Here is a 512114-nt window from a genome sequence, read left to right as displayed (position 1 = left end):
TAAAATTATTATAAATGGAGTGTTTTTTAAAATTTCATTTTCCAACTATTTCCTATAGTATATAAGTATGCAACTGATTTTTTAATGTGACTTTCTATCCTAGTGCTGTGCTAAATTCACTTACTAGTTTTAGTGGTTGCTTTCTGTAGTCCATAGTATTTTCTTAATATTCAATCATATTATCTGTAATTGGAGACACAGACTCAACATACTATATCTCATCAATATTCCAATCTCTCCTAAATTTATATATCTAGTGTGACCTCTTTCCTCGGCTCCAGAGGAAATACATAACAAATTCTTGACATTTTCCCTAGGCTTTTTAAATCTTCCAGTGTTTTTAGATAAAATTTATATAATATAAACTTCACCGCTTTAAAGTGTTCAATTCTGTGGTTTTTAGCATTGTCACAAAGTTATGCAATCATCACCATTATCTAACACCAGAACATTTTTGTCACCCTCAAAAGATACCCTGTTAGCAGTCATTCTCTCCTCCTCTCAACCCCTGGCAACCACTAATCTACTTTCTATCTCTATGTATTTGCCTATTCTGGACATTTTATATACATCCAATAATTCAATATGTAGTCTTTTATGTTAGACTTCTCTCATTTAGTATAATGTTTTCTAGGTCCATCCATGTGGTAACAGGTAGCAGTGCTTCATTCCCTTTAATGGCTGAATAATATCCCATTGAATGAAAATATAACAGTTTGCTTATCCATTCATCAGTTGATGATCATGTGGGTTGCCTTTGGCTATTATAAATAACTAGAGGCCCAGTGCATGAAATTCGTGTGGGGGGCGGGGGGGAGAGGGACGACAGGGGCCGTGTCCCTCAACCCAGCCTGCACCCTCTCCAATCTGGGATATCCCTCTCACAATCCAGGACCACTGGCTCCTAACTGCTCGCCTGCCTGCCTGCCTGATTGCCCCTAACCGCTTCTGCCTGCCAGCCTGATCGCCCTTGCAAGCCTGATTGACGCCTAACTGCTCCTCTGCTGGCCTGATCACCCACAACTGCCCTCCCCTGCTGGCCATCTTGTGGTGCCCATCTTGTGACAACATGGCATGAGGGCGTGACGCCACCTAGGCTTTTATTATATAGGATACTGCAATGAACATCCATGTACAAGTTTTCATGTACACATATGTTTTCAATTCTCTTGGATATATACTTAGTAGAATTGCTGGGTCATATGGAAACTCTAGTTTGAACTTTTTAAGGAATGGCCAAATTGTTTTTCTGAAAGGCTACCCCATTTTACATTCCTACCAGTAATGCGTGAGGGCTCCATTTTCTCCACATTTTTGCCAACACTTATTTTCTGTGTTTTTTTTTTATAGACATCATGATGGGTGTGAGTTAGTATGTCATTATTGTTTAAATTAGCATTTTCCTAATGGTGGTGATATTGAGCATCTTTTCTTATGTTTATTGATTATTTGTTTATCTTTTCTGGAAAAATCTCTATTCAAATCCTTGGCTCATTTCTAATTCAGTTGTTTTTCTTTTATTGTTAAATTGTAAGTTATTTATACAGGCTGGGCCAAAGTAGGTTTACAACACATGAAACACAGTTTATTCTTGTATTATTATCTATTAATTATTGTATTATTTTCCCTACAAACAACTGTAAACCTACCTTTGCCCTACCCTGTATAGTATGTATAGTAGACTCTTGTCAGATATATGACTTGCAAATATTTTCTCCCATTAAGTGAGTTGTCTTTTCACTTTCTTGGTAGTGTCCTTTAACACATAAGAGTTTTTAATTTTGATGAAGTCCAGTTATCTATTTTTGTTGTTGCTGTTTCTTATGCTTTTGATGTCATACTTAAGAATCTGTTGCACAATAAGGGTCATACAGATTTACTCCTACATTTCATTCTAAGAGATTTATAGTTTTGGTTCTTACATTTAGGTCTCTGGTACATTTTGAGTTAATTTTTTTAATATAGTGTGAGGTAGGGGTCCAAATTTATTCTTTTGGATGTAGAGATCCATTTATTTCAGCATCATTTGTTGAAAAGATCATTCTTTCCATAATATAAGGTCTCAATATCTTTGTCCAAAATCAACTGACCACAGATATATGGGTCTTCCCTAGGTTATTTTAAAAAATATATTGTTATGCCCTAGCCCAGTGGTTCTCAACCTTGGCTGCACATTAGAATCACCTGGGAATCTTTTTAAAATCCTGATTTCTGGGCCTCATCCTCCGGAAATTCTGTTTCTTTGTTACTAATGTTGTGGCCCCACCCCATAACAAAGAAACAGAATTTCCGGAGGATGAGGCCCAAAAATCAGGATTTTAAAAAGATTCCCAGGTGATTCTAATGTGCAGCCAAGGTTGAGAACCACTGCCTTAGCCAGTTAGGGTCAGTGGATAGATATATTTAAATATATCTTTATTGATTTTAGAGAGGAAGGGAGAGAGAATAGGAACATCAATGAGAGAGAATTATTGATTGGCTGCCTCCCACACAACTCCCACTGGGGATCGAGCCTACAACCTGGGCATGTGCCCTGACTGGGAATTGAACCATGACTCCTGCTTCATAGGGTAACACTCAACCACTGACCCACACAAGCCAGGCGTCCTCTAGGCTTTTAATAGGCTAACTGTTTAAAGAAGAACTGGTTTCCACACTACCACTGCCTCTGCCCCTATAATAGATATGTACAGTTCTGGTTCATTAGAGGGTACACAAATCATAAAGCTAACACACATATTAGTACAAGCAAGCAAATAAAAAACTACAAAGAAAATACACACAGGATATGATATAAGATAAGCAAAGATGAGATTGGAGATAAAAGAAAGTCTGATTGCCCTGACCAGTTTGGCTCAGTGGATAGAGTGTCGGCCTGTGGACTCAAGGGTCCCAGGCTCGATTCCAGTCAAGGGCATGTACCTTAGTTGCGGGCACATACCCAGTGGGGAGTGTGCAGGAGGCAGCTGATCGATGTTTCTGACAGTCTTTCCCTCTCCCTTCCTCTCTGTAAAAAATCAATAAAATATATTTTAAAAAAAAAGAAAGTCTGATTTATATAGATCCTTTTAGGCCAAGGTATGTAATTTTTATTATAAATGCACTGGTGTCCCAGTGCACCAATTCATGCACATTGAAAGGAAATTAATTAGAAGAAATATTTTAATACCGCTATTTGTGTCTTGCTAATGAAAAGAAAATAGGATCTACCGAGTCTCCTATCTACCTACTCCAGGAGTTCTGTGAGGATCAAATGAGATGAGACACGGGAAAACACTTCACAGACATTTGGTTAAATTGTAAAATGTTTGCACTTGGCTATAAAGCAAGTCAGGTTCCTGGGCTGAAGAAACTCCAAGGAGGCTAGTTGCTAGGGAGAGGAAGCCAGGCGTTGCTACGTGATGTCATTACCCAGCGCCCACGGTGACTGTTTCTGGGCTGGGCTGGGCTCTGGGCCACATTTAGTACCATGGGGTCTTGGCAGCGTTGGCTGCGATTTGGTGCGGTGTCGCTCCAGGGTGGTGGCAGGGCCTGTGTCCCACTTGGGGGAAGCCGAGTGTTGGTTTGTCAGTGCAGGTCCATGGTGTCGTTTATTTTTAAATGGCCTGTGTGTGTCATGGCAGCGCCTGCATTGAGCGTCTACGCCCTGGTGGTCAGTGCGCATCATAGGTACCGGTCAGACAGATGGACACTTAGCCTTTTATATATATAGATTAGGAAGCCATTAGGTAGTTTTGAAAAGGACAATGAAATAATTTAGATTTTTAGAAGATCATCTGGCTGCCTGGTGAACTCTGGAGCATAAAGTGGCAAGAGTGGAAGTAGGGTGAATGTTAGAATGTTTAGAATGGTATTAGTGTCTAGGGAAGAGATGATTATCATTTAGAAAAAGTGGTAGAAGTGACAAAGGGGAGAAATCGCTTCAGGTTATGTTTTGGGAGTAGAGGTTTGGAGGTAGAGATAATGGTTGGGAGTGCTGTAAAGAGGGAAAAAGAGAAATCAAGGATAATTTCTAAGTTTATAACTTGAATAACTGGGTGTATGATTACCCAATTACATTCCTACACTTGCTGAGATGTATAAAACTAGAAGAGGAGAGGAACCAGTTTGAGGGGTTGGGTGAGCTTACTGGGAATCCATGTAGAGAACAGGTCTAAACCCTGAGCTCCACAGGAGCACTCATCATAGTAGTAATTATGCTCAGATGAATATGCTCATTATAGTTGAATATGCTCAGATGTGTCTTGTATGTTGATAAACAAGATATATAACTCTCAAGGTAAACAAAAGGTCACTTCAAGGAGGAGAGAAAGGCTTCTGGGGTGTGAGAAGAAGATGACGAGGTGGAAGAAAAGGGGAGGGGCAAGGAAGATGTATCAAAGGTAGAGAAGGTAGTACAGATATGTGTATTTATGTAGAAAGGATTATGCACTTTTCTCTATTCTGCATTAGGGATACTGGAAAAGCCCACTGGTATATTGCATAATCAAGTTAGTTTTCAGGAATAAATGATTTTGAGTACAAAGGGACACCAACTTTTCCCCACTAACGTAAGAAACACTATAAGTATTCTGACCAATTAAATAAATTGATGTTGGGCAAGATGCTTATAATACATATTTACAGTGTTATTGGGAAGATTGAATAAGGTTATTATAATTTCTTTTACTACCTGGTATATAGTTACCTATTAATAAGTTATAATAATTACTATTAAATGTGAAAAGTAAAAAATCAGAATTATGCCAAAGCCGGTTTGGCTCAGCGGATAGAGCGTTGGCCTGTGGACTGAAAGGTCCCAGGTTCGATTCCGGTCAAGGGCATGTACCTGGGTTGCAGGCACTTCCCCAGTGGGGGATGTGCAGGAGGCAGCTGATCGATGTTTCTCTCTCATCGATGTTTCTAACTCTCTATCTCTCTCCCTTCCTCTCTGTAAAAAACCAATAAAATATATTTTTAAAAAAATCAGAATTAGCAACAACTGGTGGTGGTGACAGCAATAAGTTAATAGGTACATTTAATCAATTTGAAGCCGAATTCTCTCAGTTACTTCTCTACAAAATTAGAGCTTTCTACATAAAAAATATAATTTTGCTTTATTGTATGTGTATGTTATTTTTTCTTGTGTTTTTACCTCTGTCTTATAAGCTTACAGCAATTAAGAATACCAGCTTGTGCTGTTATCTATATACATAAAAGCCTAAGCGGCCGTTCGACTGTTCAACCATTTGACCGGTAGCTATGATGTGCACTGACCACCTGGGGGCAGATGCTCAACGCACAGGCATGGAAACATGGAACAGACTGATGAATCTCAGAGGGATGCGGGGAAGGGAGAGGGCGGGAAAAAATTAACCAAAGATCTTATATGCATACTAGAGGCCTGGTGCATAGATTCATGCACGGGTGGGGTCCATCAGCCTGGCCTGCCGGGATCGGGCTGAAACCGGCAATCCAACATCCCCTGAGGGGTCCTGGATTGTCAAAAGCTTTGAAAACTGGGGTAAATAGATGATTTCCAATATAAGCAGAAAGGACCTAAAACTGATGGTAAACATGAAGAGAACAAATACGGTAGATGGAATTGATAAAGTGTTAATCTATAACCAAAATGCACCAGACACAGATGGACTCCTAGATAATTTTTATCTATTCTTTAAATAGCACAAAATTTCAATGTGTTTTAAACTACTCCAGGCTATTAATAAAAAAATAGAAAGCCCACTAATTCACTTTATGAAGTCAACCTACTTTAAATCTAAATTTAATAAAGACAATATAAAACAAAACAGGAAACTATAGGCCATTCTCACTTATGAGGATATACATTTCCAAGTTTATAAATATAGACACACGATTCCAATTACATTTAATCCAACAATGTAATCAAGTAGTTTTTTATTTGGTTTAATATAATCTATCATAGCAACAAATTTAAAGAGAAAAACTATATAATCATATTAATAGGTGCTGAAAATGTTTTTGTTAAAATACACTAGCCAGTCCTAATATAAATTCTACATACAATAAAAGTAAACTCTTAATATAATAGACTACCAAAACCAACAGAAAATATTCTAAATAGCAAGGCAACAAAACCATTTCATTTAAATAAAAAACTGGTCAGGAATGCTATATCAGCATTATTATTTAACATTGTCTTGGACAGTTAGTACATTCAGTAAGACAGGAAAAACTGTTTAAATGTTAGGGGGAAAGGAGATAAAACTCAAGAGATGCGGGCAAAAATATTACTAGAATTCATGAGAATTTAGAAAGATGACTAAAGACAAGATTAAAGAAGAGTTAATGGCTTTTCTCTAGTCTTTTAATAAGCATTTAGAAAAGGAAATGAGGTGAAATACTCTGTTCATAGTAGAAAAAAAACATTGAAATTACTTAGAGATATATTTGACAAGAAAAACACAGAACTTAAATGAAGAAAATATTATTTTGGAACATAAAACAAGCTTTGAACAAAAGGAAAAGTGTTCATGTTCTTGGTCCTTGACCCACTATGAGGCACTCCAAGCCCTCATGTAAATAATACACTTGTATCAGGAACACTGTTTAGATTCCAGCTAGGCCTCTGCTATAAGGGAACATAAAAATTCCTGACAAAAGTGGTATAAAACTAAGTAACCAGGATTCCCAGATGTTATCAGACCAACTGACTAAAATGAGGATATATTATCTCAAAACTCAAAATCACAATGGCTTTAGTCCCTACCAGTTTGATAATTTGAACCTCAGCAGTCCATGTAAAACAGCTGTAATTATTTTTGGAAATCTCCAAAAGGGATGCTTTCCAGGACTAGGTAGCCACATTGCCTAATTCCTAGGGGTACAATTGACACTGTATTCTGGGTGAATGTCACTCCCTGAAGTATAACTGAGATTCACACTGAGTAAAATGGGAATGGTGTTCCTGGAATGGTGTAATATTGACCCTGCACCTTTCAGGTGTTCACAAACCAATTACCGGCCTAGATCTAATGAGTTCTTCCTCTTTTGCTTCAGCTGCCCCTGGCCATTGTCCACTGCCCTTCACATTGCCTGAAGGAGAACCACTGATACGAAAGTTGAGGGCACCTGTTGCTCACTCCCCAGTGCTCATATCAAGGAGGCAGCCCCTGATAATCCCAGAGCCATTGTTTGCACATTGCCAGGACAGAGCTGGGTTCTGTGCAGATATGAGGAGAAAGACCTGCTCCCTACATCCATGGCACTTTGCTTCCCAGGTACTCAAACCCAAACCTTACAAAGTCTCTCACCAAAGTGTCCCATCAGCTTCTCCTCTACATTCATTCTTCATCTCCTGCAAGCAACTCTCAACACTATTTCCCACTAACAAGAATCTGCCTTTGCCATGGAAGTAATAAGTGGTTTAGTGTAATTTATCTCAATGCAGAATACACTAACATTTCTATATGCCTTCTATAACCTCCATCCAAAAGGACAAAGAAGTATATCGATGGTATTTTATTGTTAATCCATACCCTTGGATATTTTTTGCATTGATTCTCAGAGAGAGTGGAAAGGAGGGAGGGAGAGGGGGAGAAAAAGGAAGGGGGGGGAAGGGAGAGAGAGAGAGAGAGAGAGAGAGAGAGAGAAAGAGAGAGAGAGAGAGAGAGAGAGAGAGAGGCATGTGAGAGAGACATGTGAGAGAGACACAGCGATTGGTTGCCTCCCACACACACAGACCAAGGCCAGGGATCAAACCTGCAACCCACGTAACAACATGCCCTCAACTAGGAATTGAACCCTAGATCCTTCCATGCCCAGACCAATACTCTAACCACTCAGAAACACTGGCCAGGACAATATCCATGGTTATTTTAATGGTGACTGTATGTATGTAAGTATATTTTTGAGGAAAAAAGGATTGGGTATTTAATTTAATCTAGTTCCATTCTAGAAAGAAAACTTTATAACTTGTAATTTTTAAAAATCTTAAATTTACTAAGCATATTTAATATTTCCAAAGCTATTTCCCTATGGTCTGTTTTCTCATGGAGAATAATTAAATAAATCATATCTAAAAACGTGCAATTACTTGTATGCTGAAAACTTGACAACAAAATCAATCTTCAGGGACAGAGATAGAAAAACGGGTTTTACATCTCCCATAACTTCCCTTCCCAATATCCAGCAATGTCAAATTACATGGACAAGTGTCTTACAAGGAAGATTATAATGGCCTTGAGGTCATTGTTCCAGTTCCACATTAAGAAAACGTTCATATTGTTCATATTCACAAACACCTTGTTACAAGCTTGTCAGTTCAACAAAGGAAATAGATACCTTCAGACTTAGTAAAAATAAGTTAGTTAAGAAGATGGATGATCCTCACCTTGTATACTTCAATACTTAGCCATGTCAGTTCTTGAAGCAAAAGGCTTTCAAATTGCTTTATTGTGTCCATTTTGCCTTTACTTGTTGTTCACTTTTAGCTAGAGACCTCTCTAAGCACTCTTCCACATAGGGTTGGGAGTTTCCATTTTGATTTATATATTCAAAAAATGCTTCTGCATTTCTCAATATTCTGTAAGCCAGTAGCAGTAATTCAGCTTCTGGTTGAGTTCATCCTGGCTGTCTGCTACCACTATGGTCCAGCTGCCACCAACAATCTCATGCTTATAACTTTTAAATGGCAGCTTTAGCCATATCTTCTCCTCAGTGTTTCAAAATCATTTGGTCACCCTGGCCTGATGGCTCAGTTGGTTAGAGCATTGTCCCATACACTAAAAGGTTACAGGTTCAATTCCCGGTCAGGGCACATACCTAAATTGTGGGTTTGATCCCCAGTTGGGGCTTGTATGGGAGACAACCTATTGATGTTTCTTTCTCATCTCTCTCTCTCTCTCTCCCCTGCCCCCTTCCTCTCTCTCTCTCCCTCCCTCCCTCTCCCCCTCCCCCTCTCTAAAATCAATAAAAACATATCCTCAGATGAGGATTTTTAAAAAATCATTGGGCCTAGTATCTAAAGCAATCCATTGCACTTATAAATGTTTGGAATGTATTCAATAACACGAAATGCAAAAAATTATAAAATGTTCAATCTTCTCATTAAAGTAAGAGTGTTCTTGGCTCCTTAATTTCCTAACATGTAACTTCTTTCATTATTTTAGCAACTAATAACATTTCTTAGAAAGCAAATGATTGTTCTGTACAAAATCAGGGAGGACATGTTTATACTGATACAAGAGAAGTCCTCATATGAAAAGTGCCACCTACAAAATGCTAATTCTAATAATGTGAGAGAGAAGCTAACACGTATATAAAATAAAGGGCCAAATAATTAGGGTATTGCCTCTCAAATATATTATGTCAATTAAATATACAAAATATATAAACTGTGATCAACATGTATACTAGCAATTTAAAGAAAACACATTTATAATGTTAGATTAAAATTAGGCTTAAATGCCCTAACTGGTTTGGCTCAGTGGATAGAGCGTCAGCCTGCGTACTGAAAGGTCCCAGGTTCGATTCCAGCCAAGGGCATGTACCTTGGTTGCGGGCACATCCCCAATAGGAGGTGTGCAAGAGGCAGCTGATCAATGTTTCTAACTCTCTATCCCTTTCTCTTCCTCTCTGTAAAAAAAATCAATAAAATATATTTAAAAATAAATAAATAAATAAATAAATAAAATTAGGCTTAAATTATCTAATATTGAATCATTAAAATAAAAGTGCAGGGAAGTGGTCACGGTAGATGCTGAAACCAGAAATTCAGATCCAGGAGCAAAAAAACAACACACACACACACACACACACACACACACACACACACACACATACAGCTAAAAATGTATCAAAGTAATAAACAAAAGAATCTTAAAAGGGAAAAATCCAGATTTTGCCACAGAAAGGACACCTAATATGAAAAAAATGTGAAGGTAAAGAAATATGTATTTACCAATCTATTCTTGAAAAACTTCAGAAGTAACTGAATTCAATTACTAAAAAAAGATTAAAGGGAGAGAGTCTTAAAAGCAGCAAGAGAAAAGCAGTTAGTTAACTACAAGTGAGCTCACATAAGACTGTCAGCTGATTTCTCAACAGAAACTTTGCAGGCCAGAAGGGATTGGCAAGAAATATTTAAAGTGATGATAAGCACAGACCTACACCAAGATTACCCTACTCAGCAAAGCTGAGTTTAGAATCATTTAAAATCGAAGGACAGATAAAGAGCTTCCCAGAAAAGAAAAAGCTGAAGGAATTCTCCACCTAACCAGTATTACATGAAATGTTAAAGGGTCTTCATGAAGAAATGTTAAAGGGTCTTCTTCATGAAGAAAAAGAAGGGGAAATTTTAAAGTATGAACAATAAAATGGCAATAAACACATATCTATCAACAATTGAATCTAAAAAAAAAAAAAAAACCCACGCAAAATAAGCAAGCAAGAAGAACAGAAACAGAATCATAGAGACAGAGAATGGTATGGTTGCCAGGGTTGAGAGGATTGGTGGAAAGGTGAAGGGGTTAAGAAGTTTGTTACAGAATAGTCATGGGGATGTAAAGCACAGCATAGGGAATACAGTCAATAATATTCTAATAAGTATGTATGGTGTCAGATGGGTACCAGACTTACTGGGGTGATCACTTTATAAGTTGCATAAATGTCTAATAATTATGTTGTGCACATGAAATTAATATCATATTGTATGTTAACTGTAACTGAAAAATTAAAAAGGATTTAAAATTTTAAAAATTAATTCTAAAAGGTATCCTATCTAATAAAAGAGAAACATGGTAATTGCCGTAAGACCACTACCCTTCCCATTGGCTAATCAGTGAGATATGCAAATTAACTGCCAGCCAAGATGGCGGCTGGCAGCCAGGCAGCTTGAAACTAACATGAGGCTTGCTTGCTTCAGTGACGGAGGACTCCAATGTTCCCTGCCTCCCTTGATGGCCTCTGAGCCTGCAGTTTAAAAAACATTGTAACAAATATAGAAGCTAAACAAAACCCCAGAAACCAGCTTTCAGCCGGCCGGGATCTCAGAGCTGGAGTTGATACAGAGTTTGACTATAGAACCTAAACAAACCAGATACCTGTTTTCAGCAGCAGAGGCCTCAGAGATGGAGCCAGAGCTAAACCTGGCCCAGAATAAAAAAGAAAAAAAGGAGCGGTTGGGAGCTTCAGTCACCCGCCTGCCTGAAAACAGCCCTCAGCCACTCACCCAGACTGGCCAGGCACCCCAGTGGGGACCCCCACCCTGAAGGGTGTGTGACCAGCTGCAAACAGCCATCATCCCCTCACCCAGACTGGCCAGGCACCCCAGTGGGGACCCCCATCCTGAAGGGTGTGTGACCAGCTGCAAACTGCCATCATCCCCTCACCCAGGCTGGCCAGACACCCCAGTGGGGTCCCCACTCTGATCCAGGACACCCTTCAGGGCAAACCAGCCAGCCCCACCCATGCACCAGGCCTCTATCCTATATAGTAAAAGGGTAATATGCCTCCCAGCACCGGGATCAGCGTGACAGGGGGCAGCACCCAAACCCCCTGATCGCCCTGCAGCTCTGTGTGTGACAGGGGGCGGGGCCACAACCTCCCTATCCGCCCTGCTCTGTTTGTGACAGGGGAAGGCGCCGCAACCCCCTGATCACCCTGCGGCTCTGTGTGTGACAAGGTGCGGCACCCCAACTCCACCCCCCCCCACAGGCCCTGGTCTGTGTGTGACGGGGTAGAGCCATAACCTCCCCATCGGCCCTGCCCTGAGTGTGAGAGTGGCGGCGCCCCAACCCCCTGATCGGCCCTGCTCTGTAGGTGATAGAGGGCAGCGCCCCCCCCCACGGGCCCTGCTCTGTATATGATGGGGTAGAGCCATAACCTCCCCATCGGCCCTGCCCTGAGTGTGACAGTGGTGGCACCCCAACCCCCTGATCGGCCCTGCTCTGTGGGTGATACAGGGCAGAGCCCCAACCCCCTGATCCGCCCTGCCCTGAGTGTGACAGGGGGTGGTGCCCCAACTCCCCTATCGGCCCTACTCTGAGTGACAGGGGGGAGCTCCTCAACCCCCTGATCGGCCCTGCTCTGTGCCTGATAGGGGGGAGCTCCCCAACCCCCTGATTGACCCTGCTCTGTGCGTGACAGGGTATGGAGCCCCAACCCCCCTGATGGGCCCTGCTCTGTGCGTGAGAGGGGGCAGCGCCCCAACCCCCTGATTGGCCCTGCTCTGTGCATGACAGGGGGCAGTGCCCCAACTCCCCAATCGGCCCTGCTCTGAGCCCGACCAGGGACTGCACCTAGAGATTGGGCCTGCCCTCTGTCACCCGGGAGCAGGCCTAAGCCAGCAGGTCGTTATCTCCCGAGCGGTTCCAGACTGCAAGAGGGCACAGGCTGGGCTGAGGGACCCTCCCTCCCCCCCCGAGTGCACAAATTTTTATGCACCCGGCCTCTAGTCATGATATATTTATATAACATTTTTTATTTTTTAAAATATCAACACTAATAAAAGAGAAAAATGGTAATTGGCATACGACGATACCCTTTTCATTGGCTAATCAGGGCTATATGCAAATTAACTGCCAACTAAGATTGGCAATTAACTGCCAACTAAGATTGGCAGTTAACTGCCAACAAGATGGCGGTTAATTTGCATATGTAGGCACAATGCAGGGAGGCGAAAGGGAAAGCAGGAAGAAGCCCCATGCCACTGACAGTGATTGGAAACCCAGGGGGGAGCTAAGAGCTGGGGGGCAGGGCAAAGGCGGCCCTGGGAGCCGCCTTTGCCCTGCCCCCCAGCCATGATCGGAGAATCAGGTGCCTTTTCTGCCCTGGCCAGTGATAGCAGGAAGTAGGGGTGGAGCCAGCGATAGGAGCTGGGCACGGTCGAAGCTGGCAGTCCCAGGAGCTAGGGGTCCCTTGCCTGGGCCTAAAGCGAAGCCCATGATCGCGGGGCCGCTGCAGCTGCGGGTCCCCGCTGCCCGGGCCGGACGCCTAGGCCAGAGGCGTCAGGCCTGGGCAAGGGGCCGATCCTGCAATTGGAGGGTGATGGGGGTCAACGCCTGAGGGCTCCCAGTATGTGAGAGGGGGCAGGCTGGGCTGAGGGACACTCCCCCCCACACACACCCAGTGCACGAATTTCGTGCACCGGGCCCCTAGTATATATATGTATTTTTAAATATATTTTATTGATATTTTTACAGAGAGGAAGGGAGAGGAATAGAGAGTTAGAAACATCAATGAGAGAGAAACACCGATCAGCTACCTCCTGCACACTCCCCACTGGGGATGTGCCCACAACCAAGGTATATGCCCTTGACTGGAATCGAACCTGAGACCCTTCAGTCCGCAGGCCAATGCTCTATCCACTGAGCCAAACCGGTCAGGGCTAAAATATATTTTTATTGATTCAGAAAAGAAGCGAAAGGGAGGGAGAGATAGAAACATCAATGATGAGAGAGAATCATTGATTGGCTGCTTCCTGCATGCCCCACACTGGGGATCAAGTCCCGCAACCCAGGCATGTGCCCTGACTGGGAATCAAACCATGACCTTCTGGTTCATAGGTTGATGATCAACCATTAAGCCATGCCAGCTGGGTCATATAACAAAAGTACAGAGAATTGCCAAAAGTTGCCAAGTTGACACATGTTAGGAAATGAGTAAGGGTGCGACAGAAGCAGTGGGATGGGGAGAAAGGTGGGCATGGATATAAAAGGCCAGAAGAAGGAATCCTGTGGTACTGAACTGTTCTGTATCTTGACTCTAGTGGTAGTTACACAAGCCTACACAGGTAATAAAATCTCATAGAACTAAATACACACACTAGGCGATGGAACAGATCAGTTTGGGACTTGTGGAATTTGCAGTGTCATGACATACCCAGGTGCAGACATCCAGTAGGTAGTTGGAAACTGAAGGTATATGCCAGGTGAAGGGTGATATCTAGATGTGACCCAGATATAGAAGTCTTCGTTGTAAATAAAACAAAGGAATGGGTAAGAGGGTAAAAGTTCTGTGAGAAAATAAATGGGCAAAGAATGGAACCTGGGGTGATATCAATAGTTAAACTGCAAATGGTGACAGCTGACCCCAAAATGGAAAGCAGAAAAGAATTGATGTTTTGTGAGGAAAATTAACAGTGTGGGGAGTCATGAAATCTAAGGTAACAGAGATTTTTGAGAAAAAGGAAATAGCCAACAGCATCAAATGCAAAAAAAGGGAGTGACACTTCATACTGCAAGGCAAGGACGGAGAATAAGCATGAATAAAAATGCACAGAAGTTTGTACTTGGGAGAACTGGAAGCAATAGAGTTCACATCGTAAAGCCTCTATGTTCTCTGTGAAGTAGGAAGCAAGAACACAGAAAGGCCTCCACACCTAAGAATCAAAGACAAAAGCAAAACACAGATTTGAAAAGAGACATTAGCGACATTAAACACACAAAAAAAGTAGTTGAAGTTCTGATGTCTGTTAAATTGGGTTACTATTAAAGACTTGTGTACTGTATACAAGGCTCTCTGAGAGCAATGGTATTCAAACAAACAAACAAAGATTGTCATTGTTCAGATTCCATAAAAGCCTGGCACAGTATCTGGCACTCAATGAGTATGCAATAAATATTTGTTGAATAAATGAAGAAGTAAAAAATGAGACACCATAAAAATATCTTAAGAACAAGAAGGTACCAGGAAGATTTTGCTGCAAAATGTTTATAATAAAAAAATAAAAAATACATATTTAAATAATACTAAGAATTTAAGATATGAGAAAATTTCTAATTGATACATAGAGATAAATCACAGGGTCTTATTAAAAACCCAGAAAGACTCAGCAAAAATCTTGTCTCATGGGTGTTTTGTTGTTGTTGTTAATCCTCACCCCAGGACATTACTTTTCCAGAGAAGGGAGGGAGGAGGGAGAAGGGAAAGAGAAAGAAAGAGAAACATTGATGTGAGAGAGACACCTCCACTGGTTGCCTCCTGCACACACCCCAACTGGGTGCAGGGAGAGAACCTGCAATCTAGGAACATGCCTTTGATCGGGAATCGAACCCAAGACCTTTCAGTGTGCAGGCCAATGCTCTCACCAATAAGCAACAAGGGCCAGGGCTCATGGGCTCTTGTTATTTATAAATCATGATGCAAAACAGTTTCATTCCAATAAATAGATACTGGGCAGATAAAATAAGAAAGTAAAAATTAGTGCTATATTCATCATAAATAGATGCCTAACAAGTTTTTAATTGCCTGAAAAAAACATTCATTTGAAAACTTATCATGATGCTTTATTACCATAAGTATGTATTATCTATCTATCTATCCTATATAATAAATGGTAATTAGCGTATGTCCACTACCCTTCCCATTGGCTAATCAGGGCGATATGCAAATTAACTGCCAGCCAAGATGGTGGCCGGCAGCCAGGCAGCTTGAAACTAACATGAGGCTTGATTGCTTCAGTGACGAAGGACTCCAACGTTCCCCACCTGCCTTGCTGGCCTCTGAGCTTGCAGTTTGAAACATAGTTACAACTATAGAAGCTAAACAAAACCCCAGAAACCTGCTTTCAGCGAGCCGGGATCTCAGAGCTGGAGTTGATACAGTGGTTCGATTATAGAACACAAACAAACCAGATACGTGCTTTCAGCAGCAGAGGCCTCAGAGCTGGAGTCAGAGCTAAAGCTGGCCCAGAATAAAAAAGAAAAAAAAGAAAAAAAGGAGCAGTTGGGAGCTTCAGTCACCCGCCAGTCTGAAAACAGCCCTCAGCCCTTCACCCAGACTGACCAGGCACCCCAGTGGGGACCCCCACCCTGATCCAGGACACCCTTCAGGGCAAACCAGCTGGCCCCCACCCGTGCACCAGGCCTCTATCCTATATAGTAAAAGGGTAATATGCCTGCCAGCACCGGGATCAGCAGAGCCTCGAGGCCTCCTGGCACTGGGATCAGTGTGACAGGGGGCAGCGCCCAAACCCCCTGATCGCCCTGCGGCTCTGTGTGTGACAGGGGGCGGGGCGACAACCTCCCTATTCGCCCTGCTCTGTTTGTGACAGGGGAAGGCGCCCCAACCCCCTGATCAGCCCTGCTCTGTGCCTGATAGGGGGAAGCTCCCCAACTCCCCAATCGGCCCTGCTCTGAGCCTGACCAGGGGCTGCACCTAGGGATTGGGCCTGCCCTCTGCCACCCGGGAGCAGGCCTAAGACAGCAGGTTGTTATCTCCCCAGGGGTCCCAGACTGCAAGAGGGCACAGGCCGGGCTGAGGGACCCCCCCCCTCCCCAAGTGCACAAATTTTTGTGCAGCGGGCCTCTAGTCAATCTATATAAAAGCCTAAGTGACCGTTCAACTAGTAGCTATGACACGCAATGACCCCCAGGGGGCAGATGTTCAACACAGGAGTTGCTGAGCTGCAGTGACTTGGCAGCTACAGTTCTTGGTTCTTGGGTGACGCACCCAGAACCAGAGAAGAAGGAGCCCGATTCCGGGGTGTGTCACCTGAGAACCACCCTCTCTGAGACCCCTTGGGGGATGCTGAAGAGCCGGTTTCGGTCCAATCCCCACAGACCAGGCTGAGGGACCCCATCAGTGCATGAATCCATGCACCGGGCCTCTAGTTTTTACATAATAAAAGAAAAATTTCTTTCAACATTTAAAAAAAATCTCAAATGTACAGAAAAGTTAAAAGAACAGTATTACAAGCACACTACTTCTAGATGAGGCCTTCATCCAGATTTCTCAAATTATTATTTTGTCACCTTTTCATTTTTCTATCTCCATTTTACCTGAATATTTAAAGTAAGTTGCAGACCGGATAACATTTCAGCCCTAAAGACTTCACCATTCATCTTACGAAAACAAAGATATTAAATTAACATTAATTAATTCACCATTATCATTTAATATAAAGCCCATATTTAAACTTCTCCAACTGTTCCAAAAATGTCTCTTATACTTTATTTTCTTATCCAGGATTCAGTGTAATTGAATTTAATTGTTAGGTCTCTTTAATTTTTTTTAGTCTAGAATAGCTCCCTTGACTTTCTGCCCTTCACATTTTTTTTAAATTAAATCTTTATTGTTCAGATTATTACAGTCGTTCCTCTTTTTTCCCCCCATAGCTCCCCTCCACTCGGTTCCCACCCCACCCTCCGCCCTCACCCCCCGCACTGTCCTCATCCATAGATGCACGATTTTTGTCCAGTCTATTCCTGCATCCCCCACACCCCTTCCCCCCGCAAGAATAGTCAGTCCACTCCCTTTCTATGCCCCTGATTCTATTGTATTCACCAGTTTATTCTGTTCATCAGATTATTTATTCACTTGATTTTTAGATTCACTTGTTGATAGATGTGTATTTGTTGTACATAATTTATATCTTTACCTTTTTCTTCTTCTTCCTCTTCTTAAAGGATACCTTTCAGCATTTCATATAATACTGGTTTGGTGGTGATGAACTCCTTTAGCTTGTTCTTATCTGTGAAGCTCTTTATCTGACCTTCAATTCTGAATGATAGCTTTGCTGGATAAAGTAATCTTGGTTGTAGGTTCTTAGCATTCATCACATTAAATATTTCTTGCCACTCCCTTCTGGCCTGCAAAGTTTCTGTTGAGAAATCAGCTGACAGTTGTATGGGTACTCCCTTGTAGGTAACTATCTTTCTCTTGCTGCTTGTAAGATTCTCGTTTTTTCTTTTGCTCTTGGCATTTTAATTATGATGTGACTTGGTGTGGTCCTCTTTGGATTCCTTTTGTTTGGGGTTCTCTGCGCTTCCTGGACTTGGAAGTCTATCTCTTTCACCAGGTAAGGGAAGTTTTCTGTCATTATTTCTTCAAAGAGGTTTTCAATATCTTGGTCTCTCTCTTCTTCTGGCACCCCTATAATTCGGATGTTGGTGTGCTTGAAGTTGTCCCAGAGGCTCCTTACGCTATCTTTGTATTTTTGGATTCTTTTTTCATTTTGCTTTTCCAGTTGTGTGTTTTTTGCTTCTTCATATTTCAAATCTTTGACTTGATTCTTGCGATCCTCTAGTCTGCTGTTGGAACTCTGCATAATATCCTTTATTTTGGTCAGTGTATGCTTAATTTCTAGTTGGTTCTTTTTCATATCCTCGAGGGTCTCACTAGATTTCTTAAGAGTCTCACTACATTTATCGGCGGTCTCACCAGGCTTTTTGAGAGTCTTACTAAATTTATCGGCGGTTTCTAGAAAGTTCTTGAAAAACCTTAAAAGTGTGGTTTTGAACTCTATATCCAGTCGTTTGCTTTCCTCCATTTCTGTCATTTGTGACCTGTTTGTCTCTGCATTTTTTATGCTTCCGTGTTGGTACAGTGGCTTTGTGTGCTAGGTGACCTATAGGGCCCCGTGGCTCAGCCTCCCCAATTACCTGAGGTGGACACTCTTGGTGCACCCCTTTGTGGGCTTTGTGCACAGTCTTGTTGTAGTTAAGCCTTGATTGTTGTAGGTATCACTGGGAGGAATTGACCTCCAGGCCAATTGGCTGTGAGAATCAGCTGTGTCTATGGTAGGAGAACTTCTGTGCTGAAGACACCCTTATGAGGCAAGACTTGCTTCAGTGGGGCTTTGGTGCTGGGTCTGCCCCTTGAGTTTGTCCCTTATGGATCTGAGGAGTTGTAATCTGGATGGTCCCACTCTGGCTACTGGGTACACTGGCTCTTGGATCTAAGGAGGTGCTAATTTAGCCTCTGCCTGAGGCTACCCAGCAGGAGCTATGAAGAGATCTGCAGATTCCCCTTCCTTGTTTGGGGTTTGGAGGTGCCCAGATGAGGCCCAGCTGTGAAGCAATGCAAGCTGCTGTGGGGCCTTGGGCCTTCTCTTGGAAGTTCTGGGTCTGTCTGGCCCAGCTGCAGTTTGTTAGGTAATCTTCAGATTTCAAAGTGCCAGGGCATTCATATGCAAAAGCCTCTGCTGCAGCTTGGGTGGGGCAGGGTCTCAGGGAATCAACAGGGAGGAGCAAGCAGCTATGGCTGATTCTCAGCCCTGCCCTAATAGGCCCTGGGTCTCAGTGTCCCAGTAATCGCTGCAAGCACCTTTGAGAGAAAGCCACCCTCGAGTTCCGAGTTCTGCCTGCTGCCAGACAGTCCAGTTTCTCCCCGTATGAGTCTGGGTCCCCAGTGACTCACCCGGAACTGGAGTTCAGAGCAGTGGGGGACTTGTGACTCCCTCCCGATTCAGAAAGACAGCCGCGTCCTCAGTTGCCAGCCCTTGCCTCGTGTGCCTCCGTACCTCTGTACTTCCACACCTTCTCTGAGTCTTGGTATGCTTTTCTCTTTCCTTCTAGTTGTAGACTTTCCACTCAGCCAGCCTTCCTGTGGTTCTGGATGATGTCCGTTTTGTCTTTTACTTGCATTTTTGAATTTGTTTTGGGAGGCAGCAATTTCCAGTGTTTACCTATGCCGCCATCTTGTTTTCTCTGACATTTTGTTTTTTGAGTTAGTGTTGGTTGTATTATAAAATGTCCCATACTCTAGATTGGATTGTTTTGTCACAGTTACATTTAAGTTTAACATTTTTTGGGCCAAATACCACATAGATGATGCACTGCCATCAGGACTTACATAACATTAATTGTCACCCTATTGGTGATGCTAAGTGTAATAGTTTGATTAATTTAGTGACTGCCAGATCTCTCCATTGCAAATGTGTACTTCCCCATTTATAATTAATAAATGTGTGTGGTGGCATTATGAAAGCATATGACTGTCCTGTGCACCAACAGTCTTTTACTCAATAATCATTTTAGCAACAATTAATGGTCCTGATGTGGAATAATTATTGGTGGTTGCAAAATGATGCTTTTCTAATTCTATCATGTCCTTGCTCTTGAGTATACCAAGGGGCATCCGGTACAAGCTCAATTTATACATTTCCTGCCCCAGATCTGGAATCAGCCATTTCTCAAAGGAGCCCTCGTTACTTTTAGTGGAGAATGCCATTTTCAAAATCAAAATTCAGCCATCAGGCATACTTATTGTTATCTAGGCACCTCTTCCAGTGGGCAGAGCTAAGCCTATATCTACAACTATGTATAATATATATACTATATAAGTGTATATACACATATGTATATATACTTATTTGGTTCATATACTTATACTTATGTAGTATATATACACATATATACTTATATATATTTCTATAACTCCTCTATATATTAACTAGCATATATTCTTTTAAAAATTATATATGTCTATGTAAGTGTACATATATATATTTTTTCACTTATATCCCACATTAATGCTGCTACTTCCAATTCAAATCCAATGTCACAGGTTTCTTCTTCAATTTTTGTGTTCCATATGTGTTTCTTTTTTTAAATTTTTTTTTTTATTTCAGAGAGGAAGGATAGAGATAGATAGAAACATCGATGATGAGAGAGAATCATTGATTGGCTGCCTCCTGCACATCCCCTACTCAGGGGGATTGAACCTGCAACCCAGGCATGTGCCCTTGGCTGGAATCGAACCTGGGACCCTTTAGTCTGCAGGCCGACGCTCTATCCACTGAGCCAAACTGGCTAGGGCCCATATGTGTTTCTTACTTTTTCCACATAAGAACCCTGATTCCCAACATCAATATACATACTCATTTTATCTATCCCACAATAAATACAAATTGTTTCATAATTACAAAACCAATATCATTACCAATAACAAACCTTCTAAATAAAGTTAAAGATTTGTTTGTAGTTTATTTTGTTCTTAGAATATATTCTGGTCAGCACTTAATCAGAAACAGAAGCACCAGGAAATGTAAATAGTAAGGAATGTATTATAGGGATTTGATCTTGCGCAATGTGGAGCTTTAAAAAAATTATTATCCTTTTAAAAATATATGTTTTTATTGATTTTAGAGAGAGAGAAAGGAAGAGGGATAGATAGAAACTGGCTGACTCCTGTGTAACCTCCCCACCCCCAACTGGGGATAGAGCCTGCAACCTAAGCATCTGCCTTGACCAGGAATCAAACCAGTGACCTCTTGATTCATGGGTCAACGCACAACCACTGAGCCACACCAATCAGGCAATGTGGAGCTTTTTAAACAGTCTATGTAAAAGCCAGGTGTCTGCTGCTGGAATCTAAAATCCTCAAGGCAGATAGGAAGAAAAGGTAGAGGTGATGTGGGGTAAGCAGGGGTAAAGTGCAACCTGTGAGGTGGAGCCAGAATACAAGAGACTGCAATACAAGTCAGACTCTCACTACCGCAGGCTGTCATCACAACTCCAGTGATAGGGGTCCTGCAGGAGAAGCCTCGCCCTTAAGTGTGTATCCCACAAAAATGGTAGTAGTTATTGTCATTTCTGGCTTACAGAGGAGAGTTGTTGTTCTAAGAGTTACCCTCACAAGCACATTTCTTATAGCTGTGGTGAAAAGACTTTGCTCTGGACCCTCTCTGGGGATATATTTAAGGACTAGGTAAGCAGGTCTTCTATTATGGAAGAGGATTTTGGGAAACAATTCCAGTTTAGCTAATTCGACACAGTGAATCTATGATACTCTGTAGTCAGAAAACTACATACAAAAGCTACTTGAATTATTTTTTCTGTGTAGTTATGTTATCAGTTTGGTATACAATTAAGTTCATTTTTTAGATTTCACTTTTTTCACTTATTACATGTCTCCTAAAGTAAACTATATTAAAAGATATACTCAGAAAAGTCTCTCTCCCACCTGATATCCTCCACCCCATTCTGACCCATCCTTTATCAGGTACTAGTTTCCCCTAGTTTAATACAAGAAGGTAGCATACTGTATGCAGTCTACTATACCTTGCAATATACGCAAACGTAAAAAAAAAAAAATTAACATCCCAAATTACTAAATCCACAAAGACTATTTCAAAGAATTCTGTATCTTAACACATCCCAGGGTAGTAGAAACAAGATGTTATAAAATGAAATAACATACTGATATAAATATCTTTTGGTAAATGTTAGAAATATATCTAACACATTTCATGAACCTAAAAGCGAGGTCTTTCTTTAAGAATTAAAAAGTATGGGAAATGTGAGTTCAGTAGAGAAGATGACAACGATGCTAAAAAGACTAAAAATCTAGACTTGGTGTAACAGTATTTTACTTTTAAAAACCACAACGGTTTTTGTCGACTACAGGTTTCATATGTACCAATAATCAGGTGGAGTTGCTTATATGGTTTTTTATTATATTAACAAAAGCACGGTTCCTAGGTTATAGCAATAAGAGATTCTATTCTCTGTTGGACCAGATCTGGAATAGTGTTCAATTCATGGGACCACATTTTAAGAAGAACACTGAAAAGAGTACACAGAAATAAGAGAAAATGCTTTGAAGAGAGAACTAAAGGAAACAGAACTTCCTTCAAATGTTTGAAAGCAATTTCATAGAATAAGCTCATCCTGTGTTCCTCTAGAAGGCAAAACTCACATCAGAATATGGATATCATAAGAAGAGGATTTCAATTCAACTTCAGAAAAAATAATTATCCTTCAATGTACAGTATTAGTGAAGTCCCCATCACTAAAGAATTAAGGTGGAGTCTGGAATTCCACAGAGGAAATTCCTATGCTTCTCAGTAGGAAGGTTGTGCTGAATCAACTTCATGATTCAATTTTCTATTCACAACTAAATAGCTTCTAAGAGTAGCCATTTATTAAATAATACAGGATGTGGTATTTGAAGTGATGACCTTGATTCATACATAAAATATTAAGCTGTTATTAGCTATACATCATTGAATGTGGTTGGGACTGGGTAGGTCTAGCTGACGGGTAGAACTATTCAGTGTCTATTAGAATGCAGGATTGAAGGTAGAAATGCCCGTCAATTAGAAATAAACTCATCTCCAGGGAACAGAGGGTCAGACATATCAGCAAGACTTCTTAGTATCTCAGTCATCAGCTGGAGCAATGTTCTAAACAGTGCTTCTCACCTAGATTTGTTTTCCAGCTTCCTGTGAATACATGAATGCCTTGGGGTAAAGGGGATTGTGAGCAAAACCTCAAAGAACGGTGACTAAAATGCATGTTAAGACTTTAGAATGCAAGATAATACTGTGCTGGTGCCCATATGACATACTACAACACAAAGGGAGGTGTGCTTTCTTTCTGCTCAGAACACAAACTGGCTGGGCACCAAGAACACAGTGCCACTGCTTTGTGTAGAGGGTTGCAGCACCTCAACCGTGCCTGTGGCAGCATTGTGATTTTGGTGGAAGTGCCAAAGAGGAGACAGTTAGGGTATGTCCAGTGGTGAGGGACCTACATTTATTTCTGCATGCAGTGAGGTTTCAGAAGCTAATGAAAGAAGGTAAGGGCTTCTTCATTAGCATACTAGGATGTCTTGGTGATTTCCAGTAATAAAAGAGGGAGAATTTGAATATAGAATCCCTTCTGGAGAAGGTGACATAAGCAGCCATTTCTACAGAGTAGCCAGTACATTACTGTAAACACGATCTGTCTGTAAATTAAACATACGTGTAAATTCTTTGACACTTCTTCCATTGAGAGATAGGATCTAAACCCTCTCTCCTTCGATTTGTGCTGGACTTTGTAACTTACCTGTATCCAATAAAATGCAGCAGAAGTGATGCTGTGTAACTTTGGAGGCTAGGTCATACAATGCATTACAGCTTTCACCTTGCTTACAGGAAGACTAGCATTTGGAGCCCTTTGGCCACCTTGCAAGAAGTCTGACTACCCTGAGGCAAACATGCTACGAGGAAGCTCAAGCCACATGAAGAGAGTATGCTTAGGTATTCTGGCTGACTGCCCCAGTTTCAACCACCAAACCTGTGAGGAAATATGTCTCCAGATAATTGCCATCCCAACCCATTGAGACACCCCCCAGGCTCACCCCTCCACATGAGCTCCCAGATGTCATTGAGCAGAGACAAGCCTTGTCTGAATTCTGACTGAGAGGGTAACTTTATATTTCATAAAGGGCAAAACTATAATATTTTACCCTCGTAATGATAATTAGGTAGGTTGGCCTGGCATTATTACCACTCTCATTTTATAGATTAAAACAACACTTGGAGAGTATAATGCTAAGCAAAGTCAGTCAGAGAAAGTATCACATGATCTGACTCATACGTGGAATATAAAGAACAAAGTAAACTGATGAAGAAAATAGATCCAGGGACATAGAATCATGGAACAGACTGCCGAATCTCAGAGGGAAGGCAGGGGTAGGTGGGTGGGCGGGAAGAGATTAACCAAAGAGCTTATATGCATAACCCATGGACACAGACAATAGTGTGGTGAAGGCCTGGGGCTGGGGGTGGATGAGGGCTAGAAGGGGTCAATAGTGAAAAAAAGGGGACATCTGTAATACTTTCAACAATAAAGATAAATTTTAAAAATAAATGGGTAAAACAACAAAAAACAGTGATTTGAGCTTACCTGCTTTGAGGTTATATAGCCAAAATGTGGCATGCTGACACTAAAATCCTGATCTTTGGACTCCAAAGTTTATGCTTTCTTTATATTTTCCCATCTGGATACTGTGGGGCATTAGAATGGCCTAGGGAAATCAAATAAAATATATCCAAACTTTGAAGACAAGTTCAGAAAGTGTTGAATGGAAGCTAACAAGAAGCAATATTAAATGGGTGATATCAGCCATTCTGTGAGGAAATAACCATGTAAAATAAGATTTACAGATTATTGCTAGTAAGGAAGGCTATAATTTAAAATGGAACAAATGAAAAAATAATCTTAGAACTTTTAACCTTTTGAGACAATGTTTTAATGATGTAATATTTTCAGAGGCTGATTTTTTAAAAACAAGTCTGTTAGAGAATTTAAAAACCTGCCAGTTTTGTTTCAGATGAAATCAAACTGGCTGATGGTGCTATTTTAGTCTGCTTAGAAGTATATCCTTATAATAAAGAGGGCACTTCAGACCACGGCTTGATGACATTATCCCTTATGATCATCTTCATTTATTCTACTTTTCCAAGCCGCCTTTTGATTTAAATTTAGTTCCTCTAGGCGACTTTCCTACTTGGAGAAGAAAGTACAATGATACTAACAAAGCATACCATGCTCATTCAATAGGTCGTATTTTGTATATTTCAATGTCGAGGGATATTGGTATTCTGGTTAACCAAGCAGCCTGGCAAACTTCTTACCTTGGGAGCGAGGGTCAGCTCCCAGGCTCATGTTGACTCTGTCAATATGCAGACCTCCTGCTTCAGAGGTCGGTAGGACAGCTTTCTACCTCTTGACTCATCCTGAATACAGTGAGGTCACTGGTGACTTCCCCATTCAATGGGGAGCACAAAGGTGCAGAGTCCACTCAGGGCTTCTCATGTCTCGACTTTTAGGTTCCTTTAGCGATTAACTCCCACCATCAGGAGCCACAGTAACTTCCACTATGTTTGTCACGACCATTTCTCCCTTCCTTAAGGTGTGTTTTCCTCCCTGAGTAGTCAGTCCCCTTTTCCTTTAAAATAGATGTATTTTTAATAATGAACTGGGTTTCCTTAATTCCGCTCTGTCACTGGGCCTCTCCAAAGGAATTTACCTCTCCTTCCTTAATAGTTTTCATGCAGAGTTTGCACAGAGAATGCCTTGGAATGTTCTGTTATAAAAAGCACGACGGTATTTAACATATTTTGAATGGTTTTCTGCAAAACAAACATGATCAAAGTTTTGATGTTTCAGATGGCTAGAATATTCTGTGCCTTGGGCCGGCCCTAGCACTTGGAAAGCGCTCCATCTCCGACATTTGTCAAGTGAGTGAACCTGGAAAACGAACAATATCCTAAAAGGACACATTTCATTCCCCAGCGAGGGAAACAACTGGCCGAACACCTTTCGGACTTCCGTTTAGATTCGCTTGAACAGGCCAGGCCCGTTCACGAGGAGGATACGCGCATCATTCTGAGAAGCCGGCTGTTCCTCCGCACGTTCCTGTCACATTCTACCCGGCGGTGGCAGCCTCGGGGGTTCGCGTCTTAGTTTTATGACAGGGACGTTCGTTGTACAGGAAATAACAGGAGAATGGGCTTCCCCGTCCTCCTCCCTCCAGGATTTCAACTTCTCCTCGAACTCCGCTAGGGAGTCCCTGTTGCGGAGCAGGCTTAGGACCGCGAGGAGCACCGAGCAGGAACCCGAAGCCATGGAAACGGCGGAAGGAAAGAAACCGCTGAGTGCCGCGGCGCAGGACCCGAAGGAAGCCTCCCCAGGCGAGGGTGTGAGGGCGCTCCTAGGATTACGTCACGCACCCGGGATGACGTAACGGCGGTGACGCGCGGGTGACGCCAACGCCGCGGCGCCTTCTAGTGGTCTCCGCCCCCTTCCCCCGCCCCCCGCCTAGCGTCCTTCCCCCAATCCCCTCAGGCTCCGCTGCGTTGGGGGCCGCGGGCCGGTTCCTGAGGTGGCCCAGCGCCCTCCCGCCGCCGGCGCCGCCCGGCCGTCGCCCCCGCCGCCCCCCGCCTCCGCCTACCCCCCCCCCGCCCTCCGCCTCCCCTCCCCCTCCCCGCCCAGCAGCGGTCGCTGGAGCCCCGGCTCTCGGTTATAAGATGGCGGCGCTGAGCGGCGACGGCGGCGCGGAGCAGGGCCAGGCTCTGTTCAACGGGGACATGGAGCCCGAGGCCGGCGCCGGCGCCGCGGCCTCTTCGGCTGCGGACCCCGCCATCCCCGAGGAGGTGAGTGCCGGCGCCCCCTGCACCCTTCCCGTCTCGGCTCGGCCGGCGGGTGTTTATTTGGGGGGAAGAGGTGGCGCTGGGGGCTCCGGCGCCCTCAGCCACCCTCTCCTTGGGGCTCTGCGGGTGGGAGGTGCGTCTCCCCCCGGCCCCTCTCCGTCCTGCAGCTCCTCGCTACGCAAACACACACGATGGCCCGGGGGGGTTTCCCTGGCCCGCACCCCCGCCGGGGGGTTCGGGGAGCGGTGGCGGAGCGGGAGGCTCTCCGTAGGGGGCGAGTCTCAGGGTTGGTCCTAGGTCACGGCTGGCTGGAGGGAGCCAGGCGCGCATCCCCGAGACGTTTTCGTTATTCCGGGCGGGGGGCGCGGGGGGCGGCGGCATCCGGGCGGCAGATGTGGGCTCGGAGCCGGGCCGGGCGTCCAGCCCCAGGTACCGTGGTGTCGGTCATGATGACAGGGTCCTGGGGATGATGGGGCGCATCCCGCTCTCTCTGCTCTCGCGGACAGTCCCCCTTTCCAGGCCGCTGCCCTCCCTTCTACTTCTCTACTTTTGGGGGGGATGTCTCTTCATCGGTTTTACCCAGCGGCTGGTTTTGCTTTACTCTGTACTTTTTCCAACCTCAGCCCCCACTTGCCACTCTCCCTTTCATCCCGGGCTCAGGACCCTGCGTTCCGAAGGTTGGTCGGGGCTCCCGCGCCCCATCCCCACCTGCCGGCCCGCCCGCCCGCCTGCTGACCTCAGCTCCTATCTGCTGAAGACCACTTTCTGCACTGCTCTGTCCCCTGGTCCTCTTGGCTGCATCCCACGGCTCCCCGACTTATTCCTCGGCTCCCCGGCATTGTTACCCATTGTTCACTCCACCAATCCTTCTGAACGCTTTGGAGCTGCTTACCTTCTGAATCCTGAAGCTGTCAAGATTCCATCAGGTTTCACTTGCGCTGCCGGCACTTTGTGGTGGTTCTTCCATTGTCCATTCACACCTCTCTCTTTATTCCTACCGGTTTTTTTAAAAATAGGTTTGATTGCCTTCCTTCTGTTGTCCTTCCTTCTGTCCCAGTTTTTTTCTTTCACTTTTTGCTTTTTAGCCATGGCTTCTCTCAGCCTCTTTTGTTTTTTGTGGGTTTTTTTTGTTGTTGCATTATTCAGCTTATCACCTTGTCAAATGAGTTTATTTACATTGTGTTTTTTATTACATAAAATTTATCGTATTTCGTATTTGGCATTTTATTACATAAAATAACACACTTCATTATACTTACAAATAATGAGATAATCTATGGTTTAACAACTGCACTTTACAGTTCTTGCTTGATCAGATAGCGTGGCTTATGCCAGTTGACTATGCTCAAAGTTCTCTTTCCTTCCTGCTAGTTACATTTTGTTTCCCAATTCTCATAACGTTTCATTCTTTCTTCTGTCTATGCAATTCTTTTTCCTGCTTCATCATCTTTACTTTGTAAACTCATTTGCTGTGCTTGCTCTAATTAGTATCGGTTTGTTCACAATGTTTGTTTTTCATCCTCTTATACCACCTCCATCTATGCCCATGATGTGTTCTGTACCATCTTTTGATCTACTCTAAATTGTCTCATATATTCTTCTTTCTTAACAAAATTACACCATTTTCCACTTTACAGTTTGCATTTTTGCTCAGCTTGGTTTCCTCTTGGATTCTAAGGATAGAGTTCTTCCCTTCTTCCATTTACTAGTTTATTCTGTTTTCCTTGTCCCCAGTTGCCATTCATTTTGCCTTGTTTCCTGGCTTTTGGTACTTAACTTGCCGAAGCTTCCTCTTGTCTTCCCCACACCTCCACATTCCTTCTTATTTATAAACAGCTTTGTTCCGTTGACATGGAAATTTATTTTTAGGATACATTGTTTTTAATGGATAAATACTAGAGGTCACATCTGTTGTCTATTTTTTCCATGAATCGGATATGCCTTTGTCTTACCAGGCACAGGTGCCTCTAGGCTTGCTTTACTCTATAGATCACGTATGGTTGTGTTAAATTGTATCTAGAAGAGTAGATGAATTAGTGTGTATGGCTCATGAAATTGTAATTTTCTGATTATAGTATTGTTTACTGAGAATTTTGTTTCAGAGTTATTAGAATAGTTTGCAATGATATAGAGAAGGTGTTTGTAAAGTAGAATCTCTGTTATCCTATTTGAAAGGGCCAGATTGTTTGAACTCCACCCTCTGAAGATTCTGATTAGGTGAGAGCTAGAGCATGAGTTTCTGCATTTGCACACTTCCTAGGCAATTCTCATGAATCAATGCTTGAGTACCTCTAGGCCAGTTGGATTTAAGTTTAAATTGCCAATAATTGGAAAGCATATTCATATCTCCTGAAATCTTAAGGATACTTGAACAAATTTTAATTTGTGGCCCTGACCAGGTAGCTCAGTTGGTTAGAGCATCATCCAGATATGCCAACGTTTTGGTTTTGATCCCCGGTCAGGGCACATACAAGAAACAACCAATGAATGCATAAATAAGTAGAATAAATAATTTTAATTAGTTAAAAGTGTTTCCCTCTGCCTTCTTCATCCAGGTTTTAATGTTTAGTAAATGAATACTTTTTCCTTTATACTTTTTTTATAAGAGCTGATAATAAATGTATTTGATGGGGAGAGGGATAAGTGATTCAAAATGGGTCTTTTTAAAATATAAATTTCAATGTCATGGTGGTAGAATAAATTTTTCCAAGAAATAATTTTAAATTTGAAGTTGGTATTAATTCAGTGGAAGCTGAAATGTACTATGGATTTTTGAACTACCTTCTTTATATTCACTTAAAGAGATATCTTCTAATTGTCACGTGCATGAAAATAAATGAAAAATTGTGCTTGTGTAAAATGACATGCTTTATTCTAAAGATTTACCTTACCTGACAGTGAAATATGTTTTTTAAAAAATGTTTCTCACAGAAATTTCAGCTGCACTAAAACATTTCTAATTATGGACAGAAAGCACATTCATTTTTGAAAAATTAGAGAGCTCTAAGTACAAAAAGTAAACAAAATCATCTGTTATCTTGTCACTAAGATATAATTATGTAAACATTTTGATGTACATATATCCATATACTGATCTTATGCTTTTACTAGAGGCCCAATGCACGAAATTCGTGCAAGGGGCTTGGCCCTTGAAGCTGCGGTGGCAGCCCCAGCTTCGTCCAGAAGGTCATTTGGCTGTCTGGTCTAATTAGCATATTACACTTTTATTATTATAGATAATACAATACAATGTATGTGGTTTTGTAATATTTTTAACTATATAGCAAAATATTTTACCTATCATTAGATATACTGCAATTTTTAAACTAAACATGTATTTGACATTAGCTTGTTTCTAATTATTTTACTCTTGTTATCAAACATCTTTAACATAAAATTAGGTTGGGAATTGAACAAATTGCATGTCCTATATTGAATTGAACAAATTGCATGTCCTATATCTGTAAGTATTACTTTGTAGATGCTTAAAATAGAATATTCTGGTAAGTGACATACGCTTGTTAAATATTTATCCAATGAATATGCTTCTACTTTTGGCATTAAACATTTACTTCAGACCACTTATATTCCCCTGATACTACTTTCTATGACCATATGGTATAAGATGGGACAATATGACCATATGGTATAGTAAATACATTGAAAAATGCATTGTAACTAGGTATGATATTCATTAACTCTTTTTGTGCTATGCATCTGTAGAAGAGCATCTTACAATCACATTACAATTAAAATTGTATTGTTTTTAAGATCACTTATTGACGATCTTATTTAAGCTGTGTAATTATAATAATGCATTGACTAAGCAGTATTCTGAGATAGACTCTCCTTTTATAATGAGGTCCACTCATTATAGTTAAAACACATTTTTATGAACCAGGCAAACTGGGGTGGATTACATCATACTCTTAATAAATGGAAGTCCCACTAAGGTATGTGCTTCTGCAGTTCTGGCTATTGCTGTTAATACTTGTCTGGATATATTTGAAGGTGGACAAAACATGCCTGTTAGGCAAAACCAGAAATTAGCTCTGTGTCTTTGGTATTTCTTGTGTTCCCTTTCTTTATTCTTTCTCATTTAATGAGCTTCCTCCTTTAGTCATCCACTCACCTCTTCTGATATCACTCACTTATATATGCTGGATGTTAAAGGATTTGATTGTTAGTAAACAGATAAGAAAGAAACATTGTGGTGGGTGCTTGAATCCCTGAATGTAGTAAACCTGAGAGCAAACTTGATTTAGTTGTATCTGGATAATAGGCCAGAAAAATTGTGCTAGGATAACAGGCTACAGAGGTCTGACTTTTTAAAAATTCCTGTTCCTTGCTTTCCTAATTAGGATTAATTAGGATCCCATCATAACAACTGGAAACCTATATTCTATGAGCAATGGGGAAGAGAGGGAAGGAATCAGGTTACATTGTTTTGTTTTTTAAAGCATTTTCTAAGATTATGCTTACCTTGTTCCTTTTTCTCCAATCATAAAGTTGTTTGTTTACTCCTTTAGAATTGCAAAAGTGCATTTTGTGTCCTTTGACATCTTGATATTAATTTAGCTGAATACTTAGGGAACATTTTTTGTCATAATCCCCTTGTTTTATGAAATCCACCTATGTTCCCCTGCTTCCTATATATCTGCTTCAAATTGCCATTAAAATAAGCCTTACTGGATTTTGTATTCCTCTGAAGTTGAATTGTTTCAAGTCCTTTACTCAGTCTCTGTCTATTTTACTTGTAAAATCAGGATCAGCAATAGTCTGAATTCAAAATAGGTGAGCCTGTTTAGAAGCTTTCTGTTTTTTGGGTGTTTTGTTTTTTTAGTTTATTTTTAGGTGAAACATTATAGTATTAATGTTAATACTATAAGAACCAAAAAGTTAGCCTCGTTTGTTCCATTTCTTCCTTAAATATTTGGTGGAGAATTAACATTCTGGGAGATAGTTTTTCTTTTTCAGTTTCTTTTACCTACCAACCTAATTTACTGTCATACATAATTAGCATGGTATTTAGAAGAAACTCTTAATCTAACTTCCACACTAATATTAAGCAATTATTTTTTTCTCCCCTCTACCCTCTGAGATTATTTTGGTTTCCATGTTTTCTCTTGGGCTTAAAAAACTATTATTCTTGTTCCTTCCCATATTAAGACTACGCATATAGAAAGAGAAATTGATGCCCAGTAACATTACATTCCCTTATGGGTCCTGGGAAAGCCCTCGATACAGAATATAAAAATCACTTTGAACTCAATTAACTTTATATCTCCAGAAGCTCTGGTCATGATTTTCACTTAAGGACTAAAAAAACAAAAAATCAGGGAATGTGTTCATAGAGCATGAGTCTGAAATACCTGATCAGTACAGGGTCATGTGACAATTGGGAAGTAGACAAGTGTCCAGGCTTCTGTTCATGTTGTAAGGAGTTTTATTCCAGTTGTATTTGGCTACCTTGCTAATTTTGAAACTGCATTTCCAGGGAGAGAAAAACATAACATTTTGGCAGTCTATTTTCAACTGTTGTTCCAAAATTAATGTGTGTATGTGTTTAAGTATTCATCTCCTTATTGTAAAAGATGCTTTAATTGTGTTTAAATGGAGAAATACTCTACTCTTGTTTCATATTTTTTCTTGCACTAAATATATAACTTTTAAATTAATAAAATCAGAAAAATTTGACTTTCTATTTTTAAGATGCTTTGAATTAGTCACTTACTTACCTTTGAGTATTTTGAAAGTTTAAAATACCACCAGGGGTTGTTCCTCCATTGACCTAGGACTTTTAAACTGTATTTTCTACATTTCTTTGGCAAAGTAAATTTTTGTTTGGGCTTATAGATGTACTTTAAAAGTTAAAGGGAATTAATAGCTTCAGCTACATTGTAAATACTAGTTATTAGAACCTATGTTTTTGTATTGTCAACTTGGGTCTAACCCAGGAGTGGGCAAAGTTTTTGACTCGAGGGCCACAATGGGTTCTTAAACTGAACCGGAGGGCCGGAACAAAAGCATGGATGGAGTGTTTGTGTGAACTAATATAAATTCAAAGTAAACATCATTACATAAAAGGGTACGGTCTTTTTTTTTTTTTAGTTTTATTCATTTCAAACGAGCCGGATCCGCGGGGCCGTAGTTTGCCCACGGCTGGTCTAACCCCTTTTCCTCTGTTTTAAAGTTTATATTTTCTACTTAGAAGTCTCTCTGTAGATTGGGGGGGGGGGGGGGCGGGGGGGGGTCTTAAGTAGGTATGATTATTTTTTTATAGAGAGATTAGCATGATTTCTGATAATGTATAAATTTAATCCTCACTCATAAAAACATGCTATCTTTTCCATAAATACCAAACAATTATTGCCTTTATACCTTTTTTTTTAACTATAAAAAGATAAAGTGCTATTGTTAATTATTCCTAAATAACTCGAAATTGCTTTTTTACACATCATATAACTATTTCTATGGGAATAGTGTCAGAACTTCAGGTAGGAAAGAGATTATGATTCAGTATAATCCTTACATTCCTGTTCTCCAACCACTGAAAGTGTTCATTTCTTCTTAGTTTTTACATGCTTGCTTTGTATATTTAAAATATTCCACCCATTACTATACTTCTCATATTAACAGTAAGTTACACAATCTCAAGTTAAGTTTTACTATACATGAGAATTTAATTCAGTATAACTTTTTGATAACTCTCTATTGCAGATGATTTTTCTACTACTGAGTTTGGCACTTAAAGTCTCTATATGTACAGTAGTATCCCTTATCTTAAGGGGATACATTCTAAGAACCCCAGTGGATGCGAAACTGAGGATAGTACTGAACTCTATATATAGCATTTTTAAATTTTTTCTTTTTATCATTCCTCACCTGAGGATTTTTTTTCTATTGATTTTTTTTTTGAGAGTGGAAGGAAGAGAGGAGAGAGAGAGAGAGAGAGAGAGAGAGAGAGAGAGAGAGAGAGAGAAAGAAACAGTTCGAGAAACACATTGGTTGCCTCCCCCATTCACCCTGACCAGGGCTGGGGATTGAGCCTTCAGCCCAGGCACATGGCCTTGACAGGGAATTGAACCCGAGAGAGATCCTTTGGTGTGCGGGTCAACACTCTAACCACTGGAAAGCACTGGCCAGGGCAGTATTTTTTTTTCTAGACATACATATATTTTCACTTAAAGGAAACACTTTTACAGCTTCTCTTAGGCATACTCGAATTGCCAGCATCACTACTTTTGTACTTTGGGCCCATAATTAAGTAAAATAAAGCTTTCTTGAACACAGCACTACCATACCACAACAGTGAATCTGTTAACCAAGATGGCTAGTAAGTGACTGAGTGGCAGGGAGCATATACAGCATGGGTACAGTGGACAAAGAGATGATTCACGTCCTGCCCTGGACAGAGAGGATGGTGTGAGGTTTCATCACTCTATTCAGATTAGCACTCAACTTAAAACTTATGAATGGTTTATTTCTGCAATTTTTCATTTAATATTTTAGGATTGGAGTTGACTGCGGGTAACTGAAACCACGGATAAGGGGGGACTACTGTATGTGTTGCCATCTCAACAAGTTAGAGAAGAGACATATGGTCCGCTGAATAGTTGCAAATGGTGCTTGATAAAATTCATCATAAAACCCGAAGCAAATCAAATGTGATAAGGAGCATCTATTTTTTAAAAAATCAAGTTTTATAATTACTACCGTTGAAATTTTGAAAGCTCTCCCTCTGAGATTGGGAGAAATAAGGTCGTTCATTAAAACTGCTCCTAGTTAAAGTTGTAGTAGAGGTCCTGACCTTCACTGAGTTAAGAAAAAGAAAATTTAAAAACACAAGAATTGCCCTAACTGGTTTGGCTCAGTGGATAGAACGTCAACCTGTGGACTGAAGGGTCCCAGGTTCGATTCCTGTCAAGGGCATGTACCTTGGTTGCAGGCACATCCCCAGTGGGAGGTGTGCAGGAGGCAGCTAATCGGTGTTTCTCTCTTATCGATGTTTCTAACTCTCTATCCCTCGTCCTTCCTCTGTAAAAAAATCAATAGAATATATTAAAAAACAAAACAAAACATAAGAATTGGCCCTAGCTGGTTTGGCTCAGTGGATAGAGCATCGGCCTGCGGATTGAAGGGTCCCAGGTTTGATTCCAGTCAAGGGCCATGTTCCTTGGTTGCAGGCTCCTCCCTGGCCTGGGCCCTGGTTGGGGCACACAGGAGGCAACCAATTGATGTGTTTCTCTCACATCCATATTTCTCTCTGTCTTTCCCTCTCTCACTTTTTCTAAAATTCAATGGAAAAAGATCCTCGATTGAGGATTTAAAAAATAATAATAAATAAATAAAAACATAAGAATTGGAAAGAGAAATAAAACTATTATTCATAGACTACATAATTGTGTATTTAATTTTTTTTAAATATCTACAAGTTATAAACAATGAGTTGCACAAGAAACTATATTCTAACAACAGACAGGAAGGAAAATCTAAAACAGTACATTTCACAATAGCATACCCAGGAATAGGTCTAAAAAATGACGTAAGATTTCTAAAAGCCTTATTGAAATGAATTATTATATATAATTCAATAAAAATACCATGTGCATGGATTGATAGACAATATTGTATAGATACTATTCTCCCCAAAGGGACTTATATATTTAATATAACCCCAATCTAAACCTTAGTAAGGTTTGTTTGGTTTGTCTTGTTTTGTTTTGGTGGGACTTAAAATTTTAAAATTCTGTGGAAAATCAGTAAAGGGTTAGGGTAGCCAAGACCACTCCCAAAGAAGACAGTATGGGAGGACATACTTCACCACTTATTAAGACTCATTGCAATGTAATTATGGCACTGTCATGAGTAGTCTAGTGATGGATGGGAAAGAAGAAAACCTATAGTTGGTAGGTTACTTGATGTATGATAAGATACATGCTAGAAATTAGAAAAGTATGCTCTTTTCAATAAATGGTGCTGGAAAATTTAGGAAAAATTAATTTGGATTTTTACCCCACAATATTCACAAATTCTGGGTAGATTAAATGCCTGGGTATGAAATGCAAAACTATAAAACTTTTAGAAGATAACATGAGGATATATTTTTATTTCCTGATTCTCCCTTCCATCAAAGGTGGATACAGTTTAGGTTTTATCAGTTAGATGAATTCCCACAATTTGGAAGACAAAAGGACAGGAAGCTTTCTTTTTACTGCCTTTTGTCTGGTTAGCTAAGTTGTAAGATCTTAGTGAGTGGAAGCAGTTGAGGTGACTGGACTGAGCATCCCAGTGTTTAATTCCAGCTTCATGGATCCTTAGAGGCAGCAGTGCCAGCAGCTTTTGGACCTCTGATTTCCAGAGTATCCTTTATTTCTATAATGTAGTGGCTACTCCTGATTCCCCATCCTTCCATATTTTGAATGATGAGTGTCTTAGTCCTTGTATTAAATGCTTTTCTGGTTTGAAATACCTAAAATGTTATTTCTTTCTTTTTGCATTGGGTCCTTATTAATACTTTTTAATTGGCTCAAAGAATCATTTAATGTTTAATTCTTTTGTTTTTAAAAAATTGTGGTAAAATATACATAACAAAAATTTATCATTTTAACCATTCATAAATGTACAATTCAGTGACATTAAATATATTCAAAATGTAATATCATCACTATCTAAATCCAAAATTTTTTCAACACCCCCAGCAAGAATTCTACCTTTTGAAAAACAATTCCTTCTTTCTCCCTTGTCCAGCCCCTGGTAATCTCTATTCTACTTTCTGTGTTTATGGATTTGTCTATTCTTGGTACCTCCTGTAAGTGAAATCATACAATATTTGTCATTCTGTGTCTGGTTTATTTCACTAAGCTTAATGTTTTCAAGGCCCATCTGTGTTGTGAAATATATCAGAATAACCACCAAACTGTTTTCCTACCAGCATTCCATTTACATTCTTACCAGCAATACATGTGAATTCCAGTTTCTCCTTGTCCATACAACACTTTTTTAATGATAGCTATTTTAATGGGCATGAATTGGCATCTCATTGTGAGTTTTGTATTAGGTTATTTTTTTCTTAGTGTTCCTCAAAAATGTATATAGAATCTAAAATCTAAATAAATAGAATTACCATATGACCCAACAATTCCACTCTCAGGAATATATCCAAAAGAATGAAAACAGAGACTTAATTAGATACTTGTATGCTGCAGTGTTCATTGCAGCATTATTCACAATAGCCCAAAGTTGGAAAAAACCCAAGTGCCTATCAACAGATGAATATATTTAAAAATACAGTATCTGCATAACAGTGGACTGTTTTTCAGTCATAAAAGGAATGAAGTTCTGATACATCATATAAATTAGGTAAGCCTTGCCCAACTGGTGTGACTTAGTGGTTGAGTGTCGACCTATGAACCAGTAAATGAGAGTTCGATTCCCAGTCAGGGCACATGCCCAGATTGCCCAGATTGCAGGCTTGATCCCCAGTGGAGGGCATGCAGGAGGCATCATTGATGTTTCTATCCCTTTCCCTTCCTCTCTGAAATCAATAAAAATATATTTAAAAAAATAAAATAAAATGGGTAAGCCTTGAAAACATCATGGTAAGTGAAATAAGCCAGACACAACAGGACAAATATGACTACACTTACATAAAATATCAGAATAGGCAAATTCATAAAGATAGAAAGTAGAATAGAAGTTACCAGGTCTGGGAAGGGTGTTTTTGCTTAATGAGACAAGTGAGAATTTAGTGTCAAATGGAACCTAGTTTCACCTCTCACATAGTACAGAATTTCTCCAGCAGCATCCCTGACAAATGATTAAGAATTCAGTTAGCCCTAGCCGGTTTGGCTCACTGGATAGAGCATCGGCCAGCCGCCTCAAGGGTCCCAGGTTCGATTCTGGTCAAGGGCATGTACCTTGGTTGTGGGCACATCCCCAGTAGGGGTGTGCAGGAGGCAGCTGATCGATGTTTCTAACTCTCTATCCCTCTCCCTTCCTCACTGTAAAAAATCAATAAAATATATATTAAAAAAAGAATTCAGTTAAATATCCTTAATAGTAAGGCATCTTGTTCCTTGTACCTCTACTGTTAACAAATATCTCTCTTACTGTGGAGCTCAGATATACCTTCTTGAACTACTGTCTCTAGGTTCTAACATCATCCTAGTTTAGTCCTCTGGAACAGCGCAGAACAATCTGTTCTTCCTTTTATCTCATATCCCACTCTCTCACTATTTGGCAAGCACACACACCTTTAGACCTTTCTTTGACACTAGTTACTTGCTGTTTGCCTTTAAATGTATAATGGTAATCCCATCCAAAAACAAAATACCTTCCCTGACTCTGGCATTCCCTTGAGCTTTTGTTTTCTCCTTCTGGTCACTTAATGCCTTTTCTTAAAGAAGTACTCACTGATGTCTTCTTGAAAGTCAGTCTTCTATTTCTTTTCACCCAATTGAATCTGTTCTTTCAAAGGCTACTATATGCCCTTAATAGTCAAGCTACTCTCTAAGCTAGAGTGTCCTGCATTTCCAATTGTCTTGAGTATTTTACCTTAATGTCTCACTGATATCACAAAGTCAGAAAGTCCTAAACTAAATAGTTATCTCTCCCTTTAAATTATTTCTGCCCCTCTTCTTGTAATATTCTCCACTTACTCATCATTTCTATTTGAAACCTCAAGGCATCTCTGATTTTTCCTATTGCCTTATTTTTTCTGTGCAGTCAGTGGAGCCATTGTGATTGGGATTAGTACCCTTATAAAAGACCTCAGAGAGCTGGCTTGTGCCTTCATGTGAAATTACAGCTAGAAAGCACCATCTATGAACCTCAAAGTGGGTCTTTACAAGACACCAAATCTGTGGACACCTTGATCTTGGACTCGCAGAACTGTGATAAATTTCTCTTGTTTATAAGCCACCCAGTTTACATATATATTAGGCTGAATGGACTATCACTACAGTATTCCTGATGCCCAGTATACCATGTGACACAAATATTAGGCTTTTATAAAATGTGTGTCAAAAGGATAATTTATTTTTTTTATTTTTTAAAAGGCTAATTTTAGAGTTAGATGATAATGTATTTAAGCACTCAGCATATTATTGTGCCCAACACATAGAAGGTATTCATTGTGTAAAGTTGAAAAATAATATTGAGCTCCTTTGTGCTAATTGTTTGCTAAGTTCTGTGATACAGAAATGACAGTCTTTGTCCTCAAGGAGCTTACAGTCTAGTGGTAGAAGCAGACCCATAAGTCACAAATTAAGGACAGTGTTATGTTTAAAGTGTGCCACAGGTGCAGAGGAATCACAGAAGAGTACACAATTCAGAATAAGTGTAGGAGATGGAAGACAGAAAGACTTCCTAGAAAAGGAAATATGTAAACTGAATTCTAAATATTTAAGATGTATTTTAAAAACTTGTATAAGACCTTTATAAAGACAATTAATTAGCCAGGCTGGTGTGGGTCAGTAGTTGATCATTGACCTATGAACCAGGAGGTCATCATTCAATTCCCGGTGGGGGCACATGCCCTGGGCTCCATCCCCAGTAGGAGCAGGCAGGAGGCAGCCAACCAGTGAATATCTCTCATCATTGATGTTTTGATCTCTCTCCCTTCCTCTCAATAAAAATAAAAAATATATGTATTGCCGAAACCGGTTTGGCTCAGTGGATAGAGCGTCCGCCTGCGGACTGAAGGGTCCCAGGTTCGATTCCGGTCAAGGGCATGTGCCTGGGTTGCGGGCATATCCCCAGTGGGAGATGTGCAGGAGGCAGCTGATCGATGTTTCTCTCTCATCGATGTTTCTAACTCTCTATCTCTCTCCCTTCCTCTCTGTAAAAAAAAAAAATCAATAAAATATATTTAAAAACAAAAAACAAACAAACAAAAAAATATATGTATTTTTAAAAAATAAAAGTAATTAAACTTAGAGACATAAAGGAAAACCTAAATAAATGGTGTTACATACCATATACTAAGGATGGATTGGAAGAGTGAGTATGGTAAAATGCCAGTTTTTCTTAAACTGCTCAGTAGATTCATTGAAATCCAAATCCCTGTAGCTTTTTCTGTGGAACTTGACAACTTGATTAATAGTTTCTATGGAAGTAGAAAGAGTTAAGAACTGCCATGATATTCTTAAAGAACGATAAGAAGGGGAGACTTCTTTAATCCATTTTTTTTTTTTTTGTCAAGAAATTTGGATGCTTGCTATATGTGAGGCACTGCTGGGCCCTCGTTATTACCTTGGTGAATATGAGACATAACTCCCACCCAAAGATCATATTCATATTCATTTCTAATGATATCTAGGGTTTTTAATAGACCACTTCATAAAATACCAGATGAGTACTGAGACTACCAACAAACTTAATTACTCTAATTTACTCTTAATTTCTGATTTTTATATTTAAATTTTTTCTTGATTTTAATATTCTTTTTTATACTTTCTTTTATTAGTTTTGTAAATTTAACACTAGAAAGCCTAGAAATAGACAGGTTTTATTTTAAACTAGAGGCCCGGTGCATGAAATTCGTGCGGAGTGGGGGGGGGGGCGCGAGGGGGTTGTCCCTCAGCCCAGCCTGCACCCTCTCTAATCTGGGGCCCCTCGGGGGATGTCCGACTGCTGGGTTAGGCCCGATCCTCACAATCCGGGACTGCTGACTCCCAACCACTTGCCTGCCTGCCTGATTGCCCCTAACTGCTTCTGCCTGCCAGCCTGATCACCCCCTAACCACTCCCCTGCCAGCCTGATCAACGCCTAACTGCTCCCCTGCCAGCCCGATCACCCCCAACTGCCCTCCCCTGCCAGCCCGGTTGCCCCTAACTGCCCTCCCCTGCAGGCCTGGTCACCCACAACTGTCCTCCCCTGCTAGCCATCTAGTGGTGGCCATCTTTGACCACATGGGGGTGACCATCTTCGTGTGAGGGCATGACGGTCAATTTGCATATTGCCTATTTATTATATAGGACTAGGGGCCCGGTGCACGAAATTCGTGCACTGGGTGTGTGGGAGGGGGAGTGTCCCTCAGCCCAGCCTGCCCCCTCTCACATACTGGGAGCGCTCAGGCGTTGACCCCCATCACCCTCCAATCGCAGGATCGGCCACTTGCCGAGGCCTGACGCCTCTGACAGAGGTGTCAGGCCTGGGCAGGGGACCCCCAGACCCCTCCGATTGCTGGCTCTGCCCCTTGCCCAGGCCTGATGCCTCAGCCAGAGGCGTAGACCCCCATCACCCTCTGATCGCCTGATCGGCCCCTTGCCCAGGCCTGACGCCTCCACCAGAGGTGTCAGGCTCGGACAGGGGACCCCCATCTCCCCCCGATCACTGGCTCTGGCCCCCGCCCAGGCCTGAGGCCTCTGGCCCAGGAATCATGCCTGGGCAGGGGACCCCCATCTCCCTCTGATCGCTTGCTCCACCCCCCGCCCAAGCCTGACGCCTCTGACCCAGGCTTCAGGCCTGGGCAAGGGGACCATCATATCCCCCCAATCCCCGGCTCAGCCCCCCACCCAGGCCTGATGCCTCAGCCAGAGGAGTTGACCCTCATCACCCTCCAATCACCAATCACCAGATCGGCCCTTTGACCAGGCCTGAGGCCTCGGGCAGAGGTGTCAGGCCTGGGCAGGGAACCCCAGCTCCCCGCGGTTGCAGGCTCCGCCCCTGCCCAGGCCTAACGCCTCTGGCTGAGGCGTCCGGCTCGGGCAGCGGGGACCCGCAGCTGCAGCGGCCCTGCGATCGTGGGCTCCGCTTTAGGCCCAGGCAAGGGACCCCTAGCTCCCGGGACTGCCAGCTTCGACCGTGCCCAGCTCCCATCGCTGGCTCCACCCCTACTTCCTGCTATCACTGGCCAGGGCGGCAAAGGCGCCTGCTTCTCCGATCATGGCTGGGGGGCAGGGCAAAGGCGGCCCCAGGGCCGCCTTTGCCCTGCCCCCCAGCTCTTAGCTCCCCCCTGGGTTTCCAATCACTGTCAGTGGCAGGGGGCTTCTTCCTGCTTTCCCTTTCGCCTCCCTGCATTGTGCCTACATATGCAAACTAACCGCCATCTTGTTGGCAGTTAACTGCCAATCTTAGTTGGCAGTTAATTTGCATATAGCCCTGATTAGCCAATGAAAAGGGTATCATCGTACGCCAATTACCATTTTTCTCTTTTAGTAGTGTAGATAGGTCTTTAAGATGTGAGTTGGATTATAGCCTTCCTTCCTCTGTTCCTCCCTCCCTCCCTTCCTCCCTCCTTCTGTCCTGCCCTTCCTCTCTCCCTCTTCCCCTCTCCCCCTCCACCCCCTTCCACTCTAAAAATCAATGGTAAATATACTGATTGAAGATTAACAAAAAAAGAAAAGGGAAGATGAATAACAAACTGACAGTTAATACTAAATAGGTAGAGGTTGCTAATGAATTTTATATGCTTATATGGGGCAAGGTAGTCGGAAAGGAAACGCTTGGAGCAGTTGCTTACCATATTAAAGAAATGATGTTGGACCTCACCTCTTCGTTTGCATAATAATCAATTCTTAGTATATTGAAGATTAAACTGGAAAACAGCTTTTTTTTTTTTTAAAGGGGCTTTAATGAGCTCAAGTCAGGCAAAGGTTTCTTTTAAAAAATATTTTTTTATTCATTTCAGAGAGGAAGGGGGAGGAAGAGAGAAAGATGCATGATAAGAGAGAATCATTGATCGGCTGCCTTCTGCACACTAGGGATCAAGCCTGCAACCCAGGCATGTGCCCTGACCAGGAATTGAACTATGACCTCCTAGGTCATAGGTCCACTGAGCCATGCCGTCCGGGCAGGCAAGGATTTCTTAAGACTGAAAACATTAACCATACAAAAATCGTTAAATTTGACTACATTAAAAATATTAATTATTAATTCAATCTTCTGTTTATTAAGACCTTAAGAGGATAAAAAAGACAAGGCACAGAAAAGAAGATATTTGCAATACACATGTATTAGTTACCTATTGCTGTGTAATAAATTATTCCAAAACTGAACAGCTGAAAACAGTAAACATCAATCTCAGTTTCTGTGGGTCAGGAATCTGCAAGCAGCTTAGCTGCGTGGTTCTAGCTTAGGGTCTCTCATGAGGCTACAGTCAAGGTGTCTGCCAGGTCTGCAGTTATCTTATGGCTGGACTGAGAGGAACCTACTTCTGTGCTCTCTCATCTGGATGTGGCAGGTCTCAGAAGATCCACTGCCTATTTACTCACACAGCCACCTCACAGCATGGCTGCTGGCTTTTCCCATAGTAAAAGATCCAGAAGGGGATGAGAGAGACTTCTTAAGATGGAAGCCACAGTCTTTTTATAACTGAATCTTAGAAGTGACATACCATCACTTCTGCCATATTCTGTTCTAACTTGCTTCTTAAGAACACAATCAGTCCAGCCTACATTTAAGGGAAGAGGTTGTACAAGGAATTAGATACCAAGAGGTGAAGACCATTGAGGGCCATTTTAGAGGTTACCTACCACAACACAAAATGAACGGATGATTGGAATGAAAAATATACATAGAGAATTATGAATCCCTAACAAAGACAGAACACCAAATAGAAGGAAAAGGGCAAAAGCCCTGAACAGTTATTAGATTTAAAAAAAAAAGAAATTTAAATTACCAATAAACATATGAAAACATGGTTAACCTCATTAACAATTATGGGAACAGAAATTAAAAGCACAAAAGACCATTTTGTATAGTCTAAACTGGCAGAAATGAAACATCTGACAGTATCAAGCATTATTAAGAATATGAAACAATGGGAGCTCTTCCACTGCTGATAGTAGTGTAAATTGGAAAAACCACTTTGGAAAACAATAGGATGTTCTACAATCAGCAGTACCACTTCTAGACAGTACCTTAGAGCACGGTTCTCAACCTGTGGGTCACGACCCCTTTGGGGGGTCAAACGACCCTTTCACAGGGGTTGCCTAAGACCACCGGAAAACATATATAATTATATATTGTTTTTGTGATTAATCACTATGCTTTAATTATGTTCAATTTGTAACAATGAAATTGGGGATCATCACAACATGAAGAACTGTATTAAAAGGTCGCGGCATTAAGAAGGTTGAGAACCACTGCCTTAGAGTATTGGTGGTCAAATTTGAGTGTGCGTCAGAATCACTTGGAGGAGGGCTTATTAAAACAGACTGCTAGGACCCACCCCTCAATTTCGATTCAGTAGGAATGGGGTGGAGCTTGACAGTTTGTATTTCTAACAATGTTCTAGGGCAGTGGTTCTCAACCCTCCTAATGCCGCGACCCTTTAATACAATTCCTCATGTTGTGGTGACCCCTAACCATAAAATTATTTTCGTTGCTACTTCATAACTGTAATTTTGCTACTGTTATGAATCGTAATGTAAATATCTGATATGCAGGATGTATTTTCATTGTTACAAATTGAACATAATTAAAGCATAGTGATTAATCACAAAAACAATATGTAATTATATATGTGTTTTCCGATGGTCTTAGGCGACCCCTGTGAAAGGGTCGTTCGACCCCAAAGGAGTCGCGACCCACAGGTTGAGAACCGCTGTTCTAGGGTATGCTGGTGCTGCTGGTCCAGGAATCATACTTTGAGAACTGACCATTGCCCGAGAGCAGCAATTTTCAACCTGTGCTGCCAGAATTTTTAAAACATGCAATACCTGACTATTTAGTCAGGGACACTGACCTCTTTTTACTTAAATTGTCAAAAAAAAAAAAAAAAGACAACAGTCAATTAAAAAATGGGCAAAAGACTTGTTTTGGTTTTTTAGTCCAGTATTTTTTTTTTAAGTATCTCATTTAGACTTTATTTTGATTCCCTTTTAACCTTTTGTATCTTATGTTCAGTTGTCATTCTTAGAAAGGAACTGGTTCCTATCATGAATCAGAAAATTACCAGTTCTTCCCTTCAGCAAAGTAACTGCTTTTATTTTATGTGGTTTCATCCCATAATATTTTGTTCCAGAGATGGGTGGGGAAAGGATGGAGATAGAGAGGTCTGGCTCTACTCTAAAAGCAAATGTCTAAACCAGATAACAACTCCATAATATGTCATATTTGTGTCTTCGGTGATCCTGTTCTTTCCTACATCTCTACCTGTATACATCAGCAATTCTTGCTGCATACTAAATGCTGTGGCACAATATTTCACAAAACATATACAATGGGGTACTAACCACTCAAAGTATTCTTTCATAGATAGGTTCCATAGTTGACAATTGGGGAAATTATAAAAGTTCCTCACTGTTCAGTTTCTGAGTTCAGATAATGAGGGTACTGTGTTATCTCAATATTAATTTGATTTTCCATTTTGCATATCAAGAGATTTATCTAAAAAGTATCTGAATCTATTTGGTGAGCAAGAGATACCTGTACGTAATACCCCATCTTGGGATTTCATAATTGGGCGTGGTATATTAAAGAATGAGAGGAACTATAGTAAAAAAACAACTTACTTTTGTTTAAATTAGAATTTCCTAAACTTCCTTGACTATGAAACATTGCTTATGTACAATGTGTATTAACATGCTGTGAAGCATTTAAGAAAATGCTATTGTAATACCAAAATCTTGCATTTCCTAGGAATGCATTGGTTGAGTGCTTGCTTCTTCCCCTCTCCCTCAGTTTTTTCTGAATGAGGAGCCTGCCCCATTGGGAGGCTTCTGGAAATATTTTGATTGTCAAAAAGATTAGGAGATGCTATTAGACATTTAATGCCCACAGACCAAGGAACACAATGCACCTAAATTACTGCACAGCAAAGAATTGCCTCACCCCAAATATCATTTATATATCCCTTTGAGGACACTGTACTCATCCTTTAGAACTCAGTTCTGGTTATCTTTCCAAGAAACTTTCTTTAACTGCTTTTCCTGTCCTCCCCCCTCTTCCCCACCTTGATCATACCTACTTGGTGCTCTTACAACATTTTATGCACATATTGATTATTTGAACTGACCACATTGCAGTAGTTATGATTATGTACTTCTACCTTACTGTGAGCTCAGATCTTTGAGAGAAGAGACATTCACATAGTGGGATTTGGTAAATTTGGCTGAATAAAAGCATATCTATCATTACATGTTTAAAAAATAGTTGCTTTTGAACATAGAAATCATTTATTGACCCACAAAAATGTTTTACAGAAATAATGTGCCACTTAATTTTATAATTATTCAAGATAATGAACTGTTTTAGCTGACTTTTTGAGTATGTTAGTTTATTAATTACGTACTTCATGCCAGACACTGAGAATCCCATTTGATTCTCAGATCAACTCTATGTAGTTTGTATTCAAATAATAGGAATATGTCAAGCTAACTCTGTTTTAAAGATGAAGAAGCTGACAGTTGGGGGTTAAGTAACTTGCCCAAGGTTACAGAGCTTAATAAGTGACAGAGCTGGAATTCTGATTTTAAAGCCTGTACTCTTAATTACTATGCTGTACCATAAATCTTCACAAGAGCCCTAGGAGTTAGGTATTGTAATCCCCCTTTTGTAAATAGGTTTAGAAAAGTTATGCAATTGGCACCCTGCTTAAGTGAAAGATCTGGGCTTTGAACCCAGACATTGTGACTCTGGAAGCCATACTCTTGACCACCATGTGATCAGAGCCTCTCCATGTCCTGTTATATAATGTGCAGCTCCTGTTTTCGTGAGGTTGTTTACCACAATTGACAGCTGGTGGTGTTCTCTTTATACCTTTGGCACCTTCAAGTTGTTTTTCTGCTAATGGTTTTAAATCTGGATTATTATCTTAAATCTGTTTAATATCTTGAGCAGTGCTTGTCCTAGAGCAGCCGTGGACAAACTACGGCCCGCGGGCCGGATACACCCCTTTTGAAATGAATAAAACTAAAAAAAAAAAAAAAAAAAAAAGACCGTACCCTTTTATGTAATGATGTTTACTTTGAATTTATATTAGTTCACACAAACACTCCATCCATGCTTTTGTTCCGGCCCTCTGGTCCAGTTTAAGAACCCATTGTGGCCCTCGAGTCAAAAAGTTTGCACACCCCTGTCCTAGAGAATAAAATTTTTTTATGAGGTTTTTTTCTTTTATCTAGGATTATAAATTTTTATAAACTCCACATGTATGAGTGTACTGATATCTCTTTGTTAACTTTTGTTGTTTGAATCTGTAGTCTCCAGACTGAAAACATTTTGTACTCTATCAGGAAAAGTTTGAACTCATGGCTATTATTACTGTATGTTTTATTTACAAATTATATGTGTACTACTGTACAAAATGAAACAAGAATTGTGATGGCTTAGTCTCTAGCTAATATCTCAGTCCATACACCCCTAAGGGCAAGGTTCATCATTAACAATAGTGGATGCAGATCCATATTTTGAATAATCTGGATAATTTTTAAAAAGTAGCCAGTTTCTTGATAGGAATGATTAGGTCAGTATTTCTCAACCTAGGTACTGTGACATTTTGTCCTGGATAATTCTTGGTTTTGGGGGGCCGTCCTGTGCATTGCAGGATGTTTGCCAACATCCCTGGCCTCTACTTACTAGGTGCCAATAGTTCCCTCCCTTCAATTGTGACAATCAAAAAATGTCTCCAGCCCTAACTGGTTTGGCTCAGTGGATAGATCATCGGCCTGCGGACTGAAGGGTCTCAAGTTCGATTCCAGTCAAGGGCATGTACCTTGGTTGCAGACACATCCCCAGTAGGAGGTGTGCAGGAGGCAGCTGATCGATGTTTCTCTCTCATCAGTGTTTCTAGCTCTCTATCCCTCTCCCTTCCTTTCTCTGTAAAAAATCAATAAAATATATATTTTAAAAAAAATGTCTCCAGATGCTGCCAGATGTCTCCTGGGGGCAAAATCACCTGTGGTTGAGAATCACTGGATTATATCATTCTTTTTATCCTATATTGTGGCTGACAAATAGCTTGTACTAGGACAGTGATGACGAACCTATGACACGCGTGTCAGAAGTGACACGCGAACTCATTTTTTTGGTTGATTTTTCTTTGTTAAATGGCATTTAAATATATAAAATAAATATCAAAAATGTAAGTCTTTGTTTTTCTATGGTTGCAAATATCAAAAAATTTCTATATGTGACACGGCACCCGAGTTAAGTTAGGGTTTTTCAAAATGCTGACACGCTGAGCTCACAAGGTTCGCCATCACTGTTAGGAGTAGGCAAAGTTTCAGTTTTGACATTCTTTTTCTATCAGCAGGAGTGTTATCTTCAATATGAGGTTTGAAGTTTGTTTGTAGGAATTCTTTTTAAGCCACTTGTCTATTTTGAAAAGTTTACTTTAGTTAACTAGATAATATAATCCATACATTTACTTAGTATTTGTAAGCTGTAGTATGTCACAATAAGATGAACATGCAAGAAGAGTGAGAACCCCACCAAGTGCTCTCAAGTGTGGAATGTTCAGTCTTCAATATACCTTTTGACCATACGTAAATTACTGATATGAACCCTAGGTGATGGTGCCTCTGTAAATGTTTAACATGAAAAATCTGTTTTTTTTGTAACGTCTAGATTAATACATTACTAAATAATGTAATCTGCCTACAATCCCAATAAAGAGTCTCCTCTGTGTCCTCATAGGTGTGTGGAACCTATTTTGTAAACCATGGGTTTGGTCATCGCATTGTAACCTGTTCAGTTTTTGTCATTGCATCCATAGTACTCAAAGGTGAAACTAAAGTAAGTTCTCTTACTGACTTCCACTTAACCAGCTGATCAGGTTAACTGGTATTGCCCATTTAAAAAATATTTGATGCCAAATTAGGTGTGAGTCATATTTAAAGGAAGATCACTGGCCCTATATCAAAGATTGGAGAATGAAATGTTCATTTTTACAGTTTTAAGTTAAAATTAAATGTTTAAGGTTTTACCATTACTTAGGATTTCCTCTTTTTTAGAATGACCATTTATATTCTCAGAACTTAGCTTCCTCCTTGCTACCTTACAGGGTCATTGTGAAGGCATTAAATCTATCAATAGTAATTCAGACTCTCATTACTTTTTGTCTATAATTATAGCATGCTTTTAATGGGACTCTCACATCATAAAATAAATGTCTAATCAGATCAAAAGCCATGTATAACACAAGAACTACAAATTTTAAAAATTACTGTATGTGCTGGCTTAAATGTGGTTTGTGCAATCAGGAGTGTACAGTAAATACATTATCAAAATATGTATGTGTACACACACACACACACACACACACATTCTGAGTTGTGATTATGTGCCCAAAGAAAAAATATAGGATGCAGTTTAGTGATTATCTAATACTAGGGGCCCGGTGCACGAAATTCGTGCACTGGGTGTGTGTGTGGGGGGGAGTGTCCCTCAGCCCAGCCTGCCCCCTCTCACATACTGGGAGCCCTCAGGCGTTGACCCCCATCACCCTCCAATTGCAGGATCGGCCCCTTGCCCAGGCCTGATGCCTCCGCCAGAGGTGTCAGGCTTGGACAGGGGACCCCCATCTCCCCCCGATCACTGGCTCTGGCCCCCGCCCAGGCCTGAGGCCTCTGGCCCAGGAATCATGCCTGGGCAGGGGACCCCCATCTCCCTCTGATCGCTTGCTCCACCCCCCGCCCAAGCCTGACGCCGCTGACCCAGGCTTCAGGCCTGGGCAAGGGGACCATCATATCCCCCCAATCCCCGGCTCAGCCCCCCACCCAGGCCTGATGCCTTGGCCAGAGGAGTTGACCCTCTTCACCCTCTGATCACCAATCACTGGATCGGCCCCTTGACCAGGCCTGAGGCTTCTGGCAGAGGTGTCAGGCCTGGGCAGGGGACCCCCAGCTCCCCGCGGTTGCAGGCTCCGCCCCTGCCCAGGCCTAACACCTCTGGCTGAGGCGTCTGGCCCGGGCAGCGGGGACCTGCAGCTGCAGCGGCCCCGCGATCGTGGGCTCCGCTTTAGGCCCAGGCAAGGGACCCCTAGCTCCCGGGACTGCCAGCTTCGACCGTGCCCAGCTCCCATCGCTGGCTCCACCCCTACTTCCTGCTATCACTGGCCAAGGCGGCAAAGGCGCCTGCTTCTCCGATCATGGCTGGGGGGCAGGGCAAAGGCGGCCCCAGGGCCGCCTTTGCCCTGCCCCCCCAGCTCTTAGCTCCCCCCTGGGTTTCCGATCACTGTCAGTGGCAGGGGGCTTCTTCTTGCTTTCACTTTCGCCTCCCTGCATAGTGCCTACATATGCAAATTAGCCGCCATCTTGTTGGCAGTTAACTGCCAATCATAGTTGGCAGTTAATTTGCGTATAGCCCTGATTAGCCAATGAAAAGGGTATCGTCGTACGCCAATTACCATTTTTCTCTTTTATTAGTGTAGATAGATTGGGAGGAGGGTGATCAGGGGAGGCCTCTCTGAGGAAGTGAGATTTAAAGATCTCTCTGTCTGAAGAAGCTGTGCTAGTTTGCAAAAAGTGCCAGGCCAAGCTTTTTCCAGGAAGAAGGAATAATGTGTAAAGGCTTTGCTGGAAGGCCATTGTGCTTAAATGTACTAAGAGATGGAGAGAATAGTGCCAGATGAGGCAGGAGGTAGGCAAGCTCAAAATGTATTCTGTGCTAAGAAGTTTAGGGTTTGTTTGTTTTGGAATTATTGGGGAGCAATAAAGGGTTTAAACAGTGAGAGTGATGTGATCCGATTTGTGTTTTGGGAATTTTACTCTTAACTGTAGAGAATGGATGAGAGAGGAATGGGAGTAGGGCAAAAGAAGTGGGAAAACCAGTTAGGAGACCTTTGTAAGTAGTAGTTTAGGGACAAAGGTAATAGTATAGTCTAGAGCAGTGGTTCTCAACCTTCCTAATGCCGCAACCCTTTAATATAGTTCCTCATGTTGTGGTGACCCCTAACCATAAAATTATTTTCGTTGCTACTTCATAACTGTAATTTTGCTACTGTTAAGAATCGTAATGTAAATATCTGATATGCAGGATGTATTTTCATTATTACAAATTGAACATAATTAAAGCATAGTGATTAATCACAAAAACAATATGTAATTATACATGTGTTTTCCGATGGTCTTAGGTGACCCCTGTGAAAGGGTCATTTGACCCCCAAAGGGGTCGCGACCCACAGGTTGAGAACCCCTGGTCTAGAGGAATGACAGTAAACAAGATAACACATGAAGTGATTATCTAATTAAAACTATTATAATCCTGTGAAGTATGAGCAGAATAGGACTTGAAATTTATCCAAGCCCATCAAGTAAATGGTGGTGTAAGGAATTGAAATCATGAATTTTCAATTTGGCCCTTGTCTCTAAAATAAAAGATAAGCTCCACTCAAGATTTTTCAGGCTATCTATATTATCTTTACCTCCTCATAATCTCTTATTTACCTACACTATAGCCAAACTAAACTATTGCAGTAGTGATTGTGAACATAACTTGTTCCTTGATGCCACGGATGATGATTTACTATGACTAGAATACTCTTAGCCCCACATACTTAATAAAATTCTAAACATCCTTTAGGATTCTGGTCAAATATGAAGCCTTCCAAATTTGCCTACAAACCCACATTGTCCATTTATTCCCTTTTAACCAAAATAGTTTCTTTGTATTATAGTATGTTAATTCAACCAATATTAATGTGATGTCTATGTGCGGGGCACTGTGTGTAGACATTGTGGACAATATTTGTATATGTGAATAGATACAGTCACAATCACTATGGAACCTGTAGTCCAAAGATAATACTTGTAGACCTTGACAGAAGCTGTACATACAAATGTGTAATTACAAATTTTGAAAAGTGATATGAAGAAAGAGTAAAGGATGCCTCTGAGTTCTTTAGGCCCTTTTGGAGGGCCCTTGAATTCAAAACTATTTTCAGTACTATCTGGAGTATAGGGAAATTGGCGTTCTATCAGCACATGTATGGACATGATAGGATTGAGGTGCTGATGGGATTGATAATTTTTACAGCCTTTTGGGAGAGTATATATTAATATTGATTTAAAATGTTAAAAGCTGTGTGTATGTGTCCATCTGTCCTTTGATCCAGCAGCTGCCCTCTAAGAATCTATCTACAGCAATAAAAGTCACAGTAAACGCATAACAATGGTCAGGCTTAGGTTAACAATGAGATCAAGGAAGAATCAAAAGATACCTTGAAACAAACGAAAATGAGAACACAACTCAAAATCTATACAACAAAATCTATACAGCAAAAACAATTCTTGAAAAAGAATGAGAAACAAAGTCCAAAGTGAGTTGAAGGAAGGAAACAATAAAGATCATAGCAAAAATAAACCAAATAGAGTTTTAAAAAACAATACAAAAGATCAATGAAACCAAGAGCTGGTTATTTGAAACGATAAACAAGATTGACAAACCTTTAACCAGCCTCATCAAAAAAAAAAAAAAAAAAGGACCCAAATAAAATCAGAAATGAAAGAGCAGAAGTAACAACTGACACCAAAAAAATATGAAGGATTGTGAGAAAATATTCTGAACAACTATATGCCAACAAATTGGTCAATCTGGATGGACAAAATGGATAAATTTCCGGAAACATAATCTTCCAGAACTGAATCAGGAATACTCAGAGAATCTGAATAGATAAATTACACTAGTGAAATTGAAGGAGCAATAAAAAAAAAAAAAAAAAACTACCAGTAAACAAAAGTTCTGGATGGGATGGCCTCACCGGTGAATTTTACCAAAATTCAAAGAAGAACTAACATCTCAAACTATTCCAAAAAATTCAAGAGGAGGGAAGATTCCCAAGCTCATTTTACAAGGCCAGCATTATCTAAACTTCAATCAGAGGCACTACAAAGAAAGACAATTATAGGCTAATGTCCCTGATGAACATAGATGCTAAAATCCTCAACAAAATATTAGCAATACATTAAAGAGGTCATACACCATGGTGGAATTTATTCTGGGAATGCAAGGTTGTTACAATATTCACAAATCAATAAGTATGATACACCACATAAACAAAATGAAGGATAAAAACCACATGATCATATCAATAGATGCAGAAAAAGCATTTGATAAAATCCAGCACCCATTTATGATAAAAACTCTTAGCAAAGTGGGCATAGAGGCAACATACCTCAACCTAATAAAAGACATATGACAAACCCACACCCAACATCATACTCAATGGGCAAAAACTACAAGTGTTTCTCTTCAGATCAGGGACAAGACAGGAATTTTTGCTTTTGCCATTCTTGTTCAGCATAGTGCTGGGGGTCCTGGCCACAGCAATCAGATAGGAGGAAGGGGTAAAAGACATTTTGATTGAAAGGGAAGAAGTGCAACAATCATTTTTTTGCAGATGACATGATACTGTATGTAGAGAACTCTAGGGATTCCACCAAAAAACTGCTGGAACTTACAGATTAATTCAGTAAAGTAGTGGGATACAGGGTAAATATCTAGAAATCAGTTGCATTTGAATGCACAAGTAGTGAACTATCAGAAAGGGAAACTAAGAGAATAATTCCTTTCACAATTGCTTCAAGGAGAATAAAAGGGATGAATTTGACCAAGGATGTGAAAGACCTGTACTCAGAAAATTATAAGACACTAAAGAAATTGAAAATATGCTGGGGTCCAACCCCAGCAGGTCCAGGGGTTCCTCAAGGTGTGGACGGAGTCGGCGAAGAAGGAATGTCATGGAGACAGCGTTCAGTTGATCAGCATGGTTGGGTTCTCTTGCCTGGTTCTATTGCCAGGTTCTGTAGGTTCTCCAGCCAGGTTCTGTAGCCATGTTCCCTCGCTAGGTTCTCCAGCCAGGTTCTGTCCAGGTTCTCTAGCCAGGTTCAGTCACCAGGTTCTAGTCAGGTTCTCTTGCCATGTTCTATCCAGGTTCTGTAGCCAGGTTCTCTCTCTAGGTTCTTCAGCCAGGTTCTCTTGCTAGGTTCTGTCTCTAGGTTCTGTAGCCAGTTTCTGTCCAGGATCTTTTGCCATGTTCTCTTGCTAGGTTCTGTGGCCAGTTTCTGTCCAGGATCTTTTGCCATGTTCTCTCGCTAGGTTCTGTCTCTAGGTTCTGTCTCCAGTTTCTATCCAGGATCTTTTGCCATGTTCTCTCCAGCAAAGTTCTTCTGTCTCTAGGTTCTGTGTAGGTTCTGTGTCCTGTTGTCTTGTTACATCTGTATTTATACCAGTTGATTCCAATCCTATCAATCTCTATTCCAAAGGTTAGGGCGTTTCTTATCTCCATTCCAGGGAGTAAAGATTATGTAGCTTAAGCATGATTGTTTGTAGTTAAAGTGATTAATTACCCTCCTGGCACTTAGTTAAGGGGTTTTATTCCCTCCCTAACTTCAGGGGAAAATCCCTACCTGGGGAAACAACTTTTCTCAGAGAGGTGACCTTGGTTAAAACACATAGTGCCAAGAAGGTGAGCAAACATATTAAGAACAGTATGCCATATATGCCAGGTCCCTTGAAATAGCAAGGATGGACCGGCTCCCGGCAAAAATATACAAATAGGTAGAATTGTATACCATGTTCAAGAATGGAAAGAATTAACTTCATTAGGATGTCCATGCTGCTCAAAGCAATCTATAGATTCAGTGCAATTTCTCTCAACAGTGGCATATTTCACAGAACTAGAACAAGTAGTCCAAAAGTTTATATGGAGCCCCAGGAGACCCCAAATAGCCACAGCAATCTTGAGAAAACAGATGTGAAGGAATCATACTACCTGATGTCAAACTATGCTATAAGGCCAGGGTGATTGAAATAGCATTGGATTGGCATAAAAATGGACATATAATAAATGGAACAAAACAGAGAGCCCATAGTCAATTAATGTTTGACAAGGGAGGCAGGAACATACAGTAGGGCAGTGATGGCGAACCTTTTGAGCTTGGCGTGTCAGCATTTTGAAAAACCCTAACTTAACTCTGGTGCCGTGTCTCATAGAAATTTTTTAATATTTGCAACTATAGTAAAACAAAGATTTATATATATATATATATATATATATATATATATATATATATATATATAATATATATTTAAATATATTTTATTGATTTTTTACAGAGAGGAAGGGAGAGAGATAGAGAGTTAGAAACATCTATGGGAGAGAAACATCGATCAGCCGCCTCCTGCACATCTCCCACTGGGGATGTGCCCGCAACCCAGGTACATGCCCTTGACCGGAATCGAACCTGGGACCCCTCAGTTCGCAGGCCGACGCTCTATTCACTGAGCCAAACCGGTTTCGGCAAGATTTATATTTTTGATATTTATTTTATATATTTAAATGCCATTTAACAAAGAGAAATCAACCAAAAAAATGAGTTCGGGTGTCATAGGTTCGCCATCACTGCAGTAGGGTAAAGATGGTCTATTCAACAAATGGAAATTTGGATAGATACATGCAGAGAGAGGAGACTAGATTGCCTTCTTGCACTATACATTATAATAAACTTAGAATGGATTAAATACATACATTTTAGACTTGAAATAAAAAAAACTCCTAGAAGAAAACAGAGGCAGGAAAATCTTGGACATTTCTCATAGTAATATTTTTTCTGAAAATTTTCTTTGGGCAAGGGAAATGGGGAAAAAGAATAAACAGGTAGGATTGCCAACTGGAAGGTTTTTGCACAGCTAGAGGAAACATCAGCAGGATGAAAGGGCAATCCACTGAATGGGAGAACATGTTTGCTGGGGCATCTGATAAGGGGTTAATACCCAAAATGTATAAAGAATTTATAAAATTCAACACCAAAGAACAGTCCAATTAAGAATGGATGAGAAAACCAAGATGGCGGCATAGGTAAACACCGGAATTTGCTGCCTCGAACAACCACTTCAAAAATACAACTAAAAGACGGAACGGACATCATCCAGAACCACAGGAAGGCTGGCTGAGTGGAAGTTCTACAACTAGTAGGAAAGAGAAAAGCATACCGAGACTCAGAAGAGGCGCAGTGCTGAAGTAAAATACTAAGGTACGGAGTGCATGCAGAGCGGGCTGAGGGCGTAGTTGTCGTTTTCAATTGGGAGGGAGTCTCAGGCTCTGAGCTCCAGTTCCGGGCGAGTTTCTAGGGACCCAGACTCATACGGGAGAAGCAGGACTGTCTGGCATCGCTCAGAACCCTAGGGCAGCTTTCTCTCCGTGGGGCTTGCAGCAATTACTGGGACACTGAGAAGCAGAGCCTCTGAGGAGAAGACTGAGAGCAGCCATAATTGCTAACCCCGCCCTGTTGATCCCCTGGCACCCACCCCGCCCAAGCCCTGCAGGGAGACTATTGCTGGATAGCTTCAGGCAAAGGCTAGATTAGCACCTCCCTAGAGATCCAGGAGCCAGGACGCCCAGAGGTCAGAGTGGGACCATCCAGTTTGCAGCTCCATGGAACCATAAAAGACACACTCAGGGGGCAGACTCAGTGAGCACCAAAGCCCCATCAAAGCAAGTATAGCCCCAGAGGGGTGTCTCCAGCATAGAAGTTCTCCCACTGCAGACACAGCTGATTCTCACAGCCAATTGGCCTGGAGGTCAATTCCTCACAGTGATAACTACAACAATCAAGGCTTAATTACAACAAGACTGTGCAAAAGCCCACAAGGGGGTGCACCAAGAGTGTCTACCTTAGGTAATTGGGACACTAGCACAGAAAGGCACTCTATCGACACAGCGACGCATAAAAAATGCCAAGACAAAGAAACAGGACACAAACGACAGAATTGGAGGAAAGCAAACTGCTGGATATAGAGTTCAAAACCACACTTTTAAGGTCTTTAAAGAACTGTCTAGAAGCTGCCGATAAATTTAATAAGGCCCTCGAAAAGACTGGTGAGACCGCCAATAAATGTAGTGAGATCCTCAAGAAGACTGGTGAAACCCTCGATGTTGTGATAAAGAACCAACTAGAAATTAAGGATACACTGACTGAAATAAAGAATATTATACAGACTCCCAACAGCAGACCAGAGGATCGCAAGAATCAATTCAAAGATTTGAAATATGAAGAAGCAAAAAACACCCAACTGGAAAAGCAAAATGAAAAAAGAATCCGAAAATACGAAGATAGGGTAAGGAGCCTCTGGGACAGCTTCAAGCACACCAACATCCGAATTACAGGGGTGCCAGAAGAAGAGAGAGGGCAAGATATTGAAAACCTATTTGAAGAAATAATGACAGAAAACTTCCCCTACCTGGTGATAGAAATAGACTTACAAGTCCAGGAAGCGCAGAGAACCCCAAACAAAAGGAATCCAAAGAGGACCACACCAAGACACATCATAATTAAAATGCCAAGAGCAAAAGACAAAGAGAGAATCTTAAAAGCAGCAAGAGAAAGAAACTCAGTTACCTACAAGGGAGTACCCATACGACTGTCAGCTGATTTCTCAACAGAAACTTTGCAGGCCAGAAGGGAGTGAGTGGCAGGAAATATTCAAAGTGATGAATACCAAGAACCTACAACCAAGATTACTTTATCCAGCAAAGCTATCATTCAGAAGTGAAGGCCGGTTAAAGAGCTTCACAGATAAGGAAAAGTTAAAGGAGTTCATCACCACCAAACCAGTATTATATGAAATGCTGAAAGGTATCCTTTAAGAAGAGGAAGAAGAAGAAAAAGGTAAAGATACAAATTATGAACAACAAATACACATCTATCAACAAGTGAATCTAAAAATCAAGTGAATAAATAATCTGATGAACAGTATGAACTGGTGATTGAAATAGAATCAGGGACATAGAAAGGGAATGGACTGACTATTCTTGGGGGGGGGGAAATGGGTGTGGGGGTGAAGAAGAGATTGGACAATAATCGTGCACCTATGGATGAGGACAGTGGGTGGGGAGTGAGGGCGGAGGGTGGGGTGGGAACTGGGTGGAGGGGAGTTATGGTGGGAAAAAAGAGTAACTAATGTAATAATCTGAACAATAAAGATTTAATTAAAAAAAAAAAAGAAAAAAAAAGAATGGACAAGGAACCTGAATAGACACTTCACCAAGGTGACATACAGATGGCCAATAGACATATGGAAGGATGCTCAGCATCACTGGTCATCAAAGAAATGCAGACTAAGACCACAGTGGGATATCTCTTGACAATTGTCAGAATGGCTATCATCAATAAATCAACAAATAACAAATGTTGGTGAGGATGTGAAGAAAGGGGAACTCTTGTGCACTGTTGGTGGGAATGTAGATTGGTGCACCCACTGTAGAGAGCAGTATGGAGTTACTTCAGAAAATTGGGAATGAAACTGCCTTATGGACCAGTGATTTCACTTCTGATATTTTATATAAATTTGAAAGAATATATGGACCCCTATGTTCTTTGCAGCATTATTTACAATAACCAAGATTTGAAAACAGCCCAGGTGTTCATCACTAGATGAATGGATAAAAAAAGCTGTGATACATTTATGCAATGGAATACTACTTGGCTGTAAAAAAGAAGGAAATCTTACCTCTTATGGTAGCATGGATGGAACTGGAGAGCTTTATGCTAAGTGAAATAAGCCAGTTGGAGAAAGACAAGTACCATATGATTTCACTCATGTGGAATCTAGTGAACAAAATGAACTAACAAGGAAAATAGAGACAGACTCATAGATACAGAGCAGGCTGACAGCTTTTGAGAAGGGAGAGGGTGCTGAATGGGAGGATGAAGGGATTGATTGAGCAACAAAGAAAAAACTAATAGCACAGACAACAGTGTGGTGATGGAGGGGCATGGTGGAGGAGGGTATAGCAGGGATAAACAGTGATGGAAGGAGACTTGACTTGGGGTGGTGAACACACAATACAGTGTACAGATGATGTGTTGTGGAATTGTATAATTTTGTTAACCAGTGTCACCCCCATAAATTTAATAAAAAGAAGAAATAAAATAAAATATAAATTCTTAGGCTCTAGTAGTTATTTGGATAGGCCTTTGTCTACCTGTTAGTGTCTTTATATGCTTATCTTCCTAGTTTTTTCAACTTTTCTTTAGTTGATTTTTAATTTTTTTTGAGGATGCTCCATACTGCTTTCCACAGTGGCTGCACCAGTCTGCATTCCCACCAGCAGTGCAAGAGGGTTCCTTTTTCTCCGCATCTTCGCCAGCACTTGTCATTTGTTGATCTGTTGATGATAGCCATTCTGACAGATGTGAGATGGTACCTCATTGTCGTTTTGATTTGCAACTTTCCGGTGATTAGTGACTTTGAGCATGTTTTCATATGTCTCTTGGCCTTTTGTATGTCTTCTTTTGAAAAGTGCCTATTTAGGTCCTTTGCCCATTTTTTTATTTTATTGGATTATCTTCCTTTTGTTATGTTGTATGAGTTCTCTGTAAATTTTGGAGATTAAATCCTTATCTGAGATAGCATTGGCAAATATGTTCTCCCATTCAGTCGGTTTTCTTGTTGTTTTGTTGATGGTTTCTTTTGCTGTGCTGAAGCTTTTTATTTTGATGTAGTCCCATCTGTTTATTTTCTCCTTAGTTTCCATTGCCCTAAGTTGTATTGGTAAAGATATTGCTATGACATATGTCTGATATTTTGCTGCCTATGGATTTTTCAAAGATTTTTATGGTTTCCCATCTTACGTTTATGTCCTTTACCCATTTTGAGTTTATTTTTGTGTATGGTGTAAGTTGGTGGTCTAGTTTCCTTTTTTTGCATGTATCTGTCCAATTTTCCCAACACCATTTATTGAAAACACTATCTTGACTCCATTGTATGCTCTTGCCTCCTTTGTCAAATATTAATTGAGCATAATGGCTTGGGTCGATTTCTGGGTTCTCTGTTCGATTCCATTAGTCTACTGGTATATGTCTGTTTTTGTGCCAGTACCAGGCAGTTCTGAGAATAGTGGCTTTGTAATATAGCTTGATATCTGATATTGTGATCCCTCCAACTTTGTTCTTCTTTCTCAGGATTGCTGCAGCTATTCGGGGTCTTTTTTTATTCCAGGTGAATTTTTGGAGGGTTTGTTCTAGGTCTGTGAAATATTCCATTGGTATCTTAATGGGGATTGCATTGGGTAGTATAAACATGTTAATGATGTTGATTTTACCAGTCCATGAGCACAGTATATTCTTCCATTTGTTTATGTCTTCCTTATCTCTTTTTTCAACATCCTATAGTTTTCCAAATACAGATCTTTTACCTCCTTAGTTAAGTTTATTCCTAGATATCTTTTTTTTGTTGTTGTAATGGTAAATGGGATTGATTTTTTAAATTTCTCTTTCTGTTAGTTCATTATTGGTGTATTAAAAAACCATAGATTTCTGGATGTTAATTTTGTATCCTGCTATATTGCCAAATTCATTTGTTAAGTCTAGTAGTTTTTTGGTGGATTTGGGGTTTTCTATGTACAATATCATGTCATCTGTGAATAATGACAATTTTACTTCTTTTCCAATTTTGATGCCTTTTATTCTTGTCTGATTGCTATGGCTAGCACTTCCAGTACTATGTCAAACAGGAGTGGTGAAAGTGGATATCTGTCTTGTTCCTGTTTTTAGGGGAAATGGTTTTAGTTTTTGCCCATTCAGTATGATGTTGGCCAATAACCTCCCTCCCTCCTGTTTTCCAGCTCTATTTTTCTTTATAACTTTTTATCACTGTCTGACATATTATGCACTGTTTTTAAAAAGTGGTTTTCTTTCCACAACTAGAATATATGCCCCATGAATTCAGGAACTGGTTTAATTGCACTATATCTTCATTGTCTAGAACCCTGGCACATAACGCCACTCATTAAATATTTGTTGACTGAAGGAATTTAATATACAGTGATCTACTTTTACTTAAGTTCTAACTACTGTCTCAACGTTCTCACCTACCTTATGTTACAGAGTGTATAAAGCGTCTGGTTAGAATTCCTGATGATGAAATATTTCTTCCACTTCTCAGAGACACATAAACTATGCAGCATCTATGAGTAGTTCTGCCACTGATTAGATCTCTGACCTGGGCCAAGTTTGATTTTGTTTAACTTCTGTTTCCTCATCTGTAAAATAAGGATAATAATAGTTCCCACCTCATTAGGTTGTTGGAAGGAGTTGAAAAAGTTTAATATATACAGTGTGTAAACAGTGCCTGGTATAAAATAAGCAGTATATATAAGATTGTTACAATAATTATGCGATAGTATCCCTATCACTTGTTATTAGAGTACCTGGTACAGGGAAAATAGAATTGGATGCCTGAGATATGTTATATTGATAGAGAAATTGGAAGACTTTGAAAATTGACAGTATGTTATTTTGGAAGGGAAAAATAAAGCAAATGAAATAGCCAGGTGATATGTGTATGGGTAACATTGTATTTTTAAAACATTCATACACCATGAAATGCTTTTCATAAAATATTATTCGTTATTTCAGGATTTATTAAAAAGTACCTAAAACTAGTGAACATATGGTTTAACTCTCTCTCTTGAGAGTCTTAGTAGTACCATTCTAGGTACATTGGAGAGAAGGTAATTCATTACTTATACTGGATGCCTTAGAGCAGTGGTTCTCAACCTTCTAGCCCTTTAAATACAGTTCCTCATGTTGTGACCCAACCATAAAATTATTTTCGTTGCTACTTCATAACTGTAATATTGCTACTGTTATGAATCATAATGTAAATATCTGATAAGCAGGATGGTCTTAGGTGGCCCCTGTGAAAGGGTCATTCGACCCCCAAAGAGGTTGCAACCCCAAGGTTGAGAACCGCTGCCTTAGAGCAATTGGACTTCATTTTCTCATGGAACCCTAGTTGAGAAAGAATGAAAATATCTTGACTGAGGGTGGCTTCTGTTTCTCTGATCTCATCTGTACCCTGTTACTTCTCTAACCTCAGTTGAACTCTCTTGAATGTGATTCAATCAGTCTGCTCTGAGCTTTCCCAAAATATAGAGTTTTTAATATGTTCATGCAGCCAGCACCCATAAACTACCTGATTTTAGTGTACCTAGATGCTAGGAATAAAACTGTGATCAATGTGATCAACTTCAAGGAGCTTACAGTCCTAACAGGCCATTATCCCCCAGTTAGTCACTTGTGAGAGTGTTTCCGCACAAATCTTTGATTTTAGTGTTGTGGGATGTGGTTCTGTAGAGTGGGGCCCAGAGTTTTAGAAAACTGAGAATAGCTTGGAATAGGAGGTTACAATGCAAGAAAATTCTAGGGGTTTTACCAAAAGTCAGGAAACATGATATATTGTTAAGACGAGTAAAGATATGTGCTGTTGAAATCTGTAGGGCAAGCATGTCAAACTCAAAGGCTAACATGGGCAAAATAAACAAGGTTTAAGTTTATGTGGGCCGCAAAAAACAAAAGCTTCATTTTCATAGAAATGTAGGTTTATTTCAATAGACACATACTAAATACAAAGGGCTGAAATAAATGAGTAGCCGTTAACATAAGTTAATAGAACATTTTAATAAAATTAATATTTTTCCTTAAACATTAACTTACCAGACATTGAATAACTGCACAAATTAATAAGCATAATGCAAATAAACCTATTTTTCTTGTTTTCCGAACGCGAAATATTTCCTGTTGCACACACCAAACAAGTCAGTCCAAGACTAATGACATGGCAATCTTCTGCTAAAATATTCACTGCTAGTATTAGTGGAGAGAAATGGTGCACCTGCGCTTAAGGCACGTAAGGGAAATGAATGCAACATGATTATAGTAATCAGTCATTAGCGAACGTTGTAGTTATTAATAATCCTATCTAATAAAAGAGAAACATGGTAATTAGCGTACGACCGCTACCCTTCCAATTGGCTAATCAGGGCGATATGCAAATTAACTGCCAGCCAAGATGGCGGCCGGCAGCCAGGCAGCTTGAAACTAACATGAGGCTTGCTTGCTTCAGTGATGGAGGACTCCAACGTTCCCCGCCTGCCTTGCCGGCCTCTGAGCTTGCAGTTTGAAACATTGTAACAAATATAGAAGCTAAACAAAACCCCAGAAACCTGCTTTCAGCGAGCCGGGATCTCAGAGCTGGAGTTGATACAGTGTTTCGATTATAGAACCCAAACAAACCAGATACCTGCTTTCAGCAGCAGAGGCCTCAGAGCTGGAGCCAGAGCTAAAGCTGGCCCAGAATACAAAAAGAAAAAAGAAAAAAAGGACAGGTTGGGAGCTTCAGTCCCCCACCAGCCTGAAAACAGCCCTCAGCCCCTCACCCAGACTGGCCAGGCACCCCAGTGGGGACCCCCACCCTGAAGGGTGTGTGACCAGCTGCAAACAGCCATCATCCCCTCACCCAGGCTGGCCAGGCACCCCAGTGGGGACCCCCACCCTGATCCAGGACACCCTTCAGGGCAAACCAGCCGGCCCCCACCCGTGCACCAGGCCTCTACCTATATAGTAAAAGGGTAATATGCCTCCCAGCACCGGGATCAGCGGAGCCGAGAGGCCTCCCGGCACTGGGATCAGCGTGACAGGGGGCAGTGCCCAAACCCCCTGATCGCCCTGCGGCTCTGTGTGTGACAGGGGGCGGGGACACAACCTCCCTATCCACCCTGCTCTGTTCGTGACAGGGGAAGGCGCTCCAACCCCCTGATCAGCCCTGCTCTGTGCCTGATAGGAAGGAGCTCCCCAACCCCCTGATCGCCCTGCGGCTCTGTGCGTGACAGGGTACTGAGCCCCAACCCTCCTGATGGGCCCTGCTCTGTGAGTGACAGGAGGCAGCACCCCAACGCCGTGATTGGCCCTGCTCTGTGCGTGACGGGGTGGTGCCGCAACCTCCCCATCGACCCTGCCTTGAGTGTGACAGGGGGCCGTGCCCCAACCCCCCAATTGGCCCTACCCTGAGCGTGACTGAGGGTGGCATTGCAACCTCCCGATCCGTCCTGCTCTGTGCATGAAAGGGGGCGGCGCCCCAACTCCCCAATCGGCCCTGCTCTGAGCCCGACCAGGGGCTGCACCTAGGGATTGGGCCTGCCCTCTGCCACCCGGGAGCAGGCCTAAGCCAGCAGGTCATTATCTCCTGAGGGGTCCCAGACTGCGAGAGGGCACAGGCCGGGCTGAGGGACCCCGCGCCCCACCCCCCCAGTGCACAAATTTTTGTGCACCAGGCCTCTAGTTATATATAATAGGATATTGTAAAAACTAAGTTACAGAATTTTTATTAAAACGTTATATTGGCTGGGCTGCAAAAATATTTGTTGTGGGCCTCATGCAGCTCGCGGACCACGAGTTTGATATGCTTGCTGTAGGGTTTCACATGATAGACATCTATATTTTAATTCAATTTTGTTCCAACTCCAAAGACAGTCCTATTCCATTCAGTTATATGTATGTGACCAAAATAGATCTGCTTAAAATTTAGTAAATGTAGTGGATGATTTTATGGACCATTTAAAATAGTTTATTTGTGGTGCTGGTTTTTGTTTGTTTATGGTTTTCCCCCCCATTATCCCAGTAACTTTAGGGTTTAATCTGCTCTTAATTAACCAGAAAAAAAATCTTGGTCCTCTTATTCCATTTTAGATTAATTTCTAAGTTTAACTCAAAGTCTGCTTATTGATTTCATTAATACCACTTTCCTGTTTGTTTTGTTGTCATTAATCCTCACCTGAGAATATTTCTTTCCATTGATTTTCAGAAGAAGGGAGAAAGGGAGTGGGAAGTGAAAGAGAGGGAAACATCAATATGAAACACATCAATTTGCTTAGTGGTTAGAGCATAGGCCAGTGCACCAAAGGGTCATGGATTTGATTCTAAGTCAAGAGCATGTACCCCCCGTTGCAGGTTCGATCCCTGGCCCCAGTCGGGGTACATGCAGGAGGCAACAGATCAATGTCTCTCTCTCTCTCTCTCTCTCTCTCTCTCTCTCTCTCTCTCTCTCTCTCCCCCCCTCTCCCTCCCTCTCCCCCTCTCCCCCTCTCCCCCTCCCCCTCTCCCCCTCTCCCTCTCCCTCTCCCCCCCTTCACTGTCTCTAAAAATCAATAGTAAGCCCGATCGGCATGGCTTAGTGGTTGAGCATCGACCTCTGAACCAGGAGGTCACAGTTTGATTCCCAGTCAGGGCACATACCCAGGTTGTGGGCTCGATCCCCAATGTGGGGCATGCAGGAGGCAGCCGATCAGTGGTTATCTCTCATCATTGATGTTTCTACCTCTCTCTCACTCTCCTTTTCTCTCTGATATCAATAAAAATATCTTTTAAAAAACACTATAAACAGCACTTACCTTTTTAGCAGGGGGCCAGGAATGTGGGAAAATTGAAAAGAGATTTTTGTTTATTCTGAATACTCATGTATTTGATTTTTTTATAGTTGAGAATATATTGTACTAGTGACCCGGTGCATGAAATTAGTGCACATTAAAAGGTGATTAATTAGAGGAAATATTTTAATATTGCTATTTGCCCTTTCTCTATGATAGAAGTGTCACAGATGAAAGAAAATTAGTAAAATGTTTATGAAAATCTTCCTCCTGTCAGAGTCTGGGGCTCACCATGGGACCCAGAGTCAAGCCCCCACCCACCCATGTGCGTCTCAAAATCGTGCAAGACCCAGACCTGACCGCCCCCACCTCCCATTGGGCTAGATCCAAACCCGGCTGGTACCACCCTTGTCAAGCCCCGCCGGGCAGGGAGGCGCAGCCTCAGGTCCCCTGGCCCGGTGCCAGGGCGGGGGGTGTGGCCTGAGGTCCCCTAGCCCAGGCCAGGGTGGGAGTGCGCCTTGAGGTTCTCTGTCAAGCCCCATGGGGGCAGGGGGTTGGGGGCTGCAGCCTCAGGTCCCTGCTGATTGCTTGTTAAGGCTCGTGACAGGAACTTGGCCTCCGCTGTGGGCGTAGGCACCTTGTGTTACAGAAACCCCCGACTCTGCTGTGTGCGATGCCATCTTTGTGGCGGAGTGACAGTCAATTTGCATATTCCCGCTTTATTATATAGGATTACTAGTATAGGAAAAACTTGTAAAATCCTATATAATAAAACCCTAATGTGCAAATTAACCAAACTGCAGAACAACCAGTGGAATGACCGGTCACTATGACGTGCACTGCCCCCCAAGAGGGAGGCAACCGGTGGTGGTGATCAGGGGTGAGGCAGGCCTGCAGGTGGCGCCAGGCTGCCAGCCAAGGCAGGTTCCAGTGGGGGTCCCCCTGATTTCCCCACATGCCGGTTGCCCCACAGAGGGAGGCGACTGGCGGTGGGGGGCGGTGCCAGGTTGCCAGCCAAGGTTGGTGTCAGAGGGGGCCCCCCAATCACCCTACTCACCTGTCGCCCCACATATCGGCCTTGATCGCCAGCCAGGCCTAGGGATCTTACCCTATATATTGGGAACAGTCTCTTAGATTTAAAAATTAAAACCTGGCAAGGCTAATCTAACACTGAAAAAACAGGATGATGCAGCGATGACATGCATGGACTCTGGCTTGCACATTTTGTGGTCAGCCCTGATTCTGACACTTATAACTGTGTAACAAAGCCAATTACTTAATTTCTCTCTGCTTCAGTTTTTCCACCCATAAGATGAGGAAAATGGCACTACTGCCTCAGGAGGATCATGTTATATACTATTTTTTATAATCAGGGCAAAAAAATGTAGCTGCCCATACAACAGCTAGAAGCTTTTCACCTGTATGAAAAGTATAGTCACTGGTGCATGCAGCGTCCCAGACTGTAGGAGGGATGTCCCATCACTGCCAGTTTAGGCCCGATCCCCACAGCAATTGGACATCCCCTGAGGGTGCAGGCCAGGCTGAGGGACACCCCTCCACCCTCTGGTGCATGAATTTTGTGCACCAGGTCTCTAGTCTATATATCCTATCTAATAAAAGAGAAACATGGTAATTAGCGTATGACCGCTACCCTTCCCATTGGCTAATCAGGGCGATATGCAAATTAACTGCCAGCCAAGATGGCGGCCGGCAGCCAGGCAGCTTGAAACTAACATGAGGCTTGCTTGCTTCAGTGACGGAGGACTCCAATGTTCCCTGCCTGCCTTGCCGGCCTCTGAGCTTGCAGTTTAAGAAACATTGTAACAAATATAGAAGCTAAACAAAACCCCAGAAACCTGCTTTCAGCGAGCCGGGATCTCAGAGCTGGAGTTATACATTGTTTCGATTATAGAACTGAAACAAACCAGATACCTGCTTTCAGGAGCAGAGGCCTAAGAACTGGAGCCTCAGAGCTAAAGCTGGCCCAGAAAAAAAAAAAAAAGGAGCGGTTGGGAGCTTTTATCACCCGCCAGCCTGAAAACAGCCCTCAGTCCCTCACCCAGACTGGCCAGGCACCCCAGTGGGGACCCCCACCCTGAAGGGTGTGTGACCAGCTGCAAACAGCCATCATCCCCTCACCCAGGCTGGCCAGGCACCCCAGTGAGGTCCCCACCCTGATCCAGGACATCCTTCAGGGCAAACCAGCCGGCCCCCACCCGTGCACCAGGCCTCTACCTATATAGTAAAAGGGTAATATGCCTCCCAGCACTGGGATCAGCGGAGCCGAGAGACTTCCCGGCACTGGGATCAGCGTGACAGGGGGCAGTGCCCAAACCCCCTGATCGCCCTGCGGCTCTGTGTGTGACAGGGGGCGGGGACACAACCTCCCTATTCGCCCTGCTCTGTTCGTGACAGGGGAAGGCACCCCATCCCCCTGATCAGCCCTGCTCTGTGCCTTATAGGGGGGAGCTCCCTAACCCCCTGATCGCCCTGCGGCTCTGTGTGTGACAGGGTGTGGCGCCCCAGCCCCCTGATCAGCCCTGCTCTGTGCCTGATAGAGGGGAGCTCCCCAACCCCCTGATTGCCCTGTGGCTCTGTGTGTGACATGGTGTGGCGCCCCAACCCCCTGATCGGCCCTGCTCTGTGTGTGACGGGGGCATCGCTCCAACCCCCTGATTGGCCCTGCTCTGTGCGTGACAGGGGGTGGCGCCGCAACCTCCCCATCGACCCTGCCTTGAGTGTGACAGGGGGCCGTGCCCCAACCCCCCAATCGGCCCTACCCTGAGCGTGACTGAGGGTGGCATCGCAACCTCCCGATCTGCCCTGCTCTGTGCATGTCAGGGGGTGGCGCCCCAGCTCCCCAATCAGCCCTGCTCTGAGCCAGACCAGGGGCTGCACCTAGGGATTGGGCCTGCCCTCTGCCACCCGGAAGCAGGCCTAAGCCAGCAGGTCGTTATCTCCCGAGGGGTCCAGACTGCGAGAGGGCACAGGTGGGCTGAGGGACCCCCCTCCCCCCTGAGTGCACAAATTTTTGTGCACCGGGCCTCTAGTATATATATAAATGCCTAAGCAACTGTTACGACCAGAATGACCCGTCAACCAATTGCTATTACACACACTGTCCACCAGGGGGAAGATGATTAACTCAGGAGCTGCCTCCTGGTGGTCAGTGTGCTCCCACAGCCAACCTCCCCTGGTTCCTTCCCCTGGCCGGCAAACCTTCTGCGCTCCCTCTCCATTCTTCCCCCCCCCCCCAACCCCCCCCCCCCCCACCCCAGCCCAGCAGGCCTCATCCGGCAGCTCCCTACCGGCAGCTGGCAGCAGGCCCCCAGGCCCCAGCCAGCAGCCAGCAGGCCCTGACTGGCCCGGCCCCAATTGGAACGGGGTGAGACAGCCCTGATAGGCTCTGATCACCTGCCAGGCCTAGGGACCCCACTCGTGCACAAATGATGTGCACTGGGCCTCTAGTGTTTAATAAAAGGGAACGACCACTATACTAAATAATCTTTAAGTTTTCTAAACTCTAAATTTCAAGGGTACAGGCAGTTATTGCAATATTTTGATAGGAATCTTGAAGTATTTCTAATTCCTTTCCTAAATTATTTTTATTTAAATTGTTTTAAAAATGTTTTATAGGTGTGGAATATCAAACAAATGATTAAGTTGACACAGGAACATATAGAGGCGCTATTGGACAAATTTGGTGGGGAGCATAATCCACCATCAATATATCTGGAGGTAAGCTTTTGAGTATTATATTTGTAGTAATTTTGAAAAGAAAAATAGTGCATGTATAAAAAGCATTTGTACTGATAATATTGGTTATCTTAGGTGGTTGGGTTAGAAATAATGGGAAAAGAGAATTAGTTTTGTCTTAGCTTCTTAATCTTGTTTCACTTGTTACAATAAACATGTAGTATTTTGTAATTTGGAGAATGTCAAAATTAATAAAAAGTTGTATATGAACTCCAAAATTTTATTTTGTTAAAAAAAAAAAAAGTTTAAAAAAAGAAAGAAGATGATTCTGGAGGTCAGCAAACTAGTTGCCATGTTTAAAAATGGGGAGAATTTTATAAAATATATTTTTTCCAGAACAGATCTCCCCCAAATTGGTTTTTGCTTTCTTATAGGTAAAATTTATAATGTTTAAATATTAAATAGCTCAAAATTACTTAGCTTTACTGTTTAATAGTGCCTTGAGGCTTTTGTATCAAGCCTTGAGTATCATTGTAAGTTTATTGAGTTAGTCATTCTTCTTAATCCAATGAGGTAGTAGTTACTATTCTAATCACAGATAAGCTTTCTTGGCATTAGTTTCCTTAGGTAAGTCACTCAGATTCCACAGCCAGCAAGCTGTTATGGAATCTAGGCAGTCAGGCTCCACAGCCTGTTCTGCTTACCACTACACTATTCTGCCTGTCCCTGTAAAAGCTGGCTCCACAGTAATTACTAGCCGCACAGGGATATAACCCTAAATGACAAATGATCAGGTTACCATTTGCCTGCAAGTGCCAGAGATTTTTAGGCATGGATCGACGGACTCCTAAACTAGATTTCTAATTTAGTAACCTAATCTAATTACTTTTTAAAGAGCAAGTTAAATCTCCAGTATTTAATGAGAAAGTTTGCATTTCTAAAATAAATTTGGGAGTTTGGAAATAACTGCTAATATACTGTTCTTTTCATATGTCTTATCCCAGAGCACACTGCCAGGTAATATTAGTGCTAGGAGTAGAATTCATACCTCTGAATGCTATCTGTTTTACTTGTATGTCTGAGGAGGACAAGAAAGGAGTCATAAGGAGGCATATAGTCCTGGGGAAAATAGTAATTCATTGTTAATCAGAATTAGACAACTTTAACCAGCAGTTTTTTTCTGTCCACCCTTTCTCTGTCTTGGGAGACATACACAGTAGGTCCTTGGGTTACGTCGGAGATCCATTCCTATGGGGCAACGTAACGTGATTTTTGCCATAAGTTGGAACCCACCTACATAAGCACCTACATCACTCACATGGAGCACATACACAGCAGTAATGAAGTGAAACAGTAAAAAAAAATTTAAGAGAAAGATAACAATTCCTGACCTTTACTTGTGGTAAATAAATAATAAAAAACATAAAGCACATATGTACATATGTCAAAATGATGGAACTTTTTTTTTTATATAAATACTGCAAATGGGAGATGGTGACATAACCGCGAAACAACATACGTCAAGTCTGACGTAACTCAATGACTGCTTGTATATATAAAAGGCTAATATGCTTAAATGTCCATCCTACCAGTAGCTATGACGTGCACTGCCCACCACGGGGCAGACGCTCAATGCAGGAGCTGCCAAGCTGCAGTGACTTGGCTGCGGTGGTTCTCGGGTGACACACCCCGAAACCAGAGAGGAGGGAGCCTGATTCCTCGCGGGCCCATGCAATTCCACCTTTGGCCGTGGGTTATGTTATTTCTGGGGCACTGTCGGCCCCGAATCTGGTTTACTGCACACTTGTGTTTGCATTCCAAACCCTGTACGACAGCAATTTTGCAGAGTGCCCTCTTACACTCCGGGACCCCTCGGAGGATGTCAGAGAGCTGGTTTCAGCCCGATCCCTGCAGGCCAGGCCGAGGGACCCCACCTGCCGGAGGGACCCTGCTCATTCCGCAGACGCCCTTTGCGCCACGCACCACCCCATGTGCGGCCAGCCAGGGAGAGACCTTGGGAGGTTGGCTCCAGGGCATGTCCAACCTATCTCACCCAGTCCCGCCCCACCGGCCACCTTCTAATTAATTTCCTTACGATGTGCATGAATCCGTGCACTGGGTCACTAGTAAACATATAAATTAGTTAAAACATTGAACTTACTGCCATTTGATATATTATGAAGAGAGGAGCCTGGTTGGAGTTGATAGTATTCTTCCAGAGGAAAATTGACTCAGGGAAAAGACCTATGGGTACTGATATTTGAAGGCCCTTTAGTGAAAAACCAGGTCTACTGATTACCCACTGAGACCCACCATTATATCCTTTCTGTCTCTATGAATTTGACTACACTAGGAACCTTATATAAAGTGGAATTATAAAATATTTGTTCCTTTGTGACTAGCTTATTTCACTTACCATAATGTCTTCCAGGTTCATTCATGTTTATTATGTGCAAAAATTTTTTTCTATTTAATATTGAATAATATTCTATTGTATGTATACAGGGTGAAGCTATATCTTGTGGTTTTCATTTGCATTTCCGTGGTAACTAATGATGTTTAGCATATCTTCCTGTGGTTATTGGCCATTTGTATTTTTTTCTGTGGAGAAACGCCTATTCAAATCTTTGCGCATTTTTTTAATTGGGTTGTTTGTGTTGTTGAGTTGTAGGAGTTCTGTATATATTCTGAATATATGTCCTGAATATCAATCCTAATCAGATAGATAATTTGCAAATATTTTCTTCCATTCTGTGGGTTCCTACTTCACTCTGTTGATAGTGTCCTTTGATACTCAAAAGTTTTTTTGTTTTTGTTTTTAATGAATCTAACATCTGTTTTTCCTCTTGTTGCCTATGCCTTTGGTGTCATCCAAGAAAACATTGCCAAATTCAATGTCATAAATCTTTTCCCTATGTTTTCTTCTAGGAGTTTTATAGTTTTAGTTCTTATGTTTAGGTCTTTGATCCATTTTGAGTTAATTTGTATTTGTGATGTAAGGTAAGGGTCCAGCTTTTGCATTTCGTATCCAGTTTTCCCAGTACCACTTGTTGAAAGTACTTTCTCATTGAATGGAAATTTTGATAAATGTGCTTGTCAAGACATTTTACCATATATGTGAGAATTTATTTCTGGGCTCTCTACTCCATTGGTCTGTATGTCTGACTTTATGCCAGTACCACACTGATTTGATTACTATAATAAAAGCTAAGTTTTGACATCAGGAAATATGAGACCTCTAACTTTGTTCTTTCTCAAGATTGTTTTGGCTGTTTGGGATCCCTTGAAATTCCATATGAATTTTAGGATGGATTTTTCTATTTCTGCAAACACACTGGGATTTTGATAGGGATTGCATGAATCTATAGATTGCTTTAGATAGTATTGACATCTTGAGTCTTTTTTTGTTTTAAGTATGTTTTTATTGATTTCAGAGAGAGGAAGGGAGATAGAAACATCGATGAGAGAGAAACATCGATCGGCTGCCTCCTGCACACTCCCCACCAGGGATTGAACCCACAACCCGAGCATGTGCCCTGACCAGGAATTGAACCAGCAACCCCTTGATTCATAGGTCAACACTCAACCACTGAGCCACACCGGCTGGCAAGAGTCTTTAACTCTTAAATATGAATGGATATCTAAGAATAAACAGAAATGTGAAGAAAGCTTTTTAACAAATATAACAACAGAAATGGTGAAAATATGTGCAGACAGCAAAAGAAAATTATAATTAACATCAGAGATATGAGAAGACATACTAATCTGTTCTTGTTTCATGGCTGTACTAAAGAAGCAAAAGTAGCCCTGGCCAATGTGGCTTGGTTGGTTGGAGCACCATCCCATGCACCAAAAGTTCTCAGGTTTGATTGCCTGTCAGGGCATATAACATAGGTTGCAGGTTCACTCCCAGGAACAGGGCACATACAATAGGCAACCGATATCTATCTACCTATCTCTCTCCCTCCCTCCCTCCTTCCCTCCCTCCCTCCCTCCTTCCTTCCCTCCTTCCTTCCCCTTTTCCCTCCCTTCTCTCTAAAATAAAAATAGGAAAAAAACCACACACACAAGAAAACATATCCTTGGGTAAGGATTTTTAAAAAGCAGCAAAAGTAATAGAAAATCAATTGACCATAAATGCAAGGCTTTATTTCTAGACTCTAATTCTGTTGTGTTGTTCTATATGTGTATCCTTACTCCAGTACTACGTTGGCTTTGATCTTCAGAGTAAATTTGAAGGTGTTGCTATTTTCTAAGTGAATTAAAAGTGGGGGGCAGGGATGAAGTTAGGAGCCAGAGAAGCATGGGAAAGGTTGGAATAAGTATTGGGAAGAATTTAATAGGATGTTAAAAATAAGTAACATTTTTCAGGCAATAGTATGCAGGACTAAGTTCCGTGAATTGATAATGGAACTAATTGGCCTAGTTTCATTATTTTTTCAATCAATATGTAGTAACCTGAGAGGAAGAATGGAGTAATTGAGTGGTAGGATTTACCCAAGATTAGTATTTAACAAGCAAGTTAGTAAAACAATGAGAATTAGCCATAGAATCTAAGATGTTACCAGTGGCATTGGTAACATCTATTACTTAAAAGAAGCAAGACAACAAACTAAATCTGAGAAACTTTAAGGGATTAATATTGACCATGAACACATTAATGTGGTAGTGAGATGGAAGCTTAAAAAGGTGGGATAAGTGTGTGTGTGCATAGTGGTATGGGAGGTTATAAACAGATCTTGACATCATTTGGAACTCTTGTAAAGAACAATATAGTATAGTTCTGGATCTTGAAGGTAATGTGGAAATAAATGCCTTTACAGATTCAAGGTATAAAGAACTTTAAGGCAAGAGTATTAAAAGAGAACTAGGTGTACTGTGGTAAATAATGGCGGATTTTATAATCAAAGAAAACACAATAATTTCAAGAGAAACATCAAAAGTGTTTTATTCAAAGTAATGTCCATCGCTAGCTACACATTTCCCCCATCTTTCAGGTAATTTGTGGATATCGTCCCAATAGAACTTTTCTTGTTTTGAGGCAAACCATTCAGAAACCCAATTTTCCACTTCTTCGTATGTTTTGAAGTGCTCAGAAAGTGAGTGTGTGCCATCGATCGGAACAGGTGGTAATCTGAAGGAGCAAGGTCTGGTGAATATAGCGGGTGGGTTAATACTTCCCAGGCAAGATATTTTAACATGTCTTTAACTGGTTTTGAATTGTGTGATGGTGCGTCATCATGAAGCAAAATTACTTTGTCGTGTCTTCTGGCACATTCTGGTCATTTCACGATCAAAGCATGGTTCAAATTGATTATTTGTTGTCGGTAGCAATCAGTATTAACGATTTCACCTGGTTTTAGAAGCTCATAATACACCACAACTTCCTGATCCCACCAAATGCAGAGCATTGTCTTCTTTCCGAAGCGATTTGGCCTTGCAGTCGATGTTGATGGTTGACCTGGATCAACCCATTTGTGCATTTGGAATTCTCAAAATAAATCCACTTTTCATCACCAGTCACAATTCGATGCAAAAAAAGACTTTCATGCTGTTGAAGCAACATTTTACTGATGACTTTTCGGTTTTCCATTTGTCTTTTGTTCAGTTGATGTGGCACCCATTTTCCTTCCTTTAAAATCTTTCCCATTGCTTGTAAATGATTGTAAATTGTTTGTTGAACAACGGTTAGTCTTTCTGCAAGTTGTTTTTGAGTTTGACACGCATCTTTATCCAATAATGCTTGTAATTGTTGGTCTTCAAACTTTTTCGTTTGACCTGGACGTTCTTTGTCTTTCATATAGAAATCATCACTTTTAGCCCTAACCGGTTTGGCTCAGTGGATAGAGCGTCGGCCTGCGGACTCAAAGGTCCCAGGTTCGATTCCGGTCGAGGGCATGTACCTTGGTTGCGGGCACATCCCCAGTAGGGGGTGTGCAGGAGGCAGCTGATTGATGTTTCTCTCTCATCGATGTTTCTAACTTTCTGTCCTTCTCCCTTCCTCTCTGTAAAAAAGTCAATAAAATATATTAAAAAAAAAAAAAAGAAATCATCACTTTTAAAGCGTTTAAACCAGTGTTCACAAGTGTCTTGAGATGGAGCATGTTCACCATAAGCTTCCCAAAGTATACGATAACTTTTTCTTCAAAATAAAGTAATGAATTAAAACTTCCCGCAAATGCTCTTTTTTTGGCAAGAAATTTGACATTTTTAAGCGTAAAAATATCTATGATGTTAACACCTTCACCAAATTTGACATAAGAAGTTTTAAAGCTTGTTGTCAATACAATAAAATAGCACACATATCAAATCGCATATATATCAACACATGTGTAACTCCATCTATTGAAAAAAATCCGCATTATTAACTGGTACACCTAGTAATCAATGTCCACACTGAATGCAGCCAGGATAATAGGGTTAAATGAACCAAGCCAGGTACAAAACAAGGTAGGCAAGTGCCGTGGTAGATTGCAGCTGTAACAATGGAGAGAGGTAGAATAAGTAAATGTTTTGTACTCAAGAAAAAGTGGAGGGCCTGGCCGGTGTAGGTCAGTGGTTGAGTGTTGATCCATGAACCAGGTTTTGATTCTTGGTCAGGTCACATGCCTGGGTTGTGGGCTCGATCACCTGTGGAGGGGCGGGTGTGCAGGAGGCAGCTGATCAGTGGTTTTCTCTCATCATTGATGTTTCTATCTCCCTCTCCCTTCCTCTCTCTGAAATCAATAAAAACAAAAGAAAGAAAGGAAGAGGTACTGATAAGTGCAGTGAAATAATAGTTTGTAATCCACAATTGAGGGAATAGTGTATTTTCAAAAATTAAGAAAAACATTTTGATAAATAATATTCAGAAGTTTTATTGTTTACATGTGTTTCTTTTCCTAAGGCTAACTTTGTGTAGTGAATGTGCTGCCCAATAAATAAGAATATTTGATCTATGCAAGGAGGAACTTTTGCCTCCCTGACTGCATGTTTACAATCTCCAAAGGGTAGGAAATGCATTGGTCTTTATTTTTGTGATCTGAGCCCCAAACAGTGCCAAGCACATGTATGCTCAATATATATTTACTGAAGGCTCAATAAAGTGGAGCATATTGAAAGAGCTGCTCATAAATAATTAGCACTTGGAACTGAAATTTATATAGTACTACAGATAAGAAAATTTTTAATCAATTTGGTTCCTATGCCCTGGAATGCTATGAAATATTTCAAGGTCAGGGTAGGGCCCCTAGTAAGCTGTAATGAAGGCTATTTACATCAGTAGAGCATTTTAGTATTTTATTTTCTTTTTTCCCCCAAAAAACAGAAGGTAAGATCTAGCATACCAGGTGCGGTGGCCTTTTCTGAAATGAAAATGTTGCTTCATTCTCTTGTACCTTTGATAATTCTTCCTTCCTTGTAGAAGGAAGTTCAGGCTTCATAACATGGTATCTTCTATAATAATAAAAGCATAATATGCTAATTACACTGGACAGCCGAACAACCTTCCAGATGAAGCCAAGGCAGAGGTGGTTAGGGGTGATCAGGCAGACAAGCAGTTAGGGGCAATCAGGCAGGCAGGTGAGTGGTTAAGGGGATAAGGCAGGCAGGCAAAGGTGATTGGAGGATAAGGCAGGCAGGCAGGCAGAGGTGATTGGGGGATAAGGCAGGCAGGCAGGCAGAGGTGATTGGGGGATAAGGCAGGCAGGCAGGCAGGCAGAGGTGATAGGGGGATAAGGCAGGCAGGCAGAGGCGGTTAGGGTCGATCAGGCAGGCAGGCAGAGTGGTAAGGGCAATTAGGCAGGCAGGCGAGCAGTTAGGGCCATCAGGCAAGCATGCAGAGTGGTTAGGGGTGATCAGGCAGGCAGAGGCGGTTAGGGGCGATCAGGCAGGCAGGAGAGTGGTTAGGGGCAATCAGGCAGGCTAGCGAGTAGTTAGGGGCGATCAGGCAGGCTAACGAGTAGTTAGGGGCGATCAGGCAGGCAGGCAAGTGGTTAGGGGTGATCAGGCAGGCAGGCAGGGGTGGTTAGGGGCAATCAGGCAGGCAGGCAGGCCAGTGGTTAGGAGCCAGCAGTCCCAGATTGCGAGAGGGATGTCTGACCCGTGCGGGATTGGGCCTAAACTGGCAGTCAGACATCCCCTGAGGGGTCTCGGATTGCAAGAGGGTGCAGGCTGGGCTGAGGGACACCCCTCCCCTGCACAAATTTTGTGCACCAGGCCTCTAGTATAATAAAAAGCCAATATGCAAATTGACTGAACGGCAGAACGACCAGTCGCTATGATGCGCACTGACCACCAGGGGGCAGACACTCAATGCAGGAGCTGCCCCTGGTGGTCAGTGCATCACTCAGCCAGAAGCCAGGCTCACGGGTGAGAGCAATGGTGGTGGCAGGAGCCTCTCCTGCTTCCACGGCAGCGCTAAGGATGTCCAACTGATGGCTTAGGCCCACTCCCCATGGGAAGCAGTCCTAAGCCATCAGTCAGACATCCCCGCAGGGCTCCCAGACTGTGAGAGGGCACAGGCCGGGCTGAGGGACACCATCTCCCCCGAGTGCACGAATCTCGTGCACCAGGCCTCTAATACACACACACACACACACTCTCTCTCTCTCTCTCTCTCTCTCTCTCTCTCTCTCTCTCTCCTCTCTCTCTCCCTCTCTCTCTCTAATCTGGTCCCTTACCCACATTTTCAGTCTTAAAGTTTGTTTTCCTAGTCTTCAGTTAAATGCCACAAATATATATTGATCCCTTACTGTGTCCCACCTATGACATTCAGCTATACCAGTTTATAGTTTTTCCTCTATGTCTTAAAATTTTCTGCCTCCTTACTTTATTACACAATTTATCCTGTACTCAGTCCTCTCTTCTCCCCACTTACTTCATCCAAATAAATGCTAGCCTTTTAAGACCCCCCTCCTTCCTCATTCTTGTATCAAGAATGTTCTTTGTTTATTTCTCACATATAGTACTAATACAAATAAAAATATATTCATCTGCTTCTCAGCAGCCCAATAATGAACTCCTTGAGAGCTGTGAATTGTCATTTCTAAACCTTTATTTTCCCTGTAGCCTTTCATAAATGGTGATAGTACTGCATCTTTAAGGGAGAAATGGTAAACCATAGTATGGGATGATTACAACTGCCTTAAAGAACTATAGTCATGTATATGTCACAATTCATTCCATCTCTTTACTTTCAATATCATTCTGTTTTCAAGATTCTTCTTACTTTTAGAATATGGTATATGTGGTAATTCGATCTGATAGTCTTAGTCAAAACGGACAGTGGTCCCAGAATTTCTTGACTGCAGTGTGTAAGCCACCTTTTCAAATAAAATTTTATTTTCTAAGCAGTATTTGATGAGGAAAGAGGTCATCAGAGATCCATAGTGAGAAGAATAAAGAATTTTAATTGATAGCTATTTCAGAAGGAAGACAGCAGTTATACATCTAAGATTTTGGTGGTAGTGGTGAGATCTGGCAGTGTGTACCTGAGTCTTATTTTTTTGACAAATCTAATACCTCATCTCCTTTTCAACTTGTTTGTCTGTTCTTAGAGCAGGGGGAGAGGAGTGTGAAACTTTGTGCCAACAGATTTTTTTTTGAGGGGGGAAACAATTTTAATGAAGAGGGTACTTATCCTTGATGTAGTATAGTATTTTATACTATCTTTTATTAATACTCATAGATATTATAGACATCTCTTTTATATGTGTTTATCAGTTTCTCATTGTAATATAATGTAGTATTTTATAACAAAAGATATGTCAATTTAAAGGTAAAAGTAGTCATTTACAGTACTTCCAGTGCTTATTTTGAAACTTATAACTTAAAACCCTGTAAGCTAAATTATAAAGAGATTATAATCGAGGACTTAAATTTTATGTTTTCTTTTGTTACTGTCAGGAATAGTTCCAGATTCACTATATATAAATCTACTTTATTTTATAGGCCTATGAAGAATACACCAGCAAGCTAGATGCCCTCCAACAAAGAGAACAACAGTTATTGGAATCCCTGGGGAATGGAACTGATTTTTCTGTTTCTAGCTCTGCATCAACGGACACCGTTACATCTTCTTCCTCTTCTAGCCTTTCAGTGCTACCTTCATCTCTTTCAGTTTTTCAAAATCCCACAGATGTGTCACGGAGCAACCCTAAGTCACCACAAAAACCTATTGTTAGAGTCTTCCTGCCCAACAAACAGAGGACAGTGGTGAGTCAACTTTTAATATCATCATTGCCTTTTCTTTGTATTTTTCAGAAAGACTACTTGTTGAAAATGAAATATATCATCACTTTATACTCAGTGGTCTTACAAATTGAAGCATTTTAAACAAGGGAGGAAAAGACAATTATTTGGTGCCAAAGTCTGTGTTCTTTAACTATAACAAATAGTATTGTTTTTAGTGTCAGATTTGACATTTAATCTTACCTCCCAAACTTGAACCATGCTCAAGTTTAAGTACTAGTTCAGAATCAATCAGAATTTTAAAACTAGTGCTTGCTTGTTGTCTAACATCTATCAGGTAAGATTCATTCTTCACCCTTGAGAATTCTCTATTTGGATTTATTTTTCCTCTTGTTTATATAACTTTTGATTATTGATCATTGGTATCACCGTTAGAGTAGAGTACTCTGTAAGTAACATTTAGAACAGAGAAATCTGCAGAATTATTTTGAATGGTCTGTAATCCTTAGTGCAACGAGTACTGTCAGTAGATTTAGTAAATAATGCACCCTTATACATCGTTACTTTTATAATGCATATTGCTTTTTATATTAACAAAAACCATTTTCTTTCTAAAAACGTCAAAGTAGTTTTTAATTATTTTTCTCAGGCAGCATCATTGGTAATGCTTATTCTTAATGGAAAAAGTTTGTTCACCTGTGCTATAGTGACCTCCAGTGGGGTCAATTTTTCACCATGTCCAACAAAGGGATTTGAAGATTAATGTGTGGGAACATAAGACTAGGCCTTATGACACAGACATGGTTGGAATTTAGATCTTTACCTAAAGCTGAGCCTTGAAGAGCTTTACCTTCAACAAAAGGGTGAACTGGAAGGAAATTTATTCACCAGCATATATAAGTAACAGTGAAACTTATCTGTCTTTGCCAGGGTTCCAGATAAGAGTACCCTGTATACTCTTAACTATAAACCTAGTCTGATCAAAGTATGGATTTCCCTGCACCCAAGAAATTAATGTAACAACTGGTACTAGAGGGGTAATAGCATTCAGAGACAGGGCAAAAGTAAATGGAAACCCTCTCTGGCCCATTCAGGTCCCTGAATTCACAGAGAGAATGCCCTTGTGACAAGCTCAAAATCCTAATTTATAAAATATATAAGGAAACTGTTTACTGTTCATGAGTTAGAAGATTTAGAAACAGCTAAATTAGACTCCTAAGAAGGAACAAAACAGAACTTCCAGGTGGTCTTCAAATTTTAAAAAGAAGGAAATCCTACCTTTTACAACAGCATGGATGGACCTGGGGAATATTATGTTAAGAGAAATAATCCAGTCAGAGAAAGACAAATACCTTGCGATTTCACTTATATGTGGAATCTAATGAATAAAATAAACTAACAAATAAAATAGAAACAGACCCATAAATACAGAGAACAGACTGACAGAGTTGGGGGGCTGGGTGAAAAAAAAATCCTCATAGACATAGACAGTACTATGGTGATTGCCAGAGAAGAAGGGGCATGGGGGGAGGTAGAAGAAGGTAAAGGGGGAATAAATTGGTGATAGAAGGAGATTTGACTTGGAGTGGTGAACACAGAATACAATATACAGATAATGTATTATAGAATTGTATACCTGAAACCTATATAATCTTATTAACCAACTAGAGGCCCAGTGCACGAATTTGTGCACCAGTGGGGTCCCTCAGCCTGGCCTGTGGGATCAGGCCAAAACCAGCTGACATCCCCTGAGGGGTCCCGGATTGCGAGAGGATGCAGGCCAAGCTGAGGGACCCCACTGGTGCATGATCGGGGCCTGGGAGGGATGTGGGAGGTTGGTCAGCTGGGGAGGGCCCGCAGGAGGACTCCAGGGCGCATCCAGCCTGTCTCGCTCAGTTCTGTTCAGCTGGACCCCAGCACCAAGCTAACCTACCCACCAACTGTTTGCCCCCTGTTTGTCAGTGCACATCATAGCAAGCATTTGAGCAGCCTTAGCATATCATTAGCATATTACGCTTTGATTGAACAGATGACTGGACAACCGGACACTTAGCATATTAGGCTTTTATTATATACGATATCAACCCAATAAATTCAACAAAGGAAGGAAGGAAGGCCAGAAGGTCAGTGGATGACAGTTATCATCTATGAAGTATTCTTGCTAAGAATGATTACAAGTTAAATGTCAAGTTTCTGCACCTTCCATTTTACAAGAAACACGGAGATAAGCACCATGAGGAAACAAGAGAAAGGTGGACATCCTCTAAGATAAACTGCCTCAATGTGTTGGAGATTAAAAGGTTGGGGATTTCCCTGGCTGGTGTACCTCAGTTGTTGGGAGCATCGTCCCGTGTACCAGAAGGTCGCAGATTCGATTCCCTGTCAGGGCACATACCTAGGTTGCTTGTTCAATCCCTAGTCAGGGCCATGTATGGGAGGCAACCAATCAGTGTATCTCTCACATAGATGTATCTCTCTCTCTCTCTCTCTCTCTCTCTCTCTCTCTCTCTCTCTCTCTCTCTCTCTCTTCTCTCTCTCTCCTCCCCCTCCCCTCTCTCCCACTCTCCCACTCTCCCCTGTCTCCTCTCTTCTTCTCTCTCTCCTCTCTCTCTCCTCTTCTCCTTCTCTCCACCTTCTTCCTTCTTTGGAATCAATAAAATAAAATAAAAAAGTTGTGGATTATTCTACATTAAAAGAGACATAACAACTAAATACAGTGTGTGATCCTAGTTATAGATTAGGATGGGGAGAGCTGTAAAAGACATTCTTGAGACTTGAAAAGTTTTTAATGTTGACTGAACACTAGATGTTATAGAATTACTAATTTTTAAAAAAATATATTTTATTGGTTTTTTACAGAGAGGAAGGAAGAGGGATAGAGAGTTAGAAACATTGATGAGAGAGAAAGATCCATCAGCTGCCTCCTGTACACCCCCCACTGGGGATGTGCCCGCAACCAAGGTACATGCCCTTGACCGGAATCGAACCTGGGAACCTTCAGTCCGCAGGCCGATGCTCTATCCCAGGGGTCCTCAAACTACGGCCCGCGGGCCACTTGCAAATACAAATATTGTATTTGTTTCCTTTTGTTTTTTTTACTTCAAAATAAGATATGTGCAGTGTGCATAGGAATTTGTTCATAGTTTTTTTTTTAAACTATAGTCCAGCCCTCCAATGGTCTGAGGGACAGTGAACTGGCCCCCTGTTTAAAAAGTTTGAGGACCCCTGCTCTGTCCACTGAGCCAAACCAGTTCGGCTAGAATTATTAATTTTTAAAGTGTGATAATATACAGGAGAATGTTTTTATTCTTGGGAAATACATGTATAAATATTTAAGGGTGCATTATAATCATGCCTACAACTTTCTCCCCCTCTTTTTTGAAATACAACTTAAGTGTAAAAATCTCAAGTGTGTACAATTCAATGACTTTCTACAAATGTAACTGCCATGCAAATTATGATATAGGGTTACTTGAACATTTTAGCCATTGAATTAGATGTGTACTTGATGAAGTTTAATTTATAAATTAGGCACAGTAAGTGATTAACAATTAATAAAATAGAGCAGTTTGCCTGGCCAGTGTTGCTCATTGACCCATGAACCAAGAGGTCCCCAGTTCGATTCCTGGTCAGAGCACATGCCTGGGTTGCAGTCTTGATCCCCCATAGGGGTGTGCAGGAGGCAGCTGATTGATGTTTCTCTATATATATCACTCTTCCTTCTTCTCTCTCCAGAATCAATAAAAACATTTAAAACAATGTTTTTTTAATAAAATGGTTTTTTATATTTATAAAAGCCAAGTGACCGGCACGACCAGAACAACCAGTTGCTATGACACACACTGTGACCAGCCGACCAGTCTGATGGGGGTGGGGCTGCCTGCTGACCTCCCACGGCCCCTCCCACCTCCAGCTCATCTCCTATTAGGCTCCCAGGGGGGCAGGGCTGGCAGCCAACCTCCTGCGGTCCCTCCTCCTGACTAGCTGGCCCCAATCTGGGCAGGCCGGCCCGGACCCCACCCATGCATGAATTCGTGCACCAGGCCTCTAGTATACTTTAAAAGTTATTTGAATGTGGTCTCTCTATTATCGTATCTTATTGTACTCTACTCACCCTTCTTGTGATGGTGTGAAATTATACAGTGCCTGTATGATGAGATCCTGTGAGCTGAACGATGGAGACATTGTGACATTATTAGGCTATGCACTGTAAGGGTTACTTGAACACATACTGGGACCGTACTAGAATACTATGACTGTCAATAATCTGATAACCAAGATGACTACCAAGGGCTAATAGGAAGGTAGTGTATATAGTGTGGTTACACTGGGCAGAGGGATGATGTATGCCCCAGTTCGATGGTGGGATGGGCTTGCATAAGATTTCATCATGCTACTCAGAACCACTATGCATTCAAATTTATGAATTTTTTATTTCTGGAATTTTCCATTTAATATCTTTGGACCACAGTTGACTGTGGGTATTTAAAACCTCAGAAAGTGAAACCAGGGAGAAGAGGGGACTACTATATTGATAAATTTGACTTCATCAAAACTAAAAACTTCTCTTCAAAAGACAGTATTAAGTGAATAAAAGATAAACCACAGAAAAACATGTATCTGATCAAGAACATGTATTCAGAATATATGAAGAGCTCTTAGAATTCAATAACAAGAAAATAACTCAAGCCCTGACTGGTTTGGCTCTGTGGATAGAGCATTGGCCTGCAGACTGAAGGGACCCAGGTTCGATTCCGGTCAAGGACGTGTACCTTGGTTGCAGGCACATCTCCAGTGGGGGTTGTGCAGGAGGCAGCTGATTGATGTTTCTCACACTCTATCCCTCTCCGTTCCTCTCTGTAAAAAATTGATAAAATATATTTTTAAAAAGATAATTTAATTTAAAAATGGGCAAAAGATCAAGGGTGGGGAGGTGGGAAAGGAGACATATGTAATACCCTTTGTAATACTTTAAGCAATAAAACTAAAAAAATAAAAATAAATAAATAAATAAAAATAAAAATGGGCAAAAGATTTGAACAGGTACTTCACCAAAGAAGATATATGGATGGCAAATAAACACATGAGAAGATGCTCAACATCATAAATCATTAGGGAAATGTAAAATAAAGGCACAAGATACCAGTACACATCTACTTCAATGGCTAAAATGGAAGAGTGGCCATACCAATTATTGGTGAGGATGTGGAATAACTGCTGGTAGGAATGTATAATGGTATAACCACTTTGGGAAACAATTTGGCAGTTTTAGTAATGCAGTCCCTTTCAAAATCTCAAAATTTCCTGAAATTCATGTAGAATTTCAAAGAATCCTGAATAGCCCAACATTCTTATAAAAGAACAAAGTTGGAGGTCTCACACTTCCTGACTTCAAAACTTCTACAAAGATACAGTAATCATATCATTGTGATAGTGGCATAGACAGAGAGACATATAGCCAAATGAAATAGAATAGGGAGCCCTGATATAAATTATCACATATATGGTCAAAGGATCTTTTATGAGGGTACCAACACCACCTAGTGGGGAAAAGGACAGTTCCACAAATGGTGCTGGGAAAACTGGGTATACACATGCAAAAGAGTGAAGTTGGAACCTTAACTTATACAATATACAAAGCTATTTCAAATGGATCAAAAATGTAACAGCTAAAACTAGTACTTTTAAAAGAAAACATTGAGGGAAAAACATAATGACATTGAATTTGGCAGTTTCTTGATATGACAGCAAAGTCACAGACAACATAAAAATAGAGAAATTGGGCTACATCAAAATTTAAAACCTATGTCCATCAGAGAATACAGTCAATAGAATGGAAAGTCAATACAGAATAGGGGGAAATATTTTCTAATCATATATCTTGACAAGGGGTTAATATTAAGAATATATTTTGAGAAACTCCTACAACTCAAAAACAAAAAACACCCAAACAACCCCATTTTAAAAATGGGCAAAGGACTTGAATAGACATTTTTTTCAAAAAAGCTACACAAATAGCCAACAAACATGAAAATATGCTCAACATCACTAATCATTAGAAAATGCAAACCAAAGCCACAATGAGATACCACTTTATACTCATTAGAATTGCTATCATCAAAAAATAAAAACGCGTGTTGGCAATAATGTAGAGAAATTGGAATCCTTGTGCATTGTTCATGGGGATGTAAAATGGTGACCACTATGAAAAACAGTATGGAGGTTCCTCAAAAAGCTAAAAATAGAATTACCATATGATCCAGAAATTCTATTTCTGGATATATACCCAAACAAATTCAGTTGTAGTTTCGAAGAGATTATTTGTACACCCATATTCACAGCAGCATTGTTCACAGTAACCAAAATGTGGAATCAACCCAATTGTCCATCAACAGATGAATGGATAAACAAAATGTGTATACATACAATGCAATATACTATTCAGCCTTAAAATGTATTAGGAAATTCTGATGTATTCTATAGCATTAATGAACTTTCAAAATAATACGCTAAGTAAAATGGACCAATCACAAATAGACAAATACTATATAATTCCACTTATATGAAGTACCTAGAGTAGTCAAATTCATAGAGACAGAAAATAGAATTATGGTTACCAGGGGCTGGGGAAAGGAGAGATGGGGAGTTGTTTAATGGGCATAGAATTTCAGTTTTGCAGAATGAAGAGCATTCACGAGATTGGTTGCACAATAATGTGAATGTACTTAACACATCTAACTGTATGTTTAAAAGCGGTTAAGATGGTTTTATGTTACATATATTTTTTCATAATTAAAAAAAACTGTTTTGCAATTTTGTAAAAAGTTAAACATGCATGTAGCTTCTGATCCAGCCATTTACTTATATTTACCCAAGAGAAAAGAAAACATATGCCAATACAAAGATTTGTACAAAAATGTCCTTAGTTGCTTTATTTGTAATAGTCTAAAATTGGGCATAATCCAAATGTCCATCAACAGTTGAATGGTGAAACAAATTGTGGTCTATTCATAGAAAGACATGCGCTACTGATACACACAACTATAGTTTACAAGTATAGTGGTGTACTATACTGTACCAAAAGTAGGTTTGCCTGGATCAAAGAAATTTACATTTGTAATTCTGAACTATACTTTCAAATTTTGCTTCATAGGTCTAGCTTAATTTTACACTGCTACCAACAATGTATGAGATGCCTGTTTAAGATCACCTCATCAATGGAATATGTTATCGATCTTTTGGATTTTTGCCAACATGATAAGTGAAAACTATCCTGACAAGTTTGAGTGCTTTTCTCAGTGAGGTTGAACACCATCTTTTCATATGTTTGAAGGCTGTTTATATTTCTGTTTCTATGAACTGTCTTTCATGTCCTTTGCCCTTGATCTCAATTTTTCAGGAGCTCTCTCTCTCTCTCTCTACAACATATGCCTGTTACATGAGTTGCAGATATTTTTCCAAGACAAATCCAAATCTGATGAAAGACTCAGTTGCTCACTCTGACATAAAATTTCGGGGAGGAGGGTTCATGGAATCTGAAGCCCATGTATGGATTGCTGAGGATCCACTTTTAAACATGCATGTAGCATATGATTCAGCCATTCTACTATTTATCCAAGAGAAAACATGCAAAACAGGGGTTTAATTGTGGAAAAACATATGTAACATAAAGGCTCTTAGTTTTGTGTAGTTGAATTTACTATTTTTTCTAATATAGTTTTCAGGTTTTGCATCATAATTATAAAGGCCTTCGTCACTTGAGGTTGTAAAGGAGTTTGCTTTGCTTTCTTTCAGTTCTTTTATGATTGCCCCTTCCTGCTTTCGTCATTTAAATCTTTGTTCCATTTGTAGTTTACCCTAGTATACAGTATGAGGTATGGATGAACCTTTTTTTCCCCTAGATTCAATCCAGTTGTCCCAACATTAATTATTAAAAAGTTAATCTTTACCTTATTTCAGATGCTACCTTTATTTTACTCTAATTTCCTTTATGTGTTAGAATCTGTTTTGGACTTTTCCACTGGTCTGTTGGTCTATTGAACAGGTGCTATCATGAAGGAGCAAGGAGTACAAAAAAATCAGCCTACAGAAATGGAATAAAGGAGTGATTGATAACTTTGTTTTGGTGGTAAAGTGGAAAACCAATTTTTTGCCTGCTGATGAAATATACATACACCTTGAAATCAACCTGTGCAAGAGAAACATAAGGGAGCATAACTGTGTTTGAAAATGGCAATACAGAAGTGTATGAGGGAAATTACCAAAGGACCTGAGGGGTAGATAGTCCCAGTTCATTGAATGCTTTATATGCCATACAGAATTTTAATTTTGATTTAAAAATAGTGGAACAATTGTCAGCAGACTAATGAAATGTAAGATAATATTTGGGGGCGGGGGGTGTCTAAATCTGAGTTCAGTGGGCTCCTCAGCAATCCCTACATGGGCTTCAGGTTCCATGAATCCCCCTCCCTGAAATTTTATGTCAGAGAGAGCATTGGCGTCTTTCCTCAGATTCTCAGAAGTCTGACACACACAAAAATTAAGAATACCTTCTTTTAAAACTAAATTAGGGTTGCCAATCAAGAAGTATTTGCATTAGAGTAGGCAGAATATGAGTAGTAGAGGGGGAAAGTGAGCTTTTCCCTTCAGTTCATTATTTCTAGAAGGTATGGCTAATTCACAATATTTATGTTCTGTAAAATTGCTGCAAGCACTGAATTAGTGAATACTGACCCATTTAGTCAGGGCAAATACAGGGTTGCTGTTATATAAATGAGCCAAAGATGGCCTCTGAATAGTGACCCTGAGGTGGTTTGTGGTTGTTTTTTCCCCCACAGTCTGCTGGCACCATTAGCATAAAAGCCCGCTGGCATAGGACACTTGTTTACCGTTTACTGTATGAGAGCTAGAACAAGAAGGCACAGTGTCACCTTTTCCAGTCTCAGCTGGGAAGGTACATGTTCAGCTCATTGCTCTACACATGTTCGCAAAAGCATTACAAGTATTGATTTGGGGGTTACAAATTTTAGCAGGTAGACAAATCACAAGTGCAGAATGCATGAATAAAGAGGATCAACTGTTCCAATCCAATCTCATGCATACTTCCAGTGAGAAACTATTTCCTTGCTGGGTAGTTTTAATGGTTATATTGTTCCAAATTTGGGATCCTACTTTTTTCTGATTGTAGGTCCTAATTTGGCTTTCTGGATTGTTCTCCCTTTGATATACTATTTAAATTCAGCTGTCTTATATATACTCTTACTCCATTTTGCCCCTGTAGCATGAAGATTCTTTAGAAACTTTTGGTTTGCTAAGAATTACATGATTTTAAAAAATGGAACCTTTAATTTTATTGTTATTAACTAACACATCCCCTGTACCTCCACTCTCCTCCACCTCACCACCCTCACTATTAAAACCTGAACTTCCACTGCACCACTGTAGTCCACATTGTGTTTGTCTGTTCTCTTTCAGTTGCAAATTATTCAGATTCAATGGGGAAGGGGGCTTGAAGAAGAAAAGCCAAAATAGGGATGATCTCAAGTATATAAACTCTTCTATCTCTTTCCAGGGGTCCCAGTGCCTTTTCTACTTCTCCCCAGGTTAGCTTCATTCTGTGTCCAGATTTCCTCAATGCAGTGGGAAAGATGGCCGCTGGGGCTCCAGATTTCTATCTGCTTGGCACACTATAACTATAGTAAAAAGAGGAACTTCTCTTCAGCCAGTTCCATTTATCAGTTAGGGAGGAACTCTGATTGTATTGGGGTCATATATCTATTTTTGGATCAATTGCTATTGCCAGGGATACAGGACACTGATTAGCCAGCTTATGTCATGTTTAGCTAGAAAAGTAGTGACCCTTGATTGAGAGCCTCTCCTGGAATTTTTAGGGAAGGGCAGGTTCCCTGGGGAAACAGGAGTGCTAGTCAACTAAACGACAAATATCAGTTATACACATAAGACAAGTATTTTTTTCTCTCCTGTGTTTAGGATCAGTAATATATCTCTTAAGGTCCATCAGTGTGATTGAAGGATTGCAGTTTTTAGTTTTAAACAGTGTTGGATCAAAATTGATTTTGCTTTAAATGTTGACATTATAGTTACTCAGTAGTGGGTACATAGTGATCTGTTATATTTTCTATTCTCATATGTTTAAAATATTTTATAATTTTAATGAACTAAAATTCATTGTAAGTTGGCGAATAATAATACATATTTGTCATAGTTTCCCTTTAATAGTAAGCTGTAGAAATTATGTTGTATCTGATATAGGTAAGTTTTTTTTTTTTTAATGTGAAAAACATAATTTATTTCCTTTACCTCATATCATGCAATTATGATACTGTAGGTACCTGCAAGGTGTGGAGTTACAGTCCGGGACAGTCTAAAGAAAGCGTTGATGATGAGAGGTCTAATCCCAGAGTGCTGTGCTGTTTACAGAATTCAGGATGGGTATGGTTTGTATGTGATGTGAAATTTTGTTGTGATCTTTACCTAAATCAGGGGAATTGAAAATCAACTTTAGAAAACAGTATTAAATTATTATTAAATTTAGCCTAAAGAAATCTTGTGGGCCTTTTGATGCATTAACATTAGATAAGTTTGTGTGTGACAATAGTGTGTTACTCTGATTAAATGGCTTTATTTGAAATATGTGATTAGTAAATTTTTTTAACCATTTAGAATGTGACTCATTTGAATAGTGGACTTGGCTCCATTCCCCTATTTTTAATACAAACTTGTAGTTTCACAAAAGGCTTATCAAATTAACATTTTATATTGAACTTTTTTTCAAAACATCTAAAGTTATGCCAAGATACACACACCTTCCTAATTTTGAATCCTGTTTTTAAAATTATCCTTTTGGGGGCATGTTGTCCCTTAAGTACTCTTTTTCTTTGCATAGATATATCTATACCTGTGATTATTTTATTTTATTTTTTTAATGCCAGGAACAGTAATTTTCTGCTGTTGTGGAACTGACTTTAAGAAAAGAGTACATCTCTTTACCTTGCTGTTTGTCCAAGAGTGATACATTTATTTGGTGTAAACTTAAAAATTAATTTATTGCCATTTAAATTTCTAACAATGGAAGACCAGGGAGCCAAAGCTCCCTCACCATTATTGGCCACTCACTAACCAATTTCCGTATCTTCAGCATGAGGTATATGAAGGTTTTTAGGTATGATTACCAAGGAAGGCTTATGTCTACATTTTTCAGAGAGAAGAAACCAATTGGATGGGACACTGATATTTCCTGGCTTACTGGAGAGGAATTGCATGTCGAAGTATTGGAAAATGTTCCACTTACAACACACAACTTTGTATGTACCTTTACATTTTTTTTGAAATGTCAGAAATGTTTATGTTGCCCTAACTGGTTTGTCTCAGTGGATAGAGCGTTGGCCTGTGAACTGAAGGGTCCCGGGTTCGATCAGGCCAAGGGCACGTGTTGCGGGCTCAATCCCCAGTAGAGGACGTGCAGGAGGCAGCCAATCAGTGATTCTCTCTCATCATTGATGTTTCTACCTCTCCCTTCCTCTCTGAAATCAAATAAATATATATTTTTAAATGTTTATGTTCTGTGAATGAATTTTTATTTAGGAAATAAGAAATATGAATGAATAATTTGGGGATTGATAGTTTACCTCAGTTAAAAATCAGTTCTTTAAAAAACTTGAATTTAAACTAAAGAGTTTTACTTGAGTCATTATACTTTCTTTTGAATTTAAAAAAAGCAATACATGCTCATTATTAAAAGAAAATTTAAAAGGCACAAAATGTATAGCAAGTAAAAAAGTGAAAATACCAGACTAGAGGTAAACTAGTATTAATCAACCTTTGTATTGTCTTCCAAATTCTTTCTATGTATATTTATAAACATATATGCTTATATCTATGACCCTATGGTTTTTCTTCTTTCATTTTCTCTTTTCCCCTCTTTTATCTTCATTATTTCCCATTTCTTTCCTTTTCTTAAACTAAAAATGGAGTCTTGTTCTTTGCTTCATAGACATCTTTTTATGTCAGTATACCTAGTTTTTTTTTAAGCAATCTTTTTTTTTTTTTTAATGTATTGATTTTTTACAGAGAGGAAGAGAGAGATATAGAGAATTAGAAACATCGATCAGCTGCCTCCTGCACACCCTCTACTGGGGATGTGCCCGCAACCAAGGTACATGCCCTTGACTGGAATCGAACCTGGGACCTTTCAGTTCGCAAGCCAATGCTCTATCCACTGAGCCAAACCGGTTAGGGCAATATACCTAGTTTTATTTTTATAATGATTGCATAATCTGTAAGAATAGTATAAATTCTGTATAATTAACCATCCCTCTAATAATAGACATTTAGATGTTGTTTTAAAAATCTATTATGTGCCGAAACCGGTTTGGCTCAGTGGATAAAGCGTCGGCCTGCGGACTGAAAGGTCCCAGGTTCGATTCCGGTCAAGGGCATGTACCTGGGTTGCGGGCACATCCCCAGTAGGAGATGTGCTGGAGGCAGCTGATTGATGTTTCTCTCTCATCGATGTTTCTAACTCTCTATCTCTCTCCCTTCCTCTCTGTAAAAAATCAATAAAATATATTTTTTTAAAAAAATCTATTATGTACAGGCCTAAACAGAATCTTTCTGCATACATCTTGACATACTTGCATAAAATTTTTCTAAAGTATAAGTTAATGGAAGTGGCACAGCTCTCCTTGAGGACTGAAAGAAGACATTAAAACTCTCTTTGATGACTTCTCCCTTTGGTGTTTGCACTTGCTAGAACCTAGTCTAAGCTAAGTGTCACCAGCATAAAGCCTGAAAAGTGAAACCTCTCTACCTTATAGATGAGGACACAGTTCCCAGAGCTTGAGAACCTGTCCTCTAAAAGGGTAGGCAAAAGCCAGGATTAGAGTGATCTGCAAGACAGGAGTACATTTCTTATCTATATATCTGAAATTTTAACCATAGTTTATTTTTTTCTAGATGGATAGTTATTGCTACCATTTCGGCATCAAGTGTTTTTCCATGTGCCTTGGTGATTAGTACAGCTGGGCTCTTAAAGCAGACAATTGATGAGATGATTTCCATGGGGGTTTGTGTATTCAGGGCTCTATTAGTGGTGAATAATGAAATCAAGTATTTCAATAATCAAGGCATCTTCTGAACAAGTGTAAAATACACTTAACATCAATCAGATTTACTATGCAAATAGTTTTATAATGATGAACTAGGAAGTTCATTACTATTTTTTTTTTTTTTAATATATTTTATTGATTTTTTACAGAGAGGAAGGGAGAGAGATAGAGAGTTAGAAACATCGATGAGAGAGAAACATCGATCAGCCGCCTCCTGCACATCTCCTACTGGGGATGTGCCCGCAACCCAGGTACATGCCCTTGACCGGAATCGAACCCGGGACCCTTCAGTCCGCAGGCCAACGCTCTATCCACTGAGCCAAACCGGTTTTGGCGGTTACTATTGAATTTTAACTCAGTGTAGAATTTTGAGTGGTAAGATTTTAGGAATAAAAAAACAATTGAGCTTACATTTCATAGTGATTACTATTCTTTTTCTTAATTATTATGCTTAGCTAGGAATCAGATATGGGGAGATAAAAGAAGACCTAAGTTGCTAATCAGAAAATTGTACTAATATAGTGCCTCAGGAAGGTCCTTGATATGGGAATGTAATGAAAGCAAACTGCAGGTTAGTTCCAGAGTATGGAAATCTTTCAGCACTATTGGAGACCTTCCAGTAAATGTTTATTGAAAACCTCCCAGTTACCAACACTGTGTCTAATATAACAATGAATAAGGAAAAAAGTATCCCGGCCTTTGAGTAGAGAGACAGTTGATTTAATAAAAAATTTTATAAACATTTGTAATAACTGTATGTGTAAAGTGCTATAGATATGCAGAGTGGAGACTCCTAACCTGCCTTTGAGGGGTCAGAAGGTTTCCCAAATGAAGATGATCTAAACTAAGGTCTAATGGATGAGGGAATAGCAGAGAAGAGTGAAGGGAAAAGTAAGCAAGAAAACATGTTACCTTTTCAGTTTTAAAAAAATGTTTAGCCTTAACCAGTTTGACTCAGTGGCTAGAGCATTGGTCCATGGACTGAAGGCTCCAAGGTTCAATTCCGGTCAAGGACACATACCTTGGTTGCAGGCTCGATCTCCAGCCCTGGTCAGGGTGCATGCGGTAGGCAACCAATCAATGTGTCTCACTCACATCAATGTTTCTCTCTGTGTGTCTCTCCCTCTCCCTTCCATTTTCTCAAAAAATCAATGGAAAAATATCCTCAGGTGAGGATTAACAACAACAATAATAATAACAACAACAACAACAATAATACTGTTCAGAATGGATGTTACAAAGTTAGAGGAGGGGGATGTTAAAAATAATAAGAGTTATGGCTAGAGTAAGCAGTCAAGTTCATGAGAGTCCTTGTAAGCCATGTTAAAGACTTGGACTTTTCTGTAAAGTAATTGGAAATTTAATGATTGTAAGCAGGGGAGAAATGTGACTAGATATGTGTTTTAGAATAATTAGATACGGGTTTTAGCAATTATTCTAAACTCATATATAATCATACTACTCCCCTGAGTGGAAGGGAAAGGGAGAGACACACAGAGAGAAACATTGATGTGAGAGAGACACATCGATTGGTTGCCTCCCGAGTTCCAAATAGAGGCAAAGTAAAAGCCTGTATGTACTCTCTTTGCATCTCTGTTGGATTTTGCTGGCTATTCAAGGGATGCTGCTGCCACCTTATGGTTTCATAGCGTCTGTTATAAAAGCAGTTCCTTCAGTATTTGCCTATATCCCTAGAATCCTTAAGAACTGGTGGAGTGAAGGATGGCAGGGAAAGTAGGGAAACAAGATTTGAAACAGATGTCATTTGTCTAGCCCTTCCCATTTTTCCTTCAGACAGCCCCACACCTTACAAATTAATGCATGCAGATTGCCTGGTCTATGCCTCCCATTAATTTACCATCCATGTCTTAATATGCTCAAATTCAGAATAAGCCTAAATTGTGACCCAAAAGAAAAGAAACACCTTTCTGTGTTCACCTTTATTGACAAACATATACTTAAAAATACAGGTACAGGGTGGGCAAAAGTAGGTTTATAATTTTTCATATGGAAAATAATACAACTTTTTGTGTACTCACAACTATAAGCCTACTTTTGCTCCATCCTGAATATATCACTTGCAATTTATACTAAAGTGCATACCCATGTTTTCTCCTCTCAGATATTTTTCTCTTCTCTCTGCTTCCCCCTTCTCCCCTCTTGTGTGTGTCTCTCTCTCTCTCTCTTTCTCTCTCTCTCTCTCTCTCTCTCTCTCTCTCTCTCTCTCTCTCTCTCCTCCTTTACATATACACACAACCAGTTACACATAATTTTCAAGTATAAGTCAGTGATAGTAAGAAAGGTTATAATTGAGTAAATTAATGCAGGAAGAGAAATTAGGCTTTCATGATACAGACTGTCAGGAGAGTGAAGGTCTGAATGGTTAGCAAAGATGAGATGACTATAAAATGCTTATTCCTATGGGAAAGTTTTGTATTTTTCTGTGCTCTATCTCCTGAAATTATGCTAGCAGCATAAAAGATTCTCTTGACTTTGGCAAATAATGGTCACATAAATGTTAAAGATCTTCTAATTTCTTGTATATCCAGAAACAAATGGAAAAGGAACAAAGCTAAAAACAAGCAGTTGCCTTTCAAATCCCCTAGAAAGTGATAATAGAAAAGAAGATGAAGAAAACAAAAGTCATTTATAAAACTACCTAAATGTTCTCACAAGCCAGAATGGATGATATGCCAAGATGCCTTTTCTTTTTTAAGATGCCATTGTTTGATGAAACATTTTAAAATAACTTTTTTTTTAATTAAATCTTTATTGTTCAGATTATTACATTTGTTCCTCTTTTTTCCCCCCCATAACTCCCCTCCTCACAGTTCCCGCCCCACCCTCCGCCCTCACTCCCCACCCACTGTCCTCATCCATAGGTGCACGATTTTTGTCCAGTCTCTTCCCACATCTCCCACACCCCTTTCCCCCCCAAGAATAGTCAGTCCATTCCCTTTCTATGTCCCTGATTCTATTATAATCACCAGTTCATTCTGTTCATCAGATTATTTATTCACTTGATTCTTAGATTCACTTGTTGATAGATGCATAATTGTTGTTCATAATTTGTATCTTTACCTTTTTCTTCCTCTTCCTCTTCTTAAAGGATACCTTTCAGCATTTCATATAATCCTGGTTTGGTGGTGATGAACTCCTTTAGCTTTTCCTTATCTGTGAAGCTCTTTATCTGACCTTCAATTCTGAATGATAGCTTTGCTGGATAAAGTAATCTTGGTTGTAGGTTCTTGGTATTCATCACTTTGAATATTTCTTGCCATTCCCTTCTGGCCTGCAAAGTTTCTGTTGAGAAATCAGCTGACAGTCGTATGGGTATTCCCTTGTAGGTAACTCGGTTTCTTTCTGTTGCTGCTTTTAAGATTCTCTCTTTGTCTTTTGCTCTTGGCATTTTAATTATGATGTGTCTTGGTGTGGTCCTCTTTGGATTCCTTTTGTTTGGGGTTCTCCGCGCTTCTTGGACCTGTAAGTCCATTTCTTTCACCAGGTGGGGGAAGTTTTCTGTCATTATTTCTTCAAATAGGTTTTCAATATCTTGCTCTCTCTCATCTTCTGGCACCCCTGTAATTCTGATGTTGGTACGCTTGAAGCTGTCCCAGAGGCTCCTTACACTATCCTCGCATTTTTGGATTCTTTTTTCATTTTGCTTTTCTGGTTGGATGTTTTTTGCTTCCTCGCATTTCAAATCATTGACTTGATTCTTGCACTCCTCTGGTCTGCTGTCGGGAGTCTGTATAATATTCATTATTTCAGTCCGTGTATGCTTAATTTCTAGTTGGTTTCCCAATATAACATCGAGGGTCTCATTAGTTTTCTTGTAGATCTCATTAAGTTTATCGGCGGCTTCTAAACAGTTCTTGAGAGGCCTTAAAAGTGTGGTTCTGAACTCTATATCTTCCTTTGACAATTTTGTCCTGTTTGTTTGTCTCCGCATTTTGTTATGCTTCCTTGGTGCACCCCCTAGTGGTCTTTGTTCGCAGTCTTATAGTTAAACCTTGATTGTTGTAGCTAATCCCAGGGAGGGTTTGACCTCCAGGCCAAGTGGCTATGAGAATCAGCTGTGTCAGCAGTGAGAGAACTTCTGTCCTCTAGGGAGGTGCTAATTTAGCCTTTGCCTGAGGCTATCTGGCAAATGCCTCTGTGCAGGGCTTGGGTAGGGCGGGGTCGAACAGGATCAACAGGGTGGGCCGGAGAGAGCAGTTATGGCGGCTCTCAGTCCTGTCCCCAGGGGCTCTGCCTCTCTGAGTCCCAGCACCCGCTGCAAAGCTCGGAGAGAAAGCTGCACTCGCTCTGACCGAAGCCAGACAGTCCCGTTTCTCCCGTTTGAGTCTGGGTCCCTAAAGACTCGCCCGGATCTGGAGCTCAGAGTCTGCGACTCCCTCCCGATTGAAAACAACAACCGCGCCCTCCGCCGCCAGCCTGCTCCGCGCACTCCGCACCTCAGAATTTGACTTCAGCACTGGGCCTCCTCTGAGTGTCCATATGCGTTTCTCTTTCCTCCTAGTTGTAGGACTTCCACTCAGCCAGCGTTCCTGTGGTTCTGGGTGATGTCCCTTCCGTCTTTTAGTTTTACTTTTGAAGTAGTTGTTCAAAGCAGCAAACTCCGGCGTTAACCTATGCCGCCATCTTGGTTCTCTAAAATAACTTTTAATTCTGTTAAATATGTTTATTGAGAAGAGTTTGGTTAACTGTGGGTATTATGTTCAATTTAATGATTTGTGGAAAGCATTTACATGTAATAGATTAGAAAATTCTAATGTATATGTATGTAGTTAGGGTAAGTATTGTTATATGAATACAGATGTGCCCTGGTTCATAGTGCAAAATATATTTTTTACTTTAGTTTTTGATTAAAACTGTCTGAAAAACTAAGATGAATTGAGAATATGCAGCAGAAAAAACAGGACAAAATCGAAGTCACCCATGCTCTCACCACTTTGAAATAGACATTGTTAACATTTTGGTATTTGTTTCACCTTCTTATGTTTTCTGCTTATTATTACACAAATTAATACTTTTCAAACAGTTTCTAGCTTTGGTAGTTATCAAGGTAGAGCATCCCTAAAACAACCAAAAAAGAGAGAGCCTCCCTAGCATAGTTCTGTTTATGTGACCCAGGTATGGTAGATGATCTGTTTTCATTCAAAGGCGCCATAGGAGGTGTGCTGGTGTTGGTGTGCCACAAGAGGCACACCCGTGGGCTGCAAAAACTTTTGAAACATGCAATACCTGACTGTTTAGTCAGAGGCACTGACCTATTTTCCCTTAGATTATCAAATAAAAAGAATGACAACAGCCAACACAACAATAGCAATCCAGTGTGAATTAATCAGAATTATACCCATTTTTTGTCAAAATGGCAAAAATGTATATTTTGTGCCGCAAAATTTTCGTAATTAGTTTATGTGTGCCATGAGATGAAAAAGGTTGAAAATCGTTGTTGGAGAGCATTTGCCTCTGAGTGGAGTTTTTACATGTTGTCTTTTAAGTTTCACAGAGGAGTGTTCACAAATGCATTTAGGTGTTCTAATCCTCTAACAAAATGATGACTTGTTAAGTTGTTCTTACTGTCTTTTAGGTGATTTTCCTGTTTCTTAACCTAGTTAGTAAGTTTAGGCAGGGTTGTTTTGATTTTCATAAAATTACAAATAGCTTTGTCTTTTATAATTATAAATGTTTTTACATTTTCCCTCCTCCCATTGCGTTTTTTTTTTTGGGGGGGGGGGCGTTGTGGGTCCTCTGTTGGATACCTTTGTGGTTTTAAATAGTAACACTGGTGAGCATCTTGTAACTTCTTTCTTTGTACAATTAAATTGTACCCTTATCTTTAAGTTCTATTCCCTCTTCTTATCTAATCTCTACTTTTATTTTTATGTAGTCAAGATTGAAATTAGTTTTGAATTTTTTATTCATTTCCCATCAAGACTTCTGATTTTTTAAATTGGATATTGGGTGGGAGATAATACATATTAGTCTATTTACTATGTTGAAGCCACTGGTTTTCATTTGAGTATATTAGTGTGTAAGGCAGTTCTCATACTATAAATATGTAAAAGGTTTACTATTTTAAACAAGAGAGTAAATAAGTTGATTCCTAAAAAGATTCTTGCAAGTTTTGAAATCCTCTATGATGTTTTACTTTGCAGGTACGGAAAACTTTTTTCACCTTAGCATTTTGTGACTTTTGTCGAAAGCTGCTTTTCCAGGGTTTCCGCTGTCAAACATGTGGTTATAAATTTCACCAGCGTTGTAGTACAGAGGTTCCACTGATGTGTGTTAATTATGACCAACTTGAGTAAGTAATCAAAAAAGATTTCTATCTACCATTTTGCATTTAACTTTTCTGAATGTGAAACTAGTATGTCTTAGAGTCTGTGGGAATTTTTTGTCCAGTAGAGTTGTTACAGGGAATTTTTTTTAAGTGTATCTGGAGAGTAGTATGTAGTATAGCCTGTATTTTACTCCAAAATTGTATTTCTGGTTCAGCTACACATTTCATTTATGTTTTATATTCTCTTTCAATTAATAAAGATCCCTCACCCATAGAAATCACTTATAGATAGTTTTGGGGAGGAGAGCAGTTGTTGTTTCAATTAAGTTAACCATTATATTTTTGGACCACAGATCAAAGAATCTGATTCTGTCAGCTATTTTGTAAATTCTGTTTCTCTCTCTTTCTTCCTATCTCTATATCTCTACCCCCTTTAACCCCACCTGCACCCCCAATTTATTTAAAAGTGAGATGTAAAATCTTTGTACCTAGTGTATCTTTTTCTAAAATTTTTATTTACTAGAGTTTCTCTAACAAATTAGACTAAGTCTCTTTTGAAAATCTTTTTGTGTGTTGTAGTTGCTGCTGCTGTTAAGGTGTTACTACTTTTCATGATCACTTGAGCAAATAGAATTCAACTCTGTATTTTAAAGTATATTATAATGATGTAATCTGACTTTGCAATAGTTACATTTTCTTCTAATTCCTTAACATAAAGCATGACTTTTCCCTTCTGATATGTAGAAATTTGCTATATAGAACAATTAGTTTTAGATTCTGAGCTTGCCTTTGAAAATGCAATTTAATTTTTAAAAATAAGCCAAAAGCACAACTAATTTAATTTAACAACCATTTCTAAAAATGGAATTTGCTCTCCGATATTTCTGTTAACTCTATAATGTATTCTGATGTATGAAGCTTCTGGGTTTTGCACAAGTTAGGTTTGTTTTGTTTTGTTTTTGTTTTTGCCTCACAGTTTGCTGTTTGTCTCCAAGTTTTTTGAACACCACCCAATACCACAGGAGGAGGCCTCCTTTGCAGAGACTACCCTTACATCTGGATCATCCCCTTCCACATACTCCTCCGATTCTTTTGGGTATGATTTGACTGCTGCTGTTCAGTGGCTTGCTATTTGAGCTGGTTTCTTTTGGGTCTTTGGTTTACTATAAACTTTTTCAACATCTGGATTGTAATAAACTTATTTTATTACACCAGTTAGGTTTTTAATATGCATTTGGTATAGATACATGGGATTTAGAGTCCCTGCCTTGTGCTCATCACTTTATTGGGTAATCTACACTAATAAAAGAGAAACATGGTAATTGGCGTACGACCGCTACCCTTCCCATTGGCTAATCAGGGCAATATGCAAATTAACAGTCAGCCAAGATGGCGGCCGGGAGCCAGGCAGCTTGAAACTAACATGAGGCTTGCTTGCTTCAGTGACGGAGGACTCCAACGTTCCCCGCCGGCCACTGCAGGCCTCTGAGCCTGCAGTTTCAAACATTGTAACAAATATAGGCTAAACAAAACCCCAGAAACCAGCTTTCAGGGAGCTGGGATCTCAGAGCTGGAGTTATACATTGTTTCGAACCGAAACAAACCAGATACCTACTTTCAGCAGCGGAGGCCTAAGAGCTGGAGCCTCAGAGCTAAAGCTGGCCCAGAATAAAAAATAAAAAAAAGAAAAAAAGGAGCAGTTGGGAGCTTCAGTCCCAGCCTGAAAACAGCCCTCAGCCCCTCACCCAGACTGGCCAGGCACCCCAGTGGGGACCCCCACCCTGAAGGGTGTGTGACCAGCTGCAAACAGCCATCATCCCCTCATCCAGGCTGGCCAGGCACCCCAGTGGGGACCCCCACCCTGATCCAGGACACCCTTCAGGGCAAACCAGCCGGCCCCCACCCGTGCACCAGGCCCCTATTCTATATAGTAAAAGGGTAATATGCCTCCCAGCACTGGGATCAGCGGAGCTGAGAGGCCTCCTGGCACCGGGATCAGTGTGACAGGGGGCAGCGCCCAAACCCCCTGATTGCCCTGCGGCTCTGTGTGTGACAGGGTGCGGTGCCCCAACCCCCTGATTGGCCCTGCTCTGTGTGTAACGGGGCGGGGCCCCAACCCCCCGCCCCCCCCCCCCCACGGGCCCTGCTCTGTGTGTGATGGGGTAGAGCCATAACCTCCCCATCGGCCCTGCCCTGAGTGTGACAGTGGCAGCGCCCCAACCCCCTGATCGGCCCTGCTCTGTGGGTGATAGAGGGCGGCGCCCCAACCCCCTGATCCGCCCTGCTCTGTGTGTGACAGGGGGTGGTGTGCCAACTCCCCTATCGGCCCTACTCTGTGAGTGACAGGGGGGAGCTCCCCAACCTCCTGATGGGCCCTGCTCTGTGCGTGACAGGGGGTGGCGCCACAACCTCCCCATCGACTCTGCCTTGAGTGTGACAGGGGGCGGTGCCCCAACCCCCCAATCGGCCCTACCCTGAGTGTGACTGAGGGTGGCATCACAACCTCCCAATCCGCCCTGCTCTGTGCATGACGGGGCGGCACCCCAACTCCCCAATCAGCCCTGCTCTGAGCCCAACCAGGGGCTGCACCTAAGGATTGGGCCTGCCCTCTGCCAACCGTGAGCAGGCCTAAGCCAGCAGGTCGTTATCTCCCAAGGGGTCCCAGACTGCGAGAGGGCACAGGCCGGGCTGAGGGACCCCCCGCCCCCCCCCCCCAGTGCACAAATTTTTGTGCACCGGGCCTCTAGTATCAGATATAAAAGTACAAGACTTCCATTTAGAATCCTAGCATTAACATATGAGACAGTGGCAAACAATAAAAATAATATATAATTAAAATCTATAGTTTATGACACAGTATTTAAAACTATGTGATAAGGACAAATATTACCATGTTTACAGGAGAAAAGGATAGTGAGAGAGAGTAGTCAAGATAATTTAATGAAGAAAGTGGGATTTAAATTGGACCTTGAAGAATTCTAAAAGTCTGAATTAGCCTGGGGAATAAAAGCCTGGTGATTGGGAGGCAGGAAGGGGGCGAGAGGGAAGGGGCAGTTAGAAATAGCATAAATAAAGGGAATAGCAATGGCATGTTTAGGAGATAGTGAAGAGAGCCTAATCTAAGTGGAGAAGAAGTATGTGTAAAACTAGAGAGTCTGGAATTTACACTACACATAAGAAGGAAAAAAAGAACTAAAGTGTTTTGCGCAGAGGACTAACCTGATGAAAATGGTTTTCAAGAAAGAATCACTTAACAGTGATATACAGATAGATTGATAGAGAAATGTCTATTGTAAAGAAGGCCAACTAGGATGCTGGTTGTGAAAACAGTGAGAAGCAATGAAGACTTGAACTGAAGTAGTAGCAGCATACAGAAGGAATGGATATTCATAATATGTAAAAGAAAAAATTAATAGTATTAATTAGTTGTGGAAGATAAAGAGGTATACATAGTCATCCACATATTCAAGTTTCATACTAGGAAAAAAGATGATGATGAGTTTAGAAGATGCCGGTTTGCTTTGAAGCATTTCTTACACAGGTCTGTTTACTCTTTCCCTATGGGATTTGAGAAAGTATAAATTATACTACATCTGGAAGCATACAGTTAAAAAGAAGTCTCCACACAGCATTCTGTTCTAGACTATTCTAGAGATAATTAATTAAGATCAGAAATATTTGTCAGTTTTAACCCTACTTCTTCTCATTTTTCACAATGCTATTCTACCCAGAGATATTTAAAAAATAATAATAAGTTGACAGACAAAATAGGCCTATAATTTTTATGAGGCCAACCTTTCTGGAGATGTAATAGGCTAGAAATTTTAGCAAAAAAACTTGTATTAAGGAGTGGGTGTGTTTACTTATTTTGGACAACATAGAAGATGCAACCACTATGTTCTTTTGACAGGTTGTAACAGTTACCCCCTTTGGTGGAGTCATCTTACACCTGCTGTTTTTATCATTTGTATGCAGCTGTATATTTTTAGGAGAGCAAATCAAAATATTACTATTTTGATTTTTAATTAATCCTTTAACTGTGACATTTACTCCTGACAGATTCTATAGACTGTGATGCCTTTCTAATGTCAGGTCCCAGTTCTGTGAGCAGAGTTACAGAATATCATAATGAAATTAGCATGGCCTCTCTGAAAGTTATTAATGGTAATGATGAGGACATTTGCTTACCAGTGATGGGAATGCTAGTTTTAAATTAAGAAACCATTTGCCTATGCCATAGGTACTTCATTCATAGTAATCTGAAGTAGATTCTGGTCTTGAGAAAATTATGGGGAAGATGTTTAAACTTTTGTTTTCTTGATGCTTTTCTGTTACAAGTGTATAGGGATAGTCTGAAAAGGCAGATGCCAATTCTGTTCTATATCAGAATTTCTTTGCATTTTGTTAATAGTCTGGTAACAATCATGATGGTTGTGAAACACATACAAAAATAGATGTAACCAAGACATATTGGAGAAGTGATACATTGCCCAGTTTGGATAAGAAATTAGAGGCACCCACTTTTCTACTTTTAAAAAATTCTTTGGAATGTATACATTATTGAAAAGGCAGCATTTTAAAAGTTGCATATCGCTGAACAGAGGTAGTCACTTTGCCTCAGAATTTTTAATATTCAAGATTAAAAATGAGACCTAAACTAACTGATAATTTACTGAAGGGTGTTAAAGGTAAAAAAAAAAAAACTTATTTTTTATTTGGTACTACTTTAAAGAGGTTTGCAGCAAGATTAAGGTAGACATATCATGAGGTGAAAGCCAGTTTGCTGACTGCCAACATACTTTACATGGTATAAATTGCCTTGGTTTTAGTAAAGAATTGCTAGCATGGAAATTCAATTTTATCAATTCCCAGAAATGATGAGAGAGAGGGATATACTGGTTCACATTAACCAGAATCAGAAAACACTAATTTAGAATGCCAGGTAATTCATTTCAGCGAGAAATAGACCTGTTGTGTAGACCAAACTTCTTTTGTTGGATGGACCAACGCTCACCCTACTTTGAAAGATATTTATGTGAAACCAAATTATAATCAAAAGATTGTTTTTGTTAAGGTTGGAATTAGGACAAGGTTCAGATGTTCATGATATCAAGATATAATAACTTGAAGTGTTCTCCTAAATTATAATACACTTGCCTTCAAGGCTAGATAAATTGACTTTGTGGAACAGCGCATATCATTCCCTGGGTGGTGTTAGATACCAGCTGGAAAATTATATTCTTCCTGGCTTTATGTAATAAGTAGATATCCTTTTTGTCTAGTATATCCATTTTTTTCTTTAGATATCATAATAAAACTTACCAGATTAAATCCAGGGTTTGTTTTTCTTACTTCTGGACTAATATCCTTTGCATACATATTTCTAATTTGATATATGCTACATATTGCTGTCTTAATTCACTAAGTTTCAAGAATGAGTTGCTGTCACTTATGATGTCGTCAAATCAGTTATATTAATTAGACTATCTTGTAGTTAATTCGGACTTTTTCTGTCTTCAAGTCCTAACTTAATGTATGCTATTGTCTTGAGATTTCAAATCAGCCTATATATAATAGCTTTATAAAAATCTGCACTTTCCCAAACTTAAAAAAAAAACACTAATATTGTCATTTTTACATTCTTTTACCTGCTCCCAAAATCTTTTAGCATAGGATGTACATTTGGCTGCCTAAAGCAAAAGTAAAGACAGCTCTGTCACAAACGAAAAATTTCTTAACAGAATAAAGAGACCAGTGGAGCATGCTAATTTTCCTAAATGCCAATTTTATCAGTCTTTACCTATAATTTTCATTAGGCTAATACCAATATTTTTAAAGTACCTAGCATTTTATTATTACTTGGATTCATTTAGTTAATATGAATAGACAAAGTGCATATTTCTTTCCCTATCCTTAATAGTGTGCTTCAGAGAAGTAAACTATAAACTGGGTTGATTTAGATACTGTTAACATGCTCTGTCATTAAGGGTTTTTGTCACTGTTTGGCTTCTTTGCTTCTTCAAACCTTTATTTCTTTTCTACTGTATGTCTTTTCTTCCTGTTCTTCTTTAAACCTCTCCCCTCACAAAATATCTTTTTTAAAAAATATATATTTTATTGATTTTTTACAGAGAGGAAGAGAGAGGGATAGACAGTTAGAAACATCGATCAGCTGCCTCCCGCACACTCCCTACTGGGGATGTGCCCGCAACCAAGGTACATGCCCTTGACCAGAATCGAACCTGGGACCCCTCAGTCCGCAGGCCGACGCTCTCTCCACTGAGCCAAACCGGTCATGGCACAAAATATATTTTTATCTTCACAACATTGTCTTTCTGGCTATGTCTTAACCATTAAATAATAATGATTAATTAGAGTTTGCATAAGATGAGGTAGAATGATAACCAATCTGAAGAGAGGCTGTTAGCACTGAGTCATTCATTGGTCCTGATGGAGCTCATCTTATTTTTCAAGCGATTCTCACTTCCCAGCTCCCTTGGATATCTTTCTGAGGGGCATAGACTCTTCACAGCTATTTACCGTCTGTCAAATCTTTAGTGTGCTCTGTGATTTACTTTGGGGACAGTGATGAGAGAGACTTTTTTTATCTGCAGTAACAAAATATAGACCTCTCTGTAACCTATTTTCATGGCTTCATCAAAAAGCTATTTTTAAAAATATTTGCTTTAGTGCTTAATGTATATGATTCTTACATGTCTCTTGTGTCAGTTCTTGGGCATAGTACTAGTAAATATTCCAAAACATAGGAGACTGATACTATAAGGATCAGGATCAGCTTTTGAGTTTGGAAATGATCATTTACTGTTGTTCAGGATTTTAATTCACCTCTTGGGTAGAGTAACAGGTATATCTTTCAGGTCCTGAAATACACATGCATATTCTCAAAATACTTATAATTGCCTAATACTTTCCTTAAAAATGTCATTTTAGTAACTTCAACTATCAAGGAATGGAAAAGGTAAAAAAAAAAAAAAAAAGGCAGATTTTGTTTGCTCAGTCTCTACCTAGAGCAGGGGTGGGAAACCTTTTTTCTGCCAGGGGCCATTTGGATATTTATAACATCATTCCCGAGCCATACAAAATTATCAGCTTAAAAATTAACCTGCTATATTTGGTCAAGCATTTAATTAACGTCTTGGCAGGGCCAGACCAAATAATTTTTTGTTCCTTATATGGCCCACCCCACGGGCCAGACGTTCCCCACGCCTGACCTAGAGCATTCTTGTGTAACTTTAAGAGACAAGAGTTTCTTCAGCTGATTAACCATAGGGCATTTCTAGCCATTTATAGGTTTCCCTGGAGTTTTCTGGCTAAGAATCAATGTTATCATTGATAGTCCCTGGAGGTAATAGTTGAAGGCATATCAGTTTTTTAAACTAATACTTTTAAAACCCATTCCTGCTGGGTTATTAATGCTTTATTTTAATAATTTTATTTGAGAATATGAAAACAAGGAAATCTTTATATTATCCATTTTTTTAATGTTATTATCTCTATAAAGTTGCTCTGAATCTTATCTTCAAATGACTTGATTTTTCCAGGCCCCAAATGCTCACCAGTCCGTCTCCTTCAAAATCCATTCCAATTCCACAGCCTTTCCGACCAGCAGATGATGATCATCGAAATCAGTTTGGACAACGAGATCGGTCCTCATCGGCTCCAAATGTGCATATAAACACAATAGAACCTGTCAATATTGATGTAAGTATCCAGCATTGTTAGAACTAAAAAATTCAAGTGTATTTATTTTTCTGCTACAGTTCTAATATAAATCAGAAATAAGTATCATCTTTCATTAATCACAGTAATAAGTGATAGACTTTTATGAAATACAGATCAGAAAAGCCTTGCCATCTTCTCTGATGGCATTAAATGCTTAACTGGTACCAAGTTACAGGCTTGTTCTGATTCTTTCCCCCTTAAGATACCACCAGTCCTATTTTCATTTATTTAACAGATAATCCACTTGGCCATTTTATGATAAAGAAAAAATAAGAATACAGTTGTAGGTTTTTTCATTAAATCAATTTGAAATCTTTACCTAAATTTCTATAACTTTGTGTTAAATAACCCTAAGGACTAATCATTGCTTTATGTATTTTACATGTAAAGCTACCTTTTTTACTTTATTGAGTATACCATTGTATTCTGTTTCTATACACATCTTGACTTGGGTATATTTTTTTAATGTAAAGTTTGTCATTAAGTTTTAATCATTCATTGTTTAAAATGCATCATCTCTGGTTTCATCATCATATATTGTAACCATACCTCTTCAGTTATTTTAACCACCTTCTGGCTGGTCACGCTTGACATTTTTACTTTCCTATATTATCTTGCACACTGTAATTTAATTATGTACATTAGTGTCTATTCTTCAATTAGACCTTAACTTCTGGACAGCAGAAACCATTCCTAATATAGCTCCTTTGGCACCTATCTTAGAACTAAATACATAATAAATCATCAAAAAATATTTGTTTCAGTAAAAGAATTAGAAAATAAGACAGAGGAAATTCCCTATAATATAGATCAGGAGGTCAACAAACTTTTCCTTAAAGGACCAGATAGTAAATATTTTAGGCTGTGGGCCATGTGATTTTTAATGACAGTTACTGAACTCTGCCATTGTAGTGTGAAAGCAGCCATAGACAATGCATTATAAACAAATGGATGTGGCTGTATTCCACTGAAATTTTATTTATAAGAATAGATGGCCAGTTCATTATATTTTGCCAGTCCCTGATATAGACAAAGAAAGGAAGAGAAGAGAAAAAAGATGAAGCACACAGGATCAGTCCAACAGGACTGGTTCGTTTAATTGGTCATCCCAATAACTGAGTTACACAGAAGAGGATAAAAGTGCCCTTGCCGTCTGAGCTGTGTTGGGCTGGGACCCTTGGAATAATCTTGCAATTAGATATTATGTTCTTCAGAACTTGTGCTTTAGAATAAAGAGGATAGATTATCCTTAATCTCTGTGTGTAATTAATAACGAAACAAAATCCACAAGGTGTTTTTGGTTTTTGTTTTTGTTTTTTGTTTTTTTGCTTTGGAAAGTAATTATATATATTTAAAAAGGAAATTGAAACTGTGTAAGCAGGGTCCTGGAGTTAATGAGGTGGTTATATGTGTTAGAAGTCAGGTTGTGCCCTGACCAGTTTGGCTCAGTGGATAGAGCATTGGCCTGCAGACTGAAAGGTCCCAGGTTCGATTCTGGTTAAGGGCATGTGCCTTGGTTGCGGGCACATCCCCAGTGGGAGGTGTGCAGGAGGCAGCTGATCGATGTTTCTCTCCCATCGATGTTTCTAACTCTCTATCCCTCTCCCTTCCTCTCTGTAAAAAATCAATAAAATATATTAAAAAAAAAAAAAAAAAAGAAGTCAGGTTGTTCTCGTTATACAGGCATTCCTTATGTGAGTCCTCATAATTACAAGGTGGAATAGAGAAGCAAAAATTGTCTTAACAGGAAAACATATTAGTTTCCACTCAAACATCCCTTGCCATTTAATATCAGCCTGCGTCCCAACCCCTTTACATTAATATCCAACATTTCAATGAAAACATTACGCAAACTTATTTCAAATCTGGCACACACACAAAAAAAGATTTTAAGGATTTTATGAACACTGTAAAAAGTGACTAGAGAACTACTCAAATCATATAAAGCCATTGACAAATACATAGAATTAAGTCAGTCTAGGTAATAACAGAAAACACAAAATTCATAAGGATGACAATATAATAGGCTCTTCAAATGAAAATTATTTCAATATCAAAGGATTGCCCTATCTGGTTTGGCTCAGTGGCTGGAGCAGTGATGGCGAACCTATGACACACGTGTCAGAGGTGACATGCGAGCTCATTTTTTTGGTTGATTTTTCTTTGTTAAATGGCATTTAAATATATAAAATAAATATCAAAAATACAAGTCTTTGTTTTACTATGGTTGCAAATATCAAAAAATTTCTATATGTGACACGGCACCAGAGTTAAGTTAGGGTTTTTCAAAATGCTGACACGCCGAGCTCAAAAGGTTCCCCATCACTGGGCTAGAACGTCGGCCTGTGGACTTGAAGGGTTCCAGGTTCGATTCTAGTCAAGGGCACATGCCTGGGTTCAGGCTCAATCCCCAGTAGGGGGCGTGCTGGAGGCAGCTGATCAGTGATTCTCTCTCATCACTGATGTTTCTATCTTTCTCTCTTCTTTCTCTCTGAAATCAATAAAAAATACACATATTAAATATCAAAGGATTGAAAGAGGCCCTTGTGGGGTGAGAGGATAGAAGATGATGGGGGGAGGGGGTAAAAGATCAACCGAAGGACTTGTATGCATGCATATGAGCATAACCAATGAACACAAGACAGTAGGAGGGTGAGGGCATGTGCTGGGGGCTGGTAGCAGCCTGGGAGAGGTCAATGGGGGAAAAAGGAGACTTGTGTAATACTTTAAACAATAAAGAATTTAAATTTAAAAAAGAAAGAGGCCTTTGACGGGTAGAGTCACCTAAAATTATTTTTAAATATATTTTTATTGATTTCAGAGAGGAAAGGAGGAGAGAGAGATAGAAACATCAGTGATGAAAGAATCATCTATGGGCTGCCTCCTGCACACCCCCTACTGGTGATTGAAGCCGAAATCCGGGCATGTTCCCTGATGGGGAATCTAACTGAGACCTCCTGGTTCATAGGTCAACACTCAACCACTGACCCACACTGACCAGGCTAAAAGTTTTATTAAAATGACTATTATTCTGGTGTAAAAGATGAACTTGAAATTAAGAATTTCAATTTGTGCTATCATATAAGTTTGATATTATGACCAATAAAAACTTTATTCTTTCTGTATTTATTCTAAGAATTAGCATATTTTTGAAATTATAACTTAATGTAAAAGAAATAAACCTTATTATAAATTTTAATTTTATTTTTAAAGAAAAATTCCCAAATCAGACTTTCTTCTTACTTTTTTTTTTTTTTTAAATATATTTTATTGATTTTTTACAGAGAGGAAGGGAGAGAGACAGAGAGTCAGAAACATCCATGAGAGAGAAACATCGATCAGCCACCTCCTGCACATCCCCCACCGGGGATGTGCCCGCAACCCAGGTACATGCCCTTGACCGGAATCGAACCCAGGACCCTTCAGTCCGCAGGCCGACGCTCTATCCACTGAGCCAAACCGGTTTCGGCCTTTCTTCTTACTTTTTACTGTGAATTTTTTTCTGTATTTTTATTGGATTCATTTTAAGTGACCTTTTCCTAATACTAATTTTCTCAATAAGGTTTTCCTCAATCTAGTTAGATTGGAATACAAAGGAAGAAGGATGTAGGAGAAGGGAATAAACAGATAATGAAATAAGAAAACAAATCTTATTTCTAGGTTATGTCTGTTTTCAGAAACTCAAAATTGTAACCTTCATCTTTACTTTCAAAACAAACATTCTTTAGACCAGCGATTTTCAATCTTTTCCACCACTTGACACTCATAAGCTAATTACTAAAAATCTATGGCACGCCAAAAAAATACATTTTTTTGCTGATCTGACAAAAATATAGGTACAATTTTGATTCATTCATACCAGATGGCTATTGTGTTGCTGTTGTCATTTTTTTCATTTGACAATCTAAGGCAATGGTTCTCAACCTGTGGGTCGCGACTCCTTTGGGGGTCGAACCACCCTTTCACAGGGGTCGCCTAAGACCATTGGAAAACACATATATAATTACATATTGTTTTTGTGATTAATCACTATGCCTTAATTATATTCAATTTGTAACAATGAAAATACATCCTGCCGGGGGGGAGGGGGGGAGGGGGTAACGTGGGGATAAGGACACATATGTAATATCTTAATCAATAAAAAAAAATATTTTTTTTTAAAAAAAAGCAAATACATCCTGCATATCAGATATTTACATTACGATTCATAACAGTAGCAAAATTACAGTTATGAAGTAGCAACGAAAATAATTTTATGGTTGGGAGTCACCACAACATGAGGAACTGAGTTAAAGGGTCACGGCATTAGGAAGGTTGAGAACCACTGATCTAAGGGAAAGAGGTCAGTATTTCTGATTAATCATTTGTAGCATGTTTTATTTTATTTATTTTAATTGATTTGGGAGAGGGAGAGAGAGAGATAGAAACATCAATGATGAGAGAGAATCATTAATTGGCTGCCTCCTGCATGCCCCCTACTAGGGATTGAACGCAAAACCCAGGCATGTGCCCTTGATGAGAATCGAACACGAGACCCTTCAGTGCGCAGGCTGATGCTCTATTCACTGAGCCAAAACCAGCTAGGGCAGGAATAGCATATTTTAAAAATTCTTGCGACACACTTGTTGAAAATCGCTGGTTTAGGCTATGTTGCTTTATCTCTTATTGTCACCACTATTCTGTTCTGTTAGGCTTGAGCATTTGGAGTGTCATCCTTATACCTTGCATTTTCATCCTCCCCTATAATTAAATAGTCATAATCTATCACCTTTTCCTTTTGATATGCATCCAAGGTTTGTTCTTATTGCCACCACCATTTGGACCCATATTTATATTTCATTTGAACCGCTTACTTTACTACATTACTCTCCTAAATGGATTTCCTGCCATTGATTTCTCTCTCTCCATTCCATTCTTTATGCTACCACCATATTAATTTTTACACCTTTATCATTATCTCTTCCCTTGTTCCAAACTGTCATTGACTTCCCATTGATTGCAAGATGAAATGTAAACCCTTTAGCATTTTCGTTCAGGGTCAATCATTTCACTCAGTTTCAGTTGTTATTTACCATTTCTTTTTCCAGTAAACAAGACTTAATATTGACTCTGGGATAGACACTGTGTCAGAATTCAGAATTAAGGATGAATTAGCACACAATCTTTGCCCTCAACAAAGTCATAATCTAATGTATGAATCATGTAAAAATAAATAATCACAAAAAATATATAATGATAGTTTATTGAAGAGGGTAATAAATTCTACCTGGTTGGATCTAGGAATATATGGCAGATAGGAACAACATTTAAGCCAGGTTGTAAAAGATGAAAGCGTAGGAGTTCATTAAATATACTAGTTGGGGTTTTAGGAAGAAAGGGCATTTGTTAAGGAAATAGTATATGCAAAAGTATGAAAGTACCTTTACATAGAAAGTTAGTGAGACCCCCCCCCAGGATTTTATATTTATTGGTAGCTACACAACACCTAGCACCTTGTTTGCAGATCTATGAGTATTTGTTGATAATTCTATAGAAAATGTTGAAGGCTTTATAGGATACATTGAACATGATAGAAATACTTTTGTAAAGAATTTACTCTTTGTTTTTGCCCATAAACAAAAAGCTGCCTGTTTGCAAAGAGCCTCTAAGCCTATTTAGAGACATTTAGGACCATTCAATCCCTCACGTTTAAGTTATATTGGGCAAACACATTCATCTAAGTTCTGCCTATTAATATCCAAATTGCATTGTGTTGGCAGAAGACTCTTCCCCTCACCCCCAACATTGTCTGTTGTAAAAAAGCTACATCTTAATGACAGATTTTAACAAAACTCTTGTTTGAGTCATTTTTGTTTTTGTCCGTCTAGTGTGTCTTTACACATCATATTTTTATTACTGTAATCAGGGTACATTTTTTATTCTGTTTTTTATTATATTGTAAACATTTCATGATTCAATCTTTATAATTATTTTAGTAGCTGCATAATACTCATTAAATTTATACACCGTAATTTACTTAGCCAATATGTCAATAAGCCTAGAAGAGGGAAATAATTATTTCTGATTTTTTAGTATGGTGAATAATGCTGCACTAAACATCTTTGTGCATATCATTTTTTTCTTCTGAATTATTTCCTTAGGAAAAATTCCCAGAAGTGGAATTACAGGATCAAAGGGTATGAACATTTTATGGCTCTTAATATGTGCCAGTAGAATTTTTATAAGAATTGATGCAGCCATTGGTTTTGAATGGCCTGAAATGGATTTCAACATTTAATCAGGACTAATAATCCCTTCAGTATAGGATTAGGTTGCTTCAAATTTTGATTTTATCATTTTCACTAGCTAATTTCATATTTTTTCTGTTTTGTGAAGTAATTATCAGAGTTATTTTAAATTAACCTTTCTGTTTATGCTTAGTGGAAAATTCAGTGTTGTTATTACTTTCTTACCACATGCTTTGAATAAAATATACATTACTATTTATTTGTAGGACTTGATTAGAGACCAAGGGTTTCGTAGTGATGGAGGTAAGTGGTGATTTCAGTTTTTAAAAACTCAAGGAAAAATGCAACTGCTTTGCTGCTTGTCTCCTTTATATTTGCTTCTTTCATGAAACACAGACACAGAGAAAAATGTGTAGAGAAAACCCAAATTTTTTTTGTCTCCTTTAGTATTTATCATTTATCTCTATTAAAATTTTAACTAATTTATAACATGAATAGAGAAAAAGAAGACATTAAAAGGGTTCTTAAATATACTACCTATGATTTTAAAAGGTTGTCAAGGAGAGATTCTTAGTTATTTTACCCACTTTATTGATTCCAAACCCTCTCCAAAGCTGGAGATGCAAAATTTCTTTTGGAAACCTCCACCAATATTTAAATATTAAGCTTAGAATCAATTAAAACTTGATTTTTTAAAATCATTCTTGGAGAATCCCTTGGATTGCCTGTTACAACTTCTCAATTTGATAGATATTGTCAACTATTTCCCTCAGTCTTCTAAAAGGGTTTGAAATGTACATCTTACATAATGGATCCCTAATAAAGAAGCCCAGTTGCCCTTTTTTGTCTAGTAAATAAAATAAGCAAATAAGAAATTAAATTGAGATTTCTTATAGAATTTTTATCTGACTTTTCACTCTAGCACCCAGTAAAAATAGGGGGCATAAGAAAACATTGCATTAAAAAATTCTTAAAAATTGCATAATTTACATAAGAATTTACCCCCACATAATGTTTTTCCAAGAGATGGTATTTGAAACTGTCTTAAAGTTTTCTTCTAGATGATTCTCCATATTTACTTTTTCAGCTGTCTTCTATCTAATAAGGAAGGACTGCAATACTACTTACCTTGGTTAAAGTTGGTCTCTTCACTGTGACCTGCTTTGTCTTCAAAATAATGTCTAAGCCCAGTCTCAAAGATATTTTATATTGAACATTGTATAAACCATCTTTTGTTGTGTTTCTGTGTACCTGTGAAGCTACCAAAGTAATAACTCTGCATTAAATACTCTAGACTTCATATTTACTATAGTATATAGTTATAAAAGTGTTTTTTCTGTTTGTTATTCCATGAACCCTCCAATTAATGTTGCTGCCAGTTTGACTTTCATATGTCTTAGTAGCTGTGGCTTTTGAAAATTTTGCCCAATACATCCAGCATTTAAATGTTGCCATCATTTTAGCATCACAAAGTTAACTTAGTCTTAAAAACTGCCTGCATAGTATCTAAAATGAAGTGGCATCTCTTGTCCTTTCTTCTGAGTCATTTTTTAAAAAATCATTGGGATTTTGAAAACAGTGTTTTAAACATCCAGAATTATTTTGTGAAGCAGGCTTCGACTCATCTTATTTATTCCCCATGACTTCTTTCATTTCTTCTGTGTGTCTGTCTTCCTGTGTCTGCCTGCCCCTCTCTTTCTCTTCTAACAGCCCCTTTGAACCAGCTGATGCGCTGTCTTCGGAAATACCAATCCCGGACTCCCAGCCCCCTCCTACATTCTGTCCCCAGTGAAATAGTGTTTGATTTTGAGCCTGGCCCAGTGTTCAGAGGTAGTTGGGCTCTTCTTTCTTGTTTTCACCCAAAGCAAACTAAATATAAACTACAGCTACTGTTTGTGCCTCACCTTCACAGCGTGTGTTTGTAAGTGTGAGAGTTTTCAGTACTAAATTTCTGCTTGGCCTGGCTGGAATGCTCTGAATGTGCTTGTCACACATACTCACTACCACAAGCTTTCTGTCATAAATTTTAAAAGCAAGAAAAGTCTTAGATTTCCATCATGTTTTTTGTTGCATTACTTTTTGGTCTTGGTAACTTCTTAAACTCAGTGGGTGGCAATAAATAACGTGGGAGGGGGTGTCCTACTTGAATTCCTTTTATTTTAATCTATTTACGTGGTCACCTTGATGACTGTTAATACTTGTTATCAATTTTTTTGGTTTCTAAAAAAGTAAAAATGGAAATGGAAATCCCTATTATGAGATTTTACTAGACTTTTGCCTTTATTTTTTCTGTATTATCAGCAGTGTCCTTTTTTAAATGTAGGACATGTATATTTTATATTATATCAGAGGTAGGGAGCTTTGAAAATATTTTTAATGTATTTGGGATATTTTGGCATACTTCAGGAAATTTGAGGATTGATACTTTCAGTTACGCCTTAATCTGAGAAAAAAAGCAGTATAATTTCAATCTCCCATTTTATTTTGCCATAACTTTAATTAGTAGTTAAACTGATTTTTTTAAAATAAAGTCAAAATTGAGGCAGGAGTTTGCTATAAATAGTTTTAAAGAATTTACTGGATTTTGCTAGTGTCTGCCAGTTATTCTGAACATAGTGGTGGTGTTTCAGATTTTTGCTCTCAGTCCAGCTGTTTCTCAGAAAATCCATAGAATGGGCTGGAAGTCATACAGGACCAAGTGGCATAATTTAATAATATCAGTACAGTACTAAGTAGATCAGAACTGGGAGGCCTGGGCTAACAGTTAAGGCTTTATGATATTGAAAATTATTAATAGAAGGTAGAAAATGGATTGTGCTCTAGTTAATAGACATTCCATTTTCTTTTAGAAATTTACAGATGAGATTATGGAAATTTCACATGGTAGGTAACCTGTGATGTAATAATGATAAAATTTCTACACAGATTTAAATGTTGCCATTGGTATCCCTGTTTGAAAGATAGTGACTGCCCCTTTCCAAAGAATAGTAATATTTTTTTTAAATTCTCTTGAAGTCTTTTTGTTCTGTATGTGCAAATATTTTTTGATATCTCAGTCCTACTTAACTGTACTCAGGCCCTACTATGAGTCATTGTCCTGAACTACTCTGAACAAGGTACTGTACATGAACTTAGAATTATTGCCACTGAGCCAGCATTTGGAAAAGTACCCATCAGAAAGTATGCAACCCTGCCAACTGAGTCCACTTTCAAAGAATACACCCCGTGGACTCAGTTGACTGATAGAATATTTCCATTTGTAGTAACTTGGCTGAGATGCCATATCACTTACTTTGCTCTCACTTATAAAGGCAGTCAGGGATTATTCAGAGAAGCTTGAGAAACCGTTGGCTTTGTTGTATACAGGCAACAAATCATATTTGTTTCCTAGACTAAGCCTTCAGGAACTGATGAAACTGACCAGAGTCTCTCACTCTTAAGTAGTCTAGTATGTGGTGTAGGATTTTCTTTTTTCAATGTAGTGGCTAATATGAAGAAGCCAAATATTTTCGACATTGTGGCCATTAGAATATGTTTCCATTTGGGGATTTCCATCTTTTTTTATATTATATTTTTTATATTGATTTATATTTATTTGCTGAAGCAACAAAATAAAGTTGTTGTTTTTTATAGGCTGTTCAATTGATTTTGCTTTTTTGATTTTTTAAGTCAAAGAAAAAGAACCTTGGAAATATTGTTTAGTATTTATCTCTTATTTTAGAGAGATTCTTCTTAGAAAATGCACCAATAAGCAAAGTGTATATCTGTAATCAGATGTTTCAAGGGTCATTAAATTGGCCAGAAAACTAAAAGAAATTATAGTACTAATTACCAAATGAGGCCCCTTTTTGGCCTATCCTTTCTAAAAGTTCTATACTTGAACATGCACTGTATTTTTTAAATAAGTCTAAATCTCCCCACACCCTCTGCCACCAATAAATAAACATGCTTGATCTTCCTTTAATGGATACATTTTTCCTTTCACTAACTTAGGGTCAACTACAGGTTTATCTGCCACCCCCCCTGCCTCATTACCTGGCTCACTCACTAATGTGAAAGCATTACAGAAATCTCCAGGACCTCAGCGGGAAAGAAAATCATCTTCATCCTCAGAAGACAGGAATCGAATGGTAAAAGTATATGATATCTTTATTCTTCTGTGTTCTTTATAGAAGTCAGAGCCAAATCTAATGTCACGTTTAGATATAATGATATGTCCATATGTGACACAGAATTCCCGTAATCAAATAAAATTAAGAGCTGATAATTGTTTGCTTAGAGCATATTTGCACAACAGAGATTTATGCTCTCAACTCTAATGCAATTAAGTTAAAGGTAGTTTCAAAAGAGTAAGAATACAGTTGACCATTGAATAACAAGAATTTGAATTGCATGGATCTACTTACATGCTGGTGTGTATTTTTTTCAGTAAATAGACAGTTGGCCCTCCATATTCCCAGGTTTTGCATCTGTGATTCACTGGACCAAGAATTGAAAGCAGTATTGGTCCTGGAACTAATCCCCAACAGATACCAAGAGACCATTATAATGAAGTTTTGGGAGAAATCAAAAGTTATACACCAATTTTCTTTCTTTCTTTTTTTAATATGGAACGCTTCACGAATTTGCGTGTCATCCTTGTGCATCCTAATCTTCTCTGTATGGTTCCAATTTTTTAGTATATGTGCTGCCAAAGGGAGCACTATACACCAATTTTCCACTGCTCTGGGAGTCAGCACCCTTAAGCTCCCCATATTTGAGGGTCAACTGTAGTGTTCTCTTTTTAAAATAAGGAAAAAGGGGTAAGCCTAGTATTTTAGGAAGCATTATTAGGCATATATGTTCTAAAGCAGCGGTCACCAACCTTTTGGACCTTATGGACCACCAGTGGCAACTGCTGTTAAAGGGTTTATCTGAAATTCAAATATTTACCAAATGATATTCTTTCCTATTTGAAAAAATAACTTTCTGCTGCACAATAAATACATATTAAAAACTAACAATTTAATATTAGCATTAGTTAGTAATAGTATATGTTGGATAGGTGGATTCTTTACCCTACCAAAGTGATTGTATATATTGACAGTTTTTTAAGAGACTGGATCAGATAAGATATCTGAGGAAATTTAGCACTGACTAGAAGAAAGTAAGGAGGTAAATTATGAACAGTAATCATAGTATGTTAATTTAAAATTTTGGCCTTTGGAGCCAAAACTAGTCACAGATACTTATATTGCCTGTTAGTAGCCTTGAAGAACTGACTTAGTTCTTCAATTTAAGTTCTGTATTATAAGAATTATACTTCTATTATTCTTCCAGAGTGTGTGTGTGTGTGTGTGTGTGTGTGTGTGTGTGTGTTTAATGTCCCTTTCACACTCAGACACAGGGGAGAATGTAATTAGTGTGAAACAAGGTTTTCCCTTTTTTTTGTTTGCTTTGGATTGACTTTTGCACTATTTTTATTAAGAAAACACTTGGTAGACGGGATTCAAGTGACGATTGGGAGATTCCTGATGGGCAGATCACAGTAGGACAAAGAATTGGTTCCGGGTCATTTGGGACAGTCTACAAGGGGAAGTGGCATGGTATGTATATAGTATGGTGACCTTGTCACAAGTTATAATAATAGGAAATATCTAATAACTTATTTTTTAAAAATCAAAGGGAGTATTCGCTTTTTGTATCATTAAACTTTTTTTTTTATTATATCCAAGAGTTATTAAAGATTTCTAATAAAAATTATGGAAAATAAAAACTGGATTCATAGCCATCAGGTCTCCTATCATTATATTAGCTACAGTTTTTAAAATGTATTTTTATTGATTTCAGAGAAGGAAGGAAGAGGAAGAGAGAGAGAGAAACATCAATAATGAGAGAGAATCATGGATTAGCTGCCTCCTGCATGCCCCCACTAGGAATCGAGCCCACAACCTGGGCATGTGCCCTGACGAGGAATCGAATCATGACCTCCTGAGCCACACCAGCTGGGCTTAGTTACAGTTTTTAAAGATGATGATTCTCACCTGGCTGGCGTGGCTCAGTGGTTGAGGTCATGGTTTGATTCCCAGTCTGGGTATATGCCCAAGTTGTGGGCTCGATCCCCAGTGTGGGGCATGCAGGAGACAGCTGATCCATGATTCACTCTCATTGATGTTTCTCTCACTCTCCCTTCCTCAGTGAAATCAATAAAAATGTATTAAAAAAAAAATGATGATTCTCCAGGGTAGCTAATCCCCAAGATGTTTTTTCTTGGATAATTTTTCTGCTTATACTTTTACTAGAGGCCCAGTGCACAAAAATTTGTGCACTCGTGGGGGGGGGGGGGCGGTACCTCAGCCTGGCCTGTGCCCATTTGCAGTCCAGGACCCCTTAGGGGATGTCCACCTGTCGACTTAGGCCCACTCCCCAGAGTATCAGGCCTAAGCTTGCAGTCAGACATCCTTCTGGCAGCCAGGGATCCCTCAGGGGATGTCCGACTAAAGGCTTAGGCCCCCAAGGGAGCTGTGATGAGGAAGCTGGGGTGACAGAGGAGCCACGCTGTCCCGCCCCGCCGCCCTGGGTCGGGTCGCACACGGGATGCCTGGGCGGGCCGGCGGATCTCTACTGCCCCGCCAGGCTGCCCCGGGTCGGGTTGCACACAGGACGCCCAGGCAGGCCGGCTGATCGCTGCTGCTCTGGCAGGCCGCCCCAGGTCGGGTCACACACGGGATGCCCGGATGGCGTCCGGGCGGGCTGGCCGATTGCTGCTGCACCGCCCAGCCTCCCCGGGTCAGGTCACACATGGGATGCCCGCTGCCCCGGGTCGCAGATAGCAGGCCCAGATGGCGGCAGGGCAGGTGGGATGGCGCTGGCCCGCCCTGCCTGCAGTATGCAAATTAGCTGTCATCTTTGTTGGTGGTTAATTTGCATATCACACTAATTAGCCCATGGGAGGCTTAGCGAAGGTATGGTCAATTACCATGTTTGTCTATTATTAGATAGGATTTGTATTATAAACTACAAGTATATTAAAAGTGTACTTACAAAAGGAAGAAATGGAGTGAAAACATAAAAAAAGTTCAGCCTCACTAGTTATCAGAATTGCAAAATCAAAAAATAGGAATCATTATTTGCTTCTCAAGTTGACAAAGAATTTTTTAAAATTGGTCATAATTAGAGTTGTGATTATAATGCTGCTGGTGGAAAAAGAAATTTCTACAAATTTTCTGGAGAGAAATTTGGCAATATGTATATCAAGCCAATAATTCCATTTGTAGAACTTTATAATGAGGAAGTAATTGGACAGGAACAAACGTGTGTGCAAGTACATTAATTAGAGATTTGATATTAATGAAAAATGGAACTAAATGGAAGTGCCCATTAGTAGAGTATTATATAAATACATTGATAACCTCCATGTATGATTATATAGAAATTAAAATAGTATGGTAGATTTATATTTATGGCTATGGAAAGGTGTCTATGTTATATTAAACTTTACAGAGCAGCATGTAAAATATCCCATATTATGGTGCTACATGGGATTATATATAACAATTTTTAAAATGATCATCAGTATTTGAGTACATGTCTTTTTAGGTTATCTTTTCACATGAATTCATAAATATCTATACTGATATATTTAAAAGCCTAGTAGGATATATATCAATATATTAATAATGTTCATTTATGTGTGTGATATGATTATGGGAAATATTTTTTCTTTATTTCTTCAAAATGTTTAATTTTTCTACTGTGAGCACCATATAACTTTGATAATCAGGAAAAATAAGTTAATTTAATTATACTGAAGTATAATATACATAAAAGTGCATGTAAGTGTTCAAGTAGCTAAAATATCACAAAGTAAACACATCTGTAGTCAGTAAACAGAACATTACCAGTATTGTAGAAATCCTCCTCGTCCTCCTCCCCCAAGGGCAACCACTATCCTGGTTTTAGCAGAAATCTAACAGTATATATTCTTTTGTGACTCACTCCTTTCACTCAACATTGTTTATAAGATTCATCTGCATTGTTGTGTGTAATTGTAGATCATTCATGATCTATAAAATGATTTCTTTTTCTATCTACTATGTAATGAGAATTTTAATAGTTTCCAGTTTTGGCCTATTGCAAATGCTGCTGCTGTGAACATTTTTAGTTCAGTCATGTCAGTTGATGAGCATATTTGTCCATTTTTGCTGGCTATATATCTAGAAAAGAATTATGGGGCCACTGTATATACATATATTCAGTTTTAGTAGATATTGCCAGCAGTGTTTCAAGTGGTTACACCAAGTTGCACACCCACTGGCAGTGTGTGTGAGTTCTACCTGTTTCACATAAAGTTTTTTTGGTTTTTGTTTTTTTAAATATATTTTATTGATTTTTTACAGGGAGGAAGGGAGAGAGATAGAGAGTTAGAAACATGGAAGAGAGAGAAACATCGATCAGCTACCTCCTGCACACCCCCTACTGGGGATGTGCCCGCAACCAAGGTACATGCCCTTGACCGGAATCGAACCTGAGACCCTTCAGTCCACAGGCCAACGCTCTATCCACCAAGCCAAACTGGCTAGGGCAAAGTTTTTTTTAAAAATAACTTGCCTAAGCAAAGCAACAAGTGATCTGTAGATTTGAAAAAAATGTTAAGTACTCTAATAAAGAAGTTTTGTAGTTTTCTATTTCAGCCTAGCTCCGTTTGACCTGTGATTTTTAGTTTAAACATTTAGTCAGTACATGTGTCTAATTTAATATTGTTAAGTAACCTGGAAAATATCATGGGTACTTAACTGGTTAAATTAAATTTCCAGATGAAAAACAAGGTTGGATATCTTTTTTGGATTGGTATTTTGAAATATCAGTATAAGAGTATTATTGTTGGTTTAGTGTTAGCCTTAGAAAATTAATGCAATTAAGGAAGGTATGATATAATTTATTTCATAAGTTACATCATAAAGCAGTTTAATAATGGTGTGGATTTAAGGCTGTGGTAATTCATGAAAATACACAAGAGTTTTTAATATTTTTAAATCTTAAAAAATAGAATGACATTTGGATTGACAATTACCTTATAGGTGATGTGGCAGTGAAAATGTTGAATGTGACAGCACCTACACCTCAGCAGTTACAGGCCTTTAAGAATGAAGTAGGAGTACTCAGGTGAGTTAGTATGAACTATTGTTTTCCAGAGACAGTATCTTCTTTCACTCCTGTTTTCCAGTGGTTGCCACTGTTTGCTATACTTACTCAAAATAGATAAAAAGAGTTTGAGTAGATTTTAACTTTAACCATATTCTTTTAAGTGTTATGCAATATTATATTGTACAGCTGATCAGAGAATTAAGCTTAGAGTGGATTAATGTAGTATTCTGATTATGAGAAATAATACTTCCACTTATGTAAATAATACTCCCAAGATTGTAATCTTACCAGAACACATTTAGATATTACATCATGCCCTGGAACTTGAGGAACATTAACAAACTGCAGTATGTATAGGCAAGGACAACTAAAGGGGGCGATTCTAGAACTGCAGGGGGGGCAAAGTAATCAACAGAACTGAGGATATTGGGTCCATAGAAAGCTCATGTTCCATAGAGTAAAGACTCTTAGTCCAGAGAGTCTTTGGACAGGGAAGCCAGTGGGGAAGTCGTAGGAAAATGATTCTTTCTTAACCAAAAAATCTAAAACTAGAACCACTTAAAAAAAGGGGGGGGGGGGTTAGAAATAGTGATGAACTTTCCATAATTGAAGGTATTTAAGCAACGTCTAGTTGCCTGTTTAGTATATTTAAAAAGATATTTCTGAAAAGAGTAGAATGTTAAACTAGACAATTACTAAAGTCTCTTCTAAATTTTTCCTTCTTTTGCCTTTTTCAAAATACCTTTTTCTGACAAAATCTTACTGATAAGTAGACTTCTTTGGCCTTTTTTAAAGATTTGCTGAAGTTTATCGACATTTAGTGTTTACTTTCACATTTCTTTTTATAGGAAAACTCGACATGTAAATATTCTACTCTTCATGGGCTATTCAACAAAGCCACAACTGGCTATTGTTACCCAGTGGTGTGAGGGCTCCAGCTTATATCACCATCTCCACATCATTGAGACCAAATTTGAGATGATCAAACTTATAGATATTGCACGGCAGACCGCACAGGGCATGGAGTAAGTTCCATTCTGATAAATCTCTTGTAAATTACTTTTGAAGACCATTGAGGGTGTTTTAAAGATTTCAGCTGATAATCTTTTGGATTGTTTTTTAAATTACTATCTAACAACATATAGACACTTTTAACTAATGGCTTGCAATATGATACTAAGAAATAAAATAGTCTGTTTTACAGTCTTCAAAACATACAAAGTATTTAATAATAAATATGTGACTGCAAATTTATGTTCTGCATGCAGTGATTTAGCTAAGCAATAATGGTTCAGAAAATAAAAAGGCAAGCAAAAGACCACTAAAAATCACTAGCAGTTATAGAAGAATATAAAATAATTCTTAGTTATTCTTTCAAATTATTTTCTCCAAGTTTCCATATTTTCATTTGCATACAATAAAGTAAAATGAAAATCTATATTCTGGTCCTTTGTGAGGATTTCAAGTTGAGTTGTTCATATCCACTGAATTATGCTCTGTAATTTAAAAGATAAAAGTAACTTTATAAAATTTACCATAGGCCAGAATTTGAATCTGTTCAAATCTGAAAGGTTATATTAAAACTTTTTAAGAGTAAATCATAGCAAATACAGTGAACATTGTGAGAGAGACAAAGCTTACTCCCCACCCCCCACTTCCACCACCCTGCTCCAAGCACACACCCTCCTCAGGGCCTTTGTACTTGTTATTTTCTCTTTGGTATACTCATGCCACAAATATCCATGGAGCTTTCTCTCCATGTCTCTCTTCAAATGTCATCTTTTAATAAAAGCCTTCTCTGATCACCTTACATCAGCGATTTTCAACCAGCAAGCCGATTTTCAACCAGTGAGCTGCAAGAGATTTAAAACATGCAAATCCAAAACATGCACTGACCTCTTTTCCTTTAGATTGTCAAGTGAAAAAAGTTCAGCCAACACAATAGCCATTCAGTGTGAATAAGTCAAAATTATACCTTTGTTTTTGTCAGATTGCAAAAAGTATATTTTTTGGTGTGCTGAAGAATTGTAGTAATTAGTTTATGTGTGCCATAAGATGAAAATGGTTGAAAATCACTGCCTTATATAACTAACTAATATTCCTACCCCACCCTGTCACTCTCTGTACCCTATCTTTGTTTTTGTATTTTTAACACCCAACTCCATATGACATATTTGTTTATTGTCTGACATTCCCACTAGCATAGAAGCTGTATGAGAGAGCAGGGGCTTTGTTTTGTTCATTGTTTTATCCCTAATGCCTAGAACAGGGCCTGGCCTATGATAGGTACTCAGTATATATCTGTGAAATAAAAATTAAGAAGGATTAACTGAGTATTATTGTTAAGGTCACCTTTTAGAAAAAAGAACCCAAATCCTTCTCATGCCAAAATTGAGAAATGTCAAGGAAGGGAAAAATAGTCCACAAAGTAATAAAAGGATATCAGAGGGGAAAAGGCTTTTGCTATAAACAGAGGCAGCAAAGAATAGTAATGAAAATTATTTTTAGAAACAGTGATGGGGCAGTCAAATGCCAGTATTGATTAAGACAAGAAATGACAGTAGAGAAGAACACTATCAAATTGGAATAGTTCTGTAGTCTGGGGAATAGTTGGTGAATGGAGCAATATTTTTCCATTGCTTTCAGTTTGGGATCTGTAAGTGTAAACCCTTGAAGTCTATTTATCTACTCTGAAATACTTTGCTGGCATTTTAAGTAGCAATCAATATATAATGAGTATACCTGGCTATGAATGTAGAACATGGCTCTATGTGTGGCGTTTACCAGGGGGAATGGAGGTGGGAAGGAGGATGAGGACAGCAAAGGGGGTCAAATACAAGGTGATGGAAGGAGACTAGATATTGAATGGTGAGCACACAATAGAGCATACAGATGTCATATTATAAAATCATACACCTGAAATTTATATAATGTGATTAGCCATTGTTACCTCAATAAATTTAATTTTTAAAAATTAATTAAAAAGAAAAAATCTCCATTTCCAGTGTATCCAAAAGAATAAAATACCTAGGAATAAGTTTTACCAAGGAGATAAAAGATTGTACTCTAAAAAAGTATAAAACATTGCTGAAAGAAATTAAAGAAAACAGAAATGAAGGTTGGGATAATAAAAAATTTTTGATAGATGGTGGTGGGTGCACAACATTGCGAGTGTACTTAATGTCACTGAATTGTACACGTAAAAATTGTTAAAATGGGAAGTTTTATGACATATATATAGATATATGCACATATATCTATATCTAGGTATAGATATAGATATAGATATAGCGTCCCAAAAAATGTATACAGACACTTTGAATAATTATACAGGAGAGTTTATTAATACATATTTCATTTTCAAAATTGAGCTATCAGCTGTTAAAGTGTGTATACATTTGAGGGGGAGGTACCCTGTAGTTTACCACAATGAAGTTAAAAACAGAATAAATAAAATAGCTATGTGGGTTTCAGATAAGATGACAGATTTATGCTATCTTTTGAAACTCCACTGAAACTATAATAAAGGATTCTTTTTTAAGCATAAACATATAAGGTTGGAGATAACAGAAAAAGGAAATAATAGCAACAACATCTTATAAGCTAGGAAACAAATGGAGAAATAATCATGGACTTACTAAAAAAGCTACATCATTAGTTGGCCATGGAGAAATGAAAACTAACCTGATTTAACTACAGAATCCTCAAAAGTCTCAAGCATTGGCAGTGCCAGGTATTTCTGGAGGAGGGAGAGGACATAAATGAAAAGGCCTATCTGGAAAACTTCTCAAAATCTCATCTGCTTTTTGCACTGGGTGACTGTCCCATCCCTACCTTGGCAGTAGACTGAAAGTTTATTCTCTAGAGAGAGAAAAACAATTATCTCTGGACTGGGGATATGGAATGGGCACTTTATTAGAAATAGGGCTGACTCCTTACTGAACAATGAATGGGGAGTTCCTCAGCACTCTCTTTTCATTTGGTTCCCAGAATGCTAGCAGCTAAACTCTCCCCTTCACACAAAACATTGGAAGAGTCTTCTGTGAAGAATCTTACCAACTGAGAGGAAAGACCCAAAGGTGGTGACTTCAGGAAGTCCACCTAGATCCGTGGTCGGCAAACTGCGGCTCGTAAGCCACGTGCGGCTCTTTGGCCCCTTGAGCGTGGCTCTTCCTAAGCCTTAGGAGTACCCTAATTAAGTTAATAACAATGTACCTATATAGTTTAAGTTTAAAAAATTTGGATCTTAAAAGAAATTTCAATCGTCGTACTGTTGATTTTGGGCTCTGTTGACTAATGAGTTTGCTGACCTAGATCACTGTACAGGGAAGTTCAAAAACAGCCCAACTATATGCTAAAGCTTTCAGACAGCTTTTTAGCCCTTCACTCAGTCTGAAATCATCTCTGGCTCACCACAGACATCAGAGGGAAAGTCTCTGATGCCCATGAGAAAGACCAAACCAATGGGGGGAAGGGGAAGGCAACTAGGAATAAACAAACAATGCAAGGAAAGAAATACCCCTCCCCCCCAAAACTGTCAGTTTTCTCAGCTATAAAAGGAGGTTTTTCTATCCATGAAACAAGAACAGATGCTTTAAAAGAAACTTTTGATAACAAAAAAAAAGTTTAAATGTTGATATTTATAATTATTTATTGTTGAAAGTATTACATATGTCCCCTTTCAAAACATATTTTATATTGGATTTTTAAAGTCATACAATCATTTACATGTAAAAGTTTTTTTAAGTAAGGATTAGAAGGCACACACCAAGCTCAATAGTGGTTGTCTCCAGGAATGGCACAAGGGGTCAAGTTGGAGGCAGCTGTCAAGCAGAAGTGTTTTAGCTTTACCTGTAACATTATGATTGTCTTTTAATAAAAATGATTCTACAGTTATGTTTTATTTTCATAACCTTTTTACAAGTATAAACTTAAAAAAGAACAGGAGGCAAATGTGTAAAGAAATTAACAGGATTGATTATGGTGAGACTGAGTGAACTCTACATTGTTTTTTGTTGCAGTTTTTCTTAATTTCAAAATAAAAGTTATTTTGAAAATGTGAACATAAGTAACCACCAGTAATCTATCATCAAGAGAGACTTACCATTAATATTTTTGTGTATTATTTCACAATTCATTATTTTAATATTAAACACAATGGTTTGTTGTTGTTGTTTTTAAATATGGAATCCTACTTGTGTTGCCCTTTTTCACTAACTCTTATTTTAAACATCTTTACTGGTCAATAAATACATGCTCTGACTCGAGCTCTACTACATACTGATAAGTCTCTCCCTCTTTTTTAAATACCAACTATGTTCTATGGTTTTTTATATATATTGTAATGTATTTAGTGATTATAGTACTTACTACATGCCAGACATTGCTCTGTGTACTTTATATATACAACCTCATTTAAACCTCAACAACCCTGTGAAATAGATCCTATTATTATCCTCATTTTACTGATGAAGAAACTAGGGTATGGAAAGGTCAAGTAACTTGCCCCAGCACTTATGTGTCAGAGTGCATTCCCTTAACCTTTTACGCCATGCTGTTTCTCCAATTTAGTCAGTCCTTTCAACAACCTTAAGTGGGCCCTTAATGTCTTACAGTGGAAAGTCATACTTTCCATTCGATAGCTTCTTGTCTCCTAGACACTATCACTTCCTCTGACCTCCAACCTCTAACACCTGTTATCCAAGAACAGTCAGCTTGCCATTTCACTAAGAGAATTAGAAGCATCCACCACAACATTAATCTACCTACTACCTACATTCAAGCTCAGTTTTCTGTCTTATCACTAAGAGTGAAAGCCAGTCCTTCCAGTTTGTGTACTAGATCCCATCCCTTTTCCCTACTCACTGAGGTCTTTTAAGCAGATCTTCCCTGTTCACCATCAGGTTTGCCTTTTCTACTGTATTTTCTTACATTTTAAAACATTTTTCTTATAATACATATTTGGGAGAATATTGACAATTATTGAATCTCGGTGGAAGGCATCTGATTGGTTATTGTACCATTCTTTCAGCTTTTCTCTGTGCTTAAAAATTTCATAATACAAAAGTTGTAGAGGTCCCTCCCTTATTCCCACTTTCCTCTCAAGCTATCACCTCATTCCTCTTCTTTTCTTTACAGTAAAACTTTTCAAAAGAGTTGTTGCTACTCAGTCTCTTGATTTATCTTCACTTTTATCTTAGACCCCACTCCAATCAGTTTTAACCCGACCCTACACTAAAATATCTCCTAATAAGGTGGTTACCATGTGGCTACATCCATTGTTCAATTCTCAGTTCTCAATCTGTTTGATCTATCAAAAACATGAAGTTGATCTCATCCTTCTTCATGAAACACGTTCTTATTCATTGATGAGAGAGAGTGATTTGTTGTTTCACTTATTTATGCATTCAGTGGTTGATTCTTGTATGTGCCCTGACCAGGGATCAAACCCACACCCTTGGTGTATCGGGACGATGCTCGAACCAACTGAGCTACCTGGCCAGGGCTATGAAACACAGTCTTTTTTTTTTTTTTTTTTAATCCTCATGCAAGGATATGTTTGCTTGTGTCTTCTTTTGAGAGAGAGAGAGAGAGAGAGAGAGAGAGAGAGAGAGAGAGAGAGAGAGAGAGAGAAGGGGGAGGGGAGGGGAAGGAGGGGGAGGAGGAGGACTGCTTTAAAATATATTCTTCTGATTTTTCTTTCTTCTTAATATCTGTTCTTTCTCATCTGGTTCTTCTTCAATCTGTAACCTCTCTAAATGTTGGAATACTCCAGGGATCTCCTTTCCCTGGATTCCATCCACCTTCATGGCTTGACACACCATTTAATTACCATTGCTGTGCCAGTCTCCTGCCAATTCATTTCCTCTGATTTCCAGATGTCATATCCAACTGCTCAACATTTCCACTTGTCTAATGAGCATCTCAAATTTTATGTGTCTAAAACTGAGGTCCTGATCTTTTTTTCTCAAGCCTGGTCTTCGTACATTCTTTTCATCTCAATAGTAGGCAGCTCTATTCTTTCTGTCACTTAAGTCTAACATTTTGTAATTATCTTTGACTCCTCTCTTTCTCACATTACATAATCAATCTCTTATCAACTCCTGTTGGTTCTAGCTCTAAATATATCTAGAATCTTACAACTTCTCATCACTTATTTTTCTATCACTCTGATTCAAGCCACCATTAGCTCTTATCTGGATAGTGCCTGCTTTCACCCTTACCTACCTTCATTTTATTCTCAACACAGCAGCCAGAGTGATTCTTTTAAGACTTAGGTCAGCCCAGCCAGCGTGGCTTAGTGGTTGAGCATTGACCTATGAATCAGGAGGTCACAGTTCGATTCCCACTCAGGGCACATGCCCGGGGTGCAGGCTTGATCCCGTGTGGGGCGTGCAAGAGGCAGCTGGTCAATGATTCTCTCATCATTGATGTTTCTCTCTCTCTCCCTTCCTCTCTAAAATCAATAAAAATATTTTTTAATAAAAAGACTTAGGTCATGCTGTGGTGGTGAACACACAATACAGTGTACAGATGGTGTGGGTGGAATTGTGTACCTGAAACCTGTATAATTTTATTAACCAGTGTCACCCCAATAAATTCAATAAGAATTAAAAAAGAAGAAAAAAACTACTTAGGTCAGATTATGTTGCTCCTCTGCTGCAGTGTCTCCACATTTCACTCTGAAAGGAAACCAAAGTCCTTACAATGGGCCTTTCTCAGTGTGACCACCACCACCATCCTTCCTCTTCCACTGCCTTTTCTGTTACTTCTCATCTCATTTGCTGTTCTTGTCCCTCATATTCCCTCTCTTCCAAACCACAGTTTGCCTTCTTATCATCCTTAGAACATGGTAAGCGCATGCCTGTTGGGCTTTGCCTTGCTAGTCCCTCTGCCTGCTGTGTTTCTTATCCCACATCTGCATGACTCTCCCTCCCTTCTAAATCTTTACTCAAAATGTTATTTGAAAAGAGGCCCTTCCTGGCCTAAAATTACAATCACTTGCAACTTAGCATTTCCTGTTCTCCACCTATAGAATACTTTCATGTTCTACTGGTATATATTTTATTTTCTGTCTTCCATACTAAAATGTAAACCCCTCGAGGGTAGAGATTTCTGCTTTGTCTTCAAAACTTACACCACTTGTGGCTCACTGGTGAGAGGCCTTTTAGTAAACATGTTAAAAGGAAGAAAGGACCCACAGAGGTAAACAATATTATCTCCATTTTACAGGTTAGAAATCCAGAGCTTAGTGAAATTGTGTATTGTATCCATAGTCATTTGGCTAGTAAGTGACATAGCTAGAATTCAAACCCAGATCTGTGTGCTCAGAATCCATGCCCTTTTCACTATGCCTCTGTGGCCAAGACACTTAAGTCCTTGGGCCCTGGTTTTCCTATCAGCATAAGTGGATTGTTATCATTTGCTTGCTTCACAAAGAATCATGATGGTTATGAAACCAAATGATATAAAAATATTCTGAAGACTTTAAAATGCCTTAGCCAGTTTGGCTCAGTGATAGAGCGTTGGCCTACAGACTGAAGGGTCCCAGGTTTGATTCTGGTCAAGGGCACATACCTGGGTTGGGGGCTCGATCTCCAGTCAGGGGGTGTGCAGGAGGCAAACCGCTCAATGATTCTCTCCCATCATGTGATGTTTATGTCTCTCTCTCTTCCTTTTCCTCTCTGAAATCAATAAAAATCTATTTAAAATAAATAAAATGTGTGTACATGTACACGAGCTGGTTGTAATTCTATTTTCTTATAAAAGTTTTATAGTGTTTGCTTTAGTTTTTTTTCCTAGGAGTTTTATGGTTTCAAGTCTTACATTCAAGTGAAGATGAAGATGAGAATTTCACTCTAGTGTGTGTTGTTGATCAGATCAAATCTGGAGTATTGTATTTACTTTGGGGGTATTATATTATGCCCTAAAAAGAATGTGAAAGGCTGAATCTTGGATAAGAGTTTGAAAGAAGCAGCATAGAGAACAAATTTTCCTAGGTGATTTCCAAGCCTTAAGATTCAATGATTCTGTAGGTAGACATTATATTTCTTCAAGGGAAGGTGACTCCTAAGAGAAACCTATCATGCCCTAACGGGTTTGGCTCAGTGGTTGGCTCAGTGGATAGAGCGTCGGCCTGCGGACTGAAAGGTTCCAGGTTCAATTCCAGTCAAGGGCATGTACCTTGGATGCGGGCACATCCCCAGTAGGGAGTGTGCAGGAGGCAGCTGATCGATGTTTCTCTCTCATCGATGTTTCTAACTCTCTATCCCTCTCCCTTCCTCTCTGTAAAAAATCAATAAAATATTTTTTTTAAAAAGAGAAACCTATCAAGATTATGATACTCATAATAATTTGTAGCATATGTTTTTTTATTTCCTACTACTTTTGTAAAAGCTGTAAGTTTCTCATTAACATCTCTAGAAAGGTAAGAAGGAGGTAATTTAATTGTCCTAATAACAGACTTGTGTATCAGCTGCAGCAAGTAAAGTTCATTTATTCTTGTTTCCCTTTCTACCCTCAACCAGTTATGTGTTATCTTTTTATGACTGGTAGGTGCTTAGGAAGTTGTGTTCTAGTGTCAGTCTATGTAGCAATTACTCTGGAACATTATATTATGTGGGAATTGGGATATGCTATTCATTCCCATGTTTTTGGCTGGGGAATTTGAGTCCCTTTCCAATCTTCCATTATTATATAGACCTGGATTCTGTTCTTTTGCTGCTTTTTGTTATAGAAGATGTGTTACAGAAAGATTTTTATTTTTTATATACTATATTTCTTTATTGATTTCAGAGAGAAAGGGAGAAGGAGAGAGAGATAGAAACATCAATGATGAGAGAGAATCATTGATCGGCTGCCTCCTGCACACCCCCCACCGGAGATCGAGCCCGCAACTCAGGAATGTGCCCCTGGCCGGAATCGAACCTGGGACCCTTCAGTCCGCAGGCTGACGCTCTATCCACTGAGCCAAGCCGGCCAGGGCTACAGAAAGAGATTTATTAAATGAGATAAAAGTTAGAAAAGCAGATTTTAAACAATAAAAGAATACACATTATATTTCTTCAAGGAAGGTGACTCCTAAGAGAAACCTATCATGCTCTAACTGGTTTGGCTCAGTGGACAGAGTGTTGGCCTGCAGGCTGAAAGGTCCCAGGTTCAATGAGGTAATGTTATTTCAAGTTGCAGCTATATGCAACTTTGACCTATAATAGGTTTATGCTAAACAATTTCTACTAGGCTAGCTCAGCAATCATATTTATATCTTAATTATCAAGTATTTTCTTGATCAGAAATTTTCTCTCAGCTCTCTAGTTATATTTCTATCTACTGTATTCTCACTATATTTCTTTGTATCAGATATGTTGAAAAGATTGACACCATCCATCAAGAACACCTTTATCTTCCCTTGTACCTTCATCATGCCACCATGTTTTCCACCCATGAACCACACATTTTTTTGTTTGTTTGTTTTTAAATCTTTATTGTTCAGATTATTACAATTGTTCCTCTTTTTTCTCCCCATAGTTCCCCTCCACCAGGTTCCCACTCCACTCTCTGCCCTTACCCACCCCCCACTGTCCTCATCCATAGGTGTACGATTTTTGTCCAGTCTCTTCCCACACCCCCCACACCCCTTTCCCCCCGAGAATTGTCAGTCCACTCCCTTTCTATGCCCCTGATTCTATTATATTCACCAGTTTATTCTGTTCATCAGATTTTTTATTCACTTGATTTTTAGATTCACTTGTTGATAGATAGTATTTGTTGTTCATAATTTTTATCTTTACCTTTTTCTTCTTCCTCTTCTTAAAGAATACCTTTCAGCATTTCATATAATACTGGTTTGGTGGTGATGAACTCCTTTAGCTTGTTCTTATCTGTGAAGCTCTTTATCTGACCTTCAATTCTGAATGATAGCTTTGCTGGATAAAGTAATCTTGGTTGTAGGTTCTTGGCATTCATCACTTTGAATATTTCTTGCCACTCCCTTCTGGCCTGCATAGTTTCTCTTGAGAAATCCGCTGACAGTCGTATGGGTACTCCCTTGTAGGTAACTAACTGTTTTTCTCTTGCTGCTTTTAAGATTCTCTCTTTGTCTTTTGCCCTTGGCATTTTAATTACGATGTGTCTTGGTGTGGTCCTCTTTGGATTCCTTTTGTTTGGGGTTCTCTGTGCTTCCTGGAGTTGTAAGTCTATTTCTTTCACCAGGTAGGGGAAGTTTTCTGTCATTATTTCTTCAAATAGGTTTTCAATATCTTGCTCTCTCTCTTCTTCTGGCACCCCCATAATTCGGATGTTGGTACGCCTGAAGTTGTCCCAGAGGCTCCTTATACTATCTTCATATTTTTGGATTCTTTTTTCTTTTTGCTTTTCCGGTTGGGTGTTTTTTACTTCTTCGTACTTCAAATCTTTGACTTGATTCGTGTGATCCTCTAGTCTGCTGTTGGATCTCTGTATAATATTCTTTATTTCAGTCAATGTATGCTTAATTTCTAGTTGGTCCTTTTTCATTTCCTTGAGGGTCTCACTAGACGTATTGAGGGTCTTACTAAATTTATTGGCGGTTTCTAGAAAATTCTTGAAAAACCTTATAAGCGTGGTTTTGAACTCTATATCCAGTAGTTTGCTTTCCTTCATTTCTGTCATTTGTGACCTGTTTATTTGTCTCCGCCTTTTGGCTGCTTTCCTGTGTTGATAGAGTGGCTTTCTTTGTGTGCTGGGTGTCCTATAGGGCCCAGTGGCTTAGCCTCCCCAATTTCCTGAAGTGGACACTCTTGGTGCAACCCTTTGTGGGCTTTGTGCACAGTCTTGTTGTAGTTAAGCCTTGATTGTAGTTGGTATCACTGGGAGGAATTGACCTCCAGGCCAATTGGCTGTGAGAATCAGCTGTGTTTACAGTGGGAGAACTTCTGTGCTGGAGACACTCTTCTGGGGCAAGACTTGCTTCAGTGGGGCTTTGGTGCTCACTGAGTCTGCCCCTGAGTGTGTCCCTTATGGATCTGAGGAGTTGTAATCTGGATGGTCCCACTCTGACCACTGGGTACACTGGCTCTTGGATCTCTAAGGAGGTGCTAATTTAGCCTCTGCATGAGGCTACCCAGCAGGAGCTACGGAGAGATCTGCAGATTCCTCTTCTTTGTTTGGGATTTGGAGGTGCCCAGATGAGGCCCAGCTGTGAAGCAGTGCAAGCTGCTGTGGGGCCTTGGGCTGTCTTTTGAATGTTCTGGGTCTCTCTGACCCAGCTGCAGTTTGTTAGGTAATTTTAGGTTGTGAAGGGCCAGGTCATTCATATGCAAAAGCCTCTGTGCACAGCTTGGGTGGGTCAGGGTCTCAGGGAATCAACAGGGCGAAGCAAATAGCTATGGCTGCTCCTCAGCCCTGCCCTAAAAGGCCCTGGGTCTCTGTCCCGGTAATCACTGCAAGCACCTCTGAGAGAAAGCCGCCCTTGAGTTCCACCCGCTGCCAGACAGTCCAGTTTCTCCCTGTATGAGCCTAGGTCCCTAGAGACTCTCCCAGAACTAGAGTCAGGGCTGTCGGGAGCTTGTGTCTCCCTCCCGAATGAAAAAGACAACCGTGTCCTCAGTTGTCAGCCCTTTCTTCGTGCACCTCCGTACCTCTGCACTTTACTTCCGCACCTCCTCTGAGTCTCAGCGTGCTTTTCTCTTTCCTTCTAGTTGTAGAATTTCCACTCAGCCAGCCTTCCTGTGGTTCTGGATGATGTCCATTTTGTCTTTAATTGTATTTTTGAAGTGGTTGTGAGAGGCAGCAATTTCAGGTGTTTACCTATGCCGCCATCTTGGTTTGTCCCACACATTTGTTTTTAATTTCAAAGGAGACAGAACTTCTTCAGACACTAACACCTTTCTGTGGCTAAACACCAGCCCTCTGAAGCACAGAGCTCCTCCACGCACACTGTCTCATTTATCCCTCTTCTTCTAATGGAGACAATGTCTCCCATCTAGAAAATGCATGTTGTTGAGACCTATTTTTCTCCATATTTTTAAATTTGGTTTTTGTTAATCTTCACCCAAGGATATTTTTTCCATTGATTTTTGTTTTGTTTTTGTTAATCCTCACCCGAGGATATTTTTCCATTGATTTTTTTTTTTTTTTTTTTTAGAGAGAGTGGAGGAGAGAGGGAAAGACAGAGAGAAACATCAAAGTGAGAGAAACAAATCAATTGGTTGCCTCCTGCTGTATCCCTGACCAGAGCCCAGGCCGGGGAGGAGCCTGCAACCAAGGTGCGTGCCCTTTACTGGAATCAAACCCAGGATCCTTTGGTCCGCAGGCCAACGCTCTATCCTCTGAGCCAAATGGGCTAGGGCTTTCTCCATTGATTTTTTAGAGAAAGTGGAATGGAGGGGGAGAGATAGAGAGAGAGAAACATTGACGTGAGAGACACATTGATTGGTTGCCTCCTGCACTCGCCCCAACTCAGCCAAGGTACATGCCCTTGACCAGAATCAAACCCTCAACCCTTCAGTCCACAGGTGGACACTCTATTCGCTGAGCCAAACTGGCTATGATGCCATATGTTTTTTTCTTTCTGTGTCACTGCAGAACTTTGGGTTCTAAGTAAACTTTTGTGTTGTGAAACGACTTTGGGCCTAAAAAGTCATGATGAAAAGATAATTTTACATTGTGGTAAAAGCTCTGAAGGAAATAGTGTGAAGTCAGAGTAATTGGAGGAGGAGGGGTTACTTTGTATAAACAGTAGTTTGAAATTAAAACTTTGTCTGAAAAGTATCAAAATCTTATTCTCTGAGAGGATGTGGAAGCTTAGATGAAAATAAAGTATAAATTATAAGCTTAATGATTTACAAACCTATTTTTAACAGTGACGTTATAATCTAATTTTAAAGCAAAACTTATTTCCTAATAGTCATTGTCAAATTTCAGCAGTCTCATATATTTGTTTTCTCCAGCTTTAAATGAAGAAAAATAACCTTGACTAGGACATTATATGCATCTCAGTGTAGTTGATTCAGCTGATGTGTTTTAAATGCTTTATGCCAGGCACTGTACTCGACACTGGGGATAAACAGAAATAAACTAGGCCCAGCCCTTTTCCCTCAATGAACTTAACTAAAGCTACTATAGAGGAAGTTTGCTACACACTAGTTTTAAGAAGGCATTTTAAGAATATATTAATACTACCTTTAAGAATGATTTTATCAATCAAACTTTCATATTCTAGTAGAGTTTTACATTCTAAATAGAAAATGAACATAGGTGGAAAAAACTATTGAATAAAGCTGTTCCAATAATTTCTATATAACTGAACAGTGAAAGATCCCTTACAGTTGAGTTACTCATAGGAAAGCGTCACCCAGGAGTTAGATTGTATATGCAACCTTAAAGGAGTGGTATGAGTAGGTGGAGAATAGAACGAAACTAATTTGAGGGATGGGTGTAGGAGGGGATATTTAAGGTATATTTAAAGGACATGATAACTAGGCTTGACTAGAGTGAAAGGTTTGTATTGGAAAATAGTAAAAGACAAAGCAAAGTCTTTTAGTGGAAAACAAAATTTTGGCTGTACCATATTAGTGATATGTTCCTCTAATCCTAAATTCAATTACAGTCTATTTTAATATTTCTTATGTAAAGGGATTATCACATTGTACAGTTTGCAGTTATATCATGATTCTAAACACATCTTTATTTATACCCCTAAATATGTTCTATAAAATTTGAGGCCAGAGTATTTAGCCCTACTCAGGTTAAAATGATGTTTTGTTTTTCAGTTACTTACACGCCAAGTCAATCATCCACAGAGACCTCAAGAGTAATAGTATCCTTCCTGAAATTTGTCTGCGAAGTTTGAAAACATCCTGACTTTTTCTTCTGCATTTTATCTTCACATTATGTAAAAACAGTTTCATGCTAAGTTCAATGTATTGTAAAGAGAATTAATAAATGGGTTTGCATGAGAGTGTAGTAGAACAAGGTACTACAACCTGCTTTTGGTTTGTGAACAATTGAGCGTTACAACAAAAATCTCTGAAATCTTTATGATAGTAGGGCTTTTTGATTGCTTGCTTACATTCTTTCAGCACTGGAAAACAGATAGTTTGTAGTTATCTACTAGTTCCTTTTAACACTCTGGCCTTGCTCAGCAGTAGGTAAGATGTAACTGAAGGCTTTAAGTTACAGATAGCATGAGGTGAGAAAAACATATTTTTTCCTCTTCCATAAACTTAGATTAAGATCCTGTCTGCCAACCACCTTCATTCCAGTGAAGAGCCTTTACCACTCCCCAGCAGTGCCAAAAGGATATTTGGGCCTATGTTACTAAAATCTTGTGGGAAGTTTCAGGGTCTCCCATACACTTAGGAAAGCATCTCACCTCACTCTACCTCATTTCAAGCCCTCAAAACCTTAAAAGCAGGTCATATAGGCCAAATAGACCTAATCAATATATAAAGTACTACATCTTTTTTCAAAGAATTTCATATTACAGAATTATAGAAATTAGATCTCTTACCTAAATTTCATAATGCTTGCTCTGATTGGAAAATGAGATCTATTGTTTTCCTTTACTTACTACACCACAGATATTTTTCTTCATGAAGACCTCACTGTAAAAATAGGTGACTTTGGGCTAGCCACAGTGAAATCTCGATGGAGTGGGTCCCATCAGTTTGAACAGTTGTCTGGATCCATTCTGTGGATGGTAAGAATTGAGGCCTTTTTACATTAATTTTTGGGACCCTGAGATGCTGCTGAGTACTAGAAAGTCATTGAAGGTTTCAACTATAGTATTTTAATAGTTCCCGGTGTTCACAAAAGTCAACATTCATCTTATCTTTTTATGTAAATAAATCTTAACTTTTTTATCTTTAAAAAGAATATTATGAAACTAGTTTCAGTATCTTTCAAAAATAATGTTTTTTAAACACTGTTTATATTTTATTTAAAATTGTCTCTAAAATATTTTGTGTTCCAAATGTTCCTTGTTCCCAGTTAAAAAAAAAAGTATTCAATTTAAGCATGTGTGATCTGCAACTATTATTAAGGTTTGTGAAGAGAACTGCTCCTTTAAAGAGAGGCTGTTTGCCCTGGACCATGTGGCTCGGTTGGGCATCAGGTTGGGCGTCGTCCTGTGCACTGAAAGGTTAGCAGCATGATTCCCAGTCAGGGCACATGCCTGGGTTGCAGCTCAATTCCCAGTAGGGGTCGTGCATGAGGGCTCTCACATCAGTGTTTCTCTCTCCCCCTCTCCCTTCCTCTCTCAAAAAATTGATTTTAAAATATTTTTTGTAAAAAGAGGAGGAGAAGCTATTTCACAGTCTTATTTAAGCCTAAATTGGAGTTACTTTATTTCGACTAGAAAGAACCATATAATTATGGAGCACCTACGAGAGGAGAGACAAAGAAAAAATGAGAGATTTCTTAACACTGTAAGCTTTGTGCTGCCCTACATAGGTCTTTCTTTCTCTCTTTTTTTCTTACATATTTTTATTGATTTTTAGAGAGAGGAAGGGAGAGATAGAAACATTGATGACAGAGGAACATTATCAATTGGCTGCCTCCTGCATGCTCCCTACTAGGGTTTGAGCCCCAACCCAGGCATGTGCCCTGACCAGGAACCAAACCAGTGACCTCTTAGTTCCTGGGTTGACACTCAACTGCTGAGCTATACCGGCTGGGCTCTTTCTCTTTATTTCTATTTCTACTTTGTACAAAAGAAGAAAGAGAACATATGAAAGAAAGGAACCAAAACTTCTGTGTAGTTACCTTCAGCAGGCTATTGGGATAGTCTAGGAATAATTCTTTAAGCAGTAATTCTCAAAAGGCCCCCCAAGACCCTTTTAGAAATTCCCAAGGTCATCCTTGTGTGAGCCCAGATTGTTCTTCGTATTCCTCAACCAGAACAACATCACACCAAATTGAATGCAGAAGCAAAGTATATGACACGAGCTGGCTGCTGCTAAACCAGATAGTCAAAAAGAATTATAGGACTATTCTTCTCACTAAAGTTTTTTTGTTTTTGAAAATATAGTTACTTTTCATTAAAAATGTGTGATTTGTGTTAGCATCTACTGGTTGCTGTTTTATTATTCAAATGAATTAGTAAATATTTTAACAGCTTCTCAGTTTAGTTTTAATATGATTATTTATCCACAGAAATAATACATAAGCTCCTTGGGGGTTCTTAGTAGTTTTCTTTTTTTAAACATATTTTTTATTGATTTCAGAGAGGAAGGGAGAAGGAGAGAGAGATAAAAACATCAATGATGAGAGAGTATAATTGATCGGCTGCCTTCTGCATGCCTCACACTGGAGATCAAGCCCACAACCCAGGTATGTGCCCTTGACCGGAATTGGACCCAGGACCCTTCAGTCTGCTGGCCGACGCTCTATCCACTGAGCCAAACTGGCTAGGGCCTCAGTAATTTTCAAGACTGAATGAGTACTGAGACCAAAAAGTTTGGGAACTGCTGCTCTAAGCTGAATGCAGGGTGTCCCAAAACTATTAGTGCAGTTTTTAATAACAGAATGTGCACTTTGGGACACCCTACTGGAAACAGAAAAGAAGGGGCTTTCAAAGCCACATTTGCCTAAATTCTTTGAACTCTGTGTATCAGTCTCCAAGAAAGGAATTACAAGGTAGGATTCTGAATTAGTCCAGATAAGCCTGGGGTTAAATTGCGCTATGATTTCTTATAATAACTGAAATTAGGGCAAGCTGCAAGGTGGGAGGGGGATTGGACTTAGAGTTAGGAAGTATGTACTGTAATGTTCTGTGTGACTCTTACCTGCACCTTTCTTAACTGCCTCCAAGTCTCCCTCTTTAATGTTGGGTTGGACTAGTGGATTTCTAAAGCCATTTCTATTTTTAAGATTCAGTATTTAGAGCTAAGAAGAATTTTTCTTTAATATGTGTTTAATTGTTTTAATACATAATTATAAACAAGAGGCTAATTAGTAATTATAATGCAAATCTCAGGCACCTTTAAGGTACACACCTTTTAAAAAAGACGGCAGTGTATACTAAGGGGGGTGCAACAGATTTTTAAGTACTGAAATTGCAAAATCATTAAAATTAAAAAGAAATAATTGATACACGTTTTAGAGGTCTATTTATTTAAACTAGTGTGGGAGAGAGAGGCTCAGTCAAGTGTTTGGGTTTGTCTTTATTCAAAGACCTTAGTGGATTATTATACATGAAGTTTTATATTTTGTTATAGTTTTTTTTTTGTGAATACCTGGATAGATGGGTTCATCTTTTATTTCCCCAAACTAAGTTTTTGGTTTTTTTGTTTGTTTGTTTGTTTTTAAATATATTTTATTGATTTTTTACAGAGAGGAAGGGAGAGAGATAGAGAGCTAGAAACATCAATGAGAGAAACATCGATCAGCTGCCTCCTGCACATCCCCCACTGGGGACGTGCCCGCAACCCAGGTACATGCCCTTGACCAGAATCGAACCCGGGACCCTTCAGTCCACAGGCCGACTCTCTATCCACTGAGCCAAACTGGTTTCGGCCCCAAACTAAGTTTTAAGATGAGAAATTAGCCAATAGTACATTTAATTGTTGAATAAATCTTTTTGGGTTGATATTGCCTTCAGAAACAAATTTAGAACATCCATAGGCTAGGAAAGAAGAGTTTGATCAGAACTAAGGTTATATAATTCTCTGAATTATTTACAATAGTCTTCTCAGCCTTGTTTTATTTATAGCTTAGAAGAGAAAGAAAACTTTGTAAAAAAATGTTTTGGAAATTAAAACAAAAATTAACTGAGGATTAATAATGCACAACTTGTAAATAGATGACATTCAACTTTTTATCAAGTCATCTACCAACAACAGTGAGGTAAAACTAAATTTTAAAGGCAACTTTTCAATTGATTTATTACTCTGTCCCTCAAAGAAATTGTGTTCTGGCTTTGAAAATTATTTTTGTATCATAAACCAGCCTCTTAGTTTTCTGGCTTGTTCATTACATCACAGTTGTATGTGATTTATTTTGTACTGTAAAAGTAATATCAGTAAAGTGTAAGACAAAACAAGTAGGTACAACCTTCCCTTCACCCCCATCCTTTCACTCTTATCAGGATCTCCCTCCCACACATCTTCCATCAGTGGTTCTCAACTTTGGTTGAGCATTAAAAACATCTGGGGAGCTTTAAAAACTAACCAGTGTATCCCCAGATTCTAATGGTGTGTTATTGGGCAGGAATGCAGTCTGGACCTTGAGAGGTTCAAGGCTGCCCAGGTGATTCTGATTTCCAGGTGAGGCGCAGTGCCATTATTCCCTGCCTTGTGAGGTAGTCTCACTTGCCTTACTCTGACCAGTGACCAGGACTCTTGTCCCAGGTCTTTCAGCCTTTTTACAGTTAGTCTTGGTTTTTTACAGAGTTTTTATTAATACCCTTCAATTTATTTGATTCCTTCCAAATGAAACAATACAGAAGATTCAAGGTGAAAGAACTGTTTAAAGCTAATATTTAACCAACCATTTGTTGTATTTCAAGTAAGTAGCCAATAAGAAATCTACCTATAGAATACAGTGACTGAAATGTACAAAAATGTATGTAGCAAATATGATTTGGTCTATATCTTTGCCCAAGAAGCAAGCAGCGAAAAGATTCTTCATACCACCTTCTATTAAATCTACCCATTGCCTATTGCTTTTGTTAATAAGACATCTTTGGCATGTTTATACCATTTTTGGAGGCGGGAAAGGGATTTGAGTTTATCAGTCATGAAATTTTGCCATTATTGTCTAAGGTGTCCTGAGATGAGGAGAATCATTTGTACCAATGGGGAAACTTAAATTCTAGCAATTGCCAAAGTGGTTGTGCTACTCCCAAACATCTTATAACCACAGGTATAGTATTTATTTGCTGAATCATGATTGGGAAATAGGAACTGATTCTTGGTAGGTAAGTCAAGGGAAGAGTTCAAATAGCAATGATGATATTTTTTGTACAAAGAGGGCAGCTGCTAAAATTATAAAAATATTAGTAATACAGATAGAATCTCAGCTAACACTGCCTCTTTTAGAGTTTACAGGGTATATTTTTACTTTCTTAATCAGTTATATTTCTTTGACCATTAATAAGAAAATTAATTACATATTCGGTGGGTTATTTAATGATTAAAAGCATTTTTTCTGGGAATCATAATAGTTTGGTTTTCAGTCTTTATTCAGTTGAAGTAAAGAATAAACAAGAATATTTTTCTTTTTATGTTCTAACAGGCACCAGAAGTAATCAGAATGCAAGACAAAAACCCTTATAGCTTTCAGTCAGATGTATATGCATTTGGGATTGTTCTGTATGAATTGATGACTGGACAGTTACCTTATTCAAACATCAACAACAGGGACCAGGTAAATATTTACCATCTCTTAGGGTTTATTTTACTATTTACATCAAGTTCCAATTCTGCCGGGAGCCGGTCCATCCTTGCTGTTTCAAGGGACCTGGCATATATGGCATACTGTTCTTAATATGTTTGCTCACCTTCTTGGCACTATGTGTTTTAACCAAGGTCACCTCTCTGAGAAAGGTTGTTTCCCCAGGTAGGGATTTTCCCCTGAAGTTAGGGAGGGAATAAAACCCCTTAACTAAGTGCCAGGCGGGTAATTAATCACTTTAACTACGAACAATCATGCTTAAGCTACATAATCTTTACTCCCTGGAATGGAGATAAGAAACGCCCTAACCTTTGGAATAGAGATTGATAGGATTGGAATCAACTGGTATAAATACAGATGTAACAAGACAACAGGACACAGAACCTAGACACAGAACCTACACAGAACCTAGAGACAGAAGAACTTTGCTGGAGAGAACATGGCAAAAGATCCTGGACAGAAACTGGCCACAGAACCTAGAGACAGAACCTAGCGAGAGAACATGGCAAAAGATCCTGGACAGGACCTGGCTACAGAACTTGGTTGAAGAACCTAGCCAGAACCTGGCTGAAGAACCTGGCTACAGAATCTGGTGACCAAACCTGGCTGGGGAACCTGGGGAACCTGGCTGGAGAACCTAGCAAGAGAACATGGACACAGAACCTGGCTGGAGAACCTAACCAGAACTTCGCTGGAGATCCTGGATAGAACCAGTCTGAAGAACCTAGAGACAGAACCTGGCTACAGAACCTGGATAGAACATGGCAAGAGAACCTGACTAGAACCTGGTGACTGAACCTGGACAGAACCTGGCTGGAGAACCTAGCGAGGGAACATGGCTACAGAACCTGGCTGGAGAACCTGGAGAACCTAGCAAGAGAACATGGACACAGAACCTGGCTGGAGATCCTAACCAGAACTTCGTTGGAGATCCTGACCAGAACTTGGCTAGAGATCCTGGCTAGGCTGCTGATCAACTGAACGCTGTCTCTGTGTCATTCCTTCTTCGCCGACTCCGTCCACACCTTTGGGGACCCCTGGACCTGCTGGGGTTGGACCCCGGCATAATTCATTGTAGAAAAGAAGTGTTAAGTCCTGGATACATATGAGGGATAGACCTCTGGGTCCTTGTCACCAGTTTAGATACCTTTTGAATACTTTTGATAGTAATAGCAGCATGTAAGGCCTTTCCTTTAAATTTTTTTTTTAAGTCAATACATTACAGAGACTTTTTAAAAATATGTTTTTACTGATTTCAGAGAGAAAGAGAGAGGGAGAGAGAAAGAGAAAAATTAATGATGAGAGAGAATTATCAATTGGCTGCCTCCTGCACACCCCCTACTGGGGATCGAACCTGCAACTGGGGCATGTGTCCTGACCTGGAATCAAACCGTGACCTCCTGGTTCATGGATCAATGCTCAACCACTGAGCCACACCAGGTGGGCTTCATTCTTAATTAAGTGCAATGGAGTGAAATTCCTGATCTTCTGAAACTAGAGACACAACAATGACAGTACCTCATGTTTCTTGACCGTGGCACAATTAGGAACATGAGCTCTGCTACTACGACATCTGGGCTGTATAACTTTATTTCACTCTATCACAGAGTGTGCTACCTGAGCAGGTACTCAACCATGAACTTCTTTATATCAAATTCTTAAAATTATTAAGGTTTCTCCATTTTGTTTAATTTTTAAAACTAGGTAAATGGAAGAACTGTGACATCATGCTTTCATTTTCCTATAATGAGAATTCTAGTAGGAGGGAATATTTTTACTTCCTCTCCTCCTAAGCACCTGTTCTCTGTCCCTTACCTTCCCAAATGTACTAATGTAACCAACCATATGCAACTCTTTGCCTTTTCTATCCCAGTAATATTAAATTTACCTAGGCTTTTAACACTGGCCAAGAAAAGGAATTGTCTTTACTGAAATTACCTTGTATACCTCAACATTTTAAAAGTAAGTTTGTGTGTATTTGTGTGTGTGTGTGTGTGTGTGTGAGAGAGAGAGAGAGAGAGAGAGAGAGAGAGAGAGAGAGATATTGCAGCACACTGTTAATATATTACAAAACAATAGTTGACATATAAACTGTGATTAAATGATATTCATACATGCCCTAGCCGGTTTGGCTCAGTTCCAGTTAAGGGGGCACGTAACTTGGTTGCAGGCTCCTCCCTGGCCTGCACCCTGGTCAGGGCTCATGCAGGAGGCAACCAGTCAATGTGTTTCTCTCACATCGATGTTTCTCTCTGTTTTCCCCTCTCTCTTCCACTCTTCCTAAAAATCAATGGAAAAATATTCTTGGGTAGGGATTAACAACAACAAAAGAGAATAATATTTATACTTTATACTGTGGTTTGTATCAGAATCACCTGAGTAATTTGTTTTAAAAAGTGGAGATGCTGGAGCAGATTCTGATTCAATGGGATGGGGTCCAAGCACCTGCATTTGTAATAAGTTTCCCAGGGAATTCTGATACAGACCAAAGTCGAGAATCACCAATCTAAAGAGTTTAAAAAAAGTGCAGATATTTTATGCGTTTCATCATAACCTCCCAACCTAGTGAAATGATAGTTTTATACACAAACTAGAGGCCTGATGCACAAAATGCGTGCAAGAGTAGGCCTTCCTTCCCCTGGCTGCCGGCAGGCACCTGGGACCCAGGCTTCCCTCCCAGCCCCGGCTTCATCCGGAAGGTCATCTGGAAGGCCGTCAAGTCTAATTAGCATATTACGCTTTTATTATTAGAGATGTGTTACTTCATTAAATAGTGTGTGTTTTAGTCAAGAGCTTAACTACCAATTTTTTTGGTGATAGCTCTGAGTAGCTCTCTCACTAAGAACTTCCACTATCAAAGTGAAAGGATGGGGGTGAATCAATGTGAAGATAATTGTAAAGAATGTGAGAGTCAATTCGAGAGAGAACCAAGATGGCGGCATAGGTTAACGCCGGAGTTTGCTGCTTTGAACAACTACTTCAAAAGTGAAACCAAAAAACGGAAGGTTCATCACCCAGAACCACAGGAACGCTCGCTGAGTGGAAGTCCTACAACTAGGAGGAAAGAGAAACGCATACGGACACTCAGAGGAGGCCCAGTGCTGAAGTCAAATTCTGAGGTGGGGAGTGCGCAGAGCAGGCTGGCGGCGGAGGGCGCGGTTGTTGTTTTCAATCGGGAGGGAGTCGCAGACTCTGAGCACCAGATCCGGGCGAGTCTTTAGGGACCCAGACTCAAACGGGAGAAGCGGGACTGTCTGGCTTCAGTCAGAGCGAGTGCAGCTTTCTCTCCGAGCTTTGCAGCGGGTGCTGGGACTCAGAGAGGCAGAGCCCCTGGGGACAGGACTGAGAGCCGCCATAACTGCTCTCTCCGGCCCACCCTGTTGATCCTGTGCGACCCGCCCTGCCCAAGCCCTGCACAGAGGCATTTGCCGGATAGCCTCAGGCAAAGGCATTTGCTGGATAGCCTCAGGCAAAGGCTAGATTAGCACCTCCCTAGAGGACAGAAGTTCTCTCACTGCTGACACAGCTGATTCTCATAGCCACTTGGCCTGGAGGTCAAACCCTCCCTGGAATTAGCTACAACAATCAAGATTTATCTATAAGACTGCGAACAAAGACCACTAGGGGGTGCACCAAGGAAGCATAACAAAATGCGGAGACAAAGAAACAGGACAAAATTGTCAATGGAAGAAATAGAGTTCAGAACCACACTTTTAAGGTCTCTCAAGAACTGTTTAGAAGCTGCCGATAAACTTAATGAGATCTACACGAAAACTAATAAGACCCTCGATCTTATATTGGGGAACCAACTAGAAATTAAGCACACACAGACTGAAATAACGAATATTATACAGACGCCTGACAGCAGACCAGAGGAGCGCAAGAATCAAGTCAATGATTTGAAATGCGAGGAAGCAAAAAACATCCAACCGGAAAAGCAAAATGAAAAAAGAATCCAAAAATGCGAGGATAGTGTAAGGAGCCTCTGGGACAGCTTCAAGCGTACCAACATCAGAATTATAGGGGTGCCAGAAGATGAGAGAGAGCAAGATATTGAAAACCTATTTGAAGAAATAATGACAGAAAACTTCCCCCACCTGGTGAAAGAAATGGACTTACAGGTCCAAGAAGCTCGGAGAACCCCAAACAAAAGGAATCCAAAGAGGACCACACCAAGACACATCATAATTAAAATGCCAAGAGCAAAAGATAAAGAGAGAATCTTAAAAACAGCAAGAGAAAGAAACTCAGTTACCTACAAGGGAATACCCATACGACTGTCAGCTGATTTCTCAACAGAAACTTTGCAGGCCAGAAGGGAGTGGCAAGAAATATTCAAAGTGATGAATACCAAGAACCTACAACCAAGGTTACTTTATCCAGCAAAGCTATCATTCAGAACTGAAGGTCAGATAAAGAGCTTCACAGATAAGGAAAAGCTAAAGGAGTTCATCACCACCAAACCAGGATTATATGAAATGCTGAAAGGTATCCTTTAAGAAGAGGAAGAGGAAGAAAAAGGTAAAGATACAAATTATGAACAACAATTATGCATCTATCAACAAGTGAATCTAAGAATCAAGTGAATAAATAATCTGATGAACAGAATGAACTGTTGATTATAATAGAATCAGGGACATAGAAAGGGAATGGACTGACTATTCTTGGGGGGAAAAGGGGTGTGGGAGATGTGGGAAGAGACTGGACAAAAATCGTGCACCTATGGATGAGGACAGTGGGTGGGGAGTGAGGGCGGAGGGTGGCGCGGGAACTGGGAGGAGGGGAGTTATGGGGGGAAAAAAAGGGAACAAATGTAATAATCTGAACAATAAAGATTTAATTAAAAAAAAAATAAAAAAAAATTGTAAAGAATGTAATTGCCCAAGTAATCTAAGTTATCATGTACTTGGTATGTGCTCATTGAATTTCTGTGTGACCCTTACCCAATAGCAGTCTTAATTCTATATTTTGAAATTTTTTTTAATGACTATATTTCTACCAAAGTCAACACAAAACTAATTTTTTAGTTTCTGTTTGGTCTTTTTAACTATTTCATATCTTTAGAATGTTGAAACTTAGCTTTGAGTATTAAGAAAAATCTATGGCCTAGCTTCTGATGATCTGATATTTTAAGCCTGCATGAAACTTAAATTCAGGATGGACCAAACTACTAGCTGAAGGATATAACTGACACATATTACTTACTGTACTCGTGACAGATTCTAGATCCCTGAGACATGATGATGGCAATCTGAGTAGCAAGATTGTAGTCTCTAATTAGCAAGCTTTGTGAGCTCTGCCTCTTACAGTCTCATTTCCTCAGCCACATAGCATAATCCCTGTGCCATGTTCACTTTTCCTATGCAAAGTATTTCTCTAAAGGAATCACGTGGGAATTATAGTTTAGTTTTTGTTGATTTACCATAGATAACTATAAATAATAAAAATTTGTGAACTTAGATGACATCCATTTGCCAGTGAATATACTTATTTTAATAAAACAATAAAATTATATTATGGAAACAAGTATTATTATCTCCAAAATATGGATGAAAGCATCCCAGGGTTCTTGGCATTTTAGGCACTTTGTCCTCCATGGAAGTAGAATAAGTAATGTGGCAAGGGCTTCCTTTCCTGAGAGAAATAAGTGAGTGACCAACAGAAGGGTAAGGCCTTTACTAGTTAGCTTTTTCTGGTAGTACAGTTAGAGCAGTGGTTCTCAACCTTCTGGCCCTTTAAATACAGTTCCTCATGTTGTGACCCAACCATAAAATTATTTTCGTTGCTACTTCATAACTGTAATTTTGCTACTGTTATGAATCATAATATAAATATCTGATATGTAGGATGGTCTTAGGCGACCCCTGTGAAAGGGTCGTTCGACTGCCAAAGGGGTCGCAACCCACAGGTTGAGAACCGCTGAGTTAGAGGCTTGTGGAATTTGCCAGTCTAAAACCAAGTTAAGTATTTGATAAAGAAAATGGAGGTAAAAAGAACCATAGACTACCCTGGCTGGTGTGGCTCAGTTGATTGAAGCATTGTCCCATCTACTGAAGGGTTTCGGGTTCAATTCAGGGCAAATACCCAGGTTGTGGTTCAGTTCCTGGTTGGGGTGCATAAGGGAGGCAATCAAACGATGTTTCTCTGTCCCTCTTTCCCTCTCCCTCTCTCTATAAAACCAATAAAATAAAATAAAAATGCAAAAACTGTTAAAAGGAAAAAAAGGAGCTGAAACCGGTTTGGCTCAGTGGATAGAGCGTCAACCTGCGGACTGAGGGGTCCCAGGTTCGATTCCGGTCAAGGGCATGTACCTGGGTTGCTGGCACATCCCCAGTGGGAGGTGTGCAGGAGGCGGATGATCGATGTTTCTCTCCCATCGATGTTTCTAACTATCTCTCTCCCTTCCTCTCTGTAAAAAATCAATAAAATATATTAAAAAAAAAAAGAAAGAAAGAAAAAGAAAAAAAAAAGGAGTGATATAGTCTTCCCATTACCATTCTTCATTATCTAGTCTGCTTTCTTCCAATGGCACTTTTCTGTGAAACTCCCTCTGAGTTGCTAACTCTCTAGTCATCCTCAATGAAGTGTAACCACAGTCATTGCTCACACCATCCCTTTGATTGATTTTCTTTGATCTCCATGGCTGTCAGATTGACTTCTGCTTGATAATCTAGGAATATTGTTCTTTTTCATGGAAGATGAGAAAGTTGCTTCTTTACTATATAACAGAAACCATTCCTCCATGCTCTTACCCCTATAGTCAGAGGTGGCAGTTTTAATGGCAGTAAACTAAAGGCAGGACTCTGGTAAAGTAGCAGACCCTGGATTCACAACCTGCATAACCTGATCACATTACCTCTCTAGGTGTATGTTTTGTGTGTGGATCTGTTTGTTTTCCAATTATAAAAATAAGAAATTTGACTAAAGAATTCCTTCCAGTAATAAAAATCAGGATCTTTCCTAAAACAGGTCTCTTAGCTCCTTAAGGGATGACCAGCCCTATGTTACTTTGCAGAGTAACATACCTTTTACTTTAGTTACCCTAGTGCTGAAATCTGAGAAATTACTTTGTCATTTTTTTTCTCTGTATGATTCTAGTTTGTTCTCTCATTACTGTATCCTTCCCTCTTTCAGTACAGCTTCTCTACTAAGTTGAGATTTACTAGTATAATGTGCTCATTAGCTAGATATATTAACTGTCTACCTTCAGGGCTTTCTCTTCTTGGAGCAGAAGTGCCGTGTCATCTTAGAAGAAAATAACATTACATTTAGCCCTGACCGGTTTGGCTCAGTGGATAGAGCGTCGGCCTGCGGACTTAAGGGTCCTAGGTTCAATTCTAGTCAAGGGCATGTACCTTGGTTGCAGGCACATCCCCAGTAGGGGGTGTGCAGGAGGCAGCTGATCAATGTTTCTCATCAATGTTTCTAATCTATATCCATCTCCCTTCCTCTCTGTAAAAAATCAATAAAATATATTTAAAAAAGAAACATTACATTTATCTGTTATTTCAGTGTATTCCAGTTATTATTGCTGTATGACAAAGCACCCAAAACATAGTGGCTTAAGCAACTTAATGCATCTGGATTTGGGCTGCTCTCAGCGAGGAAGGTTTATCTGTTTCACATGGTATTATCTGGGGTAGATTCAATGAGAAAGAATCTGCTTCCAAAGTGGCTCATTCACAAACCTGACAAGGGGGCACTAGCTGTCAGGTGGAAGCCCAGCCAGAGTTCTCAGTTATTCTCCACCTGGGTCTTTATGTAAGGATTTTTTCATGGGAAACTTGGACATTCTCATAGCATGGTGGCTAGGTACTAAGCGCAAGATCTCAAGAGACAGGAAATGAATGATAAGTACCATTGTCTTAGCAACACACAAATTATTTCAATAAAAATTTTTTTGATACTATATGTAAAGCACTGTGGGATACAGAGATGAATAAAACACAGGCTGAGCACTCAGTGGAGTTTACAGTTCTGTTGAGGCAGTGCAGGTGGGTGATACTGACAATAAACAGATGTATACAGAGGAGTGAATAAAGAGGTGGAAATGCCAGGAGTGCTGAGTGTGGATTAAGAATGAAATTAACCAGTCCCAGGATTTCAAACCAAGCCACTGATTTAGTAGTGTATGTGCCACTTGAATCTTCTATCCATGAATTACATACAAGAAAGACTCTCTTAAGTTTAAATAATTGCAAAGAATGTAACTGCCAGTGTATTATATTAACATTTCAAAAGAAAGCCATTATAGCCTTCTTTTAAAAGTGCCCAATAAAATCTAAAAGCCATGCTGATTTGATGCCTACCATCACTTGTTTAAAAAAATACAAAAACTCTGCATTAATTTTTGGAAGTTTTACATGGCTTTATTTTTTCCTCTTTGAACTAACTACTTGTATTACTGTTTAAATTTAGAATTTAAAAAATATTCCTATGATTTTTATCAGCTCTGAATGATATTTTTTAATTGTGACTTATTCCATTATTAATAACTATTAATGTATAAGTGATGAAAATACGTTTTTATTATTTAAGAAACATTGAAGGTAAAATTTTATTGGAAATGTGGATCTTAATGAACAACATGAGGCTTTTTAAAATTTATTTATGTATCTGTGGATAAATATGACTTTTGCTAGAATGAGCTGGACTTAGCATCAGTCCTTTTCCTTGTTTTATTTTTAAAGAAATAAGCACTGAGAAATATTGTTCAAATAAGTAAGAAGCTAAGAAAATCAGGAGTTTCATTATAATGTATGCAGAGTTCAGTGGTCCCCAAGACCACCTTCAGGTTCAGTAATTCATTAAGTCTCACAGAACTCACTGAAAGTTGTTAATTGTCACAGGTAGTTTATTGCAAGAAAAGGAAACAAATTAAAATCCATCCAGGGAAAGTGCATATAGGGCAGCATTAGGAGAATTCCACGTTTGGAGGTTCCAGTTGTCCTCTCCCAATGGGATTGTGGACAACACTACTCCTGGCAGCAATGTGTGACGACACACATGAAATATTGCCAACCAGAGAAACTCACTCGAGACTTGGGATTCAGAGTTGTTGTTAGGGCTTAGTCACGTAGATATGCTTGACCACTGCTGTGGCCGACCATAGCTTTCAGAGGGCAAGTTGATACCACATGAGTCTAAACCCCCTCTATGAATCACATTCATAGCATAGACTATCTGACATCTCCTAGGGCCCCAGGTAAACAAAGACACTCTTACCAGGCACAAGAGGCTAAGGATTACCTCCCAGGAGCCAAAGGCAAAGGCCAGCCCTCTACGTGGGCAAGATTATTCTTTACCATACACCATACCACTCAGTTATTTGAATTCATTTCTTGAACATACCAAAAATTACATAATAACTTGTCATTAATAGTTACTTTAATAATCAGCTGACAATTTAATTAATTTTACTGAAAGCAAAGAATTGCAAACCAACTGCCTTGTAAATGGAATGTTACCCATTCATTGGAGCACAGTTAGACACCAGTATTTGGAAGTGTCCCTTTGGTACCCCAGCAGTTTTACACCCTGGAGCGCTGTGCACACGGTGAAATTCTGTACTGGTAAAAGGTAACTTGTAAAGTGGGAGAAGAATAAGCTTTATACTTTCATTTTAGTGGTGCTTAGCCAAATCAGCTTATATTTAACAAGGGTTATTACATCACCAAACGGGAAATAACATAAAGTAGGATATCAAACTTGACTTTCTTAAAATTATCAGCTCTGCCCTATAACAAAGCACTCTCTACCTCAGCCTCTAGTCTGCCCCTATTGGACCAGTTCCTCTAAGAGTAAAACCCCTCTTTCCTGCCTAAGTCACAAGACTCCTAACATCTGTCTCTGTCCACCTTCAAAAGAGCCGAAAATTAAGAAATTAGAAAAATTGCAAATCTCTGCACTCAGAGAACAACATGAGGCTTTTTAAAATTTATTTATGTACTTTTTAAACAGAACTTTAGTTCTTTCTGGAGGAGTCTCTGATTCTCAGATTTATATAACTATAAATGCCCCATTAGAGTTTCCTCACCAAAAGAGTTTAAAATGCTGATGTAAAAACTAAAAAGTTAACTTTGTTGGTTCCTGCTACATATATATAAAGGGCTTAGTATGATGCCCAATAAATTATTTAAGTAGAAAAGAGGCACAATCTGGTCTGTGTTTTAGAATGATGATCTACCAGTGGAAAATAGATTGTATAAGGCAACTGGAGCGTGGGAGCAATTAGCGGATCTTAACAGTAGTCCAGGAGTCATGAAGATTTCAGTTTGCAGCCCATGAAGTATTGGCTCCCAGTTATATGTGGCATCAGAGTATTAGCATTATGTTATTAAATTTTTTATTGAAGTGTAATGTGCATACAGAAAAGTACACGTCTTAAGTGCATAGCTTGTTGAATTTTCAATCTTTATGCCTTTTTCAACTAATTACAAGTTTTATGATTTGCCTATTTTTTCTTCCCAGATAATTTTTATGGTGGGACGAGGATATCTATCTCCAGATCTCAGTAAGGTACGAAGTAACTGTCCAAAAGCCATGAAGAGATTAATGGCAGAATGCCTAAAAAAGAAAAGAGATGAGAGACCACTCTTTCCCCAAGTAAGAAAAAACTTTGTTACCTATAAGAACATGCTAATATTCAAATGCAGATTTTTTAAGCACTTTTTAGAGCACACAGTTTGTATTTCATGGGTTTGGATCCCATATGATTATGTGCAGACTCCAAATAAGTAAACACAGAGATGATTTCATAAAGGTTGAACAGTGGCACACCTAAAAACTTGGGAACCTAGTTCACACTATTCAGAAAGACTTGATTTTTGTCTAAACATTCTCAAATGTTTTGGTCTCACAACCCTTTTACACACTTTAAAATTATTAAAGACCCCCCCCACCCCCCACCCCCCCACCCAAAGAGCTTTTCTATATAGTAATTACAATTTTAAAATTTAAAACTAGGTTTTCAACTAAGTTTTTAAAATACTTATAAATTTATTTAAACATAATAAAAACTGTTACAGGTTAAATAATGTTTTTATGAAAAGTAATTATGTTTTCCCAAACCAAAAAAAAAAAAAAATGAGTAACATTGTTTTACATTTTTTGCAAATCTGAAAAAAAAAAAAAAAAGACAGCTGGATTTTCTGGTTTGCATTCATTATGATACAATATCTTATATCATGTAGCCTCTGAAAACTCCACTTAACATGGGTAAAATAATGACAGTGCCTGGCTGATATCACTCAGGGTTTAGCGCACCAGCCTGCACAACGAAGGGTCATGGATTCAATTCCCAGTCAAGGGGCATGTACCTGGATTACAGGTTCAATCTCTGAACTGTATAGGAGGCACCCAGTCGATGAGTCTCTCACATCGATGTTTCCTCCTCCCCCTCTCTCTTTCTCTCGTTCTCTTTCTCCTTTTCTTCTCCCCTTTCTCCCCCCCCCCCCTTCCACTCTCTCTGAAAATCAATGAGAAAAATATCCTCAGGTGAGGATTAATTAAAAAAATAAAACAATGACAGTAACAGAGGCAAATAATATCTTAGTTTATGATGAAAATCGTTTTTCCACAAACCACACTTTGAGAATTGCTACTTTAATTTTTTTGATGGTAAAATAAACAGATTCCAAACTTCCCTTTAGTACTAGGCCTTTTTGAGGGGCATTTCCACCTGGGGCTAAAGGAAATGGCAGCTGTCAGCACTGGCTGCCTTTCTCTTGATTTTTGGAAATTTTCCATTGCTTTTTACCTGTTTATGCTGTAAGGCTAAAACGCTTAAGTTAATGATCTTTCAATAAGCCTCACAAACTGGAACTAATTACCTGAATAAGCTTAGAAAGTTAATTATAGTAGATACTGTAACATAGCATCCCACTGGCAGTGTTTTATGATGCTTAGGAAGTTCCTGGCAACACTGTATAAATGTGTCTCAATCAATCAAAATACAGTTTTCAAATAGAAGTACTGATTCCCACAGTTACTCAGCTACCATAATTACCGAGTTGGTCCTTTTTAAACCTATGCTTTTGAATACCCAACCCTAACTGAGTTTCTTAGACAAAGGCCACTGTTACAGGAATGAGTGAATCTTTTATCCCCATCTCAAGAATTAAAGATGGAATTTATAGTTTTATCAAATCTCTCAGGGGCCGTCTCAGAGCAGGGAGGGGATGCTAACTAGTTGGTTGGATAGATACATGTTTTACAAATTGGAATTCTAAATTACTCTTCTTTTGAGGAAGACTTGTTTGTGTGTGTGTGTGTGTGTGTGTGTGTGTGTGTGTTTTTACCCAGAAAATCACTGCTTTAAGAATATCAAAGTAAAGTCCATATTGTTGGCCAGTGTCAGCAGGACCCCACACCATCTTCTTTTCACATCCCAGGTGCTAGAGTTTGCTATTTAACACGGTTGATATACGTTCACAATGCAAATTATATACTTAGGCCCACTTTTTTAAAAAGTATTTAAAGTATTAAGATGTCTGTATTCCTAAATATAAATAACATTTCATTATTTTCATGGCATCAAAAAATGAAATGCATACATGAATTTTCCAGATTATTGAAGCCCCTTTTAAGTACTATTTTTTAGTTTTCATTGGAGGATCTCTTTTCACACTATACACAAACATAAATTTCAAGTAGCTAAAGATTTACATGTTAAAAACAAAACTATAAAAAAATGAAATCATTTTTATAACCTTGAGGTAGTAGGAAAGGCTTTCCTAAGTAAGAGACAAAATCCAGAAGTTATAAAGGAGAAGATTAGCAGGTATGACTCCATTAAAAGATTTTAAACTTTTATATAGTAAAAATAATATTGAAAGATAAACACAGAGAAAAATAATTATAACATGTATAACAAAGGTTAAATATTTATAGTATACAAAAGGCTCCTTCAGTCTTACCTAATAATAGACAAACATGTAAATTGGCCATACCTTTGCTAACCAGCCAATCAGGAGAGTATGCAAATTAACCCAACAAAGATGGCAGTTAATTTGCATACGTAGACTCCAAGCAGCTTAGTGAAGCCTGACGGCTCCGGGGCCAGCTCCAGCCCGAGCCCGGCCAGAGCAAAGGCCTGGGTCCCGGGTGCCAGAGGCAAACCAGTGCCAGCAGCCAAGGGAAGGGAAGGCCTATTGCATGAATCTCTTTGTGCAACAGGCCTCTAGTCAATAAATAAAAGATAATCAATAGAAAATAAGCAGAGGATATGAACTGACAATTCACAAAAGAAATACAAATGGTAAATGAACTTAGGACTATAAGAGTTCAGTGATAGTAGTTAAAATGCAGAGTAATACAATAGTGAAATCTGTTTTTTATTTTTGCCCTTAATTAGCAATAGCCAGCATGGGGCACAGTGTTGGGAAAGGGGAAGAGCCTCCCTTTTAAGTTTAACAGTGTTAGTGCATGTAAATTGGTTAGGACTTTTGAAAGGACTTGGTAAAATCGATAAGCTTAAATTACATATACCCTTTGCTTTGATAATTCCACTCGTAAAAACCTGTACTACAGAACCTGCTTCCACAAGTATTCAGATATGTACAAGAATGTTTATGCAGTGTTAAAGGGAAAAGTAAAGACATAAAGGTCAAGGTAGGCTCTGCAGATGGCATGCATATCAATAAGGGAACAAGCAACACAGAAAAATTTGTGACACTACTTTAAATGCTGGTGAGTGTGAGGGTGGGCTCTGTTTACATATGTGCATGTTTATGCATAAGAAAGGTCCTGAAGAAAGTATAGACTCTTTAACAGTGGTTACCCCTGGAAGGTAAAATTTATACTTTTCCATATTATTTGAATTTTTATTTGTGTGATATGCTTATAATTTTTTTACATATTTTTATTGATTTCAGAGAGGAATGGAGAGGGAGAAAGATAGAAACATCAATGATGAGAAAGAATCATTGATTAGCTGCCTCCTGCATGCCCTTTGCAGGCCGACACTCTATCCACTGAGCCAAACAAGCCAGGGAGATATGCTTGTAATTTAAAAAAAAAAAAATTATAACATTGCTATTTCTTTACCTTTATGCTAACTATTATACAGATTATAGTTTAATTTTAAATAGTTAGGCCCAGTCTGTGTGGCTCAGTGGTTGAGCGTCAACCTATGAACCACGAGGTTAAAGGTTTGATTCCCTGTCAGGGCACATGCCCGGGTTGCAGGCTCAATCCCCAGTAGGGGGCGTGGAGGAGGCGGCTGATCAATGATTCTCTCTCATCATTGACGTTTCTATCGCTCTTCTCCTCTGAAATCAATAAAAATATATTTTTTAAGATTTTTGGTAGCTCAGAAAATAACAATAGTAATAATAGCTTCTAAAGTTTTATTGAGTACTTATTATATACCAGGCATTGTACTAAGCCCTTTATATATGTCTCATATTTATGTACATACATTACCACACTGTATGCTTTGAAAAGTCATAACTTGTTTCTTTATACCTTAAAATATGTTGAATGTCTATGTACGATTTTAGATGCTTTCCTGTAAAGAATGATGAGGGTCTTGAAGATTAATACCACCTAGATTTTCATTCTTCTTTCTTTCTTTCTTTTTCTTGTTTTTTTTTTTTGTGTGTTTTTTTTTAGATTCTCGCCTCTATTGAGCTGTTGGCCCGCTCATTGCCAAAAATTCACCGCAGTGCATCAGAACCCTCCTTGAATCGGGCTGGCTTCCAAACAGAGGATTTTAGTCTATATGCTTGTGCTTCTCCAAAAACACCCATCCAGGCAGGGGGATATGGTGCGTTTCCTGTCCACTGAAACAAATTAATGTGTGAGAGGGTGTAGGTGGGTAGGCACAAAGAAAAATGAACATAAGTGTGCTTATATATTTGTTAAATTGAATACAGTTTTCTTTAAGGTAAGCCAAAGAACACTTACGTGTTTAAAAACTGGATGTAATTTTTTTCCCCATCTAAAATTCACACTTAGCATTGGGTTTTCAATTTGCAAGGGTTTAAAATGCAGACATAGCTAAAAATGTGCAAAGCCTTTACCGGATGTTGTATTTCCTATTCCAAGTTTGTTTTGTTTACTTGGTTATTCTAATTATTAAACTTCAATTAAACTTTTCCCATGCACTTTTTGTCATTAGCTACTGCCCATCTGTTAGGGTTTCCCAAGAACAACAGCACTCCTGTGCACGTGTGTGCAGGTGGGAGGTTGACAGTAGGTTAGCCTGTGTCAAGTTAGGCAGACCAGACAGATCGCATTCAGGAAGTCACTAAAAATGCATGTTTGTTTTTATTCTTAATATTTTTTCTGTAACTTATTTCTTTTTCTTACAATTTGGAAAGTGTGAATGTCCTTTATTCCCTTAAAGCAATATACTAAATCAAATTTCTTTTTATAAATTATGGGTGCAGGTAACTATAGCTGTTGCTTAGGAGTGGCATGCTTAACATGAGTAACATGGTTTAACTTTGCATCTTTAGTGGGGAAATGTTATAAGTTGGAGTTCTCTATAGATATTTCTTTATATATTAAGGATATCTTACATAGAAGCCTAATTTCCTTACAAATGCACTGCCTCCTCCCCCCAAAAGCTTCACAGAATCCTGTGAAAACTCTTAGGTTTGTTTTTCTTTCAGATATTTTTGTTTGCCAAACACCTGGTAATGGATTTTTTTTTTAATTGTTACTTTAAATTATCTTATCTCTTGTGGTGCCTGTTTTAGCAGTCACCATATCCATGGGTCTCGTAAACTTCTTGCGTTCCTTATATTCTTTGCCCAGCAATTCTACTTATTATGAAAGAATGCCATTCTTTTTGTGTGTGTTCCATGGTACAGAGTATTTGTTAGTGCTTTCTCATGCTTACACTGTCTTGTGTAGACAGTGACTGTAATGTGGCAGTCAGTATATTCTCACCGTGAACCATAATCTTACTGGGAAGCAGCATTGCTGTCCTCTTATCAAAGAAATTGACATCTCTGCTTCAGAGTCAGCCTAGGGACCAACGCCAGCCTCCTCAATACATCTTTATTCAAATTGAATTTGTACTGATTTTTTTTTAATATTTTTTAAAATATATTTATTGAGTTCACAGAGAGAGATAGAAACAACAATGATGAGAGAGAATCATTGATCGGCTGCCTCCTGCACACCCCGCACTGGGGATCGAGCCCACAACCCAAGTATGTGCCCTTGGCTGGAATCAAACCTGGGACCCTTCAGTCTGAAGGCTGACACTCTATCCACTGAGCCAAACCGGCTAGGGACTGATTTTTAAATATAGCTGACAGTTCAAAGTTATTCAGGCACACAGACAACATCTGCCTAAATGCTATCCTTCTTTGAAGCCAGTAAAGAAAATTGGAAAGACATTAATAATAACGTAGTTTTTAAGTACCAGAACTTTTTCAAATACTTTTTGTATTTGCATAAGTTAGATTTCATCCAGGAAAACCACTCAGTGATAAGTATGGAATACCTTTTGCTCCTCATTTGGGTAGCTTCATATAAGTAATGTCATTCATGTTTTTAGAAATTGATTCATGGTTTTTAGTTTAGGCAAGAGTGGTGAAAAAGAAGTTTCTCATATTTTAAAGAATAAGAAAGACAGGATAATGTAACATGTTGGAAAACATCAAAGTGCATGATTTCTACGTCCTTATTAGTAACTATTAAGTGGAGTTTTATTCGCAAATGGAATAGCAAGCAAGTAGCTAACAGTTTTAACAAAGTTGACTTGCTGTATGGAATGCTCAAAGACTTGGGCATTTTGAGGCACAAGAGTCAAAGGGTCGGAAAAAAACCAAGATGGCGGCATAGGTTAACGCCGGAGATTGCTGTCTCGAACAACCACTTCAAAAAACAACTAAAAGACGGAACAGACATCATCCAGAACCACAGGAAGGCTGGCTGAGTGGAAATTCTACAACTAGGAGGAAAGAGAATATCAGATTGCCGACAACAATCAAGGCTTAACTACAACAAGACTGCGCACAAAGACCACTAGGGGGTGCACCAAGAAAGCATAAAAAATGCGGAGACAAAGAAACAGGACAAAACTGTCAATGGAGGATATTGAGTTCAGAACCACACTTTTAAGGTCTCTTAAGAACTGTCTAGAAGCCGCCGATAAATGTAGTGAGATCCTCAAGAAAACTAATGAGACCCTCGATGTTATGATAAAGAACCAACTAGAAATTAAGCATACACGGACCGAAATAACGAATACTATACAGACTCCCAACAGCAGACCAGAGGAGCGCAAGAATCAAGGCAAAGATTTGAAATGTGAAGAAGCAAAAAACACCCAACCGGAAAAGCAAAATGAAAAAAGAATCCGAAAATACGAAGATAGTGTAAGGAGCCTCTGGGACAGTTTCAAGCGTACCAACATCAGAATTATAGGGGTGACAGAAGATGAGAGAGACCAAGATATTGAAAACCTATTTGAAGAAATAATGACAGAAAACTTCCCCCTCCTGGTGAAAGAAATAGACTTACAGGTCCAGGAAGCGCAGAGAACCCCAAACAAAAGGAATCCAAAGAGGACCACACCAAGACACATCATAATTAAAATGCCAAGAGCAAAAGACAAAGAGAGAATCTTAAAAGCAGCAAGAGAAAGAAACTCAGTTACCTACAAGGGAATACCCATACGACTGTCAGCTGATTTCTCAACAGAAACTTTGCAGGCCAGAAGGGAATGGCAAGAAATATTCAAAGTGATGAATACCAAGAACCTACAACCAAGATTACTTTATCCAGCAAAGCTATCATTCAGAACTGAAGGTCAGATAAAGAGCTTCACAGATAAGGAAAAGCTAAAGGAGTTCATCACCACCAAACCAGTATTATATGAAATGCTGAAAGGTATCCTTTAAGAAGAGGAAGAAGAAGAAAAAGGTAAAGATACTAATTATGAACAACAAACATGCATCTATCAACAAGTGAATCTAAGAATCAAGTGAATAAATAATCTGGTGATCATAATAGAATCAGGGACATAGAAAGGGAATGGACTGACTATTCTTGGGGGGAAAGGGGTGTGGGAGATGCGGGAAGAGACTGGACAAAAATCGTGCACCTATGGATGAGGACAGTGGGTGGGGAGTGAGGGCGGAGGGTGGGGCGGGAACTGGGAGGAGGAGAGTTATGGGGGGAAAAAAGAGGAACAAATGTAATAATCTGAACAATAAAGATTTAATTAAAAAAAAAGAGTCAAAGGGTCTTTTTATTGATAGAGCTGTTTCTGTAATCCTCCAGTGAACTTGCTTCACTTTTATTTTTCTTTCCTTGTACACTCTCTTTTTTCCTCTTAACATTAACCACCTGAACAGTCCCCACCATCTGCTTTCTTTCCTTTCCTCCTTTGTCAGTCTCCTTTGCCAGAGGGCATTCAATGCTAAACTCCTAGAACTGCTGTCCCATAAACATTGAAACATGCCTTCAAAGGGTCTCATAGTAACTCTTCTTTCCAAATGGGGCCCACTGGGAACATTAAAAATAGCAGGTGAGATGTTTAGATAACATGGATCTGGAAAAATAGGAAGCATTAGAATGATATATGGTAGTTTATCTTTCTGTTGTTTGTTTTATACTAAGTTTTTAGATATAGTCTCCGAATAAAGAAAAACATTATTTTCCTGACCCTGTGTAAAGGTAATCACTAACTAGTTAATCACAACAAAAGGACATTCATTCTCTTGTAACTGACTTCTTCCCTAAAATCCAGGACCTCAGATATTTTCATTAACGTTGGTTTCCTTCTTCAGGAGGCAGCCTTTTCATAAAATTTGTTTCACATTTTAGAAGGTTTACTAGTCAATGATGAGGAATGAGATTTGTCTTCTTGATTTTAAGTAGTTTAGGTATTATAGCATCTAATCAACTGTTTCAGGTTTATTTTCTGATATTACAATATGGTACTAGCCATTTAAATACCGAGTCAGTAGTTAAAATCATCCTCTCTAAATAGTAACTATTTAACACGCCAGCTTACATGGCCTTTCTCTCAAGGTGGCCGCTCTCAATTTAAGGAAATGATCTGCTTTTCTTTTTTTTAAATACAGTATTATGAATATGGGTACTTCATGACTAAAGCATTTCGCCAATCATAGGCTTATTTAATTGAGAATTATTGAGCATTTCTATGGCACTTCAGTGTGTCTATGCCAGAATGTTCCTCTTTTCTTTTTTTTAATATATTTTATTGACTTTTTACAGAGAAAAAGGAGAGAGATAGTTACAAACATCGATGAGAGAGAAACATCGATCAGCTGCCTCCTGCACACCCCCTACTGGGGATGTGCCTGCAACCAAGGTACATGCCCTTGGCCGGAATCAAACCTGGGACCCTTAAGTCCTCAGGCCGACGCTCTATCCACTGAGCCAAACCAGTCAGAGCAAGAATGTTCCTCATTTTTTTGAAACTGCCTTGAAAGGTCACCACAAAGAAAGAATGGGGCTTGTTCTGGTGATAATGACTGCCCCCTCTATCTGAAGCAGTGATTGATTTGTGTACAAAATAACATTATTAGGTTTTTCATAGCATATTTTCTTTTTTTTAAAATTTTAGATTCTTATTTTATTTTTATATATTTTATTGATTTTTTTACAGAGAGGAAGGGAGAGGGGTTAGAGAGTTAGAAACATCGATGAGAGAGAAACATCTATCAGTTGCCTCTTGCAAACCTCCTACTGGGGATGTGCCCGCAACCAAGGTACATGCCCTTGGCCGGAATCGAACCTGGAACCTTTCAGTCTGCAGGCTGACGCTCTATCCACTGAGCCAAACCGGTTAGGGCTTCATAGCATATTTTCTCTTTAAGGGGAATTTTTATAAACTTATATGTATAACAGCCACTGAAAAATGCATTCAATTCTGGAATAAAATGTAGTGATTTAATAATATCTTAAAACTAGTTAATAAAATTCTTAGTTTTCAAATAAACCATGATATTTGAAGTGTCTAAAATCAAAGGGTCTTCCCAATTGTTCTCTGCCCTATCCCTAATAAAGTCAAATAGAAAATAGAGCTTAGCTGCTTCTCATCCAGAAAGGAAGTGTTTGTTTGTTTTAAGCTTTATTTTGGCCTCTGATTGATTTTTCAGTTAATAATATACTGAGATTTATTTTTTTTTTAATCAGAGTATTTGGATATTTCACTTCAAATAACTTCAGACAAGCAGAGTTGATTCTTATTTCAAATAAAATAAGTCAGGAGATGGGATAATAATAGAGATTGCCAGGTAATGCAGGAAAGACTGAGCAAGAAAAGATTTTTTTTTTCCCCAAAACAGATCCATTACCTGTTACCCTCATCTTTTTCTTAAATTTCTCTGTGATTTCAGGGACATATATAGAAAGAGTTTATTGATCCCTAAACTCGAAGTTCTTTTTGTGCTTGTCTTTTTCTCAAGCTGAAGCCTGAGCATGAAAAGAATTACATTCCATTAAAAGCAGTGACTCGGGTGGGATGATCAGTAGTGGTCGCCTTACTGCTATTCTATTTCCACTGTGTTGGTAAGAGTTTGTACATTTGGGGTGTTTTGGATATTTTTATTTTTAAGGCTAATGTTCAAGTTTATGGAGTAGAACACTCTTCAACAAAATGGAGTGTCTGATTGTAATAATGAATAAGAAACACTGAAGACTTTTTCCAGGTTATATTTTAATGTAATATCTAAGATTTGGCATAAAGTTGTCATTTTCTGATATTCTCACTTAATAGATGAATTCTAGCATTTTTATGAAGATTTTCTGTTAAATAAATCTTGTTTTTACATTGGCTTCCTACAGTGCCTACTCATAAGAATGTTGAAAATTGCTTTTAAGAAATATGTTAAAATACTGGGGGGAAAAAAGCAATCTTAAAACTATAAGGTACTCAAACCATAATGAGAATGTTTATATATTTCTTGAGTCTCTATTAACATAATATCCTCCTATGGTAATGCTCTAAATGTTTTACTCTCCAAGGTCTTAGTACTTTGGCTATTTTTTAAATCAGTGCCTAACTTCCTATTCCTTTTAAATTTAAGTATGAAGTAATAATTCTTTTACTCTTCCTTGATCTTTTGACTCACAGTACCTTGGCTGATTGTTAAAAGAAATCTTTAGATGGAAAGAGATAGTATCACTACCTGCAGCCCAGTTAGTAGCTGTATTCAGAATGGGAAAACAAATTATTAATTATTGAAAATTGTTTAGGGGCTTGTTAATTGTTAAAACCCTGGACTTTGGAGTCAGCACCTGGCTTTGCATTCCAACTCTGCCATTTTCTAGCTGTGAGATCTTGGGCAAGTTACTTAATCACTGTAAACCCCAGCTTGTTCCTTTGTAAAATGAAGAGAAGTAATAGCACCTGCCTCGTAGAGTTATTAGGAGGATCAGATGCAAACATATATAAGGTATTCAGTGACCTCACTGATATATATAACAGGCACTCAACTAGTTGCTAATATTAACAACATATAATCTCAGGGTTCAGTCAGCCATTGGCAATCTGTTGGTTGTTGGAATATGCCAGTATTCTCTAGTAAGCAGAATCTAATAGCAATCAGAAAATAAGTAGATTACTTTTGGATTAAACAGTTTATTCATATAAGTGAATACACTATTCACTTATAGTATATAAGTGAATCCTCCTCAGAAGCTGCTATTACTGAAAAATGATGTTAAGGCTGACTAAATTCTGATAGTTCTCAGTTATTAACCAACCCCCAGAAATTAACTATCCTACATAATAAAAGCCTAATATGCTGTCTGGTCACCCAGTTGGCCATTCAAGCAATCAAAGTGTAATATGCTAATGATATGCTAAGGCAGCTCAACTACTCGCTATGATGTGCACTGACCATCAGGGGGCAGACACTCAATGCAGAAGCTGCCCCCTTGTGGTCAGTGCGCTCCCGCAGGGGGAGTGCTGCTCAGCCAGAAGCCTGGCTCATGGCTGATGAGCACAGAGGCAGTGGCGGGAGTCTCTCCTGCCTCCTGGGAAGCACTAAGGATGTCTGACTGCCAGCTTAGGCCCACTTCCCATGGGAACTGTCAGTCAAACATCCCCGGAGGGCTACCAGATTGTGCAAGAATGCAGGCCAGGCTGAGGGACCCTCCCCCCACACACACGAATTTCGTGCACCAGGCCTCTAATAGTGTATATAATAGAGGAACCAACCTCTACTTATAAGTAGAAGCCGTGGACAAAGCGGTAGGTGAATAATGGCCCTTCTATGAAGCCCCCAAATTTAGTAAGCTAAAGGAGTGTCGTACCTCAAACAGACATCATGGTTTCAAGAATTCTTATGCTGAGAATGATGTCCAGTGACATGTGCCTATGTGTAATTTATTGGTAGTTTAAAAGGTGAAATGAACTAGAAGATGAGGGTCGGGCTTTCTTTCCTGCTGTCAGATGTGTAATGTGGACAAATCATTTGACCTCTTAATTTTATCTTTTGCAAATGAGGATAATTTTTGCTTCTTCCTTTCTAATAGTGGCATTATAATGGAAATGAGTTGCTAATTCAGGGGCAAACTAGCCCTACTATTTTACAATCCATTTCTGAGATATATTGTTCATTGGAACTGTTTTCAGCTTGATTAGAACCATAGCATGTAAAATCCAACTAGGAAATTATCTGCAGACATGATATTTAACCCATTGTACACCATAAGCGTCGATAGAAGCAAGCGGCGGGCCTTCCCCATAGGCCACGTGCGTCTATAAAAAGAAATGTTTTCCTTAAGTAGCAGCCCTGACCAACTTTAAAAGTTATTTTTCGTGAGAATTTTCAGCTGAAAATATTCAAGAACACCCGAATTGTAATATATTTATTTTTATAATATTCATTGCAAATTGATTTTTTTAATTCAAAATATTGTGGTGTGTGGAATGGTTTCCGTTTTGAACGCATGGCAGTTAACTGATTAATTGATGTAATTGAACCATAGTCTGTCTACTATGCAAGTTGTCTTCTTTCATGGGTTTCAGCCAGTTTTGCTTTTTAAATTAATGATGATGTTGGTAGATTTGTAATAGACAGCTAGTCACCTTTCAGTGAGGTTTCAGTGAGGCTTATCTCTGTGTCTAGGTTAATTAAGAAACCTAGGTTAATTAAGGTAACTTTTTTAAAATTAGCTCTTGTTCTCCCTCTACAGGAGAATTTGCAGCCTTCAAGTAGCCACACCATCATGGCAGCATCTACTCTTATTTCTTAAGTCTTGTGTTCGTACAGTTTGTTAACATCAAACACAGTTCTGTTCCTCAGATCCTTTTTTAAAGAAATGAAATTTTCAATTCATAAGCTGATGTGGAACGGAATGGAAATTCCCATCCAAGAAAAGAGGGAAGAATGTTTTAGGAACCAGAATTCTCTGCTGCCAGTGTTTCTTCTTCAACACAAACACCACGTGCATACAAGTCTGCCCAGTCCCAGGAAGACGAGAGACCCTGAGTTCTGGCCTTTTGATGGTCAGGCATGATGGAAAGACACTGCTGCTACAGCTTGGGAGATTGGCTCTGGAGTCTGCCGGTCGACTGTGCCCTTCTAACCACCAGATCAGTGTGTGGCTGATCATCTGATGGGGCAGTTGCAATCACCAAGCATCGTTCTCTTTCCTGTTCTGGGAGTCTGTTGTGGAGCTCTCCCCTAGCCACCACTGGTTCATTTCTGAGGGACGGAACAAAAATGCAGCATGCCCTACCTGTGTGGTGCACGTTCAGTCCTTGACTCATTTTTATCAAAATGAAGCTATTTTATTTAAGTGGAGGATGAGAGGGAGACAGAGCTACGTTTTGGTGCAGAGGAAAAGGGAATGCTGCATCTTTTTCCTGACCTCCTGGGTTTCTGGCCTTCTGTTTCCTTGCTCACTGAGGGTGTCTGCCTACCCACGCAGGCTGGAAAGTGCTGGCACACATTGCCTTCTTTGTTCATTGGGTCCAGCAATGAAGAGAAGTGTCTGGGGGTTTTTTCCCTCCACAATATAGCAAGTTCTCAGGAAAATCTTCCTCCTAAGCTCTTCCAGTCACCAAGTACTTATGTGGCTACTTTGCCCAAGGCACAAAAATGCCATGGTGGTATTTAGTTAAAAGCCTACAGAACTGCTTGATAACAGTTTTGAATGTGAGACATTTATGTAATTTAAATGTAAGGTACAAGTTTTAATTTCTGAGTTTCTTCTATTATATTTTTATTAAAAAAATAATTTTCAGATTTAATTGAATTGAAATAAAACACTTCCCATTAGAATTATATATCCTGAAAAATTGTATTTTTGTTATATAAACAACTTTTAAAGAAAAATCATTATCCTTCCTCTACCTAAACATGGGGAGTCTTAGCATATGACAGATATTTATAATTTTTAAATTAATGGTACTTGCTGGATCCACACTAACATCTTTGCTAATATCTCATTGTTTCTTCCAGTTTACTCTTACACTACATCCTCATTTTCTTTTACCTAGAATATGCAACCTAAAATAAAAATGGTGGTGTCTCCATTCATTCTTCTTTTTCCTTTTTTCCCAAGCCTGGTCTTCAAAAGGTTGGGTAATTTGGCAGCTGAGTTCCCCAAGCAGATAATAGAGCAATTTTAGGTGTATTGGGACTGTGAGAGTATGTGTGAAGCTAACGTCAATTGTTTTTACAGAAAGAGCTGCTGTGATATTAAGAACCTCATTCCTTATCTTTATATAAACGGAAAATATAACCTAGCCATAGCTTCCTTTGGCATTTACTAAAGAGTGGTGTAAGTCACGGTAGTAGCAAAGAAAGTGACTCTGGACATATTAATGGCAAATACCTCCCTTATCATGGATCTAGAATCTCTTACAGGATTTGGGAATGTAAATCAAATCAAATGTACTTAGCCCAACTAGGTAGCCAAGGATCTGAGAGAAATTGGATAGGACTATAAAATAAAGCAGGGAATTAGAAATTGTTATTTTAAAATTTCAAATTGTAACTCACCCTACTTTCAGCCTATTAACACTCACTGCCATTAGATTTTTGCTAAAATACCTGTATTCACAGGAAAATTCCACGGACGTGTAAAAGGTTGTCCCAGTAGAATGGAAAGTATACTGAAGCTATTAGTGAATTTGAAAAGCAGTGTGTTCTTAAGTCTTACATGAGCAGAGCAGTATCTTAACAAAATTCAGAAATTACTAAGATGTAAAATGGTTCATGCTCATTTGAAGAGCATCTTGTATGTATAATGCTGGCTCTTTTAAAAGCATTGTCTATTTTTCTTTCTAAATATGCTGCCATGGATGCTTTTAAACATGCTTGTGTTCCCTGTACCAAGATTGCAGAGAGCTGGTCTTAAACGATAGGCATGTCTGCTGAGCAGGTAGAGCTGCTAGGCTCAGGTGCGGGACTGCCTGGATGGCTGGAGCAGCACCGGACCTAGTTCTGGAGGAAGCTTGGCATTGGGGTTTTCCAAACACTGTTCAAGGTGATACACTTTTTTCTTCTCTTTCTTTTTAGAAAAGGTTGCTATCTCATTTGAAAAGGAGAAACAGACTCTATCTCAAATGAGTCTGTGCCCAGAAGCCAGGCTCGTGGTATTATTGAGAAATTTTTATACAGCCCTTAAAAAATAAAATTTGAAAATTTCCCTTTTCCTTTTTTCCATCAAGTTGTTTTTTCTCTAGTTTACAGTTGACATGAAAAAGGGGTTTCCCTCTGAGTTTCACTTTCTTTACTGTCCGATGGTTAACTACAGATAGACTTGCTGAGCTCCTAAGAAATACAAGGAAGAACTCCTTGACGTGCAAAGCACTTTATGAGTAATTGAATGGATAACATGTGGCTGCTTCACTGATTATTTCCCAAGGCGGTAACTGTCTGTCTTTTCCGTAAAGTGGCTGCAGTGCCTTCCGTGGGGCCTTTTATTTTGGGTAAGGAGAGGTGAAGCCTGAAAAATTTGAGAGTAACCATAAAAGATTGTTTTAATCCTGGTGGAATTGTATTGTTTTGTTTTTTCCTAGCTGATGGACTTTATCATTAAACTACAGTCTAGGGCAGTGATGGCAAACCTATGACATGCGAACTCATTTTTTTGGTTGATTTTTCTTTGTTAAATGGCATTTAAATATATAACATAAATATCAAAAATATAAGTCTTCGTTTTACTATGGTTGCAAATATCAAAAAATTTCTATATGTGACATGGCACCAGAGTTAAGTTAGGGTTTTTCAAAATGCTGAAACGCCGAGCTCAAAAGGTTCGCCATCACTGGTCTAGGGTGTAGATTTTTGCCACTGAAATAATATTGACCAAAAAGTAGTTTATAAAAGGGATTTGTGAATAGAAAAATCCAGTGTGATTCTTTGTACTTGTGTGCACCTTAAAAGAAGGCTCTGTCTAGCTGTCAAAATCTGGTTCCTGGACGTGCAGTCCCTGATTGTATGTGAGATCTATAGGATGTACTGGGACATCCTAGAAGATAAAATCACATATATGAAGTATATGTGTTATATTCATGTTAGTGTTGGAGAAGAAAGAGATTAGTTATAAAGAGATAATTCAGGACTTCACCACTGTCCACCTGAAACTAAATATATCCTAGATTCTCATGGGATATGGTCACAGCTCTTAATCACATAATGTTATCATTTGTTCATGAGGCAACGTTGGCACTGCTGCACACCCCTCCTCAGCCTCACCGCCCCCCCTGTACATTCACCCTCTGCCTCGGGCAAACCTCATCTAGCTTTAGTTTGAAACATACTACAGAGTTCAGGTGACCTCTTCAAAAAACTACCTCCTCAGAATGAGGTAATGAATATTTATTTAAAATATGAAGTCAGGAGCTCTAGAACATGAAGATGATTTAGGATTTTAACTTTTATGTGTGCTTGTATTTGAACGCTCTCATTTTGTCCTGAAGGGCATTATACATTTAGGCAGTAATACTGAAAAATGTAGCAGAGTGTCTGAATGTTGTTGCAAATGGTGCCAGAACCTGTTTAGGGGTACGTTTCAGAATATCAACCTTAAGTCAGTTGCATGAAATTAAATAGTTACGGTATCACTTCACTAACAATGATATAATTTTAATTGTCAATGGGCTTGGCAGGACAGTGCACCTTCATAATGAGTTAGCCACAGCCTTGTCACATGTGCAGATACTCCGACCAACTGCCCAGCTTAGGGGGGAGAAAGTGATTACCCATTTTGCAAGATTCTCTTCTTTGTCCAAGTTGGCCTTGTTAGTGCTAGAATAGCAGCACCTGGAGACCAGCAGATTCCAACCATTAGGCTATTTAAAAACACACACATAGCCAGACATGGAAGGTTTACTGAGTGTGAACACAAAATAGCTTATAGATCAGACATTGAAATGGTGTAGGTGAGGCTGTAGAGAAATACCTTGACAATTTGCCAAATGATCTTACTGTGCCTTCATGATGCAATAAAAAAAAAAAGCTAAAATTTTAGCAGAAATCAGTGATTTATGAAGAGAGCAGCCACTCTGGTCTAACTCAGCTGTGTTAATATTTTTTAGAGTGCAATTTAGACTGCAAAGATAAATGCACTAAAGAGTTTATAGCCAAATCACATTTAAAAAATGAAAACACAGGTAAATTTTCAGTGAACAAAATTATTTTTTTAAAGCACATAACCCCTAGTATAGTCAGATATATTTATCATATAGAGCAAATAGGTTGAAATTGTAGTTCAGTGACATTTCTAGAGAAACTTTTTCTACTCCCATAGGTTCTCAAAGCATGGAATTTTTATATAACAGAAATATTTGACAGACATTTTAAGAAATTGTGTAGTTCAAGGTTGAAGTACTGTAGGCTGGGCAGCAGTTGCGTGTGTTAACTTAGTGAGAAGGGGGAGAGAAATTAAAATATGGGGCAGAATTAGATTTTATCAGTCTCCAGAGTACTGCTGCCAACCTAGACACAGATTTTTCAGAGTTTGAAACATTACAATTGCCTTCCAGGACTGGTTGGCAAATTAAGCAGGACTGTGCTGCTAATCCTGTTGGGGGTGCTGTGAGGTGTCGGGCCTCCTTCATGAGGAAGCACTGGAATAGTTCCTGGCCTGGCCATTGCTGCCCACTGGACATGCTCCGTGGTCTGCTTCTCGTATCTTCATTCCTCACCGCCCCAGGAAAGGCAGTGCACTGTCACAGCGAGTTCTCAAGGTGCTCACTGAGGGGTATTCCTACACCCACAGGTCACTGAGCACCCGAAGAGTACGGTAGCATCGCTGCCTGATTTGTATATTGGCCACCAGAGAATGACGTGGCCAGTGTGTTCATGGTCCATGTTGCTAGCTCTGGTAAATTCGAAAATGCTGGTAAGGTTTTGTGATATCAGTACACTAGGCAGTAAGCTAAGCTTTGTTTTGTTTTCAGATAACTTATTTTTACTTCTGTTTGGCAAAGATATTTACATTGAAATTCAGTCCTAAGTTTTCTCAGTTGTAGAAAGGGTAGTTAACAGTTTCTGGTGGGTATTTTTAAGATAGAAAAGGACAAAAACTTAATTCCTAAATTCTTAAGGTCACAGGGCTTTATTTTAAAATGCATAGGGACAGTTAGTCCCCACCTCAAAAAATATTTAAGTAGATCTTTTAGCATCACAACTTGAACTGTTTATTTAGTCTTATTATTAAATCAGTTTTATTAAAATGTTTAATTTTATTTAGCTGTTTTGACTAATTACAATGGTATTACCAGTTGTGCATGAGTACACAGCCAGTGTATCTGTTTTTTTGTGATGCATTTTTTGAAAGAATTCTATAGATTGAAATACTCTTTAAGAACAAAGAACTGAAATATATTTATTCCTGTTAAATATAAAAAAGTGAAAAAGGATTTGTGCCCACCATCGCATCTCCTGGCAGGCTGGGTGGGTTGTCCAGCACCCACGCGTGGCTGGTGCTCAGCACGGTGTCTGTGGGACTGGGCATGGGTCTCACTTAGGAGATGTGGCAGAGGAAGGGTTCTGGTTACAGGGGTGCAGATGGGGATTATGAGTAAGTTGCTTAGTACTGGTTTTCTTTTGAAAATTACTGTGTTGCATTTGTGTATTAAGCTTTTTTAACCCGGGTGTGCTTTGGTGGAGTAGGAGATACATCGGAGGAAACTTCAAACTAGCATAAGCAACAAAGCTCACAGACTAGGCACAAATATAGAGAAAATGGACCAAATAGGACAGGGGAGGGTGTGGGAGTAAGTCTGAGGGTAGGGAAAAATTGATGTGAGGGTGGGAAATAAACCATAATTATCTGAAATAAAATGTAAGAGTGCAATAAGTGTGCTTTTCTAAGCTGTGAACGGTTTTGTTTTAAATCATTCCTTCCTTATACATTTGTGTGTGTTCCGGACATAGCTGATTAAAACCAGCTATGAAAACATAATGCCTTTTTATTCACATTAATTACCAACATAAGTGGCTAACCTTTATGTTTGTGTATCTTCATGTTACATTAGTTTACATACAGGGGGGTATGTGTTATGCTGTGCCCTTTTCCCTCCATTTGAAAATGCATTTGTTGGGTCCTGTTTCCTTTGGCCATGCTACACACTAGTCTGTTTGGCCTTCGTGATGTCACCCGATTGGAAGGACTATGACAGTGATCTATTAGTGTGGTAATCTTTTGTTGGTTGTACACTCTGAACCTTTCCTCACTCAGCAATTTCTGCTTCTAAAAAAGGAGCATACAACTGGTCAGGGGGTTGAATTTGACCATTTACCAACATGTTCCTTTGATTCTATACAGTACTTATGATTGCTCTTTAGTTTAGACCAAGAAAAAGGACATCACCCCCATTTCATTTACCTTCTTGGTTTGAGGACAATTCTTCTATACAGGAGAAGAAAGGCAAATCCTTCATGTTTTAACTGAGGAAATGGCTCCAGGTTTACTACTCCAAACCGTGTGGCAGTTCTCATACACATTCCTCTCTCGCTGCCAAAGGTTCAGGTTTAGTTCACTTCAGTTCCAAACACTCAAAAGGTTCTCATGGAGTCTGGAAAGATGGGGACTTTTTAATTGTCCGCAGACCTCTCTATACCTGCTTTGCAAAAATTATGGAGTAACTATTTTTAAAACTTATTTTTCAATTCATAAAAAAAGACATTTATTTTCAGTCAAATGGATGTTGTCTCCCTCTTGACCCTTAGTCCTCAGTGCTTGAATCTTTTTTTTTTTTCTTCCATTCTCCCCCAACCCCACTTCTTGATACTTTGGTTCCCTTTCCTGCTCAGGTCCCTTCATTTGTACTTTGGAATTTTTCTCATGTAAATTTGTACAATGGAAAATATTGTTCAGTTTGGATAGAAAGCATGAAGAATTAAATAAAGATAGCTGAAACTCAGATTGAAGAAATTTATTTCTGTGTAAAGTTATTTAAAAACTCTGTATTATATAAAAGGCAAAAAAAGTTCTATGTACTTGATGTGAATATGCGAATACTGCTATAATAAAGATTGACTGCATGGAGAATTCTTTATCAACATTATTTTTCTAGCATTATCACATTCAATAACAGAAGTAGTCAGGATTTTGACAGTCAGTTCTTCCAGGCAATGGAGGACCTCAGAAGTGTACGTTTTGTTTCACACATACAATGTTGATTACTGCTTGTGGGTAGAAGTTATACTTAGGATAGTTTTAAATTGTCAAGATGGATGCCTGCTACATCGTGCTGGCTACACTGTTATAGTGATGACCAACAAGTACTTCAATTCTGCAACCTGATTTCTCCTCCAAGGGCTCAGTTGAAATACATGCTATAATTCAGTCGTTGAAGGAGTCTGAAGTTTTCAAACTTTTAAAAAAATGTATCTTTATTGTTTACAGGTGTCCTCTTTTTCCCCCCATTGCCTCCTCTCTGCTCCCTCGGGCCTTCACCACACTATTGTCTGTGTTCATGAGTTTCCAACTTTTTTGACACACAGAATGTACACATGTGCAAACATCTAAATTTGAAAGTACGCCCACAATGGTTTTTATACTTCTTTTTATGCTGGCTACCTGAGTTGATTTTGTGCATTTGATTTCAATGCCTGGAATTTGAAAGATACTTTATCTTCAAACTGTCAAAGTACTGAGCAGTTTCCAGAAGTGAACAATTTTGAAACATCATCAACTTCATCTGGAAACAGAATGAGAACAATATGAAGGAACAGAAAAGTCTTCCAGATGGCACATACTAGTAGTTGAGGAATCTGGTTTCTGGTCCTCATGCCCCTCTAATCATAGAATGCTGCCCAGACTTGAAGTATTTTCTCTGAATTGCAGTTTTATCATCTGAAAAATGTAACTCTGTGAATATATACATCTTAGAAACACATTTTCTAAATAACCTTCATACATGATTATAGTAATCCTGGCCTTATTTCTAAAGAATGTATTATTCCATAAGAGGATTTCCTTAAAATTTAGCCCAGAATCATGAATACTTTAATTATTGTGATAGAGAACCCTATCACACTAGTCTGAAATTTTATGAGAAGCTGTGATAATTGGACCTACTGTCTGGGTTAGATACTTCTCCTAGATTCATAAAATACCAGAGCAGAAAGTTCTTAAAGATAATCTGGTCCAGGTCTCATCTCAGTTACTGAATATGGAGCCCTGAATAAGAATGACTTGCCTAGGCTCACACAGCCAGGACTCGTCAGTACTCTTTAATATTACTGTGTTGTGGTCATGATGCCTATAATGAAATGTGGACAGAAACGGTGTGTATGGCTAGAAATGGATGTTGTACAGGCACACTGCTTCATTAATCAGGCAAGCCACTGCTTGTATAGGTGACAAAAGGCAAAGGCCCAGCTGCTGAGGCAGGTCAAGCAGCCCTTTTCCTTTCTCTCACTGTTCCCATGACCCTCCTGATGAGAGGGTGGCAGCAGGGAACCAGATGAGTTCTAGTGGCAAGTGGAACCACGATGACTCTGCCTCCCTGTATCCTGCATACAGCAGGTGTTCCTCACACAATACCTCCCATCTCTAACTTGACTAATATCCCATTGTATTTACACTCAAGGTTCCACAGGAACAAATCTGTGTAAAATGTGACACCTGATCTTCTGTTGTCATCAATAGTTCCTTCACCACCTACCTTTCCATTTATGAAGGTCCATCTCTCCACCTACCAGGACGCCCTAAAACTTACTTAGAATGTCCCTTTAACTCCTAATCAGGGAGAGTCCTAAATGCCTGTTGTCTTAGGCGGAAGGGAGGGGTGGCACCACATCTGTTGGGATGTCTGGTTACAGCTGAATCTATCTTCATATGGAGGCTTTCCTATAGACGGCAAACTGGTATGCAGGGGTCACTATAAAATTACCTTAGACTCAGTGGTCTAGAAGTAACAGTTACTCCCATTAGGAGAGTATTTCCTTCATGCCAGACACAATTCTAAGGGCTTTACATGCTAACCCGTTTAATCTAGTTAACTCATGTACAAATGAGGAAATTGTAGCATAGATCAAAGAAGTACTCTGCCCAAACTCACAGCTAGTAATGGTAGAGTTGTGTCAGCCCACAAGCTTGACTGCAAAGCCTGAGTTCTTAACGCTCTGTGCCAGTTTTTCAAGCTGCAGGTTGAAACCCATTGGTGAGTAGTAAAATCAGTCTCTGAACCATCATTTTTTAATGTACAATAAGAGAAAACATCAGAGTGCATCACAGGTAAGTAGTGTTTCATAAAACTTTGGAATTGTATACATATATATGTAATTTATATCTCAGGTCACAATGTAAAATTATTTCTTAAGAGTAGGTCATGAAAAGGTTTACACCATGCTATGCTAACTCTGAGATAAGCTGACTTGACCTAGAGCCAGACAGAATTTGAACCTCAGCTCTCTAACTGGCTGTGTAGCTTGGGCAAGTTACCTAATCCATCTATAGCTCAACTTCCTCATTTATAAAATGGAAAGAATGTCAGGATTTAATAAATTAACAGATGTAAAGTGTGACTCCAGTGCCTGGCCTCATAGTCAGTTTTCCCTATTATCTACACTAATAAAAGAGAAAAATGGTAATTGGCGTACGACGATACCCTTTTCATTGGCTAATCAGGGCTATATGCAAATTAACTGCCAACTAAGATTGGCAGTTAACTGCCAACAAGATGGCGGTTAATTTGCATATGTAGGCACAATGCAGGGAGGCAAAAGGGAAAGCAGGAAGAAGCCCCCTGCCACTGACAGTGATCGGAAACCCAGGGGGGAGCTAAGAGCTGGGGGGCAGCCATGATCAGAGAATCAGGTGCCTTTGCCGCCCTGGCCAGTGATAGCAGGAAGTAGGGGTGGAGCCAGCGATGGGAGCTGGGCACGGTCGAAGCTGGCAGTCCCGGGAGCTAGGGGTCCCTTGCCTGGGCCTAAAGCGGAGCCCACGATCGCAGGGCCGCTGCAGCTGCGGGTCCCCGCTGCCCGAGCCGGACGCCTCAGCCAGAGGCGTTAGGCCTGGGCAGGGGCGGAGCCCGCAACCGCGGGGAGCTGGGGTTCCCTGCCCAGGCCTGACACCTCTGCCCGAGGCCTCAGGCCTGGTCAAGGGGCCGATCCGGTGATTGGTGATCGGAGGGTGATGAGGGTCAACTCCTCTGCCTGAGGCATCAGGCCTGGGCGGGGGGCGGAGCCGGGGATTGGGGGGATATGAGGGTCCCCTTGCCCAGGCCTGAAGCCTGGGTCAGAGGCGTCAGGCTTGGGCGGGGGGTGGAGCAAGCGATCAGAGGGAGATGGGGGTCCCCTGCCCAGGCATGATTCCTGGGCCAGAGGCCTCAGGCCTTGGCGGGGGCCAGAGCCAGTGATCGGGGGGGAGATGGGGGTCCCCTGTCCAAGCCTGACACCTCTGGCGGAGGCGTCAGGCCTGGGCAAGGGGCCGATCCTGCGATTGGAGGGTGATGGGGGTCAACGCCTGAGGGCTCCCAGTATGTGAGAGGGGGCAGGCTGGGCTGAGGGACACTCCCCCCCCCGTGCACGAATTTCGTGCACTGGGCCCCTAGTTTAATTATAAATAGCCATACATCAAATATATTAAGTATATTGTCCTAACCGGTTTGGCTCAGTGGATAGAGCGTCGGTCTGCAGACTCAAAGGTTCCAGGTTCAATTCTAGTCAAGGGCATGTACCTTGGTTGCAGGCACATCCCCAGTAGGGGGCGTGCAGGAGGCAGCTGATCGATGTTTCTCTCTCATCCATGTTTCTCTCTAGCCCTCTCCCTTCCTCTCTGTAAAAAATCAATAAAATTATATATATATGGTATCTCTTTGGGACCCTCACCACTTAAATATTTTCCCATAAACTGTAATAGCAGGGTGGAGACCAGTTCCTTTGAGAAAAGGTTGGAGACAATTTCTGCATCAGCTCAAACTGTTTTCCCAGCCCAAGTGGAGGCCACACTAGCTGAGTTAAAAGACTACTGTTTTTAAGTTAGCTTTTATTCAAGTCAAGCAATTTTGTTTGCTTTCTAAGGATAAGAGCTAATGGCATTATCCTACTTGAGTTAACTGTTATAAATTGTATTTTCCCCAAAACTATTGATATGGAGGGGCAACAAAAATGAGAACCAGAAAGTACAGAAATCTCATGGCCTTTTAGACTATCAGCTCAGACAGCTCACTCTTAAACAGGTGAGTAAACACAAAACCAAGGGGAATGCCGCCAGCACCCCCTACAACAGGCTCAGGACTGCTGGAGCTGGAGTGGGTGAGGGTGAAGCTGCCATTTGCTTTGGCTTTGACTGTCATGCCCACTGACAACTGAGAACTAAAGAGGGAGTGCAAACTAAGGACGAGGAATGCTCATCAAATCACAACCCCACACACCCTGCTCAGGGCCTGCCAGAAGCTTTTCAGTGCATCACCTAAATCTAAACCTGCAACCATGACCTATTAACCTTACCTATCCCAACCTCTCCTCACCTGCCGGAACCCTCGCTGGATCTTCTGTTCCTTAAACACAGACTTTGGTCCCAACCTAGACTTTGGTTCTTGCTGTTCCTTGTCCCTACAGCTCTCCCCACTCAGACCCTCACATAACTGGTTCCTCATACTAGTTCAGGTTTAAGCGAAAATGCTTTCCCCATTCACCCAAAATACCACCCATCTCTAACAAATCACCCAGTGTTATTTCCTTCACAGCACTTAGTAAACCTTATCATCTTCCCTCCCTAAAATCTAAGCTCCCTGTGAACAGACTCTTAACTGTCTTGTTTAGCATTGCATTCCCAGTGCTTAGGTGGTCAAAAACCCAAGTTGGAAATACATGAATAGTAATGCTTCAAGGAAGTCATGAAGCCACTCTATACTGGAGATTTTTATCTGTGGAGAGAGGAAAATGTTGTCCTACCTACTCTCAGAACAATGATGCTATAGTTGGAAAGTACTTTGAAACAAATTTTAGAAAAAGTAAAATATCCATTTCACCCTTGTTTCCCATTCCTCCAGCCCTAAGAGTTCCTAATAGTTAGAAGTTTGTCTTATGAGTTCCACAAATGGCACTGAACAGTGCCCAACCCACAGGAGATATGTAAGCACAATAAGTGAACTGCCCTGATGGCTACCCTCTGCACACTCGGGAATACACCAGCAGCAGAGAAATGGCAAGTTTTCACATTAACTGTCAACATATGTATGACAGACATTCGCTAAGGAGGCAGGCAGTATGGCACTGTAAAGTATGGGGTCTGAGTAAAATCGCCACCCATCATGAGTGACGCTACGTGAGTTACTTCATCCCGAGCCTCAATTTCCTCTCTGATACGTGGACCCAAGGCTACCTGCCATGAGGTAACCAAGAGGATCCACTGAAAGGGCCTGTAAGCAGTTGGCACAGGAAATAATCCACAGAGAATGGTTGTCAGAAACATTCATAACTCAGTTCCTCATTCATGACCAAACCACTTTAATTTACAACTTCAATAGACAATATGAAGTTCACAATCTCTTGAAATTCTGACCTTGCTCCTGCAGAAAAACAAAAGGGAAAAGCTTTAAGTACTTTTATTTTCACTAACTCAAATCCACAATTCTGTTTATTCAATTATTTAAGGATCCACTGAGCAACAGTCATGTGAGTCGCCTTGTAGAGGAGGGAAGCAAAATCACCTTGCTCTCGCAAAGGGCTTACAGTCTAGTTATTAAAACAAAACAATAATGACAGTGTGGGAATATTGGGAAATCTGTAAGAGGATAGGAAGGGGTTAGTGCTGTCAGACACTTTAACACAGGAAGCAGAGGGCCTGGGATCTCTCACTGTCCATAACAAACCCAGAGACATCAAACTATAAAACAGCTTAATTACCTGCCTTTTGGAGACATTTTTGCCATCCCCCTCAGCCCTGCATATCCAAAAACTGCTCTAATTTTCATGTCAATAAGCTACTTCTAATTAAAAAGGCAATACTAATAATACAATTTAATGGAAACACTCAACTATCTTTTAATGCTTCCTATCCTTTAAAACAATTTCCAGCCCTAACTGGTTTGGCTCAGTGGATAGAGCGTTGGCCTGCGGACTCAAATGTCCCAGGTTCGATTCCAGTCAAGGGCATGTACCTTGGTTACGGGCACATCCCCAGTTAGGAGGTGTGCAGGAGGCAGCTAATTGATGTTTCTCTCTCATCGATGTTTCTAACTCTCTATCCCTCTCCCTTCCTCTCTGTAAAAAATCAATAAAATATATATATTTTTTTAAATTTCCAAGGCGTTCTGAATGATGGCAATTAAACTGTACAATGATTAATTTAAACCGTTAAATAAGAATGTCTTGCCGAAACCGGTTTGGCTCAGTGGATAGAGCGTCGGCTTGCGGACTGAAAGGTCCCAGGTTCGATTCCGGTCAAGGGCATGTACCTGGGTTGCGGGCACATCCCCAGTAGGAGATGTGCAGGAGGTAGCTGATCGATGTCTCTCTCATCGATGTTTCTAGCTCTCTCTCTCCCTTCCTCTCTGTAAAAAATCAATAAAATATATTTAAAAAAAAAAAAAAAAAAAAGAATGTCTTAACCCCCAAGGGGTTGTAGGGAAAGGAACTTCTCCTGCTACCTTCCTTATGAAAGAAGGGAAACTGACTGATGTCCTGATCTGGAAAATGAAAGGGTCGTAACCCTTTACTATTTAAAGAGTTCATTTCCATGCACATCCATATCATAACATTCCCCTATGCTGGAACTTTCCACGTAAGTGCTAAACGTAGAAGACGGTAGTAGTTTTGCAACTATAAACAAGCACTGTAAGCTCCTATCTGTCTTGTCCACCCTGTAATCCCTGTGTAGACTTGGTACTTAAAAGCCTTTGATGGCTAAGTGGGACCCTAACTTGTAACATAACTTAGGAAAAAATAAATTTTTAAAATATACAATGAAAATGAAGATGAAACCAAATTAGGGTGAGAGATGGCAGGAGCACAGGGGACAGCAAATGTGAAAATACTAAATTCAGAAATCAGACACATGAGCCTTGGCTGATGTGGCTCAGCTGGTTGAGCATCATCCCATGCACTGAGTGGTCGCCAGTTCAATTCCCAGTCAGGACACATTCCTGGGTTGTGAGCTTAATCCCCAGTTGGGGGTGTGCAGGAGGCAGCCAATCAATGGTTCTTCCTCAATGATGTTTCTATCTCCCTCCATCTCCCTCTCTCTCTGAAATCACTAAAAAATATTTTTTTTAAAAAAGAATGAGCTCTTCTTTCTTTATATAAAAAAAAGTAAATATAACTTTCAAAAAATAGAAATTTTACCTACTTGTAAAGAGTTTAGTTTACACTTTCAGTCTTCATCATCTGGAAGGATACCCAATTCTTCATCCGTCCATTGGGAAGGATCTGGATATGGAAAGTGACCCTGGTGACATCATTAAAAAAAAAGAAAAAAAGTCAAGAATTTATACTCCACACAATTACATTTAAAAAAAATATTTAAAGGAAAAATATATAAGGAAAATATAAGGCTATAACATACACACCCTTGACATGCCAGAGGAGGGAATTCTACTTTACTCGATGGTCCAACTGTTCTTCATATTGTTCCATGTAAGCTGAATTGTAAAAGCCTGCCCATTTTGAAGCTACCAGCCTGAGCCAGAGTTTGAGTATGTGTTTGTGATGAAGAGCAGTAGGAATGGAGGCAACAGATTTCAAGGATACCCCACATCTCAACAATGACTTGAAGCCCTGGCAAAACATAATGGATGTCTCAAACTGTCCTGTCATTCCTGCTGGGAGATCTGGGAGCCTCGGGTGGACTTGTTCGTCTTCGATCCCGATCTAGGGGGCATCTGGCTGCACCATCGTCTCACACCAAATAGCCACATATCCTCCTGGCAGCTGACCCACAATGAGGCAGGTGTCTATGTGCTGCTGGTGTGTGGACACTAGGCAGCTCCCTTACTGGGCGACTAGGGCACAGAGAAGTTCTCGGAGAAATGGGATACTAATCCACCCGATGCCTCTAAAACTTGTGCATTATTTAACATTTTTTTCTGACCCTAAAAACAAAACCAAATTGACTAAAATTCAAAGTATTCTGGATCAACAAGCACAGATTTCAGTGGCTCAAAGGCTTCATTCATTTCCTAGAGAACAGGGTCGGTGCAAATGCGATAAAAGTTCAGTTGAGGCTAATAAGATGCCAAGTAAAAACTTCCCTCCTCAAAACAAATTAGCCCACATCTATCCCACCCCAATTTGGTTGCCTTGGGCCTCCAGACAGACTAGATAACGTTCATCATTTAAAGATTTTAAGTGTGAAACTTAACCTGATGAACCCTTAGTTCACAAGGTAAAAGAACTAGTTTCTAGTGTCCCTCCAAATATGGCAAACTAACACAAAACATAAAACATGGACTATCTACATGTGCACCCTTTAGTACAAAAGGGGAGAGACAGGTTTCATTAACAAAATTACTGCATACACACAGGACAATATGGGGAAGGGATGTACAGTAGCCCCCCTTATCCACAGGGGATATGTTCTAGGACCCCCAGTGGATGCCTGAAACCATGGATGGTACCGAACCCAAGGCACAGACTGTATTTTCCTATACATACATGCACTTGCCCTTAAAGGAAGCACTTAACATGTGGCATGTCCACATGTGCTTTGGGGCCATTATCAAGTAAAATAAGGGTGAGACTTGTACACAAGCACTGAGTTACCACAATCGACTCAATCTGATAACTGAGACAGCTACTAAGTGACTAGCTGGCAGGTGGTGTATGCAGCGTGGAAATGCTAGACAAAGGGCCGGTTCACATCCCAGGCAGGACAGAGCAGGACAGCACAAGATTTTATCATGCTACTCAGAATGGCACACAATTTAAAATTTATAAATTGTTTATTTCTGGAATTTTTCATTAAATATTTTCAGATCACAGGTGTCCCAGGTAACTAAAACCAAGGAAGCAAAAAGCAAAATCATGGCTAGAAAAATAGTCCACACACGGGATGGGGGGGGGTGGGGGGAGGGGAAGCTAAGTTACTATTTCCTCCCTCCTCCCACCCACAGAAAGGAGAATATTCTGCACTTACCAGCACAGCATCCGAGTCATGCCAAAAGCGCCAGAGAATCCAGAACCACATGGTTGCACTGAAGAACTCACCCTTGATCACCTGGGACCTGGTGAGCTGGGGAAACTCTCTGTACCTGGGCTCAATGTGCACACCGCCACCAGCACTACGAGCCAAAAAGAAAATGTTAGGCAGCTTGCTACATCTTCAAAGTATTCAGTCATCCAAAACCCTGAGTTCCATCCAGAAACTGAAGCTAACATTTCTCATCTCTTCCATGAAATACAGAATGATAGAGCTCCACAAGCCCTCAAAATACTCATTTTTCATAAGCTCACTTTAAATTTGTTAAGCAACAAACAGTGGCCTGAACTGACAAGAGACTAATGATGATTTTCCTTTAGTGAATATTCCTGTATCTTGCACCAGAAATATGAATGTGTTGATAATGAGTTACTGGCCCCAAGAGTTTTGGTTAAAGGATTGTGAACCTATAGTAGTTAAGCAGTCACTAGCTTTATCCAAAGAAAACAAATAAGCAAATCAATTTAGCCATCTATTTCAAAAGTAAAATATGTCCTCGGCTCCACTGCAATATTTATGGGAAAGAGGACATTGTAACAATAGGCTTCCTCTTTGATAGGTTTAGATACTATCCTATATAATAAAAGCCTAATATGCAAATTGACCGAACTGCAGAACGATGGGAGTAACGACCAGTCGCTATGACGTATGCTGACCACCAGGGGGCAGACACTCAATGTAGGAGCTGCCCCCAGCCTGCAGGCCCCAGGCCAGCCAAGGCAGGTGCCAGCAGGGGCCCCCCGACTGCCCCACCGGTCACCCCACAGATCAGCCCTGATCACCAGCCAGGCCTAGGGACCCTACCCATGCAAGAATTTTGTGCACCAAGCCTCTAGTCTAGTTATAAGGCCCAGCAGTTAAACTCATTAAATAAGATTTGAGAATTATAGTTCAAAACCACTCTCCACATTTCACGGTTGCTAGAGTCTCATAGTGTTTTAACTGTGATTTGAAATAAATGGGTGTCCCAAACCAGGATTAAGTATCAAGTTTAAACACAAAAATGCACCATAATTCTCTGTGAAAGTTACATTTTAAAACATAAACCAACCTGAACTGGTGTGGCCTGGTGGTTGAGTGTCAGTGGTTAAGCCTATAAACCAGGAGGTGGCAGGTTCAATTCCCAGTCAGGGCACATGCCCGGGTTGCGGGCTAGAACCCCAGTGTGGGTTGTGCAGGAGGTAGCCTATCAATGATTCTCTCTCTCCCTCTCCCTTCCTAAGTCAATAGAAATATATTTTTAAAAGAACAAACAAAAACCAGATCATATAACTTTGAGGTTTAAAAGCCTAGATGGCCTCCCATCAAATTTGCCTTTGTCACCTATAAAGCCCTCCCTCATCTCTGATCCCACCTCTACCACCCTTCCCTCTGCGCCCCCCCCCCCCCCCCCCCAATCCCAGCCTGCCGGGCTTGCAGGCCATCAGCAGCACAGAGCCTTTGTGGAGAGGCCCTTTCTGGCATGTTAGCATGGCTGACTTCTCACTCAGGACCTATTTCAAGTCAAACTCTCAGGCATGCATTCCCCACATCATCCTGCATACAGTAACCCATCCCGTAACCTATCCTGGACACTGTAGATTAAATCCCCTCTATTTTCTTCATACCACTTAGTAGTACCTAAGTGTGTTCTTTCTTTTCTACTTGTTTGTGTCCTCTCTTCATAATGGGAGCTCTGTTCTCTTTCTTGTATTATGCTCTATCCCCAGCACCTAAAAAGGATCCTGGAATCCAGAAGATGCTCCATAAATATTTGTTCACCTAATGATCACTCACACTGTGAAATCAGTGTGCGTTATGGAAGAACCAAGACCTCAGTGAAGAGGAGCACCCCCTAGCCCAGCTGGCATGGCTCAGTGGTTGAGTGTTGACCTATGAACCAGAAGGTCAGTTTGATTCCCCATCAGGACACATGCCTGGGTTGTGGGCTCGATCCACAGTGTAGGGCGTGCAGGAGGCAGCCAATCAATCATTCTCTCTTATCACTGATGTTTCTATCTCTCTCTCCCTCTCCCTTCCTCTATGAAATCAATAAAAGTATTTTTTTTTTTTAAGAGGAGCACCCCCCAGTCTCCCTCAGGGCTACCACTTGGAAGTTATTCATTGTTGTCTGTGCTCAGGTCACACCTAGGCCTTTTCTTTCTTCCCACCTCACACCTGTCCCAGCTCCATATCTATATCTATCCATATAAAAGCCTAATATGTAAAATGTCCTCTCAGGAGTTCAACAGACCAGGCGTTCGATCGCTCGTTATAACATGCTCTGAACACCAGGGCGCGGCGTGGAACGAAGGAAGGCCCTGGCCAGCAGCCAGCAGCTGCTAAGGACCATACCTGTGCACAAATTTCGTGCACTGGGCCTCTAGTCCTTAACAATCTGTAACTTTAGGCAAGTCACTCTTTTAATTTCTGAGTCTCAGGTCCCTCACAACAACAGCTGAATAATACTTGCATGGTGCTTACAATGCACAAGTAACTGTCCTAAAACACTTCAGGAATTCTAATTCATTTGATTCCTTAGAAGTTAACATTATTATCCCCATTATACAGGTGAGAAAGCTGAGGGATGAAGAGATCAAGAAACTTCCAAGGTCATGCAGCTAATGTGGCAGGCACTATCCTGCGTTGCCTCTTGGTAAAGTGTAAATGATGGTCTAAGGCAGTGGTTCTCAACCTTCCTAATGTTGTGACCCTTTAATACAGTTCCTCATGTTGTGGTGACCCCCAACCATAAAATTATTTTCGTTGCTACTTCATAACTGTAATTTTGCTACTGTTATGAATCATAATGTAAATATCTGATATGCAGGATGTATTTTCATTGTTACAAATTGAACATAATTAAAGCAGTGATTAATCACAAAAACAATATGTAATTATATATACGTTTTCCAATGGTCTTAGGCGAGCCCTGTGAAAGGATCGTTCGACCCCCAAAAGGGTCGCGACCCCCAAAAGGGTCGCGACCCACAGGGTGAGAACCCCTGGTCTAAGGGTTCTCCAAACACTACCTGGAAAAATCCAAGGTACTATTTTCAGTCCTGCTCTTACTGAATCTCTCCTCTCTGCACTACCAGCTTGTTTTTGGTAGATGTGTCCTCCCTTGGTAGGTATGTCCTGCCAGCGCCATGCTCTCCAGTCAGTTTCTTAGGCTACCTACCTCACCAGGTGACTCTTTTGCTCACTCTCTTAAATTCTAGTGTTGCAAGAGTAAACCCTAATGTAAAATATGGACTTTGGGTGGCAATGCTGTGTCAACGTAGGTTTATCAAATTGTAACAAACGTACCACTCTGATGAGTGATGCTGGCAATGGAGGAGGTAATGCATGCGTGGGGGTAGGAGGGTATATGGCAAATTTCTGTACCTCCCGCTCAAATTTGTGATGAATTGAAAACTGCTCTGAAAAATAGATGTTTTTTTTTTAAATAAGAAAATTCTGAATTGCCCAAGCATCTACTTTTGGGTCTCCCTTCTGCCACCTTCCCACACTCAGAGTGACCGCCTACACTCCCGTGCCTTAGAGAAGTCATTCCTCAACCTGCAGCCTGAGTGATTTTTCAGAATTATAATCTGGCCACAAGACATCGGACTGAAGCCGCTCAACGACGGCTGTCGCCTGTTTTAAATTACTCAGCCGGCCATCAGGGACCTCTACTGTTCCCTCCCTATGCCCCAAGTCTCCAGCCTCACTCCTGCCCTTGACCCCTCAAATGCACACACCGTAGAGGTTGTTTCCGCGGCCTGGACCGACCTCCCTTCCCCAGCTCCTGCTCTAGCTTCCAGGTGAGCTTCAACTTGTGTCCACATCCAACTGTGAACATCCCGAACGCAGGATCCCCCTGGTGCAGGGTAGTGTCCCTGCGTCCCCCTCACCCCCCACCCCGCTGTCACCAACTCCCCCTGGCCTTGGCGCAGCCGACTACAAGTCCCAGCATGCCTCGCGGTGGGTCCGTCCCAGGCGCCCAGTGTCAAGGTGAGAACGTCCCGGAAACTGGCACTTTCTGTTAGAAGCGGGCCAAGATCCCACCCCCGACCGACACTCACTGACGGACTCCGCTTCCAGCCGCCCGCGCGCGGAGGCCTCTGAAGAGGCTGCCTCCGCCGCGAGCGAAAGGCGCCAGCCGCGTCAGAGCCGACATGCCAGCCCGAGTCCGGACAGCCGCAGTGAGGCCGCACCACCGCCGGGAGGCCGCACCGCTGCTCCACGTCACTTCCTCCCGGCGCCCCGCCCCGGGACGTCAGCGGCGTCGCCCCGCCCAGCTCCTTCCGGGTGATGTCAGCGGGAGGGAAGCCAAGGTTTCGGTCTCAAGTTAGCATCTCGGTCTCTTCGCTGTGGCGTGCTGCGCGCCTGGAGGGACTCGGCGTGCTGTGGTCCAGAGGGTGAGGAGGCGAGTGAGGGCGACCCTAGGCGTTGCTAAGTGACGGCTGGGACGTGGCTGGGCGGAGCCGCGCGCTTCCTCGGGGACTGGCGTGCGAGGCCGCGCGGAGGGAGGTGAGGGCGCCCAGGAGCCCGGCCTGGGCACCCGGCTTTGGGAGCACGTTGTTTCGCGCGCGCTGGCAAACTGACACCGAGTCGGAACTCGCGCCTCCCCACCGGTGCTGATCTACATGGCATTTTCCCAGCCTGGACCTGCTCCTCGGCCTGCTCCTCCTGATAGCTGCCTTCCTTTCAGTTGGCAAATCCTTTGTGAACCAGTGGTCCTTCCCAAAGCTAGTGTTTTTTACTCTCTCCTGCAAGAGGCTCACAGCGACATGTTTAAGTCTTCCTTGTTTTATTGTTCTGCAAACTTGAACTTAACCACCCGGCAGACAGTGGTTCCCAAATATCAGGACATGGACGGACTGGTGGCATCAGTCACCCGAGGAGCCCACGTGCTCTGATTAAGTCTGGAGTAGGGCCAAGGAGTCCGCACCTTAGCAGCCTCCAGTTCATGCTCCTACTTCCGTGACCCTGAGGCGGTCCTGGATTCTTGGCTTTTGTCTCTGCGTATTGCCTTTTACAAAATCCTAGTGTCGCTCAACGTCCCTCCCCAAATTCTTAGGGTCTCCATTTATAGACTTTAGTTTTCCTAAGCACCTCCAGGTTTGATTACATTAAAAAACTTAGTCTGCCAGCCTAACCTTGGCAATTTCAATTTTGAAATGGGACCCTTGCTGAACACCAAAGATCTCACATTTATAGTCACAAGCATGAAAAATGGGATACTTATGGAGAGAAATGTAGAACTGAACTTAGAAAAGTGAGGGTAATTGAATATAACTGATGTATCACTCTCCTGTGCCAAGATAGGGGCCAGCAAGAAACCTGTCCCTGGAGTGTGGCCCACATAAAGCTTAAGATTGCTGAGCTGCCCCAGGCCCTTGAGAACAGTCTTACTGATTTACCCTTTGGCCCTGTTCTCCTGCCCTCTTAGTATGTAAATTAGAGGAAAGAATCCACTATTCTCTGGATGAGGACTTTCCACTTGATATGCAACAGTCAGCCTTTGTCTGAACTACCATTGGCCACTTACCCTTTCTGGTGATAGCTACAAAACACTAACATAGAAATTTTGCTGTCTTCCTAGAGAACTGGCTGCCGGAGCCATACAGCTCCCAGCAAAGAACAATGCTATGATTCCAAAGCCACAAAAACAAAGCACAGCTTAAACAAACAAGAGCAGAGAACTTGGGAGTGAAGATCTGGAGTTCAGACCTCAGCTCTGCCAATTACTAGCTCTAGAAATTCGGACAACTCACTTTATTTTTCTGAACGTCAGTGCCCCTCATCTTAATTTGAGTCATTTAAGAATCCACAGATAGTGACTGGCCCACAGTATGTACTCAGGGAATTTTTATTCCTTTATTGTACCTTCTTTTCCTGGTAGCAAAAGCTTGATTCAGGTTCAGGGTAACAAAAATTCATTCACCTTCTCCATCGTTTTTTTGTTTGTTTGTTTGTTTGTTTGTTTGTTTTTGGTAAGAGTGTTCATTTTTTTAATTTATTTTTAAAATATATTTTTATTTATTTCAGAGAGGAAGGGAGAGGAAGAGATGGAAACATCAATGATGAGAGAGAATCATTTATTGGCTACCTCCTGCATGCCCCCCACTGGGGATTGAGCCTGCAACCCAGGCATGTGCCCTCGACCAGGGCACCCTTCAGTTCATAAGCCAATACTCTATCCACTGAGCCAAACCGGTCAGGGCTCCCCATCTTTCTTGCTGAATTTTGAAACAAAAAGTTTAACTTCAATGCTTGCTTGTATTTAATTAAAGCAGTATTGATCTGTAGCCATTTGGAGCTTTAATATTTTACATCACAAATTATGATTTTTTTACTATAAAAACCATTTTATGGTTCCAATCAATAAACTGCTGACTGTAGCAATGACACATTTGTCTTGCAGACATGCTCTGAGAGCTACAAGGGCAAATATCTCTTGCTGCCTTTTGCAGATTACACAATGGCCCTCTTTTGGGTTCTAAGATGAGCACCCCATTTGAATGGATGCATTTTAGAAGGTGAGAGAGCCCAGCTGGCATGGCTCAGTAGATGAGTATCAACCTATGAACCAGGAAGAGGTTCAATTCCCGGCCAGGACTTATACCTGGATTGTGGGCTCGATCATCTCTCTCCTTCTTTCTCTCTGAAATCAGTGAAAAGATATTTTTAAAAATAAAAAATTGAGCGTGAGGGAAGGAATGCCAAGCCCTGGCCCTGAGCTCTCACCTTCTAAATGCAAATCAAATTCCCAGTCAAATTTTGACAGACTGTAAGAACAGACTCTAAATAGCCCACATCTCTGAGGTCCTAGGGGGAAAGAAGGAGATACATGTAATACTTTCAATAATAAAGAATTAATTTTTTTTATGGCCCACATTGAGCATCTAATCCCAAATCAAGAACCTATTCTATATCTGGAAAACAAAGCAAAGGGATGAGGAAAAATATCTGTTCACAAAACTTCATGTTTATTTAATTTCCTACTCTGAAAGCCTTGCTTGATCTCACTTTCCTTGTGTGTCTTGGAAAGAAACATCTTTCCAGTGGTTTTGGTCACACTGAAACAAACCTGAAATACTTTAGAGGAGATGGAGCTATGATTTCTCTTCAGGGAAACAGCATGCTGCCACTTTATCAACTTATACCCAGTAAAGTAGCCTTTCTCCTTAAAAAGATGACTTTAGTGCATTAAAAATTCTTGTTTTAAAAATCAGCTAATTACGGATATTAAAGCACACCCATTAACCATTTACCCTCTTCAACACAGCCTGTGTTCATTTTGTAATGGCTCCTGAGTGTAGAGAACCTGGGAAGGCACATGAGCATTTCTTTAATTATCGTCAGCTCAATCCAGTGGCGTTGGCAGAGCCACATCCTGGGAACACACCTTGCCAGAGGCAGGAGTGTTGTCAGCTTGACCTTCAGCCCAGGGGCCAGGGGGTGGGTTTTGTTATCTAAATCCAGCCAAGCACTAGGAATGAGTACTACTCAGGCCCACCCAAGAATGCACATAATCTCCTTTGTCTTGACCTTTAGTAAAACTTCCTGGTTTTTGCTGTATAAAGTAAACACGCTGTATTGGCTCTGGGTCCCTGTCTCTCCATCAGAGGACATGGTCCCACCCGGCCCCAGCTTTTTCCTTCCATCTCTGTATCTGTCTCTTTCTTTCATTTTTCTCAATCCCTCAATCCCCAGCAGCCCCTACTCAGGAACCAGACCACTCTCTAGCCTCGCTGGATGCAGAAAAGAGAAATATTTACACCTAAGAAACTGAGGCCATAATCCAACAGCCCACAAGGAAATGAGTCATGCCAACAATCACACAATTGAGTATGGTATCAGACCCACCATAGTAGAGCCTCAAAATGTCTGTACAGCCCTGGCCAGTTGCTCAGTGGTTAGAGCATCGGCCTGCAGACCAAAGGGTAGCAGGTGAGATTCCTGGTCAAGGTTTCCCAGCCCTGGTAGAGGTGGGTGCATGGGGGAGGCAGCCAATCCATGTGCTTCTCTCACGTCAATATTTTTCTCTCTCTCTCCCCCCCTTTTTTCCTCCCACTCTCTCTAGAAATCATATCCACGGGTGAGGATTAAAAAACATGTTTGGGCAAGACCCTGAGCAGAAGATGCAGCTAAGCTGTACCCAGATTTTGGACACTGTGAGGTAATAAATGTTCTGCCTGGCCAGTGTAGCTCAGTGGTTAAGCGCTGACCCATGAACCAGGAGGTCACAGTTCAATTCCCAGCCAAGGCACATGCCTGTGTTGTGGGCTTGATCCCCAGTAGGGGGCATGCAGAAGCAGCAAATTGATGATGTTTCTCTCTCATCAATGGATCTTTCTCTCTCTCCCTCTCACTTCCCCCCTAAAAATTAATAAAAAATATCTATACTAATAAAAGGGTAATATGCTAATTAGACCGGATAGACTAGACGTCTTCTGGACGTCCTTCTGGACAAAGCCACAGTGACGGGGGCCAAGGCAGAGGCAGTTAGGGGCAATCAGGCTGGTAGAGGAGAGCAGTTAGGGGAAATCAGGCTGGCAGGCAGAGGGGGTTAGGGGCGATCAGGCTGGCAGGGGAGAGCAGTTAGGAGTGATCAGGCTGGCAGGGGAGAGCAGTTAGAGGCATCAGGCTGGCAGAGGTAGTTAGGGTGATCAAGCAGGCAAAAAGGTTAGGGGTGATCAGGCAGGCAGAGTGGTTAGGGGCGATCAGGCAGGCAGGCAGGTGAGGGGTTAGGAGTTTTTAAAACAAGAATTTTTAATGCACTAAAGTCATCTTTTTAAGGAGAAAGGCTACTTTACTGGGTATAAGTTGATAAAGTGGCAGCATGCTGTTTCCCTGAAGAGAAATCATAGCTCCATCTCCTCTAAAGTATTTCAGGTTTGTTTCAGTGTGACCAAAACCACTGGAAAGATGTTTCTTTCCAAGACACACAAGGAAAGTGAGATCAAGCAAGGCTTTCAGAGTAGGAAATTAAATAAACATGAAGTTTTGTGAACAGATATTTTTCCTCATCCCTTTGCTTTGTTTTCCAGATATATAATTTTGTGCCTCAGGCCTCTAGCATATATATCCTATATAATAAAAGCCTAATATGCTAAGTGTTTTTGACTGTTCAACCAGTTGCTATGATGCACACTGACCACCAGGGGGCAGACACTCTGACCAGTAGGTTAGCTTGCTGCTGGGGTCCGGCGGATCAGGAGTGGGCAAGACAGGCCAGACATGCCCTGGAGCCCTCCCAAGTTCCCTCCCTGGCCCTGATCGTGCACCGGTGGGGTCCCTTGGCCTGGCCTGTGGGGATCGGGCTGAAACCAGCTCTCTGATATCCCCCGAGGGGTCCTGGATTGCGAGAAGGTGCAGGCCAGGCCAAGGGGCCCCACGGGTGCATGAATCCGTGCACCAGGCCTCTAGTATGTGTGTGTGTGTATACACACACACACACCCCAACACCAACACTAGAGGCCCTCACCCGCGGATGCCATGGCTGCAGCCGGGGGCCTCTGCCGCTTCTGCTTCTGCCACGGCTTTGTCTGGAAGGAAGGACGTCCGGTCTAATTAGCATATTACACTTTTATTATTATAGATGCTTTAAAAAATGTTGTTCCAGCCAGTAAGTTTTGGGGTAGTTTGTATGCAGTGATAGATAAATAATATATACCACAGATGGCTTGATTAAATCCATTGGCTATGAGGAAAGGCTTGGTTGTGCTGGTGTAGGCTCAGGGTAGTACTCTGTGTGTGCCCCCTCTCTTGTCCCACAGTGTACGTCTCTGTGTATGTGGCACAGGGGCTGTGTGTCTGACTGGTGTGCCTATGAGGAGGAAGCTGAACAGTGCCACTTCCCTTTCCCGGCTCCTGGAGCCACCACAGTACCTCTCTTCCTGGTTAGATACCCTCCCCTCAAGATTGGGAAGTAAAAATAACATCTCCATCCCTCTGGGAAAACTTCACCAAAGGAATCTGCCCAACTAAACGTTACTTGCTCCCTCAAAGGCAGAAACGAAGAACTTTATCCTTGAGAAGGAGAGTGGAAGAATCTAGTCCTGTGGCCAGAGCAGGACTTCAGAGAACAGGGAGGCTTGACTTTTTACTCACTGTCTAAAGCAGTGGTCTCCAAAATGAGCAAGAGAATCCACTGGGATGAGAGAGAAAATACTATTTTATTTAGAAAATTAAGAAATTTAAGCTTTACCAATATCCACTCTACAATCTGACCCTAGGATCTTCTTAGTCCATGTGGGCCAGCCACATGTCAGGTCAACTTTGAAGGAGCAGTCTGTGGGTGGGCCCGGCACAGAGGGGCAGGCAGTACCCACCACCCCTTAATCCACTACTAGAGTGTCACGGGTGCTCTTGCAGGTTCAAGCCCTGGTTAAGAGGCTGTGCTGATTATATTATCTACATACTAATATTAACCTAAATTAGCCCTAGACAAACGCACAAGGGCCTGAACATTGCTCAGAGGAAGCACAGTCTGAATACTAATATGCAAGCACAGGAGAAGAGGGCAGAGCTGATCTGCTCCTGTCCCTACGGTATCAGCCACGTTAATTGTTGCTTTTCCTCTTTCCCCTTGTAATAAAATTTAGCAAGGAGTTAGCAAAAACATTTAAAAGTATAAAGAAGGTCATTTGAAATACAGTGAAATTTGCCCTAAGTGTACATTGCACCTCCAGATTTGCTAGTGGTGGTATCACCTGCATAAAATATATAAATAAATTATATATGTATGTGTACAAAAATATATTCAACTTTTTACCAATAAGGGTACATTAAAATACTAGAAGCCATGGGTCTACAAGATACTGTGACATTTTCTAACTTAATTATCAGAGGCCAGGAGGACCCACCTGATGAGGGATTACAGAGGGTTAAGAAGAGAGAAAAAGAAGAAAACAAAATAATTCGAGTTTATTTGTCCTCCTCCACAGAACCTTTTCCCTGAAATAGTCTCCCACCAGGCCCAGCTCCTACAACTGAATAGATAGGAACCTTCCCTCCTTTTACTTCCCCAAGTAACACAAAGCTATTTAAACAGATGCCTAAAGCCAAATCAGAGAGAAAAGCAATGCATGCCCTTCACACATCAAAATTTGTAGGTGTTCTCGCTGCCCCAGGAGAGGCTGTTGGGAGGAGTCTTCAGTTCCGAGAGGAAGGCCCACTGCACGCCTGCAGCATGCCCACTGCCGGTCAGGGGGAAGACACTGGCCCTTTCAGCAGGAAGGGCTTGGCTGCCTCCAGGATGTCCAGTTTGGGGTCCAGTGAGCGACCAAGCCCCTCGAGCACCATGATGGCAAACACAATGGAGGCGAAGTTGCTCTCAAGCTTTACCTGAAAGAGAAAATAAGTGGTTCTTCCCAAAGCCCATTAAAATGTAGAGTCTGGATAACCATGTAGCTGTGTGCTCTCACCCTCCGGTACCTGCCCATGTGATTTTACTGTCTACCTGACCCTCTTTTCCCTACCCCATCATTTTACCCACCATCTCATCTACTCACGCAACCTCCCGTCCACTAGTATTACTAAGGAAAAATCTGGGGGATGTGGTATGTACTTTTCTAGGGGTGTGTGTGTGTGTGTGTGTGTGTGTGTGTGTGTGTGTGTGTGTGCATATGACTTAAAAATAATAAAATTAGTATCCCAGCGATATACCAGAAATTGTAAATCTAAATAAGGATCATTCTTCTGACCAGCCACCTTTCTGACTCTTAATCTTATGTTACGATCCTTGCCAAATGCAGTATTTCACTATCGGATTGCAGAACCTCAAGAGAAACAATGGGAAAGGCCATCTTCAGACAAGAATCTTCCCTGCCCTCAACTCCTTAGACCCTTGGCTGACAGTTTTACTTTGAAGAACAACCCAAGACCACACTCCATTTCAAGGAGACAAAGGCCAAGGTGGAGAACTGTGAGGCCGTGTCCCTCCAAGGAACAGGGGCAGGAGGCAGAGGCCACAACAGCCGTGCTGGCATCTCTGAACACACCAGGACAAGAGGCACCTCCTCTTGGGCCGGTCCAGCCTCAGGGTGTTGCACTGCTCAGGAAAGCTGTATAAGTATGACTTAGATGAGTACCACACATCATTCATGTGCACTGAGGAGGGGAAGGGCGTGACAGCTTTCATTAGATGGTGTTTACAACTGTGAATCCATTTTTCTGCAGCTCAGTATCACAGATACTTGGACAGCTAAGCCTTACTGAGACAGACCAACATTGTGACAAAGGGGGAACCTGCTGTACCTAGTTAGTACACAGAAGCAGCACTCTTCATGCTAATGAAGTGGTACCAAAAATGTTTTTAAAAAACGAGATCTCATATAAGAGGAGTACTTCTCACGACCCTGTGGCCACCCATCAGCTTCCCCAGACACCTCCCCTCCAGCCTGGCTGGAGCAGAGAGGCTCAGCTCTGCCAGGGGCCTCACCTTGTGAGTCATCAGTAACTTAAAGACATTCGAGAGAAGGCTGGAAACTTGGAGCTGGAAAAGATAATAAAAATTGACTGCAGAGAGTGCCGACCCACCCTCCCACACCTCCCCAACTACTTCTCTCCCAGGCCCCTGTCCCGTCCTCCCCCAACACCTCGTCCCTCCCATCACACACACACACACATACCAGTGAGTGCAAAGAGACTCTAATTCCAGAAGGACTGCACATGCACGAGCCCAGCTCCCATCTCGAGTATGAGGAGCCTGAGTTCAAAGGCTCCTTCCAGGAAGAGGCCTGGAGGCCCGGCTCACCCAGTGTGTGTCCACCAGCACACACACACCCCATCTGAATAAGGAGATCAGCAGTGCCTGGGTGCCAGCTGCTGCTTGTTCTGAGCTCTGACTCAATCCTGATAGTGTAGCCATGAACTTGAGGAAACGCTCAGTTTTGCTAGAACTGAGTGTAAAATACAAATTGAACTCAAGTCTAAATAAAGGATGTGAACATTAGGTATGTCTTTTGGCCATTCAGAGACCGTCATCCCTCCCTCAAGCTCAGCTGAGCTTGAGATACAGAAGAAGCAGCAGAACAGCTACACCCCAGACAGGCCGGGGTGCGACACTATGTATGTCACGCCCCAGAAGGCACCCTAGGAACCTGGTCAAGGAGCCACTCTTGAGAGTCAGAGATTCCAGTGGGCCTCCTCACATCTGGGAGATGTGGGCAGGTGTTCTTTATCTGTCTTAGAACTCAAACCCCCTCTAGACTTCTCCCCATTAAAAGATCTTCCTTCACTTTGGGGTTTGTTCTCGTCAAGGGCAAGGGCAGTACTCAGGCCCCTGCCCCTCTGTGGCCTGCTCACCTTTTCCAGGGTGATAGTGTTCTTCCTGGCCTGCGTTACTAGTGCGGCCATCTCAGCCTTGAATCGCTCCACGTCCTTGCACTCACTGGCCCGAGCGTGATGCAGGATGAGCTCAGCCACTCTTTGGCCCTGGAAGATACAAAAAAAAGAAACTTGGTAGAGCTGGGAGGGCACAAAATTAGATGATATGCCTACACTCCTTCATATCCTAGTTGTTTCCACCTAGTTCTTCTATCCTGACCAACCAGCCTAGCCTCGGAGCCAGGGCCACCAGGACCTGTCACCAGGCTGGACCAGCCACACTGTCGGCACGGGCTCCCTTCCGGCCCCAGCAGAATCCCCTCCTCACCGCCTCTGTGCTGCAGGCTTCTCACTCCTCTGCCCAGGACACCTTCTGACCAAAGCCTCCATGGTCTCCCCAAATACCCACTGCTAATGCCTTTCACCTCCCTCCTCAGGCTGTGACCTTCTTCGTCCACCCAAGCCTGGCAGGGGAACATGCCCCACCCTACCTGTCACCGTGGCCCAGGCTCAAGCCTCTGCCCCCTCAGAAGCCTCCTAAGCAGGAGCTGGCCTTCCTAGTGCCCACTGCACACTTGTTGAAGAAGGAAGAGAAACTACCACACAAACTGCACGACTACACGACGGCATTTGGGAAGGAGGCATTTCTTCCCATCCCAAGTCATGAGCTGCTTGGAACTGGCCTCAGTCACGGGCACCAGCACCTTCTGACTAAAGACCAGAGATGCTTCTGTTAGGAGCACCCGTGGCAAACGGCATTTACAAGAACAAAGGCTGAAGAGCCCTAAAGTTCTCAAGAGCTTCAAGGATTTGGGCCCAACTCTCAAGAGCCCAGTGGGTCTCACCTGCCCCATTGCTACGGCCATGAAGACTGCGTGGAAGTTCCTCAGATCAGCAGCCCGCAGCTCAGCCACAATACCAGCATCCAGGAGCACCAGGCGCAGTGGGCACCGGGCAGGCGTCATGGACACCACCAGTGTGTCACAAACATCCGCCTGCTGCAGCCGTGCCTCTTGGCTCTTGGAAAGACCATCGGCACCCTGCACCAGGATGTTCCCAGGGTGAAGGTCCGCATGGACAAAGTTGTCCACAAATACCTGGAAAGAGAGCAGCACTATTCAAGGCTAAATCAACCCTCACCACCCCATCACCACCAGGAAAAAGCTTCCAGGGTGATGGTGTGTTCCCAGTGATCCATGGCAGAGAAGTGTGCGTTTGATAAACTAATTCACTGTCTAATGACATCAGTTCAGAATTTGTATAGGGACAGGACAGGTTGATGTTTTCAAGAGAAAAGTTATTTTCAAAGTAAAGAGCATTAAAAAATATTATAGGAAACATGAAAGGTTGCAGGTCAATCCCTGGTGGGAGTGGGTACAGGAGGCAACCAATCAATGTTTCTCTCATACATCAGTGTTTCTCTCTCTCCCCCTCCCTGCTCCTTTCTCTCCATTCCCCATCTCTAATATCAGTAAAAAAGCCCTAGCTGGTTTGGCTCAGTGGATAGAGCGATGGCCTGTGGATTGAATGGTCCTGGGTTCCATTCCAGTCAAGGGCACATGCCCGGGTTGCAGGCTTGATCCCCACTAAGGTGCATGCAGGAGGCAGCCAATCAATGATTCTCTCTCATCATTGATGTTTTTATCTCTCTCTCCCTCTCCCTTCCTCTCTGAAATCAATAAAAAAATATTTTTTTACAAAAATAATAATAAATAAAATCAGTAAAAAAAATAAATTTATTTTTAAAAAAATAATTAAAAAAATAAAATTATCTACTTATTGTTTAAAGATTTTCCCCAAATCTCTCTGCTCTTAAAATTCATGGAACTTCCGCCTAGCTGGTTTGGCTCAGTTGGTAGAGCATTGGCCTACAGGCCAAAGGGTCAATGGTTTGATTCTAGTCAAGGTCAAAGGCAGGTACTAGTAACTTGGTTGCAGGCTCCTTCCCGGCCGAGCCCTGGGTCGGCTCCTGCAGGAAACAACCAATTAATGTGTTTCTCTCACATCGATGTTTCTCTCTGTCTTTCCCTCTCTCTTCCACTCTCCCTAAAAATCAATGGAAAAATATCCTCGGGTGAGGATTAACAAACAAAGAAAAATTTTTCATGGAACTTCCCTTCTTTCAAATATTTCGTAAATCAGGCTTCCCCTCCATTACCTCCATTTGTCCACACAGTGACATGTAATAGCAATACTAACCACCACCTACTGGCTGAGAGTCAAGTAGACAAGGAGAAATGGCTTTGAAACTACTAAGCAGGAAAGAAAGCCCCAGGAACTATGATAGACAGAAAGTCAGGTGTGACTTTGGGGAACAAAAATCTGCCTCCCATGAAAAAGAGAAACCACCAGCAATCCTAGAGGGGAAAAAGGAGAGCCCAGTGCAGAGGCACAGAGCAGTTGCTTCAGAGGGGCTCTCAGCGGACTCCTCCTGGCCCAACAGAGCACCTCCTCCTGGATGCAGGCCATAGTGACCCTCCTTAGTCCAGACCCTGGCTTTACTTGACATAGGGAGGCTGCTACCTGGTGAAAATCCTGGGACCCTGACCCAAGCCTGGCACCTTGCTGCCAGCTCATCCCCTCAGGGCCTATGCCCCTATCCTTGACCCCAGGAGCTGGAAGCCCCCATAATCTCCCACTCCAAGGCACTGCTTACTGCTGCTTCTACCCTGGCTACTCCCCACTGCACCCTCCCCTTTACCCACAATGCCCCCTGGAACTTCTGTCAACTGAGCTTCCACTGCACTAAGTGGAAACCTGGCTCTCCCACAACAGCCTCTCTTCTCCAGGAGCCCCTTGGGTGGGGGCTGCTGACCTGGAGCTGAAGGTGAAGTCAGGGCTCCCAGCCCTGAGCCCTCTCTGCAGGAGCGCTTAAGCTTCCACCATGCTGTCAGCTTGCACCCACTACCATCCTGCTCGCCTCGGCCCCTTCATCTCGGTCATATCAGTTCTCTCCTCCCACTCTCGGACCACATACCTGGTTCCTTCTTATCCCAACTCTGCACCCTCTAGACCTGGGCACTTGTCCTGCCTATCTAGCCTAGACCCTGCCATCCATCCCTCAAACACTCTGTGCCAACCACCAGGAAGACCTCAGACCCTCAACAAGTATCTGTATCTTCTTTCTTTGCTCCTGCATGTGAGCTGCTAGCAATGGTGGGTTGCCACAATTACTACTAATGATGCTGATAACTAACATAACATTGCTTAGGATTCACTATGTCCCTTTCTGAGTGCCAACTCATTTAATCATTGTCAGGCCGTCCCCCTCATAGGTGACACCTAGGCTTCCCTCACATGCCAGCTGATCTGAAGCCACTTCCTGAATAAATCCCTGGGCTAGGTCAGGCCCCTCCTAAATGCCCCCTTGGTGCCTGTACCTACCCTGTATATAATTTACTTATTCATGGACAGTCTTCCCACTAAACGGCAGTTCTGTGAACATTGTAATCCTGTCTCTTGCTCACTACTATAAAGCCAGCACTGTCTAACACATAGCAAATGCTCAATACATACTTGCTGAATGAATGAAGGAAGTAGATGTAATATACGATGTTGTCTTAGGCTGTTTGTAGGCAACTAGGACTGGGCCTGGGTCTTGTTCCCCACCCTTCCCATAGCACCTTGCACGGCGACAGAGCGCAAGCCACTGAGAAAGTGCTTAACAAAGCTATAGAATGAATGGCTATCTTGGTAGGCTGAGCTGTTTTTAAAGCAGACTCTACACTGGGCTTGCCCTCCACCCAGTGTAGCTGAGCAGTGTCCCCACCATTTCCCACATGCAATTGGGCCACATGCTGGGCCTCAGCACCCTCTCCAAGCCCATGAGCTCACCATCTTCAGGAGCATGTCGATCCCCAGCCGAGCAATCTTCCTCTTCAAGTCCACGGGAATCCCTGCCTGCTGGTAACTGGACACGGGCACACTCTCCTTTAAGAAGATCAGGGAGGGAACAACTTTACCCTGGACAGCTCTGCTCCTCATCCCCACGGCACACATGCTGTTGCCTTCCCGTCGATTAGGAAGTGACCCAAAGAGTTTTTCCTTTCTTAGACCCACTATGAGTGTGTCCCCCACAAGCTGATTTTAACCTATTTACATTTCCCTTCCATAATACTTCTCAAAGGAAAACAAGTCCCATAGATTTATTAGAGAGGAAACCCATTGACTTTGCCACCCACAGGTAAGGATGTCGCAATGTGGTGGGAAGAGACAGGAACAGGCCCCAGAGAGCTAGTTTCTGGTCAAGAACGAGCTAATAGAGACATGAATGAATTCTGTGACCTTGAGCAAGAAAACAGAACCAAGATGGCGGCATAGGTAAACACTGGAGTTAGCTGCCTCGAACAACCACTTCAAAAATACAACTAAAAGACGGAACGGACATCGCCCGGGACCACGGGAAGACTGGCTGAGGGGAAATTCTTCAACTAGAAGGAAAGAGAACAGCATACGAGACTCAGAGGAGGCGCAGTGCGGAAAATACAAAGGTGCGGAGGTATGCGCGGAGCGGGCTGGTAGCTGAGGGCGCGGTTGTCGTTTTCAATCGGGAGGGAAGCTCAGGCTCTGAGCTCCAGTTCTGGGCGAGTCTCTAGGGACCCAGACTCAAACGGGAGAAGCGGGACTGTCTGGCATCGGTTGGAACGCGAGGGCAGCTTTCTCTCCGAGGTTTGCAGCAGTTGCTGGGACTCTGAGAGGCAGAGCCTCTGGGGACGGGACTGAGAGCAGCCATAACTGCTCCCTCCACCCGCTCTGTTGATCCCATGTGACCCGCCCAAGCCCTGCACAGAGCCATTTGCCAGACAGCCTCAGGCAAAGGCTAGATTAGCACCTCCCTAGAGGACAGAAGTTTTCCCACTGCAGACACAGCTGATTCTCACAGCCAGTTGGCCTGGAGGTCAAATCCCCCTAGTATTAACTACAACAATCAAGGCTTAACTACAACAAGACTGCACACAAAGACCACTAGGGGGTGCACCAAGAAAACATAAAAAATGCGAGACAAACAGGACAAAACTGTCAATGGAGGATATTGAGTTCAGAACCACACTTTTAAGGTCTCTCAAGAACTGTCTAGAAGCTGCCGATAAAGTTATTGAGATCTACAAGAAATCTAATGAGACCCTCGATGTTGTGATAAAGAACCAACTAGAAATTAAGCATACACTGACTGAAATAACGTATATTATCCAGACTCCCAACAGCAGACCAGAGGAGCGCAAGAATCAAGTCAAAGATTCGAAATGCGAAGAAGCAAAAAACACCCAACTGGAAAAGCAAAATGAAAAAAGATTCCGAAAATACGAAGATAGTGTAAGGAGCCTCTGGGACAGCTTCAAGCGTACCAACATCAGAATTATAGGGGTGCCAGAAGATGAGAGAGACCAAGATATTGAAAACCTATTTGAAGAAATAATGACAGAAAACTTCCCCTACCTGGTGAAAGAAATAGACTTACAAGTCCAGGAAGCGCAGAGAACCCCAAACAAAAGGAATCCAAAGAGGACCACACCAAGACACATCATCATTAAAATGCCAAGAGCAAAAGACAAAGAGAGAATCTTAAAAGCAGCAAGAGAAAGAAACTCAGTTACCTACAAGGGAATACCCATACGACTGTCAGCTGATTTCTCAACAGAAACTTTGCAGGCCAGAAGGGAGTGGCAAAAAATATTCAAAGTGATGAATGCCAAGAACCTACAACCAAGATTACTTTATCCAGCAAAGCTATCATTCAGAATTGAAGGTCAAATAAAGAGCTTCACAGATAAGGAAAAGCTAAAGGAGTTCATCACCACCAAACCAGGATTATATGAAATGCTGAAAGGTATCCTTTAAGAAGAGGAAGAAGAAGAAAAAGGTAAAGATACTAATTATGAACAACAAATATGCATCTATCAACAAGTGAATCTAAGAATCAAGTGAATAAATAATCTGATGAACAGAATGAACTGGTGATTATAATAGAGTCAGGGACATAGAAAGGGAATGGACTCACTATTCTTGGGGGGGAAGGGTGTGGGAGATGTGGAAAGAGACTGGACAAAAATTGTGCACCTATGGATGAGGACAGTGGGGGGGTAAGGGCAGAGGGTGGGGTGGGAACTGGGTGGAGGGGAGCTATGGGGGGGGAAAAAAGAGGAACAAATGTAATAATCTAAACAATAAAGATTTAATAAAATAAAATAAATAAATAAAAAATAATATCACTGAAAAAAAAAAAAGAAAACAGGGGCAAAGGGGGAAAAGAGAAGAAAGGGGAGCTAATAAATAATCATTTCATATAGCTTAGTTATTTGTCAGAGCAGCCCACTAAGATAGATTTTGTTATCCCTAATTAATAAATAAAAGAACTAAAGCCCAGAGAGGTTAAGTAACTTGCTCAAGGCTACACAGATAGTAACTTTGGGAGGTAGCATTACTTTCTTGCATCTCATATTACCATCTTTACAAAGGAGGCTGGAGCAGGAGACAGCTAAGGCCAGTGACATGACACAAACACTTGTTGAGCACTTTCTCTGTGCAAACTCTAACTGAGGGCATTTTGCATTGTGTGTCACTGACTCCTGGGAGAACCCCATGAGGCAAGAAGAGTGCCTGCTGTCATAACATGAAGAAACAAGTCGTTCAATAAATAAAGTGGCAGAGCAGATTTTCAAATCCAGAAGGTCTGAGGCCACACCCAGGTTCTCAGCCAGCTCACTATGCTACTGCCCACTTCGGATCACATCTGAAGTCCTCGCACATGTAATCACATGCTCTCTCACAGCTTTTGTCTTTGCAGACTAAAACCACCAAGTGGAGCAGAGACAGCCCAGCTGTGAGTGAAAGGCCCAGCCAGGTAAGTTCTGATTCTTACTTCATACGTTTCCACCAAAACATCCCTGGTGACAAAGGGATGCAGAGGGGTGGGGAATCTGACAGACTTCACGTTCAGGAAGTTGCATTGGAAGTGCTCGAGATTCCGAGCTTCGTAGCGCAGGTCGATCTACAGGGAAGTGAAGAGAAAAGATGAAGGGGTAGTCGGGGCACCGGGATAGCAACATCTGAACTGCCAAAGAGCTAGCAAGTCACAGAGTCACCTGCTTCTCCTGCACAGACAGCTCCCCAGGAGACATGAGAGGAGGCATCCTGTGGCTAAAGGCCTCCCCCCAAACCCCCAACCTCCTCCTGAACTCCTCTAAGCTACAGACAGCAGACACCATGCATTACCTGGGCTTCCCTGCTTCTCCGCTCTTCCTGCTCTGCCCACCCACTTCACACCAGCCAATGGACCCCTTCACCACCTCCCGGGGGTTCAGCTTTGTGGCCTCTCCACACCACTGCCGCCCAGGCCAACACTAGCCCCCGCCACCAACCCCCGCCAACACTCTAACCACTGAGCACACTGGCCAGGACCCCAGCTCTTTCCCTTGATTAAGACTCACTTCCACCCACTGCACTGACACTGCTCTCCCCAACTCACCAAGCGTTTTACTTGCCAGAGTCAAAGGCCCAGTCCCACTTTTATCCTAATTAACTCTAAGACCTCATTCTTCCTGAACCAGTTTTCACTATCCCAGCTTCCACCCCTGCCTCTCAACTGCCCTATCTGGTCTGGGCTTCTGGCCATTCCTCCTCAGGTGCCCCAGAGATGCTGGTATCTCTCAGCTCCTGACCTTCACCAGCTTTTGCTCTTCCTCTCCATCCCCTCACATCCTCAGCTAGTACCTCTTGATGACAGAACCTTGACCTCCACCCAGTCCCCCTCTACCAGTCTCTGGACTTATATTCAAGTCCATCTGGACATTGCCCTGCGGAAGGCCACAGGGACCCTTGAACTCAGTATCTACACAGAATTTACTTGCATACACACCCACATGTACCCAGTCACCTGAGAGTCACTGCAGATTACTCCTTCTCTTACCCTCCACACCCATCAGTGCTCAGTGCCATCAACTCTACAGCCCTAACCACTCTCAGATCTATTCTCCCTTTCCATCCCACTGCCACCCCCATGGTGACTCACAAGAAGTCACCTGAACCCCAACAGAGGCATCTAAGTTGGGCTTCCTGACCCCTCATCTTCCCTCCCCTCATCTTTCCTCTCCATCTGCTGGTGTCCCCTGCTACGTGCAGAATGAAGTCTAAATTCTTTAGGATGACATCTAAGGGGGGGGGGGGTCATGGGTTGGCCCCTACTTCTCTCTTCAGGTCCATCTCTTGTGCCTCCCCCTTCCTCTACTTCCCAAAACTCTGGCTTCACCCAATCTGTTTGGTGCTGAACACCCCAGCCTGCTGATTTACCCCCATCTTTTGCCTTCCTTATTCCCTCTGATCGGAATGTTTTCCCTCCCATTTGGTCCAACTGTAAATACCACTCACCTTTCAAGACCAAACTTGAGCCAAGGGAGCCTTGACCCTCAAGATGGAATGACCACTTCCTCTCTTGAGCCCCAACTGAACCCAACTGAACCTGTGGAGACTCCTACTGTAACTCTGATCAAACTCTATTTGCAAGTATTTATAGGTCAGCCCCCTCTGCCTACAATATATTCCTATGGATAGGAAAAGCTCACTTGTTTTCTTAGTTCATCAGCTTCTCGTTATATCCAAGGACCTAAATGAAGACTTGGCACATTGCTTCTGAAAGTCTGCCAATTTCTGCACTACCAATAGGGAGCCAGGGCAGATGCCTACTTGGAACCTTGATGGCCTCCAAAGTGTATTTACCAAGTCTGGCTACTTAAACAGGTATCCCAAAGTCCTGAACAGGGAGGAGGTCCTTGTCTACTCAAAAGCCCTGGAAACAAAGCAAAACAAGGCACTGTGACTTAACCTAATTCTTCTTATCACCCTAGAGTTCAGCCATTGATTGTGGCACTTAGAGATAATGTTGCATATTCCACCAGGGTGATTTCACTTTCCTCCCAGGCACTGAGGAAGACTGTGTTTCCTGAGCAACCTTGCAGGGCCTGTGTGATTAAAGCTGACCTTTAGACTAGGAAGAAATGATGTTCATCACTTCCAGGCCTGGCCACAAAATCTCTCATGTGGTCCTCCACGGTTTTTTCCCAATTCCACACTGACCCTACATGACACATGTTGTAGATGGCAGTGCCAAACTTGGGAGGAAACTGGGTCCCTGAATAACTGTGGTGTAGAGCTTCCTCCCTCTCTCCTTCAGTTCACCTGCGTGGAACTTTGATATAAGCAATAACCTTGTTGCATTAAGCTACTGAGACTTGGGTGTTCTTTGTTATATCAACTAGTGTTACCTACCCTGACTAACATACCATACTAGATGTGACCTACTGGGAAATTACTCATTCATCCAGCATTTACTAAAGAGCTGCTAATGGCAAGAACTCTCTTAGATGCTATTTATAACCAAGGGAAGGGAAATTCACCTGTTGGACCATGAGCTTCTCAAATTCCTCCACTATCTCAGGCAAGCTAAGCCACTTGATTCCTGGCAAAAGTGCAAGGACTTGGCTGCCCATCTTCATCAGCAGCAGGTCCATTCTCACCTGAGAGAGCAGGCCAGGGTGCAATACCTGCCAGAAAGAGGAACAGTGAGACAGAGGAGGGATCAGGAAGGCATTTAGCCAGGGCTGGGTCGTACCATCAAAGGAGAACCAGCTGGCTTCTCATCAGAGCAAAGAGGAAGTAGTCCCAACACCCAGGATGCTCTTGCCTCCCTCACTCCCGTGTGCCTTCCTTGAGAAGATGCTGAAGGCAGCTCCTCTGCACTGCACTTAGCTTTCCTGGGAAGAATAGGCGGGCGTTTTCTTCCTAAATATATTAAGTTTAGATCAGTGGCTCCCAAAGAGTGCAAAAAAGTCACCACACGGTGCTTGGTGAAAATGTGGGAGAGTTTTTCCCAAGGAGGTAAAAGAGATCATCAGGGATACCTGCTACTCATGTCTGCCAGATACCCTGGGTAGTGCTGAATGGGAGTGGAAAAGTGTGGAGACAAAAAATAATGGAGCCCAGGCAGGGAAGGCAGAAAATGAAGCAAGAAGAAAGGCGCTTCTGTAAAAATGAACACTGCCATCTTGGGCTCGTGTTCAACCTAGTCCAGTGATGGCAAACCATTTGAGCTCGGTGTGTCAGCATTTTGAAAAACCCTAACTTAACTCTGGTGCTGTGTCACATATAGAAATTTTTTGATATTTGCAACCATAGTAAAACAAAGATTTATATTTTTGATATTTATTTTATATATTTAAATGCCATTTAACAAAGAAAAATCAACCAAAAAAATGAGTTCGCGTGTCACCTCTGACACGCGTGTCATAGGTTCGCCATTACCGAGTCCTAGTCTGTCTCCAATTTATCCTGACCCCAGAGTAGAGCAGCTAGATCAGCGGTTCTCAACCTGTGGGTCGCGACCCTTTTGGCGGTTGAACGACCCTTTCATAGGGGTCGCCTAAGACCATCCTGCATATCAGATATTTACATTATGATTCTTAACAGTAGCAACATTACAGTTATGAAGTAGCAATGAAAATAATTTTATGGTTGGGTCACAACATGAGGAACTGTATTTAAAGGGCCAGAAGGTTGAGAACCACTGAGCTAGATGGTGGTTTCTCCACCCGCAGAGGCAGCGAACTCCAAACCCACTTCATTTTCCTTTTATGAGACTATCACACCACCACCTCTCCCTCAAGCCAAGAAACAAAACAGTTTGCACATCATACACACTCAGAGAATAGCCAAGCTAATAGAAGTCCATGCAAGGCAATGTGGGGTGATTGGCAAAAGGGGGTTCCTTACCTAGGACAGCTCCCTGGGGTTAGTGAGATTTCAGAGATGGGAAGGGCCCGCTGAAGACATCAGAGCACTTACTTTCACTGCCACCGGGATGAGGTAATGTGGTTCAGGTAGGTGGGCCGGTGCCGAAGCCTGAGACACAACTGCGTCTGATCCAACCAGGTCAGCTTGAGGGAGAAGCAGCCTTTCTAGAAACGACTGGTCAGCAAGACTTCCTTGAGATCCCCACTCCTTCTCCAGGTGTCCACAGAGCTCTCCCAGCCCCCAACGGGCCCCGGCTTCTGAACAAGGCCGCAGCCCGGAGGCCTTGGCAAGTCTCTGGATGCTGTCATTCTCCAGGAAGACAGGATTGGCACGTGCTTTGTACACTTGGGCCACGCAGCCTGAACCCACAGGTTCCTGCTTCTCAAAGCACAGGACCTTCCCCCAGTCCTCCCCAAAGGCCTGCTGCAGGATGTGCTCAGTGTGGATCCAAGGGTGTGGGGTCACCCGGACATGCAGCTTGGAGAACTGGGCACAGAAAGCCTCTGAGAAAAGGTCTCGCCGGGTGCTGGCCCACTGGCCCAGTTTGATATACGTTGGGCCTGAGGTCTCGGTGGCTTTCAGAAGCAGGTGGAGCCAGAGGCTGGAGATGCTGGGAGCCAGGTAGGTGAGAGGGTAGAGTAGAAGGAGGGGGAAGAATTTCACCAAGAAAGCCCCAGCCCGGAGCCCAATCCGGAGGTACAGAAGGAGGCAGCCGAGCCCCCCTTCGTGGGGGACTCTTTCCAGGGGCCCATTTTCAGCCAGTTCACCCCAGCTGGCCCTTCGCTGACACAAGGGCTCAGGGGCCCCGTCACCAGTGTCGCCACAGACTGAGACGAGTTTGGGCAAAGTGCCAAGCAGAAGCCAACATAGTCTGGAATTTCGTCCAGAGGGTCTTAAAAGACCGAGTTCCTTTCTGAGCTCAAAACCCCTGAGGTGTGACAAGCAGACCCGGACGGAGAAGCGCCAGGGAGTCACCATCCTCTCCGGGAGTTCCACCGCAGAGGCTGCCTGCCCTCCACGTAAAGGGCACCTACCTCTGTGCACCAGGCTGACAGGAGTCAGGACCACAGCTGAGCATTCCACTGAAATGTGGGGCAGCCGCCAGATCCCGCGAAGCTCATGTGCAGTCTAAACCCAGCCCTGCTCCTAATCCGACCGGGGCTGGCCCGCACCACCCGAGGCCGCACAGCGCTCCGGGCCTTAGCCGCAGGGGCAGACGGCGCATCTGTCCCACCCGGCTCCACGCCCTGCTCCCTCCCTCCGAGCACCTGCCCTGGGCCCGAGGCCAGAGGCTGCTGGGGGCCTACGCTCGAGCTGGGCTGCGCCTACGGGGCTTTCAGAACTCGACCCACTGTGAGAACCGGAGGGGCCAAGCCAGACACAAAGCCAGGCCCAGGGCGGGGCGCGACCCGCGCAAGGTGGCCGCGAAGGGGAAGACAGCCGGCGGCCGCAGAGTCACCCTGCGAGCCAGGGCCCGCACGAGATCGCCGGCGAGGCCGGGCACCCGCCCAGAGCCGGAATGCGGAGGGGCTGGGTGGGGGTGGAGCCGGGTAGGGGTTGAAGGTGCAGCGGAGGGTCGGAGCTCAGAGGCCCGTAGGGGGTCGGGGCGCCAAAGGCGGGATCGGAGCGCCGAGAGCGGAGCGGGGGTGCGTAAGACCGAGGATCCTGCGCCGAGAGCCGGGAGGTGGTGCGGAGGGCCGGGGATCGGGCGCCGAGAGCGGGGAGAAGGTGTGGAAGGCCGGGAATCGGGCGCCGAGAGCGGGGAGAAGGTGTGGAAGGCCGGGGATCGGGCGCCGAGAGCCAGGAGGTGGTGCGGAGGGCCGGGGATCGGGCGCCGAGAGCGGGGAGAAGGTGTGGAAGGCCGGGGATCGGGCGCCGAGTGCGGGGAGAAGGTGTGGAAGGCCGGGGATCGGGCGCCGAGAGCCGGGAGGTGGTGCGGAGGGCCGGGAATCGGGCGCCGAGAGCGGGGAGAAGGTGTGGAAGGCCGGGGATCGGGCGCCGAGAGCCGGGAGGTGGTGCGGAGGGCCGGGGATCGGGCGCCGAGAGCGGGGAGGAGGTGTGGAAGGCCGGGGATCGGGCGCCGAGAGCCGGGAGGGAGTGCGGGAGGCCGGGGATCGGGTGCGGAGGGCCGGGGATCGGGCGCCGAGAGTCGGGAGGGAGTGCGGGAGGCCGGGGATCGGGTGCGGAGGGCCGGCGACCGGGCGCAGAGGCCGCGCGGCCCGCGTTTTCCGGGAGCGCCCCGCCCGCCGGCGCTGGCACGGCCCCTTAAAGCGGACGCGGTACGGACACCGCTGAGGCACACCTTGCCGTCGGGTCCTGGGTCCCAGGTATAGCACCAAACGCAAACGCGCGCTCCACGCTCCCCCTTTCCACTGCCATCTTTGCAGCTCTCCCTACAAGGCGTGGGAACCCTGAAGTAGGCCATGAATTGCACGCCGGTTGTCAACACAGGTAGGGTTTTCAGAGGGGGGGAGGGGAGCCAGGCTGCATCAATTTGGGCAATGTGTTTGGACCTTGGGGAATGGCTTCCGAAAGGCCATGTTCAGTCATTCAACTAATACTATTGAGCCCCATAAGTATTTCTTAAGCTGAATCTAAGATTTACCAAGGCTCAGTAATATGTATTGAGGTAGATACCCTGCTGGGCTGGGGCGCGGAGACACATCCTGCCCTTACACACTGACGACTTATGAAGGTTACCACCCAGGGGAACAAAGTGTGGCAAGAGCCCTGAAAGAATGGGGAGAGCCAATAGGAAGTGGCTGCTTTGGAGAGGAAGGGAGTTGGGAGGGTGTTCAGACACAAAGGAAGATGCCCTAAAGCCCCAAAATACGAAGGAGTTAGGGTGCGAGGGTTTATGTGTGTTGGCAAGGGAGGGGGAGTTGTTTGTTTTAACCTTGAAGAACCAAAGGAAGGTCAGATGGTTCTAGAGAGCAAGGGGGAGAGAAACAGAGTTTGGAAATAAGCCAACACAGCCAGGCAGGCCCCGCTCAGGGGCGGGGGTGGGGGGCGGGTATGAGGCTGCCTGCCCTGGATACCACAGCCACATACAGTCCTTTATCTGCAAGCCTGCCCAGGTTCATCTGTGGGCTTCACACGTGGAAGGAGCCCAGGGGAGAGAAAATAGACACAGCCCATGCCCAAGTGTGGTTTCCCCTGCTGGAAGTGTGACTGCCACTCTGCAGCCCCAAGGGGTGCCCAAAAATGTAGGGACCTGGGCTGCTGATACAGACAGGAATGAGAAGTGGCTTTTGGCTACTCCTGTGTTGTTAATAATCCATCTGCCATTTCCACAAGATGCTGCAGACCTCTTTGCAGTTCACAAGACAGAAGTCATCCCTACCACCTCTGGTTTCAAGTATGACCAGCCTTTCATTATCCTCTTCCCAACCGCCAACTGATTTATTTACCCACTCCATTCCAAAGGTGTGTGGGATATGCTTGTATACCTCTGATTCACCAAAGGGCTTATTGACGACTGGATTTGAAACCAGAGGCCCTGGGTTCTAGCCTGCTAATTAGGAGGTAATGATGTGACCGCGGGCAAGTCTCTGGGCCTGTTTCTCCTTAAGCTAATGGGGGAAGTGAGTCTGACTAAAGCTATACAAATCCTCCAGGTTTACATTTATGATTCTGGTAATTAACATACTCAACAATAGTTAAGAGCAACATTTTGGAACTAAATAAACCTGGTTTTAGTCTCCCTCTGTGTGATCTGTACCTTACCTTACCTCTGGGGGACAAGTTACCTTACCTCTCAGAGCCTCTAACCACAAACGATGCTATGTTTCACACCCTGCGTCAATAAATGTTAGCCTATGTTATTTGTGTTATCTAGATGAATAAAAGTAGTTTTGTTTCTCTTCCTACTTCAGATGACAGACATATTTTCACAAATTTGGAGGATACATTGTGGAAGGTCGGACTTAAAATAAGGGCATCCTGGGGGTGAGAGTGGGATGGAGGGGATCACTAGGGGAAAAAGGGGGGACATCTGTAATATTTTCAACAATGAAGGTACATTTAAAAAAATAAAATCAGGGCATCCTAGAAATTCACCTGAAGCAGTGGCTCTCCACTTTAGCACCCACAAGAATAACCTGAGAGCTGTCACATACCCAGTATCTGATTCTCTAAGTGTGGAGTGGGGCCCGGAATTTGCATTTCTAACAATTTCCTACATGCTCCTGCTGCTCCTGGTCCTAAGAACAAAGTTTGAGAACCATTGACCTGGTGGTGGTGGAGGTAGTGTTGGTGATGGTAGTGATGGTGGTGATGATAACTGTGGTGGTGAAGGTGCAGCACCTCAAAAAGTTGTAGTGACCCAAGTAGGTGAAATTGAAGGATTCCTGGGGCCCATGTGAATGTCCATTAGGAGAATGATGTCATGCACATTAACAAACAGTCATATCAAATATGAACTCTAAATCAAGATTGTAAGGGTAGTCTTTAAAAATCTCTGTTGATTTGCAGTCAAGCAGCTTCTCACCTAGTAACTTTATGCAATCTGTTTCTGGATTACCAACCACAAGAATGCATTTAGAATGATTAATACATTAAGAGACTGAATATCCAGTCAGTGGCCAGACCATATCAGACAATAGAACTCTGACCCACAGTCTCAGCAGCAATGGCCCAGAACAGTCAGGACTTGGCTGATGGCTGCCAGCTTCTCTAATGTTCACCCCCACTTCCAACTCAGGACCCAGCCATAGAAAGCCAGATGTCCTCGCCAAATCAATCACACACTACCACCGGCTTCCAGCTTCCTTCCCTGTGCTACTAACCTGCAATTAGGCACCCCGGAAGCCCCCCCCCCAATAAACCTTTCCCCCCTAGCATTTGAGTCTTTACTTGTACTTGAGTCTCTTCCAAACACAAGTGACTTGCTATAGAAAGATATGAATAAATAGCCTCTGTTTGTTCTCATTTGGGTGATCTTCGTTTTTCCTCCAGAAAAATCTCCACAGTAAAAGCCAGCTAATTATTGTTAATAGTTTCCTTTCTTGGAACTGTTCCAGCTGGTGTTGTTAACTCTAGTGCCACTGGGTGGCGCCATTCACTTGTGACTTGCAACCAAAGCTTCCTCTGGGTCCCCAGACCTGGCTGAGAAGAAATGGATGGGCAGGGAAAGATGCAAAGGCCCACCTGGCTGTGCTTATCTTGTCAGTGACCCAAATGATGGTGATTTTAGCATCTAACCAAGCAACAACGTTACATAGTAGGTGCCATGCAGGGCAAGTATTTGTTCAAGACCTGCGGGAAGGAGGTGGGGGTAGGAAATTGGCTGCCTCTGGGATTCTGTCTGCACTTTTGACATTTAAGGCAGGATAATTTTTTGCTGTGTTTGAGGGGTGTGGGCAAGGGGGAAGGGAAACTGTCCTGTACATTGTAGGATGTTTAGCAGCATCTCTGCTTCTACCCACTGGATGCCAGAACCGCGCACCCCGCCCCCTTCCCAATTGTGACTTTAAATGTCTTCAAATATCGTCAAATGTCTCCCAGGGAGCAAAGTTGTCCCTAGTGAGAACCGCTGGGCTCCTTGTTGAGGACAGCTCTTTGCTGAGACCCTTTCAGCACCCCACTCCCACACTCACTTTCTTCGTAACAGAATGTCAACCCTTGCATACGCTTGCCTCAGCCTCCCCCGTTTTGGCCCCCTTGAACAAGCTCTACACTAGTGTGTCTCCAGTGGGGACTTGAGCCACCTCCACCCAAAATACCTGGGGTGCTTGTGATACTGCAGACTCCTGGGCTGCCCTGCATTAGGATCCTATGGGGAAGATTTGATTCCCCAACCCCGAATAAGCCAAGGGGATTATCAGGCAAATACAACGTTTGAGAAGCATGGACCCCACTGCAGGTCCTGCTTAGTTCACCTGGTCTGCAATTAGCTCCTAATTTTATGCCTGGACCTGGACATAAAAATTCTGGCCCTGGGGCATGCACATACACAGAAAATACCAGAATCAATACCTGGAAAGGCACTAAGGGAAGAGGCTGTCGCAGGCATGCCTGCCTCTTTCCGGTTTGCTGCCATGATTTTCACATCCCTTCCTCATGTAGACCTACGGCTACCTTCTTCCTTTCTCATTTTGTCTCTTTAGTTGAATTGTCTCCATTACTTCTCATGAGAATTTCTCATCCTCTGGTTCCCACCTTCTGGTTTTCTAGATGGGTTGTTCTAGCACTACCCAGGTTCGGGTGCTGCTCCTGCATTAATGCATGTGGCACAGCAGGTCCCCTGCCTCCTACCTGAGGGGCGTGCCCTGCCGGGAGGTGAAGCCCCATCTTGCTCTGCTCTGCCCCACCATGCGGTGGCAGCTCCGCTAGTCTTGGTCCTTTAATACCTCTGTTCTAAAGCTAGACAGTGATCACAGCCAAAGACAGGCCCTTGAAAGCTGGAGGAGAACGAAGGAGCCCCTGGGTGGCTTGAGCTTCTCCCTCCCCTTCTGTCCCACAGCTCCTGGATGACATTTGATTGGGGCCAAGAACAAACCAAGGCTGGGTTTGAGGTTTGTGTGGGATGCTTGGCTTGGTTTTGTTTCCTCAGAGGGAGCCAGCCAGGGTTGTGTGGGATGGGAAGGAACTCACGTCCAGCCTCTCTCGGAGGCAAGAACGGGCCAAGGATGGGACTAGCAATATGACAATAGAGCAGCCGTGGGCAAACTATGGCCCGCGGGCCGGATCCGGCCCGTTTGAAATGAATAAAACTATTGAAAAAAAAGACCGTACCCTTTTATGTAATGATGTTTACTTTGAATTTATATTAGTTCACACAAACACTCCATCCATGCTTTTGTTCCGGCCCTCCGGTCCAGTTTAAGAACACACTGTGGCCCTCGAGTCAAAAAGTTTGCCCACCCCTGCAATAGAGGGAAGGAGTAGGATGCCCATGAAAGACAAGGGGAGCTCTGCTGTTTGTCCAGATGGCTCCACAGGCTCAGATCCACCATCAGTCAGAGGGATGAGGAGGGTCTTCTCCAAGGGCATGTCAAGGTGACTTTTCTCTGCTGAAATAAGTTCCCTCCTTGCTCTGTCTCATCCAAATGTCAAGGACCTAAGCACAGATAAATGATTTCGCTCCCCATGCCAGCTTTCTAGATAAAATCATCATCATAAAATAACCCAACCTGTCATCCATCATCTACTGTGTGTATGCCTTTCAACTACATACTGGCAGGCAAGTGGCAATGAGATAGAAGCAGGTTGCTAGCAAGGGGCCAAGAAGGAATGGAAAACAGTGATCTAAGCAGGGGTACCTGGTCTCTAGGGAAGAGGGTCAGATATGCCCGAAGAACTGCACTGTCTGCACCTTCCAGAGGGGGCAGCAAAACCAGAACCAGGATTGAATGCTGATCCAGAAATCTCTCCAGAGCCAGAGGGTGTGGGTGGCACTGGGTAGAGCCATTGTGCTTAGGCAACCTGGTGTAACAAAAGAACCTGGCTTCAGCCAGACTGGCCTGGGTCCGTGTGACCTCAAATAAGGTACATAACCTCTTGGAACTTGGGTTTTCCACCCATAAAATGGTAGGGATAATATTTCATTGCTCAGATGTGTGTGGGGGATTATACAACATGACATGTAAAGTCCTGGACCTAAAAGGGGTGGCAGAGCAGGGAAGCTCAATTCTAATAGAGAAGAAAAACTGGCTGCTCCCGCCTCGAACCCTGAGCACTCTGTGCTTCTGGAAAGAAATGAGATTAAGCAGAAGCTAACAGAGAGCGCCCCTAGGGGCCAGGCCTGGGACAACACCCTCTACTTGATCTTTATTATTATTTTTTAAATATATTTTATTGATTTCAGAAAGAAAGGGAGAGGGAGAGAGAGAATCATTGATCAGCTGCCTCCTACAGGGCCCCTGGTGGGGATCGAGCCCGCAACTTGGGCATGTGCCCTTGACCAGAATTGAACCCAGGACCCTTCAGTTCCCAGGCGAACACACTATCCATTGAGTGTTGGGTTACTTGATCTACTTTAATCCCCACAACAGGAGGAGGTCCTAACCATTACATATTTACACCCTATAGGAAGAATCTGAGGTGTAGAGGTGAAGCAACCTGCTCTAGAACTGGATTTGGCCTTCTGACCCTGAGCCCATGCTCCTCAGCAGGACACTGAAGGAAGAGGAGGGCAGGGGGGTGGGGGTGGGGGGAGTGGTGAGAGATGTTCTGCAGAGCTCCATGGCTGTGCTGGGTGGAAAAGGCAGGGTTTAAGATCAAGAACAATTGCCCTAGCCCGGCTGGTGTGTCTCAGTGGTTGAGCATCAACCTATGAACCAGGAGGTCATGATTCAATTCCTGGTCAGGGCACATGCCTGGGTTGCAGACTCTATCCCTAGTATGGGGCATGCAGGAGGCAACCAATCAGTGATTCTCTCTCATCATTGATGTTTCTCTTTCTCCCTCTCCCTTCCTCTCTGAAATCAGTAAAAATATATTTAAAAAAATAAAAAGAACAATTGCCTTAGTTGGTTTGGTTCGGTGGATAGAGCATCAGCCCACAGACTGAAGGGTCTTGGGTTCAATTCCAGTCAAGGGCATGTACCTGGGCTGCAGGCTCGATCCCTGACCCTGGTTGGGGCACCTCCATGCGGGAGGCAACCAATCAATGTGTCTCTCTCACATCCATGTTTCTCTCTCTGTCTTCCCTTCTATTCTCTAAAAATTAATGGAGGAAAATATCCTCACGTGAGGATTAACAACAAAAAAAAAAGAACAATAAACTCTTTCCCCCTCCTCCCACTCACAGCTTTCCTGACTTGAGGCCAGGCACTGCCTCCTACCCTGGTTTGAGAGGGTCTTCCAGGCCCCAGTGCACAGCCCACAGCCCCTACCCTAGAGGGCTACCCTTTCCTTGGGAGCTAGAGAGCCAGCCTTGGGGGAGACCAGGGGTAGCATCAGCTGGGATAGCTCCAGGGAGCCAGCAGGGCAGGACCACACAGGAAAGAAGGGAAGGGAGTCATTGTGGGTGCCTGCCACGGTGACATACTCATCGGATGACCCAGGGAGGCCGGAGGAACGGTGGGGTTGGGGCCTGGAACAAGCAGGCAAGGGTGGAAACTTGCAAAGCACAGGTGTCAGTATCACTCATCAGAGTCTGAACTGAGGCAGGAATATTTTTTTAAAACAAGCTAGTATTCAGAACTCACAAATGAGGAACAGCCGCCTGCCACCTGGAAGTTGCCACCGAGGGCCTCCCTAGCTGCCTCTCTGGCCTGTCCACCTGAGATGTGACTGGCAATTGGAAGCCACAGTTGAAGGTGATCGGCCTGTTTTGTGCACTGGGTTTGGGGAGGTAGCCATTTGGGCCCTCAGCTCAGTTGTTCTCCATCTGCCATTTTCTCCATTTTGCCTCCTGACACCCAGGACCATGGGAGTAATTAACCCTCAAGAAGCCAAGTGTCTGGCCCTTTAAAAAAAAAAAAGTATTTTTATTTCAGAGAGGAAGGGAGAGAGAGATAGAAGCATCAATGATGAGAGAGAATCATTGATCGGCCACCTCCTGCACACCCCACACTGGAGATTAAGCCCAAACACGGGCATGTGCCCTTCACCAGAATCAAACCCGGGACCCTTCAGTCTGCAGGCCGATGCTCTATTCACTGAGCCAAACCAGTTAGGGCTCCGGTCTTTTTTAGGAAAGTGAAAACTTACTGAATGATACGTCAGCAAACAAAACAATAATTTAAATGCGTACACTTTTTTAAAAACCACTTGAACCTGGCAAATTGGTATTCTAAAACTCACTGTGCTTAGTTGAAAATGGGTATGCAATGAAGGAGCTTAGGGAGCTCTAACACGCCCTAGAAAAGCTTCAGAGATCTCATGGAATGAGCAAAACCCTCCGCTAGGGAGACACAGCTTTTTCCCTGTGACTTTGATATCTGAATGTGTCCCTTCAATCTCAGGCCCCAGTGTGTGGAACTGCCTAGGCCCTAGGCAGTATCTAACGTTCCCGTGTTCTGCAATCCTTTATTTTCTCCTTTCCCCTCTTTCTCCTACACACCCCTTTTGTGGGTTAGTAGCTAAACCTCTTTCTCCCTTTTCCACTTCTAGGCTTTCGGCCCCTCCTTCTGGGGCCCCTGAGCTAAGACATGAATGACTTTCCTCTGGTATAGAGCTGGGCCTGGGGCCTTCATCTCCACACCCACAAATCACCACTGCCGCCCGTCTCCCTTTCATCCGTACACCCCAAACCAGTCAGAGCTCTGGTCTTTTTTAAGAAAGTGAAAACTTACTGAATGATACTTCAGCAAACAAAAACAATAATTTAAATGCTTACACTTTTTTAAAAAAACACTTGAACCCGTTGTCCTCAGCATAAAATGCCCAGAGCACGTGTACCTCGGAGTTGACAGTCCTCAGTCTTGCGTCCTGTGCTCCTTGATTGTCCTACAGCCAAGTGGCGGCAGCGAGGACAATAAAGTCCCTTCTCCTCTGGGAAGTTTTCCCTGACTTCCCTCCTCGCCGGGCTTGTGACCTTGTTGGTGCCCGGCGCTCCGGGACCTGTGTTACGGTGGTCGGTGCCCCAGCCAGACGGCCAGTTGCAGGGGACAAGGTGGTGTTTGACTCCCTAGGGTGCCCCCGCCTCCAGAAACGCATTGAACGACTGGAGTGAGCTGGAGGCGGGAAGTGTCGCCGCCGTCTCCGAGCATCTATTTCTAGGTCCCAGCCCCGGGCGGGTGGAGACGCAGAATGCCGTTCGGCGGCCTCCAGCAGAGAAAGGGTTAAGCCACCCTCTCCCCACCCCCCAAAAAAAGGCGAGGGGAAGAGTCCGGCAGAAGGTCCTGTTTACGGCAGCTGCCGGAGTCCCCGCGGCCCTGGGAGAGGCGTTGCCGTGGCTACGGGCCGGGCGCCCGCCAGCTGCGGATGAGCTCACTGGAGCGGCGGGGGCGCGGGGCGGGACGGCGGGCGCGCGGCGGGCGCGGAGCCGCGGGGCGGGCGCGAAGGGGACGCGGCTGCGGGCCGAGCCCGCCTTCGCTCGCTCACGGCCGCAGCGGGGCGGCGGCGACGCGAGCACAGAGAGCTCAGCTCTCCCGGAGAGGCCCGGCGGACCCCAGGGCGGAGGGCTGCGGGCCATGGCGCCCTGGGCCCCCGCCGCCTGCAGCCCCCGCCCACCCGGGCGCCGGGAGCTGCGCCTCGGAGCCAGCGGAGCCGCGGCCGGCCTGGAGGTAGGGCCGGGGCCGGGGGACAGCGCTGGGGGACCGAGGAGCGAGGAGGGGACGCGCCCGGGGAAAGGGAGGAGACGGCTGGGGCTGCCTCAACCCGGAGCTGGAAAGCGGCTGTTTGCAGACCACAGTCTGGGTTTCCCTTGTGCGGACGTGGGGACCGAGGCGCTGCAGCCCGACCTGCAGGACGTGAGCAAAGTGCTGCCCAGACGTCCTACCGAGGCTCGGGGTGACTCCCAGGGCCCAGCCGGGGAGTCGCCGTCCTGCGTGCCTCGAAAACTGCACGAACTGGGCAGAGCCCCCTCCCTTCGCAGTGTTGGGTCCAGGGGACTTGAGGGGGGCGGGTGAGAATCGAGAGTGGTTGGGCAGCCAAACCTCCCTCGCCGTAGTCAGAATTTGCAGTCCTGGGAAAGCAGTAAGGAAAAGACGATGGAATGATCATCTTTCTCCCACTTTTCCCCTAAGGAGCCCATGGAGGGGCGGGGGAGGGGAGTCTCAACACAGGACGGACCGATATTTAGGAGTGTCACAGAGGACTGGATTCACTCCGCCGGGGGCAGCCAGATCTCAGCTGGGGAATCCTGGAATGAGGGGAGGGTGGGGAGGTTGGGCAGTGCCCTCCATGGGGGCACAGATTGGGGCAAGGGAAGTACGGTGACTGCTTTAACCGGCTGGTGCTGGGAAAGGAGCGCTCTGGCTGGTGATGAGATGTGCTTCAGGGGTGTGACTTCTCAAATGCTGTAAAGTACACAGTAATACTAGTAAAGGCCCCGGGAAATAGTGTTCTAATAGGCTCTCTCCAGTAATTTTGTTATTAAACCCTTACACCCTCGGTGATTACTCCATAAAAGAAAAGAACAAAATCCTTTCTGCTTTCCTTGTCAGATATCAGACACACCAGAGGAATGGAGTAGAACACCTTTAGGGTGTCTGCCTGGGATGGAGCCGAATTCTTCCGGAAGTCAAGGGCAAACAGGGCTGTTTGTGAGGAAGGGTAGCCAGAGAGGCTGGCCTGCAGTCCTTTTGTTCCAGAAGATTTGAATCCTGCCTGTGTCGTACATTCACTGACTTAACATTTCTGTGTGCTAGGCCTTAAGGACACAGTGATCAGTATCTCCCTTCCTCCCAGGAACTCACCATCCTAGCTGGATAGTCAAATAAAACATGAAAACCAGTTCTGGTCTCTGGCCTGGCTGTGAGTGCTGCATGCCAGGACAACCCAGGGCAGGGCCACCCAGCTCAGGAGGCCCACAGAGTAGGTCCTGCTGGGGCTGAGTCCTGAAAACCTCTTCACCAAGCAAACAAAGCTGGGGAGGAGGTTTCAGGCGGAGGAAACTGGCATGGGAACAGCCGCCGAGAGGGAGGGAGGGGGCAGGCAAGTGTGGGAAGAATTCATGTAGTGTAGTATAGTGTAGTGATGGACCAATCGAGAGATAAAGAGGTAGAATGTGGTGACAGGCTTGGACACGGGGCGAGATCGCTTAGACTAAAACTCAGTGTGGAAAAGTCCAAGAGAAAACACAGCAAAGCAGAAGGAATGGATATTTTGAATGGCCTGACTTTAGCAGATCACAACACTTGGACAATGAATTTGGCTCTAAATTTTCTGGCAGCGTAGAGACAAACAAAAATACACTGGATTGCATAGTTTTGGATTTGGGACAACAGAAAGCATACAAATTAATTTTCAGAACAAAATTTTTTCTGTAATTGAACTCAACTGAGAATTTGTCATGTAGTAAAGATTAAAGAGTGGCATGGAAAATGTATTCCTGCCCAGCCGGCGTGGCGTGGCTCAGTGGTTAAGCGTTGACCTGCGAACCAGGAGGTCATGGTTCTGTTTCCAGTCAGGGCACATGCCCAGGTTGTGGGATTGATCCCCAGTGTGGGGAGTGCAGGAGGCAGCCGATCAATGATTCTCTCTCATCACTGATGTTTCTATCTGTCTCCCTCTCCCTTCCTCTCTGAATCAAGTCACTGAGAAGGAGGGAGGGGGGAAGATAAAATTCCACAGGACTATCTTTCTATACCATCTCCCTGTTATGGCTGGGAACATACTGCATTTCTGTGGGGGGCTGAGTGTCAGTTCGGGCTTGAGGGCAGCGAGGGCCCTGGGAATCCTATACGGAGGAGCCATGGTCCCTCAAATGTAGGAAGAAGTGGCATCTACTTCGAGGAATGTGGAGAGCCAAGCACCCAGGGTGCCCAACCTGCAGGGTGAAGCAGGCACATCATAGTGTGGCTCATGGATGGGTGGGCTGAGACTCTGGTCTGGAGAAGGGGCCACTCAGGGCAGAGTGTGTTGGGAAGGACAGCAGCTGGCAATCCTGACCAAAGGGAAACGGGGAGAGAGGGAACAGCATTTGAGGATTCCATCCAGATGGACGAGTCCACTTCTCCAAGTGGCCCAGGTCTTCCCGCCCTCAGACCTGAGGTTAAGCTTGCTTCTCGGGGGTGGGGAAAGGGTGAGACTCAGGAGACCAGAGATCCACTCCGAGAGAGGCAGCTTGGAGGGTGGAATCTTGTTTGCTGCAACACAAGGAATGTTATAGAAGAACAAGGAATTCCCGCTAAGAGCTGACAAGTTCTGCAGACCCAGCCACAAATCTCCCAGCCAGGTCCTTCTCTATGGTTTCTGCAGAAGGGACAGACCAGCAGAATCTACGTTAGTGTGTTCCTAATGTGCCTTTTAGTCTAAAGTTTAAACCATTTCTTGCCAATGATAGATGCCTTAAATTAACATTGAGGCATGAGAGTCTACTATTCTCCCCTCCCTCCCACCCCCCCACCCCCCCCCCCCCCGCCAATCACATTTCTTAACATTTTAATTAATTAGAGGTGCCCTGTAACAACGATGCTGGGGCCCCACCCTAGACCAAGTAAATCAAAATATCTGAGAATGGGCCCTGCTCATCGGGACTTTTGAAAGGTCTCAGGTGATTTTAGGATACAGCCGAGTTTGAGAGTGGCTGCTTTAACAATCACCTAGGGTTCATTAGAGCAGGGGACAGAAACCTTAGAGTCCAAACCAAGGATCCCATAGAACGGGGGTCCTCAAACTACGGCCCGCGGGCCACATGCAAATGCAAATACTGTATTTGTTCCCGTTTTGTTTTTTTACTTCAAAATAAGATATGTGCAGTGTGCATAGGAATTTGTTCATAGGTGTTTTTTTTTAAACTATAGTCCGGCCCTCCAACGGTCTGAGGGACAGTGAACTGGTCCCCTGTTTAAAAAGTTTGAGGACCCCTGCCCTACTCATATTGAAATCAACTGCCTAATCAGCCTTCAACATCAAGATCTAAAGCCGCCTAAACAGGTACAGATAAGGAGGCTGGTAACAGACACATTTATGTGAAGCTGTGTGTGTGTGTGTGTGTGTGTGTGTGTGTGTGTGAGAGAAACACTTTTAGAACAGAAACTCTAAAAGGATAATGACAAGGCTTTTGCTGTTCCGTCTGTCTGGCCTAATACTATTGTATGCAGTGCTGCCCTGCAAGTCTTTCTCTTTTCCTCTGGAACCTTTCTTCAGTGCTGAGCCTCTGACCTGTGGATTCTTTCCACTTCCCTCCTGATAGTCAAGTGTATTTGTTCTCTGACCCATGCCTTCTAAATTGGAAAGAAGTTAGAAGAATTCGTTTGCAATTTAACATACGTAAAATCTCAGTCGGAAAGAATGGATCTTGCCTGGCCAGTGTGACTCAGTGGTTGAACGTCAACCTATGAACCAGGAAGGAGGTCACAGTTCAATTCCCAGTCAGTAGGGGTCGTGCAGGAGACAGCTGATCAATGATTCTCTCTCATCATTGATGTTTCTCTCCCTCCCTCTCCCTTCCTTTCTGAAATCACTAAAAAGTATATTTTTTAAAAAGAAGGAATGAGTTTATAAGGGTTGAATTTTAGCAACTCTGACAAGATAATCGGAAAGATATCTTGAAGGTCAGAGCCTTTCCCAACAACCTTCAAATATACCTTGCAGGTAGCTGCTTCTTTGGCTATGGGCAGAGTTGATTCAGCCTCCCTTACTGTTTCAGGAACCTCACCCCCTTCTTTTTTGCCTCCCAAAGGCCAATGGAATGATTCACATGTGACCAAGGCTGAGCCCTGCTTGTGCCGTGTGTCACACACAGGTCTGTGTCCAGGCAGGGATCCTTCTTTCTCCACCAGAACCTGGCAGCCTCCACAGGTATCCAGGCTCTCTTTGAGTCCCCCACACTGGCTACCTAACAGAAAGATTGACAGCCACATCTTTCCCTTTAATTACAGGAGGCAGGTCAGTGTTTGGAACTGAGTCACATGATTAACTCAGTTCTCTACACTTGATGGCCAAAAGACGGCAATATATCAGGAAGCAATATACCAGACCGTCTTTTCCCCTTGTGTTAAAATCATGGTCTGATTTGGGCAAAAAGTTCGCCCGAATATCTGTTTGTCTAGAAGTTAAGCTCTTTGCCAGCTGGAGCCCAGAGTTGCTTTGCCTTTGGTCTCCCTTTTAACATTTTTGTCCTGGGCGAAAAGTCGGCTAAAAGAGAGGTAAGTCCGATATCCCCTTTCCTGACTGGCTGAACTACCAAAACCCAAGTTATCAGTTTTTTCCTGGCCTTAGGGAAGGAAGGGGTGAGTCACCCTCACAGCAAGCTTAGGAGAGAGGTTAGCTTCCCTCAGCAGTGGGAAATCTGGAGTGTCCATGCTCCCTTCCGAAGTGAGAGTGAGATGGAGCTGGAGAGTGGGGTCAGGACAGGAGGCCTTGACCATAACCATGACCGTTCTTCCATGGTACCCAGGCCTTCCATGTGCTGTGTGTCCTATCAGGAGGGTTTGTCAGACCAGTTCAAACAGAGAATCAAATGTATTTTGTTGTTTTATTTTCCTTAAAAGTATACTTAAGATTTTAAAGATTACTTCTCTCTCTCTCTCTCTCTATATATATATATATATTAATATATTTTTATTGATTTCAGAGAGGAATGGGGGGAGAGAGAGAGAGAGAGAGAGAGAGAGAGACATCAGTGATGAGAGAGAATCATTGATCGGCTGCTTCCTGCACGCCCCCTAATGAGGTTCGAGCCCGAAACCCAGGCATGTGCCCTTGACCAGAATTGAACCTGGGACCCTTCAGTCCCCAGGCCGACACTCTATCCACTGAGCCAAACCAGCTAGGGCTCTACATATATTTTTATATATACATATAGTTACATGTAAACTATGAAAGTTATGTTTGTTGAATACATAAAAAAAATAAAATGAGCGTTTACCCCATACTATCTCCCTCTTCAGAGGCAATCACTGTTTGGTGTATATTGACCAAATCCTTCTGGACATTTTTTTTGCATGTAACTATTATGTTGGTTTGTTTTGTTTGTTTTTTTACAAAAATGGAAGCATGCCATTATATTGAACAGTATTTTGTGAGAGTAATTCCATGTGGTCCATACATAGTTCTCTCCTTCTTAACAACTGCTTAGTGTTCCTTTGCGTGGATTGACTTCATTTGTTGAACAAACTATCTAAAGGGTGTTCCCCAAAAATGTATACACACTTTGAATGATTCTAAAGTCAGTGTTTATTAACATACAGTTCATCTTCAAAATTTAAAAGAATCTACAAAAACGAATACATTTTTTTGTCAAACTTGTTTTCAGACAGATAACCATTCTGGTTCAGGCACTGCTGATAGCGCAAAGCAATAGAATTGTAAACATCAAGACATCAAGAATCTTTTATTTGTTTTTTGTTTTTTTAAAAATATATTTTATTGATTTTTTTACAGAGAGGAAGGAAGAGGGAATAGAGAGTTAGAAACATCGATGTGAGAGAAACATCGATCAGCTGCCTTCTGCACACCCCCTACTGGGGATGTGCCCACAACCAAGGTACATGCCCTTGTCCGGAATCGAACCCGGGACCCTTCAGTCCGCAGGCTGACGCTCTATCCACTGAGCCAAACCGGTTACGGCTCAAGAATCTTTTTGTTCGGTATTTGTGTGCCCTCAATTAGTTGACTGTTGTCAGTTTTGTGCTGTAAACTTTATCTTATATGTGTCCCCATAAAAGAAAAGCCTAGCCTGACTGGCGTGGCTCAGGGGTTGAGCGTTGACCTATAAACCAGGAAGTCACGGTTCGATTCCTAGTCAGGGCACATGCCCAGATTGCGGGCTTGATCCCCAATATGCAGGAGGCAACCAGTCAATGATTCTCCTTCATCATTGATGTTTCTATCTCTCCCCCTCTCCCTTTCTCTCTGAAATCAATAAAAATATATTTTTAAAAATGTCTAGTGACATTTTAGGATAAATTTTCTTTGTTCCAAGTTTAGTCTGGCTTCACCCATTATTTCAAATCAATTAAACCTGAAAAGGAGTGAGATATTTATGAGAAATTGGTTGTTTCTGATTTTAGCCACCAGAAATACTCTCTGGCACTTATTCCATTATTTCTGTAAGTTAAATTCCCAGAAGTGGAATTGCTAGATTAAAATAGATTTCAAAGCCAAATGCATGTTGAATATATTTGTGCCCAGTGATGGATATTTTTAAAATGAGATTCTGATACCCAGTTTTTGTTTTATTTATTTATTTATTTATTTATTTATTTATTTATTTATTTATTTATTTATTTATTTATTTAAATATATTTTTATTGATTTCAGAGATAAAGGGTGGGAGAGAGAGATAGAAACATCAGTTATGAGAGAATCATTGATTGGCTGTCTCCTGCATTCCCTCTATTGGGGATCAAGCCAGTAACCTGGGCATGTGCCCTTGACTGGAATTGAACCTGGGACCCTTCAGTCCACAGGCCAACACTCTGTCCACTGAACCTAACCAGCCAGGGCCTGATACCCAGTTTTTTAAAAATTGTAAAATATGTTACCTCTCTCTTCCCCAATCCACGTTCCCACTCTAGTTCGCCACTGAATTTACTATGAATTTCTATTTAAGTTGATATGAAAATTAAAATTCATAGTGTGGCACATTCAAAGAGGCAATCTCTTATTTTGAGTTTTGTTATGGTAAAAAAGGCAACATGTTAAAATTAGAGTTCCTAAGTTTTTGTTTTATGGATTCTCACCCCAAAAATTGCCCAGTTTTATCTCTTGCTGTTGGTTTCATGTTCCCATAACCTTGATCCCACATCACCACGATTCCAAATATGGTTAAAACTGGGGTTGGTGGGTAACTTGCCCACAAGAACCAACCCAGTGGAATAATCTAAAGCGCCTCCTTCTTTTTCCTTTATACTTTCTCCTTTCTCAGTAGGGAAGATGTAAGCAAGACTGAATTTGACTTAGCACTAAGTTCTGTGCAAATCCACTGTGGGTAATAGCTAGGGCAACCATGTACTAGTATACACACTGGGACACTGAATGATAAGTGGTCCAGATGCACTGATACAGGCAGACATGATTTTGAACCATCCTCTGTTAATCCTCACCAGAGGATATTTTCTCCATTGCTTTTCAGAGACTGGGAGGGTGGGAAGGGGGGAAGAGAGAGAGAGAGAGAGATAGAGAGAGATATTGAGATTGAAAAGAAACATCGATGTGAGAGAGACATGTGGACTGGTTGCTTCCTGTCCTTGACCAGGAATTGAACATGCAACCCAAGTATGTGCCCTTGACCGGGAATTGAACCCGAGACCCTTTGGTGTGCAGGCCAGCACTCCACCCATGGAGCCACACAGGCTAGACACACACACACACACCAGCCTTTTTTCTTTTCTTTTTTAAAAATATATTTCTTTATTGATTTCAGAGAGGAAGGGGGAGAGAGAGAGAGAGAGAGAGAGAGAGAGAGAAACATCAGTGAGAGAATCATTGATCAGCTGCCTCCTGCACGGCCCCCCACTGGGGATCAAGCCCACAACCCGGGCATGTGCCCTTGGCCAGAATCGAACCCAGGATCCTCCAGTCCACAGGCCGACGCTCTATCCACTGAGCCAAACCAGCAAGCTCCCCCCCCGCCCCCCCAGCCTTTCTTAGCCTCCCTAGAGTAGAGGCCTAAACCCAGGGAAGGAAGCGGGTCAGGTGGATGCCCGGTGCTGCATGTGAACTTCTCGTCCCCACTGAGTGAGTCAGAGGAGAAGGGTACTGCTGTCCCTGCCACCATGGAAAAATAACAACTGACTGCCTCTTCCCAGCAAATTGGAACCATTGGAACAGGACGCTTCTGTGATTTGTGCTTCTCACGTCCCTGGGCAGTACAGGCTCGACCTCCTCAGATGACCAAGCAGAGGCTTTGTATGGGATCTTGCAGCAAATTAGGATTAAAATGGACCATATGTGATCAAGGGGGGACTTAGTTGGGGGAGAGGCTGTAGAGCTCTGATTTGGTCACTAGACAGGAGTGCTGGGCTGCCTGAGACACAGAACTTGCGTCCCCTGCAGCTGGAGTGGGACCAGTTTCTCAGCCACAGGCTTGGTCAGGGTGGTGGTGGGAAGGCGCGGGACCTTCCCACAGCAGCTGGCCAGTGCTCCGGCTTCTGCCAGACAGGGTCTCCAGCTCTCTGGTGCTCGGAGTGTTTCTCTGCATAATACTCTGAGCTGTGGGTGAGACTGGTTCCCATTTGGAATGAAGTGTATGGTCATCCAACCCCAAGTATGACTGACGCCCTGGCATCTTGAGGCGACTGTCATCCTTTACATCTGGTCCATTTCATCATCTGTTGGTGACAGTCAACAGACACACATAAGCTCCCAGGACATCAAAAGGAGCCAGTGCTCTCTGTTTACCCTCCAGCTGTGCTGGTGCATCTAATGGGGTGGGAAAATATCAGAGAGGAGAGAGCTAGATGCTTCCCAAAACCATGAGACTTGGTGAGTCCAGCACTGTAGAGACAGTGCCCGAGAACTTTTACTCCAGGTTCTCCTTTCACCCTGAACACAGGGCCACCAAGGTCCTGGGACATAGAGGCGAGAGATGGGGACAGGGGTCAGAGAGGCTGCTGGTAGGTACACACACAACCCCAGGCTCAGACTGCCAGTTGACTGAAAGAAACTAGGAGAATGCTGCTTTCAGGATGGGGAGATAGAGCAACCGGAAGACCCAGCCCCCTGAGGCAGGTCTTCAGGCTCTTCTCACATCCCTGGAATCTGGCTTTCATCCCTACCATCTGCTGAGACCTTACCCCAGGTTACTACTGCAGCATCTAGTGCAGCCGTGGGCAAACTACGGCCTGCGGGATCCTGCCGTTTGAAATGAATAAAACTAAAAAAAAAAAAAAAAAAGACCGTACCCTTTTATGTAATGATGTTTACTTTGAATTTATATTAGTTCACACAAACACTCCATCCATGCTTTTGTTCTGACCCTCTGGTCCAGTTTAAGAACCCATTGTGGCCCTTGAGTCAAAAAGTTTGCCCACCCCTGAATTCTAGTGGCTAGTTGGCTGTTCTGGTTGTTCTTGAGCTCCACAATGTAAGCAGGTCAAGGGAGATGTAAAACTGGCTGACTCATCTGTGCCACTCCCCAAAATGCTGAAATGCTTCCCTTACTATCCCACCTTCCTGGGACCTGCTAGACCTCCCACCGGGATTCAGCCATTAGAGGATTAACAATAAGGCCATTCTGATGGGCTGATGTCCCAGCCACACCTTTGTTAAGTATTTTGAATATTGCCCCCTCATCTGAGACACCATACTATTTTGGTTGTCCTAATTGTCTAAAAAAAAAAAAAAAAAAAAAAAAAAAAAGATCTTCACCAATTCTTTTTTTTTTTTTTCACTCGAAGTGTGTTAACTTTTATCTATTTATTTTTTATAAATCTTTAGTGTTGAAAATATTACATATGCCCTAGCTGGTTTGGCTCAGTGGATAGAGCGTCAGCCTGTGGACTGAGGGGTGCCGGGTTTGATTCTAGTCAAGGGCACATGCCCCGGTTGTGGGCTCATCCCCAGTGCAGGAGGCAGCCAATCAACGATTCTCTCTCATCATTGATGTTTTTATCTCTCCCTTCCTCTCTGAAATCAATAAAAATATTTTTTTTAAAAAGAAAAGATTACATCTGTCCCCCATTTTCTCCCATTGACCCCTTCTAGGGCCCCTCCTCCCCCAGCCTTCACCACCCTATTGTCTGTGTCCATGGGTTATGCATATATACATACAAATTCTTTGGTTGATCACCTCCCACCCACCCACTCTTCCCTACCTTCCCTCAGAGATCTGCACTCTGTTCCATGCTTCCATATCTCTGGATCCATTCCATTCATCAATTTATTTTGTTACTTAGATTCCACATATGAGTGAGATCATGTGATACTTATCTTTCTCTGACTGACTTATTTCACTAAGCATGATACTCCAGGTCCCTCCATGCTGTCTTAAAGGGTAAGAGATTCTTCTTTTTTACTGCTGCATAGGATTCCACAGTATAGATGTACCACACAGCTTTTTTACCCACTCGTCTACTGATGTGCACTTGGGCTGTATATTAACCTTTTATCAGATGTATCATTGCCAAATATGTTCCCCCATGCAGTGGGCTCCCTTTTCGTTTTGTTGATGGTTTCTTTTGCTGTGCAGAAGCTTTTTCTTTTGATGTAGTCTCATTGGTTTATTTTCTCCTTAGTTTCCTTTGCCCAGGAGATGTATCCGTAAACATCTTCAATTGATTTTTTAGGATGGTTCTTCTGTATTTTATTTTATTTTTATTTATTTTTTTTTATTTTTAAATATATTTTATTGATTTTTTACAGAGAGGAAGGGAGAGAGATAGAGAGTTAGAAACATCGATGAGCGAGAAACACCGATCAGCCGCCCCCCGCACATCTCCCACCGGGGATGCGCCCACAACCCAGGCACATGCCCCTGACCGGAATCGAACCCGGGACCCTTCAATCCGCAGGCCGACGCTCTATCCACTGAGCCAAACCGGTTTCGGCGAGGATGGTTCTTCTGTATTTTAGTTGTATTTCCAGTTTGGTCCTGGGGAAGTGCAGTGTAGCTTTCACTTACTCCACCGCCATTTTGGTGATTCTTTTTCTTCTCATTTAACAAGTTTTCGCACTGCAGTCACAGCAGATCAATATCTGGGCTAGACGATGTAAAGGGATGAAAATGAGTGCAATGTGTGTGTTCAGCCATCAGACCTCACTGTCTAGTTGGCAGGCCCAGATAAAGAAAATGAATCAAGAGCTGAGTCACAAGGGCAGTGTAGGAGCAACCCCCATGGCTTAGTTCTCCACTCGCTTCTTTTCCGTCACCTCTTTCAGAGAGCTCATTCATGCTTTCTGGTTCTCTGGCGCTCCAACTTGTTTTCACCGCACCCTTAGATCTTTGCCTTTGATTGTCTACTGTACTTGTTTCCTCTTAAATGTACCATTTTAAACCTTATCATGTCCCAAAGATCTAAGATATAATCATCCCTTCACTATGTATCCTCTTTATTTTCTGAGGGTAGCAAATCTTAACTCTTCTTACTTTCAGAATATCCCAAAGCCTAGTCCTCTAACCCTTTCCATCTTCTTCTCTATGCCCCCCCCTTCCATTTCCACCCCCACCACACATCCCCTAGATCCAGTCCCACCAGTCAGTCTTTGTCATGGGCTGGAGCACCCCTATTTTCTTCGTGTTCTTGCCTCACCTTGAACACGTCCTCCTTCCCCAGCTATTGGAACCCAGTTGACCTTTAAGGGCCCCCGTACGCTACTTCTTTGAAGGAGTCCATGACGCTTCTGACTTTCAGTGCTCACCTCTAAATTCCTCCAGTTTACGCTGGTTTCATAACATTTGCCACTGCAGTTCAATTTAGTCCTTAAACCAATCTGACATTGTGACCTTTGGTAAACATGTGTCAGGCACTTCCTGGGCTCATCTTGTCTTTTTGTCTTGAACAATTGCCATCTTTTATTGCCATTTGGTTGTTTGGGGGTTTTTTATGTAAGGACCATCCTACCTGTAGAGAATATGTATGAGTTTACTTGAGCCAAAACTGAGGACAATTGCCAGGAAGGAAGATCTCAAATGCTTCTGCAAAATGAGTTTGCAGTTTCTTTCGTGTATTTGAAATTAAGGAAGGAAGGTTAGGAAGATTATGAGAAGAAGATGGGAGAGAGCAAGGCGGGGATTGGATTACAGGAGAGTTAATAAAATTATGTGCTCTCTTGAGGGTGGTCACCCTTCCAGGGGGTCTGAAAGAGGCATTTCAAAGGTATGTTAACCTAGACACACAGAAACAATGGACAGGGCTTGCTTAAGGGGAAGATAAACCTTTTATTAAAAAATATTGTTTATTGATTTCAAAGCAGAAGGGAGAGGAAAAGAGAGATAGAAACATCAATGATGAGAGAGAATCACTGATGGGCCGCCCCGTGCAGGCCTACTACTGGGGATGGAGCCCGAAACCTGGGCATGTGTCCTGACTGGGAATCAAACCCGGGACCTCTTGGTCCATGGGAGACGCTCAATTCACTGAGCCACCACAGCCAGACCAAAGATAAACCTTTCACTAAAGAAGTTATATGCCACTCTACTGGTGTGGCTCAGTGGTTGAGCGTTGACCTATGAACCAGGAGGTCATGGTTTGATTCCTGGTCAGAGCACATGCCCAGGTGGTGGACTCCATCCCCAGTGGGGGGGTTGCAGGCAGCAGCTGATCAATGATTCTCATCATTGATGTCTCTCTCTGTTCCTCTCCCTTCCTCTCTGAAATCAATTTTTAAAAAGTTTACGTGTGTGTGTGTGTGTGTGTGTGTGTGTGTGTGTGACGTTACATATATCTGGGGCATGACTCCCCACCATGACTCAATTAGGAATTTGTGACCAGATCATTCTGTGAGGTTACTTTCTATAGAAAACTCTTTTCCTGCCCTGCCAGCGTGATTCAGTGGTTGAGCATCGACCTATGAATCAGGAGGTTACGGTTTGATTCCCGGTCAGGACACATGCCCGGGTTGTGGGCTCATTCCCCAGTGGGGGGGTGTGCAGGAGGCAGTTGATCAATGATTCATTCTCTCTCTCTCTCTCTCTCTCTCTCTCTCTCTCTCTCTCTCTCCCTCTCCCTCTCCCTCTCCCTCTCCCTCTCCCTCTCTCCTCTCTCCTCTCTCCTCTCTCCTCTCTCTCCTCTCTCTCCCTCTCTGAAATCAATAAAAATATACTTAAAAAAAGGAAAGCCTTTTCATCCACAGTTTATATCCCTCGCTCTAGGGCAGGGGCCAAATATTTGTATGTTTCCCAACAACACCTCACATGGAGGATTGCATTCAACTGGTTGATTATTTTATTAATTTAAAACCCACCCATGCTAGCTCAGATTAGCTGACTAAAATAGGGGAAAGACCATTTCCCATATCTCAAAACTTAGCCAAATAAAAAGAACACATTCCCAGGCATTGCACAACTTCTGAGTACAAAACACCAGGCATGTATAGTAAACAAATAAAAATGCCTCAGCCTGTCAGGAGCCTAAAAACACGGTGGGAGGGGAGGGAAGTCAGGGTGAGCAGGCTGCGCTGATCAGGGTGGCTCTTCCTTACATTCACATCTGCCCTTGAGGCTGAGCACGAGTGTGCGCTGGCTTCTATGGAAAGGAAAGGAGGTCAGCTCCCCCTCAATTTCAAAATCAATTTTTATAGATTATACTGTAACAACAATTATATGGTTTTTAAAAAATATTTTTTATTGATTTCAGAGAGGAAGGAAGAGAGAGATAGAAACATCAGTAATGAGAGGGAATCATTGATTGGCTGCCTCCTGCATGCCCCCTACTGGGGATCAAGCCTGAAACCCGGGCATGAGCCCTGACTAGGAATTGAACCGTGACCCCCTGATTCATAGGTCGATGCTCAACCACTGAGCAACACTGGCCAGGCAGCAATTATATGTTTGAGAGCATTTTACAGCTTTATCACACTTGCAAACCATTCAAGCTGGGTAAGCAGTCTACAGATGAGTTGAGGAGGTGGTATTATTATTCAGATAAGGTCTTGTATCATTACTTGGCAGAGTTAAGTTCACTTTAGAAGGACAGAAGACGTGTGTTGAGTGTTTTTCATTGGACAGGCACTGGGCTGAATGCTTTACAGGTGGAATCTCATTTAATCCCACCACTGGCTTTCAAAGTAGGTGCTACGATTATCGCTGTTTTTCAGAGGAGAGAAATGAGGCTGAGAGAGTAACTTGCCACTGGTTCGTTAGCTCTCAAGTGGCAGAGCTGGAATTCGAACCTGGGTCTCTCTGCTCCCGAACCCTTTGCTTTTAACCCCCACGATATGCCATCTTTCAAGCCCTTTTACACAGCTGGGATCAGGGCCGGAGCGGCCTCAGCCCCCTTCTCTCTGGGCTCAGGGAGCCATGGTGCCGGCCCAGGAAAGGGGATGGGAGATGACGTCTCTCTCTAAGATTGCTGCCTTTTGTCCAAATGCGCTGGCCAGGAGCCAGGCTGGAAACTCTCTGCTCATGGAAAGAAAGAGAACAGAAGCCAAAAGAGGGTGGGAAAGGGTCTGAGGGGGAGGAAAGGAAGAGGAAGACAGGAAGGAGAGAGGGAGAGAGGAGGTGGGGAAGTGAGGAAGTGAGGGGTTTGGGGCATCGCAGCTGGAGCCAGAGCCGTCCTGCCAGGAAGCAAACAAACCTGGGCCTTCAGGTGCACTCCCTGCAGGTGCTGCTCCTGGGGTGCTGGGAGCATGCAGCCCTGGTGGGCCCAGACTGGGGCTCTCCAGCGCTCAGTGGCCCAGACAGATCACTCTGGGGGCCCTGCTTCACGCTCCCCTCCTCAGTATTACTGTTGGGCGAGGTCAGGTTAAAATGGACATCAGAAAAGCCTTCTGAGTTTGGAAAAATAAGTTACAACATGGCAGCCAGAAGTAGAGGGGGATGGTCAGGCGGTGCTTGGTGCCTGGGTGTGCAAGGTGGGCATGGAGGGGCTGGGGAGCAGGGAGGAAAGATAAGGGGGGCCAGGTACTTTGAGTAAAAGTCCATCATAACAATTTACTGAGTGCTACTCTATGTCCAGGAGGGGAGGCCTGTCCCCTGTCCTCAAGGCTCTGGTTTGGGCATCAGGCACAACAAAAATCCGACAACCTGGATTCATCCAGCATCTACGTGGCCTTGGGAAAGTTAACCCCTCCAGGCCTTGGCTTAGCATTTATAAAGGGGAGGCCACAGTAGGGTTGGTGTGAGGATTCAATGAAACAATCTGTGTAGAATTTTGCCTAGAGAAGAGTAATTGCTCAGTAAATGTTAGCCATTCATTCATTACTGCAGTTTAATTTGACGTGCCAAACATAAATATGTGAAACCATGAATAAAACATATAAATAACAAAGTTGCTACTCATAGAAGAGATAATACAAGGTCATGCATGTTCAGTTAGATAATCAAGTGTAGATAAATTAATAACTGCTATGGAAATTCAGGGGAGGGACAAGAACTTTAGTTTGGGATGGCCAGGGTAGGTTTTATGGAAAAGTTGGGTCTTAAGCCAGATTTTGAGTTGGGAAAATAACAAGGAAGGGGTAGAATGACAATTGGGGAAAAGAGTATGAGCCAAAGATGGGGCTGGGAAAGTCCTCATTCACGGAAACCCAGGAGTGTTGGGACATTCTAGCTATTCTCTTGCCCACAATATGCACTTGGACACAGTATGTCATTCTTTATAATAAAAGGCTAATATGCAAATTGTCCCCTCAACCGGGAGGTTGACCGGAAGTTCAACCGGGAGTTCTACCAGGGGCGGGCCAGTGGGCAACTGCCCACGGCCCTTCCCCTTGGCCAGACCTGTCCCTGATCTCCGATCAGGGGGCAAGGGCAGGGCTGGCCCACCAACTGCCTGCAGCCCCTCCCCCCGGCCGGCCTGGCCCAATCGGCCCAATTGGGGTGGGCCTGTCGGACCCCACCTGTGCACAAATTCATGCACCAGGCATCTAGTTTACTATATACATTCCAGCTGCAAAAAAGTTGATCACCAGGATGCTGCACCAAACGAGGCATCTGGCTGTGACCTAGCATAAGCCCCTTGCTCAGTCTGTTTCGCCTTCTCTGTGGCTCTGGCTGTTTAAGTAGCATTCTCTCAGTTTCTTTTCAGTCTCTGTGTCTTCTTTTGAGTCTCTATTTTACCCTCAGCCTCCAGTTTGTTTCCTTTTACCTGCTAACACTACCACTGTTTTCCTCTCTGGTAATGGGCAGAGAAGCTCTTGAACACTATATTTATTTTTTTCATAAAAGAAGAAAAAGCATTTAGTAGGAGCCAGTGGCTAATATTACCTAGAAGCTTTGGGGCAGATGTTTTTGTTTTTTGTTGTTTCATAAAAATCTACATCCTAATAACAAAGAATATTTATCTTAAAAAAAGAAAAACCGTCCCTGGTCGAGTAGCTCAGTTAGTTAGAGCATCATCCAGATACACCAAGGTTCCGGGTTTGATCTCCGGTCAGGGCACATACAAGAAGCAACCAATGAATGCATAAATAAGTAAAACAATAGATTGATGTTTCTCTTTCCCTCCCCGCTTCTAAAATTAATAATTAAAAAAAATTTTTTTTAAGAAAAAGAGAAACCAACAATAAAAAGAACACTAACCCCAGAAATCTCTGGGTTTCTGAAGAGGTGGGCTCCTCAGTTAACCAAAAAGAAAAGAACCACCTTCACCCCAAATAGTAACTAGTAGACCCAGGTTCTCCAGAGAAACACGAGTCACCTGGGGAAGGGAAAGGAGTGTGGAGGAGGTGAATGAGCTCTAGATGCGGCAACAGGAGCCTTGGGTCCTGCTGCTGCCTTGGCCACACCCCAGCCAGGTGACAGAGGCTAGGTGAGCCACACAACTCCTGGGCCACGCTGTCATGTCTAGCCCTGGCTGCTTCCCTGTCACCTTCTCTGCTCCTATCTTGGAGCTTCTCCATGCCAGGGGCTTTTCTAGCTTTATTATGTATCTCTTCCTCCCTCCCCCCACCCCCCGAATTTCCTCACTAGACTGGGGCCTCTAAGAAGCGCTGTCATTTGCAGGCTGGGTTCCCAGTGACCGGCTGGGTCACGAGGGGCGAGCGCTGAGGCCAGGAGGAGGATGTGGAAGGCTGGGTCAGCCAGTGCAGGCGTTGTTGCCAACAGGGTCCTGGGAGAAGGGGCTCAGCATTTCCTGAGGGGAAATGACTCCCATAAATAGTCAGAGGGATGGGAAAAGGATTTCTCCATCCCTTTCATCCTGTCAACTCAGCTCTTCCTTCTGGTGTCCAGACTCTGCAGCCTCTTGTAAATGCTTTTCATTCAAATGTGTCAGTGTGTGTGGGGGAGATGTGAGCTCTGCTTTCTTGTCTATCCCAGATTCAAAATAAGAACTGAAAAAGACATGCATGCCTTTTGTTCTTCCTTTTACCCGTACTAACCTCTCATTTGTCATTCCAGTAAAAGGCCAGAGAGTTGTGGGGTTTTTGGTGTGTTTTTTTTAAAGCCAAAATATACCCAATGGACATTTTATTATATTTCTTAGCTGTGGTCCCAGTTTATTATAAAATTAGTTTTTCATTTATACATTGTAATTTAATTGTTCATAAAGCCCAAAACTATAGGTTACAAACGCATGAGTTTTGAAAATAAAATGACACGTTTTAACAATTTTTTGGTATAGTACAAACTATTCTCCTTATTTTGCCATTAAAAGTTGTCTTGTTTAAGAAATTTTGTACACATTAAGTAAAAAACACTTTCGACTAGTATATTAGTACTTCCAATTTTGAGTTACTATCCAGCATTGAATTTTTGCAACTACTCATCTTATAAATTAAAAATTGCCACTCAAGCCTGTGTTCTACAGTAAGCAGTTTGTACATGCTATTTATGACAGCATGAAATGATGAGAAAAGTGTTGTCATAGTTTGAAAATACAGTACCCAGCTACAGAAATATTAAAAAATAGCCCCTTTTCTTAACTTCAAATGTAGATTTCTAACTTTCTCAAATTTTTATCAAAAATTAAAGAGAATATCTAGGTAACATACAGAAAGACTGAAAAAAAAATTACTTGGAACTAGGACTTATCACTGACCATAAAGATAAAGCAATTTAGTCAAAACATCCATGAACTGGAAACATTTACTTTATTCATTCTCTCTCTTTGCCCCTCTCCTTTCTATGTTTTAACAGCAGACCTTGTGATCTTTTATTCCTAAGTTTCAGTACATCAAAAGAAAAAAGTGTTCACAGCTCACTTAAAGATAATAATAAATACATGAAAACAAAACAAATCAGTGTGTGTTAGCAAACTGCAGTTATCCTGAAGTTTTAGTCTTCTTGACAGGTGATGGCCAAAATCCAAACTATGGAACAAATACTCTGAAACTTTAAGTTCAATTTAGATATCATCAATGTCTTCATCATCATCTCCAATGTCATCAAACTGGATTTCATCATCATCTCCAGGACCAAATGTATCAGTTTCATTGATTTTAGCATGTTCTGGAAGCTCGCCGTATGCCTTCAGACTTCTAGCTTCATCTGCATTGTACTTTAAAATTACATCAGCTTTGTTATCCTGATAGTCTCGCAGACCAACCAATATAATGTCTGAGGTATTTATCCAAACCTTTTTTCTCAGTTTTCCTCTGATATGACATAACCTCTTTACACCATCAAAACACATTGCTTCTAATCGTCCATTTCCCAGCATTTTGATTACCTGAGCATACTCTTGGCCATCTTCTTTAAAGACCAGTTCTCTCTTTTCAGATTCATTCTCATTCTTACCTCTTCGCCTGTTTTTACCTCCTTTCCCTTTATTCTTGGGCATGATGGCGCCAGCTTCCTGGCAGTTGGGATCTGATGGTGCCGGGGCAACGGCGACTCCTCCAAGGGGCCCACGAGACGAAACAATGGCAGATGTCGAGGAACGCTGATGCAGCTGAGTTCCACGGCGATGCGGAGACAACCACCTTTTACATATATTTTTTTTTATTGATTTCAGAGAGGAAGGGAGAGGGATAAAAAAATTAATGATGAGAGAGAAGCATTGACTGGCTGCCTCCTGCAAAGCCCCCCCCCCTCCCCCGCATCAAGCCTGCAAGCCGGGCACGCCCCCTGACCGGGAAGCGAATCATTCATAAGGCGAGGCTCAACCACTGAGCCACACTGGCCGGGTAAGGCCAGAGATTTTTAGTGGGATTTTATGGGGGAAAGAAGGGCAGTGCACACCTCCCGATGCCATGTCCTATTTACCTTCATCCAAGGGTGCAGCAGATGCTTGTCAGCTGCTGTTTAGGGTCCTTAGGAAGGCGAAGTCTCATGGCATCGGCCTCACTAAGGCTTGAGATGTTCCCAGCAGCTCCAGTGTCATGAAGAGTCACCTTGGAGAGGGAAGGGACCGATGGCCGCTGCTCTGCTGACCCTCAATACAGCGATGGGCGTGACCGGCTCAGGCCCAACCGCCCACGGCAAACCTAAGGGGGGCGCGGGGGCGTCCCTTAGTAGCTGAAGTTTGCTCAGCCTCAGCCCTATGGCTGCAGACTCGTGTTTAAAACTCCGTGAAGAAACAGCTTTCCTTTTTCGCTGGAGGAAGGTAATTTAACAGAAATTGGACGTGACCGTCTGTGTTAGTGGGAATTCTTTTGGTCCCTTGAGCAAACAAGGGCATGGAGGTATCCCGTGGAACCGTGGGCGGGAATGCAGTCTGGCCTCAAGAGTGGACGGGATCCAGGGGTGCACAGCCATCTCTCCACCCCATCGTTCTCCGCCGCAGCCCCGCTCCGGGGGACTCAGTCCGCAGGGTGGGAAATGGCTGCCGCCCAGAGCCGTCTCCTGGTTCCCTCCGGGCCACACCCATGAACAAACCTCCCTGGGACGGAAGCTGATTGGTCCGACTTGAGGGAGGCCGCCTCTAGGGCCAATCAGCTGTGGCTGGGGGGCGGGGTCATAGTCCAAACATGGCGGCCCAGTTCCGGTGTGTGCGCGTGCGCGCGCGCGCGCGCGCGCATGGGAGGCGGCGCAGTGTGCGGAAAGCGGCCCCCCTGTGAGGTGGGCAAGCTCCGCTGCTGCCTGCGGTAGCTTCTGCTGGTGGTCTGTTTTTTAAGTGATTTTTTAACCATCTTGTGCTCCATTGCCCTAACCACTGTGTTCATAAGAACCCTGCTTCCTCGAATCGCTTGCTAAGTCCCTTGACAAAGGTGTAGTGACAGACGTGGTGGAATACTAAAGCCCGGGCTTTGGGGCGGACACGTTGCTGTTTGGATGTCGGTGATACTGTTATCAAATAGTCTCCTCGGGTGTGAAATGAAATTGACTTCCCATTATGTGCCCAGCACACGGTGCTAGGTGCTTTGATGGACCCTCCCTCCCTCCCTTCTTTCCTTCCTCTCTCCTCCCCTCCCCTTTTCTCCCTTTCTTCCTTCTTTACCGGCTTCATTGAGGAGATATAACTCGCATACCATGAAAATTCATCCACTTAAAATGTACAGTGTAATGGTTCTTAGTATATTCATAGAGCTGAGCAACCTTCGCCAGTCCATTTGACAACATTTTCATCCCACCAGAGAAGAAACCCGGACTTTTGCTGTTGTTCATCCTCACCTGAGGGTATTTTCCCATTGATTTTAGAGAGAGAGGAGGGGGGGGGGGAGAAACATGGATGTGAGGGAGGCACATTGGTTGGCTGCCTCCCGGTGCTCCCTGACCAGGCGGGGAATTGAACCTGCGGCAGAGGGACGGGCCCTTGACTGAGATGGAACCAACCGGGACCCTTGGGTGTGCAGGCGGCGCTCTATCCACTGAGCCACGCCGGCCAGGGTGAAACACGCACTTTTCAGCCAGTAGCACCCCTATCCCTTTCCGTCCTAAGCAACCACGAGTCCGGCTTCTGTTTCTACAGAGTTCCCTACTCTAGACATCCTATATTATAAAAAGGTAATGTGCAAGCTGACCCTAATGGCAGAACGACCAGAGTGACTGCTCGACCAGTTACTATGAGATACACTGACCACCTCTTGGTCCCTTTCCCCAGGCGACAGGCTACAGTCGCCTGATGGCAAACCAGGAACTGGGGTGGGTGGCGGCAGGGGTGGGGCTGACTGCCGGCAGCCGGGTAAGATGGCCCTGATTGCAGGCCAGGCCTAGGGACAGGATCCACGCATTAATTTCATGCACCGGGCCTCTAGTTTTATATAAAATGGACTCATACAAATGTGGACTTTTGGACTCGCTTCTATCCACTTAGCATAGTGTTTTCGAGGTTCATACCTGTGGTAGTGTGTATCAGTCCTTCATTCTTTCTATGGCTGAGTAATACTCCATTGTGTGGATATATCACATTTGGTTTATCCATTGGTCAGTTGATGACATTTGGATTACCTCTCAATAGCCATTATGAATAATGCTGCTGTGAATGTTACTGTAGAAGAATATATGTGGACATGTTTTCATTTCTCTTGGGAGATAGATTATTTCTATGATTATGTTTGTGAAGTGCTTAATGCAATGCCTGACAGATCACAGAACACAACAGTGCTAATTTCTTTACTCTGACCTTCCCAAAGGTCATGAATGAAAGCTATTTCCTGCTTGCTGCCCCTCGAAGAAAGGCAGCCTCCCCCAAAGAGCCTGACCCTGTGGGTCAGACTCCGAGGTTACTGTCCCTGGGGTCCTGGCATCATTGAGTAGCAGATTCTTCCATCAGTCCTATGAGTGGGTCAATCCAGGGTGGTTCTGGTTGAAGGTACTGAGAGAGTAGAAAACAAGGTTTGAGGGTCAAAATATAAAATCTGGAGTAGAAAGACAAGAATTGGATTCCGTGTTCTACTAAAACACTGTAATTCTGGGCAAGTCTCTGAACCTTGATCTTCTCATCTGGCAAAGGAGAATAATAATAATTACATTTTGAAATTGGTGAGAGGAAGGGGGCTTTTGTGTGTTAACATGTGTATAATATGGAAAGCAGGGGCTTTACAAGTATATTCTAAGCTCTAGAAAAATAATCAGACTTAAAAGAAAAATTTTAAAACATTTTAAAAAATGTTTATTTTAGAAAGGAGGGAGAGAGAAGAAGGGAGAGAGAGAAACACCGATTTGTTGTTCCACGTATTCATGCATTCACTGGTTGATTCTTGCATGTGCCCTGATTGGGGGTCAAACTGCAACCTTGGTGCATTAGGACAACACCAACCAATGAGCTACCCGGCCAGGGCAAGAATCAGACTTTTGAAACTCTTCAAGTCATAGCATGTTCAGGGGATGGGTGGAGCTCTTTAGGAGCACTGGTCAGATTCTTCTGGGCTGCTCTTAACTCCTCAGGGCTACAAACTAGTTCTTGCCTGCAGCTGGTTTCCTGGCTCTGAGAAAGACCCAGATCAGCCTCAGTTCACCAGGGCTGCAGATACATCGGCCTTTCATCATGCTCTTACTGGAACACCTTTGGGCTATTCAGGTATCCCAGCACCACTTATTAGAAAGTCCATCTTTGCCTAGTGATTTAAGAAGTCACCTTTATCATATATAAACTTCTGTGTGTCCTTGAGTCTGTGTCTACACTTTCTATTCTGTTCCATTGGTCTATTTATCTCTTTATTTTATTTTAATTTTTTAAAAAATTTCTACATTTATTGATCTTCCAGTTCTTATCTCTTTTTATTTATTCATTCTTGTGGCAGTTTTTTGTTTGTTTTTTGCTTATCACAATTTATTCTGTTTCAACTTATCCAGTGGAGTTTTTCTGAGGTGTGTTGAAAATATTTTTATTGGATGCATGCTCTTAAAGATTCATTTAATTGTGTTACAATCCAATCTTTTTTTTTCTTTTTTTTATTATTAATTAAATCTTTATTGTTCAGATTATTACATTTGTTCCTCTTTTTTCCCCCCATAACTCCCCTCCACCCAGTTCCCACCCCACCCTCCTCCCTTACTCCCCACCCACTGTCCTCATCCATAGGTGCACGATTTTTGTCCAGTCTCTTCCCGCATCCCCCTCACCCCTTTCCCCCGCAAGAATAGCCAGTCCATTCCGTTTCTATGCCCCTGATTCTATTATAATCACCAGTTCATTCTGTTCATCAGATTATTCACTTGATTTTCAGATTCACTTGTTGATGGATGTGTATTTGTTGTTCATAATTTGTATCTTTACCTTTTTCTTCTTCTTCCTCTTCTTAAAGGATACCTTTCAGCATTTCATATAATACTGGTTTGGTGGTGATGAACTCCTTTAGCTTTTCCTTATCTGTGAAGCTCTTTATCTGACCTTCAATTCTGAATGATAGCTTTGCTGGATAAAGTAATCTTGGTTGTAGGTTCTTGGCATTCATCACTTTGAATATTTCTTGCCACTCCCTTCTGGCCTGCAAAGTTTCTGTTGAGAAATCAGCTGACAGTCGTATGGGTACTCCCTTGTAGGTAACTGAGTTTCTTTCTCTTGCTGCTCTTAAGAGTCTCTCTTTGTCTTTTGCTCTTGGCATTTTAATGATGATGTGTCTTGGTGTGGTCCTCTTTGGATTCCTTTTGTTTGGGGTTCTCTGCGCTTCCTGGACTTGTAAGTCTATTTCTTTCACCAGGTGGGGGAAGTTTTCTGTCATTATTTCTTCAAATAAGTTTTCAATATCTTGCCCTCTCTCTTCTTCTGGCACCCCTATAATTCGGATGTTGGTACGCTTGAAGTTGTCCCAGAAGCTCCTTACACTATCTTCATATTTTTGGATTCTTTTTTCTTTTTCGGTTGGGTATTTTTTGTTTCTTCGTATTTCAAATCTTTGACTTGATTCTTGGGATCCTCTTGTCTGCTGTTGGATCTCTGTATAATATTCTTTATTTCAGTCAGCATATGCTTAATTTCTAGTTGGTCTTTTTTCATATCCTCCACGGTCTCACTAAATTTATCGGCAGTTTCCATAAAATTCTTGAAAAACCTTAAAAGTGTGGTTTTGAACTCTATATCCAGTCATTTGCTTTCCTCCATTTCTGTCATTTGTGTCCTTTTTCTTTGTCTCCTCATTTTTTATGCTTCCCTGTGTTGATAAAGTGGTTTTCTGTGCTGAGTGTCCTCTAGGGCCCAGTGGTTCAGCCTCCCCAATTACCTGAGTAGGACACTCTTGGTGCACCCCCTTGTGGGCTTTGTGCAGTCTTGTTGTAGTTAAGCCTTGATTGTTGTAGTTATCACTGGGAGGAATTGACCTCCAGGCCAATTGGCTGTGAGAATCAGCTGTGTCTGCAGTGGGAGAACTTCTGTGCTGGAGAACTTTTGTCCAGTCTGGGGCAAGACTTGCTTCAGTGGGGCTTTGGTGCTCACTGAGTCTGCCCCCTGAGTGTGTCTTTATGGTTCCCCGGAGCTGCAAACTGGATGGTCCCACTCTGACCTCTGGGTTTCCTGGCTCCTGGATCTCTAGGGGGTTGCTAATCTAGCCTTTGCCTGAGGCTATCCAGCAAAAGCCTCCCTGCAGGGCTTGGGCGGGGCGGGTCCCAGGGGATCAACAGGGCAGGGCTAGCAGTTATGGCTGCTCGCAGTCCTACCCTCAGAGGCTCTGCTTCTCAATGTACCCGTAATTGCTGTAAGCCCTTCGGAGAGAAAGCTGCCTCGAGTTCCGACTGATGCCAGACAGTCCCGCTTCTCCCATATGAGTCTGGGTCCCTAGAGACTCGCCCAGAACTGGAGCTCAGAGCCTGAGACTCCCTCCCGATTGAAAACAACAACCACGCCCTCAGCCGCCAGCCCGCTCCGCATGCACCTCCGCACCTTTGTATTTTACTTCTGTACTGTGCCTCCTCTGAGTCTCGGTATGCTTTTCTCTTTCCTCCTAGCTGTAGAATTTCCACTCAACGAGCCTTCCTGTGGTTCTGGATGATGTCTGTTCCGTCTTTTAGTTGTTGTTTTTTTTTAATGTATTTTATTGATTTTTTACACAGAGGAAGGGAGAGGGATAGAGAGTTAGAAACATCGATGGGAGAGAAACATCGATGAACTGCCTCCTGCACACTCCCCACTGGGGATGCGCCCGCAACCAAGATACATGCCCCTGACTGGAATCAAACCCAGGACCCTTCAGTCCGCAGGCCAATGCTCCATCCACTGAGCCAAACCAGCCAGGGCTAGTTGTATTTTTGAAGTGGTGGTTCGAGGCAGCAAACTCCGGTGTTTACCTATGCCGCCATCTTGGTTTCTCCCTCTTGTGGCAGTTTTAACGTTAGAGGCTTTATAGTATTTTTCACACCTGGTAGGGCTAGTTGGCACACGCTTCGCCCCCATTTTTTAATTTTTCAGTATTTTTCTAGGTATTTTCACATGGTTGGCAGTCTGGTTTTAAAGTATTCATTGACCTCCTGGGAGGTCCTGGGGGTGGGTCTGGATGGGATTGGGTTAGGGTTGAGTTGTCTTAGATCTGGGGGTGCTTACCTATTTCAGTAAACTGTTTTTGTAAGATTCTGTTTTCTTTTAGATTCATGAACATGAAGGCTTCTAGTGGCTGGATAGCACCCATTTTCCCCTAAATCTTTAAAAGAACTTTTAAAAACGGTCTTTGAGAGAGAGTGTTAAAATTTGGTAAATTTTGAATAAAAAAAGTATGAGTTTTCTGTACTATTCTTTTAATTGTTCTGCAAGCTTATAATTATTTCTAAATAAAACATATTTAAGGTCTTTATGCTTCTGGTAGCATCTTGGTAGAAGTTTTCAGAAGTCTACCCAAGTTGTGTTCACAGATTCTGCCTTTTCACATTTTGCTTGACTCTCCAAAGAAATTCAGCAGATCAGTGAAGTGTAACCTTACAGAATCAGCGTTGCTTTTCATTCAGTGGTTTGTGCTTCATTGTCTGACTGTGGGGCAAAGACACAATGGCCACCATAAGGAGAAGGTATATTCAAGCCAAAAGTCAATGCAAGCAACACCATCCTATATAATAAAAGCCCAGTGTGCTAAGTGTCTGGTTGACCAGTCAGCCGTTCAACTAATCAAAGCATAATCCTATATAATAAAACCCTAATATGCAATCAACTGAATGGCGGAACAACCGGTCGCTATGATACACACTGACCACCATGGGGCAGACGGTCAATGCAGGAGCTGCCCGCTGGTGGTCAGTGCGCCCCCACAGCAGGAGTGCCACTCATCCAGAAGCAGGGTTCACAGCTGGTAAGCGCAGTGGCAGTGGCGGGAGCCTCTCCCGCCTCCATGGCAGCGCTAAAGAGCAGTGAGCCTAGCGGTAAGGAGCAGCAAGCAGGCGAGTGGTTAAGGAGCTAGGGGTCCTGGACTGCAAGAGGTATGTCTGACTGCCAACTATCCCCTGAGGGGGTCCCAGACTTTGAGGGTGCAGGCCGGGCTGAGGAACCCCCCACCTCAACAGTGCACAAATTTTGTGCACTGGGCCTCTAGTATGCTAATGATATGCTAAGGCCACTCAACCACTCACTATGACATGTGCTGACAACCAGGGGGCAGACACTCTGACTGATAGGTTAACTTGCTCCTGGGGTTCAGCCAGTTGTGGCTGAGTGAGATGGGCCGACATGCCTTTGTGCCCTCCCATGATCCCTCCCCGGCTGGCCAACCTGCCGCATCCCTCCCTGGCCCTGATCATGCACCCATGGGGTCCCTTGGTCTGGCCTGTGCCCTCTCACAATCCAGGACCCCTCAGAGGATGTCAGATAGCTGGTTTTGGCCTGATCCCACAGGACAGGCTGAAGTGCCCCACCTGTGCACGAATTCGTGCAGCAGGCCTCTAGCCTGTATAATAAAAGCCTAAGCGACCATTATGGTGGAACGACCGGAACAACCAGTCGCTATGATGTGCACTGACCACCAGGGAGGCAGACGCTCAAAGCAAGAGCTGCCCCCTAGTGGTTAGTGCACTCCCACAGGGGGAGCGCTGCTCAGCCAGAAGCCAGATTCATGGCTGGCAAGTGCAGCTGCCACGGTGGGAGCCTCTCCTAACTCTGCAGCAGCAGGTGCATTGGGCCAGGATGAGCACGAGCAGCACCCAGCACCAATTCAGTCTCCTCCATGGCCTCCTGCTGCTTGGCAAACTGCCACAACCCCCAAGGGGTCCCAGACTTTGAGAGGGCATAGGCCGGGCTGAGGGACCCTCCTCCCCCAGTGCATGAATTTTGTGCACTGGACCTCTAGTAGAATATAACAGTATTCTGTGCAAGGTAATTTACATAAGGGATTTAGGGTTGGAGTGGGCAGACTGCAGAGATTATTTTCTGCTAACAGACCTTTGTTACAGTAAATTTTTATATATAAATCAGGTTTGGCTGGTGGTCAGGGACTTGGAAGAATCATGATTGGAAAATTGATGACAAGGAGGTGTGTGGATAGATTTCTCTGAATGGGAATGAAAGGGTGATCTCTGCAGAGGAGGATTTTAATGTTTTAAACTATTTTTGTATTGCCCATCCGGTGTGGCTAGGTGGTTTTTATTTATTTAAGAGAGAGGGAGAGAGAGATAGAAACATCAATTTATTGATTGATTTGAGAGAGAGAGAGAGAGAGCCGAAACCGGTTTGGCTCAGTGGATAGAGCGTCGGCCTGCGGACTGAGGGGTCCCAGGTTCGATTCCGGTCAAGGGCATGTACCTGGGTTGCGGGCACATCCCCAGTGGGAGATGTGCAGGAGGCGGCTGATCGATGTTTCTCTCCCATCGATGTTTCTAACTCTCTATCTCTCTCCCTTCCTCTCTGTAAAAAATCAATAAAATATATATTTAAAAGAGAGAGAGAGAGAGAGAGAGAGAGAGAGAGAGAGAGAGAGAGAGAGATTGATTTGTTGTTCCACTTCTTTATGCATCCTTTGGTTAATTCTTGATGTGTCCTGACCAGGGATTAAATCTTGGCGTATTGGGACAATGCTCTAACCAACTGAGCTACATGGCCAGGGCTAATAGTCATTTTTTTTTTTAGGTTGACTTTTAAATTTACACTTTAAAAAACAGCTTTATTGAGACATATAATATAGAGTACAATTTACTCATTTTAAGTGTAATTTAATGGTTTATAGTATATTCACAGAGTTGTGCAACCACCATTGATTTTATTTTTAAAATTTTATCTTTATTGTTGACAGTATTACGGATACCTCCTTTCTCCCCCGTTGACACCCTCTATTCAACCACCATTGATTTTAGAACATTTCATCACCCCAGAAAGAAACCCCACCCCATTAGCAATCACTTCTCATCCCTACTTCCCACCCACTTGCAACCTAGGCAACGACTAATCTACTTTCTGTCACTGTAGAATTGTAGTCTTTTTAAACATACTTTAATTTGTTGTATAATATTTCATCAAATAGCTATATTATAGTTTACCATTATTTTGCTTGCTATTTTAGTTTTAATTTTTCAATATTATAAATAATATAAGTATATACATTTGTATGTACACTTTTCCATATTTAGGATTATTTCTTAGGGTAGATGCCCAAAGTACAGAAATGTATAATCATAGTGCCATAAGAAAAGAGACTCACAAAAGTCTTCACTCTCCCTCCAAGCTCACTCAGCTAGTAAGTGTCTATGAAATTCAGCATGGTGTAACAAAAGGATAAAACAATTGCTTACCTTGAAGAACTGTACAAGATGGACACTCAAAATAATGAGCTACAGTCTAGTTCTAGTGTGGATTAGATCATGTAACATGAGGCCACAGTGATAGTGTACAAGGAGGACCAGAATTGGATTCAAAACAGACTCATTCCTGACTCTCACTCATGAGTTGTGGTATGATTTTTTTTTTTTTTTTTTTGAGAGAGAGAGAGTAAGAGAGATAGAAACATCAAGGATGAGAGAGAATCATTGATGAGCTGCCTCCTGAACCCCCCACCCCGCCCCACCTGGGGATCGAGCTCGCACCCCAGGCATGTGCCCTGACTGGGAATCAAGCTGTGACCTGGTTCATAGGTTGATGCTCAACCACTGAGCAACACTGGCCAGACATGAGTTGTGGTATGAAATTAAACTCCCCCGAGCCTTAATTTCCTCATCAGTACAATGGTAGGAGCATTGACATCGACTTCTGTAGTGATTAGAAACAATAAGTGGTTTCTGGCCTATCCAAGAACAGAGAGAAGGAAGAGCAAGTTAAAATATTTGGGAGGGCTCTAGCCGGTTTGGCTCAGTGGATAGAGTGTCGGCCTGTGGACTGAAGGGTCCTGGGGTTCCATTCTGGTGATGGGCACATGCCTGGATTGTGGGCTCAATCCCCAGTAGGGGGCGTGCAGGAGGCAGCCAATCAACGACTCTCTCTCATCATTGATGTTTCTATCTCTCTCCCTCTCCCTTCCTCTCTGAAATCAATAAAAATATTTTTTTAAAAAATAAAATAAAATATTTGGGAGGGGGAAGAAGTTAGAACCTGACTTCACATAGTTTGGTGACCTGTTGTACCCAAAAGAAACAAAAGGAAGTATACTTTTTATGTAAAAGGAAATACATTTACAAGAATTCAGATTTTAAGCCATCTTTTGTCAGTATTAGCATATTTCACAACTTTAATAATTTCATGATTTATGGCAAATTCACACTAAGTTTTACCAGAGAGGTGACACTGATAGTTACCCAGCAGTAGCTTGGGAGGGCTGACCCCACTAAAACCATCTACACTCTGTGGTTTGGCGTTCATGTGCAAGATGGCCACCTTATTGCACTTTTCCTCTTCACCCTCCACACAGTGGTGAAACCAAAGGAGTCATAAGGAAGTATTACCACACTGCAAGTGAGTGAGGGGAAAAACATGATTTGCAAATATTGTCAATTAAAAAATGTGTTTCCATCTTACTCAGCTGGCCAAATGCAGTGTATATGTAAGAATATTCTGTAGAGGTGGGGGGAAAAAATCCTTCCTGGGTTAGGAAGGTGAGAACAATAAAAAAATCTTAGCTGCCTCTGGCCTATGAGGTCCAGTCTGCAGTCTCAAGGTGCTCTAGCCGCACATTCCCAGTGGCTTCATTTGTCAGACAAACGGACAGGTGTAGTTCAGGGAAATACTGACCAAGTGGTTAAAAGGAAATATTGTCAGGAACTGGGTATTCATACCGACAGAAAGTCTTAAAATTACTCAGATTATATAAACTCTGGGTCTTGAGGCACCTTTTAGAAGCCCTGATTCTGAAGCCTGTGTGGAACAGGTCTGTGAAACAGCACCCCGGAGCATTCACACCCAGGTTCCAGGGGCACAGCAACTCCGTGTGCTCAGCTTGCAGGGTTGCTCTGAAACAGGCAAACAGATACACTGGAGTAGAAGAGCAAGGACCGCCTTTCAAAGGAGAGCATTTCTGTGGCTGACTGACAGTGCTGGTGGCAGGAAAATAAACACGGTCTAGGTTGGGGCCAGAACTCCTCACTTTTAGCAATTTCCCCTCCTTATTCTTTTTAAAAAAATAAAAACAGCTTTATTGAGATGCTAGAGGCCCGGTGCACAGATTCACACACTGGTGGGGTCCCTCAGCCTGGCCTGCGGGGATCGGGCCGAAACCGGCTCTCCAACATCCCCTGAGGGGTCCCAGATTGTGAGAGGGTGCAGGCCAGGCCAAGGGACCCCACCGGTGCATGACTGGGGCCGGGGATGAACCGTGGGAGGGCTCTAGGGCATGTCCAGCCTGTCTCACTCAGTCCTGATTGGGGCCAGCCGGCCTGGGAGGGACTGTTGGAGGGCTCCAGGGCGTGTCCAATCGGCCGGACCCCAGCAGCAGGCTTACCTACCATTCGGAGCATCTGTTCCCTGGTGGTCAGTGTGCGTCATAGCAACTGGTCGAACTAACAGTCGGACACTTAGCATATTAGGCTTTTATTATATAGGCCAATTCATATACTATAAAATTCACCCTTTTAAGGTGTACAGTTAAGTGGGTTTTCTTTCTAGCATATTCACTATTTAGTGCAGCCATCACCTCTATTTAATTTTGGAACATTTTCATCACTGTCTCTACCCGCAAAAAAACCCTTACCTATCAGCAGTTACTCCTTGTTCCCACTCCTATGCCCCTAATCTACTTTCTGGATTTGCCTATTCTGGACATTTCATATAAATGGAATACAATGTGTGATCTTTTGTCACTGGTTTTTTTCGTGTAGCATGATGTTTTCAAGGTTTATCCATTCTGTAGCATGTGTCAGTCCTTTGAATGGTTGAGTAATATTCCATTGTGTGCTAGACCACAGATTGTTTACCCAGTTATCTGTGGACAGATATGTGAGGTGTAAGAGCATGGGATGTGCTCATGCACTCGACAGCATTTCTTGAGCACTCTTATTTGATAGGGCGGGGGGGGGGGGGGGGGGGGCGGGGCAGGTATCTGGGCTCCAAAGCAGAACTCCTAGGAATAAGAAGACTGGTGGTGGTTAGTAGAAAAGTCATTACCGCCCTGACTGGTTTGGCTCAGTGGATAGAGCGTTGGCCTGCGGACTCAAGGGTCCCAGATTCAATTCCGGTCAAGGGCATGTACCTTGGTTGCGGGCACATACCCAGTGGGGAGTGTGCAGGAGGCAGCTGATCAATGTTTCTCATCAATGTTTCTAGCTCTCTATCCTTCTCCCTTCCTCTCTGTAAAAAATCAATAAAAAATATATATATTAAAGAAAAGTCATTACCTTCACCCTTCTGCTGTCTACCTGGTGTGGTGCACTGAGGACCTGATGTGCAGCCGTGGTGTGCCGTGTTTTTGTGCAGGCGCGGTTTAAGGATTTGGTCCAGGAGTGCAGGCTGCTGTTTCTCCAGCCGAGGTCCCCTGGGTTTGGCTTTGAAGCAGCACATAGCCTTTGGCTTCTCATTCCTCACTCACCTGCTCAGAGTCCTCCATCTTCTTCCAAATGTGAAAAGGTTGGATTGTTTTTTAAAATATTCCAAAACTTAAAAATTAAAGCTATTATGTAAAACAAACAAACAAACAGCAGTTCACTTTAATTTTTAAAATGTATTTGTTTGAAAATGATAAAATAACAACAGCTTTATTGAGATGTAATTCACATACTGTAAAATTTACCCTTTTAAATCTATTTGAAGAAGATGATAAAAATGAGACATCAAAGGGCTCAGGAGTGGGCTTCACTGAGTGAACAGTTAGACATAACAAGAGCTGTATTATGTGATTGCATGCTTTTTTTTTTCGTTCTCAATATATTTTCTGAAAATAAGCACCTTCTAGATATCCTTGCTAGTAAGGATGCTCAGTTGAGAAAATTAATTTTTGTTCTGTAATTTTTATGGTTTATGCTTAATTTTGTTGCCAGTTCTTTATAAGCTGATAAGCTAAGAGTTATTAGAATCATTAAAGCTGAACGGCTTGTAGCTTTACTTGCCACACAAATAAAAACCACTTAAAATTTAATTTTATTAGTATATAATCATTATCCAAACTGCATTTGTCATTCAGTATATCCAGTATGACCTTTTTATGAATCACATTATATGTATTTCAGAAATAACATACATTAACTTTAGAGCACTAAAGGGCAGAGGACTGTTATAACTGTGTATGTTTTATTCCTTACTCCACCTTCTCCCATGCCTAAAAATTTTTTTTGTTAATCCTCACCTGAGGATATTTTTTCCATTGACTTTTTTCATTGCTCTTTCAGAGAGACCAGAAGGGAGGAATGGGGTGGGGAGAGAGAGAGTGAGAGAGAAATATCGATGTCAGAGAGACACATGATTGGTTGCCTCCTGCACCCGCCCTGACCAGAGCTAGAGATCAAACCTGCGATCCAGGTACATGCCCGTGACCAGGAATTGAACCATCAACTCTTTGGTCTATAGGCCAACACTCTAACCGCTAAGCCACACCAGCCAGAGCTAAATTTCTTATTTTTTTATTGAATATATTTATAATGTATTTTTAATTGAGATATAATTCACATAAAATTTAGCATTTGGAAGTGTACAACTTAGTAACTTGTAGTATATTCTCAAAATTGTACAACGATCACCACTGTCTAATTCAGAACATCTCTATGATCCCCAAAAGAAACCCTTATCTATTAGCAATCAACCCCAATTCCCCTCTCCCTCTATGGGTTTGTCTATTCTGGATAGTTCATATACTGTAAATGGGATTACATGATATATGGCCTTTTTGTCTGGCTTTTTCACTTACTATATTTTCAAGGTCATCCATGTTGTAGTATGAAATAGTACTTCATTCCTTTTTATGGCTGAATAATATTCCAATTTATGGATAGACCACATTTTAAAGCCCACCCATCAGTTGGCCAACATTTCCAGATTTCACTTTTTATTTAAATCACTGTCTTTGTTCTAAGGTTTGGGGACAATCAGTCTCCTCCCCCATGGCTTAAACATGTCCAGATTGTTTTTGTAGCAGTTTCTAAAGCAGTGATGTCTGAGCTACTTCTTGTCGGTGACTTTGATAGCAGTGTTTCAGAGTTAACAGGAAGAAGGCTACTATTATTGGGAAACAATCCATCCTGCAATCCCACACCCATAGTGATATTGAAGTTTATCATAATTTAAGTCACAGAGTACTCCGAACTAAGCAAATTTAGCTAGGCTTGTCACCTAATTAAGGACTTTTAACATCAGAGACAAAAAGGGAAGGGTCATCGTTTTGTGGGAGGAGTATTCTCCATTCCTCTGTGAACTCGGAAATGCTGGTGGGCTGATATCTGAGTGCATGGGCTTCCATGTTCCCTGAGTTTCAGCTCCTGAATCCCACTTGAACTTGCTTCTCAGAATATGGTATCAGCTGTTCCTCTAGAGACCATGGTTTTAGTACCGGAAGTTATTACTGCCAATGGAAAGCGAGTTGACTTAAGTACCATGTTGTTTAAGTGTTTCTATTTTTTATTATTTTATTGTTTGATTACAGTTTGCATTCAGCACTATTTTGTACTAGTTCCAGCTGTATGGCACAGTGGATGGACATTCATATAGGTTACATAGTGTTCCCTGGAGTGTTTCTTGATCTTTAACCTCAAAGTGCATATGTGGTTCTCTGTGCATTAGACATAGTGGGCTTTGTCCCTTTTGGAAAAGCTATGGCTTTTTGGGAATTATAGGGAGGCTGTTTCCTTGGGGAGAGAGCTGGATTGCAGGACTGATCGTGACCCAGGCACCTATTCATCGTGCTAGTGAAAGGGAGGCCAGCTTGAAAGAAGAGCATGGGCGGTGAGTGGTGCCCATGTGAAAAAAGGCTGCATCACAGTGGTTTGGTCTGCGCGGAGACACAGTGCACACGCGAGGCGGGCGGGTGGTGGGAGTGGCCGCCAGCCTTGTCCTCTGATGGGCCCTCTGCCAGATGCAGGACAGAAGAGCAGTGTCTGTCAGCCCAGCCAAACGGAGAGGCTCCAGAAGCTTTGCGGAGCATTGTGAGAGGGCAGTGAGTTCCTTCCTGTCCCTGAAAGGCCTTTCGGGCTCTCCTCCATAATGGGAAGGGAGAGCCCTGGGGCCTAGCTTCCTTAAAGAACTGGGCTTGCCCTGGGCAGTTTGGCTCAGGGGTTGGAGCGTTGGCCCTCGGACTGAAGGTTTCGATTTCAGTCAAGGGCAGGTACCTCGGTTGCAGGCTCAATCCCTGGCCTTGATTGGGGCACTGTGCAGAAGGCAACCAGTGGATGTGTCACTCTCTCTAAAAAAAAAAAAAGTCAAGGGACACAATATCCTTGTGTGAGGGTTAACAACAACAACAAAGAACCAGGCTTGCTTTTAGCATTGACACACCCCAGAATGCAGAGTGCTGCATAGCTGGGTAAGGGGGCAGCTGAGCTCCATGGGCAGGCCTGAGTGCCGTTTCCTTCCCAAACACACACTGGTCCCTAACCTCCTCCTTTTAGTATATGTGCTGCCAAAGTGAGCACACTCTTTTTAGTTTGCTGCCCATGTTCATTCTCTCTCTCTTTTTTTTTCTCTTTCTCCCTCTGACCTTCCTCTCTTTTTCCCAAGAGTTATATGCATGTCTTGAAGCCTAGCGCTTTGAGTTCTTGGGGGTAAAGGATGCCGATGCCAGGACCGTGGACAGCCACCCTGTCACCTGGCAGGTAAACCATTTTGGGAGAAGGGATAGGAATCTTGGAAATATAATGAGTTGGGAGAGAGTTTCCCTGGAGGTTCAGTGCTCCTTGATCTTCTGGTCAAGCATTACCTCCTCTCCCTCCAGAGGGTTGGCCATGTGGCACGCATGCTTTACATGCTTGGCATTCCCCAGTGGGTCTCATCTTCCTCGCCACATCCACCCGTGCAGTATCCTTTCATCCTCACGATGAGAGACACGGATTGCCATAGGGAATTGCTATAGAAATCATGCATCTTAATCAGCTACTTCAGTTCATTTGGATGTCAGGCACCAGAGCATTATAAAACTGCTACTTCGGCCCAGCTGGGCGTGGCTCAGTGGTTTGAGTGTCAGCCTATGAACCAGGAGGTCATGGTTTGATTCCCGGTCAGGGCACATGCCCAGGTTGGGGGCTCAATCCCCAGTGGGGGGCATGCAGGAGGCAGCCAATCAATAATTCTCTCTCATCATTGATGTTTCTATCTCCCTCTCCCTTTCTCTCTGAAATCTACACATATACGTATGTGTATACACACACACACACACACACACACACATATATGTATATATATTAGTATCCTATATAATAAAGAGCTAATATGCAAATGGTCATCATGCCCACACGTCGTCATGCCGTAATGGCTCAGACAGTCAACACTGGGGAGAGAGAAATGGGGACCAGCCAGGCACAAATGAGCTTGTGAGAGAGGAATGGGGACCAGTCAGGCTGCGGCCCAGGAGAGGGACAAGCCACCTGCTCTGCAGTCCTGGGCGCCAGCAGCTGCACCTGCGGCCCGGGAGAGCTGCCCACCCACTGTCCCCTGTGGCTGCGGCCAGGTCGGGCAAAGCCGGCCCAGGTCCTGGGTTCCTGCGGCTGGCCAGAGGGAGGAAAGCCCAGGTCCCAGGTGCCTACAACCGGCCGGAAGAGAGAATCCTGGGTCCGGGTCCTGGGTGCGGGGTGAGGCAGAGGCGGTTAGGGGTGATCAAGCAGGCAGGCAAGCAGTTAGAAGCCAGTGGTCCCGGATTGTGAGAGGCAATTGGACATCTCCTGAGGGGTCATGGGTTGGGGAGGGTGCAGGCCAAGCTGAGGGACCCCTCTCCATGCACAAATTTCATGCACTGGGCCTCTAGTATATAATAAAAGCCTAATATGCAAGTTGACTGAAAGGCCGAACGACCGGCGGAATGACCGGCTGTGATGCACACTGACCACTAGGAGGCAGATGCTCAATGCAGGGGCTGCCCCTAGCCCGCAGGCCCCAGGCCAGCCAAGGCGGATGCCAGCAGGCCCCCCCCACCCCCACCCCCCACCCCCCACCCCCCAGATTGCCCCGCCGGTCATCCCACAGAGGGAGGCTACCGGTGGCAGTGGAGCTGGGGCTGGCAAGTGGGCAGCACCAGGCCGGCCAAGGCAGGTACCAGCAGGGCTTTCCCCCACCCGCCCCCTGATTGCCCCACCGGTTGCCCCACAGATTGGCCCCGATCGCCGGCCAGGCCTAGGGATCCTCCCCATACACGAAGTTCATGCATCGGGCCTCTAGTGTATATATATTTAAGTATATATATTTTAAAAACTGCTACTTCACTAAGGCTGCTGCCTTGGTATCCAGTGGTCCTTGTCATCTTTCAGGTTTGATAGGCGCAGTGGGATTCCTAGGTTTGCCAGGCCCATCTCCTAGTTTTCCTTAGACCTGACAAATGACCTAGTGGGTAGGCAGCTCCTCCTCTTGGGTTTGGAGCCACTGGACAGTGTGGGTTTATGCCTACCATCAGGGCCAGCAGCAGAGCAGAGTTCCTCTGTGTGGATATTAACACTTCGGTGGGTGGTTTATTTCTTGTTTCAAATAAAGTAACAACTCTTTCCTTTTGGGGGGCTGTTAGCTCATCCCAAATTCTTAGCCTGAAAAAGTGTCAGGTTGTACTGGTATTTATGTTTTGCTTTCTAAGGCTACGTGTTTTCTTATATATGTATACACACGTGAGAAGAGGTTTGGTATGGCATCTGAATCTGGGGGGACCTCAAGATTCTCTGCCCTTGCCCCCACTTCCTCGGTGAGGGATTCTGAATGGCTCATTCCTGTCATCCTCCACTCCTGGGAAGAATCCATCAGGGGTAAACAGTTTGGGGTGTGGGCCCTAGATTTGCTGACATGGCTCACTGAGTATGCATCCCTGTTCCCCCAGGAGACTTGGAGCTCCTCTCCATGCTGACATGATGACCGTGGGCAGGCCGACCAAAGGCAGCCACAGCCAGACTGAAAACCTGAGCTTCAAACTGGCTGACAAGTAAGAACTTTTCTCCCCCAAGAGTGAAGAAGTTGGCCCGGACTCTCAGTCTCCTTCCTTTCACTACTGCCTTTCCCTGTTCTCTAACCCCACTTCCTTGAACTAAGGAGGTGTTCTTTTCTGAGTCGTTGTGATGAGCAGGACTCCTGTCAGTCATCTCCATGCACTGCACTCAGTTAAGAACCCGAAACCAAAGTGGTCAAGGGAAGGTCTGACTAGCACCCAGTGTTTGGAGAGGATGATCCCAGGGCCATTCCAGGCAATGTCCCCAGTCACACATCCCAGTCCAGGGTTTATTTTTTTTCACTACTGGAATGCACAGGTATTGTAAATATCAGTGAGCCCTAAATCTTGGCAGCTGCATCTGTCTGCATAGCATCTTTACCCATCTTATATCAGCAGGACTGTTTTCTCCCCAGGTGTTTTCCTCTGATACTCGCTCACACGTTCTGCAAAGGAGTTGGCAATCCCTGAGCTTTTCACAGCTGTAGAACCCCTCCTGGGGCCATAGACTCCTGGAAACAGGAACTAGAGAAGTTCTTGGGTGTGGCAGCCATGTGAAGAAGGCACTCTGCCCTTTGTTTCATCATCCTTACTGCTCTTGCTGGAGCTTTGTCACCCTAGCGTGGTCTTCCAGCAAGGCATCCCTTTTTAGTTTTTAGATAGGGCCTCAGTGATTGTGAAGTCATGCCAGACGTTTGGAACCTTAGATAATAACTTAAATAACACTAATTACCATTTATTAATATGAAGATTTATAATGTACATACTCTGGACATGTTACATGTATTAGCTCGTTCATTCATTCATTTAATAAATATTTAATGACTACCTATTATGTGCTGGGCACATCAAATGAGGTAAATTAGACCTCTACTGCTAAAGTTCCAGTCTAGACAAAGGAGATAGGGTTCTTACTTTAAGATGGAAAAAAAAATGGAACCAAGAGTCCAACCCAGGTCCCTCTGACTCTAAAACCATGTATTTATCTACTGTCATCATTGTTTAACAGAGTCCTGGCTGAATAGCTCAGTTGGTTAGAATGTCGTCCCAATACGCCAAGGTTGTGGGTTCAATGTCTGGTCCAGGCACATACAAGAATAAACCAATGAATGCATAAATAAGTACAACAACAAATCTCTCTCTCTCTCTCTCTCTCTCTCTCTCTCTCTCTCTCTCTCTCTCTCTTCTCTCTCCCCCTCTCTCCCTCTCTCCCTTTCTCCCTTTCTTCCTCCTTTCCTCCCTCCCTCTTCCTTCCCCCTCTCTCAAATCAATAAATCAAAATTTTTTCAGTGTTGTTTAACAATATAGGTGATATTAGTGATTATATATTTGTCACTAAACATGCACTAACCTGAACTGTGTTTTTATGTGTCTGTCCTATTTCTTCATCTCACTTCTAGCTCCATGAGAGCAAGGACTTTAACTTTTGCCTTTTGAATTCTCAGTAAAATATCAACAAAATGATTCTGATTCCAATTCTGACTAAAATCTGAATTCATGCCAATGTCCTCAGTGGTAACAGAACAATTAAAAAATGTGTTTCTTTTCTGTAAGCACTCTGTTATTTATGCTAATTGTTTATTTAAATAAGGAATTCTGCTTTGGTAGCCATATGTAACATGAAAATGTGTTTGCAATTTCACACGTTTCTAATTTATATTGAGCAACCAAGAATAGCAACACAACTTACGAGCTATTGTTCCATAGGAAGAAGTCTTTACATAAACAACTGTTAGTCTTTGGAATAGAAAGCTAAATAGAAATACAGTGTGTGTAGTTGGTAATAATTCATCCCTCATGTAAACCTAACTGGGGTTTCAGAATTCCTACACAGCTTCATCTATGTTTCACAGAAAGTGCACCATGAAGTAGGCCTATGCATGTTTGCTAATCTTGACACATCTAAAGTCACTGTGTTCAGGCATGATCGGTGTTGGTGGAAGCACAGGTACTCCCATTCTCATTAGACTAGCTTAAAAATGTTTTTCTGGTTTTCTTTCAACATAATTTTCAACATCTTTATGACACTAATCTCCTAGGATTACATTTGGAGGCATGTATCCCCATATGTACATTCTAGGCCAGCACTTTCTGGAGTGGTGGGAATGTTCTACTCCATCCGATTAGAGTAACCATTAGCCACATGTGGTTACTGAGTCCTCAACATGTGGCTGGTGCAACTGGGGAACTGAATTGAATTTGATTTCAGTTTAAATAGCCACATATGGCTAGTGGCCACTATATTGGACAGTGCAGTTGTAGGCCACCCATGAGATACGGATCTGCTTGTTGATTCACTCATTTATGCAGCAAAGATTTATTGGCCTTTCTACTCTGCTAGGTGTTGTTCTAGGTGCTAGGGATGTATCAGTAGCCAAAACACACCAAATTCAAAACGAAACAAAACAATCCCTGTCCTCATGGAGAGACCATTCTAGTAGGGCTCACATTCTAAAGGAGGTTTAATTCAAATGCAGCCAATCATTGTGTCTTCACCGATTCAAATCAGGACAACTTACCAAGCCCAGGATTAGCAAAAACTTTGTAACTCATGGCGATGTTCTAATTGTGAATAATCATTACAAAGCCCCATCCATCAAAAACAGAAGCAGAGGAAACTTAGATTATATATTCTCTTCTCCTATTTTCATCAGGGAGAAAAAAGCTCATAATAATGGTAACCACCACGTCTTGTACATTCATGACATGCTAGATATTTTATGTGGGCTAGCTCATTCAGTGTTTACAGTCACCCTGTTAGATATGTATTATTATCACTATTATTCCTATTTCACAGACGAGGAAATTGAGATTTAGAGAAGTTAAGTAAGCATCTTGCCCAAGGTCACACAGCTGGTCAGTGGTTGAATTAGGATTTAAACCCAAGTCTACTGGACTCCAAATCCAATAGCTCCATGATATCTTCCCCAAGAAAAATATTATGTGATTTTTTTAAATGGTGGTTTCAGTGTTTGTGATTTGCAGCCAGCATATAATATATCTGAGTTCTAGGAAATCTCTATGACCAGCCAAGAACAATAACGCGGCTACTGAGTCCTCACCCAGTGTTTATCTTTCTTGTTCAGGGTCCAGGTGGAAGGCCCAAAGGCTGGGGAAGATCTCCAAAGGCAGCCCTGTCGGTCCTCCAGTCCTTTCCTAAAGACTGATCAGGACTCACCCCTCCAAAGAAGCCCGTTGGAAAACCTCAATAACCTGAAGCTAAAGTTAAGAGTAGACTGTTTTCAGCAGAACATGTTCAACTCAAATATGATCATCAGTGACCCAGCTTCAGGTCTCAATGCTAAAGAAGCCAGCAAGGCTGGCAGGAGGCAGCTCAGTGGAGTTCAGAACCTCTGCCCTCCTGCCCGAGGCAGGGCCGGGCACAAGTCCCTCAGCATAAAGGACAAGATATCGGAATGGGAAGGGAAAAGGGAGTTGCCCACTCCTGCACCTGGCAGGAAAGCCGATGGGCAAGAGGATTACCTGACATCCTGCATGACGGACAGGAGATGTGATGATGGTGTGATGACTCAGTTCACAGCAGCTGAGAACGGAACGAGGCCGGAAAGAGAGAGCAAAGAGAACGAGAGGAACAAGGAGGTAGTGGAAGTCGTGGGACAGAATGCGGAGCGGAGGCTAGACCTAAGCCAGCCATCCAGGGAGCTGTCTCCGAGCATGGGCAAAGGCCTAGAGCTGAGGCTTAGCAAACAGCGCTTTCAGAACGATAGCCTCTCTGTGCTGGTGCAGGTCAAGAAACTTGAGCAGGCTCTGAAGGATGGCGTGGCAGGATTGGATCTCCAGTTACCAGGGACTTGTTATTCCCCACACTGTGTGCCGAACAAGGAGGGGTCCAGCCTCACAGGGAACCGTGGATGTGGGAGTGGCTCAGAATTCAGGTCCCACCACTTGGACCTGGAAGCCAGGCAGCCCACCCCCGAGGTGGCAGAGGAATGGAGAGGCTCCTACGGGAAAGCCTGTGATCAGAGCCTGGAGAGTGTATACAGAGGCTCCTCCTCCAAACACTTCATCAACCCCCTGCCCAAACCCCGGAGAACGTTCATGCATGATGGAGAAGGGGACAAGGATGGGAGCCCGGGCCTCAGCTTCCGGAAAGATCGCAGGAACCTGCCTCCTCTGCCCACTCTTCCTCCCCCACCCCTGCCCTCCTCTCCACCACCTCCCTCTGTGAACAGAAGACTGTGGAATGGGAGACCGAAGCCCAGTGCTGACCACAGGTAGGTGCCGGCGACTGTCCGCTTCAGTCGTCTATGCCTCATCACAGCTGCTGCTCAGTCTACTTACTTGCTTTCGTAAACTGGTGGGTCTTGTACTTAGTCGAGACTGTTTATAACTTCAGGTAGTTTATTGACTAAACGTGGACACGTGATGACTGATGCATGTGTTTTGTCTTTGTTTTATCCTTCAGATGTGATGAGTACTTGTGATTCAGACAGTAACCAAGCATTCAATGAAAATTGGTTTTATCCCTGGCATCTACTAATTGCTGCTAATGGGTGCCCTATTTTCGACTGCCATCCCTGCTAGTGCTTGGTACTTTCAGTCTTTCCTGGCTCTTCCTTTCATGTTTTGTCTTGGTGTGGGCTACAGACACACACTGCCTGGGTCTACCCTGGCCCCATCATGGTCATTCTCTATGACCTTGAACAAGTGACTTAACCTCTCTCGAAGCCTCAGGTTCCTCATTTATACATAGATGCACACACTGTGAATATTTTATAATATTAAAATAACACATTAGGTAATAAAGCATGTGAATGCTTGAAAATAAAATCTATGCTTTGGATTCAGTTTCTTCTCTGCTTTGAAACTTATATTTCTAGTCCATTTCTGTAATGTGCTCATTGGCTGATCCCACTAACGTGGAAACCGGCTTTAGAGCAGAACTCCTCAGGCAGTTGTCCGTACTTACAGTCACCACTTCTTCACCTCCTGTTTTTTTCCTTGACCCACTGCAGTTGGGCTTTTGCCACTTATCCTGAGACTGCTCTTGACCAAAGCTCCAAACAGCCTCCATCCTGCTGCATCCAATCACTAGTTATCTGTTCTTGTCATCGACCAACTCTCTTGGCAATTGAGGAACAGCTGAGGTGCTACATCTTGAACCAATGTGTTCACTTGGCTTCTGGGTCACCCACTTTCCTGGTAGTCCTACTTCACTGGCTGCTCCTTTTCGTAAGTGTCAGAATATCCCCACCACCACCACCACCAGTGCATCCGTACCTCATCCTGGGGTCAGAACAGGAACTTCTCTCCATCTACATGCACTCCCTAACTGATCTCATCCAGTCTCATGGCTTTAAATGTCAGTTACATGCTCATGACTCCCAACTATGTATCTCCAGCCCCAACTCCCTCACCCAGCTTCAGATTAAGCTAGTCATCTCCTGTTTAGGTCTCCATTTGGTTAGCTAATAGTTTGGACTTAATATGTCCAAACCTAAATTCTCAATCCAGGCCATGGCAAAGCACCTCCTCTCAGAGTAATTCCCATTTTATTAAATGGTACTGTCCTTCATTTTGCTTAGGCCAGAAACCTAGGGGCCATCTCCGAGCCCTCTCTTTTTCACGTACTCCCATCTAATTCATCAGCAAGTCCTTTGGTTCTAGTTTTAAATGTTATCTTGAATTACCTCCTCCACTGCTACTACTTTAATCATCTTGGATCCACCACTACCCCCAGTATGTTCCTTTCTCAGCAGCTAGGTGAAATTATCTAGAAATATAGATTAGAGCATGTCACTCCCCCACTCAACAAGGTCTGTCAGGTAGGATTCTTTTGGCTGCCAAAACATAATTTCCTGCCAAAACCGGTTTGGCTCAGTGGATAGAGCATCGGCCTGCGGACTGAAAGGTCCCAGGTTCGATTCCGGTCAAGGGCATGTACCTGGGTTGCGGGCACATCCCCAGTAGGAGATGTGCAGGAGGCAGCTGATCGATGTTTCTCTCTCATCGATGTTTCTGACTCTCTATCTCTCTCCCTTCCTCTCTGTAAAAAACCAATAAAATATATTAAAAAACAAAAACAAAAACATAATTTCCTTTTTTTTTTAATTTAAATTTTTTATTGTTGCAAGTATTACGTATGTCTCCTTTTTCTCCTATAGACTTCTTCCCAGTTGCTCCCACCCCCCTAAAACAATTTCTTATATTCTCTTCTAGGGAAAAAGGTATGTTTATTCTAGAATTTTATATAAATTTACAGTATATAAAAAATTATGTCTTTTAAAAGTGAAAGCATGCTATATATCTCTTCCTTTTTATACTCTTTTTTACTTACAATATCATTGAGATCTTTGCATCTTACTACCTTCCTTTTTTTTCTTCCACCTTTCTACAACTACCACATTCTTTACATCATGTGGATAGATAATTTTTTATTTAGCTGTTCCTCTACTGATGGACACTTGGGTTGTTTCCAGTTTACAAATAATGCTGTGATGAGCAGTATATAGCATTAGAGAAGATTCTAGAGCCAGAGTACTTCTAGCTCTGCTACTTGTTAGCTGTGTGACATTGTACAAGCTACTAAATTTGTCTTGGCCTCATTTTACTTAAAGTCGTGATAATTAGCCCTAGCCAGTTTGGCTCAGCAGATAGAGCATTGGCCTGCGGACCAAAGGGTCCCCGATTCAGTTCTGGTCAAGGGCACCTACCTTGGTTGCAGGCTCCTCCCCGGCCTGGGACCTGGTCAGGGCTCATGCAGGAGGCAATCAATGTGTTTCTCTCACATCGATCTTTCTCTCTGTCTTTGCCTTTCTCTTACACTCTCCCTATAAACCAATGGAAAAATATCCTCCAGTGAGGATTAACAAAAAATAATAATAATAAATAAATAAATAAAATGGTGATAATTATAATAACCACTTCATAAGTTGTGAAGAAGATAAGTAAATATGTGTAAATCATAAAACAAAGCCTGGGATATAGTAAAGGCTTAATAAATGTTAGCTATTACTGTTTTCTGGCTCTCTTTTGTTTAATTAATCAGGGTGTCTGTTTCTTTTTCAATATTAAATATTTTAATTATTTAATATATTAATATATTTTTTTTAATTAAATCTTTATTGTTCAGATTATTACATTTGTTCCTCTTTTTTTTTCCCCCCATAACTCCCCTCCTCCAAGTTCCCGCCCCACCCTCCGCCCTCACTCCCCACCCACTGTCCTCATCCATAGGTGCACGATTTTTGTCCAGTCTCTTCCCACATCTCCCACACCCCTTTCCCCCCCAAGAATAGTCAGTCCATTCCCTTTCTATGTCCCTGATTCTATTATAATCAACAGTTCATTCTGTTCATCAGATTGTTAATTCACTTGATTCTTAGATTCACTTGTTGATAGATGCATATTTGTTGTTCATAATGTGTATCTTTACCTTTTTCTTCCTCTTCCTCTTCTTAAAGGATACCTTTCAGCATTTCATATAATCCTGGTTTGGTGGTGATGAACTCCTTTAGCTTTTCCTTATCTGTGAAGCTCTTTATCTGACCTTCAATTCTGAATGATAGCTTTGCTGGATAAAGTAATCTTGGTTGTAGGTTCTTGGTATTCGTCACTTTGAATATTTCTTGCCACTCCCTTCTGGCCTGCAAAGTTTCTGTTGAGAAATCAGCTGACAGTCGTATGGGTATTCCCTTGTAGGTAACTGAGTTTCTTTCTCTTGCTGTTTTTAAGATTCTCTCTTTATCTTTTGCTCTTGGCATTTTAATTATGATGTGTCTTGGTGTGGTCCTCTTTGGATTCCTTTTGTTTGGGGTTCTCCGCACTTCTTGGACCTGTAAGTCCATTTCTTTCACCAGGTGGGGGAAGTTTTCTGTCATTATTTCTTCAAATAGGTTTTCGATATCTTGCTCTCTCTCATCTTCTGGCACCCCTATAATTCTGATGTTGGTACGCTTGAAGCTGTCCCAGAGGCTCCTTACACTATCCTCGCATTTTTGGATTCTTTTTTCATTTTGCTTTTCCAGTTGGATGTTTTTTGCTTCCTCGCATTTCAAATCATTGACTTGATTCTTGCGCTCCTCTGGTCTGCTGTCGGGCGTCTGTATAATATTCGTTATTTCAGTCCGTGTATGCTTAATTTCTCGTTGGTTCCCCAATATAAGATCGAGGGTCTTATTAGTTTTCGTGTAGATCTCATTAAGTTTATCGGCAGCTTCTAAACAGTTCTTGAGGGACCTTAAAAGTGTGGTTCTGAACTCTATATCTTCCATTGACAATTTTGTCCTGTTTCTTTGTCTCCGCATTTTGTTATGCTTCCTTGGTGTACCCCCTAGTGGTCTTTGTTCGAAGTCTTATAGTTAAATCTTGATTGTTGTAGCTAATTCCAGGGAGGGTTTGACCTCCAGGCCAAGTGGCTATGAGAATCAGCTGTGTCAGCAGTGAGAGAACTTCTGTCCTCTAGGGAGGTGCTAATCTAGCCTTTGCCTGAGGCTATCCGGCAAATGCCTCTGTGCAGGGCTTGGGCGGGGCGGGTCGCACAGGATCAACAGGGTGGGCTGGAGAGAGCAGTTATGGCGGCTCTCAGTCCTGTCCCCAGGGGCTCTGCCTCTCTGAGTCCCAGCACCCGCTGCAAAGCTCGGAGAGAAAGCTGCACTCGCTCTGACCGAAGCCAGACAGTCCTGCTTCTCCCGTTTGAGTCTGGGTCCCTAAAGACTCGCCCGGATCTGGTGCTCAGAGTCTGCGACTCCCTCCCGATTGAAAACAACAACCGCGCCCTCCGCCGCCAGCCTGCTCCGCGCACTCCGCACCTCAGAATTTGACTTCAGCACTGCGCCTCCTCTGAGTGTCCGTGTGTGTTTCTCTTTCCTCCTAGTTGTAGGACTTCCACTCAGCCAGCGTTCCTGTGGTTCTGGGTGATGTCCGTTCCGTGTTTTAGTTTCACTTTTGAAGTAGTTGTTCAAAGCAGCAAACTCCGGCGTTAACCTATGCCGCCATCTTGGTTCTCCCTATTAATATATTTTAATATCTAATAGAGTTTACAGAAATTTCCTATTGTTGCTGATAATGAGTCAGCTGGTTCTCCTGGACATTCTCCTTATTCTATCATGTCATATGAAAAAAAATGATCATTTGGTCTCCCTTCTAATAATTATAAACCTCTTATTTATTTTCTTATTCTCTTTTTTAAAAAATGTCTTAACTATTCTTGCATGTATTTTTCTAAATGTTCTATATAGCACTATCAAATTTCACTCACACAAAATGTTAGTTTTAATTTTTTTTTATTTTAAAAATTAAAAAAAATTTAAATTATAGTTTGTCAGTTAATTCTCTTGGACTTTCTATGTATATAATCATATTGCCTGCAAAGAATTATTTTACCCTTTTTAAAAATATTTATACCTCCAAATTCTTTCTCTTACCGCATTACCCTGGCTAATACTTTCAGAGCAGAATTAAATAATAAGCAACAGGCAGACTTATCTCACCCCTAACTTTAATGGAATGGTTCTAGTATTCCACTCTCAAACACTCTTGTTTGAGGTATGCTTTTATGTTATCAAGGTAATGTTCATTTATATTTCTTATTTTACTGAGTTTTAAAAATTAGGATTAAATGGTAGATTTTTGTCAAATTATACTTCAGCAACTCTATACAATCATATAGTTCTTCTCCCTTGACTATTAATAGTGAATTTATATCTAATACTAACCCATCCTTAGATTTTTGGGATGAACTCTTATTTGGTCTTGGTTTATTATTATTTTTAATGTACTGCGAAATTCTATTTGCTAATATTTTAAGATCTTTGTCTCAGTATTCTATAAATGGGACTGGCCTGTACTTGGTACTTATTGCACTATCTTTATTAGGCTTTGGTATCAGTGAAATCTTAGAAGAATTTAGAGAATTTCTTCTTTATGTTTTGAGAAAGTTTGAATCATCTCCAACCCTGCATTCTTTCCCAAACAAATGCCAAGCCCAGGCCCCTAAATACTCTGGCGACTTTCTACTCCCGTCCCCATGCTTCCCAACAGCAGCTCTCCCACACCCTTTTCTGGGCTGCTCCTGCAAAGAGGCCCGCTCTCCGGGGCAGGTTGATTCTGGGAAATTGGAGTCTTTCATCTGTGTCATCATTGGGAAGACAGATCAACCTGGTGAACAGTTATTTCCATTATCATTTTTCTTTTAGCTACCATCTGCTATTTTCAGTCTTCCAGCATTTTCTTTCAAACCAGCTAAAGTTACTTAGTTTCAGTCCAACGATGAAATTTTTCTTGGCCAGTTTGAATATGGTTGCATCAGCTGTGTTTTAAGAATTTTGGCTTTGGATTTTTCATTTTGTTTAAAATAGTACAATGGGAGTGATTAGGGCAAGATGTTCACTTTCTGCTCTTAAAAAATAAAGTGTGCTCTTTATTGTGGTCCTATCTCTAAAAGAAAAAAGAAATAGGAAGAAAAAAAAAAAGGCTCAACTCTGCATTTGGCAGACTTACTGCCCTGAGGCAGGAAAGCCAAGCCAAGGTTGAAGAAAGAAATGATTAAGGATTTTGAGGTTATGAAGGTTTAGAATTACATGGCCAGGCTGTGTGCATTAGAGAATGTATTCAGCTTATTTTCATAGACCAATTAGTCCACCTCAGCAAGAGCCAAACCAATGAATTCAGATACTCAGTTTAAGAAAATGTTTTTTTTTTCTTTCTCTCTTTTTATTTTTCCCTTCCCTTTTTTCTCTTTCCTCCTTTATCTCTTCTTCTTCCTCGTCTCCTTCCTTTCTTTCTTCCCTTTCTTCTCTCTTCTTTCTTCATTTCTCTAAAGCCCCAGGAAATTAAATGCAAGGCCTTATGTCTTCAGTCCTAAAATGGAAAATGAGAAACCCTCAAATATCAGGAAATTCCAAAGATAAGGTTCCTGCAGCAGCATTAACTTGGTTATGTATGTTTTATGGCATACATTTAATAACTTTGACAGGAATGCCTTAAGGCTGACATTAAACAAGAAAAGTTATTATTTTTTAAGTATAAGCAGCATCCTGAATTCACATGTATCTATTTACCCCAAAGGTTTTAACTTGAATTCAGATTTTTTTGTTTTAGTTTAATTTGATGATATGACAGATTTTTTTAGATCATTATCCAACCAAATAACTACATTGACCAAAATTTCAACTTGTCGACTGATTGTTTTGGCATTATATAGATTCAGCCTTTCCTTGGGACCTTAGCATGAGACTTTCAGAATTTTTTGAGGACATGAAACCTCGGTCATTTTATGGCTGTTATTGATTCCTTAATTTTTATCTTCTTTAGGACTGATAGGGATCTCCATAGTGCTCTGGCTGGGCAGCAACCCTCAGCTACCATCAGTTTAGTGGTTAAAGTTCACTTACCAGCAACGCTGAGGTCTGTCCCTGTCGTTCTGAGTCTGCCTTAGTCAACATGACATCCATGAGGTAACTCTCACTGCTGTGTCTAAAAACTGAATGTTTAAAAGCTTCAAAGAGGCCCAGCTGGTGTGGCTAAGTGGTTGAACATCGACCTATAAACCAGGAGGTCAGGAGGTCAGGAGGTCACGGTTTAATTCCTTAGTCAGGGCACATGCCTGGGTTGCAGGCTCGATCCCCATTGTGGGGCGTGCAGGAGGCAGGCGATCAGTGATTCTCTCTCATTGATGTTTCTATGTCTTCCTCTCCCTTCTTTTCTGAAATCAATACAAATATATTTAAAATAATAAAAAAAGCAGCTTCAAAGGGACAAATTGTTTGATTAATTTGAGATTTAGACAAAAATTAATCAAAAAGTATCTGAGAAGCTTGCTTTGTAAATTTGTTTATTTCTGTATTAGCACATTGGAAAACAGTGATGAGAGTAGAGAGGGTGGTGGTTAATCTATCTTAGAAGGGTGGTTGTCATGTCTTAGTTCTCATCAGAAGGTGGAAATGGTTGGATTTTAGACACGATGGTGGATAGAGATAGTTTTTTTTCAGACACTTCTATTTTGGATTCAGCATAGAGAGAAGCAGAAACCAAATGTGGATAGTCATAATCCTTGATGGGGAAATACCTGATAACAGAGCAAGCCAAGAGCTGACATAAGCAATCTCCCACTTAGCTCCCTACTCTGGACAGCCGTTGGTACGCACGCCCTTCCCCAGAGGTGTGGTGGGCTGTAGGGAAAATGCCTGGGCAGCAAGAAGGGAGTCTATGGCAGCTGGAGGCAGATGAGGGAATCAGAGCATGGCATCCTGGTTCTAACTGATTATATTATGGGTTTTAAGTGGTGGCTGGGTCCCAGGCTATCTAAGCTTATTTAGCCCATGGCTGAAAATAATTCTGGAGGAAATGTGTTCAAAACAATCAACTAACAATTAGCTCTAGGAATACAGTTGCTTTATCTGTGTTTGTCAAAATAGGGATAAATTATAAGCAGTAAATGTAACTGTTAAAACCAGCTTTTAAAATACTCATTCAGTTATTCAACCAGCAAATATTTAAGGTGAACCAGTATAGTGTTAGACATGGGAATATAGCAAAGAACAAGGTAGATTGAGACTCTGCCCACATGGACCTTACAGATTAGTAATAGTCGGAAGTGCACAACTAGTTACATAACCACAGTGCTATGGGAATGTGTGTGTGTGTTGCTGGGGGAGTGGGGGTTGTGGTGGTATTTAGCCTGTCATGAAATGGCCAGATCGGAAGGGAGATAGCACTCAGACTGAAGCCTGAGGTTCCCAGGGAAGGGTGACAGCGGGAGATGGGAGTTCAGTTAGAGTGAACAAATAGGTGAAGGTCCTGGGGCAAGAAAGACTTCATTCAGGCCTCTGGAGGACCTGAACTGCGCGGTGTGGCCAGAGGGTCAGGAGGGGTGTGACCCTAGAGTCCTCTGGAGCCAACCTCCCGAAGAGCCCTGTAGACCAGGCAGGAACTTGGGCCTATTGCCTAAGACGAATAGGAAGCATTTGAAAAGTTTAGGAAGGGGAGAGACACAATCTAATTTGCATTTTTAGGATCTTGCCCCACAGCAGCACGGAGACAGGAAAGGGCACTGGTGACAGGGTGGCCAGTTGAGAGGGTGGGAGGAAGAGCCAGGTGGTATTGGAGTTACCCTGTGGTGTAGTTGCAGTGGGAACTGAGAAGTGGGTGGACTCCAGGAGTACTTTGCAGGTAGAACTCTTGTGCATAGGTTAGAAGTGGGCAGTAGGAGAGAGGATGACAGCCTTTGCTGAAATGACCTGTGCTGAAGGAGGCTCTGGTCCTCATGGGGAGAGGGAAATAAGAGTATGAGTTCAGTTCTGGATCTGTTAATTTTGAGATCCCTGTGCATCATCCAAATGGAGGTGTTAGATGAACTCTTATATTAGTACTAGAGGCCCAATGCACGAAATTCATGCAAGAGTAGGCCTTCCTGCCCTAACAGGTTTGGCTCAGTGGATAGAGCGTCGGCCTGTGGACTGAAAGGTCCCAGGTTCGATTCCAATCAAGGGCATGTACCTTGGTTGTGGGCACATCCCCAGTAGGGGGTGTGCAGAAGGCAGCTTATCGATGTTTCTCTTTCATTGATGTTTCTAACTCTCTATCCCTCTCCCTTCCTCTCTGTAAAAAATCAATGAAATATTTTTTTAAAAAAAGAGTAGGCCTTCCTTCCCCCGGCTGCCGGCACCAGCTTCCCTCTGGCACCTGGAACCCGGGCTTTCCTCTGGCTGCCAGCAGGCACCCGGGACACAGGTTTCACTTGCAGCCCCAGCTTCGTCCGGAAGGTCGTCTGGAAGGTTCACCGGAAGGACATCCGGTCTAATTAGCATATTATAGATTTCATTTACAAAAATATGAGAAAATAACAAATAACATTCAAAATGCTACTTGAAATCACAGTATTTGACACTGGTGGTTGAAATTTGGATATTACATAAATTATAACCTACTTTAGCAAACTTCAGTAGGCCAATAAGATCATTTCAGCATTTCTAAAACTAAGGAGTATACAAATCATGTGATAATTTGAGGGCCCAGGAAGCAAACTCAGGCTGAGAGAAGGTTGCACCCCTTCAACAGGCTGTGGGCTCCACAAAGGCAGGGACTTCTTGCCTTTATATCACCAGCTATGAGCTCATCCCAACCCTCGTAAGGTGCTTATTAAACATGTGGGCTGGATGTGGAACGAATGTGGAAATATTTAAACAAGAGTGAAGCCAATTTAGATATGGCTATCATTAGCCTTTCGAAAATTCCTTTCTCTCAATATATAAATAAAGGCATTAAAATCTTTTTTTCAAAATAAAAAATATTTTTATAGGAAAGACTTAGCTAAACGGTGGGATGGCTTGTTTAATCATATTTTTCCTCTTCGGGGGCCTAATCACGCACCTGAGCTTCAGAGCCAGAGGACCCCCTGTCCTTGGAGGCATCTATGCAAATTACAGAAACAGTGCTTAGGAGGAGCTGTGTGAAGTCATTGCCTGCAGATGTCGTTACCAACACACGAGGATGATAACTCAGACTTTGTAACTAGAACTCTTCCCCACAGGCCCTAGAAACTGGGCATGTAAAGACTTTTGGTTTCTTCTTGAGTTTTTTATGTCCCGTGGCTTCATGTTGATTCAAATTTGTCTTTCAGGCTTCCTGCATAGAACTTAGTTACCTGAAAACCAACATTTTAATACAGAAATAGAGAAATTTTGTGATGAATTCTTTTGCAAATTAAATGAGAGTTTTGCAATGTGAACAAGCATCTGCTAATCAGTTTTTTTTTAATATATATTTTATTGATTCTCCACAGAGAGGAAAGGAGAGGGACAGAGAGTCAGAAACATCGATGAGAGAGAAACATCGATCAGCCGCCTCCTGCACACCCCCCACTGGGGATGTGCCCGCAACCAAGGCACATGCCCTTGGCCGGAATCGAACCCAGGACCCTTCAGTCCGCAGGCCGATGCTCCATCCACTGAGCCAAACCAGTTAGGGCTTCTAATCAGTTTTTTTAGGAAGTTTATAATTTTTAGAAATTGCTCTTTTCTAATGCTATTTAGACTGGTGGTACCTTTTTTAGCATTTTTGTTGGCTTTTAAAAAATATATATTTTATTGATTATTTTACAGAGAGGAAGAGAGAGGGATAGAGTGTTAGAAACATCGATCAGCTGCCTTCTGCACACCCCCTACTGGGGATGTGTCCGCAGCCAACGTACATGCCCTTGATTGGAATCGAACCTGGGACCTTTCAGTCCGCAGGCTGACGGTCTAGCCACTGAGCCAAACCGGCCAGGGCCGGTGGTACCTTTAATGTGTTGGAAATTACAGGCAAAGTATAGCTAACCTCTTATATTAGCATACTGTTCTTGGAACTATGGAAGCATCATTAAAAAATTCATACTATGGCTTGAAATCCCAGGGTATCTGACAGCAGCCATTTGGATACAGGCTGATCCCATCCCAACAAACCCCAACAGATAATCCAGGTTGTGTTACGTATACTCTAAGTAAGTGAGCCGTCTGCTGGGACTTGGAGAGCCTAAAGCATGCAAACATCTGTTTTGTTAGGGCATTTATTGTTAATAAAACATTTTAATTATTCTGATATTATTTCATAGGTACTTTATAATTTTTCATTTTAAAATTTGATCTGTACAAATATTGCTTCATAGGTAACTCAAATGAGGTTTTAAAAAGGTAAAAACAGCCGAACCGGTTTGGCTCAGTGGATAGAGCGTCGGCCTGCGGACTGAAGGGTCCCAGGTTCGATTCCGGTCAAGGGCATGTGCCTTTGTTGCGGGCACATCCCCAGTGGGGGGCGTGCAGGAGGCAGCTGATCGATCTCTCTCATTGATGTTTCTGACTCTTGGTCCCTCTCCCTTCTTCTCTGTAAAAAAATCAATAAAATATATATATAAATGAAAAAAAAAAGTAAAAACAGTTATAGAGCTCTCTCAACAGCACAGCTGCAGTCCCTTCTGAAATCAGATCAGAGACCAAGCTTATTCAGGGTTATGCTCAACTTCCAGACAGTCCCTTAAGGGCTGTCACTCTGTCCCTCAGCTGTCAGGAGTGGGGCTTCCTGACATTAGGGTAGAAGCTGCCCAGCTCCCAGGGAAGCGACCCCCGACTGTCCCCTCTTTTTTCTATGAGGGTTCTAGCTTCTCTTCATAGTATAATTTAGTTACATTATGAGGGAAATAGAGAGCTTGCTGGGTAATTCATAGTAACATGTAATGTGATTTCGTATGGAATGTTAGTTCAAGTTCATAACTTCATACCCTGGAAACTGAACCTGTTTTCATCTGTGGACTGCAACTGCAGCTTTTCTCATGCATTGCTTGTATTTACACGCTCTGCTCAGTACCCATGTTGCTCAGAGCATGAGCCTCCAACCAGACTCCCCAGTGCACCACTTTCTCCCTGTGTGACATTGAGAAATTTATCTTACCTCTCTATGCCCCTGAGTTCTCATATATGAAATGTGTACAATAGTAGTAATTCTTTCCACGGTTGTGGCGAAGTCTGAATGTGCTAATCCAAGTAAAGTGCTTAGTTGGTACTTGATTGGTGTTGTTGAATGGATGAGTCTGTGGTCTCATTGAACAGTTTGCCTCTTTTCTAGCAGATTTAGGTAGTGGGCATACTGAGGACTCTGGCTAATATAATCTGATGAGTTCACCAGGAGAACCCAGGAGTTGTGGCTTCGCCCTGCTCTGGCCACAGACCACCACCACTCCATCTCTAATCAGATCCCTGTGAATGCCAGTCTGGGCTCCTGGCATCCCAGTCTAGGGATTGTTCAGGGTGGGTGCACAGCACTGCCCATTCCCATCCTAGAGAAAACAGCACAGCCCTGCTTCCCCCTTCACCACCACCACCACCACCAGACCCCATCTGCTAGAGCTCTGGAACTCAGTCCTCCTCTCCAGGCTAGACACCTCAAGGGGAGGGAGATGGGGCTCATGAACTTCTGTTAACAAGGCAGGACCCCAGTGCATGGATAGCAATTTTAGCTTCCTGGCCTCACTTAAGACCATAGACACCCAGCATGGACGTTTCTGGCTTGGCCCTTCTTGGTTATCCTGCCCTAAGTGACAAGTTCAAGTTCATGAAGGAGTGGAGATGAGGTGCAGATAAGGGGTGATGAATTTAGATGCGAGGATACGAAAGTTTAGAGCCTAAAGAGGAAAAGCCTTGGGAAGCACCCATTGCCCAGAAAGAGGAAGAGAGGCCCAGGAAGGGTTGTGTGAGAGGGGAAGTAGCCTGGGGCAGCATTGCATCAGCCTTCTCAAACCACCCTGACCCTGTGCTTGTGTTTGCAGTCCTTTGCCTAACAATACTGTTGTAAAATATAATAAAATACCAGAGAAATGAAATGAAGAAAAAAAAAAGATAATACTATGTACAAGATTCACTTTTTAAAAAATGTATTCTGTCAGATTGCTTAAAAAGTTTCTAAATGCTTACTTTCAATTTCTGTACCTGTCTCATCAAGGACCGGTCACAACAGTTGACACACCAACCCCTGGCCGTGGATGGCACATTAACTACTGCTGCTTACACTGTAGAATCTGAGAGATGTCTTGTAAAGAAAAGTGGTGTCATGTTAAAAAAAAAAAAAAAAGACCAAGAGCCCTGGCCCATGTGCCTCAGTTGGTTGGGCGTCATCCTGTGCACTGAAAGTTTGCCTGTTCAGTTCCCTGTCAGGGCACATAGCTGGGTTGCAGGTTCCATCCCTGGTGGGGAGGGTGCAAGAGGCAGCCAATCAATGGATGTTTCACTCTCACATCGGTCTCGGTCTCTCTCTCTCTCTCTCTCTCTCTCTCTCTCTCTCTCTCTCTCTCTCTCTTTGTCTCTCCCTTCCTCTCTCTCTAAAAATCAATAAAAAGTTTTCTTTTTAAAGAACCAAGAAACTGGTTAGATTTTACCATAAAATCACTAGTGACTTTTAAGGGACAGTTTGAGAAAAGGGATACATAGAGATGCCAGGTTGAGAGGGTAAAGGAAAGAAAAACCAGTGAACTATGGTAAGCTAACACGTAGACAGAAGTCTGCCCCTCCTCCTTCCCTCTCCCCAGTTAGAAATGTTGGCAAGGAAGGTGAGAAATAGCAGAACTACCAGGGTCATTGCCTCAAGTGAAAGATTTTTCAAGATAGAGGAAACCTGAGCATGTTTTTAAAAAGAGAGGAAGAAAGGAGTAAAGAGGAAAGATTGAAAATGCAAGAAATCCTCAAAGTTTGGGAAGCAGGCAGATGGCTTCTGCCTGGTTCTGCCATCTCATTGCCCGGCACTCTCCACTCTTGTTCCCTGCAGGCCTGCCTTGCTGAATGGCTGTCTTTCCACAAATGCACACATTCTCTGTAGCCGCTGGACCTTCACACATGCCCTTCCCTCTTCTTGGATCCCTTTTCCCCAACTAAGCTCTTCTTATCCTCTATGTTTCAGCTTTAAGGAGTGACTTTCTCATCGAGGCCTTCCCCGACGCATCCCCAACCTAAATTGATAGTCTCATTTGTAGCAACCTGTTCTTTCCCATCATTAACTTAGCACATTTTATATTTTGTGTGTGCATGAGCTGGCTGAATGTCTGTCTTCCTCCCTAGAATGTAAGCTCTTTGAGGCAGGGACTTTGTCCCTCCGTATATATTTTTTAATATATTTTTATTGATTTCAGAGAAGAAGGGAGAGGGAGAGAGACAGAAACATCAGTGATGAAAGAGAATCATTAATTGGCTGCCTCCTGTGAACCCCCCTACTGGGGATTGTGCCTGCAACCCAGGCATGTGCCCTTCACCAGAATCGAACCCGGGACCCTTGAGTCCACAGGTTGACGCTCTATCCACTGAGCCAAACCAGCTAGGGAAGTCCCTCCTTGTTTATCAAACCCTAAGTGCATTGCCTTCCACACTATAAACGTTCAATATAAAACGTTCACTGCATAAATAGTATCACCACAACAGCAATAGTAATAGCTACCATTTGTTGAGTGCTCATTAGGTGCTAAGGACTTTGCAGCCATTCTCCTTCCTATGCTTTGGACAATCCTATGAGGTAGTGACTATTTTACAAACCAGGACACTGAGTTTCAGCCTTAGGTGGCTTGTCCAAGGTTAAAAGGCTTATGAATGAAAGATCCCAGCTCTGCATCCAGTGGGGCACCTTCCCCAGAGGGCCGGAGAGAGATCGGAGGTGTGGGTGAAGAAACAAAAGCACTATGTCTAAGTAGTCAGCCACAGCTTACCGTGCAGCGTGTTTAGAAGACTGTGCTAGACCCATGTGAACAAAATAAGAGAGATGAGCTGTGCTTTCAGAGCCATAGGAGTGTTGTGACCCCCTGGACCCCAACCAGGAAGGAGTGAAGGGCCAGGACAAAGGTCAGCTGGAGGGACTGACGTCCCATTCTGGGAAGGCCCGAGTGTGTTCAGCAGAAATTCCTGACAAATCTGCCTGGAAGTAGAAGGGGAGCCTCCAGAGCCTGAGTGGGCAGGGTGTTCTGCTCCAACCAGAGGCAGGGTAAGATGTGGCTTACTGTGGATAAGGATATGGAGGGAGAGAAGAGGAGGGAGGTGGAGTGAACCTGTGAGGTGGCTGATGTTTTGTATGTTTCCCAACATGACCCACCTCATGACCTCCCAATTGTTCAATAAAGTTAGAATAATCATAGAAACTCAAGGTGAGTGGTTGTGTGTGTGTGTGTGTGTGTGTGTGTGTGTGTGTGTGTGTGAATAAGATTCTGATCAACACCATCAGAACAAGGACCGCCATGTGGATGTCGGGTGGGGGTAGGGGTGGTAGGAAGCCCTAGAGTGAGCCAGGCCGCAGAGACCCAGTCAGGGTTCCACAGGTCTCTGAGGGGCAGGTGGAGTGTCCATGGCCTCCGGAGTTTCATTCTGATACTACCCACCAGGGTGAAGGGGGGAGTTGCCCGGGCCCCTGGTCCACGCCGAACTGGCCATCACTGCTCCTTTCTAATTATTAATACGTGTGCTCTGTAAACATTGTGGACCATTTAAAAAGTCCAGAGGAAAGTAACAGTGAAGAGAAGCCAGGAGCCGTCCCTCAGTCCTGAGATAGCAACTGTGTATTTTACTTTCTTCTTTTTATTTTCTTTGTGTATGTTTGCTTATAAAGTTGGGACTGTATTTATGATATATACTTTGCTATCTTTACCTGGCATAATAGTATAAACATTCTTTCAAGTCAAAGTCACATCAGCCCTAGATGGTTTGGCTCAGTGGATATGCGTCAGCCCTCAGACTGAAGGTCCTGGGTTCTGGTCAAGGGCACATACCTCAGTTGTGAGCTCCATCCACCAGGGCCCGGGGCATGTGTGGGAGGCAACCAATCAATGTGTTTCTCTCGCGTAGATGTTTTTCTCTCTCTGACTCTCCCCCTCCCTTCAATTCTCTTAAAAAAAAAAAAAATCAATGGAAAAATATCCTCAGGTGAGGATTAACAAAAAAACACCTCATATTTGAAGATTTTCACACCCGTTTTACAAACACCAGAGTTGATTTCAGTAATAGAAATTTGTGCAAGAAAAACATTTTTTTCGGTATATATTCTCTGAACCAGCCTAATTTAATTCAAGATCTTGGGGTTCCTTTTTCCCCCCTCCCATCTGCTACAACCTAGAAAGTCCTATGAGTTTGAAGATTTACTGCAGTCTTCCTCTGAGAACAGCAGGGTCGACTGGTATGCACAGACTAAGCTGGGACTCACTTGCACTTTATCAGAGGAGAACGTCTATGAAGACATTCTAGGTAAGAGGCCAAAATGTCTGTATATGGGTATGAGTGTGTCTCTGCGAAAGGGAGAAATGGGGCTGGGTGCTTGAATCTCTCTCTCTCTCTCTCTCTCTCTCTCTCTCTCGCTCTCTCTCTCTCTCTCATACATGTACTCAAATGAATGAGAGAACAGGTCGGTGGATGGGAGAGTGGCCACAATGGAATATGTGAGAGAACATGGGCTGGGGGGAGAAGAAGGGCTCTGTTGACCAGCCAAGGAGGCAGTGCGGTGCAGCGTGGTTTGCGCTGGAGACTTGGAGCTTCAATATCCATGATCCAATCTTGGCTCTGCTATTTATTAGCTGTATAACATTGAGCTGGTGACTTAACATCTCTGAGCTTCAGTTCTCTCACCTGTATCCTAAGGATGATGCTAGCTACCTTCCAGGGTTGTTTGAGAACTGGAGAAAGTGGTATGCAAACTACCTGGCTTATAACAAATGCTCAGTAATGTAGGGATTACTGAATGAAAGAAAACTAAAGACCACCGTACTCTCTCTGAAACCATAGGAATATGGCAGTAATGAGGCATCAAAAATTCAGGCTAAATTGAATGTATACTATTATAAAGAAACTTTAGCCTCGCTCTGAATAATTCTCTCAGATTCCAAAATCAGGTTCAGATTCACAAGAGTTTGTATGTATTTAAGTTTGGTGAGTTAGCCCAGCCATAAGAAAATATGAAATACCATCATTTGCAACAATATGGATGGATCTTGAGAATATAATGCTAAGCAAAATAAGTCAGACAGAAAAAGTCAAGAACTATATGACTTCACTCATGTGGGGTTTAAAAATGAAAGCAACAAATGAACTAACGTGACAAACAAAAATTCATAGACACAGACAACAGTATGGTGGTTCCCAGAGGGAAGGCAGGTGGGGATGTAGTAAAGGGAAAAGGGTCAAATATATGGTGACAAAAGATGATTTGACTTTGGGTGGTGGGCACACAATGCAATATACAGATGATGTATCATAGAATTATACACTTGAAACCTATATAATCTTATTAACCAAGGTCACCCCAGTTAATTTAATTTCAAAATTTTAAATAAATACATTCAGTGAGTTAAATTCTCTTCAGGGAAGATCACAGTTTCAGTGAGGTGTGAGCTCAGACCAGCACCTGCATTTTGGGGATAGGAGTGGGGGTGGGGGAAGAAACCCACATGTGACCGCATACAAGGGGCAGGGAAGGCATGTACACACATACATGCATGTAATGAACTCCAGAATTGCTGTGTCCAAGCTGCTGGAGATGGGTTCCTGCCTTTAGGCTTCCCAGATCCAAAGCAGGAATGAGATCTGGATTTTCCTCAGCAGTGAGTATACCTGACAGGGAAGCTCTCCTTACAAGGAACAGAAACCCACGGGAACAACAGAGAGAGTTGGTTGGCTCATGTGACCAGAACTGGCTTCTTCCTCATTTCTTATGTCTCAGGTTAGCTCCATTCTCAGCAGGTTTCCCAAGTTCCCGTGATGGCTGCCATTGGCTCCCTGGAGGGAGAGTCTGTATCCTGAAAGTCCCAGCAAAAATCCCGAAGCTGGCCCCAGCTAGACCAGTGTAGGTCCCTTGTTCACCGTCAGAGCCCATGAATGCCATGCAGGGATTGGCTTAGACTTGGGGTGTGGGCCCTTCCTGGCACAGGTCACTGAGACAGGGACTCTGGAGACGCCGATTGGCTAAAGCCCTAAAATGGGAGTGGAGTTAATCTCACACATCTAAGAACGGGAGATGGGGAGTTACCAAGAGAAGAACAAATCAGGGTCTGTTACCAAGAGAAGAACAAATAGATAGCAAGACATCAGACATCTCCACATGGAGAGGCCTGGATGCTAGGTAGATCCGGTAAGGAAAACTTCTGCAATGTTCCCAGTTCCTGACCCATTGCCTTTGACCACAGACCTGCCAACGAAAGAAAACCCTTATGAGGACATTGACTTACATGGTCGCTGCCTGGGAAAGAAATGTGTCCTGAATTTTCCTGGTTCTTCCGCCTCTTCAATCTCTGACACATCCACCAAGGTATGAGCCCTCAGGGGAGTGTTGGGGGGCAAGGGGTCCCCAGCACCATGTCTTGAGCAGCCTGTAGCTCTGGGTTCCACTGGAATGCCAGGCCACCCTCAGCTCCAGGCTCCGAGATGTACATTAGCTGCCTTCCTGCTCTTTCTGCCTCTAATTCTGGAGCCTTCTGTTCAACAAAGTTTCCTAAAGTATCATTTTAGCTTCTTCTAGTTTCAGAAACCTCCCCAACTAGGCAAATAAGATAGTGGATAGCGATAGAGCTGTTAAGAACAATGTCATAAAACAAACTCTAAACTATAGAAAGACACCATTTGGGGGGGGTTTTAAATGAAAGAATATATATCCTATATAATAAAAGACTAATATGCAAATTGACCAAATGGCAGAACAACCAGTTGCTATGATGTGCACTGACCACCATGGGGCAGACACTCAACACAGGGGGAGCACCGCTTAGCCAGAAGCTGGGCTCATGGCTGGAGAGTGTAGAGGTGGTGGTGGGAGCCTCTCCTGCCTTCATGGCAGCACTAAGGATGTCTGAGGGCTCCCGGGCTGTGATAGAGCGCAGGCCAGGCTGAGGGACCACCACCACCACCCCAAAGTGCACAAATTTCATGCACCGGGCCTCTAGTATATGTATATATGTAATCTCACATATGTTTTTTCATGTAGAAGACCTCTGTAAGGATACTTAAGAATGAGTAAATGGGTACCTCTGTAGAAATGTATGAGTTTCATACAAAATTTCAACATATTGCCTATAGGACTGAATTCATACTCCTTACCATGGCATTAAATTTCCTTCATAGAAAATAATAATTAATAAATAAATTTCCTTCATAATTGATCCCTGGATACCATTACTACCTAATTTCACAATGCTCCTACATACAAAAGCTCCCCTCCCAGGAGAGCCTACTGACTACCCCCTGATATAATTGGCCCAGGATTAGCAAACTTTTTCTCTAAAGGGCTAGAAAGTAAATATACAATCTCTGTTGTGACTATTCCCTAAAGCCAAAAAAGAAAGGCTTAGCTCTTTTCTTCCCCTTCCTGCTGGACTAAAAACACCTGGGTCCTCTGTCGCCAAAATAGCTCAGCAAGTAGGCATCGTGTCAGTGGGAACTTGGAAGTTCAGAGGCAGCTCTCCTGCAGAAAGTGATCTAGTTCCTAATGCACGAGTCCGATAGCCACCGATCCCTGTAGGCTGTTTGGGGCCATTGCAAGTCATCGGCCGGACTCTGTCCACGCTCCCTTCTCTGCTGTCCTACACTGGGCGTCTGGTTTGTGCCCCCATTCTGGGGACAGCTGCAGACTTCTCCACTCCCTCCATTTAGCTCCTCAAATATTCATGCCACATCTGGGTGACATGTGGACCCTAGAACTTGCTGAAGCAGTTCCTTCTTCCTTGACGACCTCCTCTACCAGTCACTGAAAGGTCCTGAATGATATTTCATCATTTTAATGTAATGTCATTACGTTACACTAGGATTTTCACCTATTTAGACTGTCCCAGTAGAAAAGGAAGGGTCATGTGGACAAACGCCCTAGAAAGGAGCAGACGTGCAGCCAGAGGCAACGCTAATGCCTGCGCACACAGTGCTAGGTCCTGAGAAGGGCCGTGCTCTTTTCCTGCTCTGTGAGATCCACCATCCCACACCTCCAACAGCACAGTGAACAAGGAAGAACTGATGTTTATAATGAGGGAAACATAGGCTCCTAGGAGAAATTATTTTTTATGTATTGACACCTAAGGGGAAAATGTATCACTAACTAGCATTCTCTGGTTGCCTGCATAGGCCCCCCCACACCAACACTCAGTCGTAGCTACCGAGAGGCAGCATCTGATCAAAGGCAGCATCTGATCAAAGGTGTTAGAGCCTGGCTGCCTCCATTCAGAATTGCCGAGGCCTCTTGTTAGCTGTGAGACTTTGGGCAGATGATCTCATCTCCATGTGTTAGTTTTTCATTGGTAAAATAGGAATAATAATAGCATACTCCTCTTCGGGGATTTATGAAGATTAATCAAATTAATCATTGTAAGCCATTTAGACTTGTGCCTGTAACATAAGTACTATTTATATTTGCTAAATGCATAGAATAATGCCTTTAATATATATTCTTTTAAAAATAAGCTTATATTCAGGGGGGTGAAAAGAAAAAACTTGCTGACCCTTGCAAAGTCCAAGCCTTATACCCTCACTTTCCAAGGCCTTCCACAGACAATTGAATGTCTTCACTATTGTGCTGGTCTGTTTGCTCTTCCTCACCTCTATGTCTATTCTCAGATTGTGCTGCATACTTGATAATGCTCGGACAGCCCATCAAGTCCTCTTTTTATCAGCTAAGCAGCTACTGAAATTCCACTCCCTCATGAAAGCTCCCTGGACATCTGGGGCTTTGGGGGAGTGCTTGGGGCACTCCAAGGCCCCTCCCTCCAGCAGTGTGACCACACGCAGCCTCCACCAGGTCTTTCACACCCTTTAGAAAATTGTGTGACGAGTTTTGATTTCTCTCTCTTTGTTTTCCTCTCAGACCTTTTCATAGGTCAGATGGTTTCTGAACAAACACTACACAATCTAAATCTCTGCCCTAACCGGTTTGGCTCAGTGGATAGAGTGTTGGCCTGCGGACTGAAAGGTCCCAGGTTCGATTCCGTTCAAGGGCATGTACCTTGGTTGCGGGCACATCCCCAGTGGGAGGTGTGCAGGAGGCAGCTGGTCGATGTTTCTCTCTCATCGATGTTTCTACCTCTCTATCCCTCTCCCTTCCTCTCTGTAAAAAATCAATAAAATATATTTTTAAAAAAAATCTCTAATAAAAACAGGTACCTGCTTTTTGCCAACAATTTGATACAAGATTCCAATGCAGTGAAAGAATTGGGGCCATTTCCTTGGATTTCATTGCTGATGCAATTTGGTCTTTTAAGAAGGCTCACTATTGCGCTGGCCAATGTAGCTCAGTTGATTTGAGCATCATCCTGTACACTGAAAGGTCACAGGTTCGATACCCAGGCAGGACATATACCCAGGTTGCGTGTTCAATCCTCATTTAGGGTGCATACATGAGGCAACCAATTGATGTTTCTCTCTCACATTGATGTTTCTGTCTCTCCCTCTTCCTTCTTCTCTCTAAAACCAATGAAAACATATCCTCAAGTGAGGATTTTTTTAAAAAAAGGCTCATTATTATTTCTTGTTCTTGTGCTGCATCATTATTAAGATGCCCATAGTGAGCACACCCGGTGGCCTCTTGCTGTACTCAGAACTTGCAGTGCTCAGCAATTGATGCTTCCTGTAGGCCCATGATAAAACATTGCAGCAGGCCACTTAGAAAGGCTAGGAGCCTTTATTCCTGGCGGCCTTTAAAAAGAAAAGGTCCTGAAGTTATTGTTACACACTATTTGAAACGAAACAAGAGTGGAGAAATGAATGGAATAAAATAAGCCTATTCTGTGTAGTTCAAGATATGATAAATGTGGGCTTATAAAATGATATTAAGAGAAAGGCTCATTCATTAATGAAATAGGGATAAGTTAGATGAGGAAGAATCAATTTAAACTAACATACAATAAAATTCATTATTGACAGATTACTGAATAAATTATGTTCAAAATAAATTAAGAACATATAGAAAAAAAATGGAATTATTTATTAAATGTATAAAAAGATAATAGATTTTCTAGGTCAAGCATGTCAAACTCAAAGCCCGCGGGCAGCATGCGGCCCAGCCAATGTAACAGTATGTAAGAAATGTTTTAATAAAAATTTCATAACTTAATTTTTACAATATTCTATTATACATAATCATTAATAACGACTACAACGTTCGCTGACTGATTACTATAATCGTGTTGCATTCATTTCCCTTACGTGCCTTATGCACAGGCGCACCATTTCTCTCCACTAATACTAGCAGCGAATTTTAGCAGCCGATTGCCACATCATTAGTCTTGTACTGACTTGTTTGGTGTGTGTAACGGGAAATATTTCGCTTTCAGAGGACAAGAAAAATAGGTTTGTTTGTTTGTTTTGTGTTTTTTACAATATATTTTTATTCATTTCAGAGAGGAAGGGAGAGGGAGAGATAGAAGCGTCAATGATGAGAGAGAATCATTGATTGGCTACCTCCTGCACCCCCCCTACTGGGGATCAAGCCAGCAACCCGGGCATGTGCCCTTGGCCAGAATTGATGCCGGGACCCTTCAAACCGCAGGTTGTTGTTCTGTCCACTGAGCCAAACCAGCTAGGGCAAGAGAAATAGGTTTATTTGTGTTATGCTTATTTGTGCAGTTATTCAGTGTCTGGTAAGTTAATGTTCAAGAAAAAATATTAATTTTTATTAAAATGTTCTATTATTTTATGTTAATGATTACTCATTATTTCAGCATGTCTCTATCAAAATAAACCTATGTTCCTATGAAAATTGAAGCTTTTGGTTTTTTGCGGCCCACATAAACTTAAACCTTGTTTACTTGGCCTGTGTTAGCCTTTGAGTTTGACATGCTTGTTCTAGGTAAAGATTAAATCTCTCACAAAGGAAAGGATAAACAGATTTTCATATATAAAAATGTTATGCGAGAGATTCCACATATCCAACATATAAATAAAAGTGCACTTGCAGCAAAATTGACAAATAGTTAATATCTGATCTATATAGAGAACTCATTCAAATAAGAAAAACACTGGGATTCCAAAAGAATATAAACTATATACTAAATAAAAATGCAGTTTGCATATTAAAGTATGAAAAAAGTCAGTGTCATAAGAGAAAGAAAGCCCTAACCGGTTTGGCTCAGTGGATGGAGCGTCGGCCTGCGGACTGAAGGGTCCCAGGTTCGATTCAGGTCAAGGGCATGTACCTTGGTTGCGGGCACATCCCCAGTGGGGGGTGTGCAGGAGGCAGCTGATCGATGTGCCTCTCTCATCGATGTTTCTAACTCTCTATCCCTCCTCTCTCTTCCTCTCTGTAAAAAATCAATAAAATATATTTTTAAAAACAAAGAGAAAGAAAAAGAAATAACTTATACTGAGTGCCTGTTGTTTATTAGGCCCTTTGCTGGTTGTCTTATCTAATTTATTATTTTGAAAAAGAGACTTTGAAACTGTATTTATAGTCTCATAAAATGTGAGTCTTGGAAGTACCTTTAGAGAACATGTAGTCAAAGTAGTTATTTTATAAGTATTTCTTACTTTAGTGAATAGTTAATACATTCATGTGGTTCAGAATTTAAGGAGTATGGAAGTCCTCCTCTTCCTGGACCCTCTTTCTTTCCCCAAGAGAAACCACTGAGTTGCTGTGATTCTTTGTAGAACTGCATATACCAGCAGAATAGCTCTGTAAAACACACATACAAAGCCCAGCACACTATACTGACTAGCCTACACTTTGCACTGTGCTTTTTATGCTTAACAATTTATACCAGAGATAACCTTCCATATCAGTACATTACGATTTTTTACACCTGCATTGTATTACACTGTATAGATCTATAATAATTTATTTGACCAGCCTCCATTGATAGACATTTAGGTTGTTTCCAGTATTTTATGTTTACACATCATAGCACATTATACAATAGACTTTGTACAGTATAACTTTCCTTGTACAATATAACTTTGTACAAATATGAGCATATCAGTAGGGCAAATTTGCTGAAGCAGTCTATAGGACTGAATTCACACTTGTATTGGAATTGCTGGGTGAAGGGTATGTCAATTTGTGATTTTGTTGATACTGCTACATTGCCCTCCATAGAGTTGTAACAATTTCCAGTCACCCCAAGAGAGTTAACAAAGTTTTTATCTTTGCTAATCTTTGAGTGAAAAATAATTCCACAATGGCATTTTAATTTTCTTTTCTCTTATGAGTGACTTCTCTTATGAGTGACACTAAGAACCTTTTCATTTAGCTAAGAATCATTGTATTTTCTTTTCTATAAACTTCCCATTCTTTTTCCTATTTTTCTTTTGAATTGTTAATCTTCTCATTTATTTGTAGTGTGCATTGGAAAAATGAGCTCTGTGAGTTACCTAATTTTTTTGGTTGGCTTTTAACCTTAAAGCAACTCGTTTTTAGAAAGACAATGAGGCCCAGAGACATGAAATTCCATATCTAGGAGGCAATCAGCTTGTCAGCGGCAAGGTCAAAGCTAGGCTTAAGTGTTGTACTGTGTGTATACTGTGTATACCCTGTATACCGTGTATACTGTGTGCCTTGGGTTGTCAGAAAGCCTCATCTGTTAAGTAAGTGATTAAACCAAGGTAGTTCCCACCTGTCTAAAAAAAGAGAATTAGACCTGCGTTATTTATTATACCAATTTTCCATAATTGGATGATAAGTGTTAATAGACAAGTCCAACGGACCTGGGAACCTAGACCAGTTCCCCTTCTCAATCTCATGGTCTCTGGCATCACCAGTGATCGCCCAGTTCATCCCTTTAGTATTTATTTATCCTTCTTTCCCCTCACAGCAGTTATTGTCCAAACCTGCTTTTTTCCGGCAAAATTCAGACAGGAGGAACTTCAAACTGCTGGACACTAGGAAGCTGAGTCGGGATGGAATGGGGTCCCCTTCCAGAATCAGCCCCCCCTCCACTCCCAGCAGCCCCGACGACACTTTCTTTAACCTTGGAGACCTGCCAAATGGCAGGAAGAAGAGGAAGATACCCAAGGTAAGGCTTGCAGCAAACTTCTTCTTCAGATACGCACCCCACCTCCTGCAAAGGAAGGCTGCAGAGGAGTCTGAGCAGAGGACAGTCCTGGGCCCTCTCCTGCCTGCTTTGTCACAGGCCAGGGGGACACCGTGAAGCCAGCAGGATGGGATGTCTGGGCCTTTGTCATAATAATTCTTGTGGCCCTGTAGCCTTTCCCATCACCACCCTCCTCCCAGCTGTAACTACTCTTCTGATTCAGACCGTGTTCCACTGCCCAGCCTCGAAAGGCCACATCTTCCTCTTTCATGGCCTCAAGCAGTAGAGCGCCTTCCTCCATGCCCTGTGCCAGTGTCACACCCACTGCAGAGACAGCACCGGTGGTCTGGTGCTCTGGCCTGTGGTTATGCCCTGAGGGATCCAAGAAAGGAGGATTTACTGTGACATTCCAAGGGTATGTTATCTTAGATGCAAAAAGACTATAGACAGGCTTACTTAAGGTAAAGGCTGACCTTTCTCAAGGCCTGTAAGCCTAGGACATGACTGTTGCCATGACTTGCTTTTAGTTAGGAATTTTTATGTTCAGACTATCCGATGTGGTTACTCTCAGTCTCTGAGTTTGTAAGGCCTCCATGCAGGCCTCCCCTGAGCTTTTCCAGTTTAGTATGCGACCCCTTTTTCATCCACGTGTTTAATTTGCACCAATTTATTTCCCCTTGCTTTACTGCCTGAAATTAAAGTGAATTGCCATCGTTTAAACAGCACACAGGCACTGGGTCAAATAGCCTTTTGACAGGCCTGATCAAACCAGAGAAAAATCAGCATGTTTTACCATCACATTACACAAAATCTTATAAAAACTTGAGCCATGGCATGGCACCACTCAGTGCTGAGGTGAGGACTCAGCACCCGTAATCCCTGCACCCTCCCCATTCAGACATTCTTTGGCATGGTTCCCACGATAGGGGCCCTTCTGGGAGATTTTTTATGCTTTCTCTTCCTTTTCTTGTTTTGTTTTGGGGGCAAAAGCTTTTTCCCAAACCACAGTGATATTGGAATATTGAAAGGGGAGCAGCCATCATACCATTAACCGATGAAATCACCCTCCCTGGTGTCTCAGCTGGAGGTGTTAGCATACTTAGACAACACCGCTCATACACCAGTGAGGATGGCGGCCTCCTTTAGTGTTCCTGACAGCCACGTTCCTGTCTGGCAGAAAAGACGCCAGTGGGCCAGTGGGACATGTCTCCTCCCTGCCCCTTTCCCTGGCCCTCCATCATTCTGGAAGAGAATGGGCAGTGAAGGGATCCCACATGGGGAGGAGGCTGCCAACACTGGCGTTTCTTCTCTTGGTGTCTGGCAGCTGGTGTTGCGAATCAATGCCATTTATGAGGCCCGAAGAGGAAAGAAACGAGTGAAGAGGCTGTCCCAGTCAACAGAGAGCAACTCAGGAAAAGGTAGGAGCATCTCCCAGAGGATCTGAAAACAGATTCTTCCTAGAAGTGGATTCCTGTTGCTTTGGGCTGGCCGCCAAGAGAACAAGCTGGTGCTTTGTGGATGTCTTCCTAGTCCCCAGGACGGTCCAACAGCCAGGACCTCAGCTTGGTGGCATGTCCTCTGGTCCTCTCCCCCTGTCCGTCCATCCAGTGAGCCCAGGGCAGCATGCTCCAACCTCACTGTGGGAGCAGCCCTACTTGCTTAGCATGCGTAAAAGAGGCCAGTATCTTTTGCTGTATAATTTGATATAGGTACCATCTAATCTAGGGCCGAATTAATTTGGAAATACATTTTGTTGGACAAAGACATAATTTTTCCATTACATTTAAATAGACAAAAGGAAAGCAGTCCTTCTAAACTAGAAATCTTGGCTTTGTGCTATCACATATAAAAAGTTTCCAACAGCCCTAGCTGGTTTGGCTCAGTGGATAGAGTTTCAGCCTGCAGACTGAAGGATCCTGGGTTCAGTTCCAGTCAAGGGCACCTGCCTGGGTTGCAGGCTCAACCCCCCAATAGGGGGTGTGCAGGAGGCAGCCAATCAATGATTCTCATCATTGATGTTTCTATCTCTTTCTTCCTCTCCCTTCCTTTCTGAAATCAATAAAAATATATTTTTTAAAAAGTTTCCTACATCAGAAAAACTCACATTTGCAACTTTCTTCCTTTTTTTGATCTAGTGACAGATGAGAACAGTGAATCTGACAGTGACACCGAGGAGAAGCTGAAAGGTGAGAAGAGCAGTAGCCATGCCGGACGGGGGGGTGTGGGGGGGCTCAGGATGCTTGGGGGCGGGGGGGTCAGTCCTCAGCATGACTAGAATGGGCCTGTTCCACTCCAGAGATGCAGGGTGGCTACACCTGCAGGGCCCCACTGTTCCCATGCCTTTCCATTATGTCATAGGTGTGTTTCACACCTGAGTGAAGTATACCACCTCTGGCCTGTCTCTGGACACCTGGGGCTTTGGCCCTATTGTTCAAATGTCTGTATGATCTGGAGGAACTCACATAAGATCTCAGGGCCTCTAGCTCCTCATCTGTCATATGAAATCATTGAAATAATTAGTCCCTGTGGATCAAAATGTGGTGATTTAGGTCAGGCTTTGGTGAGTTTTCTGCAATTTCTCAGACCCCAGGTGGAAGTCAAAGAAAGCTGTAGCCCAGGGCTGTGTCATAAGGCGATGGAGATCCGTCCACCCAGTGGCCCTGCCTCATTCACCTCTAACATTCTGCTGCTACACAGCCCACCTAGAATAAAGCAGGCTCGTTTCCATTGCACAGAATGGTGAAGGCAGATGGGAGTTCTTGGGTTAGTCAGGTCTCTCTTGGTTGAGTCACACGGGATGTTTACAAAGCTCCCAGCTCCAAAAGCTCTATGGTTTGGGTTTTGTCACATCCCACAGTTGGAAAGATGAGGGCAATGAGGGAGGGGAGGAGTCAGGTCTCCACCCCATCTGACAGGAATGCAAGGATTGCTCCCGGCCCAGCCCCAAGTCCAGACAGCAAATCCATGGTGGAGCAGAAGCCCAACATTCCACGTTCCTGCACCCCAATTACCAATTAGCCTGGCGGCCTAGAGAGAGTTCTCCTTCCAGAATTTTGGCAAAGATCCCAAAGAAAGAATTTGTACTAATTTTTTAAATGTGGGAACACTTTTTTAGGATTAGAAAAGTACTTTGAGCTGGGAATTACATAACCTGTTGCAGCTCTGTGACATTGCACATTGGAAAATGGGTTATTTTCAGACTCTCTCTCTCTCTCTCCCTCTCCCTGCCCCCAGCTCATAGCCGACGCCTGGTCAATGTGAAGTCCCGCCTGAAGCAGGCTCCAAGATACTCATCACTTGACCGAGAGCTTATCGAGTACCAGGAGAGGCAGCTCTTCGAGTACTTTGTAGTCGTGTCATTGCACAAGAAGCAGGCAGGGGCCTCCTACGTGCCAGAACTCACCCAGCAGTTCCCTCTGAAGGTACTGGGTGGGCCCGGCCTCTGTGGCCTGCCAGGCCACTGCAGAACTCATGGACTCAGGGAGGTGTGGGAGTCTGAGGATCACGTAGTGTCCAGAATCTCAACACTGGGTCCTAATTAGGGATGTCATGAAGAAACTTCTGCTGGAGAATTTGGGAGGTCACAGGAGGTGAGATCTAAGAACTCAGCGTGTGATCAAAAATACATCCTGAATTCCTGTGGTCTCTGCCAACCGTACCATCCTTCCCCCCCTCCCCCGTCTCCTTATCCAACCACATTTCCCAACATATTCTAGAAGCCTCTTTCCCATCCAGCCACACAGCTCTCCCTAAGGAGTGTCACATTTGTTGCCATGCTAATTAATAAACATCTGTATATGTACCGTGCACCTCTGTATGTGCATACATACAGGAATCCTATTCTGTTCTAACAGGGTTCATGGCTATGAGTATTGGGCTCTACCCATGTATTAAATCATGGCACCTAAAATGAAATGGCCCTGAATAAAGCCTCAAATGGCATGGCCAATACTATGTAAATTATTCTTAGGCTTTGACAGCAGTATTAAAGAGTTTCCATCACATTCTAGTTCAATCCCACCAGAATTTACTGAAACCCTATTGCATTCAGCCCCAGAGGTTTCAAAGATGAGCAAAATGTGTTTTCTGTTCACACTGACAGGAGAGCACAAGATAAGCATATAGCCCAGCCAGCATGGCTCAGTGGTTGAGTGTCGATCTATGAATCAGGGTACATGCCTGGGTTGTGGGCTCCATCCCCAGTGTGGGGTGTGCCAAAGGCAGCCAATCAATGATTCTCTCTCATCATTGATGTTTCTATCTCTTTCTCTCCCTCCCTTCCTTTCTGGAATCAATAAAAATATATATATTTTTTTAAAAAAAAGGTAAGCATACAAAAGATTCACGAGGTAGCACGTGACACTCTCCCTGTAGGGTTCATGCAGACCCAAGGCTGAGGGTGTTCAGGTGGAGAGGAGCCTGTGTCCTGGCCCCCTGAGGGCCTTCCTTTGCCATCACCACCCAAGTGAGGCCTAGGTTCCAGCTGCCCATCCCTTCCTTTCCTGGGTCAGCCTTCCCTCTGACCCACCTCAGTGGTTCAGCACTGCAATAAAGCCCTGTTCTTGGAGTTTGGGATGGAAACTCTACATAAATGAAGTGAGCCAAATTGGCACAGTCACCTTCATCCTGCTGACTTCTAGGGACAATACCGTGAAAACCCCCATGCTATGGACACGCCTAGATTGGGGACGATGTCCCCTGGCCAAGAGAGGCTGCTGGTTATCACTGACTCACAATACCATTGAGAACCACACATACCGAGCGCCAAGGGAGGAAGGACTGTCCTGTCATCCTGTTTACTCCTTGGGGCCAAACACAATGTTGTATATGGCAGTACTTAATCAGTGTTTCAGGAATGAAGACATTAGTTCATGAATTAGTTAATGAATTAATCACCGTCACTATTGAATGCTAGTTTCCAACCTGGAATCTCCAGACTACTAGACATCCACATTGAAACTTTTTTGCATGGAAAATTGCATACTCACTGTTAAGAGATTAATCAGCAAATGTGTAAAGAAACAAGTGGCCCTGGCCAATGTGGCTCAGTTGGTTGGGTGTCAACCCATGCACCAAAATGTCACCAGTTCAATTCCTGGTTGGGGCACATGCTCAGGTTTCGGGCTCAATCCCCAGTAGGGGTTATGCAGGAGGCAGCTGAGCGATGTTTCCCTCTCACATCCATTTTTATTTCTCTCTCTTCCCTTTCCCTTCCTCTCTCTCTAAAGTCAATAAAAACATATTTTAAACAGAAAAGAAAAAGTCACCTATAATCTCATTCCATTGAGGTCAACACAGCATTTGTTGTGTTTTCTTCTAGTCTTTTTTCATATTATGATCTTCTGGCAAAACAGTGTGGGGCAAAAGTAGGTTTATAGTTGTTCATATAGAAAATAATACAATAATTAATAAAGAGTAATATAAGAAACTCTATGTTTCATGTACACACAACTGAATAGTCTTTGTCCCATCCTGTACATGTATCATTTTTTAATCATGTTTTGTAAACCACTGATTATTTATAAACATATTTAATACAAATTGAATATGTATTGGCTCAGTGGATAGAGCAATGGCCTGTGGACTGAAGGAGCCGGGTTCGATTCCGGTCAAGGGCACATGCCTGGATTGCAAATTCTAAATCATCATTTTTAAAATTAGATAATGCTCCATTATGTGGGCACCCTAATCTAGTTAACAACCTCCTCCCGCTGGAAATATGTCTTGTGGCCAGTGTTTCTTTAAATGTATTTTTTATGTTATCGTGACCATTCCATACATGTATTTTGCATGCCAGGCTACTTTATATCTACTTCCTTCACTCCGCTCACTCTATCAGAAGAACCACTTCCTCTTTCTTTCTCCTTCTCTTTTCTAATTCATTTTCCTGAGTTTTATGTCCCACTCCTATAGTCACCATACTCAAGGTTTATACTTCATATTTGCATGCTAGGAATCATTGTCATGTTCCATAAGATTTTGCTCTCATGCAGTTCTCTATGACAATTTACAGAGACTGGGATATTTTCCAGCCATCTGTGATACTGGCTGTATTTGTGAGAGGGATCTGTTTGTGCTACTCCCTGTAAATGTGCTTATGTGGCCCTAGCTGGCGTGGCTCAGTGATTAGGGCATTGGCCTGAGCAACAGAGGGTTGAGGGTTCAATTCCCAGTAAAGGGCATGTACCTGGGTTACAGGTTCAAACCCTGGCCCTAGTCCAGGCACATTTGGGGGGCAACCAATCCATGTGTCTCACATTGATGTTTCCTACCCTCCCTCCCTCCCTCCCCCACTTCCACTTTCTCTGGAAATCAATGGAAAAAAATATCCTTGAGTGAGGATTAACCAAAAAAATAAATAATTAAAAATTTAAAAAATTAGAAGCGCAGATTCCTGTTCATACACAAAATAAGCAAACTCATGGCTTTAAATATAATCTCTAAGTCAGACTTTATTCATTCGTTCTGTTTTTAAATAAGATGATGCTCACCTAGTCTATGACGTCAGATAAATTGGAGAAAGACAAACTAGAGACTAAGATCATTTTTTTTAAATGTTTTTATGGATTTTAGAGAGAGAGGGAAGGAGAGGGGGAGAGAGAAACATCAATTGGCTGCCTCCTGCATGCCCCCTGCTGGGAACAGAGTCTGCAACCTGGGCGTGTGTCCTGACCCAGAATCGAATCAGCAACCTTTTGGTGCATTGGACTCCGCTCAACCAACTAAGCTGTACCAGCCGGGGCAAGATCAGGTTTATTCCTAGCTCAGTTGTGTGATCATGAACAGATGACTTAGCATCTCAGGGCTTAATTCCTTATCTCTAAAAGAAGACTGAAGCTGGATGATGTCTATTTTCCTTCTGGCTCTGACATTCAAGGACTCTGACATGAGTTGAATTCACTGTATGATATAATGTGACTGGATGTATTTGCTGAGAAGTGTTGTACACTTTTTTGCAGGACAGGCAGCTTTGTCTGGGCCCAGAGGTTTGAAGACTTGATTTGAGGCTCCGCCCTGCATACTCATGAGTCTCCTATTTGGAAGGGATTGCTATGACAGTTTTTCCGTATTGATTAAAATAGTTATATTCCAGAATGGTAGGCATAGAAGACATTTCTCTAAAGCACACATAGCTTTTCCTCCTGACTTCCCCCATAAGACCATAGTTAAAACTGGCCTGGGGGGAAATGGCCTCAGCAGAATGAGCTGGAAACCCTTCCAAGGAAGGGGGTTCAAAGGTGGCGGTCATGACTGTGGGAAGGTTGGAGATGTGGTCTGCCTCATTCTCCCATGGTATGGTTTATTCTCCAACCTTCTCTTGCCCTTTTCCCTGCAGCTGGAAAGGTCTTTCAAGTTCATGAGAGAGGCTGAGGACCAGCTGAAGGCCATCCCCCAGTTCTGTTTCCCCGATGCCAAGGATTGGACTCCCGTCCAGCAGTTTACTAGGTAGGTGCTGGCATCTCCCCTCCCCACCCTCAAAGACTAAGGCATGCCCTAGCCAGTTTGGCTCAGGGGATAGAGTGTTGGCCTGTGGACCAAAGGGTCCTGGGTTCAATTCCGGCCAAGGGCACGTGCCCCGGTTGCCAACTCAATCCCCAGTAGGGGGCCTGCAGGAGGCAGCCAATCAGTGATTCTCTCTCATCATTGATGTTTCTATCTCTGTCGCCCTCTTCCTTCCTCTCTGAAATCAATAAAAATATATACATTTTTTAAAAAGACTAATACGAGAACTAGAGATGGGGTCATAGATGGCAGACCCCGTAAGTCAGGCCTACCGTTAAGCAATCTTTATGGGCCTGGGCTGAGGTTCCCCTCACCAGTGCTTTTAAAACTTTCCCGATGATAAGAATAACCTTGCTAAGTATGCAGGTTCCCAGGCTGCTCACTTGGTCTGCGCATTTGTTTACTTCATGAGCCTTTGTGAAGGGCAATAAGGTCATTCCTAGTCCAGGGAAACATTGCCCATCACCCATCTTGCCCAGGTCCACTGAGGCATTTCTTCAGTAGCCCTCCAGCTGTTACTCAGACTGTGATTAGTTCACATTTCTGCTCTAGCCCATGTGGCTAGGTATAAAAATTTTATTATCAGATGTTCAGCAACTGACCAAACTCAGTAGGCTGTGTATCCTAAATGTTTGAGGGCTGCTGTGTTCCTCAAAGTTGACCCAGCAGCCTCTAAGGACAGCCCAAGCCTGGAGGTGGCTCTGAACAGACGGTCCCCTGGAAACGCCACACCCAGGGCAGTTCTGAGGGGGCCCAGGACTGTCCCTCTCGTCAGCTTCTCCCTCACTGAGTCGCATCCCTAGACCAGTGCATGCGACCTCACCCTCATGCTCATGGAAGGCAGTAGCCACAGTCAGTGCTCAGTAAATGACTGTTTTGTGTCCTGGGATGGCTCAGGTGAAAGAATTATATGAGATCGCAGAGTGAAAAAAAAAAATCCTCTGAGGACACAGTGACACTTTAGAGCTCCCTGTCCCTGACAGACTCCAAAGCGAGAGGTGACCCGAGTCCCAGCCAGAGATGGACAGCCAGGACAGCCTCCTTCAGAACGTTTACAGCGCTCACCGTGGTGTGTCTTTGTTTTGTTTTGCTTCATAATGTACTCTTGTTTTCCCCACCACAGTGAAACATTCTCATTTGTCTTAACTGGAGAAGACGGAGGCAGAAGGTTCGGTTACTGCCGAAGACTGCTGGTTAGTACATTTGCTTCTCAGTCAGCAAGAGTGCCGCACAGAGCCGGTGCTGGCTTCCCACGGTTTCACCATGTGCCACGAGAGAAGGGACAGGCGGTGTGGCAGGTTAACCAGGATGGTTAAGAATATGGAGGAAGAGCCCTAACCGGTTTGGCTCAGTGGATAAAGTGTTGACCCGAGGACTGAAGGGTCCCAGGTTCATTTCTGGTCAAGGGCACATACCTTGGTTGCAGGCTCAATCCCAGTATAGGCTGTGTACGAGGTAGCTGATTGATGTTTCTCTCTCATCAATGTTTCTAACTCTCTATTCTTCCTTCCTCTCTGTAAAATCAATAAAATACTTTTTTTTTTAAGAATATGGAGGAAGATTGGGGGCCTCAGCTGAATCTTACTGACAGACAGGAACAGTTGTTACATTGGACAATGTCTCCTTTGGAAAGAAAATACTTTCTCCAATGTTTTCCCCACCAAGTAAAAGACTTTCTCTTCTTAAACCAAATGTTCTTTCTAATAAAACATGCTAAACAGACCTGGGTACCTTAGTGAGAACATTCATAATGGGGCTAAGTACAGAAAAGGGTTGGTTTTATCGTTCATGGTGCAAATAATTGATCAAGTGTCTCCTTTAAAGCCTTTAAAAGTCATAAACTATCCCAATATACTGACTGTGCTAAAACATTTGAAAACTTGTACCCATTCCTTTGAAAATCTTTAGTAGTGACACATCATTTTCTACTGAGAATGATTTTAGTCTTAGACATAGGCTAATATAATTTAGAGTCAAGAATAATGTGTGGCTCAGTTGGTTGAGCACCATCCCATGCACCAAAAGGTTATGGGTTCAATTCCTGATCAAAGCACATGCCCAAGTTATGGGTTGAATCCCCAATTAGGATGCGTGTAGGAGACAACCAATCGATGTTTCTCTTTCACATCAATGTTTCTCTCATTCCCTTTCACTTCTCTCTCTAAAATCAATAAAAATCTATTCAAATAAAAAAAGAATAATGTACCCTAGCCAGTTTTGCTCAGTGGATAGAGCGTTGGCCTATAGATTGAAGGGTCCTGGATTCAATTTCTGTCAAGGGCACGTGCCTGGGTTTCAGGCTGGATCGCCAGTAGGGGGCGTGCAGAAGGCAGCTGATCAATGATTCTCTCTCATCATTGATGTTTCTATCTCTCCCTCTCTGAAATCAATAAAAATATATTTTAAAAAAGAATAATGCATGGCCCTGGCCGGTGTGGCTCAGTTGGTTGGGCATCGTCCCATGCAATAAAAGTCACCAGTTCAATTCCTGGTCAGGCACATGGCCAGGTTAGTGGAGGGCGTGCAGGAGGCAGTCAATTGACATTTCTCTCTCTCTGTCTCTCTCACTTTCTCTCTCTCTCTCTCTTCCTTCCTCTCCCTCTAAAATCAATAAAAGCATTCTTAAAATAAAAAAGAGTAATGCAAATGCATGGCACATAGTAGCTCTTCAGTAAATATCTGTTGAATTAATTACTGATTAAAAAGTATGGATAATCCTTGAAAAAGTTAAATAGGATCATAATTTTTGTTGGTAAAATTAAAGTATTGAGATTGATTTTGTTTTTTGTTGAAAATTAGCTTAAAAGTCAGTTTCCAAAAAGGATTTTCAGAAATTATTTCTCCTTTGGCATTATCAAAATAATAAACATATAGTTTATTTAAAAGTTTATTATAATAAACATATAGTTCCTTACAAGGAATTATAGTGATTTGGGTAAACAAATTATGCGTCTTATTTATGATTACATACATAGGTCATGTTGCGCACCTACTGTGTGCACAACAGTTGTCCGAAGGTATGGTGCATGAAAACATCAGACAAACGATAGCACTCAGAAATCTTTGGGTTCTTTCCTTCCCTGAAGTTGGTAGCACTCATGATTTCCTGTATTTCTCTCCAAAAAGCCTGGTGGCAAAGGGAAGCGTCTCCCTGAAGTTTACTGCATCGTGAGCCGCCTGGGATGCTTCAGCCTCTTTTCAAAGGTGAGGAATTGGGCCTCAGAGAAAGGAGGCAGGGCCCAGAAGGACACAGGAAACCCCCAACTTCCGGTACTTTTATAATCTAACTCTCCACTCTTCCTTCCCGCTTCCTCCTCCTCCCCTCACAGTGGCCTCTATTCTCTTATCATTGCATCAGGAAATAACAGTTGATGAAGGTCAGGGCTCAGAAACTGGGGAACAGGAGAGAATCAAAGTAATTGTAGCTAAGGATGGGAGGGGCAGAGGATCTTCCCAAAATTTCCCATGTTTTATTCTTTTTCTTCTAAGCATTATCTTTGGTCATATTTGCTTTTGCTGGACAAAAACCCACTATGATGCATGTATGTATGTATATGTATCGATGTACATATGTGTATATGTGCTATGTGTATATGATTTGTTATTGTAATAATGCCCTAAGTCTATTGAAATCTTAATATAATTTGTTCTTCTGCTAATATACCAAGACACAGGAATTGCCATATTGAGTTGGCCCATCCGCCGCAGTATTTTAAATTGGTGTATAAGAGATTATTATGCTATATCATGCTAATGTCAAAAGTCAGATATAGCTAAGTTTCCTCTATTAACTGGAGATACTCATAAGTTTATATAAAATCCTTCAGCATTTATTTCAGTCTGAGCTTTCTTATGGAGAATTGAAGTCGTACATCTGCTGTCCATGGGTGTGAGGCAGCATTTCCTAAAAAGCATTCCAAAACAAAAGTCTACCTCCTGCCCCCCCTCCACCAACCGCAGAGGAAGCCTGAATCATGCTGATAGAGCGTGACCTCTTGCCAGATAGAACTTACACTCTATGCAAGTGTGTCTGAAATAGTTAGTAGTATCCGTGTAATCTGAGACATGCTCTTTCCTCCACTCCACTGGTGGTAATCATTCTACATTAAAGTTGGTCATTTATAAATTGCTGCTCCTGCAAGTCTTTGGCATGGGTTTAAAGGCAGAGATAAGGCTGTAGGTCACAGCGTTTGTTATTGTGAGAATACTTATGTGAAAGCTGGAAGTAGCCCTGGTCGGGTAGCTCAGTTGGTTGGCCCGTCATCCCGATGCACCAGGGTTGCAAGTTCAATACCCAGTCAGGATACATGCAGGAATCAACTAATGAATGCATCAGTAAGTGGAACGACAGGTAGATGTCTCTCTCTCTCCCTTCCTGCTCCTCCCAAAGAAAAGAAAGCTGGGGGGGGGGGAGGGGAGAACGGGGTGTGGCAATGAGTGGATAAGGACACATATGTAATACCTTAATCAATAAAGAAAAAAAAAATTTAATTAAAAAAAAAGAAAGAAAGCTGGAAGTAAAACAGCTCATGTGAGTTAGCTTCCAAAGACAGCTTTGGAATTCATGTGAGCTTCGTTGCTATGTCCTGTGCAGGGGATGTGGAGCAAGTAAACATGCCATCATGCTTGTGTGAGGCACAATCCTGGGATTTCACGTCAGTTTTGTGACCAGGGATATTTTAAGAATGTAGTGTCATGACTTGCCAAAGACGGTACAGCAAATACTCAGGGTAGAATTAGAAACAGAGCTTTGGCAAACTGATCCCTAGAACTCAAGCTATTTTCAGGTGAGGGACAAGGATGACAAAAATGGCAAATTGTTCTTTAGTCCAGATAGGAATCATGGATAAGAACTGCTCTTAGAATCTCTGAAGAAGGTTTATCATTAAATATTGCCACAATAATGCTGTATAGCAAACCACAGTGGCTGAAAGCAACAATCATTTATTCTCACAGACATGCAGGTCAGGGCTTGGCTCTGCTCATCTCCCCTGGACTCCCTCATGTGCTAGGAGTAGGCGGGGGTTGGCTGATCTGGGCTGGCAGATCTGCTTTAGGCTGCAAGTCCGGTTGGGTCTGGGCCACATGTCTGTCATCCTCTTTAGACAGAGAGCTGGCCCACGTCTGCTCTTCTTACGGCTATAGCAGAGGCACAAGCAGGCAAGCAAAAACGCAAAGGCAGGCCTCCAAAGGCCTCTGAAGGCCTGGGCCGAGCACTGGCACCCTCATCCCACTGGCCCTGTGCTCCTCAACCATTTTTCGTTATTGTTCCCCTGAGCAGCCTTTTAATATATTTTTCCCCTGATTTGTCTCCACCTCCCTATGAAATTCTTTAAAAATTTTTGCCATATTATTTGCTTTTTATTGTGCTAAATATATATAATATAAAACTTACCATTCTAACCATTTTGAAGTGTACAGTTAATTGACATTATGTTCATTCACACTGTTGTGCAATCGCCACCACCATCCATCTCCAGAACCTTTTCACCTTCCCAAACTAAAACTCTGTACCCATTAACCACTAACTCCCCATTCCCTCCCACCCCATCCACCAGCCCCTGGCAACCACCATTCTACTTTCTGTCCCTGTGAATTTGACTACTCCAACATCGCATGTCAGTGGAATCATACACTGTTTATCCTTTTGTCACTGGCTTATTTTGCTTAGCGCATGCCCTCAAGGTTCATCCATGTTAGAACCTGGGTGAAAATTTCTTAACTCTTTAAGTCGGAACAATATGTATATACCACATTTTGTTTATCCATTTATCAGTTGATGAACATTTGGGTTGTTTCCACCTTTTAGCTCTTTATTATGGATTATGCTGCTATGAACATGACTATACAAATATCTGTTTGAGTTTCTGCCTTCAGTTCTTTCAGGTTTGTACCCAGAAGTGGAATTTTTGAATCATAGGATAATTCTATGTTTAATTTTTTAAGGAACTACCATATTATCTTTTTAACTTTAATAATAAATTGTATTTAATATATCCACAATACTATCATTTCAACATGTAATCAACATGAAGTCATTGATATTTTACATTATTTATTTTGTATTTTGAGATCCACTGATTATTTTACACTTACAACACATCTCAATTCAGACTAGCCATACATCAAGGGTTGAATAGGTACATGTGATATTCTTTTAAATGGCTTATTTTCCCAATTCTTTTCCAGTTTTATTAAGGTATAATTGAAGTGTGAGGTTTTGGGTTTTTTTTAAAGTTATTATTGAATTTATTGGAGAGACATTGGTTAATAAAATTATGTAGGTTTTAGGAGTACAGTTGTATAATATGTCATCTGTATATTATATAGATATACAGTCAAGTCTCTTTCCACCACTATTTATCCCCCTTTACCCTCTCCTACCTCTCCCCAAACCCATAAATGGCATTTAAATTGAAATAGATTGTGAAGCGTCTTGCATTTGAAGTTTTATAGTAACAATTTTATTGCGATACAACTCACCATATACTTCACCCATTTAAAAATATACACTTCAAAAAAATAAAAATAAATAAAATAAAATATACACTTCAGGGGCTTTTAGCATATCTGTATATGCTAAATATACATATACATAGTGGGAGGAACTACAAAGTCACATGGAAGCCAGACCAGTGTGGCTCAGTGGTTGAGCGCTCAACCCATGAATCAGGAGGTCACTGGTTCAGTTACTGGGTTGCGGGTTCAATCCCTAGTATGGGGCATGCAGGAGGCAGCTGATCAATGATGTTTCTCTCTGATCAGTGTTCCTATCTCTCTATCCTTTCCCTACCTCTCTCTCTAAAATATGGATAAAAACATCTTTTTAAAAAAAAAAAAAAAAGATAACAACCTGTTTAAAAAAAAAAAAAGTCACATGGCAAAGAGAGTAATGACAGAGGGGGGAGAATTGGGGTAATAACACAGGGTAGAAGAGACTGTAAGCTTGGTCTGATGAGGACAGCAGGGCTGCCCATGATTCTTCAGTCTCCATGGCAGGCCCACTGCATCCAGAACAGGCAACCCCTTGGTGCCCTGGCTCAGGATGGCTGAGCTGCTCTTCTGACCCTTGCAGATCTTGGATGAGGTGGAAAAACGCCGAGGCATCTCCCCTGCCCTGGTACAGCCCCTCATGAGGAGTGTCATGGAAGCCCCTTTCCCAGCCTTGGGCAAAACCATCATTGTCAAGAACTTCCTGCCAGGAACGGGAACTGAGGTGAGTGGTCAGAGTGCTTTCCTCTCCTGGGGGAGAGAGTGGCCCAGACAGCCAAGTCCGAGGGCTCTAAGGGGCTGGCCTGTGGTGGGCTGTCCCGTTCGGTGGTGTCCTCTTGCCCCTCGGTGTCATCATCCAGTGCATCCAGCCCAGGATTCCGGCCCAGAGAGCAGCCCCCAGGACTGCGCCATGGCAGCACATGTGTTTCTGTGCATGATGTTGGCCTTCCAGGTTAGGGACCTGCACTGAACATTCTTGGTTTCTCAGTATAGCTCATTGCATTCTTTACTTTTTTTGGGGGAGGGGGGGAGGTATTTTTATTGATTTCAGAAAGGAAGGAAGAGGGAGAGAGGGAGAGAAACATCAATGATGAGAGTGAATCATTGGCTGCCTCCTGCATGCCCCCTACTGGGGATTGAGACTGCAACCTGGACATGTGCCCCGACCGGGAATCGAACCCTGATCTCCTGATTCATAGGTCGACGCTCAACCACTGAGCCACGCCAGCCAGGCCCATTGCACTCTTGAATTGTATATGAACCTGTTCATGTTTTTAGTCTGCATCACCTCTGTAACTCCATTATGTAAAACATTACTTTCAGGGAGGACAAGCTCAGGGACTACTCCTAATTCACCCTAGACGCTGAGAGCGCTCCTGTCTGGCTGGGCCGGCATTTGATGCAGGAGCTGGTTTGCATTCTTCCCATTCCCCTTCTGTGGCTCTGCTACCTCAGGAGGCACATCTGTCTCAGACTTGGGTCTCTAGGTCCAAAGTCCCTGGCAGAGCAAGTCACCTGTGGAGCCAGGGTGGAGGCGGGGAGGGGGAGGATGGGTCTGGGACATTCCGGAACAACCCAATTTCCCAGCATAGAGAAGAGCAGTCCCCTGTGGCTGGAGAAACATCCCACACCAGATGCAGGCGGCTTGGCCTTGGGGGTGTTAGCACTAGTGAGCCCACTGCATGGACAGCCCTGAGCAGGCACTGTGCTAAGAGTGAAAACCAGTCTCTGTTCTGTGAAGGAGCCAGCTCCTTACAGAGAAAAAACATGCACATGAGTAGTGACCACAATGAGTTCAGGAACATAACAGCAAATACGGAATGAGAAGACACACATTCAACGTAAGCGCTGAAAGGCTCCACATCAGGGGGTTGGGATGGGGTTGGTCCTTTAAGAAAGTCCTTCTAGAGGAGGTGAGTCTGGAAAGTGCTGCTCGGACCTGCTGGTCCTTCTGAGTGAGCCTGTGACTCCGTACCTCCAGGCGGTACTTCCTCCGGAGACCCACGCTCACCCGCGGGGCTCTAAGGGACAGCACACAGTCCACAGTCAGAGAACTCTGTGGGGAGTCCAGGAGAGCCTCCGACCACCTTGGTCCAAGGGCACTGCTTCCGCCATCCTCTCCCCGCCTCGTCCGAACTGTCCTCCGTCTCACGGTTGGTGTGAGGCACGTGCTTCCCTTCCACCTGTACCTGCCACCAGGGCCCTGGGTTCTTTCTGTTCCCCGATCCCTTTCGTTTTCCTTTCCCTTTACCCTGCCAGTGGGCCGCCCTTGCAGAGGACGACCTGTTGCGTGAGCGGCCTGGCTGAGTAGGCGGGCCCTTCATGGCTGCTCCTGTTCCCTGGCAGGTGATTGAACTGTGCCGCCCGCTGGACTCCCGGCTCGAACATGTGGACTTTGAGTCCCTCTTCTCTTCTCTCAGCATCCGCCACCTGCTCTGTGTGTTTGCCTCCCTGCTTCTGGAAAGGAGGGTCATCTTCATCGCAGACAAGCTCAGGTACAACCTGGGCTACTTCTGATAAAGTGTTTGCATGGCAGGCAGTCTTGGACTGTGTGATGCCGGGGTGGGGGTCGGTGATGGCGTAGGATTTCAGAGGAGGCTCCTCTGGGGTGACGGTGGGAGTCAGTGGGCATCTAAGATGCAGGTTCGGAAGCACACGAGTGGTGTGAAACGAGGTCGGCCTGCACTGCTCTGCAACACTTACCTGGTATTGGGCCTACTTTTTACTCCTTCTACTTTGTGTTGGGTACTCTACCATGTATGTGCTGGGGACAGGGGGGAAGACCCAGAGCTGCCCTCAAGGAGCTCTCAGTACAGTGGGGCGACAGGGAAGAGAACAAACCACCCAGTAGTGCTGTGAGGGCTCGCTAGAGGGGTGCGTCCTGGAGATGGAGAGGGCACTCACTCCCAGCACAGGCGCGGTCCCCCTGAGCCTCAGACATAGTCCAGGCAAAAGCAGCTGCCTGTACAAGGGCGAGGAGACAGGAGGCTGAGCACAAAGCAGTTCACTGTGGCTGAGCAGAGCCGCCTTCGCTCTGAACTGAGGGCACAGGAGCCTCAGTGGCAGCTGCAGCTCCAGACAGCCTGCAATGCGGGCCCGGCTGAGAGGGCCCACCGGCCAGAAGCAGACGAGGCCAGCTGAGGAGTCCATCTGGAGAGAAGGCCATTTGCCAAAACGCAAAAATCGAAGCACTGTGGTTCAGAGAGGAAATACGCCTCTCAAGTCTGGAAAACAAAAGGGAGGAAGAAGAAAAGAGAAGGAATGGAAAGGACAAAGCACATGAATGTGGAGCTCATCAGGGGGCGTGGTGGGAGATGGAATCCAGCCCCCCCCACCACGCCATCTGGTCACCTTGATGATGTTGCTTTTGGACAGCAGCCACTTGGCTCTCCCAGCCTGCTCCACCCTGTGTTCCAGTTCTTCACTCTCGATGTCACCGTTACTGTACTCCCTGGGCACTCCGTCAGCTCAGCTTGGGAAGCAGGCCTGTCTCTGAGCCTGCAGCTGGCGCTGGGCGCTGGGCAGCTCTCCAAGCTCCCTGGACCCTGGGGAATTCAGACCAGAGTTCTCAAGGTTGAGGCCCTGGAAGCCAAGGATGAGTGATAACCCTTCAGTGACCGGGGTCAGACTTCATCACACTCTAGTAACTGTCTGCGTCTCTGGCAGCTGCGCTCAGTGCCCCACTGTCTCTAGTTGTACGTTCTCAGGCCTGACTTTGGGGGTGGGAAAAGGATGATCTTAGAAAGGCCTGGACCTGTGCTCAGAAGACGGGGCATGTTCTCCACCTCTCTTGTCGCTTTAACTGCATACTTCTGGGGGCTTTGGCTCAGCCTTCCTTTTGGGGGCTCTCCAACCTCAGTTGTGCCCCCTCCACTAACAAGCCAAGTCTGGCTCACCTGGAAGACATTGACATAGCTACTCATCAGAGCACAGAGACCCCACCAAAGAGCATCGTGTATGTGAGGTTACCGAGCAGGAAAGCCAGAACCCACCTTCTCTCTCCGGGCTGCTCCACCTGAGGGGGTTCCTCCAGGAGGAATCAACAAACACCCAGCTCTTTCTGGTTTGTGGGAAAAGAGCTATAGGAAATCAAGGGTTCTTGGGTTAAGTCCTGACAATTAGGGCTTGGGAGGCAGTGGCTGGCTGCCAGTAGTTTGACCTGAAAAAAATCTACTACAAAGAAAGCCTTCCACATAAGTTTGAGCTGGTGCTTTCATCCTTATCAACTTGGCACAGTTCTCCACCCATTGCACGTGCACCCCTTCCTGGCCCTGTTCAGCTAGCAGTGGAAGCAAGCGCCTCATTCTTCTGGTTTCCATCCATAGCCCCAATCTTTTCAACACCATAGAGGAGTGCATGAGAACAGGGCATGCCACACACTCAGTGCATGGCCCTGTGACATCCGATGGTGGACCTCAGCCTGATTTACGCCTGTAGTCACTGTTGCCAGCATCCTCCCCCTACCACACAATTTATTTACTCATCATTGTTAGTGAGTCTGCCCACTGCAAGAGGAAATAGCAGAGTTGTGGCAAATATTGTATGAGTTATAAAAGGGTTTTAAGTGGAGCCAAAAATCCATCAAATCTAGAATAACATTTTTGTTCCGTTTCATCTTTAGGATGGACATTGAGTGTTTCTTAAGCTGTGTCAAGCCAAAGTCTGACAGATGGAAAAGAAAGAATGTTGTTGTGATGGCTTGTTCTGTTGTCATAACAACCCAAATAAATATTTCCCTATACCCCTTTCTTCATTTCCCTAATGATAAACATTTTGTTTTTTTTAGTTTATTAATTTCAGTTCCCAAAGTTTTGTCTAACTCTCTAGATGAGGCTGAATAATAAAGTCATAAGCTGCACATTAACAAATTCGTACAAAAGTTCTATATGGAACAGAGGTTTTTTCATTGTTTGTTTTTTATTCAAATACAAGTGAAAGTTTATTTAGAAAGTTACAGAAGTAGAAAAAGTGAACCAGCTGGGCTGCATGGGCTCAGGAAACAAGTTACAGAGGCAAAAGGAGGACCCCTGGAGCTTAGGGGGGAGAGAGCGAGCAAAGGTAGGCACCTTGAGGGAAGAAGAGGGGGAAAGGTGTGAGCTGCTCCAGAGAAAGAGAGAGAAGGGGACAGGGTTTTCAATATTCAAGAAATTTACTTTTTATCTTTTTATAGTGCAGTAACACTAGAAGCTGAATGACAGACTGCTAGCTAATGATATATCAAATCTTGACAAATACTGGAGTTTGAACCTTGGCTTTAACATATGGGTAACTACACAAATAAGTTCATATGTAGCTGTACACCTTTGTCCTTTTGTGTGCCTCTTTTGGTTCATTTTTAAAAATATATTTTTATTGATTTCAGAGAGGAAGAGAGAGATAGAAACATCAATGATGAGAGAAAATCCTTGATCGGCTGCCTCCGTGGGGGCTCAAGCCTGCAACCTGGGCATATGCCCCAACCGGGAATGGAACCTGATTCATAGGTCAACACTCAGCCGCTGAGCCATGCTGGCCAGGCCTTTTGGTTCATTTTTAGTCAGTATCTGTAAGCCTAAATGGGGTCCCATGTCCTGTCTAGAATCAGTTGTGTCCGGCAATGTTTGCCATCTCAGAGAAAGGTTGGGTTTGTAAGCACGCCCTCTCCAAGCACTGAGTTTGCCCAAGCAGGGTTTGAAAGTGAGTAGCTGCTGTCTTGGTGGTCTGGCATCCAAAAGTGAGCCAGCTGGACTGCATGGGCTCAGGAAACAAGTTACAGAGGTGAAAGGAGGACCCCTGGAGTGGCTGACAGTCTTAGGGATACATACAGGGTAGGCAAAAGTAGGTTTACAGTTGTGAGTATGTGAAACAGAGTTAATAAAACTATTGTAACAATCATAACCGGGATTCCATACGAACAACTATAAACCTACTTTTGCCCACTCCTGCACATTCGCAGGCTTGATCCCCATTCGGGGACATTCGGGAGGTGGCCAGTCAGTGATTCTCTCTCATCATTGACGTGTCTATCTCTCCCTCTCCCTTCCTCTCTGAAATCAATAAAAATATATTTTTAAGTGCAATTTTAGTGACACAGTAGCATCAGTCTGATTAAATATTAAGTATTAACTACCTATTTTTGCCTGTGATTGCCAAGAAGACAACATTTGAAGAAATATTTAGAGAATAGCATAGTCACAGATTATTGTCCTCTACCCCAAACCCATCCTAACAGAACCTTGGCCTAGACCAGCCGTGGGCAAACTACAGCCCACGGGCCGGATCCAGCCGTTTGAAATGAATAAAACTAAAAAAAATAAAGACCGTACCCTTTTATGCAATGATGTTTACTTTGAATTTATATTAGTTCACACAAACACTCCATCCATGCTTTTGTTCCGGCCCTCCGGTCCAGTTTAAGAACCCATTGTGGCCCTCGAGTCAAAAAGTTTGCCCACCCCTGGGCTAGACACTTAATCCAGTTCTCTCCGAGTCAGGTCCCTCCCAGGGTGTGCTGGCTTTGTGTTGTCTTTTGGGGGTTTACTGTGGCAGCTCAAATCCTCTCCAACACTTTCATGTGAGTGAGATGTCACCGTTGCTCTTTGGTCCTGTCTTCGCTTATGAGCCCGAGAAGTCTTGGTTCTTTCCAGTTACAGCTATTGCCTGCGCCTGGTTCTCTATCGCTTTGTAGTTTATAGACATTAAATCTGGAAGGACATCAGAAATCATCTAGTCCCCTTTCCTTATTTAACAGAAGAGGAGTCTGAGGCCTGGAGAAGTGAAGGGCTTTACCTGAGATCACAGTTTTCTTGAGGTCCAGCCTGTGTTCTTTTTAAACTCAGTGACACATCACTTCAGGGTTTGAAAGTACAGTCATGGAAATGTGGCAGCCACTGCATGGTGACGCCCACCCCCGCTAGGTCTCACCAGGCACCAGGCCAGACCACAGTCTACCAGTCATTCCTGTTCCTGGCAATGATGCACTGGTAGGAGAGATGCTCTGCTTGGGATACTAAAGAATACTGACGGGCTCATCCTTCAAACTCCTGGGTGTCTGTCTAGCTCAGGAAACCCATCATTTACTCTTCTGGTGGCATCCTAGGTGAGTGGGAAGGCAGTGAGCATAGTAACCCACGGATGGCACGGGGACTGGGCGGCACCAGAACTGAAGCGCCCTCTGCAGGAGAATGTTAGCACTCACAAGTGCATCCCGATGCCTGTGAACTCGCGTCAGCATTCTGGGACCTGAACCTCACCTGCGCCCAGCTTTGCCCTAGGCCGTGGTCGGCAAACTGCAACTCGCAAGCCATATGCGGCTCTTGGGCCCTTGAGTGTGGCTCTTCCTAAGCCTTAGGAGTACCCTACTTAAGTTAATAACAATGTACCTACCTATATAGTTTAAGTTTAAAAAATTTGGCTCTCAAAAGAAATTTCAATCGTAGTACTGTTGATATCTGGCTCTGTTGAGAGTTTGCCGACCATGGCCCTAGTGGGTTTGGCTCAGTGAATAGAGCATCAGCCCATGGACTGAAGGGTCCCGGGTTCGATGCTGGTCAAAGGCATGTACCTCGGTTGCAGGCTCAATTGGGGCTCGATCATGCCAGAGGCAACCAATCCATGTGTCTCTCTCACATCGATGTTTCTCTCTCTCTGTCTCGGCCCCTCCCTTCCACTCTCTCTAAAAATCAATGGGAAAATATCATCAGGTGAGGATTAACAAAAAAAACAAAAACAAAAAAACCTTTGCCCGGCTTTTAACCCTGGGTCCCAGCCAAACTCCCACTGGGCATCTCCCTCCCTCACTTCTATACAAATTGTTCACAGCTTTGTCACTGGTGTTCCTTTCCTCCACCCCAACTATAATATGAGTCAGCTGCCGGGCTCTCTTCCTGGGCCTTCCCACAGCAGCACTGCCTCTCTTCCACCCAGCAGATGCTCAGTGAGGCTGTGTGGCAAGTGTGCTTGGAGTCACCTGAGCATCCCCAGAGCCAGAGACTATTCTTCCCACATTCACCTCCCCCACCCCCCTCACCACCACCACCACCCCCCCACACCCCCCGCCCACAGAAGGCTCCTATGGCCTTCACAAGTCAGGGAATAATTTCGTTAGCATTTGCAGCAGAGATGGAGAAAAACACTTCAGCTACACTTAAAATAGTCCCTCTTTTCTCCTCTACAACTTATTTTTGCGGAAAGGCTACCACTAACTGGTTATTTGCAGAATTTGACCTTTCCTTCTAGTGTTTCAAGAGGCATTTTTTAAGAGAAGAATGATGTGGGCTTGAGAGCAAGAGGAACAAACTGCTCCTCAGTCTGTCATGTTCCTGCTGCCCTGTCTCCTGCACCAGCCAGCAGGGTGCTCATGCTAACCAGCTGTGGAAACGCTTGGGTTTAGCTGCAACAGAGACCATTTAAAAAACAAAAAACCACTCGCTAGGAAAAATAGTCAATAGCGGCAACACCTACCTCCCCGTCCAGCAGGTTACCCAGTTGAGTTGTCATCATTTGTCCCATCGCAGTTGAATACCATTATCTTTAGCTCACTGCATTCCAGTTACCTGAATGAATTTTATCTTTCCGTACATTTATTCCCCGCCCTATGTCACTGGTGTTGCTTATCGTTGTTTTAAAAACTGGTTCCAACCGCCTTTGTCATCCAGTTGGCTCATACTGCTGCTGAACCAGGGTCTCCTCACCCTCTGGGGGCCTGCCCGGCTCTGCAGGGCAGCATGAGCTTCTACCAGGAGACAGCACAGCGCGTGCTGTGGCAGCAGAGAGAAGGGAGCAACCGATTGTACTTCCTCCTTCTAGGGATGAGGCACAGGAAAGCGAAAGGGAGCTGCGGCCGGGGCGGGGGGGGGGGGGGGGGGGCGCGTGAACAGATGTGTTTTTTACTGCAGTAATTGAGAAAAAGTCAAAGGCTTCTGGCTCCATTCTTCTTGCTATATCTCTTTCGTCTGCTCCAGTCTGCAGGACTCTTCTATCCCCCTGCCCTCCCCTCCCCCCCTGAACTCAGAGGTGACTTGCACCCATTTTGGCCTCAGGGACTTTAGTTATAAAGTTCAAAAGAGGATGAACTCTATCTCTAAGATTACTCCCAGGTCAAAAGTTCTGTGATTCTGTACCTTCCCTGGAATCAAAAGTGCTTGAACCACAACTCTGAAATGTAAAAGGACTCTTAAACGTGAGTTCTGTGTTTTTATTCTTTTAGTGAATTGACGAAAGTGAGAGTTTCAAAGGCTGGAGATGTAGACCACAGATGACAGTGTCTACTACCTAGACTGTCACATGATCCATTTCTTTCTCCAAGTAATATTTAGGAACTTATAACAAATGTGCTATAAAAAGAGATGGATTTCATACAAAATGCTTCTTCATTCAGGGAATTCTTGTTCACTAGTAAAGTCTTTTAAGGGACTCTCTCTAGTCACTTGGAAATGAGAGCTAACATCCCAGTAAGACATGTAACATATCAAAGTTCCAACTCAACCATTGCTCTTTACCTGTCTCCACCCCCCAGTTCGCTAGTCCAAATCATTGGTTTCCTTTAACTGCAGACTACCATGAGAAATACATTTTACATTCAGACCCAGTACATGCAACACACACATGTACACAGATCATGTACTAGTACAACTGAAAACATGCAGCAAACTCTTTTTTTTCAAACTCTTATTTTTATTCTATTCTTTTTGCTGTTGTTTTTAATGCTAATTACAACCTATTAAAAGTATTTTAGGACTCTAAAATGGGCTGCAAAATATAGTCTGAAAAGGCAGCTCTAGACACAGCTATGTTGTAGATTTTAACTTCCTAGGTTTTTGTTGTTGTTTTTAATCCTGACCCGAGGATATGGAGAGAAAGAGAGAGAGAAATCAGTTGCCTTCTGTATGGGCCTGGGCCGGGGATCCAAGCCACCACCCAGCTCTGTGCCCTGACAGGAATCGAACCAGCAACCTTTCAGGGCACAGGATGACGCTCCAACCACCCGAGCCACTCCGGCTGGGCTAGCCTCCTAGTTTTCTAAGTCAGGACCTCACAACTACAGTGTATGAGCAGACAAACTTTGTGGACTGATCACACACCTGCCGGGAGCCGGTCCATCCTTGCTGTTTCAAGGGACCTGGCATATATGGCATACGGTTCTTAATATGTTTGCTCACCTTCTTGGCGCTGTGTTTTAACCAAGGTCACCTCTCCGAGAAAGGTTGAATCCCCAGGTAGGGATTTTCCCCTGAAGTTAGGGAGGGAATAAAACCCCTCAACTAAGTGCCAGGCGGGTAATTAATCCCTTTAACTACGAACAATCATGCTTAAACTACATAATCTTTTCTCCCTGGAATGGAGATAAGAAACGCCCTAACCTTTGTAATAGAGATTGATAGGATTGAATCAACTGGTATAAATACAGTTGTAACAAGACAGAAACACTCAGAACTTAGAACACAGAATTCAGGAGACAGAGCTTAGAAGAGAATTCAGAAGACAGAACCTACACAGAGCCTGGAGACAGAAGAACTTCACTTGAGAGAACATGGCAAAAGATCCTGGACTGAACCTGACTATAGAACATGGCAAGAGAACCTGACTAGAACTTGGTGACCGAACCTGGTTGGAGATCTCAGACAGAACCTGGCTGGAGAACCTAGCGAGGGAACATGGCTACAGAACCTGGCTGGAGATCCGAAGCAGAACCTCTCTGGAGATCCAGACCAGAACTTGGCTGGAGATCCTGGCTAGGCTGCTGATCAACTGAACACTGTCTCCGTGTCATTCCTTCTTCGCCGACTCTGTCCACACCTTTGGGGACCCCTGGACCTGCTGGGGTTGGACCCCAGCTCACACCAACACAGATCAGCCCTAAAATCAAAACACCTTAAAACAAAGTAAATGCTACACATTCAGTGCCTATAGAGCAAGGAAATTAAACAGAAATGCTAAACAATTCACTATAAGTATTTAACATTCTTGACCCTCTGGGAGAAAGCTGTGCCTTTGGGGGGAAAGTTTTTCTGCTTGAGAGCAAATTCTCAAAAGACAGAAATCACTTCACCCCAAGCTGGTGGCTGAATTATTAATAGTCTCTCCTTGGCATAAGTCCTAACTAAACTGTTCTGTCTCGCGCTTACTCAGCTAATAAAGAAGGTGTTACCATGTAGTGATTTGAAGGAAACTGGCGTAGCATCTTTCTTATTTTGGGGGTGATCATTCGAAAAAAAGACAAGGACTAAATACCGCTGAAACATGTGGATGCTATGCTACTAAGCGGTATGTCCTGACTCCAGTGACTATTATGAGAATGACTGTTTGCCAAGACAGGGGACAGGAACGTTAGGAGACTCACACTGGTACATGCACAGATCCAGCATTGCCCTTACTAACTTCAGGCCCCAGGGTGGGTGGGTGAAAAGAGGACTAATGTGTACTTTAGGAAGTTTCAGGGGGGTGCTGGATTCAGAGGAACTCGCTTGGAAGTTTATGAATACTTTTTGTTGTGGTAAAATATACATAACATACAGTATATCATTTTAATCCTTTTTTCACACACAATTCAGTGGCATTAAGTACATTCACAATGTTTGCAACTGTCACTACTGCCCATTTCTAGAGCCTCTTCTTCATCTCAAACTGAAACTTTGGACCCATTAACCCCTCATTCCCCACTCCCCTGCCCCTGGTAACTTCTCTTCCACTCCCTATCTCTATGTATCTGCCCATCCAAAGTCCTCCGGTGTAATGGAATCGTACAATATTTGTCTTTTCCTCTCTGGCTCGTTTCACTTGCTAACCAGTATCTTTTAATCACCTCTTTTCTCCTGAAGCCAGCACTAAGTGACTTTTTTCATGAGCTCAGGAAAGTTTATGACAATGAGCTTATAGCTGCCTGGCATCATGGGGACTAGTAAAGGAGCCGCCATGTGTCCAGAACTCAGCCTCCTCGCAACTTCCCCTACACGGAGCGCAGCCAAGAACCAGGGCAACGGCTGGGAGGTGCCCGCGCCCTGAAGAGGACACAGTGCACTCAAGGGGAACCCACTGGACCCTCACTTTTATTTTATTCTTACATTACACCAACTTCTCACGAGCTCCTGGAGACAGCATACTAGGGTAAGAGGAGAGGGGAGCTGCTGCAGCAGGCTCACCGCAATAAGGAGTGATTGCAAGGAAAAGAGAAAGCCAGATCTCACTCACCTCAGACGGCCACAGTCAACACTGTCTTCACACAGTAGAACTGACATTCCAAAGGATCGTCCCAAATAATCCACCCATTCACTGGATAAACTGAGAGTGGGTCCAGGCACTGTACAAAGTGTGTGGAGAGTGGTTAGGAAGGCTCAGCGCTTGCCAACAGAAGGCTACAACATGGTCATTATTCTTTAAGAGAGACTCCCCTGTAATTGGGAAAAGAAAAAAAAAAAGTCCTCAAAAAAAAAAAAAAAATATATATATATATATCTCCTATATAATAAAGAACTAATATGCTAATTAGACCAGATGGCGGAATGACCTTCCAGAATGACCAGTGGGTGGGGGGCAGGGCCACAAGGCAGCCAGGGCTGTGAGGGCTATGCTTGCATGAATTTCATGCATCAGGCCTCTAGTATGTATATATTAGAGAGAGAGAGAGACTCCCAGTATATCTTGAAGTTTGGAATTCTAGGCAAGGGTGACTAGACCTGAGCTTCACTTTTTTTTTTTTTTTTAAATATATTTTATTGATTTTTTACAGAGAGGAAGGGAGAGAGATAGAGAGTTAGAAACATCGATGAGAGAGAAACATCGATCAGCTGCCTCCTGCACATCCCCCACAGGGAATGTGCCCGCAACCCAGGCACATGCCCCTGACCGGAATCAAACCCGGGACCCTTCAGTCCGCAGGCCGACGCTCTATCCACTGAGCCAAACCGGTTTCGGCGACCTGAGCTTCACTTTTACAAAACAGTCATTTGGAGCTGGCTGCTGCCACGCGAATACCCACGGAGTTACCCATCCCCCTGACTGGCTGAGAGGATGTGTGGGAGAGAACAAAAAAGGCCCGTTAGAATGTTAAGCGTCTTCAGGAGAAGCGTGAGCGTCCTGAGAAGAGAGGCTCTGGGTTTGGTCTTGAACGGGGGCGGGGTGGTGTGAGGAAAAGGCATAGCAGTGAATGGGACTCACGTGTGAAGGCACACTTACAAAAATTGGCCAGGGCGTTAATTTCATCGCTCTGGCTATGTCTCAGAGCCTGGAGGAAGCTCCACTTGCCTGGAATAGCCTGTGTCAGGCTCTGTTACATGACACACCTAATATGTGCAGGATGCCTTTTCAACGTGCCTTGGGAGGTGTGCAAGTGTTTCTCTCTGGGCCCTCCCTGAACCCACCCCTCCCGCCCTTCTCTCCCGCTGCAGCACGCTGTCCAAGTGCTGCCACGCCATGGTGGCCATCACCTACCCCTTCACCTGGCAGCACACCTACATCCCCGTGCTGCCGCCGGCCATGGTTGACATCGTGTGCTCGCCAACGCCCTTCCTCATCGGGCTGCTCACCAGCTCACTGCCGCTGCTCAGGGAGCTGCCCCTGGAAGAGGTGAGCTCCTGGGATGTCCCTGTGCCCTCCTGTGGGGGGCAGAGGCCAGAGGGCAGAGGGAGGTGCTCCCTAGGGGATGTCTCTGTTCCCTTCCCATGGGGGACAGAGGGAGGTGCTGCCTAAGGCTGTGTGACAAGCAGTGTCAGGGGAGCAGGGGACCCCACAGCTTTATTTATGAGATAGCCACTCCCCCCAAGTCTACAAATAGGTCCTTTATCATATCAGTAAAAAGGCAACCGCCAAAATGTTCTTAATGATCAAGTTCCGGTTTTCAGGTGTGCATCCAGGTGTGGAGTCTTACTTGGCGGGTCTGTGGTCATTGAATCCCAGCCCCTTCCGATAAATCAGTGGTTCTCAACCTTGGCTGCACATTAGAATCACCTGGGAATCTTTTTAAAATCCTGATTTCTGGGCCTCATCCTCCGGAAATTCTGTTTCTTTGTTACTAATGTTGTGGCCCCACCCCATAACAAAGAAACAGAATTTCCGGAGGATGAGGCCCAGAAATCAGGATTTTTAAAAAGATTCCCAGGTGATTCTAATGTGCAGCCAAGGTTGAGAACCACTGCTCTAAATAGTGTCTGTCCCCGAGCACTGAGAACTCCCAGCCACCAGAGAGGGAACAGCGGGCACTAAATGATGCCACTCTCTCCTGAACCCCTGGGGAACACCTGCCCTGAAAGTTAAACTGGGCCCCCAGATGTGGCTCCTCTAATTGCCCAGGTGGGCCTAAAATCGCATTAATATTAACCAGGTGTGGGTACGTGAGCTGCAAGAAGTTTGGATGCCCTATGATCCCTAACATGGCTTGGTTCAGTCCTATAGGGTGTTTGAGAAGGAAGGAGAAAGCCCCTTCAGCCCTGGGCGGGGTCCTGGGATGTGAGAGCCCATATTCTAGCTCTTTGTGGAAACCCGGTGGCCATCAGGCCCCACTCTTCCTCCCTCGTGTGCTGAGGCCTGAGTGAAGGTCTCGCTCGCTCTCAGGGCCCTGCAAGCAAAGGCCCGGCACCTGCGTCACCCTGGTTCTGGCCCTGGGTCTCAGCCCGCTCTGGGGACAGAAGGGAAGGTGCTTTATCCGAAAGCCTGACGAAGGAAAGCCCAGAAGCTGGATCTGCTCTCCACCCCCGTAACCCATGCACCGAAAGCAGCCTGAGAGGCCCTGCCTTAGCCAGCTGGGAGCAGGGCAGGGAGTCCAGCCATGGCACACACATGTTCCAGCCTGCGGTTGCAGTGTTGAAAGCATGGGATTCAGAAAAGCCCTTGCTCCCTACCTCCCTTCTTCCTCACTTGTGGCCACAGTGGCAATGTCAGGAAACCACAAATGGCCCACTCTACCCCACCCCCACTGCCTCTTTGGTGCCAAGACAGAAAAAAGCTAAGAGCCCACCGCTATATCCCAGGAGCGCTGGTGACAATAATAGTTCCTTTTCCTCATCTTGCAGGTCCTTGTAGTCGACCTCGTCAACAATCGGTTCCTCAGACAGGTGAGTGAGAACGCCAGCTTCAGCCCGCTGCTCGCTCTCTTTTTACCTCTCTGGTGTTTGGGGCTCAGCTTTCCAGCTCTGCAAAGGCTCCTGGGTGGGCCTGGGCATTCCCAATCTCCAGCCAGAACTGGACTGAGGAGAAGCCAGAAGGCAGGGGCCAAAGAGAGGGGGTTTAGCAAAGGATTGATCCCCACGTCTTCTGTCACAAAATGGTTTTCTACCAATTAGAATCTTTGCATAGGTTTGCCGATAGACTCTTGTCTTTTTCAACATGCTTTTAAAAAATATTTGAGAACAAAGTTTATGATATGATATTGAGTGGGAAAAGTTAGGATGCAAAATCATATACATTTTTTGCGTGGTTTTTAAAAAAGGAGAAAGAGAATATATATATATATATGCCTCTAAACAAGTTGGAAAGGAAAACTCACCAAAACATTAATGCTGATTGTGAGAGAATGAAAGGGAGACAGATTATGAGTGACTTTAAATTGTTTTCAAGCCAGAACCGGTTTGGCTCAGTGGATAGAGCGTCGGCCTGCAGACTAAAAGGTCCCAGGTTCGATTCCGGTCAAGGGCATGTACCTGGGTTGCGGGCACATCCCCAGTAGGAGATGTGCAGGAGGCAGCTGATGGATGTTTCTCTATCATCAATGTTTCTAACTCTCTCTCTCTCTCCCTTCCTCTCTGTAAAAAATCAATAAAATATATTTTAAAAAATAAAAAATAAATAAATTGTTTTCAAACTTTCATGTATTTTCTATAATGATTATAAACTACTTTCTTTTTTTTAAAAATATATTTTATTGATTTTTTACAGAGAGGAAGGGAGAGAGATAGAGAGCCAGAAACATCGATGAGAGAGAAACATCGATCAGCTGCCTCCTGCACATCTCCTACTGGGGATATGCCCGCAACCCAGGTACATGCCCTTGACCGGAATCGAACCTGGGACCTTTCAGTCCGCAGGCCGACGCTCTATCCACTGAGCCAAACCGGTTTCGGCATAAACTACTTTCATTATTATAAAAAGTAATGCACAATTATTTTCTCACTTATCATTTGCCAGAGAGGTCTAACTCCTACCAGCTCTCCTACAAAGAACATTACAGGAAGGCTTTAGGGGTATTCTATTGCATTGCTTTTAAACTTGGAGCTGCCACCCTAGAAAGTTCTGTCTGTTGTGGTAATGCCATTTTCTATCCTTAGTTCCACTCACTTTTATTCCCAAAGGCCCTCAGGGAGGCCCTTCCCCGGGGCTCTCCTACGCTGAGACCCAGATAATAAAGCCAGCTTTTTGTTTATATATTTGTTTTTATTTGAGAGAGAGAGAGACATTGATTTGTTGTTCCACTTATTTATGTATTCATTGGTTAATTCTTGTATGTGCCCTGACCGGGGATCAAAACCGCAACCTTGGGGCATCAGGACGATGGTCTAACCAACTGAGCTCCCAGCCAGGGCTGTAAATCCAGCTTTGATCCACTGGTCATCTGCCCTGGCCACATGTCCTGATCAGCACCAGCCACCCTACAGGGTAGGGCAGTGGGAAACAGTTCTTGTGTAGCCACTAGGTTCCAAGCTTTTTCACAAGGTAATTGTATTGTATTTAATATTGTTCCCAAGCTTTATAAAATATTATTGACATATACATAAGCATAAGGTATACAGCGTGATGGTTTGATATGTATATATATTGTACAGTGATTACCATAATAAGTTTAGTTAACACGGCCATCACCTCACATAACTACCTTTGTGTGTGTGTGTAGATTTAAGATCTACTCTCAATAACTTTCAAGTATGTAATACAACATTGTTAACTTAGTCACCATGCTGTACCTTAGTGCCCCAGAACTTATTCATCTTAGAGCATGGACCAACATTTCCCCCAACCCCAGCATCTAGCAGTCACCATTCTACTCTCTTTCTAATAAGTTTTGGGGTTTTTTAGATTCCAAATATCAGTGAGAACATACAGTATTTGTCTTTCTCTATCTGATTTATTTCTCTTAGCATAATACCCTCCAGTTTCATCCATGTTGTTGCAAAAGGTAGGATTTTCTTCTTTTTATGGCTAAATAATATTCCTCTTTGTGTGTGTACACGTGTATATCTGTCTGTGTGTATGTGTGACGTTTTCTTTACCTGTTCATCCATTGGTGAACGCTTAGGTTGTTTCCACGTCTTGGCTGTTGTGAATAATGCTACAGTGAACATGGATGCAGTTACCTCTTCAACATAGTGATTTCATTTCCTGATGTTTCCATCTCTCCCTCTCTCTCAAATCAATTTTTTTAAAAATATATTAAAAGGAGATTATGCTTTCTCCAGTGAGTATTCTTGGCTCCCTTGTGAACTATCAATTGACCATATATGTGTGGACTTTTTTCTGGACTGTTGATTCTGTTTCACTGGTTTATGTGTCTGTTTTTTATGCCAGTACCATATTGTGTTTTTTTATTTATTTCTATTTTTTAACTTATCTTTATTGTTGAAAATATTACAGATGTCCCCTTCCCTCCCCCCCCCACCCATTGGCCCTCTTCACACACACCCATACCTACCACACTGTTGTTTGTGTCCATGGGTTATGCATATAAGTTATTTGGTTAATTTCTTCCCATGCCACCACCCACCCCCTTTCCCGCTGAGATTTGACAGTCTGTTCCATGCTTCCATGTCTCTGGACCTGTTTTGTTCATCAGGTTATTTCGTTCATTAGATTCCACATATAAGCGAGATCATGTGATATTTGTCCTTCTCTGACTGGCTTACCAGTACTGTACAGTTTTGATTACTTTGTTAAAGTTGGAAATCAGGAATTGTGATGCCTCTAACTTTGTTATTCTTTCTCAAAATTGCTTAGTCTATTTGGACTCTTGTATTTCCCTATAAATTTTAGAATTGTTTTTTCTATTTCTGTGAAAAATGCCATTGGCACTTTGATAGGGATTACATCGACTCTGTAGCTCACTTTGGGTAGTATGGGCATTTTAACATTAATTCTTCCAATCTATGAACACAGGATATCTTTTCATTTACTTGTATCTTCAGTTTCCTTCATCAATGTCTTGCCCATTGCACTTAATCTTCACAATGAGGTAGATATTGACAAATGGGGAAACTGAGGCTCACACAGCTTGTAAGAAGCGGAATCAAAATTCAAACCTCAGACCCCTGTTGTTCCTTCCACTAGACCAGTGGTTCTCAACCTACTGGCTCTTTAAATACAGTTCTTCATGCTGTGACCCAACCATAAAATTATTTTCGTTGCTACTTCATAACTGTAATGTTGCTACTGTTATGAATCGTAATGTAAATATCTGATATGCAGGATGGTCTTAGACAACCCCTGTGAAAGGGTCGTTCGACCGCCAAAGGGGTCGCAACCCACAGGTTGAGAACCGCTGCACTAGACTGAGCTGTGCAGGCCTGCCGGGCAGTGCACCCATGTGTCCTGCTGGCCGGGCACGGCACCATCTCCAGAAGCAGGGCGATGGCCCACCTGTCCTTTCTGCCTTGCAGATGGACGACGAGGATTCCATCCTGCCACGGAAGCTTCAGGTGGCCCTGGAACACATTCTGGAGCAGAGAAATGACCTGGCCAGTGACCAGGATGAAGGGCCCCCCGACAGCAAGCACGGTAAGTGCTCAGTCCCTCCAGACTGCATCTCCTTCCATCGTTAGTCAGGGAGCAAATGGACAATGGCCAAGCACTCCACTTGACATTGAGTTAAGAAAATAGGCAAGAGAGGGATGCAAGGAGAAAAACTGGGTGCTCAACCTTCTCATCTGGATCTCATTTTAACAATGAACTGGCAAAAGTTCTCTCACTTCCCCCATTTGGCCCTAAAATATCTGTTTAAAGGAGCAAAAGAGCCCTGACCAAGAGTATGTACCTGGGTTGCAGGTTTAATCCCTGGCTCCTGTCAGGGTGCGTGTGGGAGGCAATCAATCACATCGATGTTTCTCTCTCTCTCTCTCTCTCTCTCTCTCTCTCTCTCTCTCTCTCTCTCTCTCTGTGTGTGTGTGTGTTCACTCTACCTAAAAAAAAATCTACGGAAAATATATGCTCTGGTAAGGATTAACAACAACAAAAAATAAGGAAAATAAAAATAATAAAAGGGAGGGAAAGAAATAATTTAATACCTTGGGGTCACCTTTTTATGGATCAGTAGGCTTTTTCCTTGAGAGAGAGCCAGCAGTTGCTTGTGTTACCAGTTGGCTTGTCTCAGGCTCTGACCCTCACCCGCTGGCCCTTCCTCTTGCTCAGGCCCTGAGTCCAGCCCCTTGAACCAGGTGGTGTCTGAAGCCTTTGTCCGCTTCTTCGTGGAGATCGTGGGCCATTACTCCTTGTTCCTGACGGTGGGCGACCGTGAGGAGAGGACCCTGCAGCGAGAGGCCTTCCGCAAAGCCGTCTCCTCCAAGAGCCTGCGCCGCTTCCTGGAGGTTTTCATGGAGACCCAGATGTTCCGGGGCTTCGTCCAGGAGCGAGAGCTGCGCCGACAGGATGCCAGAGGTCAGAGGGCATCTTCCCGGGCACAGGCAGGAGCAGCTCTTGGCCACCGCTGGAGAATGTTCACTTTTGCACGGCTGAGCTTCTGAAACTCCCCTGACGCCTATCTCCTCGGACAGCTCTCCCCCCCACCAGCCTGTCCCAGAGCACTTTCCAGGTTCTGGTGACAGTTCTCCATTTGTTCCATTCTTTCCAACTCGAGGAAACTCTTGTGAACACCCTTCCTTCCCCTCTCTCTGTGGTTCCTTTGTCCTTTCCCACAGCCTCCTCTCGTCCCTTCTGCCCCCCCTTTCCTGCCCCTCTCCACCGTGGAGCAGGCAGGAGCCACCTGGGATGGGATAGAGGAGAGAATGGCCCACACCCTCCGCTGAGCCTGCCTGGCTGGGAGCTTGTGGGTCATCCATTCTCCTCCCTCACTCTCTCTCTTCCTGGAGTTCATCTCTCCTACCTTCTCCTTGTCCCTGTCAGCTGGGTTCCATCACACTTCCTGGGCTGGAGGAGGGGGATGGGGAAGGGGAGGGGGAGGGGTGAGAAAAGAGGATAACCAGTGACTGGGATTCCTGTCTCTTTCTTATGTCATCGTAAGCCCTTTTGGGGATCTGACAACTGGAAATGTTGGGAAAGGCTGTCACAGATGGGAGTTAGACCTGAGTAGGGGCGAGGTGCTCACCACCGAGGAGTGGCCGAGCAGCAGCCAGGGAGGGTCCCGGGGGAGCTGCTGGCCCAGGCCTCGGTGTCCTCTGGTGCTGTGATGGCACAGACTGAGTTAAGGAACGAAACCATTCCCAGAGCTCCTTGCAAAGTAAAGACAGAGGCTGCCACGCTTCCGGCAGTTCTGATGAGTGGTTATCTGAAGAGACAAAAAGTTGATCTGATGAAGGGGCCTGTTAAAGAGAAGGCCTGCTGGGTACACATGCTGGTAGGTACCTGTTTACAGACCACTATTTGATAGAGAGGTCCAGACATCAAAGCTTAAAAGCAGTACGGAAGGAGCCCACGGTCCACGAGGACCAGAGAGAAATGAAGACAGTACCTGAGGCTCAGACCCGGGCTGAGCACTGAGGGCCCTGAGAGGCAGCCTGCCCAGCCTTCCTGAGGTCACAGGTGGCAAACAGGTTCATTCCCAGGAGGCCACACCACGTGGCCAGGGACCCTCTTTATGGGAGAACACAAGGAAAAGGGAAACTCCAGGAGTTCCTGAGAGCCAAGACCATCTGGTTCATCTTGAAACTGCGTGCCTGGCACAGTGGAGACACTTGGAAGGTGTTTGTTGAGTAAAAATAGGATTTCGTGTGGGAGCTGGCTTTACAGCTTTCCAAAGACAGTTACTGCACAAAGTTGGGCAATTATAGGGGTCATAAAAACTCTTATAAACCTATGATTCAGAGCATGTTTATAGGAGCAGCTCATCTCAGAAGCAAGTTCCTCTTTTCTGTGGCAGTAAGGAAACAGGTATGGTTAGAAGTGCCCAGAGAGGGAACTACACTGACTGGGATATCTCTTGTCAACAGGTCTGTTTGAGGTCCGAGCCCAAGAGTACCTGGAGACACTCCCCAGTGGAGAGCACAGTGGTGTCAACAAGTTCCTGAAGGGACTGGGTAAGGCCAAGGGTCTCGGTCCCCATCACCAGCCTCTGGTCCTGGCCAGCTCCTCCACTGGAGCCGGCTCCGAAATAGCACAGAGCTCTCTGGCCTGTGCTGGGCAGGCTAAGTCGGCATTGTAGCCTCCTGTTCCAGTCTGACTCCAAAGTGTAAACAGAGGACACAGAGGCCCCTCCCCGCTCTCCCGGCTCCTGGGCCGTCTCACTACCTTCGGTCACTGTCATCTCCCTCACTCCTGAGTCTCCTGGGCACTGAGCTTAGGAAGCAGGGTGAGCGGAAGCAGGCAGGGTGTCGGGCAGCACAGAGCTGGCCCAGCCTCCCAGTGCCCTGCGAAGTGGAAATGTAAAAGTGAGAGGACTCCGGCTCACTCAGGAACAAGGCCGTGCTGGGAAAAGGATGAAGAGGAAATCACCAAAGAGGAAGGAGGCGCTGGCTGGGTGGCTCAGTTGGTTAGCGCGTCGTCCCGATAGCCACAAAAGAGGAACAGGGCGCAGGCCCCAGTGAGGAGGAGCTGTGCGGTGAGGACCACACGGGCACCTGTGGCGGGGCCTGCTTGTCCCTCACAGGGCGGACAGATGGCCACTTGGGGTGGGACTTCCCACTCACCGCACCGCTGGGAGTTTTCTCTCTTGGCTCCTCGGGGACCTGTTACGTTCAAAGGTTCCAGCTTACCGTTTCAGAAGCAGTGTCTGCAGCTCTTCCTTGAGTCCGAGGAAGATCCCTTTTCCTTGGGGAGGTGCAGAGGCTCCCTCCTGGCTGGCGTGGGAGGCACGGTTAGCCACACTGCAGCTGGGAAGAAAGGGGAAGATTTAACTCAACCTCCTTTCTCTCCTGGTGAAATGCTCCCATTTTCTTTTTTAGGCAATAAAATGAAGTTTCTCCACAAGAAATAACCTTCAGCCTGGACTCGAAGGAAAAGTTCCTCCCAGAGCAACCATGTGTTTAAAGACAGTCCTGGTGGCCTTTCTGAAACGTCGTCCCCGGTCATCCCAGCTCTGCTGGGTCAAGGCCAACGTGGATTCCGGCCACTACTGGGTTGTCCCCAGGCCCCGGGGTCCCAGAGCTGCCCGGCAGGTGCTGCTGCTTCAGAACACCCGGAAAGGGGACCTGAGACCAGGCTTGTTGCCGACATTCAGATGGATTGTTTTGGTTGCTGGTTTGGGGATTTTTAATTTTTTTAAATCTTAGATATTAAAAAAAAGAAAAATGTTTGGGCTTTCTTTTTATTATGCCAGGGCTAAGAAAACCATCCTGCCCTGTGTCCTCTTTCCCTGGCTCACCCCCCTGGCATTCCTCCTCTAGGCCCAAATGGGGACAAATGCGGGTGTTAGGGAGATGCTGTGGTGACCCCTACAGACGCTGGACCCAAAGGTTCAGGGCAGAGCCCTCGGGGAAAGGATTGGCCCTTCTGTGGAGGAGTCGGATCTGGGCTCCAAGGATTTTGACTTCCCGGGAGAAGCTGCACCCAGAGTGGCCAGTGATGCCACCTGGTGGCCGAGGCCATTGCTGTTGGGCCTCCAGCTCCTCTCCCAAAGGGGCCTGACTTCTGGGCCGCCCGCCTCTTCTCTTTTCTCTTAAAAGCCTTAGCACCGTCCACTGCCCAAGCCGAGCCGTCCATGACTTTTGAGGTACACACAAAAAGAGGAAATCATAAGATCTATTCATAAAACGTTCTTGGGGTCCCAAAGTTTATGATCATAAAGTATCATGGAGCACACCCTATAACACATAAAGCCACGGCTTTGACCCTACTTCCATTTATACTGTATGAAATAGTCCCATCTCGTTGTAAGGACCCAGATCAGCAGAGACGAAACGGTGGGTGGATAAATGAAGGGACCTTTGTAAGGGAGAGCGAGCATCAAAGTTTGGAGACAGCTTCGTGAGACTTGTGAGGCCATCAAGGCAGCTTGCCCTCCTGCAGAGGACCCAGCGGGGTGGGCGGCACCGGCAAGTTCTCAAAGCAGGCCTTGGCACCACCGCGGCCACCCGCCGCCCGCCCACCACTGCGCACCCTCCAGTGCATCCCCTCTGGATGGCACCAGCAACCACGACAGAACACACAAAAGATGTGCTCTGATCATGGCAATGGCCCTGGCCTGTGCTGCCTGGCAGAGGCCCTTAGCCTTTAGGGCGCTGGGAGCAAGAGGCCTTCTGAGGAAAGAAAAGAACAAGAAAAAAAGGAGGAGGTTGACTTCTCATTCCACATTAGGGATTCTTACCTGGAGTCATGGACCATCTCTCCAAATTATATCCAAGATTTGGTGTGCCCATTCATTTTCCAGGGGAGAGGATGCATGGCTTATATCAGATTCATAAAAGGTTCCCAGGAGCCCCACCCTGATAGGAGCCAGGCTGTGCATAACAATTAGCCTGGGTAGGTGTGTGCTCTGGGGTTTGGGGGCAAGACTGAATGAGAATCTCTGAGTGTGGGGGCTCAGGAATTGTACCTAACAAGCTCCTCAGATTCGTTAACTTTATTAATACCAATATTCTGCCCAGAGATGATCATTTTTAATATTTTGGAATATACTTTCTTTTCTAACTTATTTTATATTATATTGTTTACTTAACACCGCCAAGTGAATAAACATACCTTTTATCAATACTTCTAATGGCTGTATAGTCTATTTTATAGATCCACTGAAAGTTATTTTACCAATCCTCTACTCGTATGCGTGCAGGCTATTTCCAGTTTTTAATATAAAGGGCGTTGAAAAAAGCATCTTCGTACAAGTATCTCGGCACATTTGCTCTATTTTCGTTTTAATGTTTGCCTGGAGTAGATTATCCATCTAGAAAATGCCCAGGTCATGAGCATGCAGGCTGACCTTCACAAATGACCACGGCTGTGTGACCAACGCCCAGGCCAGGAAGCCGACCATCACGGACCCCAGGAGCCCCTCCTGCCGCCTTCCCGACATCCCTCCCATCTACACTGCGGATGTTTAAACTAAACCAACTAACAAATGGTCTACAACTTGCAAAGTGGGAAGGTAGGCTGGGGAAGGGTCAGAAGCAAGAGAAAGGGGTGGAGTTGTGATTCCTGCCCACAGTCTAGGGCAGATTCTCGATGGGTGTTCTGTGTGGGTTGAAGAGCAGAGCATGGGTGCCCTAGATCAGGTCACCATCTGTCCAAGAACCAAGACCTCCAATTCCATCAAAGCACACATTTTCCATGAAGAATGTGTTGTGTTTAGAAGCATTCGTTACTGTGTTTCAATTCACGGTGAAGCACCAGGTCATGAAAAATAGTTGGAGCAGGATTGCCGGGTGGGTCTCACTGCCATGGAATATCGGAGACATGGGTGGACGAGGGAAGCGGTGGTGGGAGCAAGTACAGCTGGCAGATCTTGGTAGGAGGCCACAGGTAGCGAGAGTGATGGGGAAGAGGAAGAACGAACTGTCAGAAATTATCACAAAAACTTCTTCCTACTCATAGGAATAATGGTATCAGCTGCCATTTATGGGCACTTTTTACCCATCACTGTGTTGAGTTCCCCGCGTGTGTTATTTGAACACTGGAATGTAAGCCTGAGGGACACTGTCCATCAGGGTCCCTGCTGAGTTTCCAGAGCCTAAAGCCAGTGCTTGGCGCTTACCAAATGTTTGCTAACCAAAGAAACAGGTCCCACAGCAGGACTAAGAGTTACTCTCTCTGTCGCAGGCAGCAGGCTCATTAAGCATGGATGCAGAGCCCACAGAGCCAAAGGAGTCAACCTTGCTGACTGAGAGCCATTTCCAGCATCTCTGACACTTTGTCTCAGCACTAGGCACCTACCTAAGAGACCACAGTAACAATCAGAAGGTTGCTGGTGAGTGTGAAGTCAGAGCAAAGGGCACTGGAGAGTCTGGAGGGGCATCCCAGAGGGGCAGGGAGCAGGACAGGCTTCACTGTCCCCCAGAGGGCCTGTGTCCCAGGTCGTGGTGGATAACCCTGCTGACTCCTTGGTCCTTGGCATCCCTGCCACCCCATTTCTTTATCTTTTTATTTTCTATGAGTGAAATTCACATATTTTTTAATTTATTGATTAGAGAGAGAGAAGTATCTATGTGTTGTTGCATTTATTTATTCATTCATTGGTTGATTCCTGCATGTGCCCTGATGGAGGATTGAACCTGCAATGCTGGCATATCAGGGCAACACTGAAACCAGCAGAGCTACCTGGCCACAGCTCACATAATTCTAAAGTGGACAATTCAGTGGCATTTAGTGCATTCACACTGTTGTGCAACCACTAAAAACACTGCCATCGCCCTAAAAAGAAAACTCATAGCCTTCAACAGTTACGCTCATCCCTCCTCCCTCCAGGCCCTGGCAACCACCAATCTGCTTCTATCTCTATAGATACACCTATTTTGGGTATTTCATAATATGTCTGGCTTCTTTCACTCAGCGTAGTGTTTCAAGGTTCATCCACACTGTAGATTGTATCAGTACTGCATTCCTTTTTATGGCTGAATGATATTCCATGGTATGGATATATCATTTGTTTGTTTGTTTTAAATATATTTTATTGATTTTTTTTACAGAGAGAAAGGGAGAGGGATAGAGAGTTAGAAACATTGATGAGAGAGAAACATTGATCAGCTGCCTCCTGCACACTCCCTACTGGGGATGTGCCTGCAACCAAGGTACATGCCCTTGACAGGAATCGAACCTGGGACCTTTCAGTCCACAGGCCGATGCTCTATCCACTGAGCCAAACCGGTTAGGGCGTAGGGCCATATTTTGTTTATCTCTTTATCCAGCAATGGGCATTCAGGTTGTTTCCACCTTTTGGCTATTGTGAATAGTGCTCCTACAAAATATCTATGTGCACATTTCTTTGAGTATCTGTTTTCAATTTCTTTGGGTATATACCTAGGATTGAAATTGCTGGGTCATATGGTAATTTCTACATTTAAATTTTGGAGGAACTACAATACAATATACAGATGATGTATTCTAGAATTGTATGCCTGAAACCTATATAATTTTATTAACCAATGTCACCCCAATAAATTCAATAAAAAATAAATTTTAAAAAATAAAATAAAAATCACAAGTAGTAAACCTAGAGTTTTAGCTATGGAATAAAAGTACTGATTAATTATTAAAAAAATACAAATTTGAAGAACCATTGAGCTGTTTTCTATGGGACCAATTTATATTCCCACCCACAACGGAGGGGCAACCCCTTTCTTCCTCAGCTATATCCATCACCTTCCAGCCACACCTCTCAGAGAGGCCCTCATGCTTCTCAGGGGTGATTGGCACCTCCTACATCGGATTTTCCTGGGATGCTAGTTTGAAAAGCAGATTCCAGGGATCTACCTTGACTTCTCTGGGGCTAAGACGCTAGAGTCCTTATTTGGCTAGAAGTTCCCTCAATGTCTCCGAACATGTGTAGGACCCTGTCTTTGGTGACTCCTTCCTCCCTTAGATGCAAATTCTCCCTTCAGGTGAATTGATAGAGAGTGATGTTAGGGCCAAATTTTATAAGTAAGACTTTTGCACACATGTCCTGAATTCAGCACTACCTAAATAAAAACATTAGTGAAATGGATATAAGCGTGCAAGGAGACACAGAAAGGCCACACTCAGTTGTTTTTTTGTTTTGTTTTGTTTGTTTAAGGTCCCATTACTCTAGTTAGTTGCCTTACATAGTACCAAAGTAGTTGGTTAGGCCCAAAAAAATCCTGAGGAGAGGTCGCTGTGGGGGTGGACTCAGAGGGCAAGGCTGGCTGGCGGCTCAGCTCCGACTCCCAGGCGGCTCACAGGCCGGCGAGTTGATGTGAGTGGAGTTCAGAGCAGCCTTGGGCGAAAGGGAGGGGCTGAAACAGGCAGAGGAGGAAGGGGAGCCTCTGGGCGGAGCCAAGGTTGGTAAGAAAAGCAAAAGGCAGGTGAGATGGGCCATTTAACTGCTGGCACCTGTCAAGGCCAATTAACTTCACTCCCTGGCTTGTCCAGGGACCACACCTCGTCCTCACCCAGCTCTTGGTGGGGTTCAGCTGCCAACCTCTAACTTCTTTTTGGCTACAATCCCAGAGGCCTGGCGCCAGCTTCCCCGGCACCAGGCCAGAGAGCTAACAGGTTCACCTTTGATCAGCCCTGGACTCCTTCCCTGCCCCTTTTACCCTCCTCTGCTGAGAGCCGCACCCCTCCCCAGCCCAACCATAATTCTAAGAGCACACAGTTAAATCCTGCCACCAAACCTCACAGCACGTGTCCTTTCCACAACAGAGCTAATTGCCTTACCCACATGGGCGGAATGTGGACTGGGTGGTTTTTCTGGCAGACAGCTCCAGATTCACACAGACCCACCCTTCACTGTCTCACCAGGCCCCTGGGCAGGTGTGAAAGGGCTCCTCCAGTGGGGATCCCGTGGTGGCAGGACGGGACAAGCCCCGAGGCAGGAGGCCAGGGGACCAGCTGGCAGGGCCTGGCCCGCAGATGGAGCTGGGAGCCCTGGTGCCCAAAGTTTAGCTTGGTTCTCTGGCAGAAGCTGCTTTTCTCCAGCCCTGTGCCCAAGCCAGGGTCAGCCACTAGGGTGGCTCACAGAGTGAGGGGGGTCAGTGTCCCTCCCAGCAGCGTGGGGTCCAGTGGCCCCATGCCCTTGGCTCTGACACCAGGTGGCCCCTGAGGCTAGTAGAGCCCTGCTCTGTGAGGAGACCTGGCTGAGGAAGCAGAGTGAAGCCAAGAGCTGCCCCCTGTCTCAAGATGGGAACTTCACCCCTGGGGACAGGTGGGGGAAGGCCCATGCTGCACCTTGCCAGACTGTCTCCATCCTGCACTTTTTAGCCATGTCAAGCTATTGCTCTCTTCCCCACCAGAAAGAAAGATGAGAGATAAAAAACAAAAAACAGTGCTGGTCGCACAAGAATGTGAATGTTCTTAATGCCACTGAACTGAACCGCATTCTTAAGAAATGGTTTAAGTGATACCTTTTGTTATGTACCTGTTACCACATACACACCCCTCAACAATAATGTTGCAATGCTTTTATATTCTAGTGCAATGTTTTTAAAATTGCACGTGTATCATTCACACATGTTTTAAGTTTTAACGGTTTGATATGACTTTATATTAAGTATTAAAAACTAAAGTGGTCTTTTAAGTACTGTTCACATGTGGCTTTTTTTCAGAGTCCCCCCCCCCAACTATAGTTGATATTTAATATTATTTTATATTAGTTTTCAGGTATACAGCATAGTGTGAGACATTTATATAATTTACAACATGATTCACACATGTATTTCTATAGAATAAACGCCAACTTCTTCCATGCCACATGTATGGATCCTACAAGTACTTCCTACTAAGTCAACAAGCTGCAGTTACAAGAGCATTAACTGGTCCAGAAATTTGTGAAGGAATTCTTTAATGCCCTTCCTCCGAGATTCAGAAACGACAAATGGAAGCTTAGGCCAGACAGGATTTTGCTAAAACCTGGTCTTCCCTCTCTCTCCTCTCCTTTCTCTCAGTCCAGGCAGGCCAGCCATCCCCCTCTTGTCCTCCCCCTGCCCCAGATCTCCATCCTCCCTTCCCTCTGGGCTCCTGAGCTCACTTCCTCAGAGAATGTGGCTACCGTGGTACAGGCTAGCTTCACCACTGCAAGGCATTTCTGTTTCAACTCCTGACTCTTCAGCTTCGACCCCCAAAGTATGTCTTTGTCAATGTAGAGAATTTTTGTAAGATTTAGTTGAGCCAAATTGATGGTGTAGGGCAGGGAGCAAGATATAAAACTCCGGAGAATAAGTTTCCAAGCTTCTTTAAGCATTTGAGATTAAGGAGAGAACCTAAGGAAGATAATAAGAGGGTGGGAGAAAGGAAGGCAGGGATTGGATTAGAAGATTCTGTGCTCTTAAGGGTCTGGTCTGGTTGTGTTTTTAATGCCGAAGGAACAATGACTTGTCCCGAACCACAGTCCCTGGCACTGGGGAATGGGACGTTGCATATGGAGAAGAAGAGAATGGGCCCCTGCTGCAGACCTTGCATACAGATCAATCGCACGTATCTCACAGAGCGTGTCAGCTGTTAGCCTGGAGCCTGGCTGGGTCTGAACCCTCACCAGCTTGGGGCTCTCATTAGTTCCTGACCGTCTCTGCCTCCGGTTCCTCATCTGTAAAATTGAAATAATGAGTAGAGTTTTTATGAGGTTTAAATTAGTTAATATTTTTAAGTGGTTAGAACTTGGCAAGTACTCATTTAACTGCTTGTTAAACAAGTCAAAATGTAAAAAGCTTGCCCTAGCCAGTTTGGCTGAGTGGATAGAGCATTGGCCTGTGCACTGAAGGGCCCCGGGCTCGATTCCGGCCAACGGCACGGCACATGCCTGGGTTGCGGGCTCGATTCCCAGTAGGGGGCGTGCAGGAGACAGCTGATCAATGATTCTCATCATTGATGTTTCTATCTATCCCTCTCCCTTCCTCTCTAAAATCAATTAAAAAATATTTTTAAAAATGTAAAAAGCTAAATTCAACACTTTAGGGAGCATTTGAAATCTTGCTCCCCGCATCTGTCATCAATTTGGTTCAGATAAACTCATAAAAATTCAAACCAACCAACAAACATACAGAAAAAAAAATAGATAAAGGGGGAAGTGAAAAAAAAAGAAAATTTTAATTTAAAATAAAAATAAATAGCCCAGCCGGCATGGCTCAGTGGTTGAGTGTCACCACTTCAATTCCCAGTCAGGGCACAAGCCTGGTGGCAGGCTCCATCCCCAATAGGGGTCTTGCAGGAGGCAGCCGATCAATGTCTCTCCCTCATCAATGTTTCTATCTCTCTCCCTTCCTCTCTCTGAAATCAATTTTTAAAAAAATATTTTTTAAAAAAGAAGGAAATCTTACCTTAAAAAAAGGGGGGGGGGCGCAAACTATAAAGCAAAAGCTTGATACATTGGAATATAGTAAAAATAAGAACATGACTCACACATGTGAGGATCAGGGAGAAAAACAGGTAAACAGGCTGGCATATTCACACAGCGGAATACTTACCAAGTGAAAGGAATGAACCACTGACACAGGCCACGACTGGGAAGAACCTCACTCACAACACTGAGTGAAAGAAGCCAGACAGAGAACAATACAGACACAAAACAATACACACCGCACCATTCCTTTCATGCAAAAATCCAAAAAGGGGGGGGAGGGAAGTTGCGTGGGGAGACAAAATTAATGTATGGTAACAGTTTTCATAGTGTGGACGAAAGGGGCCACATGCTAACCTGACAAGCTAAGGGAAGGCCTGCATGGCAGTCTTGCAAACTCAGAGACCTAAAGTAACCGCAAAGGATGGTCTGAAATTAAACTTTAACTAAAAGCAGTGATGGTGGGCAGTTACGTCCTAGGCCGGTATCTTCACTGACAAGGTCAACCTTTACCTTAACTGAGCCTGTCTTTTTGTCTCTATGATAACACTAGTGGCCCGGTGCACGAAATTCATGCACATTAAAGGGGAATTAATTAGAGGAAATATTTTAATATTGCTATTTGCGCGAGACCCAGACCTGACTGGCCCCACCCCCATTGGGCGAGATCCAGACCTGGCCGGCCCCAACCCCGTCAAGCCCCGCTGGGCGGGAGGCACAGCTGCAGGTCCCCCATCAAACCTGGCTTGGGGTGGGGGCACAGCCTCAGGTCCCTTGTCAAGCCCCGTTGGGTGGGGGGCGCAGTCTCAGGTCCTCCGGCCTGGCCCAGTGCCACACAGCCTCAGGTACCTGCTAATCGCTTGTTACAGCTCATTACGGGAAACCCACCTCCACTGTGGGCGCAACCATCTTGTGATGGAGTGATGGAGTGAGGGTCAATTTGCATATTACCTCTTTATTATATAGGATATCCTTGAAATGTCTGGGTAACTTGTAGTTTCCCTTTTTCCAAACCCCTTAGGGCACAACCTAATGTGCCTGGCACTAGGACAGATACCACAAATTCCTTCATTGTTATTATGTTAATTGTTGACTGTTGGCCATTTTATACCCACCTAAGTATGTGTCTATTATTTTACTATTTTTAAAATATATTTTATTGATTTTTTCCAGAGAGGAAAGGAGATGGATAGAGAGCCAGAAACATCAATGAGAGAGAAACATCGATCAGCTGCCTCCTGCACACCCCCACTAGGGATGTGCCCGCAACCAAGGTACATGCCCCTGACTGGAATCGGACCTGGGACCCTCCAGTCCGCAGGCCGATGCTCTATCCACTGATCCAAACTGGTCAGGGCTATTATTTTACTTTTTATCAAATGCCAGAGGTTTCTCCCACCTCTCTAATCTATCACCAATGGATTTCATGTAACCCACCTACATCCCCTCCTTTGATTGCAATGTATAAAACCAGATGAAAAAACCGCCATTCTCTGGAGTATTATCCTAATCCATTAGGATACAGCTTCCCGGCAATTGTCGGCAGTTTGGCTCAAATGCTCTGACAAAAATTCTTTACAGGTTTGAATGTTTTTACATTAACAATAGTGACTATGGTACTATGCCAGGGTCCAACCCCAGCAGGTCCAGGGGTCCCCAAAGGTGTGGACAGAGTCGGCGAAGAAGGAATGACACGGAGACAGCGTTCAGTTGATCAGCAGCCTTGCCAGGATCTCTAGCCACAATCTCCAGCCAAGTTCTGTGTCCATGTTCTCTTGCTAGGTTCTCCAGCCAGGTTCTCCAGGTTCTCCAGCCAGGTTCTGTAGCCATATTCCCTCGCTAGGTTCTCCAGCCAGGTTCTGTCTGAGATCTCCAGCCAGGTTTGGTCACCAGGTTCTAGTCAGGTTCTCTTGCCATATTTCTGTAGTCAGGTTCAGTCCAGGATCTTTTGCCATGTTCTCTCCAGCGAAGTTCTTCTGTCTCTAGAGAACGTTCTTTGTAGGTTCTGTGCCTAGGTTCTGTCTCTCTAAGTTCTGTGTTCTAAGTTCTGTGTTCTAAGTTCTGTCTCTTTCTGTCTTGTTACATCTGTATTTATACCAGTTGATTCAATCCTATCAATCTCTATTACAAAGGTTAGGGCGTTTCTTATCTCCATTCCAGGGAGTAAAGATTATGTAGCTTAAGCATGATTGTTTGTAGTTACATTGATTAACTACCCGCCTGGCACTTAGTTAAGGAGTTTCATCCCCTCCCTAACTTCAGGGAAAAATCCCTATCTGGGGAAACAACCTTTCTCGGAGAGGTGACCTTGGTTAAAACACACAGTGCCAAGGGGAGCAAACATATTAAGAACAGTATGCTATATACGCCAGGTCCCTTGAAACATATGCTGTGCAGATGTTTCTATCCTGCAGCGACTGTGTCAAGCAGCAAGGATGGACCGGCTCCCGGCAGTACTAGAATGAGAGAACTGACCAGAGGGAGCAGGAAGGGACACATGGGGGTAATGGGAGTCTTCTAGATCTTGTTTTGGGTGGTGGTCGCATGGTTGTTTATGATTGTCAAAATCCATTGAACACTGCTTAAGCTCTGTGCATGTTATTGTGTGTAAACAATATCTCAAATTTTAAAATGTCATTTAAAGTACAAGGACTTATATATGATTTTAACAAAGAAAAGCGGGAACGATAGAAGTGTGGGGAAATGACTAGGAAATATATGAGGGGAGCTACTGAAAAATAGGGCCATGTCAGTGGGAATCGGTTGTGCAGACTCATCTTGGTGTGGGCACTCCCTCCTCAGGGACAAGTTGCTCTCCTCCTCCTCCTCCTCCTCCTCCTCCTCCTCCTCCTCCTCCTCCTCCTCCTCCTCCTCGTGTGGGAGGAAGGGGCACCTTCATAAGGGAAAGGGGTGCCCTGCTTTCATTTAACAAAGAAAAGGGGGAGGGAGGAGAGGGGACAGAGAGCGCTTGCTGCCCCGGCTGATTCTCAGGTGCCTTCAGCTCAAAATCTTTATGTGTAAGTGGCATATTTTGGAGTGGCATATCCTGACCCCCTTCCATTTAGACCAGTGGCTCTCAACCTTCCTAATGCCGCGACCCTTTAATACCGTTCCTCATGTTGTGGTGACCCAACCATAAAATTATTTTCGTTGCTACTTCATAACTGTAATTTGGCTACTGTTATGAATCGTAATGTAATTATATATGTGTTTTCCGATGGTCTTAGGCGACCCCTGTGAAAGGGTCCTTCGACCCCCAAATGGGTCGCGACCCACAGGTTGAGAACTGCTGATTTAGACCGTGCACATTGGTTCTGCACTCTCTTCTGGTTTGTTTGTTTGCTTGTTTGTTTTCATCCTCACCTGAAGACATGCTTATTGATTTTAGAGAGAGGGGAAGGGAGACAGAGAGGGGTAAACATCTATGTGAGAGAGAAACATCAATTGGTTGCCTCCAGTATGCACCCCAACTGGGGATCGAACCCACAACCTGAGTATTGCCTTGATTGGGAATCCAACCCAGGACCTTTTGGTGTAAGGGATGACGCCAAACCAACTGAGCCACCCAGCCAGGGCACACAGTCGTGTTTATGTTTATACACACACACCAAAAAAAGAAAAAAGTCAGCATCCCCTCTGCATAGTATGTGCCACGCCCAGCAGAGTGTCATCAAAATGGCACACTGACAATGTCCCAGCCTCAGCTGGGGGAAGAGATTTATTTCAGTCACCACTCCAGGCCCTGGCACCCAGGAGGCAGTGGGTATGGGAGAGAGAGAGGCACAGAGCACCCTCACACAGCTCTGCCCGCAGGTCACTGTGGGACCTGAGGCACATCTCCTCACCTCCTGCCCTTCTGTCATCCCATCTGTAGAACAGGGGAGGTCCCTTCTGACTCCAGACTTGACTGACTCCTGGAGCACCAAGAAGTGAAGTGTGGCCTAGAAGTCTGGCTGGGTCAGGTCCCAGGGCTTTCCGCTGCAGGTGCCATTGGGCAGATGTGAGAGGGAGGGGGGCTGGAGCCTGGGCACGACAGGTGGCTCATGAGGAGGGAGCAGACAGTGAGCAATTGCCCCCACGCCTAGTCTCCCAGGCAGCTAACAGCTGAGCTGCTCTTAAAGTCCGGGCGAGCCTGGGCTAGTCTTAGCAGCTATTTATAACGCACACGCCTCCTTATTTGGCAGCTGAATGCACTGCTGGGTGTTGGGTCTTCTCTTCGGGCGTCCTCTGCCTTCCTGAGGAGCTGTCCGGCTCTGGGTGCAGCGTTGGCTGCCCAGGACTGCCCAGGACTGCCCAGGACTGCCCACAGCCGGCACTCAGCCCTGGGTGTCCTACCTCTTCCAAATGCTGCTGAATCCATTGAGTTTGGTTGTGTTATAATACACAGAGCATAAAACTTTCCATCTTGCCCTGGCCGGCTTGGCTCAGTGAATAGAGCAGCGGTTCTCAGCCTGTGGGTCGCGACCCCTTTGGCGGTCGAACGACCCTTTCACAGGGGTCGCCTAAGTCCATCCTGCATATCAGATATTTACATTACGATTCATAACAGTAGCAACATTACAGTTATGAAGTAGCAACGAAAATAATTTTATGGTTGGGTCACAACATCAGGAACTGTATTCAAAGGGCCAGAAGGTTGAGAACCACTGGAATAGAGCTTCAGCCTGCAGACTGAAGGGTCGCAGGTTCGATTCCAGTCAAGGGCATGTGCCTGGTTTGCAGGCTCAATCCCCAGTGGAAGGCATGCAGGAGGCAGCCGATCAATGATGCTCTCTCATCATTGATGTTTCTATCACTCTCTCCCTCCCCTTCCTCTCCAAAATAAAAGCATTTTTTAAAAAATATTTTAAAAAAGAACTACTGCCAGCTTCCCTCCCACACCATCCTGGCTCTCCGTGTCGCACCTGCGTTCTGCAATCTGTGGCAAGGGCAGCCGCTAGCTCAGCTTTCCTGAAACAGCTGCCCTCACTCCCAACCGGTCTGGCTTAAAGGCTGCTTCCCTGAGCGCCCTTCACACCTAGGAGGTGCCTTGACCAATGCACATGCCCCAATAAAAGGCTCTGGGATCTGCCTCTTCTCTCAGGTTCGAAGCTGCATGCGCAGGGGCTGCTTTTTTTCATCTTGTATTGCCCGCCATCCACGCATTCACTCGTTAGGCCTCTATTTGTTGAACTGCAATGATGTGCCAGACTCTATTCTGTCCTAATCTGAATGGACACATGCCTCAGAAATGGGCCTTTTTGACATTCATTCATTCATTCATTCATTCATTCTACTCATATTGACAGTGATAGATTTTAAAGATACAACACTACGCAAGTAGAAATACGGTCCCTGCTCTCAAGACCTTATGGTGGGGAAAAGACAGTCACATAATCTCACATGAAGAAATGTAATGTTGCCATCATGGCAGGTGTTACTAAGGAAGGGGAACTGGAGAGTGAGAGTGGGTCAAAGGGGGTTGGACTTGGTCAGGAGCCTGAAGAGCACTTCCCCAAGAAAGTGGCACTTGAGGTGCTGGCTGGGTAGCTCAGCTGTTAGCGCACTGTCTCAATTCACCAATGGTGTGGGTTCTATCCCTGGTCGGGGCACATGCAAGAATCAACCAGTGAGTGCATAAATAAATGGAACAACAAATCGATGTTTCCTTCTCTCTCTCATTCTTCATCTCTCTCTCTCAAAATCAATCAATTCTTTTTTAAGTGGCACTGAGCTGAGATCTGAAGGTTAGGAAGAGGGGGGAATACCATTTTAGAAAGAGGGGACAGCATGTGCAAAGCCTTGAGTCATATATGGGTCAAAAGGCTTTTGGCTCCAAGAAACAGGACATCTGACTGCTGATGGCTTAAACCAATTGTGTTTATTTTTTCACAAAAGAACAAGTATGGAGGTGGCCTGGCCAGGTGGCTCAGATGGTTGGAGCATCACCCAGTTCACCAGCAGGCTGCGGGTTTGACTTCTGGTCAGGTCACATATCTAGGTTGCAGGTTTGAGTTTCTCACATCTATGTTTCTCCCCCGCCCCCCCCCCCCCAATCCATTTCCTTTCTCTCCCTAAAATCGATTAAAAAAATTTGCCCTGCCCAGCAGCTGGTGTAACTCAGTTGATTGAGCATCACCCCATGCACCAAGTGGTCACAGGCTCAATTCCTAGTCAGGGCACATGCTCGGGTTGTGGGCTCAATCCCTGGTAGGGGGCGTGCAGGAGGCAGCTGATTGATGTTTCTATATATATCTCTCTCCCTCTTCTTCCCCTTTCTAAATTAATAAAAACATGAAAAAAAATTTTTTTTTGCCCTGTCAGTTGTGGCTCAGTTGGTTAGAGTGTCATCTTGTGCATCGAAGGGTCATGGGTTCAGTTCCCAGTCAGCACACATACCCAGGCTGTGGGTTCTATCCATGGTCCAAGTGTGTGTATGGGAGGCAACCGATCCATGTTTCTCTCTCACATCAATGTTTATCTCTCTCTCTCTCTCTCTCTCTCTCCCTCTCATCAATAAAAACATATCCTGGGAAGAGGATTAAAATAAAAATAATGCCAAAATTAGACACTTCATAATTAATCAACAATCCCCTAAATTGGGGCATTTGTACATTTCCAGTTGTCATATAGAACATACCCCTAAACTCAAACCCTCCATTTAAAAAAATTCTTTACAGGTTGAATGTTTTTATGTTAACACTAGAGGCCCAGTGCATGAAATTCGTGCACTGGTAGGGTCCCTAGCGGCTGCCGCCATACTCCCTCCCTTCCCCCAGCCGGCCCCACCCCCTGGTCGAACTCCAGGTCGAACTCCCAGTCGAGGGGGACAATGTGCATACTACACTTTTATTACACAGGATTACTTACTTGACAGCTTATTCTTCTGAATCCTTGAGGTCTCAGTTCAAATATCTTAGGAAGGCCTCCCCTGAAAGTCCTATCTAAATAAATGAATAAATGAATGCATTCACTAATGCCATCATCCCCCCGAGGCTGTACCTGGAAGAGGCTTTTTCCTAAAAAGACAAACAATAGGGCTAGCTGGTCTGGCTCAGTGGATAGAACGTTGGCCCGTGGACTGAAGGATCCCAGGTTCAGTTTCGGTCAAGGCATGTACCTGGTTGCAGATTCGATCCCAGCCCTGGTCAGGGTGCATGCGGGAGGCAATCAATTGATGTGTCTTTCTCACGTCGATGTTTCTCTCACTCTGTCTCTCTTTCTCTCTTCCACTCTCTCTAAAAATCTATGGAAAAATATCCTAGGGTGAGGGTTAACAAAACAAACAAAACTACAAAGTCATGTTGAAAGAAATAAAGAAGCTCTAAATAAATGGAGAGGGAAACTATGTTCATGGATCGGAAAGCTCAACATAATAAAGATATCAATTAAAAAAAAAAAAAAAAAAGACAACAAAACTCTGTATTTTAACCAAAGAAGGCTGGGGGATTCTTGATCTGTTCTCTCCATTCATTTCTTAGCGCTCAAGAGCTCTCTAGAAATGGACCATTGCTATGGAGATTAGGCTGCTCTCTCCAGTCTCCCTCCCCCCCCCCCTTTCCTGGAAAGCAGGATTTCACTATAACATTATTTGCTCTAATGACCAACACACACACACACACACACACACACACACACACACACACACACACACTGCAGTCAAGCTTTCTATCAAATCACAGTGCAGGCACACAGGTAGCCACACACAGACAAAAACCAAGTAAAGGTTAAAACAGATACTTTTTTCTCTGGATTCTTGGTATTTTAAATGATTACGAGCAGCCCTTTGCCCCAGGCTCGTTCTGTACTTTTGGAGATTATCTGTTGCTTTCAGCTCACAGCCAGAGCAGGGGCCACTGCATTAGCATTCTTGGCCCCTCCCTCAAAGAATGCCTTCAAGCAGCAGCTGGTCTTTGGTCAGCACACGGCGTCTGGGGGTGGAAAGGCTGCGATTGCCGTTTGGGCCAGAGGCACTGAGCTTGCTCCAAGTTTCCCTAATACTTGGGTTCCCATCCTTCTGAGTGGGTGGGGGAGCTGGGACTAGGGCGAGGCCCCATTGGGTTATTTGTCTGTCATTCCTGCGTCTGTCCATTGGTTTATCTACTCATTTGTTTGCTTGATACATTACTTTAATCCTCTACTCTGCGCCGGGACTGAACTAAATACAGAAGAGGAAGAGCTCCAAACTTTGCATTAGACTGGTGTGGGGGAGGGTGGGGCTCCTTCAAAATGTTTCTCGTCAAAAATAGACAATCCAGCCCCAGTTGGTTTGGCTCAGTGGATAGACTGAAGGATCCCAGGTTCAATTCTGGTCAAGGGCACATGCCGGGGTTGCGGGCTCTCCCTCTCCCTTCCTCTCTGAAATCAATAAAAAAATATATATATTTAAAAATAGACAATCAAGACTGCCAGATGTCAGAAGGGAGGGCTGTGGGGACGACCGGAAGAGATTAACCAAAGAATTTATATACATATATGCTAGCCCATGGATACAGACAATTGGATGGTGAAGGCCTGGGGTGGGGCAGGGACTTGGGTGGAGGGGGGCAAAGGGGGGAAAAATGGAGGACATCTGTAATACTGTCTACAACAAAAACAAAATTTAAAAAATAGATCATTATGTTCTAAAGTTCATATGTAAAAATAAATAAATGAGAACACTCCTGAAAAAGAAAGTAATATAGCCCTAACAGACATTAGATACCCTTAATGTAAAAAAAACCGTTGAAACCTGTAAAGAATTTTTGTGAGTTTATTTGAGCCAAACTGTCGACAATTGCCGGGAAGCAGAACCTCAACAAATTGAGATAATGCTCTGGAGAATGGCGGGTTACATTTGTATTTATACATTGCAATCAAAGGAGGAACGTAGGTGGGTTACATTAAATTCATTGGTGATAGATTAAGGAGGAGGGATAAAGCAAAGCAGGGGAAACCCCTGGGATTGGATAAAAAGTAAAATGATGGACGCATACTTAGGTGGGTGCAGGACAATTAGCATGTTAATGAAGGAATTTGTGGTATCTGTCCTGGTGCCCAGCACATTTGGTTTTGCCCCAGAGGCTCCAGAAAAAGGGAAGTTACAAGTTACCCAGACATTTCAAGGGTATGTTATCAGAGATGCAAAAAGACAGATAGGCCCAGTTAAGGTAAAGGTTGGCCTTGTCAGTGAAGTGAAGATACTGGCCTAGGACGTAACTGCCCACCATAACTGCTTTTAAAGTTTAATTTCAGACCATCCTTTGTGGGTTACTTTAGGTCTCTGAGTTTGCAAGACTGCCATGCAGGCCTCTCCTGAGCTTGTCAGGTCAGCATGTGGCCCCTTTCGTCCACACCTTCAACAATAGGTGTGGTTATCTAGGATTTAAGTAAAGAGAACAAAATAGGATGTTTGCAAACAGACTAAAGTCTAAGAGTGTAACCTGCCATAAAGTGGCACCTCAAGAAAGACAAGACTCTTCAACAAATGGTGCTGGGACAACTGGGTAACCATCTGGGAAAATCAAGATAGTCCTACCTGTTAAAAGACAAAATTCAACCGAGTACATTTGAAGATGTAATTGGCGTTCAGCCATTCATGAATGCATCCCATCTAGCGATTTAGGACACTCGGGTTGTACACAATGGAATTTTTTCACAGGCAGGAAGAGCATGGCACTAAGGAGTTAAGAGTGGATTATTTCAGGGCAGGACACCTTTCCAAGGCTTAGCAGAAGGCAGGGGTCTATCAGGCAGATCACCTCGCTAGTGTGGATCAGGAAGCTCCAGACTGATTGATTAAGTTCCTGGGAGAGGTTGGAACTGCAATTAGAGCAGGTATTTGTGGGCCAAAAAAAAAAAAAAAAAAAAAAAAGGCCACATGCTAACCTACCAAGCTCAGGGAAGGCCTGCATGGCGGTCTTGCAAGACCTAAAGTAACCACAAAGGAAGGTCTGATATCGAAACTTTAAGTAAAAGCAGTTATGCTGGGTAGTCATGTCCTAGGCCGGTATTTTCCCTGAGGAGGTCAATTTTTACCTTAACTGAGCCTATTGTCTTTTTGCATCTATGATAACCTACCCTTGAAATGTCTGGGTAACTTGTAACTTCCCTTTTTCCGGACCCCTTGGGGCACAACCTAATGTGCCTGGGCGCCAGGACAGATACCACAAATTCCTTCACTGTTATCATGTTAATTGTTGACTCTTGGCTATCCTGCACCCACCTAAGTATGTGTCTATCATTTTACTTTTTATCCAATCCCAGAGGACCCCCCCACACACCCCGCCCGCTTTCTCCCGCCTCTCTAGTCTATCACCAATGGATTTCATGTAACCCACCTTCATCCCCTCCTTTGATTGTAATGTATAAAAACAGATGAAAAGCTGCCATTCTCTGGAGTATTATCCTAATCCATTGAGATACCGCTTCCCGGCAATTGTCGACAATTTGGCTCAAATAAACTCACAAAAATTCTTTACAGGTTTGAATGTTTTTATGTTAACATATTCAATCTAGGTTTGGTATCATGGCCTTTCAGCATAAATGAAGGCTTTTTGGGCTCATGGTTTTCTGTTTAACATGTGTGGACAAAAAAGCTCAGGGAGGCCTGCATGGTGGCCTTACAAACTCAGAGACAGAAGGTAACCACCAAGGATGGTCTGAAATTGAAACTTTCTAACAAAAGGGGAGTCATGGCAGGCAGTCATGTCCTAGGCCTGTATCTTCCTTGGCAAAGGCCAATCTCTACCTTCCCGGTGTCTGTCCATTGTCTTTTTGCATCTAGGATAAGATACCTTTGGAAGGTCAGAGTAATCCCCCTTTTTTCTAGACCCCTCAGGGCACAACCTCCCACCAGAATAGGAAACCAACCATAGAGCCCCCTCGTCGTTATCTTGTTCTCCACATACCACCTCAAGTGTTAACTGTCCTGTACCCACCAATGGAAAAGTGTTTGAGTCTCTGTTTTACTTTTTAATCCAATCCCAGAGATTTCCCCACTTTGTTTTCTCCTGCCTCCCTAATCACTCACCCAGGGATTTCATGTAACCACCCTTAAGTCTTCCCTTTTGATCCTGATTTGTAAAATAAGTGGTAAAACTGCCATTTTCTGCAGCATTCTCTTAATCTGTTGAGATTTTGCTTCCGGGCAATTGTCATCAGTTTGGCTCAAATAAACTCAAAAAAAGTATCTACAGGTTTAGACACTTCTTACGTCGACACATGTTATATCTGGACAAGTTACAAAAGGATCACAAATTTAAATTTAATAACTCAAACCATAAAATTACTAGGAAAAAGCCCTTGCTGATAGCTCAATTGGTTGGAGCACCCTGATGCACCGAGTTTATGGGTTTGATCTCTGGTTAGAGCACATCTAAGAATCAACTGTGAGACCCCCAAGAGGGACCCTCACTCTGTCCCACAGATTGACGGCGACCCCAATCAACCGCAGGAGACGTCACTTGATGCAAAACGCAAGAGGCTTTATTCTTTATTCCAGCGCGCTGGGGCCCAACCCGTACTCACGCAAGAGCAGAGGAGTTGTGCACCCAGCAAGGGGTTTTTCAGCTAATTATATGCTAAAATCACACATCAGGGAGGGGTTGCATGCAGGAGGGTAAGAGGAGAAAGAAATTGTTTGTGTCTTGATAGGGATAAGGCACTCCTTACAGTCTGTTCCTCTCAAGGTTGATTGAAGCTGGGTTTACTCAACCCATCCTTTGTTGGGGCTATCTCCTGTAATAGCCTTGGGGAGGGCGTCATTCCCTCTGTTCCTATCTCTAGTGGGGGAAGCCTAGGGAGTTGAGATAAAACAGGCAGCTAGGCCTGGCAGCTGGGCCTGTGCAGTTTGTAACATTCTTTTATTCTTTCATTCCCCCATTTGCTTTTTGGTAAGTTCTAATCATGGAACTTCTGTCTCTAGACATTCCTCTTTGAAACTATCTCTCTGGCGGAGAGGCTGGTATTGCTGCCTGAGCACTAGTACCTGCACAGCACTTATTCCTTCTCTGATAAAGGTGACCAGTCGGTTTAAGATACAGGGCCCAAAAGTAAGAATTAATCCCGTCGACCTGACCGCCGTGGGGGTGGTCCTTTCAGTCCTTGGGTGGCAAATTTCTTTACCCAAACAGTGTCACCAGGTTGGAAGGGATGAACCGGATACAGGCAGATCATCTTGGACGTGCTTCTGGTCTGCTTGCTGGGTAGACTGTAAAACCTGAAAGAACTTGAGTAAACTGGTGAGATGAGTAGTACAGGGTCTGGAAGAGTCACTAGAATCTGTAAAGGCCCCACTGGTTTTAGGGCAGCCTCCTGGGCTGCTTTGTCTGCAGCCTAGTTCCCTCCTGCTTCTGGGGAGTCAGTGCCAGTTGACCCATCGTCCTTGCTCTGCTCATGTCTGTCTAACTGCTTATTATATTACCTCAAGGATCCTGGCTCTGAATTCTTTCAGGGAAAATGGGCGTTGAATTCTCTTCTGTAGCTGCTTCGTGCTGAGGAGGGACAGAAGTTTCTCTCAGAGCCAAGAGATCCTTGCTATCTGTCAGAGGGACGATGAGGCCTGGGCACAGAAGGAGGTAGGCTTGTGACCTGGCAGAGACAAACTGTAACAAATGGTCTGGTGGGAGGGAAAGAAAACATTTCAGTTTTAATAACCTCTGTTGAAATAGGATTTTTCTCCTTAAAACTCCTCTATGGCTATCAAAAAGCCAAATCAAGACCAATTTATCTACTGTATTCAATTTGGCCTGATGTTTGCATAAATACAACAAGAATGGTAACTGACTACCTGTGCTGGAATCTCATGGTTGAATCTTAATGTGCCCCGTAGGGCCAGGAAGCCAAGCCATCCAGCTGCCATCAGGCCTGCCTGCTGTATCTGCTGCGTTAGGTGAATCCCTCACCTGTAGCAACTCCACCTGAGCCCACGCTCTAGGCTTTAAGGCCCATCTCAGTAGCCCTCCTACTCGTTGTGGCCCAGAGTGTGTGGGGGTTTCGCAGGGATGCAGAGGCATCTTTACTGCTCCCCTTCTACTCTGACCAACCGCCAGTGATGGCAGGGCATGGGCCTGACGCTCCAGCGCCAGCCATCTTCAGGGCTCCCAAGCAGGATACCAGGCTTTTCCTGTGGCACCTTTTTTTGGCTTCAAGTCTTCAGAGCTCAGACAGGTTTCTTTAAAACATGATACTCCAGTCAAAGTTTTCATTAAATAAAACCACTACTGGAAACTGGTCTTATTGAATTTATGCAAAGAAATGTATTGCCATGACTTATTAAGCATTGCCAAATTTCGGAGGAATTACATAAGGAGAAAAAGCCACTGACCTGCCTTAACATCTTCTGATTTTCCTTGTAACTGTTAGATTTCTTTTATCATTCTTCCTAAGTACTTTGGCATAACTATTTACCCTCTGTTTAGGGAGGCAGAATGTAAATTATTTACTCTTTCTGACCTACTGGCCTGTATCATTTGATTAATTTCCTTTCAACATTTCTCTTCTCCTTCTTATCACATACACAACCTTTTAAAATTTCATACTTTCAAATTATCCTTTAAACCTTCTTTCTATGTCCTTAAAAAATGCATAACCATGCCTCAGACCTTCTACTCAGTAATTCCTTATTCTTAGAAACCTCAATCCTTTAATGATTACCATAAAGTAAACAGCCAGTATTTCTTAGATTACTAAAACCAGGTGCTTCCATCCTTATGCAATTTCAAGTATACTGTATTCGTCTAATTTAGTCTTGGAAGGGTTAAAGAGAACAAAACGGGGCAGAGAGAAACTTACTGAGCTTAGCAGCTTGCGGCCTTGAGTCCAGCAGATAAGTAAAAATCAACAAAACTTCTGGTCTGCTTTCCCTGCCGACGGCCCCTCTCTTGGTAGCAAATTGGCTAGTTCCACACAAACAAACAGCTGTTCACTCATGCTTCCTCAATGTTTTAGCATTCATTTTAATTTCACAATCTCTATTGTATCCCTTTTAAAAAATCTTTTTTAACATGTAATTAAGAGCAGCAGGTTTACTTTATCCCAACTTCATGATGATCAGTGACGAGAGACAGACAAGGGAGGGGTGACCTGTTTTCACAGATCTTCACTCAGGTACCCGCCTGACCAAAGTTGCGGAGCCACACAAAGGAGAGGAGAGGGCAGGCCCCCTCCCTCCACACTCGCACACTTTCACCAGACATTCATTCAGCAAAGGCATTTAGCTATCACAACACACAGTTTTTCTCAATCAGTAACATTTTTAAGCTTCAAGGTCCCAAGTTCTCAGCAGTTCTGGAAAACCACACCTGAGGCTGGCAAGCAGGTTTGACCCAGCCCTTGACTTTAAAATGACCATAATGCTTAAAGGAGTAGTTTGAGTCTGTCCCATAGCGTCCGTCCAGTGAGTCCACAAAATCAAACAAAAGAACACAGACACCAAACAAACAAAGACACCTAAGAACAGCCTTCCGACCCCGCGGAAGAAAAACTGAAAACAAAGCAAATGGGGGCTTTTACACCCCCCCAAATGGGGGCTCAAGGCATCCCTTGACTCCTCCTCTACCCTTGGGGCGTCCCCCAGGGCTGCAACCTGTGGTCCTCCAGGCACGTCTACCGACCACTGTTTGGCCACTCTCACGAGTTGCCGAACGGCTGCCAAACCGAAAGCGCGCACTCAAATCCAGACCACTTGACAAACACAAGACAGAGACAAACAACTCGGGGTACCCCTTCTTACCTCCAAGGTCGGCTCCGCGGATGAGGGGTGGTCGTCTAATCCCGGACGAGCCCCCAAATGTGAGACCCCCAAGAGGGACCCTCACTCTGTCCCACAGATTGACGGCGACCCCAATCAACCGCAGGAGACGTCACTTGATGCAAAACGCAAGAGGCTTTATTCTTTATTCCAGCGCGCTGGGGCCCAACCCGTACTCACGCAAGAGCAGAGGAGTTGTGCACCCAGCAAGGGGTTTTTCAGCTAATTATATGCTAAAATCACACATCAGGGAGGGGTTGCATGCAGGAGGGTAAGAGGAGAAAGAAATTGTTTGTGTCTTGATAGGGATAAGGCACTCCTTACAGTCTGTTCCTCTCAAGGTTGATTGAAGCTGGGTTTACTCAACCCATCCTTTGTTGGGGCTATCTCCTGTAATAGCCTTGGGGAGGGCGTCATTCCCTCTGTTCCTATCTCTAGTGGGGGAAGCCTAGGGAGTTGAGATAAAACAGGCAGCTAGGCCTGGCAGCTGGGCCTGTGCAGTTTGTAACATTCTTTTATTCTTTCACAACCAATGGAGAATGTGAGATCTTGCTTCCCAGACTATGTCATCAGTTCGGCTCAAATAAACTCATGGGGGGGAAAAAGAATCAACCAATGAGCACATAAGTAAGTGGAACGACAAAGTGGAGAAGACACTTACAACTAAGATACTGAGAGGGTTAACTTTAAATGCAGGCAGATAGGGCAGGAGTCCAGTGGGAAGACAAAGGCAGGTGGAACATAGGCAAGGGCAGACATGGCAGTCGGAGCAAGCCTAATACGAGAAACCAACCATGCTGAAAAGAAGACAATGTTTTTGGATACAGAGCGGGAGGCATGGGAAACCACGAGAGGGCCTGCAGTAACAAGCTGTGCGTATACATGGAAACAGAGAAAGTTCAGGTCCATTGCTGGGCAAGAACAATGAGGGAATCAATCAGGTGACGACACAGGTAGACATAGAGCAGGCTTGTAGCAAACATATACCCCTGGACTACAAGGCTTAACAGGCAGCCTATTATTGGGTCCCCTTCCCCGTGCAGGGAGTCTGAATCTGCTTGTAATGCATTTTCCACACTTTTGCTTAAATCTTCTAGCCTGGGGAACCGGGCGTCTCGAGATATGACCCTGGGAAAACAACTTGGCTCACCGTTCTGGTTATCAATACAAAATCCAGAAACCACGGAATTAGACTGCCTTAAAATACCACATACAAGGAAGTAGGGTCCGGCGAGGTGGAGAAAGGTATACAGGGGGTTAAATGGTGATGGAAGGAGACTTGACTTGGGGTGGTAAACACACAATATACTGTACATTGTGGAATTGTGCACCTGGAACCTGCATAATTTTGTTAACTAGTGTCTCTCCAATAAATTCCATAAAATGAAAAAACAAAACACATACACACACAAAATCAAAACAGCAACAACAAAGTGAGAAACATATTTGCACTTTATGAGAAACAAAATAGTAATTTCCCTAAGCCCATCTAAAAATTTTTTTTGTAATATATTTTTATTGATTTCAGAGAGATAGAAAATTTAATGATGAGAGAGAATCATTGATTGGCTGCCTCCTGCATGCCCCCTACTGGGGATCGAACCGGCAATCTGGGCATGTGCCCTTGACTAGAATCGAATCCAGGACCCTTCAGTCTGCAGGCCGATGCTCTATTCACTGAGCCAAACCAGCTAGGGCCCTAAAACCATTTTTAACCTGCTGCTACAGAGGGCGTTAGAGATCTTGCTCCCTTGCATATGTCATCAGTTTGGTTCAAATAAATTCTTACAAAAACAAAGTGCTCCTACAAACTGATAAGAAAAAGACCAACAACATAATAGGAAAATGGATAAAAGCTATGATATGAATAAGTAGAAAAGAAAATGAGGTATCTCGTAACCTGGTGAGGAATTAGAAAAATGGTAACACATTGCTGGTGGGACTGCATTGGAATGACCTGTATGGAGGATGTTTTCATAAAATCTGTTCATGTGACTAATGCCCATGCTCCCTGGCCCAGCAATTCCAGTTCTAGGTGTTTATCCTACAGACATAATCTCTCATGTGCAAAATATCATTTAAAATGTTACTAAATGAAGCACTTTTTATTAGAATAAAAGACTGAAAACAAACCAATTGTCATATGCATCATAATACATCCACCCCCACATGATGGAGAACTACGCAACCCTAAAAAAGGAACAAAGATTTCCTTTAGGTTCTGACATGGGAAAAGCTCCAAAATATGTTGGTGGTTAGGTGGGGACCGGGACAAGGTGTATAGTATGCCACTTGTTTAAGTGAAAGGAGGAGAAAAGATACAAACATCCGTTTGAATATGCAGTCAATATCTCTAGATGCTAGGCCCCTTACACTTCCTTGAATTTTGCAGCCCTCAGCACACCTGCTGAACATGACTGTGTCCTGTCCGTAGTATTTCCTTTTAAATTAAAAACTCCCTGCCCGGCTGGTGTGGCCCAGCAAGAACCAGGAGGTCGGGGTTTGATTCCCAGTCTGGGCACATGCCCAGGGTACTGAGCTCAGTGCCCAGTAGGGGGTGTACAGGAGGCAGCTGATGGATGATTCTCATCAATGATGTTTCTCTCTCTCTTCCTCTCCCTTCCTCTCTCTGGAATCAATAAAAAAATATATATATTTAATAAATAAATAAATGAATAAATGCTGCCTTAGGGCAGAGCCTGACTTCCAACATCCTCCAGGCAAGGAGCACTAGACAAGAAGCTGAGATTCCCCCCTGTCAAGTATGGCTCTAATGGAGGGTTGTCAGATAAAGTATAGGATGCCTCGCTGTATTAGCAGTTCAGACCCACAATGAAAAGTTTGCAAGTATAAGTATATACTGAAAACCAATGTTATTTATCTGAAGTTTCAATATAACTGGGCATTCTATATTTTTATTTGCTAAATCTGGCAACCCTATTTTAATACCATATAGTAACATCAGTGGAAACAATAGCAAATACTAACCCAGCGGTTACCGAGTCCAGCGACGGTCCTTTGAGTGTCACTGGTATGAACTCATTAAATACTTACAAGGAAGGTGTGCTCAGTAGCTTCTCCCACCAATGGGGAAACCGAGGCAGTGACATGTCGCACAGCTCCTATGCTCAGGATTCCCAGTTTACCTGGATTTTCTGCTCAGGCCTGACTTTCAGCTTCCTGTTCTCCTGACCGGTTCACTGCATCGTCCTTGTCAAGTGACACATTTTTGTTTTAACAAATAGGATCACTATTTGAAGCTAGTTCTCTTCAAAACTTTGAAGGCGATACCCACCATCCCCTTTCTTGTTAAGCCTCCTTTCTCTCTTTCCCTTGTCTCTGCTAAGTGTTTCAAAGCTAGTCTGACCCTAAGTCAGCAGAGGTGGAGAAAGGAAATGCTCCCCTGGGAGGCCCCCCCCCCCCCCCAGCAAATGAGCGACTCCTCTGCACGTGGGCACCCGAGAAGGCATTAGTAATCGGAGAAGGTTCTCAGCACCCTCACATCACACCATGCAGGTGGCCGCTACTCCAAGCGCAATTAAGAATCTAGCTGTGTGGGTACAACTGGTTCACCAGAATCACTAATAAATATTTCATGAATGAAAAACATGCATGGGTTGCTCTGATGCTGAACTTTTCTCCCAGAAACCTAAAGCAGAGAGAAGTCTTTGTTTAGTTTGTTTCCCTATAATACAAAACATCATTATTTCTGCTGGCATGGATGGTGAGCCAAGGCAAAGTAAAAATTCAAAACATCATAGAATTCTTTCATTCGTTGCCCAGTTATTATTGAGCACCTACGCCAGACACTGTTCTAGGGGCTTGGGATACATCTTGTGGATGTAAAAAACATTCAAACCTGTAGAGAATTTTTGTAAGATTTTATTGGGGGTAATCTGACAACAATCGCCAGGAAGCAGGATCTCAAACGCTCTAGAGAATAAAGGTTTTGCAGTTTATGAATTTGAAATTCAGGAGGGAACATAAGGAAGGTGGGAGAAAGTGAGTGGGGATTGGATTACAGATTTAACAAGATTGTGTGCTCTCTTGAGGGTGGTTACACCTTCCAGGGTATTATTTCTGGCATTTCAAAGGTGTGATAAACCAGATGCACAAGAACAATGAACAGGGCCGGCTGAACACCTTTCACTAACGTAGTTAGAAGCCTGGGGCATGACTACCCACCATGCTCTGCCCAGTTAGATCACCCTTTGAGGTTACTTTCCATAGAATTGACTTTTTAGTCCACAATCTGATAAAAACAGGCACAGATAACTGCCCTCAGAAAGCTTCTATTCTGGCTAGGAGAGCCAGACAAGAAATAAACATAATGAGCTAATTCTATCGTGATATAGAAAGCAAATACTATGAAGTAAAGGAAAAAGTAGAGCAGACTTAGGAGGTTGAGAGTGAGGAAACAGGTTGCAATATTTTCAAAGGCAGGCAGAGGAGAAATTAAGATTTGAGAATGTCTGGCCTGGCCGGTTTGACTCAGTGGTGAGAGTGTCGGCCCACGGACTAAAGGGGCCTTCGGCTCTGGCCTGGTAGCTCAGTGGGTTAGAGCAACGTCCCTAGACACCAAAGCTGGGGGTTTGATGCCCGGTCAGGGCACATACAAGAATCAACCAATGAATGCATAAATGAGTGGAACAACAAATTAATGTTTCTCTCTCCCTCCCTCTTGTTAAAATAAATCAGTACATAAAAATATTAAAAAAAAAAAAAAGATTTGAGATTTGGCAAAAGCTTGGAAGAGCTAGCCAAGGAACTACCTGGGTGTTGAGGCTCCCAGCAGAGGGACTGAACTGTGGGGTCAGCATGAGGACAGAGTTGTTGGGAGAGAAGCCCAAATGGGGCAGAATAGCGATGGGGTCTGAGAAGGGGAGAAGCCGCACCACGCGGGACCTAATGGGGACTAACCATGATGGAAACGCCCCCTGCAGGACCTCCAGCAGAGGACAGGCTGCAGGGTTGAACTAGAAGATCTAAAATTCAGAGCTCAGCTCAGCTGGGCCTGTGTGGGCTTGTTCAGTGGTGTGGCTGCTGCTGGACCCTCCAGCTAGATTCAGGGCAGAACAGAGTCTGCTTCCCCAAATCTCCACAGAGACTGCCCCACCCTCTCCTATGCCCCAGGCACGCTGGGCCCGGGAACAGCCCATTCCCGCCCCAGCCCCAGGCAAGCATGTAAATGAGGCTTTGTCCCCTTATAAGGGGCAGGTCACCACCCCCTACCCCAGCCTTCCCGCTCCGGCCTAGAATCCTTCAGCTCCTTCCACGTGGGGCGGAGGATACCCATTTCGCCTGGCCTCCTTCCAAGACCAGCCTTGCAGGTAAGCTCCCTTAACAAGCTGGTATCCTTGGCGTTGCCAGCCTCTTTGGTCTCTCAGCCCCCGGATTTACCTCGGAGCTTGGGGACGGCTTTGGGTGCTGTCCTCCCTCCATTTTCGCACCACGCTGGATTATTTCCCAAGTTCAGGCCCAGGTGTATCTTTGGGAATCGGATCTTTTGTGGTCTCATGTCCTCGCACGAGGGCTCTGAGCTGGGTGCCACTGTTCCTGATGAGGGCAACAGTAAAGAGACAAAAAGAGCCCGTAATCTTCAAGAAGATTTCCCTAGGATAGAATTGTTTTAGGTGTAAGTGACCCTTTTGCTTAACATGAGGGAAACTTTAAAGCGCTTGCTTTCCCCTTCCCCATTAAAAAAAAACAACCAAATTTATGACTTGACTAGTAATACCTCACAGATAGACTACCAGAAATAGACCAGTAGTCCTACAAAGTTAAATTTACGAACTTGCTGAGGCAGGGGAAGCCATGCAGGAGAGGGAAGGGGGTGCCTCGTGGAAAGGGGAGTTGGGGGCATTGCTTACAGGGTGGAAGCTCATGCTGGGTGATTCTGAGGGAAGAGCAGGCCAGCTCTGCGTTGGGTGCTGTCCTGAGATGGGGCAGTTTAGGAACTGGGCGTCTGGACAGTCTTTGGGAGGTGGGAGGGAGGAATGAAGTGGGTCTGGGGAAGTCACTCATAAAAAAGCTGCAATTACTCAAAGGGACTGTTAGTCCTTCTGCAGCCGTTGGTGTGGCCTTGAGAGAAACATTGTTTTCTGTCCACTTTGTTACTTTCCTGGTTTCAGTTGGGTACATCGTGGTCTGATTATTAGTGGGGTGGATTTTCACTCTCAAGGTAGAGACTAGAGAAAAGCAAATTTAAGGGCTTATGGAAACCTGTCTGTGAAAGCTCAGGATTTATTTTTATTTACTTTTTTAGGACTATTATTTTTCTTTTTAAAATCTTTATTGTTGAAAGTATTACATATGTCCCTCTTTCCCCCCCCCATTGGCTCCCTCCAGCCCACCCGTCCCCCGTCCTCCGCCCCAGGCCCTCACCACCCTATTGTCTGTGTCCCTGGGCCATGCATATATGCATACAAGGTCTTTGGTTGTTTACCCCACCCTCCCCTGCCTTCCCTCTGAGATTCCAAACTCTGTTCCATGCTTCCATGTCTTTGGATCCACTCCGTTCATCAGTTGTTAAGAAGCTCAGGACTTAATATGCAGCATCGTTTTAAATATAAATTAGAAGCTGGGATATTTTGGACACCTTTTGTTCATTATCTATTAAGTATTAACTGCGTCGTGAAGCCCAGTGATCAGGGTTTTACATGGACTCATTTAATATTCGCAACCACCTTTGGGGTGGGTATTGTAAAAACATTTGTTTAAGCTTATTTTTAGAGATCAGGCAGGAGCACTAAGCGGTAAGTTAACCTGCTCAGAGACAAATTGCTAGGAACAGGAGTTATTGTGTTTATTACTAGGCTCCAGGCACTAAGCTCAGTGGTCCCCAGGCTTGTTTTATAATCCTCACAGCAACCTTATGAGGTAGCGCCTGTTACCATCCCTTCGAGAGATGGGACAACTGAGGCTCAGAGAAAACGGGTGTCTTTCTAGCCCAGATTCCTACAGCTAGTAATTGGAAGAGCCAGTAAGTGGGAAAGGGAATTTAATTTAAGCAGATCTCAAATCCCCGCTCCCTCATCGCCCGCCACTCCACGGAACCGGCCTCTGCTAGGAAGTACTCCCCGGGGCCAGCCTCTGGAAATGTGGACTTCGGTCCCCGAAGTGGAGCCTGGGGGCAGTAGCGGGTGGGGCCCACCTGGCGGAGCCCGGCCCCGCCCCTCTGGGCGGGGCGGCCCGGCCCACCAATCAGAGGGCGCGGGGGGCGGGCCGCGGGCGCTCCGGCTCGGGCCCGCAGTTGGAGCGGCGAGAGCGCTCGGAGACGCGACGCGGTGCCCAGGGGAGCGAGCCAGCGCCTCAATCTCCTTCCTCTCCCTTCCCGTCGCCTCGCCGCCTTCTCCTCCCCGCAGCCGGACCGGAACTATGTGATCCGGAAGTTCCGGTGCCATTGCTGTGTGGGATAAACAGTAATGGCGGAGGCTGCAGCTCCCGGAACAACAGCCAAACCATCAGGAGCAGGAGCGGCAGCGGCGGCGGTGGCAGCGGCCTCCCCCACCCCCATCCCCACAGCCACCTCCCCGTCCGCGGGGGCGGGGGGCGGGGGCGGCGGCGGCGGCGGCGGCTGGACGAAACAGGTCACCTGCAGGTGAGACGTTGCGCGGCCGGCGCTGGTGCAGGGAGGGGCCGGGGCCGCGGAGGAAGGGCGGGCGGAGGAGCGGGGCGGCCGGCGTCTCGCCGTCCCCGCGGTCGCCGCCGCCTCCCCGTCCGCGCGGCGTCAACCCCCGCCCGCCGCCCTCCCTGCGCCCGGCCGTGCGAGGCGGCGCGCGGAGGGAGAGGTGGGGTGACTCCTCCCTCCTTTCATTGTCGCCGGTCCCCACCCGCTGCCGCGGGCTCCGCAGGTGCGGGGAGGGAGAGCTGCGGGCCCGGGAGCGCCGCCGCGGGTGCCGGCGAGGTGGCCTGGCTGCCGGGGCCGCCGCCGTGTCATCGGATGGTAACGTCTGCTCGCGGCCCCGCCCCGCCCCGCCCGGAGAAGTAGCTTTTGTTATTTCTTTGTATGTTTATCGAGGCTGGCGGTTCTGAGCTTTGTCTGGGAACCGTGTGCCGGGCCGGGCCGGGCCGGCATCCTCCGCCCCCTGAGTTTTACGAGCTGCCGTTCCTCTCCCGGGGCGAAATGTTTCTCTTTTTGAAACCCACGCCTCTCTCCGTTGCGGGGAGTCAGAGACCTGCAGCCCGGAGGAGAGGGTTTGTTTTGGCTTGGTATGTCAGAGGAAAAAGTATTTTTTTTCTTCCTTTTAAGTGGTTAGTGGATGGCTCTTATAGGAACGTGTATACGCATGTTAAAAACTGTCAAGCTGTCATATATAACATATCTATATATAAAATAAGGTTAGAGCATTTAGTTGGATGTTATGCTTGGGTTTTAAAAATGTGATCAGTAGGAGCAGAAGCTTTCATGTGCAAAAATCCATCCGAAATGCCGGTTTCATCTGGGTGAGATAATTAAGACGCAAAGATATTCCTAATATACAGAACTCACTGTTCTAGCATTAACGGCGAGTTTGAGGCCCTGCCAGTCTTTAACATGATGCAGTTAACGCCTAGATGATAAGCTTAATTGCCTTCACTTTGAGGACCAGGATGGGGGAAGCATAGAGGCTGTTTCAGGTAGACCCTAGGAAAGGAATTGAGTGCGGTATCCCCCAAATGGTAATTTAAGAATTCCAATCCATGTAACTACGTGCTGCAGTTGCTTGATATGTTCTGGTTGAGTCTTGAAAAAAATTAAAGTGCTAGTGTAACTTTATATTCCTGAATTTTCCAGTCATTCGCCTTGCAGCCCCACTCTACATTCATACAATGAACTTAATCTCCCTTGAAGATGTGACCTCTTTAAGGACTCCATCCAGTGCCTCCATTTCCCTCGCCATCTCCAATCTAAGTAGGCTCGGAAACCTCTCACCAGCCTGACATACTTAGCCTCCAGGTGATCCTGCCGTGTCTGTAGCGAGAGCCCAACTTGACATCTCTGCACAGAATTCACTGTCACTTCCTGTGCTTCACTTTCCCCGCTGTTAGGTGCTTTTTCCTTTTCTGGTTCTCTTTTTCTAGTTCCTCACCAGCAACATCAGAATTCAGAACACAGCTTACTAACTGATTGTTCTTCTTTGCCTGCATTTAGGATCTTTGAGTTAATGAAATAGCCTGACTGTTCCCAGACCAGCGGGAACAATTGATTTATGTATTAAAGAAATTTACATACCTGAGTAATCTAGTATTCGGGGGAGAAAACACTACACAGGCTTAGACGTGCAGGGTTTTGTTTTTTATTTTTACATAAACCTGTCAATAGCTTGCTAGACAGTTATCTGAAAAAATGCAGATTAGTTGATATGTCTTGGTTGACACTGTTTTCAGTTATTTTAGGTACCAACATGACCTATTTAAAAAAACAAACACTTTATTGAACAGAGGAGTATCATGATATCTTCATTTATTCTAGACTTGAGCTCTGAAAGCAGGGCTATTTCTTCATCCTATTTGTAGGTACCTGGCATATTCAGTAACTACTTGAATTGATGTTGATAAAGCCACACCTACAATTATCCACTTCAGTATAGACTAGTAATGTTCCTCTGCTTTCATTAAAAAAGAAAACACCATTTGTGAATTAGCAAAGACAGAGGACTTAAATGGGACATATGTATATGTCTTTCTGGGACTGCCTCATTCAGTTATTCAGTGAATAAGCATTAGCGCCTACACGAGAGTGTGCTAGATGTTAAAGGGAATGCAGAAATGCACTGTATTAGGAATACACTTGATCTTAGCCAAAAGCCCAAGAAGTGATAACACTGTATTATAAATAGTTTCAGTGTATTTGATAGCTAAAACTTCTTTGAGTCCAAGATGTGTTCTAGTGTTTGTGTCCATTTCCCCTCATTCCTAGGATTTTGGCTTTCTTCACCTCTTAGAGTATAATACTCTTAGAAGTTAGTACTTGTTTGGAGGATGGATATTTGTTTTTAATTGCTCAGAATCTCTCCAAATTCTATCTTGTGTTTTATTTCTGCAGCTTAAGAAAATCCTAGGTATCTCTTTCTCAAGAAACTGTATTATGCTGCCCCCACCAGGCCGTAAGTGTGGTTAGTATAGCTTAAAAATGAAGGAAAAATTTCAGAAGGTCTTTAAGTGCTCTGATATCTGTAGGTGAAATTCATTGCTTACAACTCTGGGTTTGAGGGGAAGGTACTTGAAGTCCTCCAGCCTAGGGAGGTTTAATTTGCTACTGTCACTGTGATTCACCACGGCCCCCAGCTCTCTTCGACAGGGGCACCAGCCGAATTTGAATGGTGTCTTTTAGGAAACAAACCGATTATGTGTATGGGTACCGAGGAGGTAAAAGCAGAATAAAGCATGGTTCTTAACCACCAGGAATTTACAAGCCAGTTTGAGAAATAGGGCACATTAAAATATCAAAGTGAGAAATGTAATAGTAGATTAAGTGATTAAATCTTTAATTAATGATCTGTAATTTTCTATAAATTCCTAAAGAGATTGTTAGATTGTTACAATGCTAGAGGAACTGTGAGCAGGCTAATATATCTTGATCATGCTTAGGCTTCCAAGAGGTAGGTCAGGGGATTCTCGTCAGTGGTATGTCTTTATTACCTGACAATGTCTGCTTGGAGTCACAGAATCTTCCAGGTGGAAGGAACTGCAGAAATCTATGGCTCAGAAGTCTTCACCTCAGGGATGGGCAAGCTCAGCTTGGGCAGGGGCATCAGGTGGATTTTAATGGTGTCATTTTTATTGGTTTGGTTTTGGCGAGAAATTCTTGGGAGTGGGTTGCCTTTTTTTGTTATCTGTTATAACTTACACTATCATGCCAGTTGCTTAGACTTACACAGAGATAGGTTGGCAAGAAGGGATTTCACTGTGAGAAATGTCAATAATTCTGGGTATACCAACAGTGTTAGTACCACTGCAAGGCAAAAGGCAAGAACCTAAAACCCAGACCACACATACCAAGTAAATGTGAAATAATGCTTAGTACGTATTTGGCCCTGACTAACTAGGGCTTGTATTCTAGTGTTTCTGTTGATTCTGCAGTATCAGGTGACTTGGTGCCTGCTTGAATTCCTCCAATGATGCTCATTATGGACCTCAGGAACTTCTATTGCCAGCGGTTCTATTTCTCAATCCAATTTATTCGTTGACTTATTTTTTACTCTTTTATTTTGAATTCTAGAAAAATTTCCACCCATTATGGATATTAAAAAGTAATATTGGTGTAGGTGTTGCAAAAGTGTGAAGGTAAGGTGTCATGCTGAACATTAAGATGCAGGTATTAGGGAGTTGAGGTCCTTGAAGCAACTGATTGAGGAAACAAGGTTAAGTAAGGTCAGCAGCTGTCAGGTAGTGATTCCTGGATGACTTAATTTGACATAAAGAAGAGCATCATAAACCTAAGTGCAGCAATGCACTGAACAAGACCATGGCAGAATAGGGTTTAAGAACAAACCTGAAATTCCAAGTACTGTGCCTGAGATTTAGGAGCTACTGCCCAGCTTTATCTCTAGGTAGATGTTTCATCAAGCCTTAAAAACACAGGCAACTCTGACATCAAATTGACCCCAAATAAATAGTGAGGGTATAGGCACTCTTGTCTTACTTAGAATGTAAGAGCAAGTGTTCCCACTGGGGATGGGACAGAAAGCAATTGTATTCAAACAGTGACACTGTTTCTAAAGAATAACCTATTTTCAACTGTGGATACTTTTGTAGAAACTCAAAAGCATGACTACTCCATAGTAGTGATTACAATGTAGTTATTTACTTGCATAGTAGTTTTGTTAAGTTTTAATCACTTCACTTAGTGCAGTCAAAAGTTATCTTTTGGACCCAGCCAGTATGGCTCAGTGGTTGAATGTCAACCTATGAACCAGAAGGTCACGGTTTGATTCCCGTTGAGGGCACATCCCCAGGTTGCAGGCTTGATCCCCAGTGTGAGGTGTGCAGGAGCAGCTGATCAATGACTCATCACTGATGCTCCTGTCTCTCCCTCTCCCTTCCTGTCTGAAATCAGTAAACATATATTTAAAAAAATTATCTGTTGCTACAGTGTAGCTCAAATTTGGGCGATATGGCTCACAAACAGCTTTAAAGTTTACACAAAGTAGCCCTGTAGCTGAGAGAAAGTTCAAACCCAAGTTTGATTAGGTTAAGTATAATTTTTGTTTTGTTTTTTGCTGGGGTAGGTTAAGTATAATTTAACCTACCATGTGTTTTGTTACTGGAGGCCCAGTGCACGAAATTTGTGCACTGAAGTGGGGTGGGGTGGTGGTGGTCTTCAGCATGACCTGTGCCCTCTCGCAGCCTGTGAGCCCTCACTGCTCCTACCACCACCGCTGCACTGGCCAGCCGTGAGCCCGGCTTCTGGCTGAGCAGCGCTCTCCCTGTGGGAGCGCACTCACCACCAGGAGGCAGCTCCTGCGTTGAGCATCTGCCCCCTGGTGGTCAGTGCACATCATATCGACAGATTGGTCTGGCGTTCCGCCATAATGGTCGCTTAGGCTTTTATATAGATGGATTTGCAGTCCTAGGACATTTACGGATCTTAACAACTTCCCACCAGAGTGGTATTCTTTCTTTCCATGTTATCTGCTGTGAAGATCTACTTGCAGGAAATTGTGCTGAATAACCTTCCACATTTTAATTGGGGACAGCCTTAGGTAAATGTGAATTTATTTTCTGTGTATCATTCCAAATTAGTGGGCAAAGTGGAATGTGCTTACTGATATTCTACCTACACCCAGGAAATAGGCACTTTTTCCTTTACTCTGTACCGGTGGTGCAAGGTGCATATTTGGGGAGGTGTAGCCTGCCAAAACTAAATCTCCATAACCCTGCTCAAGAGAAAGACTAAAAGAAGAAAAACTAATCCTAATAAGTCAGTGAGGGAATGATGGGGTTGGTGTGTTTTTTGGTTCTACTCACTTTTCAGGATTAAAATGAAACCCTTATTGCTTCCCTGATCCACAGTCATTTAGAGAAATGCAGGTTGCTGCTTGCCTTAGCCCCCTCTTACCCCAGTTATAGATTAGAAGGTCTGGGATAAAGTCTCAAAATGTGCATTTCTCGCAAATCCCCACGTGCTGTTGGCGATGCTGGTCTTGATCCACTTAGCGGCCGCTGAGTCCTGCTCTGACACAGAGGGAAACTGCTAGTTCAGTACACAGGCATTCCGCTAAGGCACAGGGAGATCGTTCTGCTAATCGAGGACATACGATGATTTTCCTTCTTCCCTACCTTTGCAGCAAATTTTGCTTGTATGGTTACATGTGGCTTTTAAATAATTAAAATAGTTTCTTGAAGTGAAACAAGCGGTAGTCTGACCTGGTCCAGTCTTCATTGTTTCTTGCTTTTTTATTTTTTCCTCCATCACCATTTATTCCTCTGTACCCTCTTCCACCTCCACCCATCCCCCCTCCCCAATCACCACACTGTTTCTTGCTTTTAATCTTAGGTTTTTATTTATTTATTTTTTAGCAGATTAAACTGCCACTATGGCTAAAGTTAGTGAAAAACAAGAATGTACCCATTAGGATTATAACTGGAGAACAGTTGTCAGACTTAACCTGGGAAGATAAGATTGACAACATCAAAGTTTAAATTTAAACTTTGTGTCTATAGGCAGGCTCCTGTGGTGCCTTAGTGGATAACTTTATGGTCGTAGTCTAGTTCTACTTTCTTTGTGCATTTCACATGTTTTGTGTAGAATATAATCATGGGTATAGGATTAGTATACAGTACTAGTGTATTGCTGGTGGAATATATTGGTCATGAATTGGCTCCATCTCGTTTAATCCAACTGTGTGGTTCCTTGTCTCACAGGTATTTCATGCACGGGGTTTGTAAGGAAGGAGATAACTGTCGCTACTCGCATGACCTCTCTGACAGTCCATACGGAGTGCTGTGCAAGTATTTTCAGCGAGGGTACTGTATTTACGGAGACCGCTGCAGGTAAGAATTTGTTCACCAATCAGTTGTGTTCAGTGGTGGATGTGGAAAAATTAATAAAATTCATAATCCCAATAGCTTTATAATTTCTAGGGTTAAAATAATGCTTTGAAAAGGACTTCTTAGGAATGTTAGTGCAGTGACAGAAATCTCTCACTTGGAAGGAATATTAATACATTTTAAAAAATGAATTTGTAACACAATTCTAAGTTTAATTAATGCCCAAGGAGCAACTTCTGCAAACCTAGGGATAGGGAGTGGTGAAGGTATGTTTGTGTATGACATTTCCTTTTTAAACCAAGAATGAGATGCATATTGGACCAAGCGGGACTGCTTTCAATTCTCTACGGTGAGAACTGGTTTCAGTCTCACAGGCATTGGAAAAGTGAGTGTATTAGGTTGCTAGTTACGAGGGTTTGTCATTCCAACCAAACTTCCCTAAACCTGTCCCCGTCTCAGCTCCCAAGAATAATTATAAGCTAAGATTTAGGGAAAGTGCTTCAAGAATATCTCTAGTATCTAATTCAGAATGTTAGGGAACCAAGAGGGATTAATTAAGTAATTTCTGTTTGTTGAATTGGCACCATAATCCTGTTAAGTTGCAATTCAATAATGGTGGGTTCTGCTTCAGAATTGCGTAGAGCTTGCTTTATATTCCCATTTCAGAAAATATCTAGGTGTATGAATATGTTATTTATTGATGCTACACAAATTATCCCAGAATTTAGCAGATTAAAAACAATGATCAGTTTCTGGGGGTCTGGAATGTGAAGGTGGTTTCCCTGGGTGGTTCTAGCCCAGACTCTCAGATTTATAGTCAAGATTTGGTGCAGGGCTGTCATAATCTGAAGTCTTGGGGGGCTGGAGGATCACCTTTCAGATGACTACTAACGGGAGACTAGTTCTCACCACAGGAACCTTTTCTTGGGGCTCCTGTGGTGCCCTCCCTCTTGGCGGCTGGCTTTCCCAGAGCAGTGGTGCAAGAGAGCGCAGGACACAGCCACAATGGCTTTATGACCTCGTCTCAGAAGCCCTCACTGTTGCTTCCACTATGTTCTGTTTATTACAAGCAAGTCACTAAGTCCAGCCCGTGTTCAGGAGGAGGTTGGGTTCCACCTTTTGAAAGGCGGAGTATGGTAAGACAGATTGGCAATGTCATAGCTAATTTGAGTGTCCCTATTAGATAAGAATTGTGTCAACTGTTGGGTTCAAATGCTTAGAGTTCAAAAGACTAAGACGTTATTGACGGGTGAGACATTAATGTTAGGTCATCACATATGTTTTATTAGGAAATCTAGCAAGAATAGAGAAAAAAAAGGTCCTTTTCATGTGACTGTAGGAGCTTAGAAGTAGAACTCCTGATGTCTGAGAGTAGCAGTCAATAATTTGCTTTAATTTTTTTCATTGCAATATTACTGGAAAGGAAAAAGTGGCACAGTGATACTCTCCTCAGAAAATCCCAGTATGTCCTTAAGTTTTCTTTATAATAAGGCTACAACTCCCTCTTTGGGGAATGATGCTGTTTTGAACTGGATGTAGAGCACTTATGATAAAGTGAAAGGAGTTAGGGAAACCTATGTACTAGGGTTCTGCCTGAAAGGGGAGTTGGGTGATATCCTTGGGACAGGCTGATGAGGGTGATTATTACAAGCTGGATTATAGACAGGCAAGGCAGGAATCCTGGGGGGGGTCTGGTTCCATGACTGCTTGTTTTTTTGTTAAAATTATGCTTAGGGACTTAAATCTACTTTTCACTCTCTAGGGATCTTTTTATACAACTTCACTGATGCCCAGGGATTTAAAATAATTTAACTCCTCATCCAGGGGATAGTTTATAGTGAAAGACAGTATTCTAGTTCCAGCAGTTCAGAAGTGGTACCACATCAGTGTTTCATAGTGGTGGTGCTGTTATCTAGTGAGGCCAGGTCATCAGTGTTCCTTAACACACCCCCTGGAGAAAGAGGCAGTATTGCCTTGGTTGACAACTGCTTTGGAAGGTTTTTGCCCTGTGGACCTATTAAATCTCATACATTAAAATTTTTACGGGCAGACATCAGACCGTGGAGTGATTGGGAGTAGCGGGTCGCAAGCCAATCTAGAGAAAAGTCTCTCTTGCTTAGAACGAGGGGAAACGTTGATAAAATGTCCTTAGGTAGAAATTGATTGTATGTATCAGAGTTTTTGCAGAAGGTGAAAGAAAATTTCATACTTGTTTCAGTGTTAGCTTAGCTTTAATTCATCACTTAACACTGTGACTAAAAAGATCAGTGGTTCTGTGATAATCCATGAAATAATAACTATAACAAAACTACTCTCACAGACTGTGAATCTAATAGATGTGAGAATCCTCTTAAGCAGGGGTTGGCAGACTCGCTCCACGGGGCGAGAGAAGAAATATTTCTGGCTCTGCAGGCCATAAGGGTCTTTTGTAGCACAAAAGCAGCCATGGATAGTACATATAAGCTGATATGTTAGATAGGAGTAGAGTGAAACTTTAGTTTGAGATACTGAAATTTGAATTTCATATAATCTTGTGTGCCATCAAATGGTATTTTTTTCAACCACTTAAAGATGTTGTGACCATTGTTAGCGCTGGTTGGATTTGGCCTGAGGGCCTAGTTGGGCATCTCTGCTCTTAAGGAGGTCCATGGTTCACCAAACCACTTTTTAAATTACATTTATTGTGGTGACATCCTATCTAATTAAAGAGAAACATGGTAATTGGCGTATGACCGCTACCCTTCCCATTGGCTAATCAGGGCAATATGCAAATTAACTGCCAGCCAAGATGGCAGCCAGGCAGCTTGAAACTAACATGAGGCTTGCTTGCTTCAGTGACGGAGGGCTCCAACGTTCCCCGCCTGCTGCTGCAGGCCTCTGAGCTGCAACTCTAAGCAACTATGTAACAAATATAGAAGCTAAACAAAACCCCAGAAACCTGCTTTAGTCCGCCAGCAGGATTGCAACATTGTAAGCAAAGGCCAGAAACCTACTTTCAGCAGCGGAGGCCTAAGAGCTGGAGCCAAGCCTCAAAGCTAAAGCTGGCCCAGAATAAAAAAAGAAAAAAGAAAAAAAGGAGCGGGTGGGAGCTTCAGTCACCCCCAGCCTGAAAACAGCCCTCAGCCCCTCACCCAGACTGGCCAGGCACCCCAGTGGGGACCCCCAGCCTGAAGGGTGTGTGACCAGCTGCAAACAGCCATCATCCCCTCACCCAGGCTGGCCAGGCACCCCAGTGGGGACCCCCACCCTGATCCAGGACACCCTTCAGGGCAAACCAGCCAGCCCCACCCATGCACCAGGCCTCTACCCTATATAGTAAAAGGGTAATATGCCTCCCAGCACCGGAATCAGCGGAGCCGCGAGGCCTCCTGGCACTGGGATCAGCGTGACAGGGGGCAGCGCCCAAACCCCCTGATCGCCCTGCGGCTCTGTGTGACAGGGGGCGGGGCCACAACCTCCCTATCCACCCTGCTCTGTTCGTGCCCCAACCCCCTGATCAGCCCTGTTCTGTGCCTGATAGGGGGGAGCTCCCCAACCCCCTGATCGCCCTGCGGCTCTGTGTGTGACAGGGTGCGGTGCCCCAACCCCCTGATCGGCCCTGCTTTGTGTGTGACAGGGTGGCGCCCCAACCCCCCGCCCCCCCCCCCCCCCCCCCCGGGCCCTGCTCTGTGTGTGACGGGGTAGAGCCATAACTTCCCCATCGGCCCTGCCCTGAGTGTGAGAATGGCAGCGCCCCAACCCCCTGATTGGCCCTGCTCTGTGGGTGATAGAGGGCGGCGCCCCAAACCCCTGATGGGCCCTGCTCTGTGCGTGACAGGGGGAAGTGCCCCAACCCCCTGATGGGCCCTGCTCTGTGCGTGACAGGGTACAGAGCCCCAATCCCCCTGATGGGCCCTGCTCTGTGCGTGACAGGGGGAAGTGCCCCAACCCCCTGATTGGCCCTGCTCTGTGCGTGACAGGGGGTAGCGCCGCAACCTCCCCATTAACCCTGCCTTGAGTGTAACATGGGACAGTGCCCCAACCCCAAAATCGGCCCTACCCTGATCGTGACAGGGTGGCATCACAACCTCCTGATCGCCCTGCTCTGTGCATGACAGGGGGCGGAGCCCCAACTCCCCAAATGGCCCTGCTCTGAGCCTGACCAGGGGCTGCACCTAGGGATTGGGCCTGCCCTCTGCCACCCGGGAGCAGGCCTAAGCCAGCAGGTCGTTATCTCCCAAGGGGTCCCAGACTGGGAGAGGGCACAGGCCGGGCTGAGGGACCCCCCTCCCCCCTGAGTGCACAAATTTTTGTGCACCGGGCCTCTAGTTGGTTAATAACAAGTTTCAGGGGTACACTCTTACAATACATCCTCTGTAAATTATACTGTGTGCTCAATACCAGTCTGGTCTCCTCCATCACCTTATATTTGACCCTTGAAACTTTTTGGTAAACATCTTTCAGAATTGTAAGTCTTGGCTTTTACTCTTTTTTTTCTTGCTTTGACTTTAGAAATCTTTCCTTGGAAAACACAGTTTATATAGATCTACACTGCACTAAGGGAATAACTTTGCCTAAATAGGTAGACTTGAGAACATATTTTTGTTGTTGTTGTTTAGAACATATGTTTTTTAATGTCTTAGTCTAAATTTAAATACTGTATTTTCTCCTCAATGTAATCCCTTAGAATAAAGTTGTTTTTGTTTGATATACATTTCTTTTCCTGAGGAACTTTTAATTTAAAAGGTTAATGTTCAAAATAAATTTTCATTTAATAGTAGGGACCTTGTTTTATTCACATTTGACTCCTCAGTAGATGGTACTGTTCTTGACGTATGGTGCATGGCTATAACCAGGTGTTGATAAAAAAAAAAAAAGTAACCCAGTATATTTCTCAAATTTTTAGTCTGGTTTTTTTCCTTTTTCGTCTGTTCTTAAAACATTCTTCTCTATATCCATAGAAAATTGTAGAATATTTGAAAGCAAGAAAATTTATGTACAGATGTGAACTTTCTAGGAAATGTTCTGTGCTTTGAAAAACTTACCATACTTTGTTGATTCATTGATAAATTTGCCTTAAAACCAAAATGCACTTCTTTCAAAAGTTTTATTTGCAATTTGATAATCTATTAAGTGTCTAATGACTTTTGAAGTCATTTACCCTGAAATCCTTAAAATAAATATGGTAAAGGAGAAAGAACTAAAATATGGGTGTCATATTAATATATATTGATTTCAGAGAAGAAGGGGGAGAGAGATAGAAACATCAGTGATCAGAGGCAGAGAATCATTGATTGGCTGCCTCCTGCACGCCCCTTACTGGGGATCAAGCCTGCAACCTGGGCAGTGCCCTGACCAGGAATCAAACTATGATCTTGTGGTTCATAGGGTGATGCTCAATCACTGAGCAAAACTGGTTGGGCTATGCATCTTTTTTTATTAAAAATTTCAAATTTGATTTTAGAGGGAGAGAAGCTGATTTGATGTTTTATGTATTTATGCCTTTATTGGTAGATTCTTGTATGTGTCCTGACTGGAGATTGAACCCACAACCTTGGTGTATCGGGATGGCACTCTAACCAACTGAGCTACCTGGCCAGGGCTATTTCTGGATCTTGACATTTAATTCCTAAACCTCTGAAGCCTTTCTCTCTGGAGGGGGCATTTTAAATTAAAGCCTATCTTCTTTACAAAGCCCAGGTCCTCTTCTAACTTGAAGGCTGTGAAAATAAATAAAATGTTTTTCTGCTATCCCCCTTCAAGTCAGGGAATTAATCTGAAAAGTGAGGATTTGGGGCTAGATTTCCGAGGTTTCCTGTGGTTTTAAAACTAAACCAGAGCAGTGCTTCTGATAGTGAAAATGTGCTATGTATAGCTCTGGAACACTTGAAAAAGTGGCTACTGCACAGGCCAAGGAACCGAGTTCTAAATTTCATTTTAAGAATAAGTAGGTAGCCCTAACTGGTTTGGCTCAATGGATAGAGCATCGGCCTGCGGACCTAAGGGTCCCAGGCTCGATTCCAGTCAAGGGCATGTACCTTGGTTGCAGGCACATCCCCAGTAGGGGGTGTGCAGGAGGCAGCTGACCGATGTTTCTCATTGATGTTTCTAACTCTCTATCCCTCTCCTTTCCGCTCTAAAAAAATCGATGAAATATATTTTAAAAAAAGAGAAAAGAATAAGTAGCTAGTCCAGGCCGGTTTGGCTCAGTGGAAGGCATCGGCCTGCAGACCGAAGGGTCGTGAGTTCGATTCCGGTTAAGGCCACATACCTCGGTTGCAGGTTCCTCCCTGGCTGGGGCCCTGGTTGGGGCACGTGCAGGAGGCAACCCATCGATGTTTCTCTCTGTCTCTCCCTCTCTCTTCCACTCTCTAAAAATCAATGGGAAAATATCCTCAGGTGAGGATTACCAAAAATAAAATAAAATAAAATAAGTACTAAAAGGGGGGGGGGGAATAAGTAGCTAGATTTGGCCAATGGTTGCCATTTTGTGAAAAGTAGCTTACGATTTACATGAGACCTAGCATACCACTTATTTGACCATTTCATCGTCTATGTCACCTCTAAAATGATGAAAGAATACTTCCTTCATGCTTTTTGAGGAGCAGTAAGATGATAAAAGCATATTCATGATAGCTCCTTCCTCTCAGTGCTCAGTTTGCATGATTGCAGGCTATGGAATAAAATGCATTGGTTTTTGTAGCTGATAGCAGGAAACTCAAAATGATTTGTACTACAAAGCAAAGTAGGAATGTGAAGGTAACAGTTTGGATTTTAGTAATGGGAACATTTAAATTTATTTTTTGGTAAAATGTGTTCCATATTTCCACTTGTTGAATTTGAGTGTCAGCCTTGCTTTGATGAATCAGTCTGTTTTGGCCACACAGTCCAACGTTGTCTGTCCCTTGTCTTTGACCTTGTTCCGCAAGTGTGGTCCTGGGCCAGCAATGTGAGCATCACATGGGTTCAGAATAGGTGTCTGCCTTCGAACAATTTCCCAGATGATTCATGTGCACAGCAGTTTACAAAGAACCCAAGGACGGATCAGGGAATAGATATCCTATCTAGAGGGTTCTGCTTAGACTGCGACTACTGACTTTTAATTTATTTTTTTTTTTAGATACGAACATAGCAAACCATTGAAACAGGAAGAAGCAACTGCTACAGATCTAACTGCAAAACCATCCCTTGCTGCTTCCTCAAGTCTCTCACCAGTAGTTGGACCGATTGTTGAAATGAGTACAGGCGAGGCTGAGTCAAATTCAAACTTTGCAACTGTAGGAGCAGGTTCAGAAGACTGGGTGAATGCCATTGAGTTTGTTCCTGGGCAGCCTTACTGTGGCCGTAGTGAGTATTTTGAAGAATAAAAACAAGTCAGAGGGCTAGATAGTAAGTAGTGCATCAATTAACTGAGTTTTCACAACCTTCTGGTTGCCAGTCTTCACATACAGCCTAATTGTAATAGTCTAAATGAGTTACCTGAAACTGACAGATGGAGTGAAAGTAAGTGAATCCCCATAGTATTGAATTTAGAATGTTGAAAAACTGAAGCCTCCCTTTATCAGTACAGTTGCACAAGAGATACATAAAGAGCTCCCCACCCCCCTTTTACCAGCCTAATCTCGGAAATACCAGCATTAGGAAAAAATTCATTTCTTCCAAGAGTAAGAAAATTAGTTCAGTAAACTGTTCTGGAGTTCAATGAAAGTTCTTTTCAGTTAGGCTCTCGGTTTATCTGTCTGATCCATGTTGGACCTTTACCGCTCTCCTAAACATTTCAGCTGCCCCTTCTTGCACTGAAGCACCCCTGCAGGGCTCAGGGACCAAGGAAGAGCCAGAGAAGGAGCCAGCGGCCGTGGACACGAAGAAGCAGCTCTGTCCCTATGCAGCGGTGGGAGAGTGCCGCTATGGGGAGAACTGCGTGTATCTCCATGGAGACTCCTGTGACATGTGCGGGCTGCAGGTCCTACACCCAGTGGACGCAGCCCAGAGATCACAGCACATAAAGGTAAGTTTTTAGGATGACATAATGTTAATAGGTATGGGGACTATATTTTTCTTTTCACAGCATTGCCTGTTTTGTTCATTTCAGAGAAACTTTTGGTGAATTGAAATACTGGTCAGTAGGGATATTTTCCTTCTTGGGCTTTTTGAATGCTTTATCAAGAAATAAGGCCCTCACACTAAGAGATTTTTTTCTCTGGAGAGAGAAAGGCGAGGGAGAGAGAATACGAACCACTGATGTGAAAGGGAACATCAGGCTGCCTCCTGTATGCTCCCCCCACCCCCCCAAAATGGGAAACTGGGGGTGGAGATGGCAACCTGGGTATGTGCCCTGACTGGGTATCAAACTGGTGATCTGACAGTCCATCCAACTGAGCTACACTGGCCAGGGCTAATTGTACACTTTAAATGAGTGAATTACCTGGTATGTGAATTATATCTCAGTAAAGCTGTTTTTTTATGTGCAAATTATGTGCCTGGCACATAATTGCCACCTAATAAATGTTAGTTTCATTCACCCTGTTTTCTGACAGATTATAAATTAGGGCCTTAATCCCAATTGCATTTTCCATCTAGAAATGAGAAAGTCAACAAACTTAGCATGCAAACGGTCTTTAATGAAGATAACAGGGGTTGGCCTGCAGGATTGAGAAAATTGTATAATTTTTCGGTTCCTGAAGTTAAGTCCTTATTGTGTGACTTTTGTGGTAATGTCAAGTCCCAAATGTCAGTGTACTGTACTTGTGAATGAACAAAGCTGCTGTCAGATTGGGAACACTAACTCTTCAGCTGACTCTGGGTGTCTGAACACGAGTCATTAACTGTCCAGTGACTTGATAACACTTCTCTCTCCGCTTTTTCCAGTCTTGCATTGAGGCCCATGAGAAGGACATGGAGCTCTCGTTTGCCATCCAGCGCAGTAAGGACAAAGTGTGTGGGATCTGCATGGAGGTGGTCTACGAGAAAGCCAACCCTAGTGAGCGCCGCTTCGGGATCCTCTCCAACTGCAACCACACCTACTGTCTCAAGTGTATTCGCAAGTGGAGGAGTGCTAAGCAATTTGAGAGCAAGATCATAAAGTGAGACTCCTCCCCAATCTTCGTTTGTGCTTTCTATTTTGGGGAAGAATTTAGTGTCTTGTGCCAACTTTCAAGCAGATGGACCGCATTTAAATGCATGCATTTTATCCTGAAACGGGGGTATTCTTTGAATTGGGGTTTCTTGTTTGTATTTCAGCTAGCTTATAGGTTAGTTGGTATATTTACTTTTATTTGAATGAGGAAACCCTATGTAACAGTTAGTAGAAGCTTTTTCTGAGGAGATTGTTTAACGGATTAGCCCCTTTAGGCTCAGTGAACAAGCTTACCTAGCCCTGAATGTATGTTTCCTGACGTTTTACATTTGCCACTTTCCTATTTCATCCATTAAGCTAGCCAATAATCCACCATCCTTTAAAGATTGTTCTCATAACTGAACAAAAACAACATAACTTAAAACAGAGCAAAGTTACAAGAAATAAATTTATTTAAACGAAAGAAAAAGGAGTCTGTGTGAAATGTCTTCTTTTGTTGCTTATTTTAACCTAAGTTCTATATATATTTTTTTTTTAATGAACTGGCTAGCCAGTAAGCTGAATTTATAAAGGAGCTTGTCTTCCCTCAAAGGAAATGGTCAGTTGTGTGACAATGTTGGGAGCAGGAGATGCCCCCTGACTTGGAGTTTAAGTCTGTAAATCTGGAGGTGACGCACCAGGGTGTGTCCTTGAAGAGTGGGCCTGTGAAGGGGAATTTGCACTGCAGCCTGTTCATTGTTTCCCAGGTCCTGCCCAGAATGCCGAATCACATCTAACTTTGTCATTCCAAGTGAGTACTGGGTGGAGGAGAAAGAAGAGAAGCAGAAACTCATTCAGAAATACAAGGAGGCAATGAGGTATGAGCACTGCAGCCTTTTCTTCAGTCAAGATCCCAGCGGAGCTTGGGTTCACTTTGAAAAGAACAGGCTGCGTTATATACTCCTACCTCCTTCCTACCCTTCCTTTTACTTCCCAGGACAGTTTATTTTGTCATCCCCGGTAACACCCATTACGTGTCTTGCCATAGCGCAGTCCTTGGGGTGTGTGCCAAGGGACCATGTTACAGTGAAGTCTGTGCTTTTGTAACTAAAGCCCCATGACTAGGGCCCCATCTTTCTCAATCCATGTTATACTTGTCCTATGCTCTTAGGGTGGTGGGGTGCTTTCTAGAAGGTTTTCTCTCTCCTGGATCTGCCATGGTAGAGCTGTTAGATTCTATTTAGACTTGGACAGAGTATCTGTTTCTAGCTAGTGTTTCATGCATTAGCACACACACCTTTAAGAGCGCACCTTGGGGAGGGCCGTAAACTGACATACTGGTTCTATCCCTAGCTGTTTAGAGAAATCCTGGATGCTACTTGCATACAGACCTGAAATCCACCGTGAATAAGGGTTGCGATATTTTCCTTTCCAGCAACAAGGCGTGCAGGTATTTTGATGAAGGACGTGGGAGCTGCCCATTTGGAGGGAACTGTTTTTACAAGCATGCGTACCCTGATGGCCGTAGAGAGGAGCCACAGAGACAGAAAGTGGGAACATCAAGCAGATACCGGGTAATTCTCACTTTTTTTAAAGAAGGGAAAATCCCACCATCTCAGTGAGTCCTGCACAGATTGGGGTAGGGGAAGGAGAAAGTTAACTAACACTCAGGTCTGGGAGCGAAACTAGAGTATTAAAGCAGGAAACCAACCTCAGGAGACTGGGAGGGGCATGAGAGGAAGAGCTAGAACACTAAAACTCTAGTCTAAACCTGTGCATCATGTAGCCAGAGGGGAGGAATTGGTAAAATGGAACCCTAAATGAGAAGTCGGGTTCGCCATGCCCCGTGGTGTGCTGGACCTTTTGCCTTAGAAAGGAGAGAATAGAAGATACCACTCGACAGTGCCACCCCTATCATGGCCTTGTTTTTTACAGGCCCAACGGAGGAACCACTTCTGGGAGCTCATTGAGGAAAGAGAGAACAGCAACCCCTTTGACGATGAAGAAGAGGTTGTCACCTTTGAGCTGGGCGAGATGTTGCTTATGCTTTTGGCTGCAGGTGGGGACGACGACGACGAGCTGACAGACTCTGAAGACGAGTGGGACTTGTTTCACGATGAGCTGGAAGACTTTTATGACTTGGACCTATAGCAGCTTTGCGTGGCGTGTGAACTGGTCTGCTGAGCCCAGACAGTGGCTGTCCCCTGTGGTGGTGTGGCAGTGCCCGTGTCTCCTAGGCAGGCCTAGCAACTCCAGGTGCTGTCGTAATACTTCGTACCCAGGGCCTGTCTTCTTACTCCCTCACCTTTCCCCAAGGAGTATGTTGTTTCCTCTGGTTAAAAAGTTACAAAAATAAACCTTAAAGTTAGTTTTTTGTAACACGAACTTAACTGTCAGACAGTTAGTGTAGGTTTGTTGCGTCATCTGTTTTCAACCAGATTCACACAGTTGGAGGGTGTCCATGGACGTGCTGCACTCATTCTAAGGACCCAGGTTCAGAAGCCACAGCCTTGGCCCTTTTCGGGGGGTCCAAGAAGAGGTGATGGGTGAAGGATCTGAACTGTGGCAAGTAGCCTGTGCTACAGACCTAGAGGCAGATACTTGAGGTTTCTGCTAAAATCTGCACATCTGTGTTTTTATATGTTCCCTACCCCACAATCCCTACCCTGTGCACTTGTTCTGTGGTTTTGGTCTCTTGATAATTGCACACAAGTAATGACTACTGGATAATAATAAGCAGGTGCGAATGTGTGGAAATTTTTACTGTTCAGTATGACAGGAAGATTCTAAAAGAATGATTTACTGGCATAAAAGAAATGCAGAATTGAGGTTGACTCCCAAGAGCTGGTAGACTTGGCGTGTGTGAGTGCGAGTGTGTGGTAAGCCTCGCATCCCTGCCTAGGTGCAGTGTTCTTAGCCTTAGTGGAAAACCTTGGCTTAGTGGTTCAGCCTCGTGTGGTAACTAGACCTTACAGGACAAAGCAGTATGTTGGTAGCCGTTACTAGAGCAGTGCTAGCTTTGTCTGTCTATATGAATACATGGGCTTAGCCATAGAGGGTAAAACTATCTGGTTATCCCATATCTTAACACAAAACGGGGTTGTGGATACACAGTTGTATTTAATGCTTAATGATCTCTTACCCTCTCCAGTTCAGGCACCTTTTGGCAAACCTTTGTCCTCGTTTGAGGGGTTTTGTTGTGAGGTTTTTGTGTTTTTGTGGGTATGTGCCTCATTCCATCCCTGTACTTTGCAGGTAGACAGATGTGATTCAAAACTGTGTTCTGAGGTGTTTCTTGTAGTGGAGTCATTGGTTTGCAGTAATAAGTTATTCTTTCCCACTCAAGGTGGGTGGGGTTGGGTTGGTAATTCACAAGACAAGCTAAATTGTTAGAATTCCTTGATTGAAAATTTTAGCTTGAATTTTGTTGCTGTTTCCTGAAAATAACTTGGAGATGCTCCTGAGTTGTCCCATCGACTGCTTTTGATTCGTTGGATCCCACCCATTCTTTCACTTTAAGAAAAACAAGTCATTGTTACAGAGGTCTCTGTATTTTACAGCTGCCCTTTTGTAAGAAGCACTTTCCCAAATAAAACAATAAAAAACCCTAAGTTGTCTTTCTGTCTTATGTAATGAGCTGGTTGAAATACTGTTTTTCTTTCACTGACTCTTTGAACAGTTCATCAGTGAGTCAAATTTCTGTGGATACAGTGACATCTTTCCTAAGACATCTAGCCCGCTGAGAAATGTGTGAGAGGGGAACCTTGCCAACAGGATCATCAAACTAGTCTGTATTTTAGAATTTGTAAGACTAGCTATTAGGCCACCACAGGCGCTGCCATACGTGAACCTGCCTCATACCTGCAAAGAACAGGTAGATCCCGTGCTCTGCCTAATTCTATTATGAAATTTTATTAATAAAATACCTTTTTGGCATTTCTAGTTTTGATGTCTATTTAAGAATTTATGCTATTGAAAATGTTTCCACATGTAGGAGTTGTGTATATTGGCTTATTGTAGCCATAGTAACAGCTTGTGGACCCCCCAAGTAGCCTTTGTGAGCTCACAGACCAGCTGCTCCCACCCAGAAATGCCAGGCATCCACCCTAAGCTGCTGCTGCCAGGCTGGGGACCCCATGCCCCCAGGGATGTTGTGAGCCTGAGGCATGAGTGGAGGGGGAGAGACTTCTGCTTTTTGGTGTCCGGAAAGCAAGGGAGAGATTCCGCAGGAGCCACCCTGTGAGCATACCTGAGTCTGGGGAGAAGGGTATAGGCGTGATGAGAGCTTCTGGCCTTTCCGTAGGTTTATGTTTGGAGCAGCTCCTTTGTGTCTTAGAAGAGGCAGTCGAAGCTCATGTTTTAGCTAATTCATAATGGGTGTTGCTCTCTTGTCACTGTGACTTCAGTGTGGTTGCCAATTGCAGAAAGGATTGGGGGACCAACAGTGATGGGTGGAACATCAAACTTTCTCATTTGCACAAATTAACAATCTCAACCTCTTTCCTGCCACCACAAGATAAGTTATGCTTGCCTCTGTGACTAACTCCTGTGGACACATTCTTATTTAGAAGGTTGGAGGAAAAGGTAAAGCACATCCTTGCTGAAGATTTGGGGGAGGAAGGTATTAATGCCAGAAAGGGGACCTGGCCCTTTGAAGGTCTGCCTAGAGCCAGCTGGCAGTGTGTGGGTTCTTGACTTTGTGCAGGAAAAATTTCACAGCATAAGTCCAGGTGACTAATGGGGGAACATTTATTAAAGCTGGGGACATAAAACAAGGAAGGGCTTAGCATAGAAGAAGCAACAGGAGAGCCTAGGCTGGGCTGTCCCAGCTCTCTGGGAAGTCAGAGAAAAGGGGGCCTTGAGATCAGATTCAGGAGTTGGCCTGGGACAAGCTGCCGCTGCCTGTGGCTCCCCTAGTTGCAAGCCTTGTGGGGTCTAGGGTTTAGGAGTTGCATGCCTTTGGGGGAAGTAGGAAGGGGAATGGTGAGTGCTGCTTCCCAGGAGAGCATGTGCTGGGTCCTTTGTCCTGAGGCTTTGGGGGCGTTTTCTCTCCCTGGCTGGGGGAGGGCCCAAGGGAGGCTTTCAGCAGAATAATCAGTTTTCTGGGTGTGGTCCTCCTGGGCCAGGTCTTCACTGATTGGTCAGTGTCAGGGCAGGGGGTCCTCAGTCATTGACCCTGGTCCTGGTGTTGCACACCTGGTTTTGCTGCTTTTCTGGATCTGGAGCTGAAATACAACTGAGGCCTAGATAGTATTTCTAGGGAGGTGATCCATGTCTGCTGTAAATTGCTGTCAGTTTGTTCCCTCTCTGTCTCAGCTTCCCTGTTCCACCTGCCCTGGCTCACTGGTCTGTCAGTCTGATGCTGGTAAAGGTGTCTGTAACATCGCTTCATGCCGTTCACCGGATTTCCCAATCTGCTTTCGGAGGGCACCGTGCAGTTCAGCCCACTCCATCCATGCTTTTGTTCTGGCCCTCCGGTCCAGTTTAAGAACCCATTGTGGCCCTCGAGTCAAAAAGTTTGCCCACCCATGGGTAGTTGCAGAGCCCATCGAACTTCCTTAGGCTGGTGAAATGTGAACAGAATTGATGCAAATTTTAAGAGCCAGCTCATGACTTTCCCTCACTCTCCCCATTTCCCTGGCAATCGACCATTTCTGAGAAGGTGGCCTGGGTGCAGTGGGGTGAGGGGTAGAGCAGGACACTCAGCTGACCAGAGCGACATAGGACCTGAGCATGAAATAAACCTTGGGGTGAAAGGCCGCTGAGATTTGGAATCTTTGTTGTCACAGTCTAACATCCTATCCCGTGTTGAAACCATCTGCTGAAAGACTTTTTTATAAATAAGGAAATCTAAATAATATTCGAAATACTCATTTTAATGTTTTTAGGCTCCTCTCAGATAAGTAAATTGTAAGGTGTTTGAGTGAATCATTAAACTAGTTTGAAATCACTCCGTGGTATATAGATGTTGGCAGGAAAAACATTACAAATGTATTTGCTTTTTGGCCTACTCTTAGGCATTAATTATTACTACTGAAAATTATATTTTTTTAGAAGGAAACTTTGTGCAATAGTTAAGTAAGTCAGTAGCACTTACTTAAATTGTTGTAAATAAGGAAGCTAGAGGTTAAGTCTTATTTTTTTTTTGGTTAATCTTCACCCGAAGATATTTTTCCATTGATTTTTTAGAGAGTGGAAGGGAGAGGGAAAGACAGAGAGAAACATCAATGTGAGAAAGACACATCTGATTGGTTGCCTCCTGCATACATCCCAATCAGTGCCAGGGAACCTGCAACCAAGGTACGAGCCCTTGACCGCAATCAAACCTAGGACCCTTCAGTCCATGGGCTTATGCTCTATCCACTGAACCAAACCAGCTAGGGCTAGAGCAGTGATGGCGAACCTTTTGAGCTTGGCGTGTGAGCATTTTGAAAAACCCTAACTTAACTCTGGTGCCGTGTCACATAGAAATTTTTTGATATTTGCAACCATAGTAAAACAAAGACTTATATTTTTGATATTTTATATATTTAAATGCCATTTAACAAAAATCAACCAAAAAATGAGTTTGTGTGTCACCTCTGACACGCGTGTCATAGGTTCGCCATCACTGGGCTAGAGGCTGTTTTTAAATGGCCCTCAAAATAAATCTCTTAGGGGCAGTGTGAGGGTTTCCAGGGCTTCAGCAGCAACGGGATTTACCTCTAAGTGGGAAAAGGATTTTAAAAATATTTAAACAGTAAATCCTTTGTGATTTATATCTGAAGTGATTAGCACAGTATTACTGTCTCCAAAGGTGGCGGCTTTATTACTTCCACAGTGTCTAGGACTTACTTTGCAAATATTTAAACAGCCTTACTTTTTAGATTTTGACAAGGTGCTTACTAGTATTTCTTTGTATTGTGTGACAGGAGGAGATCTCATGCTGATAATAGAAAATACCCGAGATCTTACCAGGTCTCTCTGTTGCTGCTTCCTTGCAGTGCATAGAAGAGATACATACGGTGTGGTACCTGAAGAAATAAATATTTTCAGGTTCAACTGATGCACTTAATTTTCTTTTAATCAGAAGCTTATTCCCCTTAGTCAATACTTAGACATTGACTTCTACAAGGCTTTATCAACTCCTGTCTTTGTTAACTGGAGAAGTAATCTAAAATGTAAAACTGAATTAGTAAGACAAGAATTTAAGGAAGACCCAGTTCTGATGAGAAATTTGTCCCCGCCCCCCCCCCTTTCTTTTTTAATCCTTACTCGATATTTTTCCTTTTTCTTTTTTTTTTTTTTTTTTTTTTTAGGGTGAGCGGAAGAGAGAGGGAAAGACAGAAACATTGTGGGAGAAACATCGATTGGTTGCCTCCAGCATGAGCCCTGACCAGGGCCCAGGTCGGGGAGGAGCCTGCAACCAAGGTATGTGCCCTTGACTGGAATCATACCCAGTACCCTCTACTCACTGAGCCAAACCGGGTAGGGCAAATTTGCCCTTTTAAAGGGGGCTTATTTTCCTTCTATGTAGATGCAGATGCACTAACTCACTCTTCCCCTGCCCTTCTTGTGTTAAAACTGTTAACATTAAAAAAAATTTTTTTAATTGGTTTTAGAGAGAGGAAGGAAGGGGGAGAGAAAGAGAAACGTGTTTGTAAGAGCAAAACATGGATCAGCTGCCTCCTGCACACCCCCTACCAGGGGACGAGCCCCAGCAATCTGGGCATGAGCGCTGACTGGGAATTGAACTGGCAACCTTTTTGTGTACAGGACGACACTCAACCAACTGAGCCACACTGTCCAGGGCTGAATAACATTTTTAATAAGATGAAAGTAACTATCTGTTTTTAAAGTATTTGCCTTCGAGACACTGTGCCAGGACCGGTAATCTTAGTAATTCCCCTGCAGCGGTTCTCAACCTGTGGGTTGCGACCCCTGAAAATACATCCTGCATATCAGATATTTACACTACGATTCATAACAGTATCAAAATTACAGTTATGAAGTAGCAACGAAAATAATTTTATGGTTGGGGGTCACCACAACATGAGGAACTGTATTAAAGGGTCGCGGCATTAGGAAGCTTGAGAACTACTGCCTTAGAGGTTCAAAAATAGTTTCAGTGTTTGACATGGTATATAATGGTTAAAGTTAAAAAGAAATACAGGTGAACAGTTTTAGTGAGATATAATGCACATAGCCTACAATTTGCCCACTTAAATTTTTTAAAATTGTGGTAAATTCAGAAAGTGCAATTCTTTATATTTGTATTTACCACAGTGAGGCCCACTGCCCAAGTTGTTTTTATTTATTTTAGAGTATTGCTGGATTTTAAAATAACCCATGTTTGGGTTTGGTAATAGACAATAAAATAGAGGTAGGCAACCACAACACAAAACGTGCTCTGATAACAGCGAATGCTTGTGTTCTGTGCCTAAAAAATGTTTTGGTGTTTTTCCAAATTAATAAAATTTATTCTTGAAATTAGAATTTTGTTTCTATATTAGATGAGAAGGCTGAAGGCTGCTATTTTCAATCAACTTTCTAAGAATTAACATTATTGACTTTGGGTGGTGACACACAATACATTATACAGGTGATGTATTATAGAAATGTACACCTGAAACCTATGTATGTTATTAACCAATGTCACCCCAATAAAGTAAAATAAACATGAACACATTATGAGTAGGTAGTCTTTATTCCCAGTGAGAAAAACTAATTAAATATAAAATCATCACTCTATGGTCTCTTAAAAAAAAAAAAGGTTTTTTAAATTGATTTTTGGAGCAAGAAACATCAATGTGAGAGCGATTGGCACCCTAGGTGAACCAGCAACCCTTTCAGTACATGGGTCAGGGCTCTATCGTCTCAAATGTTGGTCTTTCAAGTTCTAGAGCCATCTTGATACACTGTATATAAGAATAAGTAAATGCAGGTGATAATAAGTAAGTGCAGATTATATGCCAGGTGAAGAGCAATCTTTGGATGATTTTGCAGAATTCTATCTCTTCTGTGCTCCTTTCATTTTCATTTCAGCATTCCTGGTGCTTCCAGTCTTTAGCAATTATTTCTGGCTATAAATTAAACAATGTATTTAAAATAAACACAAAAGAAGCTATCTGAGGTCAAAACCACCTTAGTAGCTGGCAATTTTCTACTGAATGGCAAACCAACTAGGTGTATCTTGCCAGCGTTACTCAGTAATTGAGCACAGGCTCTTGAATAGATGACATATTTGAAAATGAAAAATTGAAGCAGGCACTATTACGCCTTTGATGTGAATCCTCTGAAATGCTCCATCCCTGGAGGCTTGCACACTGCCCGCAGGGAGCACTGATGTGTGCTTGCTTTGCTGAGTTCTTCCCCATCCTTTCCATCTGAGCCTTGTGCTGGAGTGGCTGATAGAACCCAGGCTGGTTTGCCTCGGGTCACCCATGCAACCGTGCACATGAGTGAGCTGGCAACTCCACATCCATGTTAAACAGAAGTGAACTCAGGCTGGGCCTGGCATATTTCAGACCCTGCTCTGTATTTGATAGGTCTAGCCTAATATTACCACCTCCCACTGTGTCTTATGCCCTTCAGCTTTTTTTTTTTTTAATATATTTTTATTGATTTCAGAGAGGAAGGGAGAGGGAAACATCAATGATGAGAATCATTGAGTGGCTGCCTCCTGCACAACCCCTACTGGGGATTGAGCCCACAACCCACATATGTGCCCTTGACTGGAATCGAACCTGAGACCCTTCAGTCCGCAGGCTGGTGCTCTATCCACTGAGCCAAACCAGCCAGGGCTGCCCTTCAGCGTTTATGATGCTGAAATGTATGTGTGAGCATATCTTGTAATGAATGTTTCTCTCTTTGTGTGCATTTGTGTGTGGAGGAGGATGAGGGGTTAACATTATAGAATCCAAATCTGATCTGAGAGGGAGTGTAGCATAATAAGACTGGGCCTGGGCCCTGGCCCTGGCTGGTATGTTTAGTGGTTAGTGTCAGCCCTCACACCAAGGGGTCACGGGTTCGATTTCCAATCAATGTCACACCTGCGTTGCAGGTTCCATCCTGGCCCCACTCAGGGTTCATGCAGGATGCAACCAATCGATGTATCTCTTACATTGATGTTTTTCTCACCTCCCTCGCTTCCCCCTTCTAAAAAAAAAAAAAATCAATGGAAAAAATATCCTCTAGTGAGGACTAACAACAACAAAAAATGGGCTCTGTATTAACTGATGTTTTCCTCAATAAATTCAAATTTTAAAAAAGTGAGCTCTGGAACCAAGTTGCTTGGGTTTGGATCCTGGCTCTGCCACCTCCTAGTTGTGTGACTGACGTTACTCTCTCTGTATCATATGTTTTTTTTTTTAATATTTTTATTGATTTTTTACAGAGAGGAAGGGAGAGGGATAGAGTTAGAAACATCGATGAGAGAGAAACATCGATCAGCTGCCTCCTGCATACTCCCTACTGGGGATGTGCCCGCAACCAAGGTACATGCCTTTGACCGGAATCAAACCTAGGACCTTTCAGTCCGCAGGCCGATGCTCTATCCACTGAGCCAAACCGGTCAGGGCTGTATCATATGTTTTTATTGATTTTAGAAGAAGGGAGTGGGAGAGAAACATCAGTACCCCATCTGGGGACCAAACCTACAACCTTGGCAAGTGCTTTGACCAGGAATCAAGCCGGGACCTTTTGGTGCACAGGAAGATGCTCAACCAACTGAGTCACACTTGGCCAAGACTTGTATCTTTGTTTTAATATTAGGAATTAAAAATAGCTCCTACTTCAAAGATAGTTGACAAGATTCATTGAGTTAGTATAAATGAAGTGTTTGGTTCAGTGCTGGGCATATATAGTAATTGTTTGTCTTTATTAATACCATTATAGTAATTCTAGAGGCCTGGTGCATGTTTTTGTGCACTGGTGGGGTCCCTCGGCCTGGCCTATGGGGATCAGGCTGAAACCGGGCAGTCTGACATCCCCCAAGGGGTCCTGGAATGCAAGAGGGCACTCTGCAAAGTTGCTGTCACTCAACAGCTCCTGCATTGAGCATCTGCCCCCTGGTGGTCAGTGCACATCATAACTACCAGTCACTTAGCCTTTTATATACTGTACTTGAGACCCGGTGCACGGGTAGGGTCCCTAGGCCTGGTCAGTGATCAGGGCCGATTGGGGCCTTCTGGCTGCTCACTGGGGCCTCCCTTTCCTGGCTGCTGGCTGCAGGCCAGGGCCTTCCTTTGTTCTGCGCTGCCCTCTGGTGGTCAGCGCATATCATAGTGAGCAATAGAACATCAGCTTCTTATATATATAGATATAGATTCCTATTACTACTAGTAATAGAGTGGGGAAGAGGTTCAGGAACAGTCTATGAACAATGAAATAACAGATTTTTGCACACATGGAAATGTACTTGACACTGGCGAACAAAATATGGAGACACAATCTTTTTATTCTTCCGAAATGTCTCTTTTGTAACTTAATTTCACATAACTTGTTACCAATGACACAGCTTTGGGAATGTGAGAAAGATGCCAGAACTGAGCTAACATGTAGCTTTCTGAGACCACAGCTACAGAGAGGAGCCTGCCTGAGCTGGTTCCCAGGCCAGGTAACCAGACCGCTCAGCTTCGGAAAAGCCTTGCCTCTTTGGAGCCGACCTTCGGGCGCCCGAATCCAGTGAAGCTGCTCCACACCGGGCCCTTTCCGTGTCCTCGAGGGTTTCTGCCACAGCCCCATCATTTCAACAGAAGCCCAGGTGGCTAATCACAGGCTCCTGGCGTTCAGGCGACCCCGTTTTCACATGTCTAACCTGTTGGTAGGAACATTTCAATTCCAGGTAATCCTGAGTGCATAACCCTAGATGCTGATGAGGTTTTCAGTGTTGGTTGAGACTGATGTGCAGAGAAATGAAGGGAAATTGGTGTGAGCCGTTAATGGCGTGTCCTGCTCAGCCTCTCTTCAAGCACTCAGTAGCCACACGTGAAGGTAGGTCGCAGCCTATCGATAGTGCTGCTATCGATGAGAAATGCCTGTGGGCACTCACCTGGGCCCGGGGAGAGCTCCCAGAGACATTGCCCTTTTTGCAGCTGATGTGGCTGGACAGGCCTTTGTGGTTCTTACTGTGACTGTAAGATGCAGTTGAGCAACAACCATCGGGGGAACTTTGAAAAACCACAGTGTGTTACAGGTACATGGTGTGCCCAGGGCCATACTGTGAGGTCAGTATTGGTTTGCTATTCATCTGTGAGCCAAATTAATTACTATTCAGAAATGCCTTCTGATCCAGCAGCCAATGTGGTGTTTTGGAAAGGAACTGGAGACGTCTCCCACATCAGCCCAAATAGAATGAAGTGAAATCCAGTTCTGTCTCCATCACATGGCTCCTGACCATTTGGCAAGAGGTATTTATGGTCTTTATATCAAAAGGCTTTGCTCCCCAAACTAAAACCCTGAGGTGTGACTGTCAGGAGGCAAATGTTAACGGCATTCTGGCTTATCACTGCAGGCTTTTTTCTCATCCGCCCATGACCAAGCTGTTTTAAACTGTTCCGGAGTGTTCCAAGCATCCTCGCCCCTCTTTGATATTTCCTCACTACCTTCTTCAAGTGAGAAGCAAAAGTCAGTGGAAACATAGTTGAAGGGTTGGGGAGACAGAAAAGAGATGAAAAAGAGCAAATCTTGTCCTCCTAACCCTGTGCCGTTAGTTCCAAGGCAAAATCGGAAAGGACAGTGGTATCCCCTGGCCTCAGAGTCAGCTGTTGTGGCCTCTGGTCTGAACCCAGGATTGAGAACTAGTGGCAAGTCTACACTTGGGTCTGAAATGCTACTCAGCAGACACTAGAAGACCCGGTTTAGCGATGCCCTCTGGCGGGTGCTATTGGCTGGATGACCACACTCAGCAAGTGCAGTGGGTCTTTTCACTTGGCACCTGGGCCATAAGGACTGGACTGGAGTCCAGGGGCAGGTGGTTCAGGGCGCCGTCCCCATACAGCTGCAGGCTGTTGCGGGCGATCAGCTCCCTGGCCATGAGCACGAAGACTTCGTCTATGTTCTTGGACTCCTTAGCTGATGTCTCCAAAACAGCAAGGAGGCCGTATTTCTCAGCCAGCGTGCAGGCATCCTCGAACAGAACATGCCGTTTCTCCCACAGGTCACATTTGTTCCCTGGGAGTGAGAGAGAAGCAAATATTGCATTGAGTAACTTAATCTGATTTTTTAAAAATGAACTTTAGAAAGAACATCTTAGTTCAGCAATATGCATGCATGCACTTCTTTCCAAATAGTAATTGAGGCCAAATTTAATGAAAATGAAACCACAGATGAATGGAAACAGAGCCACTGTCTTAATTCACTGTTCTTAAAATCTTTAAGAGCTGTGAGGAATGGACCAGAGGTGCACGTTATTGGCTGGGACAGGTGGAGCCTCCGTATTCTTGGGAGGGGCCATCTCTCCTACGTGTGACAAGGTAAGAAGGTGCCAGAGCGATTCCCTCTTGCTTCTCTCTTCTCCCTTCAGATCTTGTTCCTCTTTCTCCCTAACTACAAAGTGTTGGACACCGAGATAGAACCTGGTCGAGCTGGAACTTCCCTGGGAGTTAAGGGCCTCAGAGCTGGGACAGGCATGGGACTGTTCCAGGCACAGATGTTCCAAGGCACCATGGGAGAAGGGCTGGGGCTTTTGGGGGTCTTGTCTTCACTAATTGACACACTGTTACACATTAAAACTGTTTACCCAGTTTAAAAAAAAAAAAAAAAAAAGGACTTATTTTGTTAGTTGTAATTTGCATACAACAAAATGCACAGACTGGACACTCGGTGGGTCTTGATGAATGTGTACCAAGTAGGCAAGTGGTTTGAGATTACCCACTAGAGTGAGACCATTGCAAGACCATGCAGTTCTGCTCTCAGGTACGTACCCAAGGGAAGTATGAGCCCATGTGCATCCATACACATACAAGATCCTTCAGAGCAGCAATTTTCCTAATTGTCCCAACTGAAAACAACTCGAAGGTCCATCACCAACAGAAGGGAGAAATGAAAGCAATGTTGAGGGAAAGAAGCTTACACAAAACAACGCTCAGTACAGTGCCATTTATAGAAGGCTCAAAAACGATAGCAAAATAGAACGGCTGATAAAGAAAATGGGGTGATGTCATAAAAGCCACGATGGGGTTACTTTGGGGGAGAAGATGAGGCAATTGGGAGGGGAGCTGGGGGGCAGGGTGCATTCTTTCTTGACCCAGGTGGTGTTTACACAAGCGTTCCCCTTGTGATATATCAGTGTTTGCATACTTTTCTCTCTATGCATTATTTCCCAATAAAAAAGATTGAAAAAATATTTTCTCCTAGAGAGTCGGCAGACAGATCTGTTGTGGGGGAGGGCGGTGTTCAGTGAGGTGGATGGATTGAGCAAAAAGGGAAAAAAGGGAACTCATGGACATGGACAACAGTGTGGTGATTGTGAGGGAGGACGGGGGAGGCGGAAGAAGGTTTAAGGGGGATAAATGGTGATGGGGGAAAAAGAAAAGATAAAGAAAAAATACTCGGCATCATAGGCACCAGCCTGGTCATTGACAAAGATAGATTTTTATCATAATTCTCCCCAAATAAGGTTAAATCCAAGGGCTAGTACCCTTCCTGGGACTGTGGTAGGCCGGCAAATGGTCCCTAAGACACATGGTTCTACCCCCTGGGAGTTGTAAATGTTACTTTATCTGCAAAAATATTTGCAGATATGATTAAGTTAAGAATCTTGGGCCCTAGAGATAATTCTGGATTAGCTGGGTGGGCCCTAAGTGCAATCATGTGTAGTCTTGCATGAAGGAGATAGAGGGAGACTTGAGTACACACACATAGAAGGTGATGAGAAATCAGAGGGAGCCTCGAGCCCAGAACACTGACAGCCACTGGAGGAGACAAGGAACGGATTCCCCCTGAGAGCCTCCAGAGGAGCATGGTCCTGCCGACACCGTGATTTCTGCCCAGGGATTCCGATCCCAGATTTCTGGCCTCCAGAATGGAGTGAGAACACGCTTCTGTTGTTTTCACAAGTAGGCACTCAGTTGATGGTAATTAGCAGCTACAGGAAACTAACTCAGGTATGTAGCTTCAAGAAAACTGTACGTGTTTTTATAGCTTGTGAGGTTTAAGTTCAGGGCATAGCCCTGCTTCTAGAAGAAAGGTGTGAGAGTCCCTTGGTTGGGACAGGGATGCTTCCAGAGTAGGAATCCTGAGCCAGGAGTCTCGGCCACCCCTCACCCTGATCTGTGGCTTCTGGGCTGCTTGCACTGGTTCTGACTGCTCCTCCCACCTGCCCCAGGGCCACCCCTGGTTAACTGACCGTCCCCTGTTCTGCCTCCCAACAGCTGGTGGTTGCACACCTCAGGACAAGCCAGGACACCTGGTGGGAGGGAAAGAAACATGTGCTTGCTCCAGCAGTTTGAGACTTTGCTCGCTAAGTGTTCTGTGTGGACACCAGAGTTGCATGGGCCCTGCCCCTGAGAAAGGGGTTCTTCATCTTGTTAGGGAGGCAAGAGAGACACTTGGACAATTTAAGAGCCAAATGGCCCTAGCTGGTTTGGCTCAAGTGGCTAAAGCATCGACCTGAGGACTGAATGGTCCCAGGTTCAATTCCGGGCAAGGGCACATGCCTGGGTTGTGGGCTTGATCCCCAGTGTGGGGCGTGCAAAAGGCAGCTGATCAATGATTCTCATCATTGATGTTTCTGTCTCTCCTCTCCCTTCCTCTCTGAGAGCAATAAAAATATGTAAAAATAAATAAAATAGCCAAATGCCCTGTCCCATGCACCGACGGCTTGCCAGTTAGATTCCAGGTGAGGGTACAGGCCCAAGTTGCGGGCTTGTCCCTGGTAGGATGTGTGCAGGAGGCTGCTATTGATGTCTCTCTTTCCCTCTCCCTCTCTCTCTAAAATCAACAAAAAACATTTAAAAAATAAAAAATAGTTATATAAGAATTTGCCCATCTAAGACAGGCCATGAAACAACACATCCAAAGGACCAGGTGAATGGTACAAGTTGTTAGCCTTACAGGTGTACCATCCCTTATCCACATTTCCCAAAAGCAAAAAACTCTGAAACTCCTACATTTTTTGGTAATTTATCTGACAGTAAAATCTGCCCTGCACTGGCCATTTGAAGTTTTTTTTTTTTTTTTTAATATATTTTATTGAACTTTTACAGAGAGGAAAGGAGAGAGAGAGTCAGAAACATCGATCAGCTGCCTCCTGCACATCCCCCACTGGGGACGTGCCCGAAACCCAGGTACATGCCCTTGACCGGAATCGAACCTGGGACCTTTCAGTCCGCAGGCTGACGCTCTATCCACTGAGCCAAACCGGTTTCGGCTGGCCATTTGAAGTTTTTATTCAACCTTCTTTGTATGACCATATATTTCACTGCATATATATTAATGCATTTGACCATGGGATGTTGGCCCAGAAACTACTGAGGGTGTTAGGTAACATAGCATGCACCCTCCTAAGATTCAATAAATTCTGGACTCTGAAATCTTTGGCCTTCAGGGTTTTCACTGAGAGACTGTAGACCTGTAACTGTAAAAGAATTTCAGTGGCCCTAGCTGGTTTGGCTCAGTGGATAGAGTTTCAGCCTGCGGACTGAAGGGTCCCAGGTTCAATTCTGGTCAAGGGCACATGCTCAGGTTTTGAGCTCAATTCCCCATAGGGGTTGTGCAGGAGGCAGCTGATCAATGATTCTCATCATTGATGTCTCTCTCTCTCTCTTCTCTCTCTCTCTCTCTCTTCTCTCTCTGTCTCTCTCTCTCTCCCTTCCTCTCTGAAATCAATTATATATATTAAAAAAAAGAATTTCAGTGAAAGGTTTGCCCAAGATCCTAAGGGGACAAATAGCAGATGCTGAAGAAAGTTATGAGACAGAGCAGCCAGTATAACCTACAGAAGAAAGTTGGCTTCTTGACCCCTCACTCTGATAGGTCTGAAGAGTTAGGTCAGGAACAGAGCTGAGGGGACAAGAAAAAGATACCAGGCCAGTCAGCCATCTCCGGAAGAAAGCAGGAACCTTGTCAGTCGAGTTCAGGAATTTGTGTGTTATCTGGGGGACCAGTGAGGATTTTAAACAGAGGGACATCACATCACCGAGGAGCCGAGCTTCCTGTGAGTGGCTGGAGGGGGAGGAACAGTAGGAATCAACGCACAGTCATCTCTTTGCCATTTGTGTGGTGGGAAATGGCTGCCAGGGGCTGGGGTAGACAGAATGGAAAAATAGTAAAAGGGACAGGAACACTTCCATAAGGGAACAAGACATTTACCTTTCCTAGATTAAGGCACGGAGGCCAATGACAGAAAACAGAAAGCCCCCTTGTATTAGCCCTGGGGTGATGGGGACATGTCCAGGTCATCTTAAGAGGCATTTCTAGAATCAATTAAGAACTGGGGCAGTGTGGCTCAGTTGGTTGGGCATCATTTTGTGCACCAAAAGGCTGCAAAACGAAAACACTACTAGAGAAATAACAGAAACATTAACACTTCTCTCTGAATGTACAGTAGGACTGGCTCACATTTCCAGCTGCAAGTTCACTTTGTGTAGCTGAAGTTCCTGTTAGTTTTGATGTTGGTGTGTTAAGATTCACTTAGGGTCTTAACAGGTATCAGAAGTCATTCAAGCCCTGGTGTGTCTCAGTTGGTTGGGCATCGTCCAGTCTGCTAAGAGGTCACCATTTTAATTCCTAGCCAAGGTACATGCCCAGGTTACAGGCTCGACCCCCAGTAGGGGGCGTGCAGGAGGCAGCCCATTGATGCTTCTCTCTTCCTCTCTCTCTCAAAAATCAATAAAAACTTTATTTTATTTTTTTAAAATATATTTTATTGATTTTTTACAGAGAGGAAGGGAGAGAGATAGAGAGTTAGAAACATCGATGAGAGAGAAACATCGATCAGCTGCCTCCTGCACATCTCCTACTGGGGATGTGCCCGCAACCAAGGTACATGCCCTTGACCGGAATCGAACCTGGGACCTTTCAGTCCGCAGGCCGACGCTCTATCCACTGAGCCAAACCGGTTTTGGCAAAACTTTTTATTTTTTAAAGAAGTCATTCAGCCCTGGCCAGCTTGGCTCAGTGGATAGAGCGTCAGCCTGCGGACTGAAGGGTCCCAGATTCGATTCCGGCCGAGGGCACATGCCTGGGTTGTGGGCTCAATCCTCAGTGGGGGACTTGCAGGAGGCAGCCCTGATCAAAGACGTTTCTCTTCCATCGATGTTTCTCTTTCATCGATGTTTCTATCTCTCTATCCCTCTCCCTTTCTCTCTCTCTCTAAAAATCAATAAAAACATTAAAAAAAAATAAAGAAGTGATTCAAGTGTGTCAGGTGTGTCCGTTACATTCATCTGAATGGCTCCCTCAGGGGTTTGGGGCCGCTGCCTGGGAACCTCAGCCTACAGATACTTTCTGTGTGGTCTGCACAGACTGTGCAGCAAACCAGCTGGGGCTCCTGCAGGGAGAGGTCTGGGCCCCGTCCCAAGTCTCAGAATGAGAAACTCTAGGGTGGGGCCTTGGGATCTGTTTCCTTTCTTTCTTTCTTTTAAATATATTTTATTGATTTTTTACAGAGAGGAAGGGAGAGAGATAGAGAGAGTTAGAAACATCGATGAGAGAGAAACATCGATCAGCTGCCTCCTGCACATCTCCTATTGGGGATGTGCCCGCAACCCAGGTACATGCCCTTGACCGGAATCGAACCTGGGACCTTTCAGTCCGCAGGCCGACGCTCTATCCACTGAGCCAAACCGGTTTCGGCGGGATCTGTTTTCTTAACAAGTTCACACCACCCGCTCTCATTCCCAAGTGAATCTGGTGGAATTTCTGGGCCAGGTGCTTTCTGAGGCCCTCTTACCATCTGCACTTTATGATTTCATGCTTCCCTGCCACCGGAAACACGCAAAAAGCTGAGTGTCAGCAGAGGGGGGCCAATGACACAAAGTTAAACCCTTTGAAAACTCCATACCGATCAGCATAATGACCAAGTTCGCAGCTCCGTATTTTTCTATCTCGTGAATCCAGTGAGGAACGGACTCGAAGGTGGACCGCCGGGTCAGGTCGTAGGCGATGATGGCCGCGTGGGCGCTGCGGTAGTAGCTCTGGGTGATGGTCCGGAAGCGCTCCTGGCCTGCGGTGTCCCACACCTGCATCTGGAGACGGGCGGGAGAGGGGATGGCATCAGGAGCTCCCACAGCCGATGGGGACTGGCTCCCTGATTGTCTGCAAAGTGCAGTTTCCTGGGTTTTACCTGGAGATATCCAAATTCAGGAGGTCTGGGCTGGGGCGCAGGAGTCTGTTGTTCCAGTTGCGCCCCCGGGTAATTTGGACAGGCTCGCAGGCTTGGGAGCCACCGCCGCGGGACGCTTAGTCGGAGAGTGGGACCCAGTGTTCTGGGGTCTGGTGTTCTTTCCCCTTTGCATTGCAATCATCCCTTCCTCCAGATTTGGGGCCTTATCTCTTGACCCTGCCCATTGCTATTAACACTGGAAAAGGAAGTAATGTTGGCTGAACTGTTTTGATTTTAAAGGACCACTCCACTGTTTATGTTCAGGAGTATCCTCATAATATCGCCTCCTAAACCACCATCCTGAGCAATGGTGCCAATTTATACACATAACAGTGTCTTGGGTACCTGTTTCTTCATATACTTACATTATTTACAAAATTTATTTATTTATTTAAAAATAGCCGAAACCGGTTTGGCTCAGTGGGTAGAGCATCGGCCTGCGGACTGAAAGGTCCCAGGTTCGATTCCGGTCAAGGGCATGTACCTGAGTTGCAGGCACATCCACAGTAGGAGATGTGCAGGAGGCAGCTGATCGATGTTTCTCTCTCATCAATGTTTCTAACTCTCTCCCTTCCTCTCTGTAAAAAAATCAATAAAATCAATCAATCAATAAATAAAATATTTTTATTGATTTCAGAGAGGAAGGAAGGAGAGATAGAAACATCAATGATGAAAGAGAATCATTGATTGGCTGCCTCCTTCACATTCCCTACTAGGGATTGAGCCTGCAACCCGGGCATGTCCCCTGACCGGAATTAAACTGTGACCTCCTGGTTCATAGGTTGACGCTTAACCATTGAGCCATGCCAGCCAGGCACAAAATTTTTTTTTTTTAATTTATTTTTTAAATAAATTTTGCAAACTTATACAAGACTAGAGAGAATAGAGCAATGAACCCTCATATACCTATCATTCCAGATTCCATAATCTTACCTAATAATAGACAAACATGTAAATTAACCATCCCTCTGCTACGCTCACCAGCCAATCAGGAGTATGCAAATTAACCCAACAAAGATGGCGGTTAATTTCCATACAGAGGGGCGAAGTGGCGGAGCGAAGACTGAAGGCTCTGTCCGGAGCTGTGAAGACGGAAGGCTCCATCTGGAGCCGCGAAGACTGAAGGCTCCGTCCAGAGTGAAGACCTGGGTGCCGGGTGCTGGAGGAAAACCGGTGCCGGCAGCCAGGGGAAGGGAAGGCCTATTGCACGAATCTCTTCGTGCAATGGGCCATTAGTCTATATATAAAAGCCTAATATGCAAATTGACCACAGGGGAGTTCGACCAGGAAACCGATCACTCGCTCACTATAATGTGTGCTGACCACCAGGGGGTGGCATGGAACGAAGGAAGGCCCCAGCCAGCAGCCGGAAGGCCCTGATCAGCCCTGATCGCAGGCCAGGCCTAGGGACTCTACCCATGCATGAATTTCATGCACCGGGCCTCTAGTTATTCAATAATTATCAAGATTTTGCCACTTTTGCTACATCTAGCCTGTTCTGTTGATTTCTTTGTTCTTATCCTTTAATGTTTTTAAATTCTCATCTGAGGATATTTTTTTCATTGATTTTTAGAAGAGTGAAGAGGAGGGGAGGAAGGGGGCGGGAGAGAGAGAGAGAAACATCTATGTGAGAGAGATACATTGACTGGTTGCCTCCTGCACTTCCATATGTGCCCCAACCAGGGCCAGGGATTGAGTCTGAAACCGAGGTACATGCCCTTGACCCAGAATTGAACCCTCTAACCACTGAGCTCCCGGCCAGGGCTCTTTGAGGTATTATTTTATTTATTTTTCTTGTCTGCAGTATCATACATAATCATCTAACTGCCTCTAGAATGTTTACACCTGTTACTGCAATTCAAAGCCCAGGAAGAACTACTCCTGGGATTTACTTTAGGTCAGTGAGGTATTATTATTATTATTATTTTATAATTATTTAAAAATTTTTTTTTATTGATTTTTTACAGAGAGGAAGGGAGAGGGATAGAGAGTTAGAAACATCCACGAGAGAGAAACATCGATCAGCTGCCTCCTGCACACCCCCACCAGGGATGTGCCCGCAACCAAGGTACATGCCCTTGACCGGAATAGAACCTGGGACCCTTCAGTCCGCAGGCCTGACGCTCTATCCACTGAGCCAAACCAGTTAGGGCACTGAGGTATTATTTTAAAGCAAATCCCAGACTTCATGTCATTTCATCCCTACTTATACATTGATGTACATCCCTATAAAAATGGACATTTTCTTTCATAACCACAATGCCATTATCACTAATAAACTTATTATTTAATGCCCAGTCCATATGGAAATTTTCCTAATTGTCTCCAAAATGTATTTTTACAAAATCAGGATCCCAAACAAGATCCATTTATTACATTTTTACCCACACTTTTCGATCTTTTCTAATCAAATGGGTAAAAGACAGAATCTTACCGTTAGCTTATTGTTTATTTAATTATGAATGAGGATGGGCACCTTTACATAAATGTATGAGTTCATTCTTATAAAATTTGTGAAACAGCAGTTTTGTTCAGTCTGTGAATAGCCTACTTTTTTGTGTGTGCTTGGCTGTTTAGCTTTTTTTCTTAGCTATTTATCAGGGCTCTTTTCACGTTAAAGCAATTAGCCATGTGTCAAGTCCCATATATGCAAATATTTCTCTCCAAGTGTCATTCATCTTTTGACTTGGTTCAGAGTGTTTTTGAATATGTAGAAATGTTACCTTTATATAGTTACATAGAAATATATACATTTGACCTTGAGATAGTTAGATTGAGCAGTATTTTCCCTTCTGGCTTCTGGGCTTCTTGTCTTTTTCACATTATTTATTTTTTATTTTTATTGTTGACACTGTTACAGACATCCTGGGTTTCTCGTCTTACTGCAGAGCCCAATTTCCTCATTCCACAGCAATAAAACTGAATACACCTATGTTTTTTCCTGGTACGTTTATGATTTCATGTTTTACATTCAAATCTTTTATTCCTCAGGCATGTGTTTCGGGGTTAGGAACTCTGGCTAAACTAGGGGGAGCGAACCCAGGCCCCTCTGACCTTCACTTTCTTGCCGTCGATCTCCAGGGAGCGCACAGTGAAGTCCACCCCAATCGTGTTCTGCTGTGTCTCCGTGTAGACCCCGGATTTGAAATGCTGCACCACACAGGTCTTCCCCACGTTGGAGTCCCCGATGAGGATGATCTTGAACAAATAGTCGAAGTTCTCATCTGCTGCCCTGGCTGAGCTGGAGAACTGCATGGCGCTGCCTCCCTAGAGTGGAACTGGGCAGAAAAGGAGGGGTTCAGCGTCTCTTTAGTGAGCACGACCAGGCGCAGGCGCAGGCGCTGTTCAAGGCACTTGGGGTCCAGGACAGGACAAGGCAGGGGAGATCGTTGCTTTCATTGCACTAACATCCTCTTGTGCCCTGGCTGGTTTGGTTCAGTGGATAGAGCGGGGCCTGTGGAATGAAGGGTCCCGGGTTCAATTCCGGTCAAGGGCACATGCTGGGGTTGCAGGCTTGATCCCCAGTAGGGGGCGTGCAGGAGGCAGCCAATCAATGATTCTCTCTCTCATTATTGATGTTTCTCTCTCCCCTCTCCCTTCCTTTCTGAAATCAATAAAAATATTGGTTGGAGGACACTAATTACCGGTCAGGTACAAGAGAGCTGCCCCCCTAAGCTCACACCTGCCTTAGGTGGGTGGACATTACTTTAGGGGTACCCTCAGGATGAAGGGGTCCTACTGCCATTCTCTGCTGGGCTACACCGTCATCACAGTCAGATGACAGCACTGGTGGAAATCCTGGTCATGGAGACCAGGGGCTCCGTGCCCCATGGAGTGCCCACTCAGCAGCAGGATGGCAGAGGAGATGCCCACAGGGGTGTTTTCCTGCCATTCTTCAGTTGATAGACATGCCTAGCTTTTCACGTGGGGAGAAGGACTCCAAATGTCCAGGCAACCAGCAACAGAGGACTGACAAGATCGGACAGAGAAGTCAGTTTAGGGAAGAGTGACATGGTCTCTTTCTTCTGGCTCGCACCTACTTTTTCTTGACGAGGAAATTAGGATTTTGAGAAAATCCAAAAAGAAAACTGTAGTGGGGATGTTTATGGCATACTTCACCATAAGCTGGAAAATAAAGTTTCTAAATGACAGTGTTTCTCACACTAACGAATTCTATCAAAACTATTTGGGGAGATAATTAAAAATACATATTCCCCAAGCCCATCCCAGATCTGCTAAAGATATTTAAAAACCCATGTACAGCCCTAACTGGTTTGGCTCAGTGGATAGAGCGTTGGCCTGTGGACTGAAGGGTCCCAGGTTCGATTCTGGTCAAGGGCATGTACCTTGGTTGCGGGTATATCCCCAGTGCGGGGTGTGCAGGAGGCAGCTGATCAATGTTTCTCTCTCATTGATGCTTCTAACTCTCAATCCTTCTCCCTTCCTCTCTGTAAAAAATCAATAAAATATATTTTAAAAAACAAAACAAAAGAAAAAAAACCCGTGTACACATACATGCACGCACTCGCCAGGTGATTCTGATGCCGGCCCAGCCAGGTTTGGAAAACACTGATCCACACAATCACGCGCCTGACATTTTATTCTCACCTTCCCGCGTGTCTGCCCAACGATTCACCGACGCTTCAATATCACTGAGCATGAGGGACTCGCTACCCCCTGCAAAAATCCATTCTGTGTGTGCAGCTCTAACTTACCTGAGGTTGAAATCTATCTCCCAGGGTTCCATCTGTTGACCCTCGTGCTATGCCAGGACTGGGCAGATTCCGATTCCACATGCCAGCCCATCAGATATTTGGAGCGCCAAGCATATCCCCTCCAGGCAAATATCCTCAGGCCCTCAACGGTTCCTCAAAGGCTATCGTCTTGGGTCTCCTCATAAAAATACACGAAACCTACCCCCATTGGATGGTTAAAGTTCATGTGCTGCACTGCAAGTTGCTCCCTTCTTCACTTCCCCCCAGCTGTACTTTTTGGTTTTCTTTAAAGGCATGGAAAAGGACAAATCTATATCGTTACACAAATTAAAATGCACACAGATATCCAGCCTACAGAAACCCCATGCTTCTCTCGCCTCCAAAACACCCGTGGCTCAATGATCCAGCAGACGGTGGACACCTGCAGCCCTTTGTTTCCCCTCTGACCTTTCAAATAAAGAAAGCCATTCCACTTCCGTGTCTTATCACCGTAACTTGAGCTGAAATCTTCCTTCTGTGCCTCACCCCACCTCACCCCACCCCAGGAAGTCCTCAGAATTTCCACGAAAGCCCCTTTCCCTCAGCCTGCACGTCCTGCAAGGAGAACGCAGTGTCCGCCTGGGACGCCCTCCATCCTGCATCCGGCAGCCTCCACCCTCCCGGGTCACCGGTCGCCTACCTGTCGCGCTCTCTCACTTCTGGAAGCGGGAAAGGTTTTCTTTTTCTCCTTGTTTCCCTTTTCAGCCCTCAGGGCCCCTTCTTCCTGCTGCCTCGCTGCGCGGTGGGAACTGTAGTTCTGTCCCCAGGTGCCAGGTTTGGCGGCCTGAGAAAGTGAAAGGAAGTGGAAGCCCTCCCGCTGCCCCGGAGCCCGCCGCTGCCGTCGGGCACAAAGCACAGGTGAGGCGCCGGCCAGCACTGGCCGCCCAGCGTCCGAGCATTCGTCATCTTGCAAAGCCAGTTAACTGAGCCAATACCTATAAACCGCCGGTTCCTTCTTTCTACTCACTTCCTCTTATGCAGCCCCCCCCCCCACACCCCCCCCCCCCGCCCCATTTTTCCTGATGTCCCTTCTTTGGCTGGGGTGGGGGCTCCAGCGGCGAGAATACAATGTAAAGGATACAGAGCTGGGTCTTGAGTCTTTGCATTGTCTTGTGGGTTCGAATTACTGTTCTTGAGGAGCCTCTAAGACAGTGGTTCTCAACCTTCTGGCCCTTTAAATACAGTTCCTCATTCTGACCCAACCATAAAATTATTTTCGTGGCTACTTCATCACTGTAATGTTGCTACGGTTATGAATCGTCATGTAAGCATCTGATACGCAGGATGGTCTTAGGCGACCCCTGTGAAAGGGTCCTTCGACCGCCAAAGGGGCCGCGACCCACAGGTTGAGAACCGCTGTACTAAGAGAAAGGAGGTGTTCCAAAGAGAAGATTAAAAAACGAAAATAACTTTGTATTTGTACAGGAGAAAGCTGAAAAAGCATTTGTTTCTTTCCCTCAAATACTCAACCACAGAACAGAGGTAATTTCTAGGTCTGAGGAAACAGGGTTTACCAGGCCCCGATGCTGGCACAAGAGACAAAGCCGGGGCGTGAATTTTCCTTAGTTTTCCCCCTGCAGAGCCTGGGAGGGTCGCTGGTTCTCAGACCGTAGGATTAGATTTTCTCCCCTGTGGAGAAGGTAACATTTGGCAGTTAAGCCGTGTAGGTACAATATGCAAAACAGAGGCATCCTGTTTATAAAATATTTAAATTGGTATAGTGTTTTCAAACCGTGGGCTGAGACCTAGTCCCGAGTCCTGAAATCAGTTTTAGTGGGTTGCAACCAGCATTTTTACAGAAGAGGTTCGCAAAAAAAATTCCAGAATGTATCTCATGTAATCAGGCTCAGGATTGTTCTGTGAAATGTTTGGGTCAGTTGCAGACCTGCCTGTGTATAGGGGGGCGGGGGAGGGGGGTGAGGGAAAATGCATTTCTTCCTGTGGCTGAGGTCTAGAGAGATTGAGAAGCCCTGCAACAGAGGACAATTTATTCAATATCCAACAACACCTTTCCCCCACGATTCCTTCAGATGATCTTTAAAATATGATTTATTTTGCTCCGAATTCCACTTACAGATAAATTGCGGGGAACTGCTCCTTTGAATAAAATAACCCCAATGCTGGCAGGTAGAGCAAGAAAACAAAAGACTCTGCCACAGGCTGCTGCAGCCGACTGCTGAGAGCCATGGTCATAGGTATGTGACTAGGAAATGAAATGTTCCTGGTCAAGACCCACCACAAATGTATGGGCAGGGGGCAGGAAATAAAACCCATTAAATGTCAATGTCAATGAGGTTAGCCATCAAATGTTTTCCTCTCCTGGTAATGCTTACTGTTAAAGAAAAAAAAAAAAGTCAGCGGACTCAGACCGACTACTTGGAGAACATCTAGAGTAACATCAAATGGTGGTAAAATGTCCAGATGGTTATGGAAGCCAAGGAGAGATTCGGCCTCTCCCTACTCCGACCTTCTCCCTCAGTTTGACTATCAGTGCAAAGAGCATAGCCTGGGCCACGGGGAAAAGGCTTTCTGGATGGTGGTGGCGGCCAGGTTATATACTTACTTTATATACACGCATATATGTATATACACATGTATTTCACAATTTATACATTTTACCATTTTAACCATTTTAAGGGTATCATTCTGCCCTAGCCAATATAGTTCAGTGGATAGAGCATCAGCCTGCAGACTGAAGGGTCCCGGGTTCGATTCCGGTCAAGGGCATGTACCTCAGTTGCAGACTCGATCTGGACCCTGGTCAGGGTGCCGGCAGGAGGCAACCAGTTGATGTTTCTCTCTCACATTGATGTTTCTCTCTCTCTGTCTGTCCCCCTCCCACTCTCTCTAAAAATCAATGGAAAAATATCCTCGGGTGAGGATTAACAACAACAAATTAATTAATTAACTGTACCTTTCAATAGTAAGACATATATTCACATTTTTGTGCAATCATCACCACCATCCATCTCCAGAACTTTTTCATTACCCCCAAAAGAAACTCTATATCCATTAAACAGTAATCTCATTTTCCCTTCCTCCCAGCCCCTGGTAACCACTATTCTACTTTTTGTTCCTATGAATTTGATTACTCTAGGTACTGCACATAAAAGGACTCAAACAATATTTGTTTTTGTGTGTGGCTTATTTCACTTAGCATAATGTTTTCAAAGTTCACCCATGTTGTAGCATGTATCAGAATTTTATTCATTTTTTAAGTGTGTGAGTAATATTCTACTATGTATTTTTTAAAAATAAAAGTGAAACCTTCGGCTGGTTTATTGTTGCTCACGCCGATACCACATTTCCCCCAGATACACCCTTAGGTGACTAGAAACAAAACTACTGCTGCATTGCACACATTCCCCTCCTCCCTTTTCTTTCAAAATTTCTTTCTGCGTATATTTAAAATACATGTACAGTATATATTTATAATGGCTGAATAACCTGTGGCTAGTCTCACAGCTCAGGAATGTTTCCTCCAGGACCTGGCAACCATCTTTGAAATGCAAACAACCAGGAAGATAGTGTCCCTAATACCCAGTTCCTGTGTAAGTGTAGGAGCCTACCTTTTTTTTAAGGGATTATAATTTTATTAAATCATCTGCAAACCAGATGGGCTGCCCAAAATGGCATCAGCTTAACAGCCTAACTTTTGTGGGCACCTTGCTCCAATCTGCAAGACTATCTCCTGTCCTAAAGGTATGGAAATTTGTTTCTCCTCTGGTTAAGCCAACACAGGTTTCGTCTCCCCAGTTTCCCTGATAAAGTTAGGATGTGTGACCTTGTCACATCCTCTCATTTGAGAGCATGCTTTTTAGTGGGTTGTCTTGGCTTGGCTATATAAAGGGGAGATTCCTTCCATCTTTGCAATCTTAGTGCATTGCTTGTAAAGTGCATCATATTCTGGATTAAAGTTTATTTAATAATACAACAGTTTCCTAGTCTATTTCTTTTGTGGAAAGACTTCTGGGTTGGGAGTTTTTTGTTTTTTCCTCCTAATTATATTTCCCCAATAGTTTGAAAGCAGCCCAGGAGGACAGAGATCCTTGTTCAAAGTTAAATGTTGTAAGACCTTTAATTTAGCTTGAGGCCTCCAGGACCAGAACATTCATTTATTTGAGTAGGTGGGGTGCGACATAGAACAGTGAATGATACTCGTAGACTATGGGCAACTGTATTTAAACAATGTAAAGCTTATGCCTTCGTGGCAGGTTAGTAGCACACTTAGCAACACGTTGCTTTCTATAAAAAGAAAGAGCGATAAAGCTTTTGGAAAAAAAGGTGATGTATACATCATATCAAATTATATGTTCTCTCTCCTTCACTGCTTTTTTCCCTAACATTCCTGGACCATATACTGCTCCCCCGACCGCCGCTCCCGCTGCGCCCCTCCCCAACCCCCTGTCCCAGCTCCGCTCAGCAGCGGGGTCCACAGAGACCTCCGCCGCTGCTCGGAGCAGCCCCCGCCAACCCAGTCCCCCCGGCCTTCGCGGTCAGACTACAACTCCCAACATGCCACGGGGACCGCGCGGGTCACGTGGGCGCCCGGAAACCCTGGCCGCAGCGCTGGGGGTGAGGTGGCGGCGGAGGCGGGCAGCGGGCAACGGGACCAAGCGGAGTGAGCGGAGCAGCTGGTCGGAGAGCAGCGATTACTGCAGGTCTCGGGTGCGCGAGCCGCGGCGCGGGGCGCAGTCCTAGAAGGGGCCGACGGCGGGGTGGGGGCGCCGCACGGGAGGGCAGGTCCCAGGGGTTTCCAGGAGTCGGGAGGGCGAGGCGGAGATGCCGAGGGTGGCGGCCGGTGGGTGTGGCGCCGCGGGGCGGCCGCGCACTCCTTCCACCCGGTGCCTGGCTCCTCGGGCCCCCTCCTCCCCCGGTGCTGCGGGCCTGGCGGGGCGGGCGAGGGCGGCAGCTGGAGGTCCCGGAGGCCCGAGGGCCGCGCGGCGGGGCTCCCGTGCGCCTCGCACTTTGCCTGGTGAAGGCGTCCTTTCCAGGCGGGAAGGGGAAGCGTTTGGGAAGGGTGTGCAGAGGCCGAAGAGGGAGGGGGGTGTTAGTGGGGACCCGGGTTTTGTTTCTCGGTGACATGGTCTCAGTCCAGGAATTGGGTCGAGTTACGCATTCGCCATTCCCTCGCTGCTCTTATTTGCAGATGTGGTCTGTTTATTCTCACTTTTGACAAGAGGACAATGGGAATGTGTCCTCGAGGCTTTCTGGGCTTTCTGAAATAGGAGATTGTGGGTGATGTCACGGCAGCTTTTACTGAAACGTTTATAGGGGGGAGAATATGTTCCTGGGATGAGCAGAATCTCATTCTTAATTCCAACTTCTTTCTTCCATGTCTTGGTACTTGAATTATTTCTTTCCCATTCGTTGGCTGATTGCTGTGTGTCCGACTCTGTACTAGGGACTCTCTATAATTATCTCATGTGGTCTTTTTTTCTTTTCTTTTTTCATGTGATCTTTATTTTTATTTTTAATATATTTTATTGATTTTTTACAGAGAGGAAGGGAGAGGGATAGAGAGTTAGAAACATTGATGAGAGAGAAACATCAATCAGCTGCCTCCTGCACAGTTCCCACTGGGGATGTGCCCGCAACCCAGGTACATGCCCTTGACCGGAATCGAACCCGGGACCCTTGAGTCCGCAGGCCGACGCTCTATCCACTGAGCCAAACTGGTCAGGGCTTTCATGTGATCTTTAAATGAGAAATTTGAGGCTCAAAGAATTTAACTAGGTGGAGGGTCTTGGATTCCAACTCGAACTTTATATGCTTCAGGTGACATCATTCTCCTGTTACTTTTTGATTTCCATCAGAAGACCCAGAAGCAGCACTTTAAAGTCAGGGCAATATTTGTGCTCTCTAGCTGTTAGGATCAAGTGTATCACTGAAGGTTTTACTTTGTCTCTATTCATGTGTGATAATGAAATGCCACAGCAACGACCATTAACTAGACTCTAGGAGAGGGAAATCTTGTCTTTGGAATGTGTTCAAAGTAGGTGGGAAGAATGTGGTTTGGGGAACCTAGAATAAGATGAGAGAATTTACAGATAACTGCTAGGTATTTTACATTTGTGGTAATGAAACAATTTGAGAAGAAAGAACAATTACTTGAGTTTTGAATAAAAGGATTTATGTGTGACAGGTAAACGGCTTCAAATGAGATCATGTGGGATAAAGAGACACTTGTATAAACGTTGATCATTGGGCTGCTAAATTACAGCATATGCAATACTGTCAAAATAGGTGAACTCACCTATCCATGTAATAGTTTTTCACCCACCTCTCTATACTTTGAGTACTTAAAATATTTGTACTTTGCACATGTACAAACCGAAGTCTAGAAAGGGAACTAACTGCTCATCTAGTGTCCTCATTTAAGAGTAGTGTGTAAGAGAACCACTGTTACTAATAAGGTGTATTTTAACCCCCATCCTGGATTTATATGTTTTAAGTTTAAGGTGAGATATGTTATATTTTAATGTTTTCCTCGTATACTGTATAACCTAGGGGCTAGGGTCAGGTCTGGGTTTGATTATTCGCATCATCTTTTGAGAGAAAGATTACTTTCTAAACCCTGTTTCCTCATCTGTGAGATGTTATGAGAACTAAATGCATGAATGCATGGCAAGTACCTAGGACAGTGCCTGGCACTTTGAAAGCCTTCAGTGTTGGCCCTCAGTCAAAGAATCATTCATGCAAAAACATCTTTACTGATCGTTCTAAATGTTCTGCTAGGTGCTGGGGATATAGCCTCCGGCTTAAGACAGATAAGGCCACTGCTTTTATAGAACTTACAGATGAACAATAAAGGGGTAAACAATTAAACCAGGTAATTAGATTGGAAGAAATGTTATGAAGGGAAGAAACAGTGAGATGAGACAGGTAGTAGTAACTGAGGGAAACCATTTTTTAAAAAATATTTTATTGATTTTTTACAGAGAGGAAGGGAGAGGGAGAGAGAGTTAGAAACATGGATGAGAGAGAAACATCGATCAGCTGCCACATGCCCTTGACCGGAATCAAACCTGGGACCCTTCAGTCCGCAGGTCAACGCTCTATCCACTGAGCCAAACTGGTCAGGGCCATTTTTTTTCTTTTTTGATGAAAGTTCAACTATTTTGAAAATTGATTTTTAGAGAGAGCGGAAGGGGAAGGGAGAGAGAGAGAGAAACATTGATATGAGAGGGAAACATCAATCTGCTGCTTCCTGCATGCCACCTTGGGGGTGGAGGGAATGGAGCCCACAACCTGGGCATATGCCTCGTCCTGGAATTGAACTGGCAACCTTTTGGTGAATGGGAGTCGCCCAGCCCACTGAGCCACATTGGCCAGGGCTGAGGGAGGCCATCTAAAATAGAGTGACCAGGATAGGTCACTCTAGAAGATTACTTTTGAGGACAAGCCAAGAAAAGGAAAGAGCAAGCCATTTGCAAAGAACCAGGAGAAAAACATTTCAGGCTGTGAAACAGCAAATGCAAAGACCCAACGCAAGAAGGGAGCTTGGTGGGTTTAGGGCCAAGAAAGGGATTAGTGTGGGGAGATGGGAGTGAGTGCTGAGTTAAGGTACTGGTGAGGGTGCAGAGCCAGGTGGGCAAGGAGTAGGAGGGCAGTGGGCAGCACCTCCCTGTACACTGGCCACGGATTGGAATGTCCTGTAGACTGGAATGTGGCAACTTTGCAGATGAAGATGTGGATAGACCCCCCCAACCTCTGATAAGTGAAGGAAAAAATGGTGCAGAATAGTGTGTGTCACATGCCATCTCTGTATGTGTGAATGTGAAGGCCTATGCTGGAATGTATAGGATGCGGAAGCAAGGGTGACGAGAACAGGGAGTGAGATGTCACTGTTAGACCCTTTGCAGTCTTTCTTTTTTTTAAACTTTTTAAACTTTTTTTTTTTTTTTATCCGTTGCTATCTTGTGAACTTTCCACCTATAGGTTCTATGCATATAGAACCTATTGAAAACTAATTTAAAAAAAGCCCAATTTCTCAGTCATTGCTTCGGCAGCCCCCTCCTTTATCCTTGGGTTCTTTCTGCCAACCCCAGCTGTCAACTCTACTGCCCCCCACCCCTTAACCTCCTTACTATACCTCCTTACTATGAAGGCCATGGCAAAGAGGTTTGCGTTTTTATCTGAGTCTTGGGAAGCCATCAAAGTGTGTTAAGCAGAGGAATGTCGGCTAACGTATGCTTAAAGATATATTTCGGGCCCATGTGTGGGAAATGATAGTGGGGACCGGGAAGATGTAGAAACAGTGAAACCCACACAGGAGGCTCTGTGGTTGGCTTGGTGGGGGATATGGTGGCTTATCTTACCGATGACAGTGGGGATGGAGAGAAAAGGTTGGACGGGGTGTATTTTGGAGGTCATAGGGACTGAGCTTAGTAGTGGGTTATATGTGGAAGCTGAGAGAAAAGGAGAAATGAAGGATAAGGCCTAGTTACCTTGGGAAATGGAGCAATGGTGACACCGTTTGTTGAAGTGGGGCATACTGGGGGAGGAATCGGTTTGGAGGAGGATGAAGAAAAATCTGTTTCAGATGCAGGAAGGGGTATCACGTGGTTGGTTGCTGTACCTTCGGGAACCCTGGAGTGTCTGAGCTATAGATCTGGGAGTCATTGACCGAAAGCCCTGGTACTCCGTGGAGGAGGAGAGAGAGAGTGTTGGAAGTTTAAAGAGAGAAGTGTGAAATCTCTGTCTTCGAGGTTGAGAAAGCAAAATGATTAGGGAAGTGTAGGCTTGCTGGGCAGTATTGCATGTCCTTTGAGGTTTGTGGTTTTGAATCTAAAAAGCGAAACCAGCCGGAATGTGTGATTTCCCTCTGGCAGAACTCAGCTGCTTGAGCGCAGGGAAGGAGGACAGGGGCAAGCAAGAAAAAGAGAGTCCCGTAGGGAGATAGTTCCGATTCTGAGTTGGTGAAGAAGGAGATGAGGACAAGAGGAAGGTATTGGGTAATGGAAAGAACGATGAGGTGACCGAATTGGGAGCCTTGCTGAGGTAAGATGGCTGTCGGAGGGGGCAGTATGAAAGAAAGCAGTTTTCTGGAAGGAAAGGATGTTTGAAATCCAGTTGGGGAGGTGATTCAGTTACTGGCCATGGCAGGGACCAGGTTTGATCATGGGGTACGTTTTCATTGGGTAGAGGCAGAAGTTGGTGGTGAAGAGGACAGGGATGTGATCGGATACCTCCTGGATGTTGACAGGAGACACAGGCGGTGGTGGGAGGAAGCGCAAGGCAGGAGCTGCCTGTAGGGACAGGGCCCTGGTGGGAGATCAGACAGTGACAGCTGTCAGCACAGCAGACAGTAAAGCCCAGGGCGTGAGTTTCAAAGAAGCTGGGGTTTCACAAGGAGGAAAAGGGTGTGAGAAAGAGATTGCTTCTCCTTGAGAGACCTCAGAGGAAGCAGGGTTACCCAGGGCAGGTGGTAGTTAGCTGTGATATAAGAGTTTATTAACCGCTTATCTAGATTCCTAGAGAGCATGGCAGCAGTTGGGGTTGGGTGAAGACTGAGCCACATGAGATGTATGCTAGATGCTTCGGGTATGTTATCGCTTTCCTGCCAGCCTTTCCCCTTTCCACTCTGTAATCCCATAGTCTTGTTAATACAAGACAACTTTAAATTGTGTTGTTTGGGTTGGAATGGGCTGTAAACATCAATAGAAAGTGAAAATTTTATTTTATTTTATTTTATTTTATTTTAAAATATATTTTATTGATTTTTTACAGAGAGGAAGGGAGAGAGATAGAGAGTTAGAAACATCGATGAGAGAGAAACATCGATCAGTTGCCTCCTGCACATCTCCCACTGGGGATGTGCCCGCAACCCAGGTACATGCCCTTGACCGGAATCGAACCTGGGACCTTTCAGTCTGCAGGCCGACGCTCTATCCACTGAGCCAAACCGGTTTCGGCAGAAAGTGAAAATTTTAGAAGCTTTTATATTCCAAGGCAATGTTCATAAGGGAAAGATTGCCTTCTATCTGGGCACGTTACATGTGAAGCCATATTTTATTATGCGTTGATTATACAATATGTCCCATTCTGGAAAATGCCTTGTATGAGTGATATGCTAGAACCCAAAACAAGCTTCATTATAAATCAGATGTTAGTGATATGAACTTGCTTTGAAAAGTAAAACATGTTCAGTGATTGTGGATCCTCTATGATGGGAAGGATCTTATTTTTAATAAGGTTTGTGTGTTTTTTTTAAAGATAATTCTTGTTCTGACATGATAGTTGGTTGTATCAATTGAGTATCTATCTATTCAATATCCATTGAGAAAATACTAAATGACAACCTACTGTGAATTCAGAAACACTGAAATGAATTTTGATTGTATTAATTATAACAGCATTTATATACACTTGAAAAATTTAGACATCTGTTTATATTTAGAGCAGGAAAGAAAATGGTTTTCAGAAAGTAGGCTGTGCTTGATGGATTCAGATTCGGCAAAAACTCTGTGTGCTTCCCCAGAGCTCATAGATTATTAGAAATCACTTCTGTGATGTCGGGAATAGAAGTGCAAGGTATTATTATAATTACATAGGACCAGATGTTAGAGTAGTATTCATTTTAAAAGTCATTCTGCCAGTAGCAGGTGAATATTTAAAACCACTTTCTCCATGTACTTATTAAGCCTTTTCTCCCCCATCACTGTAGCCAAGGAAAAGGTGGTTTATTTAGAAAGTAAATCCAGATGGTCCAAAACAGCTTGTTAGTCATTAAAGCTATTAATGTAACTGTACAGCCCTGGAATACACAACCATTATTGCCGAAGCGATGTAATCCTAACTTGTTGGAGTATAAATTTTTGGAATTATTTTCCCTGACAAATTATTGAATTTCATAACCCATAACCTTTCCTGAAATACTCAGCCCAGTGTTTTGAGGTGTGAATGTGTTCAAAGAGCTATTCTTTATAAAGAATGGCTGAAGTTTCCAGATGTCCCACTTGGGTCGCATGTTTAACTTTGGGAGTGGAGATAAATTTAGCAGTAACGCTAATAGCTCTCAGTTTGGTAACTTTCTGGAATTACAGACAGCAGGTTTATTTGTTACATTTTGTAAATGGAATTTTACAGTCTTACTCAACTCATAATTTTGTTAAAAAATTTCAGGACAGTGGTTAAATGAAGTTAGTTACATTCTGCTGATGTGGGATTAATCCTGGGCAGATCAGTGACTAAAATAATTATCTTAAGCCTTTGCATAAATTGTTTATTTTCGTTTCATAACTATTAGAGATAGGCCATCTGCAATTTATAGAGATTAACTGGTCCAAGGACTCACAGCCAGTAAGTGAAGCAGTTATAATGTTTATCAAGAATGGCCTCTTAGCCAGGTGGCTCAGTTGGTTGGAGCGTCAGCCTGTGCTCCAAAAGGTTTCAGGTTCAATTCCCGGTCAGGGCACATACCTAGGTTGTAGGTTTGATCCCCAGTCGGGAGCGTATGGGAGACAACTGATTGATCTTTCTCTCTCCCTTCCTCTGTCTAAAAAATCAAAAACATATACTCAGGTGAGGATTAAAAAAAATAAAGAAAGGCCTTTCACCTGGGTCTTGCATCATTTAAAGTTTGGATACATCACCAAGCTGTGACTAGTAAAAATGGGAGTATAATAGCAGTTATAGGGAGCACAGCCTTGAAAGCAATGCCCTATGATTTGCTAATTTAAGTATTGGGAGCTTTTGAGTTTGTCTCCTACCTTGACTATTATAGTGCATTTCTCATACAAGTCATTTTGTTAATTTAATTTTTCCTAATATGCAGATCAATTATAGGACTTGTTCAATACTGTTGAATGTTTCCCTCTTGATTATAAAAGTGATATATACAGCCCTAACCGGTTTGGCTCAGTGGTTAGAGCGTCAGCCTGCGGACTGAAGGGTCCCAGATTCGATTCCGGTCAAGGGCATGTACCTTGGTTGCGGGCACATCCCCAGTAGGGGGTGTGCAGGAGGCAGCTGATTGATGTTTCTCTCTCATTGATGTTTCTAACTCTCTATCCCTCTCCCTTTCTCTCTGTAAAAAATTAATAAAATATAAAATAAAATAAAGTGATATATACATTTATTGTAGAATTTTTAGGGAAGTATATAGAAAATTAAAATTAATCCTAATCCCACTACTTAAGAAGAACTAGTATATTCCCTACTTATTTGTAAATAGTATGTAAATATGAATGGGGGATAAAAAGGGGACATATGTAATACTTTCAACAATAAAGAATTATTAAAAAATAGTATGTAAATATGGAGTTCATTATATTTATACTTTTTCATTTGACATTTTCTCATGTTATTAAAAAAGTTAATTCATCATGTTAAATATATGTATTTTTATTTCATAGAGGAAGGGAGAGGGGGAACATCAGTGATGAGAGAGAATCATTGATTGGCTACCTCCTGCACACCCCCTACTGGGGACCAGGCCCACAACCCAGGCACGTGCCCTGACCAGGAATCGAACCGTGACCTCTGGGTTCATAGGTGGACACTCAACCACTGAGCCATGCCGGCCAGACTGTGTCAAAGACTCTTGATGAACTTGGCCAGATTGTCTTCCTGTAATACTGTACTAATTTTCACTTCCATCAACATCATATGAGAGTTCAGAAATCATTGGACTTTGAGCTGTATTGGCCACAATCTGTTGTGTTTTTTTAAATTTACTTATCTTTATCGTTGAGAGTATTACAGATGTCCCCTAGGCCACAGTCTGTTTTAACTATGCAAACATTTTCTTGCCTTTATTAGCATTTTTTATATTCCTAGTGAGATATTATTTGGTAAGTTTAATAGCCATTTCATTTCTTCTGAATTGTCTATTCATTTTATTTGCTCATTTTTTTCTGTTAAAGTGGGTGATTTTCTTATTAGTTTGCATGAGAGTTCTTCCTATTAGGTAGGGTGTAATCTTTGGTCAAGGATTCCTTTTTTTTTAGGACTAGCGAACTGCTGTAAAGCGTAATTACCCACCTGGTTTTCTGGTGTCAGCTAGCACACATTTTTTTTCTTTCAAGGCCTGGTTATATGCTGACTGGCTATAAGCCTAAGTAATTCAGTGTTGGGATAAACTGAGTAATGTTAATAATGTGTTTTGCCTTTCCAGGAAGAAGAAATGGTGTAAGCCATCCACTATCCAAATTTTAAGTCAAAGACTGGAAGGAAGACCAGGAAGAACATGGCCTGGCCAAGTGTTTTTCAGAGAGGAACTCTGCTGTCCCAGTTCAGCCATCATCATGTTGTCGTGTTCCTGCTCACCTTCTTCAGGTAAGTGGATTGCTGCAACTGTTGCTGTTTTTTCCTTTTGAGGGAAATACTTATTCATGGCGAGTTTCTCATGCAGGAACTTGTATGGACTTATCATGAAATAGACTAGTTACTCCTCTTGTACTTCTTGATAGTTCTAATAAAGTAGTTCTTCGGGGCTCTTTTGCCTGTATTTGGCAATGTCTGGAGACATTTTTGGTTGCCATGCTATTTGCATTTAGTGGGTAGAGACTAGGGATGCTGCTAAACATCCTACAGTGCACAAGACAACCCCCCACAAATAGAGGATTTTGGGACCTAAAATATCAGTGGTGCTGTGGTTGAGAATATAAAGCCCTATATTTGTTAAAATGAGGAGCTTGAGAACAAAGGGTGTGCATGCTCAGGGACCACTCTGTGCCTCCTTGAGTAGTAAAAATGGTATGAGACAGTTGTGAGGAACTCTGGTAACTCATGTGAGGTCCCTGCCCAGTCAGCGTGATTAAAGAATCGTCCATGTTTGTGAGTCAATTCTGTGGCCCTCAGTGGCCCTCTTTAGTGGTCTGTTGATGACACAAAGTTGGCCTTTTGATGTTAGGGGCATGTTATTCATAACCCTGTGACTCAACTATTTTGATTATTTTTTCTGAATAGATTTTCTTCTTTATTAAAGGTACCACAAATGAGGATGATGGCTTTTTTGTTTGTTTTATTTTCAAGTAGAAACTAGGAAAATGGTTCTCTAATTATGTAAGAGTTGATAGGTAGTTTTAGATGCTTGGTTTAGAGGATATCCACTTGTGAGGGGTGGGAGGAAGCAGTAGTGTGAGGAAATGCAGGACCCAAAGAAAAAGCTACTGCCCTGGCCAGTGTTGGTCAGTGGTTGGAGCGTCAGTTCTTCTCCCTAAGGGTTGTGGGTTCGATTCCCGGTCAAGGACACAGTACCTGGATTTTGGATTCCCTCTCCATCCCTGGCCGTGACATGTGGGAGGCAACCAGTCGATGTGTCTCTCTCACATTGATGTTTCTCTCCCTTGCCTCTCCTCCCTTCCACTCTTTCTGAAAAGCAATGGAAAAATATCTTCTTGTGAGGATTAACAAATAAAAAATAAAAAAACAAAAAGCTACTGAATGGCTAGTGCAATGAGCAGTCAGTTGCGGTGACCCGCACCTTGGAGAGGGTCCGACGGGTAGAGGTGGCGTGGGATGAAATACAAGAGACCATGAGACGGGGTTGGGAGGACTGGCACCAGCAACTTTATTTTTTACACACACTGTTTTATAGCTAAGCTGTGACTGGTCATGCTTCATAGATCACTGTTAGGGCCTGGCCTGTTCATAGGGAAGTAACAGATCGTTACAGGCTGGGCAAGACTGGGCAAGCTTTGTCTAGATTCATCTATACTTGACAGTTACTATGGCAATCAGGTTACAGTTACTATGACAATCAGGTTATGCTAGCTTAACTACACTTTTAGCCACAGAGGTCATGCCTCGGTCAAGCCTTGTCTAGTTCCACTTTGCTGCAAACTCTAATAAAGCCTTAAACCTTTCCTGAGCTTTGACCTTAAAACCTTCCAGGATCGACGTAGGGTAGAGTCCAGGGCTTTGCCATGTCCTCTGGTCCCCAACAGTCAGTGTTTGTTAAAGACTTAAAATTTTTTACAGAACTGCAACCATAATTTATTATTTTTATCTATTTATTTTAAAATATATTTTTATTGATTTCAGAGAGGAAGGAAGAGATAGATAGAAACATCAATGATGAGAGAGAATCACTGATCGACTGCCTCCTGTAAGCCTCCTACTTGGGATGGGGCCCACAACCCAGGCATGTGCCTTGACTGGGAATCGAACCATGACCTCCTGGATCATAGGTTGATGCTCAACCACTGAGCCATACTGGCTGGGCCAGAACTGAACCATAATTTAAAGTGGGTTGGGATCAGTTGCATTTTCATCTTCTAGATCCAGGGATAAGTTATGAGTGAACATGGGGGCTGATGTTGAAGATTAGTTAATTATTTCTTTTGCTTAGCAGAGACTAATTCAGTTGATAGTCCTTATAAAGCAGTATTTCTCTTTTTCTAAAACTGAAAGAACAAATTGGAATATGTCTGTGATTTCATTAAAGGCTGTTTTCTTTGCTATTCGTTCAGCTGTATTTCTTTTCTTTTGTAGTTACTCGTTGCTCCATGCATCAAGAAAAACGTTTAGCAACGTCAAAGTCAGCATCTCTAAGCAGTGGACCCCGAGTGCTTTTAACAGATCGATTGAACCTGTAGAGGTAAGTAGAACAAAGTGCTGGGATGGATTTAAGGGAACCGTGCCTACTTCTGAATTCTTCCCAAGGTCTTCTATTTTGTTTCATTTGCTTAGGACTCTGAAATGGCTTACTATTTCCTGTGGCATACAGTCCAGACTCTTCTGTTTGATTCCTTAGCTTGCCCTGATTCAATACCACTCCAATCAGCTTATTTCTCACTGTTTTGAAATCACACAATTCTGGCGAGGCCATTTTTTCATTGAGTTTCACAAGCACTATGCTTATTTCTGTCTTTGAGATTTTGCTCATGTTCTTTTGTAAGCTCATTTACCTTCTTTCCACTTATCAAAATTGTGCTTTTCTCTTTGTGTCAAGATAAAATGTCCCTTTTTAAAAAGTAGAGTTTTTTTCTTGCTTCTGCTGTGTTTTATTTCCTAAACTGTGCACACTGTGTATTACATAGTTTAATGTCTCAGTATTTGCATACTCTCTGATTGATTCATTTGTTCATTTGTATCTTGCTTAAGTTCAGAGAGTATGCAGCCTAGTCCCTTGTACTCACATGGGCCAAGAACATTCTTTGATGACTGGGACAGAGATGCTGTCCTTTATAGCACCTACCTCGATACACAAATCCATTCCACTCAGTCTTTACCACGTTATTTGAGTTCTGCTTATGTGGAATTATAGCTGTTTACTTATATTTGTAGCATGTTTTATTTCTCAAGAATTATTTCCCTGATTGGGACCAATTTAAAGTTGACAGATATCTAAAGGTTATATACTGCCCCCAAAATGTAAATGTGTTATTCAGGCAATTGCTTATTGTGGGTCTATCTTGCATAACCCTGTTCTAGGCACTGAGGACACAGAGTAAAAGCCTAGAGGACAAAAAAAAAAAAAAAAAAAAAGAGCCTGTCATCATGGAGCTGATGTTCTAGTGGGGAGGCTCCCAAACAGTTTTCCTGAATTTAACTTGATAAGTTCCTGATAGGAACTTTTATTATTATTCTTTTAAATACATTTTTATTGATTTCAGAGAGGAAGAGAGAAAGAGAAAGATCAATGATGAGAGAGAATCATTGATCGGCTGCCTCCTGCATGCCCCCCACTGGGGATCAGGCCTGCAACCCAGGCATGTGCCCTTGACCAGAATCAAACCTGGGATCCTTCAGTCTTCAGGCTGACGCTCTATCCACTGAGCTAAACTGGCTAGGGCCTGATAGGGACTTCTAAAAGGAAAGGTGTTAAGAATAGAGAGCTGGATTTCGACGGATGCTTGACTTGTGCTGTGTGCACAGCGAATCCCTCTAAATGATCATTGACTGACTCATCACAAACCTTCAGGATGTCCTGGCCTCAGAGAGGTCATGCACCCTAACCTCCCACCAGTATGGTGTCTTTCTTTGTGGTTATTGAAGATGACCACCTAGCTTCTGTTTTAAAACCTGTAGGGAGAAGAAACTCCCTATTTTTCTGAGATGCACAATTATATTTTTCACCAACTCTCATTATTAGGAAGTTCTTCTATTGACATAAGCATGTTCTGCTGTTTAATTTTGAGCCATGTACACGAAGTCTGTTCCCACTGCACGACGCCTGTTGTATATTTGACAAAAGCCTGTCTCCCCAACTTCTTCTTGTTTAGGTAAAACATCCCCGGCTCCTTCAACTGTAGTTTAGTGACACTGAACACTAAATGTGGTATTTCAGGTACCGTCTGTATAAATACAGAACAATAGGGTTTGGTTTAGGAACTACATTTCTGGTTGTACTGCCTAAGGCTGCCTTCGTGTTTAGATAACTGGGTTGAGAGTCCCCAAGACCACCCCCAGGTTTGACGATTCGCTAGGAAGATTGACAGGACTTAGCATATAGTTGTATTCAAAGCTGCGGTTCATTACAGGTCGGGGGATACAGAGCCAAGTCAGCAAAGGGGGGAAAAAAGCACATAGGTTGAGGCTTGGAGGAAACTGGCACAGGCCTCCGGGAACCCTTTTCCAGGAGTCACACAGCGTGTGCTTAATTCTTCCAGCACAGGTTGTGACAACACAGGTGAGAAGTTGTCTACTAGGGAAGCCGATAGGGACAAGGTGCCCACGATTTTTACTGGAGCTGGTCGTGGAGGCACTCTGCCTGGCACATACGAAAATCCCACACTCCCAGAAGGAAAGCAGGTGTTACTCATAAACCACATTGTTTGAACAGTTCAGACACAGTAAGCCAGTCTTAGCAGGGAATTATGGGAGCCCTCTGGGGAATCCAAGTTTCCAGATGCCAGGCAAGGGCCAGCCTTGCAAGCAGGTCTTTTTAAGGATAGCAATCTCAGGCCTGTTGTGTTAACTCTTTCCTGCCAGGGACCATGTTACATTATCAGCTTGTTTTGAACTGGCATTAACGTTTCTGCTTAGCTATTTACTTACTTACTCTCTGCTGCTAAGATAGGTTTCACTGTGGCGCTGTTTTCGAACTGTGGATGAAGTAGTTTGGATGGGTTGGTTTTGCAGAAGTCAGATGCTGACTCACCGAGGAGAGCTGTGTGTATGTGGCCCTGCCTCGTGGAGAGCAGTTCTGACTTTCCATTCTTTCTTTAGACTTTCAAACCCAGGGTTGTTTCCTGAAGACTACTGCTGGGAGTGCAGAGGTGGCATGTACCCTCACTCCTCCTGTGCTGGGGTCTATTGCACCTTTACTCCAGCTTCCCTTTGAGACTCCTTCTTGTCTGAAGTGGAAAGGAACTTAGTGGCAGAAGTATATGTAAATGAGTATGCACTCTAAAAAATATTTTGTTTACATATATTGTTAAACATTTCTTAAATGCCTTTAATAGCATCATCAAAAAGTATTTATTACAGCTTTTGTTTTTATTTTTTCCCCATTGATTTTTTTAAGAGGGAGTGGAAGGGAGGGAGGGAGGGACAGGGAGAGAGAGAGAGAGAGAAAGAGAGAGAGAGAGAGAGAGGGAGAGAAAGAAAGAGAGAGAAACATGGATGTGAGAGAGACACATTGGTTGGTTGCCTTCTGCATGTGACCTGACCAGGGCCAGGGATTGAACCTGCAACCCAGTTACATGCCCTTGATGTGGAATTGAACTGGAGATCCTTTGGTGCGAGGGCTGACACTCTAACTTCTGACCATACCAACCAGGGTGCTTTTGTTTTTATGCATAGCTATCTTAGGTACTTTATGGCGAATTAAGCAGGCCCAGTCTCTATACCTTGAGAATTTATAATGGATTCCACTGACATGGACAAACATTGGAAATACTAAGTGAAACTAGCATGAAATCTCTGTTTCTAGATAATAAAGAGGTAATGGCTAAATCTAATATTTGAGGACAACTTGACTGAAAATTGTTAACAAAAATTTGTTCTATTAAATTAAAAAGTCTTACCTCTCTAGACAGTACAGTCCTTCTTTGAGAATGGTGTAAGAGCCCTGGCCAGTGTGGCTCAGTTGGTTGGGCATCATCCTGTGCACTGAAAGGTCGCTGGTTCGATTTCTGGTCAGGGCACATGCCCGGGTTTGTAGCTCAGTCCCCAGTAGGGGGCGTGCAGGAGGCAGCCAATTGATGTTTCTCTCTCCCTTCCTCTCTCTGTAAAATCAATAAAAACATGTTTGAAAAAAAAGAGAGAGAGAGAGAATAGCGTAAGAGATCCTAGAGTTCTCTTCAAGAGAAGGATGCAGGGTTCAGGGTGTCCTCAACATTCCATCTCAACCACATCACAGCTCCTGTCCCTCAGATTCTCACCTGAGACGGAGAGCAAACCCCTAACTCAGGTCGCTTGAGCTCCCTTCTGTGCACCAGGAAGCTCTTTCACGTCCGTGGTTCCCCCACCTCCGTGCACAGCCCTTACTCTGTGACAAACATTCTCACCGTGACCTTTTGAATGTGCCCACAATGTCATGCTTCCAGGAAGTGTCCCAGTATGTAGCAATTGTAGTGACTTAGCACGGCGCCTCCCCCACAACACAAGGAAACCTTACATACATGCAGGCCGGTACATTCACGTGGTAATTGTACATGCTTGCAGGACAGCTTGAATCACTGGGGCATTTGAAGCCATTTTGTCCATGACTTTCATTAAACATTGGACGATTCACTAAGTGCACTTGGACCATTTCTCACCTACGGGTATAGTCATCTTGATCAGAGCTATACTATGGACCTAAACTTTCTTCATTAGGCTTTTTCTGTTAACCTGTTTTCTGACTCTTTTTGTTAGTCCTACCTTGTTTTAGTTTTTGGTTCTGTTTTTTTTACACTTGTTAAGTAGGCAAGCAGAAGTATATTTCAGCTGAATTCTGGCAGTAAAACAGAAAAAAGCTGTTTGCAGTCTGTCAGTTCCTGGGAAAACCATGTGCTCGGGAGTTCGGTGGCTTCCCCCAAGAGTAAAGAAAATCCTGAAACTTGCAGCAGCTCCTTGAGGCCTGGGTCTCTAGGTCACCTGGGTGTGTGTCCAAGAGGGCTTAATCCTGGGTCCTATTGAGCCCACATGACATCAGGGATCAAAGATTGTGGTTAGAGGGGAAATGTGGCAAAATAACTAATTGGAGATATTTAGGGCCCCAATTGGCACGCTGAAATACTGATTGATCTAGGTGTGAGCTGGTTTCTTATCGATCATGAAAGCAGTGCCTGTTGTTAAAGTAAAAGACTGGTGCCATAAGCCACCCAGAACCGAGTCCCAGTACTTTAGAATCACACTTTACATATTTTCTTATAATTTCAGATTTTACTTCCTGTTGAAGATACATGTTTTTTAGTTGTTCATTGTGATTTTTCTTTTTACTATTCTAAGTCAGAATTTCTCTTCTTGCCCTGGCCATTGTGGCTCAGTGGGTTGGAGCATCCTCCTGTACACTAAAAGGTTGTGGGTTTGATTCCCACCCAGGGCACATGACTAGGTTTCAAGTTTGATCACTGGTCAGGGCATGTAATAGAGGCAACCGATTGGTGTTTCTCTGTCTCTCCCTTCTTCCCTCCCTCCCTCCCTCTCTCCTTTCCCCTTACCTCCTTCCTCTCTCTAAAATCAGTAAACATATCCTTGGGTGAGGATTAAAATTTTTTTTTTCCCTTCTTTAATAACCCATCTCAGAAATCATTTAGTCCAGCAGTTCTTGAACTTTTTGGTTATGTGGATTTACACACACACACACACACACACACACACACACACACACACATACTGTTTTAGAAATTAAAACAAATTAAAAAATACATGATTAAGTTATTTTCAAGTGAATTAACCTACAACATGTTAACATGAATGACATTTAAAAAAAATATTTTCATTGATTTCAGAGAGGAATGGAGGAGAGAAAGATAGAAATATCAATGATGAGAGAGTCATTGATTGGCTACCTCCTGCACACTCCTGACTGGGGACTGATCCTGCAGCCCGGGTGGGCATGTGCCCTGACCAGGAATTGAATTGTGACCTCTTGGTTCATAGGTCGATGCTCAGCCACTGAGCCATGCTGGCTGGGCAACATGAATGACATTTTATGAAAAATGACTCTTTCAAGACAAAAAAAATCACTTAGTGAGGAGAATGGCATTGATTGACACATTCTTGCAAATCTCTTCCTGTCTGGCTGAATAGAATACAATGGGTCTTAATGTCTGCTTCTGAATTTCAAGTCTTTGAAGAGTTTGTCTTCCACACATACATGGTGGAAAGGGGGGAAGTATTTTAACAGCCTTTTCAGTTAATTGTGGGTATTTGTCTGATATTACACCAGAATTTGACAAGTAGCAATTTCTTGAAGGGTAGTTGCAATGTGGAATCTGAAACTGTATTAATTAACTTTCTATAACCTTACATTAACATCCATTTGTCTATCTTGTACTTTAAATGAATCTTGAAGTGACAGGCTTGTTTCATTCTTTTTTGAGGAAATATCTGCCAGATACTCAAATCTGCCAAATACAGTACTCAAATACTCAAAACTGGGCCCTATGTCTGTCAGTCATTCTTTTTTTATTATTATTATTTTTTTTTACATAGAGGAAGGGAGAGAGATAGAGAGTTAGAAACATCGATCAGCGGCCTCCTGCACACCTCCCACTGGGGATGTGTCCGCAACCAAGGTACATGCCCCTGACCGGAATCGAACCTGGGACCTTTCAGTCCACAGGCCGATGCTCTACCCACTGAGCCAAACCGGTTTATGTCAGTCATTCTTTCAAGTAAAAATGACATATCAGCTTGCCTCTCACACAGTTGCACAGTGCTTTCCTCCAGGACAGCCATCTCACTCTGGTATGCAGAGTCTGTATGTGTATTTTCCACCTCATCACACAGAATAGTAAAAGTAAGTATACTCAGGGGCCAGATTTAATACAATTAATAATTTTTACTACTTCATTAAGAACATTCTCAAGGGAAATTGACCTTTTTTTTCTTTACTGTCAGTGTGGCAATAAAGAATACAGTATTTAATATAGCACAGTTTGGTGTAACTGCTCGATTCATGCCAAAGCACAGCAGTTTTACCCACCACAGCTTTTGCTTCATCAATGTTAAAGTTGAAGGGGAAAAAGAAAATAACTACAGTAGGACTAAAGGCCCGGTGCATGGGTTCGTGCACCAGTGGGGTCCCTCAGCCTGGACTGAGCCCTCTCGCAATCCGGGATCCCTCAGGGGATGTTGTACTGCTGGTTTTGGCCCATCCCCGCAGGTCAGTCTGAGGGACTCCATCAGTGTGTGAATCCGTGCACCGGGCTTCTAGTATACATATAAGATCTTTGTGATCTCTTCCCGCCCTCTCCCCACCCATTCCCTCTCAGATTCATCAGTCTATTCCATGTTTCCATGCCTGTACCGTTGAGCGTCTGCCCCTGGTGGTCAGTGCATGTCATAGCTACCAGTCAAGTGGTCGCTTAGGCTTTTGTATATATAGATAGTCTTCCCGTATCCTTAGGGGATACATTCTAAGACCCTGGCAGATGCCTGAAACTCTGGATAGTACCAAACCCTGTACGTTCTATCCTTTTTCCTATATATACATACCTCTAATAAAGATTAATTATAAATTAGGCACAGTAACAAATTAACAACAATAATTATAAAATAGAACAATTATAACAATACCCTATATAATAAAACCCTAATATGCAAATTGCCCCTTCAGGTAGTCGTTCAACCGGGAGACCGGGAGTTTGACCGCTCGCTATGACGTGCGCTGACCACCGGGGGAGGTGTGGAACATGGCGGGTGTCGGCGATGTGGTGCCTGGGCAGGGGACTGTGACCTCTCACTGGCTACCTGGGGGCAGAGGTGATGGGGACGGAGCTGCAGTGAGAACGTGGGGTGTCCGCCGAGCTCGCTCTCACTCCCCCTGCTAACCTCCCCTGGAATGCCAGGGCTCACGTGCCAGGAAAGCCTCCGTACTCAAGTACCGGGTGCCCAGAGGAGCCTGCCCCGCACCTGCATGGCCTCTTTTGGGTGAGCTGGGCCACAGCTGCTGGGACTGCAGAGGCCAGTCGGGCTCCCTGTGAGTTTGCGCAGGAGTCGGTCTGTGAGGCCGGCCAGGAGAAACGTGCTGCCTGCCAACTTCTGTGCAGCACCACTTGGTGGCCCAGAGGCCCACACTGCGCCCTGGCCCTCGGCGTCCGGCTGTGCTTACCGCATCTCTGGGTGGGGACTTGGGCGCGGTGATTCAAGTGGAGGGGGGCATGTGGGGGCCCAGGGGCCCAGGTGCTGCCCAGGGCCCAGAGGTCAGCTGGGACCTGTCCTTCCACGTCAGACGCTTGAGCTTTGATCGCTGGCCAGGCCTAGGGACCGCACCTATGCACGAATTTTGTGCACTGGGTCACTAGTATTGTAATAAAAGTTATGTGAATGTAGTCTCTCTTTTTCTTTCCCTTCCTTCCACTCTCCTGTTCTTGAATGTGCATACTCCCCCCCCCCCCCCCCCCAATATACTGAAATATTTTGGAGCTCAGTTGATCTTAGGTAACTGAAACTGTGGAAAGCAAAACCTTGGATAAGGGGGGCTCCTGTATTAAGTGAATAGTTTTGACTGAGGGTAAGGGGGGCAGACTACTGAATTATGAAGTAGTTGGACTTTGTGCGCTCTTTTCAGCATCACCAGGTCTCTGAGAGTGGGGGAGGTTGTACGTGAAGGTGCCTGGAGGAACATAAAGCACTGGCGGATACCAGTGGGACTGACCTGCTCTTGTGTGTTCCTGTAGATCTGGAGCAGCAACCATTTGTTCCCCAGTGCGGAGGAAGCCACTCTTTTCCTCGGAACACTGGATACTATTTTTCTCTTCTCCTATGCCGTGGTAAGTTTTAGAATTCCAGGGTTTTAAAGAAAGATGTAGAAGGAAATGGCTCCAAGTTTTATGAAGTTCATAAGACATTTTGAATTTACTGACTGAGGAGTGTTCAGAAGTTTATATTTTGTGTCCTTCTCATCCATCCATTCATTGACAAATTGAGCACATAGCATGTGCCAGGGACTGTTCCAGTCAATGAGAATTCATCAGCGGACAACATAGGAAAAACCCTACCTTTATAAAGCTTCTATCTTGGAGTGGGAGCTAAGAGAGACAAACAGTCACAAAATGCTACAAATAAGTAAATTATGAAGTATATTTAAAGGTGGTAAGTGCTGTGGAGGAAAATAAAGCATGGAAAGGGGAACAGATAGCTCAGGTGGGGGTGTAATTTGAGTAGGGTGGCTGGGGAAAACCTCACAAAGAAGGGGTTATTTGAACAGAGACCTGAAGTGGGTAAATGAGGTCAGACATGTAGGCTGGAGGCACACATTTCAGACTCCTTTGCGTGTACCTGATTTTTAAAATTATGAGACTGAAATCATTAAGAGAATTGGTGAGACCCTGGCCTGTGTGGCTCAGCTGTTGGCCATTGTCCCATGCACTGCAGGTTGCCGGGTCAATTCCTGGTCAGGGCACATGCCCAGGGTTGTGGGCTCAGTTTCTAGTAGGGGGTGTGCAGGAGGCAGCTGATCGATGTTTCTCTCCCTCCCTTCCCTTCTCTCTCTCAAAATCAATTTAAAAAATCTAAAAAAAAAAAAAAAATCCCTAACCGGTTTGGCTCAGTGGATAGAGCGTCAGCCTGCGGACTGAAAGGTCTCAGGTTCGATTCTGGTCAAGGGCATGTACCTTGGTTGCAGGCACATCCCCAGTAGGGTGTGTGCAGGAGGCAGCTGATCGATGTTTCTCTCTCATCGATGTTTCTAACTCTCTATCCCTCTCCCCTCCTCTTTGTAAAAAGAAAAAAGAAAAAAAGAGAGAGAGTTGGTGAAGACAGAGAAGAAGTGTGAAGACTGAGCCATGGGTTTCCAGCATTTAGAACAGAGGTGGGGAACGTCCAGATTTTGGGCCATATAAGCCTTGCCAAGGCATTAGGGGTGAGTTAATTAAATGTTTGACCAAATATAGCGGGCTAATTAAAAAAAAAATTCTGACAATATTTTTTAAAAAATATATTTTTATTGATTTCAGAGAGGAAGGCAGAGGGAGAGAGAGATAGAAACATTACTGATGAGAGAGAACCATTGATCGGCTGCCTTCTGTGTGTCCCACACTGGGGATCGAGCCCGCAACCTGAGCAATGTGCCCTTGACCAGAATCGAACCCCAGACCGTTCAGTCCCCAGGCTGGTGCTCTATCCACTGAGCCAACCCCACCAGGGCTAGCAGGCTAATTTTTAAGTTGATAATTTATGGCCCCTGAATAATGTTGTAAATATCCTTGGCAGAAAGAAGGTTCCCCACCCCAGAAGTGAGGTAGGGAAGATGAGGAACGGGCAGGGAGGCTGAGATGGAGCTGTGGGGAGCAAGAGTACCGAGAGGGTGGGGTCCTGGGAGCCATCCCAGGGTGGCAGGGGCTGACACTGTCTGAGGTTGTCCTCGGATTGGGCAGCCAGGGGGTCTGGTTGTAGGGAATGTCAGTGGTGGCTGCCAAGTTAGAGCTGTGGGGCCAGGGGTGGCAACAGCTGGCACTGGGCACTGTGGGAGCAGTCTGACCTTTTCTCCCAGCATCTTTTTTCCTGTCTTGGAAATTGTCCAGTGATGTGAAATACTGGGTGAAAGTCCCAAAGTAATTTCTAAAGGTTTATTTGGGTAGTTATTAGAATACCTTCAAAGAGGACAGTTAGAAAATTGGAACAGAAATTAGATCATGTAGCCTAGCTCCTCACCCTGGACATATATGGTCATTCTGAGTGAGGCTTCTCTATGAGCCTTTTATGAAGTGTTTTTTAATTAAAGATTTTAAAATTGATTTTTAGAGGGAAAGGAGAGGGAGAGAGAGAGAAGCATCCATGTGAGAGCAAAACATCTGTCGATCAGCTGCATCCTGGACATGTGCCCTTGTCCGGAATTGAGGTCCCCCACCCCAGGCATGTGCACCATCCTCTCAGGGAACCAGTAACCCTGAGTGCACAAGACGACACCCAACCACACCCACACCGGCTAAGACCTTTTATGAAGTACTTTAAGAATCAATGGAGTCTAGTGGAAAAACCAGTTCTACCACTATCAACTAGCTGTGTTAAACTTGGCTTCACAGTGGCGTTTAACCTTTTTTTAAACCCTCACTGGGGATATGTTTGTTTATTGATTTTAGAGAGAGAAGGGAAGGGGGAGAGCGAGAGTGAGAGAAACATCGATTTGAGAGAGAAATATCAACCGGTTGCCTCCTGTACAAATCCTGACCGGGAATTGAACTTGTAACCTTTTGGTATATGGGATGATGCTCCAAGTAACTGAGCCACCCGGCCAGGGTTAACCTTTTTTTGATATGTAGTTTCCTCGTCTATAAGGTTGTGATAGTACTTGTCTATAGGATAAAATAGATTTCGGAGGTAAAAGGTAAGTGCCATGGAAAATTGGTCATTGCGGTTCTTCTATTGAGCTGTGTTTTCTTCTGTAACTTTCAGGTATTGTGCAGGCAGTTGGAGCAGCACAGAATAAATTGATTCTCTAATCTGAAACATAATAGAAATTTTCTTCATCCTCATTGTTCTCTGTAGCATAAGACCATGGATGAGTGGCAGCTATAGAACATAGAATCTTCTCCAGTGTTTGCGGGTGCCTCTTTCAAGTTAGTCCATAATGAGGGAGAAACATTTATTATGATATTTGTTATCTACATTTTCTCTAATATAGATTGTCAATTTATCAGAAATACTTGTATCAAAATCTAGGTTTTTAGTAGGGACTTTTATTCATTTTACATATTTATGGAAGAAACCTAAAGCTCTTTAGTCTGCTTGCTGCTATGATCTGAGCATTTTAATTTCTGCTACTCCGTGGCAGGAGAGCAGAAGGCAGAACATTTGTACGTCTGATCAGCTAATTATTGCCTCTGCCTCCCTAGCTCCTTGCCTTGTGGTGTCATGAAACCCAAGGGTCAGATTAAAGAGGCAGCACCTGTGCTCCAGATCTTCATTCAGAATGCAAATGGCCAAGAGGAATGCCTTTGGGAAGGCAGATAATGGATGGTTAGGAGTTACTCTCTCCTGGAAAAGGAAATGGAATTGTCTGCTTGTGTTATTGGAAGAATCTTTGTTTGTTTTTCCCACTCTTCTTTTTGGCAGTTAGGGGATGGGATCAAGTAGAATGTAAGTTTTGCACTGAATTGCAATGTCCCAGGGTGTGCAGAAGCCGTGTCATTTCATGAAACATTTGTGAAACTGTTATAGACAGCTCGCCTGGGTATGAAAATGAGATTTAATTTGAAGTAATCTCAGTGTATTGCTTGCCTCATTTGCTTTGCAGTGCCTCTTTTTTTTCAGGTTGTGTTGTAATTCAAGGCTGAAAAATAAAATGCTTTGTTTTCTTAGGGCCTTTTCATCAGCGGTATTGTTGGGGATCGGCTTAATTTACGATATGTTCTATCTTTTGGCATGTGCTCTTCTGCATTAGTGGTAAGTTTGAATGTTTTTAAAAAATGATGATGATTGTCAGGTTTTTAGGATCCAAGCAGTCCCCCTACTTCTGTATGTAGAAGAGAATAAATTAATCTTCAGTTGTTGAATCCCTTGCCTGCCCTTTCAGTTTGGGGAGTCTTATAAGTGTGATTTGGGTCGTGCCCCTTCCTTGACTCTCATCCACCAAAGTCAGTGCATAAATGGCATGCCGTTCAGTGCTGCCCAGAGCCTGGTCCCAGCCGCCTGCAGTCGCATCTGTCATGGTGCTTCACTGCTCTGCTTGGTCAGACTGCTTTCTGTGGCCCTGACATGTCCGGCTGCTTTCTGCCTCACTCCTGTTGTTCCTGCTGTTCTGCCTTGCCCGGATGGCCCTCTGTTCAGCTCTCCAGTCTCACTTCAACGTCTCCTGCAAGTCCCTGGCTAAGTGATACTTCCTTCATAATGCCTTACTTTACTAACTCCCCCCCCTTCCGCCGCCCCCCCTCGTCCCCTGGAAGTCACCATTCCTCTTTGGAGCTCCCTGCCTGCATTTCTTCTTTTGAAGGCATGAATGTTGTCTATGGCGTAGCCTGCTTGGTCTGTGTCAGTCCTGCTTTCCTGGGAGGGTGGAGCCCAGTGGTTAGATCACAAGCTTCCTGAGAGGGCACTGCCTGTTTTCAGTCCCTCGCCTGCCATTTCCTAGCTGCGATCTCTGTGGGCTTCAGCTTCCTCGCTTGAATCCCTCTGCCTACGGCCGCAGTGAGGGTTAGACGAGTTGCTGTGTGTAAGGCATTTGGAACAGTGCCTGGCGCAGTACATGGGCAAGGTCCCTGTGAGTCATCTTGGTTTGCTTACGAGGGTCTGGTGAGAAATTTTTGTTTATTGAATAAAGGCATGGAGTTTAGTTAGACTCTATTTTATTATTGTTTTTCACTGTCTGCCATTTGTGTACAGGGAAAAATGTATTTTCCTTAGAAATTTTAGAGATTGAACCATTTTATTTATTCACAAGCTGCTCACCACACATATGTACATACTATTTCAAAACCTGTTTTAAAACATATGTAAACAATTTTTTTTTAAAAAAATTGAAGTGTGTACATAAACTCACCCTTTTTAGTGTATAGTCCTGAAGTTTGACCAGCGAGTATAGTGTGTAACTGCCATCTCTCCTCCTTTCCCTGGTCTCTGACCATCACTGACCATTTTCCTGTCCTTAGAGTTTTGCTCATTTCAGATTGCCATGTAACTGGCATTACACAGTATTCTATGTACCCATGCCAGGTATTCCCAAAAGAGACTTCAACCGCAAATAAAATGTCCACTTGAGCAAAATGCCTGGGAAGAAAAGCAGAGACATGAATGCTACTAAATGAGCCTATCAAGGGTTACTCAGATTCACTTAGTAGTACACTAGTAGTGACAGCTGTTGCTTCCCAGTCCCCACGACAGTCTTGCACAAACACAGGCCTGAGGAAGTGGAAACGGAAACGCAGGTGACCCTTGAACAACATGGGTTTGAACTGCGTGGGTCCACTTGTATGGGAATTTTTTTCAATAGATACTGTAAATGTATTTTCTCTCCTTGCGATTTTCTTTTTCCCCCCAATATGTTTTTATGTATTTTTATATATTCAGAGAGGAAGGGAGAAGAAGAGAGAGATAGAAACATCAATGATAAGAGAGAATCATTGATCGGCTGCCTCCAGCACACCCCACACTGGGAATTGAGCCTGCAACTTGGGCATGTGCCCCAACCAGGAATTGAACCGTGACCTCCTGGTTCATAGGTTGATGCTCAACCACCAAGCCACACCTGCAGGCTCTCCTTATGATTTTCTTAATACCATTTTCTTTTCTTTAGCTTATTTATTATAAGAATACAGCCTATAATACATAAACACACAAAATATGTATTAGTCGACTGTTCAATATATTGGTAAGGCTTCCTGTCAACAGTAAGCTATTAGAAGTTAAGTTTTGGGGGAGTGAAAAGTTAAACATGGACTGTGACTGCTTGGGGGTCAGCAGCCCTGGCCTCCATGTTGTTCAAGGTCCACTCTCCTGTGCCCTCCTATCAGGTACCCTGCTGTGGGTTTTGCCTTCCTTTCCCTTTTTTGGAACACAGTGATCTACATATAAAAGGAAGCCAGACAATGAGGACTTGACTTTTTAGAGTTGAAGACAGCAGTTGGAGGGATGATCACTAATGAGTTTTATGCCGTTTGCCCTCTTTGCCGCTTTGGTTGGCTGTGGTTCGGTGGTTGTCTCACGCACTCAGTGCTGCTTTGAGCAGGAGCATCCCAAGAGTTGGCCATGTGTCTCATAGGTCGAGACATTGAATGTCCCCTTCCTTAGCCTCTTCACGCAGAAACACAGTGTGCTTGGCAGTTGAGTGTACTCCAGGTGTCCACATGGATGTTACATGTCCCTCTTTCTTCCCTCTTCCCCAAGGTGTTTATCTTTGGCACTGTCACAGAATGGCTGCATTTCTACAACAAGTGGCTGTACTGCTGCCTGTGGATTGTGAATGGCCTGCTGCAGTCCACTGGGTGGCCCTGTGTGGTTGCTGTCATGGGCAACTGGTTTGGGAAAGCTGGGTATGCCGCCTCCTTCCTCTTTAATTTTTCTTTTTAAGTGGTTTTAATACCGGATTATTCAGACTTGTCAATTAACTCGGTCCCTTCAACACTACCCACGTTCTCCATTTAGAAAGTTAGAATCGTTCAGGGAGAGGTTTCACGTCAAAGTGTATTGGAAATAGTGTCGACCTTAGTGATGATCCACCCCTGCCCATCACGTCCACAACACACTCTGGCCATAGTCAGATTTTGAGTGTCTCGTTTTTTCTTTAATCTTCCCTTGAGAGAGCATAACTATCTCAGGTGCAGTCCCATCAGGTTCTTCCTGGGGGTTTTGCCTTCCTTTCCCTTTTTTGAGACTTAGTGATCTTCTTTAGCCTTCTTCCATTAAATATAAGGAAACCGAGGCCAACGAGATCCATAGGACTTACCTAAAGTCACGTAAGCAAAGGCTCTAATAAGATGCAATGGAGAATGCCAAACTGGGGCATTTTCCCCTACACCTTTAATTATTAGATTGTATTTGAGTTTGTGTGTGTGGTGTGGGCCAAGGATGTGCGTGAGGATAGGCACCTGCTAAAGTATCTTCTAGGCCACCAGGAAGAAGAGCCACGCTTAATTTACAGGATGGAGATAAGTTCAGACACCCAAAGACTTGGCTTTGTTGTATGCCAGTATATGTGACACTCCAATTTCAGGAATATTATTAATTTGAATTTCTATAATTTTTGTAGATGAATATTTGTGTTGTGAGATACACATTTATCTTATCGATGGCTCTATCTTTTCTGTTTGTTTACACGTTTACGTCGGGGACAGTTGTGCACCAGAATTGTCCACCAGCTCAGTGATCTGCGCGTGCTCTGATCTAGCCTCTCGCTTTCCAGCTTCCCTGGTTTCACAATGGGGGAGGCTTGCTGGCTGTAACGTTGTGAAAGTTCACCTATAAAATGTCTGTGATCAGAATAAGCACCACTTAATGAGAATGCTCTGATGATATTTCAGTGTGCTAGTAATTCTATTTCTTACTCTAGCATCACTGGTTTAACAGAATTGATTTTGAGAGGCTCTTGTTCCCCCTATCATACTTTAGTTTTCTTTTGGAGTGGATGATGCTGTCTGCTCATGTGCTATTTATTGTTATTAAGACTTTTAAGGTAATTTTTTTCCATATACGATTTTTTAAAATTATACAGATGCTACTTGTTTATTGTAGACAGACTGGATAATATAAATGAGCAAAGAGAAATAAAGATAAAACCACCTGAAATCCTATCAACTAAAGATAATTACTTTGACATGTATCAGTTTGAGATAATTTTTATCTGAGTTTTTATAAATTGGATGACACTGAGTGTTTGATAGCAGTGACTGGGCAGGCTGATCATTTCCTTATTTCTTTGGATCAGTTACAAAGAAACAAATATTCAAGAAAGTTGTCACAGTTTCTGTTTGAAAGTAAGAACATTTGTTTTTAAACAAGTAACATTAGTGAGTGAAGTTGACAATGCACTGCTTGGGACACAGTGACTTTTCCTATGAAACATAACAAGAAACCACAAAGTGCTAGTAAGACTATGACAACTTAAAGTCACAGTTATTTTCAGCCAGCTTTGTAAACACTTGTCTTCGGCCAGCAGGTTCAGTCTGGCCTTCTGACTCTTTCCTCCAGAACACTCTTGACAGATCTTAATATTTAAGAGGATTGGGCATTTTAGCACCGGGGAGGAGCATAGAGATCATCTGGTTCAAGTCATTTGTTTCCAAGTGAAAAAAGTTGGGGCTCAGCGGAATGCAGTGATCTATTGAGGCCATTGCCCACAGAGCTGTTACCTTGGGAGAGTCAGGCCCCTTCTGGTTGTCAGGGTCAGAGGTAGTCACACACATTGGTGTGCAGCATGGAGCCCTTTCCTGTACATCACTGCACTCAGTCCTTGCAGAGCTGTCACAGGCTCTCCCAGTTGAGAACACTGAGCCTTCGCTGTAACTTACTTGAAATTAACAGCTGGAGGTAGCAGCCTCATACTTGTGAACAACCTGTATTTTTCAGTGTGGCTTCCCCGTTCATTTCTAAGATTCCTTCTGTCTCGATGAGACAATAAAAATGTTTAAGGAGTTAGATAATCTAGCACAGTGTGTTATTAATATGTATCAAATAGATAAAATACAAATGTGAACTTTTCAAAAATTAACTTTTTAATCCCTTTTTCTTTCACCAGCCTCACTGCCAGTGGCTATGTTCAGAGCTAATTCATTTTTCTCCAAGATGTGTGTAAAAGCTAGTTTCCCTTCCACCAGACTCTTCCTCTCCCCATCCATCTTTTAAAATGGCTTTATTGAGTTGTACAATAAGTTGCATGTGTTTAAAATGTATTATTTGATGAGTTTTGGCAAGAATACACCTGTAAAACCATCATCACAGTTAAAATATTGGACAATCCACCCCCTCCCCACAAGTTTCTTTGTGCTCCTTGGCAATTCCTCCTCCCAACACACACCCCCACTGCCATCTCCAGGCAACTACTGATCTGCTTTCTGTCACTCTAGGTTAATTAGGATTGTCTAAACTTGTGTATAAATGGAGTCACACACTATGTACTCGTTCTTTTTATTTATTTATTTTTTAAAATATATTTTGTTGATTTTTACAGAGAGGAAGGGAGAGGGATAAAGAGTTAGAAACATCGATCAGCTGCCTCCTGCACACTCCCCACTGGGGATGTGCCCACAACCAAGGTACATGCCCTCGACTGGAATTGAACCTGGGACCCTTGAGTCCGCAGGCCGATGCTGAGCCAAACCAGCTAGGGCTGTACTCTTTCTTGTTTGTCTTCTTTCACTCACGATAATTTGAGATTCAGATTCACTCATGTTGCATATATTGATAGTCCATTCCTTTTCATAGCTGAATAATAATTCATTGTACCACAGTTTGGTGATCTGTCCACGTGCTGATGAACATTTGGGGTGTTTTCAGTTTGGGGCTCATAAATAAAGCCACTGTGGACAAACGCTTTCATTTCAAATTCTTGTATGGACAAATGCTTTCATTTCCTTTGGATAAATACCTTGAATAGATTGGCAGGATCATATGATAGGTATTCTTATACCTTTTTAAGAAATTGGTAGTCTCTTCCATGTGGTTGTACCATTTTACATTTCTACCAGCAGAGTGTAAAGTGTTCTAGTTCCTGTATATCTTTGCCAACACTTGGTATGCTCAGTCTTTTTTATTTTAGCTATTTTGTAGCTGAATCATGATACCTCATTGTGGTTTTAGTTTTCGTTTCCCTAATGTGTGATGTTGAGCATCTTTATATCCACCAGGAGAGGAACGGAGAGGGAGAGATGGAAACATCAATGATGAGAGAGAATTGTCGATCGGCTGCCTCCTGCACGCCCCCTACTGGAAATTGAGCCTGCAACCTGGGCATGTGCCCTTGACTGGGATCCAACCTGGGACGCTTCAGTCCGCAGGTCTACACTCTATCCACTGAGCCAAACCAGCTAGGGCTGTAGAGCATCTTTTTATGTGCTATTTTATCATATTTTTTATATGTGAAGTATCTATTACAATCTTTTGTCCCTTCTAAAAAAAAATTTTATTTTGAGATGATTGAAGATTCATACTCTAACATTTTGTTGCATTGTCTGTTTTCATATTATTGAATTTTGAGAGTTCTTTATATGTCAGATACAAATCTTATCAGATATGTGATATGTAATATTTTCTCTTCTAGTCTGTGGCTTGTCTTTTTAAATTCTCTGAATAGTTTCTTTTGATGAGCCCCAAATTAAACTTTAGTATAATAGTCATAGAGTTGGAAGAGACGTGATGTTTTGTCATGTGGGTGTACTTAAATCTTAAAAATAGAACGTTAATTCTCTGTGTTGTGAACCTTTTTGTTTTGGCAATTTTGTATTTGAACCCTGAATCAAATCCCTTCTTATTCTGTTGTCTTCTGTGTTCTGCTGTCTCCATCTTAGCCGAGGCGTTGTTTTTGGTCTCTGGAGTGCCTGTGCTTCGGTGGGCAACATTTTGGGAGCGTGCCTGGCCTCTTCTGTTCTGCAGTATGGTTATGAGGTAGGTATTTCTTTCTTAGCATTTTCTCAAGCACATAAATGTTTTGGTTTTTTTAGGAAATAATGCTGTGGCCATTTAAATCGCATTGAGCTGTGTCTGGGTAAGACAAGGCTTGTGATAAAAGTGAACAAACTTGCGCAGCCAGAGTGGCTCAGTGGTTGAATGTTGACCCACATGTACCAGGAGGTCACGGTTTAAATCCGGGTCAGGGCACATGCCCAGTTTGTGGGCTTAATCCCCAGTAGGGGGTGTGCAGGAGGCAGTTGATCAATGATTCTCTCTCATCAGTGATGTTTCTATCCCTTTCTCCCTCTCCCTTCCTCTCTGAAACCAATAAAAATATATTTTTAAAAATTATAAAAAGAAAATAAAGAAAACTTGACAAATGGAAACATATAGCAACATTATTCCTGAAGAATACCCAAGTCTAAAGACATATAATCAGGAAAAGGTATTTGCAACTCGTTAGAGATAAAGAGCTGATCTTCCTAATATAAACAAGCACCCACAGATTGATAAGAAAAAGACCAACAACACAGGAAAAAAGGTAAAGGACTTGGACGTCTAGTTGGTAAAAAGGGACTAGGAATACCTTACAAACACATGAAAAGAAATTCCACTTCCCTTATAACTTTATTCCATTAATATCATTAAGCTCCTCTAAGGGCCTCTAGGCGGTAGAGAGTGTACATGGGGCTAAAACTCTTTGCCCTTTATGGAGCTAGGTGGTAGTCCTCAGAGAAATGCAATTAAAGGAACTGCACTGAATGTTTATTAGATTGGTAAAAACCCAAAAGTGTGATAATACGTTGTGTTTATGAGGATGTGGAAAAACCGGCATTGCAGTTGGCAAAGTGAATAACTCCTCTCGGGGTCAGTATGGGACAGTCTCTCAAAACTGCAGCTGTTCTGCCCGTGAAGGGGCTCTCCGCCCTCAGGAATGAACCCCACAGGTGAAAATGCTTTGGCAGGCACAGTGATATGCGACAAGGTCACTTATTTCAGTGTGTGCCACAGCAGAACGTTGGTAACGAATGTCAGCCAAAAGGGAAATAGTTACCTTGGGATACACCTGTTCAGTGGGATGCTGTGCAGCTGTGAAATAGGATTGCAAAGCTCTCTCTGTATCGATAGGGAACTATCTCAATGGTGTATATTAAGTGAAAAAAGCAGGGATGCTAAACAGTGAGTATTGAATGACGCCATTCAATATGTAAAATGGAGGAAGAAGTCAAGAGTACATATTTGTATTGGCTTGTATGTTTCTAAAGCAATCTCTGGAAAGTAAAAATACAGTAATAATGGTTATATGCTGGGAAAATGAGGATTGAGTGGACAGGAGAAGGGGTGTGGGGAGAGTTTTTACATCTTTTTGTTGCTTAAATCATGTAAATGTGTTGCTTATTCAGAAACCTAAATAATTAAAAGTAGGTAAGTTGCTCTTTTTTTTTTTTTTAAATATTTTTTATTGGTTTCAGAGAGAAAGGAAGTGGGAGAGAGAGATAGAAACATCAGTGATGAGAGAGGATCACACTGGGGATGGAGCCCATAGCCTGGGCATGTGCCTTGACTGGGAATCAAACTGTAACCTCCTGGTTCATAGGTCAATGCTCAACCACTGAGCCATGCCGGCCGGGCCCAAATCAGTTTTATATTCCTGTTACGTCTCAGCAGAAGCCCTCTTCCTTGACTGTGAGGATGGCTTTCCATCTCACTCCCACCCTCTGCCTTTGCTTCGGTTGTACCCAGAAAGATGGTCAATTGCTTTGATCTTCAGCTTTTCCTTAACGCATTGTGCAGCTACTTCATCCTCTTAAGCGGTTTCCTTCTTCTAAATTCTTGTACATGGTTTTTTATTAGGATTTGGCTTCCTCATGTATTCAGCTACATGCTGCCTTATATTATTGTTGTGTTTATTGTTTGATCCCCGTAACTGGGTAGAATATCATCAATGGCAGATATGTCTCTTTTGGGAGGCCGTGCAATGCAAAGAATAAGATTTTTAGAGTTAGTCCTGATTTCACAGTCATACCACTCAGTGTTCAGGGGACCTTAATTATCCTCTCTGAGCCTCAGAGTGTCATTGGGAAAATCTAAGAGAAAACATAAGTGAAACATAGCTCAGTACCTGCCTGGCACAGGCTAAGCACTCAACACTCATTTTCTTCCCAGTGTCCCATCCTTCCCGCCCCGTTCCTCACCCTCCGCCTCCCACCTTGCACACGTGTCTCTGATGAGTGTCCCAGACACATAAGGAGCATCTGCCCTCTTCCCTCTAGTACGCCTTTCTGGTGACGGCGGCCGTGCAGTTTGCTGGTGGGGTCGTCATCTTCTTTGGACTCCTGGTGTCACCTGAAGAAATTGGTGAGGACAAGCTGTCGCTTCTGTTACTGTTATGGGCGAAGAGAAGTCTGAGGCCAGGACAGTTAGTCTCTTTTCTCCTAGGAGAACTGTGAGCTCCTTGCAGTGGGTTAAAGGAGCAGTATTGCTGTTGTGTCTTGGGTCCAGCTAAGCCCACCGTAGCTGCACGTGTTTGAGGGGAGTGAGGCTCACCTGTTACAGATATAGGGAAAACTCATTTGCAAGTGAGTTTTATAATTGAGATGTATTTCTAATTTCACTTTTTGAGACAGATTTCTTTCATAAAAATAATTTAGTGTGATATTTATCTCTTGTTAAATACAGAATTTGTACAAGCGAAACCACAGAAGCAAATACATGTATGATTCTATCCTTTGAATATTATTAGAGGTACATCAGGTTAATAGTATGTAATTGACTCCTTTTTGTACATGAGAGAGCTAGAGTAATTTAGTTGAGAACACATTGCTTTGAAGCCAGATAAAGTGAAATTAAAATCCCAGGTTTGTTGTGATGTTGACCTTAATTGACCTTAGTTGAACTTGGCCAGTGAACCTGGTTGCTTCTTCTATGAAGTGCAAATAAAATAATATTGACCCCATAAGTAATGATACATGCAAAGCACTTAGCACAACACCAGGCACCTAGAAGGCACTCTGTAAATGATGCTGTTACTGTGGTTTTAGGTCTCCCAGGTATTGAGGCAGAAGAAAACGTCGAAGAAGACTCACACAAGCCATTAATCAATGGTGCTGAAAATGAAGATGAATATGAGCCTAATTATTCAGTCCAAGAAGGCAGCACTATCACCCAAGTCAAGGCAATAAGCTTTTATCAGGCTTGTTGCCTTCCTGGAGTTATACCGGTAAGGATCGTTCAAATCTCCTTGCCACAACCAGTGAGCTATTATAGCTGGAGATGACCTCTACCTGGGACAAAGCATCGTTAAGTATTTAGATTCTCTTGGATACTTTATTTTAGAAATACTTTCAGAGGAATAGTGGATAGTGCCCCTCAACTTATTTTTATATTAGCAACACTGGAAATTTCTTCTCACATCTAAGCAGAGGTTGGCAAACCTTTTCTGTGAAGAGCCAGAGAGTAATGTGTTTAGCTTTGTGGGGACTGCACAGTCTCTGTTACAACGACTTAACTCCAGAGCAAAAGAAATGAATGAATGGGCATGCCAGATTTGGCCCTGAGCCCTAGCTTGCTGACCCTGACCTAGCATTTGAGTAAGAAGGCAAAGTTGGTATTTTTAAATATATACTTTATGTCCTGTTGCAGTATTAGAAAATTATGTGTCAACCAAGAGGGGTTTTGAATGGGTCGTTAAATCTGCCCTATTTGCTGATATTCTTATTCTAGGAAGAAACACTTGTTTGCCCTTTTATGAAAAGGCCCAGAGCAGAATACTCCACAGTATTTCTTGGTAATGCATTCCAGTGTTTCCACAACCTTTATAGCCAGGAGAATTTTCTAACGTCTAAACTAAATCCCTTCTGCTGCAGTTTTTCTGTCTTGATGTTTCGGGCGCTCTAGCACGGGAGTGGAAGTTAAGAGGCCTAGGTTATGTTTCCAGCTTACCCACTAACTGTCTGTGAGGCCTGGGGTAAGTCACTCAGCCCACCCTTGTGTCTCACTTCCCCTTCCCGTGGAGCACACCAGTCCTCCCTGGGTCTAGAATGGGTTATGGCACTGTGAACACGCACTGGCTCTTATTTAATTGCTCAGTGGTAGCCCCTGAGCTAGACTGAGTCTGCAGGTTGTCATATTTCATGCTCATCAGTTCCCTTTTGCCTATGCCCCAAGCTCAGTAAGAGAACTGACATTTGCAAATGGATTGTTAATATACGTTAAAATGTAAGTTCCCACGATTTTTAAAAAGATGATGTATAAGGTTCATGCAAGTTCCTTTAGTCCTGTTCTTATGCTAAAGATCAGTATTTTTAATTAGTTATTAAATAGATTACTAGTTAGTAATAGATTCATTTCTGAGACCTTAAAAATTTGTTGTGATTAAATATGGACTCTTTCACTATTCCTTTGTATTTCCCAAACTGTTTTTTCCTGACATGGATAGGGATGTAAAGGAAATCTAGTTAACTTAATTCCTTTGTCTCTGTAACAGGCTGTCTGGACAGAATGCACTCATGACTGGGACTTGGCTCTCTAGGGGGTGGCTGTGGCCCGGCCAGGGAAGCTGTTTTAAACAAGTGATACCTAGGGAATAACTGGCAGCTCCAGGGAAAAGAATATACTAGCCAGACACCCTTTGAAGTCAGTCTCTCTGTTCCTCCCCCTTTTCCTTTGATGCTAAATGTCAGGATTTCCTGGTAATAACGCGTTGAATATAGGAGTCTTAGTGCCACTGCCGTCGTAAGGCAGCGGCACCTTTTATTCCTCAAAGTAGAACCACAAGGCCCAAGACAATCATGTTCCTTTCTTTTTGACTCACTAAAGATACTCTTTTTTTTTTTTTTTTTTTTTTTTAAATATTCTTTGCTTTTCCACTAGATGTGGGAATATAAAGCTTTTGGAAACTATAATGTGAAAGTAGTTGTAATATTGATGCTTTTCTTAGACCTTGGAACTATAGTTTAGTCATGTTATTCTCCATGGTTCATAATATTAACTTTGCAGGAAATAGAAGAACCAAAATAGTTCGGCTGCTTGCAATAGAAGCTGTGAGGTTTACTGGGTTTATTTGCTATGGTTAATGCTAGTTGGTGGCATGAATACCTTTAATCTTTGTCTAAATTAAGAAATATGAGTATGTGCCCTGCCTTACAGGTTCAAAACACTGGTTTGCTTCTACCAGAGAACTGAAAGGAGAAAAAAAGGGAGGGTTAGGAGATGGTCATCTGTGTTTTCTATTCCCAAGGCCTGTTGTAAATGCCTTTCTAGTAGTTAATAGGGATAAAGAGAAGAGGGAGACTAGGTAAACTCAGGCCAATAGGAATTTGTAGAAAAGTTTAATTTTACAGTAAGGCTATCCGTCCCAAACTTCTCCATTTTGTTTTGCTGTTTAGTGACATTAGAAACTGTGGCCCTGCTGTGCAGTTTGTTCCTTACTGATAGTTGAATGTGTTTCTTGCAGTACTCACTCGCCTATGCCTGCTTGAAGTTAGTGAACTACTCCTTCTTCTTCTGGTTGCCCTTTTACCTGAGCAACAACTTTGGGTGGAAGGAGGCTGAAGCTGACAAGCTGTCCATTTGGTACGATGTCGGAGGGATTATAGGTAATGCCTGTGATGCATCTTTTTCTATAGTAGTTATGAAGTCTGACATCATTTCAAGTTTTATTACTTATTCTACAGCCATTTTCCCTAAACTGTCCTACCAGTAAACAGCCAAACTCTTAAAAAAAAGTTTGTATAAAAGATCCAGCCTATGGCAGCCTGTGACTTATGGGGCCCTTACGCTCAGACCTTTGTTGATGGATCTGTTCTCTTGTCGTCTTAGGATGTTTCCCTCTGTGACCTCTTTTAATGTAACCCTTGCATACACTTTTGGTAAATCTTAGCTCTTAGCTATGCACATTAGTTAGTGTATAGATTGTAAGATCATGGAGGTGGGAATAATAGCAGGGATTGATATTTGTGAATATTTTATAGCTGCTTTGTATATAGATTTTAGTAATGACTTTTAATTATAGCTGGAAGTATAAACAGGGAAGTAAGAAACTTTAAGATAGGCGTTCAGAATGCATTTTAGTGGGTGTGACTTAAATGGCTATGACAAAGCCTTAACATCCTTTCTGTAATGTTTACATGTAGAATTGTGGTAAGACTGAACTACCCTGAGCCCGTGAAAGCACCTGGTGTAGCCATAGGTGATATACTACCATTGTATTTGAACTTGTTTGCCCTCTTCTTAGATCCAGAGTCAAAGGTGAGGTTGCCACCTTTAGACCTGACCATGCTTCTGTGTCTTACTATCTGATGAAGATGTACCAGATGTCCCCTAGCGCCTAGAACTAACATGGGACTGTATTTAAATGCAACTGTGTTGCTTGAAGAGTTCATATCACCTCTTTTTATTTTTTATTTTTTTTAATATATTTTATTGATTTTTAAAAAAAAATATAGTTAATGATTTTGTACAGAGAGGAAGGGAGAGGTATAGAGAGTTAGAAACATCGATCAGCTGCTTCCTGCACACCCCTAACTGGGGATATGCCTGCAACCAAGGTACATGCCCTTGACCGGAATCGAACCTGGGACCTTTCAGTCCGCAGGCCGACACTCTATCCACTGAGCCAAACCGGTTAGGGCCTCTTTTTATTTTTATTTATTTATTTTAAACCTCGCCAGAGGATACACTTACTGATCCCAAAGAGGGAGGAAGGGAGAGAGGGAGGGAATGTAGGGAGGGGTGGAAAAAAGAGAGAGAGATAGGGGCGGGAGGGGAGAGAAAGAGAAACATTGATGTAGCACATTGATTAGTTGCCTTCTGTATGTGCAATATAGGTATGTGCCCTAAACAGGAATCGAACCTTCAAACCTTTGGGACGATGCTCCAACCAACTGAGCCACCTGGCCAGGGCAACATGTCACCTCTTTTTAAACATCAGGACCTGATAGTTATTATTAAGCCATAATTTCTGCATTTAATTGTAGTGAATATTTATTGGCTGCTACTAATAGCCTATGAGGCATGGTCCTTAATCATCTTTTAAATAAAAAGCAAAAAAAATCTGAAAAACCTTCACAGCTGGTTAGAGAAGAGAAACAAGGGGCAGTGGGTGGCCTTGGTGATTTTCCCTTTTTCCTTTTTTGGTGTCTGATTCGTGGTGCCCTGTCCCCATCAGCCATTGTGAGTCATCTTCCTGAAAAGAAATTATGGAGGAAACGTAGGAGAGTCCGCCATCTTTCTGGATAGACCAGTGTTAGGATCTGGATAGCGGGTGGAGGGTACCTGAAGAGCACGTTTCAGGTAACCGAGCTAAATTATAAATGATTTTGACTATGATGCACTCTTTGTGCCTAAAGGTGGAACTCTGCAAGGCTTCATCTCTGATGTGTTACAGAAGAGAGCACCCGTTTTGGCTCTGAGTCTGTTTCTGGCAATTGGGTCCCTGGTTGGATACAGTCGTGAGTATTCCCTTGCAATTAAATGTCCTGATCTCTTAGGACTAAGGCATTTGCCTTGAGTCAGTGGTCAGCCCGGGGTTGATCCTGGAGCCCAGCTAGCTACAAAGGCATGCTGGAGACCTTTGTATTGTCCTGTGACTACCTGGTGGAAGTATCATCACACAGTTTTATTTGTGTCGGGAAGGAAACTGGCATCTCTTCTGCTTTGTTGGTTTGTTTAAAAGGTTGCTTGGGAGGGTATATGCTTTGTTTGAGGGTCGGCTCCAGAGGAACAGCATTAGAGCCAATAAAACAATAAAAGGGAAAAGGTTTCAAAAGAGGAAAGATGGTCATTAGTGACTTTGGTGTATGTCCCTTAAGATGCTGCTGAGATTGGAGTAGGGTCTTTCCGTAGCTTTTAGAAGTCTCATTAGCTTGAGCAGCAGCAAGAGACAGACATTACAAATAAAAGTTGGAAGAGGCCGTGAAAGAGTTGTATCCCTTTGTTGTGTCTGGGTGTGATCTTCGAGGTCACAGAGACCCAGGTCTTTGTGGACTGTCCCGTGGAGGCACACGTGATGCGCTTTTACTGTCAGCATGTCTTTCCTCACAGGTTCTCCAAACAACAAGTCCATCAATGCACTTCTGATGGCTGTTACAGGTATGGCATCTGGCTCCATTTCACTGTTGTATTTCCTCTGTAAGCAAAAAGGGAAAAAGGAAACGGTTTCCCTCAGTTTGAGTTACACTAAAACCTTAATTACAGAGAATTCAGTTGGTGAAAGGAAAGACAGACACAGCAGATTCTGTTTCTCTGCTGTTACGTGACCTCCTCAGTCCTTCAGTTACAGAATCACCTTTGGACAGAGGTGTCCTAACTGTTTTGATCGCTGCCCCAGCTTCTCACATCACTTCCGGAAGTGGCCTAGGAAGCTGCCACCTTGGAAACCAATTCAGCAGCTTTCAAAGAGCCCCTCAGAGCTAGATTTTCCTCCTGTGTTGGAATTGGTCAGCATTTCTTCACTTCAGCCCCAGATGAAACAGTTGAGTGTGTATAGGGGCCATGTTATAGAAAAATTCCTTATTTTTAAACTTTAGATTGTACTCAGCATAGGGAGAGCTGCTCATGCCACCCGAGGCTCATGGAACTGATTGCAGCGTGTTAAGGGATTCACGCGGGCCAACTCCTGCACGGTCCTTGGATGGCTTCCCTGAGAGCAGTGCAGAGAGAACCACCTGCACCGTTTAAATAGCTTTTTCTCTTCTCTCTCCTTTTTTCATTATGTTTGGTTGACTTTGGTAGTCAGATGCTCTGTGATCCACCTCTATGACATAACTTGACAAGCTAGTGCAACTAGTTAGTAATGAATGCACACTTCACAGGATTAGAAAGACTATGTGTTCACTATATTTTCTATATGTTTGGTTTCTGTAAAATATACTAGTGTGTCATGTAATTCAAGAAGGGATTTCAGAAAAGTGGATGGTAATTAATTTGAAGATGTTACTACCTGGGAGAGTTTTCATTTTTACTGGTTATTTTTCCCTTTTTTTTCTGTTTCTCTCCGACATAGTGACTAAAATTGTGGGATAAGTGTTTGCCTTATTCACTGGATTCCTAGTGGGGTTATGAATAGTGTTTTAATAAAAACCTCTTTGTGTATGACTAGGATTTTTTATTGGCGGACCTTCTAATATGATTAGCTCTGCTATCTCTGCTGACTTGGGTCGCCAAGAGCTCATCCAAGGCAGCAGTGAGGCTTTGGCGACGGTCACAGGAATTGTTGACGGAACTGGGAGCATTGGAGCTGCGGTGGGCCAGGTAAGTGAGCAGGAGAGGGGTTGAAATTGAGTGTTAAGTAGTCCTTCATCTAGTGGAAAAATTTATAACTGCCCGCTGGGCCACAGTAGGTGGCACTCTTGCGCTGTAGTGTGATGTGCTGAGAGCCTGGGCTTGAGAACCTGGAGGTTTGGTTCTCTCTAAGGGCCAGTTGTACTGGGAGCCTGGGGTTGAGTCCTCTCTAAGGGCCAGCTGTACTGGAAGCCCTTTCTGGGGTTGAGTCCTTTCTGAGGTCCATCTGGAAGGTGCCTCTACATTTTTAGTTCCTTTTTTCCACTTTTACTTCCAGATTCTTCCTTTCTGGAAATAAGCTCACACCTCATCAGGTAGATCCTTCAGTCCCAGCCTGCTACCCCCTGCTTTCTAGCCTGAACTTGGCACCCAAGGAGGCCATGAGACACATGCTTCTCATTATTCCCCACCTGACGTGTAAACCCTACCAAACACACATGTACACGTGCTCATTACATGGGTCCCCACCAGAAGTGGCCAGGGATCTGCAGCTGCTCTGACTCACTTTCCCTGCTTCCTACAACATTCTAAGTCATTAGGGAAATATAAATAAAAACCAGAGTGTAATACCACTTCATACCTATTAGGATAGGTATAATTTAAAAACACACACATACAAAATAACAAGTATTTATGAAGCCATGGAGAAGTTGGAGTTTTCATACATTGCTGGTGAAAATGTAAAATGTTAAAGCTGTTATAGAAAACTAGTGGTTCTAAAGTAAGTTAAACATGAGAATTGCCGTGTGGTCCAGCAGTTCCACTCTGAGGTATATACCCCTAGGAGTGGAATTTCAATGAATTGAAAACAGGGTTTCAGATATTCGTATGCCAGCGTTCATTGCAGCACTATTTATAATAGTCAAAAGGTGGAAACAACTCAAGTGTTGACCAAACAACTCAAGGTGACTGGAGAAACAAAATGTGGTATCTAGAATAATAAAAGCATAATATGCTAATTAGACCAAACAGCTGAACAACTGGATGACCTTCTGGACGAAGCCTCGGCCGCGAGGGCCAAGCCCCTTGCACAAATTTCATGCATCGGGCCTCTAGTATCTACATAATGGAATATTACTCAGCCATGAAAAGGAATGAAGTTCTGATACGTAGTACAACATGGCTGAACCTTCAAAACAGTATTCTAAGTGAAATAAACCGGACACAAAGGGTAAATACTGTGTGATTCCACTTAACCAGAAATATCCAGAATAGGAAATTCAGAGGCAGAAAGCACATTAGAGGTTACCAGGGACTGGGGAAAAGGGGGGATGGGGAGTTATTGCTTAATGGGTACAGAGGTTCTGTTTGGGTGCTGAAAAATTTTGGAAACAGATGGTGGTGATGGTTATGCAACATTGTGAATGTATTTGATGCCACTGAGTCGTACACCAAAAAATGGTGAAAATGGCAAATTTTATGTTACATATTTTACCATAATAAAAAAAGTAAAGGGGTTAAATGCTATCAGATCCTTTTTATTAATTGAAAGTAAATTAAAAGAATATGTTGTAAAATGTTAAACATACAGTAATTTTATAAGCAAACAGCATAATTGTAAAGTGAGTGATACCCTTAAAAGACAAAGCATTTTTGAAAGCACCAATTATACCTTTCATTGGAAGAAAGAACGGAAGTGACTTGAGGATGTTCATCTTCCTCTCTCAATAGCAAAGTGAATAGAGAGAAACCTTCTGAACTCATGTCTTCTGTTGTGCAGTTTGGGACTCTGCCAGCTTACAAAGTGAAGGCCGTTAATACAGCTCACATAGGAACATGTATGTGAAAGGGCTTTGTAAACTGCAAGACACTATGCAAATCCTGACTCCCTTCTTATTTTCTAGAAGAGCCATGTTTAATCTGCTTACAGCTACTTGATTTTATTAATTCATGAAGGATTAACGTAATAATTTCTTTTTCTCCGTTTTAGTATTTAGTGTCTTTGATCCAGGACAACCTTGGATGGATGTGGGTGTTCTACTTTTTCATTCTCATGGTAAGTGTGTGCCCCCTTTTTTTGAACTAGTAAGTTTTCTTACTGATTTACTTCAAAGCATTTACTTAAATCATTTCTTAAACCAGAAAAATTACTGATTGCTTTTAAAAACCCTTTGTAGCTATAACTGGTTTGGCTCAGTGTATAGAGCGTCGGCCTGCGGACTCAAGGGTCCCAGGTTCAATTCCGGTCAAGGGCATGTACCTTGGTTGCGCGCACATCCCCAGTAGGAGGTGTGCAGGAGGCAGCTGATCGATGTATCTCTCTCATCGATGTTTCTAACTCTCTATCTCTCTCCCTTCCTCTCTGTAAAAAATCAATAAAATATATTTAAATAAAATAAAATAAAAACCCTTTGTAAAAAATAAGATTTTGTCAGTCTAAAAGACATTCTTTTTTCAAGGAAGGAAAGAGCCCTTAGTTTGGCCTTGACCCAAGTCTAATGAGTATTGTCATTTATAAAACCAGAAAAAATGACAAGAGACTTACTTAAAGTATCACCAATCATTAATCGGTCTCTTCCAGGGTACTCTGTGTCTGCTGAATATAATTGGGGAATTCTAAAGGAAATGACAGTGGGCGGGCACCAAGCCACATAGGGTTAAAAAAGAAGCTGTGATTAACACTGTGTCGTGTAGGTTCTAAAAAGAACCTGAGTCTCTTGAGAAAATACCTGTTGTGCCTTAGACCTTCTTGGCTGGAATTTTATCCTGTCTGGGAAATAGCCAATACAGAGTAAGGCCTTGTGCTTTTGAAATACTGCTTTCTGCTGAATAGGCATGTGATGGAGTCTGTCCATTATTGGTGAGACAGTGCTCCAGACAGTTCTGTTTGAGAGCGTCTATGACAGCTTCGTCCACCAGGGGATGCATTCAGTTTGTCCCTAAATCTAGGGCTTCCTAATTGAAGGCAGTCTCAGTCGTCCCAAGTCCAGACACTGCATCTTGTCCAGGGAGTCGGGGGACAGTTCAGCACCGGAGTTCCCTGGTGCCGCCTGCAGGCTTACGTTCTCTGCTGTCACAGAGGATGCTTCCTTCCGCCCAGCTGCCTTCTAGCTTCTGGAGACGGGGGCATGGGGCTCTGTCCACTTCCGACACCCATGCTAAGTAGAGGGCAATGTCTCCTGATGAACTTGCTGCTGTGATCACACTAGAACTTCTAATAGAAAAAAAAAACCTGAATCTATAATAAGAAACACATTTTAAAAATATTTTTATTGATTTCAGAGAGGAAGGGAGAGGGAGAGAGAGATAGAAACATCAGTGATGAAAGAGAATCATTGATCGGTTGCCTCCTGCACACCCCATACTGGGGATCGAACCTGCGACCCAGGCAGATGCTCTGACCGGGAATTGAATTGTGACCTCCTGGTTCATAGGTTGGTGCTCGGCCAGGCCAGGCAAGAAACACTTTTTAAAATCTGAGCCCCAGTATCGATTTTATGTTCCACCCGTCACAAATTATTTAATTTGTGTACCTTAGTTTTTTTATTTGGACACTATAATGTAACATTAAGTATTTTTTAATATTAACTAATTTTCAAAGTTACTTGTTAATTCATTGAAGATTAGATTTATCTTTGTATGAAGTCAGAATGAATGTAATTGTTCAAAGTCATTATGTTCAAAACATGATGCTCCAACAGAATTAATTAAACCGTTACCACACATTTAATGCTTTTCTTCTCTTCACAGACAAGTTGTACAATTGTATTTATTTCGCCATTAATAGTGAGGGAAATGCGTTCTCTTATGCAAGGACGACAAGCTCGCATTCTGAGTGGATGACTGGTGCCCCAGAAGAACAAGAATAATAGGAGACACATTAGGACTATAATTTCTTTTAATTTGTCCCATTTTGGAGTTGTCTTAAGAGCTCCAAAATAACCTCAGATGGCCAAGCCTCTTTCAACAGTGTCAGCCTCTTGTGATGCTGACCAGAGCGAGGTGGGTTATTTTGCTACACTACAGGAATGATCGCTGATGAGTTTTATTGTTGTTTCATGAACGTACAAATGGCCTGTGAATCTGCCGGTGTCTTTGTTGGGCCTGTTGAGGTTTATCCCTTTAACCTTAAAGGCTACATTGGACTTGGACCTTTGTTCTCCAGCCTGGGAAGCTGAGTGACCACAAGCAGCCGCACATGGTTTATATCAAAGTCGGGTTCCGTGAATAGAAAGGCTCGTTGCCTTTTGCTTTGGAAATGAGTTTGCAGAGGGTAGCTCATCTTTGAAGTATCAAATCCTGAGAAGGTGCTCCAGCTGGATCCAGAATAAGCTTGCCTTGGACCAAGAATGCCTTTGTTAATCACGGTGGGAAAAATCATGCTACATGCAGAAGCAGACTAGCTCCAAATTGCTGTCAACTCGTTCTCCACCTTCATTCAAAACTAACTCTGGCTCCTGGCAGGATGGAGTCACCTCAAGGACCATAAGGTGTATCAGTTGTGAACATTCCAACGTGTCACCCACAAGTACTCCAGCCCAGGTTTGCTGTCGGATCCACAAGGAAGTGAATCTGCTCAGCCCTGTTTTCAGAGGACTGACCTCTGTCCCAGCCGGGTGCCTTGAGTAGCCTCAGCAGGAGCCTAGAATTAGAGAGAAAGGAAGGAAGGAGGGACCTTCGTCCTAGTTAGCGGTAGTGTGTGACATGGAATCGCACTAAGGGACCACTGGGGCCTGGAGGGGTTTACATATCTATTCTTTAGAGGTTTGTAGAGTGTCGGTCTTCAGGGCTGTGAATTCTAGACTGATTATCAATATTTCAAGGCCATTCTGGATAAATATTCTAAATTATGTAAGCAAACTAGGGGGGAAATGTGCAATTTTGAGGCCTGCCTAATTTGCTTTGGGTTAGGGAATATTTTTCAGCCTCCTGCTTTATACTCCGAAATGTGGTATGTTTGTGAACTTAATGTTATTTAATCAAGCGGATTTCCAATCAGTTAATTGCTCATTACTGACAAAAAGGGAAAATATGAAACACAGGAAGGGAAAATAAACTGACTTTTATAATAAATGTCTGTCCATCTGGTTATTTAAATTTATACTCTGAGCTCCATGTTTTAGGATGTGACTCATGCCTTATGATTTCCTGCTATTGAGTGTTCCCTGGTGACCACTCACCAGCCCTACAGTGTCGGCAGATTGTACAGTTTCTCCCCTGTAGGTGCAGAGCCAGCCATTTCCATGCTCTTCCCCTTGTGTGAGGTGCTGCTGTGTTTGGATGAGTTGCCTGGTTGTAATTTAAGAATATTGTCTAGATGAACCCCATTCTGATTTTTTACCCTCTTCCTGGAATTTGAGCGAGTATGGAAAATTCGTGTGTTTGAATCACTTCAGAGAGTAGCAACGTTTCCCACGGGCAGATTTGAGTTTTTAGAGCTATTCAGAGTGGAGACAGGTGGCAGGCTAGGCCTCTGACCGCCTCAGGTGCACGATTCCTCTGGCTGAGGGTGTGCTGATCAGAACAGTGCAGTCATTTGGGGTTTTCCTCTACATTTTGAGTGCCACCAAAAACAAAGAGAGTGGGGAAGGTGTTCACTGAATTCACGGCAGGTGGTTAGAAGATGGATGAGAAATGTGGAGACAAGAAGAGGAAGAGCCGGCAGACCAGGAGGTCAGATGGGCAGTCCAGGGGCACTGGCGTTGCAGCACACGTCGTGTTCTGCCGTCACCCGGGGCGGCTCCCGGCAGCAGAGCTGTCCCAGAAGCAGGAACTTGTGTGTGGAATCTGCTCCCTTCTGTAGTTACACGGTTGCAATGTATTAAAATGGTTTTCCCAGTGTGGTGAGTTGGCTTCAAGTCTGTTCTACTGCACTTGTGGTCCACTAATTCACTTCGCTGTGCTGCTCGGTGTTGCCACTGATGGCACTTGCTGCAGCCTCTTTTATAATGTTGCTCACTTCCTCAAAAAAAGCCGTCTCTCCCTCAGCCTGCTGGTCTTCCATCTTCCCCCACGCGTCCCCTCTGCCTTGCCTGGTATGGTCACACCTTTCTTTCCCAACACCAACTGTTGTTTTCTTACCAGTTTAAACTTAGATGCACCTGAGATGAAATTACAAATAACTGGTCAGCACTGAACGACGTTCTATGTTGCACTCCGGATATATTGCGTTACTGTTCTAGTTCTGACCATCTACATAGGGATTAGTGTTAAAGAACTCCCAAGAGTTAACTTCACTTTCTTACTGTTTTTGCCTGAAGAAAAGGCCAGAGTGAGGCTGATTCAGAAGTGGAAATGCATTCTTCGCTGGCAGCTTGCTCTCTGATGTTCACGAGGTTGAAGTAAAATGCTCTGGCCTGCCTTCTCATGTTATACATTTTCTCCTTCCACATAGTTTCAAAGGAAGAAAAGCCCCTCCCCCTTCCTGCCTATCAGTTCCTTCCTGCTACTTGGAGGACCAGAGCCCCACAGTGAACATTCACACAAGAAATGCCTGCATCCCTCCGTGTGGGGGATGCAGGATGCAAGATGCTCCCATCTGCTCCTCCCTTCTCCTGTGAAACCTCCAGAAGTCCTCCTTGCCTCCCATATAAATAACTGAGAAAGCCTTCTCTTATCTCTACTAGTTCTTCTGACTCACATCCTGTTTATCTTTTCACGACCAAATCCTTTGAGTTGGTGTCTGCTGCCTTCCTGGCTGTACTACCACCTTCCTCCTTAACTAGGTAACTAACCAGATCTGTTTGCCCAGGGCGTCCTGGCTTCTGCCTGATGTCCTGACATAATTATCAACAGTACTTCTTTTTGCTCTTCAATTTGGACACCTTATCCTTAACCTCTGACACCTTATTTCATCATCCCACAGAGACTGACAGAAACTGTGCATCTGAAGGTCATAGCATTTAGAGATCTTTTAAAAAATATATATATTTTATTGATTTTCACAGAGAGGAAGGGAGAGGGACAGAGAGTTAGAAACATCGATGAGAGAAACATCAAGCAGCTGCCTCGTGCACACCCCCCACTGGGCATGTGCCAGCAACCAAGGTACCTGCCCTTGACCGGAATCGAACCTGGGACCTTTCAGTTCGTAGGCCGACACTCTACCTGCTGAGCCAAACCAGTTAGGGCTAGAGATCTTTTTTTTTTTTTTTTTTTTTTAAGAATATATATATTGATTTCAGAGAGGAAGGGAGTGGGAGAAAGAGAGAGAAACATCAATGATGAGAGAGAATCATTGATTGGCTGCCTCCTGCACACCCTCCACTGGGGACCGAGCCCACAACCTGGGTTTGTGCCCTGACCTGGAATCGAACCATGACCTTCTGGTTCATAGGTCAATGCTCAACCTCTGAGCTACAGTAACTGGGCTAGAGATCTTTTTTAGACATTTCCTTATCTTAATCCTGCTCTTGTACTTGACACTGGACTTTCCCCCTTTGACTTCCATGGCATTTTAATTTATTGAACTTTCTTACCTCCTCCCTTTTACTGGGTTCTCTTCTCCACTCACCCTCTGCTACTTTCCTTCCTACAGTAGGTGTCACCAACTTTTCTGTTGAGCTGTTCTCATAATCTGCCATTAGCTCTGCTAAATAGTAAGAAACCACTAAAGAGAGGGATAGCATCTGCTTGTTAAATACCACCGGGCATAAGGTTTTTCCATCTAGTTTCCATCTACTTTACTGAATTTCCCATTGCCACTTCACAAACCCGCTACAAAATCAGACAGGTCAGCTTATTACTTGCTACCAATGGCAGCTTGTTTTCATATCTTGTCTTTATTTTTATTTTAAAAAAACTGACTTCAGAGAGGAAGGGAGAGGGAGAGAGAGAAACATGGATGAGAGAGACACATCAATCAGCTGCCTCCTACACGCTTCCTACTGGGAACTGAGCCCGTAACCCGGGCATGTGCCCTGAGCAGGAATGGAACTCGGGACCTCTTGGTCCATGGGACAGCATTCAATCCATTGAGCCACACCAGCTGGGCATATCTTCTTGTCTTCACATTTTTTTTTTAATTTTTTTTTAGGAAGCACCTGTTATTTAAAAAATTGAAAAAATTTAATTGTGGTAAAATACACATAAAACTTACCATCTTAACTGCTGTAAGTGTATGGTCGAATAGTGTAATTATATTCACATTGTGGTGCACACCTTCTTGTCTCAATTCACACTTTCTGAATCTTAATTTTCCTTCAAGGTTTGGCCAAGCCCCATCTAATCCAGGAAGCCTTCCCAGCCAGCCTTAGGAGCCCTCCACTTATTAGCCGTTTCATCCAGACAGTAGGTTTTCCTTCCCACGTGGGCCTCTACTGCCTCACCTTGCTTTGGTAGCAGTTTCGATATTACTTGTTTGGTGCTTAGCTGTTTCTGTCTTACCTACTTTTATATCTAATTCCCCAGGGACCATGTTGCTCTTTTACTCCAGCCCCTAGTTCCTCGTGTGGTTGGTCCTGAGTAAATGTTGATCATGCTAGAGAAGGTGGAAAGAAAATGAGAGGGTGGGCAAAGCGGGCTGTGACTCCCTGACTCTACAAATGACCCTTTGCCTTGCATGACGCAGGACACAGCCTCCTGATGCAGCAAATGGCCCGGCTATCCCGCTGTCCGCGGTTCAGGCTGCCGTCTTTACTCCCACCGCACAGTCCAGAGCTGTTCCAGGTAGAACTCACAGCCTGCCGCAGGCTGGCTGATTTTACTGCCTTATTTTGTTCTCGGGTTGTTTCTGGGTAAGTTGTCATTTCCTCAATTAAGTTGTGAGCGTCCAAGGGTCAGTTCCATGTCCAAGGACGCTGTAGCTGTTTCATCCAGGCAGCAGGCTGACCTCATGTGGCCTCTGGACCTTTAGATTCAGGGTCATCTTCCTGTGCTTCTCCTGAAATGCCCTGAGTGTTTTTGGTGACGAAGTTTGTTTCAGCCTATATCCAGAGTAAGTCAAATTAAATGAGAAAACAGCTGTTTATATATGCGATGATACAAATCACTTATATGATTTTATATGCCTGTGTATTAGTATAGGTAACTCATGTGACTACGTGTTATACGTATGTTATACGTATGTTATGTAACTTTATGTATACAAGTATAACTTCAGCATATAAGTATATGCTCACACACATACATAAGTATGTACGTATATCTCAAGTCTAATACTTGAGAAGGAATTCTGTACCTGAGCACCAGTGGTGTGGTCTTCCCATGAGCACTGGATGCAATACTTCATATGCACACACCTCTCTTAAAATGCCATTCCGTTCACTACTCTATCCCACCACATCTTTGTAAGGTAGGCAGGGCAGCTGGTTCTGTTCCTTGGATGTGAGAACAGGCTCAGAGAGGTTAAGTGGTCTGCCCAGGGTCACACAATCTGACAAGTGACAGAACAAGGACTAAGTCACAACCCAGGCCTTTTGATTTAACGCCAGTGTTTTTTCCCTTATGCCATGTGGCCTCGTCTCATTTAACTTCATCTTATCCTAGGTTTACTTCCAAGCTATCAACTGTGCAACTCCTCTCCTCTTTTCCGAAGGCCAGTTTCCTGGAGGATGATCAGGCCTATCTGACCCTGTGAGGATTTGCAGGCCAGCTGCCCCCAGCCCTGCACCTGCTGCTTGACCGAGTGCCCCAGAGCCCGTCGGAGCCACCCTGCACCCACACCTTAGCGTCTCTGCAGTGCCTTCTGCTCCAGGTTTGCTTTTTAAAAAACACTTCTTCCCTCTTTTTCCTGGTCCTTCTGTCTGAAGCTCAGGAGGATTGCATTGTGTAATCTCTTCCTTCCTCCCCGGCCCCTGGATAGGGCGGATCCCACCTTTGCCCAGTCAGACTCGTCCTCGTTACCAAGGTCCCACTCTTCCCCTTCCCTTCTAATGAATGTTTCATTCGCTTTGAATGAGGCTCTAAGATGCCATTAGTCAGCTTTTTACTGCCTGCTGTTGCCTGCTGATTAAAGAAACAATTTTTTTCCCTTTGCCCTTTTAGAAATTAGATAAGAAGTAGCAAAATCACTTGAGACTATTTTAAACCCCCTTTATCACAAGGAAGTTGTCATCTCATAACTTCATCATCAGTGAAATGCTTATAAAAGGGCCACCCTGTTTGATGGGAATGTTGTTGTGGATTTTAATGGGATAATTGTATTTAGGTAAAACCTTTCATCTGAGGACTTCAAAGGCCTTCACCTTATTTAATAGTTATTATCATGCCCTAAAGAGTGACATCAGGATACCATAGGCTAGGTTTTGTAGGTGCGTGTGTGCATTTGCTGATTTATTTAGTGTTTTGTTTGCTTTCCTAGTCTCACCCTAGGAAGTTTCATGAATCAAAAAGTTTTGCACTTGATTTCCATTAAAAAATTGTACCTAATGAATAGCATACATGACTTGCCTTTGTTTGGTGGAATGAAGATGTTCAAGGGCTTATAAAATAAAGAACAACCCCTGAGGAGCCCGGAGGGGGAGCTGGGAGGGAGAGCAGCAGGGAGCTCCTTCCCCAGGTCCCTCATAGTCCTGAAATAGTCTGATCATTGTTCGCACAAGTTGGGTCCGCACAGATGATTCTGTGAAAAAGCTCTTGGAGGGAATGTAAGTGCTGCATGATCGCCCAGATGGTCACTTAACAGGACTTTTGAGAAACAAGCCCATGTCATCACTGAAGGCAAGTTTCCTCATTAGGTTAAAACAAGACCAAAGCCGCCCCTCCCCCAGTGTGCTCCCCTCTCCCCTGGTCCCTGCCCAACACACACACATGCACACACACACACACACACACATCTGCAGTGTGGCTTTGGCACAGTCTGTGTAACCAGCTCATTTGATGCTGCAGGATCACGGTGATTCTAAATTTGTAAGATTTTAGGTCAACATTTATGTTTTCCTCCTCCTACTCCCCAAAGAAACAGCTCACTCTTACACCCTTTCCGTATCTCTGTATCTCTGGCCACATGTACGTCTTGACTCAGCAGGGGGAGACAAAGTTGCAAAGACGGTGCCTGCTGTACTTTTTAGCACCGGCCGCATGTTCTTTATTTCATTATTACTTTATATCCGTTTGTTTTGAAACCCTCCTGGCTAGTTATTCTCTTTGAAGTTCTCAGTTCCCCCTGCCCGGGCCTCCTATCACCTGAGGACTGAAGACAGCCTGTCTTACTGAAAGATCAAGATTATCTGGAGCTTCTCCACTTGGACAGTTCTCTGTCTCTCAGAGGAATTAACTTCACTCGAAATCCCACTTGCTTTGATTAGTTTCCACTGTTTTGTTTTTTTCCATCTTCACCTGAGGATATTTTTTCCATTGATTTCCAGAGAGAGTGGAAGGAAGGGGACAGGGGAAGAGAGAGAAAGAAACATCGATGTGAGAGAGACGCATTGATTGGTTGGTTGCCTCCTGCATGTGCCCCTACGAGAGCTGAAGAATCTGCAACTGAGGTGTGTGCCCTTGACTGGGAATTGAACCCATGACCCTTCGGTCTGTGGGCCGTCTCTCCAACCACTGAGTCAGACTGGCCAGGGCCTTTTTTTCAGTCTTTAAACTCTGCAGGCTCCTCAATTGATACCTTCAACCACCCCCTCTATGCCTGGTTGGTACTATTCCTGGAAGATCTACCCATGCAAACCTGGATGATCTACCCAGCAACCCTGAAGCCCACCCATGCAAACCCAGATGGTCTAAACTTGATGGTCACCCCTGAAAACCTCGTTTCATTCACCAACTATTCCTTCCCTCATCTGGACTCCAGCTTTGAATTGTGAATTACAGAGGTTAGAGCTCAAGGGAGGTCCTTCTTCTTCCTCCCCAGTATGTGGATTCCTCTGTGTCATCCTGGACATAGTCATGGCTTGGACCTCTTCCAGAGACACAGTACACTCTCCCTTGTGAGGCCATTCCATGGGAATAGCTCTGATGGTTAGAAAATTCATGCTCCTACAGAGTGGAACTCTCCTTATAATGTCTTTTATTGGTCCTAATTCTTCCTTCTGAAGCAACCCAGATATATATTTTCTCGTGGTATATTTGAAGATAATTTCAGTCTCTTCCTTTCAGTGTTTAAAAATTTTTTAAAAATATTTTTACTGATTTCATGGAGTAAGGGAGAGAGAGAGAGAGAAATAGAGAAACATCAATGATGAGAATCATTGATCAGCTGCCTCCCACATGCCCCCTACTGGAGGCCAAGCACACAACTGGGGCATGTGCACTGACTGGGAATTGAACCGTAACCTCCTGGTTCATAGGTCGATGCTCAACCATGAGCCACACCAGTGGGCCAGCATTTGCAATTTATTGAAACTACTAGAGGCCCAGTGCATGAAAATTCATGCACTCAGGGAGAGGGTCCCTCAGCCCGGCCTGCGCCCTCTCACCATCTGGGACCCCTTGGGGGATGTCCACCTGCCAGCTTAGGCTCACTCCCTAGGGGATCAGGCCTAAGCTGGCAATCAGACATCTCTCTGGCAGCCTGGGAGCCCTTGGGGGATGTCCACCTGCCAGCTTAGGCCTATTCCCCAGGGGATTGGGCCTAAGCTGGCAGTCAGACATCTCTCTGGCAGCCTGGAAGCCCTCGGGGGAATGTCCCATAGGGAGCGGACCTAAGTCAGAGTCAGACATTCTTAGTGCTGCTGAGGAGGCGGGAGAGGCTCCTGCACCTGCTGCTGCGCTCACAGCTGTCAGCCTGGCTTGTGGCTGAGCAGAGCTCCCCCTGTTGAGCGTCTGCCCCCTGGTGGTCAGTATGCATCATAGTGATCGGTTGTTCCCAGTCATTCTGCTGTTAGGGTCAATTTGCATATTACCCTTTTATTATTGAAACTATTCCCCCAGTTATTGACTTCTGATAAAATCTGTCAGACCCGTTCTTTACTGTTGAAGTTGTTGACTACCTTCTCATTCTTTTTTTTAAAATATATTTTAGCCGAAACCGGTTTGGCTCAGTGGATAGAGCGTCGGCCTGCGGACTGAAAGGTCCCAGGTTTGATTCCGTTCAAGGGCATGTACCTGGGTTGCGGGCACATCCTCAGTAGGAGATGTGCAGGAGGCAGCTGATCAATGTTTCTCTCTCATCGATGTTTCTAACTCTCTATCTCTCTCCCTTCCTCTCTGTAAAAAATCAATTAAAATATATTAAAAAATAAAAAAATAAAATATATTTTATTGATTTTTTTTTTTTTTTTACAGAGAGGAAGGGAGAAGGAGAGGAATAGAAAGTTAGAAACATCGATGAGAGAGAAACATCAATTCAGCTGCTTCCTGCACACTCCCTACTGGGGATGTGCCTGCAACCAAGGTACATGCCCTTGACTGGAATCGAACCTGGGACCCTTTAGTCCGCAGGCTGACGCTCTATCCACTGAGCCAAACTGGTCAGGGCCCTTCTCATTCTTTAAAGTCTACTTTTCACTCCAATTTAATCCCCCCATCCCTTCTAGTTTTCAATCCCAAGAAAACTCTCCAAATGAAATTGTTTCATCTTGTGTGTTCTTGAGATTCTTGTTCATAATCTATTTTCAGCCTTATCTTCAACCTGTCTACAAAACTCTAGAAAGTCAGTACTATCTTCTGATCATTTTTGAAAAATCCCCTCATACAGCGGTTAGTAAGTGGAAGGTAGAACTTTGCTAATGTTCTACTGCCAATACTTCCTTCAGAAAGTTCACTTTTTTTTTAATACATTTTATTGATTTTTTACAGAGAGGAAGGGAGAGAGACAGAGAGTTAGAAACATCGATGAGAGAGAAACACCTATCAGCTGCCTCCTGCACATCTCCTACTGGGGATGTGCCCACAACCCAGGTACATGCCCTTGACCGGAATCGAACCCGAGACCTTTCAGTCCGCAGGCCGACTTTCTATCCCCTGAGCCAAACCGGCTTCGGCAGAAAGTTCACTTTTTAAATTTCCCCAAAGCCTACAGGTAACTATCAAATATTTATCTCTAGCCCTAATTTGTTTATCATTTTCCAATCTTAAATTGCCTGGAGATCAGATATCTGCACGCAGCCCAATTTAATATCGTTCATTTTCTCACCCCAGTCCCTCAAACCCCACTACCCATATAACTTTCCTATTGGTCTTTGTTTAATAAACTCCTTAAAATGCTTTTTTGAGTGACCTTTGGCATCAAGGCATATTTAGATGATTATTCATTAAGTAGCTCTCTCTCATTACTGGACTACCAGTCCTCAATTTTGCCATGATCCTCACACTTCCTGGTTTCTCCTTAACTGGTGGTGGTGACAGCATCCTACAGTTAAGAGACTGTCCCCCCAGGGCCGGGGATTGAGCCTGCAACTATGTACGTGCCCTTGACTGGAAGTGAATCCAGGACTCTTCAGTCCAAAGGCCGATGCTCTATCTACTGACCCAACCCAGCTAGGGCTCCCCTTGTCTTTTTTTTTTTTTTAACCTTACCACTTTATTGAGGTATAATTTGCACATACCGTACAAGTTACCCAATTAAAGTGTGCAGTGATTTTAGGGATATTCATAGAGGTCTGCACCTATTACTACTGTCAAGAACATTTTCATCACCCCCAAAATAAACCCCACACCCATCAGTAGTCACTCTCCTTTCTCCTCGCTCCCCAGCTCCAGGCAACTCCTGGTTTATATCCTATATCTATGGATTTGCCTATTCTGGACATCTATACATATAGAAGGCTAATATGCTAAGTATCTGACCGTCCAACAGGTTGCCATGACACACACTGACCACCAGGAGGCAGATGCTCAGCGCAGGAGCTGCCTAGCTGCAGTGACTTGGCAGCGGTGGTTCTCAGGTGCCCGAAACCAGAGAGGAGGGAGCCCGATTCCTCGCGGGGCTGCGCGAGTCCACCTTTGGCCGTCGGTTATGTTGTTGCTGGGGCACTGTTGGCCCCGAATCTGGTTTATTGCACATTTGTGTTTGCGTTCTACACCCTGTACGAGAGCAACTTTGCAGAGTGCCCTCTTGAACTCTGCGATCCCTCAGGGGATGTCAGAGAGCTGGTTTTGGCCTGATCCCCGCAGGCCAGGCTGAGGGACCCCACCTGCTGGAGGGACCCCGCTCACTCCACAGACGCTAGGGAGGGACCTCGGGAGGTTGGCTCCAGGGTGAGTCCGACCCGTCTTGCCCAGTCCCACCCCGCCAGCCACCTTCTAATTAATTTCCTTTTAAATATATATTTTTTAATATTTTATTTTTTTACACAGAGGAAGGGAGAAGGAAAGGGATAGAGAGTTAGAAACATTGATGAGAGAGAAACATCGATTCAGCTGCCTCCTGCACACCCCCTACTGGGGATGTGCCCGCAATCAAGGTACATGCCCATGACCAGAATCGAACCTGGGACCCTTCAGTCCACAGACCAATGCTCAATACACTGAGCCAAACCGGTTAGGGCTAATTACTTTCCTTTTAATGTGCATGAATCTGTGCACTGGGTCATTAGTTTTATATAAATGAGTCATATAATATGTTGTCATTTGTGATTGGCTTCTTTCGCTTAGCATAATGTTTTCAGGGCTGTTCTAACTGGGTTTTCTTAGATTCTGTATTTGCCTATTTTGGCATCCATTCATCAGAGGACTAACTGTGTTAATTATATTTTAAAATTTTCTCTATTCTTGATGCTCTGGCATTTGTGGCCTCCTTGACTCAGGGGCAGAAACTGCCCTCCCAGGGCTATCCAATTCTTAGAGACAGTTAAGGGCTCACCCTGGATCACACTTTTCTTATGCAAATGACCTAGTCCAGAGCCCACACCCTAACCAACCATCTCCTTCATCGAACCCTCATACACCAAGCTGGTATTTCCCCTGCCCTGAATCAACCCCAGGCCAGGTACCAGACACCTAGGGACAACCCCTTCTCAAAGCCTGCCAGAATTATTCAGACCAGCCAGTCCTAAACTGTTTACTCTGTCCTGCCTTGCCTTTCCTTCAGAAAACAATGCAGGCTCTGGCTTGCTCCTTCTGCCTCCTGACCAAACGAGCTTCCCACACGCCCCGTGTGGTGGTGATGTGCCCCACCCCCTAAGGGATTTTAAGTAATAAAGATCTTAAAATGGCACGGACCTCTCTGTGTTATCACTCAGCCACCTCCATAAACGAAAATCCTGCAGGTCCAGTTGAGACAAAGGCTCATTTATATTGTAGCAACAAGTAACATATTATGACTGAATTGTATATGTAAACCACATTTGGTTTATTCATTTTTCAGTTGGTGGACATTTGGACTATTCCCACTTTTTGGTTAGTATGAATAATGATACCATGAGTGTTTGTGTACAGCTTTTTGTGTGGATATATGTGTTCAGATTTCTTGGGTATACAGGTATCCCCTGCTTTCCTTAAGTTCACAGTAGGCCACTTTGTTTTTACAGGAGACATTGGTACGGTAACGGCTTTCTTCATAAAAACCCTGTTTGGATTTCTTTTGGGTAGGGAAAACAGGTACCAATGTAGGTCTTTCGTAAAACTGAAGTGGAGTAACGTGGACTTTATAAGATATCTTTACCTAGCCCAAGGCCATGAAGATTTACTCCTACGTTTTCTAAGCGTTTTATTGTTTTAGCCCTTACATTTAGGTTCATTTTGAGTTAATTTTTGTATATCGGATCAGGTGGGAGTCCAAGTTCATTCTTTTGCATGTGGATATCCAGTTGTCCCAGCATCATTGGTTGAAAAGATAGTTAGTGCCCCATTGAATTTTCTGGAATTCTTGTCAAAGATCAATTGACCATAAATGTAAGGATTTATTTCTGAACTCTCAATTCTGTACCAATGATCTATTTGTCCACATGGACCTATATGTCTAACCTTATGCCAATACCACACAGTCTTGATTATTGTAGTTCTGTAGTAAGTTTTGAAATCAAGACGTATGAGTCCTCCAACTTTGTCCCCCCCCCACCCCAATTTTGATTTGGTGATCTGGGTCCCTTGCATTTCCACATGAATTTTAGAATGAGTTTGTTAATTTCTGCCAAAAGGGGAAAAAATGGCAGCTGGAATTTTGAAAGGGATTGTGTTGACTCTGTGATCAATTTGGAAAGTATTGCCATCTTAACAATATTAAATCTTCCAGTCCATGAATAGGGGATATCTTTCCACTTATTTAGATCTCCTTTAATTTCTTTCAAGTGATGTTTCATAGTTTTCAGTGTACAGTCTTACACTTCTTTTGTTATATTTATTTCTAAATATATATTTTTTTCATTTTGATGCTATTGGGAATGGAATTATTTGCTTAATTTCATCTTGTTCATTGCTTGGTATACTGAGATACAATTGATTTTTGCGTATTGATCTTAAATCCTGCAACCGAGATGAACTTATTTTTTGTTCTAATAATTCCTTTATGGAATCCTTAGGATTTTTAATATGTGAGATTATATCACCTGGGACTAGAGAAAGTTTACTTCTTCCTTTCCAATTGGGATGCCATTATTTATTTTTCTTGTCTAATTTGCCTGGTTAGTGTTGAATAGAAGTGGTGAGAGTGGCCACTTCTTGCTCCTGATCTTAGGAAGAATGCATCCAGTCTTCATCATTAAGTATGATGTTAGCTGTGGGTTTTTCATAGATGGCTTCTTGCCTTTTTGTCATCCTACACTATCCTTTCTTTTTTTCTTTTCTACTCTCTGGCTTTATAAGTAGAATGTGGACCTCAGAATCAGACTTGAGTCTGAATTGATTGTTTTATGAATTCTATAAAAAAATATTGTGTGCTAGACACCAGCATGTAAAAGAAAACCCCTTCCCCAAAACTACTAAGGGTCAGTTAGAGAGACTGTTGGGTGGGATTAAATGCTGTGGTATGATAAGTACTATGATGGGAGGATGGCCAGGCAGTGAGGAGGACAGAAAGTGGGCCCCTGGGAAGATTAGTGCAACTTGAGGATTTGGAGCCTGAATCAGTCTTAAACAACTGTAGGAGATGGGGGAGGTGGCTGGATTCTGCAAACCACAGTTAAGTCACAGGTAAGGTGGGACTGGAATGTGGGGTGCTTGTAAGTAAGGGGCCTGAGGTGATCCCAAAGAGTTAGCGGAGCATCTTACCAAGGGCCTTGCACCTTCTGCAGGCTTTGTGAGGACCGGATTTGTGTTAGAACACTTGAGTGGTGGGGAAGGAGATTGGGTTGGTGATGGGTGAGGCCATGAATGGGGAAACCTGGAGACAGGAGATTATTGCCAAAGCAGGGGAGAATTGAAGGCCTAAAGTAGGTTGATGGAAGGGAATAGGTCAAGGAAGATTTGAAGGTAGAATTAACAAGGCATGTTATAATTGACTAAGATGAGTAAGGTGAAAAAGATGGGTTTGGAGAAAATGACTCTCAAGTTTTTGATGTGGGCATCTGGCTTGTTTGGTGGACTAACATGATATTCAGTTTTTTTATTTGTAAAGGGGAAAATATTTCACAGATAATATATGCAAATCTCTGTGCATAAGAATATGATTGAGACGCAATAAATACCCATTCTTCTTCTTTCCCCTCATTTTGTTTCTGTTTCTTCCATTCTCTAAATGTCGGTCTTCATTTTGTTAGTTCCATCTTCAGAATGCTTTTCTTTGCTGTGCCCGTCAGTTCCCACCATTCCCCCTGTGCGGATAACTCCCACATCTCTCTCTGCCCTGACCTCGCTTGTATTTTTTATTGTATTCGGGGCCTCTCAGTGCTCACAGGGAGAGCCATCCTCCAAATCCATAGGCCTCATCTACCTCCTCATGTCCATAGGCCTGTTACTAACACTGTCATTTTCTCAGCCAAACCAGCTTAAAATCATTTTTTTTCTAGTTGAAAAACACACATATCTCTGGTGGTTTCTCGTGTTCCAGTTGTCGTGATGTCTTTCTCTCTCGCCCTCATTCCTCACGTACAGTGAAAGGTCAGGCTCAGTTTAGCCCTGCCCATAGCATTGAACACACCTCTTCTGTCCCACAGTTCCCGCCTTTGTTCAGGCTTCCTCACTCCCATCTGAAATACAGCACAAGTTCTGTACCTCTGACTTCCTTCCTTTTTGATCCATCCGGCAGGCAACTGCCAGACTGAGTTTGTGGAGACTCTGGTTTGATCATGACCTCACCCTGTTGAGGGTCTTCAGTGAGTTCCCCACATCCCCAGGGGTGGGCAAACTTTTTGACTCGAGGGCCACAATGGGTTCCTAAACTGGACCGGAGGGCCGGAACAAAAGCATGGATGGAGTGTTTGTGTGAACTAATATAAATTCAAAGTAAACATCATTACATAAAAGGGTACGGTCTTTTTTTTGTTTTTAGTTTTATTCATTTCAAATGGGCCGGATCCATCCCGCGGGCCGTAGTTTGCCCACGGCTGCACTAGACCAAGCCCAAGCTTGTCATTTAAGGTTCTGCATGTCCAAACCCAAGGTGCCCTCCAGTCTTCACTCCCTGCATTCTTGTAGAAAAAATTGGACTTTTCTGTGCCTTTGGTATCACCTCTGTGTCTTCCCTTGTGGAAACTATACTTGTTCTCCAAGGCACAGGTTTGTGAGTCCTGCCTGACTTTCATCAAACCAGGTAGTTCTCCTTCTCCATGTCCTGTAGGACTTGGCGCTGATTTAAAATGATCTGTGTACATACCTTACCTCTTCTGCTAGGTTTAATCCTCTTGAGGGTGCCTCCTTCATCTCTGTAAACCCCCAAATGCCTTCGTTGCACTTAATAAATATTAGTCAATGGGATGTACTACGTTTCTCATCTTCCTGAAGCATGAGCTTTGTTTTTCCAAGTGCCCGTGCCCAAGGGTCTGCGAGACAGACAGGAGGACGAAGGACAGCTGCCTTTCTCCTGTGGAGCCTCTTGAAATTTAACATAGATAGTATGACGACATCACCAAGGCACATTCTTTCTATGTATTTGTTTATTTAATCATTATTTTTTTCTCCTTTAATCCCCACCTGAGGACATGCTTAGAGAGAGGAAGGGAGGGAGAAAGGGAGGGAGGGTGGGAGGGAGAGAGAGAAGGGGGGAGAGAGAGAGAGAGAGAGAGAGTCAATTGTTGCCTTTTGCACTGCCCTGATCCAGATTAAACCCACAACCCAGGCGTCTACCACTCTGGCCGTTCTACAAAGACACATTCTTATTTAAATGCCTGGTTGATTTCACCTCCACAGCACTTAACTCTTTACAGCAAGCATGTCAAACTCTCGGCCGTGGGCCTTAGCCTCGTTTATTTGGCTGATATTAGCCTTTGAGTTTGACATGCTTGCTTTGCAGGGTCTGTATGGCCGTAAGTCATCATGGACTCCTTGGGGCCCGATAGATGGAGAAATCAAGCCGAGTGCCATGCACTTGTGCAGAGCTCTCGGGACCAGTCTGATTTCCCCTGTAGAATCTGAAACTGGAACTTACACACTTCTTAGGTACTTTCAGTCAAAATAAATAGCCAGGTGATTCATTTGGGAAATTCCACAGGTATGCCCTGCCCTGCCCTCCCCTGCCCTGCCCTGAAATGGCTGCTTAGCAAGGCCACCGCAGCCACAGCCAGGCCTGAAGGAGGGGGATCTCGGTTTCAGTTTCCTATCAGTGATTTCCAAGAACCGAGAAGGGAGGCAGGAGGAATAAAAAGAGTTACATAGTTCCTGTCTCGGGCTAAAAAAGCTCAAATACTCCATTCCTACTCGTCTCCTGACGGCCAGAAGAGAAAGGAGAGAAACTGAAGGGTGCCAACAAGAGCATCCGTGTCCTCGGCAGAGCTCAGAATAGCATTCGCAGCTCTCGGTGATTCATCCTGCACAGGCCCGCCCGCCTGTGATCAGAGGGCTGAGGACAGCGTGAGTCAGGCCTCCCGCAGCTTCCTCCAGGCTGCGCTGCCAGCAGAGGATGCAGGAGGCAGTGCCGAGGAGAGGTGCCTGCTGTGGCCCGAGGAGAGGTGCCTGCTGTGGCCCGTCCCTTCTGGAAGGGCTTCCTGCTCCATCTGCACGAAGCTCTAGCAACATTTGGCGAGGAAGGGAATCCTGATACTCGGAAGAGAGCGATCGTTTTAGGGGCCCATCTAAAGTTGGGGCCTACCGACCCCATTGAGCTGAGCAGTGCTCCTATGTCCATCTTTACAGTATCCCTCATGGTTAGATTCGGCACCTGTTAATCTGATTGGCATTCTCTTCTCTTTCTTTGCCCCACTCTTTTTTCTCTGCATTTCTCTCTCCTTGCTCAGGCAGAATTTATATCTAAGAAATCACACACACAAAGAAATCACAGCTGTTGGATTTTTCCTTCTCAGGATAGTTTTCAACCAGGCGCATCCAAATCTCTTGGTTGGTCCTCGCCTATCGCTAGCCCTAATGGAGAGGATCTCCCCGTGTTCTCGGCACTGTCCCCCTCCTGTGCGTCCAGGCCCAGAGGCCAGCACATCTGTCCCCCTAGGACGCACAGCAGAATCACGAGTTTAGAGATCATCCTAACACCGAATCAGGCTTAAAACGGATCCTCCGTCATCGGTCCACCCGAGACAGCCCGGTCTCGCGGTCTCCTTCAGCCCAGCTCTCCATTCTCTCGTCAGCGCCCAGCTCTTGCTGCTTTATCCGTGGAGCAACGCGTTTTTTGTCTTCTGCCTCTTTCCCAACATTGAGTTCCTGGGGTCCACTCCAGTTAAATCTGACGTGCCCCTGTTCCTCTCCCACAGTGGGAGCTCCTGCTTCCAGCTCCGCCGGTGCCTGTCAGCAGCGTTATCCCAGGATGGGTTAGCCCAGTGGTTCTCAACCTTCTGGCCCTTTGAATACAGTTCCTCATGTTGTGACCCAACCATAAAATTATTTTCGTTGCTACTTCATAACTGTGATGTTGCTACTGTTACGAATCGTAATGTAAATATCTGATATGCAGGATGGTCTTAGGCGACCCCTGTGAAAGGGTCGTTTGACCCCCAAAGGGGTCGCGACCTACAGGTTGAGAACCGCTGGGTTAGAGAAATGCAGGCACAACCAGGCTCCCTGGCTTGTCTAGAGTGGCATGGCTTGTCTGGGTGAGTGGTAATTTACCGCGTTAGACGTTTCTATTTTCCCTTACTCGTGGCTGCACAGCACACGTTCTGAGGATCATGCGGCTTTAGTAACAAAACATCCAACACGTTTATTTCCAAAACCCGCGAGATGAGACGCAGCACTGGCTGTGTGGGTTACACCCTGTGCAAGGTCGGAAAACAGGAGGTTGGGTGCGAATCATACTTCACTTTTGTGCGAGGGTCAGCACTGTAATAAATACCACCATGTCCCTGGATCATGGCTTATTCTAATCCCAGTGGATGACCCACTTATTTCAAACGTGTTACACAACGTTTTAAAGCACAAGAGGTAGTTATCTAAACTTCATTTCGATGGGATACCCAGGGCGCTTAAATTAAATGTGAAATGTTTTGAGGTAGCTTTCATTTTTATCATCAGAGAAATCTTGTGAAATGGGCAAGACAGAGATTTAAGCCCATGGTAAAGGGAGGACACTGAGGCACAGGCATGAATGAATGAATGAATGAATGAATGGAGTGTTTCAGCATTTATTCCAAAAGGCATGGACTTGGTTAGTACAGTTGGAATTAGACCCCTGACCTGTGTTTGATTTCTCTCAGGCCGCTCTCTTTTCCAGAAACCTCTTTTAGATAAGAGAGGAAACAATCTACCCTCAGAAGGACCTGTGCTCTGAGTTGTTTTATTAAAGGGGGAAAGGGTTTCCCTGAGTTATCCACGTGCTATTCCATAGAGTGGTATATTTATCACCTGGAATTTATCCTAAGCCCTAGGAGCAGGCTCCCTCTGCAGGCCCTCAGGACTCCACTCCTCTGTCTCCGCCCACACCTCCCCAGACTCGGTCCTGCTAGCATCCTCCTCACTTTCTCATGAAAGAGCCACTTCCCACCACACTGGCTCCTTTTCTTGTCAGCACCCTGACTTGTGGGGCAGGAGAGGGAATGGAATACTCCTTGCTGCCTAGAGATGCTCCCCTTCATTCCACAAATCTTTATTGAGCACCTGCTGTGTGCTGGGCTCTCTGCTAGGTCTGTAGATACAGAGAGAAGGAGAGGTCCTGCCCTTGAGGATTAGAGTTTAGTATTGGAAACAAATCCATGTTCCATCACCGTTATTCAACACCCCTTTCTCCTGTAGGTCCCGGATTCTGATTCACCACCTATCATCACTTCCATCTGCTGATTTCGAGGACTCTTCCCATGACGAGTTTAGTACCGAACTGACAGTGTCCCACCCTTTCTACTGCCAAAGCATTGGGCATCCATGTTACTGACCATCCAGCATCCCCCTTCCTTCACTATGGTACCTCCCTCTGTAGGACATTTCAGTCCTAGGAGGGCAGTTTGGCTTATTGGACTCCATCATCATGTGGGACTGCTCCTCCTCCAGTCTTTTCAACTCAAAATCTCTCTGACCACATTTCACAGGATTGATGGCTCTCTTCTTTGCCAGACATCACTAATCGATGGCCAGGGCACTTGGTCCAACTGGGCCTGGACACAGGTTTGAAAGTCCTTCTTCACGTGAACACTAGTGCCCCTGTATCTTCATATTTGGCCCAAGAGGTTACAACTTCTTTCTCTCTCCCCACCTCCTCTCTCTCTCTCTCTCTCTCTTCTCTCTCTCTCTCTCTCTCTCTCTCTCTCTCTCTCTCTCTCTCTCTCCCCTCCCTCCCTTCTCCTCTCCCTACTTCCCTCCCTCCCTTCCTTCCTTCCTTCCTTCCTTCCTTCCTTCCTTCCTTCCTTCCTTCCTTCCTTCCTTCCTTCCTTCCTTCCTTCCCACTTCCACTCATCATGACCTTGAAGCCTTAGATCTCATTTTCCCAGCCACTCCAAGGCCACCTTCTCTTGTTTCTCTGAAAAACTCAGAAAACCCCAGGGTTGACCGTTTCAAAGATGTGCCTTTTATGATCTGAGAATGCCTCACTGCTTGGATTTTTAGCACTAATCCTGAGCATACTTAGAAACTACCTGCCATGGGTTTTAACTCTCCCCGCCTAGAGCGCCAAGCGTTGGTGGCTGGGCACACAGGGTGGGTTTGCTATGTCAGTGCTCTCCAGCCTCATCTTAATTCTTTCTCTGTTGGCTCCCTGGGTCACATTCCGCAATAGACGTGCCATTGTTGAGCCATCAGAGTCACTCCTGGCCCCTCTCTTGAAGTAGAAACTTCATTTCTTAAGTATGAAGCCATCTTCCTTCCTCTCTGAAAAACTGACTCTACTTTCTCCCACCCTTCTCTCCTTCTTTCTGTCTGCATCATCGTAACCCTCTGCCAAGTCTCCACTCAGCTCCCTCTCTTAACTTTTGCTCCATCAATTCACTTTTCTTTCTCTTTCCAATCTCCAGTATCCTCCATGCTACCGATTCCACTCCTTCTGTCTCTCCTAACCTAAAAAACAGACAAAAACCACAAATCACAAATCAAAATGATGTAAAAAAGACCTTCCCCCCAACATACAGCTCTCTTCATCTTCATTGCTATATGAATCGAAAATCATCAACACCCTAAAAAATGTAGCCACCACCCTCTGCCCCATCCTGACACTCCCTCTCCCCTCCCACCATCAGCGTCAATCTATTGATCTATTACTCCTCCCAAGAGCCCCCCTTTCCATCCCTACCCTCCTCACTACTCCCATCCCATGGCCACTGTTCAGTCCCAGACCTACCTTAACTCTCACCTAGCTGTGCAGGAGCCTCTGTCTCCTCTTCCAGCCCATGTTAGACACTGATGCCTAGCTAATCAGTCTCAGGGACAGCTTTGAGAACTTCATTTTTCTGCTCAAAATTAAGTGGAAAATACTTGATTCGGCAACATGGCACCTGGTTCTGCCCCCCTACCCCCACCACATTTCCAGCTACCTCCCTACTTGGATTCTTCTCCAGCCAAACGGGACTCCATACTGAAATACACCTTCTAGATCTTTACTTATGCTGTTTCTTCTGAAGCAGCCTCACCTTCCTACCTAACCTTCAAGGGCAGTTCAAGTTCATCACCTTCATGATTGCGACCAGGAGTGACCTCTGTTCTCAATCTCTCGAAGCACATTTTTGGAGCCTCCTGAAACCCTGTCGTAGAACTACTATTAGGTCTCTTTCTAGCCTTGAGGATAAGGGATACATATTTTTCATTTTATCTCTGCTTTGCCCCCATGCTGGTGTCTAGTTTAGAGCTTTGCATTATCACCGGGTCCTTGCTCAGTGCACATGTGGGGTCCAGTGTTGATCACTGGGAGCCCAAGGTCCCAAACTGGTGGCTCCCAGAACACGTAGTAACCCTGACATGTTTTGTTTAGCTACTCTAGATGGGGTAAAAAATAAAATTTTCATTTAACCATTTTAAGTGTACACTTTTCAGTGGCATTGATTACATTTACAACTTTGTACAACCAACACCACTATCTATTTCTAAAATGTTTTAATCACCGTGAACAGAAAATCTATAACCATTAGGCAATAACTCCCCAACCTCTGGTAACCTCTTACCTACTTACTGTCTGAATTTGCCTCTTCTAGATAGTTTATTTAAGTGGAATTATGCAATATTTATGTCTGCTTTATATCATAATGTTTTCAGGGTTCATCCCTGCTGTAGCCTATACCAATACTCATTCCTTTTTATAGCTCAACTAGAGGCCTGGTGCACAGATTTGTGCACAGGTGGGGTCCCTCAGCCTGGTTTGCGAGGATCGGGCTGAAACCAGCTCTCTGACATCCCCCGAGGGGTCCTGGATTGCGAGAGGGCACAGGCCAGGCCAAGGGACCCAATGGTGCACGATCAGGGCCAGGGAGGGACCACAGGAAGGTTCCAGGGTGTGTCCGGCCTGTCTTGTCCAGTCCCCATCGGCCAGACCCCAATAGCAAGCTAACCTACCCGTCGGAGTGTCTGCCCCCTGGTGGTCAGTGCGTGTCATAGTGACTGGTTGAATGGTCAAATGGTCAGACACTTAGCATATTAGCCTAAATGTCCTTCCCGCTGTCTGACTGGTTGCTGTGGTGTGCACTGACCACCAGGGGACAGACGCTCAATGTAGGAGCTGCTGTGACGCGGTCAGAGAAATAGCACCATGGACCTGGAGCCGACAAAGCAACACTCAGCTTCCCTCAAGTGGGACACAGGCCCTGCCATCACCCCTAAGCGCCAGCCTACCAAATCGCAGCCGATGCTGCCATGGCGCAAAATGCAGCCCTCAGCCCAGCCCGCAAAGGGTGGCTGTGGGCGCCAGGTACTGAGGTCATGTTTTTGTTGACATTCTGAAGCCGAAATTGTCAACAGAATATGTCTGAAGACCAACTATTGGCACAACGTACCTCTGAAGCCGAAAGAAAGTGATGTCGTTGACAGGATATGTCTGAAGAACAGTCATCGACAAGTACTACCAATATGGTAGGAACTGCCTTCATAGCGAAAATGAAGTAAATGAGGATGCAATTATCGAACACAGTTGTGGTGGAATGACTGTTACATGTCAATTTTGCCTATCCATAAATTTCTTTGATGAAAAACCATCTGATGGAAAATTTACTCGATGTTGTAGCAAAGGCAAAGTTTTTCCAAATGATATAAATTTTCCAGAGTACCTAGTATATTTAATATATTTTTATTGATTTCAGAGAGGAAGGGAGAGGGAGATAGAGATAGAAACATCAATGATGAGAGAGAATCATTGATTGGCTGCCTCCTGCACACCCCCTACTGGGGATTGAGCCTGCAACCTGAGCATGTGCCCTTGACTAGAATTGAACATGCGACCCTCCAGTCCACAGGCCAATGCTCTATCCACTGAGCCAAACCGGTCAGGGCCCTTCTCATTCTTTAAAGTCTACTTTTCACTCCAATTTAATCCCCCCATCCCTTCTAGTTTTCAATCCCAAGAAAACTCTCCAAATGGAATTGTTTCATCTTTTATGTTCTTGAGATTCTTGTTCATAATCTATTTTCAGCCTTATCTTCAACCTGTCTACAAAACTCTAGGGCAACCCAGCATATTTGAAAAGATTAGTGATAAATGAAGATTCTGACAGTAACAATTTCATGGAAAATATTTGTTATATCATGCTGTTATTGTTTATTAATCAATTTATATATTATTTTCATGTACATTTTACTAATTTTCTTTCATCTCTGACACTTCTATTATAGAGAAAGGGTGAATAGCAATATTAAAGTATTTCTTCTAATTTCCTTTCAATGTGCACAAATTCATGCACCAGACCACTAGTATATAGATAATATTCCATGGTATGGATATACCACATTTTGTTTATTCATCTATTGATGGACTCTTGGTTGGTTTCCTCCTTTTGACTATTGTGAATAATGCTGCAGTGAACATTGGCATACAAGTATCTGTTTAAGTCCCTGTTTTCATTTATTTTGGGTATGTACCTAGGAGTGGATTAGCTGGGTTATATGGTAACTCTATGTTTAGCTTTTTGAGGAACTCACTATAGAGTTCTAAAACTGAAATTACTTGACAACTTTAAAAATTGAGGGATTACACATAAAATTTTTGTCCCAACTTCTCTTGAAAAAAAATAGAAGTTTATCACTCCTGGGTTCACCTTTCTGTGGGGATATGAGCAGCTGGAGAGGAGGAGGGTCCACCCCCTGTAGCTGGGCATCTGGTCTTCAGCTCAACAAGGTTCTCATCTGCTCAGCTTCAGACTTTGGCATTCCCTTCCTGGGCCCAGTTCTAAGCCTTCGCTCTGATCCCCTCCCTTCAGTCACTCTTTCCCTCCCGTGTTTGTAATCATTTTGTTCTATTATTTGTGTACATGCCATTCCTTCCCATCTAGGCTGCAGTTGTCTGAGGTCAGCATGACTGTTTTCATTTGTGATTGATCAGGACTGATCGGCACATTGTCGGTAACCAAAGTTTTGGTATATTGAATTTTTGAATTGAATATCTGAGGTTTAGGGCAGAACTAATTTGCACAGTTATGACTGACTGAGTCAACCAAGTGCTAGATTGCATTGTGGAATGTTATAAGAAAATGGAAAGAAGTCTGAACTTGGGGAAATGAATTACAGATTACAGGCAGTGTGGGAAGGGCTACCGCTTCCTCATTTGAAATGTTTCTCCATCAGGGTTTTGTTTTGTGTCACTCTAGGCCAGTCTATGTAGAAAGACATCTAAAAGGTGATTTCTGGAAAACTGAGGTACAATAGCATAGAACAAGTTAGTAAGAAATAGAATTAAAATGTAATGCCTGTATCAACACACGAAATAATAAATTTGGACCCCTATCTCAAACTGCATATAAAAATAATCCAAATGGACCATCACTTTTTAAGAGCTAAACCATAAATTTCTTAGAAGGAAACATAGGAGTAAATCTTTGTGATGTTGAGTCAGGCAATGGTTTCTTAGATACACACCAAAAGCACAAGCAACAGAACAAAAAATAAATAAACTGGACTTCATCAAATTGAAACCTTTTGTGTTACAAGGGACTCTATTAAAGTAGAAAAAGCTCACAGAATGGGAGAAAACATTTGAAAATCATATATCTGATAAGGAACTTGTATTTACAATATAGAAAAAGCGTTTACAACTCAATAATAAAAATACAAATACCCCAATCAAAAATATGCAAAAAGTATGAAGAGATAGTTTTCTTTCTTTTTTTAAATTAAATCTTTATTGTTCAGATTATTACATTTGTTCCTCTTTTTTCCCCCCATAACTCCCCTCCACCCAGTTCCACCCCACCCTACTCCCCCACCCACTGTCCTCATCCATAGGTGCACGAATTTTGTCCAGTCTCTTCCCGCATCCCCCTCACTCCTTCCCCCCACAAGAATAGCCAGTCTACTCCTTTTCTATGCCCCTGATTCTATTATAGTCACCAGTTCATTCTGTTCATCAGATTATTCACTTGATTTTCAGGTTCACTTGTTGATAGATGTGTATTTGTTGTTCATAATTTGTATCTTTACCTTCTTCTTCTTCTTCCTCTTCTTAAAGGATACCTTTCAGCATTTCATATAATACTGGTTTGGTGGTGATGAACTCCTTTAGCTTTTTCTTATCTGTGAAGCTCTTTATCTGACCTTCAATTCTGAATGATAGCTTTGCTGGATAAAGTAATCTTGGTTGTAGGTTCTTGGTATTCGTCACTTTGAATATATCTTGCCACTCCCTTCTGGCCTGCAAAGTTTCTGTTGAGAAATCAGCTGACAGTCTTATGGGTACTCTCTTGTAGGTAACTGCTGCTTTTGAGATTCTCTCTTTGTCTTTTGCTCTTGGCATTTTAATGATGTTGTGTCTTGGTGTGGTCCTCTTTGGATTCCTTTTGTTTGGGGTTCTCTGCGCTTCCTGGACTTGTAAGTCTATTTCTTTCACCAGGTAGGGGAAGTTTTCTGTCATTATTTCTTCAAATAGGTTTTCAGTATCTTGCTCTCTCTCTTCTTCTGGCACCCCTATAATTCGGATGTTGGTACGCTTAAAGCTGTCCCAGATATGCTTGAAGCTATCTTCATATTTTTGGATTCTTTTTTCATTTTGCTTTTCCGGTTGGGTGTTTTTTGCTTCTTCGTATTTCAAATCTTTGACTTGATTTTTGTGCTCCTCTGGTCTGCTGTTGGGAGTCTGTATAATATTCTTTATTTCAGTCAGTGTACGCTTAGTTTCTAGTTGGTCCTTTATCACAACATCGAGGGTCTCACTAGATTTCTTGAGGGTCTCATTGATTTTATTGGTGGTTTCTAGAAAATTCTTGAAAAACCTTAAAAGTGTGGTTTTGAACTTTATATCCAGTAGTTTGCTCTCCTCCATTTCTGTCATTTGTGTCCTGTTTCTTTGTTTCGGCATTTTTTTATGCTTCGCTGTGTCAATAGAGTGGCTTTCTGTGCTAAGTGTCCTATAGGGCCCAGTGGCTCAGCCTCCCCAATTACCTGAGGTGGACACTCTTGGTGCACCCCCTTGTGGGCTTTGTGCACAGTCTTGTTGTAGTTATGCCTTGATTGTTGTGGGTAACACTGGGAGGATTTGATCTCCAGGCCAATTGGCTGTGAAAATCAGCTGTATCTATGGTGGGAGAACTTCTGTGCTGAAGACACCCTTATGGGGCAAGACTTGCTTCAGTGGGGCTTTGGTGCTCACTCAGTCTGCCCCCTGAGTGTGTCCCTTATGGGTCTGAGTTGAAATTGGATGGTCCCACTCTGACCACTAGGTACACTGGCTCTTAGATCTAAGGAGGTGCTAATCTAATCGCTTCTCAGCCTTTTGGCTAAGATCAAGTGTAGTACTAAGGAGGTGCTAATCTAGCCTCTGCCTGAGGCTACCCAGCAGAAGCCAGCTGTAAAGCAATGCAAGTTGCCCTGGGGCCTTGGGGCAGCTGCAGTTTGTTAAGTAATTTTCAGATTACAAAGGGCTGGGCCTTCTATATGCAAAAGCCTCCATGCAAGGCTTGGGCGGGGCGGGGTCCCAGGGGATCAACAGGGTGGGCGGAGTGAGCAGTATGGCTGCTCTCAGTCCTGCCTTCAGAGGCCCCGGCAATCGCTGCGAGTGCCTCCGAGAGAAAGCTGCCCTCGAGTTCCAACCGATGCCAGACAGTCCCGTTTCTCCCGTATGAGTCTGGGTCCCCAGAGACTCTCCCGGAACTGGAGCTCAGAGCCTGAGACTCCCTCCCGATTGAAAAAGACAATCGTGTCCTCAGCTGCCAGCCTTCTCTGCGTGCACCTCCTCACTTTTGTATTTTACTTCCGCACCGCACCTCCTCTGAGTCTCAGTATGCTTTTCTCTTTCCTTCTAGTTGTAGAATTTCCACTCAGCCAGCCTTCCTGTGGTTCTGGATGATGTCTGTTCCGTCTTTTAGTTGTATTTTTGAAGTGGTTGTGTGAGGCAGCAATCTCCGGTGTTTACCTATGCCGCCATCTTGGTGGTTTTTAGAGATAGTTTTCTAAAGAAGTTATATCAATGGCCAGTCAGCTCATGGAAAAGCTAAACATCATTAGTTATTAGGGAAATGCAAATCAAAACCACAATGGGATACCATTTCATACCCATAAGAATGGCTATAAAATAAAGAAAATGGCAATAACAAACATTAGAGTATTTATGGAGAAGTTGGAACCCTCAGACATTGCTGGTGGGGTTGTAAATGGTGTAGCCACTTTGGAAAACAGTTTTGCAGTCCCTCAAAATGTTGACCATATGATCCAGAAATTCTAGTTATATATATATATATATATATATATATATATATATATATATATATATATATATATATATATATATATAACATACATAACCATTCATTGCAGTAATATCATAGTAACTTCCAAGTGGAAGCAACCCACATTTCTGTCAGCTAGTGAATGGACGAACAAAATGTCTATTTAACGTATACAATGAAATATTATTCAGCCATAAAAAGGAATGAAGTGCTGATACATGCCATAATACAGATGCATCTTATAAGCATTATGATGAGTGAAAGAAGTCAGACACACAAAACTACAGATTGTATGAGTCCATTTATATGAAATGTGCACAATGGGCAAATCTATAAAGATAGAAAGTAGATTAGTGGTTGTCTGGGGCTGGGAGGGAGGGTAATGGGGAGTGATGGGTACAGGGTTTCTTTTTGGGGTGATGAAAATGCTCTAAAATTAGTTGAGTGATAGTTGCACAACTCTGTGAATATATTAAAAACTACTGAACTGTAAAAAAGAAAAAAACAGAGGACCCAGACATAAAATGCTATTCATTCCTTTAACATAACTAATAAAATACACAATCCTAAAAGATGACAAAAAAAAGGTATATGATGTAGTCGAGACTAAAGCATTTACAGATGAATTGGAATGATGTGTTGAGTTTGCTGTAAAATGCTCCAGGCACCCCTCCACACAAAATAAACTTGGCTATGAGATAGATTAAATAAAATGGGCAACATGTCAATAATTTTTGAAGCTGTGGGGTGGACACATAGCAGTACATTATACTGCTCTATTTTTGTGAATGTTAAAAATTTTTCCCATAATATAAATTTTGAGAAAAGCATCTGTAGTTCAGTAGATACACACAAAGTGTGTCTGTTTTTTTGGGAGCTCCATGTGGAGGGCTGTGATTGTGGACCCCATGTGGTTATAGCCGGGCACATGTATCTGTGTGGGTGAGGAAGAATGAGGATTTACCTGAAGGAGGGGCCAAAGCACTTTGGGGAGGTGTCGTCTGGGGCTGCTGTACAACATACCACAAACTAGGGGGCGGGGAAAGGAACGGGGCTCAAAACAATAGAAATTTATTCTCTTGAGTTCTGGAGGCTAGGCGTCCAAAAGTCAAGTGTCAGCAGGGCCAGCTCATTATGAAGCTCTAAGGCAGGATCCACCCTTGCCTCTTCCAGCTTGTGACGGTGCCAGCAATCCTTGGTGCTTCTGGCTGGCAGGTGCACCACTCCAATCTCTGTCTCTGTGGTCACATGGGGTTCTCCCTGTCCCTCTTTACATTGTCCTCCCTCCGTGTGTGTCTGTCTCCAACTCTGCTTTCTCTACATGTAAGGGTGCCACCCTAATTGAGTATGACCTCGTCCTAACTTGATTACATCCGCCAAGACCCTATTTCCAAATAAGGTCACATTCACAGGTCGCAGGGTTAGGACTTCAAAGTATCTTTGTGTGTGCGGGAGGGTTGGGGGCACACAGTTCTACCCACAAAAGGACACAAGGCAGAAGAAGCAGAAACATAAGAGAAGCCCTTAGCAGCGCGCATCTCTGATGCTGGGTCTTTGGTGGTCCATAGGCAGGGGAGGGTGGACACAGTGTAGACCAGCGGTTGTCAACCTGTGGGTCGCGACCCCTTTGGGGGTCGAATGACCCTTTCACAGGGGTCGCCTAAGACCATCGGAAAACACATATATAATTATATATTATTTTTGTGATTAATCACTATGCTTTAATTATGTTCAATTTGTAACAATGAAAATACATCCTGCATATCAGATATTTACATTACGATTCATAACAGTAGCAAAATTACAGCTATGAAGTAGCAACAAAAATAATTTTATGGTTGGGGGTCACCACAACATGAGGAACTGTATTAAAGGGTCGCGGCATTAGGAAGGTTGAGAACCACTGGTGTAGACAATGGCTAGACTTCACCAAAATGCATCGCTCCCTGGCCAGCTTCGTCTTGTCTAAACGGAGACAAGAATTTTCTGGGACCCATTTCCACTCGGCAGCCTTGACTGATGCGTGACACATGTAGACTCTTCTAGCCTATCAGCCCTTCTACCGGAGAGTTCTCGGGATAATTCTAACAGCATTCACTTGAGAAGGTTGCAGTGAAGGTCAGTGTCTTACTTGGACTCAGACATGCACATTGCCTTTAGCGGTTATCTTTTGAGCTGGCTGTGGAAGTTATTTTGGACTCCATAGTTAAGTTGACCCAGAAACCATGCCTCCTTTGAATCTTCCTCTGAATGTTATGGCTCTGACTCCGTAACTCAGGATTACGTTGTGCTGTTCTTTGCTCTGTAATCTTACTGTGGCCTTTGACCAAAAACAATAAAATCGGACCCCTGTGTTAAATGGTTCTTAAAATATATATAATTTAATCCTAGTAAACCAGATGTCTGATGAGCGCCATGTCCTTTCAGATCGTCACTTGGAGGCAGTGTGAGCTCCTCCATTCTGCATGAGCTGCGTGGGCCCGGAGTGTGTGTTACCGTCCAGAGGACACGGAGGGAGTAGAGGTTGGAGGAGGAAGGAGGAAGGGGCTGGACCTTGGGTTCATTCACTATCTTTACCCTCTATTTCAGCTCCAGTCCATGAAGTGATTTTCTTTTTTTGTTAATCCTCATCCGAGGATTTTTTTTTTTCATTGAGTTTTAGAGAGAGTGAAAGGGAGGAGGAAGGAAGGGAGAGAAAGGAAAAGAGTGAGAGCAAGTGAGAGAGAGAGAGAGAGAGAGAGAAAGAGATCTATAGGTTGCCTCCTGCACATGCCCCTAACTGGGAGGGGGATGGAACTGCACCCCAAGTATGTGCCCTTGACTGGGAATCGATGCATGGATGGACACTCTAACCATAGAGCCACACCAGCCAAGGCTTGATGGAGTGGTTTTCAAGCCTCTGTTTTCATCTCATGGCTTTCAGAAGGGTGGGAAAGGCTGGACAGGAAGGAGCTGATGTTCTGCAGAGAACAGGGAGGAGGCTGCCTGGCCCCCGGGGCAGGGAGGGGAGGCTGGAGGGAACTCTGGTGCAGCCTGGGTTTGAAACACTGTGGGTTCCCAGACAGAGACTGAAGAGCCTGGGTGCACTAGGTGAAATACTTACCCTCGGATCCCAAGGCCTGTGTACAGTGGAGGGTAGAGCCAAGAGTGGAGTAGAGATGTTTGAAGAGCACCCCGTGTCTTGCCTGCATCCTAAGGAACAGGCACTGTGCTAACAACTTTACGTGCGTTGGGTACCTGCCAGCTGCCCTGAATTTCTGTCCTGTGTTTGTGAGCAATTCATTTCTTTACCTTGGGTGGGCTCTTCCACTGTGCCTTTCAAAATCCAGGTTTACAGAAGGGTCTGCGTTTGATGGTAAAGCTCGTTCCTCCCTCCTCCTGTGGTGCAGCTAACACACTGTGTGCAATTTGTAGAAAGTCTGTTTACAGAGGGCTTGGTAAGAAGACCCTTTTTCTTTCTTTCTTTCTTTTTTATTTTTAAGACCCTTTTTCTTGAAAGCACAGAAACATGAATAACAGAAAGGCTCAGGGCCCACTGGTGGCTCACTTGCCACAAGAATACTTCATGCAGTAGAATTAATTGCCCTACAAGAAAGGACTGGGTCTGAGGTCCCAGGAGCCTTTTAGAACTGGATTAGAGGAACCATACATGCACCCCTGACAGCCCGTCAGAACCTCACCTAACATACAATAGAGCCGGTGGCTTTTAAAAAACGACCCATTAGAAAGGATCTTCTGCGCGAGCCCATTATTTCCTTTGTTCGTTTGGATCAGAGTCCAGAAGCCCTAACCAGTCGAAGTTCTGGGGCGCTCCTGCTGTGGTTGGAGTCTATTCCTTTCATGTCCTATTCTCGGTGGAGATGGCACAGGCACTGCCATCCAGGGTCTGTGTATCTGTTAACTTCCCGAGAACCGGCTAACTGGCACATTTACATAATTGCTACCTTCCTTTCTTATGCGTGTTTCTGACTTCTTGGTCATTTTCTGTTTTCTATTGGAATTTTTGGTTTCTCCATATTTCTGTTAAAAAGTGGCACATTCTAGTCTCCTAGCCTTGTTTTTCATCTCCCTTTTCCCAGAAGACAGGGAAGAGTGAGTTCCTTCAATTGTTGAGAACTCTGTGGAGACAGAGTGAAAAGGGAAGTGGCTGTGACAACTTACAGGAGGTCAGATGAGGGCTTCTTGCTTCTCTCATGTCCCCACCCTCCACTTACCCGGAGCATTGGATGGACATTCACTTGTGACTCTGAGGTCTGTACCCTGAATTCTGTCAACACCCTTAAAAATGCAGCCGGTTCTAAAGTGTGGGCCGCTGTCCACTGCTGCCTCAGCCTGAATGACAGTGCGATACCACACCCTCGGGCCCTGCAGTGCAGTTTACAAAGAGGGCAAGGAGAGCCCTCCTAGCGCCTTTTGTGCCCACTCTCGCGGACCTCCTGCTGCACTTGGACGATCAACCATTCCTCTGTGTCCCAGATGGGACGCACACCACCAGGGATCGCTGAAGGGCTTACAAACAAAATCTTAATAGCCATGATTCTGCACTTGCATGTGGAATCTAAAAACACAAAACAAACGAACAAACCAAACAAAAACAAACTCATAGAAACAAGGAACAAAAGGATGGTTGCCAGAGGGGAGCAGGTGTAGCGATGGGTGAAAAGGGGAAGCAGAATCTAGTCAATAATATTGTGATACGTTTGCATAGGGACAGACAATTATTAGAATTAGTGAGGTGTTCCCATTGTAAGGTATAAAAATGTTGAATCACTATACTGTACACCTGAAACTCATATAATGAATATAACTTGTATACCAACTGTACTTCAATATAAATACAGAAAAAAACATAACAAGCCCATAAATCTCAAGATGTAAACTTTCCTTTCAGAAGTAATCTCTTTGCTTTTTCTCCTTCTTCATCATTCCTTCTTCCCTTTCCAAGTTTCTCCTCTTCTGGGCTTGTTCCTCCTCCCCTCCCTCAAATCATCCCTGGTGGTCCTCTGGGTTTTAGGAGGAAGAAGAAGGAAGCTCATATTTATTGATCATTAATTAATTGCCGGAGGGGCGCAGACATGATAGGAGAGAGGTGCGGCTGCCTGTGAGATTCGGGGCGTTCCTCAGGAGTGCTTCCCAAATTTGAATGCGTCTATGATTAGGAATGACCTGGCGATCTGCTTAGAATGCAGATTCCGGTTTAGCAGTTCTGGGTGGAGCTGCGGTTTTCCCATTTCTAACAAGCTGCCAGGTGGTGCTGGTCCCTGGCCCACACTTGTAGCAGCAAGCGTTGAAGGTGGGGCTCTGCCTCCTTAGATAACTGAGAACAGAAAAGGGTGTTTGTAGGAAGCCAGGAGTTCTGAAACCACCTCTTTTCATCTGCAGTGAAACCAGTGTGACTATTAAGAACATTGTTTACCAGTCCAGCGTGTCTTGCTCCATGTAAGGAATACAAGGTGTTCCTTTACTGACCAACGTGGCTTTGTCATGAAAGCTTTTGGCTCAATAGTTGCCAGGGTGCTGCCAGGGGAACCAGCCACACAGAGGGAATGTGTAACCCAATATTATTGTTGGGTTAAAATAACAAGCTCTGACCTTAGACAGGTAGGAAGGGTCTGGTTTCACTCTTTTGCTCAGGTGACAGGCCAGCACCCTGGGCTGGCTGGGCCAACCTGGGTGCCTTTCTCCCTGGGGGTGCTGCAGACCCTTCCTCTGGATAGAGAAAACTGGACGGTTGAACTGTCCAGAACAGCGGTCGCCAACCGGTGGTCCGTGGACCACTGGTGGTCCGTGAGGTCCGAAAGGTTGGCGACCGCTGGTCCAGAAGACATCAGTATGTTCACATCTATTTGCTTATGAGAACCCGACCTGCCACTGCGCTCTGGGGGTTTGGATCGACACAATGTTTAGAAAACAAGCCAACTGAATACAATATGACCCAGATTGAGGTCATATTAAAACGAAGGGACTCGATTCAGGGCCATGCTATTTTAAATGAAATGACCTTGATGTTATCTCACCTGTAGAGATGAGAGAGGCTCTATTGTGTGGCACAGCTCTATCACAGTCCTCCCTGTTAGGGCAGAGAAAGCTACAGAACGAAAAAGGCAAGGCTAAATTCTCTTTTCAGATTCAGCTGGAGCCGGACACTGAGAAAAATCAAGTCCCTGTTGACACAGAGAGCCACGTTGACTGCAGACTAGTAAGTGCAAAGGTCCTTGGGGATCACCTAACATGTGCTTAATGTGGGGGGTCATTGTCCTCTGGGCTTCTTTCTCCCCCAAAACACACATTCATAATCTTTCATGTAATTTCCAGGGATTAACAGATTCTCTAGTGCAGTGGTCGGCAAACTCATTAGTCAACAGAGCCAAATATCAACAGTACAAAGATTGAAATTTCTTTTGAGAGCCAAATTTTTAAACTATATAGGTAGGTACATTGTTATTAACTTAATTAGGGTACTCCTAAGGCTTAGGAAGAGCCACACTCAAGGGACCAAAGAGCCGCATGTGGCACACAAGCCGAAGTTCGCCGACCACAGCTCTAGTGGACCCATGGATTTCTGGGTAAAAACCTGTGATGCTTCCTTGTTTTTGTAGGTGAGAAAACTGGTCTCATAGCAACGCTTATGGTGAACTAATTAGGCAAGAGGATCTGAGTGCCACGAATGTCCACGGGGAGCCAAGGTGAGTGTCTGCACATCCTTTACTCCCAAAGGCCCCGCGAAGCACAAGCGCCAAGAGGTTTTTGCGAGAGTTAGAACAGTTAGCTGGGAGAACCCCAATATTTACCCCAATAACATTTGAAGAGAAGTAGAAATAGTTGAGGCAGAAACTTATTGTACCTGGATTTCATGATGTGTGCAAAAGATGTAAGTGAGGAGCCCTGCTGCTCCTTGGTGGCTGTGTGCTAACCTGCAGTTTGGGGTGTTTTTAGGGCAGGTAATAAATTCCTTTCAAAGTTTGAATTCACATCCCAACGTGAATCTCCCACATCACTGAGGGCATTGAAGCAGTAGTCTCAATTTGGCAACATATGTTGGGGGTCTAGCCTTCGGTGCAATGCCAACACAGTCTAGATGTTCAATAAATAGTCATTTGGATACATGGGCTTTCTTTAACATTATGACAGTTTTCTGGAGATGGGAGATGCAGGAAGCTGGAGGGAGATCAGTACACAATGTGTAAGCACACAGTAGGCAGTGGGGCTCCTGAGGAGTGATTTAGACTCTTATAAAAATAATGTCGAGCAAATAAAGTTTGACACAAAACAGTACATACGGTATGATTCCACTTATATGAAGAGCCGACACGGACCAAGTTAACCTGTGCCCTTAGAAGCTGGAGTTCTGGTTATCTTGGGTGAGCAGGGCGTTTAGTGAGGGAGGGCATGTGGGAAATGGGGCTTCCAGGCTGTGGCAGAGCTCCAGTTCTTAATCTGGGTGCTGGGTACACCTGTGGGTTTACTTTGTCGTGACTTCTCAAATGACACTCTTAGGATGTAACACTTTCCTCTCTGTGTGTTATGCTTAAAAATATTCATTTGAACACCACCTCCTTCTCCCAAATGAAGGATCTAGGCCAATGCTTCTCGAACTTGAGTGTGCATACAAGTCCCCTGGGAATCTCATTAAAATGCAAAATTCTGATTCATTTGGTCTTGGGAGGGGCGTGCGAGTCTGCGTTTCTAGAGAGACCTAGGGACTCATATGTTCAGGATGTTTCTTTAGAGACATTCCAGGAATCTGATGAAAGTATCCTAGGCCTCTCCTTGCACGTGCGAAGGAGACAATGGGTAGGAATATTCACCTAGGAAGTTATAAACCAATGGAGTGGTGATTTTCAAGGCCAGCCCAGGCCTTCCTGTGGGTCTGTGAAATCCACCTGCTCACGGCGCCTTCACAGGTGATGTTCTGACTGCTGGGGGCGATCAGAGCCTAGAGCTGTGCCACTCCAGTGAAGCGACACCCCCCTCGCAGCCCACATTAGGGCCCTGAGCCTGCCCGTCTCATAAAAGCCACGAGACCGAGAGGCTGTTGGCCCAAAGAGCCTGGTGAGAGCTTTGGGAGCTTGGCTTCCCCTTCCATCCACAGGTGTGGGCACAGCTGGACGTTTAGCCACCATGGATGCTACACAAATAGATGGACACCCTGGCTCCTCTTTGCAAAACTCCGTCAGGTACAGATCTCTAAATACCACCTTTGTATCACGAAAAACCATTATTCTGAGCAAAAAAAGGCAAGTCACACACAATATGATTCCTTTCCTAGAAGTAGTAAAACCAGAAAAAAAAAAAAAAGTGCCTTGTTAGGAATAGAGACATAGGGAGTAAAATATGAGGAGAAGAAAGGAAATGGTTCCGCATCCCACAGGGGTGGTGTCCCCTGGAGCTGGAGAGGAAGGTGCAGGGGCCCCAGGGCCTTCCACGTGCCGGGACCAGTCTATGCACGGTGATGGGCACACAGCTGTGCAGTCTGTTACTCTGTAAACAGCCCTTGTACACTTTATAAGTACTCTCTTACTTTATGCGATGGTCACAATGCCAAAATGAAATGCAATGTACTATCTTAAGATGCATTTTATGTTGGGAGTTTTTTAGGACTTGACTTTTTTTTAGGACTTTTTAACGCTGTTATTTTAAAAGTTTTGACGTATCAGAGTAAGTTGGTAATGGTGATTTTTTTGGAAGGACACTTTATTTTGAGATTCTGCCCCTCTTGTTTTTTTGGTATTAAAATTGCCGTTTCCTTGTATGGCATTTTGATGAAATGTTGATGATAGTAACTGTATATTGGGGATTTAAAAACAAAAAGCTCCCTTGTAGGTAAAATAACAAATTGACAAGTGTAAATTGCCCCACCCCTTCCTTTTAAAAAAAGTTAATTGGCCCATAAACCAGGAGGTCATGGTTCCATTCTAGTCAGGGCAAATGCCTGGGTTGCGGCTAGATCCCCAGTAGGGGGTGTGCAGGAGACAGCCAATCAGTGATTTTCTCTCATCATTGATGTTTCTATCCCTCTCTTCCTCTCTCTGAAATCAATAAAAACATATTTAAAAAAATTTGGACATGAGACTGTCCTATTAAACTTAAAAAAAAGCAAAAAATAAAAAATAAAATAAAAGTTAACTGGTCTGTGGCATTCAAAAGGCTGAGACCACAGGTGTAGACATTGGGAAGGAAGACATTGTCTTGGTATCCAGCTCTAAGGAGTTTGCAAAATACTCCAACTATTAATGAACAGGGGGCAGGGAGAAGGAGTGATACCTGGAGAAGATGAGAAGGATGGGTAGTACCTACTACAGTTCTTCAGAGAGTTTTCAGATACATTGCATGTTCGTTTGGTAATCTTCCTGTGGCTTTCAAAGAAAGAAATTGGGTAAAGGGAAGCAGAACGGTGCTGTGTCATATTTAGGAGGACACTAGCAAGTGGAACTGTGTTGTAACTTCACTTTCCCAAAAACTGAAGCTGTAAGTTCACTACCACCAAGGAACAGTGCTCACAGAATCCGAGAGGCGGGAAAGGAGTTAGAGGTAATATAACAGCTATCATAACAGCCTGCATTTATTGGCTTTTCAACTATGTACCCTGTGTGCGTGCTTTGCAGACACCAGCCCATTTGATCTCTCATCAACTTTAAGGGTAGGTATTTATTCCATTTTATTTCACTTTAGATTAGGACTCATTATACACATATATCTCTGGAGGGGGATCATTTTCAATTCACAGAAAATTTTGTAAAGATAGTACAGAAAGTTCCCATGTACCCTTCACCCAGCTTCTCCTCATGCTAAGTTCTTATATAACTACTAGAGGCCCAGTGCACGAAATTCGTGCATTCAGGGTAGGGGGGTCCCTCAGCCTGGCCTGCGCCCTCTCGCAGTCCGGGACCCCTTGCTCCTTACCACCCTCCTGCTTGCTGCTCCTTACCGCTTGGCTTGCTGCTCCTTAGCACTGCCACGGAGGCGAGAGAGGCTCCCTCCACCGTGGCTGCACTTACCAGCCATGAGCCCAGCTTTTGGCTGAGCAGTGCGCCCCCTGTGGGAGCACACTGACTGCCAGGGGGCAGCGCCTGCATTGAGCATCTGCCCCCTGGTGGTCAGTGCACGTCATAGCAACCAGTTGTTCTGCCATTTGGTCAATTTGCATATTAGGCTTTTATTATATAGGACTAGGAGCCCAGTGTGTGAATTCGTGTGGTGCCACCCACCCTCGAGTTGCCTCAGGCTGGTCCCGCCTTCTCCCGCCTCTCCGCCTCCCCAGTCCAGCCTCCCCCCTTCTCCGCTCCCGCCTTCCTGCTTCCACCCCATCTCCCGTCTCTGGAGCAACACTCCAAAGAGCATGCAGGCAGCCTCCTGATGATAGGAGCTAATAAAGAGGTAATATGCTAATGGTCCAGTCGTGACGTGTTACGGCGTCCCAGCTAATTTGCATGTTACCTTTTTATATGCATAGTGGTACATTTATCAAAACAAAGAGATTAACATTGATATAATACTATGGACTCAACTACAGGGTTTTATTAGGATTTCAAGAGTTTTTCCACAAATGTCCCTTTCCTCTTCTAAGACCCAAACAGGATAGCACATTGTATTTAGTTGTGTCTCTTTAATCTGAGCCAGTCTATTAATCTTCCTTTGACATGATATATCCTATCTAATAATAGACAAACATGGTAATTAACCATACCTCCGCTACGCTTCCCATTGACTAATCAGCGAGATATGCAAATTAACTGCCAACCAAGATGGCGGCCGGCAGCCACGCAGCTGAAGTGAACATGAGGCTTGGTTGCCCCGGCGATGGAGGAAGCCAAGGTTTCCCGCCTGCCACGGCTCAGCTCTGAGCTCCGGAAGAAACAATGTTTCAATTATAGAAGCTAAACAAACCCCAGATACCTGCTTTCAGCCAGCCTGCCTCGGGAGCTGGAGCTGCAACAAAGTTTCAATTACAGAAGGTAAATAAATCCCAGAATAAAAAAAAAAGAAAAAAAGGGGAGACTGGGAGCTTCAGTTGCAGGCTTGGCCCGCCTGAAAACAGCCCTCAGCCCCTCATCCAGACTGGCCAGGCACCCCAGTGGGGATGCCCACCCTGAAGGGGGTGCGGGCAGCCTGAAAACAGCCATCATCCCCTCATCCAGGCTGGCCAGGCACCCCAGTGGGGACCCCCACCCTGACGGGGGTGTGGGCAGCCTGAAAACAGCCATCAGCCCTTCATCCAGGCTGGCCAGGCACCCAAGCAGGACCCTCACCCTGATCCGGGACACCATTCAGGGCAAACCAGCCGGCCCCCACTCGTGCACCAGGCCTCTATCCTATATAGTAAAAGGGTAATATGCAAACTGACCTTAACAGCAGAACAACTGGGAATGACTGATCACTATGACACACACTGACCACCAGAGGGCAGACACTCAATGGAGGAGCTCTGCTCAGCCACAAGCCAGGCTGATGGCTGCCAGTACAGCCGTGGTGGTGGGAGCCTCTCCTGCCTCCTCAGCAGCGCTAAGGATGTCCGACTGCAGCTTAGGTCTGCTCCCCGCTGGCAAGTGGACATCCCCCAAGGGCTGCTGGGCTGCCAGAGGAATGTCTGATTGTTAGCTTAGGCCCAATCCCCTGGGGAGCAGGCCTCAGCCAGCAGATGGTCATCCCCCGAGGGGTCCCAGACTGTGAGAGGGCACAGGCCGGGCTAAGGGACCACCCCCCCAAGTGCACAAATTTTTGTGCACTGGGCCTCTAGTTTAATTATAAAGACTTCAAGCCCTAGGACAGTGGGGGGGTGAGGGCGGAGGGTGGGGTGGGAGCTGGGTGGAGGGGAGCTATGGGGGGGGGGAAAAAGCAGAACAACTATAATAATCTGAACAATAAAGATTTAATTATTTTTTAAAAAAATACTTCAAGCCCAAAGGAAACAATTCACAGTGAAAGGCAACCTATAGAATGGGAGAACATATATGCAAACTATATGTCAACTATTTTTAACACCAAAATCTGTAAGGAACTCCTACAACTCACCACCAAAACCCCCAAATAACTTGATTAACAAATAGGCAGAGATTTGAATAGACATTTCTACAAAGAAGATGGCCAACAAGCATGTGAACTGGTGCTCAACACCTGGAATCAGCAGGGCCATGCAAATCAACACCACAGCGGATAGCCCCTTGTACCCACTAGATGGCCACTAAAGGCCAAACCAAACCAAGTGTTGGCAAGGGTGTGGAGAAATTGGAACTGGTGCACTGTTAGGGGGAATGTCACCTGGTGCAGCTGCCATGGAAAATAGCATAGAGGTTCCTCAAAAAATCAAAAGTAGAACCACCGTCTGATCCAGAAATCCTACTTTTGAGTATATATCCAAAATAACTGAAAGTGGGTTCTGCTAGCAGCATTATGTTTACTGCAGCATTATTTATTATTGCCAAGAAGTGGAAGCAGCCTAGGTGCCTATTTGACAGATGAATGGGTAAAATAAATGTGTATACGTGCATATATAAAAAATATATACATATATACACACATACAAGGGAATATTATTCAGCCTTAAAAAGGAAGCAGATCTGTCCTACTGTCTGTCATATGCAACAACGTGGCTGAACCTTGGGGACATTATGACAAGTGAAATGAGCCAGTCACAGAAAGACAAACACTGTCCGAGTCCACTTACATGAGACGCCTGGAATAGTCAGGCTCCTGGGAAGTAGGATGGTGGTTGCCAGGGGCGGGTGGGTGGGGAGCTGTTGTTCCGAGGGCAGAGTTTTGGTTTTACAGGACAGAGCTGCAGAGACCTGTTGCACAACCATGGGCATCTAGTTAACATACTGAACTGCACACGTAAAAAGGTCAATTTTATGCTATGTGTGTGTGTTTTTGTTTTCGTTTTGTTTTTTACCACAATAAAAACAACAAAAACTTCAAGCCTCATGGACACTTACAAAGGAGAAAACAACAAACCATTCCTAGCTGGTTTGGCTCAGTGGATGGAGCGCTGGCCCATGTACTGAAGGGTCCTGGGTTCGATTCTGGTCAAGGGCATGTACCTTGGTTGCAGGCGTGATTCCCAGCCCTGGTTGTGGCGTGTATGGGAGGCAGCCAATTGATGTATCTCACAGCGATGTTCTCTCTGTCTCTTCCCCTCCCTTTCGCTCTCTTTAAAAGTCAGTGGAAAAACTATCTTCAGATGAGTATTAACAACAAACAAACACACATACAGCCAGGAGGAAGAGGAGCTAACTCATCTCTGGAGTAGCCCACCGCACAGGGTTCATGTCCACCCACTGCCCTCCTACCTTTGTTCTTGCAGAGACTGGTTTTGTTTGGAGTTTGCTCTCCAGGGGTTGCTCCAGGAAGAGGTTCTGCTTTGGGTGTGTATTATTTACTCTTAGGAAGAGTTTTGCAACATGTGTTTTCTGCCTCTGCATGTTGTTCTTTATTGTTGGATGTTTTGTTTCTTCCAGGCAAAAACACCCACCACCTACGGGGACAGCTGCACCCTACCTCTCGCTGTGGGAAGGACCTGGAGGACAGTGATGGGGAAATCTTCCCCAGTGGGCAGCACTTTAGCACTTCACCTGGTTGTTCATTTTGCCTAGAAGGAGAAATGGCTAGAGGTACGGTTGGCATCAGTTCGTGGGCTCTGGCTAATGGTTTGGCTGGTGGTCAGGGACTTGGAAGAATAATGATTGAAAAACTGATGACAAGGAGGTCTAGGGAGCAGGTATGTGGATAGATTTCTGAGTGGGAGTGAAAGGGTGGTCTCAGCAGAGGAGCATTTTAATAACCAGGACGATAGATTGATCCATTCTGTGGATGTCATTCAGCCTCCTTCCCCGGCCACTCCAGCCATTGCCCAATATCAGGGGTAAAGGTCATTCATGGGCTCTGAACATGGACTTTAAACACTGTCTGACAGTGGGACAAAGGCATAAAGGCTACGGTAACGAGAAGGTACCTTCAGATCGAAAGACACTGGCAGCCTAGTCGGTGTGGCTCGGTGGTTGAGCGTCAACCCATGAACCAGGAGGTTAGGGTTTGATTCCTGTCAGGGCACATGCCTGGGTTGTAGGCTTGATTCCCAGTAGGGGGAAAGCAGGAAACTGCTGATTGATGTTTCTCTCTCATCATTGATGTTTCTATCTCTCTCTCCCTCTTCCTTCCTCTCTGAAATCAATTAATACACACACACACACACACACACACTGCAGGCAACTCTATAAAGTACAATGAGATATTATGGGGTAATTTAATTACAGGAATGTAGGATCAGCTTAGACAGATGACCTAGCAGTTCTGTACAAATTATTCTCCACTACGGACCCCTGTTACTGTATTTTTTAAATAATATAACTCAGGTACTGATGATTGACAAGACAAAGGGACAAAGAGTGCAGTGGCGCCAGGGGACATCCCTCCTGGTGGTCTTGTGATGGATGATTGTTTATAATCAATACTACACCAGTTTGATATTCATCTCAGTTGTCATGCCATTCCGGCTTAACAAAAATATTTATGGTTACATTTTATGGAACACAAACAGATAATGATCAGCTAGAAGGCTTTGATAAGCTTGCTAAGGACAGTGAGGTTGGTCAGAGATCACAGCATGAAACTTAGAAATGAAATGAAATCCAGGACACAGAGATGGAGTTGGTTTTGTCCACATCTACACCTATGAACTCACCAAGGCCCATCCTGCTGGAGCCACTGCGGAGTGCCCAGTCTGCCAGCTGAGACCAACAGTAATGTGGCACCATTCCCCAGCTGCCTGGTGACAGATTGGTTCCATTGGGCCACTTCCACCAGGGAAGCGGCAGTGTTTGGTTCTTACCAGAATAGACACTCTGGTCATCGATTTGCCTTCTCTGTCCACAGTGTTTCTGCCAAAACTACCATTTGTGGCCCGGCTGGTGTTGCTCAGTGGTTGAGCATCAACCTAGGAACCAGGAGGTCACGGTTCGATTCCCCTTCAGGGCACATGCCTGGGTTGTGAACTCGATCCCCAGTAGGGGCCATGCAGGAGGCAGCCAATCAATGATTCTCTCTCATCATTGATGTTTATCTCTCTCTTCCTCTCCCTTCCTCTCTGAAATCAATAAAAATATGTTTTTAAAAAGAACAAAAAAACAAAACAAAACTACCATCTATGGACTTACGGAGTGCTTTATGCACAATCAAGATATTTCACACAGCATCATTTCTGACCAGAAACTCATTTCACTGCAAATGGGCCCAGTGCTTATGGAATTCATTGGTTTTAGCATATTCCCCATTATCCAAGATGAGTTGGGTTGATAGAATTATGGAATGGCCTTCCAAAGACTTGGCTATGATGCCAGCTGGGTAGCAACACTTTTGGATTTGGGGCAGTGTTCGCCAGGATGCTCTAACTCAGCATCTGATATAGAGAGCTGAGTCTCCCATAGCCAGGATCCACCAGGCCAGGCAGGAAGGGGTGGAAAGGGAGTAGTCCCTCTCTCTATTCCCCTAGTGACCTTTCCGTCCCTGCAACTGCAGGCTTTGCTAGTGTAGAGGTCTTAGTTCCCAAGGAAGGAATGCTTCTACCAGGAACACAACAGCGATTCCATCGAACTGAAAATCCATACAATCACCTGGCCACTGTGGATACCTTATGCCATTGACTCATTAGGCAAAGAAGGGAGTTACTGTACGGCCCGGGGGAAGCGATCCCGACTACCAAGGGAACTTGGGTTGCAGCTACACCATGTGCGTACGAAGGAATATGCCTGGAATATAGCTGATCCCCTATGGGATTTCTTAGTACTCCCATGCTCTGTGGTTAAAGTCAGTGGAAAACCATAGCAACTCAATCCAGGCAAGACTGCTAATGGCCCAGACCCTTCAAGAATGACAATTCGGTCACCCCAGCAGGCAGGGAACCACAATCTGCAGTGGGCAAAGGGGATTTGCAGTGGGAAGAGGAAGGTAATTAAAAATATTAGCTATGCTGCCCAGTGGTGTGGCTCAGTGGTTGAGCGGCGACCCAGGAACCAAGAGGTCACGGGTTCAATTCCCAGTCAGACACATAGCTAGGTTGTGGTCTCAATTCTCAATATGGAGCGGGCAGGAGGCAGCCGATAGATGAAATTTCTCTCTTTCATCGATGTTTCTCTCTATCCCTGTCCTTTCCTCTCTAAAAATCAATAAAAACATTAAAAAACATCAGCTATGCCCACATGACCAATGGAAGAAAAGGGGACTACAACAATTATGATCTTGATATGAATATGTTGGTATATATCTATAAATTAACCAACTGTTTTTGTTTTCTTTCCCTCTGTTGATTGCAATTAATCTTATAGCTCAGTATTTTAGTTACAGGATCATGAAGGGGGAGTGTGAGTTAGCAAGAAGAGACATCACTCAAAGACAAAGAGGGTGTTTGCATCTCTTCTGGGTGAAGGGTTGGCGTGCTTTTGGTGGTATGTGGACAGCCGTACATGTTAGGTGGAAGCATTACTATGTTACTGTCTTTAGAAGTTAAGCATGGTTTAGAGTCCCAATCTGAGAAGGGGGTACTCTGGTGACTTTATAATGTATTCACTTGGCTAGGCTGAACTACATCTCTCAGACTCCCTGCTCTGTGTGTTACCGATTAGTGGGCCACAAGAGAGAATTGGAGGGTGGAATGAAGCAGCAGCCATTTGATAGCGTACCAGTTGTCACTCACCTGCTGGTTCGCCTCATTAAGGCGCGGCAGCAGCCCAGCCTGCAACTGCTCCACCTTTCCCTGATCCTCCAACTCCTGGGCCAGATGTGCCATTAGCTCCACGACAGAGGGCACTGACTGCTTCTGAAAAACACCCAGCCCTCAAGGTCAGGGGTGGTGAGAGCTGACACAGTTTCAGTTCATTCCAGCTGCTCCCAGTTTGTGCTTGTGGGTTACAGCCTGTTCGTGCTGGTCTTCCATTTCACATCATTTTCCTCCTAACTGCCTGTGGACCTCAAGCTTCAGCACCGAACTTCATACATGTGAAGACAAATACATGCATCATTTCTTAGCCAGCTCCCAGGATTGCTAAGCTCAAATCTCTGCAACAAATCTCTCTGTCTCCCTCTCTCTCTACCTAATTATCAACTTTTGGATGGACTTACAGGCTTACGTGGAGAGCCTGAGACCAAATTTATTTTTTTCCTTCCTTTAAAAGTGATCTGCTTTATTTTATTTTATTTTACTTTATTTTTTTATTCCTTCAACCAGTGTGTCTGAGCAATTCTTTTTTTCCCTTTAAATCTTTGAAGCTCAGAATCTTAATTAGGGCAGTCAATGTTGGGGATATTAAACATTTTTTTTTTTCTGGCAGATACACTATCTTTTCAATCTTCAGATTGAATTTTTCATTCCAGTCAGAGAAGTTTTCTTGTATTGTATCTCTAAGTTCCTTTTGTTGAGATCTGTACACAAAGGACATCAGCTCTGACCGGTTTGGCTCAGTGGAGAGAGCATAGGCCTGTGGACTGAAGGGTCCCAGGTTTGATTCCAGTCATGGGCATGTACCTTGGTTGCGGGCACATCCCCAGTAGGGGGTGTGTAGGAGGCAGCTGATCGATGTTTCTCTCTCATTGATGTTTCTAACTCTCTATCCCTCTCCCTTCCTCTCTGTAAAAAAACCAATAAAATACATTTTAAAAAAAAAGCACATCAATTATCCTTAATTAATAGATCATCTTTGGCTTCCATATCTATCACATTCTTTCTAGTTGCTTCAATCTTTTTGTTTTTTCCCTCTATATCCACTATTATCTTAAGTCTTCCCTCCATGATGTTAATTTGATTTTTAGCCATGATTATTTTCTTTTCTAATTAATTCATTATACCTGTTATCATAGTATTTTGATTTTCTTTTTTTTAAAAAATTAAATCTTTATTCAGATTATTACAGTTGTTCCTCTTTTTTCCCCCCATAGCTCCCCTCCACCCGGTTCCCACCCCACCCTCTGCCCTTACCTGCCCCCACCCCCACTGTCCTCATCCATAGGTGTACGATTTTTGTCCAGTCTCTTCCCATACCCCCCACACTCCTTCTCCTCCCCCCGAGAATAGTCAGTCCATTCCCTTTCTATGCCCCTGATTCTATTATATTCACCAGTTTATTCTGTTCATCAGATTATTTATTCACTTGATTCTTAGATTCACTTGTTGATAGATATGTATTTGTTGTTCATAATTTTTATCTTTACCTTTTTCTTCTTCTTCCTCTTCTTAAAGGATACCTTTCAGCATTTTATATAATGCTGGTTTGGTGGTGATGAACTCCTTTAGCTTTTTCTTATCTGTGAAGCTCTTTATCTTACCTTCAATTCTGAATGATAGCTTTGCTGGATAAAGTAATCTTGGTTGTAGGTTCTTGCTATTCATCACTTTGAATATTTCTTGCCATTCCCTTCTGGCTTGCATAGTTTCTGTTGAGAAATCAGCTGACAGTCGTATGGGTACTCCCTTGTAGGTAACTAGCTGTTTTTCTCTTGCTGCTTTTGAGATTCTCTCTTTGTCTTTTGCTCTTGGCATTTTAATGATGATGTGTCTTGGTGTGGTCCTCTTTGGATTCCTTTTGTTTGGGGTTCTCTGCGCTTCCTGGACTTGTAAGTCTATTTCTTTCACCAGGTAGGGGAAGTTTTCTGTCATTATTTCTTCAAATAGGTTTTCAGTATCTTGCTCTCTCTCTTCTTCTGGCACGCCCATAATTCAGATGTTGGTACGCTTGAAATTGTCCCAGAGGCTCCTTACACTACCTTCATATTTTTGGATTCTTTTTTCTTTTTGTTTTTCCAGTTGGGTGTTTTTTGCTTCTTCGTATTTCAAATGTTGACTTGATTCTTGCAATCCTCTAGTCTGCTGTTGGAACTCTGTATAATATTCTTTATTTCAGTCAGTGTATGCTTAATTTCTAGTTGGTCCTTTTTCATATCCTCGAGGGTCTCACTAAATTTATTGGCGGTTTCTAGAAAATTCTTGAAAAACCTTAAAAGTGTGGTTTTGAACTCTATATCCTGTAGTTTGCTTTCCTGTATTTCTGTCATTTGTGACCTGTTTCTTTGTCTCCCCATTTTTTATGCTTCCCTGTGTTGATAGAGTGGTTTTCTGTGCTAGATGTCCTATAGGGCTCAGTGGCTCAGCCTCCCCAATTACCTGAGGTGGACACTCTTGGTGCACCCCTTTGTGGGCTTTGTGCACAGTCTTGTTGTAGTTAAGCCTTGATTGTTGTAGGTATCACTGGGAGGAATCTACCTCCAGGCCAATTGGCTGTGAGAATCAGCTGTGTCTGCAGTGGGAGAACTTCTGTGCTGAAGACACCCTTATGGGGCAAGACTTGCTTCAATGGAGCTTTTGTGCTCACTGAGTCTGCCCCCTGAGTGTGTCCCTTATGGATCTGAGGAGTTGTAATCTGGATGGTCCCACTCTGACCACTGGGTACACTGGCTCTTGGATCTCTAAGGAGGTGCTAATTTAGCCTCTGCATGAGGCTACCCAGCAGGAGCTATGGAGAGATCTGCAGATTCCTCTTCTTTGTTTAGGGTTTGGAGGTGCCCAGATGAGGCCCAGCTGTGAAGCAATGCAAGCTGCTCTGGGTTCTTGGGCCTTCTTTTGGAAGTTCTGGGTCTCTCTGACCCAGCTGCAGTTTGTTAGGTAATTTTCAGATTGCAAAGGGCCAGGCCTTTCATATGCAAAAGCCTCTGCACACAGCTTGGGTGGGGCCCGGTCTCAGGGGATTAACAGGGCCAAGCAAGCAGCTATGGCTGCTCCTCAGTCCTACCCTAAGAGGCCCCGCATCTCAGTGTCCGGGTAATCGCTGCAAGCACCTCTGAGAGAAAGCTGCCCTCAAGTTACGACCGATGCCAGAAAGTCCAGTTTCTCCCCATATGAGTCTGGGTCCCCAGAGACTCACCCGGAACTGGAGTTCAGAGCAGTCAGGAGCTTAAGACTCCCTCCTGATTGAAAAAGACAACTGTGTCCTCAGTTGCCAGCCCTTTCCACATGTGCCTCCGTACCTCTGCACTTTACTTCTGCACCTCCTCTGAGTCTCAGTGTGCTTTTCTCTTTCCTTCTAGTTGTAGAATTTCCACTCAGCCAGCCTTCCTGTGGTTCTGGATGATGTCAGTTTTGTCTTTTAGTTGTATTTTTGAAGTTGTTGTGGGAGGCAGCAATTTCCAGTGTTTACCTATGCCGCCATCTTGGTTTCTCCTCAGTATTTTGATTTTCAGTGTATTCCCTTAGCTCTTCAACCTCCTTTTTCATCTCATTCTGTTACTTTATTATCTCAATTTTAAGTTTTTATGTTATTAAATCCTATTATGTTGTTTTAAAATGCTAAACACTTGCAGAGAGTTACTCTTATTTGGATTCTAGACACCAGAACTGTGAGGCAATCCATTTCTGTTGTCTAGGCCACCCATTAGGTGGTACTTCCTTATGGCAGCCCTAGCTAACTAATATACCTCACCTTATTTAACATTTCAACCAGCCCCCCAGCACACCCTCTCTCTCTTCTTGCTTATTTTTCTTTTTTGCAACTTATCTTCTAATATACTGCATAATTTCCTTATTTAATTTGTTTGATACCTGTCTTTTCTTTTAAGAATGAGGGCTGAGATTTTGCTTTGGTTCTCTGATTTACCTCTGGGGCCTAGCACATAGTAGAAGCTCAATAAATAGTTGCTGAGTGAGTAAATACAATCAAATCTGACACTTAGCATGTGCTTACAAATGATCCAGTGTTAGGCCTATTGACAGCTAATGAAATCTCATTGACTGGCTTTATGATTTCTTTTGAAAATGTCTTTGGATCTATTCATTCATTTACTCATTCAGGTAATATTTATTGAGGGCTTACTACATGCCAGGTATTGCGCTCAGTGGTAAACAAAACCAAGAGGGAGGCCCCAGCTGGTTTGGCTCAGTGGATAGAGCATTGGCCTGCAGACTGAAGGGTCCCAAGTTTGGTTCAGGTCAAGGGCACATGCTGGGTTGCGGGCTTGATCCCCAGTGGGTGGTGTGCAGGAGGCAGCCAATCAATGATTCTCTCTCATCATTGATGTTTCTATCTCTCTCTCCCTCTCCCTCTCCCTTCCTCTCTAAAATCAATAAAAATATATTAAAAAAAAAAAAACAAGAGGGAGAAAGAGACAATAAACAAAGAGCTTATGGCAGAGTGTCTGGTAGTGATGGGCACAGTGAAAGGTAAACAGGGTAAATGTTCCAGGTAACTGTTGGTGTGAAGCAAACTACCCAGAGGCTTAGTAGCCTAAAGCAACGATTCTGTATTATCTCTCATGGTTCTTCGGCGGACTGGGCTCATGAGGGTAGTTCTTGCTGGGGTCTCACACATGGTGCTGTCAGATGTTGGCCAGGCCTTGTGTCATCTGAAGGACAGGCTGGGTGGGAGATCTGAGGTGGCTCACTCACTTGGCCACTGTTGATGTTGGCCACCAGCTGGGAGTTCAGTCCACGTCCTGTGGCCTCTCCACGTGGCCTGGGCTTTGCAGCGTGGCAGCTTGGCTCTGGAAGGAGCTCTCCAAGAGCAAGTGTTCCAAGAAGCCGGAAGCAGAGGCAGCCAGGGCAGCTAAGGGCTGTGCTTGGACCTGGATCAGTGTCATTTCTTTCTTTTCTTTTTTTAAAAAATATATTTTATTGATTTTTTACAGAGAAGAAGGGAGAGGGACAGAGCATTAGAAACATCAATGAGAGAAATTGATCAGCTGCCTCCTGCACGCCCCCTACGGGGGCTGTGCCCACAACCAAGGTACATGCCCCTGACCGGAATCGAACCTGGGACCCTTGAGTTCGCAGGCCGACACTCCATCCACTGAGCCAAACCGGTTCGGCAGTGTCATTTCTGTTGGTTAAAGATTCTAGGAGCTGGAGAAAGAAAACATGGAATAGAATTGCTGTGGCACCTTTGGAAAACACAGTTCACACATAAGGGGATACTGAGTGGTGGGCAAGTAGGAGAGAGAGGTGCTCTTTGCAGGGAAGGCCTCTCTGATTAGGTGCCCTTTGAGCACAGGCCTGAGGGGCATGAGGAAATGATCCATGAGGCTATCTGGGGAAGGGTGTTCTAGGCCACGGCTGGCAAGTTCAAAGTCCCTGAGGCAGGAGCATGCTGGGCATGGTGAGGAGCAGCCAAGGTGAGGTGGGAGGGGAGCTGTGGGATCAGGACTTATAAGACTCTAGCGATGTCTTACCCTTAGGACCGAATGGGTCACAGATGTGTCCTGGTATTTCTTTCTTTAAAAAAATTTTTTTAAATTGATTTCAGAGAGGAAGGAAGAGGGAAAGAGTGATAGAAACATCAATGATGAGAGAATCATTGATTGGCTTCCTCCTCCACGCCTCTTATTAGGGATGGAGCCTGCAACCTGGGCATGTGCCCTGACAAGGAATCGAACTGTGACCTCCTGGTTCATAGGTTGATGCTCAACCACTGAGGCCAGGCTCTCTTGGTTTTTAAAGGGGCTGGGGCCTTTGCAGCAGCCCTTGCTGATGACTCTGTCACGCCTGCTCTGTGTTGGAACCTCTCCTTCCCCACCATGAGCCCAGTGGTGCTCTCACCTGCAGGCCTGCCCTTTGCTCCTTGATCTCTACCAACCCATGAGGCCTTGTCATTGAGTGACTGTCCTTGACCCAGAAGCCTGGTGCCACCCACCTCACCCATGTTGCTATGTTTACTGCTCTGATACTCTGGATCATGCACCCTAGGTCAAGCCCTGGAGGCCCCTGTCGTAGCTGTGGTGTCCCAGCATTGTGCCGCATCAGCATGGCCAAGGGTGAACCCAAGTGGGGGTGATAAAAGGATTAAGAAAAGACAGACATGAGAACGAAAGCTGGGTCTCGGTGGGACGCTGCTTCTGAGAGACAGCGACCACGCCCATAAGCCGTGTCTTTATTTTATAGCAGATGCCACGAGGCAAAGTAAGGGCGTGATCAAGTTGTTTACAACATTCTCATTGATTTCAATCCCACTCCACTACATGCACCTGAACTCTATCACTCAGGCAGGTGGGGCCACATGTTCGGACCACAGGCTCAAGCTCACAACTACAGCTGTTGGTTATAATTGTGCTGGGAGGGCTCTGCCATCCGAGCTGGGACTTGCACGTGGTAATGAGAGGACTGTCCCCTCGCAGTAGTCCAAAGCTTGAACCTGTCCAAAGCTGTGGCCGAGCCCCACACAGCACTCCTGCTGCTCAGGTCAGAAATGGGGCCCAGGTGTCCTCTGCTGGGACTGCAGCCTTCCCTGTCTCACGCCCAGCTCTGGAAGCCTGAATCCTCAGCCTGTGATCCAGCCCCCTCACTGGCTGATCCCTGCCTCACACCATTGGATTCTCTGGACCATGACTGACCTCCGCCAGGCTCTAGGCCAGGGGTGGGCAAACTTTTTGACTCGAGGGCCACAATGGGTTCTTAAACTGGACCGGAAGGCCGGGACAAAAGCATGGATGGAGTGTTTGTGTGAACTAATATAAATTCAAAGTAAACATCAACACTAATAAAAGAGAAAAATGGTAATTGGCGTACGACGATACCCTTTTCATTGGCTAATCAGGGCTATATGCAAATTAACTGCCAAGATTGGCAGTTAACTGCCAACTAAGATTGGCAGTTAACTGTCAACAAGATGGTGGTTAATTTGCATATGTAGGCACAATGCAGGGAGGTGAAAGGGAAAGCAGGAAGAAGCCCCCTGCCACTGACAGTGATCGGAAACCCAGGGGGGAGCTAAGAGCTGGGGGGCAGGGCAAAGGCGGCCCCGGGGCCGCCTTTGCCCTGCCCCCCAGCCATGATGGGAGAATCAGGTGCCTTTTCCGCCCTGGCCAGTGATAGCAGGAAGTAGGGGTGGAGCCAGCGATGGGAGCTGGGCACGGTCGAAGCTGGCAGTCCCGGGAGCTAGGGGTCCCTTGCCTGGGCCTAAAGCGAAGCCCACGATCGCGGGGCCGCTGCAGCTGTGGGTCCCCGCTGCCCGGGCCGAACGCCTAGGCCAGAGGCGTCAGGCCTGGGTAAGGGGCAAATCCTGCGATTGGAGGGTGATGGGGGTCAACGCCTGAGGGCTCCCAGTATGTGAGAGGGGGCAGGCTGGGCTGAGGGACACTCCCCCCCCACACACACCCAGTGCACGAATTTCGTGCACCGGGCCCCTAGTCATTACATAAAAGGGTACGGTCTTTTTTTTTTTTTTTTTTTTTTTTTTTTAGTTTTATTCATTTCAAACGGGCCGGATCCAGCCCGCGGGCCGTAGTTTGCCCACGGCTGCTCTAGGCTCATCTGGCTTCCTCTACTGAAGGGCCATCTGTCTCATAGGCCATCGGACAGCAGCTGGGAGAGTGGTTGCTTGGTGGGTAAGGATGCCATTTTGGGAGCTGACCCCTCTGGGTTTGCAGTGTGTCCTTGGACAAGTAGTTCATCCTCCCTGTGCTTTTTTCTTCTTCAATGAGAACTTTAAATGGATTTTTATTTTTATTTATTTATTTATTTTTTAAAAATATATTTTATTGATTTCTTACAGAGAGGAAGGGAGAGGGATAGAGAGTCAGAAACATCGATGAGAGAGAAACATGGATCAGCTGCCTCCTGCACACCCCCCACTGGGGATGTGCCTGCAACCCAGGTACATGCCCTTGACCGGAATCGAACCTGGGACCCTTCAGTCCGCAGGCCGACGCTCCATCCACTGAGCCAAGCCGGCTAGGGCTAAATGGATTTTTAAAAGGTTCTTAAGAATGATCTGCCATCTTGTTATTTCTGTAACTGGACTACTCTTAGGTCTCCATCAGCCTGAACTATTCCTTTTTCAGAGACTTAGATACCATCCAAAAATATTCTGTTATTCTCGCTTTTAACTGTTGTCGCTGCAGGATCAAAGTAGCACCTGAATTTGATTCAAGTTCAACATCTTTTAATAATTATCTCATCTTTTTGGGCTTGAAATATTGAATAAGCAGTGCCTGGCCTCATTCAAATACCAATGGTTTATTTCTCACTCAAGAAATTTCAAAAAGGAAGGAACTCTTAACATTTGCAACGTCATGGATGGAACTGGAGAGCATTATGCTAAGTGAAATAAGCCAGTCAATAAAGGAAAAGTACCACATGATCTCACTCATTCGTGGACAATAGAGTCCATTATAAACTTTTGAACAATAATAGATACAGAGGCAGAGCTGCCTCAAACAGATTGTCGAGCTGCAGCGGGAAGGCCGGGGAGGGTTGGGGGGCAGAAGGTAGGGGGGTAAGAGATCAACGAAAGGACTTGTATGCATGCATATAAGCATAACCAATGGACATAAGACACTGGGTGATAGGGGAGGCTAGGGGACTGTCTAGGGCGGGGGGATAAAATGGATACATATGTAATACCCTTTGTAATACTTTAAGCAATAAAAAAAAACAAAACAAAACAAAAAAAAAGAAATTTCAGATTTCAACAAGAGACCCATCCTTCTGAATGACAACAGTGATAGGGAAGTGAGCACACCTCCTCTTGTAAGGGAAGCCAGGGTAACCCCCTCCGCCATGTTCTGTGTCTAACAACAGCCAGTCTAAACCCTGGCCAGTTCCTTCCTCTTTCCCCACCACTGTCAATCCAGGTCCTTTTCTTGCCAAAGAGACTGAGTTCTCCACCAATGTGATTTGAGGCCTCCTGCAGGGGTCCGTCCCGCCCCCCCCCCCCCCCCCCCCAGCTCCCTGCCCAGCTCCTGTGTATCCCTGTCAGTGCCACCTACATTTTCTGGAATGTCAATAGTCTGGCTGCTGAGAATGGTCTTTATTCTCACAGTAGATAAGCCCAAAAGAGACTGACCTCACAACAATACTGACCTCACAGGTTAGCTGTGAGAATTCATTGAGTTGGAGCAGATGAAGGGCTTAGAACAGCGGTTCTCAACCCGTGGGTCGCGACCCCTTTGGCAGTCAAACGACCTTTTCACAGGGGTCGCCTAAGACCATCCTGCACATCAGATATTTACATTACAATCCATAACAGTAGCAACATTACAGTTATGAAGTAGCAATGAAAATAATTTTATGGTTGGGTCACAACATGAGGAACTGTAAAGGGCCAGAAGGTTGAGAACCACTGGCTTAGAAGGACTCCTGACAACTGAAGGTGTGAGGTGTTGGCTCTAATGACTATATTAGAGTCTGTGACTCCTTGGACAAGCTCTGAACCTTTCTGTGCTGCTCCCAGAACCAGACCTGCAGCTAGACCCCACCTCGAGGCCCCCATCCACTGGGCCGCTCAGGTTACTTTCCCCTCCTGGTTGGCCCCACTATCCTGATAACCCATCATGCCCCCCACTGGGCCTACTCAGAGAGCCGAGAGGCAGAGTATAAAATGTAGAAGAGCCCATAGGAGTTCCCAGGGCTGGACCATGGGACCCAAAGTGCGATTGGCACCTTTGGAGACGAAGCAGAGGCCTGAGCCACTGGGGAGCTTCCGAGTGGCCGCACAAGTGGGAGCTTTGGGTGACTAGCTGGAGAGGTGGTAGGATTTCTTTTGTTCTATATATTTTTTTAAATTAAAAAAATGTTTTTATTGATTTCAGAGAGAGGAAGGGAGAGGGAGAGAGAGATAGAAGCATCAGTGATGACAGAGAATCCTCAATCAGCTGCCTCCTGCATGCCCCCCACCCAGGATGGAGCCCTCAACCTGGGCATGTACCCTGACTGGGAATCAAACTGTGAGCTCCTGGTTCATAGGTCAATGCTCAACCACTGAACCACACTGGCCGGGCAGGATTTCTTTATTAGAGGCTCCAGGTGCAAAGGGAGCCATGTAGTTGGAGGAGGCTAAGAGCCCTGGTTTGAGTTTTTGAAGACTGCTGTCTACCAGCATGAGGTTTTTGGGGGTGCTCATGGGTAAGTGGGGCGGGGGGGCGGCCAAAGTCTCTCACGCTCCAGTGGCGATGAGCAGACACATTCCCCTTTTGGGGAATGCTGGTCCACGGAGTCAGCCTGCTCACAAAGGGGTAACGAATCAAGCAACCTTTGAAGGTTAGAAACAGGCTGTGATTTCTGCGTTACTCTGGGAACAAAAGCATAGCAGCATTTTCCACCGTAACCATTTCTAAGTGTTCAGTAGCATGAGGTATGTTTACACTGTTTGCAGCCAATCTCCAGAACTTTTTCATCTTGCAAAACTGAAACCCTACACTCATTAAACAACTGCTTTTCTCTTCCCGGGCAACCACCACTCTAGTTTCTGTTCCTGTGAACATGACCGCTCCAGATAACTCATGTAAGAGGCATCAGACAGGATTGGTTTCTAGGTTCCTTTTGAAAGCCTGGACTTTCTGAAACCTTCATGATGGCCACAGTGCACATGCCACCCTCTGACTACCGGGGCCGCTTCCTCTGTCTCTCTTGGGGTCTCCTGCCTGTGCTCAGCCCACAGGTGCTGCCGTTCTCCCTACTCGGTCCTCCCTAGTGAGTCCTCCCTACCCAGTCCTCACTACCCAGTCCTTAGCCAGTGAATCCCACTTACACTTTTCCTGGTGAGCTCCCCCAGGTGGCTCCTCCCTCCCCTGAGGCTTTGTCTTCCCTGGGCCTCTGCCCCAAAGCGCCCGCCCCGGCTCACTCCTGATCCTTCAGGGCTCGACATCCTGGACGAACATCAGGGAGATTCCTGCAGAACTGGTCCCCGAACCATGTTTGAAGCAACACTGCTGCTCTGTAATGACCCGTTTCCTTTCTGTCTCCCCGACCAGTGCCCGCTCTGGAAAGGCCCATGGACTCCCTTCTCCTCACAGCCCGGGTTGTAGACTCGGGAGCTCAGGGGACATTTGGTGAGTGAGTGAACGAAGCAATCCTCACACAGCTCAGTAGAAAAGTAAGACCAAGAGAAAGGGTTCCAGGTGAGGATGGGGATTGATGCAGGAATCCCCACTAAAACTACAGCAAAGAGATTTAAGGGATAGAAACCCACCAGGAGGGTGAAGTGGCAGACCTGAGGACAGAGTCACATGTGGCCAGTGGGAAAAGCAGAGAACCATGGAGTCCTCAGAAGGTATACGACAGGCAGTGTAGGGGACCTCAGGAAGTGGGGTGAGCTGGTGAGCACAAATGTACCCGTGTATCTCGTCCACACAGATGCTCTAATCCCGGGGGTCCTGGGTTTTCCAAGCTGTACCCACTATTCCTTACAGGGGCTCTGAGCACTCTGACCTGGAGACCCTTTTGGAATAGCTCATCCTGGAGGCTTCACCCAGAAGTGGCAATATTGTCCTTCCATGATTCAACTAGATTTGTGCTTAACACCCAGCTTTTCAAAACTCAACATTTGGTTAGGTATACGTAGCTCCCCCGAGAAACCGATCCAGACAGAGAAACCAGTGGTGGGCAAGAATAGCCCCACCCATTCCTGGTGTCATAGGACTTCCTCTCAACAGACCTCCTTCAGAACCCTGCTGGCTTCATGGAAAGGACTTCAGAGCCACTTCCCTTTCCTCAGCTGGAGGGATGGGGACCCTGTGATTTCTCAGTGATGTTTTTTTCTGCTCAGTTCCCAGTCTGGTAGTTAGAGGAGACAACAGCCATCCCGGGAATTCTCAATAAATGTATATTATTTTAGCTGAAAACATATTTTTAAAGGATGGGAGAGTGAATATTGAACACCTCCTAGAATTATCCTGAGCAAGTAGATGCTGGTTCTGAGTGTAAGAGAGAAGTGCACTTCGAAAAATGGGAAGAGGTGGGAGAAAACCACGTTATGCCTCTCTTGAAGCTGTCTAATGGGTATTCTGGGGAAAGGATAGAATTCCTTTAACAGTTGGGCTGCCCCGCAGCTGAAGCCACGTTGTAAAGCTGTTTGGGACGTAGAAGGGTTAGTAAAGAGACCAACGGTAAGGTCATTTCTAACGATCTGGAACGGTTTAAATGCTGGCTGCCCAGGAAACCGATGATTGGAAAAATAACATCACAGGGTTTTTATATGGCCCACTGGTATCGTGATGCGATGGGATTATTTTCTGACTTTCTGTTTTTGCCACAGGAAGAGGAAGAGGCAAGGGAATCAAAGGGGCGCTCAGATGCGAATCACCAGGGCTTCTCTCAGATAAATTACGAACAGGTGCTTAAAGAATTCTCTTGCTACAGTAAAGACACAAAGCAGCCTTTAAACACTTTCGATGTGAACATGCCCTAATTTCAAAAGCACTAGAGCTATATATAACCCCAAAGATAATCTTTCCCTCCAAGGATTGATTAAGCTGAGTAAAAAAATAAAAAAGAAAGAAAGAAAGCAACCCCAACACCCCACTCCTGGGCCTGTGGCAGACATCATTAATCAATCAAGGCAGAGTTCTTTTTCCCATGGAATCTAAATGCTGCCCTAGAATTCTTCTCAACAATGTGCGCCTGCCTGACAGCCACTATAAATAGATCTGAATTGGCATGTGAGCTGAGCCAACTCTAGAGGCCTCTAGCCTGGCCGTTAAAAGTGTAGTCTGTGGAGCCAAATCTCAGCTTACTCTTTCAGATAAGTTTCTGAACCTTTGAAATATAGATAATAAAAGTACCTATCTCGTTGGATTGTTATAAGGGTTAGAATAATTACCAGCTTTGAACAGGACAAACAGTAAATACTCAATAAGGGGTTTTCCTCCCAGAGTAAAGTGTTAAAGATCATCACTCTTTAACCCTGGAGGAAGAACTAGATTAAGATTGAGTAATAGCTTATGAATTTGTTCAACAAAGGTATATTTGGCAACTATTATATGCCAGACTATGTATCCAATGTGGCTAGTAAAACAAGACACCAATTTTGTCTAGGTGATACATATATATTAATCCTGTTCAAATTTGGAATCCTTTGAAATGACATATGACAAATTATTGGTTTACATTCAGTTGTTTTACATCATAATTCTATTTAAAAGAAAAAGAATAATTGAGAAGATAATTGGCCAATTATTATTTTTTAAAATATATTTTATTGATTTTTTACAGAGAGGAAGGGAGAGGGATAGAGAGTTAGAAACATCAATGAGAGCGTAACATCGATCAGCTGCCTCCTGCGCACTCCCTACTGGGTATGTGCCTGCAACCAAGGTACATGCCCTTGACTGGAATTGAACCTGGGACCCTTGAGTCCACAGGCCGACACTCTATCCATTGAGGCAAACCGGTTAGGGCAATAATTGACCAATTAAGTATGAAAAGCTACTCAACCTCATTTAACAAACAGGGAACAAATTAATGCAACAGTGAGAATGGGAGTAGAGCAAAGGAGAGAAAAAGGCAATAAATCTAGGCATTTAACATCCAAATATAAGGAATTCCAGGAAGAGAGAGGGAAGAGGCAATTGAGGAGAAAAATCACCGAAGAAATAATACAAAAATATTTCCAGACCTAGTGTGTGTGTCTCTAGATGTGAAGGTCCACTGAAGTGCATGGCAAAATGAATGCAAAAGACCCTCACCAAGGCATATGATCATGGGCATATGATCAATTCTGAATCTCATGGATAAAAATAGAAAACAAAAACAAAACCAGATGGGTAGGAGTGTTGGAAACTAGTTATATGCCAAGAAACAAAAGCCAAATTGGCATTGAATTTTTAACCATAATTTTATACCCAGCCAATCTATCCATCAAGTGTAAAGATAGAACAAAGATATTTTCAGACTTCAGGACTTGAAAATATGCTTCTTTTAAAATAATTATGCTTTAACACATTATTTTTTTAAAGGGTAAAAATCATGACTCATACACAAATATAAAATGAACATGTGTTAAATATCTTTCATCGTTCATTATGAATGAGGGAACCAGTATGATGTTACAAACAGTTTAAAGAAGTAAAAGAAAAAAAGCACACATTTTTATGGAATGAAGCAATTTTGAAGCTAGTTATATGCAAATCAACTTACAAATATGAAAGTGCCTTTTTGTATGGGGTTGGGAGAGGGACGCGGGCTATTATTTGCGTGTCTATAGCTAAGAGTTACTTTTGCATCGCGTTAGTGACCCACAATTTACAGAGCGGTAAAGCAGCCCCAAGGCGACGAGAGGCGCAGAGCCCCCACAGAAGTGAAATCAAGAAAGGGTGTGCTGTCAACAATGTGGCTTTTCAAGGAAGCACAACATTTTCCAAGTGCACTCCCCAGTGACTTCGATGGGGAAACTGTAATGGAAAATATGCTTCATCAAAGGGAGGGAGTAAAGTGGAGAGAGAGAGAGAGAGAGAGAGAGGTGAGGGGGGCCGGGGAGGGAGGAGAAACCAGCACTGGAGGGTATGAAGAGGAGCTGCAGGACTACAGTGCAACATGAAGGGAGAGCCCAGCCGGCTCAGAGCACAGGAGGGAGGACTCCTGAGAGGCTCCGGGAAGAAGAAGTGGCACTGATGAGCTCGAGCATCTGGAAAATACCATGGAAAGGCCTTTGGCAGAGCTGTTAATTGAAGGCTCCTATAGGACACTAATACTAAGTAATAGAAATAAAGTGAATGAAAAACCGGGCCATCATTAACTTAGTAGTACTGGAAGGTTGCACAAGAATGAAGCTAAGTAATGTTACTTGGCTTAGCAGTGAGTAATACTTCCATCGTCATTACAATATAAATGCCAACTATTTATCCAAAACGTGTAATAAAGTGATATTGGGTGATGGGTGTACATGTGGGAGAGCAGGTATTCACCCACGGAAGCCAGTGAATAATTTCTATAAGTGGGAAGTTAAGAAGTAGCAGTAGAGGAATAGTATTCATAAATATGAAGATAAACACCAGAGAAAGTGGCTTTAGAAGAGTTGCCAGTGGCTGCCTCTGGGAGGTAGATCCTGCTGTTTTTTCATTAAAAACTTTATATATATATATAAACTCTACATATACTTACTTAAAGTAAATTGGGAAAAATGATTATACCTTGAAAAGGTAGACATTATTAAGTGCTGCTGAGGTGGGGTCATCTCACATATGACTAGTGAAGTAGAAATTGGCGCAGCCTTTTTGGAAAGGTGACTTGGCAGAATCTAATTAATTTTCATGTACGCACCCTGCAACCCAGCAATCACACTTGTTGGTCTTTATCCTCAGAGAAACACTTGCCCGTGTGCGCAGGGAAGCAGGCGTAAGGATGTTCCTGGAGCATTATCTACGAGGTAAAAGGTGAGAGAGACTCCTATGAATGTCCAGAGGCAAGGGAAGGGGGGCTGCAACAACAACACAGGAAGTCTGGTCTATCCTGTGCTGCGGACACAGCTCTATATCCCATGTGCTGAGCAGGCAACGGCTCCAAACAACACCAGAACAGCAGCATTAGTGCTGAAATCTCCATCCCAGCCACCCAGAATGAAAGGGTGTGTTTCTGTATGCTCACATACGTATGTCTGTACAATGGAGTTCTGGGAGCATATACAGGTTGTCCCCCAAAATGTATGCACACTTTAACAGCTGATAGCTCAATTTTGAAAATGAAATGTATTTTAGTAAACCCTGCCTTTGTAATAATTCAATGTGTATGTACACATTTTTGGGGACACCCTCAACTGATAATCATCATCAAGAGGGTACTTTCCTATATCTGTACTATCTTTTGGGGGAGAGAGAGGAAATTAAATTTATTAGGGGTGGAATTGGTTAATAAAATTATGTAGGTTTCAAGTGTACAGTTCTATGATACATCATCTGTATATTGTATTGTGGGTACACTCCACCCCCAAAGTCACAAATCTGTTTCTTTTTTAAAAATACATATATTTATTGATTTCAGAGAGGAAGGGAGAGCTAGAAACATCAATGATGAGAATTATTGATAAGCTGCCTCCTACACGCCCCACACTGGGGATCGAGCCTGCAACCTGGGCCTGTGCCCCACCTTGAATTGAACAATGATCTCCTGGTTCATAGGTCAACGCTCAACCACTGAACTACACCGGCTGGGCACACAAATCTGTTTCTTAAAAAGATTTTTAAAATTGTGGTAAAATACAAACAACATATATTTACTATCTTAACCATTTTTGAGTGTATGATATAATAGTGTTAAGTACATTCACAGTTTTGTACAGAACTCTTTTTATCTTGCAAATCTGAAACTCGAATGTCCATTAAACAACTCCCATTTTTTTCCTTCCCCAACCCCTGGCAACCACCACTCTACTTCCTGTCTCTCTGAATTGACCACTCTAGGTACCTCATATAAGTGGCATGTACAGTATCTGTCTTTGTGTGTCTGGCTTACTTCACTTAGCATAATGGCTTCAAGGTTCATCCATGTTGTAGCCTGTGTCAGAATTTCCTTCCTTTTTGAAGCAGATTTGTCCTATTTTTTTTTTTATGAGCATATATACCTGTATTTTCAGTGAAATTAAAAATAAATACAATTTTCAAAAGAAAAAGCAACACATGCTTAGAAAAATAAACAGAAAGGCAATCATGGCCACTTAAATTTTCTTTCATATGTATTTCTTTGTTTGGGTCATGTGTTATTTTAACACTAGAAAAATATTAAAATTAGGAGGCAAGAAAGTAAGCTATTCTGGTTGGGATGGGCGCAGTGGACACAGATAGGGATGGAATGTTTGTGCCCAAGGCCTGGTCCGTGGACATGGCCCAACCCCAGACTGGGGTCATTGCCCTAAACCATGTAAAAAGAAGCTCAAGTGAACTCATAACCCACAAGTGACAATTTAAAGGGCAGTGAAGTTCTATTTTCTTTTATTTGGCTTATCAGTTTGGCAAAGTTTGATAACACTTTGTAGGTGTGTTGGTGAAGCTATGGCAGAACAGGTGCTTTCAAACATTGTTGATGGGAGGGCACATGGCTTCAACCTCTGTGGAGAGCAGCGTCCACCAGCATTACAAATCACATGCCCACCGACTCAGAAATCCCACTGTTACTAATTCACCCAACAGGTAAATGCATGGACAAAATTATCCAGTCTCTGCCAAGAGATTTGTTGCGGCATTATTTATAATAGCAGAAGTTTGGGAACAGCCAATGGGGGACGGCTAAGGAGTTTCTGTGTGTAAGTCCCCCAGCCTGTGCTGTGGGGCTCCGGTAGCAGTGGGGTGGGGGAGGACAGGAGTGGAAGGAGGGTGTGCGTGTGCTTCACTCTATGGCATTTTTCCTCTGTGTCTTTCAGGACAAAATGCCAGACAGCAAAATAAGTGTGCCCCGTGCCTCCGTTTCCTCATCTCTGAAAAGGAGATGATGATTCTCCTGGGGTTCCATGAGCTGATCCATGTCAATGCTTAGACCAGAGCCTGGCAGGGTGGGCACATGTAAGCTCATTATCCAGGTACCATGTGTAACATGGCCCATCAGCCAGGGGAGGGGCTCCGGTGGTCCAGGTTGAAGCCTCTTGGAGACAGACAATCGGTTCCGTCAGAAAGGACACATCAAAAGGGTGTGTGTCAGAGATGGCTCTCCTGCTGAGACAACACAGGGCCCCGGGCAGGGCTGGGAGCCTGTGACGTTGGTGGCTCTGCCACACTGCTGTCTTCACACCCTTGTGTGGGTCTGGGCTGGGGCAGGACTGGCCTTCATGAGCAGCATGTGGCAGCAGGAACTAAAGAAAGCCTGTACTGACCACGCTGAGGCCGCAAGCGATGAACAACGATGTTCAAGGTCAACAGAATAAAGAAACAGGAGAGCAGACTGGGTGCCACTTCCTGCAGAGGAGTCTCCAGGGAGTCCCTCACACGTCTGCTTACATTTCCTTGGTTAAAACAAAGCCACACCTCACTGCAAGGGCGCTGGAGCAATGAAGTCTTACAACTGGCAGCTCTGCCAGCCCCAGTAAAATCATCTGAGTAATGAAAATGTTCTGGAACTAGGCAGTGACGATGGTTTGCACAGTCATGTCAATGAGCTAAATACTGACTTGTCCACTTCAAAATGGTGAACTTTGTGCCTGAACCGGTTTGGCTCAGTGGGTAGAGTGTTGGTTCAGGCTGCTGGTTCGATTCTGGTCAAGGTCAAGGGCATGTACCTCTGTGGCAGGCTTGATCCCTGGCCCCAGTGTACGTGCGGGAGGCAAACTATTCCACATGTTGATGTTTCTCTGTCTTCCCCTCCCTTCCACTCTCTCTAAAAATCAATGGAAAAATATCCTCTGGTGAGAATTAGGCAAACTTTGTTTCACCACAATTTAAAAAATTAGACTTCCCTTACTAAGGAATGAGATGAAAATGAATATTAGCCCTGACCGGTTTGGCTCAGTGGATAGAGCGTCGGCCTGCGGACTGAAAGGTCCCAGGTTCGATTCTGGTCAAGGGCATGTACCTTGGTTTCGGGCACATCCCCAGTGGGAGGTGTGCAGGAGGCAGCTGATCAATGATTCTCTCTCATTGATGTTTCTAACTCTCTATCCTTCTCCCTTCCTCTCTGTAAAAAATCAATAAAATATATATTAAAAAAGTAAAAGAAAATGAATATTAGGATAGGCAAGGAGCAGGCTCGCCATTCCTGTTTTTTAATCACATTAGATCTCCCTCGTTGAGCAGCCGGGCAGGGGAATGGGGTACCATAATTGGACACCCTGGGTCAGGTGCTCACCCTCAGTTGGGGGTGAGGTCTGTGACTAGGAGAAGCTGGGGGCAGGGCACTAGGTAGATGGGCACTGGCATTTGTCATTAGGATTTAGCTATAAGGTTCCCTTGAAGTGAGCCATACCTGTGTTGGTAACCAGAGGGGCATGGGACTACTACCCATTACCTGTCGCAGGCTGGTCACAGTGGGCTCTGGGACAGACAAGTACCCTTAGAAGGCCAAGAAACAAATCCCGACTTAATGCAGAAGGAAACAAACTCAGGGTGCCCTGACCATTTTTCCAGGGGGATTGTCGATAGAGCACCATTACTCACCTTCACCGTTTTATGACTATTTTCTCTACGTTTTCCTGAACAGTCCAGGCCCGGCAAGGTCTTTACCCTGAACTTGATCTGTTCCCTCTTGGCAAGGCACACCCACACTGAGGATTGCTCTGCCTTGAGAATACCAGGGGAAGTTTTCCAGATGGGCCTGCATTTTCTCCGCACCCCCCCAAAAATAAAGGCGGTGGTCTCCCAACTTTCATGAAATGTTACCTAGGAAAGACATGGGTATAAGAGTGACGCAGAGACCAAAGTGGGGGTGACTAGAAAGTGACTTAGTCACATCTCCTGCCTGTGGGTCCCCAGAGGCCTGGGTCCTGCCCAAGTGCCTGCAGCTCAGAGGAGCGGGGCAGGAGACGGGGAGGGGGGGGGGTAGAGAGAGCTAAGTCTGTCCCGGTCTTTCAATGTGATGAAACCGGTGGAGTGTCTGCCAAGAACAGGTCAGGTTTAAAACAGGAAACCCCAGGGTAGTGATAAATGAACACTTCTCTGTAGATTTTACATGGATCTCTAGGGAAAGTGCTGGAACTGATCTCATTCAACCTTTTTTTTCACAGATCACATTGAAGAGGAAGTGCACAATGAGCTCTCCAGGTTTGCCAACCGCGCTAATCTCTTCCAGGTGCCGAAACACTAAGGTCCTGGGGAACTGCAGGAAGCTGCTACAGCGCTTACTGGGAGGGGCAGGAAAATGCCCAGAACGGGCAGGAGCAAAGTGCAGTTGGAAGAGCAGAGCCAGACTGCTGCCATGGGTTGCCACAAGCTCCAACAGTGCACTTCCTGGGGATCCTACAGCTCCAAGTGTTGGGGTGTGTGTGGGGGGAGGGAGGGAGGTGGGACGGGAGTGCTGAGGTCCCTGCCCCTCCTGGGAGCCCTGGAACAGCCCCTCCCTTCTGGCCTGCACACAGAAGCTACACTTTCCAGGGCGCCCTGCCCTTCACAGGATTCCTCCGTAGGCAGTGCTTGGCTCTGTGGCCACCTGCACGGGTTCTCTCCCACCTGCGAGACTTGTTGACCTTCCTTGGCCCCTGACCTTACCCCTCCTCTGCTTGGATGGAGTGTGGTGTGGGTTCAACCTGGCCCAAGCCTGGCTACTGCACCTTCAGGCATCCTTTGGTCTTCCCACCCCTTCCAGTGGACCTGCCCTCCTCTAGGAGAACAGAGAAGCCTCGTTTAAAGGAAACCCTCTAGAATTGAGGCAGATGCTCCCCAGGCCAGTTCTCAGGAGCACCAACATCTCTCCTTCCCTGAGCCCCTCATCTCCGCTGGGCACTCATGTCAGCCTCCGGTACTTTCTTCAGCTTCTCCTGCTCTTAACCTCACATCTATTTAGTTCGCTTTATTTTTCCTTGGCACTTCCCCTCCCCTCCACCTGACCCCACAAATGGTCCTGGTTCTTGTTTTTAGGCACCACGATCAATGTTCTACTAGTAGCTTCCAGTCACTGGGATCCACCCAGCCAGGCCTGGTCTCCACAGACTGAGGAGTTAGAGGATTTGCAGGAAAGAGAAGGTCTTCTAAGGGTGAGAGATTTAGTTTCATCCTACTCTATACACTAATCACTGCATGTTGAGCTATTGCTTTAGCCTTATAAGGAGTAAACTTTCTTTTTAAAAAAATATATTTTATTGATTTTTTACGGAGAAGGATAGAGAATTAGAAACATCAATGAGAGAGAAGCATCAATCAGCTGCCTCCTGCACACCCTCTACTGGGGATGTGCCTGCAACCAAGGTACATGTCCTTGACCGGAATCGAACCTGGGACACTTCAGTCCCCAGGCTGATGCTCTATCCAGTGAGCCAAACCAGCTAGGGCAGGAGTAAACTTTCTTAAGTTTAAGTTGCTGGGAGGGCACCTAATGAAATTACTGATGGGCAGGCAAGGACTGTCGATGAGTACCAAGATCATTAGGTGAAAACTAGTTGGGAAACAGGATACGTACATGGTGCCAAAATGCCACCCCACAGAATTACTTGCTAATCACAAAGGGGAAAATGACTTTATACATTAGAAATCTGTGATCGAGTGACCACATTTAGCATCATTAATAGAGGGACTACGACACATAATGGGGTTTCCTGATGTCACAGGATGTGAAATGTTCTTGCCTCAAATGGTTAACCTTAACCTAATCGTCTAATTTCTCAACTAGGGTTCTAGGAAAGAAATAAGTCCTAATGACCTAAGGTATCTGTATTAGAATTCTTCAGAGAAACAGAACCATTAGGGAATAGATCTGTATCTATATCTATATCTGTATCTACTAGTATATCTGTATCTATGTCTATGTCTATCTATAGTTATATTATCTATAGCTATAGTGATATCTCTACCTCTACATCTATTTAGATATAGAGATAGATACACTAATAATAATAAAGATATTTATTATAAGGAACTGGCTCATGAGGAAGCTAAGAAGTCCCAAGATGTGCAGTTGGCTGGTTGAACACCCAGGAGAGCCAATGTAAGGTGTAAGTTCCAGTCTGGAAGCTGGTAGGCTAGAGACCCAGGAAGAGCAGATTTCTTATTTCATCTGAAGTCGAAGGTCAGGGGGTGGGGTGGGACAGTGCTCTTTGGAATTGTGACCATGGCGATAGAATTTGCTTTTTTATGACTTCCTTTTGTTCTCCCATGAAATCAATAGAGTTGTATTTTATAACTAGGCTCCAAGGTGAAAAGAGGTACGTGCTGCTATTGAAAATGAGGTTTTCCTGTGAGAGTGAAGCCCCGAATCAACACTTGAGAGACAAGATCAACAGTTTGTAGAAGTAGTCACCACGTGAGGCTTCTGAGATGGCATTGAAGGAGCCCTGGCTTTGGCTTAGACAGAAATGAGCACAAATCTTCCCTCTTCCAATTAAGAGCTGTGAAACTCATCACTGAGGCAATCGGTGTAATTTCTTTGGGCCACACTTTTCTCATCTATAAAATGGGCAGAATACCATCTACTTTGTAGAGATACCGGGAAGATTAGAACTATTGGACATAAGGCCCTGGGCACAATGCCTGGACACAACGAATGGCAGCTACTGTTACTGTTGCTGTCTTGTGGGAACACTCAATAAAGGTGCCAGAAATGTGGTGTAAGGGAAATACAAGGAATTATACAAGAAAGCTACCTTATACTTAGAGTAGTCAAATCCCAGAGACAGGAAGTAGAAGGTGGCTGCATGAGGTTGAGGGAAGGGAGAAGCAGAGAGTTGTTGGATGGCTTAAAACAATGGAAATGTTACAGCTCTAGAGGCTAGAAGTTCTAAATCAAGGTGTCAGAATATCATATCGAGTGTCAACTGTAATTGAAAAAAAATTTTTTTAAGGCGTCAGAAGGGTCACAGGCTCTCCGAATGCTCTCGGGGAGGATCCTTCTCTGCCCCTTCCTAGCTTCCGGGGCCTCAGGCATCCCTTGGCCTTTGGTGGCATCTCTCTGCCTCTCTCTTCACGTGGCTTTATTTTCCGTGTCTGTCTTTCTTTGTCTTCTCCTCATCTTATAAGGGCACCAGTCATTAGATTTGGGACACACCCTCTATCCAGGATGGTATCATCTCAACATCCTTAACTAATTATATCGTCAAAGATTCTATTTGCAAATAAGGTCACATTCTGAAGTTCTGGCTGGATGAGAATTTTTTGTTTTTTTTGTGGGGCCGGGGGCGGGGGGGGGGCACTATTCAACCTACTACACAGTTGCAAATGACAGAAAATTCCATCTAACTAGCTTAAACAAATAAAAATAATTACTGGGACAGCTAGCAGAAAAGTCTAGGAATACACGGACCATCAGGAACGGCTGGACCAAGGAGCTCAGTTTCTCTCATTCAGATCTGTCGTTTGCTGTGCTGGCCTTCCTCCATAGTCCAGGAGCTCCTGAAAGGCAGCAACTCTGGTTTTCACGTCTGTATTTGGGAGCCCTGGTTAGCAGCAGGCCCTCAAGTAAATATTTTCTGAGTTGTTTTGAATTTTTATTATTATTTTTTTTAAACCTCACCCGAGGATATTTTTCCATTGATTTTTAGAGAGGGTGGAAGAGACAGGGAAAAACAGAGAGAAACATCGATGTGAGAGAAACACATTGACTGGTTTCCTCCTGCATGCATCCTGACCAGGGCCTGGGCTGGGGAGGAGCCTGCAACCGAGGTACATGCCCTTGACTGGAATCGAACCCGGGACCCTTTGGTCACAGTCCGATGTTCTATCCACTGAGCCAAGCCGGCTAGGCCTTGTTTTGGATTTTTAACATGATTTAGTGGCGGAGGGATTAATCCAGTATAAATCTGAGACCCAGTTCCCAAACCAGGGTGACGCCACCCCATCAAGACACTGCCCTTTGTAAAGCCCCATCCAGGTAGACCAGTTTGCCATCTGTTGTGACATCATTCTTAAAACTTTCCATGAAAGGGAACTTAGACAAAAGGCTGTGTTTGGGTCAACATGGCAGGAAAGAAACACTAGTGGTCGGTAGGTGAAACTGAGGAACAAAGAAATACAGCTGCACCTTCCAGTTATGTCTCAACACACCCAGGAATCTCAATACCTGCAGGGATGGGTACTGCTACTCTCACATACCCTGGAGCCCTGGAGGAGAAAATAAGATTCTGAGTTTAGGCCTGTGTCCTCCAGTGGTTGAGGCCTGAAGTGTACCTTTGACACCCGCAGAGTGGCCTTGTATCCCAAGCGCCAGAAGAGCCAGTGCCCAGAGGGTGAATTGAGACAGCCCTCAGCTAGATGCAGCTGGACTCCATAGCCACACTGTGGAGTTAATTTGCTGACCTAGATGTAGTTTGCAGCCCACAAAACCTCATGCCATGGCAAAGCTTTTCTTGTGCTGAGACAGCTGGCCGAGCACGATGTTGCAATGACTCAGTTCTTAGTAAAGAGTCTGAAGAAATTAGGGGCAGGGCTAAAGCCGTAAGACCACAGTTCCAAGGGACCTTCCTGTTTATTCCAGGGCGAGAGAAGGGGAGCCTTCTGTTTGTGGGCACTGGTGTTTCATGAGAAGGAACAAGGCTGGGGCTTTGGGGTTGAGCTGTGTATACACAGTCCACACATGATGGTCAGACAATTATACTTAGACTGGTAACTCAGACGACCATGCAGGCCAAAAACATTTTTGGAAAGTGGTCTTCAAACTATGTGAATCGAGTCATATTTCTCCGCGACTTCCATTTTGAAATTGGGACTAGGTTTCCATGAGGAAGCCTGCTTCAATAACACTAGGGTTGAAAACTGTTCTGAGGACTTCCCATTAAACATAGCAGACGAAACATGTGCATAAGCCTTGGCCCCTCCCTAAGCCCCACTACAGTGTGAAGGTGTAAGGTGCCAGTCAGTGGATGAACTCATTCATGTCCATTGAGATTTTGTGTGGGGAGGATTATCCACAACTAAGTACACTCTGTTTAAGGTCCCCTTCATTCATCTTTCTCATTTATTGGGCAATTGACATTCTTTTACCATCAACCAACACTCTTAAATATTTACATTGTTTGCACAACGAATAAAGCAAAACTTACTAATTTAGTACATTAGTTGTTTCTAAATATTTAACTGTTCATTGAAAATGTATTTAATCAAAATTTGTTCTGAGTATTTAATTAAAACGAAAGGTTTACTATTGCCTTCTCAGTGTTCTAAATGACTTAAGAAGTAGATGTCAAGCCACACAGCATGATTCCAAAATTAACCACTATACTTAGGACTAAACTGGTTACAAAATTGCTAATAACATGGATTTAAATTTCTTCATTATTTCTATTCTTGCTTCCTAGGATTAAAATACATTTATTAGACTCTAAAAAAAAATAGCATACATTCATAAGAGAGATAAGAGTGGCTGAGAGAGGAATAAAAAGATTCTACTGATCAGTAGAAATAAATTTACTTTGGATATATTAACTTATTGTAATATATCCTATATAATAAAGAGCTAATATGCTAATCAGACCAAATAGCAGAACAACCGTCCTGACGACCTTCCGGATGAAGCCAGGGCTGCTCTGGGCTGCGAGGGCCGAGCCTCTTGCACAAATTTCATGCATCGGGCCTCTAGTACATCTAATAATAAATTGTTATTGTTATGTTCCACAGTTATTAACATTTCACTACATTTGTGTTTTTCCCCCTGCTCTCTAGCTATACGTTTTTTTTTGCTGAGACATCTGAAACTAAGTGTCACACATCCTGACATGGGTTGAATTATGTCATGGTTTGAATTACATTTCCCCAAAAGGTCAGTTGAAGTCCTAACCTCTGATACCAGTGAATGTGACCTTATTTATAAATAGGGTTTTTGCAGATGTAATCAAGTTAAGATGAGAGCGTACTGGATTACGTGGGCCCCAAATCCAATAACTGGCATTGTTATAAGGAGAGAGAGAGAGATTAGAAGTGATGGAGAGGTACACAGTGAAGGACATGGACTCTGGAGGCAGAGATTGGAGTTAATGCTGTCACTGCCAGGGAACACCAAGTATTGCTGGCCACCACCAGAAGCTGGGAGGAAGCTCTTCCTCCAGAGCCTTCCGACAAGCATGGCCCTGCTGGTACCCTGGTGTCAGACTTCCAGCTTCCAGAACTGGGAGAAGATAAATTTGTGGTTGTAAACTACCCAGCTTGTGGAAATTTGTTATGGCAGTTCTAGAAAATTAATACAACCTCTAAATATAGGTGTTACCAAAAATGAAGGTATTTCATAGGAGTAAGGACATATTCCCCATTATTAACAATATTATCACACCTAAGAAAATTAACAACAATTCTATAATAGCCAATCCATAATTAAAAGGATCCAATTGTCCTCATAATACCTTTGGTAGATATTTTTTTGTTTGTTTGTTTTGGTTAGAATTCAGTCAAGGTAATCTTATATTCACTTGATTGTTATATCTCTCTAATTTATTTTATTCTAAAGCAGTGGTTCTCAACCTTCCTAATGCCGCGACTCTTTAATACAGTTCCTCATGTGTGGTGACCCCCAACCATAAAATTATTTTTGTTGCTACTTCATAACTGTAATTTTGCTAGTGTTATGAATTGTAATGTAAATATCTGATATGCTATATGTGTTTTCCGATGGTCTTGACCCACAGGTTGAGAACCGCTGTTCTAAAGTAATCTACAGTGGGGCCTTGACTTACAAGTGTCCCGACTAACGAGTTTTTCGAGATACGAGCCATCTCTCGGCTGATTTTTTGCTTTGAGTTGCGAGCTAAAATTCGGGTTATGAGCCAGCTTCAGATATCCCACCGCTAGTTGGCGCAGCGAACATCACAGTGAACGCCACATCATCAGCCCAGCATCACGTGTCTCACTTGTTCACTTTATGATTTGACATACGAGTAATTTGAGTTACGAGCTCCGTCATGGAACGAATTAAACTCATAAGTCAAGGCCCTACTGTACCTTTTTTATAAGATTAACTTTTTGAAGTGTCTGGGTATTAAAAAATTATTCTTAACAATAAGGAAGATTTTAGTCAAGATTGTTGTAATTGAGGAGAGAGATTGGGTTCAACTCAAAATACTGCAAAGACAAGTGGGAATCTATAGCCAAAGAGTAGGGTGAGGCGGGTCACTGGATTAAAAAGTACGATGAGGGGATATCAAGGGGAGGGGGATTCTTGCTAAAGACAGGTCAAGGGCATAGACATCAAGGGTAGGAGATGAGGAACTTGATTAGCTATCAAGAGTGGAAGGTGGATTTGTCAGATTCTTTGCTAAGACTGGGCTGGGCAGGCCCAAGACAGTGTAGGGACTAAGGTGGAGGCCTAGTTGAAAGAGGGTTCAAAAGAGGCTTCGTCAAGTCTGGCCAAGGAGAGAGCCTTTGTCACAGGTCAGTGTCCAATAGTAGATTCCACACTGTGAATCTGTCCTTTCAATTCCTCTTGGTGTAATTTAATTTATCCCTCAATCTCCATTCTTCGAGATCATAGTCATGAGGCTTGATTAGATTCATGATCATCATTTTGGCAGGAATAGTTCATAGGTGGTATTGTGTATTTCAGATTCTGTCACATCAGAAGGTGCATAATTGTTGCATTATTCGTGATGTTCAGTTTGATAGCTTGGTTAAGATGGTAACCACAGGATCTCTCCATTGTAAAGGGTAATGAGTAAACCATCTGTAAGTGATACAGTAACCTAATGTGAATATCTTACCCTCTAATAACCTTTCATCCAGTGGTTCCACTGATAGATAATTTTGCCTTATTTTTTGGGGGGCTGCAAAAGTGTGATTTCTAATTCTATCATTCTTTCTACTATTTTTATTAGCTGGGATTTCCCTTCTTTTTCCTCCTGTTTTGAATGTCACAATGGACGCGTGTATTTTTTTTATTGTGTTACCCATTATAGCCATTATTCATTTTGATGCTCAAATTGTTCCAAATTTGGCCAGTGAGAATCCCTTCCAGTAGCTCCTGTGTCTTTGAATACTTCCTTGACTCCTGAAACAATTTGATGCTTCAGGCTCACTTTCCCTGCCCTCGACTTTCGACTTGCGGTTGCCATTTCTCCAAGGGACAGAAAACAACCATCCTTCTCCACTGCCCATTAGTAAGGTGTCGCGCTCCTTACCCATTCACAGTGAGCTGAAGAGTAACCAGTGTTTCCTAGGTACCGCGTGCCCGGCGCTGTGCAAGCGTTTTCCATGCATCACCTCATTAATTCACATACAAACCCTTTCTGGTAAACGCGCTTACCATTTCTTAGCCCCGTTTTACAGATGAGGAAATCGGGGTGCGGAGAAGTTACGTTGATTGCATGTGACCACTCAGCTAGCAAGTGGAGGAGTTAAAATTGGAACTCAGATTTTCTGATTCCAAAATCTAGTTTGGAGCCATCGTGCTATATTGCCAAGTTTGCTACAGAAAAATAAAACAACTTAAAAAGAACTGAACTGCAAAATACCTACAATTTAGAAAAGATAAACAAACAACAGTTATGCTTTCAGATGATAGGCATTAAGCAAAATTTAAAGAAAAAAGTCCTTGAGAAATCTGGTCCCTTTTCATTAATTCTAAATTGCCAATAATCACAGTTTAGGATAACCTGGGTCAGGCCTGGAATGAGATCAGAAAGACTTCCTACAACTCCACCTTAGCATGGAATTAACTGGAGCAGGGATTTTGGATCAAGTGAGTGTTAAAAGCCTTTCAAGCTTCTCACAGCTACAAGCAGTTTTCCTGCTCCTGGTCTATTCAAGCTGGTGCTGCCCAGGTTAATGAAAGGGACATCCAGGAGAGAACTGCTCTGATTATGTAACTGTCCTGGCTCTCCTGGTCCCAGCGTGCTGGGGAAGTGAAGGCGAGGGACTTGCCAGGTCATGGGCTGTGACTGCCTGGAGGAAGGCGCCCTACCGACTAGCAGAGCCCCTAAAGTTCTTGTAGAACAAAACGGACTGTCCTGGTTCAAGGGCGAGTGACTTTCTATTATCTCTGAATGAGAGAAACTTCCTCCTCCCAACAGGAATTTCCAGTTGTAGTTATTAGCCTAGGTGTAACCCGAAATTCAAATGTAATTCCATTTCTCTTAGAGCTAAGGTCGCCCCTAGCAACCTGCCCATTTCCTGCTTTCCTTCTCAGGAGAGTCTTTGGCCTTTTCCTCTTTCCCCCTTGACTTGAGTGCTCAGTTACGCCCGGGACAGTGCTTAGTAAGGAGCCTGGGCCGGGGACAGTAAGTCTCCAGCCTGCCCTCTCCTACCTTCCCTCCCTGGGTCTTTGCAGGGGCAGGGAGGTACCTGAGAACCCGTTCCTCCCTGATGAAGAGGGGTATTCCAGGGAGCAGGGCGGAGGCGGGGGGGGGGGGCGGGGGGGGGAGCACTAGGATAAAGAGGAGGAATAAACAGAAGCAGATGTGCCTTCAGCCCAGGTCCCGGCCCACTGCAAGCAGGAAACTGGGATGGCAGCGGATCAGAGCCCTCTCAGGGCTGGGCCTGGCCTCTGGAGCCAGGAGCAGGCTGGGCTCCTCCTTCCTCATCTCTCCACGGATCTTGTTTGCCTTCCCTGGGGACAGGCCGGAGGCGCTTTCTCTTCATTCGAGTACAAATCAGATACATTCACATTCTATCTATTATAAATGCCAACGAGCCCTCTTAGTTTTAAAAGATGTGCGTGGACAACCATTCTCATGTGAACTACAAGAGTGGAGACTATACATACACATGCACACACACCTCACAGGCACATACACATGCACATACACATGCACACAAAAGCACACACATCTCATACACACATACATGCATACACACCTCATACACACATGCACACACACACCTCACACACATACACATGCACACACACTTCATACATCCATATACATGCACACACACACAAGCACCCATCTAGGCTGAGATTACAAAGCCTTGAGGTGACTCTAATGCCCAGGAGTCCCCCAAAACTCCACAGTTGTAGGGACCCTCCAAAGGATGGACTGTCCAAGCTGTGCTAAAGGGCTCTCAGCTATTTTTGGCTACTCATGCCCAATCTGGGAGGGATGACAGCAATGAAAACTCTGGCCTGTAAGGGTGCGAGGGCGGGGGCTGGGACTCATGACACCCTGGGCCCCCAGCATATCATTTTACATCAATGTTTCTCTTTGATATGAACATATTTTTATGGACCCTGAACTGACTTACATTTTTAAGTATCACCTGAATACGTGGAAATTTAAACCAAGGTATAAACTGTGTGTGCTGATAAGTAGTCTCATAATCATAAAATTCAGGCAGGAAGGAAAGAAGCGGCCAGGGTCTTACCCAATCATCCCCAACTTCAGGTGTGTCACCAGCAGGGGCTTCTGTTTCTCCCAGACAGCCCCACTGTCACCCGCTGTGGTTCCAGCTTCCACTGGGTGATCCCCGGGCTCAGGAAACACTGCCCCCTATTCTGTCCCTCCCTTGGCTAGGGGTGGTGGTGGCTTCCTGCTGTTGCCCATCTCTGGATGCCTGGTTTTTCTATCCTGGTAAGCTTGAGGTGGGGAGGCAGCATTTCATAGAGGGGGTGGTGGTGCAGATGTCTTAGGTGGAATGCCCCAAAAGCCAACTGTAAGCGGGAGGTTTGGGTGCAGAGAGTTTATGAGGCAGCAGCAGTAGCCGGGAAAGAGTGAGAGAAGCGACTGGCAGAGGGAGATGTTGAAATGTAATGGGGTTGCAACAAAAGCCCCGTCCTGGATCCATGAAGCCAGGATCCCCCTTTAGAGTCCAGGGCCCGGGTTTCTGTACTCCCCCTCCCCTGCATCGTGGAGTTGAATGAGGCAGCAACCTTTAGACACGGCTATTCCTGGGGAGGGGGAACCTGGGAAGAGGCCACAGCATCCACCTCAGGTTCCAAGCCCAGCTCTGCAATTTACTAGTTGTGTGACCTTGGCCAATTTCCTCATCTGTGAAAAGAGAAATTGTGAGGATTAAGTGAGACTGTGTTCCTCTGCTGGCTTCCCTCAGGGAGAGCGGCAACGTGTTTGGGCAGGATCCAGGACACTGGGTCAGCCTCAGTTATGAGGGGTGGGGCTCCTGTGCGATAAAGGCTCCTGTGCCCAGGTGTGGCCTTTTCTCCGCTTCCTGCTCCAGGGGCTGGGTGGGTGGACCTTGCTCTCACTGGGCTCCCCAACTCCCTGCACAGAATGAGGAAGCTGAGCCAACGTTCTCTTGCAGCCTGGCCCCCTTGCCCTCCCAAGTCTTCCTACCAGGACCACTGGCTAGTTGGGGCTTATGTGGGGGAGGGGAGTGGGCGCTCTGGATGCTGGTGTCCTCAGTGCTGCTGTCAAGCCTGGGGCACTGCCCAGAGGTGGCATGTCAGGCTCTGTGCTATGTGCCTTTATCCTTGGTGTGTGCTGACCCTCAGGAAGGGAGAGGTACCCAAATCCCACCTGCACTCTCCACAGTAGAAAAGATGGAAAGAAATAAATAGAATGGTGAAAGGGGTGTCGAAGGGTGCAACAGCACCCCAAACTTCTTCAGGGTCCCGCTGCTACACAGGGGGCCTTGCTGTGATGAGAAAAGGTCCCTCTGGGCAGACATAGCCTCACAAGTGCAAGTGCTCAGCTTAACACACAATGTCTCTGAGCAAACTGGATAAAGGCCTGGCCCTCCCTGTGCCTTTGACGTGTAGCACCCAACCCTACAGGTGACCTCGAATGGCACAGGCTCCACCTGATGATGCCACAGGCTCCTTGCCCTGCCTCTGCCCTGCCAGTTGTCTCAGCATGCACCAACTCGAAGGCGTAACCTTGGCTTCTGCCCACTTGGTGTGGTCTATGTGCTTGGTAATGACAATCAGGTTCCATGCCACACAGCCTATCTTCCCACATATCCAACAACTCTCTGTGCCTTAGAGCCTCAGATGCTGCTCTCTGTGACAAAATTCATAGATTCACTGAGTCCTGGGACTGCAAGGGACCCAGAAATGTCACTAATGGCTGCTGAGTGGCCGGAGGACCAAACCTGTTCCCTTGGGGGCAGATCTCCAGAGCAGAAGCACCCCAGCCTGGTGGCCTCTGTCCCTGAGGTTCTTCCATATGTTTATCCCCCCAGTCTCCTCTGCTTTGCTCAGAGCCCATCGTAGTAACTTGTGTCATCCATGGACATGGGCAACAGCATCCGTCCCCAGGTGTCTCGGGAGAGGTGGTGTGCGTAGAGCGGAGGTCCGCAGCCAGGTGACTGAGCTGATTTAGCTGGATCTGTTCGCTGCACCCGGTGCTGACCCTCATGACTCTTCTTTAAAAATGGATACAGCCACAACGGGCCTGCATCCCTTCATGAACACCGATGGGGCGAGTGGTGTCTCCCCGGCAGAATTATAGGAGTGGCCCCAACCCCAGTTTTACAGGGAAGAAGAAATTATTTACTCCAGAGTCAGGCAGAATGAGTTGAGACCCTGGACCCCTTATCAGCTGTGGGACCTTGACAAAGCTATTTCTCTGTGCCTCACTTTTCTCATCTGTTGAATAGGATGATGGAATAAAAGTACCCGTCTTACAGGGTTGTCATAAGGACTCAATGAGTAAGTGCTTATAAGAGCATCTTGTACATAACGTATGTCAGCTATAGGAATGACCACAGGTGCGTTCCCATGGGGTAGAGTAGACATCTCTGTAAAGTTTCCACAGACATCAGTTTACCGTCTCAGTGGCCCCCAGATTCCCAGCAATAGGTTGTGACTGGCCCAAGGAAACCCAGGTTGGGA

At 43.5% G+C, this 512114-nt stretch overlaps 8 protein-coding genes, 1 long non-coding RNA gene, 2 other non-coding genes and 1 pseudogene across 27 annotated transcripts; 4 read left to right on the top strand and 8 right to left on the bottom strand.

The window, feature by feature from the left end:
• The first annotated feature begins 26293 nt into the window (after positions 1-26293).
• On the top strand, positions 26294-171907 carry BRAF (B-Raf proto-oncogene, serine/threonine kinase). 5 transcript variants are annotated; one of them, XM_059711988.1, is made up of 19 exons: positions 26296-26611; positions 68340-68441; positions 78330-78593; positions 88918-89021; positions 89791-89893; positions 97861-98009; positions 98962-99081; positions 105548-105707; positions 112222-112258; positions 115949-116085; positions 117423-117540; positions 121015-121099; positions 121930-122106; positions 135832-135878; positions 136642-136760; positions 141296-141427; positions 151925-152059; positions 156068-156221; positions 164591-171907. In XM_059711988.1, the coding sequence occupies exons 1-19, from the start codon at positions 26486-26488 to the stop codon at positions 164611-164613; spliced, it is 2292 nt and encodes a 763-aa protein (XP_059567971.1). In that variant the 5' UTR covers positions 26296-26485; the 3' UTR covers positions 164614-171907. The 5 variants fall into 5 exon arrangements, with proteins under 5 accessions (XP_059567972.1, XP_059567973.1, XP_059567974.1 ...); XM_059711989.1 differs by lacking the exon at positions 68340-68441 and having other exon boundaries at positions 26294-26611; XM_059711990.1 differs by lacking the exon at positions 156068-156221 and having other exon boundaries at positions 26294-26611.
• LOC132211570 (U6 spliceosomal RNA) lies at positions 116557-116658 on the bottom strand. Its single transcript, XR_009447484.1, has one exon. It is a non-coding gene; the product is annotated as a U6 spliceosomal RNA (small nuclear RNA).
• A 5394-nt stretch (positions 171908-177301) lies between the features above and the next one.
• Positions 177302-185224, bottom strand: NDUFB2 (NADH:ubiquinone oxidoreductase subunit B2). The gene is made up of 4 exons (XM_059711987.1): positions 185053-185224; positions 180944-181088; positions 179159-179257; positions 177302-177380 (listed from the first exon to the last, which is right to left on the bottom strand). The coding sequence occupies exons 1-3, from the start codon at positions 185145-185147 to the stop codon at positions 179183-179185; spliced, it is 315 nt and encodes a 104-aa protein (XP_059567970.1). The 5' UTR covers positions 185148-185224; the 3' UTR covers positions 177302-177380; positions 179159-179182.
• A 6659-nt stretch (positions 185225-191883) lies between these two features.
• On the bottom strand, positions 191884-206068 carry ADCK2 (aarF domain containing kinase 2). The gene is made up of 8 exons (XM_059711985.1): positions 205142-206068; positions 203698-203844; positions 201168-201296; positions 198143-198238; positions 195154-195405; positions 194288-194416; positions 193422-193475; positions 191884-192325 (listed from the first exon to the last, which is right to left on the bottom strand). The coding sequence occupies exons 1-8, from the start codon at positions 206066-206068 to the stop codon at positions 192185-192187; spliced, it is 1875 nt and encodes a 624-aa protein (XP_059567968.1). The 3' UTR covers positions 191884-192184.
• Positions 206069-206629: 561 nt separating this feature from the next.
• DENND2A (DENN domain containing 2A) lies at positions 206630-320633 on the top strand. 5 transcript variants are annotated; one of them, XM_059711984.1, is made up of 20 exons: positions 206630-206736; positions 253334-253435; positions 256525-257673; positions 274013-274140; positions 276072-276193; positions 282666-282866; positions 284209-284302; positions 285020-285070; positions 286119-286306; positions 290221-290330; positions 291511-291580; positions 293514-293657; positions 297463-297603; positions 299226-299374; positions 310244-310421; positions 311864-311905; positions 315434-315551; positions 316182-316427; positions 317936-318022; positions 318887-320633. In XM_059711984.1, the coding sequence occupies exons 2-20, from the start codon at positions 253362-253364 to the stop codon at positions 318916-318918; spliced, it is 3324 nt and encodes a 1107-aa protein (XP_059567967.1). In that variant the 5' UTR covers positions 206630-206736; positions 253334-253361; the 3' UTR covers positions 318919-320633. The 5 variants fall into 5 exon arrangements, with proteins under 5 accessions (XP_059567967.1, XP_059567962.1, XP_059567963.1 ...); XM_059711979.1 differs by lacking the exon at positions 206630-206736 and adding an exon at positions 215948-216264 and having other exon boundaries at positions 282669-282866; XM_059711980.1 differs by lacking the exon at positions 206630-206736 and adding an exon at positions 215948-216264 and having other exon boundaries at positions 293514-293591.
• Positions 234429-235025, bottom strand: LOC132242838 (eukaryotic translation initiation factor 1A, X-chromosomal). Its single transcript, XM_059711986.1, has one exon. It carries the CDS (start codon positions 234970-234972, stop codon positions 234538-234540), a length of 435 nt encoding a protein of 144 aa, XP_059567969.1. The 5' UTR covers positions 234973-235025; the 3' UTR covers positions 234429-234537.
• A 28203-nt stretch (positions 320634-348836) lies between the features above and the next one.
• On the top strand, positions 348837-368209 carry MKRN1 (makorin ring finger protein 1). 4 transcript variants are annotated; one of them, XM_059711976.1, is made up of 8 exons: positions 348837-349190; positions 355439-355567; positions 362664-362890; positions 363325-363551; positions 364412-364626; positions 365366-365476; positions 366034-366172; positions 366534-368209. In XM_059711976.1, exons 1-8 carry the CDS (start codon positions 349015-349017, stop codon positions 366747-366749), a joined length of 1440 nt encoding a protein of 479 aa, XP_059567959.1. In that variant the 5' UTR covers positions 348837-349014; the 3' UTR covers positions 366750-368209. The 4 variants fall into 4 exon arrangements, with proteins under 4 accessions (XP_059567959.1, XP_059567960.1, XP_059567961.1 ...); XM_059711975.1 differs by lacking the exon at positions 348837-349190 and adding an exon at positions 349674-349801; XM_059711977.1 differs by lacking the exons at positions 348837-349190; positions 365366-365476 and adding an exon at positions 349666-349801.
• Positions 368210-376732: 8523 nt separating this feature from the next.
• Positions 376733-389512, bottom strand: RAB19 (RAB19, member RAS oncogene family). 3 transcript variants are annotated; one of them, XM_059711971.1, is made up of 4 exons: positions 389299-389512; positions 386959-387182; positions 383584-383767; positions 376733-377750 (listed from the first exon to the last, which is right to left on the bottom strand). In XM_059711971.1, exons 2-4 carry the CDS (start codon positions 387157-387159, stop codon positions 377482-377484), a joined length of 654 nt encoding a protein of 217 aa, XP_059567954.1. In that variant the 5' UTR covers positions 387160-387182; positions 389299-389512; the 3' UTR covers positions 376733-377481. The 3 variants fall into 3 exon arrangements, with proteins under 3 accessions (XP_059567954.1, XP_059567957.1, XP_059567955.1); XM_059711974.1 differs by lacking the exon at positions 389299-389512 and adding an exon at positions 389067-389285; XM_059711972.1 differs by lacking the exon at positions 389299-389512 and adding an exon at positions 388620-389057.
• Positions 385697-385806, bottom strand: LOC132211614 (small Cajal body-specific RNA 16). Its single transcript, XR_009447520.1, has one exon. It is a non-coding gene; the product is annotated as a small Cajal body-specific RNA 16 (non-coding RNA).
• A 3674-nt stretch (positions 389513-393186) lies between the features above and the next one.
• Positions 393187-437039, top strand: SLC37A3 (solute carrier family 37 member 3). 4 transcript variants are annotated; one of them, XM_059711967.1, is made up of 15 exons: positions 393187-393326; positions 401779-401939; positions 404100-404205; positions 412385-412477; positions 416007-416090; positions 418527-418672; positions 422642-422738; positions 425018-425102; positions 425786-425964; positions 428200-428341; positions 430094-430195; positions 430788-430835; positions 431845-431996; positions 433957-434022; positions 435717-437039. In XM_059711967.1, the coding sequence occupies exons 2-15, from the start codon at positions 401851-401853 to the stop codon at positions 435807-435809; spliced, it is 1482 nt and encodes a 493-aa protein (XP_059567950.1). In that variant the 5' UTR covers positions 393187-393326; positions 401779-401850; the 3' UTR covers positions 435810-437039. The 4 variants fall into 4 exon arrangements, with proteins under 4 accessions (XP_059567950.1, XP_059567953.1, XP_059567951.1 ...); XM_059711968.1 differs by having other exon boundaries at positions 393207-393319; positions 401783-401939; XM_059711969.1 differs by having other exon boundaries at positions 393228-393319.
• A 494-nt stretch (positions 437040-437533) lies between these two features.
• LOC132242833 (dynein light chain Tctex-type 1-like) lies at positions 437534-438215 on the bottom strand (annotated as a pseudogene).
• Positions 438216-440634: 2419 nt separating this feature from the next.
• Positions 440635-441790, bottom strand: LOC132211436 (uncharacterized). Its single transcript, XR_009447452.1, has 2 exons — positions 441630-441790; positions 440635-440890 (listed from the first exon to the last, which is right to left on the bottom strand). It is a non-coding gene; the product is annotated as an uncharacterized LOC132211436 (long non-coding RNA).
• Positions 441791-512114: the final 70324 nt, after the last annotated feature.

The sequence above is a fragment of the Myotis daubentonii genome, chromosome 10 (assembly GCF_963259705.1).
Source record: "Myotis daubentonii chromosome 10, mMyoDau2.1, whole genome shotgun sequence".
In the NCBI taxonomy this organism is placed as follows: domain Eukaryota; kingdom Metazoa; phylum Chordata; class Mammalia; order Chiroptera; family Vespertilionidae; genus Myotis; species Myotis daubentonii.
Note: the sequence above shows the minus strand (reverse complement) of the source record. Positions and strands in the feature narration are given on the sequence as shown.

What these genes read in the sequence shown, in the direction of transcription:
- MKRN1 (XM_059711976.1), top strand. Translation starts at nt 349,015, where the DNA reads ATGGCGGAGGCTGCAGCTCCCGGAACAACAGCCAAACCATCAGGAGCA. An exon ending in GCAGCCTTACTGTGGCCGTA is followed by an intron (nt 362,891 to 363,324) that starts GTGAGTATTTTG and finishes TAAACATTTCAG; the next exon opens with CTGCCCCTTCTTGCACTGAA. An exon ending in AAATACAAGGAGGCAATGAG is followed by an intron (nt 365,477 to 366,033) that starts GTATGAGCACTG and finishes TTTCCTTTCCAG; the next exon opens with CAACAAGGCGTGCAGGTATT.
- RAB19 (XM_059711971.1), bottom strand. Translation starts at nt 387,159, where the DNA reads ATGCAGTTCTCCAGCTCAGCCAGGGCAGCAGATGAGAACTTCGACTAT. An exon ending in TCGACGGCAAGAAAGTGAAG is followed by an intron (nt 383,768 to 386,958) that starts GTCAGAGGGGCC and finishes GCCCGTCTCCAG; the next exon opens with ATGCAGGTGTGGGACACCGC. An exon ending in CTTGGTCATTATGCTGATCG is followed by an intron (nt 377,751 to 383,583) that starts GTATGGAGTTTT and finishes TCTCACTCCCAG; the next exon opens with GGAACAAATGTGACCTGTGG.
- NDUFB2 (XM_059711987.1), bottom strand. Translation starts at nt 185,147, where the DNA reads ATGTCGGCTCTGACGCGGCTGGCGCCTTTCGCTCGCGGCGGAGGCAGC. An exon ending in GCTGGAAGCGGAGTCCGTCA is followed by an intron (nt 181,089 to 185,052) that starts GTGAGTGTCGGT and finishes TTTGGCTCGTAG; the next exon opens with TGCTGGTGGCGGTGTGCACA. An exon ending in ATGACTCGGATGCTGTGCTG is followed by an intron (nt 179,258 to 180,943) that starts GTAAGTGCAGAA and finishes TGATGTCACCAG; the next exon opens with GGTCACTTTCCATATCCAGA.
- LOC132242838 (XM_059711986.1), bottom strand. Translation starts at nt 234,972, where the DNA reads ATGCCCAAGAATAAAGGGAAAGGAGGTAAAAACAGGCGAAGAGGTAAG.
- DENND2A (XM_059711979.1), top strand. Translation starts at nt 215,963, where the DNA reads ATGAGCTCACTGGAGCGGCGGGGGCGCGGGGCGGGACGGCGGGCGCGC. An exon ending in CCCGTCCAGCAGTTTACTAG is followed by an intron (nt 290,331 to 291,510) that starts GTAGGTGCTGGC and finishes TCCCCACCACAG; the next exon opens with TGAAACATTCTCATTTGTCT. An exon ending in CAAGTTCCTGAAGGGACTGG is followed by an intron (nt 318,023 to 318,886) that starts GTAAGGCCAAGG and finishes TTTCTTTTTTAG; the next exon opens with GCAATAAAATGAAGTTTCTC.
- ADCK2 (XM_059711985.1), bottom strand. Translation starts at nt 206,068, where the DNA reads ATGGTGACTCCCTGGCGCTTCTCCGTCCGGGTCTGCTTGTCACACCTC. An exon ending in TCATCCCGGTGGCAGTGAAA is followed by an intron (nt 203,845 to 205,141) that starts GTAAGTGCTCTG and finishes TCTTTCTGGCAG; the next exon opens with GTATTGCACCCTGGCCTGCT. An exon ending in TGGCCGTAGCAATGGGGCAG is followed by an intron (nt 194,417 to 195,153) that starts GTGAGACCCACT and finishes TGTATCTTCCAG; the next exon opens with GGCCAAAGAGTGGCTGAGCT.
- SLC37A3 (XM_059711967.1), top strand. Translation starts at nt 401,851, where the DNA reads ATGGCCTGGCCAAGTGTTTTTCAGAGAGGAACTCTGCTGTCCCAGTTC. An exon ending in TGTGCTCTTCTGCATTAGTG is followed by an intron (nt 416,091 to 418,526) that starts GTAAGTTTGAAT and finishes CTCTTCCCCAAG; the next exon opens with GTGTTTATCTTTGGCACTGT. An exon ending in GGTGTCACCTGAAGAAATTG is followed by an intron (nt 425,103 to 425,785) that starts GTGAGGACAAGC and finishes CTGTGGTTTTAG; the next exon opens with GTCTCCCAGGTATTGAGGCA.
- BRAF (XM_059711988.1), top strand. Translation starts at nt 26,486, where the DNA reads ATGGCGGCGCTGAGCGGCGACGGCGGCGCGGAGCAGGGCCAGGCTCTG. An exon ending in TAGAACCTGTCAATATTGAT is followed by an intron (nt 105,708 to 112,221) that starts GTAAGTATCCAG and finishes ATTTATTTGTAG; the next exon opens with GACTTGATTAGAGACCAAGG. An exon ending in CAGAGACCTCAAGAGTAATA is followed by an intron (nt 135,879 to 136,641) that starts GTATCCTTCCTG and finishes ACTACACCACAG; the next exon opens with ATATTTTTCTTCATGAAGAC.